A 550,821-nucleotide genomic window follows, 5' to 3' on the forward strand; every position below is an offset into this window, starting at 1 on the left:
TGACAAGTCAGACGAGTATACCTACCCTTCTTCTTGGAAATCAAACGAGAATCTTCGAATGCAATTGCCGACAAGGTTGTGTCATCTGAAATTACAAATTGGCACAAATGTGTAATTACAGCACTACTAGTACAGTATAATCATTACTTACACTAAATTCCTAAAAATTATAGTTGAATTATATCTCTCAATTTTTAAATTATTTGCCTTCCTTTGGCAGAGGTTGACCTTATTCCTTTGTATTTATGGAAATAAATGTGGGTTGTTCATGGTATATCCACATTAGGAACCAATCAGATTGCATCACAGCTTCAAACATGGCCTCCTGACGCATGACCAGATAGGTGGGATTCTTCTGTTCTGACCAAGAAGTGGACACCATGAAAAAGTTCTGTGGTGGCCAGATTGCATAAACAATTTGAGCAAGCTGTTTTCCCCTTCTTAGAACCAGTAAAAGTCTGATAAAGAAGGGTTCTGAGAGGGAAGGTCTCTCTCCATTCAGCTTATTAGAAAATCATTTAATTCCCATGCTTTCACTGAACACAATTCAGTGGGGATAAATTTGAATAGCTTTTCAACCCAAATCAGAATATCATAGAGGTTGTGGAGTCATGTTGTGCATGCACATACAATTTCTGTATATTTAGCCATTTGACAGCTTGGCACTCTATTGACTGATCGGGCATGTCATAACCTAATGGTATACATACCCTTGCAAATCATAGAAGATCCTTCAGTTGCAATTGCCGAGAGGGTTTGAAGCATCTGTAAAGATAAATTGGCACAGATACATAATAACAGCAATTCTACAAGAAGTCATGAAATTAGCACCTAAAAATGATGGCTGAAATAAATTTCTCATTTTCATTCAGGGTTTCCCTAGACGTATGTGCACTTCTTTCTTTCTTTTGTCTTGTTTTTTCATCTCTTGAAATTCTTGAGTAGGATATTATCTACATACAATGTACACCCAGAGTAGTAAAAGTAAATTGACCCCATTTGACCTCTGTGACCTTGAAAAGGAGGTCAGATAAACATCTGTATCTTTGAGTAGTCACCATAAAAATTAAAACTGTTAAAAGCCACATTCACTTTTCAAGTTAATCAGGAATATTATCAATACTGATCAGAACTCGACGGGCATACTATTGTGCGAAAGCTTAGCCGAAGACCTTCACCTGAGTGGAAAATCTTTCAACCCCGCACACAGCTGCCAAATCATTCTCCAAGCGTCGTCAATGGTGATCAACATTGCCAAGTCTATTGCAGTAATTTAGTATTGGAGACCAGGTTGAAAATTTAGTTGTTTTTTGGCCCATAGATGTCTCCTATGCGAGTAAGCCATTGTTATGCGGAACGAGCGTGGATTACATTAAATAGGCCAGATACCTCTCAAAAAGTCACTTCATTTCTAAACAAAAGCGTCTTCAGTCATATAAACAGGTTAAAAGTTTTTGAATATATTGTCCTCAGATCTGCAAGTGATCTCTGTATTGAAACCTGCATATTGGGTCACAAGGCAGTGCATTTTCCCACCAAAAAAACAAAGAAAAGTTGTGGTTTCTTCCAAAATCTCTTTTGCCTGTAAAACGAGATAATGTCAAGATTCAGTCACGGTGATACCCACCTTTAAGAACATTGATGCTATACAACGATAATTTTGCTATTTCAGAATGTTGAAATTAGTCAAAATTGGAGATACATGTAGTTCTTTTTGGAAGAACCATGTATGTGCACCCTGCCAGAACGAATGTTCTGCCTGCACTGCATGCTTGAATCAAGCATTGGAATATAAAATGTGACAGGTAGTGGTTTTATGTAACATGCCCAAACTTTCTTTCAAGGTTGACAGAGTCTATTGTTGCCTAAGATAACCAAACAAAGGTGTAAGATGTAATGAGCCAAGATAGAATGGTAATGGGATTGGCCATAAGCCATAAATGAATAACTTTTTTATTTGATTATTATGGACTGGATCTACAGAAAAATCGCACAGGGTGTTAAACAGACAGCACAATTGCTAGTTTTTCCTATAACAGTTTCTTGCAATGAAAACTGGTAGTAAAAAGTGGTGAACTTACTGGATACGCATACATGTTAAACCGCAGTAGCGCTTCTCAGAAAGCCTTCAGCTTTTCTGCTGCGCGCTTATTAATTTTTTTTTGAATTTATGGAATAAATGAAACGGCCAGGGGCCATTGTGCTCACCGTCTAGATATTTGGTGGTTAGGAATTCATCCCGGTGAAAAAACATTCTTTATGTACAGTATACAGGTCAAACCAAAGTCGGTATGACATGTGATGTATCGTTGCTTGGAGTACCTACCATAAAAATATCATCGAAAAAACAAGTCACTGATAAGCGAGATATTGCACTTTTTAGGTTTTTTAGTTTTTGCCTCCTGGTGGTCAAGTCGAGAATCAGATCAAATGGAAATTCGATGTCCGAGGTTACACGATGTAGGGAGTCATGAGTACCAGATTTTCAAGTTCATAGCTTTAGCGGTTAAGAAACGTGCCATAGTTACACTCAAATGGCTAATTTATGCAATTTGACCTCTCTGACCTCGAAAATTAGGTCAAATCAGAAACTTGTAGGATATGTGATGTATCCTTTGTAGGAGAACCTACCATAAAAATTTTTACCGAAAACGAGTAACTCATGAGAGAAATATAACACTTTTTTAGGTTTCCGCTGTTGCATGGCCCACCTGGCCATTGGCCAAGTCAAGAATCAGATCGGACCAAAATTCAGTGTCAGAGGTCACCTGACCTGCAGGGTCCTGTGTACAAAGTTTCAAGATCTTTCCTGCCTGCACACCAAGATCCGAGTTCACATCACCCCGTTATTATTATCAAGACGTGACGTCATTTCAAATTCTCATCACATTTGCATGGTAGTCAAGCGCCATCAGCGTGACGTCGGAAAAATCGATTATCAGCATCAAGCGATAGATCCTACCTCCAGGAACCGCTTTACTATAGATCCATGCACTTGATTGGGAACAACGTTTACGTAGTGTTGGCTGTCGTCATGTCACGATGCATTGCAGCTCTGACGGTTTTACATTACTGTATGGTGACGTGATGCGACGTCTTCGTAAACGTTGTTCCCAATCAAGTGCACGAATCTATAGTGCATTGTTCCGTGTGGAAAGATTCAATGCGCGCGGACGTGGAGAGCTGTTACTTGGGTCAAATTTGAGTCAACATCGGAAAAGCGCAATAATTCACTATAGACACCCTGTGAAAATAAATTTCGGCCATATTGAAACGATCCTTTTCACTGCTTTTCACAGGCAATGTTTGTTTACCATGGAGTCCTTACTAAATTCGAGAAAAGTTTGTGTGTTTGTTTGTTTGTTTGTGCGCTCATATCTCCCATACCGAATGGCTGGCGACCCCAGATTTTGCATGTAGCATTTAACGGGTCCCGAAAGTGTCCTTACGAAGCCCGATTTTTGAATTTCCAACTAACATCCAATAACGCTGTTTATTGGTTTTATCTAACGTTATTCAGCTTGCCCGCGCGGCAATTTTGTCTTCGCGTCATGCGCGTCACTCCCGACACAGCCTGATCGCGTCACGGCTCCGACGTCAGGATGGGTCTGCTGACGTCATGACGTCACAATGCGACGTCTCGAGCCCTGTCACTTCAGTCAAAAGCTTTGGCGCGTTCACACAGAGCTTGGTGATCAATTTTTGTTCGATTTCGGAATCAAATTGTGAAAAGAAGGTTTGTATTAAATGTATATGGCGAATGAAAAAGACAGATGATAGGCCTACTGCTTGCCGGTGGGCGTGTTTAGTATCGGCCTTTTGTGTACTGTTCCATTGGCCTACCGACATCTCATTTCTCATCGGTCACTTCATGGTCAGAGCAAATGATACTGCCCACCTCATTAGGCCCACTACCCACAAGAGAACATAAAATCAATCACCCGGTGACTTGACTAGGCCAGTGCATGATCTGATAATGACATCAGACCCAGTCACACACCATTTGGGCCTAGCTACTTTGTGTTGAATACAAATAGTTTATTTTGTCTTTTTATAGAAGAAAATGCCTAACCTGCCAAAAAATAGAGCCTGTCAAGGCACACGCCAGGGAGTAAAGGAATGAAGCAGACTCGAACAGTCGTTTATCAATACATCACTTATAGTACACTCAACACTGAAACTCTGATGATGGCGGCCACGGGTACAGTGGACTTAAGTAAAAATATACAAGCTTATTCAAGCAATTTAAAACGAAAAATGAAAATAAAGATGAGATGTTTGATGACAGGGTCAGGGAGGGCGAGTGACTTGCAAGAGCATGCCGAGAGAGGCAGCCGCAGGGCCAGGGTACGGTAAGGCCAAGCACACAAAATAATTATGCCGTCCGGTTTCACTGGGGGGGGGGGACGATTTGGTCATGACTCATGGCATGTTTTTGTTTGTGCACCTCCAGTATGATAAAGTCAGTTCATTTGCACTTCAGTTGGCCTACACTGAAGTAGGCTACAATGTTATGTACAGTGAAAGTAATACTCTACACTAGCCTATATTTATATACTATATTGTCGAGTGTCTGTTACTCTGTAGACATGCATGCATGCACGTGATATGTCATGTCATGTGCAAACAGTGCATTGAACAGTGATTCCATTTTGATTCATTTTTTCTGGCATGTGAACACGAAATAATGATACTTCACAGATTTCTATACGTACCTATGTTTATTATCTTGCAAACTAATGAACTTTGAACAGTTTATTCATGAGCACTTAAAAGTTTATTGTGAAACCCAGCCCACTTCCAGCGTGCGGGAGCCATGCTTGTTGGCTATGCTTGTTGGCTGATCATCCTTCGTCCCACAATTCTGTGGTACGGCCTCGTTTTGGGATTTGTCGTAACTACGTCACTGGGGCTGAAGTCTATTAAAATAGATGGGGATGACCATGGCGTAGGTCTCGTAAGGGAGTTTTTCCCAAATGTACGCGATGATGCCGTGCCCCATTAACAGGACTTTTAAGTCCTGTTAATGCGTTTCAAAAGTGATTGCATGAGGAAAACCCATTTGTGTCGTATATCACTGGAAACCCCCGATTCCCCTGATTCTGCAGGATGTTAAATCAGGCATTTTATTTTCTTAAATAAATCATAAGCGTCGCATTTGCTCCTAGCTCTGATCTGTTCACCATCCCAAAAGGCAATATTGCCAATTGGGTCGGAGAATCACTGAAAACCCCAAACATTATACATTTCTTGAATAATTCTTACAGTGACCATTCTCCCGTGAAAGAAAGAAGCTTACGCTACAAAAAAATTTTAAAAAATCGAGGGTCAACCCTTGAATTTTTGAGATACATGTATGTTGAATTTTGCACAAATCAGCGAAAAACGCACCAAATGGCACTGGACGGCATTTTAACACGGGGCCGACGCACATCCAAAGTTCAGTGTACACATACGTCGGCAACAACTGTAAAATTGCGTAGTTTCTTGTTAGCCGCCTATTTGAGTAGTGCTTCAGGTTTTAAAAACTCAAAAAAACATGTCTTTGCCAAAACAACTGCTAAATCAACGGTTTATCGCCATTTCGCCTACAATCATTTCGCCTACAGCCATTTCGTCTGCCGTCATTTCGCCTACAGCCATTTCGCCTACCTCCCATTTCGCCTATTTCTCATTTCGCCTACTTGCCATTTAGCCAACCTGCCATTTCGCCTACCCGCTATTTCGCCTACTCGCCATTTTGCCTACTGCCATTTCGCCTACATACAGAAAATGCCATTTCACATAATTCTGAATATATTTGTTTTAAATCCTCCATTGATACCAGTATCAGTAAAAAATATAAGTTATCAGGCCTTATACCTACTGTTGCAGAGGATTTGCAAATCCACCACATTTATTTGGTATCTGTCAAAAATATATGTTTGGCCCTATGTGGGCCTACTGTAGCAGAGGATTGTATCCCATTTCCCTTTTAGAGTCCCAATCATCATACACTAATTTGTTGTTGTTCAAGCTCTAATTTGGTTACTGGATTAATTACTGGATTAATTGGATCACTATAAAGTGTGTCACACAACAAAAGCAAACTAACTAATTTTCTGCTAATGTATAGTGACCGTACTCCTATCTGCCAGCTAAAAATTTGCCTCAAACCACCTCTGTTCAATACAAATATCCAGAAAGTCCTAGTTTCCGGTGTCCTTCCAATTCATAAAAAAACAAAAATAGCAGTAAAAGTAGGCGAAATGGCTAGTAGGCGAAAAGACAAGTAGGCAAAATGGCTAGTAGGCGAATTGACAAGTAGGCGAAATGGCTAGTAGGCGAAATGGCTAATAGGCGAAATGGTTATAGGCGAAATGGCTGTAGGCGAAATGGTTATAGGCGAAATGATTGTAAATTGTAGGCGAAATGGCTGTAGGCGAAATGATTGTAGGCGAAATGGCTGTAGGCGAAATGATTGTAGGCGAAATGGCGAAACACCAAATCAACACTGGCATACTGTGAGGACCAAGAAATGAATGATTTTAGGAACTACGGTTAGGGCTTGGCCGCGCATGAATATAAAAAACCTCCCTAATGAGACCGTACATAGCTGCGCATTGTGTACATAGTGCATGGGTGGTGTAAAGTGAAAGATAGTCCCTCAAATCATAGAGTCCTTCACAAATGTCTTTGATTGTTTATTGCTTATCATGCAGGGCCTGTACATTTTGACCACCAAGTTTTTTGCATCTGATATCAAGATTTAACCCGGGCTGAGTTTAAAGAGAGTATAAGGCCATTAGATTCAGGATGGCTGCAACTACTGTGTTAACAGTAGGGGGCCTAAGGGCATGGGATTGATTAATCCGGTTCACCGTCCACCTCTCGCATGGGTTCAGAGTGTACTCAAAAATTTTTCATTATTATTCAAAAAGTTATTCATTTTATTGTTGCCATTATTATGTTTATTCCAACAATCTTTCCAGTGGTTCATCTTTACCTAAACTGATTAAAAAACACAATAAAAACTTGATGACTCATGTTGATGACTGACCCGAATTCCGTTTACTGGAAGTTGCCGAATCGCGTGTTTTGACCAGTAAATCAGACTGTAATTCGATACTGAATAATAAAAATGAAAAAAAACCTCATCATCTTTTCAAATCTCTCAGACGGTAAACCGGATTAATCATTCCCATGGCCAAAGGGCACTTAGACTTGGGCCTCTAGTTCCTATTGACCTCATTACAGGTTCAGTATGTTTCAAAAAATGAACGGTTGAGGATTGCTCCGAAGTAATCTTTGCTATCGAGTTCGTTCATTGGTCCGCTTTCAGATGGATCTGCTCGTGCTGCCCTTGGCTCTGGGTGTAACAGCATTGTTATCTCGCCAGGTCTGGTTGTGACAGTATCTGCAATCTCATCAGGTCTGGTTGTGCCAGCGTCTCTTGTCTATCAGGGCTGGTTGTGACAGCATATGCTGTATTATGAGGTCTGGTTGTGGCAGCATATGCTGTATTATGAGGTCAGGTTGTGGCAGCATGTTATGGTATGGTTGTTTGCAGTATTTGCTGTCTCTTCAGGTCTGGTGTTCTGATTTCATGCAATCTCTTGATGAAAATGATCAGTATTCACCATGTGAAAATGAGACACAGTTTTCTTCAGCGTGGAGACAAGGTCCACCCTGTAGAAACAGGGTGCACTATGTTGGGAGAGTACACATCTAGATCAGACATGCAGAGTACGCATAGTGAAGGGGCATGGCACATCCAGCAAAGACTTGGTATACCCCCTGGCAACATGGCGAGCAATGAAGGGGAGTGCACATCCAGAAAAGATATTGTGCACTACTGTCTTATTGGCCGAAAGTCATTCCTGCGGGTAACAATATAGAGCGACGGTAAAATACACAGGCCCGTTGCGGCGGAAAACAGAAATGTCCTCGTTTTTCACTTTCGCTCCGATATCTTTGAACAGGGTGACAAGTTCATGTACTACAGGGTGGCCCAGAATTAATTTCTCTCACACAATGGACACACACAATAGAATTCTACTGTGCAAGGGATCAAAACCTTTCTGGGCCACCCTGTAGAGTTTCGTGAGTTTCCTCATCAGCCTCAGGTAGGCCAATGATTTTGACAGGACCTCAGTTGGCGCCATCTGAGCTAAAAATGTAGAACTACGCGATTACTTAAAATTAAAAATTGCCTCATTGTGAGGTGGAAATTATCCCCCTTGTTAGGGGGGGAACGGGGGACGAATTATTCCATGAACCCCAAACATGGTACTGCCGACCGTTGCCGGCCACAGCGTCTCTTTGCTCCGAACTTACTTACTGGGTAGGACCCTTATATGCAGTACAAATTCTCGCTGCATTACTCCTGTGTGGACGTTTCATGTGCGTACTATGTAGTATGGCTGGCCAACGGCAGGGGAGCCAGGAGCGGGCTCCGGACGCAATTAAATCTGCGATAGGGTCCGTGCACATTCTGCATACATACATTTTCGTTAACAGGGCTGGTGAGCGAGAAGACTCGGGTGGTGGTGGTGGGGGTTGGGGTGGGGGTGGGGGGGGGATATATAGTACGGAAAAGTTAGCTGACGGAAAATCTTTTGCGGAATTTTGCCAGTTCACAGCACGATTTCTTCGCGGAAAGAGAAAAATAATCTCTGTCAGCGATGCAGATTGTTGTTTGATGCATTTCGATTCGCCCCAGGGTATCGTTACACTTTGATTCGGCCCTGTTTTGACGAAATCTCCAACCTAACAGTGTAGACCACTTGCCTTGCGTGTAGACCACTTGGCTTTACAGCGTGCCTCGGTTAAACGTGGCCATGGGAAACACCATGGTTAAATGAGTGCAAGAGGAGATCATTGAAATCACTTGACAGAAACACTGAGCTGAACATATTTTTCCTTTACTCACATTCAATCCTTATCATTATTACAGCTTTGGTTCACCAGTTGCATCCTCAGATGATTCAGAACATGCAGGACATTGTGAACATGGAGAATATCAAGAAGAACTGATAGGTGCCGAAAATACCTGAACATTTACTTTTTCAGCTAAAGATTGACTTGTAGGCCTAAAGGTCTAGAAGTTATACCTAAATTCCTCAGGACTATGGCTTACTCCTATTTGGTAGCCTGGAAAACATTTCATCCTGGATGCAGAGAAAGACAGTAGTTTAGATTACTTGTTAGTTAGTTTTAGTGTTAGTTATTTCACTGTTGAAGGATACGTACACATATTTTTTATCAGGTTTGTCCGTCCGTCCGACTTGGCTCTTTCTTTGGAGCAGTACAGTTGCAAGATAAATCCTGTTTGTAATTTTATAAATTAGTTGCTCATAAAGGGCTTACGAAGGTTTTGATGCCTTGCTGGCATATCTGCATAGGGGCCTACCAGTAAATATGTGCAGATTCATTTCTTGCTTTGAAGCAATATCGTTGCTACACTCCTAAAGCAGTGCAATGTTCAGGTCTGTTCTGCCTCGCGGGCAAATCTGCATACCATTAGTTATGTGCAGACTTGGCTCTTCCTGAGATTGTAGGACTGGGTCCATTGAATGTAACAAAAATAATCGATGCCTATTTACAAATGAAATGAAGAGTCTGCATTTTGGTGCAACTCCATATAACTGTCGGGTGATTTCGCTCTGAACTTGTGACACTCTGATCGGTCTGAAATAAATCATTATCCCGCCCCTCTGGGAAAAATTTGCAGCCAGATTGCACCATTTCATGTTACTGTCTGAGAGATGGCAATGTCAGGGGCGCATGACGGTGGTTAAACCTATTGCGAATGGGCAGCACAATTGGGTGTAGGATATTCCGAAACCATTGCACACTCCTGAATCTGCGGTGGGTTGGTACCCCACGCTACGTAAGGAGTAGGTTTCTGGGTAAGACTTGGTCCACGTGAATGGGTCGTGCCTTAAAAATGATGAGAAGTTGCGAATTGACGCCCTGTGAAGTGTCCTTCGACCAGCTAGTGCTAATCCGGTCACTGTCTCCAGGTCACCATGCCTCGGTCAATGAGCGGGCGAAGCACCCAATGGCTCCGTCAGGAGTACATCGTCAACTTCAGCCCGTAGTCAAACCGATACACGCACAAATATCTTAGTTGAGAGTGGGGGACATCAAAAGTGCTTCTCATCGGGGTAATAAGTACCACTGTATACGATTACCCCATTTTTTGTTGGATTCATTTCCACTGAGGAGTGGTCGATAATGAGAATTTCAGGCCAGTCATAGTGTCATCAGTTCAGAGAGCAATTGCCTGATAGTTATGTGGCATTCCTTCAAACTGTTTACTCTTTCGTGTCATTTATGAATTCGTGTTGCTCGTTTTACCTTGCATCCCATGGGTAGAAAGAACAGTCGGATGGAGTATTGATGCTCCCTGATGTTGGTTTTTTGACTGGAGATCATAATCACTCTGCTGGTCAGTTCTGTGATTCCTTTTTACCACGAGCAGGCCCATTTAGGCCTACAACCTGCCACTGTTGTAAATTTCAATTAAGAATAAAATTGTAAACTATGCAAGTGTTACTTTGTTTGCTTTAGTGTTTATGGCATTACATTGTTACAATGTTAGATTAGAGCTGCAGAAGAAACTACGTTAATAGGCAGTATTCAATAATAAGAAGAAATGCTTTCTGTTTCTCTCATGCCTGGAAAATGCGGTCCTGTATTGTTCATGAATAGGTGTCTTTGAATTTCACCACTTCCAAGTTTGGTTTGGTCTGATGGAATGACTGGGTCAATGTCACAACCTGTAATGGACACTAATGAATGCGATTCAGATTCATTTTGGGGTGTGATGTGAAGATTTGCACAGAGTATATGCCATGGGGACATGTCGCAACCGGTGATTGTGGCGTAGCTGTCTGACATGTCCATGGTGAAATTTGATCTTGACCCCATCCCCTGGAATGCACAAACTAGCCCTCTCTCTCTGTTCACCATGCCGCAAACAGGTTGATAGGGAAAATGTCACAAAATGTGGTTAGCCCATGCTCAAGCTGTTGTTGAGTAGGTTGTGACATTGTCCCTTGGAGGGAAGTAAAGCCCCAAGTCCCCTCTAGTCTAATACAGTAGAAGAGCTAGTAAATCCATTTGTTTGGAGTGCTTAATTCTAATTATTAGCTTCAGATGCCTCATTTACACTACAGACGCAATGGACAGGCCTTGTGACTGACAAGTGCTGTCCCAGAGATGTCCTGATTCGAGAGAGGTCAGTTTTAATAAACGATAACTTTGGGACTAAAACTAGAGATGATAGCTGAGCCTGAGGTAGGCGCCACTGTCAAAAAGTCTTACCCCACTTGCTTGAAGGTAGGCCTAGGTTCCAGTCCATTATCACAACCGTCATAAAAAGTTTTTAAATCTTTGTCAAAGACATGAAGAAAATGAATAAAAGTGGTAGATCTGTCGAGGTTATTTTCAAGACTGGTACATGCAAATACAGTTAATGGGCCCCACTCTGAACATGCTCAATAATTTCGTGACTTAGGCGACAGTAGTGCTCTCTAGCGGTAGAAAGTAGAACTGAACGTTTTGGACGACGATTTCAGTTCCATTTTCTGCCGCGAGACAACGCCCAAGTCAATTTCACTGGTTTTCAACAAGGGTTTTTAAGGTAATCAGTATCAAGACATGAAGAAAATGAATAAAAATGGTAGATCGGTCGAGGTTATTTGCAAGAATAGTACATGCAAATACAGCTAATGGGCCCCACCCTGTGTCTTATGTCATTGGCCATACCAAAAAATATATTCATCCAAAAGGCCTCTAACGTACTCAATAATTTCACAGGGCGACTTAGGCGACAGTGGTGCTCTCTAGCGGTAGTAAGTGGAACTGAAAGTTTTGGACGCAGATTTCAGTTCCATTTTCTGCCGCGAGACAGCGCTATTGTCGCCCAAAGCCAATTTCACACTGTTGGGTTTTTCATCATGCCTTTTTTAAGGTAATCAGTATGAAATTAAGGAAATTTGATAGAAATAATGCCTTTAGTTTTCAAAACAGATTCAGCACTGCCAGAAGCCATCTCATCTTCCCACACGAATGACCGCAAATATGATTGTCTGATGGGATCACAAACGAATAGCTATTTGACTAGCTCTGCTGACTCTGTCAGCTGAGCTAAAAAAAGAAATACAAACTAATCTTCTTGATGATATCAAAATATATTTGATGAGCAGGTCTGCAGGAGTATTGTATGATATAAAACTGTGAAATATAAATCACATTGCAAGGATAAAAATATCCAATTATAGTTTATTCAAATTGATTCTTTATCTTTTCTCAAAATCAAATTCCTAGTTCAACAAAATTTTTATTCCCTCTTTTCAATTTTAATCATAAAATCGATAAAAAATATATCTGAATAGAGAATTTGGCAATTAACATTAAAATTATGCATCAAACTAAATTAAAACTTATTCAAACTGAATTCAAGCCTTTGTAAGAAATGTAACCTGTTTTTTACACATACACAGTGATAATGCTCTACCTGTACACTAATAAGCAAGAAAACTTCCTGCAATCCTGGTGGCCTGATGTAATCTTTGACCTACGAACACCTGTAGTGGGTTTTAACTTATTTGTTCTCTCGTAGCAGGCAACTCCAATACAAGTAGTAAAATAGTCATTTTCATATATATTGTGTCCTAGGGAAGTAAACAAAGTGTCCATGAGACTTTGAGAGTATTGCCTAACAAATAGTCTTGAATATCGTACCATACTGGAATAGCAATATCACATATCAAATGCCTTCTTTTTTTCTATCATTATATACAATCATTCATTCATTAAATTTGTCAGTTAAAGGAACTCCACTGTTAAAAGGACACAACCGAGAGGAGATACATATATACATGTAGGTTAAACTTTTGATCTGCCCACAATTGTTCACTCAAATCGAAATGAGCTCTGTGAAACCATTCGCAAATTAACACAATCAGGAATTTGGCCTGGGGACATCCAATCAGCTATTGACCAATCAGAAGAACCCTATAAATGGGGGAAAATGTCTCAAGGATTTTTGTGAGGGCCAGAGAAGGGAACGTTATAATCCCTGATTTCCTCAGCATGAGTCACTGGAAACGCGCAAATAAAAAGATTAAGCTCATACAAACTTCAATGACAATTTAACATACATGTAAATAAAAGTAATCATACAATATTCTGGTTATTGAAGTATAATGCATTTAACAGAATGGAGCATTGTCAATATATTCATAATTTGCTTGACTAACAAGAGGTATCACACAAACAAAATTACATTGACAAGTTTTTGAGCACCATTTCTAAAATGAGCACTTTTCTTGAATAATCACTGTTTGGCTAAATAAAGTTTTGATTAATGTCTCAAACCATTATCCTCATTTTCTTGTAAATGAGAAGCACCAGACGAAATATTCTGTAATATCACATCTTCAAATACGTAAAAAAATACTGACTCCGACTCCACTGAGAGAAACATAGCCAAAAATCATTCTATACCTACAATAATGGATTGAGTGAACTATGAAATACTGTTGGTAATCAAACTACATGGAACAAGCCTAATAAACTTCACTGCTTGACATTGACTAGACAACAATGGTCCAACAAGCTAGACAATCATGTAGACAATGTAAATAGATAATAATACTGTCACTGTTTCCTGTCATAGTAAGCTCACAAATGCAAGTACCGGTACCGTTTTACACTCACCTAATAGCTAACCCAATCAACTGTCCAATGTACCCACAAAAACTGTACAATTCACAGGCATGGTCAAGTCATAAGATTCCATGTCCAGCAACCAGTGAAAAGATACATGCACGAGTAGGTGTAAAAATCAATAACACTCGTAGCACCTATTTTTTACTGCTTTTTGGATTGTCATTGTCAGACTGGCCTGTCATCAAGTCCATCAATACTATAAAAAGCTGGACTTCATTCTGAATCATCTCTCTCTCATACGTTTTGTTTGCCATCGTGGTAGATATAATCGGTAACTGAAGTTGGCACGTTATAGTAGATATTACCACGCTCTTTGGTTTGTTTCTGCTGCTTCTTCTCCAGGTTCGTGATCATTGCCTTGATATCTCGAGCGATATCTTCAAATGTAGGACGATCTTCAGGATTCCTTGACCAACACTCCATCATGATGTCGTACCTGAAAGTATTGAGAATAGCAATCTTTAAAATCTTTAAAAACAGGTCATTGTAAAACAGCATATTATTACATGTAGGTCTGGCCTAAACCAAAACCAATTACTTCATTAATTTGAATGAAGTATCGGTTTTTGATTTAACTTACAGAGGAGCAGGGCAGAATGAAGGCTGTGGCAGACGCCGTCCTTGTCTAAGGTATCTCAAGATATCCCAGTTATCGACCTCGGGGTATGGTGTCACCCCTCGTGTCAGCAACTCCCACATTACGATACCAAATGCCCACTGTAATAAGAAACACAATGAAATTTAATAACAGTCATTACATGTATAAGAATATGATAATTGTTACTATTTCCGCTGTTTTTAAGCTCTGGTAATCAAGAGTGAGTCATTCAGGATGTGTTCTGTCATGAGGTCAGAAGCCATATAATACCGATATCAAAGTCAAGCAGACAGAGTCCTATTTACTACTTCAAAGCACTAGAGTCCATTTCTTTTAAAATGTGGTACATGTAGATAGTGTTATAAAGATAGAAAATTAAAAATAAGACCAAAAGTTATCCATTTCAGGTCCTTACCACATCGGATTTTGTACTGAATGCATTCTTCTCAAATGATTCTATCGCCATCCATTTCACAGGCAGCCTCATCTTCTGGTCACTGGACTTGTAGTACGATTGTTCATAAATATCTCTCGCTAAGCCAAAGTCGGCCACCTTCACCACATTGTTGTCACCCAACCTAAAATATTGGCAAGATCAGGTTTGATATCATGTCTTCAGAGGGGCAGCATCTAACAATTCAGATGACAGACTTGCCTCGAGATGACCAACTAGGCCAAGGAAATGTGTTGATATTCAAGGGTCTCCATGACTGATGGGCGCTTCAATAATTGAATGAAGTCATCAGCTCTTACACTCAACTTACATGCAGTTCCTTGCAGCCAGATCACGATGCACAAACTTCAGTTGGGAGAGATAGTTCATTCCAGAAGCAATACTGATGCCAAAGTCAATCAGATCTTTAACAGTAGGATTCTGTAAAGAATAAGTTATGTTCAGAGTTCTGAGACAAGTAAAACAGTACCATTGTGACTCCCTTTTTGGTGCCAAATATGAACCTGTGATTCTTGCTTTGACCAGGCATATAAAATGTTATATACAACGCAAGTGTGTTTGAGATTCCAGATACAGTAAAGAGAAAGTTTTCGAAGTTTGACAAGTCAGACAGGAGCTCGGTACGCCTTCTCTTACCACTACACCACCAGACTCCAGGTGATGTTGCAGGAGAAAATTGTCCTTTAACATACACTGTCTTCACAATAGAGAGTTCCACAGTAGAGAGTTACTTAATCCCAAGTTTCATATCAACTACTAAAGGGAAACTTTTTATAATGGAACTTACATTCTTTTCGTTCCTGATAAAAGAGAGCAGATCACCATGAGCCATGAATGGCAGTACAACTAACGGCGTGCCATCTTCTTCAATGCAAACACCAATCAGCTGGAGAACATTCTGATGGTGGAAATCTTTCATGATCAATGCTTCCTTTAAAAAGCCGCCGACGTCCTGTTCCTCGTCAGCAGAGCCTAGAGAAACATCAAGAATATCAAAATCTCTTGCACCTATTAAGGAAAGCACGTGCCTACTTCACGTAGCCAAGGATGCCCCCTGAACCATTGGGTTGATTGGGTTGATTGAGAGTGACTTTTTTCTGATCAGACAGAGGAGATTCGATGTTAATTGTTATTCTTCTCAACACAAAGAAGATAATGAGATGTTAACCAAACAGCCTAAAATTGTCTTATCATTTTTCTAATGCACAATTATAAAAAAAAATTTATCCTTATTACGCACAAACTGTCCCAATCAGAGACAGCAGAAAATGAACACAATGGTGCAGCCCTCGAACATGTGCTGAGGCCTTGAGCCTTTTTGAAAAATGTCATATAACTTACGGTGCTATTCACCAAGTTAACTCAAAACATAATACAGTCTCCTTTGAAAAAGATCATTGCTTATGATACTTTTAACTCACTCTTCATTGTCTTGACAGCAACTGTTCGGTCTTCTTTGTTGCCATCTTCATACAAGTAACCCTTCATCACGCATCCAAAGTGACCTGCAATTAAAACCAGACTATCACAAATAACAATCACTCAAACACAGATCGAAGCATCATTTTCTCGGAAATTGAGTAAATCTGATAGGTATATCATGCTTTCCAATGTAAATCGAAGACACTCGTACCTTCTCCAATGACATCTTCAATATGCAAGTCCTCCGGCTTTATCAATATGGACTCAATCAGCATACTTGTGACTTCATCCAGCTCATATTTCTTCCTGGCTGATCCAGCGGCTTTATTTGGAGTGATGTAATCTGGAAAACAATCAAATAACTTCAGCTTGATTTTCCACAGAAGGATCGAGTTTTAAACTAATTAAAACCAGTGATCATCTTTACATGAATTGTTTATTTCTTCACAAACTCAGTCAGGTCACAATTAGAAAGACATCATCAATGCTCTTTTACCCACTCCCCAATACCAATACAAAGTACCAAAGAAATACTGTGAATTCTTATATCTTTTGTGAAAGGGGGTAAAAATCACAAACATAAGGGGCCCGACAAATGTTAAAATCATTAGTTTTATCACAAGAAAATGCATCCATTGGCAGAAATAAATGAAAGTAAAATCTGAAATGGATGTTCTCACAAACACATAGAGGAGCAGAAAAGGGGGTTACAGAAGTCTTCAGATGAGTAAGTCTGTTAAATGACACCAAAAATTGTAGTTCGCCATTACTGATGTTTACATGTATACCAAAGTTAGATTGTTTGGGCAAACAACACTGCCGTTCATTACTGTAGTCACAGTGAGTGTTTTAAATGACCCAGAAACTTCTGCCACAAAAATACACCTACCATTATCATCACCACCTGACCTTGTGAACATGACTCTTTCTTCTCGCGTAGAATACCCAGCACCACCAGACGGCGTCCTCTTCTTCTTATACTTCTTCCGCCTCAGTACCAGGACCAAGACGACGATCATGATTATCAGGAGGAGGAGGATGATGACGATGATGATGATGGCCCAAACAGGAAGAGGCAATGTCACTGAATTATCCACATATTTCACTGCTCCAATATCATATTGCAAATTGCCAACATATACCTGGAAATAAACACAGATTGAGAGAAGATGTACGATGCTATACAGGGAGTGAAACAATTCATTTTGAGTGCTGTGTGTTACATACAGCCATAGACTTGCTCACGAACTTCATAATTTTTTCTTTACTATTTGGCGGCGGAAACTATTAAAGTACACAATAAAGTAAAGATGACTACGCAGCCCAAAAAAATGACATAACTTATACATGTACTTCCTCAAAAAGTTATATCAAATGAAAATGGACAGAACTGGACCAGTTGCAGTTGTTCTCGGTAAAAAGGGGTACGTTCTGTCTAGAAGCGAGCTTCCAGTACTACACCATTACACTGAGCATCAAAAACCTACCTCAACTTTGCGATTTGGTTCATTCTCACTAATGGTCTGGGGTTTATTCTGTGGCGTACACTTCAGAAGCACATCACTCAGTTCTGTAACATTACAGCCATGATTACCTAGAACTACCGCAACATCATCTTTGGTGTTTGCTGTGGTCAGATCTCTACCCTGAAAATACGAATTACAACATGAAATGAATGAAACAAAACAAAATGAACTATCAATCAACTTAAACTGATAGAGACAAGTATATGTCACTATGTAAGCACTTTTATTCAATTTCATTTCATATGAAGTCTATCTTTATTTTTTGTTTATTCTCATAAGTTGATTCAATTCAATGACCCACTGGCCAGGACAGGAAAAATACAGCCTATGAGTGTTGCCACTGCATGAAGCTGCATCAGTTTCCCTTTAAACGCTGTACTCAATCAAAGATTGAATTAAAGTTTATTACCTGGATTTGTAGATGTGTCTCAGAATCCAAATCAAATAAACGTGTCTCCTTGAACTTGAAGAAAACAGGATCAGGGAAATACATCATCTGACTTATACTAGGATTAGATGAGGCTAAATCACGCAACTTGGCTACACCATCCATGAGGAGCCAAATGCTACCCATCAGAGGTCTGGTGTCATTCGGTTTTTTCACTTTTGGACTCGGGCACACCATGACTTCACCAGTTGATTCTGCTGTGCAATGCTGGAAATGAAAAGATGAGGCAGTATTAAGTAACAAGTGCAAGAGTGATTGATGACCCAATCATATCGTGTTGGTCTGGTCTCTTATCGTCCCATTTCACATCGAGAGATTCCCTTTGAATTGGGAGGGTTTACAGTTTTTGATTTCATGCCAGTCGTCAGAATATAACAGAGTAACTTCCTGTATGATTGGCAAAATCAGTGTCCAATAGAGAAAGGGTGCTCAATCTGGAGATCAAGAGAGGTGAGTTACCTTCATATGACAGTAAAAAAGAGATACATACGGAGAGAAATGACTGGACATCAGGCTCTCCATCTGGTTTCAGCTCATTCATCAAGATCCCCAACCTTGGATCCTGCACCACATCAAGATACTTTCCCTTGACTGTTATATCTCGTCCACCACTGAAATATATAAATATATCATTATTTATCAATCAAGAAACTGATAGATTTCTTGTACGGTAATCACCACACACACACATTTCTACATCAACCTGCCCTGGCATAGGGTCAGGTATAACGAACAACAGAATGATATAATATAAGCATCTGAGAGTCAAAATAGCCATTTACCTCAATAGTTGACTGTTGACACTAGGTCCACCTTTTTAAAGTGACATGGACAAGGAGAAATCACCAATACTTGTTTGGCATTACTCTCACCTAATCATACTTTCTCTTGGGAAAATGTCATACACCTCTGGATCAGCTGTGTAGCTGAAGACGAAACCAGTTTTAATGGTGGCGCCATCTATCTTGATCCTGATTGGTAATGTGTCCATCACTGGCGCGGCTGATCGCTTGACAATGGTCGGCAATCCAGTGTTATTGATCCATTTCTGAGTGGCACATACAATATGAGTAGAATTTGAGGCCTCTCTGAAACATGAATATTAAGATAAGTTACTGTTTGAAGATCGCTGCGACAGAAATCATGTGAGATCTTTTTTTGAGTCATATTTAACACCTCTACAGAAACGTGGCACTTCTTTTTTGGTGCATTGACAAGTGGCTCATGGAGAACAATTGCTGCAAATCAAACTGTGCCTGACATCAAAACTGGAGGAACAGTATCACCAATACCCAAGTGGAAAAGTATTTCTTCGTAAAAAATAGAATACTGACAAACAGTCAAACGAAGGTCTTACCTGATTTGCTTACAAGTGTTCTCCCCGATAAAAACTTGAATGATGGAGCCAATATCCAACATGTGTCCAGTGATGGTGATGTTAGTGTTTCCTGACATTGGCCCGTGGGGTGGATGGACACCAGTCACAGCAGGTTCCTGAAAAAAGAGTCAATTTACAACCTGACCATTGAACAAGATATAAGTATTGAACTTGCTGCAAGTTATATTGACACAATGATTGCATTTGAGAGACTCATAGGTAGGCACGATGGACTGTTTTGAGGCTGTACCTGTCAACGACTGATTTCGAGTAAGCTTGTTTTAAAGGCAACCTCCAATACAGTCACTGAGGCAAGTATTTATCATGGATGACAGGCAGATGACAAATTCTTTTAATGAAATCAAAATCAAGTAGCAGTAACAGAATGATCATAATTATGAAATCGCATACCTGGTACAGAAACCTCTTAACTCCATTTGATATCATCTCAGATGAGGATATCCTCCCTTCAATGATGTAACTAAAGACAGTCTTTGTGCGATCAATCACCTCCATTTTGATGTCCCCCTCAAATGGATGTTTAACAGCACCTGTAATGCATGACACCCTGGAACAAATACAGTTAACTTTAACTAATGAGTGGATAGCGGAAGACAGTCCTAAAATAACCAGATAGTTACATGATTTTAATAAAATTTCATCCTTTCTGCAAACTCAAATCCTGGTGAATTTCAAATAACTTTTCAAACTTTCAAAACCTCATGGTAAATTTCAAAGATATTCTGAAGTAAGGTGGAACACGTGACTTCTGCTCCCCTTCTTGGATCCCTGCGCTTGCAGACTATCATTAAATCACATAATAAGGTAACACACTTACTCTCTGTTGCTCTTGGACTGCACTGCACACACAACGCCGCCAATTTCAATACTAATCTTTGCCTCATAACCGAAGCTGTTACCACGTATCACAAGCTCAGTACCTCCTTGGAACGGACCGGCTTTTGGTGTGAACTACAAGCCCCCAAGCAAAGCAGGACAAGAAAAAAACGAAAATACGAATAAAACAAACATCAAAAGCATGCAATTAGCAAACAAAAGTAGTTACAGTCAAGCCAAATTTGGCTTGTGTTAAGCTAATAAATTAGTGCATGCATGCTGCAATGTATAGAGACATTAGTAACATCACTATTCAGATCAAAAAGAACAGCTGGAATAGTTGGATGATTTTGTTTGTCTGACTGCCGTCCCTGTCCACATAATCAGGAGGTCATGGGTTCAACCTTTGGCAGGATCACCCCCACCTTGTGCAACCTGTATCTCTCAAAATAACAAAAATGTAGGTTACTGCGTTCTTGCAGTGACCCCTTCAATAATGCATTGGAAAGATTTCCGAGCAATTTGATTTGAAGTAAAATGGGGTTTTGTCACAATGCCATACAACATGCACATGCAGTTCTTAACAAAGGGAGTCATTTTCCGACAAGTGCAGTCTCTCCACAAACCAACATTCCTTTTTTTGATGAATTTTCTGTGTAGCAACCTATCTCTTCTTTAAAAAGATAATATCCCGACCACAAATATATTACGATTCTTTGGTTAGACACAGCTGCACACACGAGCACTCATCTACATGCCCCCTGCCCTTGAATGTTACTGATTAACAGACCTGGGCCCTGTTGTTCAAAAGCGCAGAATACATGTTCTCTGAATGATCATGTTAGGTTGAAGACGTTATTACTTTCAGTAAATCCCAGTAGAATCTTTAATGTCGAGATTAACAACTCTGTTAAAAACAATTCGCTTTTGAACAACCAAGTCCAGGTGCTTAGCCTCAAGTTCTGCAGTAGTTAACTCCTAAACTGTGAATGTTGCAGATGTTTAGTAAAAGACGCACAAAATAACAAAACAAAAACTGTGTGAAATTGAAAGCACCAAACAAAACACGTAACATGCAGAGAAACTAAAATTTCACTTACGTCATACATGACAGGCTTACAGCTGTCTGTTGACCAATCAGCTCTGAGTCCAGTAGCTGCGCATTGTTCTTCAGTCGTACATTTGCCACGGCACCAGCCGCAATGGAGGGGATCTCCCGATGTTACACATATCGAACACTCATTGTAAATGCCACAACTATGAACAGGGAACTTCACGACCTGATGAGAACAGGACTAAAATGCATAAATATTTGGGAAACCCTGCAAAAACTATGAGAAATATCTGAGAACCATTGTGCTGGAGACGTTCATTATGACTCTGTTAGTTCTACCACACTACGCACTGTGTATACAATAATTATAGTTTTCAATGACGACAGTTTGGTCATGGAGAACCTCCCTCCTATTAGCTATTGCCTCCTAGCCAAGTGCATGAAACATCCACTCGTGCCATATGTGGAGAAGGGATCACACTAGGCGTTTGCAGCGAGTCATTATTTAAACAATTCATGGTTGGACTAAAACTAAACCTCACCTTTCTCGTCGATAGGAAATAAACCGATTCCTCCTTGCTGTCAACAACAAGACTTCTGCCGATTGGTTCGTTAGATGAAACGTCAAGGGGTATATTTGCATAAGGTTTACTCTGGGTACCATTTAGGATCAGCTGGACAAAAAGAAATGAATTGGGCTCGTTATCAAGTTTAGGGAAAAAGCACTGGAGATCTAATCCACTTCACAGAGGATGGGCAACTATGGTGCCACGTAATCAACAGTACATGGTCGCCCCAATGGCCGCATGGCTGTCAGACAGATAGATAGGTAGATAGATAGATAGGTAGATAGATTAAGTTTAGCCTCATGGCAAGAAGGGTGATCGAACCACTAAATTTTTCTATGGTATGTTTTTTACAGTTTTAAAGGTACAACTACACTACAGACAAGATTTAGGAGGCCCATCAATGTCAGAGAGCACGTACAATAGAAAGTCCCATGCCTACACACCCTCGCATAAACTAGTCGTTTTCAACATGAGGTAGCAGTGAAAAAGCCCTGATTCTCAGGATGAGGCCTAGATAGAGGCCTACTTTATATTGTTTTGAAAGGAAAATAATATGAAAATAGTGAAGGGTAAACTGGAAAATGGCATCATCTATAATAACAGTTTTAATAAAGCCATGAGAACTCTCATTACAATGTATCATTTCAATCAATTGATATTAACTCCATATGACCCAGATCCCATGGTAATTTCATAGTAACAATGACTAATTATTTTCAAGACATAATTAAAATCATCAATTACTCTTATCTCAGTTCCTCAAGAGTTAACCCTTCCAGTAAAGGAAGACTTATTTCAGTGTTGCAATACATGTAGCTGTTTTTGCCCAAACTTGTTGTCACACAACTGACATGTATGTTGTAATATTGGTGCGTCGACATTTTGTCAACCAATAAAGCTTGTCACGGGGGATGAATATCTGGCGGTAACCGAGTAATTTCGGTGTTAATTTATATTTGTGTTCCATTAAAATTTACATTGACAAGTGACCCTTTTGAGATCATTTCAGTTAGAGTTCTGTTGGCGCAGCAGTTTTCCTTGATACTGTCCACGCTTACAGACGTAAAGGTCATACATGGTAGGCATATGACAATGGAGTATGCACTACACAATTGTTCTAATCTGTATACAATAATCCAGTAGGCCAGCATGACAGAGCTGCTAATTGGTCATTTAAAAAAATATTGCTACTGCCATTGACTGAACCAAATACATGATATAGAGAACAAAGTGAACTTAAAATTACCCACAGAGATGTACATGTATACACACTCCAGTTTCACCAATCTAATACCAGTTGATCAATTGCTACATAAACAAAAAAAGTCCAGCCAGAATATGAGACATGGCCATCAGGCAACTGAGTATCCCCAACTCATTGTCCAAATTGAACATGTTTAATGGATTGAACGACCACATGCATCAAAATATCCAGCTTGAATTTAATAGAACTGATCTTAGATCGGTGAAAGTAGAGTAAATGAATGATCCCTCTTAGAGATCCCATTGTGATGTGTACATTCTGGTATATCCTGTCTGGTAAATGAAGGATGTCATGATATTACTCAAGTTCTCAAAATCCAAGTGAAGTCACTTCCATCCACTTTAATGATCTAATAATATTGGGGATGTGACCTGAATAAATCTGTCCAAAAACTTAATTCAGTATTTCCTGGTCAGCACTCTATACTAGTTATTGTATGCATTCTAAGATCTTGAATTGAAAGTCTCCATGCCACAAACTTTTTCACCTAAACATACGTTTCATGTCCTCTTTGGCGTTTCTGCACTCAAGTACTTTGACCTGGACTTCCCTTGCCCTTACCTTCAGCATCTTTCCTTGGCTGGTTCCAAGGACTCCCACAGTCAAAGTCTTAGTAACTGGTGGATATGTCACAACAGCAATGGCAGTCAGAAACTGTGAAGTTTCTACTTTAACATTTGAGGCAATCGCTCGGACACCTCCAATGGCTTTGTTCTTTGAATTCCCACAGAATCTTCGATCGTTTCTTATCACATTGTACAGGTTGTTCTGAAAATCAGAAAAGAAACAAATCAGGCATTCTCCTCATCTTGTTCTCATATAGTGATAGGATGCAAAGTCCATGCATTCCCCTATCTTCCATTACCTTGGCATGCACCTGAGGTTCCTTGCTTGGTGTCATATCAATGTTTTCTTTATGAAGTGTGCATGTGTTTCTTTTGTGGATATGTCATTTCAATCTACAAGAATTCTGATGTGAACTTAGAACATTAGAAAGAAGCCAAACAGTCCACCTAATACCAGGACAAATTCCTTCAAGACACAAAAAAATGTGCTAAGACATGTATGGCAGAAGGATTTTCAGTTATATATTACAAAGTGTAGAATGCAATAGGAATACTAAGGATTTCTTGAATAGAAACATTACTACTTGATAACTCACATCAATTTTGCAACTTTCATACTTCTCAATCCACTTTAGTATCCGTCCTCGTCCAGTGTAGCAACCAGCCTGTGCATCTTGGAATTCTATTTCGATTTTACTCATTGTGTAGCCGCAGATCACTGAACCTCGACCAGGGTCTGGGACCTGTCCCTTTGAACTATTTCGACCAAACGTCACAAATAATGTTTTGTCTTTACTTCCTGTCTTTTGGACCAAATCTGCACCAGGGTCACCAAGATATGCTGCAGTCGCCACATTATAATCCTCGCCTGTACTAGGACTAGAACATGATAATGGAACCTCTGTATAAGAAATGAATTCCCGATCACAGGCACAGATGCGAATAAGAGTGGTATAATACTCCTCCATATCTTCCAAGTCATGTTGAACAGCAAGGAAATAAATAAACCCTGCATTTTCAAATCCATGAATGTAATTCACAATGAAAGAACTTCTGTAATCTTTATGAATATCAACTCCTGAGTACTTGCTGAATGCAGCATTCATTCCGAGGTACTGCAAATAGAAGCCTTGATCTACTGCAGATCTTAAACGCCTGGATGAAATTGCTTTTGGGAAAAAGTCATTTGGTCTAGAGTCATATGTCATGGCAACAAAGAATGCGGTGAGAGTGATATTATAGGTTTTGTTATCTGTATTACATACCCATGGAGCAAAGAAGCCAATACTAGCAAGACTTCCTCCTGCAAGATTAGAAAGAATCTTCCCATCAAATACTGATGCGTTTGTAATATTCTTCACGCTGTGTCGGGTACACAAACCCTGGTGGACAGATCCGCAAAAGAGCAAAGACCCTGTTTTGTCATCAGTTGCGAGAATCTTTGGGTCATTGTTCATGAGTTTTAAAGGTTTGCTACAAATTGCTGGCGGTGCGGGGCAATCTGGATTATTCCACTGAGGGCCAGTAACAAACTCCTCCACCAAAGACAAGTTGGCATCCAAGCGATAGAGTCGGTTTGTTCCAGCAACAAATATTTCATGATCAGTTTTTGATGTTTTGTCCATGGCAATTTTCTGGAAACTGAAGTCTTTCAAAGAGGTGTCGGCACTGAACTCAAATCTTGCCAAGACAGACACCACACAGCAGATGAAGATGAGAAGCAGCATCATGATTCTGAAACAGTCAATGATACAGTTATTGAAATGAAAATATTAAGCAATGCCTAGGTATGCCCCATATTTTACTGCATTATTACATCGCATTTTTAATCAAAACAAAATGACCTATACACGATTTACGAATATTGTACTGAACACAAGGTTTTTCAAACCATTTTCTGATCAAAAGTTGTTGTCATTAGCCAAATATACAAATAAAATACTACCATGACACTGACAAGGATCTTTAACGTGATGGCCCTGTATACAGCAAATTTTCTGATTGTTTTTTCTTCTTTTGAAAGTACTATTGTCCTCTAAAGGCCAGGGCCAAGGAGTTATCGTCTCCCCACTGATCTCATGATTTCTTTAGACTTAAAGGGGTTACGCCGTTACTGGTGGTCCAGTTAAATGGAAATCCACCATAAATACACAATGCCGTAGTGGTGCAGTTATTATGAATACAAATTTGTTTAAACTTGGTATTCATAGTATTTGTATAATGGGCTCTACAAAATGGCAATGTTGAAATTTATATTAGGCTTTGTGGATGAGATGTTCCACGTTTGCCCATAAACCATCAACGTGATAACACTCAATCAGAACAGAGTTTGACTCCACCTTTTCGGAGACACACTGTATATAGGCCTATTATCTATTTTAGTAGTATCAACATGAACATGAAAATATAACAACAGATTTAATTGGCTAAACAACACATAACAATAGGAAAAAGACATGCAAACTAACTGTTGATGCATGAAAATTTCAATGAATATTAGATAATCATTAAATTGACATCAAAGTTGTGAAAAAGCGTTGTTTGTCAACACTTTCTTCGTACGAAAACATGCACGGTGTTCACTTCCGGGTTATCCTTCGTTCTCGCTTGTTGGCTGATCATACTTGGTACCCCAATTCTGTGGTGAGGCCTCGTTTTGGGATTTGGAGTAAATGCGTCACTGGGGCGGAAGTCTATAAATAGATGGGGATGACCACGGTACATCAGCTGCACATTGTGTACATAGTGCATGGGTGGTGTAAAGTGAAAGATAGTCCCTCAAATCATAGAGTCCTTCACAAATATCTTAATTGTTTATTGCTTCTCAGGACCTGTATCATCTTGACAAGCCATAAACCATTCAATATGAACTCAAATTTGATTGTGGCCATCAGGAACCAAACTTGCCCCAGTGCCGAAATTAAAAATGTGTTAAGGAACGAAATCAGCGCCTCTAGTGTCAAGATTGCATCTGAACTTACGACCATAATGAACTTGTCGATATGAATTCATAGTCATACTGGTGAAAAACCATTCAATGTGAAAGTGATTTAGGTGATCTGAGAAATGTGGATTCATACTAATGATCGTAAACCATTCAGTGTGAATTCAATGTAAACCATACAACGATTGAGGTCATCTGATAGATTTGGATTCATACTGGTGATAACCCATTCAGTGCATCACATGCTGAACATCTCATTATTGGGTCACCAGTTTGTCGGTTTAAATGCATGACAATATTTAAAACAATACTAGTTGAATTGAAGTGTCGCAGAACAACCAAACTAGTAAAGAAGAAAAGCAAATTTAAATCGTTTTCTTTTGAATATTTATTGCTGTACATTCCAAGAATTATCCTCACATGGCAAAGAAATAAAATGCCCAATTTAACATCCTGCAGAATCAGGGGAATCGGGCGTTTCCAGTGATATACGACACAAATGGGCTGTCCTCATACGTTCACTTTGGAAACGCATTTTAAAATAGATGTTACGTCCTGTTTATGGGGCACGTCATCATCGCGTACATTTGGGAAAAACTACCTAACGAGACCTTTGACCTGGGAATTCCCCTGAGAAAAGGGATTTCCCAACATGAACCCAGTTTGGACTTCGCAATGAAAGGCTGAGTTAGAATTAGAATTAGAGAAGTACAGTAGATAATGTGTGGCCCTTGATGGGACCAGTGATGATAATAAAATTAATGTCAATGCCAGCAACATAGAGTAGAATACCGTAGAGGTAAGAAGAGATCCGGTCATGAAGTATGAACAGAAGACAGGTCATGAGGTCAGATGTTTGAGATATGAATGTTACCTTTTGTAGACATGTAGCCTGTAAAAATGATGTAGGCCTAGGCCTATAGCCTATGTATGTCCACATCACAGGATATGATAAAGAAAGGAAGGACACTTCCCTTCTTTGGATAATATCATGAAAATGCTCTCATAATTCATTAACATGATCTTGGCTATAAAGGCCATTTTTCAGAACTGCCACGGCCTCGGCCGGCTATGTCTGCTGCTTCTTCAATGCAATATGCAATGATTCCCATCGACCCAAACATCCCAGGCGCAGGCCAACTCAGGCAACTGCCATGTTCAGTTACGGTTGACCTTGACCGTGATTTGACCTGGATGGCTAATTTGATACCAGTTCTCCCTTGTCTGATGTCACAGAATCAACCCCTCAGCTGGGGTCCACCTCTGTCTTTGACGCTACATCATTCCGTCATTACTATAATTGGTTACTTGGTAAAGCAGTAAGCTTGATTTTTATTGATTGATTGATTGATTTTTCCCACTATTTCTTGTTGCAGACTGACATGACTGAAAGGTGACATGTCAATTCCAGATACCGTAACAAGAGATGAGAATCAGAAGAGGCCATCTGCTCCTGATGGAGGCTGGGGCTGGATGGTTGTCCTGGGTTGTGCTTTGGTCCATGTGCTAATTACTGGATTAGCCACCTCATATGGTCTGATTTATCAATACCTGATTGAGAGATTTGGAGGAAGTGCTGCACTTACCGCATCAATACATGGAGTCTCTAGTGCTCTCCGGTTTGGGCTAGGTAACATGGTTCTTCTGAATTGACCCAAAAGAAATCTGTAGGTCTGTACTAAAGAATTTCATAACAGCTGTCACTATAGGTCTCCACAGAAGCACTATAGGGTATTAAGTGGCTGCTGTCATTTCAGCACTCCTCGTGCTGAAATGACAGGGGTCACATCTGAGCTCGACCTGTGAAGGACAAAGCTGAGACCAGGCCGGTAAGGTTGAAACCCATGACCTTTTGATTGAAAGTTCAACAACATGGCCAATACACCACTGCACCCCACAATAATCTTGTCAGTGTGGATCTGCCTTGATTGAGCTGGGGAGAGCCACCCTCGACACAAGAAATCTTTTCATTCAAGCTGACATTGGACCTTCATCAACTTGAGATTGATGAGAAGTTAACAAACCTTCGTCCTATGAGTACAATGGGTTTTTTTGTACTAATATATGGATATTTTTCATTTGACTCTTCAGGGCCTGTGGCAAGCACAGCAGTCAATCGCATCTCTACTCGTAAAGTTGTGATTATTGGTTCCTTTGTTGTCTCCGTTGGCGTCATCCTTTGTGCGTTTCCTCCAAATGTCGAGTACATGTTTTTGACATGGACCGTCCTTGTTGGTGAGTAGATGATGTTTAATCTAAAGAATATCAATTGTGGTTGAAAGCAATATAGTACTCATAAGTCCTTTGCAGCAAGAGGTGACCATTCTATTCGATGTTCAACAAGTTTCTTCAGGAAACCAAAAGATATGAGACTTTTCATAGGTCTCCTGAGAGACAATCTGCCCATCAAGGAGCTCCTCATACAGCTGTGACTTCAGCCTAGTAGACTTGGGTTTGAATCCTGGGTTTGAAGTTTTTTTAGTGGGATACCCCAACCAGGCAACTTTTTCGTCTTGCAGTATTTCTCAATTAGCTTCTACTAAGTCGTTGTACAGGTTTTTTATATTTATCTTTCTCCTTTGGTATTTTTAGTTCCCTAGCATGCTGATTTCCCACAGCCCAAATTTACAAGGCTAAACTCATACTTGCTGTCCTCATTGCAGGTGGCGGAGGCTGTTTCGTTATCATTCCAAGTATCATCCATGTTGGTCTCCACTTCAACAAGAGGAGGGCAGTCGCCAACGGAATCTCGACAGCAGGTGCTGGAGTTGGACAATTTGTATTTCCTCTGGTCTTTGTATTTCTACAGGAAAACTACGGGTATTTTGGTGCAATGCTGATTATGGGAGGGCTCTCACTCAATCTGGTAGTGGCGGGAGTATTATATCGACCTTTGGAGAACAAGGAAGTGGCGGTTGAAGAAAAGACTGTTTTTTTGCCAAATGCTTCCGATGATTCAAATACTGCTCAATCTGTTACCTGTGATAAGGATCTAGTGGACGAAGGTGGTGAAAGTAATCTGATAGAGGCTTCTCAAATTGACAGCCAAAAAACTACAAGTCTTCTTGAAAATACTCTTAGTTTACATAAAAACGATGAAGCTCAGAATTTTATCAGTCAATCTGATTCTGAAAACATTTACAAAAGTGACAGTGATCTGGAGACAACAGCCAATTGTGGAAATGATCTCAAAACTACTGAGCTTTGCTCAAATGAAATAGACAGTGATATAGAAATTTCAAAGACATGTAGGTCTAGCAGTGATGTGAAAAATAGTCCTAGTGACAGCAAGGAGCAAAATTTTAAAATCAGTTGCAGTTCTTCTAATGAGGGTGATAGTCATTCTAACCGCTGCACCAAAGTGTGCTGCAGTTCAAAATCTAAGTCAGGAAAGAAAATTGTGGACTTCAGGCTCCTTAAAGAACCATCTTTCTTTTTCTTTTCACTCTGCCTAGCCTTTTGTACCATGGGTTATATGCTGATCAGGACGTTCATACCAGCCCTAGTTGAGTCGCGAGGTCACCCAAAAGCGTTATCTGCCCAGTTGTTGGCATACTCCGGAGGAGCAGACATGTGTGGCCGATTAAGTGCTGGATTCTTTTTTGATATGAAAAGAATCCGACCAGTTAGACGTTACTTATATAATGCTCTACCCTTCATTATTAGTATAATTGTGGGAGTATTCCCATCAGCTCAGGAACCCGGAGAATACATATGTATTTCTATCTTATTTGGATTCTTCATCGGAACATATGTTGCTCAAAGGCCGTCTATTCTTGCTGATCTTGTTGGAAATGACAGGTTTTCAGATGCTCTTGGACTGGCAATGTTCTTCAATGGAGGCGGCCTTCTGATTGGTCCATCAGTTGGAGGTGTGTATTACAAACTACAGTGGAACCTGCCTTTAACTTAAGGATACCCTTTCTGTCAAGAACACCGCAATTCATCCCAAAGTGGTCATTTCTACTGAATTCACCTCAGAAAACAGGACACCTCCCTATTAAAGACAGCATTTCTTAGTCCCAATGGTGTTCTTAATAGAGATGTTCAACTGTATTTGAATTTTGAGTTGTTTGAACAGGAGTACTGTACAGTACAGTACCTTATGCAATTTTGGTGTGTGGCACGTTGCTTTAGCTTGTGATCAACCAACTAGGCACTGTGAGTTGACATGCAATGTATCAGTACATCGATGAATCACTGCATCATCACACTGATGGTTGTACCAACAAAAATCTCTATGGTTGACCAACTGTGATTGACCATACATCAAATTATTTAAAATGGAGTGAAATCAAACTACAGTATGTCTCGTGTTGAAGTTCAATTCAGCAGACAAGCTGGCAAAGGAAGCCATGATTGACAAAAGTTGTCAGTTTTTGATGTTTGACGTTTGTTTTCTCCTTTCAGGTGCGCTACGTGATATGACAGGATACTACGACCCAGCCTACTACTTTGGTTCTTGTTGTCTTGCTGTGGGAGGCTCCATCTTTCTCTGTCAAAACATCATGTTCATTCGTCAGCAAAGGAGAATGATGGAACTGCCTTCAGTGAAGGATGCTGTTACAGAAGTTAGCGTATGATGACCACATGTGTGTAAACATAGTATTTTAAGTGAAAAGCTATTGCGCCATGTGGGCACAATGTCCCAAGGAAATTTCATCTTTGTTTGAGTTGGATATTTTGTCAGTATGTGTAGATGATTGTTATAATGATTGTATTAGTTTCTGGAATCAAATTCTAATCTCAGTTGTGATAGCGTGATAAAATTGTTGAATACAATGTAATGTTTGTGTTGATTCCTTAGTGAGCAATAAACATATATTTATAACATTCTGACTTCCGTCCGAGTGAAATGCTTTATGGAGCTATGGATTCGCCTGAATTCAATTGGGTAGGACACTTTTTCCAGATGACCTTTTCTACTACTACACCAAGATCGCCAACACTTGAGAGGCCCGTTTCCATGACAACTCATGACAAATGACAACTCCTATAGGTTCCAGCAAAAGAGATGCCAGGCTTCAAAATGAACCTTAGTCACCTTTTTATTGGTGTACATTCTCCACGCTGTCTATAAATTTTCATTAATTTCCGCCGTCTGCTTTGGGTGGGAGTAGGACCTGGAACGTATTGGCTTCAGACAATACCCCAACAGCTGCATAGCCTCACCAATCATTGCTCGTTGAGAATATTTTGGGCGGCCGCGTCCGATAATGACTCTGGCATGCTACTTGCTTACTGTGTGTGGTATTGATCCTAATGCTTGCATCAAACACTGTGTTTCATTTGCGGCCATGCCTTGTCAGACATATGCTGTTCTCACAAGGGAAGATGTCTTACCATTGGATTATACTACTTGGGACTATCCTTATATCACTGGCTCTAGTTACAGGTAATTAAATATAACATACTCTTCTTTTTGCTTCAATTGAATTTAAGTAAATCATCAGCAAAATCTTAATCTGCCTACATCACATTCCTTTCTGTGTCTTTTCTTTTGGGCACATCCTTCACTGGTGATAACTGGTGAGGTACCCAAAACGAATATCTGAAGAGGGGCTCCAAACAAGCCAATAGGGCATCCTAGACCTTTGAAGTCATATTCAAGCAAAACTGGTTTTCCACTAAAACAGAAATACCCAAATGCCATTCAGAAAAAAAAGGTTTAATAAAGGGAGGTTCAGAAAAAGACGGAATTCAATTTCGTTGATATTCGACTGAAGATGTTTTCCATACCAAATGGTCATGAGTCATCTCACTCTATCAAGCTGGATGAGTGTCAGCATCAGTCACTGCTGATTTATACTACTGACCAGGAAGGTCCATCTTCAGTCAAGGACCCGGGGTTGAGGACCTATGCCATATTCGAAAAATTGGTAATTGCTTAGAGGATGCTATAAGCTGATAAGGTAATTCTCAACTGATTCAATTGGTCCAACTCCCAATTGGACAATAATGGACCTACTAATCAGCTTTAATTGTCTACTAAGCCAAGCCTGTTGGTAAACTGGTCGAGTTCAGGTGAACGCCTTCTGGTTGCTCCTTGAAACCCGCGGCCCCTGATTGATTTCTGTGGAGACCGGGGTAATAATGTGATATCCCACAGCGCTTTAACAGTTTCATTACTGAGGAACGCTATATAAATCTGTGACATTATCATAAACTGGTGAAATTTACCATTACACTTCAGCAGGTCAGACTTTCCAGATACAGCCGCATCAGCATAATCACCCGAGGGTTATATTCTCCCTTCGCCCGCATTGCTAAGGGAGATTCACTCCGGACGCAGTAGTGCGGCCGACTGATTGCCTTATCCCATTTTGATCAAGTTTTTTTGTAAATGGAATCAACCTTCCTGAGAAAATGAGGCATTGAAAACTTTCAAAATATAAACTAACTTTATTACCTGTATTTTGCAATTCATCAGATTGATATTGATCATTCAACCATCAGGCAAGTTCTTTGAAGATATTTTCAGCTGTGGGGATCAGCCTGTTTTGGATGATGACTGGACTGCCCCGGGTCAGTATACACTCCGGGTGCAGTGGACCGGCCTCGTCCCTTTACCATGAGGGGATCCAATTAGGATGGCGCGATGGAGTGCCCCGGGAGTCTGGGTGGCTGCGAGTGAAAGATCCAGAAGCCAAGAGCTTTGCTGAATGTCCCATATACATGTACTCACGACGACGCAGTCCAAAGCACGCCCTGTCAGTTATTACAAAAGAAACATGTAGCATACCCAAACAAACTTAAATCGCTCCTAAAACACATAAATTATTTATTCAGAAAAATATTGAATTCCAATATTTGTGATGTATCGCAGTTTAATCAGAACAGAACTGCGTTAATATTGAAGTAGCATTGCACAAATGCATGCCCATCGATTTTGGGGGAGCAGCTACCACTATCGCATTGGTGAAAAGTTGTTGAAGTTGCACGTTTGTGTCCCTCGAAACAGTCAGGATGTTGTGCTTGACATTGATTTCGTGATGTCGTGCCGGGCCGGACGCGTAGAAATAGTTAAGTCGTATGCTCCTCCCCAGCACACGTTAACGTTAAACGGACAGGTGAACATCCAGCGGGTCTCTATGCAGATACGGAAACCATGTCAGAGTAAACAATCTGAATAGCAGTCTAAGTAAGGAACCTTTGAGGCAATGCTTACATCAGAACTAGCTACATATTGATTCGTGTTCTCCTTTGGAGTGAGCTGGTATGGAAAATGCATTTGCTTGTGATATGCAGTCATGCACACGAGGGGAGACATCGTGGCTCCTATGCATAATGCAATTGCAGTTTAAGGTTCCCTTGTGGGACGGTATCGTTCTTGGTGAACCCAGCAAAGAGTATGAAGGTTGACAGAAATGGACTCGACTGGGTTAGGAGAATTAATTCAGAGAGTTCGTGGAGTTAATTAGATTAACTAATCCAATATGTCTCTATTTAAAGGGATAATATAAACAAGCTTGAACCTGGCCGTCTCTTACCGCATGCACCAGGGCCTGCCTTAGACTGAGTTATCATCTCACTATGCTTGTGATCATGAAGACGGGTACAACCTGACCGTCTCTTCTATACAACAGGCACCAAGGCTCCTTGGTCTAAGCTTTCATCTCACTATGCTTGTGAAGACAGGTATATACAGACAACATCCCTTCGCTTGCCCATGAAATGGCCTCTGGACTCGCAGCAACCCCCCCCCCCCCACCAGCATTTATAGCTGAGCCCTTCCCAAGGAGCCCTTCCCTTTCATCCCATCCCCGAAAACATACCCTCCGTGACGACCTTGCCTCTTCGACGGTAGTATACATTGCTATTGATCATCATCCTTCGCTTCAACCCCCCCCCCCCCCCCCCCCGCTACTCCCCGTATGAAGTCAATTCAAATTTATATTAAGAACATTTGATCACAAATATTTCCTCTTCAGGACATGAACCAAAAAGGGACATGATAGGGAGATGTTATAAATGTGTCTACCATCCAAATATAGAGAATGATACGTGGACTTTGGCTCAAGATGGACAAAAATACTTCAATACACCACTATGTCTTACACCAAATGAAAGTCTACCACTATGTGATACACATCCCTATGGCAGATGTTTGGTAGGTATCTTCATGATGGTGCTATTCTTGGAGTAGGCTAGCTAAAGATGCATGACATGTAACATTACTAAAAGACTGCAGGGTATACAATAAACACCAATCGTAAAAGAAGTGACATCAACAACAATAAGTGACGATGCTCGAAGTTTCAGGATTATATTTGACCAATTGCTTTTCACCCTTTTGAAAGAAAGATAAAATGACGTCATTTTATAGCGATACGTTCGTGTTTATTACTCTACGGTATTTGCAAATATATATGGTCCAGCCGCAGTGGTGTAGTGTCTAGGGGCTTCGGAGTGTAATGTCAGTTTATTGATATCAGACTATCAACCCACAACGTTACCTCTTTACTTTTTTCTTTCATTGAGCGCAAAAGCCGACTGGGTTTACCCGCCCAAATATCATCTTATTTTAGAGAAGACTGAATCATTTTCAAATTTCATCATTGCTACTCAATATTAGGCCCCTTGAGAACAGAATTTCTATGATAAGATGTTTGGTATACGTTGTAATTTCATCTCTTCTCGTCATCGGGTATTGCTGTAAAACATATTGCTCGTTATAGTACCCTCGAAAATCAATTTTCCTCTACATGTCTCCCTTCGTGGTTATTTGCAATTTGGATGGTGTTCTATAGATTGGGGCAACCCTTTCCTACCGACTACATAGGCCTAATGGTGCGAACATCTCATTCACAGAACCCCCGCGCTTGTCGTATTTGATATAATACAAACTTCTCTCTATTTCCCCGAATCTCTTTTTCATTGGGAATCATGGTATTAATGGCAATGTAACTGGATCACATTGAAGCGCACTGGTCATGCCTCTTTCCAAGCTCATCCGGTAGCCTATATAACGGTAATGACATTGGAGCGCATGTCATACCTCTTTACAAGCTCATCCAACAACGGGACATGGGGAATGACAATTGACATTGAAGCGCGTGCCATAATACCTCGTCATCATCATTGGGAATGACATTGGAGGGCATGAGGAAATCACCTTCTCCGGCCCTGTACACAAACTTCTAGTCGGTGGACTGAATCGGACATCGCAAAAAGTTGGGGTTACTGTACTCATTTTTTCTAACCTCCGCTTTTCTTTTTCAGAAAGGTGTAAATTTCCATAGCGATGGTACAGAAGAACTCGTCCGTAACTGTTACGATGTGTGCCTTGAACAAACTTATTCCGGTTTCGCTTTCGGTTTTGGCACCATGCACAGCACCCATTTTTGCTGTGACGCCTTCAAAAAGCCATGTAACGGAGGAAACACTATTCGCTCGGTGAAAACAACATCCTGGATTATGATTTCGACATTCCTTATGACATTTACACAGGTGTTCTTTCGATGGTGTGGTTGACCTTTATTGACAATTCAGATTATTAATTTTTGTTTTCATTCCTAAGGACGCGTCAGTTGGTTCTGACGTCATACGTCATGAGTCTGCTGAAAAGAGACGAGTGACAATCGCTTTACCATTCAGTATTGGACCTAAATGTACATACAACCTGTAGCATTCATGAAAACTCTCAGCTACATTTTGAAATACATGTTATATCTAACCACAAAACCCATCAAATGCCCAAAACTAAATAAGCTTGTAAACATCAGAGTCTTTCAAAGACTCTAGTGAGCGGACGCAGAAACTGTTACCATGGTAACCATCATCCTGAACCTCATGGTCTATATACTCCCTTTAAACGTATAGCCGAGATGAGATGCAAAAACCTTGGTGGTCAAGATGGGTAACAATGTCACCAGTGGAGAAGATGTATGTCATCTCATTTATAGTAATTCGAATAATCATCTAGTTTGCTCATTTTAATGAAGAATAATATGTTTTGAATATTCCTGGGACGCCCCAGTATGCTCAGACAACGGGTAGGAGAAGAAAAATGTATTATTATGAAGTTTATGCTTATATAAAGGTTTAATCGTTTTCAATTTGATATGACCGATTAATTCCTGATATGATACATTTTGCCCAAGGGAGAACATTCACGAATTAATTTGCTCATTCATATATATTGTGATGAATGAGCACATATAAACTGAGTGAATGTCAGCCCTTGGTGCTTCAAGATGGTACTAACCTATAGAATGCGTCGTTGAACAAAAACGCTTTATATCAATAATCCATCGCTTTTAATTCAGGTCTTTCTCTTTCTAAATCTATGCATACATTTTTAAACTTTATTGTCATAATGTAAATACATTTTCGAGTATTGAGGTAACATTTTAACCTGATTAAACTTTATCAAGGACTGCATCTTTAGTTTCAATTTGTTAATGCATTTTCACCAAGTCTTTGGAATCTTGACGTACTAGGTTGTGACAATGTCTTCCCAGTGCAATTCCTGCTCATTTACTCCGATTCTATCAGCCTTTACCAGGGCAATGCCATCATCCCCACCACCCAGACATGTCGAAGACGATTCACAACCCGAAAAGAAACTGGACGGCTAATCGAATCTTGTCATCGAGATTTGATTGTGAAATTTTTCAGCCTTGCAAGACTTCAAAATGCGGCCCACAGAATGAATATGATGGATCGAGGGCTCATTAATTAAGTTATGCCATTTAGACCTGGTAGTGACATTGGTCTTGTAAGGCATCTCGTGGATGGCTCGTCAATTGTTTTCATCAAGACTGATTGTGTCACTGCCCTTGTATAAACGTCTTTAAGGAGGGCTCATCGAGTCTTGTCATCAAGATCTGGTTCTGACCATGTCCTTTGTAGAAGCATTTTACTTTTCATCGAGATCAGGTTGTGACATTGTCCTTTGTATAAACATCTCATCAAGTCTTCTCATGAAGATGTGGTTGTGACATTCGTTTGTCTTTACTTCAAAATGCAGCCCACAGAAGGAATGGTGTGACATTCCAGTTTGTATGAGCGTCTCATGGAATGAAGGCTCATTCAGTTTTGCCACAAAGATCTGGTTGTGACATTGCCCTTTTTACAGGCGTCTCATGGAGGGCTCATCAAATCTTTTCATCAAGATCTGGTTGTGACATTGCCCTTTGTATAAACATGTTAAGCATAGACAAATACAAGAAGGCAAGGTGTTTGTTCTGATCAAACTTTATTTTTCATTGAAATATATAATTTCCAGGACACGATTAATTTCTTGGTAATACTGGAGACCACATCACAAACATAAGCAAAATATTAGCAAATGTAAATTGAGGAAGAAACAAATTATCTCATCAAATAAGTAGAGAAATAATGCAATTGACAACACATGACCAACAACTAGGAACAGCAGGCACATTACGAGGCATAGTGTTGCCAAATAAGGCAATGACGCAATTATAGGCCACTGCATCAAATCAAGTGCTTTTCCCACAACATTTTTTACCGTAACAGTTTTACTGTTTACCTGAATGCTCCGATATTTGTAGGACAGGTCAGTCATTTTATAGGCAAAGCAATGGTATTGTTAATTCCAAATGTTAGATATGGGGCATATTGAGCCTTCAGCATTGCATTTTGTGTTGACTCACTTCAAATGTACACATAGATGTACCGACACAAGACAAAAGAGACAGACAGTTCTATCAGGGACAGTGGACAGGACAATATGCTATACACTATGTACAACACAATGGTCACACACAGACCAAACCAAGAGGAATGAGGTTGGTTTATGTCCTGCATGATTACATGTACAACCGTGTACAATCAGGACAATTTAATCTGAGTATAAAGAATATACATATCATGGCATGCATTTGTCAAGGACAGCCAATCAGAAGGTACGACCAAGCCATAATCAGATTAATCAATATCAGCAACAAACATACTTTGTTTTTAGGGTCCGTTCTAATGCGATGTCATGTTATTTAACTCTTTTTTTACATAACTGATGTGGTCAGTAATATCATATAGTAGTTCATGCTGCAAGCAGTCTTTGACGGAATGACCCCAGAGATTACCTTGAATATAGCTATACATTATGCATCCTACGAACGAGTTGCGCCAAGGGTGCCCAATTTATAAACAGCGATCAATAAAATCATATCCGAGACAGAGAACTTTTGATATCTTTTAACAACATTGAACCTATCACCATTTTCTCACAGTTAACAACTATCGACACCTTACTACCACTAGCGGTGACTTTGACTAGCACCAATGACCCTGTCCCCATTGTCTTTGCACAGTACTTGTATTCATTTTCGTTCATTCCTGGCACTTGGATCACGTTCGCTGCTTCGTAAACTTTACTGCTGATCACTCCTGGGTCCCGGTTACCAGATGGTACTTCTATGCTGCTGGAATTTTCATTCATACCTGTTAATTTACCTGAAATAAAATAAAATAATTCTCATCTGAAAGCGCTGGGTGAATGTGGGTGAATGGTGGATATGAAATGGATGGCGAAGAAAAAGACAGAACAAAATGGCCAAAGCTGTTGGTGGCTCATCAAGAGGGACATACAGCAGGACAAGGTCATGAGGCATGTTTTGAATTTGCCCAAGGAGTCAGATAGAAAACCCTTTTTGGGTTATCCATCTAATTATGTAACTTCGAACCACCTTTTACTAGAACCTTTTTTAATGGATACTGATGTTGTGGTGCTTGTTAGCTAACTGTGGATTATAATTAAAATGCACTCAATGTAATTGATGTCTATAATGATGTATTCTTGGTTATAACTTTTTCGTCTCTTACTTTGCTCTCTATTAAATTCGTTTTCACTCATCGAAATCGGCTGCAATAATTCTCCCACAGGTGCCTTGACTGTCACGCTAAACTTCCTTTCTGATGTACAAATCTCAAAGCTGGCAGGTTGCGTCGTGTCGTTAAAGTCAATTCCCATCGTGACTGAGGTGGAAGCACCACTATCTAAATTATCTGAAACGAAAACTCAAATGAGTTCCGCAATACCAAAAATGTGAAGCAGCACTAATCTGAGTGCATGAGTAGCAAATATCTTTTGATTCACACCACATTCTCCAAATCTAAGGCTTTATGGAAAGGTGCAGACAAGGCATAGATATTGGCAGAAATCAGAGCAGACATCAAGCCATGCTACTTGAAGACAACAAATTTTGGATTGCCCTCATGACTGGATAGCATGACATGGATAGCATGATCAGCAAATTCGTTTCTTTAACTTAAGCAAAATCCTTAACTTACTTATTTCTGGGAAGCTGTGCAGTTCCATTCCAGCCTGAAGCTTGCTGTTACCAACTCTGATCGGGACGACCGGCTTGTCACTCTTATTGATAAAATTGATCTCCACGGAGACCATCTTGGGTGAGAAGACAGACATGGATCGAGTGAATCTGTACTGAGCGCTGAGGCCTCCACCTGTCATACGGTTCACCAGTTCAAATGTTTTAGTTGGAATGAAGACTGCACTCGACACCTACAAGAGAGAAAAAAGTCAATTTGTTCAGTGGCACATAATATTCTTTGATATGCTACAGTGTCCTGTGACCTGTCTCTACACTCCCAGCCATCGTCTTATGTAGTGCCCCCGAATCAAACCCACCGGTAAAAAACTTTGAGCAAAACCAAGTTAACTGGCTCCATTTACCCAAGTTTGTTTCTACATGTATATGCTTATCTCATGACAAATTCTTTTGAGGTTTGAAGCAGTTTTCTTTGTCTTCTCTATGAATATAGGCCACTTAAAGCTCAAAATAGCCGTCAGAGAGAAATTGAGCACCTGAAAGCAAATAAACTTTAACCGGCTGAACTACACCAAGTAAAATGCCTAGCAAACAGGAGATTACAACTTACCGCTTGTGAAGCTGACTTGACCTTGTCACTAAGGGAATGGCTACTGAGGTCAGAGGCCATGGTCGGGGTCAGGACATCACCAGGGGTCATGACGGGGCTAGCTGCAGCTGACATGCCAACTGAAACATGGAGGAGAAGGGGATTCTACAAAGCTGAGACCATCACTCTTCAATCTATAGCTGCTTTAAATAGTACCAAACAATTTGTACTAATAAATTCTAGCCAAAGCAGCACACCACATGACTAACTACATTTCACTCTAGCATGCCAAGTCACCAGCCTTTTATACTCACTGAGATACAAGAGGCTGAAATATAGTTCTCGCATCAATATCAGACTCTCAAATTACAGCAAACCTTAACCATTAATCAGTTTCCTGGATCATGAAATCCTCTTTTACATGTAAGTGGCCCTACAGAAAACTTTACATGACATAAGACTATTTGATAGGTTTTTATTTCTCCATGAAATAAAATTGAAGAAAGCTTTTATGTTTGATTTAGGACTGATCATCTTTTTTCATACTAACTATTAAACTAAACTTACGATCATCCAAGTCGAGCAAGAGGTCATTGGCACTTTTACCACCACCACCACTCTCTTTTCCTTTCTTCTGAAAAATAAAGAGTTTGGATGAAGTCACTACATTAGGCTGCTTTGATACTGAAAGAGATGAACTATGTTTCCTTGTTTTGTTTCTTTGCTTTGACAACAACTCAAGGTTACATTGTTGCCTCAACAGAGAAAGACAGGGCTCGACGTATGACACGAGGTCAACCGTCCTGACCTTAGAGCAGGCTCTCCACAAGTAAAGTATAGATATTTTATTCCTTTCAATCATTCATACTAACTAACAGAGAATGTCCTCCTGGCAGGGGGATAGGCAAGGTTACCCTGTATAACCCAATGGTTCCTCACTTTTCATACCTTTTGAGCTTTCGGTGGTGGCTTTTTCTCTTCTTCACTCTCACTCTCCGTCTCCTCTTCACTTTCCTCTTCTTCACTCGATTCCTCCTCACTTTCTTCCTCAGACTCCTCCTCTGAGTCGGAATTTTCGGAGCCCTCCGTCTCCGACTTTTCTGTCCCATCCTTAGACGCAGATTCCATTCCAGACTCTTCTTCTTCAGTGCTTTCTTCTTCTTCACTACTGTCATCCGTTGCAGAAGAATCATCTGAAAATTGCAAAGGAATATAAGTCATAAACTAATGATATGATTTATGAGCAAACCTTGGGCTCATTACAAGTTCACAGAAAGGTTACAGTTATAAAACACAGCTCTTATGTCTTTGAGAAATGTTGTCCGTTGCGATCGTCAAGTGGAACAAAGTAGGTATTTGCTCAGTAACAACAATAGATCTGATCAATCTTTTGCTGGCAACAGCAACAAGTTTGTCAACTCACCAACACTTGATTCTGTATCAGAATAAAATGATTTCTTCTTTTTGATGGCCTTCTTGTCTGGTTTGATATCGAGCCACGGCGTGACAACCTCGACATTCCTCATTGTTGGATCAGGGGCTTCCTCAGGCCATTCAGGAAGTTCTTGATAACCACTGGCTTTAGTATCCATCAGGTGAGACAGGGTGCCGAGCTGGTACTGATCACGATCTAAAAAGTTATTTAAAAAGCTTGTAAAATAAAATCCCTACTGAATCTTTTGGACCATATAATGTCCAATCAGCAAGAATGTAAAGGTACACATTCACCGATTGCTCATGAACTGAATACTCAAAGAAGTACTGAGCAAGGTTGGATGCTGCTCTTGAGAAGTGTTAGTGGTTGATATTCTGTTAGCCTGGCCAACATTGATGTCCTCAATTGTCTTAAGTTGATGGTCTGAACCTCAAAGAACATTTTGTGGGTGATTTACCTTTGAATTTCGACTGAAGCACCGGCGCGGGTTTGGTTGACAGGAAAATCTTCTTGACATGTTTGGCTAGACTGCCCGTCTTCTCCGTCGGCATGATAAGCTGACGCAGGAACCGTGTCCTGTCACGGATGTCATAGTTCTGGTCATATTTAGCAAGGTTAAACACATACTGACTGAGCAGCTTCGTCTGCTTTGAGTTGGTGATGGCAAGCTTTGCAGCCAAGTTGAGGATTTGTAGCTTGACTATGTTTTCCTGAAAGCGATAAGAAGGAATGTTTGATTAGGCGTAATCAGTTAGTTCAGACAAATAAACTTACATTTTAGCCTAAAGTATGTCAGAATGCCTGGGTTTCCCAATGGCAAAAAACAACATCATATTGACCAGTTACTCACTCATGCTGAAGTCAAACCCAAACAGTCCTTCTCAAAATCCGTTATATTATATTTGAGCTGGACAATTTTGTATATCAATGTGTACACACCTCATTGATGAAATTCTTCGCCATCTTCCGCAGCACATCAGGTGCAATTTTTGGTACCCTGTCCGAGTATTCACCAATCAGCCAAAGAATGCTAGCACGTGCCATTGGAACAGTGATATTATCGGCAAGTTTCGCCATGTGTATGATGATGTCCTTATGTTCTGTGGGCTGAAACAGCAAAGGGAGAATTTTGTAAAAAAAAACTTTTGTGGTTACCGCATAGTTATGCAACACCCCCAGGTGCAGATTCAGCTAAGCTGATGCAAACAAGGTTTTCAATCCTTAAGTTTCAATCAACTTGACAGAATCTCTATATTTACAGAATGCTGGATATGTCAAGCCACATGGTACCACATGGTAATCAGTGCGTTACCCATCAGCAAGAGAAAAGATTCTGGTTTTCATTTGCCGAATGTGCTGATGGAGAACCAATTTGGGAGTCATCCATTATTATTTTCAAAAGAGTACAAAACCAGCACTAGGGGGAAGGGGTCAAGGTTTGAGAGTACTCTTTACCAATTAGAGTATGTTTGTACTCTTCCGAAAATGTTGATTATCATGGATGACCCATTGATGAAGCAAGGACTTGCACATTTAACATCTTGAATGTTTTCTGTCTTTAAACAGAACATTTTGCGTTGGATCAGATTCAGAGCTGAACTCACACAAATTGATCAGCACTCATTATTGGCCAAGAGCAGATAACGTAGATATGACTATTAGGCATGCAGGATTGAATCATTATGATGAAAGAAATCCATGCTGTTCTGATTTTTTTCTTTTACTTTTGTAGTGTACATGACAATCAAAAAAGAAGGATACAAACAGAATTGAAAAGAAGAAAAAACATTTTTTTTTACAATTATAGAGATAAGAAAATCAACAGAATTAAGTTTGGAGTTCAGACATGCTGGAAGATGGCTGGTTTCTATACACCTGTGATGATATTCTTTACAGAACTATGATATTGTCTACTAAGCTATATTCCAAAATGAGGTTTAGCCCTCACCGAAAGGCAGTGCACTGAAAATGACTGCATCACACTGCTTTTGACTGAAACCCCCACTGCATATGACTGTCTCAGGCATATCATTTTTTCTTAATGTTTTAAAACCACTGATTTTGACTGAAAGACCACTGCAAAGCACTGCCACTTGCATATCATTATGAACGACGTATTTCAAAAACACTGCCTATGACTGAAAGACCACTGATTTCCACTTCTCCAACTCTGATCGAAACCCGTGGCATTTTCAACATGACTGAAAACCACTGCTTTATGACTGGTGAGATTAAGACTTGATGGCAGTGTAAAGCAGTGGTAATTGCAGTCAAATTCAGTGTTAAATATCACCCATAATGCAACCTGAGACAGGAAGCTAGTATTAAGTTTGAATTTGATAGTCAAACATTCAAGAAATCATGGTAGCTCTTCATATTTCTCGATATTTACCCGAATTTCAATATGAGAAGAGGGGAGTTTTAGTCAATTTGAATTGGAACACATAAGGAGCCAAATGAATGCAAAAAGGGTAATCTGGACAGACACTGAAGTTGTATTTTCAGCAAATCAAGAAGGCTGTAGGCCCTATAGGTGTTGTAATGCATGCATACACTGCAAGATATCTGCATGTATCTTATCTTCATGCATCTACTGTAGGCCCTATAGGTGTTAATTGTAATGTATGCATACACGGCAAATTATCTGCATGGGAGCTCAATACACATCAATCAGTAGATCATTATTCTACAGGCCGCGTGCAGTTACTTTATTTGGATGTCAATTTGATCTAGCTTTAATCCCTGACATCACTGACAGTAGCTATGTGCCATGTGTCGTTTCAATTGTCTAGTAACCCATCTGACCACTGTCATTATGACAAAGTTTGCAATGACGTAGGTCAAGGACGTGAATTTGTCATCTTTTTACTGTGTCACGTCATCATGCAATGGCGATGTCCTCTATTTGTGCAGATGACGTCATCACTGCCATATTGGACGCAAACACACCGTCTAAAAAGTAAAATAGGACAGCAAAAGTAACAGTTCGTGCCTGCATGCCATTAAATAAATTATTCATATTAACACTGAAAATGACTGCTCCCTCCAAGAGGTTTTGGAAATGGCAGTCAAAATCAGTGGTGTTTCAGTGTGGATTCAGTGTGCTGCGAAATATTTAAATTAACACTGAACCCCACTGCCAGCCCTGTGCATGATGCATAGTGAGGAGTCATTTTCAGTGTCAAAAGCAGTGGAAATCAGTCAGCCTAAATATTTAAATGAGCACTGCTTTTGACTGCCTTACCACTGATTTTGACTGTCTTACCACTGCTTATGACTCCCTAACCTCTATTTTTGATTGCTGTATAACTGTATGCTTTGGTATTGCGTGACTGAAAAACACTGCCTATGACTGCTTTCCACTGATTTCAACACTGCCATAAAAATGTGAGGTAACACTGCAACCTGACTGAATCCTGACTGATATCACACTGCTTTTCGGTGAGGGAGGTGTCTATCAAAAAAACTTCTCCCTCCTGGAGCAAACTGTAGGAAGAATACTAAAGTGTATATGATAAAGGATATCAAGTGTGCATACCTATAACAGCAAAACTTTAGAGGGCAACGATGTGAAATCTAAGTACGCAGATTTACCTTTTTAGGACTAAATGGGACACCCAAAGCACCCTTTTGCCTGCAGATTGGGCTAGCAAGTAGGTATGATCTGTCTTGCCTACCAACTGTAGGGATCTGTCAGTTGCTCTACAGTCTAATTCTTATAGGTACAGAACTTGCTTTATGATAGATAGCACATAGCAGATTGGTTGAGAAATTTAATTGTATTTTCTAATGAGCCATTATTGGTGTGGTGTAGAGGAATTTCTTGACAACAGTAGCGGAATTCTGTACTGCAGAGCAGCCCTGACATCACATGAATCCCATAAAACGGCAGGAGAAACTCATACTTGTTATCAGTTTCTGATGGTAGGCATGACTATTGCAAAGTACACCCTAGTCACTCAATTGCTAACCAATTTACGTCACCTAAAAGCAGGGATATTTTGACTTGGAGTCACACATAAACCATTACCTCTGATAAAGAAACAGACAGGATTGAGGACTATCAGTTCATGAAAACCTATATTTAAAGGACTCAAGTACATATAGTGAGTTATTACCTAATACACCATGTCTCCCAGGGGTTCATGAAGGCGAGAACCAAAAAGTTAAGCGACTGATGCAGTGGGTCCACTAGACAATGCCGTTATTGGAAAAACTCAGTGAAATTCTAAGGCACACTAAAACAAATTAGAAATTGTCATTTCAAAGTAGGGTCAGGCCCACCAGCAAGCAAGCAGGGCAACTCAAAAGAGTAGCACTTGACATAGTAAGCAGAAAAAGGCAATGAAACCAAAAGAACTAGTTTTTCTAATGGACCTACTACATCAGTAGAAAAGAACAAACATATTAGAGCCACTTAAAACACTACTATACCATTTTAGAATGACCCTGGCAAAATGAGAAATGATATATGTGTTTGTACGCAAGCTGTCCATGAAAGTCGATTAGGATCAATTGTGGGCGCGCCCTTTGTTTTGGAAGTGAGGAACATCGTGTGTGATATTGAAAGACTAACCCAGGTACGTGTTGCTACGTCCAACAAGACACAGTCAAATTACAGGCCACTTCCTTGCCAATCTCAAATGTAGTTGTTATGAGATGGTAACTTAAACCATCGTCCCTTGACAAAAGCTCAAAGTAACATCTGCAATTATTTTCCTTCCCAAGTGAAAAAGCTTCCCTAAGTATCTCAAAGTGCACCTTATGTCATGTTTCATATCATGCATCCCATCAGATAGGACGTCCTGTTTTGGGAAATCATAAGTTGCAGTGAAACCGTGCAACCGTGCAACTGTGCAAATTTCTCATCCATGCTGCCTAAAATGAATTGTGCTGGGAAAAACTAAAAACACGTAGTGGTGAGTTAGGGCAATGATTATTCACCAGTACAGGTTAGACATCTACTAACTACAAGTACACAAGCAAATGTGTCTTCTTGATATTTTCATGGAACAAAAAAATACCAGTGACAAGATCACAAGAGCGCATTACTGCATTGGCTAGGCAGCTCAAAAGAACATGCACAAATGTTTGGTAATGCAAAAATCACAAAGAAAATTCATAGTTCATATTAGTATCAATGGCAAACTCCTTCACCTTTAATTATAAAATTTATAGGTATTTGGCAAAAATAGATTTCACTACAGATTCAAAGAATGAAAGAGTAGAAATACTGGGTTTAAAAAGAACGCAACCTCACCTGCATCTGGAGAAGTTTCTTGATGACCACCACACTCTCTGCCACCACACTCTCTGGAATAAAACATGAAATGATATAGGTCCATTTCAAAGGAAATATTGTCTTCATTCATCATTGGACCATATAGAATTCTCTGACTGACTGTACAGTGACATTCATTCCAATACTTTAGTACTCTTATCAAATTTTCCGAGTTTAGAGGAATTGAAGGGGGGAATGCTGGCTTATCAAGATCATTTTGACTTCATGACTCTCCCGACCCCTCAGTAACATGCATAGTGGAGATGAATGTAAACAAATCTCATTCATATGCAATGTTGCTCTAATCCTTGAGTATATTTTCTTCATTTTTCAACCTACCATCCCTGTTGGACATGAGTGAGACAAGACCATTCAGACAAGCATCAGTGATCTCTCCAATGCTGCTAGCACATCGGCCAATGGCTTGGATGGTGGCTGCTGCGAAGTCTTTATCAGAACTTGTGACGTAAGTCTGAAAATATAAAAGAATATTCGTGATTCCTACGATGAATATAGCAAGTTTGTAGGGAGATCGGTGGCATAAAGGTGGTTAGAGTAACGGACATCTTGTCCAGGGGGAGTGATACTCCTCATCGCTTCATGCTGCAGAAACCGGGATAAGCTATAGTTCTGATGAGCTGTTTGGAGCAGGCAGACCTATGCTATGGAAGCTTTTTGGTGCACCTACCAAACAGCAAACATGGTGGAGTATTTGATGCATTAGACTAAAATTACTTACCTGGAATTCTCTAAGTATGGTTGATATGTTGGTCTCTGTGGCAAGATTCGTCAAGATTTCAAGCTGCAAAGAGATTGAGATAGGAGATTTAAGGAGACGAGGTGTTAAATCTGGACACTGCAATAACCTTACTGCACAATATTAAATCTCGCCCAACTGTGTGTGCTGCGTGTGATGATTTTCACCAATATAGATGTATGCTTACACATCTCAGGAGGCCGATAGTGAATATTGTAAGCCACAGTTTAATGATGTCACAATCCAAAGTTCATTCTTATTACTACACAAAACTGAGTATAATCAAACTACGGTACATGTTTATAGAAATATCAAGATAAACACAGCATACCTTTAGAAGTTTAACTGGTAATGGATCATTTGATCGCACGTAAAAGCTTTTCAAAAATGGTTCAAACATTCCTTTCCTTTTGATGGAGCAGGCAGCGATATTACTCAAGACAACATACTGGACTTCTCTGAAAATAAGCAAATGGTAAATCATAATTCTGACCTGGTGGAGGAGTTGAAAAGTTTGACTGAAGTAAATCACGCAGGTTGACGCTTTGGCAGCCTCAATTAGTTAACTTACACTCTCCTCTTGGTATCTGCACGCCCCAGGCAACATTTCTCTGCCAGCAACATCCACTTCATGAGTGATAGCTATCGCAACCCTGTGACTTCAAGCAGTCAATCAGAGCCTACAATCAATCATACAGCTCCCAGCCCAAGTTCCAAGGGGTATTACAACAAGTAAGTGCTCATTTAAGTCCAACTCACTTATGGCTCCTTAGTAGTCGAACTAGAGCTTTAGCAATCAAGTTCACTTCTGTCCTCGGCGCACAATGATGGTAAAGTTGGGCGACAGCCATCACAACCTGAAATAGATAAATAAAATATTTAGAGGTTGTGCCAGAAGTGTTCTGCAGCACCTGCAAACCAGATGGCTCCAGGTACCCTAGAATCTAAATCATAACTGCTGAATACAAAGGGGAAATTGAATGGGACCTAACTCACTGTGCCTAACAGAGAGGGTGCTGTGCTATTGACATTCTCTCCAAACCTACCGCTGCATTTCTGCTGTTGAGTAATGGTTTACATGTCCTGAGTAAGAGCCGGTGATCAGCGTCCATTATGTATGCCTTCTTCTTCGGCTTCTCCTCCTCTTCTTCTTTCTCCGATTCCTCACTCGAAGCGTAGAATGCTCTCTCACTGTTCTCCTCGACAGCATCCTGTAAAGACACAATAGGTATTGCATTTTACTAACGATTTTAGCTGTAATCAGCATTAATCTTTGGAATATCCACGGGCAGGATGCGACTCAGTACAAGGAGATACAGATGGTTGCGACATTATCATTGTGACAGCTCCCAACTTTACATTTGGTCTGCAGATGCATGTGACTTGTTCTGGCACAACTTCCTTTAAACGTCACCCCCCCTATTCAAGTTACAGAACACCAAATCACCCGCCACTTACATCTTGATTAGGATTAACAAACTGAGTCCTCGCATATCTTGTCATCATGTTGATGATGATCACCTGGCCCCATTCTTCAACGTCGACCAACAAAGTGCAAAGTTTACGATAGTTCTTGTGAATTAGGTCGATCCTCTCTGGGCAAACCTCTTCAAAGGCTTGGATTGCACTGCCTGCTACCAACTGCAAGAAAGGAGAAATGTAGAATCAGAAATTGCCTCATTCAATATTCAAATGAATTCAGAAAGTACAAAATACTGGACACCGACCTAAATCTATCTCTCAGTTTTCCAAGAACAGTCAAAGTTTGTCTTCAAATATCTTCAAAAATCTTCATTTTGAAGAAACAGAAGAGTCATTTTAATGGTTAAGTATGAGAGGGGATTCTTTCAATGTTGAACATACACATGATTCAAGTATATCTCAGACAGAGCTTAGAATAACTCACGGTAGTCTTATCTGCAAGTAGCTTCTCAATGACTTCCACCAGTATCTCTTTCTGTTCAGGATCCAGGCTGCAATTGAAACAGAAAATAACTCTTCTGCTGTTGGGTATTGCGATAATTTCTGCCTGTCATTGATGCAAATGTTGTGCACTTCAGTTTTGACAAGGAAAGTAAGCACTGCTGCGAGAGTGGATTTTCATGATTTCAACCTGCGTTAGTTCACACAGTTCATATAATCCATGACAATCAGGACCAATGGCATGGGATAATATTATGTATAGTTATCGCAATGGCCCTGAGAGTGTTAAAATCATCAAGGCCAGTTCTATCAGCAACCAACATAGGAATGATAATCAGCAGAGAAGTGCACTAGAGTGCCATCATCAAACAAACTACTCAATATGTGACCCAATATGAGTGTCACATACTTCAGTTCCCCTAACAAACTCCCATATTTACATACTGTATTGATTTCACATTGGCTAACAATATATTATTAGTATGGCATGTTCCCAAGCAAGAACCATTCATTAGAGCACAACCATGAAGGAAATAATAAATGATGCGAAGCATGAGAAGTCATAGACATGGTTCAATATGATATCAAGGCATGCATTTGTTGCGATGAACTACATGTATATAAACTCAACCTCACATTAGCCAGATGGCAGAGGCTAATGAGTATGAAAAGGCGTTGAAATGCCAGCCACCTCAAAACAACAGGGGTAAAAAGAGCTAGAGATCCAGCTGCCCCGGGTCTGGGGGACATTTCCAAATCTTACAAAGGCAAGAATAAACATTATTGGTTTTATGAGGACAACCCTGAACAAAGACCATAGATAGTACATGTAATGTTACAATAAATAATACATGCTTTGTTATGGTTTATTAGTTTAGTAAGCTACCATCACAAAATTAACTGATGCCTTGAAAGTATTAGGAAGTCATCATGAGGTATTTTGTCTCTTCTTCTGCATTCGGAATTTTGAGATGCCTGTTAATAGTCAGTCAGTCGATTTTTAGTTACAAAGTTGGCTGTCCCAGAGTTAGAACTGCTAAAGAGCTTCACAGCGTTGATGTCAGGGTGGTGTCCTTTTACCACTTTTCCTCTCTACTCTTGCAGTGGAACATGCTAAACACAAGGACTGATCTCCAATGAATCCAGATCTATTGAACCATGTTGACTGAGAGATTGAACTGGCTCCTGCTTTCATATCATATAATTTTGACAATTAGGTAATTTTGAGATGGTTGAGAATGACAAGAACATGCACCGAGCATGCAAATGAAATGGCTACCTGGTCTCCCCCTCATCTATACAATATTTTTTCAGCAAACTGCAAGCAAACAGCACCAAAAAAATGTAAATCATAAAGCGAACAAGTCCTCTGGATTCTGAACACTTGTCAGTAGACCGAAGTGAGGGCTGTGACAGTTGCTTTCAGCTAGTAAAACCACAAATGCAGAATTTGTATGCAGATGGTCACATGAAAAGTTCTACACGTGTCAAACTCAGCATTATAATTCAGCCACACACAACAAATTTCAAGAAACACTGTAACCCCTTAAACCAAAGAAACTATCAGAAACCAAAATTATGGATCAACTGTTACATGTATTACCAGCTAAAGTGGAATGAAACCAAACAACAAACTAACACACTTCAACACCAATAAGAAGCAATGTATGATTGTGCTTACCTGTAAAGCTTTGGTATGGCGTGAGCTGATGTTTTCCTGACATAGGGAGACATGTCCATGACTGATTCCTTAATAGCCAACATCATGATTGGAACAATCACTGGCACACGGATACTGGAAAGGACTCTCAGGGCACTAGCACGAATCAACTGATTCGGGTCCTGAAGAAATAACCAACAGTCAATCAATGAGGAACTTCATAACAGGTAGGCGGCAGTAGCGTGTAGTCAAATACACCATAGACTTCCAGTTCATGTCAAATTTATCCACAAAAGGTTAGATGAATCATATTTTTCAGTAGAACGTTTAAAATGACTTTCTGACTATTGAGTTGGTAGGATCACAGCCTAACTTTATCTCTTGTTTGGAATTAAAAGATTATAATTCTACTAAGCAATACACAAATTAATACACATTATTCTAGTTTCTGAATAATTACCTTCAGAGCTCTCTGAAATGTACTAATGGAGAGCAAGGCCAAATCCTGTTGTTCCTCAGCATATCGGACCAAGTATACAAACACCAACTTCTTGACTTCAGCATTTTTTGATACAACATTTTTCACAACCGCAGGGAACAAGTCAGAAACATCCTTTCCTTTGGCAACCATCTGAAATGAAAGAGGATAATTTTGATATGGAGGTGTCCAACTCTGAGCTGACTGTCTGATGGTTGTGACATTGTCTTTATGTCAGCTTCCTCTTTCATAGTAAGTGAAGCCATGTCAAAGCAGACTGGTCTACCTGGCCAATTTTCATAGCAAAACCTAGCCTCCCCTAAGTAGTTGTCACATCAATACTTATCTAACAGAGAGACAGGCCCTGGAACCTCCAGTCCTCACACGCCAGGGCAGGTTCTGTTCCATGTCCAAGATATGTACAGAAACAAGACAGCATACAGCATTTGACATGCCTGAATGATTCTATCAGAATTATTACTTACTCCAATTATCCGCTTCATTGCTTCAAGTTTCACATTGTCCTTGTTACCATCCAGCATTGACTTCAAGTCTTCATGTCTGAAAATGGGAAAGACTTTCAATTTCAAATGTTCAAAAACAGACTTAGCTGCCTGATTGAGGCCGCAATCAACAGGGCACAATAACTGTATGATTCGCTCATTGACGAGTGAACTCTTTACTCAAAAGACATGAAAGAGACCTCAAAACTTTTGCCTGAACAAATGCCAATGAAACTCTGGCTCTGACTGTGAAACATGGACAAAGAAGACTGTCATTGTAAAAGTAGAGGCCTACGTATGAGCCACGTGTGACTCTCTTATCTTGATCTTGCCATCATCTCTTGGACTTCACTGTAGACCGTGATAGAGCCCAACACGTCAGTGTCAAATGATCCACCTTGGCCCATCTGATCATGCCCATGCCTATGGTGGCAATTACCACGGCCACGGTACGGCCAGAATACTTAAAAGGGTCTATAATCAAAAGATCAAGCATGTTGTAATAAGCACGGTGACATTTATTTGATGAGCAACATGAAAGAAATTAAAAATGATATGGCCAGTTGGTAAACCTATGAACTCACTTCTTGAAATCATTCATGAAAAAACTGCTGGAAGCTGGATCAGAAGCCATGTCAGCATCTCCTCCACTTCCAGTGGAAGATGGTGGCCTTTCATTCGCATACGATCCCTGGAATCCATTATTGGCCATCATTATCAGTTAGTGGCCAGTGTTGATGCCCTCTCTGATAATTTGAAAGTGTCCAAAAACAAATAAATGGGCGTGTATTCAGGCAAAATGTGTAGTACAGTGTTCATCAAAACTTCAAAGTGCCGACTGTCCAAAATGGCCGAAAATATTGGTGGTCATGTGATTTTTCCGGAAGTGATAGAAATGTTGTTGACACGTCAACGCGTCCTTCTAAAACACCTTATTTCGAGGCGTTCAAACGTTCTGTATGCTTCTAACTACTTCATGGGTCAACTGTGGGTGTTTATTTTGATTCATGATGCCGCGAAAGTGCTTTTTGTGACTGTAATTGAATTTCAGGTGACGTCATTTTCGTGTGACAGTTAGTCAATGCGCATGCGTCACTCATTATTTTGTCAGCCATTTTCTTTCGGGAAGTAGGAAATTTTCGCGAAGTGAGAGTATTCAATGAAATAAGGCAGATTTCTCTCTTATTCGAGAAAATAAAATATTGATTTGATAAGGGTACAATGTCAGATTTCGACGCCAACCCATTTGCGGATCCGGAGGCTGCGAATCCGTTCTCGGTAAGTTTTGTGAGGGCAAAATATTGACACGTCAAAAGTCGAAAATGCACTCAGCATTGTACTGCACTGACTGCCACTGCAAGTGCACGACACACTCAGGATGTGGTACCCTGTATTTTCTTTGCTTTCCTGCCCCGGCCCCACCGTCCTGATTTATTATTGTGAGTACACTCCATCATTATTGATGGCTTTTTAATAATTTCATTATTGTTATATGGTTTCCCCGGCCGAGGAAGCCTCGGAGCTCCGATCCCGAGGCTAGCTAGCTTTAACTGTGCTGACTGCTGAGGTGACGTAGTACACACGTCAACACATGAACAACAATAACGACCGGCGCCAACCAGGCTCCTAACCAACAAGAAGTCCGATGCCTGAAATGGAAATGCCAGGCCCAGCCCTACTGGCTACTGCCCCTAGTAGACTCCTAATGTACCGTTTAGTGGATGTCTTGTTGACTGACAGACTAACGGAGTGGACGATTTCAACAAAGACAAACCAGCGCCCAAGCAATCAAAACATGGATATTGTTATTTATGTGCACACCACAACTAAAGGCCTAAGCCAACTGCAAGACAAGGCCACTCGCCAATTGCAGTGACCCTTCGTTACTGGTCTGGTGTAACGCATGACTGGTCAGCGCCCAAACAAACTTTCGAAATTGTCCGTTTGGGTTCACCAATCGAAACCATGTTCACCGTCAAGGACTAGGGTGTCTATCTTCATGGTCCGATGATTCATGTTCAGCATATCAGATTGTCACATCGGCATATTATAATATTTTTGTTTGTCTGGGCCCCTTGTCAATAGAAGGGCAATGCTGATAGTTGAGTGAGCATGAGATGGGGTGGCTTCCACTGCTTACTTAATATTCATTAGTACAACATGGATTTTGGGGAAAATGTGTACTGTTCTTTAGCAGATTATGTATTCACTGTACATGTAAATTAACTGCAGTTGTCAGTAATTTACAACTTGCTGAATACATTGTTACCACCTGCTGTCTCAGCCAAGTCAATGCATCTCCTGCGGTGCATACATGTACATTGTAGGTAAAGGCATTGACTTGATTGACTGCCTGAACAACAATCAGAATCTGAAAATATGAACTTACCTTTCGATGTTTTCTTGCGTATTTAACAAAGTTGGTAACCTAACTGCCATAGCATCCATGATTCTAATTTTTTTTTAGTTAACACATTTACAAATTCAGCACATCCAACTGTTCTTCTACTCCAGTGTGCAGCACAGCATAGTAGACTTTGAAACCAGATGTAGATATACATGTATTCAGCAAATGTCATCTGTTCTGGATATCATTTGTAATTGAAAGTTTGAACTAAAGATAAGGTTCTCAAATGAATTTGATATCTGTTGCATGTACAATGTCGTTCTTCCATCAGTCCAACTCTGTTTTTGTGATTCCATCTGTTGGTGTCAGGTAAATGATTAAACAATGTACAAAAAATTTGAAACAATTGACATGACTGGCATGACTGGCGCTCAATAGTGGCATTAGCAGTGTGAGCAGCCTTGTCAAAAGCACTCGGCATTGGACAAGTCAGAAGCAGATGACACTTATCAGAATTGTCAACGTATCTTATCTCATCTTACAATACAATGTTATGGAAGGGATGCTGGGGTTGGAATTGGATGATTGAGTCCAGCTGACCTGAAATTTCTTTTGGAATACTATCTGATGAGATTTGTGTTGAATATCTTGCTACCTCATTTCTTTCTCGAGAACAATTTAGAAGGGATAAAATAAGTGGGAATGTTCATGATTTAGTTTATTCTATGAGCAGTGAGCTTTTCTGTTTAAATCTATGATTTGTTTCGAGTGATTGAATTGGACATTTCCATTGAGATTGACGATTTTCTATTAGACTTTGTGATGGACATTTAGTTTTTAAAACTGGATTAGTATTTGGTGGCATTTCACAATGCCTCGTAAGAAACAGCTTTTGGAATATCAAAGTAGTAAGGTACATATGGGATTCCTCAATTATGGTTGTTATTTGGGGACTGGTCTTATATCGTCGCTAATATGTACAAGACTTTATGATATTCAGTTTGGTTTTGCTTTTGTTGCAATACCTTGAGTTGTAAATACCTTCTGCATAACGTCACTATCTTTCATCAAAAATGACCAAAATGCATGTATGGTTATTGAATTGGTAGGGATCACATGTACATTGTATTGTATACTGGTTATAGTATTTTTAGTATTGACGTGAGTTAAAAGATCATTGAATGAATGAGTCATCAGTCACATGTGTGCAGGAAAGGTCTGTTCAGCACTTGTAATTCTATATTTGAATAAAATTTAAAATGAATTCAATGATAAAGAAATGTCATGTGGGGAGCTGGTGTAGGGGGTTGGTGCTGCGCCTGTGTGTTGGTTGGTGGCACCAGTTCCCTTGACCCACTTCCCTTCATCTCAGTGGTGATGTCCATAATCATAAATCAATCAGTCAGTGAAATAGCTATGTGCTATGGATGACGATTTCCTTGTAACTGACTCTGCACTGCAATCAAGATCAATATTAACATCTGTACTTATTGATTGATGTTTGTAATGCAGTTGACAACAAAAAGAACTTTTGACTTGAGAGGCATCACATGGTGAGAGTAATCTTGACAGCAGTAGGATGGGAAAAGATGAAACTTTTCCATAGACAAGTCCTTGCTCAAAGCACTTTGTATTCTCTTTGCAGGATCCAGCAGTTCAGCAAGCAGCACGTACAGGAGGCCAGGGACAGGGTGGTATTGATGAGTACAACCCGTTTGCCAGTGGGAATCAGACGAAAACAGCTCAGCAGGTACATATTTGCCACTGTGAAATGTTTTGACCGCTTGATGAATCTAACTTGTCCTTATTCAATAATCATAACAACATGTATGTGTTGGGAGCAAAATAAATTTGTCACTATGCAGTGACATCTTTTGACAGCTTGATGAAACTAGCTTTATGCCTGCTGGTCCTGAGTCCTTATTCAATAATATAAAAGTTAAAACATGAACTCCTCTCATTCATCAGTTTAGCAACATCTGTTTCAGTTTTGATCTCACTGTATAGTGGCTCCATCTATGAATGCTGATACAGATGCATAACCATTTGCGCATAATGCATGGGATGAGTAATCGACTTTATCAATATTCATCTAAAACCAGCATTTGCTCGATATTGCATTGGGCTGCTGTGCATGCTAGTCGACTACATACATAGTCACAGTCGTCATAGGCCCGCCATTGTGAGGCAGCAATGGAGAAGCCACAGGTTGTCTACGTTGATGTAGGTATTCTGTCGACACACAATTTCTGGTCTTTTATGGTGATGGGAACTTTCTGCTGCATCTGGTAAAACTTGTTTGTGTGTTTTGGCAGTCACATTCAACTGCAGGTCTTACACTTTTACAACCAACCACCAAAATGGGGTGGGGGATGGGATGGGGTGGGATAGGATGGTGGATGGGAGTGGGGTGTTCTTAGACTAGATTGTACATGTACTTTGATTGAAATATAGTCATGTATGTCAAGTTGCGTTTGCATCAGTGGACATATCACTTTTAAGTTAAGTAGAAATATCTCCATGCCAGGCCTACCTTTGAAAGATTATGGTGCCTCCTTCCTCCAGCTCCGCTTCTGGTGTCTGGATGTCAAGGTTGTCATTCTTCCAGTTAGGTTCAAATTTGGAAGTGGTGAAGATTGTATTCCTTGATGGTCCTCCTGCTGCGGCACTAACCCTGTTCAATTTGGAATGCATCAAATGGAGAGTCATGTTCGGCCACTGGTGTGTCCATACTTCACTGATTTCGCGTGATTGTAAGGTCTAGGACTAATAGGCCCACATGTAGGAGACATCCCTCCTCACTTGTTTTCGATCTTTATGTCATTTAAAATTCTAACAATGCTGAGCTGAGCAAACAATTGATTTGTCCACCTGTATGTCCACTGATGCAAGTAGAAACTGACTAGATGCAGGATTGGTTTGTTGGGAAGAGATCAATATTCTTAATCGGGATATTTACGAAGGCTCTACATGTCAGACTTGCAGTACTTGAGTGCAATTGTAGCGGGCATTGAGAACGAAGGGTTGGGATCTGATCTGACCTTGTCCACGCTATGGTTTTCACTCACTATTCTGATCGTTTTGACTGACCAGTATACGGGGTAGTCATGTAATGTGTTATCTGTTCGGCTGAATAGGCCCCACCATACCAAAAGATTTCGGAGAAGAAAAAATCTTCCCTTTAGATGACATCCTTGAAAAGGGAAAAATATGAAGTAGTCGGTCACTCAGTGGCCAGGAGCAAATTTGAAGACATCAGAAAGCTCATGTCTCTATTTCTGTGGTTCATTTTACATTGACATTGTGAATTATTGATTTGCTCTGGAGGCTTTATATCTCAATCCTATCACAGTGTGTATGCAGTTACATGTATGAGCATTGCACTGTTAAATACAAGTTCCCTGTGCGGCTGATGTGCAGAGATTACAATCTGGTCATTTTGTGAAGCCGATTTTCGCAATGCATATGAGAGAAAATCAGGTCCTCTGCTTACACTGGTTAGTGCTAGTAAAGGTGGAAAGGCATATTGGTTCACGCTTCGAATTGCAACTATAAATATTGGTTCAGTCTGCAGGAAAAGTTCTGCTACCATCAGAAACCGACTTTGGATTTGAATGAGGAGGCTACACCAAGAAAGTACTAAGACCGTTTGTTTCTGTGCTCATTTCAGGCAAATCCACAGCAACCTCAGCAACCATGGAAACCTCCACCACCACAGCCTGCTGTCATGCAGCCGACAGAATCACCACCACCCTACACACCATCAGCCGCACAGAAAGCCGATACGGCCGAGCTGCAGCGGCGGCAAGAGGTAAGCAAACGAAACCAAGTAAACAACGAATATCCTGGCGTAAAGAGGAATCCAGCCCCTGGTCACTGATGAGTTCCTGGATACTGGAATATTGTGGAGATTAGACATTCTTGACCTTTTCCTGACCTAAGCACTTGCTGAATTGTTGAAGCAAAACATTGAAGATTATAAATTAGAACCAGAGAATCCAGAAATTTATTCAGTTCAAAGTGGCCTAGATGAAATCTTTAAAAAAACTGTTATTTGGTGATTGAGTTTAGACACCGTCTATGAACGGCATTGATCTTTGACCAGTTTGCTGTCTGAGGTCTAAAATTACCAATCCTCAGTGTCAGTTCAATCTGAAATATTGATTCTATGTCTCTATCTCCTCGGCAGGAATTGGAGCGAAAAGCAGAAGAATTACAGAGGAAAGAACAACAGATGAGAGATGCTCAGATCAATAGTACGTATCAGTTTTATAGTAAATAATGCCAAGAGATAGAGTTTCAACATGTAAACAAAATATTGTGTGGCGAGGCTGATACATGATATAATCAGAATTTAAACAAAAGAGTGTAGAACTTCAAATTTTTAGCTTTCTTCCACCGAGTTTCTGGTGTTGAAATCTTAGGTGAATTACAGTAATGGAAAGCCCCCCCCCCCCCTTACACGAAGTATCGACTTGTTTGCCAACTGGTATCTACAAGACTTCATACTAAAGTGTTCTTATTTTCCTAATTTTTATAGGGGATCGTAAGTATCCTTATGGTATACACTAACTTAAAATAAAGTTAGCTCATCTTCTGCCATGATCTAATCTCATAACATCACTAATAAAGTAGTCCTCTATCCCTGTGAATTTTAGCAGATGGTGAGTATGATCCCTCTGTATTTGTGCACGAGTGGTGGTTTCTGGGACACCCATAGGTTACTCAGAACTGTTTATAATCATTGTCACGCCCCTCAAAAATGCTGACCAGCTGGGTCTTGCACACCTGAAAGATTTCTTCCAGTTGGTGTCTTGATTTTCCTGACTGATGGTCAAAGACTGACAATAGCATCGAAACTTTGGCCAGATTGCTAATCAGGATATTTGAAGCAATAATTTCATGAGCTTAATCTAGTCTGGCAATAGTGCACCGTCAGTCGAGTCTTGCATCCTCTGGTTTGGGATAGTAGTGAAAATCTTCTCACACTTGTACTATAATACAGTAATATAAAGGTACATCCATTATTTTGCCTGCACTAGCCTTTTGTACAGGAAAGGTGCGATTTCAATTTTAGAACTTTCACATGCCTGTACATTTTGCTTAAAGGAGTATTAAGTAAAGGTGGTGGAACCAGGATATATGTATGATAGTTCATGAGTGGCCTGAAAGGAGCAGTGGTCTTGTTAATAGTGCACTTGTCCAATGAAAAGTGTTGCAAGTTATCATCATCGAGGCTAGATTTAGTGCTGTGCATGAAGTCGAAAATCTCAAGATGACAAAAAGAAGATTAGAAGATATGAATATGCCAATTTCGTCATTTCCTGCAAAGAATAGAGCTGCATTTTCTAAGACGATAGTTTTGTCTTTACTTGAGTTTCCAATGTCATGCATAAGGGACGACTTTTACATGAATCCGATGTACAGTAAATAATAATAACCTCACAAAATTATGTACAATTTTCATTTCTTGTCTTTTCAGCTCGTGCAAATAACTGGCCACCTCTGCCCGAAAAGTGTTGTGTAGGACCATGTTTTTATCAAGATTTTAATGTAGATATACCACTAGAATTCCAGAGAATTGTCAAGATATTATATTATTTATGGATGTGTAAGTATAGAACTAATAAATTTTGTGCATTTGACTGAATTTATATTTTCCGTTCTTGGCACGATGACGTTGAGAATCTTGCCTCAGTCTGTATCACAAAAGTTGCTTGCCACTACAGTTGGGCATCAGTTAGGGTAATAAGGCTTGTGACGAGGCAAAGGGAACAGGCACAAGATATCCAAGGACATGACTATCAAAATAAAATCGTAATTTAAAGATCAGTGTTTTGCTTTTGGAGGTGATGGCCGAAGAGGATTTCTCTATTCGAAGACAACCAAATTTCTTTTGTTACCAATGTAGTAACCTGAAGATTTCTTTTGTTTTCAGTTCACGTGTGTGTATTGTTCCTGAATATCCTTGGTGGATTAGCGTATTTCATAGCCGACAGTGGATCATCGAGTGGGGGCACGACGTTTGGCCTGGCCATCCTCTACTTCGTTCTCTTCACGCCCTGTTCATTTGTCTGTTGGTATCGACCAGTCTATAAAGCATTCAGGTAAGTGAAGTGATTTTAGCTTGTTTGACATCCAGCGTATAGACTTCTGTGAAAAGGACTTGTTTTGGATCCTAGGTCAAGCAGCAACACACTACTGTCATCGGTCAGCTTGAAGGTGATTGCAAGGAAGAGTTCTCCAGTGGTTGGATACAAACATTCGTTCCTTCAAACTTCTACTGTAATGAATCTTTTACATATCTGATGCCCAGTTTGTTCTTCTCGTTTCAGGAGTGACAGCTCATTTAACTTCTTTCTATTTTTCTTCATATTCTTCTTCCAATTCTGTGTCCATCTAATACAATGTTTAGGAATCAATGGATGGGGAACATGGTAAGTACAAAACAATCGGTTTAGAAACGAAAAAAAAGCTATGACTAATTACTTTACAAAATAGCCTGAACAAATTTGATCAAGGGGGTTCATGCTGCTGGAGCCAAAACCTGTCACTGGGAAAGGAGGATAGAATAAACAGAAATTTCCATTCTGATTGACGAGAATAGAAGACCCCAATAAGACTGCAGAAAAATAGAGCACATGTGGTTCAATTGAAACAGGTTGTTTGACTCATTGTGATGTGCTCTTTTTGATTGTTCAGAAAGTCCCTTGATATAATTGATAGACAACAAAAAGTCATTGGATGGCATTATTTTTGCCAATTCCCTCTCATTGACCTGATTGCCGTTTCAGTGGGTTCCTGAGCAGTTTCGCTATGCTCGCTAAAAAGACCGACGCGGGCTACGTAGTGGGAGCCATGCTGATACTTCTTGGAGTCGCATGGGCTCTTCTTGCAGCAGCCGATTTGTTCTGCCTCCTTATGGTAGACATTGTTATGAATTTTTTTCTCTCCAAAACTAAGGTGGAAAATGCACTGGTGTAGCTTTATATCAGTGGAAAGGAGCTTTGATGGTGTGCGGTTGGGAAGGTTTTAGAACAAAGTTACAAATTTGCACTGGGAGTCACATTCAGAACTAGTATTTCTGTTGTGAAACTTGACTCAAAAACTGCATTTTAAAAAAACAGTGAAACTGTTAGTGTCCCTGAATGATAGACAGATATGTTGAGACTGTACTGTTCTGTCCAGTTAATGAGGTGGGCTTGGTCAGCATCAAAGTCATGCTTGAGGTTAAGTTTTTATCAACTTCGTATGGTGTTGTGGCATGTCAGCTCGAATGAAGGTGAAGACCATGCTTCTATGGTGGATCCCTTGACTGGATCAGAGCAGTACCTTACTTTAATGTCCCCTCCCGTTAACCTTTAATGACTTACAATTTCAGCGGTTTCCTGAATGGCCTGATAATGCTTGGTCATAAGACATCACAGGGCTATGGCGTTGGTGCCATACTACTTTTAATTGGAGTCATGTTTGCTATGTTAGCCGCAATTGACATGATCTGCCTCATAAAGGTAGAGGATACTCAGAGAATTTTATCAACAGATGAAAAATGCACCGATTTTGAGCAGTTCGGAGGAATTTCATTTGTATTTGGGACACTCATGCTAATTTATGTTTCTAGCCGCATGTTAACAGTTCCTCCGATTGCAATGATGGCAGTGTATGTTTCGTCTTGTATATGTGTTATTTTGCATATGCCCTGTAATGCTTTTGTCTTTTCTAATAGTCAGTACAAGTAGCCATGTCATATTTTTGTTGGGGAAAATCCCAATCAGTCCTATTTAATACACCTACAGTCTCTTTTCTGATAGATGGTCACAACACCAATTGAACACCTGCATTTTACTACTACTAGTGATACATCATAGACATGCTTACCTCCACCGAGACAATTTAGATTTAGGGAATTAACACTGCACTGGTGTGTCTCTGAACTTGACTATCTTGACTGGGAGGGGAGGGTGGCGCTAAAATGAAGACCAAAACCCAAGGTGCTTTGGCTGAAGGTTTTTTGTGTTGAAGGACTAAAGACTGAGGGACTGATCAGTCCAAATCCATTGGCTTTGTGACTCATTTTGACCTATTAGGAGATGGCTGTGTGTATCTGAATAGTTCTGATAGGGTCAGCGTTCAAGGCTGGTCCTTACACATTATTAGCTCTTTTTTCCCCAAGCATGTAAAATTTGCGTGTTTAACAAAAGTTTTACAGTGATAGCATGAATGAGTGATTATCTGTGTTTTCCCTAGGATATAGTTGTTTTTTTGTTCCATTTCATGTAGCAGGTCGTGTGCAATTGCAAGAACTTATAAAAGAATTTATGATCTGGGTGGAGATGATATCTTTGTGTGAAACTCGCAAAAAAATCGATATAAAGTAAATTTTTTTCCAAGGTTGAAAACAGTAGATTTTTAGTCGACTGGTATCATCATAGATACTCAGGGGTTAAGCTAAAATAGACAATCCCATGTGCAGTTCAGAAGAAAAACGGAAAAATTGGGCTGTTTACAACATGAAGTGGTGAAATTATAGCTACAGTGTACAATTGCACATTCCGGCCGGAGCTGATAATGTGCAAGGATCTAGTGTGAACCCTTCCTCCCCTCCTCCCAAGTCCATGATTTTCTTTGTTGTTGGTCTAACTTGCTTTTCCTTGGTTATTTGTTATGTAGTGGATGGATTAATGGCCTAGCTCTTGTCGGGCCCAACCCTGGAGCAGGGGCCATCCTACTAATAATAGGGCTATTCTACTCGCTGCTGGCTGCGGCTGATATGATACTTCTCATCAAGGTAGGGAGCATGTCGACACTTGCGCTTGACTGATTTGTCTATTCCCACCTTACAATAACAGCTTGCATTTCACACAAGTTTGCTTTCACACTATGTAAAGGTTGCTTGTTTCTATAGATTTCGAGCAGATGCTGTCATCACAGCAAAAGACCCCAATTTAGATGGCAAATCTATGCCATTGACTGACAAAGGATACTCTTTACAGGTATCATATTCAATTATACTAGTTCTGTGAGAATAACTTAATTTGTATTGAATTAGAAGATACATGTAATAGAGGTGATTTGAATTTCAAAATGACTTCGATCAAGGAATGCCGAAAGATATTTTGACAAGTGCCATCTCATAAAACACCTAAAAAAGACAAGTCTAAGGTGAGCATTTTGTGAAAGCAATTATGTAGGTTCAGGTTTGAGTTGGCTTGCTGCTCTAACCAGTTAACACCTCATTCCTTTCTTGTTTCCACACTGCAGGAGTTCCGTTTTCTGTCATTAGTTCAGTGACTGTCTTCATGATAGGAATCTGTCATTTGGACCTTTATAGTCAGTTTTTTTTTGTTGTAAAGAAATCCTATTTCACATGAGCAGTGTGTATGCACTGTGCACTGGGGGCAACACCCAGTTTGAGCGACACATCCTACCTTTTATGGGGTTATTTATTGATCTTCCATGATTGAATAGAATTATTACTTACTATTGCACCAGAGTCACCCTCATCTTTCTTTTGGTGAACCCCTCCCTCCCTCCCTGGCCCCGAGCACTGCTTTAACCTTTGCCAAGTCATTCTGTCCCAAACCATGTGATGTGCATGAAGGACACAAAGATTGCATTAACCTTCCTCTCACAGTCTGTGGAATTTGTACCCAGTGGGATGGTAAGCTAGAGACCAGTCACAAAGAGTATCACTCTGGGACACTAGTTACCTAGGCTGTGAGCGGAACCATGAACTGTGCCAAGGGGTATTCAAGAGGTAGGTAGTTTATTCTGATGACTCCTGCCTTCTGGTTTGGAATCACGTCCTACACAGCAACCGACCTCCAGGGGGTTCATGCACACGCAGGTCATGTACTAAACTAAGCAAGCAATTGTCCTGATTTTGCATGTAAATTTGGAGTGAAGCACAGTTCTTGTGTGCTCTGTTAATTGCAGAGATGCATCCAATTGTCTATGCAAACAGTTAGTTGACTTGGTGTTGCTTTTTGTTGCATTCATGTACAAAAAGCTTGCCTACTCGGTACAGTTATTTCTTCTCAGTTGCTTCTTTCCTGATTGGCCTTCTATATAAACCTGTGCATGGGTCAGTGCAACAATCAGTCTTTAGATGCAAGAAAGGTAGGTAGTCAAAGGTTCATGCTCTTCAGATTGTAGTTAGGCTTTTCATGTAAAAATTCCATCTGTAGTGGTATTTGTTCTTGTAAAAAAATAACTTAATTTCCATTTTAAATGTCTCTTTGAAACTTTATGTCATGCTGTGCTGAAAAAATGACGTAAGAAATATTTTTCATTAGCTACATGTACATTGATTGACATGAAAGGCCATGCACATCACTCTGGAGCTGGGCTAGTTGACAAAAACTTTGAAAATATCATCGCAAGGTTGAGGTTTCTTGTGTGCGGCTTTAGCTTCAAACAACTAATAGATGAAGACTAGACTTCAATTGAGCATCAAAATATGGATGATTCTGGGATACATAATGTTGGCCAGCCTTTGTTTCATTTGTTAAAAAGAATACTTTAGTGTGTTTCATCAGAAGCCTTTCGTTATTGTAAGGGTTGCTGTATCAGAAAGTCTAGCCTTCACCTGTAGCATCTTATGTTACATCCTAATGCTTCCTTTTCAGTGCAATAAAGTCAGTATAGAGAATGGTCAATTTGTCTTACTAAATCCTATAATATCTCAAAACTATTAGTGCCAGTTATCGAACATCTAAACTGCTTGTGTTGTAGTGATTAAGTGCTAATGATCAAACGAGTTAATCAAGAGTCTTTGAATTAATGCTGAAAGATAATCTTTGAGACGAAGTTGGGTTTGCATGTCAGTATTGCTAAAGATAGCCTATCTGTTCCTTGATGACCGTTCTGTGTCGGAAGACTAGTTTACAGTAAACAAGTATGTTGTGTGTCGATTTTAGATGTTTTAAGCTCTCACTTTTGTAATAACCCTAAGAATTAGTTGTGGTGATCTATGTCGATTTCTTGCCATCACAGTGTTGGGCGGCCCTCAACTCTCTTCTTTTTTTTCATCTATAGGTGCATCGCATATACCGCAGCACGGGCGCCAGCTTCGCAAAGGCACAACAAGAATTTGCGCAAGGCGTCATGAAAAACGAAGGAGTTCAGAACGCTGCTGGAAACATGGCTGCCGGAGCAGCGAGAAATGCATTCACAGGAACTGGATCAGGCGGTAATCGTTACTAAGCGGCCAGAATCGGACGATGATTGAACAATTCTTGTAAATAAAGGGCGATATGTACACCATGATGAATGGTGTGGCAATGAAATTCTCTGAATGTGAAGTTCTGGCCAAACTTTGTGAAATTGACAGCTGGCTGTTGTTGGGTCGTACTGCTCCTGCTGTGAAGGGCAGGAACCCATCTACCCTGCCATCCCTACAGTGCTAGACAAGGACCCTGCCATCTCTGCAGTGCTAGACAGGGAGTGTGAAAAGCATGAAATATTCTACTCTTCCATGTAGAATATGATGAAGTCATCCTGAACTTGTTGCTACTCAATGACCATCCGTGGTACGAGGACCGATTTCATTTCCATACATTATATGTCGGAGCTTGAATAGTCAAGTCAAACTGACACATGACGAAGATGACTCGTCAAACTGTGCTTTGTCTGAGCAGGTTGCGATCTTTCGATCAGGTTTGCTGTCATATTCACTGAGTTTACCTGTCAGTGTTGAAGGCTAAGTCATGGAGGTACATCGAGATAGAATGAGTGCCTTGGCTGGAAAACTGTTAACCTGGCTCTGCGTTGGAACATACTGTGTCGACAGGATTAGCCGTATGAGGGAGTGGGTCAAAAAGCCTATTTTAGATATGATAGGCCACTGTGTAACAGACAGGCTTAATATCTTCAACAAATATTTTCAGGCTAAGGTGAGAAATGCTTTGGCTCCCGGTTTAGGTATGTTCATGGGGTAGAATAAAACTTGGCACTGTCTTCTAAAGGCCTTCCAGTTTTTGGTCGACTTGAAGTATTTCAAAACAGAAGAGGCAAATTATTTGTGTGATGAGTAACCTACTTAGACTCTTATGTGAACACTGATTAATGTCACATCGAATTGGATTCAATAATTGGAGGACATGTACATAATTCAGCCCTTTGGCTGCTAGTTGCTTTGAGGACGATGTTGTTGCAAAAAGGTGTTTGGAGTGGCCTTGGTTCTAGCGCATTCTAGAAATACACAGTGGTGTGTCGAACTTGGCATGAACAACTATACATCTGCATGTAGAAATAGTATTGAACTTGAGTTGTACATGTGGCCATTTGTAAACATTGTAAAAAAGCATTTCATGTTTCACCTATTTGAACTTGCACCTTGATGCAAGGTGCTTAAAATTTTAGTCTAATGACATTACTATGAGATTGGTGACCTCAGTGACCTCTAATGCATCACCTTTCCCAGCAACCTTATATCAGTGTCATTAGAGTATTTCACCTCGTCTTTACTATACTACCCGTTTGTCTCCTTACTGTTGTTTCATTGAAGTGATTTCGGATGAGTTGTGATTACTGTCAAAGATTCTATGTAGTGAGTGTGGTGTGGTCAACGTATAAACGAACTGGTGTGACAGTATTTAGACATGTACACTTGTAAAAAAAAGATGGCTGCAGTATACATGTATATTGCTTTGTAATAAGTCTCATCATTTTACTGGCTGCATCGTGAGTGTTCACTGTCAAATCCTTTGAGATAAGATTTCTCCATTTTTTGTGTGGAGTCGTCAGAATACAGGTCACGCATGTATATACGTTGCTCAGAAATTCGAAAAATTGATTTGTACAATTTTGGCTGATAAATTTTTCTCCCTTCATAGAAAAGTGATACACATTTATTATTCTAATATAGTCTTGATTCCTTAAGCGTTGACCATTCTAGATCTAAATGCAGCCTTTAAATGGATGACTCTTATCTGTTTTGCTATAGAAACTGTTGAGTCTTATAACTTTACAGTTGTCAGCCTAGGATGTATTTAAAGAATGGAATGCTGAATAGAAGCAGCTTTTCTCCTATTTACATGTAGTATGTATGATAGAATTTCAAATTCCTGTTTTGTTGATTGTTCATTTGGCGGCTGCCAGAGGCAGGGCTGTTATGTTGTGTCACCTTGTTTCTTGGTTATATGGTTGTGGTCATATCATATAAATCACTGTTATGACATCACTTAACTGGGGCCGTAGCTTTTTCAGGTCAAGTATACAGGGTGTTTCGGAAACATCTTCTCACTTTGATACTGTTAAACTTCTTAATCCACCAAATGCAATATGGCTGTCAGACCACACAATGTTGTGATGTGTGAGACTTCTTATGTATGTGTCGCCTGATAGAAGATTGCTCTAGTTCTTCTCTAAGCTTCACCACTTCTGAATATGTCCTCATTATCTATGCTATGATTTTTAAAAGTAAATATATAACCCAGTCATTTCAAATTATTCTGTTTTCCTCACTCTTGTTCATGGCAGAATTTATGAATGACCTGGAATAATTGTACCCCTGCATTGTACAAACTTCCCTTGTTAATAAATGGTTCCTGCCTAGTGTTCTCACACTTGATGTTCTGGAGTTGAGCTGAAGATTTTTCACTTTGAAAAAGTCTTTATTCATTGTAAATACTAATAAATTAGTCTGAATGTGGCACCAATGTGTGATATTGTAAATTATAGTTATCAGTTATAACTTGGCACTTATGTAAGCATACATGTACAAAAAACCATGATTTCTTTTATGTTTGGAATTTCAGTAATTGGTACAAGATAGGATCGTAGTTCTATGTCCTTGTTTGAAGTAGTTCATTGAAGCTCTAATTCAAGAAGCTTTCAAAATTTGCCTGGAGTTGTATTTTGCCAGCTGAATTTTTGTGGCTCCTGGTTTCATAAGATCACTGATGTTATTATTTCAATTTAGTTATTGACAGTTGATAGGCTGATTGAAGATGTGATGCTGCAAGATGTCTGAGAATATTTCGCCCACTTAACAGGCAAGATGGAGCAGATTTAATACTGTATGACGTGTAGTGTCATTATAACTTTATAAGAAGCATTCCATCTTGAATAGGTGTGACCGTGAATTGATACTTCAATTGGTTATCAATTCATGGCTGTGCCTTTGCCACAGCCTGAACTCTCTTGTTTTGTTCTGGGTTCAATGTCACCAAAAATTTACAACACTAACAGCTATTGTCATCAACTGCTGTTGGAAGGGGTATGACTAAGGCTTCAATTTCGAAAATTTCAGTGATTTGTTGGCAGGTGGTTTTTCAGGGCAAATTTTCTTTGTTCCATCATCATCATCAATAGCGGCTTCGTGGCCCTCCTGGGTCTTTGCCTCATCTTTCCATAGTTTTGACATTCTTTCCTGATAATAATCTTTTAATCTATGCTTGGTGATATTGAACTCTCAACAGACTCGAGGTTGGTTTTTTTTGTTACTTGTATATTTCGGTGAAAAACCCTATTTAGTGCTGATTATGTGCAAGTGCATATATTTAGAATGTAAATGTACTACATTGTACTATTAAATCCTAAGAACAATAAATATAATTTGGTTTCATCGAGTAAATGCAATATTGTTTTAGCTTATTCTGTGGTCAAACAAGAACCTGTTTCTTGAAGGTGTGGCAGAACTTCAGCTTCAGCTGAGGACAGGTCTTGACGCAAGGACCCAACGCGCCGCGTAGCGGCAAAATTACGAAGCTGGCGAAACATTTATAACGGGTCACCGTGATCTCATTATGGACTTATAGCAGGATCCAACGCTCCGCCTAGCGACAAAATAGCGAAGCTGGCGAAACATTTATAACGGGTCAACCGTGATCTCATTATGGACTTACAGCGCGATTATGGGGTTGTAACTATTTTGCTGTATATTGTCACGAGGAAAGAAAAGCACGCGACCTAACGCCTACCTATTTATGTAAAGTGATAATTAGAAGGTATATAGTTCAGTAAATCGTCTTTTGAGAGGATAAAAAAGTATATGCCTACGTCACAGAGTCTCCGCAATGGTCATTTTTATCACAGTAGTCTCGCGCAGCCAGACCTGCTTCACATATTAGTCTGGCGCAAGCCAGGCGTTCATTGTTCTTGACCTAGACGTTTTCCACCACAATGTATCTGGGCCGAAGAAACACTGCGCAAGATTACCTCGAGCTGGAGCTAAGAATAGATTATGCTAATGAGCATACTTCCACATTGAATTTTCCCAGATCGCGCCAAGCTACTTAACCTAATACCGTTAGGCCCCGCGCACTACGTTGGCACATCCAGCAAAGACTTGGTACAATCTAGATCTATGACAACATGGCGAGCTATGAAAGGAAGGGCACATCCAGAAGAGATATGGTCCCCTCCTGTCTCATTGGCCGAAAGTCATTCCTGCATGTAACAATATCGAGCGACGGTGAAATATACAGGTGGAAAACAGAAATGTCCTCGTTTTTCACTTTCGCTCCGATGTCTTTGAACAGGGTGACAAGTTCATGCCTACTGCAGGGTGGCCCAGAATTATTTTCCCTCACACAATGGAAACATAGTAGAATTCTATTGTGCAAGGGAAAACCTCTCTGGCCCACCCTGTAGAGTTTCGTTCAGTTTCCTCATCAATGATTTTGACAGGACCTCAGCTGACGCCATCTGAGCTAAATGGAAATAATCTGAAATAAAAAATTACCCGTTTCAGGGCGACGGGGGACGAGTTATTCCATGAACCCCAAACATGGGAGTAATACCGTGAGCGAATTTGCATTGTATATAAGGGTCCTGGTAGGTAAGTAAGTTTTGATAAAGAAAAGCTGGGGACGTTTTATGTGAGAACTAAGTAGTATTGATGGCCAACGGCAGGGGAGCCAGGAGCGGGCTCAGGACACAATTAAATCTGCGATTTCAAAATCGACCGAAATTCTGTTAGTTAGAAATAACTTATGTCAGTTCCTCTTCAAATCCCAATCTGCGCTGTATCAAGTATCCACTCTTGGTTGTATCTAAAACCTTTCATGTCAAGATGGCTGGTTCTATACTTTATTGGTCTCTTATTCAATGTTGTGAAACCGGTTTCTCCTTCTTGATAATGCGAGGACAATCAGCTATTTGCTTCGCTCTAGTTGCTTTTAACTGAGATATTGGGCCTGGGGAACTGTAATGAAAATGATAATAAAGCACTCGTAGACAGAATATCAATATAGTCATAACTAGATCATACCAGTGCTCTGACACAATGCAAATATGAGACAAGTATCGGGTTTATTCCAAGGTCCGTTTGTCCTTTGTACGGATGACCTAATTTGTTGAATTAAACCCGATTGGATTTGTCGCTATCTCGAGCCTGTTAAAGACAATTCTACTCGGGAGGAGCGACATGAAGAGGAACTGACATAAGTTATTTCTTCAGGAGATCTCAGTGTAACAAAAATGCCGGTGTCAGCAGCGTCTGTTCTGTAGCTGTATGGTGGTATATTGCTGATTATGCATCAATTGCAGTTGTGATGAGTCTAGATCGTCTATAGTCATAGCCCAAGGATTACTGGAGGACCACTTTCGCTGCGCGTCCTATTAGGATATTTTACAGCAAGGCTGGTAAGTTTTCAAGTTCATCATTTGTGTTATTGACCCAGGTCTAGCTATCAGGCAAGTCCAAATTTCAATTCTGCTCAATGAGTGCCACAATACAGTGACTTTTACAGCCTTATTCGTTGTAAACTCAGCAAGGAGTCTTCTCGATCAATTTCTAAGGAATTTTGAAGACATCGCTGACAGACAGCGGCGTTGGCACCTGACCAGACGACAAGCAGACCAGCAGACGACAAACTACCGTTGGCCTGCTATCATCATCATCACGAGGCTCCTTTGCAGGCTCCTAGCATCGTAGTCGTCGTCATCGTCGTCGTCGTCACATTGCCGTTTTTTTACTATTTTCCGGTCTTTCACCGCTCAACTAAACGGTTCGATAATTTTTTTGCGGCTCTTATGGGCCATGGAACCCCCTGACAAGCATCCGACCATATGCAGTGAAACCTTGCGAACTTTATCGTCGAGTTATTGGTTCTGATCGGCCTAAATATATAACTAGATATATATGTGATTATTATGCTGCTAATCAATGAGGCCGGATCAATGCTCTTAGTTAACTCTGCTCATAATCGACTATTGAACTCTTTACCCCGGTTTTCTGCAACCTTTCTTTCTTATATCAGGTGCGTCGAACAGGCTCTCAAAAACCATCGCACAGCCACGTGTTGCGAGGGAAATTTTCCCGCGCTGCAACAGATCGATATCTGAGCTAAATTTAGAATCATCAGCATCCTTTTCCATCATGGCGCCGATTGTATGGAACGATTTCTTGCCAATGACATCAGAGATGGATTGGTGCGAACCGAATTATGCTGTCACGAGTTATATAGCGGAATTCTATAATACGGTAGGTAATCCTCAGAGCTCGAGGACGGGTTGGGACTTGTCGAATTCTACGATCACCTCGCAAACATCTCTGCAGTCTCCCGCTTTAATTGCTCCTCATACAGGATGCCTCAAAATAGTTGTAACCAAGTAGGCTATGGGTAGAAGACTAGCTAAGTGGAAGTTCCATGCTATGTATGATAGTTGTGCCTGCGGGTGTGCTTCTCCCTATAATATGAATATGTCTGTAGTCACTGTAACTTAAAAATTGCTTCACCGTCAATACAGATAGGCCTACTGTCAGAATATGTTGTTTTTGTCAGTGAGAGAACCGTCCTGCCCGGTGTATGCAATTACATGCATAAACATGTAGGCCTAATTATATGATTTGTAGGCCTAAAATTGATTTCTATATTACCTAATACGTTCCCATCCCATTTACATCCTGTATGCACTATATGTACAGCAATTAATGACCAACTGCAAATGTTGACCTAATTCGTGGCGTATGTGTAACTGTCATTAATGATGATAACAACCTAACAACGGGGGAATCCCGAGATTCGCGTCACAACGGCCCTCAGTGTTGGTTGGCTCTGTCCTACCGGCTCTGGTAGACACTGAGAAAGGTGTCACCCTCGATGTTCAAATAATACATGTGGATATAAAACACCACAGCAGGCCTAACCGAGGGCATAGAGGGCTTGATATCTTTGGTACAGTGAGGCAACACCACCATTTTAACACGTTGTCTTATCTGGATGCTATTTTGTTCCTTGAACCTTAGAGTAGCCAGAATTTAGTCTGGTTATATACGCTAAGCTTGAACCACTGTCGGCCTATCCGTTGGGAGTCTCAGCTTTTGATATTCTCTCCAAAGTCTGAGCTATTGAGGAACAGAAAATGAGGTAATCACCACCAAGACTGCCATAAAAATCAGCCTAATTGTCTGAAAGATCCAGGATATCAGGCAATTGCCCTCCAATTTCCTCATAAGACGTTTTTTCCGTATTTGTTTGTCGTATGAGTTAATTACGTTTTCGACGTTCCTTCTTTTTCAGATAAGTAATCTACCGCTAGTGATCCTACCAATTATTCTAATCATCCTCAACAAGGAGTACTCCAGGCGAGTATCGTGTGGGCCAAACGTCATCTGGGGACTAGTCATCACCGTCGGACTCGGTTCGACCTACTTCCACGGTACGCTGAGCCGGATGGGACAGCTTCTCGATGAGGTGACCATCAGTTGGGTCGTGCATGGCACATTCGCTCTCCTCATCCCAAGACACATGCTGCCAATTAGCTTAAAGGGAGACAGGTAAGGCGCTGTCATTGAGTTCAATTGCTGTTGATTCTTCTTTCCTTTTTGAAAGTGTAGCCTTGTCAATATTCTATTTAGTATAAATGTAGTATACAAGCGTACTCGTTGTGGCCCGACCGAGACATACGCATCTCCCGATGAACCCATCGACAAATTGTCGTGCTTGTCATAACTACTCATATAGCCCATTTCGTCATCCTGATCGTTCCTCACAGTACCTGGTGCCAGGCCGGTCCACTGCATCCGGAGTTTAGTCACTCATAACCTAATAACTTCTATATTTCGTCTTCCCGTTTTCAGAGCTACTGTGAGAAATTTGATGCTTCTCCTGGCTGCGATATGGTCTATCCTTGCCATCATCATTCCTGCCGTCACACCTGTTATCCTACAGTTCCTTGGCATACCATGTTTCTATGTCCACTTTCGCACGATGAGAAGGTAGTGTAAAAGTTGTATAATATGTCGCCAAAACTTTTAGGAAAGGACTTCCAAGTATAGTAAGAGGAGAACTAATCTCATGAACGTCATCCTCAACTCATGTTCCATTCTGGAAAATGTAGTACCACATTCATACCAGAGCCAGCTTGGAAACTGTACACACATACACCTATTGGTCCTTTTACGGCGGCATTTTGTAGTCGTACATTATGTATGCGTACACTGATTTGTATAGACTCTATTGTAACGTCGCTTTTCAACTTGATAGCGTTACATTCCCGGTTACATTGATGTCTGATAGTTTCTGGTAATTGACAAGTTTTTGACTATGTTTAATTTTGTTCCAGATGTGATTGTCCTGAGGTCGTCAAGCTCGGCAACAGAGCTGGAGTCATCTTCCTTCTCGCCACAGCCTGTTGGCTTGCTGATCAAATGTTCTGTCCATTCTGGATCAGCATCAACTTTCCGTATCTTCACAGTTTCTTCCATATTTTAGCTGCCTTCGCTGCCTGCTCTTCAATCACCAGCTTTGTTTACATCGAAGCAATAGAAAAAGTGCCTGAACAAAATCCGCATCTCAAGTATTGGCCAAGTAACGAATGGAAAGTCCTTTCAGTGCCTTATATCAGGTTTGGAGAGGAGACCAAAAAATCCGAATGATCAGTTTCCGATACTCATCACGACGCCTGTGGCTTTATACCCTATATGCTTTATCATGAATTCCATAAAATGTCTTTAGTGGCCAAGATGGTGTTGGACTGAACACCGTGTATCCGGTGCCTATCGGGAGGTTTTCATGGACCAAAAGGGAAGAGCCATAAGACAATCACAAAACCGATAGGAGCCTCCTACAAAGGAGCCATTAATGATGATGATAATAGCAGGCCAACAGGTACTTGTCGAGAAGTACCCCATGGGTACCCATATGGCCGCCGACACTTGCCCATATGTTAGTTATATGGGGCCAATAAATTTTACTATGTCTTCTGATAACGACAAGGGACAATATATGTGGTGATGTTGGAAAGACCAAGAACCAGGGGATGTTTACACGAACTGGTCCTTGGTGAGTCGGTCTCCGGTTGTCATGTATAACAACTTCCTTGTGCAGAAAAGCATCTGGCAATATCTGGCCGCAAATTATGAAGCAAGATACAATGTGTAAGGTCTCCTTCCTGGTTGTGACTGTCACAGAGCTAATAGTGCCTCTGTGTGCTCCTTGTCCACAGAAAGACCATGACACTTTGGTTGTGTAATCGGTTGTGAAGTTGTCACAACCTCCCTTCAGCCGCTTCCCTGACAGAACTCTTACAACTGAAGACAACACAGAAAAGCAAAGGCAAGAATAATCTTTTACCATTTTCTTCTATATCGATCTTCTGAACAGCACATTGTTGCAAAAATTACAGGTTCATTTCAAAATATAAAGTTGAATCAAAACAGAGTAACTCGTAAATCAAAGTACACTTTTCAATTGAGACAACTCCAATACATGTCCTGGTCCCAGACTGTGACTGAGACAGAATGGCCATGTAGTGCGCCAAAGCTCCGAGCTAGGCAACACGGAGCGAGTTAGTCCAAGGTTGTGACAGAAGTGTGTCTTTGACCAAGCATGTCCTGGCCCAGACTGTGACTGAGATAGAATGTTCAGGTAGTGCACCAAGGGTCCGAGCTAGGCATCACGGAGCGAGTTAGTCCAAGGTTGTGACAGAAGTGTGTCTTTGACCAAGCATGTCCTGGCCCAGACTGTGACTGAGATAGAATGTTCAGGTAGTGCGCCAAAGGTCAGAGCTAGGCAACACGGAGCGAGTTAGTCCAAGATTGTGACAGAAGTGTGTCTTTGTCCAAGACATGTCCTGGTCCCAGATTGTGACTGAGACAGAATAGCCATGTAGTGCACCAAAGGTCAGAGCTAGGCAACACGGAGCGAGTTAGTCCAAGGTTGTGACAGAAGTGTGTCTTTGACCAAGCATGTCCTGGCCCAGACTGTGACTGAGATAGAATGTTCAGGTAGTGCACCAAGGGTCCGAGCTAGGCATCACGGAGCGAGTTAGTCCAAGGTTGTGACAGAAGTGTGTCTTTGACCAAGCATGTCCTGGCCCAGACTGTGACTGAGATAGAATGTTCAGGTAGTGCGCCAAAGGTCCGAGCTAGGCATCACAGAGCGAGTTAGTCCGAGGTTGTGACAGTAGTGTGTCGTTGTCCAAGACATGCCCTGGTCCCAGACTGTGACTGAGACAGAATGGCCATTTCGTGCACCAAAGGTCAGAGCTAGGCATTCCAGAGCTCGAGCGAGTTAGTCCAAGGTTGTGACAGAAGTGTGTCTTTGACCGATACCTGTCCTGGCCCAGACTGTGACTGAGATAGAATGGTCAGGTAGTGCACCAAGGGTCCAAGCTAGGCATCATGGAGCGAGTTAGTCCAAGGTTGTGACAGAAGTGTGTCTTTGTCCAATACATGTCCTGGTCCAGACTGTGACTAAGACAGAATGGTCAGGTACATGTAGTGCACCAAGGGTCCGAGCTAGGCATCATGGAGCGAGTTAGTCCAAGGTTGTGACAGAAGTGTGTCTTTGACCGATACATGTCCTGGCCCAGCATGTGACTGAGATAGAATGGTCCGGTAATGCACCAAGGGTCCGAGCTAGGCATCACGGAGCGAGTTAGTCCAAGGTTGTGACAGAAGTGTGTCTTTGTCCAACACATGTCCTGGTCCCAGACTGTGACTGAGACAGAATGGTCAGGTAGTGCACCAAAGGTCCGAGCCAGGCATCACGGAGCGAGTTAGTCCAAGGTTGTGACAGAAGTGTGTCTTTGTCCAAGACATGTCCTGGTCCCAGATTGTGACTGAGACAGAATAGCCATGTAGTGCACTGAAGGTCCGAGCTGGGCATCACGGAACGAGTTAGTCCAAGGTTATGACAGAAGTGTGTCTTTGACCGATACATGTCCTGGCCCAGCATGTGACTGAGATAGAATGGTCCGGTAATGCACCAAGGGTCCGAGCTAGGCATCATGGAGCGAGTTAGTCCAAGGTTGTGACAGAAGTGTGTCTTTGTCCAATACATGTCCTGGTCCCAGACTGTGACTGAGACAGAATGGTCCGGTAGTGCACCAAAGGTCCGAGCTAGGCCTCACGGAGCGAGTTAGTCCAAGGTTGTGACAGAAGTGTGTCTTTGTCCAATATATGTCCTGGTCCCAGACTGTGACTCAGACAGAATGGCCATGTAGTGCACCAAAGGTCAGAGCTAGGCCTCACGGGGCGAGTTAGTCCAAGGTTGTGACAGAAGTGTGTCTTTGACCGATACATGTCTTGGCCCAGACTGTGACTGTGAGAGAATGGTCAGGTAGTGCACCAAGGGTCCGAGCTAGGCATCACGGGGAAAGTTAGTCCAAGGTTGTGACAGAAATGTGTCTTTGTCTGATACACACCCTGGACCAATTCTGTGACTGAGACAGAATGGTCATTTCACAGCAGGGCATGGGTGAGTTTGTCCAAGGTTGAGACAGAAGTGTGTCTTTCACATAAGTCTGGTCGAAATATCGATAGATATTCCCCTTTGACAGAGTACCACATCTAGTCCAGCTGCTAAGCTTAGAATTGTGCATTTTAATGGGGAAAGCATGAAATTTGGTAGGATGGTAGGGGTCATTTATCGATTAAGACCCTAATTTTTCACGCCCCCTGGCGGTCGCCACCTTGGAATCCAATTTGGCCCGTTTCCTGCAATATCTCGGAATCTATTGCACGTACGGGTATAATTTTGACGGCTTACCCTAGGTTTTCAGGTATGACGAATTCAACGGAACCAATGGAAATGCCATAATATGGCCGCCATACTGGATTCCAAGATGGCCGCCACCATGAGTGCCTATAATTATTTGTCACCCCATATATACATACTGGTTATCGATGGAGACATGAAATTTGGCATATATGTGACAGGACCCCTAAGGATCACTAATCGATTAAGATCCCAACGTGAAACGCCCCCTAGTGGCAGCCATATTGAATTTCAAAATGGCCGCCATATTTTGGGCTTTCTCCCTGAATATCTCTGACACTATTGCAGATAGAGGTATAATTTCATGTCTTACCTTAGGTTTTCAGGTATGACGAATCGAATGGAACCAACGAAAATTTCATATAATGGCCACCATATTGGATTTCAAGATGGCCGCCATCTATAGGGAGCACTGCATATGAGGTGTGGATTACAGTGTTGGGGAGGCTCAGTTAGACATTATGGGATAGATAGAGTTGCATCTTTCCAAAGGAAATGCTGTAACGTGTGGGACGTTATCAGACGTAGGTTCTGTGTGGCTTCAACAATAGAGGCTTTCGGACAATACTAGCATAGGATTGACTTGGACTGTTGCGCTTGCCACAGTTTCTGTGCCACAGTACGAGAGTGACATTATTTGCCAACGCACATTTACTGCATAAGATGGAATAGGCAAATCAAGAGCCCTGTGGCGAAGAGCCATATAGGTTTTACAGGCGTGCGCCAGAGATTAGATTTTTGTATTACATTGTACTTGATGCAAAACTGATGTATAAATCTTTGTTTTGTATTTAAGTCTGAATATGGTTTGGGCACTATATAAAAGACTCATTATAAAGAGTCTACCGAATATTGGGGAAAAATAGAGACTGCAGTGACCCTGTGGGAGAGGTCGGGTTTACAGGATGTCATCAGCTGGTTGGTCACTGTCACTAGTGTCGCTGGTTGTGACAGTTAAAAGCATTTGAGAAGACGGGCTAGATTTGTGTACATTCCCTCTTGCGGTGTATTGTGATGTTTTGACACAAGGGCCTCAAAAGGCCCTTGTGTCATGCAGCGTATTCCGTAGCACCGGTATACATAACTTATGTTAAACAAATGATGCTCTCAAATGCATTTTCTAAGTGACTGAGAGACGATGTTTACTCGTTAATCCACTGCAAAGAAATACATAACGAATAAGCCCCCTAGGTTTTCTTCTTATGTATGACAGATGCGTGAGATGGAGGTAAGAAATAAAGAACAAGTATTTTTAAAAACATGATACTATTTACTATGTAATCAAGTATGCTGCATGATATGATCCCCCATCCGTACAGACGTCCGTTCATAGCATACCCGTGCGCAATGAACCCTAGATCCTGCCACTGATGTGGTTTTTCGCCAGTATGAATGAACGCGCCACCGTACGATGCTGCCATCTAACGGAAAACGCTCAACTACTTATGACGTCATCTTTCTTCGTTGTAAACAGAAGTCACATGGCAGAAAGATCAGCTGATTGCGCCACTGAATTTTTCGTCTAATTTCGATTTAATTGCGACATTGTCGTTGCCGCGATGACCTATTTATCAGATTGAGAGGTCGCTATAAAAACTCGTGATTCTCGAGATATGTATGTTGAGAAGTTATAGTGTTTCGATTTGGAGTATTTTGTTTCTGAAATGGGGACTTCTACTGTATTGAAACTCAGAATGACAATGAATCCAATGCGCAGTACATACTGACACATAACACTGCCAACAGTGTATTACAACAGTGTATTGATACAGTGTATTCCTTTGTTGACTGCAGTGAGTACAGTTAGGGTGGTGATACTCTACTGATAGTGGGAATTGAAAATTGTTTTATGTTGAATGCAGCCAACATAATTAATTGAAGTAGTCGGAAGAGAGAAACAAGACACTTTAAAATATCATGATGGTGGGGCAGGAACGAGATGCAAGTGATGCTTTGCATGACTTCCGTTCTGGCACATCGGATGTTGATTGGTGTGAACATAACTATGAAGTAACCAAATTAGTAGCCGAGTTCTACAACACTGTAAGTATTGAAACAACTGTAGAACACCATAAGTATTGATATTCTACGATCTTCTATAGATTGGGAACATAGCGAGAAAGTGATTAGTTAGACTGTACTTTCCAATGTTATCGATGGATGTATTGTTTTTAGGTCAAGGCTAAAAAACTTGAAAAAATATTAATTTGTAGAAGTCACCTAATTAATAAATATGTCTATGTACAGACCGTTGCCCTGGAAAATTATTAAAAAGATTTGGATTTAAAACATCGCACTCATCTTGACTGATTGCTCCTTCTTGTTGAATCGTTGTCATCAAATGCTCGCTATATTAGGTATCAATGTTTCTCTTGTTTTCAGATAAGCAATGCACTGTTCTTCATCATGCCACCTCTTCTGATCTACCTGAACTGGCAGTATGCCAAACGAGTGTCCATCTACACTAACCTGATCTGGGCCCTTCTTGTCATTGTGGGAATAGGATCTGTCTATTTTCATGCAACTCTCAGTTTGGTTGGCCAACTTCTCGATGAAATTTCGATTGTTTGGGTGATCTTCGGAGCTATAGCTCTTTTATTTCCAAGGGAACACATGCCGACAATATTTCGAGGAAGCAGGTGTGTATTCAGAATAACAAGAAGCTCTTAACCAGTATACATATGGGCTCATTCCCAACTTTAGCCGACTGGCAGATAGTTCAGCTGAAGACCTTTGTAACAATAACAATCTTTAGTTCAACGTAGGATTTTGCCTTTTCGAAAAATGAGTGCAAGTACTTGGGTTTCTATACTGATTTAACACACTTGTTAAGTTGTTCTTTTCTTCCAGGGATAACTTTCGGAAGGTGATCCTGTGTACAGCATTGGTTGCTTCCTTCCTGGCGTTTTTGATGCCAGTCCTCAATGCATTCATACTCTTCTCCCTCGGCTTTCCCTGTGCTTACATCTTGGTTAAAGAGTTAAAAAGGTAGGTCAAAGTTAGCTAAGGTGATTTATCTTCATTTCTGGATTAACCACAGTAACTCATCATAAAGCATAAAGGCAGTTAAACTTGAAGGGTGCAAGTCTTGTCATACCCAAGTAAATTAATGCAACAAACTATGGTTATTTTGAGAGATTTCTGTTCCATCACCTTTGCTTTTTGGAGCTGAATGGTTGAAATTTTCACCACATTGAGATCACAGCGACACCGTTGATATATTTTCCAGGTGCAAGTGTCCTCGAGTGTACTACCTAGGATGCCGCTGCTGTTTGACGTGGGTTGTAGCCGTCATCTGCTGGCTTAGTGACAAATTTTTCTGCCGTATGTGGTCGTCAATTGCATTTCCTTATCTCCATTGTTTCTGGCATATCTTTATCGCTATCAGTGGATGTACGTCCATTGTGACTCTCATCTACTTCAATGCTGTTGCGGAGGTGCCAGAACAGATGCCGGTCCTCAAATACTGGCCAAGTAACAAGTGGGATAACTTTGGAATACCGTACATCGCCTTTAAAGCTCTGGCCCCGTGCAGGTCTACATGCAAGTACCTGTGAACACTCAGATGAGAATCAATAGGACTCGAGATACTGTGTTATTGAATGAGAAGAGTCATTCCTGCCCATAATCAGAGATTATATTAATAAGTTTCTCCTTTTATAGTCAGGTGTTTTTTTGTAGGCCAGTGTGCATATATATGTTTAGATAATACTTGTTAGATCTGAGCTCTTTAAGAATCTGAAACATATTTTGTGTTATTTTTTTTATAGCTGAACTTGTAAAGCCAATACTGTGAGGAATTGTGTGTGTTTTCTCAAAAAAAAATGTGTTCATGACGTTTATGTCCATTTGAAAGGTTTGTTTGTTTGAACAAGTAGATTCTGTGTTTGTCCTAGGTTTTGCCTGATCATCTTGTGAGTGATGGAGACAGTTTTAAAAGCACACCTGTTTATATATGTAGATATGTATACAAAGGTATTGTAGTTTGAGTGGGAAATGTTCAATTTTGCACACTTTGATGTCAGGTTCTGAGGTAACACTAAATTATTTTCGTGTGGTGCAAAAAACTATGTACAGTAGAACCTCTCTATCAAGGACACCATCCGGACTGACCAGTGCTGTCCTTAATAGAGAGGTGTCCTAATTACAGAGGTCAAATTGAATGGAAACAACCAGAGAGGTGTCCGCTAAGGGAGGTTCCACTGTACATGAGAAAGGCGTGAGCTTTTTTTAATGTGAATGTCTACAATATATGCACATTTACTCCTGCAATGTATGTATGTGATAGTTTTATGTAATTTCTTGTTATCAAGTGTATGAATGCATTTAAATATGTTCCTATATATATTCAGATTGGTGCAATAATGATCAATTCAAAACTGTTTAAATTTCCAACGAAGTGTGTACTGCAAGCGTTTGTGTGGGCTGGGCTCAATCCTCAACAAAATGGATGAAAATGTTGAGTGATGATAGGCCTTTTTACACGGTGCTGGTTCAAGACAACCCTCCTGAACCGTCACGAGGCGTGTTCGGTTCAGGACGGTTCATTTCGCTTTTACACGGGGACGGTTCGACGATCTGGCCTCGATCCGGCTCCAGGCCGGTTCGTCACTAACATCGTCAATTGGTGGCGCTGTTCAATCCTGCTGGCGGTGGAGCTACGAAAATATCACAACCTTCAACAAATAATACAAAATGGTTCACGATGGCGCCGGTGAGATGCAGAGTTTTTGCTTTGGTACACAGCATTTGTATGGAAAGAAAGCTCTTGCTCTCGATAAATTGAAGATTTCACAGCAGTTTCTTTCCGCGGAAAATTTCATGCCAGGAACACGGCAGCTATTCCCGCGAATGACGTCACGCGAGTACCGTGTGCAAACCGGCTCGGAGCCGGTTCGCTTTTACACGCATAAATAAACCCTCCTCCACCGGCCTACACCGGCCTGCACCGACCCGAGACCGGCGATCGGAACCCGCCTCGGACCAGGAGGGTTCAGGACGGTAGGTTCGCTTTTACACGAGGGAAAATGAACCGGCTGGTACCTGAACTAGTCTCGATCCGGCTTGAACCCGCACCGTGTAAAAACGCCTGATGGGCGGTTGTCAAATTGAGTATTGAAATGTGCATTTACTTCGTTGCAGTTTATGTAACATGATGACATGAACAGCTGTATGCATATGACATCATATGCAGAGTTGATTACAGGCTTTGACCCTTCTCCTTATGGTACTGGTTTGTTACTTGTGTACGGAATTCATAAAATGCACTTGTTGAGAAGACTACACGAAATGAACCTCAAAACCTTTGTTTTATTTTTTAAGCCAATATATTCATTCCTAGATATTGGATTTTTTTACTTTCCAGTTCAACTGGTTGGATAATGTTAATTATTTTGTTGTACACTGGTTGTACAGTATCTCAAGAGAAAATTTACACCACTTGCAAATGGAGGGGGGAAATCTCCTGTGAAATGTTGCTTTGTCAATGAAAGTGCGGTATGGAACACTACATGTGCATTAAGGGAGTATATGGTTGATTGAATAGGTAACACTGTATCTTTTGAATTATATTGGAATTTAACAGAATGGCTGGACACAGGAGGCAGTCAGAGTTGATTGGAAAGTGTCGCAATATGCTGCACAGGAAATTGTATGTTTTCATACAAAGAGGATTTTGTGTCACCTTCTCACTGTAAACCTTCTAATACTTGTATGTGCTTGCGAAAATATTTTATGCATGGATGTGTATGTCACAGCTGTGCAACTTAATATGCTCAATGTGCAGAGTGTTAGGTTTGAAATATGCACTTTTCAGGGTGATACCAGCTGGCATGGCCATAGGCATGCAGCTGTCTTTATTGCAGATAAGCAGATGTCAGGTTGCCTCAGAAATAATTCCTATCCTTTCAATGGATGCATCTTGTCAAGAGGATTGGCTCATCTGACCACATTAAAATTGTGTGAATGTTAAGGTAAATGCTTCAAAATGAATGCATGTGTAGATTCTCAATATGAAGCGCATTGTGTAATCTGTACATTGTTTACTGGAATAAAAAATTGTTACCCAAGATTTTTTCCAATCGTTTTATTTCCCTGGTTTCCTTGGGACTCTCTATAAAGATGAGTGAAGTACAAGTACAAAGTACATCTATGTACAGTAGAAATTGGAGGAATGAGTGACCATCGGCCCACCCATTAGATTCGCAAGCCATAATCTAGCCAGCTGGTGAAGGGGCATAGTAATATTGGAACCAGGCCAGTGTGGATGATGCCAACTATGGATTTTCTGGGTATGACATCAAAAGGAAGACTCCTATTTTGAACCTCCAACTACATTCCTGATGCAAAATTGCAGAGTTCATGTGTGCCAACCTGAGCAACTCTCTTCACTCGAACAACCATTTGGGGCATCACAAAATTCCATGTTCAGATGGCGACACCAGGGCTGTGTTTTATTTCTATTGTGATGAAATGCTTGTCATCATTTTTCAACCAAATACGTAGTTCAAAAGCTTTTTCCATGCATTTTGCTTGATTATTGATTACCAGTACGAATTATTTATTTCTAAAAACAAGCCAATTATCAATAAAAAAATGAAAAGAAAAATGCTTGTTGTTTCTGATGCAATGCCTCTGATAACAATTTCAAGTGTCAGTACATGTCAGTATTGCGCAGACTTCCATATATAGTTCCGTGGATGTTGCTGCTTACAATAGCCACTAGTGAGAAGGTCATTTTCCAATTCAACTATTGGATACAAGGACTGATTGCAGGAAAGTACATACTCCCCAGACAGTAGCTCCTGCCTGATTATGGCAGTGCAGATCTAGATAGTTAAGGGCTCATGACTGACTTTACAGGCAACAGATGGTATATCTAAAGCTGATGACTCCTGAAGGTGGGCAAGACTCATCCCACATTGTCAGTGCAAAAGAGGTCCTGTTGTCTGGATGGAGGGCTCCTAACTGACTTTACAGCATTCTAGCATTCAGAGCAGAGGACTCCTGATGACCGAGTTAATCAATGTGCCAAATTTTAGTAACTCTTATCTAATCTGTGGGGAGGGGGAGGGGAGCGGCAGAATAAAGACAATTGACATAGAATGTCTCCCAATACATGTCATTGGCAAATGAGGACACAAGTCAGTAAAATACTCAAACTGCCCTAAGGCTCTAGTTGGAATCTAAACTTGATGACAAAGGGATCAGCGGTTTCAGAAATAACACATCATTGCTACGTCAGTGTCAGTGTATGCCTGCAGGGCACAGCTTATGAATACATGTCAACCATAAAAGTAAAAACTAAATGTCAAAACAGCAAATTTCATCAGAAATCACACGGAAATGATGCAATACACCTCGCCTTATTTTCTGAAGTAGTTTTGTTTTTTGATTACTGCAGGAGGCTGAAAAGTTGGGAAAGGGAGGGGGTTCATTAAGATGAGATTTGGGATTTATTAGATAGTGGCTTGGTTTCAATGAAATGAGCTGCTATATATCCCGTTTAGAAAACATAATGACGAACAAGAAATCATAAATTTTTTTTCATCACATTTATCTCAATTCAAGGCAACAACAGTATCTACAAAGCATGACCTATATTGGTGTCTACTGGACATTTTATGTTAGACAACAACGTCAGTTAGTTCTTATAGCCAATATTTCCAAACTTATTATCTAGCATATCATTGAAAAGAGCGTCCAAAAATGTACCATGTAATCCTTTTGATATCCAATAATTGCACAAGTTCAGCACAGTTTGTCTCTTAGTCTTTAACACAGTTATCTGCAAATGACAAAGTATTCTAACAGATTCACAATCTTCTCCATAATACCAAGAATCCGGTCAATTTCACTCTCAGTTCTATCTGTCTCAGACTCGTTGTGTCAGGAACTCCTAAATCCCGGTAGTGAGCCAAAGAATTTAGAGAACATGGATTTTGATTCGTTATCTTGGTGATCTGACAACACTAACTCGTTGTGAGATATGGATCTCTGCCCCGATTCGGTCCACTTCTTGTTGAAATCTTCCAATGACTCTGAAACAGTAAAACATTTTTTCTAAAAGGCATGTAAACGTACAGTCCATCATTAGTATTATTTTGGAGTCTTGGTCCATTTCTAACTTTTCTTCTCGCAAAAATGTTCTCGACTACGAGACGGCTTTGTTATCCTACAAATATTATTCAAAGGACCTTCGGATGAAAAGTGTTGCTTCAAATTTCAAGCTTTCTCAATTTGTCAGTCTGTCACAATACCTATTGTTTCATCTCATTAAGAATCTCTTTGCTTGTAATCTGAACTTACTTTCATCAATGTTGCGAAATGTTTCCATCTTCTCTTTTTCGCCATCTTTATTCCTCTTGGTAACAACAGAATAACTCTTGTTGTCGATTTCTCGGGTGACAGTTTTTTCTTCACTGCCATCACTGTTCCTCACTGTTTTCACATGTTCTACAGTCTGAAAGATGAAGTGTTGACCACATTCAATAACGGTAATCTTCTGTTTTATATTTTTACGATTTGAGAGGCAAACACGAACATTAAGTGATTTTTTGAAGAATCATAGTAGTAAGATTAATTGATTAAACTCTGGCTTACCCAATAACAAGGACCCCTGGCTCACAGAGTGATAGATCAGTATTTTACTCACACTGATGACCGATTCTCAGTTCAGGATCTGTACAAGTTTCTCAACACTTACCCCATCACCTCTCCTGGTTGATCTCACTGACACACTCTTTGAGAATCCCCACGTCGTTCCTGATGGCATGACAACTGAAGAGCTCGGTTCAGATTTCTTTGATTCTGAAGCAATTCGGTCGAAGTCATCCTTACCAAGTTCACCATCTAGATCTGAAATATGAGATGGTAGATTCGTAGTGTAGGAAGCTGAACACTTGACTTTTAAATGCAGCGAGACAGAAAGATAAATTTCGAGGGTAGAATCCATCAAAAACACCAGAATTGAGATGCAGAAAAATTGAATACTGTCATTTCTATCTGTGTTCCATGGCAAGAAAAAACATACAATCTTGAACTGTTTAGTCCCATACCTTTGTCAATTTTGTCATCAGGTCGAATTCTGTCCCATCTTGGTGTTTTCCATATGTTGCCAAACTGCAATGGAGACAAAAAGTATAAAATCAATTTTCTGTTAAAACATTCAATTTCTCAATATTTCCTGGAATTTTCTCTCCTAAATCAAAATTATTGCATTTTATTTGGCAAAACAAACAACATGTACTCATGGCCTCTTTCCCTTCACTTTCTAGAGCTTGTATGCAAGCATTCCTTGTAAGGTAAATACACATACCAATACCAATAACTTTTAAACTTACTATAGAAGGGGCTTCAAATGTATCAGTCCTCTTGTCTGATGGCAGAGTGTCCACTTTATTGTCCGGGGCATCTTCAACCCCATCTTTAAGCATTCTGTCCCGAAGGTTACTGTTTCCGTCAGGTCCAGCTTCTTGAGAGAAGAAATAGAAATGGTTCAGCTATGCAAAGAGAAGTCACCATAACATTTGCCTTTAGCACCTAAAATATATTCTTTTGGCAGGCTCAAGAAACTTTGCCCATAGTAATACACTATACAGTGTTGCGTGAAAATCATCCCCAAATTCCTGAACCTCTTAGGCTTTTAACTTCAGTATTACTAGTATAAGTGGTAGATTGTGCAAAGTTTATCACACATTCTTAGTACTACAAAGTCTTAATGATTCCTGAAGTTCAAATTAACAACAATATTGTCTGACAGCGACACTCACCAAAATGCCTTGAGGAAGGCAACTCCACCATCCCAAATGTCTTGAACATCTCCTCAAAATGTCGGAACATATCATCAGCCTGGCTGAAGTCAAATTGTGTATTGACATCTGGCATGCCTGGTACACTTCCAAATATCATTTCACCCTCTTCTCCAATATCACCTTGGCAACACTCATCATCATCAATGTCATTGGAATCTGATTGTCCAAAGTGTGGTGTCCCATGGAAGATATCTCCAAAGTAATCCCTGTGAAAGACATGAAAAGTTGATGACATAACATTTAGGCAAAGCAATTGACTAAATATGTGCACGTCAATGTACATTACCTTCATTCATTGACATTTTGAAATTAGTATAGATTATGGAACTGCATAATACACCACAATAAAGTCAATACACAGTCAGTCAGTACTACATGACAGTCATGACCACCGCCCCATACATGCAGACATCACATAGGCCTATGTGAAGTAGCAAGCCCAGAGTAGAGTATTTTTAGTCATAGTGTGGATGGATGAATATTACCTTTCATTGTTTCCACGCCTGGAAAGCCCGAAGAACGATCTAAATAAATCATCCATGTTGCAGAAGTGGTAGATTATGACTGCCGCTTGTAAGGCTACTTGGTGACGAAATCTACATGATGCAATAGACAGAAAAACGACCAATATCGACAATATCGAACATGTCGAATATACACCGAGTTATCGACGGCCTTGACATTGACCTTGGTGACCCCAAAATATCGTAAAGTTGTTGTTGCTGTTTTCATAACTTTTCAATAAAATAAAGACAAAAAAAGGAGCGAATTGCATTGAAAAATACAACACAATATTTTCATCGATTTAATATTACAATGTTTTTATATATTTTACGACTATACCCGGAATTTAAGGTATCCGCGCATGCGCATCTCTTAATTGAACTGGACACAAAATTTTCTGAAGTTGATGAAAAATTCTTTAAAAACTCGTCAAATTCATGCATTTCCCTGTTCTAATTGACGTGAGCTTTAGTTTAATAGTTGTTTAACACTCTGGACGCAATGGATTTCAAAAGCGTTGTTTACAACGCTGCCCGTGACGGGAAAATACAACGTCTTAAAATTTATTTGGATCATCGTTCTCCAGAAGAAAGACACAAACTTGTTCACGTAAAGACGCTAGGGGCCACCCCTTTGATTATGGCGTGCAGAAACGGCCATTCAGATGTTGTTGAATACTTAGTGACTGTTTGTAAAGTAGATCTAGAGCAAGTCGGCTCTGTGACTTTTGATGGAGAGACCATAGAAGGGGCCCCTCCTCTCTGGTGTGCTGCAGCGGCTGGACATCTTGAAATTGGGAAATGCCTCGTCAAACACGGTGCCAAAGTCAATAACACCACCTTCACAAACTCGACGCCACTTCGAGCTGCTTGTTTTGATGGACATTTCGAAGTTGTCAAGTATCTGGTTGAAAACAAGGCTGACATTGAAATCGCCAACCGACACGGCCACACCTGCTTGATGATTTCATGCTACAAAGGACACTACAAAATTGTTAAGTTTCTCTTGGAACTGAAGGCAAATGTCGACAGAAAAAGCGTTAAAGGTGATTGTCATCAGAGGCAGACAAAATAGTTTGGTCTTCTCAGAGGACACGGCATACTAAGCATACATGTATTATACTATTAGCAGACCATGATGATCTGGCCCACCAAGTGTCAGAAAATGTAATATCCAATGCACCAGATACACCCAACGTGATGATGATGGAATAAATGTACTGCCTTAAAACTTACACCGGACATCAAAACAAATAGTTGTTCTGTTTGATTCTGTTTTTAGCAAATTGAAGTTACAGTCGGAGGTTCTTTCTTCACTGGAGTCAGTAGGGATATTCTAATGTTATTTGCTTTGTCCAATTTCAAGTTAAACCCACAGGCTCATGTCTTTGTATTTTCTTTTCTTCAGGCAACACGGCACTTCATGACTGTGCTGAGTCCGGAAGCCTTGAGATCCTGGAACTTCTTCTATCGTACAAGGCGAAGATGGCCAAGGACTCCTATGGTATGACGCCCCTGTTAGCAGCGAGCGTGACAGGACACACCAATGTAGTTGAATACTTGATATCCAGGACTCAATGTTGCCGTGAAGAAAAGGTGGATGCGCTTGAGTTGTTAGGAGCAACTTATGTCGACAAGAAACGTGATATGTTGGGAGCTCTCCAGTACTGGAGGAGAGCAATGGATGAACGCTATGCTGATAAGTCGAACATTATCAGAAAGCCAGCACTAGAGTCTTCCATTGCTGCATATGAAGGAGCAAAGGAATTCCAAACGCACTCTGAGCTGCTGGAGGTGATATCTGATCCAGACAACATGAGAATGCAGGCTCTGCTTGTTCGTGAGAGAATCCTTGGACCTGCTCATCCTGACACGTCATACTACATCAGGTACCGAGGAGCCGTCTATGCAGATATGGGGAACTTTGAAAGATGCATAACATTGTGGATGTACGCCCTGGAAATGCAGCAGAAAAACCTAGAACCTCTCAATCCGATGACGCAGAGTAGCTTTCTGTCCTTTGCTGAGCTCTTCTCCTTCATGATGACTAGTTCCAGCCGTCAGCGACCAACAATGCCAATATCATTTCTTGATATGATGGTTGTCCTGAATAAAGCTACAGACGAGCTGAAGAAGGGCATCCAGGCACTTGCCAAGTCTCCTCCGAAGACTGAGAAAGATTCAACCCATTTCAACCGACTCTTAGTCATTTTGATGCACCTTCTTGCGCTGATGTGTCGGTCTTCTGCTCAGACTGGCCCTGATGATGTGCCCAAGGCAAGAATGTCCACTGAGGATGAAATGGAATTCAAGAAAAGGATTTACCAGCTTGTACATTTGAATCCATGTGGTAGCAAAGGCCATTCTCTTCTTCACCTTGCTTGCTCTGCAGACACCTCCTCTGTTGGTCGCTACCCTGTCTGTCCATTTCCTTGCTTGGAGGTAGCTGAGCTTCTGATTGAAGTTGGGGCAAATGTGAATGCCAGTGATATTGAGAACAATAGCCCACTTCATGTAGCAGCTCTAAACAAGCCATGCAAAGTTGATATAATGAAGTTGTTGCTGGACAAAGGTGCTCATTTAGATGCTTGTAACTTGGACCATAAAACTCCTATGCAATTGATGAGAAATACAACAATATACGATGTGGTGTCGCCTCTCAAGTACATTAACCTGCAGTGCATGGCTGCGTCTGCAATCATCAAGCATGCTATTCCTTACAAAGGGCACGTCCCGAAGAAGTTAGAAACCTTTGTTCAGCTGCACTGATGTTGTAACTGCAGTGAAGTTCATGAACAAAGAAAGTCACAACTTATATTTGCCAAAACCTGTTGAAGTGCATCCAAAAAGATTGGTACTTACTTAATGCACAGTGTGTTGACCATAGAGTCTGTCTGAGCTTATTCATGATTCTGCATGTACATGTAACCTTGCACAATACTGGCTAGAACATTTAGAATAGAAGAGGTACATGTGGCAGATTAGTCAATTCTTAAGTCTGTAAATTTTGTAACCCATAACACTAATCTTGGCAGTGGGCTGGCAGCAGGGAAACCGGAGTTATCGCTCCCACTCCAGTAATTGCAGGAGTGATGGACAACTCCTGTGGCCATCCTTGCTTCAACTTGAATTGCTACTACATCAGTCCTGTAGTGTAAAATGTCACATCACTCCCATTAAATGCCATCATGGGTGTTGTTTAAAAGAAAAGATAAGGTCTCTGTGTAGACTTGACTTGAGCCTTGTAAATATTAGCTGCATGAAGTTTCATTACATGTAAAACTTCTTTGTGTCCGATTTTCCATTCAAAAACTATAAAAAGTTATGTTTCAGGCCTAAGCAGCTTCTGGAACCAGAAACAAGTGAACAGCGCCACTGTATCTGCATAGGACATTTTTCTTAACCTCACTGGCTTGAATGCCATCAACAACTCCTGCTATTTTACATTTCACTGGAAGGATATTGAGAAGAGTTGAATGCAAATCCATTAAATCCCCTGGAGGCCTTTTGGAGTCAACACCATGTAAAATAATGGTTTATGCACTGAAGTGAAACTTGTTGCATACATGTACTTACAAGTGGGATATTGCGGGTTTTGCACTGCGATGGTGTGGTATCCTGAAAATGATCCAATGTTCTGTCATCATTTTGCCAGAATTTTTTTTCAGAATGAGTTCTGCATCTGAGTATGTGTATGCAGTTGTTTCAATAATGGTTGGAAACTAGAAATAGTACAGGACATGTGGCACATTGAAAGTTTTAACAAAGTTATGTCCGATAGTACTGGTATGTCTATTCATGAATGGTTGTGGATTCCCCAGAATCACTACAAGTGTATTTCCCTTTTTACAAGGATTTTGTTGTACAAGAAAGTTGTAGTTAATTGAATACAAATGTTCTGTAAGTCCATGCCATCTCTTGAACCTTGGTTGCAGCATTTTCCTTTGTGCTAATTGCTTGTCAGGAATGTATTGACCTTAGCCTGTGATCATGTGTGAAAGGTGTCCAGTTAGGAATTGCTTTATCAATTCTCCCGAGTTGTAATAAAAGTTTGTTATCAAATCATACGTTTAGTTTTGATTTTCTCCCTCAGGATTGAACTGTTTGTAAAAAGTGATGAGTTTTCATGACTTTTGACTATAGTACTAGTAGTATTTTAAGGGGCAATCTTTATTCAGACTTCGATGAAAGTCATCTGGCCCTTGAAGTTTAGACGATCCTTTTGTTGGACACACACCTAGCACGACTGGTGGCTGTACTTTTAGCCATATTGAGTCAGCTCCAGCCATTGCCGATCGAGCCCACAGCAACATGTGCGAGAATGGCAGCCCGCCAGTACGGAGACTAGCAAATCAACGAACGATTCGAGGAACCCGTGACCGGAGACTCCATGGCAACGAAGCGAGCGGGAAACTAGCCGATAATGAATGAGTAAGGCGACCACCAGCGCCACCAAAATCACTGTAGCGGCAACGGGTAGAACTACAATGCAGACGATAGCAACCACGTGTGATAGCGCGGCCGCCCGCAAATATGATAAAGTTTGACTGACTAACGATGGTTCCTTGGTGCATTTGGTGTTGAAGTGGATCTTTTTGATAGACTTTGATCAATATTCGCACAACACTATTACTCTTTCGCCAAATCATGGCAATTCAAATTGAATTCGCAAAATGTTTAGATAACTCTGACAGAAGACGCTGACACCATTATTTATCAGGTATGAATGTTTATTGATAACTGTATGTACATATTTACAGCACAAGCCTCAGGGTGCCTGCACCCTATTATAGTCAGTCAATAATGAGGCTTTAAGATTCATCTACACCTTTAGAAATAAGTTGTGACGGATCATTAACAATATACACTTTAACAGCATTGGTTTAAGGAATTAATACAGAGTTAGCAGTCCTCGCTTGCAACACGAACTCGAAATGGTTTGGGGGTAACACATTTTTCATTACCAATGTTGATGTCATGACGATGCGTCCAAGGCATTGTAAATGTAATTATAAACTTCACTGAACAGTCCAGTTTTCCAATTTCAAGTGCATCATAAGTTCAAAGCAAAGTCCTTGCTCTAGTGACAGTATCATTCTGAGACAATCATATTTGTAAACCCACAGTGACAGCAACTTTATCTCCATACATGTAGATGTCATCTGATCTCATGCATCACCTTCGACTGGTAGGACCGTAGCTAAAATAAAAGACAAATCAAATGCTCCAATGATTTTTGGGATTCAGTACGAATGTTAATAAAAAACAAGTGATCTTCCTTGACATGATACCACTAGTATAACAGAAAACGACAAACTCTAATAAGAACAAATATGAGACCCCTCGATTTAATCTCACCACCTCCAAGTACAACTGGGTGTATTTCATTGAAAATTGAACACCATCAATAATTGTATTAGAAAAACTCTTTCAGTTGGCAACCAAGAATTACTGGTTTTATCTAAAATCTGAAATTTCACCCACCTTCCCAGTTGTCCTCCAGACATACTGAAATATTTGTTGAAATCGATCCTCAGCAGAAGCTGTGCTAGGTGAGGGCTGGCCTGGTGACTGCGAACACTTGATAATATGCGGAAAAGAAGACTTGACTGGCGTTGGAAGCTCTGAAAACAAATTTTGTAATCATAAATTCAGTCGAAATTGACCAGTGTATTGTGTGCTCATTGTTTGCTTATCTTAAAAGCCCTGTGGCCTCAACATCACAGAGACCAACACTTCTCCCAAGTTTCTAGCATGATATTGTCATGTTCTTGTCGTCGTGATGTCATGATCCCAAGGAATCAGATATAACTGGGATTGGAATCAGCCTTATCTCAGAAGGGTAGCCAAAGGATTCCTTTCAGAATAGCAGTGTAATTACCTTAGCAATGACTTCCAACTGCTCAATCTCCCACTCGGGGCCAGCATTGTCACCTTGGGTCACCAGGAGAGCAAAGTTATGGCAGTTTTCTAAAATCTCATTCAAACAGTTGGACACCTGCAAGAATTAAAATCATCAATTTCAAAATGAGAAAGCACAAGTACAGAACAAACCACGAATAGTTTTACTCCCAACTGCTCAAGAACAACCCAGTTGCCTCGATTTGGTGTACGAATAGCACACACTAAAATCAATCCCATTCCTTGCCCCTGTATTCCCATATTTTCCCCGACTGCATTATCTAGGTCAGCCAATATAATTACGTCTCCGTACCGGTTTCATGAGTTGGAAAGACTGCGCAAGCAAAGCTGTGATGAACTGATCATGAGAAAGCCTGATCGCCTCAAAATCTCGAGTAGCCTGGATCTTCTCAAGAAGAACACTGTACTGAGACTCTATAACATCAACCTGGAAAAAAATGAAAGATAGTATCAAGGAAAAGAAAAAGTCAGCAAGATTTGGCTTTGAGCAGGAGGAGCGCGAGGAGGCTCATAGCCTAGTGGTTGACACTGCTGGCTAACATGCAGTAGGGCACATGTTCCATCCCGGGAAGAACCCAAGATTGTATTTCTGGATGAATTGGTGTGGTTGTCAAGGAACTAAAATTCGGTCCTGGCTCTTCACAGTCCTTCAAATGAAACTTAAAACTGGGTTGTGTCACAATGTCTAACCATGAACTGCCAACACATTACCTGTAGATAGTATTGCAAGTTGTCCACAAGGAAAGCCATGTGTGTCCTGAGCAGCCACTTGGCAGCACTCTGATCTGACGACTTGCTTCTCTTCTCCTGCATCTGGAGTGACCAGCATTGCTGCAGTGCCAGCTGAACACGCTTTACAGCCAACAGGAACCGGAACAACGTGTTGTATCTGAAGCGACAGCAGAATTAAACTCATACCTCATACCACGCTTGGTTTAAGCTGCAGTTGGGTCATTTTGGCCAAATTACACATCATTTATCATCTTATGAGCCATGTAATATCTGCTTAAGAGGAAGTCTCTTACTTCTTTTGAGCCCTTTAGCTAACCTTAGTGATACAGAAAGTAAGGCACTAACTTGTCTAGAACTCCTGGTGTAAACAAAATGTGCAGCGGCCACTCCACGTTGTAATCAAGTCTCAGAGAACTCCATCCAGTCTCTGCTGTTGGAGGGCCAAACTGGGAGATTTCTGAGGTGATATCTGGCTTAATTTGCTCTGAAAAGGAAACAAAGGTTGAGTTTTACCCCTCTCTGCGCTATGCGTGAGCACCATGGCCACGGACAGAAACAAGTCTGATATCAGGTCTTAACATGACTTCTTGAGTTTTTGAGTATAGGCCACCAATTTGTTATACTCATGATGTTGAGTGTAGGCCCGAACTGACTGTTGGTGGTGTGTCCCAACTGAACACAGCATTGTCAAAATCTCAAGGTTGTACATAACCAGCGGTAATACTAATATTAGTAGTAATCCTTGTCACTTACTTTTTGGTGGTGCAGCTTTGACATCAACAATCATTTGAAATTTCTGGAGGAGATCATCATCATCCAATAGCACGTTGTGGGCAGCTTGGTTAAATGCAACATTTACATCTGAAAATTTAAAATTTGTCATCATCACGCTATGCATTTTGAATAGCATTGGCTTAACCCATGTTTTTCATCCAAAATTTCTGAATTTGGAACATGTCCAAAGAGTGAAATATTTTAGCCAAGTGCCAACAGATATTTGTCATTCAGGTTTGAGTTCAGTTACGACGAAAATAGTGGATGGTAGATTGCTTAGGCTTTAGATTTTCGACGGGTCGTCCTGATATTTCGGAACCATTCTTCATCCATTTTGAGAGTTGATTCCTTGAATTATGCTTACCATGCTGAGTTGTTGAGGTTGGTGGCATCTTCAGCAAATGTTTAGCCTGGTCAATAAATGCCAGGAACAATTCCCCTCTGCCGAGAAGGAGGAAATCTTTCAAGATCTTCAACTGTTCGAACAGGTTGGACTCCTCAACAACAAGTTTCCAGAGATGCTGAAAAAGACCACTTACTGTGAATTACTTGCCAAAGCTTTTTGCAAGAATGAAAAAGTGCTTGAACGAATCAAAGATAACTAGGTTAACAAGGCAAATTTAAATGGTAGAAACCAGCGCAAGGCACACAACTACATTGATCTAATAATCATACCTCAGCTACACAAGTCCTGATTCTGTCAATGCACTCCTCAAATTCTCTGAGGCTGAACTCGCTCTCTCTGGATAACTCATGAAGCTGTTTTGCAAACACCACTTCTTTGTTCTTAAGAATTGAAGATCCTAAATAAAAAAGAAAGGTAACATTTACAGCTCAAGTGATCCGGGGTTATTTTGAAGGAGCAGCTACTACATCAGCACAAAAAAAAATTTCTTGAAATATTCACGACAAGCACAATTCTGTGATCTGCATGACACACAGAGCCAAGTATTCCAAGAGGAGTACGAGGCAGATGCAATTTACACTGTCACTACCCTTCCCCCAAGAAGTTTGTTAATAGATTTACCTGCTTTTTTCATTGTGGTGACCCTTCTCTCACTGAGGAATAGCTGTACTGACTCGCCAACAAATAGAATCTTTTCAGCCACTCGCACTGGGATGTAGCATGGTAACAGTTCTCCACGAATACAAAATTGTTCATTTGTCGGCATCACACCAATGCCTTTGTCAATTTGCTGAAAAAGTACAAGAGGTATGATAATGATGTACATGAGTAGAAAAAGCTTTCCGTGTAAATTGAGTATGCCCCAATTTGCAGATGGAGAACTCTGAGTTTATGAAACTCATCCTACTCACCAACATCTGCTGCAGCATCTTCCCACTCAGGCCACTTAGTCCAAGCTCATCCTCTTCTGCCTGGATCTCCTGCTTCGGAGCAGTTGATGGAATCATCTGGATGAAAAACTCCTCATGCTTATCAAGCAGCAAACCATGGAGCATCCAGCTTGCAAGCTGTTTGTACAGAACACCATGACATGTGAAGATAATTCTGGAAGCAGAAGAACACTAGCAATTAGAAAAATAACTGTCTTTACATCAACTTTACGCAGTAACACAAACAAGGTAATGATTTCAACAAGTTTTATTAAAATGTATGAGTATCATTGGCAAATTCATATTGATCTGACATGACAAGGTCCCTACATTTAATGGACTAACAAGGTCCCCACATTTAACTTCACTCTTTAGATACCACACTTACTGTTGTAATGCTGCTTTGACTATAGGTAAACCATGCGAGGAGTTTTTGTGCAAGATGTCCAAAATGTGACAACCATGGGCATTTTGAGATGAGATCTGTTCCAAGATTGAAACCAAGAAGGGGAACATGTGTCGATACTGAAACAACATCAAAATGAATGTAAAATGCATCAAGTATTTTGGAGCTAAAACAGTTCCGCCTTCACCAGCCAGGAATTGTTTTTTCTTCATACAATTACCAGGTACATTGATACATGCAGTAACTGAATGTACAGGATTCCTTAAAAGATTTTTCTCATGTAACATCTAACAATTCCCAAAGGAACATGCACACATTAAGAAAAGCTAAACTAGTTTAAACTCACTTCATCTAAAGAGCTCTGAACAAATGCAACTGTCAAGTGTGGGTCAGCAAGGACGCTCTGTTCAATATCCAACAAACTTTTCCTGTAGGGATCCAGCACTGAATCAAGGCCATCACAAAATGCTTTTAGGTAAAGGCCTGGCTGAAGACAACTTGATTCTGAAATGAGTAATTATGAAAATTCTAAAGTGAGACTGACAGGGCTGAGGAAACAGTCTAGGTGAACAAAAGTTCATGTACGGTAAGAGAAGGTGGTAGTACATTTGTAGCCTTTTGTTGTCATTTTCAAGAAATAAAACTAATAATCGTTGCATGTCATAGTCAGCCACTAGGAGTCCTATCAGTATTATAGCAAATTACCGTACATCATAACACTATTTTTAATGCAAAAGAGGAGTTAGTTCTTTCTTGAAGATTTTACAAAGCAAGTTTACCATACCTGGAGGTGGAATCTTTGTCACAGCTGGGCAGCCACTATTTTTCCGGATAAATTCTTGAAATCTGTAGTAATAGCTCCCAAGTTCACATAATCTGTTAAGTAGCTCCTCCTCAGTGCGACTAATGAAAGGGAGGTCTGGGACGAGCTGGAAGTTAATATCAAAGGAATGTTCATCAGCATTGAATCCTTTTTTGTGATCCTATTCCTAAAAATCCTAACAACAAACATCCTCCCATTATTTCACAAAATCTCTGTAGTGTAATTTTAAATACAAAACTCAACAAGTGATACAGAACCCACTAGCAACAGAACTTAGCATCATTCAAATATTTTTCCACTTATATGCAACTATTGCGTCTTTCTCATTCAATCAATCGACAATAAATACCCTACCCCCTGGGGCAGGGGCCCATGCAGGAGTTTCTTTCGATACCACTACCAGTCCAAATAATATATATGCAAACGTGAAAAAGGTGCTTCCCCTAATGGATAGCTGCCTCTTCCATCCGTATACATCTTATGGTCATAGAAGTTACATGTAGAGGTGACACTTTTTTGGGTCACCCTGACTGGTGCCAGTGGTGGTGAGACTGAGAGAAAAATTACTTTTTAGAAAAGATCCAAGAAAAAAACATTACTGTACCCTGATGTCAAACTTTTCATTCATAACAAATATGCTGCCCGGACACCCACTAAGGGCAAGAATTACTTCATGCAACATGGCTTATTCTTCACTCCTTTTTTACGGTGAAAAATCACATTTATTCAGCAAAACTTTACAAAACATCATCAAAACCGGGGCGGGAAATACCCATCCCTACCAGCCTCGATCGCAGGCAGAACCCTCAAATGTGATTGGCCAAGGACGAAATGAGGTCAGGAATTCCCACACTTCCTAAATAGGTCAAAGGCCAAAAAAGTTTTGCGAGACCGATTTGATCATCTCGTCGCCAGGAAAAACCTCATCAAAGTCATCGAAATGGCTAATGCTTCAATAGCAGGGGGGACTAATGTTACTGGAACGAATCTTCATTATGCTGACATTATTGTCATCGTTCTATACTTCGTCATTGTCTTGGCGATCGGTATTTGGGTGAGTTGACAAGGTTTTTTTTCACTTGTCTTTCATACATGAATGATGACATACTATACTACTACTAGGCCCTGGGCCTATATTTATGAAATTAACTGTAAAAAGTGTATTAACTTTAATTTTCATACTTTTGTGTTTACCTACATGTCAGTCATACATGGTCCACTTGCTGTATCTCATCTGTGTTGCCTACTCTAATACTGATATATATCTCGCCATGGAGGTATTATTACCTCCATGATCTCGCACACTGTCGTCAGTAATTTATCGTCATGACTCGTGTACGTACATGATTCAACTTTTATTGGGAATTGACAACGTCGAAGTAAATAGATGGCGATATTATTATTACGCATGACCTGGTGATGCAATATCGCACAACGTTAAAAGGCATAAAGAGGTCCTTGTCAGTATCATCTCTCATCGGGGTCCCCACCTCTAGTACACTCTTCACTTACTGACACTGGCTCAGCATTGAAATGCTCCCATTATCGAGGCCTTGCCGTTCAAATTCCACGGTCCAATTTGCCATGTACATTTCATAAAAAAACCCACAGTATCCTCATGGACGAGCTTTCTATTGCCAGTGGTGCCTGCATGCAATATGTAAGATTAAAATGTTTCTTTCAGTCATCATGCCGAAACCGAGGTAGTGTTGGTGGATATTTCTTAGCAGGGAGGAGTATGCACTGGATTCCTGTAAGTATACAGTATGGGACATGAAATTAAGTTACAACTTAAAATAGTACTACCGCTATACTACTTCTAAGGGTCTCTTAAAGTCACCATTAAGTACATGTAAATAAAATTTGTTTTTTGTTGAAATATCAGTTCTAAAAAGATATTTCTCTTGTCCTGCATTCATGAAAGCAATTATTTGTTGCAGGTTGGTGCTTCACTTTTTGCCAGTAACATTGGAAGTGGCCACTTCATCGGTTTAGCAGGATCAGGGGCAGCTAGTGGAATTGGAATCGCTGTATTTGAATTGAATGTAAGTCACACCTACATGTAAAAAAACTAAGTATTTGATGTCGGCGGATGTGACAGGAATATTTCGACTTTGAAAATACTGAGGATTTGTCATGTTGTTGTAAATGACTGAAATTGTCTGAACATACTAACGAATTCCAAGCTATTCTTTTGATTAGTTTTCCAAAGTTCGACTGGCATGACAAATAGGGAAAAATGAACGCACTATTCAAACTTTTTTTCATACTTTGTCATTTGTTTTTTCATTCAGGCTATCTTTGTGTTGATGATCCTAGGATGGGTGTTCGTCCCTGTGTATGTGGCTGCTGGTGTAAGTATGACTTCCTTCACCCTATTTAGCCGGTTGAGGAGTGTCTGTTACATATAGGCCTGATCATTCATGTTCAGCAGTGTTTGCCTAAACTCCTTGTCCTGTTAAATTGATGTCAAGTTCTCAGAAAGATAAAAATGAAATTCAGTGAATAGTGTTTTTGTGACAAAGTTGTTTATGGTGGTAACTCAATTTCTTATCAATTGTTATTTGTAAAGATTAGCACCATAAAATTGACTAAAGTTAATTTGTTTATGTTTTGTCTAAATCATTTGGGGCTCCAGTGCACAAGCTACTGTTCGGATGTCTTTGAAATCCAACCAGTAGTTCATGCTCCAGAGTCCCAAACAATGTCGATAAAAACGTTTTATGAATGGGCTACCAGTATACCTATCAGTCGATCCCAGCCACTGACTCCTTTTGAAGCTTTTGCAGCTAATGTGGTAAAAGTTGGGTGATTAGAGATGTGAATTTACTTCGGTAGTCAGTTTCTGTGGTTCCGTTTCTATGATCCAGATCCTCTCTTAGACTTCTTCAAGAAATTGTAAATCAAATTGTTGGTTGTTTTTCAGGTTTATACCATGCCCGAGTATCTCCGCAAACGATTTGGAGGTCAAAGAATCAGGGTATATTTAGCTGTGCTTGCCTTGCTCTTGTATATATTCACGAAGATCTCAGTAAGTATAAGTAAACATGTAATATTGACTCTACTGTGTTTGCAGACCACCAATTTTAGACAAAGGTTTGATGTCCACAAACCTTTGACAGTAGGCCAGCAATTAGCATCATTCTGTGATGGATCATGGCAACTTCTTATATGTTTGTGACTTCTGCTTGGTGAAATATTTTTAACCAACGCTAAACTTAAGCCTTAACCCTGGTCATAAATGTTGCCCTTATGTCATGCTCTGTTTCTCTTGGCATGAATAATCTCATACCTTGACTTTGAGAAACCTTATATTGTAAATTGAGGATAAAAGTTTAGAGGCCATTTCAAATCCACATATCCTGTTTTGCAAGTTCTTGCTCAGGTTGCATAAAGATATGTTGAATGACATGAATGGTAGACAGCACCCTACTATTATCACGAAAGTACTCTCAACCTAAAGCATTGTCACTGAGGCATTCAAAAGGGCATGGTCATGTCACTGACCTTATTGGCCAAAGATTCATGATAAAGCTTTCTGCACTATTCATGTTGAATTTGATTTTGAATAAACTGAATGAGATTAAGAAGGGATATGACTGAAATTAATGTAACATGACAAAGGCCTGTGTGTTTATGTTAACCAAGTTTAAAGTGGTGATATCTTTATTTCATCCCAGGCTTGAAATAACATTTATATGATAATGTAATGAATGAAATTGTGTCTTTTCATGAAGGTATGACCAGGTTACCATAAACTACACAATGAGAAAATGCAAATTTTTATTTGACCAGACAGACACTAGGCCAGAATGGCCTGATATCGGTCCTGTTTCATGTGAATGATACTTTATACATGCTTTAGCACTAAAGTGATTGAATGTATTGAAGTCTTTTGGTGTCAGACAGTTCATAGAAATCATAAAATTGAAACATTGAATAATTTATCTTAACTTGGAGTAGGAGGTGCTTTTATTGACTACAAGCTAACATGCAGATGAAAGTTACACTGAAAAGTTTATCAGGAACAGTAACATTGTCCAAAAGAAGATGCAGTATAATGAATCGAAATAGTTACTGTCTGAACTGCACCTTTTAGGCCTATAACCATGTTTGGCCGTTATATTTAGAGCAATGCCATTTGATGTTTGGTCTTACCCTTTTCCTGTATCTTCTAATCTGTCATTGAGAAGTTAACGTGAATCCTGTCAGTCTTCTCTCATCATAATGTGATACTTTTCAGGCTGATTTGTATGCTGGTGCTGTATTTATTGAACAATCTTTGAAATGGAATCTGTACGCATCCGTCCTGCTACTGCTTGGTATTGCAGCTCTGTTCACAATCACTGGTAAGTCAAGTCCTGGACAACTTTCACTATTGTGAATGTTTAGTTGCATGCCACTGTGTTAGGGCTCCAATTGGTTTATTGGCCAAGGAGAAGTCGGTCACAAGGTGCTCGTGTTTCGCACTTGGGTGGGGTTTCTTGTCATGGCAACATGACCATGTACATGAAGTATGAGGACAAGGCAATCAAGGAAAAGCAATTTGCCCAAAGTCACAAGCGATGTGTCAGCATAGGTTATTGGACCCTTGGTATCTATCAACTTAAAAACACCTAATTTTGTCATCCATTTTTTGTTGTTCTTGAGTCCTATGTCCTCAGATCTAAAAGGGATCTCTTCATTGGCTTTCCCTCTTCATTCATAGAAAGAGTATCGATTAAGAAATAAAATAGAGCATGTCTCTTTCATAATGCTTTATATTTGTCCGCAGGAGGTTTAACTGCTGTGATCTGGACCGACTTTATTCAGACGATCATCATGGTCATCGGTGCCTTTGTTCTCATGATTCTTAGTAAGTATATTTATGACATGGATGACTACCGATCTTCTTTGCTGATAGTGATATATCCCATGTTTGAATATCAAATAAGAATTGCTGCATGTCTGAATTTCATATTCAGTTGCAAAATCAATTTTGTCTTTTTAAACATGTGGCAGACATTTTACTGGAAGGCCCCAACTTGCACCAAATTAAAAAAAAACAACAACATTAAGTTGCATGTATTATCAGGCAGTCACCAGTTGGTGCACACTCAAATATCTATAGTTTGTATTTCAACAGGTTACTGAAATATTCATGTCAATATCTGGTTTAAATGATCAGCCTGTGTTGCCTAATATTTGAGGGTGTGCACACCCAAGCACAATGCAAGCACAATCCTGTTCAGATTTTAATCTGGGTGTATTTACTTATGTCTTGTCATTGATTAGATTGTTGATTTGAAAAACATTAGAACTTCAACCCAATGTAGAAGTGCAGTTTTGATAAAAAGTGAAAGTCAAAAATGGGAATGCAATTAGAAGAAAAGCAAAATGCCGTTCCAGTATTCAACTTTCATAGTTTTTACAACGTGGTTGAGTCTAGTTGGGAGCAATTTCATTGTTCAAAATGAGTGATATAAGAGAACAAAGGTATTTCTATATTACATAATTGTGCTGTTGTTTTTCTGAAATGATTACCATCTTAAATGACATCGATACTCCACTGGGTTTGTTATGCATTAATAATGTTGTAGTCATTGGTTATTCATGTATGCATACCTTCACCAGTGTTTCATTTATTTTTGAGCGTTTCTGTACAAATAGTAACAAATTCACGCTAGTCCTGTTTCAAAAGTTCTAGCGCTTTGTGCATTGCCACCAATAGAGCCCAAAAGGTTTTCATCACACCTTTGCTGATATATCTATTGCTTTTCTTATGCTCTAACATGTTTCTATGCGTGCTGCTATGATCTAACCCCCTGTATGCTTCCTGCTAATCCAATAAATATCCCCCTATATCTTGCTTCTCTGCTTCATCTCATTTCAAGGTTTTATGAAATTGGGTGGATATCAACAAGTAGTGGATGCCTTTATGGTATCAATTCCGCAGGAAACAATTTACTCGAACAGCACTTGTGGGTTTGTCCCAGCAGAATCTATGCACTTTATTCGGCCTGTCACTGACTCCCTCTTGCCATGGCCTGGTGTATTCTTTGGCCTCACTGTCAACTCTGTGTGGTACTGGTGCTCTGATCAGGTCAGCTCAGTTTTTTAGGTCAACTTTTCCACTAGATCAGAGTAGAAGTGCCTGCGAAAGCTTTCCTTTTAGTGGCACTTTCCTATTACAACATACATGTAGCTGAAATATGTAATTGATTTGAAGCCATGTTAATAGAAAGATAATACATGTAATAGCTTCAGTGCCCAAATTGTACGCTTTCTGCAAATATATTTCATGATGTGCAGCACTGGTGTTTTTTATAGCTTCATTCCTTTTACCGTATTTTCCGGCGTATGACCCGCGGCTTTTTGCCCTCAAACAGGCCCAAAAAGTGGGGGTGCGGGTAATACAAAGGTGCGGGTCTTGCGTGGATTCTGAGAGGGATAAGCCCCAACCCCAAAGAAAAAAAAGGGGACCAAACTGGTTACTTGATAAGGATTTATGTCCATCGTTTTCGCATTGTTTTCAACCAATATTTCCGCCATGATCGCATAGTTTGTGATGTCTCCGCTAGGGAAAGTAGTTACGGCCATGCTGGAATTGATCCACTTTGGTTAACAATTAAAAAAAAACATGGCGGTTCTAGGATGTCAACATCAATGAATGGCTTACTATTTTTGGAGAATGCGGGTCTTGGAGCAGTGCGGGTCATAATCAGGTGCGGGTCTTGCGTGGCTTTAGGTAATGGTCAAAGGGGGTGCGGGTCATAGGGCAGTGCGGGGGATAATCCGGAAAATACGGTAGTCCTGATACCTTGTAGATGTACTTGTAGAGATGTGACCTTGGCATATTTGCATGAATCCGACCCAACCTTTACCTACCTCATTCCCTCCGTCCTCTAGGTCTCATTAAGGTCGGCGGCCATGATGCAGTGGTCAATCAATTCTTCACGTCCTGGCCAAACACCACCAGAAACTACAATGCCTCCTCCAACTACACTACCTGTGGTATCCCTCCCGCCAATTCCATGCACCTCATGCGCGCCGCCAGTGATGGAAATCTACCCTGGACAGGGATCACGTTCGGTCTCACCGTATCGTCCATTTGGTACTGGTGCTCTGATCAGGTCAGTCAAAGAGTAGAGTAAGCACTTTCTGCCTCTTACTGGAGTATGTCACTTGGCCATTTGGATTTTCCAGTCCCTATTAGAGAAGGTGGGTACCCTTTGATTTCTCCCAAGAATGGCTGTGCTTCAGGCGAAGGTAAGGTAGGTTTTTCAGGGACTTCAATCACTTCAAATGCCTTGAAACGAATGCAACTTAGAAGTGGAATAATAACTGGCCCAGAGGTGCTGTCTGTCGAATGTCAATTTTATTGGCTTTGAAACGTGCTGAACTGCTCCAAACCCCTCACCCTTGCATGTTGACAGCTCTTTACCTGCATGAACCTAAAAAAAGCATGACCAAAATCCTCAACTTTATTTTATTTCTGCTTGCAAAGGAAAGAAATATCATTGAAGTTTTCCCTAATGCAGGTTTCACGAAAGTAGGTGGGTATCAAGCAGTAAAAGATGGTTATTTTGAAGCCATCCCAGAAACAACGTTGTACAGTAATGCCACATGTGGAATCCCTGCTTCATATTCATACAATTTGATGCGAGGAATGGAAACAGATCTCCCGTGGACTGGGGCCATCTTTGGCCTGATGGTATCAGCAATCTGGTACTGGTGTTCGGATCAGGTTTGTATGTTAGCTTAGTTGTCTTCGGCTAAATTCCTTAATGAAGCACTTACATGTAGACATAGACATAGTCTTTATTTTGTAATTATACTTTTTAGCCCATCTCTGTGTAATCCCTTGTCTTGTTATGCTATGTGTGGTATGATTGTGCTTCATTTATATGTGGTCTTGTGTCACTGTAATGTGGCCTTACCGTATATGCTAAATATGGTCTTGTTGCACTATATATCAGCTCAGGATGTTTCTTGAGGCTTTTGCATTGTTCGGCTTTTTGCCAGACATTTCAGTTTTCCAAAGAGGTATTTTCTTCAGTTTGTGTTTTGAAACATGTTGTCTTTAGTTTAATTACTTCCAAGATAATTGACTTAATCTTGCACAAAATGCCGATAGGGTTATGCAAAGAAATAGAGCTTTTATTGAAATTGCCGATTATTGTCACATACGATATATGACTGCAGGTGGCAGTGATTTATATTTCTCCTTTCCGGGGCGCTTTAGACACTTGTTTTACCGTTTAGGTCATTGTGCAAAGAGCCCTTGCTGCAAAGGATCTGTCGCATGCTAAGGGTGGGACCATCCTGGCAGGTTACCTCAAGATTCTTCCCCTGTGGCTACTCGTCTTCCCAGGAATGATTGCAAGGATCCTCTTCCCAGGTAAACACCAGAATTTTGCTTTTCTAACTGCGGAGATTTCTGCGGTTAGTTATGTAAATTGCCACATGGCTCACATTTCGATTCAAAAGAGCACAGCAATTAACCTGAAAAAGGGGCTGAATGTGTGCTATTGCTGTTTTCCTCTTCAACTAACCTGATGTATTTTTTTCACAAGATGAGGTTGGTTGTGCTGACCCTGCCATCTGTAAGGCACTCTGTGGGAAGGAACGAGGTTGCACGGACATCGCCTACCCAAAGCTGGTGCTCAATTTGATGCCCGACGGTGCCCGAGGTCTAATGTTGGCGGTGATGATGGCCGCACTGATGTCATCATTGACGTCCATTTTCAACAGCGGTAGTACCATTTTCACCATGGATATCTGGCGAAGGATCAGGAAGCATGCATCTGACATGGAACTTATGATTGTTGGAAGGTGCGTCAATCCGAGGACGTATGAATTTGACTTCATAAAGATCATCATAATTCGGACTAAAGTATTTTTGGGTGGTGTAAAGTGATGTTTCTGACATTGCTTAACTATTATTTGATGACTTGGCTACTTGTAAGCAAGTACACATCTTTTGCTATGATATGGATTTGAATATCAGCATTGAGCTGATACAGAACTGGAAGCATCTTTGCAAATAAAAACAAATCATAATTTACATTTTCTAGTTGAAGTCAACATATTTTTCCAAACTGTATTGGTCTGATGTATACAAATGCTAATTCATTCTCATCTCTGTCTCTATGTAGGGTGTTCGTACTTGTCCTCGCGGGTATTGGTATTGCATGGATCCCGATCGTACAGAGTGGTGCCGAGCTGTTCCACTACATCCAGGCTGTTACCAGCTACCTGTCGCCGCCTGTCTGTGCAGTTTACGTTCTAGCTATCTTCTGGAAGAGAACCAACGAACAAGTAAGAATTTCTCATTCTTAAACTTCCCCTCACGATGTAGTAATACTTCTCTTAAGTTGTTTCATCACCCTCGTCCCAGGCAATTTATTAACAGATACCATATGCATAATAATGTTTGCATAGAAAAATTGTACAGAGTGGTGCCGAGCTGTTCCACTACATCCAGGCTGTTACCAGCTACCTGTCGCCGCCTGTCTGTGCAGTTTACGTTCTAGCTATCTTCTGGAAGAGAACCAACGAACAAGTAAGAATTTCTCATTCTTAAACTTCCCCTCACGATGTAGTAATACTTCTCTGAAGTTGTTTCATCACCCTCGTCCCAGGCAATTTATTAACAGATACCATATGCATAATAATGTTTGCATAGAAAAATTGCAACGAAACACCATTTAGTACCGCGTACATTGATATGTGTGAACTTTTTTTCATTTTGGAGTACTTATTTTGGAGTAGGTAAAAGATGCGTAAAAAATGTTGCTCTAAATTTTGAAATTAACTTTTTCTTTCTAGGGTGCCTTCTGGGGCCTGATGGTTGGCCTTGTGACGGGCCTCATCCGTTTTGGCTGGGAGTACGCCTACCCACCCTATCCCTGCGGACAGGAATATTTGGACACCAAACCCTCCATCATCTCCAGTGTGCACTATCTTCACTTCGGATGCATCCTTTTCGTGATATCACTCATAACGACCATTGTCATCAGCTTGTTTACCAAACCTATCGATGATAAATACGTAAGTCACCTTGATTTTTGTTAGTTCAGTGCAAGCATGTTGGTGTGATCCTTTTAAACCCATGTGATCCTTTTAAACCTATTTTGTATACTAATGGGTTGTTCTGAAAACATTATTTCCGTCTTGTTCTAATAAGGCCATTTTGAGTAGAACAAGACAGAGATAATGTTGGCGCTAATCAGTCTCATTTGCACCTTACTTATGTTATGTTCTTCTGCTACTTTTACAGTTAATCCGTTTGACATACTGGAGCCGCTACGACAAGGGCGAGCGTGTGGATATTGATGAGGAAGAGAAAGAGGGCGCTAAAGTTGCCGCCATGGAATTGGAAGGAAGAGACAACGAGGGCATGTCCAAGTCATCGTCTGCTGAGGCAGTGGTCGACCAGCCTGGTGACTCGGTGGTGAACAGTCAAGCACAGCTTGCTGGAGGTTAGTATAGTTTATATCCTGTTGTTCATTTCCCATTAGTATATGTAAAGCCACACAAAAATTTATTAGGGTCAGTCACCTAAAGTCTATTAAAGTAATAAGTCACTGCACCCTTTCGTTACAGAAGGTGAACCTGATAAATCCAAGTGCCGCAAAGCAGGGGAATGGATCTGTGGTATTGAGAACCTGAAAGAGGAGGAGATCAGCCCAGAGGATCTCAAAATCCTGACAGACAAGGCCATGAGCATCGATGAGAAACCAAAGTGGCGCCGACTTTGCAATATCAATGCTGTTATTCTTATGTGTCTTGCTATCTTTGTCTGGGCTTTCTTTGCCTAAACTTTTGATAAAACAGCGCATTTGTATTGGAAGGAGAGCTGATGCAGATATGGAATTTGTGACAAATCAAAAGTACAGGCAAAAAAAGACTACATGGAGACAGTTAGTTGTTCACTAATAAATCGAAACCTCAAGATTAGCAGTATATCAAAACTGCCTATGATATTGGCATAGTTTAGATTAGATTGTAGTTATAGTGTGCCATAGGAAATTATGTAGCTTGTTTTATTACTGGTAGTCATTTTAGGACTTCAAGAGGGAAAATGAAATAAATTGTTTGTTGATAGTAATTTACCAATTAATTAGGTGCTGTGTTTAATGCTGGATACCTTTGAAGACTGTTTTCTATCATTTTGTATTGCGCAATTTTATAGATGAGTAGGAACTTAATACATGTAGCTACATGTACACAATGGAATTCCTGTATGCGAAAAAAGCACATTCCACTTCAAAGGTACAATCGGGTCAGGTTATTTTGACCTTATTTTACAACATATCGTTCCATTTGGTAATGTTATCAGGGTTTTACCCTTCATTCACATTCCAATGTTTTAGTAACGCTTTAATTGTTTTTGTCATACATGTACATTAGTTCCAATAAATACCAATATATTTTAATCAAGAGGGTTGATTGTTTTTGTGAGAAGAAGTGAAGATTCCACATGCTCGTGATTCAGGGGTAGTTTAAACCCTGTACAATGTTCAACACACGGAGACCGACGGATGTTTGCCAAGCAGATATTAGATAACACTCCCGATGGCCTAGTGACTCAAGTGGTCTCTTCTTGGTTTGAGCCCTGTTGGTAGCTCATTTTAATACGACTGGTTAGTTAGTTGTCGGCTAGATAGACATGGGGGTACAAACTGCCTTCTCACCAGGCCCCTGGCACTAGAGTTTGGAGGCATTAAAATTATGTCTCATACATGTACATGTAAGCCAAATCTGGCTCTACCTTTGATCAGACAACCCTCAGTAGAATTGGGATTAATCCAAACACCGAGCGCCATCTAGATGTCACCTTTTCCTTCCATGTCAACATGTCCTTATATCATTTAAAGGCACGACCTTTACTCACCTCATCCAGGCAAACCCAACCAACAAAGAAGATTGTTTGAGATGTCACAACCATCTCTACAAGACACAACTGTCCAACAACAGAACTGAAGTCTCTTTTGAACAATCAGAACTTATGAAGGATACTGCACATGCACCATAGCAATGACCCCTCGATTTGACACACAAGAAATCAAAAACTATTGCAAATTTAGTTTATAAAGCATTTATTTACCTTAAATATTACATGTACATACTGTAAACAAACCTGGTATTTATGGGATACAAATGAGACAATACCTCCATAATAATAGGTATGATATATGATGAAAATGCAGTCCAACAGTCCAAGATATGTACTTACAAAACCTAGGTGAGGCGCTCAGATTTGGCCTAGAGTTTAGCTCCACTCTCACAGTATTTGCTGAGACAACCTACATTGTATACCTTAATTCAGTATCAATTTCTTCAACAAAAGTTACATGTAGGAACTCTACATGGAGAAAAACTTCTTCTGAAGAAGCATTTTTACATAAAATCCTAAGATGGTTATAACATGCAGCACACTTGACATTGAAATGTCAAGTTGTAGGAGTGAGTAACATGATACGATGTATATAAAATAATCATCTGCAATAGCACAGTCTAGTGAAATGTAATATCAAATGCAGTTACAAAAATAAGATGTACATGTACACAGCACCAGACATTCATGACATTATGGCAAGAAACAGTATGTGCTTTTAAGTAGAAGTATTGACTTCCATTCTATCAAGAAATAGGGGGGAATCAACTAACTCCAGTCATGGCTAAACAAGGATAGTTGGTTGCAAGATGGTTTCATAGATGCATCAAAGATGTTTTATATTCTGCAATGTACACAAGAGCATGAATCCTGGGGCATAAATGTTATCAAAAGCAGATTGTCTGTTTTTTATACCACTCCTTGTAATACATAATGTACAAATGTAGTCCCTAGAAAAAATCTTGAAAATCAATTATCTCTACAGTTTCATTGAAGCGTTACAGCCAAATAATATAAAAAAACATGCAACATACAGAGGAAGACCAATACATGCAATATGCAAACAAAAGCATTGTGGAAAGTAACTTCGTTATGATCACATGGCTACAATGGCCCTGTATAATAGAGTAAAGTTACATCCTTTGATATGAAGTAAGAATTTGTTGTACTCAAAACAAAATATTTGATCATTTTCAACAATCATAATTTTTCAAGTAAGTATTCTGCAATATCATCCATCATTTTATCAGCGATTTTAAAATCACCAACAAGACTTAACATTCCGTGGAATCCACGCTTATAATGTTCTACTTTTACACTGACCTTCCCTTTTCCCAATTTTTTGGCATAAAGCATGCCGTCATCTCTCGTAACATCATGCTCACAAATGAGAATATATGCACTGGGAAGATTAGTATGATCCTCTGCCAACAGGGGGCTGAAATACTGATTCAGATAGAATGCTTCATAACGCCGCGATATCTCTATGTTGCCGCCAGTCCTTGCAGCAGGTTTAAAACCTTCAGGAATGAACTCCTCCGGGAGATTTTCAACATCTGTGTGTTTGTAATAATGTTGCTTGACATGGGCAGACGTGTGATCATTCCGCATGAATTCCTCGACCATGGTGTCATTCTGCACACCCATGTAGCTCATCAAAAAGGTCACCACTTTCTTTGTTGTCAAAATTTCTGGCATGAAATGCGTCTTTTCCATGTATGACGGCAGGTGGTAATCGATGGCTTGTACTAAAGGGTAGATGAGAACTTGTAGTTTTGGTTTGATTTTGATTTCATCGCTCCTGAGTTTAAGGGCTACAGCGGCTGCCATGTTCCCACCAGCATCGTCACCTGCACGAGAAAATAAAGGAAAATTCAAAATCCATTCTTCTGTTTTCTGATACATCAGGCACTCCAATAACTAGGTGCCTTCAAAAAAGGAACGACGATAGATGAGTGTTGCATTCGCCCAGCTAGGCCTGGATGCAACTGGAGAGTAAAGAAACAATGAAACTAAACATACATGCAAGTGCCTGTCACCTGACAACCCAACTGGGTACTTGGATTGTAAGATGTCACCAACCAAATGCATGATTATTGGTCACCAGACAGTGAAAATGTAACTTACCCATTACGGTAATTCTGTTTGGATCCACATTCAGGGAGTTAGCATTCTCAATGAAATACTTCGTGGCTATCTCACAGTCAAAGAATGGAGTTGGGAAGGGAAACTCTGGTGCAAGTCTGTAGCTGGAAAAGCAGAAAATCATCAAAGAATTATACGCAAAACAAATGATTTTGTCCACTGCAGTATAACAGATTACACTTTCGAGAATGGCATTCATATAATTTCTGAGTTTACAATGGAACATATATCAGATCTTGTATCATTTGCACATATTTTCCAAAATAATGATTCTTGTCAGGTGTTATAATGGCTTGGCTAAAACAAAAATGGTTCCCAAAACTTAAACATATTTATCATCAGTAATACCACAGCTACTTACTCTACAGAAGCAACCACCATCTTTGTCTTCTTTGCTAATGTTCTTGTCAATACATCATAGGTTACTGGAAAACAATAGCAGCTGGATATATAACATATTTTTAGAGGCATTCAAAATTTTTAATATACATGTATGAGACAATTACAAGTATGCATATGAATGACCCTAAAAGAACCAAAAAGTCAATTGTTTAATTTAGAAAGGAGCACAGTTAAACTTACAGACACTGCCATACACCCATCCTCCACCATGGAAATAGATGATTCCGGCTGACTTTTCCCTGATACTTCTTCCCCTAGGTTTGTAAACACGTACTCGAATACCATGGAAGAATGTATCATCTATCTGGAGGCAAAAACGAAGAACTACAGCAAGCAGGAAATGACAACTTTCTAGCAAATTTCATACTTTCAAACACATTGAAATACATTGGAATACATTTGGCTCCTAGCTATTCAACAAGCTGAGTTGAGGTTCATGCAAACAATGTGGACCATAAGAGACGCTTATATGTAATCCATCTTAGGAGAGCTGATTTTAAAATCGGAACACAAGTGCTGTTCTCACCTCTAGATCAGGGTCCGTGTCAGTAACATCAGCAGTTTTTTCCTGGATACTTCGGGTCAGGTTAACTCTGCTTTCAAATCCAAGATATTCACCAGCAGATGCCTGAAACGAAATTATTAACACTCCAATTTGAATGTTGAGTATAGCAGGTTTGGCTAATTGAATGTGCCTTGATTTTGTTGTCAAATACTTTAAGATTGACTGAAATAAACACACTCATACTTCGATGCTACACAATGGGCACACATGGCTACATATGGATGTTGTTCTTTTTTTCAGTGACATTTTTTCCTGGACCAGCCCATAAAATCCCCATTTCTTTTTTTCACCAGAAAAAGCTATTATTACCAATATGCTTAAATAATGCCATGCAATCATTCTTACCACATATTGCTCCATCTTTGCTGATGCAAGACATAATCTTAATTTCCATGGTTCATCAATCTCTGATGGAATCGGAGAGTAGAAGGCATAGAATAACAAAGCAACAACCAGACTTCCCACAAAGATGGTTTGAGGCAGTTCCATGATGACAGATCGCCTTGAAAATCTACTGAAAAGAATTAGAAAGAAAATCAGAATATGCCCCGAGAGCCCACCTGTCATGATCATGATGAAAGACAGGTAGCCAAGATATGTTCACATATGTCGTTTGTCCACTTGAATCATGAATTATGTGCTTGATTTTGTCATGATGATGGACTGTATGAATGAATGACTTGTGTTGTGGCACTTGTACTTTTCAATTTCCCCTACCTGCACTGCACTGCATGTAGCTGTAGCTAACCTTGGCCCTATAGTATAGCATCGGCTAAGCATGTATGTTGGTTCGGCTAAAAACTAGCACATCACGACTTCTTCACTCTACCATTCATTCAATCATTGAATTGATTGCATCTTTTCTACCAAATAGGCCTATATAGACGAGATAGGGCAATGCCAATGGCCATCCCCAAGCATGCATCACTGGGTTTACTGTCGTTTCGCTACATTGCCAGTTCGCTACCAGTCGTTTCGCTACATGTGGCGGTCGTTTCGTTACATGGTAGGTCGTTTCGCTACATGGGTGGAGTCGTTTCGCTACATGATGGGTACGGTCGTTTCGTTACATGGAGGGCGTTTCGCTACATGGGTGGAGTCGTTTCGCGACATGGATGTAGGTCATTTCGCGACATGGATGTAGGTCGTTTCGCTACATTATTCCCCTATTACTCCCTAAGTTTGTGCTAAACTCCGGGCTAAATATCTGTTGTGAATTTAGGGAAAAAATGCTCGAGTATAGTACAATTACAGATTCGTCTTCGGGTAATCATCATTATCATCATCATCATCATCATCATCATCATTATCATCATCATTATTCACGGCATAGTAACCAAATTTGATTTTTGCCGTTTGAAGCTGTTTGAAGGGCGACCGGCAAAGTTTAAACGTGGCATCAGCGTACCAGGTCTTTGCTTTACTCAGGAGGTGGATTTGTTCATCTGTTGCGAAGATGAAATGCCGGCGATCTCGGACATTGATGTCAGCTTTAAAAAAATTTTCAGCGACGCGGTCCTCTTGGAGCTCAAATTCCAAGTCTGTGGGATCTTGCGGGCGATTCTTCTGGCGAAAGCGATTAGTTGCTCTGGTTAAGCAGCTCATTTTCGGTAGCGAAGGACATGGGCCTGAGTTCACGTGCTCAAGAAGGACTTCAGTCACAATAGCGGATGCTGACTTGTACACGTTTTCGGCGGCTTTTTCTTTCATGGACGCGGTTATCTTGGAGACGACTGCTGCACCTGGTTGTGCTTGATGGTTATGCGCATTTCTCCCGACAATAAATTGGTCCCCCTTCTGTGTCACCATAGCGCGACACGGATTATGCTTCGGCCGGATCGTGCATTGCCAATCAGTTGTAATATTGTTATTACGACGGCGCATAACGTTGTACGTGTAACCGTGGCTGTCAATCAATTTGTTTCTTGACCGTTTAGTCCCGACGTCAACGATTTGAAACGTCAATTCGAAGTCTTCCGCGGCCGGCGAAATTGAACTAGGTTCCTCAATGGATGATTCATTTATCTCCGGAATTCGTACGTCAGGTCGAAAATTGTATGTCTGATCCCCGCGTGGTAAAGTCTCGTCTTCGAGCAGTGTGGAGGCATGCGTAGGCGATGGTGGAGTTATGTCCCGGAATAGGTACATACTGACGTTGGCGGTGGGGTCAGGTGAGGCGGCGGCGGAAATCTCCCGCATAGGTGGCGATGGACTTTCGCATAGTGTAGTAGAGACGTCCATGTCCATCATTGGTGGTGGATTTTCGCGTGGCGTAGTGACGTCCGCGGTGCCAGTGGAGTCAGGTGAGTCGTCTATCATGGGTGGTGGACTTTGGCGAAGAGGATTAGTGACGACGTCGGCGGTGGGGTCAGAGACGGCGGAGATGTCAATCGTTGGCGGTGCCGGTGGGTCAGCAGTAGTCGGACTTGATGTCATCACTTTGCGCTTGCGCTTGTTGGGCTGTTCGTCGTGGACCAAGGTTCCTTTTCGCTTGTTGTCAACTTTTAGGAGAGGCACAAAATGGCTGGGAGTCCATGTTCCGCGATTAAACGCAGCACTTCCAGAGGACCAGAGGATGTGAATGGCAGCATTCGTTCCCCTGTTCTTTGAAGTTCGCGGAACAAACGTCGTGCTGAGGCGGCGTACAGCAGGGTCCATATGACCATTCATTGGCGGAAACATGGATACAATCGAGCGGCCGACCACTGAGGCGAGAGCGTGAAAACACCACGCGGAAGATTCGTTGCGTCGGAGGCAGTCAGAACAGGCGTCATCAAAACTTTGGGTGAGCGCGTCCCATACCGGATCAAAATTCTGTTTGATGTAGAAATCGCGGTGAAGAATTAACTCAATGGCCGTTCTTACGCGCAGCTCGGGGGTTTTAGAGAGACTCGTATCTCCGCAGAGCGCTACTGATACCGCGTGATAGAGACAATCCCCATCACCAGGAATGCTGACAGGTAGCCTGTTTCGCACTCCCCCACTCTTCTCCAAGATACGCTGTGCGTTTGTGTCGATAGCGTGTACGTTTTCTTGGTACATAGGAGTAAAGCCTTGGGGCGGTACGGCAATCGGGCCGACATTTCGGCGCAGGAGAATTTGCTCACGTCTTGCTGCTGCCCTCAGGAGGTCAGAGGTGATGCTAAATTGGTGATAATAAATTTGTAGTCACCACCGGGAATTATAGTAGGGTAAAATAGAGTAAAAATAATGACTCCACCCATATAGCGAAACGACCTACGATGTAGCGATATGACCTACATCCATGTCGCGAAACGACTCCACCCATGTAGCGAAACGCCCTCCATGTAACGAAACGACCGTACCCATCATGTAGCGAAACGACTCCACCCATGTAGCGAAACGACCTACCATGTAACGAAACGACCGCCACATGTAGCGAAACGACTGGTAGCGAACTGGCAATGCAGCGAAACAGCCTGATACCCATCACTGCATGCAGTGCATGACCATTAACCGCCGATGGGGATTTTTCCTGCTACTTGAGCCATACAGACGCACATACAGATATCTGATGGGAACTTACATGTTGCCTTAGTTAGTTGTCATCTGGCCAATAAAAAGTTACATCAAAATGTGGATAAAAACAGTTTTATGTCGATTTCCACGTTGCAAAGCCAAGAAATTTGTTGATTACCACCACAGGGCAATCGAAAACACCACGCCACCTATCAACTCGAAATGTTCTACAAAAATGTAACAATTTTCTTCCCGCCACACCACTACCCGAAGTTTCATTTTATAGAGTCGCCGCGGGCGCAAATGAGAAAAAGGGGTTGCAAAGATTGGAACAATATTGGAACGTTTTGTTGATTGACCAGAAAACATCATTATTGAATTTATTATGTATTTTCCATGACTTAGGGCTTATGGCTTGAAGACACACATAGTTAGTTTTTGTTCGGAAGGCGCAAAACACACGGTCAGTCTGAAAATCCGCCCCTCACGCTGCACGAAAACAGTCTAGTCATTGTAATCCATGACGTTAATTAAGAATGTAATCCATTCACAATATCGAATATGCAAAGGACGTAATAGCTGCTTCTTCTGGGTCATACCATCTTGACCCTCAACGTATTGTCAATGCTAAGCTTTACTTACATACTACGCGCGTCTAGTAGTAGTATGGGCGGAGCGGAGGCACACCGCTGGAAGTTCAGTATGGGGTCATACACTCCGGACGCAGTGGACCGGCCTCCTTCCTCACCATAAGGAGACCAAATTAGGCTGACGCGATGGGCTGCGTAAAAAGGTGGCGAAATTCGGACATGCTAAAGATGTGTGAGTGGGGGGGGGGGGGGCTCTCCTTACGCTTGCATTATGTTTTTCTTAAGGAATCCTACCGTTTGTGGTCGAAGTTCACATCGTTGAATTTATAGAGATTCTTTTTTTCCACGAAAAGAGTTACTGCGTGTGTTCTGATCGCAGAATCGCACCAGCGCAGATAGTAGATCCCTCCTAATCTGTCCATGAACTCCAAATAGTCCTTCACGTCCCCTCTCCGCCAAAACTCTACCTTGGATATCTCAAAACTTGTGAGGAACATTTTCGGAAATTTTAGCTGATAGAAAAGAGTAGGGTGGTGGGACTTGGCTTTGATATATGCCTCCGTTGCCTCCCACGTGCCAAGTGCGCACCACCGGTTTTCGTCATAGAGTGTTTTGTACCCATAGTAAGCATTGTTGTCCTTCATTCTCTGGAAGACATCATATCCAATCTTTCCACCTATTTTCGCATCCGAGTCAATGCGCCAGTAGTAATCTAAATGTTGCAGGACATTATGTTCGTGGAGCTTTGTGAGAAAGCGACAAAAGTTCCTCTGTTTGATTCCGTCTCGAGCTTCCCCATAACGACCGCAGTATGTCTGTGAAGGAGACTCATGGTGAAGATGACCTGACGGTTTCCCTTCATCGATTTTCGGAGAAATTTTGAGAAAGAATAGCTGTGAGCTTGTACGCTTTCGGATGAGGTCGGCTAGTTCTGGCATGAGCTCATCAACTAAGATGATAACCGGGTACTTGTATTCCTTGTTGAAATGAGTGTCCAAACTTCTGAGCATTCGCGTGAGATCGGAAAACGAGTTGTCCCGAAAAGGTAGGAGGGTGACAATGGCAGCTTTTGGACGTTTCCCTTGCCATTTTGAGATCAACCGCTGAAAGCGCTCCTCGTCCCTATAAGAATGGTGTCTGTTCGGTTCAATGGAATTTTTGTCCTCCCCACCATTCGTTGCACTATTTTGCACATCAGTTTCACCTTGTCCCGGCGCCTTAGTTTCTTTATAATCTAATTGAGCTGCGTATCTTTTAGACGGTGTTTTTTTAATCAGTTGGGCAGGCACAGCTGTGACAGCCTGTTTGGCAATGCCCCCCTTTCCCCAACTGGAGAGAAAAATCAAAATCAACGGCGCAACAAGGAGCATCAGTGCAGTTATTGTAACTAAAATGAAAAGACAAGTTTGAAATGTTCCTTGACGGAGGTGCATTGGAACGGCTAATGTCGCTACGGCATTATAAGAAGAACAGTTACCGTATTGAAAATGTCACAGCAAAGCTTCCCTCTCCAACTTATAGAATGGTATTTGAACGCCTCTTCCGTCGTCTGCTAAAGTCGTCCCGGACTTGATTTGGAATATTGGTTTGTACCATGTCAGGCAATTTGATGTCGATCCTGCTACCACACCAACTCTGTATCTAGACAAGTTCCACTTATAGAGGACGGGGTATCGTCTAAACTGTTTTCGGAACAAGTCGTTTACTCGTCGGTACTCCTCCAATGCGCTAGTGATGCTGACAGGTTTTGATCGACAAAAAGTACCCCCTATATATAATCGTCCACGTCATCCATTTTGCGGGACACGCTCTTCCAAACAAGGAATCTTAGTCTGATATTCGATACAAACAAAACTGTACGAGCTGCGCTTACTAGAATAAACACCCCGGGCAGAATCTCATGACTATGGCAATTTTCAAGATTGTTGGTAATGTGTCTTTGCGTTGCATTGTTTACTCTTACCACATTGGTATTGTGACAGGCACTCAAAACATGGGCTATATTAAAATCTAATCCACCAGCCCGACCACTCGAGTGGTAGCTCCCGGCGGTAAAGTGACTCAGTGTATTTTATCCTCAACAGGCCAAGCGGCCGGTGTGACAGGAGTTCCCTAGAATATATAAGTGAAACAACTCATTAGGCCGTGCCACCAGGGAGTTGTAATAATCTTCAGCTATTCTCACTATGTGTTCAGTCCTAGTCTTGATGAGTACACTGTCCCTTACATTCTTTGCCTTACATTATTACTTTATATTCCCAGACCAAAGTTGGAAAACTCCGAATAGTATGTTTGAAATGCAATAAGTCATTTTCATGAAGAATGTCACTTCCGTGATCCCTCACAGTTCAACTAATATTTTTGGGTGCCAGGATGACTTTTTTGTGACACCCAGTAACGACGACTTTCGGACCAACTCCAAATTCCAACTTTTATCACTGCCCAGAAAGATTATACCGTGTCGCCATCTAGGACAATTTTGCTGACAAGGAAAATGAAAAAAGTTTCCATATTTTCACGATTTTATCACTGTAATGTCTTGAATAAGATAAAATAAAATGGAGGAAATAGAGGTATATCAATATATGAATCGATTTTAGTGCAGGGAAAGCTCTTGTTTTTACCAAAATGGGTAAAAACTGGCCTTCTTCATTATAAAAAAATGTCGTACATTTTCATAGTACATTTTGTACATGACCCATAACCAATAAACCATCCCATGATAGCCAGGCCATGCACTACACTACCCCCAACTTCAACGACTAGGCTGCCTCTTTTTGTCTGTGAAATTATTCTCCTTCCAACACCTACCTGTACCCTGTGGTTAGTGATGTCATTCACTCAGTCCAGCACATGTAGGCCTACCCCCTTACATGTTGAAGGTGAAAGTTATTGCAGATAGAGTCTAGCTAAAGTAAGACCTGTAACTGGCTTGGTGGGAGTCTAGCTAAAGTAAGACCTGTAACTGGCTTGGTGGTTGTTCATCTTGTTGTATAAGTAAGTCAATCATGAGCAACAGCCTGACAGTTTGACATTGCCTTAAATGATTTGTTTACTTTTCCAGTGTATACAGGTCAAGTTAGAACTTGGACATAAGGCAGCTTTCCGTAAGAAACCTACCAAAGAGGGATTCACACATGACTGGAAAGTATTCGTCAGGGGTCCTCATGGAAGTAACATTGAACACTTTGTGGAAAAAGTTGTGTTTCATTTGCATGACAGTTTCCGGAAGCCAAAGAGAGGTAAGACTAGTTGTGGTTGTTTTCTATTGGGAAGGACTGAGTTGAAGAAAGTTGGGAGCAGATTGTTAATTTTTTTAAAGGATAAGATCAGTCTGATGTCTTTAGTGTAGTGTGCATTTATTTTCTATGTCTTCATCTTTTCAGCTGTCAAGGAACCCCCGTACCAAATAGCTGAATCTGGTTATGCTGGTTTCCTGCTTCCGATTGAAATATACTTCAGAAACAAAGATGAACCAAAGAAGATTCGCTTCCAGTATGACATGTTCCTTCATACCGAAGGATGCCCACCGGTCAATAATGTTCGCTGTGAAAAACTCACCTTTCAGAATCCAACAGAGGATTTTAGAAAGAAACTGCTTAAAGCTGGTGCAGTAAGTATACCACAGTAAACCTCAACAATACAATATTAACTTGATAATGATATGTGAAGTCATGCTGATGTCATGAGGTATGACATCGTACTATTACGGAATGAGGAACACCTGTCTTCTTTCTTTCAGCTTCTTGTGACTCCTACTGGTGAACCTCTTCCAGGCCAGGTCATTCCATCTCCACACTCACAGAGGAGCAGCAGTGATGAGGAACATGTGGATCTCGAACATGACAACTTATCTTCAAGATCATCTTCGTCCTCCAACAGTCCTGAAAGTAGTACCTACTCCAGCCAGTTTAATGCTCCCATCCGCCTAGAGAAAACTGAGAGTTTAAAGAAGCCAAAGTCGGATAAGTCCAGCGGTGGTGGGACACCGAAGGTATTTTTTTGTGTTATTCGCATCTTCTTCAAACCAACCCATTCAGGGCTCTTCTTGTCAGTTGGATATTTCACCTTGATGCATATTTAAAATCATGCAGACTAAATGTGCTCGAGCAAACTACATGAATAAGTATATATCTGACTTTTATATCTGTTTATTTCAGGAATCGCCTAAAGTTAAAAGTATATCCAGCATGACCCCTTCTGTGTTCAAGAAGGAACGGGAAAAAGAATTCAAGGTTTCTACATCGAAAGAACGTGAGAAGGACAAAGACAGTGAACGAACTAAAGTAGGTCACAAACGCCCAAAGGAGTCTCCTCCTCCTGGAGAGTTTGTTCCTAAAAAGTTGAAAAAGGAAGAGAAGCCAAGGGAGAAAATTGACTCAGATGTGAAAAAGGAGAAATCAAGTTCATCTTTTGTGAAAAAGGACCGCCATTCATCTCAGAGTCGTGAGAAAGGAAAAGATAGAGATCGCAGCGATGCGAAGAAAGACAGAGATAAAAAAAGTAGCATTAAGGAGAAAGATAGAAATCGTGAGACTGAGGGAAGTGGGAGGGACAAGGGGAAAGACAGAGAAAGGGAAAGGGATAGGGATAGGGATAAAGAAGGGAGTAGTAAGGGTAAGGAGGGTAAAGGGAAAAGTGACAAAGATAAATCTAGGCATGAGAATTCGTCTTCGTCACAAAGTTCATCAAGTAGTGTTAAGAAAGAGAAGAAGTCTCCACATTCTGAAACATCTGAAAAAAGTTTATGTTCTTCTAGTTCTGATGTAAAACATAAGGAGAAGCATTCTCCATCAAAAGAATCTTCAGGTTCTAAAGAACATAAAAAGGACCACGGTGAAAATAAGCATATCTCGAAAACTAAAGATAAGGAACGAAGTAAGGACTCATCAGATGCTAAACACAAGGAAAAAAGTGAGGCTAAGGATAGATCAAAAGATAAATTGTCTACTTCACATGATAAGGAAAGAGAAAAAGATAAGGAGAAAAAGCATGATAGAGATCAGAGTAAAAGTGATAAGAAATCCAAGGAGAAGTATAAAGATAAAGACAGTGGGAAGTCATCAGAGGGTAAAGTGAAAGAGAAATCTCGTGAATCAAAACATGAGGACTCGAAAAGTAAGGATAAATCTGGTAAGTCTTCGAGTGAGAAGAAGAAAGAAAGGTCTTTTGAAAGTGGGAAAGTGTCCAAAGATTCGGTTGACTCTAAAAGAGAAAGGGATAGTCAGAACTCTTGTCAGTCTGAGAGGAAAAGAGATACGGATTCAGTATCCTTGGATTTAGACAATGAATCTGTTAAAAGTTTCGAAGTCAAGTCTTCAAAAAGTGATTCTCAGTCAAAGGGTCATGAGAGTAAACAGAGGAGTGAAAGTAGTCATAAGTCATCTTCTAAAAGTCATGATAAATCATCAAAATCTAGTAAGTCATCCAAAAGTTCGGAGAACAAAGATAAAAACCGAGATTCAAGTAAATCTAAAAGTCACAGTGGTAAGTCGACTAAGGACAAGGACGAGGAAAGATCACACAAGAAAGACAAGGAAAAAAAAGAAGTGGAATCGAAAAAGTCATCGAAAGAAACACAGAAAATATCTAAGTCTGTTGAAAAAAGTGCAGCGAAGAAACCAAAGGATTCAGAGAACAGAAAGCTTATAGCATTTAATGATCTGGTTAGTACTGGTGAGCAGTCAGATGATGATCCTTTTGATGTGCCAACAACTAGGGATGATGATGATGATGCTTTAAGTGAAAGTTCTAGTATCAGCTTCTCCTCAATACCTGTAGGTGGCTCTGGTAAAGCTCTTGGGACGCTGATTGCTGAAATCGCGAATCAGACTGATGCAGATGATGATGATGATGATGATGATAACGATGGTATACTTTCACCTTTGCCAATGACTCCTCCTTTTCGTTCTCATAGTCGAACTGACAGTACTCCTCCAAGTTCGAGGGAGTTCACTCCTTCCCAGTCAAAGGCAGATCCTGGCAGGTCAATCAAAGAAAAAGAGAAAGAACGAGTTAGAGAAAAAGAAAGCGAAAGAGAAAAAGAAAGAGAAAGGGAAAGAGATGTGGATGAAAGGCAATCAAAGAGCCATTCAAAATCGAGAAAAGAGAAAGAGGAAAAGGACTCGAAGCAGAAATCAGAGAAACACAAACGAAAAGAAGAGTCATCAAAAGAGAAAAAGAAGAAATCTCATGATAAAGAGGAAGAGAGTTACAAAGAACGAACGATAAAGAAAGAACATTCAACACCAAAGAAAGATATCTCTCCTAAGAAGGAGGATACTACATTGAAGAGATACGCTTCTCCTAAGAAGGAGAGTGCAACACCAAAGATATATGGAACACCAAAGAAAGAAGAAATAACCCTGAAGAAAGAAAGTTTGACACCAAAGAAAGATGCAATGAAGAAGGAAACTCTTACAAGAGAAGTGACCCCAAAGAAAGAGAAGAAATCAAAAGAGGTGGTGAAACGAGAAGAAGAAGTGGTGAGGAAGAAATATTCTCCTATGTTCACACCAACAACAGAAGAGAGTGAGGAAGAAGTCATCGTACCTGTTGTGCCAATTGTTGAAACACCAAAGAAAAAACGAGGGCGTAAACCAAAGAGTGAGTGTAAAGAGAATCGTGAATCGGGGCGGGATGCCGACTCTGAAAAGTCATCCCTGAAGAAGAAAGTGAAGCGTTCCAAAGTGGAGGTACATAGTGATTCTGAATCGGAAGAAGTTATTGGTACACCACGGAAAAAGAAAGGAAAGAAGGCTAGAGAACACAGGGAGAGTCCCAAAAGACTTTATGACGATAGTGATGATGATGATGAGCTTCCTGCTAGGCGGAGTATCGAAGAACCTAAGCAAAATTCACCACCACGGAGTAGGCCGAGATTGTTTTCAACTGACTCCGAAACTGAACCAGATAATTCTATAAAACCAGTGGAACATTTAAATGAGATGATTACAGAGTCGTCAGTGCTGCAAGTGGAAGATATCAGTCCAGAAACAAAACCTGTGGAAGAGAGTCCAATTGTTGCTGTTGAGGAAATCTCAGACGATGATATGGACGTGGAGACCCCTGAGGAGCAAGTCTTTCATCCGATCATTACCGGCATACCGCCACCTGTGACCGAAAAACGCAGCGAGTATTCAGACAAATCAGTGCCACTTACCGACGATTATTTATTACAATTGGCCAGAATGAGAGAAGTTATGATGGAATCTCGTGACACAGATCTTATCCAAAAAATAGTTGATGTCTTGGAAGAAACCGGTGCTTTTTCGATCAGTGATTCAACATTTGATTTTGACCTGTGTTCCCTTGATAAAAATACCATTCAAAAGTTAATGTTTTGTCTTCAACCCTTCACATCTGTTCATTGAAGGATTTTTTTCTTTTTTATGTTTCTTTTCATTTGGTGCTTTTTATATTTCAACTCTGCCAGGGCGAATAGCTCCACTGTGTCACATCATGTTACCTGTATGTTTATATCAGCGAATCCTGTCCTGTCTCAAGAAAATACTAGACTATACATACCCTTATCTGGTCAGCCACCAACCCAGCAATCATGTTTGTGTTCCGGTGAAACTTCTAAGCAATACCGGTACTCACACAGTTCCATTATGTTGGAAAAGGCCAACAAGTATAGGCTATTTGAATGATCTTAAATGCTCTGAGGAATTGGCTGATACTATTTCTTCCATTTTTACATTCTCAGTGTAATACAGTCATGCCTGCCGTTGAATCGACATATAGTTAAGTTTTGGTCCTTTTGTTTTCAACCCACCAATGAGTGAAAGGAAATACTCTTTGCAGCTGGAGAATGTTGGGGATTATCAGGTATGACCGTATTCTTGACTGTGTCAAAACTAAGGGTGAAAAGTGCTTGAAATATAACTAAATACTGTTGACAAATTTATGTTGGTTGTGAGATGTCTATTGACAATTGTACATCAGTCGTTTGTTAAATAGGCATATTGTACAGGTGCTCCTTGGTGGCCTAAACCCTGTCGCCACAGTATATTGCATGGTGTGAAATAACTGTACTGAGACTGCCATTTCTGTGCCGTACTGTGGTAACAGAAACACTGTAATGAGGTTTAAGTACTATGCAGATATCCACAGAGGACATTTATGCTGCACCTCTGTTTGTGCATTTTGCCAATTCCCACATGCTTTTTAGCTCACCTCTTAGCAGAGGTGAGCTTATCCCATACCGTGGCGTCCGTCGTCCGTCGTCGTCGTCGTCGTCGTCCGTCGTCGTCCGTCGTCCGTTAGCAGGGCACGTTTCGTAACTGTTAGAGCTATTGAGTTGAAACTTGGTACACATGTACCCTTATGTAATGACACCTTGGAGACCAAGTTTCGGTCCGATTCGTTTCATGGTTTGGCCACCAGGGGGCCAAACGTTAAAAGTGAAAATATGCAATATCTCCCTTAATAGTAGTCGGGAAATTTTGAAAAAAATATGGTAGGTACTTCTAGCAAAGGTGCATCATATATCCTCCGGGTTTTTGATTTGACCTCCTTTTCAAGGTCACAGAGGTCAAATGGTGTAAATTGGCCGTTAGGATGTAACGATGGCACGTTTCTAAACTGCAATGACTATTCATACCAAATTTGGTACACATTTACCTCTTAGTCAGGTGATCTCAGGGACTGAAGTTTGGTCCAATATGATTCACCACTTGACCACCAGGGGGCAAAATCCAAAAACCTTAAAAATGTGATTATTCCTTAACTTCTTGCCCGATTGCCACCAATTTGATATCATGGGTACATCTAACCACCATACAGTATATGTCACACAGGTTTTTAATTTGACCTTCTTGTCAAGGTCACAGAGGTCAAATGGCGTAAATTCGCCGTCAGGCCGTAACTATGGCACGTTTCTTAACTGCAATGACTATTGATCACAAATTAAGTACACATGTACCCCTTGGTCAGGTGATCTCAGGTATCGAAGTTTGGTGCGATCTGATTTGCCGTTTGGCCTCCAGGGAGGGGGCCAAATCCTAAATTCTTCAAAATGCCATTATTCCTAGTAATGACTTGCCCGATTGGCACCAATTTTATATCATAGGTACATCTAATTCTAACAACCATTCGATGTGTCACCCGGGTCTTCTTTGATTTGACCTACTTTGCAAGGTCACAGAGGTCGAATGTACTGTAAATTGGCCATTTTGGGGAAATTGTAATTGCTTGGACCTACATCAAACCTAACACTACATGACACAATACAATGCTCTTTATCCATCTTTCCTCCACATGAGGTGAGCACAATGGCCCTGGCCATTTCATTTTAATCAACGAACCTGAATGTCTAGAAGAAACAATGAGAATGGCAACTTGATTTTAAATCAGATAATCTCACATGAACTGTATGTTTTAAAAACATTTCGTCCTGTTTGCATTGTGCAACTGAACTGTCTTCTGATCTCTGATATTTGCTTGTTGGTGCCTACAGAGTGAGTAAAGTTGTGGGAAAGAGGTGGTTTGATGTGATCAGTTTATTCAGAGAAGGGGGAAATTACACTTCTTGATGTTTGTACAGCTGACTAACATAACATTTTTGTTGCAATTAGGTTGCCAACAATTGAAAACTGCTTTTGTTGATGCTGATGTATGTGTTTAGTAAATACGCTGAAATGAGGCAGGGTTGGCGCGCCCGTTCGTGGCGAATGCTGCACATGATTGGCGAATGTAAAACAATGTCTGGCTAAAAATTTCAATTTGAATTGCCATGATTTGGCGAGAGAGTAATAGTGTTGTGCGAAAATTGATACTTCCACACCAAATGCACCAAGGAACGATCGTTAGTCAGTCGAACTTTATCATATTTACGGGCGGCCGCGCTATTACACGTGGTTGCTATCGTCTGCATTGTAGTTCTACCCGTTGCCGCTACAGTGATTTTGGTGGCGCTGGTGGTCGCCTTACGCATACATTATCGGCTAGATTCCCGCTCGCTTCGTTGCCATGGAGTCTCCGGTCACGAGTTCCTCGAATCGTTCGTTGATTTGCTAGTCTCAGTACTGGCGAGCTGCCATTCTCGCACATGTTAGGCCTACTATTGGCTGGGTCGGCCCCAAGATGGACAAACGATCGGCAATGGCTAGAGCTGACTCAATATGGCTAAAAGTGACAGCCACTTGGCTAAAGAGGAAAAGATTCACAGAGCCAACCCTGTGAGGTACCTATTCAGATCAATGTATTTTGTCATTGATTATGTGTTGCATCCGCTAAAACTTAAGAGAGGCTAAAACCAAAAATTATAGCTTTTCTTAAGATTATTTTGTCATCAATGTAAAATTGAAAACTGTCCTGGTTATTTGACCTAAAAGCCATCATAATAAGGCACAGTAGCCTCCTTTGAGTCTTCAAAGGCAGCCCTTTTATTCTGACTCGTAGTATTTAAATTTTTGTCCTGAAAGAGTCAATAAATATCTATATATTTTGAAAAAATTGTCTCTTCTGCTTCATACTGTCATGTGTTTGGCCTTTCTCAATCCTACATACGCATACCCCAAACATGGTACTAACGACCGTTAGATCACAGCTTATCTTTATCCGAACTTTCGTACAGGCCGGGACCCTTGTGTGCAAATTCTCACGTAATTACTCCCATGGGGATATTTGATGTGCGTACTATGTCGTATGGGCGGCCAACGGCAGGTGAGCCAGGAGCAGGCTCAGGACACAGAAGTGGTTTGATTTCACTGGACACCTCAGGCTGTATATCATGACATGCACAACTATAGCTGCTGCTGTGTGAACCTCCACAGGAAGTTTACAATTCTGTGGATGAAGACCAAAGATGTTGTAACCATAATGAGCGTGGGTACATCTGTGGATTAGAGAGCTCCCAAATTGACCAGACAAAGGCACAACTGGAAACCTTCAGATTGATTGGTAATGCCTTTGTTGCTGTCACAACCACGATGAGCATGGCTACTAAGTGAATCAGGCGCCTCCCAATTTGACCAGGGACAAAGGAACAACTAGAAACCTCACGATGGGTCGGCAAAATGTTGGTTACATCGTTGTCACAACCATAGTGAGCTTCAAGGACACAATGAGGAATGTGATCACATCTGATACACTTGGGAGAAAGATTGGTTGGGTGTGACCTTTGCATAGTACATAATGTTGCCTGTCCCAACTGTGACATGAAGATAGTTGATAAAAAGGGTCTTTGATCTGCATGCCCCAATTTGGGCCATAACACTTGAATAATGTTGATGAATGGTTTTGGGGGCCAGGCAATCCACAATGGGGTGTGTTGATGAAGATGATATTACATGCAGCTGGCCTTTCTACAGAAAACTGATGAGGATATTGTCCTGGCTCCAAATTGGTAGATGTAAACAGGTAACTGGCCTATTGGGTAAATTGAGATGTAGGGAGCGAAGGACAGGTAGCCAATTGCTCTCCACACAATGGGCAGGAGAGGGTATTCAGTTGCCTCAAACACTATGCATCCGAGGACAAAAAGCTTGGCATTTTCATGCTCCCATCCCATCGTTGATATGACATCACATCCATGCTCTGCTTGTGAGCATGGCTTTCGATATAGTTTAACTGTGGCCAAGTCTGATGATTGATAGTCTGTCCTATCCCATGGCATACGACAATCACATATTGCAGTAGCTTTCAGGGAGGAACAACATGACCGCAATCCTGAAGAAATCAAACAACATATTTTCAAAATTATGCAATGTATTGATATTGAACATACATATATGATACAAGTTATGAAATGATTTTAAAATGTCATTGGATAAAAACGGCACTTGAGGCAGAAACCATGGGTTGGCCAATCAATGGTACACCAAAGAACCCACATCAATTTGCCTTTGCATGATCAAAACACAATTTTATATGTATTTTCATGAAAATTGTGGTGTTTTGATTGTGAATGGATGATTTCATGTGGGGTGGTTGGAGAACCCAAAGTTGCTATCTTGTTTTATCATTCTGTAGTCGGGAGTCATCTACATGTATAAGACTCAGATCCCACTTGAGGCAGCCCTAAAATTATGTACAGCAAGTTAGTTACACATTGCCACCTCATAATATGTGATAACATGAGGGTGGACATACAAAGAGTACATTTTTTAAGCAAATATATTTTGAAAAATGTTCATTTTTTCCCAGTAAGTTCTTGCTCGGTCATCATCTGTATCACTTTCAGAGGGCTGATTAGGTACACTGTTCGGAGTTGAAGCAGAATAAGATTGGTCTTTCAACGATTCCTTTTTCTTTTCCTCCTTCTCAACTACTTCTGCTGCCTCTGGAGATTCAACGTTTGCAGACTTACACGGTGCCACATCATTTGTCGGACTTTTGCTGCCAGTGCCATCTAAGGGGAGAACCTCTGAATCTTCAGGAGAATTGGTCTTGGTTTGGCTGCAAAAAAAGTTACATATACAGCTTACACTATCATCAAGATCTATCACGTATGTCCAAAGTAAAATAGTTTGGGGGGGGGATAGAGTAAAAGGTGGCCTTGAATTTAAGTTCTGTATTTAAAGCTTATACTGAACCTTATGATACATACCAAATATTTCGAATACGCTGATCCTCGAGCCAATTTGAATCAGTAGAGCCATCACACGGGACAGAGACATCTCCTTCAAGGCAGGCAACATCAATTCCAGGATTCACCAGAGGACTGGACTCGGAACTTTTACAGATTACCCCAATGGCCACAGAGTCAGATTTTACAGCAGGGGACAAGACATCCTTCTCAACACAGCGGAAGCCCACCAAGTTGGCTACTGCAGTCGGAGTTGACCCTATCGTGGAGATGCCTTCAACCTCTGAATTTTCTATTTTTAGGAGTTCAAGTTCTTCTTCAAATGTTTTCAACTTTTCCAACAACTTTTTATCTGCTTTCTCAAGCTTGGCTTTGCTGAGTGGTTTCCACCCGTTCTTAATTGCTCTCTTGCGACGCTTCTTATACTTCGCGTGCATGTTTGGATCCTCCTCAAACATCAGGCTGCGCTTCAATTTCTTTTTCCCCAAGTCTCCCTGACCAGGACCTGGACTCTCATAAATGGTCTCCCATGATCTCACCTCAGGCATTTTAAAGTTTTTGTTGCGGTACAATTCCTCAATGTTTATTTTTTGTTCTTTTCCTTTACTCTTTCGACGACAATTCTTGATCTGAGGTGATGGTGCATCAGGGGTACTTGGACTTTGTGTGAGAAGAATTCTCTGTGGTCTGGTTCTCACTGGTCTCTTGGTAGACGATTTAGAAGCAGGTTTTAGATCACACTCCTTACTCTGGACTGCAGGCTTATTCGACTTGAGATAATTTACCAAAGAATCACTAGTATCTCCTTGGGAAACATTGTCCTCCATGACCAAGGAAACTGTTTCTGTGACATCTGAACCAGATTCCAATGCAGTAGTACACTTGACTGAACTACACGAAGGCCTACCACTGCCTGGACTATTACAAGTAACAATTTCAACTGATTTTACTTTTGATTCCATTGTAGTAGAAAGTTCGATTTTACGAGAATCAGGGGTTGGCACCTCTTCTTCATTACATTTGACATGTACTTGAGGACTATCCCTGGGATTTGATGACACTGAACACCCAGATTCTAGAGTTTTTGGTAAAAAACTACAACTTTCAGAATCAGAAAGAATGCAACTTGCCGTAGAGGCAGCAGTAGACAAAAGTGATGGCTCAGAATTGTTTCCTTTTGGTTCATGGTTTGCAATGTCAGACACTATCTCAGCTGATTTTATACAATTGCGGTAAAGTTCAACAGATTTTCTTCGCAGTCTTGAAGAGCGTCGCATGCTTGGCATAGGAAGTAGAAGATCAGGACTGTCTACTACAGGACTAATGAGGATATTGGCAAGATCTATATCAATAGACAAGCGGCTACGCCTACGATTCTTTTTTGGTGAGCAGACTTTTTCCCTTCTCCTTTTGTTACCTTTCGACTGCTCATCTTCGAACTGTATAGTGAAGTCAGACATATCCAATTCAGGAAGATTTGAAGAGTTTTGTATCTGAGCAGATGATGTGGGTACACGGACTCCCACATTTCTGGACAATGTCTTATCAGAGACAACTTTAGCATGTCGTCTTTTCTTAGGTTTTATTGGCTGCTCGTCCTCAAACTGGATGGTGAAATCTGACATACTAAGTTCTGGCGTATCTGCTTTCTGACTGAATGGAGAGAGCACACTAACTCCCTCATTTCCACACAAAGTCTGATCTTTGTCATACCTTCTTCTATTTTGCTTTTTTGGCTGTTTGTTTTCAAACTGAATGGTGAAGTCTGACATACTCAGTTCTGGGATATCTGGAACATCATGAGACACAGGTTGGGGACTTACTTTGGCTTCTTCAGACAAACAAGGGTCTGAATCTGCAGCACTTACTTTCAAGACTGTCACACATTTCTTACTATTATCAGGTTCATCAGACTTCTCTGAATTTTTATCCCTGACAGATGTAAATGATTTCCTCACGACACGGCCACCTTTTGCCATAGAATCACTACCTCCAGAACAGCTCTCAGTTGATTCTTTAGAGGAGCAATCCAAAATAACAGACTTCACTCTTGTGAAAGGAATATCAACAGAATCAAAAGTGCATGTAGAAGTAGTTGTGTCAGACGGATGTGGGTTGGTATATCCAGTTTTCGGTGTCTTGTTGTTATGATTCCTACAACTCCTGCCTCTGCCTCTACCACATACTCTTTGTCGATAGTTTACTTTCCTTACAAGCGACCCCCTACCTGAAACACAAGACTGTCTTGTTTCAGCAAGATTTCTACTATCCCAAGTTGGCTGCGTTTTACTGACGTTGAGATCCATCTGATTTTTGTATGGTCGGCAACGTGAATGCCGACATCTATTGAAAGTCTCTGGTACCACTGTTAACGGAACAGTATGTGAATCAGTTCCTACATTATGAAAACGCTCTGAATACGGTCTTCTGGGTCCATAAACATCAAATTGATAGGAAAAGTTTTCTTTTCTTGGATGGAAATTCATGACATCTGAAATTAGAACGAAAGAGGGATGTATCATTTTTTTACATGAATTGAAAACTTAGAGAAAAATAATAGGGCTTCGGACCACTTATTGACAAATCAGCGTCGATTGCACATGAAAGTACAGCGAGTGAGAAGTATAAAGGCGAAGGCTCAAATCATTGATGGGTCAAAGAGCGATGCTAACTACACCCATGAATATGCCTTACGTCATACATGGCAATGGCATAACTCTTCACTGTCTGACTCGGGGATAAAGTAATTTAGAATAAGGAATAAGTAGCCAACAAGCCAACCTCAGGCTGGTTGGTTTTAATAGGCCTATACTAGGCTGGCAGGATAGTGAAGTAAACCAGCAATAGGTGGCTCTCATCTTTTGGACTGTCAAAGTCTATTATTGATTATTCACCTTCCTAGACCATTATATAACAGTAACACAGACTGTACACGTAGGTCTACGGTGTGTACATCAAGCCTTGTATTGTACATTCGCATCGAACGTCACTGAATCCGATACAGAATTAATTTAAGAAATAAGCACGCATCATGTGGAACAATGTAAGTTGTAGGCCTACACTGCCTGACACTCCAACCAGCTAACTGCATTTCTCACTAGGCCTATATTTTGGACAAAAAATCTTTGGGTTTCGAGAACGACCCGACCCAACGAGCGCATGATGAACGTGGCAACGATGTCGAAGCGGTGCCGATAGATTACTAACCATTCCAACACTATTTCGATCATTTATAACTATACTCACCATGACATGCATGAAGATGTGGTGTTGAAGATGCGAATCTGTACAATCAATGGACTTGTTGTGTACATTTGTACACAGTGCATACAATTCAAAATGGCCGCTATTGAAATTGATCAATCAGTGACCAGTATTTGAATAAGTATAAAATAGGGAAGGATAACTGGAACGAAACTCGCTTCACTTTACAGTGTGTCCGAGAAAAATAGTTTTCACTATTTAAAATTTTTTGAACATTGACTATTCGAAACCTCTTTTGATTTCTTGCTCCCTCTTCTGCCTGAATCCATTTACAATGTTTCTGACACTCTACATTGTGAGCTTCAGTGGCCTATGACCACTGACCTTCTCTCTCAGTCTCTGGACATACCCCCAGCAATACCATACCAGGGTCAGTTATATGCGTACACTTTTCGCACAGCAGTTCAAAGGGACAGTGACATTTGGTAATAGGTACCGAGTGAAAGGCCCTGAAGCGCAGGATGAAAACCCTAAGCCTGAAGGTGTTACTGTGAACTCACTCAGGAGCCGTCGTCAATGTCGCTGCCCTTAATTTTTGGACTGCTGTGCAAAAACTACTCAGTTGTTTCGCACAGAGACAAAAGGGACAGTGACATTTACCTCTGAATGGACTATAGCATATAAATTCAGCAACGGCTAAAAACCATTACATGATTTGAGCAATCATACCGGTCGCGGAATGGATGCGGGCTTCGGAAGTAGTCGGCATTACTCGCATCAGTGTATTACATTATGATACATTATGTTTATTCATTGACTCGGAGAAGCTGCTAAAGCCATGGCGGCACTGGATGTTATAATGGGAATCTTTATAGACATGGTGACCATGGTAACCAACTGGATGATATTCAGTGTCCAGGTAGGCCCGACACCGATTTCATGTCATCATTAGACGTGCCAGGTGTGCAAGGGATAGTAGTCCTAGAGCTGATAGTCCGTGTAACAATAGCCCGCATTGCTAAATGTTTTGGTTAGGGTTGTATGGCAAGCCGTTTGCTTCAAAAAGTCGAGATGATTTTTTAGATCATGCTGCTTAATTGATCAAATACAATGCTACCGGACTATGACTCCAGGGGGACTATATCCGCTGTCACACCGGATCTCCTTATTGGTTACGCCAACAGCAGCGATGCAAAGTTAACTTAGGATGACACCGACTTCCATATAGGTCATTTGCCATGCCGACAATTAACGGTGCGCGTACAATCCTGGTTAGATCGGAATGAATGGGTAAAAGAAGCGTAAAAATCAATACAAAATGTACGAGTACGTGTTTGCACGAAGGCATCCTGAGGAAATTGGGTGGGGGTTAATGTTCGCTTCTCCGAACCTGCAAAGCGATCATTTACCCATGATTTCCTCAGGATGGCCCAAAGGTGACCGAATACACAACATATCTTAGTCCGCGATATAATGTAAGCATCTATATCATAATACTATAAGGCGGCTCGCTAAAGTGCCATTTGGGGGTCGTGTTTCGTCTCGAAATTTTGCACGTTTGCAGGTGATATGTTATCCTGATGCAACGTCATGTTTATTTTCGGAAATTTACTTCAGCGGAGCAGTAATGAGGGATTTTTAATCGGACACGGTCAATTCTCCTTATCACTCACGGAAGCCAAGCCATTGCTGTTCAGTTATGCAGGGGATTAATGAATCACCTGCACTCCCTGTGGGGTGACTAACACTACCTGTTGAACGGCTGGCTGTAGGGGGATGACTGGAACAGCCTGTACACGTGTTGACCTGCTGAACCAAGGTTAATGTTATTTTCAATCCACGATTGTAGGTCACCTGATCTTCGAGATTTCGCGGGAAAGAAATTGTAAACAAACGCATGTGTGCAGTTCAAATGTAAACAAAAATGTATTTTGATACTTTTGGTTGCTGGACTTGGGTTTTCCCGCAGTAAGGAGCTGGGGTCAAATTGATGGTCTATCGTATATTGGTACTGTATTAGCCAGAGCTAGCCCTTGATTATGAAGGGATTTTCAAATTAAGGTTACAATGGTATGTTTATGTGCTCACCACAGCTTTCAAAACTTGATGTATCTGAAGAGGCACTCTGAACTTGGCATGGCCTTATCAAGGAGCTGCTCACGGTGCTGAACTTCTAGCTTGCCTGTCGACTAAGTGCCTTGCCCGAGATCATGCTACATGTAGGAGGAGCACGCATTTTAAAGTTTTAGTAGTGATAGTGCAATTGGTTCGAGCCATTTGGAGGCCGACATGTGAAGGCCTATCTGGGTACTTCTTCTTCTCCGTATAAAAAGGATATATATTGCTGACTAAGGAACGAGGCATTGCCTCATCATCTCTATCGGACCAACTGATATACTTTTATATGCACGCATACAGCACGCCACAGCTAGGTCCGAGTTTGTGGACAAATGGTTGGTTTAATTTGTCTCTTCGATATTGCTCCTTTGATATTGCATTATATTTTCATTGCAATTCAATCTATTCAAGGTATAGCCCATTTGAACCTGCCTGCGCCACGGGTACAATGCTAGTATGCTTTTAATAGCGGCCGGGATTTTATTTCATTGGTACGGATACGTCTTCGGAAGATAAATGAAATAAGGACACGCAAAGGTTCCCAAAGGCATTTTCCCCAGTGTGCTCTCTAGTCCCAATAGCCAGTCCATGCAGTGTCTATCTTGTTCTGTACCATCCGGCCCGAGTATCATCTCTTCAGAGACCACTTCTTATGTTTATAGCTTCATGATAAAACAGCGCCCCTCTTGTCGTTGCAGGGAATCTTGATGCTCCGCAGAAGCAATTTGAATCTGGTACGGAGTCAATGCCTTACTACGACACCACTGCATGGCTCCAAATACATCACGTATCACCAAGCTCCAACCAAGTACAGTGCTCAAAACTCACACCAACCTCGAGTGCTGTTCTTTCCCTGGCTCGGTGCTACCAAACGAGGGATACTGAAGTATGTGGAACTGTACCACGAGGCTGGAATGGATGTAATCGAACTTCATTGTAACTCTAGAGTTGGATTTCTCTGGCCAAAATCCATTGAGAAGGAGGTTTTAGAGATAATTCCTTCAATCCATAAAATGGTGGAAGAGACTAACGACACATTGATGGTCCATGCTGCTTCAATCGGTGCGTACGCTTACACTGTCTTCCACATGGAGATGTCGTCACATCAGGAATACAGTCATCTTAAAGACCGCATCGTTGGACAGGTTTTTGACAGTGTTGTGGCAGGTGGACTAGAGCGAATGGCGTCAGGCCTGGCAACAAATGTGTCATCAAATACATTGATTCAGTCAGTGATAGTTCAGACGAGCTTGTTGTACTTTGGAGTGACCAAAGCATACACCACCAACTTTTATAACAAATCCATAGAGTATTTTCATCAGCAAATTGGGGGGCGACCAGGGTCACCAAATCTGTTTCTACACAGCGGAAATGACCCAATGGCTGATCCAGAGTCAATAAAGAACTTGCTTCACATTTGGAGAAAGGAGCGCGATTTGAAGGTGCTAGACAAATACTGGCCGGAATCTGTACATGTTGGTCATTTGAGGGAACATAAGGAGGACTATCACAAGATATTTAAGGAGTACATGGATCTAGTTAAAGGGGGACTGTAGGCAGGAACTAGGGGGTCATAATGGTAGTCTTAAGGTGACGTCTGCACAGTAGGGTCCTTGGTTGTATACGATTCAGTGATGATTACATTTCGATGACTGTGAGATACAGGACAAACATATCAGTACTCTATTCATATCGTGTTCATGTTGTCATAAAAAAGAAATGTAACCCAAACTGTAGATGCGTCATTCTTTTTAATTTGACAGTCAACATTACAATAGCGAAAGTTAGGAAAATCGCAGTTGGTCTCTGATCACTGCGGTTGTGATGACAGGGTTGTGGCTTGCGCTGGTCAACACCTGCTTGCGGTTAGGCATCTCATCTTTCTATCCGACGCTGTGCTGTTAACGCTTGTAAGGTCAAGACGGCCCACACCAGCCCCTTTAAGACAGGGGCTGTATTTAAAATATATCGCCAGCGAGTAAAACTGCAACCAAACAAATTGCGACAATCTGGGAGGTCGCCATCCGAAGGAAATCGGGGGTCAATGGTCGCTTCTTTGGCCCTGCTCACAAACGACGTGGATGCATTTATCGGCGTTATTCGTCTTGTCAATGTCATTGATCACCTGTTTTTGTCTCCAGGGACACTGTTGTGAGGCGAGGCGTTCACCAGCAACCCAACAAAACCAATGGTAGAGTGTTCATTCACAAGTCTAAAAACACACGAAATATCACAGAATGTGCTAAGTTCAGAGTGCTCCTCAATTATTGTGTTTTTATCCATATCCATATTGGAAGATATGTATCCTCGCATGAAGTATTTTTGAAATCCAATAGAATAGTTCTGTGCATGCGTGTGTATAAAATCCATACTCGTAATTGTAGTGAATCGTCAATAGATTTCAATCTGTTAACTCGGTCACGATCACGCCAAGTGCATTTCTAGAAGTGGTGGACTGTTGTCTACAGAATTTCTACAGCTCCTGGCCGAGTTGACAGTTGCCAGATGAGAAGCACGAGAACGACAAAACGTCTTTGAAAACATTGTCTTCGTCTCAACCTCATCTGAGGGGCTTAACCCGTAACTTATTCAGTGGCGGTGTCCCAAATTGTAAATTACTCCTCAAATTTTCCGATATCCATTCTGGATTGATGTAATAGTTTCTTTTTGGAATGGGTGGGTTTGCGTTATAGTACATACACTTTTTGAACTGTAGCGGATTGGGTTTACGCTTCAGTGTGGGTTCAGGTGTGTCGCAGGGGTAGGGCACTGTGACCTTGACTGGTGGTGACACTGGCCTGAAATGATAAAGGGACGTATCTCAATCAAATAATGTCAAAGATCATGATTTTTCGAGGCCGAGGCCACCAAGTGAACCTTTGTTATGAAATTAGTGGTACGTTCTTGTCGTTCATCTTCTACGTGACACTCCAAAAAACTCGTCTCGTCCCGTGTGATGTACTTCATGACTTTGCCCACGAGACTGAATCACGTCGTCTCCGGTCGCCGGTCCGCGTAGTCGGAGTCGTAAAAATATTGCACAACCTTTATAATAGTAACTTCTGTTCAGAGTAACACTTACTTTGCGACTTCGTTCACCCAGTTATCTATACTCTTTCGAGTGTAGTTCCTTTCAATATCGTCATCGAAGAGATTCGGCATCGGCACAAACGATCTGGTCAACGCATCATACTCTGGACTCTTTGGGGGTTTCGGATTTCTTCTTGTCACGGCTGTATAATATTTGGCGGAAGTCAATTCTCGCTCCCTGTCGCGGACTTGACTCGGTGGCTGCCGCAGGCGTCTCTCCATCACACCACAGGAGTTCGAGCGCTGCTTACTGTTGGGTTTGGTGTCGCGTCCGTGGGTTAACCAGAACAACCTCAGAGCTTCAGTGACTGAAAGACAAGGTCATCGTTGCACATCTTTGACATACTTTCCGCAATTCATTTGTCTTCAAGTTCAAAACGCGGAAAATTGATGCTGGTGATAAGGAATATAGAATCCATTCGATAGAATCGGCAAAATTTGGGATTTTAAGATTTAATACTCAGCCGCTTTATCAGGTCAGTTGGTTCTAACACGGACACTACATTATAGATTACATTTGTACTTTTAATCTATAGCGTCCCTAGTTGTAAGCAACCACATGACGCTAAACGAAACTGAGAAAACATAGGCCTATCTCTAAAATTCGGACACACAAGATTCCCGGATGGGACTTTTCTCACCTGACATCTTGTATGCTACACTGCAGTTTATCACAACAAATGTGTCTACCGCATTGGATCAACAATATTCCTTTTGACGGTAACCATAATGCAGCTAGTTCTTTAAAAACGGATATGTTTAATAACGCCAAGACTGATGTATTGATGTGAATCAGTGGAGTGTCGCTTTATTGCAAATAATGATCATAATTAGAAATGCACCATGGTTTACTTTGAATAGGTCGTGGCCACAGCATGATAGCCAGAATGACAGCAATCATAGCTCGACGACAGTAATGGTTTCTTATTTTTGATAAAACTTGGGGCGAGGCATACAATGAAGGAAGTCCTCACCCTGAGGTGATTTCTGCAAGATCAGATATATATATAAAGTGCAAATTGGTGAGGCGAATCTCGTCGTAGAACTAATGTTTAGACAAAGATGATATTTGCCCAGGCGTAGCTTACTGCATCCCTCGGGTAACAACAACAGCAATGGGTTTAACGGTGCGATAGCTCTTGGCCGGATTTACAGTCGGAAGGCGCGTGCGTTGCACTTGACCCACGTGCATTATAGCTCATTCACAAATTAACCACATAGTGGACAGTCTGCCACCGTGGCCCAATGGATAAGGCATCGGCCTCCTAAGCCGAGGATTGCGGGTTCGAGTCCCGCCGGTGGTTGGTGGCATTTTTGCTTTTTTGTGATTTCGGACATTTTTATAACACAAACATATTATTTACCTTGAGCTTAAATATGACTGATCTCTGTTTTTGTAACGTGTTTTCGTTATTTACTGTACATGTAGCCTGACGAAAGTTCACCGATTCATCCCACACCTCATCTCTTATAACATATTGCCACTTTATTTTTGGTTTTATCAACACGAAAAGCTTCATTCAACGACATAGCTCAAGTGAAAGGGAAATTCGTGTCGTGACCGTGGGACATTTATATATATATATATACATTCATCTCGTCTCAAAAGATTTATATGATAAACTATATATGTGTGCTAGTTCGGACAGTTTAATTGAACGTTTTAACATGTCATTATAAAGTATCAAAGAATGAAGAAGAAAAGATAAACAATTCATGAGCAATCTATTGGCGTGTTTGTGTCATCGAAAAAGTTTCGGATCTTATGTTATTTGCTGTTGCGATTAGACGCATGGTTCGAGGACAGTTGCAAATGTAAAATTGGTAAAAATTGGCAATTATTATTCAATATTATAATATAAAAACCTGGTCGGTGCCTGAGAAGTCGCTTGGTGTCCGGATATTCCACCTGTGGTTCGAAAAAGGGTAGTCCAGGCGCCGAGTGCCGGAGAGAGCTTGGCAAACTTCTGTCATGCAGGATGGATTTGTCGAAAGCCGGAAACTGAAACGAGATTAATAGCTGTGAAAAAGAAACTGAGTTGGGGTTTCGCATGAGCAATCGATGCGTCGAGTCATTGCTATTGAAATTCCATACGCGAGCTTAAAGGCAGGAAAAGAGGGGCTAATTTGGAAACATATTTTGAACTCTTTCCGAACCCATGATACATTATCAAAATTATTGGAGTTATCTTCTTTCAAAAGCTTTTCGGATCAGTGTAAGCTTAAACCATGGTGATTACGTCAAAATAACGGTATCAATGCTTCGAAAGGGAATTACACTACCAAGCATAATGTTTGTACTAAATCAATCCTTCCTCTCTAATATAATAATGTAAGCTTACATATTGAATCATTCATGTTTAATCACTTTGACGCACAAAAATAATGCATGCAATACAGTAAAAATACGGTTTTAGTTTGCGAATTAAAATGAAACGGTCCATTGGAAATTAACTGTTTCAGTGATGCATACTGGGTCAACTTCATGTTGTTTGTTGTCGGCAGACCTTTTTTAGCCTGTTCAGTTGAACTTTAAATGATATGTATTTGATAAAACATTACACGGCACTTACGGGTATTAGAGACACGAATGATACCATAAGGTCTTGAACTTTTGGGATGATAACTATTTGTCACTTTCTCTATAGACTCAGAGTCAAGAGATAGAGAAAATTGTCAACTTGTCTCCCGGATTTCCAAGAGGGAGAACACCAAAGAACAGCCACCAATCGTTTCACGAAGAAAACACCCATCAAACAAGAAAATTCGTTTTACCATACTCAATTTGTGGAGACCAGCGGTATTCAGAGGGAGACTAAAGAATCAGAAGAAATTCGATGCAGAAAATTTGATCCAAAGATTCATACACAAACCTTTCTCCTTGAGGAATACATATAGAACTGTCTGCTCTCAAGTGAAATAACGCCTACTTCTGACAGATATTAATTTTCATATAAAAGCCAGCTTTACCTCCCTTTATTTGTTGGTATGGGGTATCCGTAATCTACCTACCCTGCGGTGAGCGTAAGAATCCATAGGATCTATCGGCTCCATTGTAAATTCCTTGAGAGACACCACTCCTGACAAAAAAAATATGTTCAACTACCGTCCAAGTAACTTGAGTTGCCAATGAATCGATTGATTTCCGTTAGGTAAATATTGATGTGTATTGCATAGGATTGCCCATCTGATTGGTTTTGGTCAAGACCAATTACTTTCCAGTCCAAAGGCCCGTTACCAGAGTACATGTATACAATAACTTGATTATTATATAGTTTTCTTTCGTTGAGCGCAAGTCGTCTGTGACTTGAGTCGAAAGGACCCCTGGGCCGATAGCGGGGCGTCTAAGCGGATCAGGTTATGGGTGACATGTCAAGAAATAATGTTTATAATGCGAAAAAGTGCACGTAAAAGGAGTTGTTATTTAGCATTAAAGCCAATATAAACCGTTCATTGACGTTCGTTGGGTTGTATGACAACTCTTCTAAATCATTTCTAACGATGACAAAATGTGAGTCCGTTGGATTCTGTTTTTTTTTGCAGACGGGATTTTTTCCAAAACATTGCTGTACGATTTGCGAACGAGGTTCATCATTCCGTCCCCTATAATACACAGAAGTTAAAATATCTTAACCGTACAGGGAGAAAGTATGTATAGAACAAATATTTTATGGTAAGAAGGTGTGCCAAAGCTTTGGTATTTTTTCCATGGATAATACATCCTTAAATCTGAGCCGCTATGAGAGTCATGGCATCTACATAGAACCATATACCATAATCCTGACAGTTTTCCAGGGGGACATTTTCTACTTCTACACCGGCAATGTCCAACTTTTGATTGGTAATCGAAAAATCCGTCCAAAGGTGAGTTCCCGATGGGGGGGGGGGGCAAATATTTCAATCTCGGAGGCTTGGGTCTCTAATCCGTCGCATCGGCAATGTTTTTCAGTGATGAGGGGAACTGCAATAGCTTCGAAGCCACTGCGCTGCAAAGTCACTGCAAATTAAGACTCCTGTGCAGGCCATTTCTTCATCATGGGGAGACTGTGGCCGGTCCACTACGTCCGGAGTGTACTGTAAATCGAACAGGAGCCATTGCGTTTTTCTACAGTAGGTCTACACAGATAACCTAACCACTCTTTAAGGGATTATGGCATTATGATAACCATGCTTTAGATAAGACTAGAGAAATAACCCCCCCCCCCCCCCGCTTATAGAAGTGTAGACTAAGATAATTCGTCCCTAGCTAGGGCTAATTGATTGAAGCTAGTTCTCGGTCCCAGTCTCAGTTTTCCTCGTTCAAATAATTACCATGTCAACGTGGCCATGAGGCTTTACAGCTGTTCGTCTTCTTTGTTCAACCCACAAGCCTCCACGCACTTGCCAGCCCACAGCTGAATGCCGTCTAGGCTTTGTTCTCCCGATAATCACAGGACAACAATAATTTATTATTAAATCAATAATTGGATTCTATTTTTGTATTATTTTCCATGTGCTGTTGTTTACATTCCGATATATTTCCGGGTATTAATACGCAGACCCTATTACAGCTTTATGTTAAAAACAAGATACCACATTAAACTGTACAATCATAAATATCATCGCTATGAAATTTACATTTCAAAAACCGTATTTAATGCACAAAGTACTATATCAAAGCATCAAGTTGAGAACTTGGTAATTCATGCGCACTATTTTATTCTAATTAGATCATCCGTAAGGTCACAGGGTCACTGAGCATGTGCACTTCAGGACAAAACATTAGCAAAGATGGAGTTCTAAAAGTTGGAATTCTCGATTTTATCAATCCTTTTGTGTTGACTGCGGCCTTCAGTGGCAGTTTTTGCAGCAGAAGCCGACATTGCATGATCGCCATATATCTTTATAACATTTTAGCATTTGCTTTTTACTAGCAACTCCTGATTCCGAGCTATACACGACGATTGCTTAGGCGTCACCTGGGACGAAACTGGTCTTGTTTTCCCTTTCTCTGCTAGCTAACTGTATACATTGTATACAAGTATAGTACATTGATGTACAGGAGTTCTCTTTGTGATTGTGAGATTCAACACATGGTTTATTGTAATCTTCATTGTTAGCAAGAATCATGCCTGAATACGAATGGTAAGTGTTTATGCAATGCTGCTACATTTGTCGGCAAAAGTAAAATTAACCGTACTGTACTCTAGTCTAACCATCATTCAAAACTGTTAGTGTTGGTTGGGTCGGTCACAGGCGCAGGCTCCTGAAGCCTAGGAGGAGTGTATTGAGGTGATGTTGGGCCAGCGCTGTTCAACCAGTCACGCTACATCGTTCAGGGTGCTCGAAAGATAGGACAAAGTAATTTAATTGACCTTCAGGTATGCAACAAAATTAGATCTTCATCTGTACTCTCCGAGGCACGTCATAAATCATTTGGGGGGCGGGGGAGGGGGGATTAGCTCTGAAGAATCTTCGAGCCAAGTGGTTATCAAGATCAATTAACTGATTAGATAATCTATATAAGATTGTGGTTGACAGTTCTTTCATTGAGATAACATAACAAAGAACTATTGTTATGACCATCTTTTGTTGTAACTGGAATGTAATTTATAAAGTGGTGTGTTATTGATTAAATAAAAAACTCTGTGAATGCTAAACCATACCCAAACTTATCATCTGGTCATTGCATGTAATCAATGATTACACTGTAAAGAATTGTTTCCCTCAAATAATAAATCCTTTGTGGTGGTGCTAATAGGCCTTTGTACTGTGATTAAGAACCCCCTGTGTAATCTAATGGGGACTGTTATTCTTTGTTTGCATTTGTAATCCCTATACACTTATCTCTTGCCCATTGATGTGGGCATTTGTTGTCCTGATGGTTTCTTTATCTAGTGTGTTCCGACACCTCCACACTCCAAATCAAACATAAGTTTTGTTAATTACAGGGCAGGATGTTGATATGAGTCCATGAAATGCCTCCATAAAATCACTTGACTTGTTACCCACCCTGCTGAAAGTAAATCTCTCTCAAGGAAGTATCTTATTTGGCAAGCTGTTCATTGGCATGGACATGTTGGCATGGTATGTTTATCTTAACCTCATGATGTTTTTCTCTGTATTGGTGTATCTAATCTATTCTTATAAGCACCATTCTGGATTGAATGTATAAATCTATTCTAATAAATAGCACCGTTCAATATTGATGTATGAATCTATCCTATTTTTAAAGCACCAAAGTGTTTTCCCTGATTGAGGTCCAATTTGAGTATGGTGTGCAGATCTTTTTTCTTTCTCAACAGCAGTGAAAGTGGATCCCGTCTCTTCTCGGGAAGAAATGCTGAATGTTATTTTGACTCCTAATGATGATAATGTCATGGATGTGATGTGGTGTGATATCACTCAATTATTCTGGCGTACTCCTATGCCAGCATCATTTGCCTGTGCTCATCCCCTTGCACTCCAAGTGAAGCTTAGCAGTGGCTAGTGGAGACTATGGCTTCTACTTGGTTCTGTTGTACATTAGCCTATGCTCTTAGCTACAATGTAGGTGGTGATCTCCAATCCTGAAATTATTAGGACTTGTACCTGATACCCCTAGTTTTGTCATCTCGGTTTTTAGTAAAAACATACATATCATTTATTTTTGCAGGGCCTATTCCGTGGTGGATTCCTCTCGAATTTCCACATTTGTCATATCCATTTTACTCATCGTCTATGGAAGTTTCAGGTGAGTTGTTATGTTAGTTGTCCAGGCATGTTTGAATGCTGGCCTTGGTTGAGAACCTATTTTGTGATGATTGCCAGTATTGAAGTGATAGGAATTTCAGCTTATTGAAGTATCCTCTGCTGATTTTGAGAAGTTCATGCAAAAAACCCTCATTTTACACCTTTTTTTGCAGGTCGCTGAACATTGAACAAGAGAATCGTGAAAGAGAGAAAGAGAAAAACAATGGACATGATGGATACTCAACAGATGACGCTAATGGTGCTGCAGGTCAAGAGAACAGTGAGTTACCGCTTTAAACTTCCAAGAAATAAAGCACAGAGGGTGGGGTCATCTTGGACCAGAAAGTTTGGCATACAATACATTGCAGTATGTTTGGTAGATACATATCATGATAAAACTGGTATACACCATATCTTTTATCAAGAGAAAAAGCATGAGATGTTCATTTGTTCAGATGATAACTATTTTGTTGGCATAATCTGGATTGCATTGTCATATATTGAACGTCCTCCTTTCAATACAAACATGATTTATACCAACATGCTGTTCCCTCAATTCACTCTGTCAGTCTTGACAAATAGAGCCGGCTGATTGTCGTCAAGTGTGCTCCCTGTTGATAGTGTTGTGTCATACAGAAGATGATGAAGTAGGCTTGAGTTGTATCTTAGAAATGGCTGGTGTGGCATGTACGTGCTATTTGCATCCAATGCAACTTAATAGGCGATGCAAAAACTGCCGTGAATCCTTGTGTGGAGCATCATGATCATGACCTGCATCATGAGCGCAGATTGTACTTCAATGTAATCTAACATTTGAATTGGGCACTAAAATTATTTATCTATCTTTGGCTTCAATTAAGTTAAATCTTGGTTCAATCCATTCCTATAAAAGTGGATGCATAGAATGAATCTCAAAAATGTGTTCCGTTCAGTAATTGATTACTTCCTTATATTACTCCATGGCGACAAATGATTTGCTTGAGCCTTTGCGATTTGCTGTGAAATCTTTTAAAGGTCTTTGTTACGTTGTGAAGTTACCGATACTAAAAATAGGTATTGGAGAAGTTTTATGTATGCCATACATCGCTCTTGACCTTTTACTAGAGCAACAGAAGTTTAATTTCTTTCTGCCGAGTACCTGTATTTAAAAATCAGACAAACTTTTCCTGAATCAAACGGTTAAAATATTCTGCTGGCATGGCAACCTGGTTTTATTAAAGATTACTTCTCAGTGCTAACTTAGGCTCGTAACTTACAAATAAAAGTTACTGTCAGTAAGATAGATTTTTCCATCACTTTGCCATGGAATCGAATGTTGTGACAGAGATTAATTTTCTCGGCACAACCGGAGGAACATGTACTGCTGTTACTGGGTATTTATTGCTTCTCCTTGATTTATGTTGGCAGTGAGGAATCGTTAATCATGCCATATGGTTTCTGTTTGCTCAGATTTTGCTGTGTCAAAACCAAGATCATCAAGAGTTGCGACAAATAGAGCTTGCAGTGAATTGATACCTTGAGAGAGTCCACTAATTTGCACTCACAACCAACTGCTTTCCAGTCATCAATCACAATCCCTGCAACGATACTAAACTTCTTTTAAAGATCATGCAACTGCATGTCATGTATGTATTGATTCTCTTCTTCTCGTTCCAGATGTGCAAACTATCGATACGTGCCAGGCAATGTTCCTACCGATCGGAGCATCAATATCACTGCTTGTAATGTTCCTCTTCTTTGATTCGCTACAGATGGTATTTGCAGTCTGCACTGCTGGTAAGTAAAAATGAAGCAGATGTGGTCGAGTTCACTGGATGATAGAGACATTGGACTGAAAACCAATTTGAGATCCTTCTATTCTAAATGGGGCCAAGAAAAAAACTCAACCTGACCATGCAATAAGGGGTCTAATCATATAAGTTATATGTTCTATTGGTAGTTTGATGTATAGATGACCCGGCCCTGTAGTGTAGCAAGCTGTTGGTCTGAGGAGAAATAGGAACTTTAACCCCAATGCCCTTCACTAGAATAAGGGTTCATATCTTATGAAAAGTACAAAGCATTTTGCAGAAACAGGAAGGGATTCTTGCCAAAATGTCATAATATACCATTATAAAAACAGTTACCAGCCTATGAAGTCCTTGGTTTATATGATGATTTTAACAATTTCCTATCTTTTCCTTTGCAGTCCTGGCCACTGTTGCATTTGCTTTCCTGTTACTGCCAATGTGTCAGTATCTAATGCGACCATGTACTTATGGACAAAAGTAAGTTATTTAATTTGTAACAAAGTTATCAGATGACTTTACCCTTGATTGTTGGATACTTGGGGTGCTGTGGTCTTTGATGGATGTGAGAAACATGTAGTAGCCTTGTGCCACCCATGGTTATTAGGCATTTGCTAAAACTTTCCTCATACAATCAAAAATGAGGCCTACCTTGACAGAGTCAACTACTGTTTCTGGATAATTGGATAATTACTGAGTGGACTGAAGCTATTCTGCAAAATAATTGTGACCATAAGAAATTATATCGAAAAACTGGAGTGTGGATATTAATTGAATTTCTGAATTGAGTGGCAAGATCTTTTCAGTCTCTTGGGTTCGTGGCCGGTAGCAAAACCAAACCAGCCGTGACCACTGATATAATTTTGATGACTTGCATGTTTCTATCTTGCAGAATATCATTTGGATGCTGTGGACGGTTCACTGGAGCTGAGATTATGGCATTTTGTCTTTCATTTCTCATTGTGTGTATCTGGGTGCTAACTGGACATTGGTTACTTATGGACGGTGAGTATTGACCGCAATATTCTGTGGGTCCCAGTTTGAGCGCTGTAAATGGGACTGGAAGGAAAGGGGGCTTGCAATGTTAAGTGCGGACAGTTGTCCTCCAAAAATTAAAGACATTGCCTTGTCTGAACAAATCTCTTTTTGGTGTCGTTAACAACTCGTAATTCTCTGATGAAAAACAAGGTAGTTGCCATAAGTTTAAATGTGATTTGTTATGCCCCTATTGGCACTGTCACTTTGCAGCCTACTTCGATGCTTTGATGTAACTACAGCACCTGCTGATGACGCAGAACATTTTGCTTTGTTTTGATCACCACAATGTTCCTCTTCTTATTCTATTCTAGCTCTTGGAATGGGATTATGTGTGGCATTTATAGCTCTGATCAGACTGCCAAGTCTCAAGGTCTCCACACTGCTTCTTGTGGGACTCCTTGTCTACGATGTGTTCTGGGTGAGTCAAGTTCCTTCTTCGTCATTTCTGAATTTGTTTCACATAGCAAGCCAACAGTGCACTGCAGAGGGCTGACGTGACCTCATAACAGTGACCACTGAAGCAGAAAGCATAGTCCGGCATCGTGCTATTGTTGAGAATACATAACGGATCTGTTTTTCATCACATTCTGAAAATAGATGACGAGATGTGCTTATTGATTTGATTATTGATATGTGTCACATTTATCCCTTCATTTACCAATCATAATTATAGAATTTCATGGCAGACCTCTTCCGCAATCAGACAGTAATATCAATGAAGTTAGCTAGTTAATATTTCAGGGTTTTCACTCATATCAATATCTACATGTACATGTATCTCACTGTCTCTTTTCTACTTTACATTGTTCCTTTATTCTGTTGCAGGTTTTCTTCTCGCAATATATCTTCAAGGCCAATGTCATGGTGAAAGTTGCAACACGGCCGGCTGATAACCCTGTGGGTATGTTTGCGAAGAAGTTCCACCTTGGGGGACTGATGAGAGATGCCCCAAAATTATCTTTACCTGGAAAATTAGTGTTCCCAAGGTGAGTGTTGACCCAGTTAAATGAGACCAAGTAGGAGGTTTAATCTTTGATAGTGACTGATAAGGTTATTAGCCGCACTTACACCACCTGAAAATGGACCACCAATCTTGGTTCGGGAACCAATGCCGCACCATCGAAAATCCACCAAGCGCTTACACCAGCGCTGCAGCTAGTTATAAAATCCGGCTACAGATGGCGCGCAAACAATAAGCAGAAAGCGCCATTTCGAAAGCGCCGCCTGGAGCCGAACCATCTAACTAGCTAATTGCCGATCCATTTGCGCTTACACCACGACAAAGCCGAACTTTTAACAAGCCGGGCAAATTTGGACCATCAAGCTTGGTGGGACAAATTCGCTCGGCAATTTGTATCGGCAATGGATTGCCGAACCAATTTGTCGCGGCAATGTGGTGGTGTAAGTGCAATTGGTCCACCAATATTTCGTGGTGTAAGCGCAGCTAATATGATGCATCTCAGTAAATGATAATTAATTGTCGGCCAGGTAGCTTCTCTCTGGCCAAGAACATTGGTAGGCTGTTGTCAGAGCAAGTCTGGATTGATTTCAACTCAGTCAAGTTATAACTTAAAAACCGGTACTTTGATTTCAGCATGCACAACACTGGCCATTTTTCGATGTTAGGACTTGGTGATATAGTAAGTATTAATTTTTTTGAAACAATCATTCGACTTGCATTTAAAACAGCTTTGAACCCTATTTTGTGAGCTCTATCTGTTAAACAAATAAGATTAAGTGTCACACTGAGCCTTTAACGTTTTGGGAAAATTACTGTGTGTCAGACATCACCACCAGTTCCGAGGCTTCTTTCAGATCAGTACACAAAGGTAACCATCAAACAGATGTTGTATAGATTATTGATTTGCTGTCATCTTTGTTCTCCAGTTTCTAATTTGGTCTGTCTTTTTTTCAGGTCATGCCAGGTCTTTTGTTGTGTTTTGTGTTGCGATATGATGCGTACAAGAAAACCCAGCTCATATCCACCGAAGCAGGATTACCACCACCTCACATGTATAACAAAGTCACATACTTCCATTGTTCTCTCATAGGATATTTTTTAGGTAGGAGATTACAGCGTATGGATTTGGACTTAATTTTGCTAACCTGATGTTTTGATACCTGTACACCAAGGTCAGGATCATGTTAGCACAGTATGAGTTGCTCATTACATGTACCTCCCCAGGGTGTCTATGCACGGATCTATAATAAAATACTAACTTTTGAAAATATGTCAGTATCCAGTAATGGCCTCCTGATGCATTTTCATCAAAAGCTTATTGATTTTCGTGTTGTTTTTCAGGGTTATTGACAGCGACTGTTTCATCCGAAGTGTTCAGAGCAGCTCAGCCTGCACTTCTCTACCTTGTGCCATTTACATTACTTCCACTTGTCACTATGGCATATCTCAAAGTAAGTGAAGGGTCTTGTTAGTTTAACTCTAAAGGTCCTAATGCAAAAAGGATTTTTAGAGTGTGTGCAGGAAAGGAGACATTGATTCGCCAGGGTGCTATTAGGCCGAGTTATTCTGCCAATTTTTCACTGAATAACCCATTAAGCTAATTAACGGTAGCATTCACTTTGTTTCTACCCGGCACTACTTTTGAACGAGAGATACAAATAGAAATCACTTTGGTTCCCTTATGAGGTTTAAATTTTGGTAGACTCACTCTAGAGTACTTATTAGTAGGCTATGCCCTGAAGAATCATTTACCTGAACTAACAGTCCTTTCCCCGATCCCAGGACAGGCCAGCTTGATAATTTAGAAGGCCTGTCTGATTCTAGGCAAGTGGCGGGATCAAGGTTGTCTATGTATTCTTTTTCAAGCTTTGTTTCTTTCTTTTCCAGGGTGACCTTCGACGAATGTGGCATGAACCATTTTTGATCACTCAACAGCCTAAGTTTATGGAAGTATGACATTATGTATGATCAGATCAAATTTGAAACATTTCTCAACCAGCGAAGATTTAGAGATCACTACCTTTTGGGCAAGATGTGCGATATTCTTGTACTTCATTATCAGAGTTGAAGTCGGAGTGGGTGTCGTAACTGACGCGCGACCTCTGTATTCTAAGGAATATTCTAATAGTGGATATCAGGGAGTAAGACCAGTGTAATCGAGCATTGCAACTTCATTGGGTTCTGACTAAGGAGGGAGTCAGATTGTTCACTGTGTGAACTAGGACTTGAGATATTGATTACGATTCAGAGAGTTTATGGATTCCTATGTAGTCATCACAATATTCATTCACAACAATGTGAGGGTATTAATCAGTGATCATGTTAAATTGATTATCAGTTGTAGGACAAGCAAATTGTTTTGTGTACTTTTCACGTCGGGATTGATCTTGTGGAGCTGCATCGTGCTTCAGTGTGATTGGTTGTAAAACTCTTCATGAGACACAAAAACCAGCCAAAGCTGATTTACAATGCATAAAGAAAGATTTTCCTGTCAGTATCATTTCTGAAATGTCTCTGGGTTCCAACTTCATGACCTCGATTTTTGGAATTTTTCTCATGCTTAATTTGGCCGAATTACTCATGGTAGGGGAAGTGGTTTAGAAGTGAGCTTGTAGGCTTTGTTTAGGTTTGGAGGTATCCGGAATCTGGTATCCAGGATTTGAGATAACCAGATCATACTTTCTAGTCATTATTTTAGGGTAGTTTATATCTCTCATGATATTAGTGTTAGCCTCAATTCTTAGATGTAGCTTCAAAATATACTATAAGTATAAACTGTGAAATTGTCACTTTCCGTCGGTGATAGACTCATATCGCATTTGTTGCTGAAATCCTCATCTATTAGAGTAGCGGGTAATCACTTTTTCTTCCAATCAGTTGTCCTAAATGGCTGAATGAAGAAATACAATGAATACCTTTAAAACAAATAATCCAAAAAAATCAAATCAAATGTCTGGTTGATGAATTTCATCAGTTTTTGAAAGTTTGGTTCCAATCAGATACATGTACTTAATTATTAGTTCTTTTGTATTCTAATTCAAAATTTAGTAGTTTAGTTCAATTTGTATCTTTTTAGGGTATGGCATGGCTGGTTTAATTGGTATTTCTTTGTAATGCAGGTGTCGGATTTATGCTGCTTTAGTTTGTTTGTCTGTATGCTTGATATTCAGATGTTTAAAGATCATGATGGGACCAGCATCTTGGGTTTAGATTAGGTGTGGCCAGGTCTAGTAATTGGTGAAGATTTGCAAATTTGGTTTTGACTTATGTACATGTATTTAGAACAAAAAATAGTGCGATGGGCTTCAGGATGGGGCAGTTAATAATTTGCTTGTCTGCGATGGAAAGAAACTTTAGTTAAACCAAGGGCAGGGTTATGAATGTGTCCATGGCGTTAAAGCCAACATGTCTGTTTTTAGGACACTCTCCCAATTATGGACAGCGGTGTAAGTCCTGTCAACTCAGTACTTGTGTATATTTCTTATATTGGTCATTTCCATTTGCCCTCTGATGTAGACACCTCTTCAGGACAGTGAGGTCCATTAATTACCTCTCACAAAAGACTTTCTGATTATTCCTCAAGAGGTTGAATACTTGTTTCTCTCAAGTGTAATTCTTCTTTGATGTCTTAATGATTTAGTGAACTGCCGCTGTGTAGTGTGATGGAGAGAACAACTTTCCTCCTGCCTAATTCAATGTTAAGTGATTTTTGAGCATAAGGTGGTATCCTTCAGTTTCACAAAAAAAATGTTGCAGTGATACGTTAAGTATTTCAATTTTGAAGTTGATTGGCTTGCACAATTATTCAGTTCACTGTGGTGTTGACGAAATATTTTAAATTAGATATGAAATGCTCTATGAAGCTTAATTGATGGCATGTCCAAAAATCTCTGTTGGGGGTCAGAATAGAAATGAGAATAGTATGAGGAGCAGGGAAAATTTAGTCATTTGACATTTATATGCGTGGTGGACTTGATCTAACTTTGGCACGTGTGCTTTCCAACTGAAGCGTTTTTTTACAGATGAAAACCGCCCTGGTGTTCAGCGAAATTTGTTGCCATATTACAAGTGTCAGTCATAAGTTACGAAAAGTCCTCTGCGCATGAGTACCAGATACGTTATTGAAACATTTTGTTGGCTTATTTTCTGTGTAATGCTCACTTTTTGCAGTCCTCCAAGGAGTCCGTTCTGTCTGATGCAGTTTGTTTTGTGTGGGCTTTAACCCTGGTCATACCTTTTTGACTCCATAAGGACAAAATGCTGTATTTCTGGCCATGACGTCATCCCCAAAATGCTTGTTGAGTACAACTATTTACTAGTCTAGGTGTAGATTGCAATAGATTTTTTACCAGGTTTGTGTTTTGTACTTGTTTTTTTATACACTTGTATTAATTGTACTTTGTAGAAAATTGATTTGAGTTCGTTTGTACATGGCTCAAACTGCAACTTGATGGGAACATTTACAACTAATGCTGTAAAAAGAATTGTTTCAGAAGTATAGTTAAAGAATCTTGAGGGTTCTTCTGTGATGCCATGCATCTGAAATCGTACACAGATTTTCAACATACGCTTTGTGTGCACATTGATTATGTATCTTGGGTTACTCTCTGAAGGAATACTGTCATGCTGGTGTTGGCTGTCAGTTTTAAATGTCCCTTTTGTCAATTGGCCGTGTACGTCACCACCATATCGTCATGAGTGTAGATGCGGGTTAAGTTGTATTTGTTATTTATTTCATGTAGTATGGCTTTGAATTGAATGAATCTCATGAAAACAATAAAAAAATTATGGATATGTTATCTTTGCTTCAGTTTATTGACTTTTTGGGGTACTGTTAACCACTAACTTTGATAGAAACGCTAGGAAAGTATGAGCGTGGTTACCAGGACGTGTTGTCCTTGATGTTGAGTCCTAACGGCGACATGGTGCGCAGACGGTGGATCCAAAAAGACTCTCTAGAGAGTCTGGTGGCCTTGGCTTGGGCGCCATCTGGTGGGATGTGCATGAACTCAAGGATAGAGACAATAATGTCTTCCAGGCCATGATGGTCCGGGAGGTTAAAATGATGACCTATGACATCAGTGGCGATGTTTTTGTTGACGCTATAAAAGTGTCCTTGAAAGCGTTCTAGTAGTGTACGCTTAGTCTCGCCTACATATTGAATGTGACATTGTCTACATTGAATACAATAAATAACATTGTTGCTTTTACAACAAATTTTGATTTTTGTGTTATATATCTTCCCTGTGGTCCTGCTAGTGATGCGCCCCGTCTTGTCAAGACGAGGACAGTATCTGCATGTTCTTGGTGAAAGACAGGACCAGCGTGGAGGCTTGGTTGTGCTTGGCGCTACAACTGTAGAAGGCCCTAATTTGGCTCGGACTAGGTTGTCTCTAAGGTTTTTAGGTCTTCTGAAACCATGTATGATTGGTGTCTCATACAGGTGTAGAGTAGTTTTGTGTCTAGCTAGGATGTCCAAGTTGTCTTTTAAAATGGCTGCTGGTTGTGTTAGCGCCGGGTTGAAGGTTGTGACAAAGTAGAAAGGAGCTTTGTCTTCCTCCTGAGTACCTATTATGGTAGGATCCGGGTTGAGAAGAGACTGGCGGTCTTGCCTATGTGCCCGTATAAGGGCCGTCTCTATGAGTGGTTTAGGGTAACCTCTGCGTTCGAAGTGATGTGCTATCACGAGCGCGTGTTTCTCAAAGTCTTCTAAGTTTGAACAAATTCTGCGGATTCTCAGAAATTGTCCATAAGGTATGCCATTGAGACATGATCTAATGTGAGCTGATGAGTATAGAAGATAGTTGTGTGCATCCGTGGGTTTGGTATACAGGTCTGTATAGATTTGACCGGTGGATGTGACGTGGACACGTGTGTCTAAGAATGTGACACTGGAATCCGAAATGTCGGCAGTGAATTTGATAGTGGGATGTTGTGAGTTGAGATTCGTCACAAAATTGTCCACTTCCTCTCTCGTGCATGCGAAGAGGGCGAAGATGTCATCTATGAAACGTACCCAGACTAGTGGTTGTGTCGGGTGAGTGTAGACGTGACGTTCCTCGAAGTCTGCCATGAAGAGATTAGCAAAGGATGGTGCGACCTTTGTTCCCATGGCCGTTCCTGAGACTTGTAAGTAGTTCTGTTTGTTGAACTGAAAGTTGTTTTGTGACAGTACTAGATCAAGAAGTTTGATTATAGACTGATTGTTAGGGCCGTGTTGTTGGCCTCTGTTCCTCAAATGGCGTGCCACAGCTCTTTTGCCCTCCCATATAGGGATGTTTGTGTAAAGTGATGTGACATCGAGAGTGACCAATAAAGTCCCAGCTGGGATTTCTCCCAGAGCTGTGATCGTTTGTAGGAAATGGGTGGTGTCCTTAATATATGATTTGGTTGTTTTAACCAATGGTTGAAGGAAGTGGTCGGCTAGTTGCGAGATGCGTTCTGTCGGGCAATCATTAGCCGACATTATGGGTCTGCCTGGTGGTGGTAAGACCCCTTTGTGGATTTTTGGAAGTAAGTAAAATTCCGGTGTTTTGGGTTCCACTGGGGCTAGATAGTCAAACATTTTTTGTGTGATTTCCCCTGTTTGCAGCATGTCTTTTAAGAAGGATGTGACATTGGCCGCATGTGAATCAGTGAGATTCTCTGTCGTAGGACGGTAGTGTGTCCGGTTTGACAGTTGGCGTTCAGCTTCCGAAATGTAATCTTGTCTGTTCAAGAGCCCTTGTCTGCGGGTTTGATAACAATCTGTGGCATTGCCTTGAGTTGGGTCAATGCTTCCCTTTCGGCCGACGTAAGGTTGTTGGAGCGGGGTGAATGGAGAGGGATCCGGTCGAAGTGATATTCATTGGTTCTAATGAAAGCCTCTAGATCCGGGGGTCCTGGGGGGTTCCATTTGGATGGTAGTTTGAACTTGCGTTCCAGAGTGTTATCATCCTGGTTTGGGGCTTGGTCTAAGTCAGGGTTATTTTCGTGAAAAAATGCCCTGCGTCGGAGACTGACGTGGAATTTATCCAAGTCCTTAAAGAGTTCTCCGAAGTCAGGTTCGCCCGGTGTGGGGCAAAAATTTAGACCTTTGCTCAGGAGGGTCTCCTGGGCTGAAGTGAGCGAGATGTCTGACAAATTGATAACATACTCAGATGAACCTTTCGGGGTGGATGTTCCCCTGTTATTTAATGTATCACTATTGTTATTTACATTACTGTGTGACAAATCGGAGAGGATTTTCACTTTCTGAAAGCCTTGATGAGAGCTTCTTCTCTTGCCGAAAGCTGTAGCTGGGAGTCCCTTCTGCCCGCCCTGTTTGGTCGAGGGGAGATGGGTCTTGGCCTTGGACGTGGTTGTGCCGTCTGGCGCGATCTTGGTTGTGCTAGCACAACCAAGATCGCACAACCAAGATCGCGCCAGACGGCACAACCACGTCCAAGGCCAAGACCCATCTCCCCTCGACCAAACAGGGCGGGCAGAAGGGACTCCCAGCTACAGCTTTCGGCAAGAGAAGAAGCTCTCATCAAGGCTTTCAGAAAGTGAAAATCCTCTCCGATTTGTCACACAGTAATGTAAATAACAATAGTGATACATTAAATAACAGGGGAACATCCACCCCGAAAGGTTCATCTGAGTATGTTATCAATTTGTCAGACATCTCGCTCACTTCAGCCCAGGAGACCCTCCTGAGCAAAGGTCTAAATTTTTGCCCCACACCGGGCGAACCTGACTTCGGAGAACTCTTTAAGGACTTGGATAAATTCCACGTCAGTCTCCGACGCAGGGCATTTTTTCACGAAAATAACCCTGACTTAGACCAAGCCCCAAACCAGGATGATAACACTCTGGAACGCAAGTTCAAACTACCATCCAAATGGAACCCCCCAGGACCCCCGGATCTAGAGGCTTTCATTAGAACCAATGAATATCACTTCGACCGGATCCCTCTCCATTCACCCCGCTCCAACAACCTTACGTCGGCCGAAAGGGAAGCATTGACCCAACTCAAGGCAATGCCACAGATTGTTATCAAACCCGCAGACAAGGGCTCTGCAGTAGTAATCATGAACAGACAAGATTACATTTCGGAAGCTGAACGCCAACTGTCAAACCGGACACACTACCGTCCTACGACAGAGAATCTCACTGATTCACATGCGGCCAATGTCACATCCTTCTTAAAAGACATGCTGCAAACAGGGGAAATCACACAAAAAATGTTTGACTATCTAGCCCCAGTGGAACCCAAAACACCGGAATTTTACTTACTTCCAAAAATCCACAAAGGGGTCTTACCACCACCAGGCAGACCCATAATGTCGGCTAATGATTGCCCGACAGAACGCATCTCGCAACTAGCCGACCACTTCCTTCAACCATTGGTTAAAACAACCAAATCATATATTAAGGACACCACCCATTTCCTACAAACGATCACAGCTCTGGGAGAAATCCCAGCTGGGACTTTATTGGTCACTCTCGATGTCACATCACTTTACACAAACATCCCTATATGGGAGGGCAAAAGAGCTGTGGCACGCCATTTGAGGAACAGAGGCCAACAACACGGCCCTAACAATCAGTCTATAATCAAACTTCTTGATCTAGTACTGTCACAAAACAACTTTCAGTTCAACAAACAGAACTACTTACAAGTCTCAGGAACGGCCATGGGAACAAAGGTCGCACCATCCTTTGCTAATCTCTTCATGGCAGACTTCGAGGAACGTCACGTCTACACTCACCCGACACAACCACTAGTCTGGGTACGTTTCATAGATGACATCTTCGCCCTCTTCGCATGCACGAGAGAGGAAGTGGACAATTTTGTGACGAATCTCAACTCACAACATCCCACTATCAAATTCACTGCCGACATTTCGGATTCCAGTGTCACATTCTTAGACACACGTGTCCACGTCACATCCACCGGTCAAATCTATACAGACCTGTATACCAAACCCACGGATGCACACAACTATCTTCTATACTCATCAGCTCACATTAGATCATGTCTCAATGGCATACCTTATGGACAATTTCTGAGAATCCGCAGAATTTGTTCAAACTTAGAAGACTTTGAGAAACACGCGCTCGTGATAGCACATCACTTCGAACGCAGAGGTTACCCTAAACCACTCATAGAGACGGCCCTTATACGGGCACATAGGCAAGACCGCCAGTCTCTTCTCAACCCGGATCCTACCATAATAGGTACTCAGGAGGAAGACAAAGCTCCTTTCTACTTTGTCACAACCTTCAACCCGGCGCTAACACAACCAGCAGCCATTTTAAAAGACAACTTGGACATCCTAGCTAGACACAAAACTACTCTACACCTGTATGAGACACCAATCATACATGGTTTCAGAAGACCTAAAAACCTTAGAGACAACCTAGTCCGAGCCAAATTAGGGCCTTCTACGGTTGTAGCGCCAAGCACAACCAAGCCTCCACGCTGGTCCTGTCTTTCACCAAGAACATGCAGATACTGTCCTCGTCTTGACAAGACGGGGCGCATCACTAGCAGGACCACAGGGAAGATATATAACACAAAAATCAAAATTTGTTGTAAAAGCAACAATGTTATTTATTGTATTCAATGTAGACAATGTCACATTCAATATGTAGGCGAGACTAAGCGTACACTACTAGAACGCTTTCAAGGACACTTTTATAGCGTCAACAAAAACATCGCCACTGATGTCATAGGTCATCATTTTAACCTCCCGGACCATCATGGCCTGGAAGACATTATTGTCTCTATCCTTGAGTTCATGCACATCCCACCAGATGGCGCCCAAGCCAAGGCCACCAGACTCTCTAGAGAGTCTTTTTGGATCCACCGTCTGCGCACCATGTCGCCGTTAGGACTCAACATCAAGGACAACACGTCCTGGTAACCACGCTCATACTTTCCTAGCGTTTCTATCATTTATTTCTCCGTATGAGCCTTGGCACACCATCACTCTCGCATCAGCATAAACCAGCCGATGGTGTCTTCTCTTTTATTAAATATCGTTAACCATGCACCACCTAGCAGGGATATCACCCAGAATCCCCGTCCTCAAAACACCCGTACGTCACACCATACCTGAAATAGATACAACACCATATCATTTCAGTCATGAGCACAACAGCCCCAACCCTCCTCATATCCCACTGATAGAGTACAGCTCCCCCATACTACAATAAGGGAACTGGTCCGACCCACATATCGGACACAAAGGGTCAAGCAGGCCACACTACCTGCCGCATTCCGTTTAGTCCATTAGCATAACTGATGAGGTCACCTTTGTACCGAAACCGTTTTCAGAGCACACTTAAACCCTGTTGCTTATTTCCCGCCCTAGAATGACGACAGCATGTCATTCCCGCGCACACCCTACTGCCCGGAATTACTCTTGACAACCACACCAGTCAAGACCGGGACGTCACAACCACCATTGGTGACGCCACAGGGACATCCAACCGACGACGACTCACCAACAGGGTTGAGACGTCAAGACGTAAGGACAATCCAACGATATTTTTTCTGATTTGACGTCCCAGTCAGTCACAACGGTCTTACCATTGGACACAGCAGCATCACAAAACTACGTTTCCAAATTAACCACTAACTTTTCATGGGTTTTTATTTTCGCAGATTACGCAAAGACTAAGTCTTTAATTTTCCTCGACTAGACAATCTCTTTATGTTCCAGGGTAGTCCTTGGAGATTGCGAAACAGTTAAGGACAATGTCACAATCACAATAATGTCCCTGCTACAACTTTCCATGTCTGGCACGGTCTTGCACCACATTTGTAACTTCTTTGAAAGTTATGGAATCCTCTGAATATTGATTTGACCACTTTCAAGAGCACATTAAAGCTGAAGCTCTATATCCTTTGCAAATGGTCTCGATGCTGTCCTTCTGTACCAATGCCCATACTTCGAACAAAGTAGACCATGCCTGTTGTATCTATCAAGAGTGCATATATCCATTGCAAAGGCTCCCGATGCTGTACCAAGTCCCATACTTTGACCCAAGTATGCAATGGCTGTTGTATCTATCAAGAGTGCATATATCCATTGCAAAGGCTCCCGATGCTGTCCTTCTGTACCAAGTCCCATTCTTTGACCCAAGTATACCATGCCTGTTGTATCCATCAAGAGTGCATATATCCATTGCAAAGGGTCCCGATGCTGTCCTTCTGTACCAAGGCCCATACTTTGACCCAAGTATACCATGCCTGTTGTATCTATCAAGAGTGCATATATCCATTGCAAAGGGTCCCGATGCTGTCCTTCTGTACCAAGGCCCATACTTTGACCCAAGTATGCAATGGCTGTTGTATCTATCAAGAGTGCATATATCCATTGCAAAGGGTCCCGATGCTGTCCTTCTGTACCAAGGCCCATACTTTGACCCAAGTATGCAATGGCTGTTGTATCTATCAAGAGTGCATATATCCATTGCAAAGGGTCCCGATGCTGTCCTTCTGTACCAAGTCCCATACCTTGACCCAAGTATACCATGCCTGTTGCATCTATCAAGAGTCCATTGCAAAGGGTCCCGATACTGTCCTTCTGTACCAAGTACATGTACATGTACCATACTTTGACCCAAGTATACTATGATTGACACGACTACCTTCAAGACCTCATTTAAACTGCAGCTTCTATATATTCATATGCTGTCCTTCTGTACGAAGTACCATACTTGGACCCAAGCATACCATGCTTGATATGACTATGTGACTTTGTGATGGTCGACTGTGGATTTTACCATGTTGAAAAAGGAAAAACATTTCGTTCTGACGTGTCTTGGCTAAAGTTGTAAGGACCCACACAGGAGATACCATGCAGGTCTTGGAAATAAAATGACTAAGAAATAGTAAAATCCTATGAAATGTGCTTTATTGTTTCATGAATTTTACAAACGAGACATGACTTGAAAGGGAATCTACATGTAAGCCTTTGAACTGTTCCAGTCACATAATGTGGGCGAGTCTGTAATATTCACATGAATTCCTCCCACTATCACCGTCTCAGTTTGGCCACCAACATAAGAGACAGGTCACATTTGAAAGTGTTCATAAGTGCCTGTTTAGCCTCTGCTGCAACGAGTGCGATATTCCTCCCTCCTCTGCCCATGGTGAAGCGCTGGAAACAGAAATTTATCAATAGTTTTAAACAGATGCTGCATTATCATCCATTTTCAGGTAATCTGTAGATTCAAATGGATGGTGGGACAACCCATTCTTTGGATGGCTCGCCATACATGTCTGTAGGGGGCACCCTGTAACCCCTGATCCCTGCAACCCCTGGGAGTATTCAGAATTCAGACTACAGACTTCAGACTACAGACTTCAGACTTCAGACATAAACACACCAACAACATAATATCAACACAACGTACCATGTGTCTTTCCGATGGACAAATAACATTTACAGCAATACGGAACATAGACCCTTCTTCCACAACCATCTCGAGTTCCTACAATCAGAGAATGAATCAACAATCAATGAATAATAATAACAGTACGCTGCCTTCATTGAAATTCAAACTTACCGGGTTGCACTTCGTAAATAAAATTGGCCTCCAATGACGTCATCCACTGACAGTCTTGTGCATAAAGCATTTTATAATACTGTCCGCATTCTTGTTACATGTATCAGTGAAACTGCTGTCACTAGATTCTTGCAGTGACTCCCTTAATTCATCTATACTCACAAGGTCTAAGTTATAGGGGATGTCATTGGGTAGATGATCGAGGAGTTTCTCCCAAATGCAGTGTCTGATGATGTCAACTGGTGTCTGGTCAGTCACAACACTACTGTGATAAAGCCAGTCACCAGGGGTAGCTTGGTCAAGCAGATAGTCCTGGAATGAGACATGATATAGCATGGCTAGAGAAACTGCACAATACATGTAGACAACACCACATTGAAATACCTATGAGTTTGGATGGAACCAGCTAACAATTTGAAGAGCCATCTTGTTAGCAGTGGATGGTTCAGCTTGCATGTACCTTATTTTTCTGTTGGTACATGTACATGTATGTGGTCTGGTATCAGTCAGTGCATTTTGGATTGGGTATCTTACGTTGAATTGACTTCCGAACTTATGTGCTTTTCTGCTTTTCTGACAGGAATTGGCATTTAGAACATGAGAAATTCGACTCTTACTTTCAGATCCTCCACTCCATCATGTTCAGTTGATGACACCATGAAGACCTGCTTGAACTGATCCCATCCCCGCCTGTCCTTCACATTTTCCTGCGCTCTCTTCAATGCCTGAGCATACTCATCCCAACTCCTAAGCTCCATAGCAGGCATTGCATTCCGACGAGATTTCCCTTCCGGCATGGCAGACACAACTTTCTGTCCTCTGAAGATGCCACCAACATTCCAGAGGTCACTTTTATCACTGCTCTCATCTGAACCACTCACAGTTTCTTGATCATTTAAATCTGAAGTTTCTGTGTGATCACCTTGTTGATCCTCTTTCAATAAGATATTGTCTTTTTCCTCTTCATTTTCATTTTCACTGTCAATGTTTTTCTGAATTCGTCCTTGAGGCATATGTTTCTGCAGTAATTCATTTGTGCTTTCTTCCTCCAGTATTTGTTTGATCCGTTTCTTTGTGGTTGCCTTGGCAACAAAACTGTCCCTTGTACCATCAATAACACCTTCAGTCAGAAGTCTTGTTAGTTGAAGTAATTTGTGCTTAGACTTAAGAAGATCAACCTGGAAATAAGCCAGAAAAAGATTTATTGTAAATGATGTCATTTTGAGGCCAACTATATTGCAAATGAAACATACATGTAGGTCGATACATACTGCAGACCCATACCACACACTAGAAACTGGGTTCTGCTGATTTTTTTTCCAAGGTCTGCATCCAATATTGCAATACAAGACGTCCTGGTTAATTTACATGTACTTCTGCACATATGAATGTAAGGGACCTGAACAATAGTTAAGGGAACACTCAATAATCAAGAATAAAATTATACCTTATTGAGTACAAGAATAGCAGTCTTGTCTTCATGGATGGAAAGAGCTTTAAGAATCTGCTTATCAAGACCAGCGGACACCCATGGCACAGATACATCAACAATAACAGCAACTGGAAAGTCAAAGAAAGACTTTAAAAGCTAAACTCTGACAAGTCAAGTTTTAATACCAAACTGAACTTATGATCAGTATTCAACAAATCATCCTCAACACTAAGGGTGGTTCAGTAGTACTATCAATTGTTCTGGCATCCAAACTATCTGAAGTATAAGATCTCGTAGAGGTGGGCAGTCTTTTTACCATTATTGACTTCCCCCGGAGCCTCATATCACTTGATTGGTTTGACTCATTTCAAACTGAAAATGTCTTTGTGCTTTTTTTGGAAAGACATCACGAAGAGCCTGATCCAAGACTTGATAATAACGTTAAAAAAAAGAAGTGTTTTCCTAGAGGTTACTATCATACTCACTGATATCAGCTTGGTATAGAGAAGAATAAGGATCGCGTATCAAGGAATGCTCCAAATTATGTCTGAAAAATCAGTAGAAGAACATTTCTATCAATGGACTGGTTTCTGCCAATTTAGATCAGTTACCAGATAAGACAATGAGCAGATCAATTGTTACTGGTCGTGGGCATATCTTCTTCAAGTAGTGAACTGAAAGCTTGCCAAGCACAGCACACTGCCCCAGAACTTGCCGGACAATAAACACCAGCTTGGGTGCTACCGTATTATGAATTGCAAGTCAAAATAAAAACAATCACTTACTTCTTTCTTTTACTTGGATGGACCATTCCAGGTGTGTCCAAGAATATCTGAAATGACATCAAGATTGATAAATGAAGAATGGAGAACAGTCATTTTGCAATATATTGCACACACACTCAATCATCTACTTGGAGTACAAAATTCTCCATCTTAACCCTCAACGTTTTGACTGCACTATGCAGTTTCAGACTTCTTCAAAATGGGGATTCTCTTGTTACAACCTCAGTGTATGAGTGGGATGACTGCAGGAGACCACAAGTTACGAAATATCTATGTGACAGTTTGGCAAATGTATTTTCCTGATAGTACTAGTAAAATGCTGATACTTACAATCTGCTTATTCATCTCTGTTAAGACGACATTGATTCTAGATCGTGTTGTGTGAACCTTGCTTGAGACTGAGGAGACCTGGAAAGAATCGTGAACACTTCAACTGAAAGATTCATAAAAACAACGCAGAATATAAAACTAAGTGTATTTTGATTTTAGGCCGATCATTCACACCAAAATCTTCCTGCTCCCAAATTACATCACAATGACCAGATTGCCATGACCTATCATACCCAAACAGTATTTGTAAAGACTTTAATTATAACAATGACAAAGACTGGTCAAGAAGAATCACTTTAGCCAGGTGTAATTGGAACAATTCTGAGGCATCACTTCACACATCATCAGCTACATAGCCCTACGGATCACAAAGAATGCATGTCATACTTATTCCCGGAAACTTACCCTCCATCCGAGTAAAGCGTTGGTTAAAGTTGATTTGCCAGCATTCGGCGCTCCAACTATGGCCACCTTTAAAGACTGCGCATCCTGCGGTTGATCAGGATCCTTCAACAGGCGCATGTGATGATCCTCTGAAATACAAAACAAATGTTACGGATTGAATTTGAAGTCAGAATATTCTAAACTTGCCTTGCATTTGCAAGCACTTTCATACTGTATTATCCAAATTACTGCATGAAGTTACCAGCCAAATATGGGTTGAGACAGTGAAGACCCTACGATCTGCAGAAATTTCTTTTCGAAATTTTCTTGGGATAAGGCTAAAGATTTCTACAGTACTGTTAGAATAAAGGATCCGGACGTTAGAAGGCAAATTCAGGACTTATTTTATCAATTATGACTTTGGTGTGTATAATTTTGTGAAGCAGTGTTAGAATAAAGGATCCGGACGTTAGAAGGCAAATTCAGGACTTATTACGTTTGTAACCTGTGCAAATACAACAGTACATAACTGTAAACTAGATCTCACCTAAGGTTCTATGCATTGTCTTCAAAGTAGAAATGCTCTGGTCTTTTACAGTTTCTGTCCCCAAATCACCACTGGTGGAAGCAGTTGAGTAAGGTTGATAACTCTGACATATCTGGCCTGAAATAGGAGAAAATGTATAAGAAAACAGTCAGTCCAATTTTCTTATTCTTACAACTACCTAAACAATGTTAACTCGACCCCGAGCCGCACTTTGCACGACCCCTCCCAACCAAGCAGTCTGTCCGTCTTGCTTGAGTTGACACGTCAATGTACGGTAACGTAACGGTATCCCAAGCCACTAGTAGTAGTAAGCATATAGCCATAGACATCAGTGGACTATGTCTATAGTGGCATGCTAGCATTGCAAGTCCATCATACTCACCACCAGTTATCATCCGAGTCAAACCCTTGCGTCCAAGCACATTAGGCGTTACAGAAAATGAAAGGTGACGGTGATTGCAAAATACGGACACGGAAGATGCATTTCCATGACCATGTTGCAAGTTCTGACAAAAGGACGATTTCAACGGAATTTTCATGAATCCAGAGAGTTTTGACATATATTTAGAGTACATAATTATCTGATAATGAGTTTTTCCTTCAGTTCAAAAGGATTTAAGACTAAAATGTCCATCAATTAAGGAATTAGAGACACTTTTTTGAAGAAAATATGCCAAAATTTTCTTTTCATGGTTGCAGCCATATTGGAATATTATTACCTCCAAAAAGAGAAGCGTAGTGACATCCTCTTTTCGTAGATGGCGCCACTAATTACTACAGTGTGTTTCACAAAATATGACCCGTTTCTTGGCCTCATAAAAAGAAGCAAACACCAGACGAAAATTTCAGAGACAGTGGCTATTAGCTGACTAGGGGATAACATCCACAAACATCAAAACTAAACAAAAAACTGGCTGATGGCAATCTTATGGAAAAGAGAGGTGCCGAGTCGACTCACAGCGCAGTCCATTTCGTCATTCTAATCATTTTGTCTCATGATGAGGGGAGACCTGTCCACTGCGTCCGAGTGTAGTGCCGAGCCCATAATGTCACAAAAACAATATGGTCAAACAAATAACATCTTTGACGTCTGCAGTAAATTACCGTATTGGAGACATATTCTGTACAATTGATCTGAATGACCGTGTATCGCCGTTCAAACAAGTGACTTATGAACGATCAGAAATAATGAGAGAACAACATAGGGTTTCGTATCTGACCACTTCAAAACGCCGGCTTCGGTCGGATGCAACTGAAGCAGACCAACCAGAATTCTACAACTAAACCCACTTAATAACAATTGTTTTTAGGGCTTATGATTTCCTTCATTCGTCAAGTGTATCAAGTTGATTGGACCTGACTTAATCAAATATGTAAGGTCACATTTGTTGTTTTGGCACTGCGACTGAAATGTGATTTAATATGGCTAAATGGCAATGTTACCTCTTCATAACTCCTTACAAGTTTTTATAACAATCATCCCATAATCTTATCACGGGCATCATGTTGACCGGGAAGGCGCCGATGGGGGAAACGACACGCCCCGATGAAAAGGTGCGACGATGCTGTTTTAAAGAATCCACATTCGGTAGCAATATGAAGCTGACGAATTCTTATCAGTTTCGTTACATTTTAACCCGACCCGTCCATTACCTACTGGTACATGCAAAAACATGCTGCAAACTCCGCCAGGAGACTAATTCTGTTACGGACCTAAATAGACGGTGTATTAATTCCGTACTTCATTTTTCGATTCTATTGTCTTTTCGTGGTGTAACGCATATGTAACTTCTTCAAAAGCATCGTCTTATTTCTTCACCAGGCAATGAGTTGTGAGGAAGTCAGGGGAGAAAGCCGCCAAAAGAGGAAACGATTGGCACACCCCGGTATCGTCAACTTAGGGATGAAAACAAATACTGATATTACACGTCGGCTGCTTGGCCATTCTCTTAGTCTCAAAAGACCGCGTTGATCAAGAAAGATGTATACATATATCAACATCAAATCAATCGTCAATGATTCGTACAACTTCACTATGGCGATGAGAATATGTCTCTTTGAAAACTGAGGACAACAGGAACAATCTGCGGTCTTCGAATACGACAACAGAATTCTTCGCGACGAGTGCACCCTGACCAAGGACCGGCGGCTGGGCGGGACTAATCTTTCATCACCGCGCACACTCGCATAATAGGCTGGCTCCATCACTTCATGGTCCATTGAGGAATCACGAGCCCCATCCCCCAGCATTAATTATGTGATGTTGTTGTCGCCCAGTGCACCAACCAAGGCGGGTGGTTGCGCGCGAACCAACCTGTCAAGCGCCGGAGCCTGCTGAGGCGCCCGCGGTTTTCACACGTCTTCCTCCATCCCGCAGTGATGGTGTCTCGCTCGCCGTCTCGCGGGTGCTTAACTTATAAAAACAAGCATTTACAACCAATATGACTCTAAATGGATCCCTTTTGTCAAGACAAGGCCTCCTGAAGTTTTTGCTTTGATGGGATTATTAGTTAAGTGTCACCTTCTTGATGTCTGCTCAAAAAACAACACGGTTCCTTCTGCTGCTTGGCGATTGGAACCACATTTACTACAGAACAAACTTAATTAGGCGTGCGTATATGACCACATCAGATTTTGAATCTTTTTTACGTCTTTACGCCTTTCAGTGCCCATCCATCTCTTGTTCCTACTCTTGCCTGGCTTTTAATTGGTAGACATATATATGAAATAAACAAAATCGAAACTTCCTTGTTGATCACCGGAGTTGATGCATCTTGATGGAATCTTCATCAGAGACTCTTCCGAAGACATTCCTGATTGTAAACGACAGTCTGAACAACGAAATGTTGATTGAACAAGTCCTCAATATTGTCCTTGTTGCTCGAGGACACTATAATATTATGAAGTTCTCTTTGCTTTTTTAGGATTTCACAACCGCCCATATAGTTTTCAGATAGTCATAAAACCCATCGCGTGGTTGATATGTTAAGTCAGATGTGGTTGGCTGTACAGGGCAAGATATGGTTATCTTGTGACGATTCACTTTTTACTACATTGTTTGAACTATCAAATATACCATCAATCTGGAGCAGTATAGTTCTATACACCTTTCCAGAAATGGGGCGCTGAGTGTCCGAAATAGTGATGTCATAAGAGGAAACCAGGCCTTGTGGTGGAGGGACAAAGGAGATAGTCATGATTGACCAACACACTTGAATGCCTTTAATGACGGACAAGGGGGGAAAGAGTCAGTTCCAATGCAAGCCACCAATTTTGGGAAGCATGTTTAGATCCGGGCAAATACCGACTGCCTGAAATTAGTTGTGTAAGTGCAATATGGTTGTCCCTTCTCCTTGGTCTTAAAAACGAATGTCTTGCGTTTGGAAATTTTTCACCCAGATTGGTAAATTGTTCTCGATTTGTTTGAAAGTGTGAAAAAGTCAATCCGACCTGTCTCCCGAGCACCGCAAGATTCCTTTGCTGGAATATTGTTTATTTGTTATTCTCTGCATGTCCTATATTGTGAAGCAATCAGGTTGACTTGCACTTCTTACAAAGACCTTTTGGGTTTAACGCGCCCTCAACAGGGGGCGGCGGTCCGTAGGGGACAACACAAAAGTGATGGACTGTACAGCATGGTGTTGTCCCCTTATTTTGTCGTTTTGTTTAGTTTGTTTAGCATTGTGTTGCCCAGCACGGGGGCGTGGTGATGAACGTCGCGCCGTCCTCTACGACGAATTGCCGTCACAACCAACCAATCACGGACAGCCTTAAGAAAACGCAGTGGCATTTTGCCTTAAAAGCGTGAGAGAAGTAATGGCGTATTAATTGAGTTCAGATCTCAGTTGACTCACTAACTTACTTCGGAGTAAAGTCAATTTTAAAAGTGACCAAATTCGTGGTTTTGCTTTCTTAAATGCTTGCTTTACAAGGTTCGTCCAGTATGTACGAAGATCAGTTTTTGGGGCAACGGGCCCGTTCGTTTCCCCTCAGTCATGGAATAATGTCGGCTGCCCACCAGACGTTCCCTTTCACCGGATTCCCAGCTGTCACACATGATCCACTAGGCATAGGTAAGTCGGAAGATTCTTTTTCCGTGTCAATTCATTGACACAATTAGTTAGTACTCTAAAGTATGTATCAGAGAGTTGCTCAATCAGCGCTAGAGACTAACGCCATCATTAGCTCAACTAAACCTTATCTCCTTCAATAATTTCATTTACAAGAGTAGCGTTACGACTAACGCAACGTTAATGCAAACGTTGGTTAAGCGACCATGAAGCTTCGAGCACCCAGGCCCAGATTCAAAGGGCATTTCTGCTGAAAAAAGGGAGATTAAAAGTTACCTGCAAGGTTTATAAAATACTGGGAACACAAATTGTGTCTTGCCGTTTTGCAAGTGCGAAACAATATTACTTTTTAGCTTGAACTCTAGGCCATATTTTATTAGTCAACGACAGTCTGTGATTCCACCAGCCTAATGTTAGGTCTTTTCCTTAACCCGGTTCCTTCAATGGTCGAGTATCTCATCACCACCATAATTTCTTAAACATCAGATTTTGAGGAAAAATTGTTAGGCAGAATATATTTTGACTAGTTTGTGTCTTTTTGGTCTATCAAATGGATAAACGACTTGCTCTTTACATGAAGGTACTAACTAAAAACGTCCTTGCTCTTTGGAAACCTTTACTATGTTATATAAGCAAGTGCTCTTCCAAACCTGCATGCTACAACAAGTACCAATTGGATTTTGAATTTGTCAACTTTAAACAACATTGTTGGGCCTTTGACTATTATTGACGAACTTGCATTTTCAAAAGGCCCTTGACTGCATATAAGAGAGAAAATGTTTGAAGATCTCTTGTCTGTGTATCTGAAATAAAACAGATGGTCACCAGCGTTCAAGTTCTGATGTTTCCTTCAAAATAACTCCAGTGGTTGGTTATAAAAGGAAAAGTCCAGTCATTTTATTTTAGTTTCAACCTATCGCTATCTATTTTATATACGCCAACATTATGATCCAATTAAATGTCCTTCTATTATAACTTTCATCAATTTTAATTTAAGATTTATAACATTCATCCAAATTTAAATCAATATACCATACATTCCTGCTATTATTCTAAGAAAACTGACGTGATGTATTCAAAACTCGTAATTATTCGTAATTATTCAAGAATACAAAAATGTACTAAAAAAACTAGATAAATAAAATAATGTTATACTTGTTGATTTTGTAGGCAATAATGCAGTCTACGTCCTCTATTTTGATTCGCATCGCACAGTTTAATTAGCTCTACATTTATGTAGTCATTTGATTATCTTTGAGATTCATTTAAAGCAGTAAAAGTAATGTAATAATAATAATTTGAATTTATTATCAATAGTAAAATAATAATTTGAATTTATTATCAATATAGTAAATATATTATTATCATTTTCATCAGTCATTTAAAAATCTTTGACATTCATTATCAGCAGTCATGATGTTCAAATTTACCGTCTTTGAAATATATTATCAATGGTCAATCAAGGCAAGGAAAATCAACAATTGTGTGACAGAAGCGTTTACTAAATGGCTTAGTTATCAAATTACTAAGCCTTGTAATGTACATGTACATACATTAATTGCACAATCAAATTTGAAATTCGCACCTCTTTCCGAATTGATTTCTTCTGGTCACTTTAACATATCTGTTGTCTAAAATTAAATTAGCCTCAATATTGTGATTGGAGGGGTTTTAAGGAAAACCATGTGTTTAAGCAGGCGATCAAAATGACCAATAAGTGACCCCTGTTTTCCAAATATGCCCTAGAGTTTAACAGGGGGCAAAAGGAGATTCGTCAAGGCGAGTGAGTATGGTTTATAAACTTAAAGCGAATTTGATTAATCTAAGTTTTCAGTTTAAGATCTGTCTAGCGAACAGTTGAAATGTTATGCCTCGTTACTGGTAGGATCTGTCCCAGCCGTCAGTAAAGACCTCCCTAAACTCTCTAGCTTCGAGTTAATCCTTTCGATTCTGTTCCCAAGGGCCCTTCATGCCAAACGTTGACGCAAAGCTATTGCTGGTTAATACCAAGGATAAACCGTGTACAAAAAGACCGGGCGCTGAGCACTGCTGGTTTGACTAAAATAATTTGGTAGTTTTCGATTGAAGTGGGTGCAAAATTCTCCACCATCTGTGGAAATGAAGTGAAGTGCGTTTTAAATCCACTTTTAGCATATAAACCTCCAAGTTGACCAAAGTGAAGACTTCTACACTAGGTGGCCTTGTCAACTTGGGATCATGACTTACGTCATTCGAGTGCTGTTATAGCTCGTTTCAACAATTAATAAATCCTACATTAGCATGATTGAGAAATCTTGAACGAGGGTCATAATCGATATAAGCTGAGATGAAATCGTTCAAACTTGTTGTTAAATCCTTTAGAGTTCTCCACCCCCTTTAGCAAAGACATTAGTCTTGCAGGTGGTTCTCAAGTAGTGCACCACCCCTTTTAATGCCGAGTGTATACTGTTGGTTTAGATTTATTCTTGGCGAACAGCAGATTCCTCTTAAGGAATCGGTTAGGAAAGCGCATTAATTTAGCACTATTAGGTTGAGTGGTGAACTATTGTAAACTCAGATTAACAGGTAGAGAAATTAACATCCCTGCAACGCGCAACATGGATTGTCCGACGCGACGGCTTGTCCCATCATCTTGACCAATCAAGATGTCCCCTCCCAAATTTGTCCGTCGAACATAGGAAATTTAAGTGTCAAAACGACAGTTTTGACGGGAAAAAGTTCCCGCAAAAGCGCGCATATGGGCGCGCATAAAAGTTTTGTCATCATTTCTGAAAAAGCTGATTCAGCTGATTGAGAGGAGGGGCACTGATGACTGGTATCGGAATTAACAACTGATCACTTATATTGATAATTAACGATTCTGATGTGATTGTTCTTGCAGCGCAAGGCCAGCAGTTCGGACCGTACGCTCACATGGGTATGTCCGATCACAAGCGGCTGCTGCCACATCATCAACAGGAGGACACCAACAAGAACATCAAAATCAAGCTGGAGAACAGGGACCTTTGGCAGAAGTTCCACTCCTTGGGAACAGAGATGATTATCACAAAGACTGGAAGGTAGGGGTCTCTGACAATATATACAGGTAGTTTAGTGATGACCTTCTTCGAAATTTACCGCACATCAGTAACTTAACCCGACAATTTTTATAAGCATTTCTTGGTTTTCTTTAAACGAAACAAACCGGTCTTCTTCCCGTCTTCCTGAACATCATGCATGCAACATTTGGTTTTCGTCTACATCTGCTGTGTATTGCACAGTGCATTAATTTTCCAAAGAAGCTAAAGAGCGAAAACAACTTTAGTAATAATTGGTGTGAGATGCAAACAACTCCTGCCTTGATCGCTGATAAATTGTCACAAACATGTCTTGTCCCGGGTGAGAAAACTTTCTCTTGTTCCGCAAACATCATAGGGCGCCAACCAATAGACATCAGCGCCTACACGGATCGCTGGCCATTTTCATAAAAACCAACAAGCAGAAAATTGAGTTGGTTAACTCTGGATAATCAGTGGTCGAATCTCTCCACTTTTGTGGCCATTCGATTTTTACGTTCAATGGAATGCCATTCACTCTGTTCTGACGCCCGTTCAGATTTTCAATTGGCGACAGATAGTGCACTTGTCTTTAGTGTAAGAGAATAATTTGACGTTTAGATATTTTAAACAGAAAATCAAGTTCATTGCAAGGGTTCCCAGTATGTCTATACATTTTCAACCGGCTGTTGGCCGCGACCGGCATAATTCGCCATATAAAACGGAGATTGCGCGCGCTAATATTCTGTTTATGTATAAGCGCAGCTAAAAGTTATCGTCTTTCATCATGCATTAACTTGGTGCCTTTAAAAGTTGGATTTGAGAATTTCCTCGGTTTCTAACCCAAGAATACATTTTCAGTTTAGAAGTTAAATTGATCACGTTTCACCATGGCGCGTTTACGATTTCGCGCGCCAGAAGTCTTGGCCGACGATTCGCTGACTGACCACGCCAAAATGAAGTCGACAGTTCGCAATGGTGATAACAATGCTAGTATTAACGTTTTGAATATGTTCTAAACGCACCGCCAAAGTTAAATTTTAAATCCATTGTTTAAATAGCCTTTCTTGTGAGCCGATTTCTGACTTTACGGTACCCTGTTTCTTGTCATGGTCTGAGGTGGCGGTGCCCGACTGGCGAAGCTTCTTAACAAACCACAATAACATGAGTAGAGGACAAAAGCGTTGTCGTACCTCCCGACACCGCGTCACACCCGCCATGCTTCCTCTATTTGGCAGATGTCACCTAAAATCTAGAATTAATTCATTGAATTGTAACGATTAATTTAAGGGTATTGTTTTCTGTGACATTCATACCGCCGATAGAGCGGGTCTCATCCAAAATTATGCGGGCTGGTCAAAGGAGATTACCTGCAGGCCTCCAACAAAATTTCATTTTGAATCCGAATTCGAATTTAAATTTTTTTAGTGGCAAGTGTTTTTAGAGTGAAAGTTTTCAGATCAGGAAAAGCTCTGTTACTTATTCACATTAGCCAATGCAACGGGCACAACCGTGCTGGTCCGCTGTGCGTCTCCTGGTGTTCACGGTGACGCATCATTGCAGCTTGCCAAGGACGCTCAACATGTACTACTTTCCAAAGCGATATATTGTAACATAAAATAAACTTTCACATTTGATTCTTTTCAGACGCATGTTTCCAACGTTTAAGACCAATCTGGAAGGCCTTGACCCTCACGCCAAGTACATCCTTCTGATGGACATCATCCCGACGGACGACTGTCGCTACAAGTATCATAACTCTGAATGGGTGGTGACGGGTAAGGCGGAACCCCACATGCCGGGACGACTCTACATTCACCCTGATTCTCCAGCCTCCGGTGCGCACTGGATGAAGCAGACGGTCGTGTTCCAGAAGTTGAAACTGACGAATAATAATTTGGACCAGAATGGACACGTAAGTTTTCCCTTTCCAAAAAGCAATTTTTCAAGGAACGAAACAACTGATTGTGCATGCACTGGTATTTTCATAAAGTGGATGATCTTTATTAAATCAACTATTTGCGGCAAGATTGCGGACAAGTATGTCAAATTGTGTCCGCATCTTATGAGCGTTCCCGCGTGGGCCATAATTTTCATCACTTATTCACTAGTATCCTGCCATATTGGTTCACCCATCTTAATCACCAAGTCAGAGAAAGAAAAGGCGCCAACTATTGACATTCACCCAGGAATTAGTTACATCACTTGAAGAATTGACGTTGTAAAGCTACCACAACATTTGTAAATTTTTAACAAGATTCGCCGGGTCCTTTTTGGCGTCGCGTCAATACTCACAAATCTGTCTATAGTCCTTATTCACTCCGTCGCGTTAATGAGTCTAAACATTGTGGAGTGACTGCCAACCTTTTTTGTTTGCGCCGATGTTGTTACAGTGTTGGATATCAACACCACGAGAATTGAAATAACATTTCCTCTTCTGGTCAAAAAATAAATCAATAACAACAAATCATTTAATCCAATTGGCCATTCTTTGATGATATGACACCAGGCGTAGAATTCACGACCAACAGAGACAGGTTGGGCACTTTCTATTGGCGCGTCCCCGGAGGCAGACGGCAGTGATTTTGTCAACAAAGCATGTTATTTTTCCACTGAACTGCTCTAAAAACACCTCCATCTGTATTCAAGACATACTTCTTCGGCTGCTTATTAATTTAATCAAGTTTCAATTGGTTTAACTACATGTTGAGTTGGTATAAGAATCATTAGGATAATATTGGAAACATATGTTTTGGTGAGTTGCAGTGAAATAATCCAGTACGTCTGACAATCTGACAACAATTAAAATGCTGTAAATCAACATATTTCAGTGCGAAATTACTGAAATAGGCGTTTGAAGCCTGACAGCCGCAAGGTTTCTTATGTAGTTTCGGCCGCGAGGTCAGTCGATATGTTTCTAATTGTGAAATTCTTTTTCCAGATTATCCTGAATTCGATGCACAAATACCAGCCGCGCGTGCACGTTGTACAGGCAGACGACATCTTCTCGATGAGATGGAAATCCTTCAATACATACGCGTTTGATGAGACGTCCTTCATTGCCGTTACAGCTTATCAGAATGAACAGGTATGTCGATACACTCTTCTCTCTGAATGTCCATATCTTGTTTCATTGCTGCAGCCAATTTAAACGAAAGGCATTAAACTAGAAAGTAAATAAGATAGTGATACAGAAATGGTGTATTGGTTGTGTCACCAAACACCGCAAGAAAGGGACTCGGCGAAATGATAACTCCACTCGAGTAGTGTTGGTTCAGACAGAGTCTTTCAAATAAAACAATTGTTTTGCAGATCACACAGCTTAAGATCGACCACAACCCATTCGCGAAGGGTTTCCGTGACAATGGCATGGGCAGGAGGTGAGTTGTGCATCTATATTCGTCGTCTTGTGTTTTGACCGATGGAGGGAACAACCACCGAAATGCTTGGCCTAGACTTGCAATTAAAAAAACTCGTTTCTGGTTAATAACAGGACGGGGCTACCGGTCATCGCAGTAACATCCAGAACAAGATGACGAAGACATTCCAGCTGGACGTTTGGCAGTAACCCAGGTGAAGATCAACTGTTGCGTTCGGACGCGCCATCGATCCTTCACGCGTTTCATGCCAGCTTTGAATCTGTGGCGAAATGTTGGCCACTTTGATGAAATTAAATCATAGCTTCTCATAACGGAAGTGAGCAATTAATATCTTGTTCTTTTTAATTTTTTTGTAGGGACAATCGATTACAGTACAAGCGAGGGTTGGAATCTTCGGACTCTGACACTGAAAAAGGTAAGAAACTTTCAATATAAATTCCCCGACAATCTGAATAAAAGGTACCCGGTAGCTGACTCTTCTTTGCTGAAAATGATTTCCGTATTTCGTGTAACAAATGTTTGGCCTTTTGAGCGCCATAGAGAAGCATGCAGACGATAGCCACATTGATTGCCGAAAATGTCGTCTTCTCGAAAATTGAATAGCCAAAATTAGAATCCGTGCCCCCAACAGTATGTTTCCGTCCTCACAGGCAACCAGGAGACATGTAGTAATAAAACATGACCTTTTATTGGAGTCAAATTGTCGGCCATGATAGGGCTGGCGCGGGTAATGGTGCACGCTCTGCTAACCCTCGGGACTGGCGTTCCCCGTCTGTCTCTTGTTTCCCTTATCAAGATGACATTGTCTCCAGACCCCGATACCAACATGAATGCAGCAGTGTCTGTTGCATTGTTTATTCGGCGACGTTTTTCATTAATCTTCCCCTTGTCTTCAGATGCCTGTTTAATGTTCAATTTGTATATAAAGCCATTTAAAAACCGGAAGTATAGTTCCTGTAAGGGATACGACATTGACATTTGAAAAGTTAAATTCCGGCGGACACGTGGATTTCAGTATACAGAATTGATATTGATCGTCTACATAAAAAGTCCGCACCACTTGACTATTTTCCCAAATCCATAATATATCAATACCGACAGACCTCTACATGCCCTACGACCTTATGTCAACGTTACTTTCGAAATATATGGCAAAATAATCATCCCAATTCACCTGCCATGCAGTCGGCATGCGGGTTTGTTGATATTGCGCTCCTCTGCCGCAACATAAATCCCTATGTTTTCTTTGAGTTCATGGTCACACCCACTCACGCAATAAACCGAGAGGACAGATGGCACAAAATTCCGTCTTGTGGTTGAAAGATTGGGATTAGCTCACTTTCGCGTAAGAATTTAAAACACGGTTTTCTCTTCATCTGTCCCAGTGAATATCGAAATAATTGGTTATAAAACGCCATTTAAGTTTATGGTATGGGGGTCAAAATTAATTTAAACTTAATCCTTCTGTCTGTATGGCATGGCTATTATCATAGGCCTAGACTCCTGGGAATGTTGACGTTTATTGTCAAGGGATTGTCCCAAGGACTCAAGATGTGAGACTGATAAGGTTGTTCCTTACTACGGGGCACTGTAATGTTATGGTGTAAGTCCCCGAATGCACTCATGAACCGCACGAAATCTTATAATCAGTGAGATATCTGATATGATTTCGCTTTGAACCTGACCGAAACAGGTGCCAGTTGTCTTCATGCAGATTTGTCATGGTCTTTCCGCTGGACGGAACACACCACACGATCTGTGCGACTTAACTTCCCTTTAACGTCCCCAAAAGCATTTCGTGTTTTCGTGTCGCAATACGTCTCCAACATACCAAATACCTTTGTGAATAAATGTTTGTAAACGCTAACCAACGCTTTGATGGGCCTAATCCGTCTTCAATAGATAGGTTGAGATAACTTTACATCGCATTGGTCAAAGCCTCCAAACTACCACGTATCATTATAATTGGTGCGTTTTAAAGTGCGTGTACGATAACCTTAGCAATCGCATCCTCACTGTTGTAGTGTACGTTTCAGCTGAAATGAACGTGAAAACAGCACATCATTGCTTAAAATCTCATTCGTTTTATTGCGTAAAGGTTGATATTCTACTTCTTTCTTTCGTTACAGATATCCCAGAGAAGAAGAAAATCAAGTCTGACGACGAAGATCAAATCGACGGGCATATCACATCGACCACCTGCAATGTGGGGACAACAGAATCAACTCTAGTCAAGAACGAAACTACCGCCACAAGCAGCCGGGACGTCACTGTCAGCCCGAAGCCTGCTTCTATCATCTCCGCAGACGAAATGCCCTCTTGCCAGATCATTGGAAAGTCGAGTACGTCAATAACCCATCCGTTAAAACGACCACCGGGTGCCCAGCCGCTGCAGATCTCCTCACCGTGTCAGTATTTACCGCAAGCGTCGTGCAACTACTTTCAGAGCTCTGGTTTTCCCCTGCGGTCCGATCAGGTTTATTATCCGCATCATGGTATCAATACGTCGAGCTCATGCGGGATGTCAAGCAGCAGCTTTCTGCCCTCTGCCACAACAGCCAGTCTTCTGCAGCCCGTCAGCTCCAGCATGAAGCTCCCAACTTGCCAGTTAGCCGCCCAAAGTAACTCTTGTGCCATGTCGCAAACAACGCACGCGAACACGGTCTCCACGTACGGCAGTCTGAGTTCAGTGTCGCATCCTCCCCAAGGTTCCGCTCTCTCGTCTTGTACCTACGTGCAGCCAAATCAACATTATCCAGTCATGGGCATCAGCCACAATTCACATTTCGCAGGATCTCTCGTTTAGAGTACAAGTTTATGTTTACGTCAAACGTTACACGTCAGCGGACGCTGTCTCTTTCAATGGATGACCAAGACATTTCATTAGACTGATATCAGCCGACACACAGCGGCGGAGTTTTGCCTGTATCTCATTACCATTTACATTATAAACTTACGCTTTGAAAACGTAAAACGTGAGTCAAAACGTAAGCATGCAAAACTGCACTGCCTATGTTGTGATATCTTCCGAAAAATAGAGATCACGACTCCTTATTCATTTTTTGATGCTTCACTTAAAGGTTCAAATATTCGCATTTTTGCGGGCTGTGAAAATGCACCCAACTACTTTTTGTTCCTTCAACATAAGGCTAAGCTGACTCTTCTTAGCTGAGCACAAGGACCGTATTGTTGTAATGGGATGACAAACCAAACCATCCTTATCATTGCTGTGTTGCACAGAAAGAGATTCCGTTTCCGCCAAATCGATCGTTTGAGGACAAAGTCACAACCAGAGTGCAGAGTCAAGTTCACCTTCACATCCACTTTTACTTGTGAATACAAGTGATGTTACGGATCTATAGTACCATATAGTACCATATAGTACTATAGTAGTTAATAAAGACAAGTCTTTATCTATTCTTGATCGCACCTGTAAATCATAGTCCAATGTTTCGTATCAATGTGACGTACGGAATAAAGTAAAGGGAAGTTACCCCCAACCAAACAATTGAATAAGGTTGTCTTTTTGCTTAGATATGGTTGTCTGTATATTAGTAGGGATTTAACATGTATATTCAACGATGGTGCTATGATGTAGCTTAGACGAATTGTATATAAACACTGAACAAAAATATTACTGTTAATATATTTTGCATTTATCATATTGAGATGTCTCAATTAAATGGAAAACTGAATGCGAAATACTATTGTAAATAGAAATAGGCATAAAATAATATCCAATCAAACGTCGTTTTAGACCATCTTATGGTCTTGTTTAGATTTTGATGTTTGGTGAAGTCTTTTTACACCCCGGTATTGCCACCTACTGGAGAAAAATGTAGATTTGTAATGACCATTGCCTCGGCAGGAAACACGACCCGCCTATGGTTTTCATCAAAGTGAATTATCTCTACGCATCCTTTTTTATGTGCAGAGAATAAAATTATCATCATTATTTCGTTTAACGGGGACACTGGGCCTTTAAGTGACACGGACCTTCAAATTATCTGATGCCAAACACTGTGATCAATTACAAATAATAAGATGATACATATGGTAGCATGGAGGGATGGGGGGGGGGGGGGGGCGATGGTTGGACGCCAGGAGGTGTGTCACTTCTGTTGTTTATTTTGTCTCAATTGTAAATACTGTATTGTGCAACGGGCTCAGCATATGCACAATGTGGTCAAGATGTATGGCATTTATCATGAAATTGATACTCACAATCTATGTGGTTATATGGGCTGTATAAATCCATTTTTAAAAATTTGTCAGTAATAAATATTGTTATGATAAAAAACAATCGGTGCCTGGTTTCTTATTCATAGGTTTTGTCCATTAGATGTTGTAAACATGGACTCCAGCCATCAGTTGCTTCAGACAACTCGCCATAGCCTACAGCAAACACTGTGTTGACGCAAAACACCCGCTTGAGGAGCGACTCACAATACACTCCGGACGCAGTGGACCGGCCTAGTCAATCACCATAAGGAGATCCAATTAGGTTGACGCAATGGTCAGGCCCGGTAGTATACCTTACAAAGGCTTACGTGCTTAACCGGTGTAGAAGTTTGAAATGTCCTCGGATAGATTGTCCGGGGAACAAAGGATTCTATTATGCGCTTTAATCTATGAGCGATTGACGGTCATTGCCTCAATTGAAACATATACTATAATCCGTCAGAATACAAAAGGACCGGATAATTATTTTTCTTCTCCTATACACCAACTTATTGCGTCATCTCAGGTATAATACATTTAGCCACAAGCAGCTGCTGACAGTGTATCAGATTCTCAACTCCATGGACACTGCCCTTGAGGTTGAATGAGAAATGAACAAATCCTGGGATGTCCATCGTCATGGAGAATAAAGCACATCCAACTAGCATGCAACCTAGACCTCAAGCATCATCATCAATGGGCCTCTCGTGGCAATGAGAAGAGTGAGGGGCAGCGGCAGCCCCCAGTGGTCCTTTTGGTCCAGGAGATATAGTCCACGGTGGTGGTGGATGAAGCAAAAGCTTGCTATCATAGCATGTTGTGGCTGGTGTAACAGGACGAATAGTCCCTTGTCTTTCACAATTTGGTCACCTGTCTTTAACAGCGTCGTCCTCTGTCTCTTACAACCCCTGTAAGTGGTAAAGTAGGAGGCATGGTTCCTTATCTTGCACAACCTGTGGCTCGCGCAGCAGGAGATGTAGTCCGTTGTCGATCACAACTTGTTCCCCTGTCTTTCACAACTTTGTGCCCCGTCTCTCTGATGTATGAGCCGATGAAGCAGAAAGTATATTCCCGTGATCCTCACAACCTGTAGCTTGTGAAGCAAGATGTAATGTAAACACCGTCCTTACACAACCGGTGGTCCAGCCCCCTGTCTTTCACAACGAGCGGCTGGTGTAGCAGAAGGAATAGTCCCTTATCTTTTCCAACCCCACCTGAAACTGGGTGTTGCAGGAGGAATAGTCTCTGTTTCTTACAATTCGTAGCTCATAGACGAATAGTCCAATGTCTTTCCTAACTTGTCGCTGATGTAGCAACCTGTCTCTCACAACCTGTAACCGTTGAAGCATGGGGTATGAACACCGGTCTTTCGCAACCGAAGGTATAGTGCCCTGCTATTCACAACCAGCGAATTGTGGAGCAGAAGGAAAGGTCCCTGTCCTGGGGAAGATCTGTATGGATCTGAGACATGGGCAGCCACTCGGGTAGATGAGGGACGACTAGACGCCTTCGACTTCCGATGCCTCCGTAGGATCCTGGGGGTTCTGTGGTTCCACCGGACCAGGAATACAGTGATCCGAGCTAGGACTGGACAACCACCGCACTATTTCCCTGCTCCTACAAAAGAGGTGACTGATGTCGTTTGGCCATGCATCCGAGTATGACGGGTGCGACACGGAGAAGGAGGAGACACCGGATGAGGTGGATGGAAGTGACGCAAGGACCATCGGCGTGGATGGATACCTGCGGGTGCTGGCGACCGACCGATTAACATGGAGCCAAATGATGACGAGCTGGGTCACAACGTTGCAGAAAGTAAGTGAGTAAGTTGGTGAAGATGGAGGCATAGTCCCGGTCCCTCACAGTTGGCGGCTGGTGTTGGAGGAGGTATAGGCTTATAGTACCCTGCCTAGCACAACTTTATCCACTGTCTTTGGCAACCAGGTCCTCTGTCTCTCAAAGCCTCTATCTTGCAAGGAGGAAGGGATAGCTCCCTCTCTTTTCAAACCACAGGCGGCTATCAACATCGTCTTTTCACAACCGGTGGTCTCGTCGGCTGTCTTTCACAACGAGTGGCTGATGTAGCAGAAGGAATAGTCCCCTGTCTTTCACAAACTGGGACTGGGTGTTGCAAGAGGGATGTCCTATGTCTTTCCTGTCCGTGGCAGGAGGGATAGTCCCCTGTCTTTACAAATTGGTCCCCTGTCATCTAAACATGCACGTGGCTGGTACAGCTGCAGGTATACTGCACTGTCTTTCACAACAAGTGACATGCGTGGCAGCAAGAGGTATTGACACCGGTCTTTCACGGCCGGTGGTCTTGTCCTCTGTCGAGCGGCTGGTGTAGCAGAAGGAATAGTCACATGTCTTTCACAACCTTCGACGACTGGAATTTGCAGGAGGAATAGCCCCCTTTCTTTAATAGTTTGAGGTTAGTGTTGCAGAAGGAATATACCCCTGTCATTTACAACTTGGTCACGTCTCTTTTATAACTTTTATAACTTTGATCACTGTCTCACCGCCTGTAGCTGGTCAACTAAGAGGAATAGTCCCCAAAGGTGGTCTTGTCCAATGTCTTTGAGCCACTGGTGTAGCAGAAGTAATGGTCCCCTGTCCTTTCACAACTTGTGGGTGGTGTAATGGGTGAAATTGTCCCCGTTCATTCACAGCTGGGGGTGAGTGTAACAAAACCCAGGATAGTGCCCTATCTTCTTTCGCAATGTGCTGTTTAACTGGAGGAGTAGTCCCCAGTCCTTCACCACCAGCAACTGGGTGTTGTGGGAGTAACAGTCCATTGTATTGCGGTGCATGTAGCAGGAGTACTAGTCCCCTGTCTATCACAACTTGTGGCTAATGTCGCAAGAGGAATAGTTTCATATCTCTCGCAACCCGTAACTATTGAAGCATGGGGTATAAGTATCAGTCTTTCGCATCCGGTGATATAGTCTCCTGTCGTTTACAACTTGCGGCCGGTAGTAGAGGAATATTCAGTCCCTTTTCGTTACAACTTGGTCCCCTGTTTTTCAAAACCTTTTGCTGGTGAAGATGGAGGCATAGTCCTCGGTCTCTCACAATGGCGGCTGGTGTAGTAGAAGGTATAGTTCCCTGCCTATCACAGGTTCACCCCCTGTCCTTTGCAAATCACAGGTTCACCCCCTGTCCTTTGCAACTGGGTCCTCTGTCTCTCACAACCTGTAGTAGCAGGCAAGAAGGGAGGCATTGTCACTGGTATTTCACTGTTTGTGTCAGGTGTAGCACGGTGTCCGTTTCTCTGTCACAACCCGGTCACCTGTCTTTCATCACTACTTTGCCCCCGGTCTCTCACAACCAAGCAGGTACACCTGTCTTTCACAACCACTAGCTGAAGAAGTAGGAACTTTGAACCCATTCCTCACAACCTTATCCGCCGAAGGAAGAGGTATGAACCCTTTGCTCACAACCTGTGGCTGGTGCAGCAGGAGGTATAGTTCTCTGTCTTTCACAACTTGCGGTTGGTGTAGAAGGGAGAATAGTCACCCGTTGAATTTCAAAACTTGCGACTTGTGTAGCGGAAGACAAGTCCACTGACTTTCACAACTTGTGGCTCCTGAAGCAGGAGGAATAGGCCTCTTTCTTTCAAAACGTGTGGCTGGTGTAACAGGAGGAGTAGTCCGTTGTCATTCACAACCTGTTCCCTTGTCTTTCACAAAGCTGCTAACTTCATGTATTGCTGGTGCATCACTGGTCTTTCACAACAGGTCAACCCAGCGGGAAGAACAGTCCCCTGCCGTTACAACTTGGTCACCTGTCTTTCAAAACCTTAAAAGCTGATGGGAAAGGAGGTGGAGTCTCTAGTCTTTCACAACCTGTGGCTGGTGCAGCAGGAGGTATAGCCCATTGTCTTTCAGAACTTTGTCCCCTGTCCATCACAACCTATAGCTGTCTCTTGCAACCTGTGGCTGGGGAAGGAGGTATAAAGGCCGTCTTTCACATCCTTTATTTGGTGAAGCTGGGGGTATAGTCCTGTCGCTCACAACCCAACGCTGGGTGCAGAAGCAGTAGGTACTTCACTGTGCTCACAACTGGTGGCTAGTGCAGCAGGAGGTATAGTTCTCTGTCTTTCACAACTTGAGGTTGGGTGAAGCAGGAGTAGTGGTACGTTGCCTGGCTTTCACAACCTGTGATTGGTGTAGCAGGGAGAATAGTCCCCTGTTAAATTTCAAAACTTGAGTTGGTGTTGGAGAAGACTCTTGTTTGAGGTAGCAGGAGGAATAGTCCCCTTCTTTCAACACGAATGGCTAGTCCCTGTCTTTCACAGAAGACCCCATTGTTGCAGGAGAAATATTCATGTCTTTCACAACTCATGGCTGATAGACCAGGAGGAATGTCCTTTATCTGTCCCAACATGTGGTTGGTGTAACAGGAGGAATAGACCCCCGTCTTTCACAACTTGTTCACCTGTCTTGTACAACTTTGTCCCCGTCTCGAACAACCCCAAGCTGTCCCTGGTCTTTCACAACCTGTGGCTGGTGCTGCAGGAAGTCTGTTCTGTTATTGTTCACAACCTGTTTAAATTTGACCCCTGAGCAGTCCAAGTCCTTGAGAGCCACACAATTGTGGGTCAAATAACCTTGAACAAGGACATAACTTCTTTTCATATTTTATTGGCTAAAATGCAACTGGTATTACAAATGTGGCCACCATCTTTATTCACATAAGCAGAAGACCTACAGAACAAGGACAAGACTACATGACACTGTACACATAATGATATGTACCTACTTTAGCCTCGTCCCACCCCAAACTTGGTACCAAATGAATTACATTGATCAACAATATTGTGTGCAAAATGTACAGGAGAATGGAACCTATCTGGGGTGGAACCAACAGCAGGTATTCCATTCTACAATCTAATGTACATAGGAAAATCCAGAGCCTGGTTGTTCTAAACCAAGACAACCTTAACACAGACTCGTGGAGGAATAAAGTATTCTAATCCCTCCTTGCAAATATTCCACGACTACTTTGTTGGCTGTAAAAAGATGTCACTTACTTCTTGTTATGGTTAATGAGCTATTAAGTTTTCAGTATAAGTTACAGTATAACTGAACATCCATAGCTTAGTGGCATTTACATTTGTATTTCCATGTATATACCAAACTGGCTTTATTGGGACAAAGTCACAACCAGAGGGCGAGGATAAGATCACTTTAACTTGAGAAGGTAAAAATCAAAATGGCATTATCAGCTTCAAAATATGACAGCTAGCAGTTGAACTTGGCCTGAAATCAACTTGATTTTGTTCATGGATGATTACTAAAACAATTGTCTTTTCCGACATCCCAAACTGGGAATGGTTTTGATGAGAAATTACCCAGCAGTCAACAGTCAGACTTAAAATTGTAAGAGCCTTATACAACACTTTACTAAACACATTCATCTAAAACTGGTAACAACAGAAATATCATAACGATGATAGGATCAAATACACCCACCAAGGATAAATGGTCAATAGAAAAAATGCTTTTGATGAATTGGTTAGGTGTGTAATCTGATACATACATGTATATGGGCACAGCTGAATCAAATTTGCCCTACGTGTTGTTCTAAACTGTTTATAATGAAGAATCATTCAGCACTTTCACCTCGATAGGGAATTCAAAATCACTAAAACAGCATTCGAGGTTCAGGGTCATTTGGTTTTTTCACCCAGAGGCAGGGCTCGAAATTCACGGAGGTCAATGTCTTTATGCCCTCCCTTTTTGCCTTGCTGCCCTGAAAATGTTCTCATCAACTTCCATTTGAAGTGAAACCTTTCTCTCTCAACAACCAAGAGTTCCCATTATTCAGCACAAAACTGTGGCGCCCTTTGGCAACAAATTTCGTGGACAGCAGAAGTAGCACCTTTCCCCCTCCTGAGCAGATATAAATGCAATGCATTGATACGCTACACATGAATTGAACACATTTCTACAAAAATTTTGCATTTTACTACTTGTCTTGAACCTCCATCAACCTGAAGCACTTTTAGAACGTCTCAGATAAAGTACCTCCAGTCTTATGGCATACTAAAAATATTCATCTTAAAGGGTCATTGTACACCTGGGCTACCACAATTTTTTGTTACAGAATTTCCACAGGCATCAGTCATCGGCCAGACTTACTGTACATTGTTGCTTTGAATGCGTAGTGTGACTGAGAAAGTGTGCAGCGTAGGAAAAATGCTGCAGAAAGCGCCCAAGAATAACAATGCCTTCAGGGCCGCTTATAATCGTTATAACAATTATATACAAAGTTCAAATTAATTAAAATCATTTTCATGATCAGGTCGGACATCGTTATACAGATAAAATTCACATTCTAACCATGATTTCTCGCAATGATGTGTACTTCCATGATGATAAAAATACACTATACAACAATCTTCATTATCTTGTGTGCCACCGCACATTTTAAACTGTATGTAGGAGATGAGACTATCAAAATTTGTAAACTTTTTCTTGGTCTATTCACCAAAATTATGATCCCCCCATTTCCATCTTACCAGAGAAAGAAATTGTCTCTCCCAAAACATATGGATACTGTACTCTCTGTCAATCATTCATGTTCCACAGGTGATCAGATGAGATTCTGACGCAACACAACATCAAACTCTCCCCGAGTATATACAGTACATGTATATGATTTTTTTCTTTTCTATGAAAATAGGAGATTATTTGTACAATATGTGAATATCAGCAACCACATAATGAGATCACTGTTCCGTTTCATTCATTCATGTTATGCCAATTTATCCTGAAATCGGCCTAATACACTGTTCTGTTGCCAATATCATTAGAAATGAATGGCTAAGAGTCACAGCGGAAGTGCTCATGAGGTCCCAGTTCGATTTCTTAACCTACAGCTCCCTTGGGGTAAAAATCATCATGATGCCATTCTTTCAACTTAAAGCTGCATACATTTTGATATAGCGCTATTTTCACGGGCAGTTATGATCACTCTGTCTGCTGCATGGCCTGCTTAACACACGCAGCCAGAAGTTCATCCACTTGATCCGTGTCATTCTCTTGGTCAATTTCAAATTCCTGCAATGATACCAATATAGAAACAATTTAAAACATAACTGTCAACAGCTACATGTATCAATGAGAGAACATGATAATGTTATAAAGGATCTGAAAAAAATATGAGAAAAATTTTAATTGATAAATCAAATTTTTTATCATCACTTCTTCAGCTTCCAGGCCCATCACATTCTGAAACAGACTTCATAATAGAAAATAAATTTAGGATCTTATATACTTTAGTGCTTTATTTTGTGCAACATAAGCACTTCACATTTTTTCCCCAAGCCTGTACAGTACCTTTCTAAAGAATAAAGAACTGACCACTACATGGAGTTCAATGGCTGACAGGTTCCATAGAATGACTGGTTTTAGTGAGCCAGACTCTGCTAGTCAAAACCATGAAATTATTTTTTTAAATGTGACAAATACCATTTCATGATGTTCGAACAATATTTGAAGAGAATACATGGAAACATGATATTTCACTGCAAGTTTTATCACAATATATTAACAAGGAGGCAGACAACTCATTTAAATCACATTAGAATAATCCCATAGAGTCATTATTCAGGTACCTCTGCCATTCTACTCAGGCGGCAACTACCAAGCCTCCCTCTCGCCACCCTCATTTCAGATGTACCCCTCTGGGTAGAAAAGATGCACCGATGATCCCGTCTCTTATGGCACAAACTCTCTCCATCTGTTAGCCCGTCCTGACTCGGACAAATACCAGCTTATCGCACACACAGCCAATTCAAGATTCATTAAAACCATTTCAAATGTTGCGACTCTATGATTTATAATAAAAAACGACAATGTAATGGCCATGTGTTATTGTTTCGGTCTTATCTGAAACAGATCATGGCTGATCACGTTTGTCCTGCCTTAAGACAAATCAGTAGGTGCTCCACCAGCAGGTAGTGAAGACGTGCCGCAAACCGTGGTCATGATGACAGGAGTCGCTGCACAATAGTTCCGTCTGATTTATTTACTGAACTAAGAATGACAATATGTGGCCAGTTGGTAGAGCATTGTGTACGAGTAACTTTGCCCAATTAACAAGGTTTTTTCTTACAGACACTAACTAGATGCGCAGTCACTTATAAAACAATCCCTTCACTAAAACTTTTTTAATGTTCCCATTTTTGACTTGGACGTGTCTATTAACAGATGGTCGCGAAAAATTCAAAAGGAGTCGCCAACGAAAATGAACGAATGGACACAATTAGAGCCAAATAACATGAGGCAAAGTAGTATTCAAATCATCTCTTAAGAATTCAAAGTGAAAATTTGGTTATAAGCACGATCAAAATAGCTCAAAATATAATATTGTAAATGGTGCTCTAGCTCAAACAAATGCATTTTACAACTTCACACTACATGATATTTTTTGCTCACCATCACACCTCTCAAATTCGATAATTTCGTCAAAAACCAATCAAATAATTGTTTAGATCAAATGAAGCTTCTCATTTATTCAATATTTGCCTAAGATCAGGTGACACCTTCCTCCGCGCTGCCTAATCAACCGTTAATGTGTAATAGTAGCGTGATCCACCACTTTCCAGAAGATTATCATACCAGCATGATATATGAGCCCGTTTTTGTTCAATTTGTTCCTCATATAACATGGTCTAACGGCAATGTATCAGACTTGGTGTCCTAAGACAAAAGAACAACACAAAGTGTCAGGACCTTGGCAATCAATTTATGTACATGAAATGGACAATTATTTAACTCAATTGATCAGTCAAACTAACATGTCCCTTTAACATTAAATCTGTAACAGGACAGGTGAACCCATCGAAGTGTCCTGATAAAATCTCTAAGTTACTCTGGATCTATGATATTCAAATACTTCACTTCTAGAATTAAATAATTCTAGAAATAAACATAGCCCAAAGTGGTGGGAACTCCCCACAATCCACAAAAACACCTGACCGCACTTAGGTGTATGTTTTTTGCGGATTATTCCCAACTAACTTGACAAGTTAAAACGCCATTTACAAACTTCACCCCAAAAAGCTATCGTTCAAATAGCACCGATTAACAACTTTATCAAGTGGGATTGAAGAAGTTGCACTCATCGCCCTGATCTTGAGTAGTCGGGTTGTACAATACTTGACTTGTTTAAGACATTGTTTACTTGTCAACAGACTGTGACATTACATCAGCGTACACCACGGAGCCCTTATTCCTTTGTAACATTTTTAATATTTCAAAGTAAATTACTCCCACAGGCCCTCAAACCAACAATGAGAAGACTACAAGACATACTACTCACACCTCAAACATGTCATCATTAAAACCTGTTGGTGCACCACAACTAAATAACCTCTCATGATATGGACAGAGTTCAGAGACATGGTCACATGGAGGTTACACAGATTAAACAAGAAGGAGTAGCCTTATTGTGTGCTGAGGCAATCGTTTAGCCATCAGAAAGCAAAACATCATCCCAGACAGCATCAATAACAAACAAGATGTAAATTTTCATGAAACACAAAGACAATTAATGATATTTGTGTAAGAGTTTCACACAAAAGGTTGCAGTGTCCTTAAGAAAGTTCACTCCTCCGGAGTTGATCCGGGGTTGAGTTTGTGGTCAGCTTTGAATAAACAACGAGGAAGTTGGAAGGTTGTCACACTTGTCATTAGAAATCTTTAAGTAAAGGGGGGGGGGGAGGCTTCTCAATGTAGCAAGATGGAAGCGCTAAGTGTCCAGTTATCTACACCAGGAGATCTACAAGGAGACACAATGGAGAGGTTTGAGATAAGGGGGCAGATTCATCGCTGCCACAGGTTAACAGGAGTGGACCTGCTAGGGATGACAACTCAACAATGACTTGTCACTATTGTCTTTCAGGTCATACCCTTTGGATGTGTCCGACACAACTTTCTTTAGCGCTGTTTTGGGCAAGGAAGTCATAATTGTTGGACCCCCTGCGACAATTAAACTGGTTTCATCCTTGACATGGAGTGTCTCTTACTTTGGACAAACATCCAAAGTTTAGGAGATCATAAAAATACAAAGCAGCAATGGGAAGGTTGGGTGTATTTGCGGCAGAAGATGCACACACACGAACTACTTTTTCTGATGATCTGGGATCGTCAGAAATTACAGTGAACCATTCACGGATGAAAGAAAGTTTCTTAAAGAGGATGATGGTGGCTGGACTGGGGTAGCCTGAAGCAACCTATCCATCACAGGCCTACACAAACCTGTCACAGTGACGTCTGCCAGCAAACTAATCGACCGGCAACCACTTTTATGCACCAACAGCGCAGCCATCAACCATGATGAATTACTGACTACGAGCCTTTTCAGGCACCGTTGTTGGAAATATTAAGCGGGAACATCGTAAATTGATGGGCGTTTTTAACTGTTGAAATGAAGCTGAGGAAGAGAGAAGCAAGTTGGTCTTAGTGGCTTGAGTGAGCTCCCTCCCCAGCCACATAACGCACCATTAACTTTTCATTACAATTTCAGCGCTGTGCCACCAGTGCACATGAATAAAGCATTTGACAACCACTGGATGTAAATATTTAAAACGACCGCTTTTAATAAACATGCATAACAAATGAGGTGTTCAAGTACATCATTTAATAGAGGAATTATAACGGGTTGGTAGCTTAGGCCAATTCAAAATCAAGACAGTAATTGATCAAATTTGTCTTACAAGTTACAATACAAGTGATGATGTTGGTTGATTTTTCAAACACAGTTTTTCAATATTTTTATATAGGTGGGAGACTTCGAATGAATCCAAAATATCTTTGTTTTCAACAGTTGAACTAAGTCACCCTCCCCAAATCAAATTTTTTTTAAATGTCGGGGCTACAGTCAAGAATGAAACACAACTCTAGAACACTCTCTGCCACAAATTTGAATCAATGAATTATTTTAGTGATAGCCAATCTCCTTTTGTGCACTTCGCTTACAATATACACCACAATATTCAACAGCCCAATCAGAATATCGTAGCTTAGAGCAAGTCAATAACTTGACACATTTAAGTCAAACTTCATTCAAATGATTGAATGCATTTTAAAGTGTACAAAATCACAAATACAGACAACATACACATTTTCATTTTAAAGACGAGCAAAAGTTGCACCTTGAATTCAAACGGTTCAAAACCAAACTGCGATATCTCAAAGCTTCCTTGGTAACGACTATCACGTCTTCCTGACTATGTAAGAAGATGAGAAGTAATCCCAAACAGTGAACGACTCCTGGGACTCAAGGCGGGAGAATAAAAACACGTCATGCAAGACTGCCTGGGTCATTGTCTCGTCGGGTGTGAAAACTCTGGCAGCAGCGCTCGGATCCTCGGCAACTTGTTTGGAATCACACCTAATTTGTCTACGAGATGAATGCTCAGGGCCTAAGATGCCGCGGCAAGGAAATAACAGCGCTGGTACCGATACCCAGGGGACCCACTGCCTCAGTTTGGTAATGCTAATTTTACACGATCGCGAGGAATCTAAATTGCATTGCTGGAATCCATGACTCGATGAATGATGAGATGACACCTAGAAGCACTGGCAGTTTGCGCGATGAGCAACTTTTGATGATGGAAGTTTTTCCTGGTTTTTGGAGGTGGCAAGTTGGGTGACAGCTTTATGTGGTGTTAACAGCAGTTTTACACTGGAGAAGAGCGGGATGGCCCCATATGCCACACTCTACCCGCCAATGGTACAATAATGAGGCAAGAATACAGCTGAGTGTTCGACTGACGCTAACTCATAAATTAGCATCCGCAGCACTGGGGAAATATATAGAAATTTGATGGGTATTAGCGAGAATATTTCAAACTAATGATCTTCGACTTCCCATTTGTATTCAAAGCAAACTGATTAACACACTTCTGACATGAGAGCAAAACATATTATCACTAATGGGAGTTGACTGCAGTTTTCAAGAAAAATTTGCCAGCGAAAAAAACAAGGAATAGTGGATGATAAACCTGGACAGCTGGTGCTTCCTTTGCCTTTTCCTATAAGCCCCTGTATATCAACTTGCAACTGGTAATCATTTGATAGTCGCAGTGAATTACTACTAACCTATGATACTGAATTAGGAAGAGATTTTTTAAGAAGAGAAAATTCTAAACTTTTGAATTCCCATTTTCCTATTTTCAAAGCCAATTTTGATAGTACAAGAAAAATACAAAACACATTAATTTCCATACCAACTACTTATTAACTGAATTTCATGAGCCACCATAACTCTAACTGGATCGCCAACCATACTTTCAGTTTTCAAAAGGACAGATGTTGTCAAGGTCGATTTTCATATCGCATCTCAGAATGATCTGGCACTTCATTGTGACGGACATTAGTTTGATTTATAAAGGTGCATTATCAGTCACCATCCATGCCAAACCAAAAAGGAACAAAATATTAAATTTTTTGAAAATATCAGTTCTTCTTCATCATGCAGACTTTTTTTGAGTTGCAAGCCGGACAGTCTGTTTTGGGTAAATATTAGTTCAATGTGTTGAATCTGCCTTAGTCACAGTGGGTCTGTTGTCTAAAGAACATCAGAGAAATCAAGAAGATGATCATTTTGAAAAGTCTGTCGGCAGCCACAACAGAAAATGAGTTAGAAAGGAAAATGTTTTCTCTCTTTTTTTGATTAATGACACTGTGAGAACTGAAAAAAATTTCCATCAGGAGATTCTTTCAAAATAACAACCTTTGCCTGGCCTAAGATTTGTCAAACCATGCAAAAACTGCTTCAAAAGACACTTCTTGTATCAGAGGCAGATGCCAACATGACTGATCAGCGTTGACACAATGATGCAACTGTTGTCTTTTAGACCAGTTGTCAGATGTGATATTAATATCAGTGAATGACTACTTAAAGGGGAAGAGGTCTCTCTATTTTGATTGCGAGCCATCAGAGATGGTGACACGGCAGAAGAGAAGAACAGGACCAACTCTCTAAACTGATCTCATCCAAGATGTTTCGAAAATCGCATCATCAACTTTCTGAGTGTATGAAGTTGATGATAGGGTTTATCATCAGATACGACACTTCGAATACAAATCCACCAAATCGTCTCTCAGAACAGGGAAACTGTGCCAAGGCAGCATGACAACAACTTGTGGAGCAAAATCTTTGAAAGAGGAAATGGGAAACATTAAATTTTGTTCTTTGGAAGTCCAGGCAAATAGAAGCCCATTAATATCATCCAAAAATGCCCTGACTTTTTCAAGTAGTCCATTGAACACAAAAGCAGGTGTGAGGTAATGTTCAGTTCACGAACAGGACAACGACGCAACTTATATCATCACTGAGCCAGCAGAGAAGAGACTTTCAACAAATAAATAAATTACAGCATCTTTTGCGCAGGAAAAACTGAATAAAAACGGATGCAGTATAAATCACCAACAGTGAATAGAAAACAGCGATCTCAGCATGTTCAAGACGTGATAAAAGATGTTGTGGTGTTATCAATGGAGTTGCGATTCATCCCTTGTTAGAGAGATGGACAAAGGATACCTGTAACTGGCACACTCCACTCCAACTGACAATAGCACCATGAAAGACGACCTACTCCTTCCACCAATTTATTATCTCGCACGCTTCTCTGTTGATTTGATATGCTACGTCATGTTTTCGAGAGGGTCGGCAAACACGCCCATGTTGCAAAGTGAAAGATGAGAGATCGCAATTCAACAAGACGAATATGGCAGCATATGTTATGTCATTATGTTGCAAGAAGACCAAACACTTTGTATCCAAAAACAATCGGACAAAAAATTTGATATTTCAACAAGTCTTTTTGACTTGTTATAATAATCCCTAAGTTATTCCATGCGGTGTAATATTTTAAGCTGTTGTCGTTCAATACCTTCATGAGGAAAGGCGAAAAAACTAATGTAGACGGAGAAATGCTGGATTAACTGGCACAACATCAACTTTTCCCTACAAGTTATTTTAATCTTTCAACTTAAATCTCGTAGCTAATCTTGTGGACAATTTTGAAAAAATTCCAAACCAAAAGTTGACTGGTCATAATGTAAGCCACAAGTGCCTTTAATCATACCATGAAGATGTTTTTATCTGTTGTTATTCAGTAAGCTTCTTAAATCACCACCACTGAGGTATTATCAGGTTGGCTGTCACAGTAATCTGCCCGCGTATTGTGCGCTTGTAAAAACCTGCCAAAACTCTGCTCAGTAAGCCCAGGGTGAACACGGCCATTAACAGGACCTGACATGAATTCTCACAGTTACTTCACCAGGTCGGCTGAGTAGACAAACAGCAAATGTTCACACGGATTTGGTGGAGTCTCCACCAAGTCGTTGTATTTCACTACCATAAGGCATGCCAATAATCGTGAAATAACACATAAAGATGATTTGTAGTCAAAGCGCTGTAGTGCCAAAATACTAATGGCTTAGTGCGCTAGCTGTTTATGGTGGCCGAGACTGTCAAAATCGATGACACTGCAGATGTGCCATCAGCTTAAACCCAATCATCGTGCGAATTGGGCCGGGTTTTCACGCCAATGCTCCAAGAGTGATGCGCCTCCATGGATGCAATTCTGTGATCATTACCACGCTATACCACGGGGATAAGAATTTAGCACTCCACACCGTATCGTGCGCCCTCTCATACTCTCCTCACACTTCCTGGGAAATGACTTATACGGTCAGGTGTGAGACAGTTTTTCACTTTCCATGTTCTAATATCCCCATCGTGTCCCTGGCCGCCAACATGATTAACTGACGGTGAATGATTCACACGAGAAAATAACCAATCAGAGAAGCAAGAATGGAACAATGTTCAAAAATGGGTGTAATTTATGCGATGCAAAACAGGCCAACAGCTATTAAGAACTGAAAATGTTTAACGCGTGACGCAGAGGTCAGGAAGACACTTTAGCACAGTAAATAGCAATAGTTACACCAAGCCTATTAAAAATTAAAACAGAACTAGCCACAACTTTACCTCATTTATTGTCTTCAATAACTTAGCTATGAGTTTTCTGAGATGAGATAACTTGGTTTTTGCAGCTTCTGCCTCCTTTTGTTTGGTGACCGCATCATTCTGGAAACTGCTCACCAGCTGAAGAAGGAAAATACGACACAGTTAAGGATTTGTTTAGAGCAAGAAGCGACAATCACATCACCAGCCCAGCCCTTTGGTGGCCGAAAATCTGGTCATATTCATTTCTTGACTTTTTTAATGCAATCAAAGTAGGATTGCTTCACATTCTCCCAAATGGTGCTCCAAGATCTTCAGCAGTAAAGTGTTTAAATTGACTATCATAAACACGGGAAGATCATCAACAACGTAGAGATAATGTTGTCCCTTTATCACTCTATTTATTACAAGATCATCATGAGTTGCATTTCTGATCAAATTCTCGTAAAACTTTATTATCATCATCCCTCCGCAAGGTGAAGATGAAACAATAATCAACGGTGGGGTAAAATCTGTGAAGTTAGCTTTGGGTGATTTGTATTGGGATGGGGTGACAATGTCACCATAAAGGAACTCCTTAGATCTTTATAACATGGCACAGGGTGGCTGTGGTACGTGGTGTGATTCCATAAAGGCTACTACACATTCACATCCAATACCAAGCTTAAACTTACACTAAACTGAAGAGAACAGCAAATTACTGAACAGGCCATTATTAGACCTTAGCCTTTTTTGGCCAAGCTATTTATCTATGAGTTCAAAATACCCAGTAATGAAGTTTAATACCTTCCGTAGTCCCTTCTCATAGTGATCAAAGAACTCGTCCAATGGAAACGATGCGAGTTCCTGCATATTCAAGTTGGCAATATCCTCCTTCTCCTGTGGCCACTGTGGTGGTAAGAAGTATCGTAAACATGTCCTGTAATAGAAGTTATAAATTTTTTTTTAAAAGAGCTATATAGGTTTATATTGTACAACATTCTCAAAGCACTTTACATTTATTCACAGATCAATCCTGCAACTTTTTAGTAGAACTCAGAAAAGCAGCTACCGTAAGTGCTTTAACCTTAGCATTCCGACTGGTAATACCAGATATATTGTTGTGTACTTCCAAATGTCTTCAAATCCAGGCAAATTTCCAGAAAAAGTTCCACAGATATCAATTCCTGAACAGGTTATACACTAAGAGGAGTACTTTATCTTCAAGTGACTGTGACAAAACACAGATTTTTGGACGGCTGAATTAATGTGTCAACTGACCTGTATCCATCAGCGATTTCATCCAGGGCTTGGCCAGATCCAACATTATTGGCTGTAGAAGAGGATGGGGTCTCGGCTGTTGTTCCATGGGACGCCTCAGACGCTGGAGATGGTGGGGCCGCGGTCACAGCAGACGTGGATTCAGCATCCATGGCAGTTCCATCGCTTGCCTAGAAACAAAGAATTTGTTCAGAAATATACCATTCAGTGGTAGTTTTTCTGAGATTGCCAAAACGGCAAGTGCTACAAGATACCTGGTTTCTGGTTACAACTGGACAGTTGTCCCACAATATGTTTTTTATCAATTCAAAACAGAATTTCTCCTTGTAAGCAGGTCTGTCTCATTGATATTAAGTATTGATTTGTAGAACTGCAGACATACAGGTTGCAATTCAGACTTACTTTTGTGGAGCTTGCATCAATGGTTCGAACATCTTCACTTCCTTCATCAAACCTGAAATATAGCGGGATTGGCAGTTAGATATTTGTATTAAAACCATTCGGGATGAGGAGAGCTGACTTCAAGAAAAACTTTGCAATTGTTAGACAAAATACGCCATTTGGTTAACCTTGTGAGGGAGTTTAACAACGAAGCTGATGTCAGAAGTTACAGTTTGTTCAGATGACATTCATGTGACATGTGAGATGTATAATATTGTGTGACCTGGGCGGTGGTCAGAGCGAGTTGCCCTGCTTGAGAAGAATGGCAATAATTGGTGTAAATAGAGGGGAGGAAAGGGTGGGAGGTGGAGCATGTCAGCAGTCACAGTCGAACATCTGTCAGACAGCGGGCAAGACTTTTGTAGCAACAACATTAGCATGTTTGTATCAAGTCAAATTTCTAGCGGAGTCAGCGAGGAGGAAAGAGGATTTGATGACAAAGGCAATTTGAAGGGTACAATGTATCTGAAGGGAATGAAAAGTCAAACTGAAGATAGAGGCAGACATTAGAAAGTGTGTTGCCTATCAAACCTGTAGCATATGATAAGGCACACTGAATTACTGTAAACAAGCACTTTTTTATTCCATTTTGAGGGACTAGCTGAATACTTGAAACAACCAGACTTAAAATACTTTTCAATACCCTATGTAACATTCTTGCTATCATTATCAAAGATAAATCCTAATCTGACAAATGAAGTTTTAAAAACAACCGAAACTAATGATGGAGCCAAATTGGGGCAATGAGTAATAAACAGTCGATTCGCCAAGTCATCTTGCTGAAACTGACCAAGAAACGTGACACAAATTAATCTAAACAGAGACAGATTTCAAATAATGACTTTGGTAACACGTCCAGGAGCAAATAACGGGGGATGAGACCCCATGGGATAGCCGAGGGTGGACAGACGTTGCATTGCATAGTGATTTTCCCCCCAAATGATGGGATCGCTCACGAGAATACATCCTCAAGGTGACCGTCTCCCCCAGGATGAACGATGATAGCTGATAATTTGTTTTGAATTGTCCTGGATGGCGCGTAATTGGGTGAGACGTCTACTGTTTGCCCGGGTAGCCGCAGGCAAGCAGAAGAGACCAGGGAGATGATCGATCATAAGATAGGCCTTAATGGACGGCACTATGACATTAAGTGATTCTTAAACTATTCACTGCGGGGCGCCCGAATGAATGCAAGATTTGATTGTAAATATCTACCACAGTAATTCTCACCTCTTAGATATGAATATGATTCAAATCATCATAACAATGAGATCTAATGTTAAGAGTACACAAATGGTCATCTGGGCAAATAATGACATTGTTTTAGATGCAGATTGATAGCCTCACCTTCCTGGGTTAGGGAAAGTCCTGATAAAGGAAGGGCTATTTGTTATCTCTGCGAAGTATTTCATAGAACGACCTTTTCTAAATTAACACCTACACGCACAAGTATTTTTTAATACTTGACCCATCAAGGGACAAATGGAAAAACTGAAATATTATAGAGAGCGTGTCTTGATCATGGAGTCTTCTTCCTAACCCGTGGCGAGATCATCAGGAGTCAAAGTAAACATCGACATGCCTCCACAATGATCATAGCTGAGGAGAAACTGAGGAAGAGTCTGTCACACAGCGTTCATCGCCAATCAAAAAGACAAGCTGGCGACATCACAGCCGGAGAGTGTCAGCCTCTGACAATACGTCGTGAGAGCTAATTGATCCAGAGACACTACCCCAGATACATGCTCCCCATCTTCCATTCATCCCTTCTCACTTTGATCCACCAGACGCAGGAAACGCCGACAGATATTCGCCACTTTGATTCAAGTATTACCATCGAAATCTGCAGAAATCCTCAAATTTGCTGCTAATAGGCTGTGAAAGAGCTCTGTAATGTTGACGAAAAATTGATAAAGGAACCGTCAAATAATGCCTGGCTCATTATATGTCAGCACTGCTTCCTTTTGAGTTAATGATAGCCTGTGGACAACATGGCAGAGAGATGTTCTTCTTTCCTACATGCCCTAATGAGGGGGTGTAAGAAGATGATCTCTTCTGATACAGCTATTTCCCTGCCTTGATCAGAGGAGACACCAAACGGCGTGACACCCTGTACAGAGCAGCTGCCTTAAATCGTTACTTGTGCGGCACTTTATGGGATGTTTCTTTTAAATCTACCGGGATGTTGTTCAGCAGAAACCGGCCTTCAAAATATTAGGGATATAATATGACAAAATACACAAATGAAATTTAACTGACAGTCGGATGATGAGGGAAGCTGGCATGTGGTGTGTATGGCACACTTTCAATGGACAAGCTCGAGGCTATGGTCAGCGTAATAACACTGGTCAAAACTGTCCATTCAAATAAATGATAATGTCGCTTGAATACTAGTTGTGGTCAGTTCAAATGACCACAATCAACCTGAAGTGACCAATGGTACAAGTAGGACAATTGAAAATGGGAAGATTTTGACTTTGTATCACACATGGCCTGGGGCAGTTTGCTCTCAGATCAAGATAATCACATGATCCAATTTTGATAGAAGCATATTTGAGATTGGAATCGTTATTAATCAAGGTGAATGATCTTGTATCTCAACATGGACACTCCAATCGAGCATCTGCTCCTTCAACTCATCATCAAGATACCTACTTCAGAGAAAAGTGCTTACAACAGTCAAAGGAAATTGTCAAAAAAGCAAATTCCTGAAGTGTAGTGATCTGATAGCCAACATGTTCCATAAAACTGGCTGAGATGAGCAGACAATGTGACTTCAAGATATCTGCCAACTAATATGACAAATGAAAACAATGCTTCGACATACAATAAGAAAAAAATAAAATCATAAAAAATTCCACAAAATCAGGGCATGAAAACACCAAGATTACCCACGAGAGAATTGAACCTCTTTACACAAAATTATGGGTGTAACACGAAATTAAAATTTTTCTCCTCAACGCTGAGATATGGAGGTATAATTTTCTGTGTGACGCAAGTGTGCAGAGGGGCTATTGGGAGTTGCATCTTCGCGGCCAGATGTCACTTAAGTGCTGTTTGCTTTTCCTGGTCACATTGGGGAATACAATACTGACAAGGGGGACAGAGAGAAAGTGAACCCCTAATTATCCATACTTCCCGAGTAAAAAATGATACCAGCATCTTTTATGGGGCTGCGGTATAACACTGGTGGGGTCAGGTGTAGATGTGGTCAGGTCGTATAATTCGAAATTTAGTCGGGGAAAGGCTACTTCACATTTTCCCAGCAACTAAGACAACTTTGATCTCTGGAAGATGTTGGAAAACACACATGATCCTGGCTGTGAAAAGATGATTGAGATGGTTGCAAAACCCACAAGTTGGGCAAAATTTACCCTGTTTTTAATACTTCCTTAATCTTCTAAAGCAATACCTTCAGGGGCAGTCAAACTCACCAAAAGCCGAAAGGAAGAGTATTTGAGACCGAACAGAATGCTGCCATTGTTTAGAAATTTTGCTCGAAAATAACCAACCTGTCAGGGACATGACAGCATAATGATAAGCTTGAATAAACCAGCCTCGAAACAATTCACAGTAAGTAAACGCTTTTGGAACATGAAATTTGGCAAATTGAGAAAAAACACCCGCTGCTCCTCTCCATATGGCAGGGAGCCGAGTGGAACATAGGTAAGGTAAACATTAACTGAGAAGGGGCGATTTGGCACGAGGTGACTTTATGACTTCTCTATAGCACTTTGAATGGTTTATTGTTTATGCCATCAAAGCCCTTATCATTGCCTATTCAACGGAGCTATTTACATCTCTTTAACATTATGGGAGAATAATGGCCGATGCTAGAGGCACTACTTGGGCATGTCATCGCTAATAGCAGATCTGCTACACCCCCTGAGGGGCGAAAATATGGTGTCCAAGTCTGCTCCCATGAAGCCCGCTCACAGAACAACATGAACATTTTCACCATAAAGATCAGCAAACAAATCAAGCAGGGAAGCTATCAAAACTTTCAGACTTTGGTCAGGAAGGGAAGAAGATTTTTCAGCTTTGTTTCTGTCGAGTTTTCAAATAAAAATGCATTGAAAACTCTTTCTAAAAGCACTTCTTAGTGGATTTCAGGTGCCATATGGCTACTATGGCACATTTTTGTTTGCCTGGCCATTCCCGCAAAAAACCTGCACTGCTCACGAAGGTGCTATTTACATCATGTGAAAGATGTTGCAGAATGCCTTTTCAAAAGCTTTCAATTTCACATCGTCTGCAAAGGATCAAGTCATACCTCAATCAGCACGGATTCACTCAGTCTTTGGTCCAAAACACACCGAAGATACTCATCCTCAGCCGTTGCCAAATCAAATCCCAGAAGCTAAGATTCCCTTGCTACGCAGCAGAAGAGTGCGAGTCCATAATTGACAATGTTGCCGTAAATTTAGTCGTGAGAAGCACTGAGGGGTCACAGCCTCCATTCAGGATATTAAATTCTGTTCAAAAGGACATCGGGCTTTATGATTAGAAAACCACTTCAAACTGTTCAGATATTACCCGGAGTATGCTGGGATCAGCCGGCAGTTGACTGCCGGGGAACTCACCTCCACGCAGGAATCTATTTCCTATTGTCTGTCAAAATCCAACTATCATTCGCTGCGAGAAACAAAAAACCCACGCAAGGATGAAATAGCCTGATGATAGAGATGATTAAAGGTCCTTTGGTTTAACTTGAGCAAGTGTAAATGCCAAATTACATGACTTCCATGTTGACTTTGCCCTTTAGAAGACTCGGATGAGGGACACAACAGAGTTAATGAACACTGTTTGTCATCGCATGACATGAGCGAGTGTTACTCGTGTGACATGCTATCGGAGGAAGTCGCTACATTCCTGAGAAATTACAAGAAAGAATCTCAAACCAATGTTGTTCATTGACATATCTTTGAGAGAACAGCCACAAAGAAGTTTTCGTGAAGCCTCATCTACTGCCCAGGATGCAGCTGAGTTCTGTAACTAATTGAAAACTCACGAGCCAGTCAGAAAATCATCAAATGAATTGTCTTGAAAGAATTTGGGTGAGTAGGATAGCTGGAGAGGACACCTCTCTACTTAATATGACAGCATTCGTCATTGTGAGAAGTAATTTCTCATCCACAAAGATATGCAGCTGTAGATGTGATGCGGCTTTTTATGCAAGGTCCAAAGATTTCATTGTACCACTTACCATTTGTCGTATTTATCTTTTGGATTTTTGTCGAACTTGATTTTCATCTTTCCTCCTTTTTTGTTGACCTTTGTCACTGTACCCATGTACCTGCAAAGACACCAAATTGAGAAAATACATTATTACACAAGGGATACAGCCTCAAAATGTTGCTTGGTCTTAAATCAATGGGTAAACATGACTATTTCAAGCACAACCACAACATTTCAAATAGTATCACTATCAGACACAGAAAGTTTTGATAGGATTGAGTATCAGATACTTTCATATTCTAAGCATCTTTAGGCTTATACAGAATTACTATCAGGGATGTATAATAATATGACATCGCTCCCTCATAACTAATGCATTAGTATCAAATAATCATATCCAATATCTGAATGGATTGCGAACAACATTCAAATATATTTACATAATATATCAACAGAATCATTTAATTAGTCTCACATTCCAGCACTTACTAAACACAGAATCTGACAAATTAATCCAATTAGAAGACAGGAGGACATAATCGGAAATATTACGATCCATTATGTAAACCAATGCTCCCCATGGGTGATATGAATAAAGAGTAGTAAATGCTTTTATCTGTAACTCCATGTACATTTACACTAGGCCTTTCTGTACAAAATTGAAGTAAAAGCATTTGCTAGTCTTTATTCATATCACCCCATGACTCTAATACCATGACTACCGCTGTTCTATCCATTATTATTATTCTGTAAATGCTCATTCATTGGCAACTAGCAGGGATAAAACAATAGCTGAGTCATCAAGCTTCTGCGGCTGATCTCGGCGGAGAGATAAAGTGAGCTCCTATTATCGCCCGCTACTGTTCGTCTGCCGTTTCATAAATGTTTCATCAGTTTTCACACCTGTGGAGAGCTCCATATCTCCCGATTATTCCTCCAGGAGAACCAACAACCGCTTTTGCTTCAATGATACACACCCCACTAACAACATCAGTACAAGGGCAATATCTTTTAAAAACACACCCTGATTTCATCCAGGATTCTGGGTCATTAGAATGAAACAGCACTAAATGAAATTAGTCTGCTGGAGGGCTTGGTCTTCCATACCAAGAATGCCTCTCTTGCCCTCAGGATTCTGGTAACCTATTTTTCCTGTAGGTCCTCCTTATGACCCTTGAGAAAACATCTATGAACAAAAGTTACCGGTTTGATCAAAATCCTACATATACTCATCTCGATATGGTTATTAATTTTGTTTCTGAACTGAGACCCCAAACAAACCTTCAGTCTTGTCATATCACTGAAGAGTCACATCTGATCAGATCATACTGAATGATCAAGTGATAAGAGCAAATCGCAGCCACAGGGGGGCAGGCACGTATACTAGAATGTCTTTAACGAGGCTGAATCTGTGAACATAGCAATATTAGTAGATAATGAATAATGACATCATTACTGCCTCATTTCTAACCCCATTTCCAGCTGATAGGTGGTGACATGGTGGTATCTGAGAACCATGACAAATGATCCAAACGATCATTTATTTGCACAACGGTAAAGATTTTGCGCACATTCTCAGTCATAAAATACAAATAAAACAGGAAGACTGTTCATATGCGTCTCCAAGACGATTACTCTCTCAACATAAGACGTGACACTAACACGCCGCAAGGCTACCCACTTTTTAAGGTTGGTTTTTTTGTAAATTTATGTGTCGCAAAATACGCAAAAAGCGTTCATATCCTCTCCCTATACTCTTATGGGCAAGATGCTGTGATTTTAAAGACTCACAAAATCTTCTTTTTATAATTTTTGATATTTTAGTGCGACAAATCAAAGTCATTTGTGTTTTTGTTCCAAAGAACTCGGACCGCCTTATAGAGGTATTAAGGGCAGTTTGGACAAGCAGTTCATCGCAAAAACAACCACGTTTTTTCAATGAAAACATGACCAGCACTTTCCATTTGATACCATTTATCTGATGATTGATGATTTTTGGGGGAAGAGCCCCATTCTTTTAGGGTTAAATGTGCAGACATCCCAGACCCACACAAGACAACAAGAAACAGCTATCGCATGCTGAATGACTATTACCCTTGCCATCATTAAGGCGCAGAAATGAACACTTATTCCCTTGTTACAACACTGTAGTCATTTGAAGAATTCATCAGTATTTCGCGTGATATTTGCACTTAGAGTGAACAGTTGAAACAAACTGCTCGAGTAAGTCAGTGCCAAAATTATCTGAGAAATAAAACGTGAAAGTTATATTCCAGATTTTATGTGTTAACAAAATTAACCCTTTCATTCTTTATGTGAGGGACAACTGAGGTCAAGTCAATCAGAGAAGAGCAGAAAACCGATTCAAAAACTTGTTTTCATCAAATGAAGGGCAATCACTCATGTGCTCACATCATGCTGAGTTTTACTTCCCCAAAACCACTGGACACATCCTTTTCATTTTGCAGTATAAAATGAGATCACAAATCCGTAACAATTTAGACAATACGCTCTGTGCGGTGACGCAATAATTACACAACAATACTGGCCAGGATGGTATGAACAGGAAATATGTAATTTCGCCCCATCTTTCCTTTGTACCATAGACCTGTGAACAAAAGCGCAGGTAAAGAGGTCCAACATGACAAAGGCATCATTACTGGAGCAGATGGAGACAGTGGTTGGGTCAGTCTTAACGTCTATGGCGTTGTAATAATGCAAATTAGCCGCCATCTTCTTCACCTACTAACGACACCCTGGCATGCTAGGTCGACAATCCAGTAAACTACAACCAATTACGTGTGAATTTGGCACATTCTGAAACACCCAAACAGCAGAGTCTTCGCAAAAGTTGTCAGGATTTGTGTAAGCCAATCAAGGCTTTTATTTTCTAAACAAACATATTCAAAAAGTGTGTTGTCTCGATTGTTAGGGTAGTAATTTGGTCATTAGGATAAACAAGGGAGTACTGATTGACTAAAGCTGTTTCTTTACAGGAATGAAATGGCCAGGGCCATTGTGCTCACCTCACGTGGAGGAAAGATGGATAAAGAGCATGGTATTGTGTCATGTAGTGTTAGGTTTGATGTAGGTCCAAGCAATTACAATTTCCCCAAAATGGCCAATTTACAGTACATTCGACCTCTGTGACCTTGAAAAGTAGGTCAAATCAAAGAAGACCCGGGTGACACATTGAATGGTTGTTAGAATTAGATGTACCTATGATATAAAATTGGTGCCAATCGGGCAAGTCATTACTAGGAATAATGGCATTTTGAAGAATTTAGGATTTGGCCCCTCCCTGGAGGCCAAACGGCAAATCAGATCGCACCAAACTTCAGTACCTGAGATCATCTGACCAAGGGGTACATGTGTACTTAATTGGTGATCAATAGTCATTGCATTTAAGAAACGTGCCATAGTTACAGCCTGACGGCGAATTTACGCCATTTGACCTCTGTGACCTTGACAAGAAGGTCAAATTAAAAACCTGTGTGACATATACTGTATGGTGGTTAGATGTACCCATGATATCGAATTGGTGGCAATCGGGCAAGAAGTTAAGGAATAATCACATTTTTAAGGTTTTTGGATTTTGCCCCCTGGTGGTCAAGTGGTGAATCATATTGGACCAAACTTTGGTCCCTGAGATCACCTGACTAAGGGGTGAATGTGTACCAAATTTGGTATCAATAGTCATTGCAGTTTAGAAACGTGCCATCGTTACATCCTAACGGCCAATTTACACCATTTGACCTCGTGACCTTGAAAAGGAGGTCAAATCAAAAACCCGGAGGATATATGATGCACCTTTGCTAGAAGTACCTACCATATTTTTTTCAAAATTTCCCGACTACTATTAAGGGAGATATTGCATATTTTCACTTTTAACGTTTGGCCCCCTGGTGGCCAAACTATGAAACGAATTGGACCGAAACTTGGTCTCCAAGGTGTCATTACATAAGGGTACATGTGTACCAAGTTTCAACTCAATAGCTCTAACAGTTACGAAACGTGCCCTGCTAACGGACGACGGACGACGACGACGACGACGACGACGACGACGACGGACGACGGACGCCACGGTATGGGATAAGCTCACCTCTGCTAAGAGGTGAGCTAATAATGGATAGATAATGAGCAAGACTTGGGGATGAATACCAGGAATTTAAGGCAATGCAACAAGCAGTTCGATTAATTCTTTTCACTCTTCAGGGATAAACTGTTTTCAAATTCTAACTGTTTAGTTTAATTTCAGACAAAATTTTATGTTTTATGTTTTGATATTTTTTGTGTCATACAAATCCATCAATATGTACATGCAACCATTTCATGTTTATATTAACCATTTCATCGACATTAATTTTTATGTTAAAATGTAATGAAATGAAGTCTAAAAATATGATCATCATAATAAACTAAAGGCTAACCATTGAATAGACAAAGGGGAGGAGTTGGGCTGAAAATCAAAGTACTCATCCAGGCATAGTACAGTACAGTAGGTCCCCCTGTCAACAGCTGAATGAACTAAGCCAGGCTCCATACTCAAACATCTATGTATGTAAAAACTTTAAAAACATTATGTTACCAATGCGAGATAGATACAATAATATCTGATAATAATCCCAGTGCGTTTCCTAATACCTACTAAGGTCTGCTTTGAACTTTGAGCTGAGTAATCAGTTCGAGAAAGTCAACGTCAAGACAACTACTTACCATTTGTCCTGGACTCTGGCTTCCACCCGTGCACCAGTCTCTCCTACAAAATGAAATATTCATAAGTTTCAACAAGGAGAAATCCAAAGCCATGTGCATATCTTATAGTCAACCAGGGAATTAATGTCAATCAGTTCAAGACATATGAGCGAACTTCAAACTGAAAGCTCATTTGTTGAGAGCCAGAGTTTTACGTTACACAGACCCAGCTTATGAAGGATGAACATGTCGTTTTGAAAGAGTGGGCTGCCGGGGCACCATTCATGTCTCTTTTTACACTCCTGTCAGGTCAAAATCTAGTCTGCATCAATGAAAGAACGCAGTCATGACAGGTACACCATACATATGACAACGTGACGTCTGTGTAAAGCCAACCTCAAAAGGTAAAGGTGCTGCCCTCAAGTGGAGAAGTGATGTATCAGTTTGGCATACCTTCGTTGTCGGAGAATGATTCGTCTTGTTCGACATCCATTGTCGCTCCCTCTGCTTCTTCGTCTTCATCATCATCATCATCACTCTCATCCACTGGCTGGAAAAGACATCGGTACAATTGAATATAAAATGGGAAGAACTGGATGGGTGTGGTCTAGGATATTAAACGAATGCTTCAAAGAGTAATGAACATAATGTTAAGTCAGAACAATTTGCTGGTTTACAGTATGGATTGAACCAACAGCCTATCAGGTACTCCAGCTCCTTGGCCGAATTTGAACTAACCAGGCCAATACCGCATTGAACTACATGTATGCATGATTGGTACCCCCACTGAAACGGTTGGAAACAAATGTTTACAAAGCAGAAAGACCTGGTGTGAAAAAAAATCTTACAGCTTTTTCTTTCTGTGCTCTCTTTTTACTTGGAGGTCCGTCGGAATCGGAACTGCGCGAGGAAGTTGCAGAACCTTTTCTTTTTGACCGAGGTGGCGGTGGTAACGATGCTGGTTTTCTGGCTGGTGGCTGAAACAAATAGATTCAGTAAGGGTCACACACATGAAAACACCAAAACCTTATTGACAGTGAGAGGGTGCCAAACTCTAAAACAGATTTCTGTACTGACAGGACTGAGCTGTATACAGGGCAAGTTGCAAATCAAACCGAGACATTTTCCGCAACTTACTTTTGGTTGCACTTTAATTTCCTTCTTTTTCTCAACCACCTCATTTGAACGTCTGTTTCTTGATGACAAACTAGGGGATGGGGCAGCTGGCGACTTCTTGACTGGTGCCTGAAACAACAACCAAGACCTCATTGTTAAAATCATCAACCAAGTTTAAGGACAACTGTTCTGCTGGCAGGACCCAGAGACAGTATCAAACACTCATCAAGAAAAATGTTCAAGATACAGATGCTTTCGTATCTTTGCATCAATAATTCTAATGACAAACAAAGATTTATGATGACAAAAATCAAAGTATGACCCTTTACATATAAAAGTTACTTCACAGATTGAGTGTTTTATCAACAATGAGAATGGCACTTGATGGATGTTTCACTAGAACTATCAAATCAGGCAGATGAATGACATTGTTACCTGGGCGACCTAGCATATCAATATTTGGTCATGTCACCTCAATCGCAGTTGCAATGACCAGAGTTTTAATTGGAAACTGGTTTGGGATGCAGCAGAGGGATCATTTACATCAGAATCAGCAATGAGGAGAGAACTGCTCCCGGATAACGGTGGTCACAGACACACAGTCATAGTTTTTAGGTCTTCACAGTAGGATATACCAAATCACAATGATTACAGTCACTTTATCAATCAAAGATCAACCTTTGCGTGGCATCAAAGATCTTGCATGAATCAAAGAAGAAGAAAAAACAAATGTGGATTACAAATTAGTGACCAGTTCTATAAAAACGAAGTGTTCTCTTCTTCCATGGAATTGACTAAGAAAACCGATGGCTTGCAATTCTCAACTTGTCTTTGAGACAGGAGAGGAAAAACTTTTGTCTTTACATGAAGGAATCTCTATGAATTTGTCAAAGAGCCAACAAGTGTATCATCCGACCATTTTTTTCGATGGGAAATATATATCAGTCGCCTTCTAAATCCAATCAGTGTCGTGTTTTGATGAAATTTGCTCTCAAAATGTGGACTATTTGATAATCATAAATGAGAATCAACATCAACCACTTTCATCAAATGTCCAGGGAGTATTGGTTGCTCAAATGGTAAATATATTCTAACCCTGAGCGGCAGTGATAACACATTCAATAACTTTAGGCTGTGATATAAAACTATGATATTGTTCTCTGTACGTCAGGGTGGAGACATGATTTTTTATTCTGTTAGAATTGTTTTTTCTAAAAACGGATTCAAGTGAAGGAAAAACTGGTTGGAATTATCGCTTACATTAGTACTACTGCTAGTACCAATGGATAGAATACTACAAAGTGCAAATGGAGCTGATAGTGACACCCAAAGGCAAATCGTGTGCTGAAGTGAAGCTTTATATTGGATTCGTTTCAACCTCAGACATTTCGAAAGCCCCGGGCGGAACTTTGTGTCCTTTTTCATCCTTGTGCAGGAAATAGCAGTCCAACCTTAATTTCTGTGGGACTGAACAGTTGACTTTCAAGTTGCACTTTCAGTCATGCTATTAACATTGATAATAAGAAGTTAATTCTTCATGCATTTAGAGTGAGACCTTTAACATTATTTCCAATTGGACAACATGGAGGACATTCTTGACAGGTTGCAGAAAGCGAGGCTCCGCCCATCCACATCAAACATAAACATCAACCAAAGCCCTTCAAAAGTCATGTACCCCTTGTTTACTGATCTAAATGATGAATCTGCTGCAACAGAGATTGGAATCGGAGGACACTTTCTTGTTCAGGACTATTATCTTGCCATAATGGACGATGACCTTGATAAGGTCATTATGATATTCACTGCAGCAGAGAACAGACAGCAGGAGTTGCTACTAAATGGAGATTTTCAATTCAATGTCGACAAAACTGACAGTGACACAACCAAGAAGAAAAGGAAACCCAAGAATGAGAATGCAATCATAAGACACGTGCAGAAACAATTAAAAGAAACAGTTAAACCTCTAACACTTGCCGCAGCGTACGGCGCTGTCCAAGTTTTTATCTTTCTGCTCGAGTCCGGAGCAGATGTACTAAGAGCGAACGAACATTGTGGTGACATTGGGGGCATTGTGGACCTTCTCATTGCAACTTGCCATACCTGCCCTAGTCTGGAGGACAAACTTTTGAAAATTTATGACTACATCATACAGAAAGTGACAAATCCTGATGATAGACGTAGGCTCTTATTGAGTACAGGTGATGGGCTCTGTCCACTGGAGGGAGCCATCAAGTTACGTTGTTACGGTCTGTTCAAGGCTATCCTCTACACTGAAGGCGTGTTCCTACAGACACAGTCACACAAAGGGAAAATAGTGACGTGTGAATTTGATCTGACAGTCTACGCATCAGACAAGAGGTGCAGCGAAAGTCCTCTAAATTTCATCGATTACATACGTTACAGTGAAATTGACAGTTTCGTCAAGGCCGGAATTCTTGAAATACCTGTCATTCAAGAATGGATCAACAGAAAAGTTCGGAAGTTTTCCCCATGGATAGGATTCTGGTTATTTTGGCGCATGATTTATCCATTCTCATTTTTCTTAAGTGACTGGATAGCTTCTAGTCAGGTGAAGGACGTGGCTTGCCCAAAGAATGCATCATATGCCCAAGAGAACGATCCAGGCCATGATTACCTGTACAAAACAATCATTAAGCTGTCTGAAGAAAATGCCGACACTGCAAGAAAGATATTCTTTGCCATTGCAAACGTTTCTATGGCTGTTCCAACTCTCTTCTTCGACATCACAGAGATAATACTGCACTTGAAATCAAAGATGAACTATGTCAACCGGTACAAAGGGGCACCAGATCACACTCACTACATTGTAGACACAAGGGTGTTCAGAGTTCTACAGTTTTGCCTTGCATGTGTTGGCGTGTGTCTGGCACTAATTCAAATAAAGATACTCAAGGAGGATAGTTATTTCATCTTGGTAGTTTGCATGACAACACAGCGTATTCTCATACTCTTCTCTTTACTCTACTTTGTCCAGTTGTGCCCAATCGTTGGTTTCTTTATCATAGGGTTCCAACAAATGATCATTGCTTTAGTACAATGCGTGATCCTATATTTTGGTATCCTACTTGTTTTTTGGTCCCTATTTGAATCCATTGGGATGTTCCTCTGTAAGACTGGCGGTCCATTCACCAGCTGTAGCCGCTGGAACGACTTTTACTCCAGTTTCTTACTCATGTTGAATATGGTCGACGTCAACCAGCAGCAATGCCACGAAAGGGGGTTAATTCTGATGGAGGTTTGTCATATGTGTTACGTGTTCATCGTTGCATTACTCATCATAAACTACCTTATTGCAGTGATGAGTTCAGTATACGGCGACCTTTCTCAACACAAACACCAGGTATGCAGGCTGTACTTGCTTGCCCTTGCAAATTTGGTCGATGCACGACTTCACTGGCTTGGAACGTGTACACGTTTCAAAGTGAAAGGATTCCATCTAAAGAGCAAGTGCCTTGTGATCACTACAAAAGAGGTAGATGGTGCCATCTACAAAAACCACAGGAATGGCTTGCAGCACGTTGGCATGAAGTTAACCACTGACTACCAATACAATACAGTATCAGTATAACTGAAAGACTCATTATGGACTGTATGCCAAAATATTGATAAATTGATGGGGAAGATGACTTGAAAGAGACCTGAGTTGATGAAAAAACAAACAAACTTGAAAGTCAAAGAGGACTGCAAAAGTGACATGTATGTACTTTATAGGTCCCAGTCTGCCTTTGGTGGTACATGTGGCTTCCTTTAAAAGTAGATTACAGGCAAGAGCTTTGGCTGAAACTGGTAGTTTTCAGGTGACTATTATAAACCAGTATGTGCAATTTTACCTAGTGCATTGGACCTGATGATTAATTTTTTTCTCTTACAATAGTGATAAATTAATGTGACATTGTAGACACAATCAATGTGAAATTGTATAATGGCTTATCAGACTCATGTCTATCGTCACCCTTTATTTACCCATTGTACATGTTCGTAATTAATTTGTTCATTGTTGTAAGGCTTATCTGTTCAAATAGTTTGATGTGAAATTAAGAAAGAAATCCTGTAATACAGCTCAGCTAAGTCCTGGCTTCACAGAGATTACATTTATGAATGAATGTTTCACTTTCAAGATTTTGCTGATAAGCTTTTGGCTACTTACAACTCATTTGTTACCATGACTTTTAACAATAGAATTGCTCCGCTGCCGCAAAACCAGTTGCACCAGTTGTAGGGTCAAGAGTGCGAGAGCCCCCCAACTGAGAGACCAAAAACATCATGCTGGTTGATGACTGTTCTTCAGTTGCTGGTAACAAATTTTGATGTTATTGGTTTGTCATGGGCCTGGGGAAGAATTTTCAATACAATCAGTTACCGATCATACCTCAGAGAAATAGAAATGCCCAATACAAATTTGATCTGTACAAATATAACTGATGAAACCACATCATATTGTCAATAGGGAACCTGCCAGCCAGCTATAAAGTTCAATAGAAACAAGGCGTTTTTGCATTAGGTCGATGTATCATTACATGTACATATAGGTTTAGGTTGCTGGCCTCATGATGTAGTCACCTCGCACTGGGACCATCATGCCCTTCAGTTGAAAGGTCTGTCCGTACGTTTTTAATGTAATGTTGTAACTGTTGGTGTATTCTTTATTGTTCTTGATGAGCTGGGAAAAAAATATCACAGAAAGCACTTACTGAATTGCGTGAGTTTGTTGACCGAGACGATGAATATGACGATTTGGCAGGGGGTGGACTACGGATATATTCTTGACTGGAAGTGGCGGCTGACTTCTTCACTTCTGGTTTCTTTTTTGAAAGTGTGACTGCTGGAGCCGCTCGACTTGGCATTGAATTTGTCCTCGAACTCGTCACTGACGAAGCTGCCTAGAATCACAAGACGAAAATACATGCAGAATGGAGGCCGGGGCAGTAAGCACGATACTGCAAGACTTCCCCACAATAAAGATGTTTATTTTCTTTTTAGTTGAAATCCACTTTTGTAACAGTGGACCAGAGAGAGATTGATAGAGCTTGTGGCGAAAAAATCTTTGGTCAAGATCACCAAAGTTTATAGTAAAAGCTAGCACGCTTGCAACAGATCAACCTAAAAGCCTTCTTTATCCTTCTTGGATTGTAGGAGAATTATTGAAATAACTCAGAGCCCTGATTACTTGTCATCATACTTACCCTCGAGACAGGTTTTTCTGGTTCTGGTTTCCTGAGTTCTCGTGATGATCCAACTGATCGCGTTTTCTGTAGTTTATCTAACTGTTCCTGCTTTCTTCTGATCTCCTGAATAAAGATGAAACTCATTAGTTTACAATGAGATCCATGACCCACCCTAGAATGAAGAAAATTATGGACCAAATCGATATTTCTTTCCATCTGAACTATGAGAGATCCCACAAATAACTCCAGAGGGTATATTTTTTATCACATTCAAACAAACATTTCAGCCAATCTGACTCAAGTCTAGCTTAAGTTCAAATTGTGAGAATGTGAATTGTGTGGATAAAACAGAACTTATATAAGGTTTTGAAGGCAAGCCCATCCAATGTGTGAACTATGTGTTCCAAAAGATGTCCTTCACAGGTCTGTCTCTGTATGACTGTAACCAACAATGAACCTACGTCTTCTATTTCCTTTTCTTTCTGTTCCTTAGTCTTGGTGTCTTTCTTGATGACGCCCTCAGGCATGTTCATGGTCTGCTCAGCCGTATTACACCGGTTATGGGCTGGGTCAGCATTCATTGAACACACCCAATCATCGTCAAAACTCTTCCCTACATTGCTAGCCGAAAACGGTAATATCCGCCATTTGAGACAAGTGTCTGTAACATAAGAAGCATACATGATTGCACGGTGGGTAACACAGGCATGGTCAACTATGCAATAAGGTCCAGAACTAAACCAAGAGAAAAGGCACACAGGTAATCCTGATGTTTCAATGAAGTATCATATTGTTGGTTCTTCACTAACGGGACTGCAACTGAATACTGTGATTCATGATACCTACAGTATTAGATCCTTATCCAAGGAAACTCTGGAAAGTTACACTGTCACTGAAAATTCTGTTAAGTTCTAAGGATCTTGTGAGAGTCCATTTCTAAAATATATACTCACCACACTGTAAAGTTGTGCTGACTTGCATGGCCCTTTTTTTCACAAACTTCAAATCTGTAGATGGTGGGTCCTTCCAATTTGAACTTATATAACCATAACTTTCCCTGAAAAAGACACAAAGAACTCTTTGAACCACAACTTTATGTAGGTAATACAACTTTACTTGGATGAGTAAGTACCCAGACCTCACAGGAGACCGAACTGAGATTCACAACGGGTCAAGTATGACAGACGGGGCCTCACAAGATTAATGTTCAGAACTGTGATGGGTTATTAACTTCATTGCTCAGTGACAATCAATGATATGTGAATTGCACAAATGGCCATAAAAGGTACATATTTGTCAAAATCACCTTTTTATCCTTGGAAAACAAGTTTAAAATGCGTATAACATACCAGAAATTCGTAATTCCTTGTGAGACTATTCCTACATCCTTCCAGTACTGTACCATGTGTTCCCCTAGAGCTTTCAGTAAATGTCTATATTCCTTGGCATCAGCAAAGTCCTGCTTGTTGTGAGTTGGTTCTAGCACTAAATATGGGACATCTACGATGCCTACAACACCACTACAGTTTCTGGAAGCAAAGGTTTTGACTTGAAAATCTGCACCACCAAAATACTGGTGAATTTAATTGTGAAATAGACATTCTACGCCTGGTGGGTACAAAGTACATCACATTGAGCATCATCAGCTTTCGTAATTTTCTAGGCGTTTTTGGTTAAGATTTCTCTTGCCTGCCACTACAGGTGGGCATCAATTATTTTTGGAATGAGCACCTCCATCTTCAGCTTCAGTACGAGAAGAGGGTTCTTGTCAGGTTGTGTCTGGATAGGGCCCTTTGCATAGACATCAGACAAGAATCTTGTATTTACACTAATTCTAAGGTCAAGGCAACTGACCAAGACGAATAAGAAGACAAAGCTTCATTACTTACACCCCACCATCATTCTGTGGTCCTACTTTCTGGTACATCCTAATGAGTCGACTACAGTTATACACAAACACACCATCCTGACAGCGGTTTTCTAAACTGATCCCGAAAATAAAACTCAGGGTCTTCGGATCCTTTAGAGCTCTGTAAGAGAAGAAAGAAAACATGAATTTTAGAATGAACAATTTTAGGTCAAGACAAGACCTCTGTTTTAAAGCAGCCAATCTGTGCAACCATCAGGCAACTCACAGAAAAATGAAAAATCAAATCAGTCACGCCATCCACCAAATCATGGCTGAAGCCCATATCAGCAGAGTTTGAGAGGGTATGCAAATACTACCACTACCAGGTATTAACCAAACAAGTCAATTCATTGATATCACTTCAGAAGGTGTGTTACTGCGCCAGGAATTATTCAACAACATGAGATCTTGAGTTTCTAAATCTGGAGGGAGGTACTTACTTGCTTTTCCGATCAGATATTTGTTTCTTTAACTGGGCTTCCTTTTTTAGATCATTTGCTGCCGTTTGAAGTTTCCGTAGTTCTGCCTGGAATTGAAATGGTATTGACTAGCTATGTTTAGAGCACCAATGTTAACAGAATATCAATAGGAAAATCTACTGTTTTGTAATTGCGTAGTTAGTACCTTATTCACAAGCATTATCTTAATTTTCTGCTATCTTCCATTGGGATGAGATCTACAGACGATGACAAATCACCAAGACAATAGTAAAATGTAGGCGTCAAATTCTTCAAATTTTTTTGTGAGAATACTCACCCTTTGATCTTTTGTGAGATTGGCGTGTTTATTCTGGTAACCCTTGGCCTTTGAATCTGCTTCTTTCGCCCTCATCTCAGCTGAAATGAAGACAATGATGAGTCAGATGTTCCAAAAGCTGGTGGTCTTGTGAGAACAAGTGGATTCCAGCAAGGCTGATTTCAGAGCAACTGGAACTAGCAGCAAATCTCAGGAATATTCAACGGATATGTATAGAATGGCTAAGGTTATCCTTAATCTTTTTGCAATGGTCTGGAAATCGTACCTATCTTTGCGTCATCTATAGATTTCTTAACCTCCAACTCCGATCTCGCTCGGAATCGATTTGAAGAGTATTTGTACATTTTTGGTCGATACAGACAACTAGCTAATCTCTTTGTCCGAACTTTCCTTCCTTGGATGTATATTTTCATTCGAGGGTCAGCGTAAAGTATTGATGTGTACGCCCGAAATGAGCGCCGCTCTGGAAGTAACCTAAAGAGAAAGAAGAATACCAAGATTAGGCTATAGGGGAGAGAACAGCTTATAAGGCAAGAAGGATAGTGTGATGTGTCATCGAAGATTTGGAAGACACAATGCTTTCAACACCAACAAAACAAAACTTGGGTTTTTTTATTGATAAAGATTTTAAAATTAACTACCTACGCAACATGATTGCACAGGCATTACATGTCCTTTTACATAGACTTGTGTGCTCCAGGCTTGTAAGTGTTCAAATAACTGATCCACTGCAGTGAAAGTGTCTACAACGTCTTTAAATACTAGTGATATACAACTCATCTACAGCTAGCCATCATACATGAATCTGATACACCAGGGTGAAAACACCAACACTAACAATGAAAGTAAAGCAACATCCATTCAAAAGAACAATACAGAGGTAACCATAATACCATAAATACTATTTACATAAGTTCACTAAGCTGCTGGCTACATGTACATTAGTGTCATTAAATATTTCTGAGGTGTTAACTGCTAATAGGTAACTTTATGACGCCCAGTATTAAGTAAGCTCAAAAGATTTAAGGTAAAACTTTGATAGAGAAGTCACAGTTTAAAGCGCATGCCACTGCTTGGTCCAGTGAAAGTTTGAATAGCATAGTTAAAGGAATGCCAATTATTATTCTAATATGCAATGCACATTAGTAGAAAATAGTAATCATGATTATAGTTTTTGGAAAGATGAAATACTATTTAGCAAATAAAAAGTCAATGTCATAATAAGTAGAATCATGCTAGTTGAAATAGGTTTCTGTTCAAGATAACAAGGAAATAAGTAAAGACATTTTCTTCTTCTTCTGCGTTCTCCAAAAATAAAAAAATAACGAGAAAATCTTATTTAAAAACAAAATTTAACAAGGTACTTGTATAGATTAATGAAAATTTACCCCAATAGCCCAAGTATGTTTTTCACCCAGAAACTATGACATCGAAAACTTATCTTTGAGGATAAATCACAACACCAAAGAAAAAAGGACAAAACTGTGAGAAAATGTAAATCTTTGACCATTTCCATATGTGAGAAACTGCTACCAAACATACATGTACAAACTACAGTGTGTTCTAGATTACCATAGAAAGTACCAAAACAATGCAGAATATTACAAAATGCACTATAGAAGAGAAAAAACAGGGCTTGAAATTCAGTACAAAGACAGTGGATCAGGTATTTGAACAACAAATGGATGATATTCATTTGAAAAGTACACCAAAATACTATGACATTTTTTGGTACTACGTACACACAAATTACCCAAGTGTACCAGTGCAATGAACTCATGCAAGTCAAGTCATAAGCCAAAACAAACAGTTGTTTGCCACATGCAATTCAAATGGCATATGTATTAGTGGAACATTATCATCACGCAGTGCCAGTCACGCATCGCGGACGACAAGGGCTAATTGTGAGGTCAGGAGGAAAATAGCGAACTCCTTTAAACCATGCATAATGCACAAACACCCGCTCTTGGACAACAAAAATGACATGGCATTTCATGAAGTCAAATTTAACTTCGAAGTCATTTGTTTATTTTTGATAAATCTGTGTTATACAGTCTTGCAATTTGCCAAAAAGATAGGTTTCAAGACAAAAGGTAAATTTTAAAAATACCAGAAAATGTCTATCCAAAGGTATAGATCTGTACGTAAGATACAAAAATCAGTAATATCATCATTTTGCACAAGTTTAAAAGAAAAACAGACATCATTTTAGAGTCCAATAGCAAAGTGACCCACTGCATTGTCCAGGGAAAACCTCTCCAGGTCTCTCCTCTAGTCTAATTTCTCGCCCTGTGATACAGTAGACTCTTACCAGCGGTTGTACCATTCTGAGTATGTGTTTGTGTTGGCTCTGCATGCAGAGAAGTACATACATTTATTATTGAAAGTTTCATCTACCTGGACATACACTCAGCGTATGTACTCACCTACATGTACAAAGTATGACAACACACGTGACCTCAAGCAATAAATGGACTTTTTTTCTCAACTCATAATTTTTTTCATATTTTTTATAAATGTTTGAGACCAAAAGAGGCAGATGTACTCGTATTCAGTCCAACTCATCATAAACTGCAGATAACCAGATTTGTTGTCCCAAACACCAAGCGGCTAGGTAAACATACTGTTGAAACATACTGTGCCAGCTAGGAATGAAATGTATGAAATTTGGCTTTCTGCTTTTTCAAGCAATCCTTGCTTCAAAGCACTTGGAAGGGATTCCAACATATCATCCCTCAGTGAGAGTGCAGTGCTCTGAACTGCTCAAATACATTTTAAATCAGCAACAAGCTTTCTTTGTGGAACAGACAAATGGCACAGTCTGTTTCTAATTCATTCAGCAAGAAACCAATCACAATACTTCTGCAGTAATACCCACCCTTCATCGGAATCAAATTCCTCTATCGTAGGATTTGATAACAAAATGTCTTCTCGGTCTGTATTAATGTCCAACTCTGGTTCTCCATTGTCTAATAGTTTCAGGTTATACACCATGATTAACGTTCCTGATTTGCCTGGGATTTTGTTGAACTGGTCGAAGAATTCGGACTCTGTTCGGAACGGTGAATATTTTAGGATCAAGCCCATCTCCACAGCTTGCTGAAATTAAAGAGTTAACATTTCATTAGAACTCAAGTCAGTGGGCTTTTGTCAAGACACCAAGCGCAGAAACCCAACACGATGTTCAAATCAGTACCTAATACTATCTTGGCATTTCAAAGTGTGTCATACATGTACATGACATAGCTACTGGATTTAACTTTACGTAAATTGTACAGTGCAGTGTCTTTTCTCAAAAAAGTTAACTGGTGTACGAATACCAATTGGACCGGTTTTCCTGATATCTCCATATCCACTCACCCGTTCTCTGTCTGTCACTCCAGTGACGATTGGTTTCTTTGTATCCTTCTCGAAGGAGGGAATTGGCACAATAACCTGGAAAAAGAATTGACTTAACATTAAGAAAACTGCTGAAGATGATGCCAAGAATGAAGATTTATACACCACACAAATATAAGATCAAATTTAACAGCACTCTTCTTATCCGACATTGTGCCAAAGTGACATTATCTTTGTTGCCTGCTGTAAACAATTACCTCTTCAATATTTTCTTCTTCATGAAACGTCCTTGACAAGAACAGGCAAGTCATTGTCTGCCCTTTCTTTGTGAACAACATGATGTCATTACCAATACGCATGGACCCACTGCAACCAAAAAGACACTAAATAAGTAAAAGCAACCCACAGCTTGAAAAAATCAAAAACAAAAAACAAATCTTTTTCACTTATGTGGCATTAAGTCTTAACACTGGGATTTTAAAGAAGCAGACTGTCATCCATTTAGCAATGGCATAAGTCCTTGTGTTTTTTCCATGTTTCATTAAACGAATCTATGGGACAGACAGTACCTGGCGTTAGCTCAACGATATTGCAGATACTTACGATTTAAGACCATTGCCGTACATGCCAATTAAGTGGGAGTCCATGGACCTTTTTGATGACTTTCCAAATGTGATGATGTCCGATGTTTCATCTGAAATACATGTAGTTCAATAATGAAATCCTGCGTTGAGAGCCAAATGAGGATTTATCAGATCTTATCAATCAAATCAAAGTTTTGGGGATATGAAAAATAAATTTACAAGAAGAAAGCGTCTGGGAGTGACCTATGCCATCAGAGACTGACAGCTCATAACACAAGCTTAGGAAGGTAACAACTGCATCAGAGAAACAGGCTGTAATGATAGATGTCTCATTTCCTTATCCAATCCATTATCTGCCACTTATGCATTTATCTGTGGTACTTCCACAGTCTCCGACAAGCACAAGAGGCACTTACCAGGGTCCATGCCCTCGCCATCATCAAGGAAGCACAAGACAAAACCACCACGCAGTTGTTCATCTTTCACTGGAAGTAAAGGAAAAACTGCTACTACAAAATTTCATAATGCCTTAGAATTAATTAAGTCAGACATAGGTCCTGTACGCAAAATGTCTTCAAAGTCTTGATAATTCCAAAGGTAGATCTATCATTGATGCGACTGTCTTAAGAAAAACCTTTGGATTTGAATTGTAGCTCTTTTTCAACTTACTTGTGAATATATCAATTTTTCTGGCAGTGGCATCTCTGAAGATAAAGAAAATACGAGATAAGTAATGTATGCGAAACATCAGAAGATGAGCAATTATTTCAGGCAAAAAACAACTATCAAACCCTAAATGAAATTCAATGTTATTTATATTCAATCAACTATTTAAGACTTTCAATAGGTTGATTTCTCAAAAGACCAAACTCAGTCCCTGACCAAGTGACATGATGTTCCCTGCGCTCTGCAACAAACTTGATAAAATAAAACCATTGATGAGAATCCTGGACCACATTATTGATCTTCATAGCTTATGTTCTGAATGCAATAACTTACCTGGCATTGTCAACCAACTCTGCCAGTGCACCAAATAGAAACTCATGGGTCGTTCTGAAAAAGGAAGATATATTTTACAAGTGACTAGCAAAAACTGCAAATGGCTCCAAAATTTAAAAACAACCAGTTGGGGAATATGTTTAGGTGACATTAGTTTAACTGTTGTGAGAAGTCAATGAATTGAAAAACATTTTGTGCATCAAAATGCAGCTATTGAGGTGAGGCAAACTCATTGATCCCAAAATCAAATCAAGATACTCCTTCATCAACTAGTAACAGATAATAATCATATTTTGGTGAAGACACTTACGAGTTTGTGTGCAGATAGTCGAAGCTCAACTGAGCCCGACTCAAGCCTGTGTAGGCCATGTAGTGGGAGGACTTCTGTTTTTAAACCTTTCCTGGAAAGCTCTTATCCTCTTGAAATAATGTAATTACCGATTTACCTAAGCAATGGAAGAAAACAGAAATGTTGGTATGATATTGATAAAAAATAATCGGAAGAATTCACTGCCTTTTGTTTGCTCTAACCATCACTCAGGACAGGTGACGGATCGCCACATCTTGTCGGTAGCCTACCCCATCTTGTCATCTGTTAGAATAACAAGCCTAATCAGAGGTAAAATCACCAGTTTTATTTCACAATAGCCAGGGCAAAATATTCTCTAGGGACTATATTTTCTTTCACACCAGCTATGCACCTCACTTGCACTACATAATACACTGCATTGACTAATACATCGCATACGTGCATCATCATGAGCATCCGATGCAGCGAAGCAGTTTTTGCCGGTTCAAATAATCTCTTATGTTAGGATTGAGGGGAAGGTAAATGTCGCAATGACTATACCGATTGTTAAACTGGTATTTGCTGTATGCCGGTCTCAACCGAATTCATGATCGGACAAATGGATAGCTTGTCGTGGAAGAGTTTGTGTTTACAAAACTAATAAAACTTGAATTGACGTTCCCTCCGAGCGGACGAAGCACTTGCTATCATTGTATAAATCCGAGCAGTCGATTCGATTTTTTAATTCAGAAATATGATAATATAACAAATGACTCTGATATATATTAAATGAGTAGATCTTTACTTAAATTTTACAGTGCTTAGTTGGTTTTTAATACCTCATTTTACCTTTTAATGATCATTTTCATCAAGCACTATATACGTTGCGGCTAGAACAAGACGCACTCACACATCAGCCTCGTTTTCAAATCCAACATGTCAGCGCCCATGAGTTATAAAAATAGACGTGCATAATAAACAAATCCATGTCTTGCATAACAAGCAGCAGCAATGATTCCGACAGTGACAGTTCTAATGCTGAAGAAAATTACCGGCTTAAAGAAGCTGCCGTTGATGTGGTTCCCAATATGCTAACTTTTGAGGGTATGTGAACAACCGGCTGTACCGACGACCGGGCGTGCATCACTGCATGTTGGATGCTGCATACTCAACATAGGCCTACACCAAACTGAACCATTCATAATTTCATACAGACTACAGTCAACAGTGGAGCTGAGGTCAGCAGGTCTGACAGCCCGTCATATGATTATAGGCAGAAGCCCTAAATATTTCATTGTTTTGCAGCTGCAAGACAGTCCAGCAACATTCATGCACAACAACATGGAACACTACCACCCTCCCTGAGGTAGGTGAAATCACATATACACATGTAATTCTAAGGGGCCAAGTTACAAAATTAGTTGTTGTTCAGTCTTTTCTGAGTACCATGTTTGGAAAGATGAGGTAATGAAATGATACTACTGTAATTCTTATGGGATATATTTTCACACTCATTTTCCATTTTGATTTGTCTTTCAGAACAACCTCTGTGGAGGTAAATGAAGATCCACATGACTTGAACACAACTCCTGAATTCAGAGCACATGTTGCCAAGAAACTTACACAGATCCTTGACAAGTAAGGTTCTAACTTCTTCATTGCTAGTATATTTCTTACTTCAATTTTTCTGTTATAATATGACCAATTCGCCCTATCAACAATACATGAGTTCAGATCCTCATAATTCAGCATTGCATAAGATTTATTTTAAGTTTGTGGTGTATTCTTGTTGTAGGTCAGTTGACGTGATCCAGACAGTTGGCGTTTCACTCGGCAGGACTTCAGAGTCTGAACAAAGCTGCAGCAAAAGCAGTGAATCAGGTGAATATTTCTAAAAATAAGTGTACCGCTCATGCTGTGAATGATGACTTGGGGTTAAAAGAGTCGGAGATGCATATCATTTGGAGACAGTCACAACCTCAGTGGAAATTAGAGAGTGTTAGTCCTACCTCCTCCAAAGATGGTTGTGGTCAGTTATTAATGTATGCCACATCCCTCTAGGACACACAATCTTAGAGGAGATAAGCGTGTGAGTCACACCATCTCTGAGTCATAAACCTGAATGGGACACATACACCCCAGATAGTTGGGCGGGGTCAATCAGTTGTACTGCAACTAGCATTTTAAGAATGTTACTGGTATCATTTCGATCAAAGTTCCATAAACTAAGTACTTTATTATCTTTATTTCAGAAAGTCCTGGTGTGAAGCTCTTTGCAACCTCTAATCAGACTGTTGCTGCTGTGTTTGCTTCTGAAATTCCAGCCAAGAGAAAATTGAAAAGACCACCAAGCAGCTCGGACAGCAACTCTGATGAAGAAATGGCGAAATTTGCCTCGGCAGCTGTGTCAGGGAAAGACATATTGAAGCAAGCCAAGGAGACTCCTATGTGGATGAACAAAGTTGGATCAGATCGGACTGAGACTACTGGAAATAAAATTGATGAGAAAGAATTAGCTCGAAATCCAGTTGGAAATGTCAATGGTCATTCTAATGAAACAGGGACATTTCATGCTGGAGTAGAAATTAATGTTAAGAAAAAGAAGAAGAGGAAGAAGAAACTTAAGGGGGGGTCTGAAACACAATCTGCATGTAGAGGACTAGAAAGGGATACTGTGCGTTTGATAGGAAATGAAAGTGTGGCTGATAAAGACACCAAGAAAATGAAAACAAAATGTGAGTTTGCTGATGACAGTGGTTCATGTTCTGAAACTGCAGATAGTTTGAAAGTGGGTGTATTGGTGGGGGAGGATGATAGCCATAAATTTGGTGCTAAAAAGAAGCTAACATTGGACGTTGAAAGGTCAGAAAGTGCTGCATGTCACAAGAACATGTATGGTAAAAAGAAGAAATGTAAACATCGGCACAGTGAAAAAATGTGATATCCCTTATTTGTAATAAAATATTGGATCAGAGGAAAATACTTGGTTCTTGTTTGTTTTGTGTGATCCTGCATGTATGTCTTCCCAAGTTTTATGCAATGTAACTGGAAAAACCTATCCAGACATACATGTAACCAGCACTTTGCAATGTACTCCGCCTCTCAATACGAGGTAGGAGTATAAAAATGGAGAAGACCTTGTCTTTCATTCAGTTCAGAATGGTTGTGACTGTACATGTTATACATGGATGTTCAGCTGTGAAACTTCATCGGTGGCTATTCCCCAGTTTCATGTGTCACAATGAGTCATTTGTGTTGTGTTGGGACAAGATCATTCACCCAAAACACACACACAGCTGTGTATCCAGATTGTTCCCCTACAATTTTGTACCAACAAAGAAAAAACTTAACAATTTGCTTGTACACATCATATTTACAATTTATTTTCCAGACAATTAGTCACTGCCAGTTTTAATTGCTACAACAACACAGATGAGACTCAAATGCCAGTTAAATTATTCGCAAAAATCCCATCCCTAAATTGCTAAGATCCATAACAAATTGGGCACTCATTTTCAAGGATTATGAAAATTGAACCATAACCACCAGTATACGCAACTCAACACAATCTTTGTGCTGATTTAACTATTAAATGAGCAAATGTGATCTGGCTACCACACACAAATACATCTGTAGCTGGTCATCGCGATGACCAAACATTTATTTTGTAAACCTGTCCTAATTCATCTGCATATAGCTAATTTATGTGTGACGAGGCAAAAACTAGTACAAATCACGATATGAACAGCCTCAAATTAACATTTATATCACACTGCACACACTGTGATTAATAAACTTTGAAAAAAGGACTGCTTGATACAAAGCAACTCATAACTCATTAAATACCAACACTTTACCTCTGAAACTTATAATTATTTTCACCCTTAACCCTACTAAATGCAAGCACCACCAGCATTTCAGTTAATAAAGTCCTCCTTCTTCAATAATGAATGCACAAAATAATGACAAACTAATGCCAAAATATTTTAAAGAATGACCCATAACCTACAAGGACATAAAGATCGGATATTAGTTAGATACTATGAGACAAACAGAAAAGAATTACGGTAAATTGATACAGACCAAGAGGAATTTTGACCCCTAGCATAACTCAACAATGGCACACACAAGTAGTTCTTCCCTGCACCGCAAGCCAACTTTGTTACTTGAATTTGTCAAATTGTATCAAATTGATAACAAATACCTTGTACTTGTACTCTAAGTGGACAAACACCGATAATCCTGCAAAAAATTCTTCCTTGACATCAAATGCTTTGAGTACAGGCCATGCTAAGTTATTAGGCCACATTCTTCAAATAAAGTACATTTCCATATAAACTAAAAAAAATCCTGATTTGTGAGGGCTGATGGCCGTACAACATCACACCACATATTTTCAGTCCTCCGTGTACCACACCCTGGTTGTGGTACCACATAAATCCAGTTCCATTCAAGATATCACACAGTCACCATTTCATCGAAGTCCTCTGGACTCCTCAGTACAAGATTCTCACACAGTCAACCCACATCCTTTTCCAACTCCACAGCACATGGCTCCTCACATGGCTCCCCTTAGCAGAGATTGCTGATCCTATCACAGTCATCATATGCCCTATTCTCGCACCTATAATGCAGTAGACGAATGCTCTTCATCCTGGAACAACAAGAATTGATAATATGAAGTTTTGTTTAGGGTGAGGAATGAACTACCTAAGAAAGGAAAGTAAGGAACAGACAATACAATCAAGCTAAGATGAAGGTGAGTGATTAATTGGTGGCAAAACCTTCTGTAAATGTCCCTTTGTGGAAAATACTAAATGTTTCTTCATGCAGATGAACAACAATTTGGCTCTTTATAAAAGGCCTACTGAATCCTAACATGAAATAGGTTATTGAAATAAAAAATAGTTACCTCTCTGGGCACTAATTGGTACTTTGGTTTGGATGGTCTTCCCTTCAGGAGGGCATAGCAGAACATTGTCACCACCATCACAAATAGGAAGTAACTCGTATGCATGAGATGGAGGTTGATCAACGAGCGATCATGCTGAAATCAACAATTACACTTACATTCAATGTTCTTATCTCAGACCCCAATATTCAACAGACTGAACCAATGTTAGAATAAAGTTATCACCCTCATACTAGCCAGGAAAGCTTGGCAGATTAAGCAAACAGGAATGGTCAATGTAAAACATCAACAATCATTGTGGCCTGAGACTGCTATTACCCATCTCGACAATATACTTCTGTGGAAGGTACAAATATCAGAACTTGGTCTTCCAACTAGTATGTACTTTTCATACATGACATATCGAATGTAACACTTTTTATTCTCACTTACCAAAGAAAGCATAACAGTGAGTGTTGGATTCAAATCATAGTGTACTCGTATCTTTGTTTGCGATTTACATCTGTAGTAGTTGAAGAAGGACAGGTCTTTGTGGGCCTCGAGATGGGCATGGTATTCAACCCCCGTCTCATTCACACCATAGCAACCAAGAGGTTTCCTGAAAAAAAACCTCACTGGTTATGAAATAGGCTAGCTGCACCTGTATCAATGTCTATGTCTTACATTGTATATGCCCTTTTGTATAGTCCCAGGGTCAAAGATGAGGGTTAGTGTCATACAGTGGCCTACTTAGCTACAGAATTTTATTCAAATGGGGAGTGATCTACCAACCTGGTGACAGGAAAAACTGACGGTGCAGCTTGAAAGTTCACGCATGTGTAAATTTGAACAGGATCACATTTCCCCTCTTTATCACATTTGGTAGAGTTCCAGTCGAATGGCAAGGCGAACGTGATGTTCACTTCTTGATTCAAGGCTGCACCTACAATATAACAAGTTCGTTTAGTATCCTGTATCATTCACCACTGCCAGTACCTCAGGAAGCTCTATCATTTCCTCGAAGTTAAATCCAAGATGGCTGTCTATGTGGACAGTTGTTTTAATAGAAAACAACAATACAGCTCTCTTATCTTACAGACCCACCCAAATGTCTCCTATAAGGACATATCTCAAATCATTTTTTATGTACATTACAATGTAACTGAAAGTTCTTTAAGATTAAAAGCAACCTGTTCGCTTCCAAATAACTTACCACGAAGACCTAATTGATCTCCAGTGACTGTTCCATATAAATGTGTCACATTGTGAGGAATGCGAAGAAAGTCTGATGAAGGATGTATCGTTATAAGTAGCGACACAGAGTAATTCCTGAAAGAGGAAGATTATACTTAGTGGAGTTCTCTAGAAGTAGAATAAGCAGGTTATGTAGAGAGGCAAGAGGTACACAGATTCTGTGGTCCATTAATACCAACAACTCCACATACATGTATTAATGATGACACAACTGCTGTCTCAGTGTTCTCCACTATAAATTTCTTTGACACCCTTTTTTATCAATTACTCATCACTTTGGTATCATCAAAAAGCATTCCATTTCCATTTCAACATGTCTGATCAGGAACCGCACAACTGCAGACTCACCTGGTATTTTCAAAGATAATATCAGAAGTTCGATTTTCTTCGGTAGCATTAGCATTGGCAGGTTTGTTCTGGACGACTAGCTGCTTATTCGCATGTTTATCAGCTGCACCTTTTATGACGACATCAACCTTCTCTGGAGTTTTTTCTGTGACCTGTGGTGGACTGTTTGGATCTGTTGCATTGCCAGTGACACAGAACTGGAGTTCAGAAAAGCTTTCTAGGAAAACGTTCCAATCCTAAATTAAAATAAATTTATTGAACGTTTACATATTAGTAATAAAAACAAGAAATTTGATTGATACTTTTGTAAAAAGCAGTTCCATTGAATAGTTCCATTGGTTATATTGGCTGTTCCTGGTAAATTATAAATAGCGAAAATAAGTTATGGATCTCTTACAATACATTACAGTTTTGGTCATTCCTAAAACAAAATCAGATAAAACAGAACCTTGGCCTTGAGGCCTAGGTCAGTAGGTGTATGATCTACTTCTGTTGGTCGGCTCACCTGTGACAAGTCATGATTCTTGATTTCATTTACTTTTATTATATATGCTAGCGATACCAATATGATGGCAAAAGCACTCATGCAGATCATGAAGATCATGAGAGGAGGACGATTGGTTGCAAAACTCTTCAGGTTCTCTATTGGTGTCAGCTTCATCTTGACCTAAAAAGAAAAGATTGAAATACAATGCCAATGGTGTTGGTCTTGGTGTTATTTCCAGAGCAGAGCCAGTTTTATCTTTCTCTGCTAGCACAGCAGTGAAGGGGACCGATGAATGCACAAAGATGAAAGAGCACTGGCAGGGCCCAGCAGGCAAGGCAAAGTCAAGTTGAATGTTGAGTCTTTTAAAATTTGTTTTGACTCATAATTCTGCATTTATTGCAGTGCACAGTGCATGAAATGCATTGTATGCATGCACTGCAGTACAAAATCAAGTCAAAAGATGCAGCAAGTTTTGTTTCACTTTCAAAGCCGAATTAAACAGGTTTTTACCTTGACTTTAAATTGCAACTGATAGAGAGAGCTAAAAATTCTTTATACCATGATCAAAATGGCAAATATTCAGGCGAAATCAATAAATATACATGATATTTTCAGTCAAAATTCTAAATTTTTCTACTGGGAAGCCATTTTGACGTTCAACGTCGCAACCTCGAACCCAGGCAATAAAAAGCGCCGTGTAGTGGGGAAAAGAAGAACTAATTGGCGGGCAATTCCACATGCGGGGTGAACACAGCGAATGGAACAGCAGACTAATGAATATTTACGTATGCAAATTAACCCACGTGTTCACTTATTTCGCAGCGTTGGTCTGTTTTGATCAATCTACGCCATCTTCGGGGAGACCCTAATTTCAATTCACTTTTATTCCTTTTTCGTTGCGAACTTCAGCTAAATTTATGAAGATCCTGTGAGCCAAAGGTCTCAACTTCCCACTGAACCGCTCGCTTTGTGACATGAGTCTGTCAACGTTGTTGGAAGCCGCAGAGTTCTTGGACGATGGAACACCAACACGTGGTAAGTTTTCGAAGACAACAGTGTGGACATTATGGTTTTCCGCAGTACGTCGTCAATGGTTTTCTGTCGTGTTTTGTGCTCCGATTTCGGGTGATTTAGATGATAGGATTGCTCTGTGTATTTGGTCATTCCAATATGTGGTGAATAAGCTGTTTGCCCATGGTTTTATGTGGCTTTTTCTTCTCAGAAAAGTGGGATATGTTTCTGGTGTTCTGTCGTTCGTGTGGTTGTGTGCCGAGCAACGCCCCGGACTCGCCGGTTCATCTCGTCTATCATGTTTTTCAGATGAGAAATCTCCAGATTTTCATCCTTACGCCAAGACAAGCCGTCACTCCCGTAAGCGCAAGTCTTCAATTCTGAATAACAACGAGGCGAACGACGAGGAAATGTCTGAAGACGGCGGAGAAAAGAGACGAGCGGGAGGGTAAGTGTGTGGGTTCTTATATTGTGCATGTGACCTGTCCACGCCATGCTTGACGCTAATGTTTCTATTTTTAGAACAGGTCACGCTTTCGCATTTTCCGGCTTGATTGCCGATATATTTTGATTTGAGGGCTTCCTTGTCAATCTAAGTGTATCAATTCACACTTTTGCAGGGCTGGGACCAGAGAGGTACACAACAAACTAGAGAAAAACCGGTAAGAATGTTAAGGATTCGTGAGCTCATTTGCATAATTTATTTGATGACGCGATTGGGGATTCGAAAGCGAGGCATCATTTGTAAACAGAGACCATGCTTTGTCTGAACACACATGGCCTGGATCTTTGACAAGATAGTGGAAGTTTTAAATGAATGAGTTCTGAAGGCAGAAGGCATCATCCTGCATCAGATATAACACTAACAGATTATAGTGACACTCAGTTATTATAGTATTGATACTTCCATGGATTTGGTTGCCACATGTCAGTATTATTCATTTATTGGCTCTTTGCCAAATTCTGTTGTCACTGGGAAACTGACACCTCCGCATGCTCGGTCTTATCAGCAGTAATAAACGGTTGGTCTCAATAAATCATACATGTAGTCATTTTGCTCTTTTTATGCAAATCAATACAAGCTAGTATTGGTATTTTGAATGGCTGCAGAGGCTGCACAGTCTGTAGCCTAGGCCTTCTGAATTGTTGATAAAGAAGTCCCTGGAATTCTGATTGGACTGTTTCAGTTATGTGCAATTTTCGTAAATATTTTGGTTCTTATTTCAGACGAGCACATCTGAAAGAATGCTTTGAACTTCTGAAAGAACACATTCCAAGCATGGAGGACAAGAAGATCTCCAATCTAGCTATCCTGAGGAGCTCCCTTAGGTACATCCAGGTATGTCTTTTAAGAGCAATGAGTCGACCGAGCCTGGCAAATTTCTTGAATTCTGTTTTGGTGACACACACTATAGCTCTTTGTTGATTTGAAATTGTTCTCAGCAGTTGTTGGTGATCAATCAGGGGAATGAAAATAACATATGGAATAGCCATATCGACAAATTTATCCAATCAAGAGCTTGACGACTTAACAAGGCAGTCACATGTGACCAACAAGGAAGACATGATTCCCCAAGATTATTGCCCCAGTTCTTTGGCTCTTCCTTGATGTGCAATTCAGAGTGTGCCAAATCGGAGCTAATATATGATGAAAACCATCACTAATGTCAAATGAGTCTTAATAGGCATTCTTCATTGTCAAGGTGCATTGGCATGTTGACCCAGTCTAGTCTCTAGCCCGACTTCAGCATTGGATATTTAATGAGCCATGCTGATATAATCTGACCAATGAAGTATTTGCAGGTCTAATTATGGGTGTGGCTTATGTTGACACTTGCATAATGCTTTTATACCCAGTCAATGGTCATGCGTCATTGTCTGGGTTTAACAAAAAGATAATTGGCAAAATAGTGAAAATTTTAACTACATAGTCCTATTTATTTACATTATTGAATCAAAAGAAGATGTACTCTCAAAATGAGAGAGCTGGGGTAAAAGTTGTGACTCGACATTTCTGTGATTGTTTCAAGATTGAGAGAACTTTTTGGATGTCTAGCCTAGCAAAGTTACTGATGGTTGGAAACACTTTGGAACTCCTCCATTGCAATGGTTTTGACATCTTTGTAATGGATAATTTCAGATTTTGAAGAGGAAAGAAAAGGAGTTTGAGCAGGATATGCAGCGTCTTGCTGGAGAAAAAATCCGCTACCAAGAGAATATTCTCACCCTAAAACGAGATCTTCAGCAGTTGAATATCGACTTTGACTTGAATAGTTTTGTTCAGGCAGTTGCTGATCAGGAGCGTGATACCAATTCAACATCTACTGCATCAGGTAGGGCCTAATGGGAGTGATTTTTCCACCGTGACGGGACAAACTGAACTACGCTCTCCCTTACCAGGTTGATGTCTAATGGCGTCGATTACAAAATGCAGACCAAACTTTGAGGACAATACATATGTTACTTATCCTCAACTTTGTTATCTGCTTGAGGAGATATAAACTGCATATCTACTATTTGTTGAGATAAAAGTTGAACATCAATAACCAAATTCTTAATCTCATTTCAAAGTGTGTCTTCCATGTAAAGAATTTCAGTTGACCTAAACGTAAATTATCTATCTTGCAGAAGGTTGCAGTCCAATTGTAAGTGAAGATGAGGATTCAGGAAACCTCAAGCGGAAAACCCCTTCAAAGAGTACACCCACATTCTATACCACTGGCTTTTCATCTTCTGCAAGTGGCATTTCCAAGTCGGTCACTAGCACAGCACTAACAACAGGTGGGTATCTCAGTATTCTCACTCTTTTCCGTAGAATTTCTAGAATATGGATGCAAAAGATGGCATTTTGTGCCTTTGTACATAATCATACATTCATTTTCCTTCTTCTATGAACAAATAACAATGGGTCTGATCTCATGTATTTTATATTAGTCACATCAACTGTTACCATATCATGACTTCAGTGATTTTATAGAGTTTTGCTCTTTTCAGTGACAAAGACCACTGCTAGTATTGGTGCAGTACCAGTGACATCACAACAAACGGTGAAAACTCAGGTGGCTCAGTTATTACAGCGCCAGATTTCCCAGAGAGCACAGGCACAACAACAGCAGCAGAAGCAACAGCAATTACCTGCCATACAACCTGGACCAGGACCAGGACCAGGTAAGATAACCAATGTAATGGGCATGGCCTAGATGTTGTGTATGTCTTTGTACTTAAGAAGGCTTGTGGTGTTATAGTGATGTTAAATAAAACACGACCTCTGAATTTATTGTTCTCATTCTGTTATTTCAGCGGTTATAACTCTACCGAATCCAGGAGCACCACCTCACTTGACCATTCCAGCATCTTCAGTGCGGATACCTTTTCACATCCAGGAAGTCATCGCAAAGGCTATAGCAGCGGGTGAATCCGTACAAGTAGCGGCCTCAGCAACGGGTGAAACGGTACAAGTTGGACCAGCAGCAACGGTTGAAATGGTACAAGTAGCACCCTCAGCAACAGGAGAAACGGTACATTTAGCGCCCTCAGGAACAATAACTAAAGCTCCAGTTACGACTAGTACTGCGTTAATGACAGGCACAACAACGGCATCTGCCGTTCCTGTGCAAGTACCATGGCAAATAAAGACAGAACCTGGGATACAGTTACCAATGCAGATTCAAACCAATCCAAGAGTACAGGCACCGCTGCAAAATAAGACTGAATCCGGGTTAACGAACACTGCTTCAGTTGTGAAGCCAGGACCTGGTGTTTTTACCCTGGTGGCACACAATCCTGTGAAACTGGAATCACAACCTGTGACAACTCAAGTCAGTACTGTTGGGACACCAGTTACCATGTTGTCGACAGCACAGGTTGCCGGTATCACTTCACAGGCAGCTAGTAATCCGACAAGCACTTTGAAGCAGATCTTGGCTCCTGGGACGCAGATCCTCACGCCTGGGAACCATCTTTCCGCCATCAGTCAGATGGTCCAACAGGCAATAGCACAGCAACAGCTACAACAACAACAGCAGCACAGTTCCATCAAGACGAGTCCTGGCTCACAAACTGTGGCTGGGACGAATCAGGTGATTGCTACTCTACCACAAGGACTGACTTCTGTGTCCAATATGGGCAACTTGACACAGTTCCTTGCACCAATTACTGTCATGACACCAACAATGGTTCAGCTCAACCAGAACACTTCACAGCCACAACTTAATAATGTGCAGTCATTCATCAAAACTGTGGGAGGAATTCCAACGCTCATTCAACAGCCATTCTTACAAGGAATACAACAGGTTGGTGGGCAGGTTTTCAAGCCGGTCATTATGGTCACCATGCCAACGGTTGTTGCAGCAAATGTAGCCAGCCCTGCTGTGACAAGTATTCCTTCATCAAGTGCTCCTTCGACAGTGCAGCTGGCTGTATCAGTCCCAAGGACCACATCATGATGGAACCACATTTTGCTTGTAAATACTGCTTCTCTCTGTAACCATTGGGATGCCTCTCACTGCATCGATCATGAAAACGTTGGCACTAATGTATTTTATTTGCACAGTATGTGGACTGCAGCTCATTTGAGTCTCTACCCTGTATTAACATATATTATCTATCATGTACTGCAGAACTAAGCTGGGCCAATCTTCCTGTACTAGCAAGTGTGGATTTAATCTCCAATCTGTACTTAGTGCTAGCTATAGTTGCTTTGTATCATAATCCTGAGCTGTTCCGAACAATATTTTGTCTTCGTAATCTTTTCATCCAAAGTCTGTGATAATGCTCTAGGAGATCCATCTCTAAATGTGGATGTTTGTTACTGCTACATGTAGGCATTCAACCATATTCAACATATAGTATTCTGTTGTACGTTGTTAAAGGGGGACTATGGACAGGAATCACCGAGATAAAATGGTCATCTTCATCTTACAATGCACAGGTAGGAGCCTGGGTTGTGTTTGATTCAGCATGAAACATATTCTCCATTGATTCAGCATGAAACATATTCGCTGTACTGTCAGATTGGAGTGGCCCCTTTTGGCAACTCCTTGTAAATTAATTTGAACCTGGCTGCTGCCCATTGACTTCCTTTAAAAATTGATATACCACTGGAATCGGTCTCGAATCATCATACTTTCATTGTAAATATCATTCACACAAGAAAGTTGTCAACCAAGAACAACTTGTGTTACCAGAGTTTCCCTTGTTTTGCATATACATTAAAGTGTAATGGAGGATTTCATCAATCCATTTATAGATGCCATATATTCCCCTGTTTGTTTTCCTTAAAGATGGGTACATTACTATCGAGTCTACAGAACAAAGTAAGACATGTGTTGTGTTTCATAAATGACAATAAAAAACCTTTGAAAAGTGACAGGGATTTGTGTGTCCCAGCCCTGGGACGAAAGGAAGGGTACACAGCTTTTGCTTGTGTATTGGGATGCGTCAATCTTTGAACAAGTTTTGAGAATGGTGTCGACTTTTAGTAAATGCTATGCATTTGTTTGTATGATAAAATAATTCAAGTCTACTGAAACATGTAGTACTTCTTGCCTGTATTCAGTGTTAGATTGTAAATATTAGATATGATAAATCTTTATTTTAGTAAAATGTTTAGTCAAAAGTCTGGTCAAATCACAGTTGTGTTGTGTTTTGTCGGATGTTGTTGTGATTATGATGATCATGAAGGTACTGTGTAGATGCAGTTAAGCTGTTGGAGGGCGCCTGTACAGCAGGCCTATTTTACCTTAAAGAGGTTAGGTGTAAAATGCCTCAACTAGCTTAATCATGCTGACACAGTATTTGATTGATGGGCTGCTGTTGTGTATTTAATACATTTGGCAGTTTGTATCGTTGAAGTTGGCTTGTTTGTGTTTCTTTGCATGAAATCAAAGTCGGTATGAAATATCTGCTGTAAATTATTTGTACTGTACATAGTAATTTGTTACCAAGTATTGTACAACATAGGCAGTTTTAAGAATAGTGGGGGTTTCTTGTGATCAAATGGAGCATTAAAGTTGGTAAAATTTGCAAACTTCCCTACTATAATGATAGCCACCATTGTTGTTTTGCAAAAATTGGTGGAATTTCACATTTGGGGTTTTAAAATGATTTCAGTGAATGTGTTTCTTCTTCTGTATGTTCCTTGGTCTGCACTTTTTGTGACTAGTGTACAGGAATAGTCATGAACAAATGAACATGGCAATCTACTACACATGTATGGGGTTTCTAATGAATGTGCTGAATGTTTAAATGGTGTATGAAACTTTGCAATAAGATGATGGCTGCTTTCTGGCAGCTTGTTCAGAAAATGATTTCAGGATTAAAGAAAATGTCTGAAAATATACTGTACTGTTGTTCTTCTTTGCAAACTCTTTAAAATTTACTGTTTTGGTGCTTTGAGTACGATTCATCATCCCAGGTTACTCTTGACAGTGATGGCTACAACTTTCATTGAAAGGAATACTGTTTTCTGCAGTCCCTAAACACCATGGATTCCTGTGGCAAACCTCAGAAAACACTTTCTTCATGACACTCCTCAAGTACTGTTAATAAACCAAAAGGACTCCTGGTATTGTCTTTGTGGGATTGCACCCTATAAACAAGACGTTGGGATGTAGTCTTAATATGAGAAGACCAGCTGGCACCCAATCCTGCTGTCTCGGGAGGATTATGTGCCGAAACCAACGATTGCTCGTTGTCATGTGGCACAATCATTTGACACACCTGTCCTCATCGTGTTGCCTATGAATGACAGCAAGTGTGTCTTGTGGCAACTGTCAATAACCGCAGGGACAGCTGTGATATGGATGTCCTTTCAGTGCCGTCTTTGTAGGAATCATGTACTCAAAGAGTGTTTGGCATGTAGTCTTCTGATACGACCGCCTGGCACAACTCAACTGTCCTCATCCTGCTGTCTTTGGAGGAATGCCTTACAGAGGGTGACAGGTCCTCTTCTATAATCGGTTGGTCCACCTAGGTGGCTTGTCTTGTGGCTCAATCGGTTAAGACACCTGTCCTTATTGTGTTGTCTATAGAGGATGACTTGTCCGCTGGAACAATGAGTTGACACACCTATCCTATGGAGGACAACAGACCTGTCCCAATTGTGTTGTCTGTAACTGGCAATCTTGTCCAGTCCAGACCTGGCAAACCCACATAATTGGACTCCTCAAGCACTGTCATTAGACAAGAGGGACTATATGACATGTATGTCCTCCGGTGCCATCTTTGTAGATAAGGTATCATGCAGTATTCAGACAATGGTTGTGATGTAGTTTTCTGAGAAGACATGGTGGCACAGCTGCCCAAGTCCTGCTGATCGACTTTGGAGGAATAATATGCCTAGAGAGAGGGTGACATGTCATGTCCTCTGGCAAAATCGATTGACACATCGAGGTGGCTTGTCTTGTGGCACAATCGATTAGCACACCTGTCTTTATTGTGTCATCTGTAGCAGGCAATGTTGTAAGGAAGCTGACAGCAGTTGTTTGACCTGGCAAAAGCACTCCTCGTGTGTTGTGAATAAATCGAATGGACAATGTTATGCATGTCCTTCCAGTACAGTCTTTGTACGAATCATGTACATCAGACAGTTGTCGTTGGCAGGTAGTCTTCTGAGAAGACCAACTGGCACAACTGTCAATCCCACTGTCCTTGGGGGAATAATGGGGCTTATCAGAGGATGGCTTGTCTTGTGGCATAACCGACACACCAGGGTGGCTTGTCTTGTGGCACAATTAGTTGATGCACCTCTCCTTATCATGTTGTCTATGGAAGATGGTTTGTCTTAAGGTTCAATCGGTCATCACACCAGTCCTTATTGAGTCGTCTGTAGCTGGCAATGTTGTAAGAAGTTAACAGCAGTTGCCAGACCTGGCAAGGGCACTATCCTGCTGAGTCTCCTCAAGTACTGTCAGCACACCAAAGGGACAATAGCATGCATGTCCTCTGACCGCGTTGTCTTTGTAGGACCATGCACTCAGACAATGGTTGGCAGGCAGTCATCTGAGAAGACCGACAGGCACAACTGTCCTAGTCCTGCTGTCTTCGGAGTAATATCATATGACATGTCCTCTGTCTGGCACAGTCCGTTGACATACGATGGCTTGTCTGGAGGCACAAGCAGTTAATGCACATGTCCTGATCGTGTTGTCTATGGAGGAAGGCTTGTCTTCAACAAGGCCAGTTGGCAATTTCGAGCTTCACTTGCATGGTTCAAGCTTGGCCACTTGTCCTTAGGGTTAGAGGTTGGGGTGGATTCAACACCCAGATTGAACAAAGGTCAACAACACAATTAGTTTCATTTCAATACTTTTATTCCATCGGTAAAATATCACAATAGCAGTATTAACTTACTGGATTTGGCACTATGATGAACAGTAACACTTGCCAGACCATGTAAAACATAAACTACAACATTATTTGATATGTCATGACTGCTGATATGATAAAGGCCAGCCCATCCTAATTGGAACAATACACTAAGCTTTGCAATAATGCGCACATGAAGCATTGTCATTCTTTAAATGGGAACTATAGGCAGGAACTAGGGGTTAAAACAGGTCTTCAGGTGACTAATAGGTGTAGTTAGGACAGGCTTCACTATTCCATGCACATGTGGGACACATATTGTCAGCCTTGATAATCTGGCCTCGTGGAGTCCTGCCTATTATCTCCCTTTAAAGGAAAGAAGTGTCTCATTTTTGTCTTTAAATCAATACATCGTTACAATACCCAATATGCATATACTTGTAGTACTGTATTCTCCCCTCACAAAACATATTCATGTTAACAACAGCCACAGTTCGATTCTACATGTACTTATCATGAATTAGTATCAGTATCTTCACACTGAACTAGAACTCCATGTAAGCTTACAAGAACATGAAGGAAACTACCCAACAAGGCGTGTGTCTGTTCTGCGTTATTCCCTGTTTCATTTGAAGGCTAAATTAAACAGGAGGCATAAATGAAGATAGAAAACAAGGCGGGTCGCTGATTTTTCAGGTGGGATGGATATGTTTTGATAAAGTCTTATTAATCTGTCCTGGCATTATGATTGTGTCTTTGTATGTTTAATATAAGTATTAAACCATGAAAATAAGTAAAGATAAGTAATACCTGTAAATTGCACTACGTATGTAAAATAAAAGTTACAAAAATAAATAAATGGACAAATTTACATCACAACATTGGAACTCTGTTTACAGCTGAATATCATTGTACAGTACATGTTAATAAAATCTTTGATTTAAAGGGGTCATCTGGACAAGAGATGTTATCATAAGACTGTCACATAAAACTGGTTCTAGCTGGTCCTTTCAGTGGGTTACATTATGATAAACAAAGCTTCCTTAAACTTTACTTTTACTGTTACAATATTAAGTGATCTCAGCCGATTCCACATCATACCTCATCTTGAGCACATGAACAGGTTTCTTCTCAACTTCTTCCAAGTAAGCCCCTTCCTGCATCTCGTGGCGGTTGAAGAGCAGAGTCCTGAATCCTATCTCACTCAGGCCAAGATCACTCTGCAGCAACGACTGCCAATTGATATTGAAGTTCCCAATAGCCTCCTGAAAAATGCAGACAGGGGACTCAATCAAGAAGTCGTCACTACATTGTAAGACTTGACAATAGAAGCACTAAGGTAAGCGGCCTCACTATCCTGAATGGCCTTTTCAATTACTTACATGATTGAATGGTTCGTTTCCTATTTTGGAAGCTTGCTTGATTGGATTGAATCCACAGATTGGAGGCTGTTCCATGTTTACATGGAATTCCCCCACTTCTGTGGTCTCACCCCTGCTTCCCAGGAGTGGGGGCACATCCAGCTGACCCAATAACCATGTCATGTTGTTCTGGAGCAAGTTGTAGATCTGGATCAATGAACGATGACCTGGAAATGACATGAAACATTGGTTTAAAGGCAGCATCTTGAGAATATCCAGGGAATCAAGGAAATATGCAGATGTTTGGTGAAAAGCATACTCTCCTGAAATTGACCCAAAGCCGCGCCAGTTGTTATTTGGTTAGGCATGTATAGTATTTCTCACCTTCGGAAGTCTCCAGGATACTACTTGCAACAGGAATGAGGTACTGCTCTCTGAAGTCTGCAGTGGCACCATCCAGGATTTTAGTTTCAGGAACAGCAAATTGTCTGGAAAGTAATTGAACAAAACTGTTCAGAGTTCCTCTATTTGTCCTGAAGATGTTTTCTTGGCATATCGATGGACGAGAATTGGAGCATTTTGCCATTTACAAGTTTCACTAAAAGTGACCAAATCAGATAGGAAAGCTGACCATTGTTACATGTTAACACATGTCAACTTCTGAAATCTGCACCAAATGATCACCTCATAAAAACAGATAAAGAAGTTTAAAAAAAGATATTTGAGTTCAGAAAAACATGAACTCACGGTCTCCAGAAATAATCCAATAGTATATCCATCTTCTCTTGTAGCCACTGGCGATGATATCTCACAAAGGAGTTAGCCAACCTTGGGGTACCAGTACCCTTACACTCTGAATTAAGATAAAGTAGATTTTTTGAGGGCAAGCGACATACATTGTAGAGGTGTCCCAATTGTAGAGAAACTAAGTAAATGTTAGTAAAAACATTCCAGTAGGAAGGAGCTATGCCAAGTCATCTGCTCCACATATTTTCCATTCTTAACTGAATACAAAATCTGAACATTCTGTGCTAACTTCTGGCGCTCACTAAGCTGAGTCCTCAAAGGAGTGTTTGTCTGTTCCCTAGCAACCCATGAACTTACTTGTAAATTGAGCAAGAACAGTATAAGCACAATCAGCCAGCATCAACAGGTTGTCCTTGGATGCAGGGCGCACTGGCTGTCCAGTCACGGCCTCAACATAAGTATAATCACTGAGTTTCATGCGAAGGAGGTTCCCTATTACCTGAGGAAGTAGTAAAGAAAACAGGGGAAGTTTATCATAAATTTCAAAATCTAACTCGCCACCTAAGGCCAAGAGTATGGAAGAGAAATTTGGGAGAATGGAGCACAGCCAGAAAGGACAGATGCCAACCATGAAAATGTGTATGTAGTTGTGAATGACCGTGGTGGAATCTCCCTGTGAAACCAGAAATGATATATCAAGGGCCTTAATAACCTAGACAGAAGCACTCCAGGTTTAATATTCTCAGAAGAAGTACTTACAAGTAACCCTACAGAATGATGAGCATTGGGCAATTCTAATTCTCGCAACTTGTCCTGAACCAGTTGGAAGAATGTACACAGAGCTGTTGGAATGCAGTAGACTTCTTCAAAGATCTGTGTCAATAGAGCTTTAAGGGCATTGTCCACCATTTCTCTTGAAGCTGGAACAAAAATATCAAACATGGAAGTCTGTGATGCAGAAATATATCAATATTCTGATCGGTTCCATGTCATCAATATTGTACTTAGGTACAGTATTATGGCACAGTGAATTCCAGCATTCATCCCATGAGTGCAGATACATGTTCTGCTTGAATATATCTGGACAAAGATTCAAATAGGACAAAGGCTAAGTTGATGACTGACAATGATAATAAAGGTGGCGACTCTCAAAGAAGAAAACATTTGGAGAAGTTGAGTTGTTATGCACGCTGAGCTGGTCAAAACAATTACACGTACATGCAATACACACAGGTAATTGTACATGCAGAAATATCATTAACACACATCACTTGTCAATTACAACAATGAGAATGTATAACATACAGGTCCCAATTGCACAAAAACGCTACTTTATTTAAGAAGGTTTCTTTTGCAACAGGGCCCATGTTTACACAGGGATTTGTAGAAAACATTGGGAATGTCAGGTCACAGACTTTTCAATAAACATGTCATCTAACATCAATCAAACAAATTACATAGGTTGACTTTAATAGTGGGCTGTGATCACATCGAGTGTTACACTGACATTTATACTGTACTTACTCTCAGCCTCAGGAGTAGGAGTTTGTGTTCCTTCTCCTGTGCTATCAGTTTTATCAGTTTTATCACGATCCCCTGCAAGAATGTATTGATTGGGACATGACATGACCCTTCAGTTTCAAGATGTATACTCAAAAGTATTATGCATTACCAGCGAAAGTGTGCAAACCTACTGCATAAGGTACTCAACAAGCTAAGTTTCATGCAAACTTGTTTCCAAGCTTAGTGCAATGCATAACATTGGAAGTAAATTTGTGCTATCAAGCAATTTGAAAAAGAGTTAAACTAGCGGATGTGACTGACCACAACATGAGATTTGTTAAAAAGTTTTGAAATTTGAAAAAAGACTGTAAAATGTTCGGGATCAAAGTTCACTTTTTTGAAAAGCATGCTGAGTAAGCAATAAAATGTGCATCGGTATCATGTTTCTACATTACAGCATGTAATGTGTATTGATAGTAATAATTCATGAGAACTTTGACCCCTTGTACACCTCATAACATACCTTGTTCAGCATGCTGAGGTGGAGTGGCATATTTAGATTTACTCCAGTCACCGATGTTGAGAGGTTTACATCCACAGGGAAGCTCATGGAGGTAGTTCCATAACGGGTCCATCTTCGGTGCAGGCTGCTTTAGAATTATCTGCAAAGCTGGCGTCATAACACGGTTGATGAATGGAACCAGCGCTTCATGGATTGCATCTAACCACAACGGGATCTGAAATCATCAATATCAATGACCTCATCCTTTTAGTGAAACAAGGCATCATCATTGAGAAAAACTCACAAGTTCTGCTATTTCTGTCTCAGTGCAAAAAGGCCCTCCGGTAAGCAGGTGGTTAACACTTTTATGTTACATTTTCATGAATCATATTTTATTTGTTCCAAATGAAGGTTCTCATCATCAGGTCTACATAGAAGAATTCAACTCACATCAGAATTTTTTCCTGGCATTGAGTTAGCTTCAAACAGGCCCCAGTCTCCAGATCTGAAATCAAAGAGGTGAGTTTAATTTGTAAATAAATTCAATGTTTATTACACTAAGAGCTACATGTACCAGGGTTCTACATGTATATTGGATTGTAAAATTTATCGCAAGGGCAGAGCCCTTAAACCACTTCATACAGGTTGATTGCTTCTTTCGGTTGTACCAGTTTGTCCCCCAAATCGCGAAAATAAAGAGGCTTGAACATTTGAGGTTTGATAGTACTTACCTTCCAATGACTGAGAGCAGTACCTTGCCCAGAGCATCAGGGCTACAAGAACACTTAATCAAGATGGTCACAAATGGTACGAAAAGATTCTCCGCTTGGCGTTTTGTGATTGAGTGACACTGTTCACCAAGGCAGCAGGCCATGCCGCAACTTTTACTCGGGGATGATGCCTGCGATCGAACACGTTTAAGTTTTCCCATTGGTTGTGTTAGAATCATTATCGGCAGTGTGAAGTCTTTCATCAGTAGGGCCTGAAGCATCATGGGGAAGTTCGGTTCTGGTTGAACACTGAACAACTTGAGTTGAAGGTACAAGGCTGATGTCGTTTGCATGTCATCAAGGCTGTTAAAGAAAGAGAACAACTGTATTTCTGGTCGAAGGAGTGGTCTACATATAATACCAAAAAGATATTCTAGTCCTGCAGATTTAAGTCAGCATGAACTGTAAAACTTTTGTTTCAATCGAAACAGTAACACTTTATTTTGAGTTAAAATCCATGTAGTCCACTTACTCTGAGAATCCTGCCTGGAACAGATGTGGCCAGATTAGCGCGAGCCAATCAGTTGGTTTTCCATGGACACCTTCTCTTTCTTCATTGCCGATTCGCTTCTTGCTGAAGCCTTTCTTGAAAGTCTTGTAGAGAAACTCAAGTGGTGATACTACAATAGCCATGGCGGCCACCAGCGATGTACAGGAGTTATGGATTGAGAAGTGTGTCGTCTGTTCTGAGCTAGCATCCATCATCCGACTGGATGTGTTACTTCCAGGCAGCAAAAGTTGACTAGCACACAGAAGGATTGATAGGATATCGCATCTGAAAGTAGAAAGTTCATCGCTCAATGAATCCCCCAGGTCAAACTTTGTCTTCCAGATCATTGAAGTTGTTCTGCCTCTTCAGAAGTGGGAACTCAAAACTACTAACCAGAGTATGAAATGGCAACTTAAAATCATACTAGGGATTACCACAACCAATAAATTATCAATAGATCGCAGAAAATATACCAAAACTGTGTCTGACTGGATTTCTCTGAGCTGCACCCCTACACACCTGAACTGTCTTGTTCTTCTATAGGCTGGTTTGACCCGACAATATCTCTGAGCCATCACCAGTAGCGACTCCTGGATGATCGCAGCAAACATACTCTGCGCTAATCTCGGCGGGCCAAACTGCCACAGGTCATGCTGGGTGGCCTTCATATGGAGGTTCCACATCAGAATAGACAAGGAGCACGACTGGTCCTGAAACATGGAGGATTAAGTGTACATGTAAGTGCAGAAGAACCTTTCTGTTTATATGGACACCAGGCAACCGGCCTGAACTGAGGTGGCCTGGTCTGAAAATATTTTACCAATTTGAGTATGTCCCTTGATGACTTGTTGTCAGTTCAGTTTACTTTGAAAATTGAATGACCATCTGAAGAAGAGACCAGCGGTATTTCTTATTTCAATTTGATTCCTAACAGATCGAGTGACTCTCCCTGCATAGGTTTCCTCATACATCTTTTTATAAACGGCCAATATCAATATCTGTCAGATCTCCCAGTTGAGGATCAGCATCCCACAAAATACTTTTGATTTTACCTACATCATAGAACTCTTTTGAGTCTTCCCAGTGGTGACTGTCAGCATCCTGTAGGAACGAGTTTGCTAGAAGACCATTGTGATACTCAACAATCTGACGTGATATGGTATCAACCAGGTCACAGAACTGTCGATACAGTGTAAGGAACAGCTTCTTGCTGTAAAGGAAATTTCAAGAATTAGAAAAAAGAATGGACTTCTGATTCATGGGGCGATATTCACAACACCAACAACCCTGATTTCTCTTGTTGAATGAATTCCATAAGGATTGCTGTCCTTAGGCTTACCTTCCTTCTTCCACAGTGAGCACAGTATCAAAGTGCAGGAGATGATTCCTGATGAAAGCGGCACTGGCCAGGGCAATGTAAAAACCATTCATGGGCAACTTCTGAGGAACTTGATCACATATCTGAAAATAGAAATCATTTCTACACTTTTACACTTTTGTGAAGCTAAAGGTCCCTTTAGATGAAAAATGTTGATAATGTAACTCTCTGTTATCAAGAGCATGTTTTCATGTAGTAAAAAAAACGCTTACCTTATTCAGCCTGGCATAGAAGTTCTTCATTTGCTGTGTGGTACATTCTACAAATGTTGTTCTGAGTAAGTGAAAGCATGTTTCACTACCTATTGCAGCCAGGGGTACCAACTCATCTATCTCCTGAAATGTCCTTGCAATACTCTGTTGAGAAAAGAACAGCAAGCATTTAAATAAGCTAAACCTACTCTGTTAAGGGAAACACCATTAGTAACAGAATCACAGCAATGGACATACATGTACATCAAATTAAACACTGAATCCTTGGTTAGGATTCTTAGAATCAAGAAGAAGATACTAATCAGATTAGAAAATGATATAAATCGCACATTACCTTGAGTATCACCCTGGGGTAATCAAGCTTGCCTCCCATCATGATCTCACACAGCTCCTCCGTCTTCAACTCATGATTATTCAAGATCTCCTGCCATTCATCTTCCAGTGCTGCACTTGACGTCTCACGGATAATCTTCTCCATTGCTCGTGCTATGTCAGGCACTAACTTTACAAACAGCTCCTTCCACTGCCAAGGTGGCTTGTCTTCATGGAATGCTTTCTCAATTACTGAAACAAATCAATTGATAGTAGATAGAGTATGTTAAACTTTTTGTCTCTATTCTGACTGACTGTCATTCATAATTCTTAGTGCTGTAACCCAGATTTGCAACTCCGTCTGAAAATCTCTTCATTAGAGACACTTCGGGAGACTGGGTTAAAAATCAACAGCTGCTGCTGTGCTGCTGGGGGAACACATCTCTAGCTTACCTCGGAGGTTTGATGAACCACCTTCGGCCATCATCGCCAAGGTAGCACCAAATGGTGGTGGGATAGCATCAGGCAGCAAAGCGGTTGTCTCACTGCTCCGGAGGCTGGGCCTACGACGGGAGAGGTCAGGTGGTGTAGGAGTCTGCCCTGTAGCTGGAAGGGAGATGTGAGGAGTGTGATGGGAGTTGGAACATAGCTTTTGATTGAACAGGAACTATATAATGATAAAACAAGCATCTGAGGAAAAAGGGAAGACATAGTTTCTGAAGTATGTAGGTATGATAAAACAGGGTATTTGGAGAAAGCTAAGTTTAAACTTGAAAGAGGAGCATGTTTTTTGAAAGAAGTGATGAGGTAGGTCAAGTGTTTTTGCACAGAATAAGCTAGGAATAAGGTATGACTGTAAATAGTAGGTACTGATATTACGCGATACAGGTCTCTGCTGCTGATACAAACTTCTACCAAGACCACAAATAACCAACACCAGTGTACAGCACAGCACAGGACACTGCAGGTGACTCAAAAACTAGTAATGCTTTTATTATCGGCAATTCGACCGTTCGTGTCAAACTATGACATTTACCTTTCAGGCTTGACTTGAGGTTTTTCTTCTTCTGATTCCCAAACACCTCCCAAGTCATCCTCTGATACAGCGTCTCAACATGACAGTCCACGGCATAAGTGGCCGAGATGATAGTCGTAAGGGCATGCACATGACTTGCGGGCAGAATCAATTCTGTCCCCATGTCCTCTGACTTTATCAATAAACTGTCTAAACTTTTTGATGCACCCTTACGGCTGACATGACTTATCCCGGATTTCAAGTTGCTCATAAGTCCTGAGGAATGAGCATGGTAGGACTGTCGGCTTCCATTTTGCGTGATGATTAATTCATCAATGATATTATCCATGACTGCAGAGATCTCGTCTGAAAGTTTATCCTGGAATATCTCATGAAGGGCTTGGAATGGCTTTACGTTTCGCTTGAATATCCCCGAGTTCAGGATGATGAAGTCCTCATCAATCATGACAATGATGACATTCGCCAGCTCTTCGAAGTTGTCAGCAAATGTTGGGAGATCAAGACTTCGTCCGTGAGGCATGAGGAGATTACCAATACAGCGATCAACCTGTTGACATCGAAGACCTTTGTAACGTGCCCAGATATCATCCGAGGGGTACAGGGAGCACAAACTCTGGAGGTAATCTAACCGCCTGTCTTTATCCAAGTTGATTGCAGTCTGTTGGATGTTGATTGGAAGTTTATTCAAACCATCAATAAATGATCGCCGTAACCTCATACAGATCTCACCCCAGAGCGACTCATTCAACTGCTCACTAGAATCTGTTACCGTGTTGATTGACATCATTGATTCGGTCACCTGATCTGCTGTCGATGACCTGATTGGTAGAATTATTCCTTCCTCTGATGACAATTGCAGCAGGCTTTGCAGTGTGGTTTCTTCACTTCCTGGACACTTCTCCAAGACTGACAGCTGGAAAATTTCAAAAGACAAATACTTTATATAATGAAATTGGGTGAACACTCAGATCAAGTCTCATGGCAGCCAAGTTCTTTAATAATGGTGTTTTCATTTCCTAGCTTGTTCATAGCGTGTATGTTTTAAGGCCATAAGCTTACCACATGTTTTAGAAGACGGGTCACATCCTCTGGATCAGGGTCAAAACAAGACGTCTTTTCCAGTATATGATGTTCTGACATGTGCTCTATTGCATCTGTTGCAGTCGTGAAAACTCGGTTCCCTGGCAAGTTGTTCACATCATTTACAATGTCATTCACAACCCTCTCAAGTCTGAAGTAGAAAACAGACAACAATAGTTGCCTTAAACATGTTCATGGTGGACAACTTTACTTTGAATTAACAGGGAAAACACTCACAATAACCTGTGGACTAAACAACACAACAGACTTACAATGCATCTCATGCAGTCTGGACACTCAAAATTTAGAATATGTTGACCAATTCATATCCCCCTCTGGGCCAGCATGCATGAAAACGATATCATTTCTTTTGGCCCAACAAATGCTGCACTCTAGTGGAGGAATACAGTCAATTGATTGAATACATACTGTCGTCTATTGAAGCCAAGCTGAACATCTAACTTGCGCATCAGTTCTTCCAAGGATTGAGGACTTGGGACACCATCTTCAAGAATGGTCCTCAGACACAGGTCCGATACCATTTCACCCTGGTAAGCCATCTAAAAAAAAGTGAACATTTACCCTATTTAAAACAGTCAATTAAATATGACACGACCTTTCAATCAGTAAAAAAAAGATCAGTGTCGACAGTGAATAGGCAAACTGACATTTAGGCCTATAATAACTTGCATTCCACCAGCCCATCACTGGCATCAGTCACGGGCCATGCAAATAAGTCTGAAAAAAAAAAGTTCGACTGGGTTGGGGTTGGTTGGGGGCATAAAAGACAAGTCTCTTACCGGTACAACCAACATTTATTTTGAAACACCCTGTAGGCCTAAGTGTATCTGTCAAAAAAGTTGCCAATGATAACTCACGTTTTTCACTAAAATCTTGGCAACTTACCTTAATTTCATGGGGTAATTATCGGATTTACCCAACACATCTACCCTTGAACAGTTAATCAACGAAAATGAACCATGATTTTAGGCAGAAATCGGTAATTTAGTTGATGATTTTTGTCTGAAAATGCTAATGTTTTGAATATATTCCCGATCACGAAAGTTAATGTTAGTTGCGGCGTACAGTTGGCGCTGCAGGTCTAGTCGTTGTGGTCGTCTCAATACATATTTGTGGATTTTCATTCGCCCGCAGCCTGGCAGTATGCCGAGGACATTGCCTGCAGTTCTGACAATGGTTTTGATTGTGACTTATTTGACTGTCCCAGCAGTATGCATTTGTCCGTTTATTTGAGACCGGTAATTCTTCATTAACAAAAATGACAACGTATATTGATCACATCTCCCATCAACGAAGACAGCTCCGACATCCAAACAATTACACCGAAGGACCATGGCAATTCATCCTAACTCTGAAAATGACAGCTCCGACGTCCCCAAGCACTGAAAGGTGAGACTACGGTAGTTCAGCATGGGCCAATGATGAAGGACAACTGAGATGTCGAAGCTGAGTTGCCCCCCCCCCTTCCTGGACGTGATACAGGATGAAAGGCTGAAGACGTTATTGGCCTTTAGATTTGGTCATCTCGGCACATCAGTAGGCGACTAGTTTAGTTTTCTCCTGCACAGTGATGAAATATTGCAGTTTATGGTCGGGGAGAACGACTTGAAGTGTCCTGTTTTGAGAGTGTTCGACAACGGTTTAATACAAAACAAAGATGCGATATTATTACAAAATGTAACCATGTTTATTCATAATTTTATGGTGCTTTCATAATACATATTACATAACAATAACATAGAAATATGAGTCACAATCTTACTGGTATAGGTAACAATAAAATACAAAGACGACCGCCTGCATTGTTCAACGACAGCTGTTTTGATGAAATTATTTTCAACGATGGTGATTGCATTCCGAATGGTGATGCCATAGAAAGAGCCTTATTAGCTGATTTTGATCATGAAGAATCCGAGGCGCCACGCGTACAAGACCGGTGAAAACGGCGCCCATTTTGGTTCTCTATCACGCCTCTAAAAGCCCTCGTTCCAACATTAAATAAAATTGACAAGCTGCTATTATTGTGCTTTCTTCACCGCACATCGTCTGAGGCCTGGCTCATTTCTCAAGAAGGCTGACAGTGACGTTATTTTCGTCCCTCCAGATCTAGCGTTTCTGGAATGCAGTTGGTCTCTTTAGTGTAAAAAAAACGGTAGGTAAACCAAGTCTTACACAGGCGATGAAGTGTAACAGAAAAAAACAGGTATACATCAAAGGGTTTTGCTTTTAGACTGGACGAAAGTGCTTCTCAGACGTGGTTTTAGGACAGCATCACAAGTGCGATTTTTGGCGCGCATAACTTGATGCTTAACACGGAGCTTAACACATGAAAATGACATGTAACGTTAAGCTTACAATGAATCTAGTTGAAGATACTGTAAGGTCATGTGAATAACGAACCAAATGCATCTACTATTCTTACCTTTTATATAGGATTCAGAATGAAACTGGCACTTAGATTTTACCACAACGTACTTAGATGTCCGCGCTGGCACGTAGCCTGCATGAAACTTTAGTGGGCAAAACCATGATGTTGGATCCCATTTAAACCTTTTGCTGGGTCTATTGTGTTCTAGTTACTGTTTAAAGGCAGCATTTCAGCTTTCTTTTGAGCCACACTGCATTGTATGTAACTTGACCCCATGATCTCTCTCAGTGCGTCACCGCAAAAATCAACAATGCGTCTTAGGCTCACGAAAAGAAATACTGTATTTCGAGACATTTCACCATAAAACTAAAAGCGATTCATAACTTAAATAAGGATTTAAACATCAAAATACAATACCGATGATTTACAACACAAATCTTGTTGTATTAATATATACAATGGCGTCCACAGGGGTGAACAAGTTTAAGACAACACACAGTAGTTAAGGACAAACTTTAGAATCGTAATACTATTTGATCGTTGGTACAGCTTCTCTTGGATTGTCTGCACCCTCACCGATAAAGTAGTTGGGATGCTACAGTCAATCTAAATAGCTATCACACATTGGTCTCGGAGTCTTCGTCTTCCTCTACAACCTCCTCTTCTTCTCCTTCCTCCTCTTCATTAGAGTCAGTCAAGAACCTCCGTGCTCCCCCAGGGCTACACTCGAGCTCTGGGTACTTGCCGCGATTACTAGGACGATATATCTTGAAGGTGGACATAAAGCCCTCTGGATCGTCCTTGAGCTTGGTGCCATCCACTATCACACAGCGATTCTTAGCTCCGGGGTACGGATGCTGGACTGGAAGAAAAAGATCACTGGCCGGGTAAATTAGTCGAACACTGTTCCAGATGGCGTTACACAGCAGTCAGTGCCGGTTCAAAGTCAATGCAGACGATGAGTTTGTTGCGCTATAGTGTCGTCATGAAATACCAATATGCCATCAAACTTCCTTTTTCTATAGAGGAAGACGTCCCTCTTGCTGGCTGGCCCCAAAGGCCCTCTTGCCGAGAAAAAAAGTGGGGTAAATACCCTTCAGGTGATAAGGCTTAGTATATAGTAGCTGCTTTTTAACGTTAAGTCCAATTTTCCAGCTGCTTTTTAACATGGTTTACCTTTATATTCCCAGTTATGAGATGAATGATGTCCCTGAGGTATTGTCCCTATGATGATAGGAAGAGTAACAGTGAGAGCGTGTGCGTGTACCATCACACGAAACTGAAACAGCAAAAGATGACAGTAAAAAAACATATTTTTGGGTCATTTTTTGAGGCAGGCTTTATTCTATGGCACAAACCAACCAATTTCCTAAAAGGTGCCAAACTTAAAACTCCAGTCTTCTCTTAGCAGCCTCGGCTTTTTCCAAATGAAATCATTCGCCTATATCGAATCCCACCGGTCCCCAACTACGTGAAATTGAGCAACTTCAACGTGTCACTACACGATTCTGATAAGACCGCCCAAGGATTTTATTTTTGATTCCGAATCATTCTACATTATGAAGTGTGAACACCCAGGTCCCTGTGGCAATTTAGTTCTAAGCAATATCGCAAGTACTTCACGGGGTGTTTAGGTATGCTATCTTGAAAAAAACATATTAGCTCAGTGATTTGAGGCGCTGACCCGATTGGTTTTTCTTTTTGCGCTTTTTCTGAATTCAAGATAACTTTTCACATCAAAAGGACCAGCCTGGGAAAGAGGCATGCATTGATTTGAAAATCACTTAATTGAAAAGCGTCATACGGCTCTAACTGTAAAGAGCTATTTAATGTGCTATAACGGCGTCGAGCTCAAAAGCAATGCCTTTTCCACAACCAACTCCAACTGGGTCCGAACGCTTTGATTCATAATAGACAAACGTGCCAACCAAATGATCCACAAAGGTCTTTCCCGATATGAGCAACGGTGTTATATTATTCCCAAGGTAAGACTTCAAGATAACTGAAGTTACCGTGCAAACTGACTTACCACGAGATCATATTTGATGTCTATATACTGGCAGCAATCTAGGCGAGAGGGTGGGATGCAGGGCACATCTAAGGTAACGCCTTCCCACCTCTGACACTTCTCGGGTGACACGTGACCTACATGAACGTGCTGAGCATCCCATAATACTTTTCGTGATTTGTGAGAGTCGTATGACCCGTATCGTACCATCTGAAGAAAGAAATATACGTCTCAAAGTTGACTTAGTAACTTGTAACAAACGTGTAACAAAGTTCAATTATCTAGTTTTTGAACGAACGAAGAAGCCTTAAGAGTGCACATCCAATCTAAAGCCAAATTTGAACATCAAAATAATGACTCAGTAGTGCAGACTCGGTCACGACGCTATGATCAACAGCTTACTCAAATATTTACTGACGAGATGCATATTTGATGAGTTCATAGACACCTAATGGCAAGTTAATTTAATTGTGAACTACTGATAACAGCAAGGGACCGCTAAAAGGCTGCATGTTGACGCTGGGCAGACATAGGTCAGTAGTAAAGGTCGTTGGTCATTAAGATATCGCCAAGTTATGATACAACAGCTCAACAGTATGAGTATATCAATCCTAAAGGTCTTCACTCTGACTGGCAGCTCTCCATATAACCCCAAACTGATTTCTGTGGAGACAGGATCAATAATCGTTCTGAAAACGCTTTGAACATGGTCAAGACACCACGGAAAAGCGCGTGCAAATGAGCCTATCACCGTCGTCGTCGTCATTATCAAGAATAAAGAAACCCTTTTCCTTGTAATCATCATTGTCCGTACAAGCTTCCACCCCCTTGTGTTTTGAGGAGGGAATAGCTGATTGAAGATGGATAAAACTATTTTCTTGATATTTCTCACCTGTTTCAAAGCAAGACTTGCTCCCTTGACTTTGGACGTGGACTTGTTTTGGACTAGGATATTAGCAGTAATGGACTGACCAGGGACGAAGCCACAGTTTGGTATGGCCACGGTACACGTGACTCGACCAGACCGACAGCACGACCGTATCGTCGTATCCTGCTGCTTTCGGACCCCACCCTACATAATGAAAAGAAGGTTGAAATGTTGTACAGGAGGGCTGTAAAAACTACACTCCAACAGTGAAATGTGTACCAGTTGATCACAGGCTGGTTTAAACTACTCCTTACCAGCTTTCCATAGATGCCATCATCTTTTACAACTTTGGACAGGACCTATTAACTCCTCCAGGCTGTTTTGACGAATCTTGATATTCTTGAACTAACTGACAAACTGCGCGAAAGAAGCTACCGTACTTCAACTATAACGCCAAAAGAAGAAAACTAAGACCTGTGCAGCAGACTTACCAATGTTTCATACGTTAAATTCAACTCCTGTAGTACTGAGAAGAAGCTGAGCGTTGTCTCATTCTGCTTGGAACACTTGGTGAGAAGGGTGGACAGCCCATAATACCGCACGGAACCATAAACACCTTCAAAAGAGCAGGGGATGTCGGTGGGCAGATGGTACCTGAATGGAAACATGTGGCGGCCCGCCACCAGTACTTCGCCTTCGTCATGGTTGTTGTCGACACGCCCTGAAGGAAAGAGGAAAGAGAGTTACAGGGTGAATAGAGAGACAAGGTGGTATGAAAAGGGGACTGTCATCTTTTGGGAACGCGGAGCGGAAGAATTCATTTTCCGACGCATAACCACCGGCGTCGGACGCGCGATCAAAATCTGTATCGGCGTCCATATTTTGATTGCTAATGGGACATCGATGGTCATGTGTCGGAAAATGAATTCTGCTTTAGTTGGGAGCACATATCAAAATAGAGAATATTAATTAAGAAACTATTTTGTGGCAACTTCAAGGATGCACTGTAAAGATAGAGGAAGGATAAGATATCAACGAACATAAGGAACTGTAACCAACGTAAAAGTCGTTCGCAAGTCCAATCTATAACCAGAAGGTTTCTCAGTTGCTGTCAATGAGAAACAGATTGTGTGTGTTGACACTTAATGTAGATGCAATGTATCAAGGCGACACCAATCTCGTCAATATATAAAATGTTGCAGTTATGTATCGATATTTGGCGTTGCTCATGACAGCAATGAAGGCACCCCCTATAGAAAGAAGCTGTTGATATATGAACTGCCTGCAGCAACAACGTCTCGTTCATCTCCGAGTCCTCAAATCGTATCACCAGAAAGGTTACAGTTTCCAATTCATTAGGCTCGCAGGCTCTTTCATCAAAATGATCAACGTTGGTTTATAGGATCTTTTCCGCTTGACAGGCAGTAGACGTGATTTATGCGAGTAGTGTCGTCTATGTGTTTCCTTCTCGCCGGGTTCGCCTCCAGAATCCAGTCCGAAGGCGGCCTGGGAAGGCAACACGCGGTTTAACCTACTAGGATGTGTTTCGAAGGGGGGGGGATTTAACCTCATATTTCTTTTTCCAGCGGATGGTAAGGCAAACGAAATCGATGGTTGGACGTGGGATGTCAAACGAGACCGAAGTGGTTTGAGTGTGACTTGATTCCAATGCACATTTCGTAGAAATGAAGTGCCAGACGAATAGAGAGCCCCATCTCTATACCTAGCTTGATCTTTATCAGCGGTGGCTTCCCCAGAGTTTAGTCTGTCTCAACGATGATTTATCAAAAGCCACTAGACTATAAAGAACACTTCCACTATTGAAATGTAGTAGCTTTGCGTTTGCTTTGCATGATAAATGGCAAGTAATGAGAGGAATTCCATCATGGCAGACCTCCCATGATCCCAACTGTAACCGCAGCACTTGAGCAAAGGTGGCCAATGACAGCCGGATATAATCTGGGACATTGCACTGGTGATGTTGCCTAGGGGTTGGACCAATTCTCAAAATACATCCTTCAATGTGTTACAGAAGGAATACTCGATTACAGAGCGCGAAAACTAACAGCATCAAACGTGGGAAGGCAATCGGCTACTAACCCTATACAGGTAGTTAGGTACCCATGGGTATCAGAATGGGTTTGCCTCATATTATGGAACACATTCTCAGAGAGTCTTACTGCATTTACTGAAACCCCGCATTCTCTTGGGGATTTCTAAGGAGCGAACTCTAGTACAGTTACTATGGTAACGCAAACATCAGGATGCAGACGATATGGTGTTCAAAACTATCATTTTGAATTAGGGCTTTTGGTGACATTGACATCTGGAGCAGATGAACCTTGGTGTAGTTGGAAAGGGAATGGAAGCAGTTGAGCAGTTCTGTTGATGCATGTACTTCGTCAATAAATAGTGTTGCAAGCCAAATCTTATTGGCGAGATCACCACTGCAATGTTCATCATGTTATGGGCTTGAGCACTCTGCTTCTATGGACCTAAAGTTAAGATATATATGGCAGAGCACTCTGGCTTTCTGTGGTAAGCACAGCAAGTAACAATTCAGCTCCGAAGAGGCAAGCCAGACAACGTTTCCTATCGAGTAAGTAAGATTCTGACAGAGATGGCGAATAAATAGTGCTCTACTGCTAGAGCCGCCACGAGGTTCATTGATCTATCATTCAGGAGAAGCCAGATCATGGAATGTTAGTACTGCTAGATCGAGCAGACGATAATTTGAATGGATGGTGGCGGTGATTGCTTGCATCAGGGGTATAGAGAGGAAGGCAGAATTGTGGGAATGAATATGCGACTACAACAAAAGTTACACATTTCTGAGGGCGCGCCCAAGTGAGATTGTAAAGAACTCTGCTACATGTATCTGATAAGCGAGCCGTGCTAAAGAACTTGTATGCAGATGCAAGCATGTATGGCTTTGTCAAGACTGCGATGATACCCATCAGTGGAAGATTGAAGATACGCTTGCAATGAGCTTTCGCTCTCGAATGGTTCAATACAGTGGTATCGCTTATTTCAGAGAATGCGTGTCCCCATCTCATGCCAAGAAATGGAAGGGGACAATATGACCTTGACCTGAGTAGAGGTCAGCTGAACTAGGTCAGACGATAGCCTCTGGGACCATCGATTTCCCCCCGATGCGCGCAACCATGACGACCACAATTGGCAAATGTAGCCCGGATTCAGGTCAATCAAGCTTCAAAGCAAACAGATTTCAGCAACGTCATATCAATAAACGTAGCACGACCTCAGCGATCACGACAACCTGTAAGAAGATTGAAGGAGTGAAACAGAGAATTCCAGTGGGATATCCAGCAGGCGATGTTGGTGGCAATTCATACCCAAAAGTCAAGCGGTTCTCATCCCGGAGGTAACCAAGACATGAGATGAAAAACTAATTTCCCCAGTCCATTACCAATAAATTAACCTTCATCTCCGCGAATCATTCGTTTGTTGCCTTCTGTTGATGGTGACGCCCGAGCAACAATCAACAAGGGCGGTCTTGAGTGTTATTGACATGGTGGTGAATCAGTGTATTGAAAAAGAAGGAATCATTCTCCGGCTGCCGAGGGATGGGGTAACCTTAAAGCGAAAGCGTTGTTTTAGAATAATGAATCATTCAAAACCTAGATGTCGACTAAACCTACAGCAGCAGTGCTGTGCATGCCATCATCGTCTGCCCTCATTTCATGGCAATAACTATACCGGCGGACAAAACCGATAAAAAGGAAAAACCATCTACAAAAGCGCGGCATTTTGCTGCCACTAAATGACATTACTATGGCAATAAGCGACAGTTATTGAGTTTGTGATGATCAACGCGGTGATAATTCATGCTTTGTGGTCATTAGATAAGAACCAGTAATGACCTCCCCTGTTGTAATAGGTACATTCACTAGGTAGAAAAAACCCTCAATGACCCTAAAAGAGTTTTCGCCATCTACACGTTGGTCGGCAGAGATACAATATTTACAATTGTTTTGCGTGGTAACAGCGAATAAGACCAATATATACATGCCGTTTTCGCAAAGCGATATGAATACCGGTATGATATTGTAGGCTTTAGTTATGCCATCTCATGTGATAAGTATAAAAAAGTTGACGCCTAGAAGAGTAAATTTGCTCTGCAGTCATCATCACTATCATCATCCTCCTCCTCCCCTCATCATCCAGCCGATTAAACATGTGTATAAATGTACATGTACATGCATGCCGGGTCAACCATCATACACATAATACTGTCAGACACATGGCTATAGCGAAAGCTGTTGTACTTTCAAGAAGAACCCTACATACCTTTGCCCCATAACACCATGGTCCTTTTGAAGTATATTTCCTCCACATTGTGTTCTATGTTGAGCTTTTTGTCGTTCCTCTGATGAGGGTCCTTCCCCCTGTTATCTGTCCACTTCACCTCCGCCCCACCAAACAGCTTCAGTTCGATACCTGGAGAGAAAAAGCAGAAACAGAATCTTAATCAAAATCTATAACCGCCTAGTAAATTTACCTCATTTTCTGTTTAGGCTGCAAAATATGGTAAAAAAAGGTTTAATTAAACATTTCTCGCAGGCGTCCATCTAGAAGATGTCTGAGAATTCCATCCATGTCATAATATATTGATGATGGTAGTTTGTCATGTGTTTCCAAAAGAGCCATTGATTCGCCAAGGTCTATATTTTAATGAAAAGGTATAAAAGTAGACGGCAACATCCCTGCCCTGAAAAAAGAGATTTCGAAGGCGATTTGGCGCAGAAGTGGTAATATCCAAGATAACGGGTGGTATCATTTTGATTAAGAAAACGTGTTGTTGTTTAGTACTTCGAATAGATTTTGAAAAAAGGGATACATTTTGGAAGCAGAATTTCTGAGCCCCCCCCCCCCCCCCCCCCGCATTACAGTACACAATCTACATGTAATATACTTAACATCGCTTCTATGTTGTAATACCTTCATTTAGTGCAACAAATATATCCCAAGGGTAGGCCTTGGCGCTTCAAACATTCAGTGGTTAAAGTTGTGTACGTTATTGATTCTTGGCGAATTGAGCTCATTCGTTCCGTATCTGGCAAATCTGCTGTCACTGGGAATTGCTGTACAACCTCCCAGAGTAAGTCCATTCTATCAAGATTGTATCTCCAGTGCTTATTCAAATTCATATCTCAGTGGTACATTTGGTCAATATACAAAATATACCAAGGCAATGGACAAGAGTATAGATTTCCAAAAATCAGGTCAGTCATTCCCATCATAGAATAGGAGACTGGAAATCAGGCGAAATGCCAACGAACAACAAACTATTCTCCATGGATGAAACCAGAAGACTTAATGAAAACGTTACAATTAAGATCTGCTGTCGAGACCGCCTCCATGAGAACATTAATCACACAGATAGATAATTGACTCTCTATATTTAATTGTGTTTAATGGATTCACGTACGCTTGATTTGAGCAGTACGGCTGAATGTCGCTGTGTTATCATAAAATGTGGATTCGAGCAAACCAGACTGCACCGGGCGATTACAAAAGCCAGATCCGGTCACACCCAGCCAATCTGTCATGTCTGAGATTTTACCGGAATCACGAGATATGAAATCAATAACATACTAGTATGTCGGAATTGGTATAAATAAAGAAGTTTGTGACTTTCATGGCATCATTAGGGTTTTCTTATTCAGAGTTTGGGAAAGGAGGTAGCCTATATTCCAAAACAGACGGTGACTGGATCTTTTGTAGAGTAAAACGTTATAGCTGTCACCATTGCACCATGCCTAGAGTTTGATCCCACTTCTGACGCTGCTGCTGATTTAGGAACAGGGTTCATAACCAATATATCATGAAGTGATACAATCAAAAAGAAATGTGTCGTGCGTGCTTCATAGAAGGATTCATTTTTTAGCTTGACGATAAGTGCTTCTTGCTAATGGCATACTCATCATAACTGGAAATAACAAAACGACATATTCTCAAGCGAGGTATGCTGGCAGCCTTACGTGTAGCAAAAAAGCAACAGACTCTCAGTTGCATCAAACCCCGAGCGGTTGACCAATTACCGAAGACGTTTTTCTTAGTGAGACGCAGACATCACGCAATATAGTTACTTGAGGCAGGACTATACCCCATTATTGAACATGACACTTTATGGTGTAAAAAGGGTTACAAAACTAATGTTACACATCATTAATAACTCATGTTACACATCTCTAATGAGACCTTGGATCCAGAAAAAACAGCGACACAAACTTTGGTGTCATAATAGCCTATCGTCTGACGCCACACACAGATCGAGACTCCATTAGCCAGAGACAGGAATTGCCTACAGGCAGTGTTGCTCGGATGCATCTTAGAGTTGCTTTCTCTAAGGATGCATCTTGCAAAAGGTAAATAAGTTTACATTGCAGACACAAGGATTGATGTCAGCATCAACAACCCTTTCTTGTGCATGAAATCCGTTTTCCACATCCACCATGGAGCTATTTTACACATCCTTAGCCACACCCAAGCAGTGTTGCTAAGATGTGTGTACCTGTCATCCCTGCTACATTATCTAATTGACCTTACCATTAGATCATAAAAGAAGCCATGCTGCCGTTTAGCATTAACGAGGGCTGTCGGTTAGAATATCGTCAAATGAGGAGCTACTTCATGAGAAAAGCGATCAATACAGACGGGAACTACACTGTATGGGCGGCGGTGATCTAGATGGCGGTTAATCGTGCAAATGATAAAATCATGGCCAAGGGGCGAGGGATCTGATACACTAATTCTCCATAACCAAGGCAATGAAACCAAACTGGAAGGTATAATGATATACAGGTTCCAAACAAAGTTTTCTCATACTACGGCGAAACCATACACTCCAAAATACGCTTTGTTTCAAATCCAAGATGGCCGCGAAACTAGTTATTGCTCCAGGTTGATCTTCCCGCCATTTATACGGATTCATGGGTTTTGGCTTTACTCAGAGAAATTCTCGCTTTACTCTGAGAATTGCTCTACGTTTATCTTCTACATGTATATTGAAAATACTGTGATCGTTTCTACTTCCACTTCTCCGTTGCAGAAATTGTAATCGTGATAAAACTTTATTTAGCATCAAAGCAATTCTTGCTGGCACTGGCTTTTCTCCACAAGATAACACTCGAAGTGCCTGAAAAAAATGTTTATCACTGACAGCAGAGGTAGCAATTTTTCTGATGAGTGTAGCCGAATCACTGCGTTTGTACGAAAACATATTGACGTCAGAAGAGATGAAAATACATAAATCCTCTAATTCCCTTTGTTAATAAATAGTTGATTTAACAATTCTCAACTTAGTTGTCTGAACTTTGATCACATGGACACGCCTGGACTCTAATAGTATACCCTAATCCATGCTAGGGAATACAGTTGGATACAGTCGGACACGCCTGAACTCTAATAGTACCCTATAAATAATGTAAGACGGTGCAGTTGAACACCCCTGGACTATAATAACAAGATGGTGCAGTCGGACACGCCTGAATGAGATACACCTCAACTCTGAGATGGTGCAGTCGGACACACGTGAAGATGGTGCAGATACCACTAGATATTCGCCTCTACTCATGACAGCGCCGCATTGATCCTCTGATTGATGTTGAACCAGATATTGCGTCAATCTTTATTGGAGTAATCAACATTGTGGCAAACTATCCAGCAGCTCACTTAATTGCATTTCTGATGAACACAGGTTCTCGATCCAAGTTTCCAATTAATTATTCCCCATTACATTAAAATGTTATGAATCATGCCGAAAATAGAGATCTAATTTTCGTCCGGTGAGGGAATTATTTTAGAAATCATTGACTTTTGTGATCAGTAGGGAGTAACCTCTCACGGAAACAAATCGGTTTCCTGACGATGCCGGAATTGAACAGAAGAGTACGTACAGGATTGCAGTTGTAGTGCAGGTCCTTGTTATCAGTATATATCACGGTAAAGTGGTGGTTGGTGTGTTGTGCTCATAACCAGAAGGTCGTGCGTTCAAATGCCGCCAGACGCAGAAACTGATTCAGTGTCTGACAAGAGTTACACTTAACGACGTATATTTATAGTTGCTTTTCTCCACCAAGGATGGAAATGGATATCGGTCCTTTTGATGTGATATGCCCCGACGATATAATGAAGATAACTTTATCGACCTTCTCCATCATAAGCTGACACTGCCGTCCGAGAAACTGACCAAGGTATTTTCCAATTTTTGCTGCAGCGACCACGCCCTGTAATCAATTCACTATGCTGGTTTGTCATGACGACACTGACTTCTACTTTTTATCACGGTCGAATCAGCGCCTATAGACCGTTACTGACCAAAATTGATATCGACATACCTTGCCTTTAAAGGAGTAATGCATATATTCTTGTTTTAGATTTCTTTTTTTTCACGTTACAGTTTCTTTCTATATGGGGACATGCAGTCAAAAATACACCATATTCTCTTTCTGGCACGATTCGTCATCTCGTAGTTTATTGACGTAATCGAGAATCGAAATGCCTTATATTGGTTGTATACGCCACGACATATCGCGTTATCATGAGACTGTGAACTGCAGGCAGTAGATTTAGCGCCAATAATCCCCAAAGGTTTGTTGACAACATTGGTAGTGGCGGTTGAAGCCAGGAAAGTGATGCCCGAGGTTTATACTTTTGATGTATTTCTCACAGAATATATTGTGGCACTATCACCAGGCGCAAGGTAAACCATCCAAGGTTTTTGCATCTTATCAAGATTCAAAATACATGTATACCCCGTTAGAGTTAAAGGGAGCATAAGGCCATGAGGTTCAGGATGACGGTAAGCTTAACCAAGATTGTTGTCTTCTTTTAATTGGTACAAAGAATATATATCTGATTCTTCTCGAAAGTAGAAAAGTCCAAGTTTATCAGCATCTTGGTTTCATCAACACGGTCTGAACGTGTTCATATTCACTTCCAATCCGTTCGATATTATGAAGTCACTCAAAACACGCTAATAATGAAGCTGGGCCTTTGTGAACGACACATCTGTAATCATTTCGTCAACATCGTCCATGTTCCGATCGGTTCAATCAATTTGACTCTCCAAATGTTACACGCTTCACACGAGTCTGCCGTTACAATTATCCAACTTTATCAGACTCACTGAGACTTCACCCCTGACATTCACCGTTTTTACTAATTTCGCAATATGCTCGATTCTCTATCAACTGGTTTAATCAAAGCCTCTCTGAATACGTTGCACTCTTTACATGAAGCTATGACAGCGAGGAGGACACAGCCACTAATCCTCCAGTGTGTCATGTATCAATTTCTTCGGTCGCGATGGGTGTTCGCCTTGAGCAGCTAGCGATTTGTCATTAGATCAATAAGAAGGTGACGTGGACGATGATGGAACTCTCAAGTAAAGGTCGAGTCTTCAGGATGGATTGACGCACATCGCCGATAAATCTGCATGGTATAATGTTGCGAGCAGGTAGATACATGAGGATAGATTTTATCGCACTTAAGTCAGAGGAGGTTCCCCTATTCTACGCAATGAAGGATAGAACAGTCAGATTGGGGTTTCTCGTAGTGGCAGTGGAAGGTTGTTGTCAATATATTGTTGTTTTCAAAAGGACTTTGCAAATACAAGCCAGGTACATATCTAACCATCTCAGCATAGTGTCCTGATGTTCAAAGGGCACTCGCCTTGACTCTCCGCTCACCAGTAACACCAGCCATGCCACTGCAGTTGAATAGAGCTATCATTCGAATAATGTTGTGCGTTGAGATATAGCTTATAGATTAATAGTCTCCTTACCAATACTGCCTAAAAAACTGGACAAACATGAAGCGGTGAGGCGTCCATCCGCAATTACTCCGCATTTCTCACACTGGGGCTTCTGTACAAATATAGCAGGGGTTTCCTTCACAAGGATAATTAGCATCTATCAAATGTTACCATGGATACGAACTGAAATCCTAGCCTATACGTCATTGACGGCATTACACCTGTCCCTGCAAGACTAACCACGGGTTGGACACCTTGGTGGCTTAATTGATGTCATTCTAAAGAAAACTAACCCGGGCAACTGGCGGGGACGCGATACTGACGTAAATGCGAAGAATTCCGACAAGCCATGAATAAAACATGTCCTCATTAACGACAGTGGGATGTCCGTCATCAGCAGTTGCCTTTTGGAATAAAAACCTGCAAGTTGACGAAAATTGGCGCATAGCCGCAGATTCGTCATAATAGCGAGGTGTGAATTGTGTATCTCATCTTCGGGAGATCGTTTGTTTTCTGATGTGTGTGGGATTGTACCGCTTAAGTACCGATAAAATGCGAAGGTACAATTAACAGCTTCCAGCTGAACTGAGGAACACAATCAGTATATCCACGAATCAGTCACTCAGCAACCTTTAATAAGTCAGTTGAATATATGTATCACCCATTGATGTATACTAAAATATTAGTTATATCATACCTCTATGTAATGCATACTACAAAAAGTATCAGTCTGTCGTCTAAACTTGGCTACCAACTCTAAACAATAGCGTCAAGTCATTACTGTGACGAATTCTGTATACACTTAACTATATACTCGTAACAGCAAATTACAACTTTCGACTTAGTCATTCCTGTGTCTACCGGTATTAAACAAGCTAGTTTATTTGGGACCATAACTGTTTGTGGACGATATACGATGCTATGGAGATCCGATCAGACGACTATGAATGATGACGTCCCCGATTGCGTACCATGGTACAAAATGTATAGCATGAAGGACAAAAACCTGGTTGAAGTATCGTATTTCTTTGTTATCGGTGACAGTGACTATACAGTAGTGTAGTGACATTGGCATCATATTGATCCTCCCCCGTATAGTGGGAGGACGGGGGAATAACAGATGAATATATCCTAAAGACCCAATGTTATATGTATGACTGAATTACCGATAAAAATATGTAATTCAGTGCCAGTTGGGTTGAAAATCAAGTGACAGTGGGCGGACGTCGGGAATAACGCATGGATACATGTACATATATATCTACAAACCATAGCTGGATGGACCTTAAGACTGCGGACAACCAACCCGTCATACTGTTGCTGATCACAGATCATCGAATTCACAGAAACTATTAAGGGTTGACCACAGGCACCACCATTCTGGCTAGAACTTGAAATTCTAGAGCAACCAGAACTCGCTTAAAACGAAGTGAATGCCAATTTCAAGGGTGGGAGTCAGTTCTTGTTTTCCAGAGAATAGGCACCCTTGAAATTGGCATTTGCTTCATTTTGAAGGAATTCTTGTTTTATTGCTTTTGGATTTCATTAGTTCTGGCCAAAATGGTGATACCTGGTCAACCCTTAAGCGAGTTTCGCTACAAAGGCAAACATACAAATGTTGGACACTCATAAACATCATTGATTTTCATATAAATTGTTTTAAGTTACTGAGGCTTGTATTGTGAATGGGCGTTGCCCATCCAAGCATACATAATCAATATTTTGTGTCTACCATGACATTTTCATGTGATAGGTATGTATGCATGGCTACACGACATGTCATCGTTCAGGTGATGTTGTTGAACATTGGTAATTACATGCTGATGAATCATGCTTGGAAGAAATAAAGTCTATCGCAACAACGCGTTTTTGGTATCTTCATTTAGTCAAATGGTATCAGATTATGTAAATTTCAGCCTGGTAAGGTCTTAAAGAGTACTCACTGGTATGACTATTAGTACGGACTGTAATGATATGAACATTTGACATATCATGTAATAAAAAGGACACACTCTATGCGAATGCATAGGTTGTGATAGATTGTACCCACAGGTATGTATAGGTACAGTAGCCCGACTGAACCAGTGAACATTGTACATGTGATATGCATGTATTATGCAATAGAGTAACCACTTCCCTGATAGCACCAACTGAATACGAATGTTCATTACAGGGTTCCCATGTCGATTACAGAGTACCCACCGCACGATTGAACATTATCCAATAAATTTGGGGATACAGACGTTTGAAAATATGTAATGAAGATACCAACTGTGGACTTGAACGTTACAGATTATTATGTAATAGACACTGTTTGGACGTATCTTCGATTGACACATTACTAATTAATTAAACACAGAATATATTTAATGAATATCTAATTTCACGTACGACATTGAGAGCTTGTCAATATGAAGTGTATGGTGTACCTGTTATATGACATTCCTCTTCTAAATCCAAGATGACAAATCCCCGGACTACTTCGCCCACATAATAGACTCTGTCCTGCCGATCATATTGGATACTGAGTCTCCGCGGTGTCTCCATGGTTTCCGAGTATCATCTCCCATACGCGATTTCGCGTGCATACCCATGTTTAGACGCCATGTTCTATAGCTACGAATTCATTCTAGACGAATACTAAACAGATGATGAGAGAATACTATCAGAATAGACGATATTTGCACACACAGGTTAACATTGATCGCGTAGTATTTTACTCCATAAATGTTGAAGTGTTGGCCATTTTACATCCTTGCCAATAAACCGGTGTTCTCCCGGTTCGGTAACAGATGTGTGGTCGGCTCCCACGCGTTACGACGAGAGGCGGGAGAAAAGAGATTCGACCATTGATCAGCGACATCTTTAAACAAACTAACGAACTGGCTTAAGGTGTCTTCAAAAGCATCCGCCAGGTAAACCGCACTTTGCTAATTTGCCTTTTACGTTTTAAATGTTCTCACAGTGCTTATGAAAATGGACCGACAGGGGTACCGACATGACCGACGCTTATTTAACCAGATTCGGTTGAATATTCCTACAGATCAGAGACAAAAAAACACAAGCAAAGCAATTAGCCTATACCATGAAGAGCCTGCCGTTTGACCCTCATAACTCAATTCACATATTATTTGTACTGAAAAAGGTACAGTGATTATACCAATTGTCTATTCGATGTCAGCTGTAAGCTTCTGACGCGGATGAATGGATAGAATGGATAGACTAATTGCTCAAACTCACACAGTTTGTAATAATGAATATTTATCCCTTTATTCACCTGCAACTTCGCCTTTAATAACCCTAGTAAAATTTCGTGACTAACTGGAACACAACCCACCCAACCAACGTATAGGACAACGGACACTAAACTCATTTTTCTCGTGAATTTAGGGAGTGCATCATTACGGCAATGAACGGCAAGCTAACGTATAATCTAGAGTTTCTTACTACTGGGTACTCTGTCCAGTTCACCAACTGAAGATGCGAGCGAGGTGCTCGTGTGTCACGGCGTTTTATGGTGTTTCCCATCGGCCTATTTCAGTGTTTCTGAACATTAGACAGCTAAAAAGACCAATATTTTTCAATAGGAGGAAAGAGAGAAGGAAGAACGTGTCAATCTGTGCTTAAGCGTTCCAAAACTATGAGCGGAAGCACTCGGAAATCTTTGACATCGCAAGAATTCCAATCTTCTTTTTTCTGTAGGTGAAGGATCTAGTACAACAGAGAGGTCGCTTGAGAACAAACGCATGATAGAACAGAAAGGATATAGTGAGATCGATGGTGATCATTGTGAAGAACCAAGCCAATATCGAAGAACGTCACGTTTACATTCCCATGCGCTGCCGAAAGAAATCACCCAACAGATGTAAGTGTGCTGTTTATAGTACTGTAGTGTTAATTCCATCTCAGAACTTTCCGCAGAAAGAACTTCACGAATGCCCAAAATTACAGGACAGAGAGACCATGCATTGATTTCTGGAAGTGTAAGGTAATACAGTATACTGTCCGTCTTCGCTCACTTATCAGTATCGCTTCAGAAGTAAATGTATTATAATCGCTTTTACCAAGACGATTTGTTTCATGACAAAAAAACAAAAACAGATAATAAAAAGTTTTTTTCCAACTATGAACATAGACATTCTTGTAAGGTAATAGTAGACCGTTTAAGCCGGTTGTGAAAAAATGACTTGTATAAATATAAAGTGATTTTGCCAAAGTTCGCTCCTGAACGTTTATCTCCTATTCAGAATGCAGAATCTGTCGCTCCTGAGCAGCAATCTGGCGCAGTTGAAGGGAATACTGGATGTGGACGATTTCTATAAGAATTATGCTCAGAGAATATTTCTGATTGTTCTGCTGTGTTTATCAATCACTATGCAGATTTTGAGTAAGATTTCCATCTTTGCTGTGGCAAGTGACGTGAAGGGACATCCACTAAGACTGAGTGAATCTTCATAGGTCATAAAGGAAGAGGAGGGCACGATTAACGTCAGAGTATTGGGTTGTTCACTTCCGGATAATCATACATGTGTACACTGCTGAACTGTAGCTTTGGGACAACTTTGGGCTGGAACTGAATTTACCTGGCCAGGAGGATACTTTCCCTGCTTGCCACCATCCGCCGGCACTTGTTGTATCACACTAATGCTGATCTCTCACAATGATTTTCGCCAAAGTTGCAAATATAAGATTTGGGCGTGACTTGTGAATTTCAGGCAGCCTCGTTCTGTTTCATTGTTTACAGCAGTTTAATTGGTTTTCAATTATCCTGTTTTGAGAGGTCACGGTCCTGCCATTCTGTAGAAAAAACCAACATATCTCATGCCCAATTGTCCCTTTAAAATATACTTCGACAGTTTTGTGTGAAAATTACCGAGGAGACTCTTCTTTTCAGGTTAACACGGATATCTGTATTCTTCATGAGGACAACTCTACCAAGATTGACGAGAATTATGTACATAAACGACCTGATAAATGGCGCTTAACCTTAGGAATTGTGCACGCGTCGTATTTTATGACATTTGCTACAACGATCGCGAACCTTTTGATAACTTCGTTCGCTCTTAGCTCAAGAGCATAGTACTGCCGTTGGGATAATCGATTTTGAAAAGTTAGATCTTAGCATCACGTTGCAATGTATGTGAAGAACCACTACAAAGACAATCCTTATCATTTGAGCAGACACTACCTTCAACAGCAGCTCAAACATCATGACCTTTTTAACACGATTGTTATTGCATTATATCCTAAAGGAATAAACACTTCCATTTATATTTATATTTACGTGGTGCGTTTTTCGCTGATTTATGCAAAATTCAACATCTCAAAAGTTCAATGGTTGACCCTTGATTTTTTTTTTGTTTTTTGTGTAGCGTAAGCAACTGTCTTTCATGGGAGAATGGCCACTGTAAGAATTATTCAGGAAGAAATGTATAATATTTGGGTTTTTTCGTGATTGTCCGGCTCAATTGGCAATATTGCCGTTTGGGATGGTGAACAGAGCTAGGAGCAAATGTGACGCTTATGATTTATTTAAAGAAATAAAATGCCCGATTTAACATCCTGCAGAATCAGGGGAATCGGGCGTTTCCAGTGATATACGACACAAATGGGTTGTCCCGATGCATTCACTTTGGAAACGCATTTTAAAATAGATGTTACGTCCTGTTTAATGGGGCACGTCATCATCGCGTACATTTGGGAAAAACTCCCTAACGAGACCAATGTGGAAATCGTCCGATAATAGAATGCAGACATTTTTTTCATGCATGTTGGGGTTTTTCCGAAATGCTTGATAATCTTAGCGGTTTAGACAGTTTAACAGTTACGGAATATTACAAATATTTATTATAAGGATAATTTATCATAATATCGATATTCTCGAGCTGTTTTTATGCTGATTCCGCCCAGATTCCGCAGGTTCCGCAGAATCCGCAGGATCCGCTAAATCGCCATGCCCGGTATTTATGGACCGAGAGAGACACTGGCTGGTTGTGACGAGGTCTGCATCTCGGTCTTTCTGAGACACCCTGTGTAAGGAGGATTGCGACAGTATGATGATTGTGAGTGCTTGTCTAACTGCTGCGAGTGAGGTACATGTAGGTTGTGGTTGTGCACCATGGTTACAAGGCTTACATAGATCTTTCATGATTGACCGATAACATGGGGCATGCATCTGGTGAACGTCTGCTCATCCCTAAAAAAAGCGCGGGATAGTCTGCCCATAGGCAGGTTTCGCAATCCGTACAAACGACAAAGTAGGAATGTTAGTGTGGTGTCATCAAGTCCCTTGCCGTCAGTTCATTTACGCGTTTCCCGCGGAAAGATCTTGGCATGTCTTGGCATGTGCCAATCAGTGTCACTTGTTGCTCCGTCCTCTCGCACTAAAGTTCGTACCTGGGCCGTCAAGGTCGTGGGTCTCTTCCCTGGGGTCACCTCCAGCTGGTCAATGGGCGAGTTTCCCGCCAGATAAACCTTGGCGTGTCACTTGCACCAAAAAATCTGAAGCCCGTCAGTCTGGCGTCTAGCAATGACAAACTAAGTCAAATCTTGGTTTCTGGTTACCAGTTCTAATTACAGAGGCGGCGCCGCATCCTTTTGATGTCTCACGTTGCTTCATTTTCATTGGCTCCTTGATTCAGTTTATTGTTTGATTGACATGCCTACCATATATAAGGGTGTGCGAGGCGGTCACCTCAGAGTCCAGAGACGGATTTCAGCATCTGATGGTGGTTGTATTGTTAATACGAGCGGTCGTAGCACGTGGTGGGCAGTTTGGCGGAAGTGAGTGGTGTATGAACGAAGCCTCTGTTCCGATTTTTGTGACGAGATATCATCCCATATTCAGTTAGGATATATTTTGCCATTGAGGATATGGACTACCACTAATAACCACAGGAGGACAATGACAAACACAATAGGATATGGACTACCACATCATCGTTGGAGAAAACATCATTACAAGGTAAGGTAATTAACACCCCTTCTCCCCCACTCGCTAGACTCCGCAAAAAAGACTCTTATCCAAAGACTCCCTTGGATATGAGTATATATCATTCTGCCTGGAGACAGAGCGCGCATCGACACCAACAGCATTTTCATTCTGAGTAGGGTCAAAATTTATTGAGAAAACATTTTTTTATGTTTTTTCATAATAGTATGCCCTGTAGACAACATGTCAAAAGTTTAGGAAAGTTCAAGCCTGGAAAGGGTCAAAATGTGACGTCAAAAGCAAGATGGCGGCCACATCACAATTTGGGCTATATGACCTACATAATAGGATGAATATGGTGTCCAGCTATAGGTTGTAGGGGTCGAGGAATCTATTGAGACTATTTGTGAGGTTGTTGGGAATTGAATCATGGAAAATCCAAGATAGCCGTCATGACCCCCAAATTCAGTTAGGCCCTATTAGATAAATTCTTAGTTTATCATCCTTTTTTCTGAACAGCGAAAGGTAATGGAATGAACACGAATGGCATTTTGACAGGTTTCTTGCGCAAGGCAGCGTCTTCTTGCTAATCGCACATAGAAAGAACCAAGAAGCGCAATGCGCAAGACTTCTCTTCGCGCAAAGTTTTAGTTCAACAAAGTGCCGTGAGAGGCGCGCAAACACATTTTGCATCGGGAGAGCACGTTTTCTGAAAAAGGCGCGAATTTGGGGATTGAAGACAAAAAAATCTTTCAACCAATGAATTTCCTTGAATCTCCTTGAAAAGTGTTGTAACACTATGAGATATCTAAAATCACCGTGAAATTTTTTGTTATGCTGAAAAATCGGATGTGTCAATGGTGTTTTGGCATGCAAAACAATATTTGATGTGTGTTGTGTTTTTGGCGCCAAATCAATCGTCGTCTGTTCGGCATGTCACCGGCCGGCATTTACGCTGGGGGGAGTTTCCTCATTGTAAAGTGAATAACTGCTGATAAAATGAACCAAAGTGGATATGCTTGGTGTCATTGAAAAGGGAATTTCATTGTCTATTTAGTTGCGTTTCTGATGAAACAATTCTAACCTGCTGAAAGCGCGAATTTAGTGATTGAAATTGGAAATTAAAAAATGAAATATTTGTTGAGGCGGTGGAAAAAGTGATGCGGGGGTGATAAACTGGGACATTTAAAAAAAAAATTAGTTTAATTAAATTAAAGTAAAATTAAATTAAATTAATTTAAATTTAAATAAAGTGTACAGCTTTTTCTCATCCAGGAATATTTTACTTTAGTTATAATGTGGATTGTTTACAAACATTGTTCATATGTTTGTTAATCCCTTGTGGTATTGGTCTAGGTTGTTTAAACATTCTTTAAGTCTGGCAATGTTTATTTGTGGCCACGTGACTTGTTTTATGTGAGAGGCTCATTGTTTTAACTTGCCTTGATTGTTTTTTAACCACATTTCCTTAACAATTAATTTGCTCGTCAATTTTAACAATCTGTTTCACGATTTGAACATTTCCTTCACAGTTTGGTTGATAATATTAACAATTTGTTTTACTATTTGCACATTTCCTTAACAATTAATTTGCTCGTCAATTTAACAATCTTGTTTCACGATTTGTACCTTTCCTTAACAATTTGCATGTCAATATTAACGATCTGTTTCACGATTTGAACATTTCCTTCACAGTTTGGTTGATAATATTAACAAGTTGTTTTACTATTTGCACATTTCCTTAACAATTAATTTGCTCGTCAATTTAACAATGTTGTTTCACGATTTGTACCTTTCCTTAACAATTTATATGTCAATTTTAACACTCTGTTTCATGATTTGTACATTTCCTTAACAACTTGTATGTCAATTTTAACACGGTTTCATTATTCGTACTTTTCTTTAACAATTTACATGTCAATTATAACACTCTGTTTCATTATTTATACATGTCCTTAACAATTTGCATGTCAATTTTAACACTGATTATTCGTACATTTTCTTAACAATTTGCATGTAAGTTTTAACACTCTGTTTCATTATTCGTACATTTCTTTAACAATTTGCATGTCAATTTTAACACTCTGTTTCATGATTTGTACATTTCCTTAACAACTCGCATGTCAATTTTAACACTCTGTTTCATTATTCGTACTTTTCTTTAACAATTTCCATGTCAATTATAACACTCTGTTTCATTATTTATAAAAGTCCTTAACAATTTGCATGTCAATTTTAACATTCTGTTTCATTATTCGTACATTCGTACATATCTTTAACAATTTGCTCATCAATTTTAACACTCTGTTTCATTATTCGTACATTTCCTTAACAATTTGTTCATCAATTTTAACACTCTGTTTCATTATTCGTACATTTCCTTAACAATTTGCTCGTCAATTTTAACACCCTGTTTCATTATGTATACATGTCCTTAACAATTTGCATGTCAATTTCAACACTCTTTTTCATGATTTGTACATTTCCTTAACAATTTGCATGTCAATTTCAACACTCTTTCATTATTCGTACATTTTCTTAACAATTTGCATGTCAATTTTAACACTCTGTTTCATTATTCATACATGTCCTTAACAATTTGCATGTCAATTTTAACACTCTGTTTCATTATTCGTACATTTCATTAACAATTTGCTGATCAATTTTAAAACTCTGTTTCATTATTCGTACATTTTCTGAACAATTTGCTCAATAATTTTAACACTCTGTTTCATTATTCGTACATTTCCTTAACACTTTGCATGTCAATTTTAACACTCTGTTTCATTATTCGTACATTTCTTTAACAATTTGCATGTCAATTTTAACACTCTGTTTCATGATTTGTACATTTCCTTAACAATTTCCATGTCAATTTTAACACTCTGTTTCATTATTCGCACATTTCCTTAACAGTTTGCATGTCAATTTTAACACTCTGTTTCATTATTCGTACATTTCCTTCACAATTTGCTCATCAATTCTAACACTCTGTTTCATTATTCGTACATTTCCTTAACAATTTGCTCGTCAATTTTAACACTCTGTTTCATGATTGATACATTTGCTTAACAATTTGCATGTCAATTATAACACTCTGTTTCATTATTTATACATGTCCTTAACAATTTGCATGTCAATTTTAACACTCTGTTTCATTATTCGTACATTTCCTTAACAATTTGCTCGTCAATTTTAACACTCTGTTTCATTATTCGTACTTTTTCTTAACAATTTGCATGTCAATTTTAACACTCTGTTTCATTATTCGTACTTTTCGATAACACTGCATGTCCATTTTAACACTCTGTTTCCTTATTCGTACATTTCTTCAACAATTTGCATGTCAATTTTAACACTCTGTTTCATTATTCATACATTTCCTTAACAATTTGCTCGTCAATTTTAACACTCTGTTTCATTATTTATACATGTCCTTAAACAATTTGCATGTCAATTCTAACACTCTGTTTCATGATTTGTACATGTCCTTAACAATTTCCATGTCAATTTTAACACTCTGTTTCATTATTCGTACATTTTCTTAACAATTTGCATGTCAATTTTAACACGCTGTTTCATTATTCGTACATTTCCTTCACAATTTGCTCATCAATTTTAACACTCTGTTTCATTATTCGTACATTTCCTTCACAATTTGCTCATCAATTTTAACACTCTGTTTCATTATTCGTACATTTTCTTAACAATTTGCATGTCAATTTTAACACTCTGTTTCATTATTCGTACATTTTCTGAACAATTTGCATGTAAGTTTTAACACTCTGTTTCATTATTCGTACATTTGTTTAACAATTTGCATGACAATTTTAACACTCTGTTTCATGATTTGTACATTTCCTTAACAACTCGCATGTCAATTTTAACACTCTGTTTCATTATTCGTATTTTTCTTTAACAATTTCCATGTCAATTATAACACTCTGTTTCATTATTTATACATGTCCTTAACAATTTGCATGTCAATTTTAACACTCTGTTTCATTATTCGTACATTTCCTTAACATTGCATGTCAATTTTAACAGTCTGTTTCCTTATTCGTACATTTCTTCAACAATTTGCATATCAATTTTAACACTCTGTTTGTTTCCTTATTTGTACATTTCTTTAACAATTTGCATGTCAATTTTAACACTCTGTTTCATTATTCATACATTTCCTTAACAATTTGCTCGTCAATTTTAACACTCTGTTTCATTATTTATACATGTCCTTAAACAATTTGCATGTCAATTCTAACACTCTGTTTCATGATTTGTACATGTCCTTAACAATTTCCATGTCAATTTTAACACTTTGTTTCATTATTCGTACATTTTCTTAACAATTTGCATGTCAATTTTAACACGCTGTTTCATTATTCGTAAATTTCCTTAACAATTTGCTCATCAATTTTAACACTCTGTTTCATTATTCGTACATTTTCTTAACAATTTGCATGTCAAATTTAACACTCTGTTTCATTATTCGTACATTCGTACATTTCCTTAACAATTTGCTCATCAATTTTAACACTCTGTTTCATTATTCGTACATTTCTTTAACAATTTGCATGTCAATTTTAACACTCTGTTTCATGATTTGTACATTTCCTTAACAACTCGCATGTCGATTTTAACACTCTTTTTCATTATTCGTACCTTTCTTTAACAATTTCCATGTCAATTATAACACTTTGTTTCATTATTTATACATGTCCTTAACAATTTTGCATGTCAATTTTTAAATTCTGTTTCATTATTCGTACATTCGTACATTTCTGTAACAATTTGCTCCTCAATTTTAACACTCTGTTTCATTATTCGTACATTCGTACATTTCCTTAACAATTTGCTCATCAATTTTAACGCTCTGTTTCATTATTCGTACATTTCCTTAACAATTTGCATGTCCATTTTAACACTCTGTTTCATTATTCGTACATTTCCTTCACAATTTTCTCGTCAATTTTAACACTCTGTTTCATTATTCGTACATTTCATTAACAATTTGCTGATCAATTTTTAAACTCTGTTTCATTATTCGTACAATTTCTGAACAATTTGCTCAATAATTTTAACACTCTGTTTCATTATTCGTACATTTCCTTAACACTTTGCATGTCAATTTTAACACTCTGTTTCATTATTCGTACATTTCTTTAACAATTTGCATGTCAATTTTAACACTCTGTTTCATGATTTGTACATTTCCTTAACAATTTCCATGTCAATTTTAACACTCTGTTTCATTATTCGCACATTTCCTTAACAGTTTGCATGTCAATTTTAACACTCTGTTTCATTATTCGTACATTTCCTTAACAATTTGCTCATCAATTCTAACACTCTGTTTCATTATTCGTACATTTCCTTAACAATTTGCTCGTCAATTTTAACACTCTGTTTCATGATTGATACATTTGCTTAACAATTTGCATGTCAATTATAACACTCTGTTTCATTATTTATACATGTCCTTAACAATTTGCATGTCAATTTTAACACTCTGTTTCATTATTCGTACATTTCCTTAACAATTTGCTCGTCAATTTTAACACTCTGTTTCATTATTCGTACTTTTTCTTAACAATTTGCATGTCAATTTTAACACTCTGTTTCATTATTGGTACTTTTCCATAACACTGCATGTCCATTTTAACACTCTGTTTCCTTATTCGTACATTTCTTCAACAATTTGCATGTCAATTTTAACACTCTGTTTCATTATTCATACATTTCCTTAACAATTTGCTCGTCAATTTTAACACTCTGTTTCATTATTTATACATGTCCTTAACAATTTTGCATGTCAATTTTTACATTCTGTCACATTATTCGTACATTCGTACATTTCCGTAACAATTTGCTCCTCAATTTTAACACTCTGTTTCATTATTCGTACATTCGTACATTTCCTTAACAATTTGCTCATCAATTTTAACGCTCTGTTTCATTATTCGTACATTTCCTTAACAATTTGCATGTCCATTTTAACACTCTGTTTCATTATTCGTACATTTCCTTCACAATTTTCTCGTCAATTTTAACACTCTGTTTCATTATTCGTACTTTTTCTTAACAATTTGCATTTCAATTTTAACACTCTGTTTCCTTATTCGTACATTTCTTCAACAATTTGCATGTAAATTTTAACACTCTGTTTCATTATTCATACATTTCCTTAACAATTTGCTCGTCAATTTTAACACTCTGTTTCATTATTTATACATGTCCTTAAACAATTTGCATGTCAATTCTAACACTCTGTTTCATGATTTGTACATGTCCTTAACAATTTCCATGTCAATTTTAACACTCTGTTTCATTATTCGTACATTTTCTTAACAATTTGCATGTCAATTTTAACACGCTGTTTCATTATTCGTACATTTCCTTCACAATTTGCTCATCAATTTTAACACTCTGTTTCATTATTCGTACATTTTCTTTACAATTTGCATGTCAATTTTAACACTCTGTTTCATTATTCGTACATTTTCTGAACAATTTGCATGTAAGTTTTAACACTCTGTGTCATTATTCGTACATTTCTTTAACAATTTGCATGACAATTTTAACACTCTGTTTCATGATTTGTACATTTCCTTAACAATTTGATCGTCAATTTTAACACTCTGTTTCATTATTTATACATGTCCTTAAACAATTTGCATGTCAATTCTAACACTCTGCATGATTTGTACATGTCCTTAACAATTTCCATGTCAATTTTAACACTCTGTTTCATTATTTATACATGTCCTTAAACAATTTGCATGTCAATTCTAACACTCTGTTTCATGATTTGTACATGTCCTTAACAATTTCCATGTCAATTTTAACACTCTGTTTCATTATTCGTACATTTTCTTAACAATTTGCATGTCAATTTTAACACTCTGTTTCATTATTCGTACTTTTCCATAACACTGCATGTCCATTTTAACACTCTGTTTCCTTATTCGTACATTTCTTCAACAATTTGCATGTCAATTTTAACACTCTGTTTCATTATTCATACATTTCCTTAACAATTTGCTCGTCAATTTTAACACTCTGTTTCATTATTTATACATGTCCTTAAACAATTTGCATGTCAATTCTAACACTCTGTTTCATGATTTGTACATGTCCTTAACAATTTCCATGTCAATTTTAACACTCTGTTTCATTATTCGTACATTTTCTTAACAATTTGCATGTCAATTTTAACACGCTGTTTCATTATTCGTACATTTCCTTCACAATTTGCTCATCAATTTTAACACTCTGTTTCATTATTCGTACATTTCCTTCACAATTTGCTCATCAATTTTAACACTCTGTTTCATTATTCGTACATTTTCTTAACAATTTGCATGTCAATTTTAACACTCTGTTTCATTATTCGTACATTTTCTGAACAATTTGCATGTAAGTTTTAACACTCTGTTTCATTATTCGTACATTTGTTTAACAATTTGCATGACAATTTTAACACTCTGTTTCATGATTTGTACATTTCCTTAACAACTCGCATGTCAATTTTAACACTCTGTTTCATTATTCGTATTTTTCTTTAACAATTTCCATGTCAATTATAACACTCTGTTTCATTATTTATACATGTCCTTAACAATTTGCATGTCAATTTTAACACTCTGTTTCATTATTCGTACATTTCCTTAACATTGCATGTCAATTTTAACAGTCTGTTTCCTTATTCGTACATTTCTTCAACAATTTGCATATCAATTTTAACACTCTGTTTGTTTCCTTATTCGTACATTTCTTCAACAATTTGCATGTCAATTTTAACACTCTGTTTCATTATTCATACATTTCCTTAACAATTTGCTCGTCAATTTTAACACTCTGTTTCATTATTTATACATGTCCTTAAACAATTTGCATGTCAATTCTAACACTCTGTTTCATGATTTGTACATGTCCTTAACAATTTCCATGTCAATTTTAACACTTTGTTTCATTATTCGTACATTTTCTTAACAATTTGCATGTCAATTTTAACACGCTGTTTCATTATTCGTAAATTTCCTTAACAATTTGCTCATCAATTTTAACACTCTGTTTCATTATTCGTACATTTTCTTAACAATTTACATGTCAAATTTAACACTCTGTTTCATTATTCGTACATTCGTACATTTCCTTAACAATTTGCTCATCAATTTTAACACTCTGTTTCATTATTCGTACATTTCTTTAACAATTTGCATGTCAATTTTAACACTCTGTTTCATGATTTGTACATTTCCTTAACAACTCGCATGTCGATTTTAACACTCTTTTTCATTATTCGTACCTTTCTTTAACAATTTCCATGTCAATTATAACACTTTGTTTCATTATTTATACATGTCCTTAACAATTTTGCATGTCAATTTTTACATTCTGTCACATTATTCGTACATTCGTACATTTCCGTAACAATTTGCTCCTCAATTTTAACACTCTGTTTCATTATTCGTACATTCGTACATTTCCTTAACAATTTGCTCATCAATTTTAACGCTCTGTTTCATTATTCGTACATTTCCTTAACAATTTGCATGTCCATTTTAACACTCTGTTTCATTATTCGTACATTTCCTTCACAATTTTCTCGTCAATTTTAACACTCTGTTTCATTATTCGTACTTTTTCTTAACAATTTGCATTTCAATTTTAACACTCTGTTTCCTTATTCGTACATTTCTTCAACAATTTGCATGTAAATTTTAACACTCTGTTTCATTATTCATACATTTCCTTAACAATTTGCTCGTCAATTTTAACACTCTGTTTCATTATTTATACATGTCCTTAAACAATTTGCATGTCAATTCTAACACTCTGTTTCATGATTTGTACATGTCCTTAACAATTTCCATGTCAATTTTAACAGTCTGTTTCATTATTCGTACATTTTCTTAACAATTTGCATGTCAATTTTAACACGCTGTTTCATTATTCGTACATTTCCTTCACAATTTGCTCATCAATTTTAACACTCTGTTTCATTATTCGTACATTTTCTTAACAATTTGCATGTCAATTTTAACACTCTGTTTCATTATTCGTACATTTTCTGAACAATTTGCATGTAAGTTTTAACACTCTGTGTCATTATTCGTACATTTCTTTAACAATTTGCATGACAATTTTAACACTCTGTTTCATGATTTGTACATTTCCTTAACAATTTGATCGTCAATTTTAACACTCTGTTTCATTATTTATACATGTCCTTAAACAATTTGCATGTCAATTCTAACACTCTGCATGATTTGTACATGTCCTTAACAATTTCCATGTCAATTTTAACACTCTGTTTCATTATTTATACATGTCCTTAAACAATTTGCATGTCAATTCTAACACTCTGTTTCATGATTTGTACATGTCCTTAACAATTTCCATGTCAATTTTAACACTCTGTTTCATTATTCGTACATTTTCTTAACAATTTGCTCGTCAATTTTAACACCATGTTTCATTATTTATACACGTCCTTAACAATTTGCATGTCAATCTTAACACTCTGTTTCATGATTTGTACATTTCCTTAACAATTTGCATGTCAATTTCAACACTCTGTTTTATTATTCGTACATTTTCTTCACAATTTGCATGTCAATTTTAACACTCTGTTTCATTATTCGTACATTTTCTGAACAATTTGCATGTAAGTTTTAACACTCTGTTTCATTATTCGTACATTTCTTTAACAATTTGCATGACAATTTTAACACTCTGTTTCATGATTTGTACATTTCCTTAACAACTCGCATGTCAATTTTAACACTCTGTTTCATTATTCGTACTTTTCTTTAACAATTTCCATTTCAATTATTACACTCTGTTTCATTATTTATACATGTCCTTAACAATTTGCATGTCAATTTTAACACTCTGTTTCATTATTCGTACATTTCCTTAACATTGCATGTCAATTTTAACACTCTGTTTCCTTATTCGTACATTTCTTCAACAATTTGCATGTCAATTTTAACACTCTGTACACTCTGTTTCATTATTTGAACATTTGTTTAACAATTTGCACTCTTTTTTAACACCGGTTTGCTTCACAAGTTGCACATTTATGCTTAACAATTTGCACAATTTCCTTCACAATTTGCATGTTGCATGTTCTGGCTGTTCTAAACAACTTTGAGAGGGACCCAGACAATGATTTAAATTTACCAAATATGATATTTTATAGGTTCACTACATTTGTTCGAAATTTCAGGTTTTGTTGTGCTGTTTCATCCCCTCTCCTTCTAATTTCCAATGTTTTTCGAAGTTTTACAATTTTTGAAAGAAATGAATTGTGAAGTAAGGTCAGTAACAATGTGCTGGTCTTCAATGTGCCGGTCGGATACCCCGGCAGGTGAAATGTACAGCTACCGGGGCATGTATGAATAGCATGTTCTCCTGTCCTCATCTAGCACTACTACCAAGGGAAGCACAACCTGGAATGCCAAAGATTATCAAGATGCAGAAAAATCACTGACAACTTATTTTTGTCTTGAATAGTTTCACATGTTAAATTTTTATATTTTTCTTTACAGCAGAAAAAATATTGATTCCATGATGAGAAGGATCCAAGTAACAGGACACCATGGCAAAGGACAAAAGGAGTATACATTAAAATTTTTACAAGACATGAGTAAAAGAATTATTATAGTAAAAGGATAGTAAAAAACAGTCATCAGAGCAATGCTTTTTGAAGGAGTTTGTGCTTGTGAGATCATGCATGCTTATGGGAGGGACAAAACTGTTCTTAATAAGACTACGAGAGGACTGAAGGTGCAATTTTCAAAAAGGACGGAGACTGAGGTTTGTATCACTAAATCGTATCCATGGTTATACTTTCAGACTTCAACTTGGTATACAGAGACGAGGCCGGAGGATTGTTCTAAGGATTGTTCTTGAGCTAAAAGCAACATAAACTTAGATTCCCATTCAAATTAGTAGAAGGCAGATTCCCAAATGATTGTAAGCCAAGCAAAGAATAAAAAAACAGATATCGATGTCAATGGGATCGTCAAAGTTGGAAATAAATAAGGTTGTATTCTCCCCTCCAACTCAAAATCGTTCGAGGCTTGCACTGACAGTTCTCTGAAATGGCAGGGTGCAAAACACCTCTCTAGACTGGCTGTTTAATCATGCCTGCTAAACTTCAAAATAAATGATGTAAATGTTCGAAATAAATGCGTTTGTAGCCTCTGACTTAGTCCAGTTTTTCTGCTTTTCCTCGAACTAACACAGGATGTCTCAACAGGATCTATAAAGGCCTGACATGGAGACATAAGCACATCCTATAATTGTTGCAACAGTAACCAGGATGTAGCAAACATTTTAGTGCATTATTTTCACAACCTATCTCTTTCGCACCAATACTTGCTATACAAAAGATGTCTCCGAAGGGATCCACAAGTCGAGGACTTGACATGAAGACATTGTCACAACCTGTCATTGTCGCACCAGTTCGACCTGCAGTAGGACATATATAGCCTACTATCACAGTCTTGCTTTCCCTAGACGAGAAAGAATTGAAAAAAATCTGTTTAGCTCTTTAAAATCGAGGGTTAAGCATGAAGACATTGTCACAACCTATCATTGACGCACCAGTTCGACCTGCAGCAAGACATATATAGCCTAATATCACAGTCTTACTTTCCCTAGACAAGAAAGAATTGAAAAAATATGTTTAGCTCTTTCAAATCAAGGGTTGAGCATGAAGACATTATCACAACTTACAATTGTTGCACCAGTTCGGCAAACTGTGGCAATCTTCCTTGCTATATCGGTGTATATACAGGATGTGTTGGGAAAGAATCAGTAATATAAAGACATTGAGACATTGGCACAACCTTTCTCTCTCGCACCAGTGAGCATCTGGTTATAATCCTCATTTTGTCACAATCATCCTTATTTGCTGTCTGTATCACGAAATGATATGTTTTAATTATAAAGCCTGACGTCGCCTCAACCAATCATAGTCGCTTCTGGCAAACATTGTGTCAGAACAACTTATGTATATACACGTATATCATTAGAATAAAATGATTCATTCTAGTCTGCTTTCATTTCAATAACTGCATTCACATTTATATGTTCATTATTCATTTTAATTTGTTTTCATTTTTAATACTGCTTTCAAATTTATGTGTTTTGTTCAGTAGGTCCAAATTGGGACAATGTATGAATAAATACATTTAGTACCATTAATAGCACATGTTAACATCCGATCGTTGATTCCTATTCAAACGTACCATATACCTACTGGAGTCTGTCGGCAAAAGCAACACAACGGATATCGAAAAGTTCGACCGGAGACAATATCATGAACGGTGAGTTAGCATTTGGGGGAATCCTTCCTCCTGCCCTGGGTAGTTCTCTCAACTTGGGTCCAGTAAGTTCATCACAATCATCCTAGCCTCATGTTCTGTCGATCGTCGCCATGTGTTCCTCGGCCTACCTGGACGCCGTCTGCCTTGGGGATGCCTTGGGGAGTGCATGCCTTGTGATGATGTCCCTAGGGTGTGGCCGAGCCAGTTCCACTTTCTCCGCAGCACCTGCAGTCCTGCTATCTGCTCCTGATTTCCTCTCTCCCACAAATCTCTGTTGGTGATTCTGTCTTCCCATCTGGTGTTTAAGATGTATCTTGAGCACCGGTTGACAGAGGTCTGCAGTCTTGCGGTTCCAGCCTTTGTGGTTCTCCAGGTATCACATCCATGCAGCAAAACCGACTTTACGTTGGAGCTAAAGATTCTCAGCTTCGTGTTTGTGCCGATACTCCTTGACCTCCACACAGGCATCAACATTTTGTACGCTTCTGTTGCTTTGGCCTTTGCCAATTCTGGTCTGTATGTCCTTGGTCTGTGCCACCATCCTTCATCATGATGCTGCCTAAATAGAGAAACTTCTCCACCTCTCCTAATGGTTCTTGGCGGAACGTGACAGAGTCCTCGTTGGTCGAGTTGACTCGCATGTTCTTGGTTTTCAGGACGTTTACTTTCAGTCCGATCTATCCACTTGCTTCATCCAGAGCGATGCCCTTGTCTTACATGGCACTCATTATGCCCATGGGAAAAGAGGGCGACGTCGTCGGCGAAATGGATGTCCTCTAGTTGCTTCGAATTAGGATGACGACCTGGGATGCCATATGATGTTTCAAGAAAATGTTTTTTCAAAGTTAACAAAGGTAACGACTGCTCGATTATCATACGAAGAGTGGCGATCTTAGTACAGGACCTATCCTTCCGAAAGCCCGCTTGCTCAACCTGGAGATTTTTATCAACGCCCCTTCATCATTTCCAATAGGATTCTGGTGACGATCCCTGGTATGGATAAGAGTGTGATCCCTCTCCAAAATGGACCCATTCACGAAAATACTCACTACTTATTAGAGTAACCAGACAACGTGTTATCATAAATACGGTAATTTTGTTAATTTCCGACGTCTCTTCTTTAGGCGATGGATCCAGTCTCAGCTCCGCTGCGGAGGGCACGTCAGACAGGAAACTCCTTAACCCAAAAGAATATGATGAGATTCCCAGCTCTGAAGTGAGCCCACCTCCGACGCCGCCGTCGCCCAAACGCAGTCAACCTGCGTCGCAGCACTTTGCTATACCGAAGGATGCTACCCATTCAATGTAAGATGTAGAATCATATAATATATATAAAAAATAAATATCGAGAGGCGGAGTATATTGAAAACAACTGGTGCCAGGATGATCCATCGGCCGCCACATTTACTGCTGCCGTCCCTGTTTTTGCATCCTGCATGATATCAAGGTCCAGCGATGGCAACGCCTTCCGATGCGGTCTTCGGAGTGGCGGCAACTGCATCACCGGCTGGAAATCTCCCTGTAGAATCAAGTCGTACATTAACTCACAATTTAAATCGCTGCGACCTAAAATTCTATAACTCGCTCCTATGCGGGACAAAATTATTCTTGTCTACGGGCGGGTATAGGCGGTCGCTATCTCGCTGCGTGGGTTTGATATACGCCAGTCTCGGATCACTGCGATCACCGGTTCCTGTCGCAGGGCACCTGCTATGACTACGGCAAACAAGAGATTTTTTCGCTGTGTCGCATGCGATTTAATGACCGCAGGTTGCTCATTTTCGCGGCGTTGTTGTTGTGATTTTTCGTCTCCCGTGGGGCTTCTTTTGATATTCTCCTCTTACCTAAAACCTCGATCACACGTTTATATATTCATGCCGAGGACCTGATAAATTGAACAGATACCTCGGTAGTCGAGACCCGCCCCTCTGTGATGTCTGCATATGCATATAATCGTTTTTCTACTTTTCAGAATGCAGAATTTGTCAATTCTGAGCAGCAATCTGGCGCAGCTCAAAGGCGTACTGGTTGTTGATGACATTCACGAGAGATTTGGGCAGAGGATCTTCCTGACCATCTTATTGCTATTATCAATCGGGATGCAGATTTTGAGCAAGATGATCACATTTTTTGTGGTAAGTGAATCTTTTGGCCTCATCTTCATTTCTATCTTATAATCATAAAAGGTTTCGCGTATCTTTTACATTGTTCAGCAAACTTTGCTGGAAACGGGCCTTGGACTCAATGCGTCACCCTGGACCACATCACAGGATTGATAGGACTAGACAGTCGGACTTCGGTCGATTTCAGTTAACGAAAGGTTGCACGTATATAACCCTTTCCCCCCCCCCCCCCCCCAAACACACCTAGTGATGGTCGATCGTGTCAGTCTATGGGTTCCAGGCCTTGCCTCATGGTGCCTTTTCCAATACTTTCAACTCGTTATTTTCAGATGAACACAGACATTTGCGTCCTTCATGATGAGAATGGTAAAATTGATGATGAGGCGGTAGAGAAACGACCTTCGGAATGGAGTTTTGCCCTGGGCTTTATCCACGCATCGCATTGTATGACATTTGCTACAACACTCGTAAACCTGGTGATAACTACGTTCACCTTTTCCACAGGGAATGGTGGAAAGTAAGCTTAACTCGCGCAACTGAAACTAGCCGCCGGCACCATGAAGCTGGTCATGAAGACCGTCTTGAGCCCGATGCTGTAGCACTAGGCTAAACTATCAGAATTGCCCGGTATGTGGAACAGTAATACCCTTTTCGGAGTGGCCTGCTTCCGAACAGTCAATGCGAAACTAACTACTGTAAAATCGGTCAGGAGTCGCGCACGGAATGCACTGGATCACATTACAGAAGTTTTACTACTATTCTCCTAATTTGATTGAGTTGGTTCTACTTTGGAGATCTTCTTTGCCTTCATAGAGAAGATGGACATGCAGGCAAGTTTCCTTTGGCCAAATCCAGAGACCAGTGATTCAAAATTCAAAGATTGTCTTAAATAGATCTTTATTTATCAAGTTTATTGCAACTGCAAGACCATAACTCGAACTGACAAAAGCCACACATTATGTCCAGAGATACATTTTGAAGACAGTCCTGATGTGCTTGGAGGCCCAGTCGGATTTGGAGCCAATCTAACCCCACCCCCTCTATATGTACAAAACTGGCCAAATTAAACAAGTGTATGGTGTGCTTCTTTTCTGAAATTCCCTCTTTGTCGCAAATTACAAAATAATTGATGGAATAATTTCTCCACCCTCCCCTTCATGACAAAGCTACCCAGAGGGCTCCTCCAAGGAAGGACACCTTAAAGGGAGATTATAGGCAAGATCCAGGAGGTCTACATTGGGTTACACAAAGTGACCAATAGGTGTATCGAATATCTCACAGTATAAGGGCACTATTCATACTTGAGGAATTCGTTTATCCAATCAAACCAGACATAGATCTCTGTGCACATTTTCACTAGTTGGACCCCCTAGATTTTGCCTATAATCCCCAAGTATACTCGAGTTTGAGATCTTCCTTGATTGAAAACGAGATGGAACAATTAGCCCTATACTTTAGCTGATAAAACGATAAAGGAAGACACACTGAAGACAGGAGAGAGATTGTAAGGTACAACATGTTGAACACATGGACTTGAATACACTTAGTGTCATTGCAAATACTAGTACTATATATGTACATGTAGATGCAGCAATTAGTTCTTCAAGTTAACTGTCCAACTTCCACTTGCTGTATCTGGACATGTACTACATGTCCAGCTCACACCTTCACCAAACTATGTTACATCATGCTCAAGATCTATACACAAATAGAACAGGACATAACCATTTCAGACTGTACAACAAAAGCTACAATGTACACATAGAAATGTACCCGATACAAGTAGGATACTGTCAAGGAAACAAGGTTTTGATCTAGAGTTCATAAAATAGACTGGCTTTTCATCCCAAAACTCCATGTGTCCCATATGGAAGTTACAATGCCAGCTATGATGGTGTGAAGCTGTAATACATGTCACAAGCACTGGAACAGTTCAACAACTCGCTCACTAAACTTTGGGTTTCGGCACCAAATACAATGAAGGAAGATGTATAACGATACAACAAACACAGCAGTTCGAATTGAATAAATTAAATACGTGTAACAGAATCTGGAAAATGTTTGCTGTTGTCAATTTCTTGATCTGGTCGTTTGATAAGCAGATACTTGGTTAACAAATATGTGATGCCAACTGACTCAACAATCTGCTCCCCTACAATAATGTCATTTGGCGACACTGTCACCAATTTGGTACTAGGATCAAAACTCTCTTACCAGTACAAAAAATAATATCAAGAGATTTTGACGAACTAAGTCCTTTTTTATACAAGCCCACCCTTTGAAAGTACATTAATGATTGACATAAAGGTGGACACAGGACTGCATAATCCTGAACTACAGACTGCAAGAACACAAACATTACTGAGACGCCAACCCCATTTAAATTATTTAGTCTATTTTCGCCGCATTCTACTCGCACCACTATGATCGTCCATGTCATCGTCACTCGCGTAACCACCGCCAACCTCAAGATTGTATCCCCTTGTTGCCTGCATGAGCTCAGCATCAGGACCTTTGTTTCTATCCTCGTATAATAACACATTCAAAGTCTCTTCATAGATCTTGGCTTCTGGGAACTCAACCTAACAAAGAAAACAACAATCAGTCAAAATGAGCACTGAACATGTATGAAGCAGGCGTTCATTAGATTGCTTTTTACAGCATACTTAATTAAACCTCAGCTGAGCATTTAAAAAGTCAACATATATTGTCCCAGTCTCAAGGACAGGTTGTGACGTAAGAGATAAACTAGTTTGTCCCCTTGATTTGTCCTCATTCTGAAGTAGTTTGCTGATTTGTCCTCATGCGGCTCTAGGTGATTGCTGGGGCATCTACAGCCTTCTTAACAACAATCAACCACACAGGTGATGACTCTCATGTGGGAAAAGGACATAATAAAGCTGCTCCAGAATCCATGAGGAAGAATTACCGGGTTTAATATCATACCTTAGTGTGCTTTTTATCTGTACCATAAACAATTGATGTACAGCACGTCTCGGCCACTTTCGTTCCATGTCCATAGAATGACCAGCAACATATCTCATTACTGCCAATAACGTCTTTAATAAATAGCACACGACCATTGAACCGTAATGATAGTTTATCAAAAAGTTCGATATTCCGTAATAAGTTGTCATCTGAGTTACTGAAAAGTCAAATTGAAGGATAAGCAACATTTAAGGATGAAAATAGAAAATTTCTTCATTCTTGTTTTAAAATGTGTATTATATTACTAGCAGTAGTAGTGGTTACAATTTTCTTTTTACGTTCAACAACAATAGTCGGAAGCTTTTTATTTGTCATTTAGTCTTAGTCTCATAAATTTTGCTTTAACTCTTAGCTGTAAACCTAGACCCGTCTGCAGTTAAAAGTCTACTTCCAAGAAGATTTGTGCCAGTTTTCACACAGATTCCGAATACAGTGTGAAATTATCATTGGGACTGGATACACAACAATTCTCTATTTCATCAACTCCTCATTCTGCTTTTCCTTACCTTGTGTATGAGTATTTGTTATTGTGTCTATTGCACAGCAGTTTCACTACAGGCTGAAAAGGTAATTATGTTAAAGTTAGTTCTGGGATTCGGTTCACATCACGTAAAAACTTAGGATACAAAAATAAACATTTTGCAATTGAAGAACAAATCCCTGATTTTACTCAAATATTTCAAAACAGAGTCAAGTTCATTGTAAGAAAACAGAGTCTGGCTTTTATCTCATCCATACCTTTGCAGTGTTAGCAATCAACGCCTGCTCTTCTTTCTGTGATGTTATAAGAGGTACCCGACATATTGGCTCCAGTTCCTCTGTTTTCTTCTTTAAAGCAGTTTCACACTGATCTACAAGGCTTTGGACTAGATAATATTTTGATTCTGTTAGGAGTTCCTGAAGATCTCTTTTTGATTCTGGAAGCGCCACAGTACCATCACGGAGGAAGCTCAGGATTGTTCCAAACGGCTTGCCACATCGGTCAATCAAGACCCATCCTGGAAAATAGAAAAGTACATTAGAAGGCTTTCTAGGCTAGCCTATAATAGAGAAGAGATACCTTAGCTCTCCCCCATGTTTATATTCACAATCCAAGGTTCCCAGCGAATTTAACGGATTGATTTTCTCTTACCATATCATGCATATGAGAGCCCTAACATTGTCCACCTCCTAATTTCCCACATACATTTTACGTGCAAGTAGTCGTGATCATGAACACCAACAATCTTCCCACTCACCTTCCTGATCAGTCAGCACTTCCATCCGCCCACTGAACATAGCACGAAGCATGGTGTCCTGTTTAGTGAGTGTCCCAATCGTTGTGTAGAAAAGTGAACCACCAACATTTAACTTCACATACTTCGAGTCGTTTCCTTTTATCACTAATCTCTGTTCACCAGACATTTCTTGTCAACACAATTAGTACTATATCGATCTTATCAACGTGGAATATTGTGAATAAAATGAGATTAGGGTGCGACAAGTGTGTAAAAAGTCGAACTGCAAGAAATTTTAATCACTGTTCTAAAAATAGTAACAGCAATACACAGAGCTATGCGTTATCCATGAGTTCGCGATGCAAAGTTCACGTGAATCATACATTTGTCTGTAACTATGAATAAACACAATCATTTTAAACAAAAAACAGGTCACATACACAACCATTACTCGACAATATAATCAGGGCCAAATTATATTTTTCTATCAATAAAAATATGACGGTCCAATTTGTATCGATATCTTTAAATTCACTGCCATATGTCTGCATTCCACAGCTTCAAAATGGCTGACGAGGTGATGGCGAAAGCTGGGCTCCACTTTGATGAGCTAAATAAAATACGAGTCCTTGAACCAGATGCTGCTGGTCAAACTACAGAGTTAAAAGAAGAGTGTAAAGATTTTGTGGAAAGTAGGTTGAGGCAGGCAGTGATCGTTTATAGTGTCAAAATCATTTTACAAATCAGTTGTCAAGGACTTGCTAATGCTTTCAATCATGCATAAATGATGAAGATGTTAAACTGCAGGCATCAGGAAACACGGAAATCCTAGGCATGCCACTAGGCATAGCTTAGCTAGTTAGCTGAGGTTCTAAGTACGTGTTTCAGGCTATTTAGCCTAGGCCTACTAGTATATTAGTTTACATTTGACATGTTGGAATTTTCACGAGTTTCGAGGTGTGTGCCTACCTAGGCCTAGACACCTGCACTACACTACAGACATGACAAAAGACTACTGACTAGGCTGCTTAAAGATTCAATGCAATTAATTGCTCTCACATTCTTTTTCAGAAATATCAGATTTCCAAAAGATTGTCGGAACATTCATTGATATGGTTGATGGTGTGTCAAAAGAAGTTGAAAAGGAAAAAATGAAGGTATGTGGCCCTAGAGGAGAATTGCATTGACATGTTTTATCAATACTTCTTTGGCATGGCTTTCTTATAAATTCATATCAATATCGTGATTCCTTCTTCTTAGATCTTCTAGTCATAAAAGATTCCTATTTTTCTATCTATTTTTGAAAACCAGAGAAGAAACTGAATTCACAAATGTAACAATTTTTTTGTCTAAAACTGGTTTACCACTAGAATGCACCCTCCAGCTCCTTGTCAATGTCGGGTAAAACATTGTTCCCTTTCTCAGGCAATTGGTTCAAGAAATCTACTGAAGTCCATGGCGAAGCAGCGAGAGGCACAGCAGCAGCAGTTACAAGCTTTGATAGCAGAAAAGAAAATGCAATTAGAAAGGTGAGTGAAAGATTAGCAATGCTGCCAAAGGCCTGATTGATTCACTGCAAATTCTTCCCTTATGATAAATGTCTTAAATCGTTGATCAGAACATGCTATGCTTTTTTCCTTTTTTGGGGGAAACGGCAGTGAATTGTCAAGTCACTCCATATGTGTTTTGTAAGTTACTGTTTGGCTGATCAATATTCTGTTTTTTCGTTTGATAGTATATTTGATGATAGGTGTTGGTCCTTTTAACTATCCATTATGTACTTGCATTTATAAACTGCCCATGATATTGGATTATTTTCATCTGATAGCTTGTTTTTACTTTATAATCAAAAAATTATTATGACAAAACTTTTTGTTATCCTTTGCAGATTGCGAGTTCAGTATGAAGCATTACAAAAGGAAGAAATCGAACAAAATGAATTCATAGAGCAGTTCATCTTACAGAAATGACGGATTGATTACTTGATCTATGAAAAGACTCTATGTCAATCAGTTACAAAGGACAGAAGATCTGACGTATCTGAGTGACTTACAACGTGTAAAATGTGGAAGTGTACATGTAAATCCGTCCTCTTCACTGACACTGGAGGCTTTGCTAGCTTGAAAGTTCTGGAATTGATTTGGTGGTTCAGAATTTTGAAGCACTGGCTGTTTTTGAAAAAGACTGGTAGTTTTGTTTGATTAAGTTATTCAGGGATAGATGAATTTGGACATTCTACAGACAATGTCAATGATAGGGAAAACTAGAAAGCTGTTGTTTTGCCCTATGTCAAGGACATTTGTTTGCAACTGCAGTTGGCAAATGTTGTCAGCTGTCTCTCTTCTTGCCCACTTCGGACCCCAGGCAACTTTTTCAAAGATCCTCTTATTTTTCTCTTCTACTTCTACATGTGTTCTTGTATTGTATGCTGTGCTATTTTTAGAATCCGTCCAAAAGAAAATGCACCATGGATACAGAAGCTGAAACTGATGTTTTCGTGAACAAAGAAAGATATGTGGCTGCAAAACTAAAAAGGTTAACCGTAAAACAGCACAACTGGTAATCTTAAATTGTATGTGAATAATGATTAGGACATCAACTCCTGTAGTTAAGTGTTTTTCTTTGTCACATGCATATTTTTGTTTTAGGCTTTGTATATACACACATATGTACTGGTACCACTTGCAAATAAAGCATATTGTTTGTATCAATTTTTTCAAATGCGTAATTTTTTGCTGTGCATGAAGATTGAGTTAACTCTCTTATTCAAACCAGCGGTGGATAGGATGTGTTGATGGCGGTGGTTGTAATGTCTCTCTTTTCACAGGCTTCTGTCCATTGTGGTGTGCTGGTTGTGACAATGTCTTTGTTTTGACCTGTTGGTTGGTTTCGACATGGCTCACTTGGTATTTGGTGAGAGCTACTTGTGAAAGCATCATTGATTGTCTTAAAGCGCAAGATGCCCCCATTCTCCCACTCAGACATTATATACAATATTGCGCCTCATTCCATGTCGATTGACAGTTTCAATTTTAATGAATCCATCATGTCCGCAGTAAGAAAAAGTCCCGACTCCCTCCACATTCTGAAGGCCCTCACATTGGGATCCTGAGCTTCAGGGCCTTTCCTATTAACTAACACGTGCAAGTGGGAGGATTTGACTGACAGTGACACACAGCCGGTGCGAGGACCATGCTATAAGACACTTTTGGATTTCAGAAATCAAATTTCGAAATTCTGCAGATCGTATCGTCGCCCACAGATAGTGCCGCTGTGACAGTTAAAAATATTCCTTGATAGAGTGTCATGGGAACATACTAGGATTATAAGGTGTTCAAATAGTTTGCGTTTTAATCACTTGTTCTAATTTTAGGCCAAAACTGCATAAACAATATTAATGTATGTAAGTATGCTCACCTTAATAACAGCATGTTTTGGAGTGATTTCACTGGTGCCAGAGGCTTGAGAGTGCAGTGTTGGTTACGGACTTATTTATCAGATGCCCCTCTTGCGCGTTGAATGATCAGATGAGAGCATAGAAGCTAGAATCAGCTGTACAGTCCGGCTTTAACTTTATGTACCTTCTGACACTTATTTGACAATCATGTTCATCTTCACAAGCAGCAGCTGAGCGCTAATTCAATAGATCTTATGGCCCGCCCCGCTTTTTGCTGGTATTTATTCGCGCCTATTTTTCAGTACGACATTCTTGACGACATTCTCGTTATCAGGACCCGCACTTTCCGGCATAAGACCATCATCAAGAATGTTACCGTTGAGACTAGTGGTGTTAGTCCTCTGTATTTTGGTCATAGGGACCACAGGGCACGAGCGGTAAGTTCCAGTTGTTCCTCATCCTGCAGTTCCTCATAGCTCATCCCGGCCATGAATTCTTCGTGTAAATTCTTAGTGGTTTTAAAATGCAAACACATTGATGTGAACCTCAAACATTCTCATGAATACATAGAGCATGTTATTGATAACTTTGCGCACCCGCCATGCACTCGTCAGCTCAAATGAAAGTAAAACATCATGAAACGTGATGGGATGACAGCTCAGAACGCTCTCTGTCCGGCTTAATCTACCTGATAAATCAAACATATCAATTTCAAAGAAAAAGCTAATTAAATTCTGTCTGAATTACTGAGGCCCATTTCACGAATAATTAGAAAATGCTTTGGTCAAAATTTGCTGTATCTTTCAAGCCGCACAGATAGCATCCAGAACTATCGAATTCGGAATTCGAATTTTCAATACGATTTATTATGAAGAATTGAAAGGGAAATGAAAAATCCCATGTTTCCCGCGGTTTCTAGTATAGTCAATTCCCGCAGGTCCTGCCGGAGGTATATTTTACCAATGATTGCAAACAAACACTGAGATGATAACGCAAGTAGATCTTGAATGTGTGGTATATACGTGTAATTCTCATTCAAGTCAGGATTTAGAACAAGAGAACATAGTTTTGAGTTTTTATATATACTTTGAAATTCCTGCATGCCAACAAGTAGGAGGAAAAGAAACAAGACCTTGAGGAAAACTTTGAAATTAATATTTTTTACCATTTCATTTTTTGTTATAAAACCGTTTTAAACTGTGTGTCTAAAAAGATATTTGATTAAACATTTTGTTCATATTTTGTATGATATCAGAAGTTTGGAAATGATGATGAGTTTATGACCATCGACAATGCGGCATGTTATAACATGAGGTGATGTCATCGCGGGACCTCTTCGGACCAAGTGCCTGTGTGACAGACAATACATATTTTTACAGGTCAGGGAGCTTCCATCCATCCAGCCGCGGCAAGCCATCCAGTGGTTCTCGGTCACACAGCAGATATCAGTCAGGCAAGCCCAGGGGGAGGCATTCGTCAGGGAGCCACAGGCCCAAAAGAAACATTCACTCCGGCCGCCACGAGCGATCCGTTCGCGATCGGTCATCCAGAAGACATTAGTCAAGCAAGCCGTGGGGGAGGCATTCGTCAGGGAAATACAAGCCGGTTTGGTGGAGGCCTTCGTCAAGGAGTTTCTATTCGAGTTACTCCCCCTCAAAAAGCTACGTTCAGTCGGGATGGGCGATTCACGCTACAATAGTTGATCTTGAGAAATAATGCAACAATCGCTCATGAAGCATTGTTAGTAGAAATCTTGCTTTTAACTTACAATGTAGTATCAATCTGCAACAAATAAGCTTGAAGTTTATTGAAAACCGTTTTTTTACTCCTTTATTATATATATCTACCATTGTTTTAAAGGACCAGTGGTAAGGGCATTATCAAAAAGCAAACCCAGCGGTTCCAGTGCGGGTTTCTACTGAATGAGATTTGGCGCGATATCTCATGCGATTTGTGCTTTGTTTGGGTGCAGCAGAATCCTTATTGTGGAACGACAAGCACTGCTGCATGCGTTAGGTTGTCGCAAAATTTTTATTGTATGACCAGATTTGATTCCTTAAGGGTATTTCCACTGAATGCGTTTATTTGAAAGACTCTGGTGGAATCATATACCCTCATCGTACAGCGGGTCACAGTTTCCTGTGTTCCACAGTGTTTTTGATGACCGAGACCAGGTCAATTACCACTGACAAAGGAAGGTGCGCACGTATCATGATCGATGTCCATCAGAACGATCACTATAGATGTGATCAAAGTTCGAAATTCCATTCGAAAATATCAGTACTTTCATATAAACTGAAAGCATAATTGCATTCATTAAACAACCTCTTACTACAGACAGTGAAAACCCCCGAAAGAACGTTTTAAAGCCATCTTCTCGGTAGGTCTTCCGTATACAGTCTAAAGTTCCATTGTATCTCACGCCAAGGCTGTCTGCTACTATCCTGGTCCGTATGACGTCCCATGGCATAATGGCGGTCCACAAGACAGCTCCAGCAATGCCGCCTGCAAGACATCCAATGACGATTCCATTCGGCCTAAATAGAGAGTACGAACATAATCTTTCCCGCAAGAATATGAACGCCGGGATGAAGGTTATACTGGTGGGTATTTGCATGATCAAATTGATGGCCAGGCCCCGGTAAAGACCGCGCAGACCCTTGCTTTGGTAGACGTCTTCCAGGCAGCAGAGTGATCCCTTGTAATACACCCGAGAGCCATGTTTGGCGCGCTCTGGAACCAGGTAAAGAACAACGTATAATCGGTATATATCATCAACAACAGTGGCTGGGTTTGGCTTTATAAATATCACAGTTCTCCTGCCGTAAAAACACTTAAACGTTTAAGACGAGATCACAAACTTTATACTGGGTTACAGTAAAGACCATGGCTGATTGCCGACACCCGATGGGAACAAAAAGGCTGATGATGAGGGTAGACCTTTATTTAGAATGTGGAAAAATGAAACTGCTCTATAGCCCATGTGATCGTTTTCTTAAGTCGCGCACTATACTACGCGGGGCGGAACACCAATGCCGGTCACTGACCGGTTAGCTGATCGCATCTCTGCCACGAAAACCTTGGGACGACCTTTCGCTCTTTTTACAACACTTGGGATCTCCAAACACGAAACTTACGTTTGTTTCCGGCCTGTGTTTGTAACGTCGACTTAATGACATCAAGCGGACACCGAATGATGAGTGACGAAACCCCTCCGACATAACCAGCAACCATGTGATCTGTGTAAGCCAACTTTGAAGTATTTCGCCATTTTATTATCTCTTTCAATACCTGGCTATAAACGCCAAAATATATCGAGAATTGGATGGAGTTGTTGTACAGAGGCATGGACAACCCTCTGAAGAAACCAGTAAACTGAAATATAAGCATGACAATTGCCTGCACGATATTAAATGTACGCCCTATTCCCAGGAACTATACTCTGTTACAACAACGGAATTAACAAGCTTCAAGGCAAAATACTTCCATAATAATACTTTTTGAAAGATTCTGATCAGGGTTAGCATGACAGGACTGGGAGAGTCGCTCTCAACCTTCAATTTAGAGGACTTGCTTTTCTGTCCCGGCAGTTACCGCTGTGGCAAAAGGAGACTCGTCTGTAGCTATCATATACATATGCTCCACATGAAATGACTGTCCGAGTTACTGATGCCATGCGCTTCAAGATATTTGTCTTTGATGGATGAAATGATGATCTTAAAGGTTTACATCCAAAATAATGATGTCGGCGTCCCTCTCATATCTAACCCTATAGCCGTCGTTCCCTCAAACGGCAAAGAATACGACGTATCGAAACTCACTATGCCATCTCTTCGTATCTTACGTAAGACATCAAGAAGCCGTAGTTTCCCTTGGGACACTTCTAGAGTTTGCAGCTGCACCTATAAATACAACAAAAGTGAACAAACTATAGTTACGGTAAGATCGCATGGTCCGGTTTCGAAACTTTCCTCTTGCCGTTGGTGAGTCGCGACAACTACTCGAACTGGTGCCAGCCAAATCGCCGTCGAGGAAGCAAATGTCACGTTTGAACTCTCGCTCGCGAGGTGTTTGAACGCAGATTGTATCGGAAACACTTTTTCGTGCCTTATCAGTGCCTTCAGAATAACATGTTGTTAATTCGTGCCAAAGGTACATGTATCTCAATCTGACCTTGACAATTACCTTCGTTGTGTCCAATGGATGCCCAACAACAAGAGCAGCAGCCCCTGAAAAGTAACCGCGAAACGCAGTGTATATACATGTATGAACTAAATTTAGGCGATATAATAATTCTTAGCATATTTTGGTTCAGACGTTTCCAATTTTCGAACCGAAAATTGCATGCGTGTATCAGAACTTTTCAAAATGGTTTCATAAGATGGTCTTTCCTTTCATTCATCTGACGGTCGGTTGAATGCGACACCGGGCCACGATCGCCCGGCCCTCTGACTGCTTTTCGGATTGCGTGTCGAGTGGCTGCAATATGCTGCCAAACAGAGAAGTTTACGGAAACACTTCATGAAATACAAATGTTTGTATGCAGCCTTGGTCCCAAGGCCACCTACCAAAGCCAGTCTCTATGTAACTGGCTGATGGCTTTCTGATGCCACTGAAAACGTAAGTTGGTCAAAGGGCTTTCATTTTGTTCAAATAATTTCACTAGTTTTAGCTGTACTTGACAATTTAAAGGTCTACGATGTTCGTGCTCATCGTATTTTCTTTAAGGCTCAGTGAATAGAAGTATAAACATTACCGAAATATAGTTATCATGCACACAAAATTCGCTGAAACCATTGGCGGGGTTTGTGGTATTTGAAATAGTACAGGCTACAGAACGTCATTGCTGAGTACGCACATGTATTTGTTTTGTTTTAGAAATTTTCAAATCCAATTTTGACAAGGTTAAGGCGTAAGTGTAGGCAAGGTACATGCCGTTTCGCCAAGTGACCTATAGCTCACGATCAAAATTTGGCAAACATCGCAGTGCATAATTTAATGAAAGAACCCCAAACCCCTGGACCAACTTACGTTTTTAGTGGAATCACGAGCGAACTTTACCTCCACAGGCACCGGCAATCCAGTCAATGACTGAGTTCTTTCCCATCATTTTCGTAATGTTCTCACAACATTACAAGATTGAAAGTCCCCGTAATAAAATTCGTCACTGAGGTGTTGTGGTCTACATCTTGTCATTGCCGATATACGTCAAGAGTCGTTTACTGTTTACTGAGTACACAGTTATTGGTATTTTCGAAACGGTTCAACAAAATTGCTTTACAATGTATATAAAGTCAGTGTCATAGCCAAATATAGAACGTTCCTTTATGTTCGCTTGGTATATAGGCCAACGCGAGTAAAGCTTGATATTCTAAAACCACGAAGGCCTTAAAAAGAAGCAGAATTCTAAAAGTCCGATTGCCAGCAAAGGCCTTAGTGCATTTTCAAAATACATGTAGTTATGGTTTATGCCTGTTTCGCCTATTCCTGTTTCGCCTATTCCTGTTTCGCCTACAAAATTCCTGTTTCGCCTATTCCTGATTCGCCTATTCCTGTTCCGCCTATTCCTTTTTCGCCTATTCCTTTTTCGCCTATTTCCTGTTTGGCCTATTTCCTGTTTGGCCTATTTCCTGTTTCGCCTATTCCTGTTTCGCCTACTTTCCAGTACCCCTACAATAAATCGACTCTCCCACGGGGAACCTTAGGGATGCATGTCCATTTTATGGGGAAAATGTGAGGGGACAATTGGATGATGTTAACGATGTGATGACAATTTGACTAATCAAATGCCATCAACTTTGTTAACAAACCATGCCATGACCGTTTTGAAAGAGTCACCTTGAAAGCGGGGACAGTCGGGACTTATTTGACCATAGGACCATAGGACCATACTGACACACAATAAAAACTAATAGATTAAGTAGAGTAAAGCAGTCGTTTATTTTATGAAAACTGAATTCATGAGTTTTTGATAAAAATACATAATATTGTACATTCTCATAATTATTTGATCAAAATCAGCTGTAAAACCCATGTCATAATATACATGTAGGTACAGCACATATAAAGTCAAACAAGGTGGAAAATACATATCATGATATTATGTCAGACAAGGTAACTGATGGCATCAATGTAACTCATTATGTCCCTCACTCCATTGACGTATTGTTCTTTGAGGCGTAACATGCGTTCGTCAATGCGTACATATGTGGCTCTCCTCGGGTTGGGTCGGTCAGTAAGGGACGGTTCATATTCCTACGTCTGTGGGGAGGTTAGCAATACATTTGAATAGGCGAAACAGGAATAGGCTAAACAGGAATTAGGCGAAACAGGAATAGGCTAAACAGGAATTAGGCGAAACAGGAATAGGCGAAACAGGAATTAGGCGAAACAGGAATTAGGCGAAACAGGAATAGGCGAAACAGGAATAGGCGGAACAGGAATAGGCGAAACAGGAATACACCGTAGTTATCGTAGGTTACCAAACATGTATATCGATACCTAATAAAATAAAATATATATCAGTATTTAACTTTTGGTGCAACTCAATCACTGAGAATCCTCAACGGATGAGGATCAACTTCCATATCCTTTGAATACTTAAACTTCGCCGTGTCAAAGATAATAATTGATCCATTGATATCGGCAGTGTCTAACCGATAGTTATAGACGACAAAAAGTTATATCAAGCTTGGGAAGGTTACTTTAGTATGCTATCTCAATGGTTCCATCTGAATAGAAAGGACTATGTCGACCTCTTATCGGCTAAATTACAAGCTTTTCTTTGAATAAATGACCGAATTACCAATGACATGACAAAAGCATCGCTTCCACCTATTTGCCTCCGGCACCTCCTTAAATGTTTTTATCAGTGAGAAACCCTCTACATGAGTCCTGAACATCTATGGTTATTTTACCTGGAAAAAACAAATAAAATGTTCATTCTTTCTACTCTGTCGCCGATTCCCTTTGGTTAGGCTTGGTGGCAGACGTCAGAGCCGAAACGTTTCAAGGGACAATACGTCAGTGGAAGATTGTATTCCGTCCTCCATCAAGCAGCATTCAACATGCCTGTCAATTTTACTGGGAAATGGAAGCCAGTCGAAAACATTGGGCTGGAGGACTATTTCAATAAACTTGGTAAGTCAGATAGAAGATTAATTGTTAGTTTTCTATGTTTTACCAGAGTCTTCCAAATCATATAATTTGCTAACTGGCTATATGTTAAAGCTATACTCAATGGAATCGTAAAGTTTTTTATGGTATTTTTTTACGATCTTGCCGATGAATGTAAAGGAACAAAATGCCTCCACTTCTCGATAGTAGCACATGTATATATGTATCATAATATGTACACCTTATCCTCAATCTCCAGGAATTGGTTCAATCAAGCAAAGTGCGATCAAGGGAGCTCATAACCGCATTGATCAAAATGGAGACGACTTCAAAATTACGATCAAGGTCAACGCCGTGATTTCCAAGAAACAAGCGTTTAAGATCGGTGAAGAATTCGATGAAAAAGACCCGACTGACAAGAGCGTTAGGGTAAGTTATCAGCCATGCTGTTGCCAGCTTGTCTACCGGCACTGGCTAATATTTATAAAGACTAGTAAATGCTTTTACTACAGTTTTCTACAGAGATGGGCTAGAAGCGTAAATGTACATGAAGTTTAAAGTAAAAGCATTTACTAGTCTTTTATAAATATCAGCCCATGACTACATGTAGATTCATGCCTTTCTCGGACATATACCTCTTGATTGAATATGCGAGAGGGAAGTGCATTGAAAAACCTTGTATCGGGGGACGGTTAAACCAGGACTGCATTTAGCTAATCACAATTGCATTTAGTAGCCAAAATATTTGACAGTTTTGTCAGAAAATTTCTTGCAATGAGGCGTTTTACGATAGTAGGCTATGCCATTAAAAGAGCATGAGAGAAAGATTTAAAAAATAGTTCGTTAGCATCGACATGTTGGCAACCACGCAAAAGCACAAACTGACTTGCAGCCTTCCAACGCACACACGGATGGTGCATAGGATAAGGGCAAGGAGTCTGCAGAAGACAATTGGCGATGGAACGCCAAATAAAAAAAAGCAGACTGCTCGAATTCGCTCTCGGTTCGAGAATGCACTTGGGTTCAGTGTGCATGAGTGAAGCACGAATTCAGAAGACCATATTTTAAGTTATGTTTTCATTGTTTTTCAGGTGTTTCCGTGCATGGACGGAGATAAGCTTGTGATAACCATGAAATACAAGAACCAACCGATGAAGCAGAAAGTCACACGAGAAATGGATGGTGATGAGATGAAACTGGTAAAAAGATACTAAATGCTCAACACACCCAACCAAATCTTTTGCCATGCCATTCGCCCCTTTTTTACTTCCGGCCAGAATATAATTTACATTGGCCATCAGAAGAGACCTGTCATGCACGTTCGGCGCAGAAACAAGGCCATGATTAAGTACATGGCTTCTTATTGGCCATAACTGATCGGAAGTAACAAATTCCTCCTTGAAGAATGTAGCGAATGACATTGAAAAATTGGATGTATTTTCCAAACAAATTCCGAATTTTAAGTGTAGTTTTAAATCAATCTAAGCTATTAATTTATTGTAAGGGGTTACTGTGGCAACAACAATATTTGGCAACGAAGGCCATTTAGTGTCAATTTATATCATGAAGCCCATTTCCTGTTATTCGGATTGATAACGTACCAACTATTAATCCTCACTTTTCCTTTAGTGTATGGAACTTTTTGAAGGAGAGGAAGGCAGTGAAACACTGGTCGCTACTTGCAAGAGGAGATTCCAGAGGGAGTAGCTAGCTGCAGCAGTTGGGCATGCGAATGTGCTTAGTAAAGCGAATAAGATAAAAAGGCACTAGTTTTAGTAAGATTAAATATTGTCATTTAAGTTTTTAGAATCTGACCTACTTACAGACACTTTGGGCACAAGAGAAACATTCCCAAAAATATTGATGTCTCAGCGAGCGGACGAGTAGCACTTTATACCATCAGGTTTTTGGACTGTCAACGCCATGATTATTGATCTATCCTCTGAATAAATTTCACAGCAGTCACATTATGAGCTAAGTTCTAACGTAAAAAAGCTGATACGGGTTTATCAAGGAAATCATCACTATAAATCGTCGATCTGATCGACATACATCAAAGCTCTTTAAAAGAATATTACCACAGTCTTCTTCAGATCTCCACTCAATTCTCTCAGGCTTAAGTTGTTAATAGTGTTTTTGTTGTTGCTGACAATAATAATTAGGATATCACGACCAACCTTACTGTGTTATTAGATGATTATTTAATTCGGGCAAGAGAAATATAGCAAATTTTGCATTTATAAGCCATGCGAGCTGGTGGCTTCGTCTACAGCATTACATATAAAAAAATGAAAAAGAAATGCTAAAAGCATTTGTCACTGGCAATCATCCGTACACACTTTCTTTGATTGATGATAAATACATCGTGTTCCCAAAATGCAGTCTAAGGTATTAAATAATCCCATTCTTACGCAATCCATGTCGATATTTCTAAGGACATGGATTGCGTAAGAATGGGATTATTTAATACCTTAGACTGCATTTTGGGAACACGATGTATTTATTATAAATCAAAGAAAGTGTGTACGGATGATTGCGAGTGACAAATGCTTTTAGCATTTCTTATTCATTTTTGTCTCAGCGAGCGGACGAGTAGCACTTTATACCATCAGGTTTTTGGACTGTCAACGCCATGATTGATGTCCTAATTGTCCTTGAATTGATTGAATTGCAATGAAAATCTAATGCAATATCAAAGGAGCAATATCGAAGACACAACTTAAACCAACCATTTGTCCACAGACTTTGACCCTGTGGCGTGCTGTATGCGTGCATATAAAAGTAAATCAATTGGTCCGATAGAGATGATGAGGCAATGTGAATATGCCTCGTTCCTTAGTCAGCAATATGCCCCTTTTTATACGGAGAAGAAGGAGAACCCAGATAGGCCTTCACATGTCGGCCTCCAAATGGCTCAGACCAATTGCACTATCACTACTATAACTTTAAAATGCGTGCTCCCCCTACATGTAGCATGATCTCGGGCAAGGCACTTAGTCGACAGGCAAGCTAGAAGTTCAGCACCGTGAGCAGCTCCTTGATAAGGCCATGCCAAGTTCAGAGTGCCTCTTCAGATACATCAAGTTTTGAAAGCTGTGGTGAGCACATAAACATACCATGGTAACCTTAATTTGAACATCCTTTCATAATCAAGGGCTAGCTCTGGCTAATACAACAGCCATATACAATAGACCATCAATTTGACCCCAGCTCCTTACTGCGGGAAAACCCAAGTCCAGCAACCAAAAGTACCAAAAATACGTTTTTGTTTACATTTGAACTGCACACATGCGTTTGTTTACAATTGCTTTCCCCGCAAAATCTCGAAGATCAGGTGACCTGCAATCGTGGATTGAAAATAACATTAACCTGGGTTAGCAGGTCAACAGGTACAGGCTGTTCCAATCATCCCCTTACAGCCAGCCGTTCAACAGGTAATGTTAGTCACCCCACAGGGAGTGCAGGTGATTGATTAAGCCCCTGCATAACTAAACAGCAATGACTTGGCTTCTGTGAGTGGTAAGGAGAATTGACATTGTCCGACTAAAAATCCCTCATTACTGCTCCGCTGAAGTAAATTTCCGAAAACAAACATAACGTTGCATCAGGATACCATATCACCTGCAAACGTGCAAAATTTCGAGACGAAACACTACCCCCAAATGGCACTTTATCGAACCGCCTTAAAGTATTATGATATAGATCGCGCCTCATTCCATGTCGATTGACAGTTTCAATTTTAATGAATCCACCATGTCCGCAGTAAGAAAAAGTCCTGACTCCCTCCACATTCTGAAGGCCCTCACATTGGCATCCTGAGCTTCAGGGCCTTTCCTATAAACTAACACATGCAAGTGGGAGGATTGGACTGACACACAGCCGGTGCGAGGACCATGCTATAAGACACTTTTGGATTTCAGAAATCAAATTTCGAAATTCTGTAGATCGTATCGTCGCCCACAGATATTGCCGCTGTGACAGTTAAAAATATTCCTTGATAGAGTGTCATGGGAACATACTAGGATTATAAGGTGTTCAAATAGTTTGCATTTTTAATCACTTGTTCTAATTTTAGGCCAAAACTGCATAAACAATATTAATGTATGTAAGTATGCTCACCTTAATAACAGCATGTTTTGGAGTGATTTCACTGGTGCCAGAGGCTTGAGAGTGCAGTGTTGGTTACGGACTTATTTATCAGATGCCCCTCTTGCGCGTTGAATGATCAGATGAGAGCATAGAAGCTAGAATCAGCTGTACAGTCCGGCTTTAACTTTATGTACCTTCTGACACTTATTTGACAATCATGTTCATCTTCACAAGCAGCAGCTGAGCGCTAATTCAATAGATCTTATGGCCCGCCCCGCTTTTTGCTGGTATTTATTCGCGCCTATTTTTCAGTACGACATTCTTGACGACATTCTCGTTATCAGGACCCGCACTTTCCGGCATAAGACCATCATCAAGAATGTTACCGTTGAGACTAGTGGTGTTAGTCCTCTGTATTTTGGTCATAGGGACCACAGGGCACGAGCGGTAAGTTCCAGTTGTTCCTCATCCTGCAGTTCCTCATAGCTCATTCCGGCCATGAATTCTTAGTGTAAATTCTTAGTGGTTTTAAAATGCAAACATATTGATGTGAACCTCAAACATTCTCATGAATACATAGAGCATGTTATTAATAACTTTGCGCACCCGCCATGCACTCTTCAGCTCAAATGAAAGTAAAACATCATGAAACGTGACGGGATGACAGTTCAGAACGCTCTCTGTCCGGCTTGATCTACCTGATAAATCAAATCCTATCAAGTTCAAAGAAAAAGCTAATTAAATTCTGTCTGAATTACTGAGGCCCATTTCGCGAATAATTAGAAAATGCTTTGGTCAAAATTTGCGGTATCTTTCAAGCCGCACATATAGCATCCAGAACTATCGAATTCGGAATTCGAATTTTCAATACGATTTATTATGAAGAATTGAAAGGGAAATGAAAAATCCCATGTTTCCCGCGGTTTCTAGTATAGTCAATTCCCGCAGGTCCTGCCGGAGGTATATTTTATCAATGATTGCAAACAAACACTGAGATGATAACGCAAGTAGATCTTGAATATGTGGTATATACGTGTAATTCTCATTCAAGTCAGGATTTAGAACAAGAGAACATAGTTTTGAGTTTTTATATATACTTTGAAATTCCTGCATGCCAACAAGTAGGAGGAAAAGAAACAAGACCTTGAGGAAAACTTTGAAATTAATATTTTTTACCATTTCATTTTTTTTATAAAACCCTTTTAAACTGTGTGTCTAAAAAGATATTTGATTAAACATTTTGTTCATATTTTGTATGATATCAGAAGTTTGGAAATGATGATGAGTTTATGACCATCGACAATGCGGCATGTTATAACATGAGGTGATGTCATCGCGGGACCTCTTCGGACCAAGTGCCTGTGTGACAGACAATACATATTTTTACAGGTCAGGGAGCTTCCATCCATCCAGCCGCGGCAAGCCATCCAGTGGTTCTCGGTCACACAGCAGATATCAGTCAGGCAAGCCTGGGGGGAGGCATTCGTCAGGGAGCCACAGGCCCAAAAGAAACATTCACTCCGGCCGCCACGAGCGATCCGTTCGCGATCGGTCATCCAGAAGACATTAGTCAAGCAAGCCGTGGGGGAGGCATTCGTCAGGGAAATACAAGCCGGTTTGGTGGAGGCCTTCGTCAAGGAGTTTCTATTCGAGTTACTCCCCCTCAAAAAGCTACGTTCAGTCGGGATGGGCGATTCACGCTACAATAGTTGATCTTGAGAAATAATGCAACAATCGCTCATGAAGCATTGTTAGTAGAAATCTTGCTTTTAACATACAATGTAGTATCAGTCTGCAACAAATAAGCTTGAAGTTTATTGAAAACCGTTTTTTTACTCCTTTATTATATACATGTATATCTACCATTGTTTTAAAGGACCAGTGGTAAGGGCATCATCAAAAAGCAAACCCAGCGGTTCCAGTGCGGGTTTCTACTGAATGAGATTTGGCGCGATATCTCATGCGATTTGTGCTTTGTTTGGGTGCAGCAGAATCCTTATTGTGGAACGACAAGCACTGCCGCATGCGTTAGGTTGTCGCAAAATTTTTATTGTATGACCAGATTTGATTCCTAAAGGGTATTTCCACTGAATGCGTTTATTTGAAAGACTCTGGTGGAATCATATACCCTCATCGTACAGCGGGTCACAGTTTCCTGTGTTCCACAGTGTTTTTGATGACCGAGACCCGGTCAATTACCACTGACAAAGGAAGGTGCGCACGTATCATGATCGATGTCCATCAGAACGATCAGTATAGATGTGATCAAAGTTCGAAATTCCATTCGAAAATATCAATACTTTCATATAAACTGAAAGCATAATTGCATTCATTAAACAACCTCTTACTACAGACAGTGAAAACCCCCGAAAGAACGTTTTAAAGCCATCTTCTCGGTAGGTCTTCCGTATACAGTCTAAAGTTCCATTGTATCTCACGCCAAGGCTGTCTGCTACTATCCTGGTCCGTATGACGTCCCATGGCATAATGGCGGTCCACAAGACAGCTCCAGCAATGCCGCCTGCAAGACATCCAATGACGATTCCATTCGGCCTAAATAGAGAGTACGAACATAATCTTTCCCGCAAGAATATGAACGCCGGGATGAAGGTTATACTGGTGGGTATTTGCATGATCAAATTGATGGCCAGGCCCCGGTATAGACCGCGCAGACCCTTGCTTTGGTAGACGTCTTCCAGGCAGCAGAGTGATCCCTTGTAATACACCCGAGAGCCATGTTTGGCGCGCTCTGGAACCAGGTAAAGAACAACGTATAATCGGTATATATCATCAACAACAGTGGCTGGGTTTGGCTTCATAAATATCACAGTTCTCCTGCCGTAAAAACACTTAAACGTTTAAGACGAGATCACAAACTTTATACTGGGTTACAGTAAAGACCATGGCTGATTGCCGACACCCGATGGGAACAAAAAGGCTGATGATGAGGGTAGACCTTTATTTAGAATGTGGAAAAATGAAACTGCTCTATAGCCCATGTGATCGTTTTCTTAAGTCGCGCACTACTACGCGGGGCGGAACACCAATGCCGGTCACTGACCGGTTAGCTGATCCCATCTCTGCCACGAAAACCTTGGGACGACCTTTCGCTCTTTTTACAACACTTGGGATCTCCAAACACGAAACTTACGTTTGTTTCCGGCTTGTGTTTGTAACGTCGACTTAATGACATCAAGCGGACACCGAATGATGAGTGACGAAACCCCTCCGACATAACCAGCAACCATGTGATCTGTGTAAGCCAACTTTGAAGTATTTCGCCATTTTATTATCTCTTTCAGTACCTGGCTATAAACGCCAAAATATATCGAGAATTGGATGGAGTTGTTGTACAGAGGCATGGACAACCCTCTGAAGAAACCAGTAAACTGAAATATAAGCATGACAATTGCCTGCACGATATTAACTGTACGCCCTATTCCCAGGAACTATACTGTTACAACAACGGAATTAACAAGCTTCAAGGCAAAATACTTCCATAATAATACTTTTTGAAAGATTCTGATCAGGGTTAGCATGACAGGACTGGGAGAGTCGCTCTCAGCCTTCAGTTTAGAGGACTTGCTTTTCTGTCCCGGCAGTTACCGCTGTGGCAAAAGGAGACTCGTCTGTAGCTATCATATACATATGCTCCACATGAAATGACTGTCCGAGTAACTGATGCCATGCGCTTCAAGATATTTGTCTTTGATGGATGAAATGATGATCTTAAAGGTTTACATCCAAAATAATGATGTCGGCGTCCCTCTCATATCTAACCCTATAGCCGTCGTTCCCTCAAACTGCAAAGAATACGACGTATCGAAACTCACTATGCCATCTCTTCGTATCTTACGTAAGACATCAAGAAGCCGTAGTTTCCCTTGGGACACTTCTAGAGTTTGCAGCTGACAATTACCTTCGTTGTGTCCAATGGATGCCCAACAACAAGAGCAGCAGCCCCTGAAAAGTAACCGCGAAACGCAGTGTATATACATGTATATCATATAAAGTTATGAACTCAATTTAGACGATATAATAATTCTTAGCACGTTCACACGTTTCCAATTTTCGAACCGAATATAGCATGCGTGTATCAGAATTTTCAAATGGTTTCATAAGATGGTCTTTCCTTTCATTCATCTGACGGTCGGTTGAATGCGACACCGGGCCACGATCGCCCGGCCCTCTGACTGCTTTTCGGATTGCGTGTCGAGTGGCTGCGATATGCAGCTAAACAGAGAAGACTTGACTGACACACAGCCGGTGCAAGGACCATGCTATAAGACACTTTTGGATTTCAGAAATCAAATTTCGAAATTCTGTAGATCGTATCGTCGCCCACAGATAGTGCCGCTGTGACAGTTAAAAATATTCCTTGATAGAGTGTCATGGGAACATACTAGGATTATAAGGTGTTCAAATAGTTTGCGTTTTAATCACTTGTCCTAATTTTAGGCCAAAGCTACATAAACAATATTAATGTATGTAAGTATGCTTACCTTAATAACAGTATGTTTTGGAGTGATTTCACTGGTGCCAGAGGCTTGACAGCTGCAGTGTTGGTTACGGACTTATTTATCAGATGCCCGTCTTGCGCGTTGAATGATAAGATGAGAGCATAGAAGCTAGAATCAGCTGTACAGTCCGGCTTTAACTTTATGTACCTTCTGACACTTATTTGACAATCATGTTCATCTTCACAAGCAGCAGCTGAGCGCTAATTCAATAGATCTTATGGCCCGCCCCGCTTTTTGCTGGTATTTATTCGCGCCTATTTTTCAGTACGGCATTCTTGACGACATTCTCGTTATCAGGACCCGCACTTTCCGGCATAAGACCATCATCAAGAATGTTACCGTTGAGACTAGTGGTGTTAGTCCTCTGTATTTTGGTCATAGGGACCACAGGGCACAAGGGGTAAGTTCCAGTTGTTCCTCATCCTGCAGTTCCTCATAGCTCATCCCGGCCATGAATTCTTCGTGTAAATTCTTAGTGGTTTTAAAATGCAAACATATTGATGTGAACCTCAAACATTCTCATGAATACATAGAGCATGTTATTAATAACTTTGCGCATCCGCCATGCACTCGTCAGCTCAAATGAAAGTAAAACATCATGAAACGTGACGGGATGACAGTTCAGAACGTTCTCTGTCCGGCTTTATCTACCTGATAAATCAAATCCTATCAATTTCAAAGAAAAAGCTAATTAAATTCTGTCCGAATTGCTGAGGCCCATTTCGCGAATAATTAGAAAATGCTTTGGTCAAAATTTGCGGTATCTTTCAAGCCGCACAGATAGCATCCAGAACTATCGAATTCGGAATTCGAATTTTCAATACGATTTATTATGAAGAATTGAAAGGGAAATGAAAAATCCCATGTTTCCCGCGGTTTCTAGTATAGTCAATTCCCGCAGGTCCTGCCGGAGGTATATTTTATCAATGATTGCAAACAAACACTGAGATGATAACGCAAGTAGATCTTGAATATGTGGTATATACGTGTAATTCTCATTCAAGTCAGGATTTAGAACAAGAGAACATAGTTTTGAGTTTTTATATATACTTTGAAATTCCTGCATGCCAACAAGTAGGAGGAAAAGAAACAAGACCTTGAGGAAAACTTTGAAATTAATATTTTTTACCATTTCATTTTTTGTTATAAAACCGTTTTAAACTGTGTGTCTAAAAAGATATTTGATTAAACATTTTGTTCATATTTTGTATGATATCAGAAGTTTGGAAATGATGATGAGTTTATGACCATCGACAATGCGGCATGTTATAACATGAGGTGATGTCATCGCGGGACCTCTTCGGACCAAGTGCCTGTGTGACAGACAATACATATTTTTACAGGTCAGGGAGCTTCCATCCATCCAGCCGCGGCAAGCCATCCAGTGGTTCTCGGTCACACAGCAGATATCAGTCAGGCAAGCCTAGGGGGAGGGATTCGTCAGGGAGCCACAGGCCCAGAAGAAACATTCACTCCGGCCGCCACGAGCGATCCGTTCGCGATCGGTCATCCAGCAGACATTAGTCAAGCAAGCCGTGGGGGAGGCATTCGTCAGGGAAATACAAGCCGGTTTGGTGGAGGCCTTCGTCAAGGAGTTTCTATTCGAGTTACTCCCCCTCAAAAAGCTACGTTCAGTCGGGATGGGCGATTCACGCTACAATAGTTGATCTTGAGAAATAATGCAACAATCGCTCATGAAGCATTGTTTGTAGAAATCTTGCTTTTAACTTACAATGTAGTATCAGTCTGCAACAAATAAGCTTGAAGTTTATTGAAAACCGTTTTTTTACTCCTTTATTATATATATCTACCATTTTTCTAAAGGACCAGTGGTAAGGGCATTATCAAAAAGCAAACCCAGCGGTTCCAGTGCGGGTTTCTACTGAATGAGATTTGGCGCGATATCTCATGCGATTTGTGCTTTGTTTGGGTGCAGCAGAATCCTTATTGTGGAACGACAAGCACTGCCGCATGCGTTAGGTTGTCGCAAAATTTTTATTGTATGACCAGATTTGATTCCTTAAGGGTATTTCCACTGAATGCGTTTATTTGAAAGACTCTGGTGGAATCATATACCCTCATCGTACAGCGGGTCACAGTTTCCTGTGTTCCACAGTGTTTTTGATGACCGAGACCAGGTCAATTACCACTGACAAAGGAAGGTGCGCACGTATCATGATCGATGTCCATCAGAACGATCAGTATAGATGTGATCAAAGTTCGAAATTCCATTCGAAAATATCAATACTTTCATATAAACTGAAAGCATAATTGCATTCATTAAACAACCTCTTACTACAGACAGTGAAAACCCCCGAAAGAACGTTTTAAAGCCATCTTCTCGGTAGGTCTTCCGTATACAGTCTAAAGTTCCATTGTATCTCACGCCAAGGCTGTCTGCTACTATCCTGGTCCGTATGACGTCCCATGGCATAATGGCGGTCCACAAGACAGCTCCAGCAATGCCGCCTGCAAGACATCCAATGACGATTCCATTCGGCCTAAATAGAGAGTACGAACATAATCTTTCCCGCAAGAATATGAACGCCGGGATGAAGGTTATACTGGTGGGTATTTGCATGATCAAATTGATGGCCAGGCCCCGGTATAGACCGCGCAGACCCTTGCTTTGGTAGACGTCTTCCAGGCAGCAGAGTGATCCCTTGTAATACACCCGAGAGCCATGTTTGGCGCGCTCTGGAACCAGGTAAAGAACAACGTATAATCGGTATATATCATCAACAACAGTGGCTGGGTTTGGCTTTATAAATATCACAGTTCTCCTGCCGTAAAAACACTTAAACGTTTAAGACGAGATCACAAACTTTATACTGGGTTACAGTAAAGACCATGGCTGATTGCCGACACCCGATGGGAACAAAAAGGCTGATGATGAGGGTAGACCTTTATTTAGAATGTGGAAAAATGAAACTGCTCTATAGCCCATGTGATCGTTTTCTTAAGTCGCGCACTACTACGCGGGGCGGAACACCAATGCCGGTCACTGACCGGTTAGCTGATCCTATCTCTGCCACGAAAACCTTGGGACGACCTTTCGCTCTTTTTACAACACTTGGGATCTCCAAACACGAAACTTACGTTTGTTTCCGGCTTGTGTTTGTAACGTCGACTTAATGACATCAAGCGGACACCGAATGATGAGTGCGTTTGCGTTTGTTTACAATTTCTTTCCCCGCGAAATCTCGAAGATCAGGTGACCTGCAATCGTGGATTGAAAATAACATTAACCTGGGTCAGCAGGTCAACAGGTACAGGCTGTTCCAATCATCCCCTTACAGCCAGCCGTTCAACAGGTAATGTTAGTCACCCCACAGGGAGTGCAGGTGATTGATTAAGCCCCTGCATAACTAAACAGCAATGACTTGGCTTCTGTGAGTGGTAAGGAGAATTGACATTGTCCGATTAAAAATCCCTCATTACTGCTCCGCTGAAGTAAATTTCCGAAAATAAACATAACGTTGCATCAGGATACCATATCACCTGCAAACGTGCAAAATTTCGAGACGAAACACTACCCCCAAATCGCACTTTATCGAATCGCCTTAAAGTATTATGATATAGATTGCGCCTCATTCTATGTCGATTGACAGTTTCAATTTTAATGAATCCATCATGTCCGCAGTAAGAAAAAGTCCCGACTCCCTCCACATTCTGAAGGCCCTCACATTGGCATCCTGAGCTTCAGGGCCTTTCCTATTAACTAACACATGCAAGTGGGAGGATTTGACTGACACACAGCCGGTGCGAGGACCATGCTATAAGACACTTTTGGATTTCAGAAATCAAATTTCGAAATTCTGTAGATCGTATCGTCGCCCACAGATAGTGCCGCTGTGACAGTTAAAAATATTCCTTGATAGAGTGTCATGGGAACATACCAGGATTATAAGGTGTTCAAATAGTTTGCATTTTTAATCACTTGTTCTAATTTTAGGCCAAAACTGCATAAACAATATTAATGTATGTAAGTATGCTTACCTTAATAACAGCATGTTTTGGAGTGATTTCACTGGTGCCAGAGGCTTGAGAGTGCAGTGTTGGTTACGGACTTATTTATCAGATGCCCCTCTTGCGCGTTGAATGATCAGATGAGAGCATAGAAGCTAGAATCAGCTGTACAGTCCGGCTTTAACTTTATGTACCTTCTGACACTTATTTGACAATCATGTTCATCTTCACAAGCAGCAGCTGAGCGCTAATTCAATAGATCTTATGGCCCGCCCCGCTTTTTGCTGGTATTTATTCGCGCCTATTTTTCAGTACGGCATTCTTGACGACATTCTCGTTATCAGGACCCGCACTTTCCGGCATAAGACCATCATCAAGAATGTTACCGTTGAGACTAGTGGTGTTAGTCCTCTGTATTTTGGTCATAGGGACCACAGGGCACAAGGGGTAAGTTCCAGTTGTTCCTCATCCTGCAGTTCCTCAGAGCTCATCCCGGCCATGAATTCTTCGTGTAAATTCTTAGTGGTTTTAAAATGCAAACATATTGATGTGAACCTCAAACATTCTCATGAATACATAGAGCATGTTATTAATAACTTTGCGCACCCGCCATGCACTCGTCAGCTCAAATGAAAGTAAAACATCATGAAACGTGACGGGATGACAGTTCAGAACGTTCTCTGTCCGGCTTTATCTACCTGATAAATCAAATCCTATCAATTTCAAAGAAAAAGCTAATTAAATTCTGTCCGAATTGCTGAGGCCCATTTCGCGAATAATTAGAAAATGCTTTGGTCAAAATTTGCGGTATCTTTCAAGCCGCACAGATAGCATCCAGAACTATCGAATTCGGAATTCGAATTTTCAATACGATTTATTATGAAGAATTGAAAGGGAAATGAAAAATCCCATGTTTCCCGCGGTTTCTAGTATAGTCAATTCCCGCAGGTCCTGCCGGAGGTATATTTTATCAATGATTGCAAACAAACACTGAGATGATAACGCAAGTAGATCTTGAATATGTGGTATAAGCGTGTAATTCTCATTCAAGTCAGGATTTAGAACAAGAGAACATAGTTTTGAGTTCTTATATATACTTTGAAATTCCTGCATGCAAACAAGTAGGAGGAAAAGAAACAAGACCTTGAGAAAAACTTTGAAATTAATATTTTTTACCATTTCATTTTTTGTTATAAAACCGTTTTAAACTGTGTGTCTAAAAAGATATTTGATTAAACATTTTGTTCATATTTTGTATGATATCAGAAGTTTGGAAATGATGATGAGTTTATGACCATCGACAATGCGGCATGTTATAACATGAGGTGATGTCATCGCGGGACCTCTTCGGACCAAGTGCCTGTGTGACAGACAATACATATTTTTACAGGTCAGGGAGCTTCCATCCATCCAGCCGCGGCAAGCCATCCAGTGGTTCTCGGTCACACAGCAGATATCAGTCAGGCAAGCCTGGGGGGAGGCATTCGTCAGGGAGCCACAGGCCCAGAAGAAACATTCACTCCGGCCGCCACGAGCGATCCGTTCGCGATCGGTCATCCAGAAGACATTAGTCAAGCAAGCCGTGGGGGAGGCATTCGTCAGGGAAATACAAGCCGGTTTGGTGGAGGCCTTCGTCAAGGAGTTTCTATTCGAGTTACTTCCCCTCAAAAAGCTACGTTCAGTCGGGATGGGCGATTCACGCTACAATAGTTGATCTTGAGAAATAATGCAACAATCGCTCATGAAGCATTGTTAGTAGAAATCTTGCTTTTAACATACAATGTATATGTAGTATCAGTCTGCAACAAATAAGCTTGAAGTTTATTGAAAACCGTTTTTTTACTCCTTTATTATATACATGTATATCTACCATTGTTTTAAAGGACCAGTGGTAAGGGCATCATCAAAAAGCAAACCCAGCGGTTCCAGTGCGGGTTTCTACTGAATGAGATTTGGCGCGATATCTCATGCGATTTGAGCTTTGTTTGGGTGCAGCAGAATCCTTATTGTGGAACGACAAGCACTGCCGCATGCGTTAGGTTGTCGCAATTTTCCTAAAGGGTATTTCCACTGAATGCGTTTATTTGAAAGACTCTGGTGGAATCATATACCCTCATCGTACAGCGGGTCACAGTTTCCTGTGTTCCACAGTGTTTTTGATGACCGAGACCCGGTCAATTACCACTGACAAAGGAGGTGCGCACGTATCATGATCGGTGTCCATCAGAACGATCACTATAGATGTGATCAAAGTTCGAAATTCCATTCGAAAATATCAATACTTTCATATAAACTGAAAGCATAATTGCATTCATTAAACAACCTCTTACTACAGACAGTGAAAACCCCCGAAAGAACGTTTTAAAGCCATCTTCTCGGTAGGTCTTTCGTATACAGTCTAAAGTTCCATTGTATCTCACGCCAAGGCTGTCTGCTACTATCCTGGTCCGTATGACGTCCCATGGCATAATGGCGGTCCACAAGACAGCTCCAGCAATGCCGCCTGCAAGACATCCAATGACGATTCCATTCGGCCTAAATAGAGAGTACGAACATAATCTTTCCCGCAAGAATATGAACGCCGGGATGAAGGTTATACTGGTGGGTATTTGCATGATCAAATTGATGGCCAGGCCCCGGTATAGACCGCGCAGACCCTTGCTTTGGTAGACGTCTTCCAGGCAGCAGAGTGATCCCTTGTAATACACCCGAGAGCCATGTTTGGCGCGCTCTGGAACCAGGTAAAGAACAACGTATAATCGGTATATATCATCAACAACAGTGGCTGGGTTTGGCTTTATAAATATCACAGTTCTCCTGCCGTAAAAACACTTAAACGTTTAAGACGAGATCACAAACTTTATACTGGGTAACAGTAAAGACCATGGCTGATTGCCGACACCCGATGGGAACAAAAAGGCTGATGATGAGGGTAGACCTTTATTTAGAATGTGGAAAAATGAAACTGCTCTATAGCCCATGTGATCGTTTTCTTAAGTCGCGCACTACTACGCGGGGCGGAACACCAATGCCGGTCACTGACCGGTTAGCTGATCCTATCTCTGCCACGAAAACCTTGGGACGACCTTTCGCTCTTTTTACAACACTTGGGATCTCCAAACACGAAACTTACGTTTGTTTCCGGCTTGTGTTTGTAACGTCGACTTAATGACATCAAGCGGACACCGAATGATGAGTGCGTTTGCGTTTGTTTACAATTTCTTTCCCCGCGAAATCTCGAAGATCAGGTGACCTGCAATCGTGGATTGAAAATAACATTAACCTGGGTCAGCAGGTCAACAGGTACAGGCTGTTCCAATCATCCCCTTACAGCCAGCCGTTCAACAGGTAATGTTAGTCACCCCACAGGGAGTGCAGGTGATTGATTAAGCCCCTGCATAACTAAACAGCAATGACTTGGCTTCTGTGAGTGGTAAGGAGAATTGACATTGTCCGATTAAAAATCCCTCATTACTGCTCCGCTGAAGTAAATTTCCGAAAATAAACATAACGTTGCATCAGGATACCATATCACCTGCAAACGTGCAAAATTTCGAGACGAAACACTACCCCCAAATCGCACTTTATCGAATCGCCTTAAAGTATTATGATATAGATTGCGCCTCATTCTATGTCGATTGACAGTTTCAATTTTAATGAATCCATCATGTCCGCAGTAAGAAAAAGTCCCGACTCCCTCCACATTCTGAAGGCCCTCACATTGGCATCCTGAGCTTCAGGGCCTTTCCTATTAACTAACACATGCAAGTGGGAGGATTTGACTGACACACAGCCGGTGCGAGGACCATGCTATAAGACACTTTTGGATTTCAGAAATCAAATTTCGAAATTCTGTAGATCGTATCGTCGCCCACAGATAGTGCCGCTGTGACAGTTAAAAATATTCCTTGATAGAGTGTCATGGGAACATACCAGGATTATAAGGTGTTCAAATAGTTTGCATTTTTAATCACTTGTTCTAATTTTAGGCCAAAGCTACATAAACAATATTAATGTATGTAAGTATGCTTACCTTAATAACAGCATGTTTTGGAGTGATTTCACTGGTGCCAGAGGCTTGACAGCTGCAGTGTTGGTTACGGACTTATTTATCAGATGCCCGTCTTGCGCGTTGAATGATAAGATAAGAGCATAGAAGCTAGAATCAGCTGTACAGTCCGGCTTTACCTTTATGTACCTTCTGACACTTATTTGACAATCATGTTCATCTTTACAAGCAGCAGCTGAGCGCTAATTCAATTGCTCTTATGCCCCGCCCCCCTTTTTGCTGGTATTTATTCGTGCCTTGGTTTTCAGTACGACATTCTCGTTATCAGGACCCGCACTTTCCGGCATAAGACCATCATCAAGAATGTTACCGTTGAGAGTAGTGGTGTTAGTCATCTGTATTTTGGTCATAGGGACCACCGGGCAAAATCGGCGGTAAGTTCCAGTTGTTCCTCATCCTGCAGTTCCTCATAGCTCATCCCGGCCATGAATTCTTAGTGAAAATTCTTAGTGGTTTTAAACTGCAAACATATTGATGTGAACCTCAAACATTCTCATGATTACATAGAGCATGTTATTAATAACTTTGCGCACCCGCCATGCACTCGTCAGCTCAAATGAAAGTAAAACATCATGAAACGTGACGGGATGACAGTTCAGAACGCTCACTGTCCGGCTTAATCTACGTGATAAATTAAAAACATATCAATTTCAAAGAAAAAGCTAATTAAATTCTGTCCGAATTACTGAGGCCCATTTCGCGAATATTTAGAAAATGCTTTAGTCAAAATTTGCGGTATCTTTCAAGCCGCACAGATAGCATCCAGAACTATCGAATTCGGAATTCGAATTTTCAATACGATTTATTACGAAGAATTTAAAGGGAAATGAAAAATCTCATGTTTCCCGCGGTTTCTAGTATAGTCAATTCCCGCAGGTCCTGCCGGAGGTATATTTACGGTGGCCCATAGAGGACATGCGTTTATTTTCAATATAATAGAAAATGTTTCTTTTTACAATGCGTTTTTCTCTCTCGAATTACAACCGCGGTGGAAATTAATATCGACCGCGGTGGAAATTAATATCCACCGCGGTGGAAATTAATATCCACCGCGGTGGAAATTAACGAATTAGCTCCCGCGGTGGATATTATTTCCACCGCGGTGGATATTATTTCCACCGCGGTGGATATTAATTTCCACCGCGGTCGATATTAATTTCCACCGCGGTCGATATTATTTTCTTTGGCGTTGGTGGGAATTATTATTTTTTACCCGGCGGTGGAAATTATTTTTTCGGCGGCGAGAAATAAATTCGACGGCGGTTGTAATTCGAGAGAAAAAAAACGCATTGTAAAAAAAAAATTTCTATTATATTGAAAATAAACGCATGTCCTCTATGGGCCACCGCAGACGGCGGTTGTAATTCGAGAGAAAAAAAACGCAGCAATGTAAAAAATTTTTTTTCTATTATATTGAAAATAAACGCATGTCCTCTATGGGCCACCGTATATATTTTACCAATGATTGCAAACAAACACTGAGATGATAACGCAAGTAGATCTTGAATATGTGGTATATACGTGTAATTCTCATTCAAGTCAGGATTTAGAACAAGAGAACATAGTTTTGAGTTCTTATATATACTTTGAAATTCCTGCATGCCTACAAGTAGGAGGAAAAGAAACAAGAGCTTGAGGAAAACTTTGAAATTAATATTTTACAATTTCATATTTTTTTATAAAACCCTTTTGAAATGTGTGTCTAAAAAGATTATTGATTAAACCTTTTGTTCATATTTTGAATGATGTCAGAAGTTTGGAAATGAGGATGAGTTTATGACCATCGACAATGCGGCATGTTATAACATGAGGTGATGTCAAGTGCCTGTGTGACAGACAATACATATTTTTACAGGTCAGAGAGCTTCAATCCATCCAGCCGCTACGAGCCATCCAGTGGTTATCGGTCACCCAGCAGATACTATTCATCCAGCCGCTACGAGCCATCCAGTGGTTATCGGTCACACAGCAGATACTATTCATCCAGCCGCTACGAGCCATCCAATGGTTATCGGTCACACAGCAGATACTATTCATTCAGCCGCTACGAGCCATCCAGTGGTTATCGGTCACACAGCAGATACTATTCATTCAGCCGCTACGAGCCATCCAGTGGCTATCGGTCACCCAGCAGATACTATTCATCCAGCCGCTACGAGCCATCCAGTGGCTATCGGTCACACAGCAGATACTATTCATTCAGCCGCTACGAGCCATCCAGTGGCTATCGGTCACCCAGCAGATACTATTCATCCAGCCGCTACGAGCCATCCAGTGGCTATCGGTCACACAGCAGATACTATTCATTCAGCCGCTACGAGCCATCCAGTGGCTATCGGTCACCCAGCAGATACTATTCATCCAGCCGCTACGAGCCATCCAGTGGCTATCGGTCACACAGCAGATACTATTCATTCAGCCGCTACGAGCCATCCAGTGGCTATCGGTCACCCAGCAGATACTATTCATCCAGCCGCTACGAGCCATCCAGTGGCTATCGGTCACACAGCAGATACTATTCATCCAGCCGCTACGAGCCATCCAGTGTTTATCGGTCACCCAGCAGATACTATTCATTCAGCCGCTACGAGCCATCAAGTGGTTATCGGTCACCCAGCAGATACTATTCATCCAGCCGCTACGAGCCATCCAGTGGTTATCGGTCACACAGCAGATACTATTCATCCAGCCGCTACGAGCCATCTAGTGGTTATCGGTCATCCAGCAGATATCAGTCAAGCAAGCCGTGGGGGAGGCCTTCGTCAGGGAACTACAAGCCCAGCAGATACTATTCATCCAGCCGCTACGAGCCATCAAGTGGTTATCGGTCACCCAGCAGATACTATTCATCCAGCCGCTACGAGCCATCCAGTGGTTATCGGTCACACAGCAGATATCAGTCAAGCAAGCCGTGGGGGAGGCCTTCGTCAGGGAACTACAAGCCCAGCAGATACTATTCATCCAGCCGCTACGAGCCATCCAGTCGCTATCGGTCATCCAGCAGATATTAGTCAAGCAATCCGTGATGGAGGCCATCGTCAGGGAAATACAAGCCGGTTTGGTGGAGGCCTTCATCAAGGAGTTTCTATTCGAGTTACTACCCCTCAAAAAGCTACGTTCAGTCGGGATGGGCGATTCACGCTACAAGTTTATCTTGAGAAATAATGCAACAATCGCTCATGAAGCATTGTTAGTAGAAATCTTGCTTTTAACTTACAATGTAGTATCAGTCTGCAGCAAATAAGCTTGAAGTTTATTGAAAACCGTTTTTTTACTCCTTTATTATATATATCTACCATTGTTTTAAAGGACCAGTGGTAAAGGCATCATCAAAAAGCAAACCCAGCGGTTCCAGTGCGGGTTTCTACTGAATGAGATTTGGCGCGATATCTCATGCGATTTGTGCTTTGTTTGGGTGCAGCAGAATCCTTATTGTGGAACGACAAGCACTGCCGCATGCGTTAGGTTGTCGCAAAAATTTCATTGTATGACCGGATTTGATTCCTAAAGGGTATTTCCACTGAATGCGTTTATTTGAAAGACTCTGGTGGAATCATATACCCTCATCGTACAGCGGGTCACAGTTTCCTGTGTTCCACAGTGTTTCTGATGACCGAGACCCGGTCAATTACCACTGACAAAGGAAGGTGCGCACGTATCATGATCGATGTCCATCAGAACGATCACTATAGATGTGATCAAAGTTCGAAATTCCATTCGAAAATATCAATACTTTCATATAAACTGAAAGCATAATTGCATTCATTAAACAACCTCTTACTACAGACAGTGAAAACTCCCGAAAGAACGTTTTAAAGCCATCTTCTCGGTAGGTCTTTCGTATACAGTCTAAAGTTCCATTGTATCTCACGCCAAGGCTGTCTGCTACTATCCTGGTCCGTATGACGTCCCATGGCATAATGGCGGTCCACAAGACAGCTCCAGCAATGCCGCCTGCAAGACATCCAATGACGATTCCATTCGGCCTAAATAGAGAGTACGAACATAATCTTTCCCGCAAGAATATGAACGCCGGGATGAAGGTTATACTGGTGGGTATTTGCATGATCAAATTGATGGCCAGGCCCCGGTATAGACCGCGCAGACCCTTGCTTTGGTAGACGTCTTCCAGGCAGCAGAGTGATCACTTGTAATACACCCGAGAGCCATGTTTGGCGCGCTCTGGAACCAGGTAAAGAACAACGTTAAATCGGTATATATCATCAACAACAGTGGCTGGGTTTGGCTTCATAAATATCACAGTTCTCCTGCCGTAAAAACACTTAAACGTTTAAGACGAGATCACAAACTTTATACTGGGTTACAGTAAAGACCATGGCTGATTGCCGACACCCGATGGGAACAAAAAGGCTGATGATGAGGGTAGACCTTTATTTAGAATGTGGAAAAATGAAACTGCTCTATAGCCCATGTGATCGTTTTCTTAAGTCGCGCACTATACTACGCGGGGCGGAACACCAATGCCGGTCACTGACCGTTTGGCTGATCCCATCTGTGCCATGCACGAAAACCTTGGGACGACCCTTCGCTCTTTTTACAATACTTGGGATCTCCAAACACGAAACTTACGTTTGTTTCCGGCATGTGTTTGTAACGTCGACCTTATGACATCAAGCGGACACCGAATGATGAGTGACGAAACCCCTCCGACATAACCAGCAACCATGTGATCTGTGTAATCATTGAAATAATTTGATGTACATGTATATTCCCAACAAATTCCGAATTTTGAGTGTAGTTTTAAATCAATCTATGCTACTTATTGTTAGGGGTTACTGCGACAACAATTTATCTCTTCAGAAGCATATTTCCTGTTATTCGGATTGATAACGTACCATCTATTAAGCCTCACTTTTCCTTTAGTGTATGGAACTTGAGAGGAAGGCAGTGAAACACTGGTCGCTACTTGCAAGAGGAGATTCCAGAGGGAGTAGCTAGCTGCAGCAGTTGGGCATGCGAATGTGCTTAGTAAAGCGAATAAGATGAAAAGGCACTATTTTTAGTAAGATTAAATATTGTCATTTAAGTTTTTAGAATCTGACCTACTTACAGACACTTTGGGCACAAGAGAAACATTCCCAAAAAATTGATGTCTCAGAGAGCGGATGAGTAGCACTTTATACCATTAGGTTTTTGGACTGTCAACGCACTGATTTTTTATTTATCCTCTGAATAGATTTCACAGCAGTCACATTATGAGCTAAGTTCTAACGTAAAAAAGCTGATACGGGTTTATCAAGGAAATCATCTCTATAAATCTTCGATCTGATCGACTTACATCAAAGCTCTGCAAAAGAATATGACCACAGTCTTCTTCAGATCTCCACTCAATTCTCTCAGGCTTAAGTTGTTAATAGTGTTTTTGTTGTTGCTGACAATAATATTTAGGATATCATGGCCAACGTTACTGTGTTATTAAATGATTATTTAATTCGGACAAGTGAAATATAACAAGTTTTGCATTTAGAAACCATGCGAGCTGGTGGCTTCGTCTACAGCATTATATATAGACGAAAAAGAAATGCTAATAGCATTTGTCACTCGCGATCATCCGTACACACTTTCTTTTAATTTTTAATAAATACATGTACATCGTGTTCCCAAAATTCAGTCTAAGGTATTAAAGAATCCCATTCTTACGCAATCCATGTCCTTAGCACGTATAGTGCTGAATTTGATCACGACTCAACCCCTTGACCTTTGACCTTCAACTCGTCGTGCTACACCCCAGCATCCCAACTCCACTCCTCCAATATGCGAGTTGCGTATAAAATACGGCAAGGAGATAATCACTCCCGCAACCAGCATTCTATTGTTGATTATACCGCCAGTTGCCATGGTAGCCAAAGGAAGCCCTATCCCTGGTTCGGGTGCGCATGACTGTAGATGGGCAGAGGGGAAGAAGAATCTGTGCTAGGCCTGGCAGATGTGTTCTCAATCTCGTGGGATTTACCATATGGTGATTGAAACCAAGGAAGCGAGGAGTGGTTGGCGATTCTGAAGAGAATATTGATCGATATGGGCTCGGCTTGGTGATCTAAGGTAGGAGAAATGATTTCTATTTCATGTCAGAGGACAATCTTTTCAGAAATATCGTAGTGCTCCGTATTATGCTTACATCACCTTCTGTAAGAGTTTCTCGAAGGCTAAAGCTCTTAATCGATCCGGGTCCGCTACTCTGAAGTCAAGATTGATCATCATTTTGATCATTGCTTTTGTTTCTATATTATTTTAGAGCAATATTAGGACATTCACCTGGCAGGAACGGATTGTGACATTGCTAACCCGGTGAAAACGTTCTATCAAAGTTTTAAGCGAAGATAGCAACTGTGAAAATCGTGTCACAACAGCCTCATCGTCACATTTCAGTTGTACAGCTACGAATAGCGTTAAGAAATATTGTTAGAATTGTATGCCCAGCGCTATATCAAGAAGGAGACCATCGTTGATAAAATGTAATGCCAAATTGAAAAAAAGAGAGCTGATCATATCATTCATAAGCAATTTAAAATCGGTCAGTGGTATAGTGCTTGTCAAGTACCGTTTTACTTATTCTTAATCACGAATGACAGGACAGAAATTCAAATTATGATGCATGAATGAATACTGAATCGATGATAACGGATGGAGACTTACTGGGTACCGAGAAAAATGAAAATATATGAATAAACATATCATCACGGACCTAGATCCGTGATGATATTATCAGGTTCGTCAGGGCGTGTATCATTTAAAGCAAAATTAGCTTCTTCCTCTTTCAAGTATCTTAAACGTGCGTCATCATCGATAGAGTCATATACAAAACGCCGCCCCCGTTTCCTCATCTTACCCTGTTGCAATCTCCACCTTAAATAAAAACAGGCAACAGTCCCTTGAACTCCTTTACCGGGGATGAATCGTTAGCGATCTCGTAGCTTTGAGAACGAATCTAAGGCATCAGACACAAGCACACATGTCATGGGTCGGGAGTTTGGTTGTTTTGCTTGGATAACCACAAAGCCAACTCTCATGAATACCGAACTGCTACTCTACCGGAAACCAAATCAGTACCGGAAGAGTCTTCATTCGGAATCGTCAGATATCAGACGCGCTTCTGAGTTTAGACTCGTCTAGAGCTGAAATGAAAGAGATATTGCACGGATCAAATCAGGTTCTTGGGAAAGCATTTCCAGTGTCACTTCATTAAAGAGACAGATACATCACCATCATTTGGTACATTGGCCTAATTAAGTTGTTATCCGCGATGATCATGGAAAGAAAAACAGACAACCCGACAGTTCATTAGGGTTGCGCCGAGAGAGCGGAACAAATCGAAGGCGATTGGGCATGTGATTGGCATGGGACACCAAAGGGGCTCTTTGGGAGTATAAATTGGAGAAGTAGCTAGAAATGAATCGATTGTCATGGGCCCCGATTCATCTTCCTCTATCTGTATCCAAATGATTGGATTCTTGTCTCCTCATTGTCTGGGTATCTTGAGATAATCCGATCCTCTCTGCATGGGTGGAGATTTCTAGTTCAGTAATATATACTTGTATCAGCGACGAAATATATTGGGCGCGTCGGTCAGATATGCGTTCCTGGTAATTTTGGCAATAAGACACGAGGATTCTCGCAGATAATGCTTGATATCCCGAGGTGACAGTGTATCATAGCAGACAGTACGAGTTTAAACTCATATATATTGTTGCAGAAGATTATTGATGGCAAAATCCTTTTCCAGGAATCTGGTGGAGTTTAAAATGTACCTTTCATGAACATAATTTTGAGAGAAACCATGCACAATGATTGTGACGTGGACTTCAGCAGATGTCAAAACGGCAAACAAGAAAATGATAATTTACTCAAGGAATCAATTTGACAGCAGTGATCACTATTTGCTTCTAATCGGTCTCCTAGCAACGCAGTCCATGTGCCATCATGTATATGACAAGTGTTTGTTTCTCGATTTCAAATTAATTAATGAATTCAAATTCTGATATCTTTAGTTCAAAGCAATAAATGTGCCATCCAAAGTCGATTTTTTAAAGCACACCCAAAAGTGTAATATCTTACATGACTGCCTCTTAGTTAGAAAAGCAATGTCTTAAGTGAATAGTAGTCTAATGTTCGTGCAGTGTCCCAATGAAACGATCACAAGAGTGCGTTGACGGAGAAGCTAACGCGGCGTGAATCCCACATCCCGCTGCGGAAGATGGCGAAAAATACATCTTGGCGCCTCGTGTGATCTTGTAATGTATTTTTCTAGTCATGCTGGCATCAAGAATGCGACCAAGATGTGCCGGGAGGCTCTTGAAGGAAAAATGGAGAAGTTCAAAAGCTTTGCATCACATGTCGAGAGAGTTGATCAGGCGCTTAACAGAAGCAATGGAGACAAGATCCAGGAAAATGGGGGTTACAAGTTAGGGGTAAGCGCCTCAAGAGTTCGGACCCAATCCTGCGCTAATTACTGACTTGTAGTCTTTAAATAAATGAGATGAGTTAGTGTAGAAAGAGGAGATCACGGCCTTTCCAGTGGTGTACAGCGCCAATAGGTCATTATCTTTAAAGTGCAAAACGCATTTTAAAATAGCTGTCATTTGCAATCGAGAGAACATCCTGACGTCTCCTGAAGTCACGCATTTTCGGTAAAACTGTTGAGCGTGACCTTACATGTAGCAATGATATGCGCACGTGTATTTCCTCCAACCCACGCGACCACGCGATGATGCGTATAAGGCGGTCTGTGGCCCTTGAGTTGTGACTACCACCCTTAGCTCGACGTGTCGTATCCAGGCAACAGTTGTTACCGTATCGTACATTGATCTTAAAGGCGGCGTCCCTTCTTATAGGAAAGGTTTTAGTCTCCCAGTAACATTGTAAGAGGCTTACATGAGCCTACAAGCCTGGGTGAAAGTACGTGTGTAGTCTAACCTCGCTGTAGCAAACATCGCCATTCCAAGTTCTTTTCTACCCAATAACAATATATCAGATTGTGATTCCTGAGGCAGGGATAATATGAAAGATGCAAATTGTCAAGATTCCATGATTTCCTTGTTACTTGCACGTGTTGCTGATCCGACATCTATGTCGTAATTTGTCATCGCAGTTATTTTACGCCTTTGTAAAATTCCTTAAATGGCCCCGAGCTGATAATCTGATGGTAGCTCGACCTTTCCTGGGGAACAATCACAAGAATCATGTCCCTCTTAGCCATCACTCAGTATGGAAATTATTCAATAACTAGCACTAATACATCACCATGCTAGACACCTGTCCGCAATGCGGAATTCAATATCGCCCCGAGGCTGATAGCTCGATCGGGCGCGTCTCATGAAAACATCCTACTAAGATTCTCCGAGTAAGAATGTGAACATTCTGCGAATAAGAATGTGAACATTCTGCAAATAACAATGCAAGTGAACATACTATAAATAAGAATATCAGTGAACATTCTGCGAATAGGAATGTCTGTGAACATTATGCGAATAAGCTTTAGGAAGGATGAACAAGGTGGGTACATGTATACCGTTTCGAAATTCTAAAATTATGATTTCGAAGGCTGTTTCGGCCATGAGAAAGTGACAAGAATGTGGGTTAAGTTGCGGCTCTGTTGGAGGCTATAAAAAACGATTCCCAAACGAGCGCATTCTGGCTTAAATTTAAGACCCAATTTGCGTCTTGTGTGATGACTAAGAAGCATTTTTTTGCTCTGAGGACCATTTATCACCATCCCGGTCCATTTACCAAAGTGACAGAGGCCATTAATGGCACAGTTGTTATCATCGATTTCTTTTATTTGTCTGTTTTCATCTAATAAGTTGCCGTGTTCGTGACGCAACCCTTCGTGTAACGGCTTGCATATAGTCAAGCCTGCACTAATAGCCATATCACAATTGCAGGGCTAACCATCGTAGGCAGCTGACATTCCGAATCATCAAATTGTAAAGCAAATTGCGGCCAAGCACATGCAAGAGCCATACGTATATATCACTATTGCAGGGTTAACCATTGAAGATAGCTGACATTTCAAATCGCGAAATCGATACCTACCTTCTATGCCGGTAAAGTTGGATCTCTTCCGTGTCTCATTTTGGTCGGCGCTGATCCATTAATTGAATACTGAGCCTGCTTGATGGGGCATTGGGTTTAGTCGGCTGTGGATGGGGATAAGAGCAGATTCGCAGGGGAAAATACCAGTATGTCGAGAAACTACTTTGGCATTGTAGATCATTGTAGATCATTGTAGTTTATGGTACAACATCATCAATAATTTTGAAACGAATCTTACACTCAACCTACCTTGCTATCAAGACCATTTCTGTGGGTTCGGCCATACGGGAGAGGCAATTGCTCCATGCCGGGCCTTTCCAGGTGTCCGTAGTCTTTTCATGCAAACTTGGAACAGAAAATGGCGAAAAGTGGTGGTCTGCCTCCCAACGAGCTAACCCACTCCAAAACCTGTGATGCAACCTGATGACGACTATCTAAGATTTGTACCACCGATCGACTCACAATGAAATAATGACGAAACTTAAAACTTTGACTTTGACTTCCAAGTGTTCGGATCGGAATCATCGATATAACTAGCAAAGAACTGTGTTTCATCTCTAAACTCAATTGAGTCTCCTTGGTTATCAAAGACCGAGTGTCTCCTTTGAAACACGAGATCTGGCGTGTTCTGTGATTGCCGACCGAAGAAGTTTAAGTTTTAATGACTTTGATGATTGTGCCTGGTCTTGGTTAAAGTGAACTCACTTTTGCAGTCCGGTTTGAGACTTTTTCATCAAAAGACGAACTTGGGACAAATTGAAAAAAAACACTAAAGGCACAATTTCTTTTAAACTTTCTATTTTGCAGATGTATCTGAAGCGATGCAAATCTAATGCCTTTATAGCCAGCTGGAAATCACTTTCTGTCAAATACAGCTGGGACCTTTATCAATATTTTTATGGTAAAACTATTCAAATTGGCGAAGAATCAGGTGATAATTAAAAGAAATAAGCTATTAATTGGAATCGATACCCAGTGTCCTTGGGATATAAATTATTAAGTGCCTGGAAATGAATTACGATAGCAATTTGAATACAATACGGCCTGACTCTGTGTCATAAAAGGCGCCGCCGTTACAAGTTTGTTTTCAACAAGTATCACACACTTTGCATTTTGCAGACTGTCTATGAGGAACGTCGAATCAGTGTGGACCCTTCCGGGCTCATAACTATTTTTTATACGAATCTTCCTTAAATCGCTTCTAGAACATCTGAGGTACCCTAATAAAGGTGGGATGCCTACAGTACGACACATGGCGTAAATAGATACACACCTATAGGTAATGAGGATCCACTTTTTTCAAAAATGTTTTTTTTGGACCTTGGTGGGTAAGCAGGCTTGTGAAGAAAAAGCAATTCTCGCGTAACAGCTGCTGTTATCAGGCAGCGACATCAATATTCTAATTCCTTTATAGCCTGCTTGCTAAATCAATTTCTGTCTAAAACAGCTGAGACCTTATCTTAATCTTTATTATTAAATATTCAAATTGGCAGAAAAATCATCAGTTTCTGGTAAAAATCTTTCATTTCTTTAGGATAAGGCTCACTGGTTCAAAATTTATCTTATCTTTTATATTTTTTCAGTGGAAATATTCTCACCTCAGAGGGAAACTATTCTCACCTCAGGTAGAAACATTCTCACCGGAGGTGGAAACGTTTCTTACCTCAGGTAGAAACATTCTTTTTGAGGTGGAAGCTATTCTCACCTCAAGTAAAAACACTCTCACATCCGGTCGGTGGAAACTATCCTTACCTCAGGTCGAACCGTTAGTTGAGACTATTCTCTGTGAAAGCGACGTTGACCTAGATCTAAACTGAGTGATCTTATTAGTTTTAAAAAAGTGATAAAATGCAAAAAAACATTGGTTCGCTCATGATTGCTGTTATTTGTGTAGTTTAAGGAGCGGGACAACGCCAAGTTGTCTAACATTCTTGAACTTGAATTGAGAGCATCCATAACAACAACAACAACAACAACAACAACAACAACAACAACAACAACAACAACAACTGCTCCTGCCGCGCCTCTGTGAGGAGTGTTCGGAGGTTTTCCTTCATCAAATGATTATTAGGCCGAATTTATAAGTCCCATATCCATCGCCTCGATGCGGTTTAGTATCAGCCGAGTGATAATGATTGTTGACATGACCAACAGAGCCTAAAGTCTATTAGCCATCAAGGGCCACAAATGTGATTCATGGTAAGCATGGTGGTGTTATTGGCGGCAGTGGAGATGTTTGGATTGACCGGAGAACAAATCTCATGAGGCTCCTTGCTGATACTCGAATCTCTTGGGTTTGATGACATTAACGTATAGAGTGGTGGCGTGTGGATGAAACCGTAATGTGGTGTTATACCACAATGACGTCTTACAATTCGGTACTTTTTCCGCCGCGACACGCTGAACGACACGGTAAAAACGCCCCAAGTTTGGGTGCACTATTATTGGGCCACTCGATAAACTGTCAATTTCTTGCAGCAAACACAGGCAGATTTATCGGTTTAAATATTGACTGAATTACATATGGAGCCAGCCATGTGTCTCAGTGTATTTTTCAATCTTGACTTGTAGATCAAAATTGATAAAGCCCAAAAGACTCGTTCATAATTCACGATTCGCGATCTGGGTTCTAAGTGATCCTTTATGTGCCTTCTGGGCTTGATGGAAATCAAAAGATAAGAAATCGTTTCGCACTTGTGACTTTTTACTGGGCTTCGTATCATAAAAGTCATGAACACATGTATTTCATTAAACCAAATTGATATTATTGTTTTTTTATTGAAATTAGTTCTTTATTCATATACGTCGTGTTTCAAGTACTATAGACATACATGGATGCCCTGACAGAAATGCTGATGAGCAACTCTTTATTGTAGAGAATGAATTACTGGCTGCAATGTACTAGACTATATTTGTCCTTGCAGAGCACACACTATTGTGGCGTTCCGTGACAGCTGGCTGTTATGTGCCCTGTCCACTGAATATCAATCAGCGGGTCATCCACGTATAGATGTACAGAATATGTATTGGACAATAAGAACATCGACAATCCCACTGTTCTGTGATTTTTTCAATTTTTTCTCGTGCAGACTCGGCTATGAACAAATTGATAAACACAACAGATTTAGATAGCTTTGCTGTTGTGAAAGCACTTTCTCCCCGTGAGATACGTGTATACTGGCCTCTGACATTTGGGAAATAATTGTATTTTCTTGAGTGACATTTCAGTCGCGTTCTCGTAGACTGATGCAATTGTCAGACTATTCATTGGGGGAAATTTGCAATACATGACAATGGAATGTATTCTTGTGGCTGGTTGCGATATCTTGAATATGGGTTTGATATTTTTTTGTGTGTTTGGTGATGTTAGCAAACAAATGTTCAGAGAACTTTGATGGTGTAGACCAGGCTTTAGGGCATCAACTGTCCCGACACAATTAATTGGTTCATTGGCCGTAGGCCTGCTAAACCTCGGACTATTCAATACCAGAGGATGGCTGCTGACTTTAAAGAAGTGAAAGTATTCTCCGTTACCACATACTCTGGATGTCAGCGCATGGCCCCGGCTGCCTATGACAGCTTTTGCATGGAAAACATCTGTTTTTAACACCGGAGGCTATCTAATTGTATATACCGCTTGCATGTCAAGAAAGAAACCCTCCTCTGAAATATCGTATTGACAAAACATGTCGAACATCGTCTTTCTATACAAATTCCATGTAAGAAATTTGTTTTTGCTTTAAACAGCTGAAAACTAACACCCATCGCTATAAATGCATCATTGTCACGAGACGCTCTCATACAATGTAGACAGCACTGAGAGATACCATTTAGAAATTAGAGGTTTAATCTCTCATCAAACTAATGGAGTATTGCGAACTCGGATACTGTAGACTGGTAAGATGTTTGGAAAGCAAAATGATGCCATAGACAGAAACCAAAATAACTATCTGCATGTGACAACGCATCAGTTTGATAACCACAGATTAAAAACATTTGTGTTTGAAGCTCTTTTGAGAACTGTCGAAAGAAACGGATCCGAAGTTACTTTGGTGAATTATAATGGTTTACTTTGTATAAGAGTAACGAAATACAAGTATATGTTATGGTAAATTGAGAATTGCGGGCGAAATTGGTGATAAAAAAGTAGCCGATAGTCTGAGTTTAAAAGGAAATGGCATGTTGTTGATAATAATATTTCGGCTTCAAATTCGATCCGCGCTTCCTTGATCAAATCCAGTAACAAAGCATTGTCGAAACTCAATTTTAAGACAGGAAATCTCATTATTGGACTGGGACTAGTGATTATCGAACTAATATTGTCACCAGTCAATTTGTCAATCAGGCTGCAAGCAGGATTTGAATTATGATATTCAGAAATATTATGATATTCAGAAATATTATCACGCTTTTTTCTTCTAGAGAAGCTGTGAGCAATATTCGGTAGGTTTACAATGTTGTGTTTCATGTGGTTTGTACAGCTGTCATTTTGTCTACAGAACTCCACAAGTTGGTCAAGTTGACCAATGTACATGCAGGCTACATTATCTGCTTCAGATAAGGACGGTGTTTCATCAGACTCCCCTTTTGGAGCCTCATCAGATTCAGATTAAAGTCAACCTCAGATGATAAAACCACATCAGGTTGTCCGCACCATTTGTTGTTTGTGGTTAGAGTGGAGCGGCTGAGATCGATAATCCGACGGGTTACACCCTCGGGTTTGCAGCCGTTACACGACCATGCAGCACTCAAGACGAGATAAGTCGCTTATTATGGCCGAGAAGTCGAGCCGGCTAAGTTACTTGGCTAATGAAATATTCAGGATTACTTCTGGGATTTTATAGGATGTGACAATATGATGTGATTGAGAATGAGGACACAGAAAGGTAGGTTCAGGAGATCGTGTCTTTCGGCTTTAGTTCACTCCTTGGTATTTGGCGAGGTTCCGGCCAGAAGAAACAGTCTGACTAGCACTGTTGATTGAAGGGAACTAACTCATTTGTTTTTATAACGGAATATATTTACGTATAGAAAATGTTTCCTATAAAAACATTGCCGTGCTGAAAAAACATAGCAAATGTCTTATAGACCTTCTTCAATTCTATTAAAAACAAATCAATATAGGCACTGTAGACCTGACCACTGCCAGTGTACCACTTTCCTGTAATTCAGGTTTTTTCTCTCCTTCGTCATCACAAAAAAGTTTGAAATATCGCCGAGGCGGAGTAAATTGAAACCCACTGGTTATACCAGGATGCTGGTACACATGCATCCGATGGGTATGAACCATTTTGAAAGACTTTCACGGAGCTTCGTAATCATTTCGCCCAGAGCAGTTCACCCTCGAGGCCGGGCCGAAAAAACACCGGAGAACCTCGATGAAACAAGAAAAAGCAATCAACGTGCAATTGAGAATGTCCGACTCCCATTACGGGTCTATCGATCAAATCAAGGGACCATCAACTGGACTGTACGTTTTGCCGCTTCGATTTTACGGGGTCTAGTTCGAGGGGCAATCAGCCCCGGTAATGATCCAGTAATGACAGACGCACCGGCCAATGTAGTGGAAGGTCACTGATAGCAGTGACCCACTGCTCTACTTCTTCGTGGGCGATGGTTGCTCCGAGATTAGTGTCAGATTGAAGTTATTGGAATGTTTCGACAATGTAGCGTACAAAATGTAGGTTTAAACCCTGCTCCGACTTATTCCTGCGCAATGACTAACGTTACCGTCTTCGATATATATAATTATGTATATATAGAGAAAGGTATCACCACCGCTACCACTTGCCATGCATGTTTGATATAGATATTGATTTTCTCAAATACATCACCTGATAAAATATTTCATATGGACATTAAATTTGTCAGCTATGTGGTGGTTATAAGAACTAACCTACCAAATTTGCAGGATCTATATACTTTACACCAAACACACCAAAAATGACGTTTATCAAGGTAAATATTGAAACAGGATAACGGCTAACGGAATTGATTAATTGACACTTTGTTAGCGCTATAGATAAAACAGAAATTAAATGAACATGACTGTGTGCGGAAATATTTGCGGTCTGCTTCATAAAAGGAAGCATCATCATTAAAATAATTGGACTATCATTTTCATTGGTTTGGGATTACATAAATCATTAGAATGCTCACAGTACGGTAACGATAACTACCGCTACATGTAAATGAATCATTTCGTTTACTAATGAGACTCCAAGAACTAATGGTTCAGTGAGCGGCGATTCGAAACAAGTACATTTGGCGTGGAGAAAGTGATTTGACAAATGACCCGTTCCCCGGATATCACTGGCACGTGATATGGTTTCACTTTGACCAGTAATTTGAATCGGGAAAGCTTGAACTCAATGGTTGACTGATTCTAGTCGTAGCCTAGATGATATCTCATTATATAAGGATATCTCGTTATATAATGAAGGATACGCTCCAATTGGATCTACATAAGAAGGACAGCTGAAGTAAAAGGTGCGTCTAAGAGTTGAGAAGCTTCTGTAAACTTCAATTGATGACCAACATGGGGATGAAACTGTCGGTCTGAAACGAGACATCCACCGGTCCCCGTCTCCGGGGGCTTCATTAGGAAGACCCACGCTCGGATGTTAGGGCACGTCCGATTCGACAGTCTCGTTATCCTGTCCCTTGTGGACCTGGAATACTGCATGGAAGCGTTAATGGTTACTTCAGTCTATTGCCTCGAAAGTGCTTCCTACATGCGTGTTTCTTGTGTCTGTTTGAAGATGAAAAGAAGCGACTTCGTTATTATCACCAACAACAACTACATTTACATCCTGGGCGTTAAAAACATCTTGACGTATAGCTGGTATATTCAAGACGACATTTACTACATGTATATATCTGATATACTCATGTTTACAGAGTGTCTCAACATCATAATGCTTCAGTAATTGCAAAAATATCTATTCGACACAACTTCATCTCTGCGCGCAAAACTGGGGATCATTCAAGATACTGCTAATACTCATCTTACGTGGAGTCTGAATAGCATGTCTGAATGGCTTCAGTATTGTGCCACGACAATGACGCTTAATCAATATGGTTCTCTCCCACTCAAATGCTGACGGAATCTTTTATTTCTTTACCAACATTACCACCCACAATCGCATATCAAACACGGCACTTAATAATTGTCATCTCAAGGGAATTAACCTTTGATGGGGTAATAAAGGAACATCATAAGAAAAGAAAATGTCATTTGCCAACAATGAGATACAGTCATCTGTTGACTCGAGATAACCGCTATTGTCATTGACTCTTTTTTTCACCTGACGCCGTTCCGCTGACTGTGTTGTTGCCAGATGTATATATGACAAAGTGAAGTAATCAAGTAACTGAAAATACCAATGGAGAAAAGCACAGAGAATGTCGATTTGCATTACCAACACATTACAAGAATCCTCATCATGCAGTATTACGCCAACAGGTGGTTGGGCTTTACCTAGATTTCACCCCCTTTGGTGATCGTAGTTCTTAACTATCCTGAGGCGATAAATAATAATGCCAATACGCGTTTGCGAGGTGCTTTTATCAAAATTACCACCAGATACATTTATCTTAAACTTGCAAGCTCGCCCAGGAAGGCTCCTGGCATGGTTCATTAGAGATAATGGGTTTGTCTTCATCCTGCGAAGAAACGCTGATTGATCATATTTTAAGATGACCACGTGCCGAGGTATACCCAATAAATGTTCAATGGTAGAAAAATTGTGATCGCCGATAGGGATACTTCAGTTGAAGTGGAGAAAGCAATGATGCGGAGCGTTCGGTGCGTGTTGTGGTCATATTAGAATAACCTTTGGTCGTTGGTACACAGCTTACGTGTACGTGTAATCAAAAATGTTGTGACGTCCGTATCTCCGGAACCCACGTATATCAGGACACACTGTTGAGTACTAAAAAATTGCGCTCCTTCTCCTCCGATCACGAAAAAGCTTTTCGTCCCGGCCGTTGTTAGCGGTGGCTGCTCCTTCAATAATTCAGAATTTTGATTCATGTGCAAGCGATCAACCCCTCCGGCCAACTCATTAGGCTTCATCTTTTGTGATAATTCAGTCAATCTCGTTGCATAATTGGTTATTCGCGTGTCTCCCAGATATCTTCTTCATCATTGCCGTGTCCTCGAATCACCCTAGCCTCAGTGATAATCTAATGATCACAGATAAAGCCAATCCATTGGAATATCGGAGTGCCGCCTAAAGCCGATGGTGACCTTTTATCTCATGGCAAAGAAGCCATGTATCAAAATATCACTGGTCTCTTCATCAAGTGATTAAGTTAACTTGTATATGGAAGAGACACGGGGATCTTCTTTAGAATGGCGGGGGATGTTGGCCGACAAAAAGCTGTTGGCATTCATGTAACTTTGGTCAAGATGTCGATGGATGCATTGGAATCGGTGGCGTAAATACATGACCCTAGTCGGACACTGAAGCAATTTCGGTTGACACGACCGATGTGGATGATGGTTCAGCTATGTGTATTGTTACAGCTGGAGTAAATGTAAAATAATACCATTGAGTTGTCAACGAATCATAGGTGACGCTTTCAAACACATTTGGCTACCAAGGTCATGCGGAAAATTAAAGAAAGTGTTTTACATGTTTTATAGAAGTCCATGGTCCAACCTATCTTATTTTTCTTGAAGCATTATTTACAGCATTTACCGTTTGGATTAACACTGCCTTGCACAGGAATGTATAGCAGACGCAGTTGCTTTTAATGCCAATCACTAAACGTTGATATCAACTCGACAGATAGCAAAAAACGCCTGACACAAAGACTTCAAACTAGACGTTTGTACAACACAAATCACCCACACCCACGTATTCAATTCATCTCGGCAATTTCAAACCCAAACTTCAATTTGAATTTCCTTCGGGTTCTGATTGAATTTTCCCTGAGCCGCCAAGTTGCAATAATTGATTCGTGGAGACTGGCGTGTTTAATTTTGTCAAGAGGGGAAACGGCAGCATTGGAAAAATCTCACATGGCTAACGAGAAAATACAGAAGAAAACCATAAACATTGTCAAGAGCATCACCAACAAATTACTGCCTGCTCCAAATTTGGTTCGAAAATGGGAACTGAATAATGGTACAACTATGACTACCAAATGACTTCGCTATATCATGGTCATGATGGTGTTGAAAAGACGATGACACTTCGTTGATTAAAATGAATCTATATTTCTGTGGCGGAAATGAGTTTTGGGAGATGCTGTTCGAGGTTTTGTGGTGAGGTTTCATCTTGGACATAAACATAATGTGCCACGTAGCTTTCGTCAAGACTGTCGTCAGTTCAGCCTACGCAACAGGCCCAGCTTGGATATAGACACTTGGCTGAGATCTAAAGAAATGTTCGCGTGGACACAATGGGGTTTCTGTGAAATATATACCGTTCCAGATATTGCACTCTATGAAACCTGAGACAACTTCGACATCCAACAATCTGGCTTATTTCTGCACTGGATGCCCACTCTTGAGAACCACCCAGATATTGAATAAAGGATCTTTATTGGAGATCATTGCTCTGGTCACAGCTGGTGATGTTCTGGGTTCGTATGGTTTACGATACGGGGGAGTTGGAGGTAACATGGCTGCCTGTCATCATAGTGACGTAGTCATCATAGTTCAGTTCAACTTTATACCAATTCCGTTTTCGTTGCAGAAGTTGTGCAGAAATACTTGAAAGTATTTTGTCAAATATAGACTTTCAAAGCGAAGACGATTCGAACCTATTAACATTTCCAAACGCCAGCGGACTTTCATCGATATTTTCAATCCTATCTAAGACAAGATCCTTTCCGAGTCGAAATCAATATTACACACTTCTGAGATGGAATAATCTTCTTATGCTCTAGATATTGATTAACCCCTTCCGCGTTGGAACAGCTTCGAAATCTATTAAATTTCTTTCATTATGTTGTAGATTCCTTCAAAATGTCACTGGGACGAGCCAAAGCAGACTAAAGCAGATCTCTTGTTTGGGTTCGGGGTCTTTGAGTCATTTCTTCGCGTACGAACCGCTTTCGGTTGAGCTGACCTCGCTGTTTGTTCTTCTGATCCTATCACCGGGTCCTATACCTGCAATCATCTACAAGAGCGCAACGACAGAAGCAAGCAAGAAGCTTATTATACACGTATTGACATTTATACGTGACTGGAGAATGAAAGTCACAACACACCATCGGATTGTAGATTTTCAATTTCGCTCACATTTCAGAGATATCATTTATTTAATCATCAGTTTGCATTCTTCTCTCGTTCGTGATATTAACGCATGAATGTTCCGAGATTCCTTAGATTTTCAGTGGATGTCATGAAAATGACGGCCAAAGGCTTCCTTCTTACAGCCTTGCATCATCCGGCGGTTGGTGGGCGCGTGAAAGAGGAGCAAAAAGGATTGTAGACTGCGCTAAATTTAGTCAAATCTACATCTGTGATATGATATGAACGTCAATACGACCAGACTTCCAATAAGCGGTAATAATTTATTTCGTCTCGTCACACGTCACCATGTCGATCACATCCTCATTTCCTTTTCCATTTAGAAGCAAATTATCATGGCGATCCAAATGCACTCCTCCCGTCTGCTAAGTCAATATAAAGCTTTTAAAGAACCAGTTTCGATTGAAACGTGATCTAGTAGATCGTGATTTACAGAAGAAGTGACGTCCATGATGATTGTAGAGTATTGTCAACGTCAGGATTTTCGTTTTTTTCCTCGCCAACTTCCATATGGAAATATTTTCATAAGCTTATAGCCTGGACAAGTTATTGATGTGTAGTGACGACTTTTTTTTGGTTAAAACGTGAAAATGAGCATTAAAGGTACACGTAATGTTTGATACTTAAACTATCAACTCCAGTATATACAATAATATTTATCAGAATTACTGCGAAAATACGGGTACTCTCCATATGCACCGTCCTGCGAAGGTTTCTGTGTGTACCAGAAATATGATGAATACCTTATCAACCACATGAATAGAAGTCACCTGAAGACGACCAGTTTGATAGCCATAGCTCCTGATCGCCCATCAGTCTTCAGCATGGAAGTGGATGACATCCACTGATTGATTTTGTGGACATCCGAGTGGTGAATTTTCAGTTGTGCACCACCAGAAGCCATTGCCCATCGCTGCAATAACTGCTTACACTCGCCAACACTTGAAAGGTGGCCTTGGAATGAGATGATCGTATTACCTGTTGATATCGGAGATGGCCGTCATAGTATCGATTTCCTCCTCAAATCCTACCAACGCAGTACTTAGGAGAAAGAGAGAGGCGGAAACCTTAACTGGTATTAACCTGTGACGTTGATATCGTCAATTAGGACTACCCTGTGCGATTTTCAAGGTCTACTCTATCGGATTTGGGTACTTCATATTTAACTACCTTACTTGTATTTTGGGGTGGCCTTTTTACTCTCATTTCGAACACGGGATTCGTTTAGATGTGTCCTTATGAAATCATGGTAGTCTTGTCTGAATGATTGTGTTCAATGGGGACCGGTGTCTTCATTCTATCCTCTTTGAAACCATGACAGAACTACATCTCTTAATGATATAAGTGCACGACTTCTGCACCTGTAGTTGGCATAGAATCCGTTGATAACAATATCATTCCACACACCACGTGTTACTATATAACCACAGACGACTGTTAAGTAACGCTTACGAGACAAAACAAACCCAGATTAATGGTAATTGAATTATTCATAATGTTTCCGGGTGATATCTCAACAATGAAGGCCCTTCTAACCATTAATGATAATTAGACAATTACCATGGAAACGTATTTTGCCAGTGGGATTATTGTGCGTCTTGGCAACGAAAGAATCACATCTGTTTTCTGGACGGGTCGTCAATGGAATGTATGCGGACTACGATTTTGTTTGATTGATACGCGTTACGTGTACATGTATAAAGTCTCAGTGCTGATTGCATTTCCTTTTTGCTATCAGATCACTTGCTCTTTTTCAATTACTTTTACTCCTTTTCTGAGGTCATTTGGTTCAATTGGTATTACTCCCAGTTGCTTGGCACAGTGTTACAGAACACAATCAACATTATATTGACTTATCACTCGCGTAAAGAACATGATACCACTGTCCAAGCAATGGATATTCTCACGAACATGATACCACTGTCCAAGCAATGGATATTCTCACGAACGTGAGTTGAATTTGCGTGCTAAATATTATATTTCCTAGAGGACAGACCAATGTCTCCGCTGAGGCCGCGGCTGACTGGGAATCGATTCATATTTCACAAGCCCAATATGGGTCGATGTAACCAGGCATGGTATAAGATGTGGTGAAGATTTTATCATTTATCGATAACATCGTTTTAGTTTAGTATCGCTCAAAGAAAATGCGTAAGAGATAAGGTGAGTTGCATATCATGTATCTTAGTCTAATATGTGTGATTTCGTAATGCAAATGAACGAGTGGAACTTGATTTGTGAAATTGACAACCATTCACGTGACCTTGGCCGGTTAAAGTATCATTACTACCATCTACTTGTCGCAATATTGATGAATAAGAAGAAGTTTGCTTAACATTTTGCTTGAGGTCATTATTGTCATTAACTGCATGAAAGGCTGATATTAGATAGACTGACAAACAGCTCGAGAATACAATGCACTACAGTTATTTGAATTGAACGGATCACTCGGTGCAGCTTTGCAGCTGTCATCAGGGAGCTAGACGGAGGAGGAAGACTGCTGTGCGCGTTCTTTCTTTTTCGAAGTAGTAAAATATATTGAATAAATTGATACAGCAAACGGAGTGATATTCGGAGTTCCACGATAAGGCTATTCCAAAATCATTCAGTCACATTCCGCCCTGTCTTGGAAGTCAGTCAACGTAACATGAAGTTATCCATTTTCCGTATGTTTTTCAGTTAATCTACTAATTCGCTATGAAAAGTATATACTGTTGTATGTGTATCGATAACAAATCTTCTCAATGTTGTATTGTATTTACAGCGAAAACTTTAAGGCGAAAACAGTGATATAATCTAACTATCAGGCATCATTTCCCCTCTACATGTACATGTTACCTCGCCATAGAAACACGAAGGTTCCTTCTTAATCTTCGTCATATACTGGTGTAGAAAAATACCGGAGAGCCATCATTATGGTAAGCAACATAACAACCCGTTTCCATGGCGACCACAATGCCACGTCTCCTTGGCAAATTAGGCCTATAATATCAAATATTGGCGTGCTTATCAGCTAAGAAGATCCAATGAAGACAATGACGGAAGTATTCTTTTGTTGTTGTGAACAACTCTCAGAAAAACAACTTCAAGGACGATGACTTTCGATACAGTATTGTACTTGCGTTCTTATTGCAAATGAGATGATTCAAGCGAGTAGCATGACGTATAATGGTATAAGAGACCCTCGCGTAGGCTAGTGCGGGACATCGACATTCCTATTCGGTGTTCTGGCGATCTTAGGAAACGCTATGGACGGATGAAGCTACTTCATTATGCTACGAATGGTCATTACAAACCGTCACGTTCAAAACGAACAAGTTGTCTATCCTCAAACCCCCTCCACTTATCAGAACGCGTGCATTTTATCTCCAACACATATTGTATTTCGGATTGTTGAGTGCCCGCCCTGTCCGGCCTACACAGTGCTACAGCGGGAGAACCTTTCAGTGATTGTGGTTGGGAGGCATTCCCCAATCTCCCATCATAAACCTGTTACAGCCGAACATCAGCGAGCGCACCAACATTATTCTGGCCTTGTCTAGCTCTAATACATCATATTTATAATTCATTACCAACGGCTTAATCATGCTCCTTCCGCCCGAGCCGAGTATTATTCATTCTAAGAGTATCTTTCTATTATTGCAGAAAACTGAAAATTACAGAATTTTAAGGGTTGAAGTGATCTGAGTGTGTCAATAGAGCAGTTTGACTCAATTTGACCAAAAATTTTATGTATAACGACCTTTTAAAACCAGCCATCGTTTACATCACGTCATCCTGATCCAACCAACTCTTGCTTTTGTTAAGTTGTTGTCCATCCAAAAGCAACAGTCTTTGGTCTCGTGGTTCCATAAACCAAACCAGGGGTCTGTATCCAAACAAAAATCAGTTAATCATAAATATGAGGTACAATAAATATCACCAACTGTCACCATGTAGAAGTAGACAGCAGATGGTCGCTGGAACAATATGCTGAGGTAATAATCGAAGACAAATCAATTGGAATAGTCTGATGAATGTCAAGATGGCTGCTTGATCGAAACGGTTCTTTGCAAAAGCGTGTGGTGGGTGGCAGTTTTCATAATTTCTAAGATTAGATTCTAGTGTCTTTCTATCGGTAGTAAGCCAGTGTCAGTGTGGAAGAAGAAAGCCAACAAATGTCTCCTTTGTTTGAGGATGATTGCAACAGTGACGAGAATTCTAACGTGATATGTCTGAGTGAGGCGTGTTGAACAAATGTAAAGCTTCTTTTACACAATTACTGCCTTTTGTACACTCTCCTTGCCTAGTATGATTTACGACAGATCTCAGAGGATGATAATAGAGCCGACTAGCATTTTGGGAACTTTGACCAGGCTCAGCGTCCGGTTCCTTGCATTCGGAGCGATGTTACATGTAGATACATGCCCTGTTTAAATTCTCGTTATCTTTTTTCAGCTGGAGAAAACTGAAGATATTCCCCTGTCGAAGTTATTACATGTACTATATTAATGCTTTGGGATGACAAAATGTTTACCTCGTTTTTCAGTCAGGGAAAATGGAATATCTTTTTCTATTGATGAATAGCGTTGACAAAATGTTTATGTCTTATCTTTGCAGATTCCTTTTGAAAGGGACGGCAAGGTGCCACCACAAATACCGAAATTAGTCAAGATGGGAAAAGGGGGCAGTTTTTATCAAGAGCACTCACGCCGTCATCATGGATAGACTGTTGAAAAATTCGGGGCGGCGAGTCACACCGCCTTCCAAGAAAGTTGGAGCATCTAACATTGAATCGTTACATAGCGGATGCGTGGACGGGGACAATGAGAAAATCAAACGTCTCATACAAGAAGGTGTTCCTGTTCACACAAAGGAATACTACTCAAACTTTAGAGAGACTCCGTTGCATACAGCCACACGGAATAACCGGAAGATAATTGTGGACACATTGCTTTCGCATGGGGCAAGGATAGATGCTACTGACAGCAAGGGTGATAGCCCGCTACACTTCGCCTGTATCAACGCCAATATGGAACTTGTAGAAATGCTGATAGGTCAAGGAGCAAGTGTCAATTTCACTAACAATGCGCGCATCATGCCTATACACGAGGCTTGCAAGTCTGGTGATACGGCAATAGTGAAGTTGCTCATAGCGAACGGTGCCATTGTGAATGTCGTATCGAATCACAATATAACACCGCTGTACGTGGCTTATGAACACCACAAAAAGGAGTTGTTAGAAATGCTCATGAAAGTTGGTGCCAGTGATTTCCTTCTGCCCCAGCTTCATCTGTTCTGTTTCTTGGGCAAGTGTGAGAAAGTGAGTCGGCTGTTGTCGGTGGGGACTGAGGTGAATAGCAAGGACAAGAATGGCAATACAGCACTCCATGTGTGTTGTCGGGAGGGGTTTCTAGAGATTGCGGAAAAGTGCCTTCAGATGGGGGCGAATCCAAATGCAAAGGATAACCGCGGCATGACCCCGCTCCACCATGCCACAGCTGAAGGTCACACGGAGATCGTGAATCTGTTGACAATGTTTAATACTAAAGTGAACATCGTGGACAGTTGCGGCAACACTGCGGTTCATATTGCCTGTCAGAAAGGACATTGTGGTATACTGAAGGTATTGCTTCAGGCTGGAGTCAAATGTAACATTAAGAATGGCGTGGGGAAGACCGCTCTTCATGATGCCTTCACCAGTGAGATGACTGGCTTGCTAATCGAGGCTGGGGCTGAAATGAATATTCAAGACAACGACAGCTACACACCACTTCACATTGCCTGCATGCGGGGCGATATCGAGAGTGTCCAGGTTCTTTTAGAGAACGGAGCCAAGATCGACCTCCATTCCAAGCCCTGGCCAGGCTACATGGACTCAATCGTGAATACGCACCAGGAATTTAACCTTCAAAATTTGCGGAAGACCTTGGGTTGCACTCCACTCTACTTGGCTTCGTTCTACGGTTTCAAAGACATAGTCGAAGCGTTGCTTCAGTATGGCGCGGGTGTTGACATAAGGAACACCTATAGCAAGCTGACAGCACTGCACATCGCGGCAGTGACCGGCAACGTTGAGATTCTCGAATTACTCGTGAAACATAACATTGATGTTGATGCGGAGAGTCAAGAGGGGGAAACCGCGTTGATAGCAGTCCTGAAGCGCTACATGAACCCAAAACAGTATCGGGATCTGGACACGGATAAGGTCTTCAAGATTAGCCACATCCTTGCCGAGGCCGGCTGCAAGGTTGGGATACTACGAAACGCCGAATTATTCAACGCATTGTACCAGAGGGAGGCATGTCGCGGCGACTTCAGGGTGACGAAGCTGATTCTAAAAGCTGGGTGTGGAATGCAGCGCTACGTCCACCCTCAGATCCTCCGGGAGCTCGTCATCACTCACGACATCGGTATGATCAGATTAGTCGCGCTATGTTGTTATAAATACGACGACGACGCCATGGCCTTAGCGTGCGCGGAAACGGACAACGGGACGGAATTGCTCCCGGAGTGTCAGAAAATCTTCTTCCAGCAAGCGACTCTGCTGAACCGCTGCAGGGCTGTCATTCGGCGCGAGTTGGCCGTCACCCGCTCTGATGTCGCAAGTCAGCATGGTGCCATCCAAGCCTTCAGTAAATTCAAAGACTTTGTGAAACGAAAGATGTCTGTTGTGCAGCGCAGCCAAGACAACGGCTTGGCAATGGCTGTGAATCAGATGATGGAGTTGTCACAAGAGGACCCGAGGGCCGTTGCAAGCTTCCAAATTGACAATCTACCATTACCTGAGCGCCTGCGTGATTTTGTTGCCATGAAGACGGAGACCTTACAGGAGAAAGATCGTAAGATGTCACCGTATCCAGTGAGCCCTGTATCGAAATAACCACAGAGAGGCAATGACTGTTTATATAATAGTACTGCTGCTGAACCGGTCGGCATGTGATGTGATGTGGTTTATGATGGCCTTGAGTATTGTACATTATAGTGTATGTCCGTTGGTTGCAAAACGGAAGAATGTGATATCGAGAAAAGCTTTCTTGAGCTTTGAGTAGGTAGTCTAACTGAACATTTTGATAGTGAAACGTACTAATAGGTAGAACTAGAATGCGGCAGGGATCATCAAACTTAGTGCTGCGTTTTTGTGTGTGTAAAAATGGTAGCCAGTAGCAATTATCGTGTTTCTGAGCTACTAATTTGAGAACTAGGACCAGGAACCATATTTATGAATATCGAATCGACTCAGCCATATCAAGGGAACTGAGTTGCAAATTATCTGTAGAAACGTACACGGATGCTTCGGTCCTTTTTGTTGGGAAATGGTGAGATAAGGGCTGTTAAAATGGATTATCAGTATACTGTCCGCGTGACTTTCATTTGATGTCGTTGTGCTGAGTAAGCATACATGTAGACCTTATAGATACACACATTGAACATGACAGAAGAGAAAAAGGAAGTAGGACCAACGGAAGATTCATTAGGTTTGAGTCCTCAAAGTTATCGGGCATGTCAGGCATATTCGTTGAGCAGAATACACACTGCAATCGTTAAAAGAATCTTCTTCTGGTTTTTCTTGAATTCCTTGCATTGAGTTCAGGGTTTTGAGTTGCTGTTGAACAAGGATAAGATGATGCAGATCATCACTTATTGAGCTTAAAATTCAAAACTACATTAACTCAAGTATTTCGAACGTACTGTTAACCTTATCGAGTACGCCACTATCTTGAGGGCGACATGCAGCTTGGATACGCGGAATGAGGTGGATCACGAGAACTTGGTCTGCAGGCACGTACGATTGGCATGTACCGGGCAAGAGTCCTCCATGAGCTCTTGTTCCGATATACCATTATAGCGACCATATAGGGATAGTTCTTGCCTCAAACGCCATTACAGGATTTCTGGCATTAAGTAGCAAAGCCGATAATGTAATTCCGTAACGCACGTCGCGCTGCTTTAACTTTAGAATGAAATCAGTAAGCCACGATAGGGTTTGGGAGAAATGTTACTTGGGTTGGCAAGATATCGCCCGTGTTTTAAAAGGACATAAAGTGCGGTATTTGGTTGCATTTATCATGAATATGTTTGCGGAGTAATGCCATTTGTGTTGGTACGTTAGACATCGCTCGACAATCTTCTGTTAGCTTTTACATGGTTTGGTGCGGGCTAATGCTTGGAGCATATTAAAGAAGTAAATGTCTGCCAGATCTTGACGCAGAGAGGTCTTTAAAATCCTACATAAATTTTGTGTTGCTGTCAGTGGCATTGTATCATTATACACAATGCCGCAAAGCAAATTGTTCGATTTTTCATCAGTGAAGACCTATCTGCTCTAGGATTTCGAAGACATTTACCTCTGTGTGCTACAAGTTTTGCCATCAAATGAGTTTCAAACATGTATATTCTCTGTGGAATATCTAAAATTGTCTGTACTTCTAGTTGTGCTGATACCAACTTCAATATGCTCAAAATGCGAACTGACATCTGTGGTTATATGCCACAACCAAAGCATTACTATACACGTAAAAAGAAATTCATTCAATGTCATGAGTTCCCGCGAGCGTGTCAAATCAGTTGATCATACATAAGTTGGGCCGAGTGATTTCTGGTAACAATAGACCTGCCTGAATCTATTGTGGCAGGTGCAATTAACCCAGGCCCCCTAAATTCGTTTCAGAAAGGATTTGGACGAGTTTATTGTGGCCCCTAACCGGAATATCATTGACATTCGATTTGGCGTGTAATACTATTCGAGAAGTGTTTTTTTAAAGTTCTACCGCGGGCTAGTAGAATTGGTGTTGTATGCGAGTCTGAGGAATGACTGCCCAGAAGAAATTCCGTGTGTGAGTGAGGAAATTGAAAATTGGTTGCTCTCCTCTGCGAAGAATAATCGTCGCAGCCCGAACTAGATACTACATGAAGTCGTCAAGATCTTGAAAAGTGGACTTTGCAAACATGCTAAAGGAAGCCAATTTTATCACGAAATCAATGTAAGAGATACCGGCATTGGAAAGTGAACTTCTTGTTCCCAAATTTCCAATTTAGTTCATTCATGTAGGATATTCTCAACCTGTATAGCATCGATCAGTATGTACGAGTGAATGTGACAAATGAGGATGGAGTGTGTATGCAAGTAGCCACTGATCATTTGAAAATTTGGTTTAAGGGTTGACCATATAGCACCACCATTTTGGCTAGAACTTGAAAACCTTGATGAATGAAGAGGTGTAAATACATGTACATGTAGGCTTATATACCTCTTATCGGAAATCCATATCAATTATGATTTCAAATGGGGAACTCAGAAGAATTTCAGCCTTTAGAAGTACATGTAGACATCTCTTGTAAATTCCCGTTACCCGGAGAATGTGCCAAAACTTCAGTACGATATTTGTGTGTCCTATTCCATCTGTAAATGTATAACTAATTGTAAATTGAAATGAACAATCATTTTATTAGTGAATAAAGGTGATGGTGTAAAATCCCATTTAGTATTGTATATACATGTACAGTGTACACTGGAACGATTCAAGGGGAAAGCGAACTCGGGAAAAACAAGGAGCGCTTCTCTGCGTTCTATTCACCGGTGACATCTGATATACTGCAGCCAGAGTCTTTCAATAATCTTCATTGAAGGACTCTGCTACAGCAAAGTGTTTCTGGTAGATCTATATTTTAAACAAGACTATTGATGGATCTCTTGAAATGTTCCAGTTCATGCATGTACACAGTGTATGATGCGTGTAGACAATATTCATTCGCACCTCCAGTACTGGAGAGCGGCTTTCGCTGTGCCGCCACCTGTGGTGAAATAAGGCTACTTTCATCATTCCCGAGTTTGTGAATAGAGAAATATTACAGGAGCTAGCTTTCGCCCATTTTACCTTTACTGTTTTCGAAGTAAACCGTTACCAGCCTTAGAGACTATACCTCAGCTCTTCTGCTGAACAAAATACTGATGTTGCCATAGGTTCGTGTTAATTTTTCATGTTCAAAATGAAAAGGAAATATTTTCCTAAAAAACAAGCTTTTAGGAGAAGATTTCTTGATTTCTCGATTGCTAAGGCCACAGTTTCCTTTCCTAGACCTCAGAAATAGGTAACCTCAGTGGGGGCCGAAACTTCGCCATTTGAATTTGTGTGTAGAGGTCTTGTTAAAATACTAGTAAACGCTTGGGCCGAGGGTTTCGAATTAGGGGATATTCGTATCAGTCCTGGTAAAAATGGGTTCATTTATGTATAACATGATGCGTGTCATGGTTGGAAATTCCAGACACAAGTAGTATGTCATACAGTGCTGTGATTGTGGTGGAAATGGGTATCTATTGTATAAATAAATATCTGAACGTAACACTGTTAATTTGTTGCTGATGACACTGCGTGTTGCTCAGATGAATATGTTAGTGATGTGATGACAGTTCGTGTATTGGCTGAGAGTAACACACGAGTTATCATGCTTGCTTTACACGAACGAGATCGAGGTTGCTCGGTAAATAAAATATTACTAGTAATTAGACGTGTGTAGTTGTTTTCTTTGGTTTGGTTGTCTGACAGGTTTTGCCTGTCTGAGTGACAGGAGAGAGACATGTAATCCCCCTTTCCGCGTTAGCATCATTGAGTATCATGCACCAAAGGAACCACTTCCGTACACGTCATCAGTATTATGCACCAAAGGAACCACTTTCGTACACATTTATTTATTTGAATAAATAAATAAATTCGTACACGTCATTTATTCATTTATTGACGTGTACGAAAGTGGTTCCTTTGGTGCATGATACTCAATGATGCTAACGGAAAGGGGGATTACATGAAAGCGAATCGAAATGAAAAATGACTCTACCTCGGCCTTGCTTCTATATTGATATAGCGCGGCGTACAGCAATGCTTTGAGTTGACATTTAAAGCATTCGTTTATACCTCAACAATTTCACAAAAGGCTAAATGGATAGCCTCTATTATTTACTTACTCACCGTTATTGATATACCTTTCCCCAGTGCCATTACTAATGACTTTATTGTTTAGATTAGAGTACCGGTACCTGATATGGTACCGATATAAAGTTGGACGGGTCAGTCAACAAAAGTTGTGGCTTGATCATCGCCACTCTCTAACAACAAAACGAAATAGATTCCAATGTTAGTAATTGCCATACAACGATCTACGTATAGCTGGGATTGATAGAAATGGTTTAACACCGGTCAATACTTTATAATGACATTCCCTTAGTTTCATCTGCAGCACACTATTGTCCTAGAATTCTATTACAGCTATAGGAGCCAATAAATGTTTGAAAAAATACGACGATACCAATTAAGGGGATGGGTACACTGGGGGTCACTAGGGAGTAATAGTGCTTGTCCCATGACGGTCTTTAGGCTAATACAGGAGATGGACGGTTCTCACTTATAGATAAAATGATAACTTATTGTCGCCTAGTATTGCCCACCAATCAGTGATAATAGCTAACTCAGACCGGCTATATAGCCAATCTCAGACCGGTCGATTCATCGCTAAGAAGTCGAAACAAAGGCCGAGCCAGTAGATGACTTCATGAGCATAGGACAACTTGGCGTCACCAATAGTGTCGTCACAATATAGAAACATGTAGGGCCTGAGTTGCCTGGCTGAAGTAACTTCCTCATAGAGCAGGTTACTCGGATTGCCATGCCATGCCATGCTCTTCTGACAGGATGGCGGCAAGATGGCAGACGATGTGATTTGCGACGTGAGAATATTCTATAGTTCTATCGTGTTCAAACTTGCTGTTACGCGTGAATATGATGTGTAATGGAAGCAGTGGAAGTATGCTAGTAGTGACGTGTAAGTGCAATACTAAGCATACAGCACTTACTTAACACTAAAAAACACTAATATCGTACCAACCCCTGCTGCGCAAAATGTGCTTAATTTCGGCAAGTCGCCTTGACTGCGCATTTTCCAAGTATAAACGGATGAGTGCTAGGGAAGCGCGGCGTGGGTCGAGTAATGCTGCAAATCGAAAATGTTGACTGGCACTGCTCTGAACAAACTTGTGTTCGATATCTAGCGAGAAAAAAACCCCGGTCTCAAATCGGTGAAACTATATGATCAGGGTCTTAAAATGACTTATACGTGGTTTTACAGTGACACTGAGCCGGGTCAGCTCAAGTCAGTAGTAAAGCTGAAAATGCACTTTTGAATGATTCACTTTTGCCTCTCTCAAATTCTCTCACTCGCACTATGAAGTTGCAGCCTCGTAAAACCACACGCTTCCCTGCGAGATCTCGTGATATTTGGGTGGTCGATCGCTCCGAAAACGTAGCTACAATCCAACCTTGCGTCAGGAATTGGCGGAGGCGCAATGACTTGGGACGAGGCTGATGAAGTTTTAGGCGAGTACGAGACCCGGAAACAGACTAACAAGAGGCGTGGACTGGTTAAATATACATTCAGGCAATGAACGTCATTACGGGATGCTGCTACATTAAGTAATAAGCGGTGAATACGTTATGCTGAAATTACACAATGAAGCAAAGCAAATATTTTGGCATAATCTCTTTAAGTAAATATATCTCCCTTAAATATCATAGCAACATGCTAACATTGACATAACGACGCATTTGCGTCATTCTCCATTCAATTTCTTGTCAATCCGTAATATAATTCTGCCGGACACATCAGTTTCGGGCACACTAAGTTCGATGTGCGAGATGAAGAAATGGCGGTTCACTCTTTTACCCTTTCAGTTGATACTGTAGAGAGTAGAGTTTTTTCTTCAATTCATTTCAACTGTGTTGTCTTCTGGAAATGACACGCAGCATTTTTTACGTCGCGGTATCTAGATTAACCTTAGTGTTCACTGCTTTGTACCTGATATCAACATTTGGAACGCTATAGGAAATTTGATAAACGACGAGAACAGTCGGATCTGGAGCATACATGTATACGATATTCGGAGAGTAGGCCTACAGGTATTTTACTTGTACACCAAAACGCGGATAACATTTTTTCGTTAGGTAAATAACGACTCTGGATAACATTTTTGAGTTAGATTAATATCAACGCGCCGTCGGATAAGCTTTTCGTTAGACAAATCACAACGCCGGATAAAATTGTTCCGTAAGGTAAATCACAACGCTGGCGGATAACCTATTTTCGCAAGATACTTGCACATGTAAATCAAACCGCCGGAACATTTTTCCTTCGAAAAACCGCAACACAACTTTTTTGGGCGAACCCCCGATAAGTTTCTTTGCTCGACTTTCTTGGACTACAAAGTGATCATGGATCCATTGGAGAAAGCTGCTGAGCAGCAGAAGCAAGAGCAAGATGTACAAGAGTCGTTCTCTCAGAAAGCGGCTTCATTTCTCTCCGACAGCAGTGTGGTTCCCCTCACCCGCATGTACAAAAGCTCCTCAGTTTTTACGAAATTTGCCTGGTGCGCTACCTTCCTATTCGCTGTCGGCATGTTCACTTTCTACATGGAATCGATCATAAGAACCTATTTCAATTACCCGTCTGAAGTTAATATCAAGTTGATGATTTCTCCAACCCTTGATTTCCCCGCGATAACGATCTGCAATATGAACCCAATACGCTTGAACCAGTTGATGAAGCACGAGGAAATTCTAAAGATGATAGGAGTGGAAGATATTGATAAGCAAAAGAATATGATGTATGAACGATATGAAGATGAACATAGACATCCGGGTTCAGGCGAAACAGGCACAGCCCCGGGTTCAGGCGAAACAGGCACAGCCCCGGATCCTGTCGAAACAGGCACAGCCCCGGATCCTGTCGAAACAGGCACAGCCCCGGGTTCTGTCGAAACAGGCACAGCCCCGGTTTTAGTCGAAACAGGCACAGCCCCAGGTTCAGTCGAAACAGGCACAGCACCGGGTTCTGTCGAAATAACTACTGCATTCACAAACCCCGCAGCCGGATTAGCAACAACCGTCATTAGTGGCAGTAGTAAGTATATATGACTGATGATGTTTTTCACTGAATGCGCTACGCACATAACGCAGTAAAAGTTCCGCCCTTTTTGTAGCAATCCCCGGCATTATGGCCGAAGAGGTCACCGAATTTGCGCAAAAGCGCATTTCCGTGTAAATCTGCTCACTGTCCAGAGACTCAAAAGACCAATTTGGGACAGATGGAAATTGTACAATTGTCATTAAGCACCAACACTGAATTTCTATAATCCGTGCAATCATGATTGCAAAAGAACATATTTCAAGCTCACACAGCGGAAAATCATGTAATGATAGAGTTGCAGTCAGCAGGCAACGTGTCCAAAATATATTTCAGACTGTCCTATCAGAATGACGAATCCCGTAGTGGTCGATTTGTCACGGCTCTCAGCCTATTCTTATCAGAATACTAAACTGACAAAAAACCGGGCAAGCATTTCTTAAAATTACAAATATTATTCGATTTGATCCTTTTTCATCACCCTTGCTTTTATTCATTCAGCTACTCCAGAATACAAACAATGGGACACGTTGAAGGAAATGGGTGAAGACAAGGAAAGGGAATACTTCGGGACGATGGATTCGATGTACAAGTACCAGGCAAAATTCACCGACTTGGCGGCAGCCCTGGATGAGGAGGTCGTAGAAGACTTAACCCATCAAATAGAAGACTTTATGATTTCATGCCAATGGCAAGGATACCCGTGCGCTCCCACGTATGTAAAATTCCTAAATTCATTTTTCGAACCTTCCCGACCCAGCCGGCCCCAGATTTTTTTTCTTCATGACTCCTTCAAGGGTCAAAATTCACACGTTTCTCAATTTCCCATTTGTATCAAATAAAATGAGCAGATTATATCATGAATGTTTACCCATGGACAAGTGATGAGCTCAGTGGAATCAACGACACTGGATGTCAAAATGCTATTTCAACAGTGTCGTGCTACGCGGTGGTTGGTTCCACATTGTAAATAATGTAAGAAACGTGGCATCTTTACTAAACATTTTGTAGTTAACCATGGCGGTGACTTTTAATTTGGATCTTGCAAAAAAGGCAATCAGAAAATATTTGTGCTTTCCGTAACCAGAGTTTTTAAAATAAATCACAAAAACAATGGCTGTCTGGCAGGGTGGAGCACCCCATCTCTAACGTTGTCTTGTGAGCCCACTGGGCAGGAGAGTGAGCAGTTCGCGCACCATGAAAAATATTCCGCAACAAATGTCGCACAACCTGCACCTTTCAGTGTATACTAATATTCATAACATTTCCTTTCAGGAACTTTACTCAGTTTTTCAATTTCAAATACGGCAGCTGCTGGACATTGAACTCTGTTCTCGGTAGAGGCGACAACTGGACGGCTAAAGCAGCTCCACTGAAGACTAGTTCGACAGGCCCCAGAGCGGGTACGTACAGCGCGCGGACAGGGCAGTGGTCATATTGAACGATCATAGAAAATTCCTTGCAACATTTTCAGGCTATTATTTTGTTAGACATGATAAAGGTTAATATTGTGGTGTATGATGCATTTTAAAAAGAACATCCTTATACCACTCCTTCTTCAGGCTTGACGCTTGTATTGAACGTGGAGCAATATGAATACGTGAAGAGTCTAACCCCCGAGGCTGGCGTAAGAGTTGTTGTTCATCAACCAAAGGAGATGCCCTTCCCGGAAGATGAAGGGTTTGTCGTCTCACCTGGATTTGCGACAATGGTTGGCCTCCGACAGGTGAGCTTTTTCCTTGGTTACTGAGTATATCGGGTTCTCTTCAGATGTATAGCGTGGAGGTGAACGCACCTCTATAATTCAGTTATTGATATCATTACACAGTCGTATTGTTACAGACGTACTGTTAGTTCCCTCCTTCTCCATCAATGTTATCTTCTTCCTGATCTTTAGATATATAGTTACATATACGTTGAGCATATACGCATATACAATCTGTACCGCCCCTGGGATAGAGTATAGTTGTTCGACACACGGTGGAACCCCAAACTTTCTTTTGCAAGACACTACAGTTCTGTATTGTTTCAATTATAAATTCCAGAGAATGATAACGAGGCTTCAAGCCCCTCATGGCACCTGCAAAAACAATGTTGATTCTAAGACCCTGTATTCCAAGGAGTTTCATGTAGACTACACGGTAAACGCCTGCCAAAAGACTTGCCTACAGAATGCGATCTACAGGAAGTGTGGATGCGCTCTTCCAGATATACCAGTCCCGAACAGGACGAATCTCACTATCTGTGTGAGTGTTGGAGAGCCAAACAATACTGTTCACGCCGGTGAGTAGGCCTATGCTGTAGAATAGGTAAGATTAAGAGAATCTATACTTGTTGGTGATTTGAAAATATCACCTAATGTATTAAAACCGCTACATCAGCATAATACCATAATGACACGGTGACGGGGACTCGATTATATGATGGGAAGAAGGTTCAAAATCAACTAGTTAGAATACTTTTTTGCACTGGGGTGTCATACCTTGATGTCCTTCATTATATTGACTACTGATGAAGAAGAGTTGGTACGTTTGTGCACGTGTAGCGTATGTTATAGCCAAATTATTATGCATGTCAGTACGTGTATACAATCAAAAATGGTGGATTACGAGGCCTTGGGAACTCCAACCAGCTAAAAAGTTTTTTTTGTAGCAGTCTCATTCAAACAATCCTTGATTCAGATCATCCCTCTATTTCAGCAATGGCAAACTGTACAAAAGATGTCCGATACCGCTACAGAAGTGGAAACCTCAGGTGCAACTGCCCGCAGTCGTGTTCGTAAGTCTGTTGAACTGCAGTCTGTGCTTTCAACATTTTATAATCACATCGTACATACGATAGATTGCGAAACCACTGTGGAAAAGCCAGTCAAAGCGAATTATTGCTATGGAGACAGAAAGAACGATCCAATGACCACATTGTCTTTATCATTTAGGGTTGGCAAGAGCGGCACATCATGCCACCGGTGTATAGCAGATACAAAAACGTACCCAACTTGTATCAAAATACCCATCATAACAAAATGGATATACATAATGGACACTTCTTCCGGCATGTGTACGCTTGTCCACAGTAGGAGTGCATAGGGTCATTCCATTTTCGTGTTTTTGTCGGACGGGTACATTGTACATCGACCTATAAAATATGGACACCTGACACGTCGAGGTCAAGGTCACGCCTATGTAGCGTCCGTACACTTTCTATTTTCAGAACGACCTATTACCAAACGAGCATATCAACGGCTACTTACCCCTCAAAGCACTATGAGGTATATACTCTATTTCCACTTATATAAGGTCACAGTTGACTCTTAGCGACACGGCAACTGTAGTGGTTCTTGACAGCACGAAATTGAAGTTTTCTATCATTACGCAAGAGTTCGCAGAACTTTTGACGATTCTAAACTAAATGATCAATATGATCAATTTGCGGATGACACCCTTGTGACAGCCCTTTGATACAGAGGTATGGATTTTGCGTAGTTATATACCTATATCAAAATGCATGTATAGCCATGCTCATCTTCGTATATCCTCAAGCGTTTTCGATATTGTTAATAGACCTTGAGATCCGATTGCTGATAACGACTGTGCGATTCTTGATAATGACCTCGATTTTGCTGATAATGATATCGAGATTACTGATAATGAGATCGAGATTGCTGATAATGCCTTTCTGTTAACAGAAGCTTCTGAAGTCGACTCTGGAACAAACTGGTGGAGGAGGAAAAGAACATATGGACGACTTGTAAGTCTAACACACCCACACGACCCACACTCACCTAAAGGTCGTCAATCTTTAAATGATAATGAGACGACCAGGAGTATTTGTGCCTACCTGCTGATGAAATGTATGTACAGGAATTTATTCAATCACCTCACCAACAGCTACGTGTAAAGAGTATTGGTTACATTGAGACAGAAGATCGCCGAAAGATGTCGACATTCTAAATTTGAATGTACTAATGGGTAGATAATTCGGAAACCGAAAATATCAAAGTTTGGCCAGCTCGACTGAAAAGTCAGGGTATTATATCATTTATCATTTTCGACAGCAAGCTTTTGTGAGGGCGACAACCGAAAGGTTTCTGAGTCAAACATAATTTTGCCTCCTGAGACTGTAAAACTAACTATTCAGTCTTTCTTCTAATAATTACAGCGATGAAAACATCGTGAAGTTAGTCATCTACTTTGAGGACCTCAATTATGAAATGGTGGAGACTGTCATATCCTATCCGGTAGGTGTTATGCATCAGCATGCTCGATCCATTGTCATAAAAACCGCACCTGGAATGACAAAGCAATGAATTTACTTTTAGAAGTCCATCTGTTTGATAATACATCCCAAAAGATAGAAGCTTTTTCATGTATATTCATAGACAAAACATGCATGATATACATGTGCTTGAATCATTGAAGTATTTTTGCTATTCATTGATTTTCAGGTGGAAAAACTCCTCAGTGACTTCGGAGGGTTGATTGGCCTTTGGCTTGGCGCCTCTTTTATCACGTTTCTCGAACTAGCAGCATTTGCTGGCGATATATTCAGGTACATCGCTCGGAAATGTAACTGTAAGTCCGATGCAGAGAAAGTTCAACCCATCATGGACCATTGGAAATTAAAGACAAAAGAAGCAAAGGAGAGTAAGAGCTTTGAGGCTGCGATGAAAGGACCTAAAAAGGGTCATCTTGGCTTTGAGAACAAGGTCTTCGATGTGAATGAGGCGAACTGGTAGATAGAGTGGAAAACCAGGGGAAGTGCATATGAGCCCAGTGTAAGGAAGTCTTCACTACAGTACTTACAAAATAGGCCAGGGGATGGTTTCTTCTGTATTTTCTTAAGCATCAATTCTGAACTGTCTTCAGAATTAGAAATATTTAGTTGGAATGATCAATGATCGAGGATCAATGTTGCTATGTAGTAATTCGACGTGTGAGATGTTGCCCGAATCGGAAACGTATTCAATGAATAAAAAAGTAGTAGTTCAGTCAAATAATATTGCTGTTTAAATTCATCCCCTACATGCACCTCTTGGGGAAAAAATGTTGAGACGGGCTAAACCGTAAATTTCTTTGCATTCTTGGTGAAGGCTGATTAGGTTCCAGAACAACAAATTAACATTGTAACCCGGCATCTTAACACACAATCAAGGAGCAACATGAAGTTTGAAATTCCCGTCGACGCGAGATATGTCTCGCTGTACATCCTCAGAAAGATGGCCGAGCAAGTATGAAAATAATGGGCTCTATATTCATCTCAAATATCAACTGACGAACGATCACTCGGAATAAATATAGAGAACGATGATCTTGATATATAAAGCGATGGTAAAAATATCGTTCTCTGCAAGAAGCGTGTCAGATATCCACAAATATACCACAAGTCCTGTGTAGCGTCAGTCTCTAGTCTAGTTAAAACATTATCTTCGTCACTGTCGTCGTCAACACCATTTGGCAGAGTTTAAAAGTCTTATGAAGAGACAAACGACGATGTGGGAACTGCAAGTGCGTAAATCTACTTTATTGGCTACTTTTCTGAATATTTCCCCGATTCCTCGAACAACTATAGTTATTGAAGTCAATTTACGAGTGTCGCATTATAGCAAAGGGCTGAATTAAGGACAGGCCTTTGCAGTTCCTTCATTTGTCCTTTGCTGGGTTGCAAAACCTCCCTTACGTATCCGCAGCACGTAATATGTTGACGACAGCAATGTTATAATCATGTGGGGTTTGAGTTGAGTATTTTCAAGAAGTGCTTCGAGGGTGAACGCCTCAACATGGAGGAGGGAGTTGGTGATTACAACAAGACCACAAAAACGGACTTTAACGACTCTGACTACTCTTTCTTGAAAATGTGGCTGATCGGTTTGATGTACTGGCCAGCACTTATCTATGTTCCGCTAGGTGTCGTTGGCAACGTCACTTCCTTCCTGATCACGACGAAGAAGAGTAACAGGAACGTCAGTACTTGTGTGTACATGAGTGCGTTATCTGTGGTGGACACTAATGTCCTATTATCCATTCTGTGCTACAGGAGTCTTTTCGTTCATGGTTTGGGAGAAACAATACAGGATCGATTTAACAGCATTGTGTAAGTAATCAAAAGAGTTCCTTGGGATGGCATTTTAGGAGGGTTTCAGACATCATGGGCAACAGCATCAAGGCGTTAAAAACTAATAAATTGTGCTGCTACCTTTGAAGTTACATATTGCACTCCTGTCGATCAAATTTCCGTCATTTTTTTATATTTACTTTTTTCGTATTTTGATCCGAATTTTTAACCATGTGCGAACTGTCATCGAGGCTACTGTTTAACTGTTGCGACACAACTTTTTCTCGGTAGCTTGTATTCACACTATTTTCATCTTTCAGTTTCTTCTGGTATTGGTCTTACACGGCGGGTATGGCGTCCGGGCTTTTTCTGGCGGGCATGAGCCTCGACAGAGCAATTGCAATTTTGTTCCCATTGAGAGCAAAGGCATTCTGTACAGCATCAAAAGCTAAGAAAGCAATCGGTATAGGTTTCATCCTTCCAGCAGTCTTGAACGTCAATATGTTTTTCACTTTTGATCTGAATAAAGATATAATTACGGGGTTGGAGTCCGTGTACCTAAATTATCCTGAGCCGCGCTGGGTGGAGCAAGTTGTCGGAGCTTACATGCTCAGTTTTGGCACGATAATACCTTTCAGTGTCATCATGACATGTAATGTCATCATCATAGGAAATGTCCGTAAAGCCGCAAGAACTAGAAACAAGATGGCGGCTGACGGCGGTGGCGCCGCCTCAGAGGAAAGACATCTTACCAGAATGCTCATCTTGGTTGCTGTTGCTTACGTCATTCTCTCTATACCAATGAGATTGTACGACATGGTATTCTCAATACCGGCGCTAGTTGAGAAATACGACATGAGCGACCCCTATTGGAGACTAAGATTCAATGTAGAGTTATGGACAGTAACAGAAATGTGGGATGCAAATTTCGCTGTTAACTTTTATCTGTATTTCATGGGCGGTGGTAAAAAGTACAGAAATGAAGCGAAACAGGTTTTTACTATGTTTTGCTGGAAGCAAGACAAGGAAAGATAGACGAAAGCCAATAGTTAGCAGTGATGGTTAAGATATCAGGCTGGTGTAGAAGTAAAAAGAGTACCCCTGGAGCTATTGTATTCTGACGGATTATGGTGCATCTATATATAGGGGCAATGGCCACAAATAGCTCGGATATTAAAGCGCATAATAGAATCCTTTGTTCTCCGGACATTTCACCCTGGGGCATTTCAAACTTCTACACCTGGTCAAATCCAAAAAGTTGCGTAGTTTTTGAATCCGCGACACCAGCTTGAGTGCAGAGTAAAAATGTCCTTATGGTGATATATGGTGCTTATATTGTACTTTACATAAAAAATATCCTAAACCAGATAGATTTTCATTAATAACCAGAACATCATTTTAACTGATAACTGTAGGATAAAGCTTGGTTGATGACTAGGCTCCCAGGTGGCAGGACTGAAAAAGCAGGTTTGGTCACCTAGGAGTGAAATGATGAACTACATGTAAGGGCTCTTATCATTCTTGGATATTCTCGCCACTATATCCGTGCAACTTTGTGGGAACTTCATACCTATGTGATGTTATCAGCTAATTTTTCAGGATAAGATAATTTTTTACTTTGCCCCCAAATGTTGTCACCAATGACATTGTTTGGGATATGGCCCACAGCCTTTAAGGATAAAAATCTGAGAGATTTGCAAAGCGTTAAAAGAACATATTACTGTCATTGTACACACTGGTACTGCATAGTTTTTGACCGCACTTAATGGAATTTGACACAAAGAATACAGTGCTATCAAAAACTACTGCGGTATAGCTGGGGTCCAGTCCAGCAGCGGTGCTAGGTGGTTCAATTTTCTAGGGTTGTAGCTGCAATATACAAAGGCCGAGTTTAATACAGCTGGTATGACAGACGCTCCCACAGATTTACTGAGCATTCGTGGTGCGATGCTGTGAAAATAAAGCCATTGTTACTCTGATTATCAGTTGAGATACAATCAAGTCACTTTTACTATACCCGGAATACACAATGCGACATCGCGACCCACCGCCCATCGGACCTATTGGTTGAAGTTCAACAGCCGAAAGACGTTCACTCGGTTAGATAATGATAGGGTAAATCGCTCTCAAGATTTTCAATTGAAACATAGCCGCTGGCACCCCGCCACACACCATCATCTCGTCCCGTCGTTCGTTAAGTTATTTGCAAAGAAACAAGTTGCCTTGCAAAGAAACTTGGTTTCGTATAACCAGGGTTTGTTTGAATAAATGAAGACGCAGCTTTCCTACTCGCCACCCCTTTTTACTCTCGTTTACTCCATTTACTTTAATAGAGTGCAGTTCTCACCCGATAGAATCACTCCTCTCAGAAGCATGGTTCGGCAAGCAAATACATGTCTTGACAGGAATGGTTATCTATGCCACTGTGTTGGATGCGATTGTTTGAGGTTGAAAAGTCGAGTCCCCCTAGCCAGTCTCATCTGAGTATCCATATTTGAAATACATGTAGACGCGCATTCGGATGTAATCATCCTATGAGGTGATTTTCAAACATCACTCCTTAAAGCCACTCCCTCAGTGAAGGGTCGCTGGCCACATCAAGTTCGGGGTGACTAATCTGGTGCGTGTGACAGTTAATTTTGTCCCAACAGATTTGATAGAAAGATAGTTTTCATACTCAGCAAAAGATGCAGTCTGGAGTGATAAATTCGTGAATGCTTATCTATTTTAGACCCGTTTCCAGCGTCATTCAATGATATTGATAGTCCACTTTATGTAATGCAGCAAATTTATTGGTTTAAACTTTTAACCTCTGCAAGATATATCATCTTGGGCCCGGTTGTTCAAAACAGGTTTTGTCATTTTAACGCTGGTGTTAACTCTAATGAAGTGAACTATAAAGGAGATAATGCCAAGTTATGTTAACACCAGCGTTAGTGACAAATATATTTTGATCAAACAGGCCCCAGAGCCGGGGTTCCTTGCTCTATATACCTTTAAGATTTGATAACGAATTGTGGTCGTTTCGTTCTATGAAAATCCCCCACAATCATTTCGGTTTTCACATTTGGTTGACTTAACAATCAGTCGTGAGTGTCTGCTAATACGCAAATTTAGGGATGACAAGTTTTTATGTCTGACTCGGATGAAGAGTTTAATCAGTTTTTTTATATATTTCTCGGTAAAGGCGCTGATGTTTTGCGGTATTGTGTCTGCTTGCCCCGGTATTTACTCTAACAGGAACTAAAAAAACCCACGACTGATCTGCGCCGGAGTGCGGTATTGATTGATTGATTGGTAATCTGGACAGTAAATAAAAACAGTCGGACAATACCTTGTACCTGATGTCCTTCAAATACCGTTACTTTATTGCGACAGGGAAAAATGGCATGTTTATCTTGTTTGTACCAGTGATTGTCTTGTTTTCTTTGAAGTGTTTCCTGTTAGCAGTGGTTACAAATCAATGACAACTTGATGGACGTGTAGGCCTATTAGGTCACTATGTAAAAGGTTTTAAAAGAACGGGCACCCTGAAGGACATGAATGGTTCCAAAGCACGGACAACAGACTTATCTCAAGAGCAAATATGTCTGTCTTAAACGAAACCCAAGGCGAGATTGCCGCTCAATTAAAACATTCAGTTAATTTTATCGTATGACTTCCGCAGGGGTGTGTCTCTATGACTAGTCTTGCTGATGGTCGATTAAGCAACGTTCTCTCGAAAACCGTTGACCCTTATTGAAGCTTTAAAAAATGAGAGCGCCCAAACAAGTGATTTTCGATCCACGGCAAAAACTCGTTCCTGCTTGATGGGACTCCCCCATCGCTAGTAAAAATCACGTCATTGCATGTTCTCCCTTACCTGATTTAAGGAACGACATGTATAGAGAGATGGGGGAATTGGCATCCCGTTTCATCATTCTGCTGACAGTGACCCGAGGCAACTCTTTTATGTGGAATGTCGGTGAACATCCCATGACAGCATTACGTCGAGTTACACCCTCTTCAATCCAAGACTTCATCACATCACAATTATCACCTGTGGGGTCCTTTCTAACAAAGGAGAGTCCACTGATGGACTGATGATGCTCGAAAGGAGGTACTGTATTTCAAGAGGACTAAATTGTCAGTTGATGTGATCACGGAACCTGCATGTACTGCACTCCGATGACCGAAAAGCTAAATACGGCCCTGCTGTCTGCATTGAGTTGCCCGTTTACACGACACACAGCCTAAGTTTAGGCGGTGTATTGGAATGCGTACGTATCATAAATGTTTTTTATATTCAGTAGCTATATCTGGTTACGAAGGTTGAGATTCATAGCATTCTAGATCAGATGTGCTCCGTCAGAAAGAGCACACTTCGTTAATGTTTGCCGGCCCGACCAAGATGAGGGTCATTGAAGAAGGAGAATAAATTTATACGGATATGAACATGTACGAACCAAATTACATGTAAACATGCACACAATATCATTGTTAGAAGGACGGAAGTCACTAAACAGATAGTTTGTTAAGAGAAAGTAATGAAAGATTAGAATGATAACAAATAGCTGGCTGTCGATTTTATCATGCAGTCGACAGCTCACTTTCCCAAATGTATGAGCCATTATACCCTGTTATAACAATCATATTGCCGCATTCACATATTAGTAATATCTGTTGATCCCATTACACGTTAAGCGCTTAGACGATAAGAAAACACAGAACGGGATATTCACTTCGCACTAGGTAACCTTTTTCGAGGTTTCCTTAATTCTTGATTTAGGTTAATCAATAAATATTCACATACCATAAAGGAAGACTGCAGAATTCCATCTCGCAAAGCTGAAGTAAATTTGTAACCTATAGAATCACTTTAAACAGGCGTGATCATTGATCAGTCTTACAATTTGTTGAGATTATGACTTTCAACGAGACAAGGAATGATATAAGTGTTCGAGACGAGGCAAGATAACCAGGCAGAGTTATGGTATGATATTCTTGCAATAGCACAGAATGTATTACTCAATTCAGATCCTCAGGCCTGCAGCGAATGGCATTCCTACTTGGACTTGTTACTCCATTTTCACCAGTGATTGCCGTGCATTAAGGACCTGAGGATTTCTCAACTACACTCTTCAACAGTTTTAGTTTGAAGGATTTTGCACCCACATGGCGCGACACTCGTTCAAGGACCATACTCTCGACCAAGACTCTCACGAGGCCAGCTCGTTTGATTAGCCCGCCATTCGCCCGCCATACAAAGTGAAGGTAAACAAATGGTCCGGGCAAGTTCGTTGCATTTTTGTACTAAGAGCGGGGCAGAGCGGACCAACTATGCCACGTGGTGCCATTCAACTACAAACGGAATAGCAAAACGTGAAAGAAAGCTTAACATTAAAATTAACCTCTACCTGCTGTAAAAATACTTTCTACCAGGATGGAATACAATAAGAATCTCGATTTTAAAGGTGTTGGTTGATGGTATTGAGGCTTTGATCGGATACATATTGTATTCGCTGACCTGTTTTTGGATGTGGGCGAAATTGGTTGAAGTCTTTGATAGGAGAAATTGGTTGAATTACTGATGGTATAGAAGACATTGGTTGGACTGTTTATGGATATACGAGATATTGGTTGAATTGAATATACATGTACATGTAGATAGACGATTGATTGCTTCAACTGTTATGGATATAGCAGAGATTGGTTGAACGGTTTTAAAGAAAAGGCAAAAACTGGTTTAACCGTTTATGGATATATACGTGTATACGAGAGATTGGTTGGCCTGTTGATGGATATACGAGAGATTGGTTGAACTGGATATTCCAAGAGTTTGAATGGATCGAAGCAGTATCTGGTTCCTTCTACAGCTTCTGGCTGCCACGACGGTAAGTGAAGGACCGTATTTAGGAATTTTGAATTCGATCCGTGGCCCAGCGTGGTTTGGCCAAATAAAAGTATGGGTCAGCTGCGTTTAGCTTGAATTATCTATTCTTGTCAGACGTACGTGATATATCAGTTCAAATGAAAAGGTCTACTTTGTAACAAGGTGCGTGTATGATGATTTTCCAATGGTCAAATTTATGAAAATGTTAAGCAGTGAATATAATAAACGTGTAGTTTCAATTCAGGCACTTTTGCAAATCAAACTACCGCCCTGAATGGTGATCGAAGCCTACCAATCCGTGTAAAATTGATCAATTTTAAAGCTCTGCTGATTTTAAAAGATTGAAATTAGGTTATGTTTGCATCAACTCGAAATAGACTTTTGTGTACCGGTACCAATGATAAAAGGTATCTCAGACGCAGTAAGTGTCATGATGCAGTAAAGGCCTCCTTACATATTTAACGTTTTCCGACGCGAATTACTTGTTTATATCAACAATGATACACCAGTTAACTAACTGGACCAAGAGTGCACATCCTCCCATAGCAGGCTGTTGGATCGTTTCTAGCCTCTCGCGGGTTTTTTTAGTGACATGGTCAGTCACTGACCGAGTTATTCTAGCATTATAACACGAATGATAAATTTCGTTGTAATGTAATGTAGCTGTTTGAGAATAAGTGTGAAAAATATGCATAACTCACTTAGGTTTTGAACCAAACATACTACATGTAGGCCTATTATCAGATTTGTTACAACCGCTCTACGAGTTGTCGTTGGTCGCATAATATCATCGGTTATTATTATTATTATCATCATTATTATCATTATTATCATATTCACGGGGTTAATAATGTAACACCGAAACATACAAGAGTGTGTAATTGTCTTACCTATGTTACAACATTTTTTTATTCCACCCTGATTCATGGATGTGGCTCCATGCATGTACTCAACAGAGCTTAAGAGATATTGTTGGGGAAATAAAGAACTACATGTAGTACATTTCACACGTTCTGTAACTTGATGATTCTCATCAGTTAGTTGTCGTTATGCCTCTCAGTTCAGCCTCTCAAGTTTCAACACAAATTGCGAATGGTTGCTCACGTGCAAAGGTTCCGCGCTCATTAAAGGGATACGCCGTTCGTGCTCATTAAGTATTTAATGTGGCCCAGGCAAAGAATTACATAACGCCGTAAAGTACAGCTATCATGCATGCAAATTTGCTGAAACTTGGTATTTGTATATCTGCCTCCACAGCGGTATTGTTGAAAGTCATCCAGTGCGTTTTTACTTGATTAGAAATGTTCAAGTTCTCGTGTTTAGTTTTCAAATTTTCGAACGAACGAAATAGGCCTTTAACTCACACAGTTGAAGGTAAATCGTGAAGTTGATACCTGAATCGTTTCAAAGAGTCATATATTCATAAGCGTTGATATCTTTTGAACTTCAGAACAACCATTAAGTTGTCTATCACATAGTAGAAGTCAATGTATCGAGGTTTTCCTACATTAATCATAGTTAAACATATGATGATGTACAAGTACGCACCAGGAAAACATGATACCAAGTATTTATTGCCTGCATGTTTTTCTACACTTTTCCCCACATATCAATCAATATCAATATTACATTCCATTGCTTTTGACATTTACCTTATGTTGAAGTACTGTTTTTGATAAAAGTAGAAAACAACATGCATAAGATGATGTGAGATGACATTATCTGACCGATTGACCCGGCTCTATTATAGCAAAGTGTATAAATCAACTTTAAAATGAACTGTGTTGATTCTACCTGACATTACGCTTGGCGAACATGAAAAACCGCCAAAGTCGAACCTAAGGATGCGTATGAATATAACTGGCTTAAAGTATTGTTTTTGACAAGGGGAATGAAGCACCAAGGCCGGGGTTTAGTCTAACGGAGGCTGTACATGGAGACCCCTGGCATGCCTGGTATGCGAGCATGACGATGTTCCATTAACAAAAATATCAAAGCCAAAGGACGAGTTGGTGTCGGGCAGTTTTATTCGGAGTTGAAGATGGTTCCAAAGTCAAATCAGGGCCATTAAAATATTGGATCGGACTTCACAGTGGGTTACGTCTAGGTTCAGTGCGATGTTTCATCCAGAATTTCATTCATTAAAAAGACCGGTCGAGTTCGTTAAAGAGCGATCGTAATTATGATGAATAAGAGAGCATGAAATAGTTTCTCTTTCATGTTGTTTAAAAAGGAGGAGCTGGTCATTATCACCATGTTTTACAAAACTACATTCCACAATATTGACAATTGTCTACTTTTATAGTTTCTTACACATACACGTAATTAGATCTGAATGGTCCGATACTCTGTGGTCTTTATGCATTTAGATCGCCGAGAGACTTAGAAGGCTTCATGACATTGCCTGACAAAGTCGCGGGTATTTGGTGGTGATTATTACAGACGTGGCAAAGAAAATGTATAATTTTGCATTAATTACAGCTGTCTGCCTTAAATAGCTCCCGTGAAATGATCGAAACATTTCACTAAATCGACCCCAGAGCATCGTATGATGACATATGAAGAGCAACCCTAAGAGAAAAAAAACCACCTTGAGGTTATGTTGTAAACCTTTGTATGCAGTGGTTTAAAACGTATATTTAGACAAACATAGTTTTGTTAATATTCAGTTTGCTCTAAGAATTTAAGCTACAATACAACTTTACAGATGACATAAATCATGCTTTTAATCTCTAGTACATATTTTTACTCCATGTTTTTTTTTTACTTTCAAGAAATCACACACTATCAAGATGTGGAAAAAGTATAATCTTCAAATACTAATGTGGATTAACAGTTGGCGAGTCGTCTAAGGCTTAAAGCTTGAAGCATATTGCTCAATGTACCGATGAATGATTGATGCAAGAAATAGATTTTTTATGCATTTTCCGTTAAATCAGTGATTTAATTTTTGATTGACAGGGGTTGTTCTAAGTGGGTGAACTCAGGAAGATAAATGTCTTCAATGCATTTTCAGTTGAGTTGCCATTCACTCTGGAGTGTAGTAGGCCTACACCAACTCCTTGACAAAGCGGAGAAGGTACTCATTAAGGCAGCGCCAAAGAAGTTCCATCGATACACTGATAAACCTGGTTCAACTTCACTCTTTGCATGGTATTGGTAATAAGAACATTATGGCCCGCGTAGTTCATCACTCAGTATGACTGAACATACTTCTCCATTGGCCGTTAATGCAACTAAGCATCTTACATGTATCGTACGGGGGAAAAGAATTCTTCACAAATGTAAAACATCTTGTTTGCACATGGTTCGGATTGGTGAGTGCTTGTAGATCATACTAAAAGTTATCGAATACCGACTTAACTAACCTTCAAAGGAAACGTTTTCAATACATCGAAAGCCTGGTTAGCATTTCGGCATCTTTCTTTTGCCATCTCCTACTGTATAGTAAACTCAGTGATGTAAACAACTTCTGCCGGATGTAATATATGAACACCTTGCATGGGTTCTCTTGGCATTATGCGCGTTTACCAAGTTATAAAAGTGCGCATCAAACGCTTCTTTAATAACGCTGTAATGCACGACACAGATGTACATGAACATGTTAACAATTGCGTGCGTTACAAAACGATAATAAAATTTGCGAGTACAATATCAAGCTTAGCACGTGCCGCGTCTAACACATGGACATGCACAACCTCGTCCTTGGCTAGTACCTCGTACGTCGCTAGTACGAAGGAAGTGGAGTTTACTGAGGGCGTGGCGATGTCGAAGTATGAGTGGTGAAAATGGGATCGAGTACTGTGGCACCCCTAGTAGATTTAGCCAGTAGATCACAGCTTTAGATCTAGAAGATCAACGCTTGTGTCTCAAAAGTATTAAACTGACATTCATCTTGTATCATTCTTGTATCTTTCAGGCTTATGCTGTGAAGGATGCCCTCCCCGACAAATATGTGACGACGTGGACGGCGTGGTCGCGCTGGACTGCCTGTGCGACATGTGGACAGAGGGTAACTCGGCGTTACAGAGAATGTGTGGGACAGTTGGAGGACCATACGGTATTCAGGGTGAAGACAGAAGAGTGTCCAGGGGTCAGTCGTGTTTATAAACCCTGTGATAATAAGGTAAAGTTTAAAAAAGATAAATACTGACATCTGATAGGAATAGGCCTATATTTCTTTCGGCATTTCCGATGCTCACTCTGCTGCTGATTATAGAGTAACAGTCTCTCTCTCTCGTACCTTTCCAATGCACATCTAGTGGCCAAATGTTGTTGGAAACACCGGAGCCTTGTCACTAAACGATTAGCAAATTGAAGTTAGCTCCAATATCACGCTATATTGCATACGTGTGTATCAGTAGGCCTACCGTACCGTATCGTTGCCGCGATTGTTCACCGTTATTTCCTTCCGTCCCCACAGCCATGCGTTCGTCAGCAGGCAGGGTCTCGTAAATATCAATGTTCGATCAAAGCCACCCAGAGGTCCGTGCCAGAGCATTTCATTGGAAAGCCATGGAATCCGTATATTGTAGGTTAGTATTGTCGCTTAAGAGCTAAGTTTGCTGGCTCAATTGGTACCCATCTCCAGTTACCCATTGCCGTAGAACCAAATAAATAAACGCAACTACAACTATCGATGAATTAAAGCGACTATACGTATACTGGATGTCGCCAATGAGGTCATTTCCCTGATCCCTACATATACATTCACTGCTTTCCTCTCAAGCAGAAACGATGTGTGGGACTTCCTGTCAGATGACGGGTATTGACCAGTCACAACCTCCGTGATAAATCATGGACGTACTGACTGCGCCGAACAAGCAGGACAGCTCTCTCCTGATCCGAATGGTAGAGTCGAAGTGGCTTATTGAAATATCATGGTCTTAGAATTTCACAATCAAAGTCTTTCTAATACGTTTGCAGATTCTTATCCATGTAAACTATTCTGCCAACCAGACGGGTTCAACAATTTCTGGAGTTTTGGCAACGTCTCAGATGGCACGACGTGTCGAACTCTGAAGACCAAGGAAGGAGTTTGTACCAAAGGAAAATGTTTGGTGAGCCATCATCTCAATCATGTTACCTCTCAATGATGACGACATGTATAATCATCGGTATTATCCGACTTTTACTTAACCCAGTTATCCTGAAAACATGTCAGTTGAAATAAAAAGGTATAGCGAGAAGTAATCCAAAGATTCATCTCAGTGGCTTCAAGAGCTTATAAGATTCTGACCAGGAATCCCCTAAGGATCTTGTGGAGCTCTGTGAGACTTAAAGCATAAACCCTTCTCTCTTCGTTTTAAGGAGGTTGGCTGTGACGGAGTGGCGTTATCTGAGGCTAGGTTAGACATGTGCCTGGTCTGTGGAGGGAGGAACAGAAGCTGTACATACATAAATGATGAATTCAGAGTACTCAAACAACCAGGTACAATGGTGATCATGTTCATTTCTACAAACGTGTATATGTCCTTTTTGGCGGAAAGGAAACAAAAACTGATCCAACGCCAGGAAGAAAGTAACTGATGGCAATTTTTACGACCAACAAGCTGTAGGTCAAAGAACCTCATACAATATTGCGACACGATTGTGTCTTTATCATTTTCCTACTGGACACTCGTTCTTGAAAAAAATGGTGGAGAGGTATGGTGGGAAATGGCGAGTATTCTGAAAAGCACACCGTGATGCAATCCAATTACTCGATCAATCTAATTGTCTTTCAGGAAAGCTTGGATACTCCGATGTCGTCAAGCTACCGACAGGTGCAACAAACATTCATTTCATGGACAGTAAAAATGTCCTGGGTAGGTTTCCATCAGTTTCCCGCCTGCCGAATAAAATCTTCTACTTCTTTGTAACCCTCAATGTAACAAGAATACAGGTGGCACCCAGCACGCACACATGAGGTGGCGTCTTGCATGTTGGTGAATTTCCAATCTCGGCTGGCAGCAATTTGGTGGCAGATTTGCTGGATTGGTCACGCTTTCTCTGCCATCTAAAGGACAGTTTCATCATCATTGTCATCATACTTGCCAGTTGGCGCCATGGCTATTCCGTGAGTGGATGGATCTTAGCCTATAAAGCAAACGTGGCTGTTGTTCTCAACTTGCCGGGCATTCGCTTCTGCATCTGCTGGCTCTGCGTACAAAATAGAACATGCCTTGTATAGTTTAGTATAGAAAACATGCACTCGGACCGGAGCATTGATGCTAGATGCAACATAGTGCTTTTACGATACATTCATGTCTCAATTATTTACTCGGTTTACCTTTCAATATATCTCTTGCTGTGGTCCATCTGAATATCTTACCGTTTTTGATTTTAATCTAATTCAACCCTACCATCTTTTTCACTCTCAGAAATAAAAGTTTTTGAGCTGAAATGAAGACTTGACGAACCAGAATTGCTAGTTATCTTCTTCTTATTTATTTAAAGTCTCATGATGATCTTTCTTCTCTATGCTTTGTTTGACTTCCCTGCCTTCCTTTTATTGTCATTCAGCAACACAACTGTATGTACAGGAAAACATATTTGGTAAGTTAAGTGATAAGTATGATGCATCCAATTTCATTTCTCTATCTTGTTTATTACCTAACCATAATCATATGTACAGGGCAAGTATAAATTCTATCTAGAATCGGTAAACACTTAATCAGTGTTTAGTTCTATCAGTATTTCTCAATACTTTCTTAGATACATGTATATGGAAATAAACAAATCAATCAAAAAGATATTTTCTGACCGACATAATTCATTTCATTGTCGGAGGAGAGGGTAGGTGTTATGATAGATGAATGTGGGAAAGCTTCATTTATCAACCATTATAAACATGTGTTGAAACATTTGTGAAGATGTTCAAAGACCCTCCTAACCATTTTTTATCACCAAATAATTTCGATCCTACACTAAATCGTTACGTCAGAAGCAACACATTCCAATGGCACATCTCTCCGCTGAAACTTTGGTTGTTGCACATTCCACTCGTCATACACTATAGCTGCATCAAGTTGCTTTTGCGACGCCATTTGCAAAGTTTGTAGTTGTATATACAGTCATGTACACTAGTTTGTCTAGATTAAGTGCAGATTCACTGTCATAACTGATGGTCGCCTCACATTCGGTTGAAGAGCAGAAAATGAATCACGTTTACTGAGTGACTAACAAGATTTGTCGAGAAGAATTTCCTTCCGACAAAAAGGCGTACTTGCACTGGCTTGATTCGCTAGGCGTCTGCAATTGATGCCATTTCGCTTCCGTCTGTCTTTACAATTAGCCTACTAGCTGCTATTGCTACGATCCGTGATCATATATCTTTCTCCTTAAACGTGATTCTGTCCGTACCATCAATGTTGGTTATTCTGCACTCCAAGGTGTAAAAGACGTTCGAAAACTCTCTCCTGACCAATTTCTTATCAAATAATACAAGGTACATACATGTACATGTAAGCCATTCCAGATGACTTCCTCTCTTTTCAGCCCTGCAGGACAGCGGGAAATTTTACCTCCTGAATTCTTTTCGGTGGTATGGCTTCAACGGACCACTGAAACTAGCGGGCGCCGATGTCAAGTTTTACTTTTCTAGGGATGGTGAGAAATCCGTCCATATAGTGGGGCCTCTCAAAGAACCTTTATTAGTTATGGTAAGGGGCTGACTCGTACATATACCTCGCTGTCCGTACTGTCAACGCACGTGGCAACAACTAGTTCTCTTATGATGCCCTGCTGTTGTAATTAAAGCTTTGTCGCATGCGTTGACATCATAGATAACGCAAACGTGCATAGACAGTGCATGTTAAAGATTACTGACACCTTCAATTTCAGAGTGAAGACAATTTTATGTAATAGTTCTGCCCCATGGATTCTGGCAAAGATTGGAAGTGTCAGCTGTTCTTGGCATAATCGTATTCACCATGTTTGCATGTGACTCTTTTCAAAATTATAGTTTGAAGATATCTTTCATTTCTATCAAAAGGTTCTTCAGACAAATCCCTACGTTCACATTAAATACGGGTACTGGTTGAGCGATGAGGCAGCAAAACTGGGCTCTTCAGCCCGTCCGAAGGTGACCACCACACCCGAACCCAAGGCAGCAGTATATCAGTTCAAGGCGGTTGGAGACCAGTCAGTTGCTCCAGTTGCGCCGAAGAAGGAGGAAAATTCGGCGGCTGTTGAAAATGAAGTGACTTTAAGAAAGAAAGAGAGGAGGAGAAAGTATAGGAGGAGAAAAGCTTCTCGAGGCAAAAAGTGTTTGACGAAGCCCAAGGGTGCTGATGGTAAGTTACATGTTAGTCAAGATGACCTATGCTTGATTCAAGGCCCGTGATTTGGTCTTTGTTTGTCAGTTTGTTACTTTTGTTAGTTTTTTTTGATAATTATATCGGCATGGCATTATATCTGTCAGATATTTACAATATACGTGTAACTATGTTTTTCCGTTATTTTCTTTAGGGAAAACCCTGAAATTCAAATCAAAGTTAGCCAAACTCCATTATATCTACTGTCATAGTGAATTCGGTAAGTTTTGATATGATATGTTGTGGTTGTCTCAATGGAGGGTAAATGTACGTACTTGCGACATGTTGTTTACCATCAAGCATACTAGTAACAACAGTGCGCCCCTGCCTCAATAGCTTCATAAATATTTTCGATCAACAACTTAACAAGAAGCCCCTGCTCGCCATCATTTTCTGGTGTCAAGCAGGGTTCACTGGTCGTGAATGATAAGAACGATTCGATTAAGACCTGCAATAGTTTGAGAGTGCCTTCATTGGAAAGAAACCTGACCAGTTGCCACTTGCAAGTCATCTGCTATAGTTTCGCCAAATAATATTCCGATTGTCTATGCTTTCAGTTGGTACGGTAACGGTACTGAGTAAACGCCGATACCGCGGCGAAACACGTTACGAGGTCGACCTCAAAAGCACTGTCAAGAACACCATGTCTATGGCGAAGCGGGAGTACCTCTGGAGGGATAGAGACTGTCAAGGTATCAAGCTCAGGCCCAACAAGGTCTATTTCGTCATGGTCAGGACACGGACTGATATGAGGAAACGACTTACTCGTTTCATGATAGATGAAGGCAGCTTCGTACGGAAGCTCACCTCAAAATCTGATAGGATGTTACGGGCGGTTGTCGCAGGTGTACAGTGTAATACGTGATATATTTGTGTATATTTATGGTTTGAAATTGACTGTGCCTTTCTTATTAGGACAAGTGTATATTGAACTCGACAAGGTTGGTGTCAGCTTCGGGGGTACGGGTATTAGACACTAATCTGGTCACATTTCCTACTGTAGGCTACGCGGGAGGAAGGTCTGTTACAATTTGCTACCTCAGTTTTCTCCATCACGCTTTAAATTGGTTACATGAGCGTACCAACTCGAGAGTACACGTGTACATGTATAATAGCGGCTGAACTAGCCGAAGAGACAACGTCTTCTGCCAGCTATCGTACTGGTGAATCTACAGCTTGTATTTGAGTTGCGACATAGAGAGAATGGATGCTATAACGTAGATGTAGAAATGAATGCAAGTTATTTCAAAAATCAAACAGTGAACTTCATGTTCCATGGCTTTTATATACATGTAGATGAATGAAAACATATTACCAAGGACAGACATGTTTTCGTCTGATCCTCGTGAGATCGTCACCCATGCAGTTAGATGGCCCGATATGATTTTCTCTGGCCTGAAAGCACTTGACATGTGGTCTCGAATTTTCAGGCTGGAGAAATCATCTCAAGCGATCTGGTGACTCCCCGATCGGATCAGCCGCTCAGTATGCAGTTTTCTTAAATGTATTACATATGATTCCTGCTATATGCACTTGCACTGGTTCCACCACCTGAAGTTGTAACTGCAAAAGCACGAAATAAAAAATTACAGTAAACATCAATGTTGCTTCTTACGTTCAATTACAAGTGATTGAGTAAGTCCCGTCATTTACAAATATCGAAAACGTACTGTACAAATATTGTGAAAAACATTTTCGCTTTGATTAAACGGCGCATAAGTACATGTAATAGCACACAGCATGAGATGGTTTAATGCGTGATGGTAAATACAATGCTAAATAAAAGCAGACCATTAAATCATGATAGCACGACTACAATCGTTGACGTTTCTAGCTGGACTCTCCGACACTTTACCGGTATATCAGCGATTGTTAATACTTGGTATTTCTTGATAAAGCAAGGGCACACAGAATCTACCAAAGACCATGTCGATATTTCGACTTAATTACATGTCAGAAGGAGGGACACCGACACTCGGCGCTGATACATGTAGATCGGCATATGTGCTGACGTGATAACCCGAAGCAACACGTGGTAAGACGGAAGGATGGATATACGGCGCACAACGACGGTAGATGCTGCGTTACATGTATGTAATCCACGGTTGCATTTCCGTTCAGTGGAATGTTGAGTGACATTCGAGAAGAACCTCAATTTTCACCCGAGCCTACAGTTTGCACTTAATGTCCAATGACTCGCTTTTGAACAGAATGTTCTTATATATACGGGAACTTCGCTTGCAAGTAGCTCCGTGATGGTGATGATAGTGTAATCCTCAAATAAAAAACCTCAAGGAATAGCCATGCATTGTTCTGAAAAGTGATTGTGTCAAACTTAAGATTTACTTCTTTGATATGGTCACCATTATAACATCGTTCGATGATTCTCGGCTGGTATCAAGCCGTGACTCGCCTTCACTGAGCAAATTCCGAGTTGATTCAACAGAATATGTCTTATTATCTGATCGAAGTAACCCCGTGTTTGAAGGTTCGGGTTCAGTGTGAGGAAGATCAGATCCATCACGAACTACATCCGTATTCGGAAATTCCGTGTCCGATTCATTGTTTTCCGACTGAATTTGCAGAAGATTTAGTTCGACACTGTGTTCACTTCCGGGATCGGGTGAAAGAGGGCGGGACATATCTTCTGTTCTCTCATCGCCACAATGAGAATCACCGCCCTTTGAGTTCCTCCTCCCCTTCTTATTCTGACTGAGAGAAATCTTTAATTTTGACAACTTTGTTCTGGGTTTGACACTCCCTAACTTCCCAACAGGCGCGTCATGAGGATGCTGCGAAAATACGGGGTAGCAATTGGAATTTGGTTTCGCAGGCTTGCCAACGCTGTTGAGTTTTGAGTCAGTGAGAGGAGGGATGGTAAAGAAAGAACTCTTTTTCGCGAACCGTCCATTTTTTGGCGGTGTTGATAGCGGAGCATGCATTTTACTGATATCAAGACTAGGCACACGCCGAGGGAGGGTAGTCCGCGCAAAATCACCATACGCACTTTTGTCTATGACATTCTGGTTACGTCCGAGTAAGAAACTACCATGTATGACGTCATCATACATTATTGGGGACACCCCTTCTCGCGGTACACCAACAATGTACGTATCATAGATGTCCTGTTTTGTTTTTGTCTTCAGGTCCTCATCGTATGGATTTGCATCGAATTGGTCCTCCGCTTCGAATGCCGTATTTGGTGTTTCTACTCTGTCCATGCCCTTTTTCCGATTGCCGGCGGAACATTCTCCGCGCCGAACAGCCACTGTGTGCACATTATCATACTGAGTACCAATACTTTCACCGCAATCAGAAAATGCACCATTTCCATCCGAACCTAGACATACTGTATCCTTTCGCCGTTTCGACATATTCCAACAAGGGCGTTGTTTACGGGTTTCAGAATCTTTCGCTTCCGGTGAGGTTGTCAAGAAGTCTTTCATACTCTTAGAAGTTGATTCTTCTGGTTTGAATCTATACGGAATCGGGGGCAGGTCACCAGACAGAGGCCGCACGTGCTTAGTCCCGCGGTTTTTCGTCTGATATGACCAAAGCGCCTGCCGAGCGATTACGAAACTATCCTTTGGGGTGTCAATCAACAAGGTCTGTGGCTTGTCATCAGGAGGTCGTTCGGTTAAGTTCCCAGCCTGCACGCGACGGCCAACAAGGCTTGTATGATTGTAAAGAGCTGGTAGCTTCTTAAATCCCACAATTGGTGGCATATTAATGGGTCGTCTCCGCCTGACGCTCTTGTATATATTTATTTGGCGCTCTAATTCTTGTTGCTCGCCGGACCGGTACATTTGCATTGAGATTCTCATCAATTAATCAAAAAGTGCCCGTCATGTCCGTCGTGCCATTGCAAGGTAATAGCAAATTCGCGTCACCTTTGATAGTTCCTTAATATGACCAGATCGCTTGGGATGGCATCTTTATGCTGATTGAAAGCATTCTCCGTTAGGTCGCTTCTGAAAAGAATATATTAATAATAATGGTTAATTTGATACGAGTATATAGGGAAAATGGTAAGAAAAGACCTGTCGCGGGCAGGTTTTGTCCCCAGCAGTGGTTGGGCTGAAAGGATTAATGATTAATGGTTATAATTAACTAAGCGTTGTCGATTAATGGCTGTGATATTCAACCTACATTGTTTGACGGGCTATACCAAAACATCATGTCAATGCCGATCCTGATCGGCCTACCCAGATGTATCCACATTAAGTCGTGATAATTCATTCGTACACAGCGGCATCCAAGGGTTTGGGCGAAATGACGTCTCTACTCGAACTGTGTTTGACGAGACAACCAATACCGACAGTGAGATATCAATTTCTATCAATTTCTATTCTGAAACCCTTCAAACTTGACTTATTTTTGGCATAATCCACTGAGAATCTGCTTTCGAAAAACTTTAGAAAAACCCAAAAGGATATGACTATCTCACCAATACCTATATGGTCAATAACGAGGCTAATACATAATCCATTATAGAAAATAAACACTGTAACCAAGTTGTTTTAGAATCCAAAGTAATGTCTGAAAGTAACTTACATGTAAATTATAGATCTCAGTTTAAGCCTAATTGGATTTCTTGCCAAGGTCAACATTGACAATAGTTGATTACCAATATCGATACCTTATTCATCAATAATTGATTGTGTTCACCCGCGAGGACAATTAGTCAAATCTATTGATCTGCGTCGGCGGCCGATATTTTACAGAAATATTGGTTTAACTATTGAGCTTAATGACCCCAGGAAAGGTTGCATGTTTACAGGGACGTCAGGCTGCACCCATTGATTGCAATGAACTTCTCAACGACATCCGACCAGCAGTTCGTGCGCCAGAGGCAAAAAGGATGCGGACAGATAGTTTACGAAAAGTCTTTAGGAAGATCGGAGGACTACGTCTGACGCACCGAAACGATCCGGTGAAACGTCGATCGCCGTTCGAAAGCTACATGTATCCCCATGCCGATGACTATTGCTGAAGCTCAGCAAGACTGCCTTTAGGAAATGTTTTAACTTATACCAAGTCTTGATATTCCAAATATTGGGTTGCTCCTATAAATATTTTAGAAAAAAAGTGTAAGTCGTGTCCTGCAGCGAATTGCACAGAAGATTAGGTATGATCTTCAGATCCTATGATCAGGCTTAAAGATTAAATGGCGGACAATGTTCTGCGATTAAATAGGCTAGCAGTTGAAAAAAGGGGCCATTGAAGTAAATATGAAATCTAAGCTTATTAAATGGAACGCGTGGTTCGTAATATGGTTCAAAATAAATCCGTTTAGTAAATCTGAATGTCTAAACCGCGAGTGGGACAAGGATTATTTTATTGAAAACTGTCTCCGGACTGTATACAGCAACATAGAGTAAATTCATGGGGTTCTTACCCAGAAAATACGCATCGTACTTAAACAATTTATGTAATTTTTTGTACGAGTAAGATTCGTCGGTCCCCCCCCCCCCCCGATTATTCACGCATCGCATCAAAGATCAGATTTCATAAGACACTGCAAATGTTAAGCAACTTTTCGTGCCTTCATTATCGGCAACTGAAATGAACTCTGCGTGCCTTCATTATCGGTTAGTATTGTAATGGAAACTCGGCTTGCCTTCATTATCAGTTCCATGTAATATTGTAATGGAAACTCGGCTTGCCTTCATTATCAGGTACATGTAAAATTGTAATGGAAACTCGGCTTGCCTTCATTATCAGTTACGGCAATGAATACTCGGCTGGCATTCATTACCAAGTACCGCAATGAATACCGGCTCTGCGCGCCTTCGATTCTATAGTTACTGAAATGAATACATAACTTGCCTTCATCATAGGTTGATACTCCGCGTGATTTCATTATTAGTTACCGTAATGAACATTAGTCCGCGTACCTTCATTCAGTTTAACTGTAATAAGCAATCGCCGTGTCTTCATTACCAGTTACTGTAATACTTCACGCGCCTTCATTACCAGTTACATGCACCGTAATGAAGGAATGCAGAGCAACAACATCTAGCTAACATGTACATAAACAACACTGTTTCTCTGATCATCACCTACCTTCGAGTAGACGAAAAGCATCCATCAGTGCTGCTCCCCAGCAATGCACACATCAAATCGAATATCACATCACAAGCTGTACTATTTGTTTGACATTACTTTAATGTCAACGATAAAATTATGGATTGTTCCCAATTGTATGTACCCCAACATGTAATAATGGTCTTGTATAGCCTTAGGTCGAAAAAATATTTGTCAATGTACGCCTATTAGGTATATCGAGTAGGCCTAATCAGTTAATATTCCCCCGTTGGTACTCGGCCTCCTACAACTTGCAGTTTAGGGTGGATTTCCCGTGGCAGGAGTTGATGTTAGGTGAGCCGAGCTAATCGATACCAATTCTGTTGAGAGAGGAATATTAGATTAGACTCAGCTTAACTAAACACAAAGAGCTGTTCGTTTGTCTCTTTGAATCCTGAGCATTTTACTGAAATAGCTATCATTCAGGCTATATGTACAATGTATATCCTTTTCAAATCATCATACTAATATACGCGACGATCACTTCTGCAAAGAAATTTGAAGGGAAAATCATCAATATAGCATTGTGGGGCAGTTATGGATTGACAGGGAGGACCGAGGATGGAACGAGGATGGGGTGGTTTTGGACATGTCTAGGAAATTCTGAGTTACATTCAGTTTTGGTGAGATCTTCGTTGCAGTCTGAACTCAGAGTGCAACCCCCTTTTTTGTAGTAGCCTATAAGTATTGATCAAAGTATTTTTATATGATTTCGCCCAATTGTTGCGTCGTACGAGTCTACGTTAAAGATCATTCAAACTGGTTTGTTTAATCCAATGCACTTTAAAATGGATTTATTAGAAAAACATGGTACACCGTCAAGCTGGTGAAAGTGCGGTAATTGGCTTAGTACTAGAAGTTTTGCTTGTCCTATATTATGGTAGTGCCTTGTTTCTTTGTACTGCATTCTCTGGGTACAGATTGGAGCAAGAAGATTCAGAATCAGCCAATCAATCAATAGATCGATCACCCAATCAAAATGTTAAAACATCCTTCCAACTGACAATACGAATTGCCCCAACTGGCCGGACTCCTCGATTCTTCTCGAGCCCTTGAATCAACACCACTGTAACGCCTACAGTTCTTATCCATCATCCCCTTTTTCAGAATCATGCTCTAAAATACGTTGATTCATTACAAAGGTAGAATACGGTGTGCTTACCCAGTAATGGAGAAATAACTTTTCACTGCCCGCTGTAGAAGTCAATTTAGTACCCGTTGGCAACGATATCCAATGGTAGACTTCTTACTAGCTGCTAACACACTCCGTGAGAACACCCAACTGGTCGGACCGGTAATTCGATAATCATTACCAATACTATAGACAGATTCTAGGGAATGGTGAAGGTTGTAATGGCTAAATGTAATCGATCTCAAAGCTTGGACAGCCAAGCGAACATGTTAATGGAAACCAACCGCAGCCCAAGAGGAAATGAGATAAATGTCTATAACGCCTTTTTACAGGAAGAGTCGCTATTAAGAGTATGCTGCTTTCTGACGGCAATTTAAAGTTTGATTTAGGCTGCTTGCTTGCTTAATTTAGTTGCTGGTCTTGCCGGCATGTTGCTGGAAACATTTTTGATATATATATTAATTAAAGTAGTACTTCAGTAAGAACTCGAATTGTTAGTTCCAGCCTCACCCGAAATCCACCCCATTTTCCACCTTTGTAGCGGCTGGTATGGCATGTATAGGAGAAACCCTATTAGCGATTTCGTGTAACTTAATCATGCCTACACCTGCCTATCTTGGCTGCTGCCTTCAGTCTCCCTTTATGGGTCAGCTAAAACTGGCTTGATTTTTTCAATAAACCAGTCCGGAGTGATTCCAAAATGTTTCAATCCAGTGTGGTCAAATAATATTTTGGCAACAGTACAAAAGTTTTCTGTAAAACAATCTTTATTTCAGGAAATATCTCGATCGATGGACTTGTTTTCTCGAGCGCTCGAGATATTGATTATAACACACATATAAATATGTCTAGGTCTATGATTTTCATTTCAGTATCTAGTCCTAAACTGACGACCTGTGGTTCCCAGCCCAGTGGCATAGCTGCCGATGAGTCAGCAAATTTAATGTAAATTGGGCTTATTTGAATTTCCTAATGTCTCTGTTGATTTCAGCGACTACTTTTTCTATTTCGCCATCGAACTGTTTCACTTTTGCAACCATGCCCTCCAGGTGGCTCGGGTATTCATGCATGGTATTCGGGGGAAACGCTTGATAGTTTATCCACTGTAAAAACTCGCCAACTTCCGTATTGTCTTTAGCTTTCACGAACTCCAGTTTTCTGGCGGCATAATTGGCACTCTTATATTGTTCCTCCGTCCTTAAATTCATGCCCTGTGCCTCGTACGGGTCATTCACTAAGGCCTTTTCGTCTGCTTGGGTTTCCTGCAAAGGCAATGGTACGCTGATGATAAAAACTCCGATGGCAACGACTTTCACTAGTACTGTTAAATTCGGCAAATTCAACTGCATCACTTTACAGTTGAAGACGATATGATAGATGTGCTGGTTTAAGGAATTGTTATGTACAGAACTGAGAGGTATTGGTTGTTTCATCAAACATCGCGCGGATCGAGCTAAAATGCAGGCCAAAACTGCGGTACTTCGTCAAGTTTTGGTTTCATGAGACAAAGTCACAATCATAAGGACGCGATAAGATCGACCCATTTAAGTTGAAGTTTTTAGATGGGCCGTTGCTAAACTCTAGACAAAGTGTAATTACCATTTTTGATGACCGTATCTAGTAAACTTACGTGTCTGTTCAAGAAAAACTTGAGTATGTAATCAACGTTCCGACTGTCTTCGATTAGATGGACGCACACTTTTCTAATCTTAGGGTTGAGTTTTATTGCCTTTTCCTTCGACTTGGACCTTTTTGCCCCATCGTTAGCAACCCGAGGCTGTCCTGATATCGTGAAGGAGTCTTTCGAAGACTTTGTCCCCATCTTCAGCTTGACCTCACCGGCAGTGATTTAATACTGTGAATATAAAAGGCAATTGGAGAATCGGATTAGAATGGAAGACGGACGGGTCAAATGCACATTTCACTAAACGGTCATGTCATTATGCATTGTGCTTCGATCCAAGGTATAACGTATGCTGTAAAGTCACAGGAGCCGTACTGACGACTATTGAGAGGAGTCAGTGACACATAATGACAAGGACAATGTCTCTTTGGAATTATCTCTTTGTGTAGTATCACTGCAGTACTACCAAGCAAGAGCAACATACTCGATAGACCCTATTCCAAACTTTGCTGAACTTGCTAACCCTACCTTGGCTTGAGAGTAAATCGGACACACAATCAGGGAGCCTGTTACTTCTCGATCGTGTGACCTCAGTTCCAGACCCTGATCATCAGTATCTTCCAGGAAGATCCGGGATCGAAGATTTTCGAGGCATGTCCCTGTAAGATATTCAACTTTTGGGGCATGAACAACGCCCTCACACAATCATTCAATCGATAATACGCAGTTTTCATTCTTAGGGGAACATTTACCGATTGCCATTATTATGCGTAAGCCCATTCGCCTCAAAACATGACCTAGTTTTTGGAATACATGTCCTTTGGTGACTCTTGATCTCACGCATGTTGTTTTTGTGGCACCCCTACAATCGTGATCGACTCCAGGGCTGTCTTTGTTTCTCAGGAGCCAATGCACATGCAAGACGAAATGAGGAACTAACCAAATATTATCAAAGACTGTTAGCGTGCATGTGGCTAGCCAGAAACTTATTGTAAAGGACGTCCGGATGTCGTGTCTTCTTCTGTTGTTGCGACAAATATTGATATACCGGTTTAGAAGTAGAAAATGTTCCCCTGAAAAAGGGTTCGGCGCAATTGTTTTGCATACGAGGCCACGACCGTCAAGAGCTCAGAGTTTAAAGCACATAAAAGAATAATAGAATCACCTCTTTTGCCCAGACATTCTATCCTAGGAGATTTCATAGTATCTTGATGGTCTCTTATCGAAGACAACGTGTCCTGAACCGTTTCCTTACAGTATTTCGGAGACGATGTCACATCCAACATGGCCCTGGTATAAAGTAACAAGCAGTTTCGTCTTAAATATATTTATTGTTCAAGAAGGGATTTTGGCACAAAATATTCTACCACCTAGTGAGCCAACCTCCCACAACATGACCTGCAAGTGTCCATATAAACTGGACCAGCATTTAAGCAGGAAAGTGAGAAATGATAAAACAGCTGTGACTTCCAGAAACCAAATAATTGATTGAAGGACATACCATACTCTTCCTTCACCTCTTTAAAACCACAGAATCCATTCATCTTTATAAGCTCTAAAAGTTTATTAAGAGGGTAAGTTCGAACAGTTTTGCCTTCTTAAAGTGGTAGAGTACGCCCCTCAGAATATTCTGCCAAAACTGTTGAACTAAACACCTATGTGTATCTCTTCAGCAAGACACTTTCCTGTCCCAGGTAGGGGCAATTTAGAGGCGAAATGAGAGCATATGTCTTTTGTAGCAAACTAAAGGACGAAATTTCTTGGCAGGCTACATATTGTTTTAACAGCATATAGAAGTCATTTCGGCAGCCATTCATTTAGTTTGTAAACAGGAAGGAGTCAAAAGTTATCATAGTTAAATTGAAAAGTCATCATACTTACCGGTAGGTGTATTTCCACCCAATTAATTTCCACAAATGTATCCGAAGTTTTGTCTCACGGATAAAGTGAGTGGCATTTCATTCACTACATGAACCCCACTTTATGAATGACATCCTAAAACAACCTCAGACTCTACACATACCTATCAGCTTCTGTTGGATTTTGAAAGGTCCTGGGTCGCACAAAAATTGACTAATCTCAATGCTCTTTACTTAACAGGCAATTAAAGTGTGTCTATGGATTAGGAATTCAATACAGCAGTTGGGTGTTCCTGGACAACCTAAACACCACTTAATAGAATCTCATTAGAGAAAGCAACTGTGAATGTGCGTCTCCTTGTGTATACATTATGGCAGCAGATCTAACGAAAAGTAACAATCCAATGGACCACACTACAACTGTAGTGATAATCATGATACATATTCAACCTGGCTAATCAACACTCCCTCTAAACTGCAACAGGCCTGAGATGAGCCGACCACCTCAGGTAAGATACATGTACCTCAAGTACTTCACAACCTGACCAGCCTTGAAACATTAAGTGATTATTGCTGTGTGGCTAGATCGCGTTTAATAGTGCAAAACAAACATGCAGAGATACAAGTATTCACATTATTCATTAGGCCATTGAGGACATTTCACTTTACTGATTATTGTGGTTATTTCTGACTTCACAATTTTCCAACTCAAGGACTGAGACGTGGCTTTGACATGTCCATGTTTTGAGGAAGTGGTGATGAGCAGGGGAACACATTCAATGGCAACAGTTCCTGTAAACATGGCCTGGTTGTGGTGCAAGGTATCACCGTGGGCAGACTGGTCTTATTCAGATAACTGAGAATTATGACTAAGACTCCCTTCTTTGCCATTGAAGATATCTGCAAAGGGAGGGCATCCCGGCCCTGTTGGTATGCAAATGCACATGACTGACAAGCATATCATAATGGAAATGTTCGTGCGAATACACATGACAGGCAAATATATTGCCAACTTACAATGTACATGTACATGATTGTATGTTAATGATAATACAGAAATTACTTGATTATATCAACACTTGGTTCGAAAAAACAGAGCACAACAAGCAGTTTATCATGCACGTGAGTTTTAGAACATTTTCGAAAGGATTTCAAACGTAGCTGGGTTCACTTTACAAAACATTGATGTCCACCAATTATGGGTATCTTATTAGGCAGAGTTTAATAATGATAATATACCACTTACCTTCATACTACAAACAAATTAAACAGTCATAATGATAATACTGGCATCTAATTATTAATATGTGAACATACCAAATTATTATGCTTTGTACTTATACATAGTTGAGTTGACCTCGGGGAAAACATTCACACAAAGTATATGTAGTAACATAATTTCATTTTGAAATGATTGTATTTTAAAATATTTTGTGAACATGATTTGAATAAATAATTACATCTTCTATAGCATCAGGACTAAAAATTTCCTGCGAGCCTTGAAATTGCCACCTGTTCTAATTCTACATGCTATTCCTGAAAACTTATTTCTTTCCTATTGGGACACTATATTTGGTACCATATAATATTTTCAATCTGCCCTGCAAGCAACAGGCTTTGTCAAGAACAGCATCAGTATTTTCACAGAAAAGGCATAACAATGATAGCCAGCAAAAAGCAGCAAGGAAATAATTCCCACAAAAAATTGCATTAGCTGTGCAACTGTTATGAACAATTTGTATATTATCAATAACATGGGGATACCTATCTCCTTCTTTTCTCAAAGATTTCATTTTCTACATGATGAAAATTAAGACTAATATCTGTACAGCAATCTGAACTATCATATACACCACTACCATCTCCAACATTCTTGAATTTCTGAAATTGCCAGAAAAACTAGATTCGATTTATGACTAACACATCAAAATGTACAATACCTGATAACAGTAATGTCAGTATTGCAAGTGCTCGATTTACACTTTTCCAAAAAAGCCTGTTGCATCCTTGTCAATTGTTTACAAGTAGGCCACTGGGAATCAGGAACCAGCCTTTTAAGGGAAAGCAGTTGAGCAATTGAAACGGAGACTCATTGTTGGAGATGGCAGCATTACATTCTCAATAAACTGAAGCTTATCATATCCTCAACTAACAACAGGTAGGTACAGGTTTGGAAAAGTGCTCCTTCGTCCATTTTGTACAAGTTGGGATGAGCTTTCACTTGACCAGAACTTTCTGCTGGCAACACTGTCAAGAATACGGGGAGGGGGAACATTATATGAATTTTTCAAAAAGATTCCCAAGTCCTTGATTTAGGAGAAGCAAGTCAAGCCCCATGCAATCACAAAGAAGCTATTTTCCAAACTCTGCCCTGATAAGTCTTCGCCATTTCAAGAGTTTGTAGCACCATATACAGTGAATTATCTACAAAAAAAACAATTGAATAAAACAAATTTTAGTCATGATACATGTAGTTATTTTACAGTTGCAGTGCTCAACCATGTACATCGGTGCAACATACATGTAGATTAGATACAGTTCAGACCTTCATGTACAGCGTCTGAACACAACACAGTGACCAAGTTGCCTACATAACGTCACCCCATAAATCTTCTGATAGCGAACTGCCTACATGACATCTGAACAGGTTCAATTCATATTCCCAAGATAAACTTGTCGGAGCAAAAACCTTGTACTATGTTGAAATATGAGACTTGTCATTTTCGTAATTTCAAGTCCGAACCACACCACACAGTGACGAAGCATTGAAAAGATGTTTTCAGGACCACATATTCCCAGCCGAAGTGATGTGTAATGTCACGGACGCCTCCGAATGACATCAGATATGTCATCATGTTGATTGTGATGTCACGCAATTCCTGATTTGTCCCAAGCCAGAATTTAATGGTCCAGAAAATGTGATTTATGGCACTGTGGTTGGGCCTTTAACAAAAATGACAAATCCTGTATTAGAGCATGTAGGCAGCCCAGTACATAGATTACCAAAGGTTACACAAAAACAATTTGATCAGTAACTTTATATGATCAGATATATGAGCATGATTGTATGAACACGATTTGAAATGATATCTAAATAGACAGCAACCTAGTGTCAGCTATCTTGGACTGGACGTAAGAAAATATATTAGAACATCTACATGTATACAAGATATTACACAACACAACATATCTGACTGCAGAACAATTCTTATTCTTAAACGAGGACTATAGGCAAGAGCTAGGGGTCAAATTTACCTTTAATTATGAATATGCATTGATAGTGAACGATGATATAGCAATAAGAATGCTTCAGTAAAGAACAGCAAGATTATTCTTCAAGGCATTATCAGTTAAAAACAACTTACTTCTTCGTTGATTCTCAGTTTGCAGAGTTTTAGAAAATTAAAAAAATGGTACACACTCTGGCCATACCATAACAAACAAGTTTCTTCTTAGGAATAAAACCTACCCATGAATAAAGGAGTTGGCATGATATAGCATAAGATTCTTCTGTTATTTGAATGTCCATTCAAAATAAGTATTGCAATATGAAAGTGACTAACCCGTACTGTCTCAATAAGACAATTATTTTGTGGAATAATACCTACATGTAAGTAGACAAAGCAGTAAAGAATAGCTCTTGAGTAAATGATAAGCATGGTTAAGAGAGAGGCAAGAGGTCGTTCCTTCAGAAGCTGTATATTATGTATACATAGTATGTAAGGCAAATGTATGTTCAAATATCTGAACTGAACATGTCACATGGTGTTATGTTATTAGGCAGAAAAAACCTCTGAAGCTTACTATACAACACCACAGACAGAGTCAATAAGCCAAGATCGTGAGTAAATAAATTGCAAGAAGCAATTATATCGGGAGTAACCACTTCTTTGAATTGGAATTAGAACTGAAATAGGCCACTTTTTCCATATCAACACACTGGCATTAAAAGCAGGCTATAGATACAACAATGACTGCAAATTATCTGCAGCCTTGAAGTAAATATGTGTATGTATATATTATTAATATTTGTACAATACAAAATACACAAACTTGATTATTAGAACCTCTGACCACACTAATGATGATCTTAGCGGGAGGATTATAGTTAACAGTAGGCCCCCATATCCACAAATACATAAATTATCAATCCTCTGATATTGTGAGATGTTCCACTAAGACTTGCTTTCATGTCATACCATGTCATCTGTGTGGTGAGTTATGACAGTGTCGGGGTGGTACGGTGGCCGTTGAACTGTCTTGTAGCTGGGTACACTGCCAAGATGTGAGCCAGGCTGAAAAATAAAGATTGTAGAATTCATCAGTCACAGAGACCCCACATCAAATCGTGGCAAAATTGAAGGCCCATCATCTGAACAGTCGCACGAATTCGAGAGATTGAACAAAACTAACTAGTTTTTGAGGACCAAATTTCCTCAAGGTGTCAAATCGAAATACATTCAAAAGTATGTCAACAACTCAATGAAACTCAAAACGTTATTTGGTACCATCCCAAAACATCATCTTCTAGGGTTCAACACAGAGTGATTTCCCATCAGAAAGTTTTCAATAATTTACCAGTGGTTCAAAGGTCGGTCGATCAAGGCTGACCGCTGCCTCAAGTTCCTCTTCAAAGTTGTCATCATCGTTATCCTCAAGAAGGTTCAAGGTTGATGGAGCAGACGACTCCTTTAATCTGCTCAAAGGTCAAGGTCATATCAATACATAATAAACATCATAGCCAAACAGAAGTTTTCTGTAGAAAGTGACCGTAAAGTTCATATTTGTTCTCTTGACAATATTAGGTAAGGTAAAGTGGTACATTTGTAGCCCTGGTACAACTATTGCCTCTGAATTGTAATACGAAACAGCTGGAAACACATAAATAAAATGTGTACTCTTATCTATTATCTACAGTGTAGGGGCTATGATGATTGCATTAGGCTGTAATTGTACCACTTTACCTTACTTTGTGATAAAACGTAGGATGAAACTTGTGCCTCTGGCAGAAACCAATGCCCTGAGGGAGTGGTCTGCCCCAACTCAGGAGAAACAAGCCCAACTTGAAAGACAGCTCAAGAGTAAAACATGTTATCTACACTATAACCATGTCCAAAGTTGAATGTTTTCTACTACATAAGGATACACTTGCTTTGGGCTCTTTGTTTTACGTTTTCTTGAGAAGAATTTTCTCGCTAACGCCTGGTACTTCTTCCTCGACGCTGAAAGACAAAAAGTTCAAATTATCTAACTACAACAGTTTTGCCAGTTTATAGAAAAAGGACTCACTTCAAGTAGAAATTATTGAAGAGAAATAAGATGCCTTTGTGAAGAAAGGAATTTTGAGGGCACCAGGCAAAAGAGGAGGGCACTATGGCCCGTGCTCCATTGCCTCAGCGAAATTCTAGCCCCGTTCAGATTTGATGTTAAATCCTGAATGAACTCACAATTTCCCATCTGGCTCAACTGTTTCTTGAATTCTGCATTCTGATCATTCTCATTTTCCACCGTCTTAGTGAAGGGAAAGGCATGAACCGGATCCTGGGTCTTGTCCTCCCCGTACCCCTCATGGTGATCTTCATCAGAATCACTAGTCACCATTGGCTCAAAGGCAGTGGCATTCATTCGATCTGTAATAAAAATGAGTTGCTTATCAGCTTTGTGATTTTTACTCTATAAGTCAATATGTTTGATAGCAATTTTGGCCAAAGTCCTCATAATTCAAGCACCTGCTTTATATGAAAGGAGATGCTGCAAAAATAATCAAAACCATTACCCATCCCTGCTTCAAAATAATATCCTGAAATAACTTAAATGATGCAAAAAACTTTTCTCTATTACTCACCTCTTTCAAGTGTCTTCATGAAGTCTTCATTTTGTTGTAATATCTCGAGAAACTCTTCATTCTGCAGAGCTAAGGCCAACTTCTCGTCTTCTAACTGTTGAGCAAGTTCAGGGTCAAATTCCGCAGCAAGACTCGAGCGCCTTTGCTCATTCACCGCCATCTTCTGACGCAGCACTGTTTGACTAAGCTCAGCTCGGGCCTGATTCTAGCAGAATGAGGATTTTAAAAAAGAAATTTAATATTTGGAACGTCCACAGAACATACAACGCATGTGCTCTTGATCAAAATTGGGATACAATATTTTTCGAGGGCACCTGTTGCTTGAACACATCATTATGCGCACCAGAATGCATTCGAACCATTCGTAATACTTGCCATTGATCAAAAAGCATTTTCATGAAATTGTAACATATGTTCAATGCTTTATCACTGATGATTGATTTTAAAAGTATTATTGTGTTTCACCGTACTAAATAACGTTGTTTTATTACTACGTAGTTGGCATGTCACAGAAAAAAGTTTCATGTGCTATATGTACACTTGTATCTACCATGTATTATCATGAAATGTTCTCTTTAAAAATGTTTAGTTTCAATTCAGCAACTTGCTTCTGCTCTCGACCTTAATATAATCAGCCCTTTGGCATACTTTGATGACTTCCTCTTTTGTAATTTTGAAGTTGTCCCCTTGAGCAGTTCCTTCAGAAAATTTTAAGAAAAAGTGCGTCTAAGATTTCATAAATCCATACAAAAAGACTAATTATCTATCAGAATGCCATTCAAAGATTTACTACATATAATCAACAACAACTCTGGAGCTTCTGAGATTAAATTTGCTGTTGACATTCCCATTGTGTCACAGTTTTCAAGGATTGCCAAAATGGCAACAAACCAGGTTGGCATGAGAAGCATGAATACTGCTGCAGTACCACTAATAACAAATGAAGTTTTGTGTTATAGGAATAGTACTAGTCATTGACCCAAATCCCAACACACTAATTGAACAGCACCACTGACATTGTACTGTAAATCACTACATGGTGTGATATCCAGAGTACACTGTATGACAGAGAAAAAACTGACGGAAGCAGCACCTTACAATAACTTGATACTTTCATCAAGTGTTCACTTCCGGCTTTTTTAAAGACTTCCAATAGACCTGTTGGTTGCAATATCATAGTTTTAATCGGTCACTTTCAGGCAATGAAATGGATGGTTTTAATTTTTTTCCTGGCACAGGGTAAATTCAAATAATTTTCAAGCCCAGCACACAGCTACACCCTAAAAAGATTTCGCAAATGAATGCACAACAAACAAGTCAAATAAATGCAGAAATCTACATGTGTACATGTAGAGCTATTCTTAAGCCTGTGCCTACTTTGAGTGATGGGTCACATATTGTTTAAGTCTGGATAAAAAAAGTAACTCACCAATATAAAACTTCCACTGGAACGTTCTGGCCGATTGCGACTTAAATCGCAAGGCGTCGCCCGTGAAGATGCAAAGGACTGTGTTCGCTTCGGCCTGTTCAAGTTCTGGTTCGGACTTGTACGCTGGGCAATGGTTGATGTGACAGGTGTGCTTGATCGTCTACTCAACATCACAGGGTGATGAGTGGCGTGTTCCATGGAGCTGTCTTCGTGCAAAAAACTTGACATGCTACTCTTACTAGACATTTTTGGCACTGGTTCCAAGCGTAGAAAGTCATCGGGCAGAGTTCCCAGGAGTGGTGGATTCCATTTTCTGTAAGGTCGTCTGTTGGATGGCATCGACTTTCCAGCAGAGTGAGATTTGGTACTTCGAGATTGTTTATGAGATGCACTTTTTGGAGGATGAGGAGGTAGTGGTGGAGTCGCTGGCCTCTTTGGTATTGTTTCTTCATTCATGTTATTGTTATGAGAAGAAGCCAAAGAAAAGTTGAAGGTCGCAAGATCAGACGACAGCAGATCAACCTGATCCATTTTCCTACTACTCTGAGCAGGTGCTGGTGGTGGGATTGGTGGTGGAGGGGCACGAGTCGTTGGTGGGCTCAGCGATGGCATGAACACTTCAAAATCATTATTATTGAGTCCAGTGTGTCGTGGTGAGGTGTCAGTTGGGCTCAGGAGCAACAGATCAGACATTACATTTTTCTTTCTGGCGGGGAGGGCAGGTTTTGGCGAGTTCTCCTCCATGCCTTTTGTGGCTTGTTCATAAGATGGTGGGAGGTCATCATCATCAATGCTGCCACTTCTCTTTATTGATCCATGCTTACTATCTTGGAGCTGTAAAAAAACAAAAGGACACCAAATCAGTTTTGAAACTTACACTCAATATACATGAAGACACTTTTTCAGTGTCAAAATGTGGATATTTTGTCTTGGCAAACCTCCTACATCTGCAGTTTTTAAATTAGGATTCTAGGTTTTCTAAGAGAGAGAAGATGGTGCTCTTGGAAAAGTTGGAAACGTAAAGGTTATTACTGCTATAAAACTCATTTACAATGGCAACATAATTTAACCTACTAATTGACTAATTGAGACTTTACTGGCATCTGGTATGATTTCATTGAACATCTACTCACCAGTTTGTGTGTTTGCCCTCCGAGACCCAATGCCAATCCCATCTCTTCATCACCCATGCTCATGCTCAACAACTGATCAATCGTGGCATCAACAGCACCATTGTTCGCTCTCAGAACAGCCTCAATAATCTCCTCATCCATTCCAGGAAACATACTCTTAAAATCTCCCATTGCTTGATTAAAGTCCAACGTTTTATTTGGATCTGTTGTGTTGGAGGATGATGTGGATATTGGGCTACGTTCAGACCTTGACAGACCCCCACCCTTATTGTCCGGGTTAGTCACTGAATCAGGCGCATATGCCATGATTGCCAAAAGCGTAAACTTCAATATCAAATGTTAAAGTCAAGACCACATGGTCAGTCCTTCACACTCTCCTTTCTTTTTAAAGACCTGAAATATGAAGAGATACAGCTGCATTCAGAAACAGGATGAGGCACAAGGTTTGTGTCCACAGATTCACAGGCACAAGCACAGAATGACAGCAGAGCAGGCCCCATCGCCACACGATCGAGCTGCATGAACAAACAGGCCAACGATGACCAGGGTAAACTTCCGCTAACTTGCATTCATTGGGGATAGCGACCAGTATGACGGATGGACTGCGCTGAATGCATGAGGCTGCTTAGCATACTTAGTGCATTTCGCATGTTGTTGATTTTGAATGAAAGTTGAAACCAGCACTGGCAGCAGTGACAGTCACTCACATAGACTGAGAGTGAGAGAGTGAGAGACAATCCGAGTCACTGAGTCAGTCTGAGTGAGCTGGACAACAAACGTCATGCTTTTGCCATTTACATTTGAATTGTGCTGACAGTTTAGCGTCTCTTCGTCATCTTCCGGATGTCAGCAAGCCATATGGGGCATCAGATCAGCCTCTAATCTCGGAGAACCACTCCTCTTTCAGCAAAGCAAAATGATGGAAATTGTCAAAAATTAGAAAGCGTGTCGTGTTAGTCAACGCATGTAACTATGAGATGCAAACTGAATTTCTCAAAGTTTTATTTAAAGGAGTTATATCAATGAGAATCAATTTGAATGACAAGAAAATAATTATTTTAAAAGTATATAGTTTTATGTAACGTTCATACATGACTTTTATTGAGAAATAGCTAGTTATTGCAACTTTCTATAACCAAATTAACCACACCACCTACCGGAATTGATCATGTGACCAGAAATTCTGTTCAAAATGGCAGACATGGCAGAACATGAAAATGACATTCAGCCAACTGACTTTTCAAAAGTATTGGTCGATATACCCCTCATTACGGACTGTGTTTTCAGAAAACTTCCCATGAGGACGCTGAATACTTGTGCTAGGTTAGCAAAATCGGTTAAAACTTGTGATGAGCTGGAAAACAGTCAACATGATGATTGCGAAAGAGAAACACAAACAGCAGATACTTATACATAACATTGTACTCACCCGTTCTGGAAACTCATGAATGATCAATTTGAACCCAGCCAACTGTCTTTACACAAAAGTTGCCTACTTCACACTTAGCTGCAGTGTCGAGTTTGCTGGTTCAACAAGCATGCTTTGCTGGGGCTAGACCCTGTACCCACAAATGACATCACACTGTAACCAACTCAACTGATTTGATATATTGGGGATAGCTGTTATTCAGAAGCTGTTATCATTTTAGGGTTTGCAAATTATGGCATGAGGCAGTTCAGAAGATGAAGCGGCGAAGACAGGAAAGTTTATGGCTCCTTTTCACACTGCCGTCCGATACTGACTTCACTGAAGCTTCCTCAGTTCAAGTTTCTGAACAAATTGATGACAGATTAAAAGTGAGTGACAGAAATTGAGAGTGTGTGCAGGGTCATTAAATATGTCATTTTACATAGAATTCATGTGTCACACTCTGATTACCATGGCATTGGCAATGCTTTAAACTATATCAGCCATTCTTTTCAAGACAAAAATTTAGGCCTAAAGTGCACACCACTCATTGATGACTTGGATGAATAAAGAAGACATACCTTAAGGCATTGCATCAAAATGTAAATTCCAACTTTGAAGTTATAATCATGCATTTGAACATATGCAACTCAATGTTTGATGTGTTGACATAACTGTTCTTTTATATACAGGTAATGTCAAGTCAACCTAGCACAGCCCTCCTTTTCCTTTCAACATCTGCACTTGAGCACCCAATCCCCATTCCAAGAGATATATCCTCAACAAATACTCGTCCAAGAGCATGCAAGCAAGAAAAAGTTGAGATACCAGCCTACCTGAGGAGAGCTTTACCCGACACATGTACTCTAATTGGAATGACAACTGATGGAATTATAGGTAATTCCTATTTTGAATATAGTTTGGGCTATTGTCATAGGCACAGGTGCTGTGTTGGATTGAAGGTGAAAATTAAAGAACTTAAAAATTGATAGTTGGTTGGACATAAACTGTAATTTCAATTACATGTAGTTAAGTTCCTGAGCTCATTCTGGGCTTGAAGAATACAAATCTGTGTAAGTTGATTCTGTATTTTGTTAATTTCAGGTACTGTGACTGATAACTGTCATCCAGTTGAGCTGGAAAACTGTGATGCAGGATCTCTTCTCCTTCTTCCAAAAATAAATGGACTTGGTGTGCATACATTTACTTTAACTGAAGATGCTTTCAGTATGTCAAATCCGTCTCGGGAAGATTTGGAGCGAATTTCCGGGATTCCTGATCATCAGGATATAAAAGTGCTATTCTTATTCTTTGGTGTGGACTCTTCTGTTGCCTTTACATCTGCTGAAGACACAATGGTCAAGGCCTTCGTTTATGAATATAAAGATATTGTTGTAGCTGGTGGATATGTGGACAATCTGATATACATGAATGCCAACAAGACAAAGATCACAGAGTAAGTTTGATTTCTATCATCATGTTGGCTTATAGAGTTATCATCAGCGGTTTTTAGCTGTCATATTGATTCATGTACAATATTGAACAAGTAATGTTATTAAAGAAGATAGTCCAGTTTTGGTTCCTAAAGAACCCCTTATTTTGTACCTAGTCAATCTCCCAGTTCAACATGCAGGCACTGACGAAGTAAATAACCATTTCACTACCTTGTTGAAAATATTCAGCCATTACCTTGTGTACTTACATGTATCACTCAAATCCTAATTTGTTCCAGAAATGATGTTGCTGTTGGCATAGCTCTTTACGGAGATCGGATCAAGATGGCATCAACAATTCTGGACCAGTCTGTCAAATCCACCAAAAAGGCGGAAGAATGCATAAAAAAATTGAAGGACACAAACATACCAGTTGACTCGTCACATCATTCATTCGGTTTCCAGTTTGCTTGTGTTGGGCGGGGTTACCACCAGTATCATAAAAACAATGTGGAAGCAGACATTTTTAGAAAATTCTTTCCAAATATTCCTCTGTTGGGATTCTTTGGAGGTGGTGAAATTGGCCTGAATTATTTACCCGACTATTCTGGATCTGAAACGTCCAAGAAGGAAATAGATCCCTTCCTGAGAATGAACCACTCCTACACGACTATAATGTGTCTTCTTTCAGTTCCTAAGAATAAAGTTTCACTCTGACAGTGTTAGTACATGTATTTATGGTGGTCTTTAATCGAATTCAGGGGAGCCACACAGCCCCCAAAGTTCAGTGATAGATTTGGGTTCCTCCTATTCAAGATCATAACATGTAAGGTTAGATTTTGTATCAACTATTCTTAAATAATTAAATAGCCCATCAAATCAACTTTTTAGTTTTGTGGTGTTTTTGTCCAAAATCATCAAGCTTCAATGACAGTATGTCTGTATTTGTCAAGGGGGGGCAGGCATATATGTACACATGTGCATGTGTGCTACTGGCCACAGAAACCTAATACACAATTTTTTACTATGTTTCAATCATTTATTCCATAAAAACATGAAGCTATGATTACAAGTCAAGAACCCAGTTCTTTCTATCGTTTTTGAACAGTCAATCATTCTCTTGTTTGAGCATGATTAATAGCACAGACCTTAGCTCTTCCTCGCAACAAATTTGTTGCTTTACTACCTTGGTTTACTAAATATGTTCATGCAGCACATGACATAATACATAGCGCATAAATAAAGTTCAAATTTAACACTTTTTATCAACTTAGAAATATTTCTGTAATGGTTCTCCAATGACTTTCTCTAGATGACTGATGACCTCTTGACACTGCTGTTCTACTTCATAGGAATCATCTGAAAGAACACAAAGTACCAGTTAAAAAAATCTCACAGTTGCCAACAGGTTTACTTGAAGTAACCACCAATGGTGTCCCTATCAAAAATGTACTCATGAACAGTTTTTCAGAATTGTCTTTTCCCAATTATTGATATCTCCCTACAGAGATCACTTTGGGACAGACAAATGCTGTTGTGATGTTGGGCAAATTGAATTGAAATGGCAAATGAGGAGTAAATAACTGTATTCACCTTCAAGTAGTTCAGCCAAGAACTGTATGGTTTCTGGTAGCAAGACCATATAATCATCTCCAAGCTTCTTGCTCAATTCCTCCACCAATTTCAAGGCAGCAAATCTCACCTGTAAATGAACATCAGAAAAATGAGTCGGGGAAGCAGTCCAACAAGGGCCGAAGGAACACAACATACAATGTATGTTCTATTTACTACTTTCGAGTAAGAAACGAGAACAATAACACATTAAGAAATTCTGTGATGATTGCAGGCCCTACCTACCTTGGGTGATGAGTGTCTGGTCTTGAGACAAATCTGGTAGTTGAGAGGTTTCCAGGCGGAGTCATCTCCCGAGGCCAGAGCAAACTGACCAATGCAAGGAACAAGGTGGTCATTGATACGTAGTTCGTATTCACTCTCAGAACCAAGCTGATTTTCAACCTAAAATGAGACAATAGAAATATCTAGTTTACATGACTCACATGTAGGCATACACCTAACTGATATATATATATATTTGCCTATATTTGAAGACAGATCAAAACTCCCTTGGATTGGCAAAACCATGATATCTGACCATTCCAATAGTTACCCTAAGACCTCGGCCCTATGTCCTGCTGGCACATTTCTTCTTACATATATCACTTAAATTTCTATCAATATGCTTTAAGTGACCAATACACATCCTTTGTAATACATGTTCATGTACTAGGGCCTATGTAGGTTATCTGAAAGAGGCCAAATTACACCTGTCATGTTGGGCTCACCTGGTCCACCAGAGGTTGCAACAGTGTATCAAATCTCTCCTTGTTCAGGAACCCTTCATTATCATACAAGAAACACTTGTGTAGGACACCAAAGATAAACTTGAGCAACTGGCATGATTTGGTGACACCATCTTCGGAAGCGCCGAATGTTCCAACTTTTGATTTACTGGGCTTGTTCTCATCCATGAGGTTGGCTGCATTCTTCACGATGTGCCCAGCAAAGAGTGTGAACAAGGTCTTCAATTTATCTGCAATGCTGGAAAAAACAACAACAACAGAATCAGGATTGGTTATCTACGTATGCTCAGTATGGAGGACCAGCTCCGTTTGATACAGGTACATGTCTCTGTCCTTTAGCAAGACACTTAACCTTAATTGCTACTCTCCACCCAGAAGACAATGGCACTAGAATTACATTATATTCTCCCTTACCCATTTGCAAGGCGGTAGAAAACTAGAAGTCGCTCTTTGTGACTGTCATCACGTATAGCCCAATCGAACAACTTGAAGAACATCGGCCTAAACGTCGCTTCAGAGAGTCGCATCACCATGGAGACCACTGCACTTATCACATGACCTTCCATTGCTTCAATATCAGAAAGAGATTGCTGAAAATAGGAAACAGATTAACTTAAACCAAGAGTCCAGCTTCAGGTTTGAAAATGTAGACTGGAGCAATGATTTAGAAACGATTTCAGAGCCTCAACACAGTCATAGGGGCTCTCTGTACCTTTAATCATGCCAGTTCCCCACGACCTTACGTACCTGTGAATGCTTGGTCCTGTAGTCTAATGCTTGTAGGAAGAAGGTCAAGATTTGATTGTGATGACTGGCTAGGTTGTCACGGCTGATGTCTGAGATGTGATCTGTTAAGATGCCCATCAACGGTCCAAGACACAACTGAAGAAGATAGTATAGGCAGAATCAGACACCATAATACATTTCACGCATTCCGAAGATAAGATGTAGATCTACAGCGCTGGGCAGGTGTTAAGGAATATCATATTTTCTGAAATTATCTCAAATGGCACCCATAGTTTATCTGTATGTTTGTGAGAAGCTAAAAGAAGCAGGTTGATTTCATGTTTTTTCACTTAAGCCATATATCACACTCCACCACTGATATAAGTACACACCTTATTTTCAGCAGAAATGACATCATAACATTTAGCTACAGTAGGCAAGAGAACTCTTGAAGGCAGCTTGGTGGCCAGATTCACTCGGACAGCCTTGAGTCTTATGTAGAGTTGTGTCTTCTGTGTGGCCTCATCATCGGGCAGATCGCTGGATAACTGGACAACTTTGGTCATTATGTCAAGAACGTAGGGACTGAGGAAGTGAGACAGGCTCTCGACAACTTTATGGACAACTGTTACGGAACTGACGAGAAGAAGGTCATTGCTGGAAAAAAGGAAATTGATGAAAAAGTGTGTCCAAAAAGATGCTACAAAAAGTAATGTTTGTTTACTGAAGTGTCGCCAAAAGAAAGGGCCAGCCAGATTTGACTTATGAGACACCCTTATCTTCTAAATTGCTACCTCCAATGACAGTTGGCTGGCGTGCAGGTGCTTTCCTACATCCAAAACTGTTGAGTAACCCCCTTTTACAACAAGGCCCTATGAGCCAAGAGAGCTCATAACATTATATAATGACTACACTTACCTTGCTAGTTTCTTCTCATTCTTGAGTACATGGATGAGCCTGGGCATAAACAGTGGCAGTGAGGGGATGGCATGAGCTCTCAAGTTCTGACAGAGCTCAGCAAGGCACAACAGACCACTGGCCATCACTTGCGGATTGGCAGCAGGCTGAGCAAACAGTTCAGTCAGTACAGGCAAGATCTGAAACAAAAGATATCGAAATAGATTTTCTTCATTGGTATTCCTAGAACACCAGTGAATGACTAGTTGATGGATTTTATATTCATTTATTACAGCTGGAGCAAAGGTTGAAAGAACAAGATGGACAACTCACTGGTTTGAATGTCTGCGGGTGTGCTGTTCCAAAGATCCTACATAGAACTTTCAGACTGAACAAGGCAGTTTGTTTATTGATGGCCACCTCGTCCTCAGTGTCTGACCCAGGTCCAGATGCCTTGACAACACTCAACAGCTGGCCAACAAGACCAAGGAAAAGCGGCACCTCCTCGTCCTCGATTTTGTCCTTGCTGTGCTGTAGCTTGTTGTTGAGGAGCTCCATGGCTTTGCGTCGAACGATGGGCATCTCATTTTTCATCAGCCCAGACACCACGCTCACAAAGACATTGCTGGGTAGCAGCGAGTTCACCTGAAATCCGAGGAGACGAAAAATTGATTCGAATTTGCTTTGATAGAAGAGCAAGTAAGTGTTCCTAAAAGGAATATCAAGCAGATATGATAAAATAAGTTTCTTTTTACTACTTAAGGCTGGTTTGCACCGAGTGTTGAACCAATTTGTTCCGAAGGGTCTGACTTCCTTCTGCCTTCACATACCTTGTCGAGAATCTCATAAGCTTTGGTCAGTACTATTCTCCAGAATTTTCCACTCGGCTGATCAGAGTTTTGACCGGTCAATTTGGCTATGTGGTTGATATAGCGGAGGTTCTCCTCGAGGAGTAGCTGGTAGTGAGGTACCATGGCAGAGGAGGCGCGATCGTCTAAGCTAACAACCTGGAAGGAGAACATTCAATTAGCTAGCTCAATCATCATTATTCAAAACTAATAAAGGAAGTATAAATCAGTGAGGAAAAAAATATAACATCATTCAACCCATGCATTCTCCAGGCCATTTGACCACAAAGCCACAGGAAAGGTGAAAGCTGTTTACACTCTTACCTTGGAAATGAAGCGTTTGTCTGAGAGGATCTGTACGATGAAAGCAGTGACTGTGTAGCGGAAATATCTCAACTGTTTAGCAGTGTGCTGATCCACGCTGATCAGACTTGCCGATTCACCAGATTGTTTCTTTACTCTTCGTGAAACTTCACGCATCTTCACTGAAAATGCATGATGAAAACTGGGATGAAATCAGGATGATCAGTGTTATAGCTGGTAAGAGCATCGACATCATAATCAAGAGCTCGTCAGTTCAACACTCAAAAATCCATGAATATTGAGTCCCAGGGCTGAGAGGCAGCTGGACTGTACACCAGCCAGAGAGTTGAGCTTGAATGGGAATGTACAGGCCAAAGCCAAGGGTATACATGTAATATGGCAAAGCAGTTGTCAGTCAAATCAAATAGGAATCGAGTCCCAGCAATATACAAATGCTGAACATTATTATTCTAATTCAATTACCTGGTGCATCCTTTTCTTTTTCAGGCAACTTTACCAAAAACTGCATGAACATTTTGGCAGTAATCATCTGCACATCAGGTTCAAACTGGTTACTCAGGTCAAGACAAAACGTCACCATTGGATGGACGTAGTTTGACGCCTGAAAGAGAATGTTCGAAGTAATGGGTGTAAGCAGAACACTGACCAACACGAAATCCGATGCAATTTAAAACTTGCATATGATCTGCTACAATCTGAAATTGGCAGTTGTTCTATACGAGGGTGTTATTGAGCAGAACACAAATTACAAAACAATCTTAAATGCACAATCAACAAACACACGAATGGGAGTTTTACCTTTGTGTCCTGCTCGTCCTGCGGCTTCGTGGCCTCTGTCATGACATAGCCATCCAAGAGAAGGAGCAGGGTCGTCCAGAGGAAGGTAGCGCCACCTAATGTCGACACAAGCTTACTCAAGATCGGCAATCGTCTGTGTTCAGGTATGTGAGGGTATGCATCAACAAACACTTGGATCACTGACGCTACGACGGTGTCTAACTTGCCCTTGTCCTTTGATGCAGTATGGGCCTAGAAGAGAGAGTTAATACAATCTGACGACATGTCAAAACACGTATCCCTATTACCCACAGACGAGATATCTTTCTGCCACACATAGCAGCAGTTTTTACTGCAGGTCAAATTAGTTACTTGTACTACTTAGTTATATCTAACAGACACAGTAAAACAATTTCATCACCTTTCATATACGTATTACTAGTAAATAGTGCCGAAACTAAACATGCTCAGTAAATGGAAATGGTTTTGTAATTACTTGGGACAACAAGTATACATTCTCAGAAACTTAAGCTGTTCAGAACTTACCGCTATTAGGGCTGGTATAACAGTTTCAACCGTCTTTGATATCACTTGGAAGCTGTAACTATCATCCTGTCTCATAATGTTTGCTCCCATGAATGTGAAAACAGACATGATGTTGTGGAGTACAAGATCCTAAAATATGAAATACGGAAGGGAAATATTGAGGAGTTCAGGTGCAATAGCAACTTCGCTCAGATTGCCTATCATTCCTTCCTTTAGCACAGCAGGTAGAGAGCCTCCTAGTGCATCAGGTAATGCATTATTCCACTATACATTAGAAAGCTACATGTACCAGGTTGAGTCACTTGGTAGGATCAACCATAGCTCAGCTTTAAGTTAAGCACATCATTGAAGTTAGGTGCATATCCCTGCAGTTTCTATTTGGTGCATGTTTCAACACAGTGGCTAACACACTGGTGTCCAAATTTAAAATCCTCTTTATTGTTGGTCAACAGACAAGTGAATGAAACTAACAAGCCTACTGCAGATGCCAAACTTACCGGGAACAGTTTTGCTGCCATTGTGAGTAACATGAGAGCATGGTGATGAGTCTGTGGATTCTCTGACGTACGGATGCACTGAACAATCAGATCAACCTTGAAATGGTTGCTGCTCTTCAAATCTAGAAAACAACAACAAATCATACATGTGATAGGTTTCTTTTAGTTTTAGATAAAGCAGCTTAAACTGAATACAGACCAAGTGAATGTGCTTTAAAGTCCAAAGAGAAAAAGCCATTTTATCAAAAGAAGAAACAAAGTATCAAACCTTGCAATTGTTCTTGATCCCCTTCAACCTTTGCACAGATATTCAGGATGCATGACAGAAGAAGCTGTTTGAGATATTCGGAGGCGTTATGATCATCGAGATCGAGGCAGCGTCGTGTGATATCGAAGATGATCGGCACAAGTTTGATCATGTCCTGCACCTTCCTCTTGGCCTGGAGCATCTCCAATGTCAAGGTCACTCGCTGCCAAGGTCGCGTATCAACAGCTGATATCACAGGCTCGATATCTGGCTTAGAGGTCCTGAAATAGAACAATATGGCCTCATTGAAAACACGTCTTCTGCTTTCATTTAAACACCATGCATGTTCTATACCTCTTTAAAGATAAGAAGGTTCATGTAAACAGAACACGAGACACAGTGCCGATTCAAACTGAGGAATATCAGAGCAATGCATGGAAGTAAAGAGCATGATGGGATGGAACAGTATGATAGCTTTAAAGTATCCCTGATGACACCATAGTATGCTTACCTTCTAATTCTCTTGACTTCTCTCACTGTAGCAGCTTTAGTTGTATTTTTCACCTTATTCAACTCAGTCACAATCTGGTCAGCAGTCAAGGGCAACTGAAAAGATGGGGAATCACAAAGCTGAAGAGTTTTTATCTTAGTGGTGCGATGCATTTAATGGGCTAAAAAGGCATGAAGGCACCCCAAAAGGTGGCAGGGCACAGCGCCTTTCTAAATATGCCAAGAATTAGAACTTATCATCCTCATAATCATCGTCATCAGACTATGTTCCAAATTGAAAGTCTATTGTCAGTTTCAATGGATACTCACTGCTTTGAGGACCTTCGAGATATTGGAGGCGGTCTTGGCATCCTTGGTATCTACCCAAAGGTCAATCAACTCAGAAATCAACTGTTGCTGTAAGTCTGTGGTCGGAAGAGATGTGAAGAAGTCCTTAGAGATCTGGAAAAAATATCCCACAACAATCAGTAGATTGTCCCTGAAAGACTGTCACTACCGCAGGTTATTGTATTTGAAACGATGATATGATTTCATCAAAGGGAAAATGCCAAAAAGTTGGGGGAGCCAGAGGCACTTCCAGCTTCAACTAAGTTACAAGGTTCCTGTGAAGAGGGCAAAACCATTTCAGAGCAAATGCTTAGCACTTGTTCAGATGACTGAGGGGGAAAGACTGATGAACCACCCTGCCATTGCCTGTGCCACTTCTACCCTGATAAAGGCATGGCAAGGCAAGGCTCACTAATGTACAGTAAAGTACAAAATGCAAACTGCTCATAAGAGAACAAACCTGCTGCAGCATCACACCCTGCACAGACATGTACTCCACATGATGGCCTACGCTGGTATGCAAGGCACGGTAAAACGCCTCCTTCACACCAAGATTCGACTGGAACAGCTCCGTTGTAGTCTCTGTGAATCTCTGCATCAAATAATGGACGCATTTGGTCTCGGACTGGTTCAGGCCACCAGGATCAGTGCACCTGTCAAGGAGATGCTTCAGCAGGGGCAGCAGTGTTTCAAGCAGACGCTGAAAGGTCAAGGTGAAACTCAAATTCAATACATGTCTACTCATTCTGAGCAAACGTTAAAGAAGGCTGTAACACGACTGATTCCAAAGCAAAAACTGCTGCTGTGGGAACCATGTATAAACTTTAATTATCATGGTACATCACTGCAGATACATGTATTTGTGTTGATGACTGGGGAGTTGCTGAGAACATTTCAAACTATATGTAGTAGCCGACAGGGTCATTTGGTTGTGTAAACGGCATTGAAAACTGACTACACTCCTGACATTGATGGGTTTGATCGTCAGAGATTGTTCAAGATAACATTGATTTTAAATATCAGTTCCGACAGAAGCCATACTTACAGGTGATGAGATCTGAGAGAGGCTTGCCAGGAGGCTATCCTGAATGTAACAAGGACAATCCAACTTCACGACTGCACCAATCAAGCTCTCCAAACAGTTCTGTGCAATTTCTTGAGCCTTTTCCTTCCTTTTTAGTTTCTTTGGAGTGAGTTTTTCTGCCTTGATTGTCTTGAATGCTTTTGACAGGATTACATACAATGCCTGTGGGAGATAGCTCCCATCTGCTTCCAGTTCTTCTTTCCTATTGGTCAGTTGGTGAACGAGATGAGCCAATGAGGTATCAAGGGCAGGATCAATGTCATGAATATTCATACAATCTTTTAAGCAGTGTGTGGCTGCTAGTCTGATGGGATGGTGTGGGCTGGTCAAGGCTACAAGCAGGCTGGGGATTACTGAAAGAAAACATTTAACACCATGTATTTCTTGTAGAACAATTTACATCGTAGTGCAAGTGACTTACTAAACTTGACAAAGATGAATGCAGTATGGTAAAGTACAAACCCACTGAGTCCGCAGCTAGCAGTTCAACTAACTCCTTCTTGGTGGCAGCGGCAAGGCATGGAATGGCTACATGCAGCGCCCTGGCTTGTAGGATAACACTAATTGGCATCGCAGTCTCCTCTCTTATCATCGCAGAGCTGGTCAATGGGATTGACAGTAACTTGAACAGCAATGGTTTGCTCTTGAAATATGTCTGCAATAAAGTGATCATAAAAACTTAATTGATTGCTTCGCCTAGTGAGCATAGGCAACATCTAGGTGGAAACGGGTAGCTTAGAGCCTTTTTCCGGGCCAAAGACATGAAGCAAATTAACTTACTTTGTCCCATGTCCATCCGGCATACAACAAAACTCGAAGGAATACAAAAAAATAACAAAATCTGACGAAGCGGACCCTTACTTTGAAGAGATGTTCAAATGCAATCTTGTAGAGTTCTGTGTATTTCACGTCCTGGTTGTCCATGAATGATGTCAGAAGATCAAAGCATTTCAGTGTGAATTTCAGGAAGAGGTTTTCCTCATCATCTTCCGATGTGATCTTCCACCAGTTTTGCTGCACAAGCTTTGATGGCAATTGAATAGCTGAGATGACTTTCTCAAGGACACAAATTACAGCATTGAGGGGAATGCAACTGGAACTTGTGATGGCACTGAGACATTTTCTGAATGATGCTGGTGATACAGGATCCCTTAAATTAGCCCCTTTCTGAAAAGGGAGCAAAGGTAAACAATGATATTGAGGAGGTTGAGCACAATAATCAATGTTCATCATTAATTGTGAGAAGAGAAGTGTTATATTTTGGCAATTATAGGAAGAAATCAGAAGGTTCTTCCATGACTGACTTTGATTAGGCCATCAAGGAAGATTATGATGTACTTCCTTTCACTTCCCTTGGGCAAACCCAAAGAGTTTTATGACTGACGGCTCTTCATCCATCAGTGTCAACTTACTTGAGGTTTGAAGAGCTTATTGTTCCCCTCGATGATTTCAAGACACTTGATTCCACACTGAATTCTCGCATGATTTGATTCCAACTTCTCCATCATTTCTGCCATTAGATTCAGGGTGATGAAGGTGTAGACCAACTGAAGAGGACCTGGGGTCAGGCATTCTGACAGCAACAGTGGCATCTACAAAGGAAGGCAATGCGGTGTAACACTTAACTTAACACTTAACACTCGAAGTGCAATGCAGCTATTTTATACATCAAGCCTGAGTTTAATTGGTCGTTATTTTGATCTGGGCCAATGGAGAGAAATGGATGACCTACCAGATGTTCCCTTTGTTCTGTCTGCTCTGCAAGGGCACCAGCCATCTTCAGCACTACACTTAAATTTTGGAATCCAATCCAAAACTCTCTTTTGTTGCCGTCTTCCACCTCTTTTCCTGCCAATTTAATCCACTGAGCAGCAGCTGCCGACAGAATCTTCGATTTCTTGGCATGGTTTGATTTGAAAATGCCACGCACAAGGTCAATGTGTTCGACCTTGCAAGAGGTCACCATGATGTAGGGCAGAAGGAGGGTTGTGATCTGGGGTTCAAGGTCGCTTGAATTGAGACCTGTCAGGTGACCCACACACAACTTTATCACCGTTGTCCAGGTTGGCTTGCCAAAATGGTTCCTCATGATCTTGACGGTGGATTCATACATACTATCAGCTCCAAGCACTCGCTGCAGATCCTGCAACAGAGAAATATTACACACGTATATCGCTTTATAACACCTTTTTCCCAAAGACCCTAGATTTCTAAAAAATCAAAAGAGACAAGCCAATAGAACTGCATCTAGAACATGATATGTGTTGTTCAGGATTAGGATGCTATACATTGTATGTGTACTATACCTCTCCAGCCTCAAGCAGAGACTTCACCACCCGTGGGTCGTCATCTTGTAGTCTGGTCATCAAGGAATCCTTCAGGAACTCATCTGCCTCCTCCTGCAAGTAAAGACAGAAATCAAAGATGAAACCAGTTCTCGAACGAGCCATTCTCCTCAGTCACCCATATAGGTACCTGGTGCATGTATACCAATACCAATCCTTAGTGAAACTCCCAGCCACAGCACCTGGATATATTAGGAATTGATATACACCACATTCTTTTGGATTTGCTAATTTTTACTTTTTTTTCTATCGGGCTACATCAACGAAATATTCTACATGTACTATGTCGATATGTAGAGACATGATCATTACAAAAGACTCAATTTTTGTCAAAAATTACAAAATTACTAACCTCACTTTCATTTGCTAGTTGCATCAGCTGCTGGACGGCCAGCAATCTTATGTTCCATTTCGGATGGTTCAGACCCAACATGAGGCTTGTCTGTGACTTGGGCATAATGCTATGCTTGGCAGTAGACACCGACAGGGCCACAAACTCTTGTAGGTAGCCTTGCTCCACCTTGCTTGGCTTTTGCTTCATTTGTTCTTCAATTGTTACATCCATGGCCACTGGATGGCGCTTCTCAACTACTCCAATGAAATGTTTCAGTCGTCTTGTGTAAACTCCCAAGTCAACATCTTCAGAAGTTGTTTCACCGGTTTTCAGTGACATGAAGTTTTCTAACAATGACCTGGAAGTTAAAAGTTTCAAAGTGGATATTAAAGTAACATACTGAGATACAGTAAGCCCTATGGTTTCAAAGCTTTGAACTGTACCACAGGTGTACATGCATGCATCAAAGCACATACTGATCTAAAATTGTGAATTTATTTGCTTACTTTGCTATCAATCCCTTCAGTTTTTCATCGAGATCACATTCCATCAGAAGTCTCTCGAGAAGAGCAGCATAAGGAACCTCATCCGGTGATGGATCCTCCTCATCAGTGGAGTCATTCAGGGCTTCAGAGATCAGCAGCTTCAGGAAAGGTTGGAGGAACGGAGTGACAAGGAATGACTGAGAGAGCCTTGCAATCACGTCGATGACACCTGGCAGCTTGCAGAGGTACTTAAACATTCTGGAATTGGAAAAAGGAACGTGATAGAATTGTGGGAAAGAACAAGAAACCTTTCACTTGGTTGGACTTTTTTATTATTTTGTAGTACTGTTGAGAATTAACTGAGTCAGGAATGAACTGGATGCCTTTTCATCAGGTTAGGCTTTTGACAGGAACAGAACCAGCATCTTTACAAATTTTGAATATCTGGTCAATAAACTCTAGCAGAATATGCTCCATTGACTATATCCTCAGAAGTAGTGGCAGTGATAAAGCACACTTCCTTTCCTGCTCTTGACAGTCACATAATAATGCATGATTTTGACCTGTTTACTTTAATTTGGTTGAACAGAATGACATGCAAGGACGATGAATTTACCTTTTAGGTATCCTTGAAAGATTCTGATACTGGTAGATAACCAACAGGCAGGTTAGCGCCTCTTGTACCAGAGTGACTGGGATGTGCTGAAAGGTAACAAGGCAACAGTTAACTGCTAAGTGGCACTAGCGATAGAGCAACTTGCTAACAAATGACAACATTGACAGTTGTAAGAAATTCGTTGATTACTTGACTCATGTTCCGTGTGTGATGGAAAAGGAATGTAGGAAGAATGACACTAACCTTGGACATTATGGGCAACAAGCTGTCAAAAAATGAACTTTTGATTCTTGCTTTGCTGGCCAATAGGGAGAGAATCATGTATACTGCCACTTTGTACTCGACACTCTTTGACTTGAGTCCATTGACGATGACTGGCAGAAGTTGAGCTATCATGGCATCCTTGATGATGCCCTGGTTTAGAGCTCCAATCAGCGTCGTGGTAAAGAAACTGAAGAGGACACGGAGGGGTGAATTCACTGACTGTTTCGTTCCATGCACCTGCAATACAAAGGGAAACATGGTTATACAAAGGGATACATGGTAAATAGTGATCTACATAAGAAGGCTTGTATACTTCATTGATCATGAGAGGAATCTTCAATACCTACAATCAAATTGGAGAAAATGAAGTTACTTAACCTCAAACAATGGCAGTGCAGTTTCAATCATCTTGCACAGGTTATGCTTGCACGTGCAAAGTCTAAAAGTACATAACCCTGAGGTTTTTTTTGTTTTATCTGATTCATGTCTTGGTATTAGTAGAGACGAAACAAGCACATACCTTTAGAAACTTATGAACCATATCACATACAAAGTTGAGGAAACTGGGATCTTTGTTACAGTGAGTCATAACCGTCGTCCTTGGGAGTGGGACACCTGGTTTCTGAAAAACAAATCAACTGGTTATTATACCTAGCCACTACTACAAGATTAGCTGAGCCTTGTAGCTATGAATACTTAACACCGATATTTTAAATGCCAGCCATTCAAAAAATAAAATAAAACATTCATTAAGGTAAGGCAAGGAGGCCACAAAAATACTGATTATGTATTGATCCATGATGATTTGACATCTGTGACTGCTCTAAAGTGCATGAATAATTTGACCAAACTGTAATCGTTGACAGTAATTTGCCTTTATAGTCAACCCGTGGCCTTAATACAAGATGAAAGGGCATCACCAGAAAGAGAACACAAACCTGAATAGGTTGCAGCCAGTGCCATCTATTGGTCGAATCATCAAGTTTGAGAAGCTGAACGGCCCGAACAAATATCTTTGTTTCATGGTAGGGCAAGATACACATTAGCAGATCATCAATATTGTAGAAATGAATGTGATACCTAAAATGGAAACCAACTAAATAAATTTGGTGACTGGTCTAAACTCCAAAGAAACCTGTCTGTCAAGCAAGAGTAACAGGCAGTCAACACGTAATGCTGTCTTGGGGGCATTGCAAGTTTTTTTCTAAATTAATGCAGCATCAGAAACTAAGGATGAAGAAGATTACGCCGAGTTAAGGTTCAACCTCTAAAAGGATTCTTGGTGCTCCTCACCATAAGATGACAGGTTACTGAAAAACTAGCTTACCTATAGACAAGCCATTCTATGACTTTATGAGCTGGTTTCAATAGGAAGTATGGTGACAACTTAATCAGAAACTGGGAGATGGTTTTGTTCAATTTCTGGTTAACCTCTTTTGTTTGTGTTGACCTCTCAAAGTCCTGAGCAGTCTCGCTAAATAATGTTTCCTCAAACTCTTGGAAAGTTTCATCGAGATTTTCAAGCTCCTCCAAACCATTCAAGCCTGTAAAGTAACAGAGCAGTGTGCATTGAAAAAAATACATCAAAATCAGTGTCATGTCCATTTTTTGGCAGGTGATTTGGTCTTCTTCCCATGCCTGCCAGTCTTCTGCTATGCATATGAATTAAAGGAACCCTGTCAGGAAATGCTTAAAATGGGGAGTTTTGAATGACGAGGTAAAATCCTAAGGTGGTAGTCAGACAATCAATCACTGTCATGTTTTGCGCAGAAAACTCCTAAGTAAAACATTACATAAGTACATACTGTTGAACAAGATGACAACATACCTATTCCATAGACAGTCTCTTTGTCCAAGTTGGCTGCTTCCTTTGGGTCAAACAGTAGAGACGGTCTTTTCTTATCTTCACCAAGGATGGCCTGGGTATGAGGCACAGAAAGCTTTTGGAGCTGAAGAGCTAACGACGTCATGATGGATCTCTGTTCCACCTGGAAGAGTTTTTTTTTAAAATTCAAATCGGCAGCATATGGGGGGGGGGGGGGCAGGTCGGCCCCCACGTGGATCCACCCCTGCAGATGTCACAAGCAATACATGCGGTTCTGTCATGTCTGTTGTCTTTTCTCAACGTTATGCAAGCCATGTACATGGATGTGTAGATACTAGGCTATAGGTATGATAGTACCAGGTAACGCATAAATCTCCCTCTCTGGTGGCTTAATACTATTAGGCATGCATGGTCCTGTTGCCAGAGTTGAAAGGCTCCACGTTATGCACTTTTGACTTACAGGCCGGGGGACTAGTATAGGCACATTGAATTATTGATCAGTGATCTAGGCCTACCTGCCCGACAGCAGAAGGCTAAGCCAGAAAGGCCTACACCACGTCGGGCCGGTTCAGCTAGGCCATTTGTCTCGTTCGGTGGCACTCAAAGCTGCACACGCGGCATAACCCGGCGAACTTACTGGAAAAAGTGCTAAAACAAGTATCCGACAAACAAATTAACATTTTAGAATAAACTGTGTGTAGGCCTACTGTGTGTGTAGATCTATTATTTTCTACGTCGATTCTTTTGCCTATCTATTATCGGACACAAGTTTTCACAATCAACTCACACCTACCCTAAGCAAATAAATACGGTCGATGGTAAGAGACAGCTGATGATTCAATTCCTAGTCATCAGCTGTATAATTTGTAAATTACTGCGTAGTTTCTTTAAATCAAACAAGTTATTCTTATTTCGATGTGTTTTAATTTTGCAGCTGAAATGCAAAAACACGTGCTTCCGGCTTCCGGTTCAACTGACATAACTGCCACTACATCTGACGGTGACCAGCGGAACCAGGTACGCGCGGTTTACTTGCATGACTACACGGACTAGTAATTCATTAAGATTTTGTACTTTTCATTGCTTCAGAAATGGCGACAATAAGATGGGGAATACTAAGTGCTGGCAAAATTTGCCATGACTTTGTCAAATCATTTTCTGAATATGCTGCAAATAAACAAAATAATAAGGTAGGTATTAAATGCACTAAAACTAAAAGCATTTGGCACTCATCTCACGCCCATGTCTGAGTAGCCTAAATGGGTCAATAGGCCATGGGACGAGTGGCAAAAATGTGTCTGGAAAAAGGATTCCGTTTGACAAATTAGCGTGCAAATTGAAAACAGTCGTTTTTGGGTAATATGGGGGTGCTGATTTCAAAAATCAATTTTTCTCCCGCGTAAAGTTGCACATTAAGTCAGAAATGAGACCCTTAATAGGGCCTAATGGTCCCATTAAAGTAGGGGTCAAGCACCGTCAAAAAGTTGATGTCATCGAAACATATCAACATGGGTATCAAAATGAAGGTATATGGGGGTACTTTAACATTGCATAGTTTTTGGCCCCCTTAACGAACCGTGGGACCCCCCAGGGAGGGTCAAAAAGGGCAAAAGTGGTAACTTTGACCCTGTCCCACGATCTTCATAGGGACTATAAATGGATAAAATATGTTTTATTTGACAGTAATCGTATAGACCTTCAAAATGATACCCATGACAACACTCTCGGGGTAAGGGTTGCCAAGATAGCAATTTTGACCCCTTTTTAGGCTCCAAATTTAAGATCTCGAAAACCTTTTGCCCAAGGGTGTCGTCATGGGTATCTATGAAAAGGTCTATGTGAGTACTGTCGAATAAAACATTTTTTATCCACATGCGGTGCCCATGAAGCTCATGGGAGGCGGTCAAAGTTACCACTTTTGCCCTTTTTGACCCACCCTGGGGGGTCCCACGGTTCATTAAGGGGGCCAAAAACTATGCAATGTTAAAGTACCCCCATAGACCTTCATTTTGATACCCATGTTGACATGTTTCGATGACATCAACTTTTTGACCCCTACTTTGGGACCATTTGGCCCTATTAAGGGTCTCATTTCTGACTTAATGTGCAACTTTACACGGGAGAAAAATTGATTTTTGAAATCAGCACCCCCATATTAATTACCCAAAAATGACTGTTTTCAATTTGCCCGCTAATTTGTCAAACGGAACTTCACATTTTTCATACTCCTCCCATGGCCAACAATGGGTGTAGGCCTAGGCCTACCAGGAAATGGCATTTCAATTTTGGCAACTGAAAAAAGGAATTGTTATCAAGGGCATCACACATTGAAAAAGGCAGATGTGTCTGAAGTCTTACAATAATCACTATTGGGCTTGTCACTCCTTTCTCGTTCTTGTAGTAGACAGCCAGTCGCAAGTGAAAGAAAAAGTTATCTGTGTCCCAGCTCACAATCCAGGCCTTAATTCTTCTTTATCTCATTTCTTGTTTCCACAATATTTACTTTTTGTTTCATTTCAGATTGTTGCAGTTGCTGCCCGTGACATCGAACGTGCCAGGGAGTTTGCAACAAAGCATAAAATTGACAAAGTCTATGGAAGTTATGAAGAACTGGCAAAAGACCCCGAAATAGGTATTGCTACCAGATTTGTGTGGCTGTTTGGTCTTTGTGTCCTTAGGCAAGACTCTCAACCCTAAATCTCTTTGTCCTTCAAATGAGACGTAAAACCAGGGCAAGCAAAAGACCCTAGCAAGTGAGAAATATGAGAAGCTTGCGATGGTCCTCGCCTCTAACCAAACACAGTCCAGGCCAATAAAAAAACAATTGGGTCTGACCGTAAGTGGCACATAAAAACCCTCATCTCACCTTGGAGGAGGAACACATCCCTAGAGAATAACATAAGTGCAGAGTGAATGTTGTACATGTAGAATAAAAAGAATCAACAAATGTTGAAGATTGAATACAGAGGTAAGACTGAGCTTCTCATTTCAGCCAAGGAGAAGACATAGTGCTTACCCAATAAAAAATTTGCATGAAAACATTTATTCTCTTTCAGATGTCATCTACATGGGTAATATGCACACACACCATCTCCAAGAGGGAAAAATGTGTCTTGACAATGGAAAGCATTTGTTGGTTGAAAAACCATTGACCATGAATTATAAGGATTCAAAAGAACTGATAGACTATGCCAAGTCTAAGAAGTTATTTCTGATGGAGGTATGGACCGTCTTCCCCATAGCAACATCAGTTGGCAGAATGACACACAAATATGCACAATTCCTTCCAGTTTTGTCTTTTTTGTCTGGTTTAGTGACTTCTTTCTTTGTAATTTACTGCAACGTTTCGCATAGTTTTCCCTTTGCTTCCTTCTGGTTTCCCTCAATTTCCTTGGTTAGACTGTGTTACATTTGCAGAGACAATCCAGAACTGCTGTTGATAATTGAAAAGCCTACTGAAAACTCTGATTTAGCCTGTATAGGCATGGTGTTTTTCAAATGCAAACTTCCATTTTCTTCTACAGGCTGTGTGGACCCGTTTTTTCCCGGCAATGGCATTCATTAAAGACACAATCTCTGTCGGAAAGATTGGTGAACCTATGTACCTTGCTACTTCATTTGCTCTATCATTCACATCGGATACAGATAGCTATACCAATGTGGGCTCCGGTGTTCATTATGGCTTGGGTGTATATCCCCTTCAAGCTGCTCTTGCTATATTTGATGGAAAGCCAGAGAAAGTAAACACAACAGCCGTAAAGAATAAACATGGTAAGTACTTTTATTGGAAATTCATTAAATGTCTCAATATATGGAGATGTGAACTTGATGGTAAGGCAAAAAGAGTCGGCTGGACAATGTACAGTAGCACATACTGGCCCCAGAAGTCGCTGTAAAAAGGTTATTTCATGCTGGCTTTGAACAAAAAATGGTGAAAAGTGGTGTTCTGCCTCCCCCAGAGAGCCCCATCCCCACTGGCTTTTCTGATGGATATCGTCAAGTCTGTATAAAGTCAAAGACATTTAGTATCGCATATGTCTTTATAAATTCATGTACTTGATAACATTGGTAATTGACAAAAAGGGATCACTCATTGTTGTTACATTGTATTCATTTTTGCCTCATCTTCCATTGAACGTTTCTTTCCAAGGGGTTGTTATTACGGTGACCTATACTCTGACGTTCAAAAATGGTGGTGTAGCACAATTGATGTCAAGTTTGCGATACAACTCAACCAACAGGCTCTTGCTGGAGGGGACAAAAGGAACAATTGAGGTAAGCTAGGGTGACGTATGATTTAAGGTTGTAAATCTGTAGTTGCTGTTGTCCTTAGTCATGGGTTGGTCTCCACCCTTTTAAAATGGGAAATTGATTATGCTTTTGAATTGCATATTTCCATCAAATTTGACCTTTGAAGTATTGAAGCTTTTCCGTAATTGAGTCCAGGGTCTGTTAATCCTGACGATGTTTTAAAAAGCTTTTAGAGAGATTTTCTTCAGGAGTCAATTTAGTTAGGGCAATGAATCCAATATGTGAGATCACACATTTCATTCACTGCAACGCTCTCACTATCTTTTGCACACAGATTCCTGACTACATGTGGACTCCAACTGAAGTCATAGTCAATGGAGAAAAGCATGAATTCCCTCTTCCAGAGTTCGACCAGGCTGACTACAATTACCCCAAGAGTGTTGGTCTATTCCAAGAAGTGCCGCCAGTAGCACACTGCATCAGGCAAGGTAGGTACAACTCACTCAGACTGTTTGCTCAAATGATGACCACTGTTTTTCGCTGGAGCTATGAACGGAATCCAGCTGGAGTTTTTTCTCCATCAAAATGCAGTCAAGCAGAATCAAGAAACTGACATTAATGTAGCTTATGTGCAAATGCTATCCAGCCATACTTCCCCGTTCATTCGAGCATGACAGAGAAACACTGCTTCTATGTAAAAAAAACATGGTCATCAATGATGATTAGGTTTAGAGACAAAAGAAAATCTCCTCAAGACCTGTAAATTGAGAATACATGTAGTCTTTCAAGCATTTTTCAGTATACTCAAAAGTCATGCCTGTGATCAATTTGTATTTTCAGGTCTCTTGGAATGTCCTCAAATGCCACACGAGGACACTCTCACTATAGCCCAGATAATTGACCAAGTGCTTTAGAGGACGAAAAGTTGAGCTGAATGTATCTCCAGATACATGTATATCATACTCACTATTTCTCCTGGACATGATTGATGCTTGGCTTTATGTAAGCTTACATGTGCATATCATACAAAAATTCATGTAACCATAACCTACATTTTGCATCTACATGTACATTGGGTGTAAAAGATGTAAAGTAATGGCCTGCTTGTTTAATATATTGAAAATATAACCTTATTCATGAGGTTGGTTCGGATACTCACATTTTAACTGCTACTTCCTTTCCAAATGACATAAGGCATTCCATGACCTGCTGTATCAGTGTATGGAATTATTTTTTTGGTACAAATACCGGTATGGTGCAAACATTTTTTGGTGCTTGGGCAATGATTATTTTCGCTGAATATTCACGAGCTACATGTAATGTACAAAATAAACTACAGGTAGTTTAATTCATGCATTTTTTGTTGTTTTCTGTGTATCAAGATTGTTGGGTTCAATATCAGGACAGTGTCACAACCAGCTTTCCCAACATACATGTAGGGCTGGTAGTACCAGGGTTATATCGAGGACGAGGTATGTCAAAAATTGCTCCAAATGGCCTGTAAACATCCTCTGGCACTCATCAAGCCCCCATCCTCCCTTCTCGTGGTGGGGATGTTCTGCTACTGTAATTGTGGTTGTGCAAAAGGTGAGACACTGGCGCCTCAAAACCTGATAACCTCATCAGCCAAAAAGGCCTACACCACGCTGGGCCGGTTCAGCTGGTATACGGTAAAAAAAGCAACGGAAAAAAAGACAACGGAAAAAAAGCCCGGTAAAAAAGACAACAGGTAAAAAAGGCAACGGTAAAAAGGCAACGGAAAAAAAGACAACAGGTAAAAAAGCAACGGAAAAAAACCCCGAAAAACCATACTTTACCTAAATTTGGTTACGCTATGAGCGAAATATCTGGCCGGAAATATCTATGGTGATACCACTTGAATGATTTAAGCCCGTTACCCGCTGTCTTTTTTACCTAGATGGTTGCCTTTTTTCCGTTGCTTTTTTACCCGTTGTCTTTTTTACCTAGATTGTTGCTTTTTTTTCCGTTGCTTTTTTTACCTGTTGTCTTTTTTTCTGTTGTCTTTTTTACCATCGTCTTTTTTACCGGGCTTTTTTTCCGTTGCTTTTTTTACCTAGATTCGGTTCAGCTAGGCCATTTATTTGGTCTCGTTCGGTGGCACTCAAAGCTGCACACGCGGCATAACCCGGCGAACTTACTTGAAAAAGTGCCAAAACAAGTATCCGACAAACAAATTATAACATTTTCGAATAAACTGTGTGTTGGCATACTGTGTGTAGATCTATTATTTTCCACATCGATTCTTTTGCCTATCTATTATCGGACACAAGTTTTCACAATCAACTCACACCTACCCTAAGCAAATACGGTCGATGGTAAGACACAGCTGATGATTCAATTCCTAGTCATCAGCTGTATTATTTGTAAATTAGTGCGTAATTTCTTTAAATCAAACAAGTTATTCTTATTTCGGTGTGTTTTGATTTTGCAGCTGAAATGCAAAAACACGTGCTTCCGGCTTCCGGTTGAACTGAGTGATGGCTTACTAGACTTTGCGCAACGAAACGAAACGAGCGAAATGGGGGAGCGACCATTATGTTTTACCCCGGTACTCTAGCCTGAAAATTTGTTCGGACCTCGATCGAAGAAGGTACGACAAACAATTAATTAATCAAACCCTTATGAGGTTCATTCATTTGAAGTAGAGAGGGTAACGTACATTGTACATGTATACACAAATCAAACACACACGCAGCGCTTGCATGCATTGCAGAGAACGACTTTTGAGTGATGACACACACCCACCCAGGCAGCTGAAACACATGTCGTGTTGGACATGCCTACCGATTTTTACTAAATAAAAGCATAACTTCATCACACTTTTCGGGGTTGAAAATGTACTCACGTAAATTACCAAAATTACATGCCAAATTCACACATGACCTATTATTTCTCAAAGCTTGGAAGCTCAAATGTCTGAATGTAATGTATGCGCGTAATGTATACTCTCAGCAAGCGAACAGTTGTGATCGTCCGTTTTTGATACGAATCGTTTCCTGTATGGCTGTTACTGCAAGCCGTTGTCTGAATATGGTGTGAACCTGTTTACCGTTCAATGCTGCTCCCTGTGACGCTGTACCCGCAAATGTTCAATGAAAAAATGCTGATAATGACTTACACGGCTTGTTCGCATCGTAAACATAGTGGTACCCGGGTTAACTGTCATTGCGTTTGGCCTAATTTTACAACGATTACTCCCCATGTAACCACGATCTCGGATGGACAGGCTGTGTACTATGAATAGGAAAAGTCACCTAGGGACCGTTGCGTAGAATACTTTTTTGGCGAAATATTGCGCAAAGTCCAGTAAGCCGAACTGATAACCACGACACCGTTACGGAACACATTACGAGGCTGCTTTCAAGTGTGATTGATGCCCGGATGCGAAATTTTTTTCTGCAGGATACTTCTGGCATAGTGTACATCTGACAGCCAATCAGAATTCAAGGCAAGCACGTGTCTTTGTTGACATCATCTTTCCACATGGCGCAATAATGTCAACAATGCCACGTGTTCTGATAATCTTGGAAAGAACAAGTTAGCAAATGGTTAGAGGAGTATATTAGCTAAAATATATTTATTTGCAGTATCTTAACATGTATTTTCATTGTCGAGTGGACTGTATTTATTGGACTTGTCTGTTAAAGGCGCACTGTGCTCGACAAAATAGCCGAGGTTGAATGTTTATCTGTCAACCGTGTAACTAGTTCTGCTGTATATGCATAGGTGACGCCACCATTCAATTTATTTTGTTTGCTTGTCAAAATGTGTTTTATACAATGGCCCTTCAACAATGTTCAAACTACCAAAATCAACAGCAGACATCGGATACACTGTCCCTTTAATAATTATCAACATTGACAGTGTCACTGCCCCTTAAAATTTCACAAATCAATGCATGCACTGCAATGTAGCAATCAGATCAGCTGATGCCTCTTTTGTACGCATAATATCATCAGTTTTACAATGAATCTGTGCAATTCATTCCTAAACACTACGATACAAACCTTGAGTTGAGCATAATTGGGGTCAGACAATGAACTATTGTCACATTCACAGTTGAAGTGGCACTCGGCATGCGACTCGGTATCGTCCATTGTATTTGCATTATCATGCATAAATAAACAGTGTGACGTCAAAGATCGCGCCAATTGTGATTGGCTGTCAGATGTACACTGTGGCAGAAGTATCCTGCAGAAAAAAATTTCGCTGCCCGGATTGATGTACGTTACGGTATATGCCTCCTTCAAATATAAGTCGATGACGAACTGAATTCTGGTCTACGAAAATGTTTTAGGACAATCTCCTTGCAGCTCGAACCTAACCAACCATATGCGACTGCACATCGGAGTCCATTTTAAGCAATCACAAAAACTTACTTCGCGGCCAGTCTAGAGTATAAGTTTATTTCAAACTACAAGGCGCTTGTGATTTACGGCGCGCTTACGGCGCATACAGCGCGCCATATAACGGGGATTCCCAAAGACCTTGTCACCAGGAGTACTTCATGCCCACAACAATGCACACTACTAATATGAAAAACTCTCACCTGCGGTTCAGGTAGCCACCCTGTAGCCAAGTTAGATTTTTCCGGAATCCGCGTTTTATAACAGCCGAAGGATTGCGTGACTACTGAGTAATTCATTAAGATTTTGTGCTTTTCATTACTTCAGAAATCAGTGAAATGGCGACAACAAGATGGGGAATACTGGGTGCTGGCAAAATTTGCCATGACTTTGTTAAATCATTTTCAGAATATGCTGCAAATAAACAAAATAATAAGGTAGGTAATGCACTAAGCTAAAAGCATTTGGCACTCATCTCACGCCCATGTCTGAGTAGCCTAAATGGGTCAATGGGTGTAGGCCTACCAGGAAATGGCATTTCAATTTTGGCAACTGAAAAAAGGAATTGTTATCAAGGGCATCACACATTGAAAAAGTCAGATGTATCTGAAGTCTAACAATAATCACTATTGGGCTTGTCACTCCTTTCTCGTTCTTGTAGTAGACAGCCAGTCGCAAGTGAAAGAAAAAGTTATCTGTGTCCCAGCTCACAATCCAGGCCTTATATTCTTATTTATCTCATTTCTTGTTTCCACAATATTTAATTTTTGTTTCATTTCAGATTGTTGCAGTTGCTGCCCGTGACATCGAACGTGCCAGGGAGTTTGCAACAAAGCATAAAATTGACAAAGTCTATGGAAGTTATGAAGACCTGGCAAAAGACCCCGAAATAGGTATTGCTACCAGATTTGTGTGGCTGTTTGGTCTTTGTGTCCTTGAGCAAGACTCTCAACATGAGTAGCTTGCGATGGACCTCGCCTCTAACCAAACACAGAGTCCAGGCCAATAAAAACAATTGGGGTCTGACCGTCAGTGGCACATAAAAACCCTCATCTCACCTTGGAGGAGGAACACATCCTGGAGAATAACATCATAAGTGCAGAGTGAATGTTGTACATGTAGAATAAAAAGAATCAACAAATATTAAGATAATATACAGAGGTAAGAATGAGCTTCTCATTTCAGCAAAGCAGAAGACATAGTGCTTACCCAATAAAAAAATTGCATAAAAGCATTTATTCTCTTTCAGATGTCATCTACATGGGTAATATGCACACACACCATCTCCAAGAGGGAAAAATGTGTCTTGACAATGGAAAGCATTTGTTGGTTGAAAAACCATTGACCATGAATTATAAGGATTCAAAAGAATTGATAGACTATGCCAAGTCTAAGAAGTTATTTCTGATGGAGGTATGGACTGTCTTCCCCATTGCAACATCAGTTGGCAGAATGACACACAAATATGCGCAATTCCTTCCTGTTTTGACTTTTTTGTCTGGTTTAGTGACTTCTTTCTTTGTAATTTACTGCAACGTTTCGCATAGTTTTCCCTTTGCTTCCTTCTGGTTTCCCTCAATTTCCTTGGTAAGACTGTGTTACATTTGCAGAGGCAATCCAGAACTGCTGTCGATAATTGAAAAGCCTACTGAAAACTGTGAAACTCTGGTTTAGCCTGTATAGGCATGGTGTTTTCCAAATGCAAACTTCCATTTTCTTCTACAGGCTCTGTGGACTCGTTTTTTCCCGGCAATGGCATTCATTAAAGACACAATCTCCGTCGGAAAGATTGGTGAACCTATGTACCTCGCTGCTTCATTTGCTCTATTAGTCGGATCGGATAGAGATATCCATGACAATGTCGGCTACGGTGCTCATTATTTTTTGGGTGTATATCCCCTTCAAGCTGCTCTTGCTATATTTGATGGAAAGCCAGAGAAAGTAAACACAACAGCCGTAAAGAATAAACATGGTAAGTACTTTTATTGGAAATTCATTAAATGTCTCAACATATGGAGATGTGAACTTGATGGTAAGGCAAAAAGAGTCGGCTGGACAATGCACATTAGGGGGTATACATACTGGCCCCAGAAGTCGCCGTAAAAAGGTTATTTCATGCTGGCTTTGAACAAAAAATGGTGAAAAGTGGAGTTCTGCCTCCCCAAGAGAGCCCCATCCCCACTGGCTTTTCTGATGGATATCCTCAAGTCTATATAAAGTCAAAGACCTTTAGTATCGCATATGTATTTATTAATTCATGTACTTAATAACATTGGTAATTGGCAAAAAGGGATCACTCATTGTTGTTACATTGTATTCATTTTTGCCTCATCTTCTATTAAACGTTTCTTTCCAAGGGGTTGTTATTACGGTGACCTATACTCTGACGTTCAAAAATGGTGGTGTAGCACAATTGATGTCAAGTTTGGGACACAACTCAACCAACAGGCTCTTGCTGGAGGGGACAAAAGGAAAAATTGAGGTAAGCTAGGGTGACGTATGATATAAATCTGTAGTTGCTGTTGTCCTTAGTCATGGGTTGGTCTCCACCCTTTTAAAATGGGAAATTGATTGTGCTTTTGAATTGCATTTGTCCATCAAATTTGACCTTTGAAGTATTGAAGCTTTTCCGTAATTGAGTACAGGGTTTGTTAAATCTGACGATGTTTTAAAAAGCTTTTAGAGAGATTTTCTTCAGGAGTCAATCCAATATGCGAGATCTCACATTCCATTCACTACAAAGCTCTCACTATCTTTTGCACACAGATTCCTCAGTACATGTGGACTCCAACTGAAGTCATAGTCAATGGAGAAAAGCATGAATTCCCTCTTCCAGAGTTCAACCAGGCTGACTACAATTACTCCAGGAGTGTTGGTCTATTCCAAGAAGTGCCGCCAGTAGCACACTGTATCAGGCAAGGTAGGTACAACTCACTCAGACTGTTTGCTCAACTGATGACCACTGTTTTTCGCTGGAGCTATGAACGGAATCCAGCTGGAGTTTTTTCTCCATCAAAATGCAGTCAAGCAGAATCAAGAAACTGACATGAATGTAGCTTATGTGCAAATGCTATCCAGCCATACTTCCCCGTTCATTCGAGCATGACAGAGAAACACTGCTTCTATGTAAAAAAACATGGTCATCAATGATGATTAGGTTTAGAGACAAAAGAAAATCTCTTCAAGACCTGTAAATTGAGAATACATGTAGTCTTTCAAGCATTTTTCAGTATACTCAAAAGTCTGTGATCAATTTGTATTTTCAGGTCTCTTGGAATGTCCTCAAATGCCACACGAGGACACTCTCACGATGGCCCAGATAAATGACCAAGTGCTTTAGAGGATGAAAAGTTGAGCTGAATGTATCTCCAGATACATGTATATCATACTCACTATTTCTCCTGGACATGTTTGATGCTTGGCTTTATGTAAGCTTAAATGTGCATATCATACATAAATTCATGTAACCATAACCTACATTTTGCATCTACATTGGGTGTAAAAGATGTAAAGTAATGGCCTGCTTGTCCAATCAATTGATAACCTTATTCATGAGGTTGGTTCTGATACTCACATTTTAACTGCTACTTCCTTTCCTAATGACATAAGGCATTCCATGACCTGCTGTATGAGTGTACATGATTTTTTTGGTACAAATACCGGTGTGGTGCAAACATATTTTGGTGCTTGAGCAATGATGAGTGTATGGAATGATTTTTTTGGTACAAATACCGGTGCAAACATATTTTGGTGCTTGAGCAATGATTATTTTCGCTGAATATTCACGAGCTACATGTAATGTACAAAATAAACTACAGGTAGTTTGATTCATGCATTTTTTGTTGTTTTCTGTGTATCAAGATTGTTGGGTTCAATATCAGGACAGTGTCACAACCAGCTGTCCCAACATACATGTAGGGCTGGTAGTACCAGGGTTATATCGAGGTATGTATGTCAAAAATTGCTCCAAATGGCCTGTAAACATCCTCTGGCACTCATCAAGCCCTCATCCTCCCTTCTCGTGGTGGGGATGTTCTGCTACTGTAATTGTGGTTGTGCAAAAGGTGAGACACTGGCGCCTCAAAACCTGATAACCTCATCAGCCAGAAAGTCCTACACCACGCCGGGCTGGTTCAGCTGGTATACGGTAAAAAAAGCAACGGAAAAAAAGTCAACGGAAAAAAAAGCCTGGTAAAAAAGACAACGGGTAAAAAAGGCAACGATAAAAAAGACAACAGGTAAAAAAAGCAACGGAAAAAAAACCCCCGGAAAAACCACACTTTATCTAAATTTGGTTACGCTATGAGCGAAATATCTGGCCGGAAATATCTATGGTGATACCACTTGAATGATTTAAGCTCAACTAGGAGATGGAAAACTGGTAACAAACCAAGGTTGCTCGATCAGCCCCGGTCGCCTGGCTATTTTTGAGAAGGAAAGCAAGAATACAAAGTTGGGCTGTAGCCTGGGATGGCATGTCATCTAGGAGCTTTGTCCCCGATAGAATCCCTGGCAGAAGATTGGAAGAAGGCAGCCAATGTATATGGCATACAAGAGAGCAGCCCCTTACAGGTGTCGGCCGGGGACAACCACTTGAGACTTCATGGAATGTTGGTTGTCTCGCAACCAATGATCAATTGTGTAATTACAGAAGTAGACTGGGGTTGTCAACTGGTCCCTTTAATAGGTGATACAATTCATCTGCAGTATCTAGCCTCTGTTATTCTCACCGGGTCCTCATTATTGGGGAACCACTAACCATGCAATTGTAGAGGAAGAAATATTTATATAGGATCGTGCATAAAATTTAACAATTTTATTTAGAACTAGACATTTACATTTTCTCTTTCACCCTTCCTTTGACTCGGTAGCCATCCACTTGGGCATGAAACTTGCAAGGTCATAACGAAGGTGTCACAAATTGATAATTGTATTGTTTTTTCACCACCAATTGCCTCCAAAGGAAAAATCATGAATTTGATTGATACTGATCAGCAATCCTCTCGAACACAGCAGGAAATTTGTCTCCCCTGTTCCTTTCCACCTTTTTACCCTCTTCAGTACTTGTGTGGATCTTTTCAAACACGGGATCATCTTTCTGCAAAAAAACCCCCAGTAAATGAATGTGAACTTATGCTGCAATTCTGATTGTGACTCTGCCCTCAAAGGACCAATTTGGGGTGAATCGAAATTATGAATAAACATCACAGAATCTCTTTCAGAGCACCAAGGCAACAATAAGAATTATTTGTTATGTGTTTCCATTACAACGTTGGTCATTCTGCTCAGCTTGGCATAGGATTTTGAATATAGCAAAAGAACTTTAGTTCATCTCTTAAACTTACCAAATCCACATCTGGTATTCTCTTGAACAGAGGATGATCTGTGAAGTGGTTGACCATCCATTCATGGACCTCTTTCACATCTGTTATAGTGTAAACAAGACCCTGGAAATGGAAAAGTATACATGATGTTCAAACTGCCGACTGCATTTCATATACATGTAGTATTGAATCAATGTTGTGTTTAACAATTGCAGTGACAGCACAATTAATCATGAGAGTTTTTAGAAGTCCTGTCAATGACTGACCTACCACTACCAGTTTGAGAGACTATCGAATTACCACTTGGACACAACCCAACTCAAAGCAACCATCAGCAACTGAACAATAAGCTGAAAAACCCTTTCAATACACACACACACATCCTCCCACATAGATATTTCATTACCAACTATTTTCTTCAAAAAGAAAATGAAATAGATGTTCTCAGGACTTAGTACTCCTTGATTCACTGAGCAAACTGTGGTAAGCAAGAACTTAGGTCCGAATTAGAGATGGAAAACTAACCCCTTCTCTGAGCACATAGGCATATTCTGCTAATAGAGTTGAGCTAATAATCCTCCACTTCTGCTTTGTCTTTTTGAAATGCGGGTCAGGGAAGAGAAAAAACATTTTCGAGAGTTGCCCTTTCCGGAAATAATTTGGAAGGAATTTCATAGCATTTGTCCGAATCACGGATATGTTTTCATAGTGTCCAGGTTCTTTTTTTCGCAGGGCTATTATTCGGTCTTTGACATAGTCGGATACTTTTACACGGATTTCCATTCCTAACATCAACGTTTCTGGGAAGAGGGGGGAGAGCTCAACTGAAAGGCAATATTTCATTAAAATCAGATTTGCATCATATCAAGTAATCCATAGGCTACATGATTATATATGTCCAAAAAGATTACACTAAACATGCACTGCTAGCACGTGAAATTAACTTATGACTTTGTGTGGGCATCCTGACTCTCATGCGTTTGTGTCACCACTATCGAGCTCCACAGCTTGGGTGAGTGATTTAGCGATTTCAAAACATTGCGGGTCAAGATGTTGTGCGGGCTGCAATTGTATTGTATAGATTGATGCAAACACATTTCTCTACTGAAGGAATGCCTTTCAAATAGTCAGATATTTAAGTACGAAGTCTGTTGATAAATGCCTACCCAGCAAACCGCCATATCCACAACCAATATCTGCAAACTCCACCTGGTGTTTCGATTGCACACCAACATCTGTATCATTATCATGACGATCATTTGAGGGCAGTGGTTTACAGAATGCTGGGTAATGCCCAGACCAGTCCATCTGCTCAGGATACCACGGGCTGCAAAGATACAGAAAGTAAACTATATTTTAGCAGGGATTTTTTGTGACCACCCTGTACCAGTGAAGTGAATCCGAGTACTCGACTCATGCAAAAGCCAATGAAAAAGGCACGGCAATTGTTCTATTCTCGGACAACATTATCAATTGCTTGCACAGTTGCAGGCCAAAATAATGATTTACAACGCCATGAAACTTCAATTTCATTCAAGCATATAATCTTACCATTCAAAACTATGATCTGCCCGAGGATTAGAGTGAGCCCTCTGTCTGTAATACTTCTTTTGAGGAAGAGCACAAAAAGGTACCGAAGCCATAGTAATGCTATTTTTCCCTAGGGAGCCATCTCGTGGCCGTAGATAGAACTGTTTTTATACTATGGATGTGTATAACCTTTGGTAAGGCACTTTGCCAAAAAAATGTCCACTCAGTGGAGAGAGTTTGCATTGTTGTTGGGAGATGACCATGACGGCGCATGCGTTTGTTATTTAGTTTGTTAAAATACTACTGTAAGTTGTAGCCTAGAGTTGCATTGCGAATGCCTTATCAGTTTCAACGTGCAAGATGCCGGTGGAGGGTCGGTGTGACAGTTTTTAATGTCCCACAGATTGGAAAAGGTGTCCTTCCCTATGGTGATGGTGACGGCATCGAGATATATTCTACACTAGAAACCCAAAAGCTAATAGGCTATACATGTGTCTGAGTGGTAAAAAGCGCACATGTTATCACTACGAAGGACTCCCTCTAACCATGGAGGTATAAATAATACCTCCATGCTCTAACCTTGTATTGTACCCTGCCACATCGGGTACTTGGCAATAGCAGGTTTGGTGACCTGCCAGTTTTCGACATTATTGTCTCTTGAGATTCAGGTGGGGTAAAGACGCCAAATAAACATGATAACGCTAAATGAGTTCAAGTAGGTCTGTAATATTGTACTTATAGGTTAATTAACACTTATCAAACGTTTAATTGGTCGTCTTTTTGACTTTTAAAGATGTTTGAGCGATAAGAAACGGAATTTCGTTGTAAAGAAAAGGTTGTTCGAGAAACAGCCAATTGGCACGAACCAGGACATATTCGCGATGGCCGGTGTCCATTGATTGTATACTATTTGTATAGAACATTTCAGATTTATCATTAAACCGATTCAATGGTTCTACGAACGCGACAGTTGATATACTGAATGCAATTGAGCATATTACTTGTTATAATGACACACAGATCCTAATGAAATTTTCAGGGAAGATGTCACCAGGAAGGCACATTTTTCGTGGTAGTAAATACTCCTACACAGAACCGATATAATATAATAACATTCAAATGATGTACGACTATCTCTTTTTTGGGTTAATTCAATAGAGAGTCTGCAATTATGAACATAATTGGCATATCAGTCAATGAAACGTGTGTGCACAAAAACGAGATTTCAGCCCGTGAAAACACAATCGAGAAAGGGTGATAGTGGGAAACAGTCTTTCCTCACACCAATAGTTAATCAACTGCATGCTGCCTGCTTACACCGTGCTGAAAGACTGATTCCACGAGGGAAAACACCGCAGTTTACCGTAAGAGGCGAACTTTTAAACACAAAAAAGCAAACGCCGAGGTTTTTAATAAAACCGACCGCTCCATTGGCATCAGTCCTAATGGTCAAGATATATTTTTACAGACAGTTCATTATATCTTTATTGCCTGCAAGAAAGTACTTTAATTTCAGATAACCTCTACTAAGTTTATTACATAACCTTAGCTGTCACATTAGAATTGTTTTGCCGTAATCATTGTTATTGATTGTTAATTCAATACCGGATTTCAGACATCTATAGATGATATCAAAGATAATGGTGAAGTTTAATGGTCCGCTATAACAACAAAGTACATTCATCACGTCAACAAAATAATAATCTGCCTTGATTTCGGTCAGTGTAACAACATTATAGCTATCAATGGAACCAGCCTTGATTTTGGTCTTAGTCAGTCATGGCAACAACATTACAGCCATTGATGGAATCTGCCTTGATTTAAGTCAGTCATGGCAACATTATCGATTAATCTGCGTTGATTATAAATAACCGACATGACCGATGGGTTTTGTGGACGTTTAGTGCACGATTTGGACAGTCGGGGTTTACACAGTCAGATGCATTTTGTCAGTCGTCGAGAAGTTGCTCCCACCATGCGTGCATCAGTTTAGGCTAAACCAAACTCACCAGATTGATAAGGAAGGAGATTCATGGTCTGTGTTGAAGACATTTCAAAAACAGGTGACGTTCCAACTCCACTTTAAAACTCTTTCAGGTGGTACATTTATACAAACAACTTTAAGATGTAAACTAACAATTTCGTTACCGGTATGTATAGGCGGCAAGGGTTACATGAATTGACCTCTGTTCTCGTTATCAACTAATTAAACGGAATCCTCTCGAAATCGTCCCATAAGATTAACGAAGTGGCGTTGTCGGATAGGCCTTATCCTAGATCTCATTGGCCACCCATTTGACCGACGACTGAGATAAATCATTGATACAATATTAGCGAAAGTTTATAAACATTGATTTTTGTCGGTGCTACCGGTATAAATTTGAAATTAACCTGTAGAAATATCAGTTCGATGATTTCTGGGCATGCTTCATGACGTTATCTTAGTTGGAGGGCATGCAAACATTCAACTAACCCAAAGGATATGCACTGAGGAATATGTGGAAGAAAGGTCTGCTGTCAAATCTTTTTTGATGTGGTCAACATAGAGTAATCGATTTCTATCGAAAGACCAACGAGATTGCTTGACTTGGTGGAAAGGGAACGGTCCAAGTGAACTGAACTATATCAACACTCTCACCGAGGGGACGAAGACAAGCATTTGTGGGTAGAAGATTCGGACGTTCTCACCACTGTCAAAAGCCCTCCTTATCCTGTAATATTCTAAATATTAGCTTACACTGAGTAACTTTTAAGAATTTAGCTTACATGCATTAAAAACGAACAGGAAAACTAGGTAAAAAAAAGTTAACCTGATCATGAACTGACCCCTACTGACTGATGGAGGAATAAACAGGCTTTTAAAAGAGGATCGAAGTGACTTAAGATATCCGCCACTGGAAGCTTAAATTATAGATACCGAGTTTGCCGAAATGTCAAATCTTCATGCGCCACCTGAGTTACTCGATAGCTTCACCAATTCTTTAAGGAAAGAAGGATATTTTGAGGATGATGCCCTGGTCGTGGATAAGTCCAGCCAAAGAGTAGACTGGAAAGTTCCGAATGTTCATAATCGGAGATGGAATGAATCTGCTAACAGACTGATATGCTGCTTGAAGAAGTTATTTGATCTCGAGTTCTGCAAACCTTGGCGGTTCGTGCAATCACAGGTAAGAAGTTCTAAAATAAAATGCTCACAGTGTGTCATTGTTTTCAAAGTAAACCTATAAAGTGCTCGTCGTCTAGTTTTTGGGATTCAAATAAAACGAGTGTGACTCGGCTGAGAAGATTTGTCTGGCAAGGAAGGCATGGAAACCTGTTATAAAACCAAGACCAGAATAGTCGATGAAGTCGAAATCAATTCCCTTGTCTTGAAGAAGTGTCGGCAAAGCAGGGATGTATCTATTTTGCGTAAGAGACGTACCACTATAAGTGTCTAGGAACACTATTGTTTAAACACTATAATGAATAGAAGCGTAATCATACAACATCGGCATCAGACATATTTCGAGGTATCGCACAGTTTGCGAAAATGACCAGCAATAATAGCCCCAAAAAATCTTCTACGAATCCCTTTGTCGTAGACTACTTTCGAAGGTAAATATTTCAAAGGATCCTTCCAGAGTTTTCCACTTTGTGTCCGGTTTGACAGCATCACAATAGCTAACCCAGTTACTCTCACTATATATAACCTCAGTCAATCGAGGTGTACTAGTATCATCCATTGCTTAATGAAAAGTTAGATTAATTGTCGACATGACTAAAGCCTCGTCAACCTGGACGCCTGACAGGCCTGCAGCGAGTGCTTCGAGCAGTCAGGACAGCCTGAGCTCGCCGCGTCCGAACTGGAGAGTCCACAGAACGTTTGGACTCGGATTTAAAACGCCGTTAGATTTTGTACGAGCACAGGTAAGGTTTTATTATCAGCAACTGCCGCATCCAGCACCAATTTTCACTGCTCTTCTGTCTGGTGGAAGAACTCCATGATGCTGGCTAATCCCACTCTGGGAGTCAAATATCAGCAAAAGTCCAAAAAGTTGCCTATACGTAAATCTTTTTGGTCCAGTTTTACCAAAGTTGTTGTAATCTATGCTTTTAAAGCAGTATGTAATAAGAGTTCACATGGTATAATGATTAAAAAGTAAAAAGTTTTGGGTGTATAGTCTGATCAACTAACGACATCATATTTTTTTCCCAAATAAACACTTTCGATCACTTTCGCGCGCCGCTTAGGCAAGAAGCTAAGTAGCTTTTCATGTTTCAGATATATTGCCAACGTTACCAATCTATTGGATGGTTGTTGGAGGCTGAGCACTTGAAAGTAGTAACGGAAACAATGTTTATGTCATCAACTCTACGTACAACAGGGAAATTGTGACCAAAATAATTTCTTAGGTGATTTGTAAACATATACTTTTGATCAAGGAAACCCATTTGACATCGAGGTACAAAGTACATGTATAGGCCTAATAAAAGTATGGCAACTGAAGTTGCGCGTTTTTCTGAAGTTCTAAACTTTTCTTAGATCGATAGATACAAAGCTTTTTTTGCCTCCATGACCAAGTTCTTTTCATGATCAGCGATACTGTAAGTGTCTGATCATTGAAATTTTTCTACCAAGCATCGGATCGGTCGGTATACTTAGAGGTCTTTTAACAAGGGAAAGCAGTCAAGAACAGTTGTAACAAAAACATGGGTATATGTAGTAACTTTAATTAAGGGCTACATGTATTATAAGACATGATATGTTGGGTTTTCCCATTATTTCGTTGGTTTGGACCCCTATTCTGAATTGTTGAATATTGAAGTATTAAAATCGGTGTTTCCTAGAAGAAATAACAATATATCATTGAAGCGCAGAAGTCAAGAGTGTTCAAACAATGGGTGACCTACATGTTCGCGTCAAGAGACGAGCGAACTCCATAATGAGTTATGTGTTACAGCGACTATTTTTTGTAATGACATATATTTCAAGAGCCAACGACCTACATTTTGAACATTCATGTCTTTTGACAAAAGGGCAATATAACAGTACTTATGATAAGTTTTTTTGAAAATTTGGGGTGGGTACTTCAATAACTGAGCAGCACCACTCTTTCACGTGAAAGTGGATTTTTGTGCATTCACGGAATGTCATGTTCGGTCTCATGTCAAAATAGTTGGAAACCTCGAGTCGCCTGTTTTTTATAATAAGTTATCATTAAAGCATCTTATCAATGATGGAACAATTCTTGGAAGGACCTTTTGATCTATTCCTACAATGTATATAATGGAATCGTTCTTTCTTCTTTATAGAAGTAACTTTGACTTATTCCGATATGGAACCTTTCTTAGAAGCAACCTTTGACTTATTCCAAAAATGGCACCATTCTTAGAAGCAAGTTTTGACTTATTCTGAAAATAATTTTGACTTATTTCGATTATTGATACCATTCTTAGTAGCAGCAACGGGCGTGGTTCCCGCCTTATGTCGTAGTACATTCTATCTAGTCACTTGCAAGTACCTTTCCGCCAAGAGTTGACGGACAAGGCATAATAACACAAGACAAGACAAGACATATCGGAGATAGCCGATGTGCTCTAACCCAGGTCGACATTTTATCTTTCCAGTGGCCCTGTTCTCCACTACTGTACCTCCTCTACAACATCTTCTGGATGCTCTACATTCCATCATGGGCCGTCCTAGAAGGAGTCATAAACTTCCATTTGAAATTCAAAGCGGATCTTTGGAGACAGGCAACTTTTTTCATCTACCTGACCAACTGGACTTACGTGTTACTGTCATTGCTGGCCCTCCTGAGAGGCTTTACGGCGTGTAGATACTACAATATGCTGAGAAAGCAAGGTTACAAAGGTAAAGATCAATATCGATGAAGTTCCGATCAAGACCGGTGAATCATAACCACAATCGCCGCAGAATGACTAACAATACGGTGTCGATCAACGGACACCAAGTCAAAATTTCAAGTTTGGACAAAGGTAGCAGGGGTTCAGGCGCTGTGTCGGTTGGCGGGTTGTGTCGCCCTCCAAGAGGCTTTGATATTGTTTGAAAAATATCCAGCTTTATTTAAGTTTACGTAAAATGCAGATCTTTCATTTTTTCAGATGAAGCAGTGTTTCCTGAGAGAAAGATGCCTACAATTTTCAAGATCATCTGGGTGTTGCACAACGTGGCCTCTCCAGCGCAAGTGATGGTCGGCGCCGCTTATTATCTCCATGCTGCTATTTTAGGTAGGCCTACGCTATCATAATTTATTCCATCGTTGCCATTGTCTGCGTCAAGTCCAATGCATCCTCTGTCGAATCAACTAAAAGCTTACCAGCAGCAGTTAAAACTCTCCAGTACAGCCAACTTAACAAACTATAGGGGCGTGGGACCTTCCTATACGAAGAAGACTGTCTATACAGATGCTGCTGAGCTAACATTTCCTCAAAATAAAACATACACTTCGCGGTTTTTCTCGCTAAGTGATGCTGATCCAACACGATGTGCGAAGCGATATTTGACCCCATGCACACCTGGAATTCTCTCCCAGTGATCTATCATATCAAATGGTAGCAGAAATCAGTAAACCTTAGAGAGCGACCAACCTAAACCTTTGGGTTTGGTTACTCTAGGGTAAACGAAGGACTAGGTTGTATTACAAGGAAGGTCAAGTTAACTCATGTAATAGGTAACAACGGCAGCCGTGGATTGGTGCAATGAGATACATGTACTAAAATTCTAAAGCAACCTTCTTTCTGTTGCAGGCGCAATGGACCGAACAACGCCACTCTCAGACCCCATGAACATCAGTATCCATGGCATAGGGACCGTATATGTTCTTCTGGACTTATTCATATCAGCAATACCACTAAGACCTGGTCATGTCATACATGTCATGTTTTACGGACTACTTTATGCAGCTTTTACTGGGATTTATTTCGCCTGCGGAGGAAAAAACAAATCCGGTCATCCGTGGATATATCGTCTGCTTGATTGGAGTCATCCACGAACGACTCTGATGGTTGCAGGGGCAGTAGGGGTTCTAACACCGGTAGTTTGGTTCGCCTTATACGGGTTTTACCGCTTAAAGACATATGTGGCCAGTAAGTGTGCATCTTGCAGAGACAAATCGTATTCTTTGGGACCAGAAATGGTAAAGCAGGCTGACGAAAAGTCATCAGTTGCATCATTTGATGAAGCGAAGTCATGTGCTAGTGATCTTTTAAAGGAGGGAGGCATGTCTTGAAATTAAAGGCATGCATGACATTCGGGTGCAACGTTACGTCACTCCAGAGATGTCAATTTGTCGAACTAGACACCCAGGACATGATGGAAAACCGTCCGGCGAATTTACCACAAATGTGTTTATAGGCTACAGTCAGGAAATGTACAGAAAGATAAATATCTCGTATATCTTTTAGAAGTGTGGTGTTTGCTTTTTGACGTTTTCAAATCATTCAATACCTTCCTACACGTATGTACACTTCATTAGGAGTTTTCGAAAACCCCGAAACTCCAACGCGAACGCCTATCACATTGTTCGGCGTCGTGTTCAGGAAGTTGAACAATTGGATATGCGTTGAGGTCGGCGTATGGGGGGTTTTGCGAAAACTATACATGTATTTCATTTGACGCGTTGGCGTCACCAGAAGAGCAGCGAAGTGACGCTTGAGCTCCAATCTGCAAACATCTTAGAAACATCAGATGAAACAACAAGTCAACGTGATGTTATAAGCTAACATGCTTTCTAAAAACCGGGCCCTGCTGTAGTAAAAGACAAGGGACCAATGCAATTCATATCAAAATATGTTTTATTAATGGTAAACTACGAGTTACAAAAATAAATCCATGATCTCAAACTTGTTGCCACCTACGTTCGCAATTCGTGCCAGTCTGAGTAACAGTCAAACTTCACGCTGCAGTATGACCCTGGTATATGAAGCCCTCGTTACTGATGGGCAAACGCAAACATGTCTCCCAAAAGGGACATCGAGCCGGCCTATACCCTAACATTTGAGCTTTTTGGCCTAGTCTTAACACTGGCAAGAAGATTGAGATTTGACAGCACGAATATTGCTCTAAGAGACAAAAGACCGCCCTAAACAGACAGGAGATTCCGTTAACATATCAGATAAAATATTTCGTTATCAACAGACGAGAGATTACTTTAATAGACAAGGGAGACTGCCCTACATGTGTATGACAACAGAAAAAGAGATTCTTTTAACAGATCAGATAAAATGTTTCTTCAACAGATGCGAGATTGCCTTAGCGGGCAAGATATTTCTTCAAACAGACAAGAAAAGAAATTGCTTTATGTTATAAGAGATTGCTTTAGGAGACATAAGAGATTGTTTCAAAGGGAGTTTATAGGCAAGAGCCACGTAGGTCAAATTATGTTACACGAAGTCGGCAAAAGGGGTCTCTTCCACCAGACAAAAAAATGAAACTATTCACGCTTGTACGAGGATTCAATACTATGACACGTAACTGGGTATATTAGCAATGATCTATACTAATGATATTAGTCACTGGAAGATGACCCGTTGCTCCTACCTATATAGTCCCCCTTTAACAGATGATTCGAGAGCTTGCCTGGTGTTTATTCGTTAATTTGACCCCCGGGGAATTTCTTGGATATAATGCACTTTCTCAAGTGTTCCTCGTCTTAGAAACGCCAAGTGAAACCTGCTCGGAAGCCATTAGGCCTGAATCCGTTAAAGGTCGGTCTGGCGTTGAAGTGGTAGCTACCGTAACGATTCCTTCCCCTCCAGTTGATACCACTGGAACCAATGCTCCATCCGTGACCCAGGTTGTAGCTCAGCCAGCGACGGAAACGCCTGCAAGAAAACGATTATAAGTCGGGTTACATGTATACGGCACGGACTCTTGAATGAAGGCATCCAGAGTGAAGGAAACAATAGTTTTGTAAAGAGATCCCAGATTGTGGGCAATGAAAAATTGATTTCATGACCCTATTTGACATTATGGTCCCCACAATCCCCTATATCTAAATCAGGTGGGACTCAAGTTATTTTCACAGTATTATTTTATTCTCTCGTTTGCTGGTCTATATGGACTTACTTCTGTGACTTTTGGTCAGCTGGATTCAGCAAATTTGCGACATCCTCAAAGCTGCCGACAACGTCATCGTACACAACGGAGAGGGCGGAGTAATCGATCGTCAACTGGCTCAGGACTTCAAAGAGCTTCTCCTCTGAAAATAATTAACAATAATTGTTTATTACAAAGTGGTCATTAAGGATGAGGCCATAGGCCCGCATGCAATTCAGCAGATAGTTCTAACATCCGCTCAGACGTATGATCAGGAGTCGCATTTGATTGAGGCCAATCCAAAAACTCAAAAGTTTTTGGCAAATCGCATATCGGTTATCGGAATTGACCAAATCTGCTGTACCATCGAGTCCATCTAGCAGAGGTTGGACTCGCGAATGTCCAACAACTGACCAGAGATCGGGGCCTCCACAAAGTTGTTCGTACTTATACTATATTTACAACAAGGAGTAAGTTTATTATGACGGATGGAGAAATTATTGTAGCTTCCTTACATTTTTATTGGCGACAAGTTATTATCTCCCCCTACTTGAAAATGGGGACACAACTCGTGATTGAATGAGAGGCCTTCTATCTGCTCGCTTACCTGTTACGCCAGCATCCAGAAGTGCCTTGATCTGAGTCACGGTCTTGTCGAGTGAAGCCAGCACCTTGCTGAACAGCTCCAAGTTCAACGCCAACCTTAGGTCGTCAGCAACCAAGGGATCTGCAATGTATCAAATTGAGATCAGATTTCTTATTTATAAGTCTTTTTGTTTCCCAAGCCACATACTTTCCGTCATCAAACAACAATGAAAGATGGAGTCAGGTGTGAGTGAGAACTAATGTTTGGCCGATTCGATATCAAGTATTCAAGAAATTCTCCTCCACTCTCTAATCAATTTGTAGCTATTGCTGCAACCTCCCAATCGGGAGGCCAATTAACTCCCAATGCGCAAGAGTTCCAGGCTGTATTCTTTTCATGTATCGTGAATCAACTTACCACCTGAGAGCAGGCCGAGTTTGTGGTCATTCCCTATATTCAAAGTGGTCACATGTTTCTTGAGAGCCTCGGTAACCTTCGCCGCAACGTCATTCCCGAAACCGCTTGGCACTGAAATGAAATAAGTGCATGGGCGATTAAAAGGGTCTCCATATCAATCTTGCTCAGAGTGGGAGCATATGTATATGTAAATATAAATACATGTATACGCCGCAAGTTCCAGCGTCTCAGAAATCTTAAAGGGACAATATATATGCAGCAGCTAGGCAGGCAAGATAACGTTACACGAAGTTGCCACTAGGAGTCTCTCACATCTCACAGTATGTCGAAATGATTCACGCTTGTATGAGGAATATATTTAGTGCTGAATCTAACATGAACCAGGGCCCTTACTGTGTATATATACGTCACCTGAAGATTGCCAAATTAGCCCCTCTGCTCCTGCCTATAGTCCCCGTTTAAGTTGCTTATTGTAGAAATGATTGTTTAAAAAATATCTTATGGCGATCTGGCAGAGAAGAGGGTATAGGATACGGCGTGTATCACCTATTGTCAGGAAAACAAACACCACCCTCACAAAAAGTTTACTGTCAAAGACACTGGCGTCGTTGACTGTGAAGACCTAATGTCAAGATGGTTTGTTTCCCGATCCTAGTAGGTGTATTCGGAAATCGGTTACTGCGACCGAGAACCTTATTGAGGATGGACACCTTCCTGGCCGATTTGAATTGACCATCCGAAATAACAAATATGCTTACCATGTTCTTTCCTGTAATTCATGTATAACAAGTACCTCACTATATACATGTAGTCACAGTAGTAAAAAAATAAATCAGCAGACACACCAGACTACGAAGAAGCAAGAAACGACAAAAAAGAAAACTCACCTTTTCCACCCGGCTGCTTTACCGCTTCGCCAATGGCTTTGGCAACCTCTACGAAGAGGGAACTGAGTTCCTCCTTTTTCGTAGATAACTTCTTTATCTCCTCTGTATCCAGACCTGCAAATCAAAGAGCGTAACCTATCACAGTCATGTTTGAAGGTCGAGCATTTTCTTCCAGATTTTTTTTTGTTTTTGATCACGAAAACGAAAACGTTGACAATGTCATCCTGAACAAGTGGAGAAGACGACCAGAGACTTGATTAGTTTTATGTGTACATGTAGGTCACCGAAACGCGTCGGACCTTCACCAAACTATAGGGCTACAGGGCAGTTTGCGTCGTAGACTCCCTGGACAGTCCATTGGGCTATCCTATAATTGGGTTAGGGTGAGGAACGAGGTCGGTCCACTGCGTCCGGAGTGCGGCACTTACCCGAGTTCGAGCTGTCAATAACCGCGCGCCCCCAAGCTTGCAGGTCCTTTGCCAAGTCATAGAGTGAATTGACAGAATCCTGAAACAGAACTGAGGCGATTAAAGTAAAATGAAAATTTTTAAGTATATACATGGAAGCGTACTATATTATAAGGTTCACGGCAAATATAAATAAAGCAATTACCAATTCTTAATATTAAGGCCGTTCACAACAGAGACTTTGACCAATTCAGATGCGCGTTCAGAAGCCCACTACACCTCATGAGGGAAACAGTCGAGAAGCTATTCGGGAAACATTTGGTCATATTGGTTTAAACCTCAAAGCAAAAGAAAAATATCTCAAAGGCGAATAACGTATATATACAGTTGAAGAAATCCATTACAGAATGTTAGGAAGGCAACAAACATTTTGAAACGCCACAAGAAATATTTTCAACCAATTTGAAATCAGTTCTTTTCTCTGGAAAGGCGAATGACTTACCGTGAGAGAGGACTTGGTCTTCCCACCAGCGGGCACCGCAGAACAGGCCGAGAGGCCAGCAAGTAGTAGCAGCATGGCAATCTTCATGTTGATGTTCAAGATCAGGGTGGGAGAAACGAATCGGAGAAAGTGGAGCGAGTTTGTGAGATTATCGCCAAATTTGCCCCTTTTTATACAAAATTAATACAATGGCTCTTATTAACGTCAACACCGAAACGGGTCTGAACTCATCAAGAATGGTAAAAACAATTTTGATCGTCATAATTTTCAAATTATGAACTTCCTGATTAAACAGGGGATGGTTACCATTTTCTTGGTAAAAGTCTGCAGCGTGCAAAAAGAAATTTATTTTAAGAAGTGTCCCACTATTTTATAACAAAGGTTGCATTGGGACCCAACCCGTTTGGTGAGAGTTTCTTCCTGGTTCACTCAGGTAACCTGTCGGGTGTGGTGCCTGGGGACAATATGAAGCTACCCGATTGGTCAGATATATCGAGTTATTCCCTGTCAGGGTTTCTGCGATAAGCAAAAACAACACGTCATTAAATTTCGTTGGTCGGATCGTACGACGATTTTTGTCTAAACATGAAAGGAAATCCACTCTACCACCCACCTGTCTACACCCGAGATAAACTGCACTGACGGATAGGGTTTGTCCAAGGGTGAACAACGCCAAGAGAACATGTCGCTGATGGCGGATTTGGAAAGAGTCAAAACTGAATTTGTCCTAAGAGGATTTGGAACGGGCAACGAGGTTGCTGTCCCAGGGACAATGTACACGTACTGTATTTTGTAATTTTCCTCACTAAACTGCCCTCAAAGATTCAAGGTCGAATTGTCCTTAACTTGCTTGGGGTTTTAGAAGGGGAAGGAGGCTGCTGTCTCAGGAACAATCTATTGTAGTTTGGGATTGTCCCGGGTGAACTGCCCTCGAAGTCGAATAGTCCTTGTGGGGATTTCGGGGAAGGACGCTGCTGTCCCGAGACAATCTTTTGTCTTTTGTGGTCGTCTTTGGTGAGCTGCCCTCAAAATCGGGATTCCAAAAGGCAAGGAAACCGCTGTCACAGGGACAATCTATTTTATTCTGTGACTGTCCCGAGGTAAATGCCTTCAAAGCCGAAATGTGCTTGGGGGTAACGACAAGGAGACAGCCATACCAGAGGCAAGGCTGAATTGGATGTCCTCAGAGACGATTGTGCCTCTGTAGATACCCTGGGAGGACTGACCCTAGAGACATCAGACTTGCCTCTAGGCTTGTTCAAAGCAAACTGATGGACAGTGGTGACAACTACCCTGGGGTGAGCTTCCCCAATAAACATTTCGTCCTTTCGGAATTTTTAATGGTTAACTGCTCTTTGCAACTTTTCTTTGGCAGAGCGCCAGTCAGCAAAGACGTCTTCAGGGAATCGCCACAGCTGAACAGATATTTTCTTTGAGGCACGGTCCTGCAGTGAACTACATCCTGAGGGGGAGAGGGCTGGGTGTGGGCTTGGGAAAGAACTGGGAGGTATTGTGAGGGGAAGAAATCCATGCCCAGTGACCCAACTCAATGGTCATATTCTCAGGACCTCCACACATTTGAAGATAGTTCGTTCATTTTCTGGCATCATGGAAGACTATCAGAGTAAAAAGAAAAACTACAAACAATACTATTATACAACAAACATGACCAGTTTTAATACATCACATATTATAACACAATTGTGCAAATGCAAATTGTAACATTCATGGAGTACATAAACAGTACATTGTCAGACCCCCTCCCGACTAGGCCAGAAGTTGTTATCATGTACAAGACTAATATACAGATTATACATATTTCCAGAACTGTTCAAGTCAACCTCTGCCTCTTCCCTCAATACACATACTTTACAAATGGCCCCAAGCAACAATGAAAACAACTTGAAATGAGGACAATCTTACATTGCTGCAATGACAAATTCTATATATGAAAGTACACAACACTGAAAGATCCATGACAAGTCTATATCATTATCAATGATTCCAAAAGCCTCTGTATTGTTCATTTCTTTTTACTTGGCGAGTCCATCGACTGTGATCGCTTCTTACTAGTTAATCTCTTTGGAGAAAATCGTGACGGCTGATCGCTCGACGTGAATACCTCATCTTGATCCGAGTTATTTATTCCAACTGCAGCATGATCAAATGTCTTTTGTTGCCGCAATAATGACCTATACATACTTGGATTAGTTCGTTCCTGCATCCTGAAAATGTTTTAGATGTTAGAGATATTTAAGTGACAGTACATGCAGTCAGTGGACCTTTTTTGATTTGGGAGTGACTGACAGTGACAAGCAGTTGTCTTATAGTTTGAGAGTATTGACTGAGTGCATGTACATGTATTTTGGTTCTCTTCCTGCCATTCAAAGAATTAATCTTAACTGAGAATAAACTGGATTTGCTTCAAAAATGTCTGTTAAATTATAACAAATAAAATGAACTATTTAACAGAAACCAACTTCTTGATTAACCCAGAAAATACGATGAGTGTCATATCATATGCAACAAATTATGAATACACATCACTGGGAAAAATGACCGGTAATTTCTTCTTCGATTACTTTAAACAATTCACATTCCACCTTTTGGTACCCAATTAATCATGATGTTGGACAGAACTTAGACTGAGACTGCAGAAGCCTTTCACCAAACACAAATGCCAAAAGTCTTGTTTTTGACACATGCTAAGCTTAGTCATTCCTTTTTGCTAAATGTAGCATGCACAATTTGAAAAGAACACGTCCCAGTCACTGTGAGTTATGAGCAACTATCCTGCACCGAACAGATACAATAGAATTAGTACATGTATATATCGGACTTGACATGACAAGTATTTTTTGTCTTTTATATACGAAATCCATTATGATAATGACAAACAGACTTGGAAGACTGTCTGTTATATGTGAATATCTAGTTCATGTATAAGTCAGATAAACACAAATTTAACTGTAACAACTATCCATGAATCTATAGAGTAATCTTCACTCATGCCACATGCAAACTTAGACTACCAGTACCACTACCAGTTAGGATGCATGTTAACAGTTCTAAGTACTCACATGCTAGTCAGTGACAGCAGCCAGTGAGGAACGCCTAGGATGACCGAGGGAAAGGCAAATTAATGGGAATGGGAAGACGCCAAGCATAATACACAAAGCACAGGGTGTTAAGATATTATACCACTGAAAGCATTTAACTCAATATTTTCCATCAAACAGTCACATCTAAATTAAAGGAAGGAGAACTGATTTTCCATAAAGAGTTAACCCAAACGTTAGCTGGGTGGTAGTTATACCAGAGTCCTCAGCATTGATTGGAACGCCTTAATGTATGAAGTCCAGTACCTTGAACTTCTTGGTGTTTTCTGCTTGAAATTGAATTAAAACTGGTCCTTGTACACTCCAGACATAGACAATGGCAAGAAAGCTAAAAAAAAACGGTATCTTATTCTTTGCTATAAATAACCACTAGTTGGATACATCTTGCAATCCGGTTCTGTACAATGATTGACACAATTCAGCCGAAGCAAAAGCAATGAAACATGAATGATTTTGGGGTCTTCAAAATTTCAGAATGTACACAAATGTACTGATACATGTACTTATATTTTTCAGATTTAAAAAAAGTTTTCCAGGTACTTTGAAAAGACACTGGTCACAACAAGGAGATAGATAAGAAAAATATCTGCATTCCTCAAAGCAACAGCCTATCACCAACACTCTGCTATGTTTTGTTTTCATTTGGTCAATATCTAAAGTAATTTTATCCTGGTCTTATGGGAGTGTAATTTTGTCCACATATGACTGATCTGGGACAAATTGAAATTACATTCCACCACCATGCCGAAGCTCTCCTGGCTTACCTTTGCTGATGTATTATCTGATTCTGACAGAGAGAGTATTTTCAGACACTTTGGACTTCGAAGTTTTAGACGAAATATAAAATTTTGTTCAACGGGTGCATTTTCTGTAAAAGTTCCTCAAAAATCAGAGTGCCATTTCCTTAAACTGACAATGGGCCCCTTAAGGAACAAGAAGTTGGGGTATGATCTTCAGTTTTTGCAGAACTGTTGCTAAAAGGCTTTTCAACAATTAGTAACAAGGACAACAACAGTGGTGATAAATTTTAGCAAGTCGATCCACCTTACCTTCGATTGTTTTCATATTCTATTTGTTGTTTCATGAACATGGAGTTCTTTAAGAGATCCTGTATGTTCTGAAAGTGAGCTCGGCTTTGGTTCATTGTTCGGACAGCACTGTTGGGAAATTGTGTGAAAGTGAGTTTGTGAAAGACAATTCAAATCAGGAGTCAGGCAAATCTGTTCATGCTGAATCCACAAAATGATACCGACTTATCTGTGAGAAAACAAGTTATTGCAGTTTACGATTCCGAAACCAATGTGAGCTCCTTCCAAATTGTAACACTATAATAAGTTCAATATGAAATAATCTTCCACACTGTGCTCACCATTGTCTTCATTTTGTTGGTCACAACCTTTGGTCACCATTAACTCATTAAGTCAATTAACTGACCCCTTACCCTGCTGCATATTCCATATCAAAGCAGCTGCCCTGGACTTGCTGATGTAAATCCTCGACTTCATGCTGAAAAAGACCAGACAATCAATCACACAAGCGGTCTTCATGCGAGTCCAGGTGATGGCAAACCTTGGTTACACTTACTAGGTCACTTCAGATTACAGTTTTTGCAGGTGGTGATATTTGGTAATACTATGAAAACTACTCAACCAAGACTTACCCTTTGTTCGACAAGCTGTGGCATGGACTTCCTCACATGCTCTTGTATGCGGTAAAAGGCAAGGGAGGGCTCGTTGGCAACGATGTGAAGATTCTCCGAGAACTTCTCGGTGACTGAAAGATGTAAACATTTCCATCACAATGTCATGCAAGCAAATCAGTTATCATGAAATATTGTATATTAGTACTAGTACATGGGGTACTATAGTTGGGCTGTGAGGCTTGTATTTTTTTCAGATTTTAAGCTTGTTTTAAAAAATAAAGGGTATGAAGGGCATAGTTGCATGGTATTGATGGTGGCCAAATCGGTTAAGAATGATTGGAAAAGCACATTTCTATGTCAACAAAGATGGTATTAGTACATTGATGCGTGTGGTTGTGGAAGAGGCTACACATATTGTGAATCCATTCATGGTTAGGCAGTATAATGACATTCACCTTTTTTCACTTTGTGGTCCAATTCAGGATTTGCATTTTCAGAAAACAATTGAGCACCTGAAAATAGACAGGAATGGTACATCAAACTAAGGTAAGCTCACAGCCATATAGGGGACAGGTAGTGACATCAGACAGGCATCCGTTTTTGGACCTCAATCACTAGCCTTCACCCTGCTAGATGACATCGCCTAAGTATGCCACATGGGTCAGTGACATATATTTGATATCCAAAATGTCTTTTTTCGTGATAACTTTATCTACACCTCCTCTATATTTGAGTAGAAAAACAACAGTGAAGTACACATGTAAATGTATCAAACTGAAGTCAGTTTTTTGAGTTATTGATAGCAATTTCATGATCAGGTTCCTGCCTTTTTGTAAATGAATTAGCATGGACTTGACGACCCATTACAGATCTTCTGTCATACTTTGTTGTTCATACAGATCGCGAAACAGGCCTGATTTTAGATTTTAGATTTTTTTGTGCATGCAACAATATGAAGTCAAAACAGCTAGTGCAAGACAAAACAAGGGTACAATGTCACTATGTGGCCATCACAATAATTGCAGGATTGAACAATGTTTTATTGTTAATGTTTAGAATGAAAAACAACTGCAGTGGTAGGAACAGTAGCAGGACAGCTTTTATTGCCTCGCATGAGAAAGGAAGTATAAAAAAGAAACAGCTCCCTGCAGAAAAGATGTTAACTTAATATTATTGAGTCAAAAGAACAACATCAGAAGAACAAGGAAATATTGCAGAGAAGCACGATCCTCGCAGATGGAAATGATTAGTGCAACAACAGTTTATACATATTAATGTGTGCGATAAGAACTGTAAATAAAACATTAATAGTTGAAAGAATTATGAATAGCAACATAGGAATAAGAGAACGCATTTCACAAAGAGAGTGCAATTTTAACTTTTGAGGACCAACATTGGTGAATGCACGTCAAAATTAGCCACCCGTCCCAGGTCAAATCACTCTGCCGATGAAACATGGTGGTCACCCTGGTAAATAATGTATAGCAATTAATAGCAGTGTCTCTAATTTGGACTGGTATTCAAGAGTAAAGTTCAGGTAATTTACTTTTGACTAGTAGTATTGACATGATTTGTTGATCCTCAAATGACACAGAATCAGAATGATGACAACAAAAGAGACAAGACGGTGAAATAATCAGCAGATGAGACATCAGCATGCATTACAATGTCACTCACCTACAGCTGCTGTTAAATCATGGAACATTGTCCCAACTGGTTGAGAAAATCCTACTTGAAATTTTTTACTAACTATGCGGTTAGTAGCACACTGCAATTCATGAAAGGGTGGTAATATCAAACACGGTAGGAAATAGATGGGATTCTGTAGTTTCATCTGCATGTTCGAATTATGTAAACACCAAATGGTGATGACGAGGTAGATGAAATATGCAACGAAACCAGACTTGAACCCTAACAATCACAATTCTCAAATTTATCGAATAAGGCATGATATGAAAAAGACCAGGGTTATTTACCTGACCTAGTTGTGTACCAAATGCAGAGAAAACTATCATTGACATTAATTTACCTTTTTATACATGTATTACAACTGTGCTAATTACTCTGAATAACCAAGCAGATAATTCTGTCATCATACAACAGGCCTATCTAATTCTCAGAATACAGAACTATTCCGTGAACACAATTCCAATACTAACATTCTGGTCATGGACACAACTCTGCTTTCTGCATTGGGGTACACAACCCAAGGTCGGAGTAATGACCACTTAGTACAGGAAAAGCCTGAGGAATAGGCCTACATTTTTTCACACAGCAGACAAGCTGAGGGGAAGGGGGATGCAGTGATGAAGCGTTCTTAACTCACCTTGAGATTTGTTTTGTTTTGTATTACCATTAGGCTGATGGGGGAGTGGTGAGGTTAGGAAACGGTCCATTGCTCTGCCTCTAGGCATAAGAAAAACAATTTGTTTTACACTTAGTTATGATTATCAAATCTAAATATACAATCAGCTCTACTCAAATGATCAATAAATTCTCTAGTCTAGGGGGTTGGGAAGGGGGGCACAATCAGAGAATACGAATGCGCCTTGGCCAACAATGACAGCCCAGTTCATCTCAAAAAATGTTATAGTATAGAAGTTGATTTGAGTGGCCTATGCAAATGTCTGAAATGAAATGAAAAGAATGCATTGGCACCAGTCAGACAAAGTGTAATGTGGGGAAGGTCTCCTCTGACTCACGGTCAATGACACCCGACAATGCTTCTCGCGCTATTGTCTGGCATCTTTTACAGGGAAGATCTCTTGTAAAGACGTTTTGTTGGTCCGAGCCTAGGTGGTACCGGCGTATCAGGCAAACAGCCTATGACATTATGAACGACTTGCAATGTGATTCACTGATTGATTGATCGATAAGACGATAGAGACACGCTCCAACACAATACACATGGACAGCCAATGGAGGAGTACAGTCGACTATAGCACTACCCCTGCAGGCTTTTGTACATTCTTTTCTTTTGCTCGCTTTATCAATTGTGATAAGCCCCCCTTTAGGAGGGGCTCTTAAGATACACGTGTGTGTGGGAGTATATACTGATTTGATGAGAAATAAAGAGAGTAACAATTGTATATCCTACAAACAATTTTTTTTGGTATTTTTCTGAATTAACTCCGTTGAGTTTACCGATTTCTCCGCGATCTTCCGGTGGTGGTTGCTATCCCATTGGTTGAAATTAATTTAAATTAATTTAAATCTTCATGGGAATTCGCTACATCATATGCCTAAGAAATTGGCCAATTATATTAATATTTTTATTAGAGAAATATCCGTCCTAAATAATGACAGAAAAGGGTGGTTTATTTCAATTTTGTGTCGACATGATCGAGGTCACGTGACATAAAAACAAAACAATAGCACACACCCGTCCAAAAAAGGCACTTTAAGAAAAACAAATACGTTTTTCCAGCTTAAAACCACACTGACGACTAAGTTATATTGGTCTTCTGCCCAAATCTGAAGTATCAAAATGAATCACAAACTAGAACTAGCTCTATTTAGCAAAAGTTGCGTGAAAAATTCGGATGAGCGACATTCTGCACCCTAGCGGCCAATAAATAAACTACTTTCAGCCGTCTGCTCCGGTCTCGTTAGGGAGTTTTTCCCAAATGTACGCGATGATGACGTGCCCCATTAACAGGACGTAACATCTATTTTAAAATGCGTTTCCAAAGTGAATGCATGAGGACAACCTATTTGTGTCGTATATCACTGGAAACGCCCGATTCCCGTGAATAAGGACAATCACAATGTATTACATTACCAAAACAAAAATGTGTCGGAAGGAACTATATGGATGGTCCCATCGCACCCCCCCCCCCCTCCAGCAGTATGACACAGAAGGGCTAGTTGACTGTCCACCGGGGGGTTTGGGGGGAGCTTCCACCAACGCACTGGTAAAAACCTATGGCGACGGAGGGGGGTTTGGGGGGTGTCCCCCCATTGTAACAGCTGTAGTTGTTAGAGCTTGCACTTAACATATGCTCGTAGGGGGGTTCGGGGGAGCTCCCCCGACCTAAAGGGGGGCTCACTAAGTCCTTGACTTTACATATTATAAATAGAGTGAATGGGATATGAATGACGACTGCGAGATTCGGATTGAAACGTCAATTAAAAGGCCCATTATTTAGAACCCGGAAGTGAAAACCCTTTTTTTATCTCACATTCTTCGCCTTACCTTGCATCTCAGTCTTGTTATACGCCAAATAATTGAGGCCACTTTCCATCTATATCAACTAATCATTCTCCGCAACGAGACAAAAACGAAAAATTTGCAGCAGTTGCGCCAAAATATGCTTTATTCGACATTCAAATGAGATTCTCCAACATAATATTTGGAAACAACGACCAAAAAGTAAACAGGTGGAGACTGATTCCGTGTAGGCTGCGACGTACCAACTGTCTTCGGCAAATGGTGCACACTACTCCACACGGCTGTTCTTAATAAACGTTGTGAATTAGTGATTTGCCCATGGAAAGGAGTTAATATCAGGCAAAGGCTTCAAGAAACACAGCACGGGAAGACAGTCACTCCATGGAGATGACTATCGGAGGAGACCAATTGCATAGGCCGAGTAATTACTAGACGTCTGGTCTCATACGAGTTGAAAGGAGTACCGTTTCTTCGGAGTGCCAATGAGAAAGCACCAGTGTAACATCTGTTAGAGTTCATAACTTAGTGCCTCCCTGACTGGTTCTCAATTCCCACAATAAGGCGACCACTAGCCACTATTCGAAAAGGAAGAGTCACATCCCCTAGTCACATCCTCAGGTGTGTCTTTCATTGGAGGACAAGTGGTGTAACAGTGTTTGATAGACGCTCTAACACTGAGAACAGAAGAGCTAGAAATAACATACACTGCATGATTATGATACCATAATATTGTTTATTTACTTTACACTGGCTCTCACACAGAGCATGCTGCAAAACATGTTTACAAGAAAAGAAGCAATATTTCTTTTCCTTCTTTTACTTGAGGAATAAATATTATGTCATGCACACAGTAACACACAGCAATTTTATCTTGATTGTTCAGTATAACAGAAGCACAAGTGGCTGTTTGAGGTATTTCATTCTTTAAATAGTCTAGGTGTCTCATGTTCTAGAGTTGTTGCAACCCTCCTTGGCATACATGATGTTCCAAAATAATGCACAAGCAAATTTAGAAAATTTTCTTAGAGATAAAGACCGACACACATCTCATCAAAATAGCCTCGCTGGTCATTAAGAGGTGTCATTTTTTACATTTGCTGTGCAATGAGTTCAGCTGTCTGGAGTATTGGAGTTGAGTTATTATCATTGACCAGCATGTTACAAGCATACAATGCTATACATACATTGGCTGCAGTTGTTGTAATTTTGAATGGCAAGTGCACATTTCAATGCATCTTGACCCTCAATGTATTGACATTGCTAAGCTTTACAGACACCGCGCATCTATGGGCGGAGATAACGGAGGCAATACATGCAATACTGCTGGAAGTTCAGTATGATTTTACAACCAATACAAAACATGCCAGGCTTGTATAACCAAAGAATATGCTCAAAGGACTATTCTTCTGACTTGTGTAGCACTGTATGCTGGTACGAAGCGGGTATCATAGAAGATTCAGACACCTGGACCTTTTACAACATTTTTGACAATTAACAGGCAGACAAAAGAGATAATATTATTATGACATTGAGTTACGATATCACAGTACAAATCCGTCAAGGAACAGTAGAAATTTTTGATGAAGATGCCATTGCCTGATCATGACCATCATTGAGATGGGGAGGGGATGCACTGGCGCACGCTAAATGGAAATTCCGCAGACTGTCTCTGATGTTTGGCAATTGGTTTGCTTAGAACACACCTAATACACACCAAAATAGACTATGCATTACAGGGCACAAGGAAAAGCATGCAAGCCTTCTCAAGTATGTCATCCCATCTTGCACTGTTCATCAAGATCCACATGACATGACACCATCCGATCATCCATGTTTAATGATTCGAGTTCAGCAATACAGTGAATTTGGAAATTTTGAATGCGAATTTATCTAAAATGCCAAGTAAACTCAACAATGCCACAGTGGAAATGTTGTTCTGTTATTGTCCTGCAGATATGCAAATTTACAGCTTAACATCTACCTCAAGTTAGAAGCAAGGTTACAAAATAAACTGAGCTATTTTAATACTCAAGATACCAAGTATAGGCTTGACCCGATGTTATGATTGCCGGAGCAAAGCCGGTGTCAGTTCATGAGGTGTACAGGTCAAAAAGTAAAAACAGTGGAAAGGCTGTTGTGAGATCAATAAATACAATGATCATGGTTAATTGCATAGGTGATTTGGTGACAAATTGTGAGACACTGCAACCGCAAGTTATTCAAAAGTTCTAATCAAATTTCAATACTAACTAGACTCTGAACTAACATATCTCTCGTAATATTTCTGACAAGTAAAATTTACTGACAAATTATCAAAATGATTAGGGGTATGGGCATTTATGGGTACAAAAATCATTTAAAATGGTACGTTTTTGGAATGTGTTAAAACCAATTATGAAATGTCGTGTTTGGTTAACTTCCCGAGATTTTGCGCTACACCGTATGTGTAGTGGTCATTTTGAAATCCTACTGAATTGTTTTGTTCTACATTGTACGTTGCACAACGAACTTCTCACCTTTTGCGCCAAAGGGAAATACAAAAGATTGATTTTCATGCACAGAAGAAAATAGCTGGTACACAATGGCCATCACAGTATTTGGTCAGACAACCAATTTATCCAGCTCATCAATTTTTAGGATTCATGCACTTCATATAACTTGAAAGCCAAACTGGCACCAACAGGACCACAATACCTTGCTGTGAACTATAAGAACTGAATACCATCATCATAAAATCACAGGTTTCAGGGGGGACCGGGAGACTGAGTAAGTGCCAACTTCATTACATTTTCTTTAATAAGGGAGAGGGGAACCCAGTGTGTTACTTCCTGGATTCTTGTCCCAGTTCTCTAACTCTTGATGAAATGTCATTTGGCATGAATAGTTACAAATGGGTCTTGCATCATGATTAGAGTGCTGGCGACTTCCCCAAGTAATACAGAGGCATACATGTATAAAAATAGCGAATATACAGATTTCTAGAGATCACTGAACATTATATAATATGACCTGAATAAGTTGTACAGCCGAACTTGGTTGTATAAACGATTATTTGGCATCAATAAAAACTTATTTTTTGATTGATTATCGGTAAAAAAAACTTGGATAAAAATTTCGGTCAGCCAAACGTTTTTACAAGCAGATTCGACTGAGGACATCATTGTGCTACTGATTTCATGAGACTTTTAACAAAAACATGTGAAGTCTTTCAATTTTTTTTCGTTTTGAAAAATTGAGACATCAAAGCATCTTGTGAGGAAAAATACATCATAACTGTATATGCAGCGTTATGGGAAACACAACAGGCAACAAAATTAGCATCAAGACAAAATATTACTTCACAAAGAATTAACTGAAACATTGTCAAAGTCATTTACACAAATATACCAGTGCACAGTACAATCATTATAGAAAACTAATGGTATTGAATACATTAGATTACAAACCTACTATGGTTATCACGAGTAACAACAAAATTGAAAACAATATTCAAGATGCTATGTAACTACCGGTAAACAAGCCGAGAGACAATACTATTGCACTATAAATAGAACACTTTACTCATCTACAAAACCACACAGGCTTTACATGTAACTTCTAAATTTGAAGGAGTGCTGTGAATTAATTTAAGAGGAGTTAACAGTGTTGGAATTGTTCAAAACCAAACTAGATGCCTTATCAGCCATCGTATAACTAAACCATAATATGGCACTAGTGATATGCAATCTCATTGGTCTGTTGGCATGGAAAACTTCTAAGTAATGAAAATAACATTACCTCATTATGCAAACAAACTTGTCAATTTTAAACCAGTCTTCATACCAATCATGTTTTCTTACGAGGATCTCCAAAAGAGAGAAATATTCTGGTTAGACCAAAATTAAAACACATGCAGTGAAAATTCAGTAAATATTTTTTGCATGTAACATCATTAAACAAATAATTAGCAGTGCTTATTGAAAATATATGTAGAAATTTACTATATAACTCAATGATGTGTGTCTCGAGATTAATGCTGGACCGGCACTGTGCCATTGGGAAGGTGGCATCCAAAAATGTACACAAACAGTTTGCAGTACACTTTTGATACATCCCACAACATCACTCTACATAGGAACTATCCAATCTTAAGTGCCGGCCTGGAACTAGGTGATGACACATGACTCCTCCTTTATATGTGTCTACCAGTATTATGAACATAAATATGGCAAGTGCAAACATGCGGAATAAATGTACAAAAACATACAACGGAAATGTTCTACACTCCGAATTTTTAATTTGTAAGCAGAGAAAACTTTACTACCATAATTTCTCCCTGCTCACTGCAAACCTTTTGAAGTCAGCATTTTCCTGTAAAATTCTGTATATCAATAAAGACAATAATAATCAGCTTTTTAAAAAGAACAGTGAGTTCTGTTATTGGGTAAAGTATTAACATTAGGAGGACACTGCTGTATCACAGCTATAGGTACATGTAATATATTTTGGCCAAAAACCTGAGAAATGAAATCAGTCGTGTGGGTGTTTGTTCTTGCAATGTTGTCAGTACACAAGTTCTACAAATACGAACATAATCTTCCCAATAGTCCATAAAGAAGACATTCTAGCACAGTATAGCCAAGATACATGTATCTTGCCTTTAAAGATCAAGGTTAAGTTTATAAACCATCAAATTGTATGTCAAGAGCCTTGACCCAATCGATGCACATCTTTCCATTTACCCTTGTTAAGTCCATGGTCCATGGCCAGGTATCACTAGAAGTTTGTTCGCATTCTGAAAGTAGTCCCTTCAAATGGAACTTTCCATCATAGGATTCCAAGTTGTCTTTCAATAGATTAAAGGAGTGTCTCGAAATAACACCACACCGGCATTTATAATAATAAGAGAGTTTGTGTGCCAAAGGGGACACACACCTGCAACTCTGCACAGACAGTTTGTACAACCTTTGAGCACATATTTTTTGATACATCTCAGAAAGGTCTTCAAGGATATGATACAAACTTTGAAAACTTCTGTTCATTAGAGCCAGTTCAGTATTATCGTGAGATAATCTTCCTTTAAACAAGCATTGAAAATAAAACAGAGGAATAGAAAGAACAATGCCTACATTGAAAGAAATAAACTTAACCGCAATGAATCTTACTTCAAAGAAGTGGATTGTGACACCTTCCTGTTACTGCCAGGAATTACTGGTGACCTCTGCGACCCAACAGATGCTGGCATCGTCGCAAACATTTTTGTTGAAATCTGTTTTGCCGCAGCTGTATTTGACCCTGAGGAAGTAACATTAGCACCATCTAATATGGTCTCGCATGAGGATTTCTTCTGTTTCATTGATGCTGCCACAGGTGACGGGTAAAATTTGCCACTATTCATATCAGAAGTTCTGTCTTTGAGGGCTGTAGGACTTTTCACACCAGGAGAAGACCCCTTCTCCTTAACAGACGGAAACTGATTACTTTTATCTCTTGGCGACAGCGGCGACTTTTGTCCAATAATCCCAATCGATGACCTTACATCATTTGTTCCACTACTTTTACGACCTCTTGGTCCAATTTCCTTGTTTTTTGAACCGACATCAATTGTCAAGCTCGTTTTTGGTTTGTTTTTTTGCTGCCTTGGACTTGGCACTGGACTGGCCTTCTGGTTGTTAACAGGGGAAGACTTAGATTCAGCTTTACCTAAATTGACCCCCTCTCTGTCTTCTGTATCCTGGGCACCAGGGTCCCCGCTAGGAGGCCCTGGATCATCTGGCATGCCACCAGGACTTGCACCAGGTGACAAGTCAGCACTACCCATGTCCACTGAACCATCAGCTTGCTCGGTTTCATTTGTGCCACCATTTTCAGAATCACCGCTCATCAATTGTTCATCCTGACTTTCCATAGATGCCGGCACACCGATATTTTCACGTAGGAATACAACAACCACTGAGATATTATCATTCGAGCCTTCTTCGCGTGCTTCGCTTATCAACTTGTTGGCAATTCTACTGCGATCTCCACCATTTTCTTGAATGTGATTATAGACAAGACCTGTGAGGTTTTTTGGCAAGATGCTATCCCATAGCCCATCACAGGCAATCACAATGTAATCTTCCGTCCCATCCAGCTCGCATGAAAAGGTATCTGGTTCGGAGCTGATATATGGTTTATGGTCAGTATCCCCTGAAATAGATATATCTTAGTCACAGAAAAGACTACTTCAGTTCTGATATAGACCAGACGTATTTCTGTCCACCAATATCTTTATTGAAGGGGTGCTGGCATAGTGGTGATATAGAGCACCATACTTGACGGTGTCATGGTTTCAAAGCCCTTCTGAGGCATTTAGTTATTTCCCATTAAGAGTCTGTAGGTCAAAGTAATTGCTTATAGCTGATCACTCAGTAGTTTTTATTCAACAAATTACCTCACTCTACTATCATTGGTCAGTCCTATACTCATCCCAAATGGTTTAACCTACCTATGGCTCTGGACACAGATAATGCACCATTTACTCTCCAAGCACCAAACCATATGACACATCCACCAAGTGCCTCAACTCTATGTTTCTCATCCTGAAAACCAAAGATTTAATCTTTTCACTGTAAGAAAGCATGGCTACATTTGGATTTACTTCCCCACGTTTATTCCATCTGAACAATAGTGTGAATTTGGATGTAAGAAAGACCTTTCCAAAATAAAACAAGACAGATCTAAATGTCAGTTAATCCGCATCGACTTTATCTTTAGCGTGGCTATTGAAGGAGAAAACTGATTGCATGTATCACTGTAGTTTCTAGCTGGTGTCAATAATGATTAATGGAGACCAACATAGAGATACTGAGGATAATGTCCATTGCAGTATCTTCACTGGCACAGATTGTGTGGCTTACTATGGGGAGTCATTTCTGTAAAAATGTCAATTTGGCCAAAACGTGAGTTAGGCACTTATGTTAGTAGTGTGACGATATCACAGCAATTCTGATTCCATTTCACCAAACCAATACATCCAGGCCAGACCTTGGAGTGTAAAATGTCCAAACTTACCTCTCTTTCTGGTTTGTGTGGTGACATGATTGACACGGGTACACCATCCTTCACCAAGATCGCCTGACTGTCCCCGAGCCATGACAGATAGAGCTTCTTGTCCCGCAGTAATATTGCAACAGCCGTGCTGCCACTTCTTAAACCCTGAAATTGAAAGATATTACTTCAAATTGAAAGACGTTTCACAGAAACACAAGTACTCCAAAGTGTCTGTTTGACAAATATATGCCTTGGGATTGATCAGGGGCACTGATAGCAACGAACTCTGCCTGCCTTTGTGGAGGCAAATGTGAAATTTACATGTATACTAGTAAGCAATGAAATTCTGGTAACAAATCAGAATAGCCACAATACCCTTACCTCATTTTTAGCTTTTATATCGAAATCCTCGTCAGTTTTGAGGAAAGCGTTCCTGAGCGCAGTGAGAGGATCATCCCTGAACATGGGCTGCCGAACAAGGTTCGTATGGACATGAGCAGCAGAGTACCACGCAGCATCAAGTCCACCGTGACCATCAAAGACAGCATAGTATGACTGATTGGGATAGTCCTGTCAAGAGAAGCCATTCTAGAGTTTTAGATAATGTACAGAATGGCTGTTGGTTTTCAACCAATTGCTTCAACTGTTTCATCTGGTGTTGGGATTTATTAGTTCTTCTTCTTGGTTGAAGACGTAGACACATGCCAATAACCTCAATTGGAGCCCAACCACAGTGACATGTTGTAACTCAAACAAATCATCCAGGCTCCCTGTTCAAGTTTCTTTCTTGTTTGTGTAGAGTAATCAGGATCGAAAAAAGTATGAAACCCTCACTCACCTTCAAATCAAACAGTGAATTTAAGTCGGGTATAACCATATGACGGTCCTCCATTTTTCGGCGGGAATTTTTGATGCCATGGGAGGAGACTTCATAGCAAACATCTGGCAGGCATATCTTAGGGAGATCATTGTGCCAAAGTGAACAGACTTTGTGAACCTTGTGAAAGACAGCTAGGGCAAATTTGTTAGCTTCTATTTCTGGAAAAGAAACAGAATGACAATAGGAGGGACTCAAATACCCCCAAGTAAGCACTACACAGTAGAACCTCTCTATCAAGGACATCCTTTGAACTGACAAATGCTGTACCCAACACAGGGGTGTCCTGATTAAAGAGGTTGAACTGAGAAGAAATCCTGAAGTCTAGACCTAAACCAGTGTCTTTAAAACAGAGGTGTCCACTAAGGGAGGTTCCAGTTTGTATGTATGTCATGAGCATCTCCCTGGTAACCTAGAATGCCTCTACAGAGATCTATTATCAATACTTGTGACAGTCATTGTAAAGCACTTTGACAGTATCCTCTGTCTTATGATAGTGAGCTAACTGGGAGATGCCATGCATACATTGAAATACTTCGTATGATTATGAATAATGATTTGATTGGGGCTGGAATTTGAATTTAATTAAAAGAGTTGGCAAATCAAGTCAATCGACCACACCTTCCATCTTCCCATTCCAACTACATGAACTAAATGCTTACGAGGAACATAGTCTTCTTTCTCTTCTTCCAAGCTCTGATTCGCCCGGTAAAGCTCAATGAGGTCTATGGTTTTGAATTCATTGACAACTGCTCTGGCTATGTTCAGGGCCAATACTGGGGGACACTTGCTGTAAAGACAAATTATGTTACAGTTAGAAAATGTAAAGACACACAATGCACAGATATTTTAAAATGAGAGTTAAACACTGGATTTTTGGCCAAAAGTAATGTTTCAGCACTTCATTTTAAAGCAGCTCAGTGTCTCACCCTGCCTTTTTTAGACTGGGTCCTATTCTCTCCTGCCATTTCAGATTTCTAGCTGAAACACAAAAAAACAAACAATCTTGAACACCCTCAACAAATCTACCAACACATACGCTGTAGCTTGACACAAGTGTTTTCAGGAGAGGACCTGCAGGGAGTCTAATCTTGCCCTGAAGCAATATACTTATTCAGTCAACCTAACAATACATGCCTGATCTGAGATAGAGCTGCCAATTTGATTATTGAATACGAACCATGAATATGATTACTCCTTTGACATTTGTACTGTTAACTGTATTATTCTATTTACGCCAAGATGGCCAGGCGCTCAGCTGAAAGATTTCTTTGCCCTGTGTTCAATCAGCAACATGACCTGCTGGGAACCTAGTTTTTAGTGCATAATGGGAGAGGCAGCCTAAAAATTAGCACTACAGGCTTTAATTGGCACCCTTCACATTAGGAGTAGATTTAGAAAGAAGGATTCCTGGAGCCCCTTTCCTCCCTCTCATCCCATCCAGGGCTTGTGATAGTCGGCATCATCAGCAGTGGCATCATGCACATCATTGTCTATGACATTGACATAATTTCATGTTTAAAAATAAAATCATGACCTTTGTTAACCAAGGCATTTAGGGATGCAACTAAGTGTTGCCATGGCACCGCGGTGTGGAAATGTCAGGGTATTGAATAAGTTCAATACATTTTGTGTTCTTGACACTTCTAGGGCATTTTTTCATTTGAAAGACAATTTAGCCTAAACTTTTTTAATTTGACTTTGAGGTTGGACATCCATGCTTTTTTCAAGAGCATTCATGTATGTTTAGATATCATCATATGATGTTCTACACGTACAGTTTCCCTTCTTTTTCAGACACACTCCAGTGCCCAGCAGGCAATTTGGAAAGAGGGAGGCACAGAAGGTCATGACGTCAAGCATGTCAGGGGTGCCTTAAGCTCATTTGTGAAACTTGTAGTACATGTACTGTTACAAATACAAATTGATACAAATCCCACCACTGTTTTCCAGGCAGTTACAGCTGAATATAGTAGGCAGGATTCCAATATCATAATATTGTAAATCGTACAGAGCTGTACATCACATTCACAGGCTTAGTGATATTGGCATTTTATTTCCAGTGATCAACTGATATTGATCAGTCGTTCACCCTTTACCCTTTAGTAGTGCGCTATTTACACTACAAAGACCACTCAATTAGTCAATACATGTAGGACTGAAATAGTTCTAGTGTTTACCAATCATATGAATGGATGGATACCAATACAGATGCTGTGCAATAATTTTTATTTTGAGAATGAGGGAGTTGCAATATATTTCATATTCAATGCCTAATATAAATTTACATCATCCAAAAATATCAAATTTTATTTCGAACATCATATTTTGAACGGACAGCATACGTGTCATAAAAAGTTCTGTGAACTGGCTTAAAATTTCAAATGACCCACAAGAACTTCACACATAAAAGCATCACAAGAAGCCCATGAACCATGGTCCACCTGGAATCATTACATTGATAATTTCAAGTGCTTGCATGCTGTACACAGAACATACAGAACATCAGAGAGATAAAAATGCATGTAGTAAGCAGGTTATACTAGGATAAAGTATCTATAAATTACAGGTAATCAAGTTTTTTTGTATCATCAAGATTACTCACTGCAAGTTTAGATTTTAGAAATATGGCATTCAAAGTCAGGCATGTGGGATACATGGGCGAATCCAAATGCAAAGGATAACCGCGGCATGAGCCCGTTCCACCATGCCACAGCTGAAGGTCACACAGAGATCGTGAATCTGTTGACAATGTTTAATACTAAAGTGAATATCGTGGACAGTTGAATTGACTTTTATCCGCCACTGTCGTAAGCCTGAGGTCATGGTGACTACGCCTCCTGCCATGCAGTCTGCATCTCCGTTACAAAAATTAATGTATTTGCCAAGGTTGCAGGCCCACCTGTCCTGATCCTATCCTAGCCACGACTCTCTCTTACCTTGTTTGGTCAATATTCAGGCATTCCCATTTTGGCAGTAATAGGCCTTCTAATTAGACTGGTAGGGGTTTCAGAAACCCTAAAGCAGTTTAAACTGCAGGCGAATACAACAATCACTCGGCCGGCGTCACCAGGCACTGAGTGTAGGCCTACTCTTAACTCTAACTCCGGCCCTCTGGGCGGCGGGCTGCTGGCCAAGTCCAACTGCTTCAGCAATCCTATTCTGAACATGTCATACCCATGGATCGAGCAGCAGCAGCAATAGTGAATGCACGGAAAACGGAGAGTTGACGAGACCTTAAAAGAAACGGGAATGTCTGCAAGAACAGTGACACTGACAGTGTCAGTGAAGAAGGCAGGAAAGTTGACCTACTTTTGATGAGCAAGATACTGAAGTATCCAATCAATGCATTCTCCCTCAGCATCTGACGGGCTGATGTAGTACGTAACCAGCCGAAAAGGAAATGTATCATCTTCTGTCAAAGATCCATAAGTATCATCATGAAATTTTGCCAGGAACTGCTTGAAAAGGGGGATATTATTACTGGAGATCTCCTCCATCGTACAAAACTGAGCACTGGTTGTGAAAAACGTCATCTACCACATGTTCCCGTGACGACATGGTTTCCTGCGTAAATACCCAGGTAAGCATGAGCACGTGGAAAACACGTGTCTTCGTTTTTGAAGCGGGAAATTCAAAGGGCGTAAAATGAAAACTGGAGTACAGTCTATCTCACAATTATTAATATCAACGCCTACTTTAGCGCACCATTTCAATACAGTTTTTAGCATGTTGTAAGAAATGTCGTTTCTTTATAATAAAAATAGTATCCATTATTATGGCGCTCGAGTGTGATTGTATAGAATTCCATGTCGTATAGGATGCAACTGACCATCAAACTGCTCAGAAGATTATAGCACACACCGATGAAACGGTAGGCCTGCTCCTGACACAAGACCAAGCACATTTACTGTGCCGAGGCCTTGAGTACAGGCTAGGCCGAACCGTTTAGGCAATTTAACTTATGTTTCCCTTGGCTCACCCCGCACTCTGATGATGAAGCCTAGAATGAATGATAATGACAAGCACGGTCATTAATAGTGCCGAGTGAAAGGCCCTGAAGTTCAGGATGGTCAAATGTAATCCTGCAAGCCATTCGTTCATTTATTTTTAAAAACCAGTTTCATGTTTGTGAAGAAGTAAATTCAAAACTTCCCGGTTGTAAATGGTTTTAATTTATATACAGTTGGACAATCGTCATCCGACACGCCCACCAACGTACCGTGCAGGTTCAAAAGAAAGAAGAGGTCGTTTTTAAATATCAAAGTGTGAGGTGCGTGAATAATATTTAGTCAAGCGTATAGAAATTACGCAATAATGCTCTCATAACACCGCAGAGACTTCCTTTTTTTGTTTGTCCATGCAGCTCTGCCTTGATATGATTCCCACACTGCTCCGTCCATACTTGTAAAGGTTACATACCTTTCTGCACGCACTTGCTAGAATTTTAGGGATTTTCTGCATTGTTACCTCTACGGCTTTGTGAGCAACCATTGTCCCCTGGAGCCACTGACGGCAAATCCCACCACTATAGAATTACGTAAGCCCACAATGAGCAATGGAGGGCCGAAATAAGCTCTAGTTATTCTTATGCATGTAGTAGGGCGTTGGCAATTAAGGTTTTACCGACTGCATTCTTAATACACGTTCACTTAAGAAACCACTACTGGTGCTTCTCTAAAAATGGAATATTAGGAAGAAACCCTCTTCTTTTTCGTGAGAAAGTTAGATTTTCAATTCGATTTCGACTTTGAGGACTAAAACAGGTGAGAGAATAGGCTGGTATTTTCTTTTGATAGAGTGTGAAAAGAAATGTGAAGTTTGTGGACTGTCATTAACCATCCTTTTAGGCGACCTGGAATGTCAATGACGTTCATTCGTGTGGATCCACTATGGATTCACTGTGTTGTGTAGCGAAAAGCTTGACCACAAACCCGGCTGTAAATAATCTTTCACCAATCTGGGGAAAGAATGCGGAGATATCACATGTATTTGGACCGTAGTGGGTGTGAGCATTAAGGCCTATAAAGAAGACGTGGTTTATCAAAAGCCGCCTTTTTACAGCTTGGTACATTTTTGTGTACTGCTCCAACATATCAACTGTTATTCGCCGTTTAATACAATCCAAGCCAGAGTATACACAGTCAATTTGTATACCAAATAAATGGATTTTATTGATTTTGTAGAGAAAGCAGCGTTGACCCGGGTCAGTTGCATAACCATGGTGGTCACTAGTTGCATATAAACCGACGATATCGATCGTGAAAAGAAACACGTCAAGAATATCAGCAAAAGTTTATGTCTAGCCCTATTAGACTGGTGTTCTCATTTGGTGACATCTCGCTTCCTATCTGATTTTATTCGACACCGATCCTCCAAGCTGCAAGTCTTGTATATTTTCTGTTATCGGAAAAATATAAGGGCCGCAATCATGGGTGGATGACAAGGATATGCTTGGGCGGTTGTGGGGGGGGGGGGGGGTCACGTTTCTCACTTAATGCATGCCTAAACGGCCCTTGTGGCAGTCAAAAACGGAAACACTCAATTACATGATCGAACACGAAATACGGTCGTGTGAGAAGTGCATTTCTTTGGTCGTGGGATGGCGTCAAATGTCTTAAGTTTTCCATTGAAAAAGGTAACTTATTACCAATTACAACTTCACCTCCAATCGGCTGACTAAAATAGTGTTAGCCTCATTTCGGTACAACAGTAATTACATGTACTTGCATTCTTCAATAGCAGGTGACCTTGTACTGTAATTAACTCTCAATGACATGAATACGTCAATCATCATTTGTCTGGACGATCGATCTTTGGGGAACCTGATAGACTCTGGGGGAACTAACTTGTTAAATCAGTGCCCTCTAACTGGGATGTAAACAACATCAAAGGAATGCTATAATATGCCGACTGCGTCTGATTCTTCACAGATGTTGTGCACCCCTTGTCACCCCGCAATGACAAAAAGCTGTTCATTCTCCCGACCACAGTTGTGATATATATAGGAACCCTATCCCCGAAGAGTTGTGTTAGGAACCTATAGCTATCATCTATCCTCTGTGATGGGAAACCTATCATCAATCAATCGTGATAGGAAACATATCCCCGACCAGTTGATCAGAGACCGAAGGAAGTATGTTGCATCTTGACACATATGGCTCTGAGATTGCGGCAAACTTTGGCTGTTTATTTGGGTGCATCTTGACCACCAAGGGTTTTGCATCTTATCAAGATTTATATACCCCGGCTTCGTTTAGGGGTAAGATGAAAAGACATATAACCAAAAACACTACAACATTTGACAACTGACCAATGTTTTCTTTTACAGTAATGTTTAATCCATTTTAAGAACGAATTTGAATAAGTGTTTGTCTTGGCCAGTATTGCATGGGCGGAACCAGTATACGCCTAGGTCTAGTTTTCGCCAGGCCTTTCTATGCTGTATATAGACCAATGTCTTAGTCATACAGGGATTTATGTATTGCGTGGGTCAAAGCATCGGGCCTAGTATGGAATTTCCTGTGTAGAAAAAGGGCAAAACATTTTGGATCGTTTCCATAAAAGGGGCCTACATGGTTTTATTAACTGCCGAATGGCCTGAAGCTCACATTACCAACATTCGCGTCTGATGGTATTGGGGCTGGTCTCTCGTTTTTCCTGATTGTTCCATAGGAGCTGGTCTCCAAATCGATTTCCACTGCCATATAAAAACCAACAAGCGGATCATGTTTCAAACGAAGAACAACTGCATTTTGTGAGTTTTATGGATGAAAGAGACACTATTCGTATATTTTCGATCGAAAAATCTTTTGACATGATGTTATGATCTCCGTTTAACTTTTTCAGGTCCCGTCTAAAGATGGGGAACATTTATTTATCAGCAATCTTCCTGCTCTTCGCAGGGTTCATACGGCACAGCCATGGACAGTCATGCCAAAGTAAGTGGTTTCGTGCGTATTTAATGAATGTTTCAAGCTTTTTCTCTCTCTTGCTTGTTCAAAGGATGAGGTACCTAAAACCACGTCAAATCCATGATTTACTTTTAATAACATTAGGGCCTTTGAAGACAATCCGACAAGCCTTTTTATTTTGGGGAACACAGAGAGAACACTAATTGAAAATGTAGAAACGATAAACATGACACTAGTATTCTGTATTCTTTTTTTCTGATATGTTATTTTCTGCCTTTTCAGGTTCACAATATGGACGATTTAGTGTTAATGAAGCATCGTCACAATTGGTATCAATGCCAGTTAACACAGTACGGGTTATAAGACTCTCAGAACACCCTGCAACATATAGTGGATTTGTGTGCTCGTTTTCTATATATTCAAAAACAACGGAGGGAGATCTTCATTTGTTGGTGCTACGTCCAACGGGGACTTTATATCAATACTCTGTGAAACACGTCCAAACGTATTCACCCACATCTATCGGTTATGATACGGTATGTATATGATTGTGAAAGATTCATTGGTCTACCCATTGCAGCCGTCAAACAGAACCATGACCCCTCCCTCGTCAACCGTTCACCCTAACATTACCCAGGTTTCGCAATCCATTTGAAGAGTTGCGGACGACGAAGAATATGTAAATGTGCTTGATTGATGACTTGTTTTGACAATTTCCTCGATTATTCGTGCGACTAAAAGTATTTCGAAGACAACTATTTACGAGTGTTGCATAAATGACACTCCACCTCGGTCAAAGACAAGACTAGAGAGACAGTTGACACTAAAGTCACAAGGTTGAACGTTTCTTGTATTTGGTTGCAATTGAGAGTCGGGCTACTATACAGTAGTACGAGGCCACAGGTTTACTTTTATTTGAAATGTTGTTTCTGATGTTCACTTCCTTGATATTCAGATAATACCATCGCGGTCATTCGACATCCTCCCCGGAGATGAGTTCGGCTTCATGAACATTGGTTCAGGTGTTATCGCAGCTGACGTTGAATCGGGCGAATCCACGTTTCTGTTGAACCACGACACGAGCGCCAACGGAGAGATAGTCGTCGACTCTGTCCTCACCATCAAAACCTCCGACTCTGCTTTCCAATGGGGCTTTGGAGTGAACGTATCAAGCTGCCAAGAACTATGTAAGCTATTCAGTTTTACCATTTTGTCGTCATTGTATCTGACAGCTGTACATTTGACATATTTATATATTACTGATATCCGCTAGGCATATATATATATATCACTAACAAACCAAGTTCCAATTCTAAAGCATTACCTAGTTGAACTTTATTGAGAGCACTGGCCAAATTCACAAAGGGCGTTTAGCTTAAGACAACGTTTAACTACTGAATAGACAGATTCAGGTCCTTTATGTAAATCTTCACAAAATAAAAATAGGCCCTGCAACTGGTTCGCGAGAAGTTTCACACGTCTAACCCTTAAACGCCCTTTATGAATTTTGCCCGTCGAGTTCACGCATTTTCTTGTGACGTGTCCCCATAATACATGTATCATTATAATGATAATGAAAATCAGCTGTTTCTATAGCAGAACATGTCGTACCCACTAAGTCTAATATTCCCACCTCGCTTTCGGTTTGTAGTTTCTAGTAAAATAGTACTATTTGGCGGAAGTCGAATCTTTATCTTATTGTAATCACCAGCTTTCTGAAAGTTGGAAACGTCACCCATTCTTTAATCACAGTCCATGATCGATCCCCTATAAAACATTATAGTGTCCCTTTCGACTGTTTCATTGTATCTTCCTTTATATTTCTTTAGGTCCAACTCCTCCTGTACTAGGTAATTGTTTTGTACAAACGTTTCGTGGATCAAAAAGAATATTTCGAATTCCCATTTCTACAAAACCGGTTAACATACTATTTCAAAGACACCACAGCGAAGTAGATAAACAGCTGTGGTCACATGGGTAGCCGACAACCAGCGAAGTCAATAAACAACAGTGGTGACTTTTGCAGTCAACAAAGCGATGAGTGAATGAACAGTATTGGTGACATCTGTCGCGAACACTGCAGAAGTCAATGAACAGCACTGAATGAGTGCATGAACAACATCGGATGACATTTGTTGTCATCACTGCAAAGTCAATAACAGTGGTGACATTTGTTGTCATCTTGCAAAGGAATTCGAAATATTTTTACGAGGTCTCAGAGAAACTTGCTCGTAACCGTGAATCGCCTGCATGTTTCAGCCGTCTGTCCACTCCGTCATCAGTCATTGTCCATCATTGTCCATCACCTCGTCATTGTCCATCATTGTCCACCTCGTGAACTGTCATAATGATTTATGCGTGTTAACAGCAACAATGCGACCTCTTCATCTACTCTTTCAAAACATGTATGGGCAAACAACTAAAAAAACAAGCTCAGCAAAATGATGCTTTACTGCGAATTACTACGGGCGTTCCGGGGAAACTGTCAGTAGGGAGTTTTCGCGAAGCCCCCGTAACCACAACGCGAACGCCTACCGATTGTTCGGCATCGTGATCACGAAGTTGAACAAAAGGATATGCGTTCACGTTGGCATATCGGGGGATATGCGAAAACTCCCTGATAAACCGAATTGTTATTGTATGTCACGCTTTTCAGCCTAGTTTTTAGGCACGAATCTCATCAAATCAATGTAATTGTCAAAACACACGATTGGTCATATGGTGGCGGTTTCATTTATTTAGTTAGCTTACTAAGTTAATGCATCACTGGAAGAATTTACTGTTTTGCAAAACATGAAGAAGGAATTTATGGATAGGCATATCATTATTCAACCATATTTGTACATTTGCCCCCTTCGCTCACTCCTGAGAATGTTCGCTGCTAATATCTTGAAATGATGTGTTTTGATGTTAACGACAGACGGGCCCAGGCGGATATGCGCCAATACAGACGGAATCTTCCATGACCGTGCCCAAGGATGTTAAGATTTGTCAATTATCGGATTGATGATATATCCGAGCAATACAACAGAATAAAGATTTTGTTTGATTGTTTGTGGACCCTCTCCCTTCAGTTGCACGAATTTTTTTTTCGCATTCCATTCAAATTATGCATTTGCTCTCCCTTCCACTGCCCCCATTTGTTTTTCGCGTGCATTCGGTGCAAGCCTCCTGTGGTGTGTTTGTGAAGTATTATGTTGTTTGCCGTGAGGACGATTTCTCACGATCGAGTATTGTTGTACACTCCTATACGCATGGTTAAAACATACTGTCTATAAGTTAGGTCTAGGACTGAACGCCACCACTGCTTTAGGAGTGTTCTGTGCTTCAGTATTTGTTAGGAGCCCATCTCTTTCTAAGCAACAACACTGATGAGATTAACCACCGGTGGGGTTTCCATAGAGAATACATGATAACTTGTACGATGTATGGAATAAAACAACGGAAAACTTTGTTATTTGAAAATGTGACCTTGTTTTTTTATTGCAAAGGATGTTGTAATTTGTTGCGAATGCTTTTTTAATTGTTTTGTTTCACGCATTGCAGGCACAACTACATCAGACCCTTGTGCGACACCTTACCCGCTCCTGGCTCCTGCAAACTCGCTGAGTGAGTATAGACTTTTGAAATGCATTATATTTTTAAGGCTTTTTCTGCAAATGTTCTATATCGTTTTTTGAAGTTTAATGCACCGGACGGCCCATAATCAGTATAGGTCGTGGGTTCGCCACTCGGAAGGATCCCCGTTGTTTCTTCTCGGTGTCCTTGAGTAAGACAACTAACCACTTAACCATACATTACTGCGCTTTCGAATGAGACGTACGGGCCGAAGTGGTCAATTCGCAACCTCTCAACGTGTTTCCCAAAGAACTGTTTTTCCAATAGAGCCACTTATAAACATATGGACGTTCTCAACTATCCTGTGATCTTCATCTTAATTACCTTTCAGTCACTGATGTCGGCAACCCACTTGTAAATGGCCAGTTTTCTCCACCTGACTACAGGGTGACAGTCATCGAAGGAATCGTTGTACCTTACAGCGGCTATATCTGCAGCTTCTCAGGTTACTTCATGGCACTCGGAGCCGTCAGGTATCAGGTTTGGAGAAAGCTTGTTGGCCAAGATGAACACAGGACCTTCGCGTTGATCGCACAGCTTGAGCAGGCACCTGTTGCTAAAGGAGAAGCTACGGTAATTAAGCCCCCTTCGAATCTTTCATTTGGACGAAACCAACAAAATCGCTTAATTTGTCAGTGCGGGTTCTTTTGAAACTATGACATTTGGGAAGACAGCGGAATCGGCTCTCTGAAGGTTGTTCTTGCATTTGTCGGTCTTTCTTGGTGAATTGGTTCTCGGAACTCACTAATATTTTCTTGTTTCATCGTTCTTTTAGGCCGAGGTTGCAGATTGGTACAGCCCAATTGAAGTCCGTGCTGGCGATTTCATCGGTTTTGCCAACTTGGACGCGAACGAAGGAAGTTTGGCCGCCAATATCGTGGCTGATGATACTGGTGCCGTTTTTGACTCAGAGTTTGCTGAATTCCCAAATGTGGGTGACCATTTGGAGATACGGACAGGAGCCACTGCTTATAAGTTTTCCATCTCGGCAAAAGTAGCGGAACATCCTTCCCTCTGTGAGTACGATTTTTTATCTTATTTTTGAGGCAGCTCGTCGAAGAACAATTCACCAATATCAAGGTCGAGGACCGGCTCTATCTTTGAAGTGGGTCTTTAAATCTAAAGAGCGTTCTTAAAACTAGAGAAATTTCAAACCCATTTCATGCCCAAATGGTAGGCCCTCTCTCTGCAGAACTTACCGCTCGGTCGGTCGTACAACCGGGGTCACCTAAATAGCCAGTGAGAATTGGTCAGATTTTGTTTCCGAAGATCCCGAATATGATCAGTGAAGAAGATCTTGGATGACTACCACCAGCACCCTTCCCCATGTGTATTCTGATTTTGAGTGACGGTCCTTCTATTTTCAGGTCCAAATTATGTCGCACCAACAACCTGCTCTAGTGGCGGTAAGTGTTTCTTGTTGGCATTCGAACTGCATTGAATTTTTATATATTGTATGTTTTTCGTAATACCGAAACAAATCCGAAATAAACAGACGGAATTCCACCGAGAAGCCAAATAGGAAGACGGGCAGTATGGTGTGAAGATGATCACAAGTGTCCTTGTCGTTGCATAACCCTTCAGTTACTTTGAGCTTCAATGACATTTGTGAACTTATCGCTGCATTCTAGTTGTGACTTCGTCCTCAAAAGACAAATTTGAAACAAAAAAAAGGTTATATGTTGATGATTTGTTTTGTCTTTCCACGACGCAGTGGTCATTGTGCTCAGCGCGGGTGTGCAAGGGATAGTAGTCCTAGGGCTGATAGTCCGTGTAACAATAGCCCGCATTGCTAAATGTTTTGGTTAGGGTTAGCGGTACAATAGATCATGCTGCTTAATTGATCAAATACAATGCTACCGGACTATGACTCCAGGGGGACTATATCCGCTGTCACACGGGGTCAAACAGTCTGATTTCCACAATATGTTTGATATTTTAGTGCAAACAACTGATGCTGCGACTCAAGCACCCACAACCAAGGCACCTACTACGCCCGAACCCACTACAATGGCACCAACCACAGAAGCTCCAACTACGCCAGAACCAACAACAAAGGCACCAACTACCCTTAAACCAACCCAAGAAGCTACGGACTATCCAACCTGTGCTCCAACAGCGGACGGTAATGGTGAGTACTCCTTGGTCTTATGATGCTAATATTCCAGCGCCACCAAACTGTAATTTTCCTTCAAAAGGATCTCCAGCGTAGGGAACTCCGTTCTTAAATCATGTTAGCACTTATGCTATCTACACTTCTGCAAGTACAAGCTGATCAAATATCTTTGAAGTGGGTATAGTCAAACATCTTCAGTCATATACAGCAGCTTATATCATTTGGGGCCTTCGCTCGAATGCTGAGAAGATTTAAACTATGATGACTTGCGTTTGTAGGAATAATGTGTTCTTTGAATGCCATTCATACCAGCACTCAATGACAGCAGTTATGGGAAAAACTATGTTACCCCTTGGTCTTAGCATTAGTTTCAAGTCATAAAGGCATTAATGACTTGCTCTCATTTCAGTCACTCCAATTGGAAACCCAATGATAGACGGGCAAGCATCAGCAAAAGGCTGGCATACGTATGTCTTGGAAGACATCCCACTGACTGATGGTTTCGTCTGTACATTCGAGGTCTTCATAAAGAACACCGGACCTGTTTTATTGCAAGTTTGGAGGACGGATCCAGTAGCAACTGCAGCAAACGCAGGCGCAAAGCACTTTCTCCTTGTCGGACAGCTCGAATATAATGCATTAGTCACTGGCGAGCAGACAGTAAGTAGCTTTCTTTGGCTTTGAATGCATACATATACTGACCTATCATCAATGCGACGCATTTCAATTCAGCTTATAGTTTAGTATGAAGCCTGATAAACATTTCAAAAGCAAATTCTGCTGTCCTATTTTCAGACTAATATGCAATCCTTTATCGTCACCCTCTCACGGACACCATCATTTTGGCTAGAACTTGAAAAGTTAAAGCAATTAGAACTCCTTCAAAATGAAGTTAATGTTAATTTTAGGGGTGTGAGCCTGTTCTCTGGAAAATAAAGAATTGACTATCACCCTTAAAATTGGCATTCACTTCGTGTTGAGACTGTCCTATTTGCTAGTATTAAGATTTCAAGTTCCAGCCAAAATAAAGGTGCCAATTGTCAACTCTCAACGGTTTTAAAATTCGGATCAGGCTGGGAGGTTTCTAATACTATTTGGCAATCATCTTGTATCTTCTCAGTCATAGGGGCTTTAACTTTACTCTAGACCTCATCGCTAATGAACTGAAGAGGTTTTGGGAAGAGAACATCACTATCATTGTGAACATAATGTAATTCATTGCTGCATTTCTTTTTAGGTGTACTTGGCAGACCCAATTGCAGTAAAAGCAGGTGACCACATTGGCTTCATGAATATCGCTGATGAAGCGGGCTCAGTTGCCTATACTTTCGGAGCACAATTCTCCCTGAATAGAGACTTGCAGGACCCCAGTGAACAAGTCATCCCTAGTGTTGGGGATATCATGGATATCGATGTTTTTGTGCCATCATACATCTACTCTCTTGGGACAAGAGTATCTACAGACAGATCACTCTGTAAGTATATCTTCGCATGGGGTTAACAAGTCAAACGTCTTTGCTTATGATCACTAAGGCCAGCACCTCCAAAATGATAATTAAACGATAGGGTAGGACTAATTCTCCTGGTGAACTAGATTCAAGCCAGGTTTGCTTTACATCAGCTTGCTCTTCAATGATGGCATCCAATTATAAAACATATGGGTTTCCATTGCAGGTGTTCCAACAACACCATGCCCATATACACCAAGACCTACCACGCCTACCACAAGTAAGTACATGGAACTATCATACAAGATACAAACGATTCGAATTCAATGATTCGAGAAAAGCAGCTTGAAAATCTACCTGTTAACTGTTTTCGTATATCGCAGTGGTAATTATGTAGAGTAGATTCAACTCCGATTACAATATTCCCTTCTCTCAGAGTAATTCATTACGACTTACAGTCAACAATAAAGCAGCCCTGACTGGTTTGTAATATAAAGCATCTTCAAAAGTTATATGGCAAACTGATATTATACAGTATTATATACCGGTAGGCCCCTACGTTTATTGACGAATTTTTATGTATTCTTTCCAGAAGTGCCAACTGATCCACCAACTACTCCAGAAGTCCCCACTGCTCCTCCAACTACTCCAGACCAAGGCTGTAAATACACTTTTGACTCCTTAACTTCTAGTCATCTTGGAACTTGTTGATTATCGTCATACCAGTACTGCACTTTCACTTGAGCGGCACCAGAAAATAAAATTGCCTGCGAAATGTACGGCTCTATTCTTGACCGTGAACTGTGCCGTCAATTGTATTTGGTCGCCTGAGATTAGACATACCTTGAAAGTTAACAGACTAAGTCAAACAGGATTGTTTATTAGAATATAGCTCCGACAACAAGTTTGATTCATATTTTCCACCAACAGCTGACATCGGCAACCCAAGTGAGAATGGAAAGAGGGACACTGACCACAGGTGGATTCACATCCTCAAGAAATACAACACGCCCACGGGAACTTTGAAGAAGTATAACGCTTACCTGAAGGCGGTCGTTCCAGTGACTGTCCAGATCTATCGTCCAACTGGCGCTAATAATCAGTATACTCTGATCGCGGAGGAGACTTTCATACCAACTGCACCTGGAGCAATAGAGGTAAGTGATTTCACATTATGGACACTGGCATTACCTTAAGTGCCTAGGTCCCACTATTCTTTTCCCTCGATCATAGTGATGCCAGGGTACAATAAAGAGGATACGACGCGTCACGTCCGCGTGCCTGATTTATTCTATGTACAGTAGTCAGATTTATCAACTTGTATCCTGGTTATTACTATCCCTTTCGCATTTGATGTTTGGGTAGTTGAGGTAAAAAAGTGTAAGATCAAGATGAAGTATTTTCTTTCAACCAACCAATATCCCTTGGAAATCGTTCATTAGTCTTTTTGATTTTTGTTCAGATATATCCAACGAACAAGGTCGAATTACTAAGTGGTGACAAAGTCGGCTTCATCTCAGAAGGATTCGGAACAGTGGCATACAACGATGGCGATGAAGAAGTTTCGTACAAGAACCTTGCCTCAAACGGGGCTCCCCTTGTTGGCGACAACGTGAATGTACCAGGCATAATCAACCGTATCTTCTCTCTCTCCGTAACTGTGGAACCTTTTGATCCTGAAGATAGTGGTAAGTGGGGTAAATTCGATTTCTTCTCTTAAATTTCACATTCGATATAAATTGGCAATGATATCAAAGTCGACCATTTTTGCTCATAGAAAATCGTTTACTCTTCAATTGGTTGATGTTCTCCCTTAAATTCCAGTGTCCGATGATGGCGGTAACAAGCCAGTCAAAGATGGCCAAGCAAGCCTTCCTTACAACAACACTGTGTACATCTTGGTGGAGGAAACCATGTCGGCTGGAAGTCTGTTTGGGCTCCGCATTTACGCCAAGGAGCGCTCGCCCATCAAGATACAGGTGTGGAAACCGACTGGTGCCCCTACCGTTGACACTCAAGACTTCACACTGAAAGCTGAAGTTGAGTTTAGTCCTCCGGCTCCTGGGTATTACAGGGTAAGTGTTTCTGTATTTTAACCCGATCAGACCTTAGATTTGAGATTTGATGATGGGGCATTGCTCTGCAAGAAACGCACGCACTTTGACGTTGACTTATTGACATACTGTTGCTCCACTGTGAAAGAAGCATCCCCCTTCATAAGAAGAATGACATTTGTGGTGGTACTGATGATGGAGATAGACCACGTTTGGTTCGATCAAACACGTGTGAACATGCATATCATGCTCTCTTCTAGCTCATTCTACAACAGCCAGTCCAACTCGACGGTGACGAATACCTTGGAATTAGCGTCATAAAAGCCTACGATATTGCCACCACGAACAAGGTTGGGAACGTCCTTGGCGTCAGGCAACTGGGATCATCTTCTGCACCTTCTGTGGGTCAGACCATGACAGTCGGGGAATGGGTTGATGGCAAGCGCATATCTGTCTTACCCGATGTCCGTAAGTATACATGCAAATTTCCATCAATTTCTTCGAGAAAAAGAAATAAGTGTCGACGATATAATTCGGTACAATCTCGTCGACTGCTGGCTCTGCTTTAACTAAGCTGCGCTGGTGGCAACAAACAATAAAGATTCGCTTCTTTTTTTCCTTGTATCGCTTCCAGGTAATAGAACATCTGCTAATTTCTTTACCCTTCCACAGTAATTAGATACTTAATTCATGTTTTTCTTCTTTTACTTCAGTCCTAGATGCCCCCGACACCACACCTGCCCCATTATTGTCTACAGCCTCTCCTGAAAGCACTGAGACTCCAAGGGAAGACAATGGTATCAAGACACATTTTTCATACTCTTTTGAGGATTGAATCATCGCGTACAAGTGTTTCTGTCACTAATCCTTGAGGATAATATTTAGCATGGACCTGTCAGCTCTTAATTAATTAATATTCCGATAGTTTCTGTTATACGCCTTTGTTTGTAGTGCTCCGTATCAGGTTTTACGGCATTTAAAAGTCATAAACAGCAATTGATCAGTAACTGTTTTCCTTCCAGTCATTGGTTTCCCAGCTGTGCCCGGAACATCCAGTGCCCAAGAACAACGCACATACATCATGACCTCTGAGGAAGTAACTCGCGAGGCCAAATTGAGCAGCTTCAAGCTGAACCCAACAGACACCAGTGTGGTGTACCTGCAGATTTGGAGGAAGTCAGCTACCGTAAATAGCGTTTCCGTTTATACACTGAAGTACAGCCAGGCATACACACCAACACAAACTGGCCAAGAGCTCGAGGTAAGCAACAACAATTCCTGTTCCTGTTCCATTTCATGTATCACCCTTGTCGGCTTTCTTAAGATGAAAAGTCACTGGGTCTCTTTCGAACCAAAGCCACATGTTGGTTATTGGGATGAACTAGTACTTCGGCCAGTATGGCAGGATAGTTGTTGAACATGGGAGCCACAAACTGCACGCATAGAGTCGAGTCTAATTATATTCTTCTCTGAAATTCTGTTTGATTTGTCCTTTTTGCATGCCATTGCTCTGGGATGGTCTAAAACTGGGCAGGAGAGATGAAGGAATGTGTGAGGCAGATAAAAGAACTTTGCTCCTTTTCTTTTACTAGATTCCTCCAGCTACCGAAGTCATTGTCCAGCCAGGCGATTTGATCGGGTTCACCCAAACTGCCACAGGAACAGTCGCAGTCAATACTGTTTCACCACCAGAAGGATACAGGTACCAGTACAAGGCCAATGATGGTTCCGTGCCTGTTGCAGGAAACGAGTTGACAGATTCTTCTTTGGCAGTAACAGATATATTTTCTTATTCCATTGTCATCGGTAAGTACCAATATCCTCACAAGGATTCATCACTTCCAGATAATCTATGTTTCAGATGTTCCAGACTTGGTCATCAGCCATCAATAGTTTTAGTTCTCACTTACCCTGTGGCAATGCGATACATCTACCTTAAAGTAAGCTGTGGTTTCCAAACTGCCGCACTTCAATTTCATCTATGGAAACAAGAGAAAATATGATCAGCTGATAAGCATTATATGATACTGAGGTGTAACTACCAATGGAAATAACAATGTCAGGAGGTACTAGAGGCAGCATTTGGCCCAATCAGCAGCTTTCGAACAACGGGTCTGATGTGATTTTGTAACTTGCTCTTCCAGAGAATTACATACCAACCACCCCAGCACCAGCACCAGCTACCGATTATCCCACATGTGCCCCCGCAGCTGATGAAAACAGTAAGTACTCGATAGGAATTCTCCCTTCCATATTTTCATTTTCTGAAGCCAGTCGATCATCAAGGTGGATGGTTTATTATTTACGACCATGATATCGCTGATGGAGCTCTGGGCCCAGGCGTCCAAAACAAGTCAACAACTAACTTGATCAGACTTTAACTTTGCGTTATGTCTATTCATTGGACTAAAGGGGATAAGCCAAGTTAGCGAGTGACATGACTTGTTACTGCCTTGGGCCCGGTTGTTTAAACAAAGTAAGTCAGGAGCTAGCGGGTAACCTGACCTTGAATTTACCAGGCCTAACTAAAGGAGTAAAACAAGTTAAAGTTTATGCCAAACTGTACTATCACTTGCATGGTTCAGGCTTTGAAGCTTTTGGTCGGCGAAGAAGCATGTATGATATCAATCAATCAATCAACAATGTCTTATAGAGCGCCAAACTCCAGGTAAACCTGCTCAAGGCGCTACCTCCCCACCAAGAAATGCTTCCTCGAACAGCCAGGATTTTAGGAGTCGTTTAAAAGCAAGCAGCGCGTCCGCCCCCCTGATGTGCTCCGGTAGGGCATTCCACAACCGGGGACCACATGATGAGAAGCAGCGGTCACCGAATCTTGTCTTTATCCGCATACACGCCAATGACGTGTCATTAGATGACCTGGTGACACGCTGCCTCTCAACATGTTTGAGGCTCAGGTATGCAGGTGCATAACCCCGGACCACCTTGAAACACATCAGGAGGACCTTGAAAATGACACGCTGCTTCACCGGGAGCCAGTGAAGAGACCTAAGAACCGGTGAGATGTGGTCATACTTTCTCGTCCCGGTCAAGATCCTGGCTGCCCGGTTCTGGAGTCTCTGGAGGGGAGCCAGCGCCTTGTCAGGGAGACCGTAGAGAATCCCATTATTGGAGTCAAGGCGTGACATGACAAAGGCATGGATAAGCCTCTCGATGCTACTTGTGTCGAGAAATTTTTTAATTCGGCTTATCTTATACAAGGCAGCATTTACATTCTTGCAAATCGCCTTAATTTGCTCCTGCATTGTCATGCCCTCATCCAGCCACACCCCGAGATCCCGAACACTGTTTGACTTTGCAACCCATTGCTGTCCCACATTGATACCTTGATACCATGATATGTATGAGGAAAGCTGCCGTATCAGGTTATCTCAGTGCATTTCTTTCAGTCATGAGACATCATGCAAAATAACCTACTCTTATTTCAGTCACTCCAATTGGAAACCCAATGATAGACGGGCAAGCATCAGCAAAAGGCTGGCATACGTATGTCTTGGAAGACATCCCACTGACTGATGGTTTCGTCTGTACATTCGAGGTCTTCATAAAGAACACCGGACCTGTTTTATTGCAAGTTTGGAGGGCGGATCCAGTAGCAACTGCAGCAAACGCAGGCGCAAAGCACTTTTCCCTTGTCGGACAGCTCGAATATAATGCGTTAGTCACTGGCGAGCAGTCAGTAAGTATATACACGGAGCTTTCTTTCGCTGTACAGACGTGTCATCTCCAGTCTGGGTCCGTTGCACGGTTTCAGATCCGAATCAGAACAGACGGTGGCAGAATCAAATGATACTGATGTTTAAGGTTCACACTCAAAACCTCTTACCTTATTGCAAACTTCGTAAGTAATGACTACTGAAGAGCTTACAATGAAATTCATTGCTGAATTCCTTTTTAGGTGCAGTTGGGAGACCCAATTGCCGTAAAAGCAGGTGACCACATTGGCTTCATGAATATCGCCGATGAAGCGGGCTCAGTTGCCTATAATTTCGGAGCACAATTCTCCCTCAATAGAGACTTGCAGGACCCCAGTGAACAAGTCATCCCCAGTGTTGGGGATATCATGGATATCGATGTTTTTGTGCCATCATACATCTACTCTCTTGGAACAAGAGTATCTACAGACAGATCACTCTGTAAGTATATCTTCGCATGGGGTTAACAAGTCAAACTTGCTGTAGTCTGAGCTTTTTCTATTTCATTTTGTCCTAGTTTCTTTGCTTATGATCACTAAGGCCGGAACGTCCAAAATGATAATTAAACGAAAGGGTAAGACTAAGGTGTACTTTACATCAGCTTGCTCTTCAATGATGGCATCCAATTATAAAATATATGGGTTTCCATTGCAGGTTTTCCAACAACACCATGCCCATATACACCAAGACCTACCACGCCTACAACAAGTAAGTACATGGAACTAACATACAATATACGAACGCTTTTAATTCAATGATTCCCAAAAGATCTGCCGAACAAGGCATCAATTCTAAAGATGCGTTTAAGATGACTGTATTTATAGTGTCCTAAAGAATCGTCAAATTTACATGGTAAACTGATATTATAGAGTATATTGAACGTGTAATGACGAATTTTTATGTTATACCAACTGCTTATACTAGTATATGTACCGTCTCTGAGCAGCAGAAAAATAAAATTACTTGCAAAATGTATCTGAAATGTACCTCGCTGAGGTACAGGCTTTGACCCCATCAACAGCTTTCGAACAACGGGTCTGATGTAATTGTGTAACTTGTTCTTCCAGAGGTTGACGTACCAACGACCCAAGCACCAACTCCTGGTAAGTCTGACTTTTTTATTTGCAGTTACAAAAGTCCAATATACTTTGTCCATATAAGGGAGATCTTTTTATAGACATTACACTTTGAGGGTTTCTACAAAAGTCTACTCCGTGCGATATCACACTCTCTGCTTTAAGAATAAAATGAAAGTTACTGAGTTCTTGTATACATTAGTATAGATCGGTTTATTTATAAATAAACCGATCTAAACTAATCAATTGTCTGCGGCTGCAAGGATTCACATGCCAATTAATGTCGAAATTGCATACTTAACGTTTTTGCCACAACCGTCTCTTTGCTTCTAACATTTCTCTACGCTCTTTTGATAACTTGCATTTCAGTTGTAACCGGGGCACCTCAGCCCAAGACGACTGGACTTCCACGTGCCGTTGTGACTACGGGAAACCCTATAATCCCTGGCCGAGCAACCAAGAAGGAGACAGATATTCATATCCTCCTCGACTACAGCTTTGAGCTTCCATACGGTGTTGTCTGCTACTTTGATACCTTCATGGCGGACACTTTGCCAACAAACTTCCAGATTTGGCGACGAAATGCAACAAGTGTCGAGCCGAACGTATTCACGCTCACCGATGAAACTACTTATAGTGTGGACGAGGCGAATAAAGCCGTCAGGGTCAGTATCAGAGTTGACTTTGTAGACCTAACAAAATATTTGATGTAACATATGACTGCCGGTGCAAAATAATAGTGTTCTTTCTGATGCAACCCTGCAAAGTAAGAACTACATGTATTTACCTCGGTCTTCAGCATACAACCCACAGCAGGTTGTATAGTCATTTATGTTAAGTTCTCAATCCATTCAGTGCTTGTTAAACAATTGGACAGAAAGACTTATTCTTAAAGTTTGGTTGGTCTGAAATATATGTACTTCTGTCAATTTATTTTTGTTTTTACCATTCAGGTGTGGGTTGCCAATCGTACTGTTAACGGTGTATACACACCAATTCGATTCAAAGAAGGGGACTACTTCGGTTTCACCTCCATTCTCCAAGATTCTGTGGGTTATAACTTCGGTGGGAACGTCCCGGGAAGCCGAACACTCTTCCGCAAGCTCAATACGAATGAAGTACCAAAGCCTGGAGATAACTATGAAATAAATGTCAAGTTCCTCGTCTACAAGTTTTCCTTGTCGGTCACATATGCAACTCATGTTGACCTATGTAAGTTAATGCTTTCCTGAGAACTTTTATTCAGTTACATGCAATTTCCAAATTCTTCTGTAACATTAGCCGGTAGATTTGGTAGATTTCCATTATAGTTTGTTTAAAAGTCCTCCTACGATGTGTTCTTTTAAGACTCTCAGCCTTTTCTCATTCTTTGGCATGCATCGATATTTCATTGGGATTTGCAATCTGGCGTTTTTCAGAAAATAAGTTAAAAATACTCGAAATATTTCCTGTTGGCCTCTATAAATTTTTAGTTGAATGCAGATTTCCGCTATATTCTTATATATATATATATATAACAATCGATGGCGGCCTTGTTCTGGAATAACACAAAGAGGCAAAACATTGAAACTTTCTTCACACAATATCAGGTTATGACGGTACAACGATGGCGCCGAAACCAACTGATGCTGTGACTATGCCACCAGTAAGGACCACACCCGCAGTGACACCAGATCCAGGAACCCCAGGCCCGACATCTAAGGTCACAGATGGTGCAGGAGCAGGTAAGAAGACCATTACCAGATTGTTTCCAAGATATGTTCTGAATCGCTGGCTCTTAAAGAGATTTGCTGTTCAACCTGTTAGTAGTAATGGATGTCTAGTTTGGGTTGAAACAATATTTGATTGTCCATAGTGGTAACCTGCAACACCCAAAGCGTTGTGTCTATCTTAACAACCGGAGGCCGTTGGGATCAGTATTAAAGACAAGGAATCCGGTAATTACACTTTCCTCGTGTCTCCCCACTCGACTCAGTACAGAATGCAATGCTAAGTCTTGTCCATCACTTTGTTTTGAGTTTCTGTTTCATGTTGTCAATTCCAAAACACTCTTCTGTTATAGTGTACAAGATTGGTAACCCCTCACTCCCTGGCGTGACGATGAAAGACGGTATCTACTCAGTGGTGTTTGATACATTCGACCTCCTGCAAGGATACCTCTGCTTCTTCGAAGGATACTTCACTGAGCTTCACCATACCCACTTGCAAATCTGGCGGCCACAGAGCACAGATCCACGTGATAGGTCTTTCCAATTGGTTACCAACATGAACTTCACACCAAGCACCGTCCCTGGGGTTAATAGGGTGAGTTAAGATTTCTCTTGGTAATTTCTTTGCTTACGTTTTATGTCAAGGCAACAATTTATAGCGACGGAAAATATCGCTATTCTCCGACAACGTCAAGAAATCCATTCATTTGGCAATATTCTTTTTCTTCACAGGCGTACCCAGGAGAAAATGATAACATCAGGTTATTTGCCAATGACAGATTCGGCTTCACCACTGATGAGAAGAGCGTTTTGGCATTCAGGTTCGGTCAATACGCCTGGACGCTTCAGGCTTCGATGGATAAGATTCCAGTTGTTGATGGCGTGTATGACATAAACGTCCGATTCCACCCATACAACATCTCGTTATCCGTGACAGTTGCAACGAGGCAAGAATGGTGTAAGTAGGAATTTTGTAATCTGAATATATGTTCACTTTATGTTTTCACAAGTTTTTACTGACAGGCAAACGATTCGTGATGCTAAATTCACCATGAACCACTAAATGAGAGTATCACTGTTTTCAATTTATTCTACATGTAGTTTTGAAACGGCTTTATTCGTCATCTTAATTCGTTAACCGAATAGGCGTGTAGATTTTTTAAGATGATGCTGCATTTTTATCTCATCTTGTCTTCAATGAAGCTTATGAACTCGCTTTTGAATACATCCTCAGGGCCTACCCTTATCTTTCACCATTTTCTTTCATAATGATTTGTTTATTCAGGCGACATGGTCCCAACAACTGTTGCTCCTGTTAACCCAACAATACCAACTGAAGCCCCCAACAAATCCACCCAACCACCAGGTAAGTGTCAAGTACCTTAAAAAGTAAATCTCGCGTAACTATAGGACTCAAGTTGGGCACCATATTTTCCGTTATATACGAAAACGGTGATACACATATACATGAACACTAAGATTTCAAACTTTCATTTCCTTCTGTCAAGACCGCCTTCAAAATATTCCTCTCTATGTTTCAGTATCAACACCTTCCGCTGCACCAGGAGGTAAGTAAATACATTACAATTGAAATGTCTCTTGTATTCGCCAACCTTACATATACAGGCAAGCCTTCCACCTCACAGAGTTGGCTTGTCCCAGGAAAGGAGTCTTCAATGTCAGAAGAGCAGCGTTCTTAAGAGTATTGAATCAAAATAAATTCACTATTGTTCCCCTGGCATTAAATGACGTTCTTCAAGCACGATTCGCATCATTATCATGCGTAGAGAAAAGTTCACCTTCAGTCTCTAAGGTTTTGTTTATCAAACAAGTCTTTGAATGACTTTCTGATTTCTCTGCATGTAGATTTTAGAGCAACCTTTTGATGCAAATGGAACTCTTTGTGCAACGTTGCTTTAAACACAGAAAGCAATGAGGCCATAAATACATACTGGTACAAGAAAGGCCTATTTACATGTCCTTCAATCTTAAAATTGTTTTCCCAGCAACTACGAAAATTGGAAATGACGTAGATATGGAGCCAAAGCTTCCCGGAATAGAAGGCAACAACTCTGTCGTGATGGACGGCTTCAACCTCACAGATGGCTACCTCTACAAGTTCAATGTTGTCTTGAACTCGACAGACCCAGTAACCTTTCAGATCTTTAGGCCTGATCCAGTTGATCCGAACATCCTGAATGTCGTTTATGAGATTGGTCCCTTCCGAGCTCCGTACGCACCTGGTGTTTTTGAGGTGGGTTTATTACAGATTTTGAAAACAGAATATCGAGACCTACCTTACAAGCTTGGGAAATGGACATTATTGCCAACATGTACCTGGGAAAGAGTCAGGCACTCGACTCCAAAATTGTACTAACTATGGAATTACATGTAATTGGGTCAGTTGACTATGAGAGTGACGGATGATCATTTGATGTAGTTTTTGGCGAGAAATTCAAACCTTTTGTATTGAAAGAGCTGGTTACAATGCTGCTCATTTGATAACCAATTCCCATCCTTTAACCAGATTTATGCCAATCCCCCTGCCGGTGCAGGACGAAGGCGACGAAGGGCCACTGCTGGTGTGCTGGTGAAGGCAGGTGACAAGATGGGATTCACTGTCTCGGGTGGTAATCCCATGGCCTCGACTTCAGGCGGAACTGGGTCTGGCATCATCGTTGTCCCCGCTACTGGAAATGGTGCTATCAACCTTTCAAATGGATTGAAAGGCAGTGGTAGTTACATCATGAACGTAGAAATCAGTAAGTATAGTCATTGCCCTACGTCCAACGTGAGGACACCAATGTGTGTTATTATCTTGTTGGTATATCGACCATCAAATTATTTTTAAGTTTTGAAGGTTCTAAAAAGTAGACGAGAAGAATATTAACAGAGTTCATAGATTAGCGTTATTCCATTTCCAAATATGAACCTAACATTTCATCTGAATTTTTCAGGTCAAGTTCCTCTGGAAATTCCTACAACAACGGCAGCTCCAACAACTGCACTTCCAGCAACTACTGAGACGCCGACGACACCCCCATCCACTGCTGTTAACCGTAAGTTGCTCTATCGTTTGTGACCTGTTGGCGTACCTCGGTGGAAATCCTCCATGCAGCACTACTGGGATACTTAAAGTGAACAGCTTATGAAATGTGGATCTTTGAATTATCTTTCAAGCCTTTGAAGCTAATCATACAACACACAACTTGAAGTTAAATAGTATAGGGCGTTCAAAATTAAGGAAATGAGGTATACAGGTGAGGTAAAATATCGGCAATATTTTGTAAGAATCAAAGAATGGTAGGCCCAGTACTCTTCGTTCGTTCAGAACGCAATTCAATTCGTTCTACCCTATCACCCATCATCTTTCACACCAACATAATGTCGCCCCTCACCTTTTTTCAGTCAAGTACGTTGGCAATGACGTTCTGAGTGGTGGTGTACCCGTTTTCGACATGAACCGCATCTACATCCTTCAAGGATATGACCTCCCAGCAGGATGGGTCTACAGGTTCGAAATGCACCTGAGCACAGTAGATCCTATAAAGTTACAGATCTGGAGACCGAACGCTCTGAAACCTTCCGAGGTCAGCCTCGTTGGAGAAATGGACTTCTATGCGAAAGATGGGGGCGGCCTATACAGTGTAAGTATTGCACCAAAGCTTGTTTTATCGATGAGAATTCATTCACCGAGTTGATGGCAACTCGTACCACAAAGCAAGGCCGTTTACATGGACATACCTTAGGTTAATTTGACCTGATTCAAATCGGCCCACGTCGTGAAGCCACCAGCTCTTCCAACTTCTTATCAAATTTCCTTTAGTAACTTTTCCTCTCATATTTCCAGGCCTACCCCAATGAGACGAATGCAATCGCTGTTCAAGCAGGCGATAAACTTGGGTTCGCTACGGTTGGAAATAACCCTCTCCATATCAGGCAGGAACAAGATGCTGGTTCTTACGTCGGAATCCTCGACCTCAATGTCATCGGAAGATACCCTGCAGTTGGCGAACCCTTTACCTTGACTGGAATTTCTTTCAGCGACAAATTCCCTCTTGCCATCGAAATATGTAAGCCTAAATGATGTTATTGAGTACATGTAGTTTTAAAGATGCAAAGGTTTGGGAATTACATGATTGACACCCTGGCTAACAAAAGTTACATAGCTCTAGGTTGATATTCATATTGTTGCCTTTTGTCATTGAAAGAAGTAACACACATTTTATGAAGTAAGCAATGATTGTTTAGTTTTTGGACATTTACGGAAACCTGTTGACGCATGCTTACTGTCTCGGGGGTTATTATAACTATTGCCTCCTTCATCCTTGCAGCCTCGAGTTATATCCCGCCACCTTCGGAAACACCACTAACAAGTAAGTATCCAATAAATGAGGTGTAGCAGGAGTCGATGATAGAAATACTAGGAGCCACTACTGGACCAAACAACTAGTGATGGTATTTTTCTTCTCAGTATGGTCAGCCGTTTAGAGCTTTCCCGCAGAGCTGTAAGGTGCATTGTTCCAAGTCTTCGCCAGGGCTCGATCGTGCAGAGGTGTTGGTGAGCTAACACATTGCACGAGTTTCACATCGGAGTTTTACTTTCCATCGACTGGTTGCCGACAAAGTTCGATCTTCCCGAACCAATGGTCCAGTGGAGAAGCATCTTTAGGGATATCAACCCATAAAAGTTCAAACAACAATGTTAAAAATAAAGTCAAGAATAACGTGATTTATCTCAATTCCAGTTGTTACCAAAGGTAACGGTTTGACCAATGGTACCCAAGGCCCCGATGGCACAAGTACCTACATCTTGGACCAGGACCTCAAGGATGGATACGTATACAAGTATAATGTGTTCTTGGCGACCACAGACCCTGTTCGCCTGCAGGTGTTCAGGCCTCTTGGTGGAACCTCATACCGCTTGCTTGGAGAAGTGGAGACACTGGCGCGGTATGGGCCTGGGGAATATAGGGTAAGTGGCTGTATAGTGCCTTGGTTGGAAGGAAAATAAGAGTCCGGGGGAAAGGAATCACATGCGCTTTCAACCTCCTTATTACTCATTTTGACTCCGATATCTACCATCAGACACTTTGTGATTTGTAAGCCTAGCAACATTTCTATTTCAGATCTACCCATCTCCCCATAGCCCAATTGCTGTGAAGACCACCGACAGGATAGGATTCACCACCATCGTCACCAATCCATTGACCTACAAAATCACCAGTGATGCAACCGTGAATACGATCAAGAATCTTGCCAGTACGCCATCAGTGGGGGACACTGTCTCAACGACTGGTGTCGATTTCGTCTTCGAGTGGGCATTAAACGTTGAAATCGGTAAGTCTGTTATTCAGAATTCGTTTAATATTCAAGAGCCAGCTGCAATATTAAGAAGAAGGCGATCGCTCGATAAATCACATTCTTTACCATTCTCTGTATGCTTTAATAGTAGAGCAGTTAACTTATGATGATTCGAAGCCATTCGATAACAAAACCTTCGTCACGTCACCTGGTCATCATGTTATTGTACGGCTCATTAAAATAACTACTATAACTAACTGATGATACTTACAAGTACAATGCATTGTAAGCGAATTCAAGAGTAAGCTCCAAAACTACTTCCACAATGCAACAAATGGATTGAATGTGTTTGGCCTTCCAGCCTCAAGTTACCTTGATCCACCAATTGGACAGATGGGCGAGATGGGCGCAGATGGGCCGGACGGTCCACAAGGACAACAAGGAGAACAAGGATCACAAGGCGTTAAAGGCGAGGCAGGCGACGCTGGCTTAGAGGGACCACGGGTGAGCTCCTTGTTTAACGTACTAGTATAGAAAAGCAGATAACATTTACTCTCCATCATTACACGAAACATGTAGATATTGCCTCGTACAGAACGTGCCGTGTTTTCTCTATTCCTTAAGTTAATGTATGTCTATGTGTTGGCATAATAGATAAAATATTGCTGATGCAGAACGTAATTGTACATCACTTCCGACTGCATGCTTGGATCATCCAGCTGGGTGTTGAGACTGACATTTACAAGGCTTCGATCGTAACTTCAACGTAACCTTTTTACTTCAAGGGTACCACTGGAGATCAAGGTGTTGTCGGTGAACAGGGTCTACTAGGAGACGTGGGCGATGTTGGGATGACAGGATCGGAAGGTGCTCCAGGCAACCAAGGTGATCTCGGCGCACGCGGTGTGACTGGCGGTGAAGGATCCGCTGGGCTGATCGGCAACAATGGCCCCCGTGGTGTCACTGGCGCTCAAGGTGTGATGGGCCTCACGGGGTACGAGGGGGTTGTTGGCCCACTGGGGGTAGGTGGATCAGCTGGAAACCAAGGTGACCAGGGACCTGCCGGCCAGCAAGGACCTAAGGGAGACGTCGGAGACGTAGGACCAGTACAGAGTAAGTATCAAGATGGTCATACTGCACACTGCATTTAAACCAATGTTTAGCATCTTGCAGATCGAGAAAAGATATAGTTTTCCCATGTTCAAATGACTTTAGGACGCCATCCGGAGTAGGTTCACAATTTTCAATATTGCTTTGATTGTAAGATTGGCTTTCAACTACTTGATTCGATATCACCCACATCGTCAGGGATTGTGTCATTGAATGTATCATGTTGTAAGCTGTTGTACTCTCTCTTGCAGGCGTATCTTGTGCCGTCAGTGGTTGTCAACACGTGTGTACAGAGTTGGTCGGAGCTGTTGAGTGTTCATGTAACCCCGGCTATCTCCTGCAAGATGATAAAAAGACATGTGCAGGTATGTAATTCCTTTATACTTGGGTCATATATCCCAAGTCAATGGCTAATAAACCGCGGGTACGCCAGAACACACAGCCATACAAATTTTGATCATATGAAGATCCAAAGGAAACACAAAATATATTTTGGGGGTCCGGAGATTATTGTCATCTATAATTGTTTGAGCGCTGGCCTTGTCCTCTTGCGCAAGTCAATCATATCTGATATGGTGTTAACATTCATTGCACTTTTACCTTTTTCCAGATATCAATGAATGTAATACATATAACGGTATGTGTCAACAGAATTGCGTAAATGATGTCCCTGGATCCGCCACGTGCACCTGTAAAAATGGGTACAATGTATCACCCAATGGGAGACATTGCGATGGTAAGCAGACAATTTGTGATTCCATGTCAGATCGATTTGCATTACCCATGGTGGCTACTTCAAGCATTACCAATTCTTGGTAATGATCTCGCCTCGCCTTTTCTGTTTGGCTTAATATTTTTCGGAGTTTCCGTCTTACACCTTGTGCATGTACGACAATACACCTCCTTTTTGACGATCAATGATGAAATATAACCATTCTCTGAATTTCCGGCGCCTTTCTTTCCCTCAACAAAAAAGAGTGTCATCTGACGAGTAGCAATACGCCCAGGACAGTACGCCGGTTGCCTGGCACGATATCAATATATATATAACATCTTCAACGATTTATCTCACTACCGACGAGAAATTACGATATGAAGATGCACTCTACCTTGACAACACCTTCAACTTCTCCATTTTGTCTGTTGCAGATCTGAACGAGTGTCTCAAGAACCCATGCAGTAATGATGAAGTTTGCTTGAACACAGAGGGAAGTTATGCTTGCTACAAAGGAACTGGTTCATCCGTGTTTTACAACGAACAGGGAAATACTGGTAAGTGCTCTCTGTAGTCTCTGTAGGCTTTAGATGTCTTATGATATCACCAGGTGAAAGATGATGATAATATCATGATACGATTCGATGAAATGTGGTCGTAAAATTACGAAGGACATCTGCAACATCGGCCAAAGGTCGCCATACTTCCATCAACTCCTTTGCCTGAAAAGGTAGTTCTCGCTATCGTGCCCCGCACCTCTCAAGAACATTATATTTATTCGACATTATATTGTAACATTGCTCACGGTGTCTGTTCTAGGTGCACAATCATCTGGCTCCAATAACCTTGTCAACAGAGCAATGTTTGTTGGCATTATAGTTTGGGCTGGCGTGCTTTCTGTCTGCTCTTTAACGCTCATCATCGTCTACTGCTACTCCAAACCTTACAAGAAGAGACGCCCCATCAGCCCTCCGGCGGGAGAAACCTTTTCGACACTTTCCAGGCATACTTACCGAGGCAGTGAACGTAATAGGGAGATTCCGGTAGCCAGTTACTACCTATACTAAGGATAAGAGAGTGTGTTTTTAGTTTATTTCAGCATGTTTGCCCTTGTTTTTGTTTAGAGACACTCAGAGTTCAGGCGTGGTCATGGTTCTGCGGACTCTATAGTGTTCACCCAAATCAGCAAAATATGCAACCGGCTCTTTTCACCGTACCACATCACTGTTAAGAAATTTAAAAAAATATTATAAAATAATCTTATTTTGCTGATTTGGGTTGCAGAATATGACCACCGGAAAGATGCGCACTTAGATAAATTCAGTTTTATTTTCATGCCTTATTTTCTTTTTAATATTACATTTACCTTATCTTATCTTGTCTTGTTGGGCATGTTTAATTACATTTTTAACAAATAGTTTCTTATTCGTTGCAGACCATCTATTTCTTACTTGTTTGCAATTACTTTCAATCTAGCACGGCGGAGTTTTCCATTCTTGATGGAGTTCTTTTTCTGTATGATTGGTGGCATTTTGCACACTCAAACCTGTAGACATTTCGATGACGCCCGTACAATTGAAAATAGTGATAAGCGTTTCGAGATCACTGACAATCTCACATTGCTTTTCACAGTAACTTTTGCAAAATAACTCTCGAAAATGGCTCGGCCTTCTTTGAAACCTGTTACGATTCGGAAAAACCTTCATGTAACCCCTAGGGAAAAACTAAGAGTCGAAACGCGCCCAAAAACATACCGATCGAGGTATTTGGATGGCCACATTTGTAACATAATCATAATGTTTCATTCCGGCAGCTGCAATCTTCTCGAGTTAGAGCACTCGCAAGGTGTAGAATGACTAAAAAATTACGGCGAAATTTTTAAAAAAATACTCCCTACCTTATCATCCCCTATCTCTCTTTCTACTTGCAGCTGCGCTGGCTACCACCACAACATTTTTGAATCGTAACGTGTTTATCGGTCTCATCGTGTGGATGATCCTGGTATCTCTGGGCAGCTTGTTGGTCGCCGTCGCCATGATGTTCAAGGGCAGCAAGAAGAAGGATATGAACAAGAAGATGCAGATGCAACAAAGTATGAGGCGGCAGAGCGTCAAGAGACACAACCCAGACTACGCCCTTCCAGAGTTTACAGAAATTTATGACCGATAGTGTATTATTTGTAAATAAACCAAAATATATTTTTGTAATTTTATCAGTTCTCATCCATATTGCCAACATTCAACTTAAAAGACATATCTTCTGCTGTTTTAAACCAATGGGAACGTTCTATGACATATGCTGTGTATATATGTAGGCCTACTTTATTGTTGTAACGGATGTTGAAAATCTTCAATATTGTAAGCTGGTTTCGCAGTCTGTGATTTGGGCAGAGCATTCAGGTTCAGACAGGATACTTTTATTCGATCTCGAATGAGGTCTTGCATTAATCTACTTCAAAAATTCAATAATAGATGCAGCAGTCGTTGATTTTGAAGATTGGTCATGATGTAAATTCATTGCTTTGTATTATGTAAATAGTCCACCTCGCTCATCATTTTGTAATGGAGCCTATTTTGTCTTTGTCGACATTTTGTGGTCTCTTCCGCGCGTGTTGACAACCAATGCATCATCACCTTTACTGATGTTGTTAATTCTGGTCTTTTGTTTGTGCTTTGTCGTTTGTTGCTCGTCTTACTGAGGAATATAGTGATTGATAGATACATGTATTTTTTAAATAGCCTTTGCTGTATAGAATTCAACAAGAACGGGAAAATGAAAAATATCAAAATCTGTGGTTGTAATGATTGTTACTTTGTTATCGTGTTGGTAGGTTTCGCAACTGAAAAGTCCACGAACGGCGAAATGGGAAGACACCGTCTCCACACTATATCCTAAGCCGATTTATGTAGGCTACATGCATCTTGAACTTCAGGCCACCACTCGACTGACGCTGGTTTGTCGAGGATGATGTACATATGTAGCTTTGTAAATATTTTTTTACCGATATTAAATTCATTTCACGGACACTGGACCACCGACCACCGACCTTTCTTTTTTATGTTCCATGAACTTACAATGTATTAGCACAGTTCATTGCTGTAACACATGTCCTATCACTATTTCTATACATGTAGATATATATCGCACAGTAGAGTTAGTCACATACCTGGATTCTAACTTATTGTAAGCTTTATTTACCAATGTCGTAAATGAAAAAAAGTAACTGATTTGTGTATATTTTTGGAAAAAAGTATCTGACAATGTTTGTTCAGCATTATTTTCCTACTTTTAATAATAATTATAATGCATACTATTAAAGGTTTTGAGTTAAATTATTGGAAGTGATTATTTGGCAAGCCCGGCTTACCAAACAGCGCCTTTTTTCTGCCCTAGATGGAGAGCCGAACTCATGCATATTCAACCATCCAGGAGCTCATTATCATTCGTGGCAACACGGTCAGCAACACTGGAGTTACAGTGAAACGCCTTTAGAAATGCACACTAATGCATTTAACATGCTTATCAGTAAAATCACGTTTATGACTTTTTTTGTAAATCCATACAGTCATGTACATGTACATGCTTCTTCATGGATTATTGACCAAAACCCGAGTTTAGTAACAAAAATTGAATCGAGAGCGGGAAGTCGGCCATTGTCAAATATGCGCATATAAATTCGAATATAACGTCACTGCTCTCTGATTGGCCAACATGTTGTAACCTCTCCGGCTCGCCAAAGAGGGTAGTATTTTTGCCCTGTTTGGCAAGCCCGGTGTAACATCTGTGGTTGTTCCCCATATTTCAGTGTTTCCAAACAATGGGCAGCTAGAGAGACCATGACTTTTCAATAGGGGGGATACACAGAAATACTCGTCAATCTATTTTTGAGCGTTCCCAAACAATGAGGGGAAACACTCAAAAACAGAAACACTCAAAAACATTACACCGGCTTGCCGAACAGAGTTGATTTTTAGTGCTGTTTGGCAAGCGGCTCTCCAAGCAGGGCAACAAAAGATGCCTGTTCGGCGAGCCGCTTGCCAAAAAGACCCGGCCTAAATTATTTGATTCTCTCTCGCTGTGATTTGGAACCGTTACCAGTGGGAAATGTATAACGAGCCTAAAATGTTACAGCTATACATGTACAGTTGTGTAATGCATTACCACCACGACCATGTGGACGCACGGTGAGAACTCGGATCATTGAGTTATATCAATGGATACGCCAAGTGGAAACGGACTCCAAACCTCGCATCATCCTTTCAACACCCTCCTGTTAATAGAAAGGTATGCACTTAAAAGACCTAAGTTTCTCCGAGGTCTGGTGACCCACCTGATGGTACGTGCATGCATACCACTTCACCGCCCTTTCTCCAGCATCAGAGTCCTCTAAAGAGTGTGGTGATGAAATAAAAGCGGTACAGGGTGGAACCCCGGCACCCTATACACTCAAAATCCTACTCGGGTCCCGTTTTTGAGTGTTTCATACCTCATTGTTTGAGAACGTTGAAGGAAAGATTGACGCGTTTTTCCGTAAATTCCCTCCTTAGTATTGAAAATGCAATGGTCTCTAGCTGTCTGTGTAAATACATGGAAACGATGGGGAAAACCGAAGCAAGAAGTATCTGTCCCTTAAGCCTCCTCCTTTCTGAAGGATGGATATAGGGTCTACGCACAACGACGATGGATCGGCATGGTGTCTGTGAGCACTGAGCTGTTTAAGTTTAGTGACGCTCACGACGGGTGGGGGTCCGAATTGAGCCTTTAAGCATTACGAGTTCCGGTGCGACAGCAAACTTAGTCCCCACTGGTGACTTTATAGTCACATCATATCATAATCGTAACTTATTCAGTGGGATCCATCTCTGGACCTAGACTTCCTCGCACTGATCAGCGAGGACTTCCTCGCACGGACGCAATTCATTAAATAAAATAACGGGCTCCAAATAAGGGAAAAGGACACAAATGACTTATTTCATGTCTAAATTGAAATGCTTACCAAGTATTTGATTATTTGGGTAAATACTTATTTTTCACTCATGGTTAAAGCCCCTGTTCGACTCAGGACTCGAAACCAACTTTGAGCCCTGCTGCGCTAATACATGCCCGCCCTGTTACGTATGTAACTAGGCCTACATAAGAAGGGACTAATTTCATACCATTGAGGGCTTTTGAATGGAAAGTTAAAATGCGTGGTTCCGCCCATTGAAGCGCCATCCGTCCATGCCGCCTCCCCTCATGAAACACGTCCCCTGCCGCTCAATCAGTGCTCTTGAGTTAATGTACAAAATAGGCCCATTTATTGCTCGGCTGCTAGTAACTGTGCGATAACATGACATGAAATCATGTAAAATCACTCGGATTCCCAGAGCAATTTTCCAATCATCTTCTCTCGAATCGGAATAGGATTCCACTCGCTTCGTGACCTTACGCTTTAATTTATCAGCCTACTCAATAGGAAGGGCAAATCGAGTTTGAGTGAGGACTAGGCCTTTTTGGATTACTGGCTGAGGTGAAGGGACACGCCACAACCGCGTTGCCGAAATAGGTAAGTTTAGTGGATTTTCTGCCTCTGGGTATCTGTGGGGGATATCCGATTTTGGAATATTATTTTACATGGAATACATTTCTGTGATGCTCACATTTCGAACTCTTGTACTTTCTGAGTATCTGCAGGCCATTTTCGATTTTGGAATAATATTTTACGCAAGATACATTTTATATCACTTATATTTCGAACGTTTTGTACTCTATATAATATGTTCATGTATATATGCAACTTGTATTGCCGACCGGCGGAATGCCCATATCACCTGGAGAATTTCGATTATAATAGGGGCACTTTATTTTACTTTTACGAATTACATCGTTACAGTTCTTGTTAGACAAGCCATGCATGGCAAACATTTCAAGAAAATGATAAATGATCACCGGGCGTCAATACTGGAAGACTTGCGATCATTAAATTGCTGATACATTGTATATACCAGGCCTATACTAACTTTTTAGGCGTAGTTCCGTGCAGTTCCATAAAGGCTGATTTTTTTCTCATTTTTTTGGAAAGAAATTCAAGCCACCTAATCCGACCCATTCATTTTTCAGGCCTACGCCTAAAATACTAAGTAATGAATGGACCCACTTTATTTTTTCAATGGCATCGACCTGAACCGAACATCGGAGGTCAGTCCTTTCGGTTGTATAAGGCTAAGGCGAATAAAAAGTGGGTTTCTCTCGCTCAATGGCTCACAGAGGAAGACAAATTTCATGACCTCAGATGGCTTACGTGGATTTGATGACTACATGTACAATGTACGATGCAGTATTAAAAAAGAACATCCTATTTATTTTGTGCTATAGATCCGCTTTTGTCTGCATTTGATCACCGGTCCGCTTTTCAACCAGGCTAACATGATAGTCTGTATTTGATCCCGGTCAGCTTTTCAACTAGGCAAACATGATACCATATACCGCGGCCTAAATCTAGAACTGCCGATATTTCCGAAATGTCAAGCTGTTTTAAACCATACACATGGATTTTAATTGCGTAATAGATCATTTTGATGCACAGCAAGACGCTTGGGTGCTGAAGCTGTGATCAGGATTCGCTTGAAAAAAATTAAAAACACTTTTAAGTTTGTTCGCGAAGCTTGTTTAATGATCACAACAACACTTGGGTATACCGCGGCCTAATTCATAATGCCTAAACTTTTAAGTCGATTTTAAAATAAATATAGCTGCGGGTTATTGAAGAGAAGGGCGTACAGGTGGGTAATATTGTAAAAAGGGATAATCATTCGGTTGTGTGGGGTTATCAGGTAATACAGACTAGTTCAAAGGAATGCAATGCATGATTCACCACCCCCTTTAATTCTCCATTCTAGCCCGAAGATGCGTATTCAACCCATAACTCTGTGTCAAACAAAATAGCCTAAAACAAATTATTTGTGTTTAAAAGTTAGCAAAGATGTTCAAAAGCTTTAAGTGCGTTATTGGCTTTTACGCCTATTATATGTTACATTATCCGGTTCCGCGTCGGATGGCTGCTGCCAAAATGTTCAGAAATACTTTGATGGCATGGTTTTAGTATTGAAAGCGTTGAGAATGCGGGCTAAAAAGTAGAAATTGATAGACGTGCACAAAAAATTAACATAACCAATTTATTCCATGGGCTGTTAGTGCATGTAGAATTAGAAACAATGTAATAAGCTTTATAGTGAAGCGCAATCAAAACGTATTTCAAAGAGATAGGACAAGAAGGGCTACTATCTCATACCCCTGCTCATGAAGATATGTAAACGCGCAGAAAGAACACGATGGCGTAAGGAATCCTCAATGACCTTGACCCGAATGACAATAGCTGCGGTCAAATGCGGCCAAAGCATCTTGAGTGGGAGATTTAGTGGGCGGTGTCCAAAAGAACCAGCTATTATCACCCACGAAAAGGATGCGAATTGCCAACTTTTGTTAGGCTGTATTTTAAAAGTTATTTTTGCTCTTGCTTTGCTCCGGAAATTAGTTTATTCATTAAGCCGCCTATTTGAGTAATTTTAAATTTGGGTTGGACAGATTCTAGTCGTTGATCAGCATTTTGCCGCAGCTATCATAAAATCCCTACTCCTGGATAAGTCGTCTCATTGCACAACTGTACTTATCTTCCTTTCAGGATCGGTCCCAAGATGGAGAAGAACTATCTTGCGATAGGGTTGCTCCTCTTAGCCGGGTTTACACGGAACTGCCATGCAATCACATGTCAAAGTAAGTACAATACTGCTTTTTGTCCCCTTGGGTGACTGTCGAATCTACCAAAAATTTGGCCCTGTGAGCGATGGTCAACCATTACAACCAAGCTTTTTGACCCCCTTAACGTAAAACATTTTCGTTAAATGGGATGAAGTATGCTTATGAAGTGTCGTATTTGGGGTAGAGATGATGGTGTTGACTTGTTACTTGGAGAATGGAGTTTGCTCATGCCAATATTCCCATCTTGCTTGTGGCTAAACAAACGCCTTTCCAGTTTGAAAGCAAATCAGGACCACCAAAGCTCAATGACTGATAAAGACCATGGCTAAAGCGACCAAAGGCCGAAGAACGCGATCCCTTTCACATCGAATGATTTGCTATTTTGGCCACTGATCGATGGCGTTTAAAATACAGGCATTACAGTGATACTCTCATCACATTCTGCCGTTATCTGGCTTGGACACATACAATTCTTATTTAGCTTTTTGTTTTCCTTCAATTGTATTCGTCAGTTACCAGTCCCTTTCTTACCTATGCCTTCTTTCCTCAACAGATTCTACACATGGAAGTCTAGGAGGTGCTAACGGCATGGCAATCGGGAACGCAGCAAACATTATCAAAATCATCAGACTTTCACAAACTCCGGCGCAATACGATGGATTTGTGTGCTCGTTTCATATCGAATCCCTAACGGAGGGGGTCGACGTTCAATTCTTGGTGCTCAGACCTACGGGTTCAAATATTGAATACTCTGTGGTTCACTCTATGACGTATACTACGTCGGCTGTGGGAACGCTCGCGGTGAGTAAAGGTTTCCTCGCCATTAGCTTTCACGCCGCGTATCTTACACACATACCATATTGTTCGTGGGCACCTTTCGGCGTACAATAACAAAGGCCAGGTTCATGATACGGAGAGCCCAAACAGCGTGACACGCTTATGTAGCCAAAGAAAAGTAATCGCATACAAAAGATAGTCCAGTTTTCATCAACTTCGCCCGTTAACTTGGCAATTGGCTTTGAAAATGTTGTCCGAGGTATGATGATATATCGTTGACGTTCAACGTATCAGCTTTTCAAGCTTGGTCTTCTTATGAAATACACCAGGTTGCCGTATTGCCCTAAAAAAAAGAAGATACCCCCCCGTACTTTAAACGGAGAGCTCAAGACTTCCCATCTTTCTTGAGCGACTTCGTAAATACTTGGAAAGCGTTTAGCTGTTTAGCATGATTTTTCACCTGGTACAATTTTATGCTTCCAGGTTTTTCCTGCCGATTTTAATTTTGAGATAAATGACGAGTTTGGTTTCGTCAACATTGGCGTGGGAACTGTCTCAACGGACGTTACTGTGTCAGGGGACACGTCATACTTCTTGGAATATGACATTTCAAGTACGGGTCCAGTGGTCGAAGGTTCGACCCTTGCCATCGGTTCGATGAGTTCCACCCGTTATCATTTCGGAGTAACAACGTCAGAATGCCTCTCATCGTGTAAGTAGAAAGCTTCTTCTTTCAATCTTCTTCGCTTTTGCTCACTCATCAGTATGATCGTTTCTTGCATGTCACTACATTTAAGCACTTATTTGGCTTACATGAAACATGGGCGTTGGGCATACGGGGTGAACCTGCTACTTTGCCAGTTTTGTAAGCACGTGAGTATACGAATCGGGACTCGTGGGCATATTTATTCATGAATATGTGTAAAAAAGAAAGTGCCTTATAAACTTGGAATTTTCCAGCATGGGCGTTCCTTTGTCGTACCTCTACATGTAGTACTATGTTGCAGTTATCATGCGCTATACCCGCCTTTTTTATTAGATTACTAATGATACAAATGAGCAAACCCGGTTTTCTCAGACAGGTCTATGAACATTCCTTGCCCACTAGATTAGGCGTGTTCAATACTTAGTCAACTAATAAGCCATCTTGCCAACAATCTAGTTTACACAACGTTACCGTTTCTTACAGCGTTGACGTGAATGAAAGCAAGATAAAGCATTCATCTGAAGGACAAAAACGTACTCGTAGTGGCGCTTAAAATATAAACCTGCTTGTATACAGACAATTAAACACAACCTTCAGATGGGCTTAAACATCTGGGAATAGTAATCAACCTTCAGATGGGCTTAAACATCTGGGAATAGTAATCACCATTTCCAGAGAGATGTCTGTGGGATTTCTAGAAGGGAATTTTGTATTTCAAGTGACCTCCTACTGTCGTCAACATGGTCATGTTTTTCTTTGGTTGAATGCTTTTGTAGCCAACGAACCAACGGAGGAGTAACCAAAAGAAACCTTCAGGGCCAAATAAGAAACAACATCCCTAATGACATGAGCGGGCGCCTCTTTAACGACAGTGAAGAAACAGAAACGAATATAACCATTAAAGAATGGCCAAAACTTCATGTAAAACAGACGATGAGAATATCACTGTTATGATGCGCAATTAAAGTACATGACTCAGTTTGATCTGTTATGCATAAGCGTTCATAGTCTGAATCATGCTTGGTAGGATGTGGGTTTTTCAAAGTTTAATTAAAGGCAGGACCTTAATTAAAACATCAAATTGAAAAGATTCTGCGAGTGGGTGTATGTGAAAAAATGGGTCTTCTGGTTTCATGATGATAGGAAAAATCGCTGAAGACCTTCAGACAACAGTTCAATTCAATACAGTCCCAACACAAAGCTTTCCGTCGGACCCTTCGAATTCTGGTGTCCCATCTTGCCTCATCAAGCTTTTCAGTGTTTGTCGAAAGAAACATCAATAGATTACAAAAGGGAAGCATTTGATGATATTTTTGTCTAAACGTTTGATTAACGGAATCCTGTTATATGTGTAATAATTTTGCTTGCAGGTTCGAGCAAGCCAACCGCATTAAGTGGTAAGTTAAATTATTTTTAGTGTCTAAAGGACATCTTAAATGGTAACAAATTGTTTTCCTCAACTCCCTCCACCAATAGACAATACTGACGTGACCAATTTATCAAAGCAGTGAGGACATAATCGAAGTACCATTGACTGGCATATCCTCAAAATATGTGGTCTTATACATACTGTTGATAACAGCAACGCCCTTAAATATGTAGTACATGGTACTCTACCCGGTTAGTAGGTTGATCAGTTATTACGACTGTCGCAATAACTGATACACATTTGTATTTGCAGCTAGCTCGAGTGTCGAGTGTTCATCCGTTTACCCAGCGTCAAATGGTAGCTTCGAACAAAGTGAGTATGGAAAATACAACATTTATACCTCGAAAATCAGTGATGATACCCATATAAGCCAAGCGAACTAATTAATGTACTCTTCGCTTCGGAACAACTGACCTTACGTATCCTCTTCATCCTTAAGCCGAGTCGCACTTTTAGTATATCCTCGCCTCTGTATATGGGAAAACTGTTCACTCGGAAGTAACCTCCGAGGGATCGGGAGCATCCCGTCCCGAGAAGCAATGAAACTTCAACGTCAATATCCCAATAATTTCAGGTGCGACACTCGGTAATCCCTCTGTTCAGGGGTTCTTCTCACCCACTGGCTACAGAACCACAGTTCTCGTCGACCATACCTTCCCGTTTGATGGCTATGTGTGCAGCTTCTCGGCCTACTTCCATGACATTAGTCCTATCCGGTTCCAAGTCTGGAGACGCCTCTTTCGTTCGGAAGTCCATCGCCATTTCGAACTTGAGGATGAGTTGGAGTACACACCGCTTTCAACTGGTCCAGTCACGGTAAATACTCACATCAAAACATCCATGGTTTTCTCAAGATGACAAGCACCCAAATACCAATCCCGGATCTAATGATTTGTTTTTTTTAACTTTTTCCTTTTAATGTTCTCAACAAAATGTAGATGAAGCTAATATAACAATGCTGGATGGCTTGTTTGAATAGTACCTTTTAACAGACGACAGCCGTACCAGGAAGCTCAATCTCCGACAATAGTTCGATGCACTATCACAATCATAAATTATCATTTCACTTGTCACGTACATGTAACTCATCACTCAAAAATACAAATCCATTCTTCTAGGTCCCTGCGACCGACTGGTACAACCCTGTCCAATTCAAAGCAGGCGATAACCTCGGGTTCTCTAACCTCAATTCCAACCGCGGGAGCATTTCGGCAGGGATAGACTTTGAGAATACACTGTTCCATTTATATGATGATGGCGAGCCATTCGGTTTGATCGGCGACGAGAAAGAGATCAAAGTGATTGCAGTGACCTACAAGTACTCGCTGTCGGCGGTTGTGGCCACACATCCGGAGTTATGTGAGTACCATCCTCTCTTACTCCTAAGGTACCATTACATTAAGGCCATCTTCGTCATCTGCCTTCGACTTAGGCCATCTGATAATCTCCGATATCCAAGCCTTCGCCTTCTGAATTCACCTTCTGGAGTTGCATTTCAAATTTTATATCCATAACCTAACCAGCAGTATCGGCACTGGAGTCTGGATGGATTATAATCTCCCCGTAAATATTCGAGGCATCAAATAACGCCATCAGGTTGTCAAACTATTGCAAATGCTATCACACCAGGAGTAATTCAAATCGTTTGCAAGTTTGTCCATCGGTATCTTCTTTCCTAGAATTCATAACCTTTCTTTCTTTCATTCTTTCTCTTGTTTTATCTTTCCAAATCCATTCGGACAAAAGTAAAACTGTATTACATGTATATTTGTTTTAGGTCAAAGCTATGTGGAACCACGTGTCTGTGTAACATCACCCCTAACAGGTTTGTAATAGACGATACTTAGCTCTTAGCCTTTCACACGTATTCGTCCAAACCATTGACTATTGAGCGGTTGAACCCAAAACGATATCTAATTTGTAAGTGTTTCTGGTGTTTCCCTAAAGCAATTAACTTATAGGCGAGTACGATTACCACGGCATAACCAATGTCATTATGTTTAAGCTCTTTGATAAAGGGCAACTATGCCAAATAGTGAATTGCAACACATAAAGGCCCCAATATTGTTTCTCTCTCGTCATTCAATGTCTTTTATCTGTTTACAGGTCCTCTAACAACTTCTACTCAAGAACCAACTAGTACTCAGGCTCCAAGTAAGTATCTTGGAAATTATTCCGTTATAATCTACATTGTACCCTAGCCCCCAGAGAACTCCGTTTGCAGTGAGTAAACGGAAGGGTTCATGTATGGAGAAAGTAGAATCTTAGTTAAACAATCAGGGAATCTAAGGAACCCACCGTTTATCCTCTTCTTTATCAAGCGACTTTTGGAAACCCAATCATCGATGGTACCCCAGATGAAAACCACAGGTACCTGCACATCATGAAGGACATCAATCTTCCCACGGGTACACTGAAGACATACAATGCCTATCTCACCAGAGTTGTGCCTGTCACCGTCCAGATCTATCGACCCACTTCAATATCGGACGCGTACGAACTGGTAGCTGAAGAGACGATCATACCTTCCGGAACTGGACCCATTGAGGTAAACATCATTGGTTAGACTATGGTAAAATCACCAAGTTTTTATATTTCTCATGATTAAAAATATTGCATTTTAACATTAACCTCATTTCTCATTTAGATAAAGTATTGAAAAGAGATTTTAAGCCGAAGCATCTCAACTACCAGACGATCCGAGTTCTCATTTCTTTCCACTGATTGCTGATTCCTGTATATCTGGTATATCTGTGGTCTCCGTACTAATCCGTTAATTTCTCTTCAGATTTACCCAACCAAAGTGACTCAACTATTAGAGGGCGACAAGTTAGGCTTCATCACTGAGGAGTTTGGAACCATCGCTTACGTGAACAGCAGTGAAGAGGTCGTCGTGAGGGGCCTTGATACTCTCACATCACGTCCAGTGGTTGGGGAGACACTCGCTGTTCAGGAAATTAGGCAGAGGACATTCTCTCTCTCAGTGACAGTTGGTAAGGGTCAACAAGCTCTATGCACATATTTGCATCTGTAAAGCAATAACCGAGGCTGTGCATATAAAAAACAAAATTCGTCTGTAACTTTGACATGGAAATCTCTTCATAACATAATTTCAAGCTGCATGGCGTTTTTCTTTTTTGCATCTATTTAATGTATTATATCAATGTTTGTTTTCTTCTTCAGAATCTTTCGATCCAAATGACATGAGTAAGTACTGATCCAGAAGTTCATAACTAGTTTCTAAGTTTCTATTTGACAAACCCAGCAGAGCTGAAACCTTTTTGTCAAGCCACTTCCATGATCAAAATGTCGAGCTTTCGTGAGAACCTACCTTTTCGTATCAATCCACCTTTACACTATAATTAAGCCTCTCAGTAAGTTGCGTGAAGCATGTCAGGGCTTCCTCTGACATTACCTATCGTTGAGAAATGTTAAACGTATGTACATCAACATTTCAGTCTCAAATGATGGTGGCAATGAGCCCGTTCAGGATGGTTCAGCAGGATTACCCTACAACAACACTATCTACATCATGGTGGAACAACCACTGGCTGCAGGTCGTCTTGTTGCTTTACGTCTGTACGCCAAATCACAATCACCGATCAGGATTCAGATCTGGAAACCTTCTGGAGCACCCACTTTGAGTAGCCAGGATTTCACTCTCCAGAATGAGTTCGCGTTTGTTCCGCCGGCTGCAGGATATTACCGAGTAAGTTGACCGACAAGTTCATTCTTGCAGTATGTTCATCACGATATTTGCTCAGATAAATTTGCGTGCATGTTTTGGACAGTTATATAATTACTGCACATAATGTTTCAGATTGTTTACCAATCCCAATTGGAACTTGAAGGTGACGAATTCCTTGGTTTCTTGGTACAAGGTAACAATGACATCGCCACTATCGACCAGGTCGGCAATGTGCTGGGTGTCCGAGAACTTGGATCATCCGCTGCTCCTGCTGTTGGGGAAACAAGGACAGTCTCGGAGTGGTTGGAGAAAAGGATATCGGCCTCTCCCGGTATTCGTGAGTAACATTCAGCTTTTTTTAGTTGAATTGTATAGTTTTTGATCCATTTTCACTATCAACACTTACGCCCATCCAGACAGAAGTGTTCTTCATTGAAAATTCCATTTAGTGACGAGCAACGTAGATGTGTTGAGCCAATATCTCTATATATAAATTCTGGAACCCATGTTATCTGAAGTCATTTTTTCTTCAGTTGTCGATTCCGTGAGCACAGTCACAGCAACACCTGACCTCAGCGCTAATACAGGTAAGCAAGTAGCCTTTTATCAAACATTGCTGCTCTGTCTCCTTTGAATCCCCGAAACTGGCCTCGTTGCCAACCCTGATCAAGAGAGAAGCCAAGGAACGACGGCCATGTGTAAGAGAAACATAGCCCTACTGTTGCAGTCTTCTCCTTCTTCGGCGTTCGCTCGGTCTATAGGTCAAGTGACTGCGGCTAAGTTGCTGTTGTAATGCAGCCGTAGGGAAATCTATGCAACAAAGAAAAAGAAGAAGAAGCCCAAAACTCTTTGTGTAATCTTAATGGTTTCGCCAGCACAAAGCCAGAGGTATTATCACACAGGATCGTTACCTTTCCCATTAAGTCACCGACAGTCATAAACTCTTCTGTTATCTTTCAGTTATTGGCTTTTCTGGCCTTTCTGGCAATCCTGGACCAGCAGAACGACGGACATACATCATGACCTCAGAGCAAGTCAACACACAATCAAAACTTGTCAACTTTAAACTCTTCCCAACGAACACCAACACGGTCTACCTACAGATCTGGCGATGGAATGGCCCGGCATCTGGTGGTTCATATACATTAGCTTACAGCCAGGCGTATGCGGCTGCTCAATTTGGACAAGAACTCACGGTAAGGACTGAGAAAGATAGGCGGAGTTCGCAAGTGAGACGTTTTCCCCGCCTTTTCATATATGAATCTTCTTCTTCTGCGTTCTTCATCTATTGCTTGTTTCTTTTGTACAGATACCTCCAACATCAGAGGTCATAGTTAAACCCGGCGACCGCATCGGTTTCACTACAACTGGCACTGGAACTGTTGCAGTTAACTACGTTTCACCTTCTGATGGTTACCGATATGTGTACAGGACAACTGTTGAAGAAACAGAGCCGGTGATTGACGAAGTGAAGAGTATGCCTCTGTTGACTGCGACCGACCTGTTTTCATACTCAATAGAGCTTGGTGCATGTAGGTAACCCTTTAAAAACAAATAAAATAGTAAATAAAAATAATTAAGATTTGAGAGTTTGAATGGAAGCATATGATCTCCCCTCTCCCTAATTTCCGAAAGCGAGCAGTTAGAGAACTTCATGTGCAGGGTGTAAACGGAAGGGATCGTGTTTGGAGAAGGAAGAGCAACTACGAGTCGTCACCACGAAAACGCTTGTATTACTCGTCAAATTACGTTTATCCTCTTCTTTATCAAGCGACCTTTGGAAACCCAATCATCAATGGTACCCCAGATGACAACCACAGGTACCTGCACATCATGAAGGACATCAATCTTCGCGCGGGTACACTGACGACATACAATGCCTATCTCACGAGAGTTGTGCCTGTCACCGTCCAGATATATCGACCCACTGCAATAACTGACACGTACGAACTGGTGGCTGAGGAGATGATCATTCCTTCTGGAACTGGACTCATTGAGGTGAACATTTTTCGTTAGACTATTGTTAAGTCGCCAAGTTTTTATAACCAGCACACCCGCACCCCTTTAAGCGCTCACCTCGTTTCTCATTTGGACAATGTATTGAAGAGAGATTTTAAGCCTGAGCTTCTCGACAACCGGAAGATTTTTCATTTATTTTCACGATCATTGCTTTGGCAATGATTCCTTCTTGGACTTTCATAATGACATCGAGAATCATTATTGCAATGTGTTGTATATTCCTGCACATCTGAAGTCTACGTACCAATGCGTAAATTTCTTTTCAGATTTACCCAACCAAAGTGACCCAGCTATTGGAGGGGGACAAGCTGGGATTCATCACTGAGGAGTTTGGAACCATCGCTTACGTGAACAGCAGTGAAGAGGTCGTCGTGAGGGGCCTTGATACTCTCACATCACGTCCAGTGGTTGGGGAGACACTCACTGTTCAGGAAATTAGGCAGAGGACATTCTCCCTCTCAGTGACAGTTGGTAAGGACCACCAACCTCTATGGATATTTAGGTCTAAAAGCACTTATAGCTGAAGTGTCATCCATCGAAAGTAAAGATCAAGAGATGCCGTGCATAAGAAAAATATCGAATCAGATATTCGTCTATACTACTAACATGGGATATTGTTAATACGCATAATGTATTAACTACATGGGTTTCTGAAGTCTTCATTCGTTGCATTGAAATATCTTTGGTTGCATGCATTTAATGTACTATACCAAAGTTTGTTTTCTTCTTCAGAAACTTTCGATCCAAATGAAATGAGTAAGTACTGAGCTTTGCAGTAGAAGCCAACATTGTCCATTATCCAAGTTTCTATTTGACAAACCCGCAAAGCTGAGACCTTCCGTCAAACCACAGCCATGATTAGAGGGTAGAACGGTTGCAGAAAGCTATATTTGCGTAACAAGCCGCATTTACTCTGTAGGGTACCTCGTAAGTTGCGTGTAGCGTGTCAGCTCTGCCTCTCGCATGACCTACCATTCAGGGATGTTAAACGTATGTACATCAACATTTCAGTCTCAAATGATGGTGGCAATGAGCCCGTTCAGGATGGTTCAGCAGGATTACCCTACAACAACACCATCTACATCATGGTGGAACAACCACTGGCTGCAGGTCGTCTTGTTGCTTTACGTCTGTACGCCAAATCACAATCACCGATCAGGATTCAGATCTGGAAACCTTCTGGAGCACCCACTTTGAGTAGTCAGGATTTCACTCTCCAGAATGAGTTCGCGTTTGTTCCGCCGGCTGCAGGATATTACCGGGTAAGTTGACCGACAAGTTCATTCTGGCTGCATGTTCATCATGATATTTGCTCAGATAAATTTGCGTGCACGTTTTGGACAGTTATATAATTATTGCACATAATGTTTCAGATTGTTTACCAATCCCAATTGGAACTTGAAGGTGATGAATTCCTTGGTTTCTTGGTCCAAGGTAACAATGCCATCGCCACTATCGACCAGGTCGGCAATGTCCTGGGTGTCCGAGAACTTGGATCATCCGCTGCTCCTGCTGTTTGGGAAACAAGGACTGTCTCGGAGTGGTTGGAGAAAAGGATATCGGCCTCTCCCGATATTCGTGAGTAACATTCAGCTTTTTTTAGTTGTATTGTATAGTTTTTGATCCATTTTCACTATCAACACTTACGCCCATCCAGGCAGAAGTGTTCTTCATTGAAAATTCCATCTGGTGACGAGCAACGTAGATGTGTTGAGCCAATATCTCTATATATAAATTCTGGAACCCATGTTATCTGAAGTCATTTTTTCTTCAGTTGTCGATTCCGTGAGCACAGTCACAGCAACACCTGACCCCAGCGCTGATACAGGTAAGCAAATAGCCTTTATCAAACTTTGCTGCTCTCTCTGCTTCGAATCCCCGAAACTGGCCTCGTTGCCAACCTGGATCAAGAGAGAAGCCAAGAAACGACGGCCATGTGTAAGAGAAACATAGCCCTGCTGTTGCAAGCTGCTCCTTCTTCAGCGTTCGCTCGGTCTATAGGTCTGCGGCTAAGTTGCTGTTGTATTGCAGCCGTAGGGAAATCTATGCAACAAAGAAAAAGAAGAAGAAGCCCAAAACTCTTTGTGTAATCTTAATGGTTTCGCCAGCACAAAGCCAGAGGTATTATCACACAGGATCGTTACCTTTCCCATTAAGTCACCGACAGTCATAAACTCTTCTGTTATCTTTCAGTTATTGGCTTTTCTGGCCTTTCTGGCAATCCTGGACCAGCAGAGCGACGGACATACATCATGACCTCGGAGCAAGTCACCACACAATCAAGACTTGTCAACTTTAAACTCTACCCAACGAACACCAACACGGTCTACCTACAGATCTGGCGATGGAATGGCCCGGCATCTGGTGGTTCATATACATTAGCTTACAGCCAGGCGTATGCGGCTGCTCAAGTTGGACAAGAACTCACGGTAAGGGCTGAGAAAGATAGGCGGAGTTTGCGAGTGAGACGTTTTCCCCGCCTTTTCATATATGAATCGTCTTCTTCTGCGTTCTTTATCTGTTGCTTATTTCTTTTGTACAGATACCTCCAACATCAGTGGTCATAGTTAAACCCGGCGACCGCATCGGTTTCACTACAACTGGCACTGGAACTGTTGCAGTTAACTACGTTTCACCTTCTGATGGTTACCGATATGTGTACAGGACAACTGTTGAAGAAACAGAGCCGGTCATTGACGAAGTGAAGAGTATGCCTCTGTTGACTGCGACCGACCTGTTTTCATACTCAATAGAGCTTGGTGCATGTAGGTAACCCTTTAAAAACAAATAAAATAGTTAATAAAAATACTGAAGATTTGAAAGTTTGAATGGAAGCATATGATCTCCCCTCACCCTCATTTCCCAAAGCGCGTATTTAGAGAACATCATGTGCAGGGTGTAAACGGAAGGGATCCTGTTTGGAGAAGGAAGAGTAAATACGAGTCGTCACCACGAAAACGCTTGTATTACTAGTCAAATTACGTTTATCCTCTTCTTTATCAAGCGACCTTTGGAAACCCAATCATCGATGGTACCCCAGATGACAACCACAGGTACCTGCACATCATGAAGGACATCAATCTTCCCACGGGCACACTGAAGACATACAATGCCTATCTCACGAGAGTTGTGCCTGTCACCGTCCAGATCTATCGACCCACTGCAATAACTGACACGTACGAACTTGTGGCTGAAGAGATGATCATACCTTCTGGAACTGGACTCATTGAGGTGAACATTTTTTGTTAAACCATTGTTCAGTCGCCAAGTTTTTATAACAAACACACCCGCACGCCATTAAGGGCTCAGCTCGTTTCTCATTTGGATGAAGTATTAAAGAGAGATTTTAAGCCTGAGCTTCTCAACAACCGGAAGCTTTCTCATTTATTTTCACGATCATTGCTTTGGCAGTGATTCCTTCTTGGACTTTCATAATGACATCGAGAATCATTGTTGCAACATGTTGTCTATTCCTGCACATCTGAAGTCTCCGTACCAATGCGTAAATTTCATTCTTTTCAGATTTACCCAACCAAAGTGACCCAGCTATTGGACGGGGACAAGCTGGGATTCATCACTGAGGAGTTTGGAACCATCGCTTACGTGAACAGCAGTGAAGAGGTCGTCGTGAGAGGCCTTGATACTCTTACATCACGTCCAGTGGTTGGGGAGACACTCATTATTCAGGAAATTAGGCAGAGGACATTCTCCCTCTCAGTGACAGTTGGTAAGGGTCAACAAGCTCTACGCACCTATTTGCCTCTGTAAAGCAATAACTGAGGCCGTGCATATCAACTATATTCGTCTGTACCTTTGACATGGAAATCTCTTCATAACATCATTTCAAGCTGCATGGTGTTGTTCATTCGTTGCATCTATTTAATATATTATATCAATATTTGTTTTTTTCTTCTTCAGAATCTTTCGATCCAAATGACATGAGTAAGTACTGATCCTTCACTAACAATCCACCTTTACTCTGTAATAAAGCCTTTCAGTAAGTTGCCTGAAGCGTGTCAGGGCTGCCTCTGACATTACCTATCATTGAGAAATGTTAAACGTATGTACATCAACATTTCAGTCTCAAATGATGGTGGCAATGAGCCCGTTCAGGATGGTTCAGCAGGATTACCCTACAACAACACTATCTACATCATGGTGGAACAACCACTGGCTGCAGGTCGTCTTGTTGCTTTACGTCTGTACGCCAAATCACAATCACCGATCAGGATTCAGATCTGGAAACCTTCTGGAGCACCCACTTTGAGTAGTCAGGATTTCACTCTCCAGAATGAGTTCGCGTTTGTTCCGTCGGCTGCAGGATATTACCGGGTAAGTTGACCGACAAGTTCATTCTGGCAGCATGTTCATCACGATATTTGCTCAGATAAATTTGCGTGCACGTTTTGGACAGTTATACAGAATTATTGCACATAATGTTTCAGATTGTTTACCAATCCCAATTGGAACTTGAAGGTGATGAATTCCTTGGTTTCTTAGTCCAAGGTAACAATGACATCGCCACTATCGACCAGGTCGGCAATGTCCTGGGTGTCCGAGAACTTGGATCATCCGCTGCTCCTGCTGTTGGGGAAACAAGGACTGTCTCGGAGTGGTTGGAGAAAAGGATATCGGCCTCTCCCGATATTCGTGAGTAACATTCAGCTTTTTTTAGTTGTATTGTATAGCTTTTGATCTATTTTCACTATCAACACTTACGCCCATCCAGGCAGAAGTGTTCTTCATTGAAAATTCCATCTGGTGACGAGCAACGTAGATGTGTTGAGCCAATATCTCTATATATAAATTCTGGAACCCATGTTACCTGAAGTCATTTTTTCTTCAGTTGTCGATTCCGTGAGCACAGTCACAGCAACACCTGACCCCAGCGCTGATACAGGTAAGCAAGTAGCCTTTATCAAACTTTGCTGCTCTCTCTGCTTCGAATCCCCGAAACTGGCCTCGTTGCCAACCTGGATCAAGAGAGAAGCCAAGAAACGACGGCCATGTGTAAGAGAAACATAGCCCTGCTGTTGCAAGCTGCTCCTTCTTCAGCGTTCGCTCGGTCTATAGGTCTGCGGCTAAGTTGCTGTTGTATTGCAGCCGTAGGGAAATCTATGCAACAAAGAAAAAGAAGAAGAAGCCCAAAACTCTTTGTGTAATCTTAATGGTTTCGCCAGCACAAAGTCAGAGGTATTATCACACAGGATCGTTACCTTTCCCATTAAGTCACCGACAGTCATAAACTCTTCTGTTATCTTTCAGTTATTGGCTTTTCTGGCCTTTCTGGCAATCCTGGACCAGCAGAGCAACGGACATACATCATGACCTCGGAGCAAGTCATCACACACTCAAGACTTGTCAACTTTAAACTCTACCCAACGAACACCAACACGGTCTACCTACAGATCTGGCGATGGAATGGCCCGGCATCTGGTGGTTCATATACATTAGCTTACAGCCAGGCGTATGCGGCTGCTCAAGTTGGACAAGAACTCACGGTAAGGGCTGAGAAAGATAGGCGGAGTTTGCGAGTGAGACGTTTTCCCCGCCTTTTCATATATGAATCGTCTTCTTCTGCGTTCTTTATCTGTTGCTTATTATTTTTGTACAGATACCTCCAACATCAGTGGTCATAGTTAAACCCGGCGACCGCATCGGTTTCACTACAACTGGCACTGGAACTGTTGCAGTTAACTACGTTTCACCTTCTGATGGTTACCGATATGTGTACAGGACAACTGTTGAAGAAACAGAGCCGGTCATTGACGAAGTGAAGAGTATGCCTCTGTTGACTGCGACCGACCTGTTTTCATACTCAATAGAGCTTGGTGCATGTAGGTAACCCTTTAAAAACAAATAGAATAGTTAATAAAAATACTGAAGATTTGAAAGTTTGAATGGAAGCATATGATCTCCCCTCACCCTCATTTCCCAAAGCGCGTATTTAGAGAACATCATGTGCAGGGTGTAAACGGAAGGGATCCTGTTTGGAGAAGGAAGAGTAAATACGAGTCGTCACCACGAAAACGCTTGTATTACTAGTCAAATTACGTTTATCCTCTTCTTTATCAAGCGACCTTTGGAAACCCAATCATCGATGGTACCCCAGATGAAAACCACCGGTACCTGCACATCATGAAGGACATCAATCTTCCCACGGGTACACTGAAGACATACAATGCCTATCTTACGAGAGTTGTGCCTGTCACCGTCCAGATCTATCGACCCACTGCAATAACTGACACGTACGAACTTGTGGCTGAAGAGATGATCATACCTTCTGGAACTGGACTCATTGAGGTGAACATTTTTTGTTAAACCATTGTTCAGTCGCCAAGTTTTTATAACAAACACACCCGCACGCCATTAAGGGCTAACCTCGTTTCTCATTTGGATGAAGTATTAAAGAGAGATTTTAAGCCTGAGCTTCTCGACAACCGGAAGCTTTTTCATTTATTTTCACGATCATTGCTATGGCAATGATTCCTTCTTGGACTTTCATAATGACATCGAGAATCATTATTGCAATATGTTGTCTATTCCTGCACATCTGAAGTCTCCGTACCAATGCGTAAATTTCTTTCTTTTCAGATTTACCCAACCAAAGTGACCCAGCTATTGGAGGGGGACAAGCTGGGATTCATCACTGAGGAGTTTGGAACCATCGCTTACGTGAACAGCAGTGAAGAGGTCGTCGTGAGAGGCCTTGATACTCTTACATCACGTCCAGTGGTTGGGGAGACACTCACTATTCAGGAAATAAGGCAGAGGACATTCTCCCTCTCAGTGACAGTTGGTAAGGGTCAACAAGCTCTACGCACCTATTTGCCTCTGTAAAGCAATAATCGAGGCCGTGCATATCAACTATATTCGTCTGTACCTTTGACATGGAAATCTCTTCATAACACAATTTCAAGCTGCATGGTGTTGTTCATTCGTTGCATCTATTTGATATATTATATCAATATTTGTTTTTCTTCTTCAGAATCTTTCGATCCGAATGACATGAGTAAGTACTGATCCTTCATAACAATCCACCTTTACTCTGTAATCAAGCCTTTCAGTAAGTTGCCTGAAGCGTGTGAGGGCTGCCTCTGACATTACCTATCATTGAGAAATGTTAAACGTATGTACATCAACATTTCAGTCTCAAATGATGGTGGCAATGAGCCCGTTCAGGATGGTTCAGCAGGATTACCCTACAACAACACTATCTACATCATGGTGGAACAACCACTGGCTGCAGGTCGTCTTGTTGCTTTACGTCTGTACGCCAAATCACAATCACCGATCAGGATTCAGATCTGGAAACCTTCTGGAGCACCCACTTTGAGTAGTCAGGATTTCACTCTCCAGAATGAGTTCGCGTTTGTTCCGTCGGCTGCAGGATATTACCGGGTAAGTTGACCGACAAGTTCATTCTGGCAGCATGTTCATCACGATATTTGCTCAGATAAATTTGCGTGCACGTTTTGGACAGTTATACAGAATTATTGCACATAATGTTTCAGATTGTTTACCAATCCCAATTGGAACTTGAAGGTGATGAATTCCTTGGTTTCTTAGTCCAAGGTAACAATGACATCGCCACTATCGACCAGGTCGGCAATGTCCTGGGTGTCCGAGAACTTGGATCATCCGCTGCTCCTGCTGTTGGGGAAACAAGGACTGTCTCGGAGTGGTTGGAGAAAAGGATATCGGCCTCTCCCGATATTCGTGAGTAACATTCAGCTTTTTTTAGTTGTATTGTATAGCTTTTGATCTATTTTCACTATCAACACTTACGCCCATCCAGGCAGAAGTGTTCTTCATTGAAAATTCCATCTGGTGACGAGCAACGTAGATGTGTTGAGCCAATATCTCTATATATAAATTCTGGAACCCATGTTATCTGAAGTCATTTTTTCTTCAGTTGTCGATTCCGTGAGCACAGTCACAGCAACACCTGACCCCAGCGCTGATACAGGTAAGCAAGTAGCCTTTATCAAACTTTGCTGCTCTCTCTGCTTCGAATCCCCGAAACTGGCCTCGTTGCCAACCTGGATCAAGAGAGAAACCAAGAAACGACGGCCAGGTGTAAAAGAAACATAACCCTGCTGGTACAGTCTTCTCCTTCTTCAGCGTTCGCTCGGTCTATAGGTCAAGTGACTGCGGCTAAGTTGTTGTTGTAATGCAGCCGTAGGGAAATCTATGCAATAAAGAAAAAGAAGAAGAAGCCCAAAACTCTTTGTGTAATCTTAATGTTTTCGCCAGCACAAAACCAGAGGTATAAACACACAGGATCGTTACCTTTCCCATTAAGTCACCGACAGTCATAAACTCTTCTGTTATCTTTCAGTTATTGGCTTTTCTGGCCTTTCTGGCAATCCTGGACCAGCAGAGCGACGGACATACATCATGACCTCGGAGCAAGTCACCACACAATCAAGACTTGTCAACTTTAAACTCTACCCAACGAACACCAACACGGTCTACTTACAGATCTGGCGATGGAATGGCCCGGTATCTGGTGGTTCATATACATTAGCTTACAGCCAGGCGTATGCGGCTGCTCAAATTGGACAAGAGCTCACGGTAAGGACGACAAAGATAGCCACAGTTCTCTAGTGAGATGTTTGCCCCCGCGTTATCATATATGTGAATATGTTCTTAATCTATTTGTTGTTCCTTCTTTCAAGATACTTCCTTCGTCAGAGGTCATTGTTCAACCCGGCGACCGCATCGGTTTCACTACAACTGGCACTGGAACTGTTGCAGTTAACTACGTTTCACCTTCTGATGGTTACCGATATGTGTACAGGACAACTGTTGAAGAAACAGAGCCGGTGATTGACGAAGTGAAGAGTATGCCTCTGTTGACTGCGACCGACCTGTTTTCATACTCAGTAGAGCTTGGTAGGTATACGTAACCCTTAAAACCAAAGAAAAAATAATAGATAAAAGATTGCAGATTTGATAGTTTGAATTGAAACATGTGATATACCATTTAAAAGCATCAGTTTCTAACAACCAGCTGTGCCCAGCCCCCAAACATTAACATGATAGGATATTTTTCTGTTCATTTTTTGTACTTCATCAGGGGACTGAATTTACTTTCGCTCTGATTTTATTGTAGGCCATAACTTTGCTTTCCTTTTATCTTCAGCTGCAGCCAAATCTACAATGCAAGCTACAGAGCCAACCACCACGAGCGCTCCCTGCCCACCTAGTTTTCCACAACTTACAGATAATTCAGAGAGTAAGCCACAGCACCATGTTTATTTCCCTCGTGATAAATGGTTTAGTTTCTTTAAGCACCAGATGACCACACTTGGTCTCTCCTAGTACCTTCCCCACCAACCACGACGTTTCTCCTTGCTTTAGTTGCTGTTTACTTCCTTTTTGAGTGTTTTGCATCTACATGACAGCGATTCATCTTGAAAGAACCTGTGTGTAAAGGTTTGAATGAGTCATCGTCTTTCACATTTCAGATGCAACCCTTGGAAACCCCAGCGTGGCCGGTGCCATCTCGCCCTCTGGGTTCAGATTGACCGTTTTGAGGACTATGACCGCTACATTTGATGGGTATATCTGTAGCTTTTCCGCATATTTCATCAACATCAGTCCCGTCAGGTTCCAGGTCTGGAGACCAGAATCTGTATCTGAGGATGGACATGGGCACTACGGTTTGATTGGAGAGATTCCTTTCACACCAACCTCCACTGGACCAGTCACGGTAAGACCGGCTCATTTACATGCACCTACAGTTGAAGTCAGAAGTTTACATACACCTGGGTCGAAAACATTCAACTCAAATTTTCAAAATGTTTCATTGTACTTACAAAAACGATTTTGATGTGATAATATACCTCAGAGGTCTACTTTATTTTCTTACTGCATTCATTTATTTCTGTTTCTTTATTTCAGAATTATTTGACAGAGTTTGATATCTCTATTAAAACCAGTGGGTCAAAAGTTTACATACAGTAATACTTCAATACTTGGTAGCATTGCCTTTTACAGCAATCACCTGACTCAGACGTTTGGGATAGTCATCTACAAGTTTCTTACAATACTCTTGGGGAATTTTGGGCCATTCCTCCTGGCAGAAGTTATGTAATTTAGTCAAATCTGTTGGCTTCCTTGCTCTGACCCACTTCTTAAGTTCGGTCCAAAGATTTTCGATTGGATTTAAATCTGGGCTTTGTGAAGGCCACTCTAAAGTCTTCACCTTGTTGTCCTTAAACCATTTGGTGACTACTTTCGTCGTATGCTTGTGATCATTGTCTTGCTGAAAACTCTAACCCCGACCAAGCTTCAACATTTGGGCAGAGGCCTTGACATTGTCATCAAGAATCTGGATGTAGTGTTCTTTTTTCATGATACCATCTATTTTCTGGAGTCTTCCCATTCCTGATGCAGCAAAGCAACCCCAAAGCATGATGCTGCCACCACCATGCTTTACGGTTGGGACGGTGTTTTTAGGGTTGAAGGCTTCACCCTGTTCACGCCATATGTACCGCTGGTAATTATGACCAAACAGCTCAATTTTCGTCTCATCTGACCACATAACATTCCTCCAAAATGCTGTCGGTTTGTATTGATGTTTCTTTGCAAACTCCTGTCTTGCTTTTCGGTGCCGATCTTTAAGCAGTGGCTTCTTCCACGGGCGATATCCCTTCAGTCCAGCTCGATGAAGAATGCGCTTCACTGTGGATCCTGAGACACTCACTCCTGCATCCTGCAGATGTTTGCAAATTTGCTTTTTTGTTGACCTGGGGTTGATCTTCACCTTGCGCACCACGGTCTGTTCATCTGTGAGGGTCAGTTTCCGTTTTCTTCCGCTCCTTGGCTTGGTTAATGTGGTCCCGAGGGCCCTGTACTTCTTGACGATGGTCTGAACGGAAGACCTGGGTAGATTCAACTGCCTAGCAATGTGGCCTAGTGAGGACCCTGCCTTGTGAAGATCAACCACACGTCTTCTAAGGTCTTGGCTGTGCTCTTTGGATTTACCCATCTTGTCTCAATGCTTGTGAACACTGGAATGGGCTATACACTATAGAAACGCCTTTTTATATAGCCCCTAAAGAACGCTTGGGTTATTACATAATTTCTATAGTGGCCAATGGCCTGTGAAATCATCTGTGAGTCCCTAGATGTCAATTTCTTCTTGATTCAAGGTTGTGTTTTTAGAGTTTCACTTGGTGTATGTAAACTTTTGACCCACTGGTTTCAATAGAGATATCAAACTATGTCAACTAATTCTGAAATAAAGAAACTGAAATAAACGAATGCAGTAAGAAAATAAAGTAGACCTCTGAGGTATATTATCACATCAAAATCGTTTTTGTAAGTACAATGAAACCTTTTGAAAATTTGAGTTGAATGTTTTCGACCCAGGTGTATGTAAACTTCTGACCTCAACTGTACATATATGACGTGTATTTTCGTTGACGTTGCGAGCTCTCCCAAAGTCTTGCTGATCCTGCCATCTTTTTGAGTTTCCCTATCTATGTATGCACAAGAGATTTATTCGGACTAAGCAATGCTTTTGGCACCAGTTTTTTTGGCTGATGATGATGTTACATCAGCACTTTAGAATGACTAGAATTTAAAAATATGATAGAAGACCACTCAATTCAAATTTGATAAAACCATGAAAATGTATCTTCCTTTTCTCCGGATCCTTTTCAGAAGCAAATTTGACACAAGATGATCAGTTACTGATTTCGTAAGCTTTTTTCCAGGTTGCCGTGACCGATTGGTACAACCCCCTCACCATGCAGGCAGGGGACATTCTCGGGTTTGCTAACCTCGATGACAACAAGGCTAGCATAGCAGCGAACTTTGACTTTGAGGAGACAATTTTCAATTCACGATTCAACAGCCTTGATGAGTTTCCAAAAGTCGGTGGTGATGTGGAGATAAAAGTGGTGGCGTTTGCGTACAAGTACTCACTGTCGGCATATTTGGCGACACACCCGGATCATTGTGAGTTGAAAGTTGTGACGATTCGCTATTGTAAACTTCCTGATATTCGAGAGTTTTTTATCATCTCGATTCGTTTAAATTGGTGATGAAACAATTTGCTAATGTATGTCTTGCTATTTCTTACTAATTGCAGGTCCTACCTATTCACCTCTTCCAACAAATCGGGATTGTGGTAAGTTATTTTCAAGACATTGGCAAATTATTAGCAAGATGCGTCTCATTTGTGTGTATGACACATAGACCATGCTTACATAAAAGACTCTGCATCATTATACTTATTTCCATTGGTGTACTGAGGACAGCAACGGCATACATCAAAATATGTCGGGAAATTATCAGTGACTGTATTAGCTGCGTGACCAAGCTTCGACTCAGCATCTATTTGACAAAAAGAAGTCTACAACATTACCATTCTATTCAGATAAACCAACGGTAGCAGCGACGACATTAGCTGTACCAACCACACCAGCGGCCTCGATGACAACTGCCGATCCTACGACAGAAGCCGTTCCTGCCACAACGGCTGCTCCTGCCACAACGGATGCTCCTACCGTACACACTGAGCAAACTGCTATACCTACGGTTGAAAACATAGGCAGTTCAACTGTACCTGTGGTAACAGTGTCAACAGTCGTTGCTCCTATTACGACGGACGGGGCTACCGTTTTGCCAACAACCTTTGGTGAAACAACAGCTACTGTGGATCCAACTACTGTTGAACCTGCAACTACTATGGAACCAACGACTGCTGTTGAACCTGCAACTAGTGTTAAGCCGACGACAACAGCTGATGCGAGAACCACAGTGGAGGCAACAACAGGAACTGTCGTTTGTGGATCTCCATTTCCACCTTACGTTGCAGCTAGTGAACAAAGTGAGTAGACTCGAGTTGGCATCGTTCAGTTACGACTTTTGGAAGCATTTAGTCTTATCACTGAATTTGGGATTAATCATTGCAAAGTATCACCTCTCATGCGTGACTTCAAGAAAGTATAGCACAAAAACAGTAAAAGATAGAGGAAATCTTCGAAGCGACGTAAAACCAGACATGAAACGTTCGGAAGATGTGTTTCTTTTCTGCCAAAGTATCGATCTTAACGCTTGGCCCATACCCAAACATTGGAAGAGAGAGCCACACTAAGCTAATTTGACAAAGCATGTTTTACAAGGTGATCGAGCAGAGGGAAGAACTGGATCCATAATTCGCAGCAATACAATGTATTTCATGGAACTCAATAACACGCCTCTTTACTTTCAGGTGCCACAACTGGAAACGATATCCAAGCAGGATTGTTCCCGTCACCAGTTGGCCAATGGATCACGGTATTGTCTGATACGGCCGTCCCTTTCGACGGATACATTTGCAGCTTCAGCGCCTATTTCAGTGGCCTAGGTGCTGTGAGGTTCCAGATCTGGCGAGATGCGCCCTCGACTGGGGAAACCACATATGAGCTGATCGGCGAGCAGGAATTTGCGCCTACATCGGCCGGAGCTGTTACGGTACGCAACTTAGACTCTAACATCACTTGTCATTCGTGACATGAAGAACGAAAAAAATCATTTCCAAATAGCGGGTTGAATGCGATTAACAATGTAAACGTAGCACCCCCCATGGCGTGTCATGTCTTGTTTTCAAGCCGAAGTCAGTTAACGCTGTGCTCGTGACAAGTGACAACGAGTTTACTTTATAAATCGACCATATAGATGTTCACATTATGGCTTTCTTCATTATATTTCAGGTTTCCATCGATGATTGGTCTTCCCCGATCAAGGTTAAAACGGGCGATCATATAGGATTTGCCAATTTGGAAAACAATCGAAGGAGTATTTCAGTTGGCTTCGGGTCGACCGATGCACACTACGAGACCTTCATCACGTCGCCAGAGGTTGGTGACACGAAGGGGTTTACAAAACTGACATTTACCTACCTGTACTCACTATCAGCGAGTGTTGTGACACACCCACAATTATGTAAGTTTTGAAATACAGTACCGCAACGTGAGAGAAATCATTTGTGTTATCTTTTCAAGAATGGCACCCGAAGTACATCTACAGTTCCCAAACAGCACATGTAATGATATTATCATGCTAAATATTAATTCTCTTAACACCCTTTGCAGTGTTAATGACATTGCATTAACATAAGTTCGTGTATTTATCTTTCTGGCTTCTAGTTGTTAAATGAGATCAACTAAACACTTAAGACTGGCAATGCAATTTATTCCCACTACTGTTTTGTTCTTGCATGTATTTCCAAACTTGCTTTTTCAGGTGAGAATTATGTAGAACCAACACAAGATCCAAGATGTCCAATAGGTAAGATTATCTGTTTAACCTGGTTTAGCATCTGTCTCGAGCCCACCCACTACAATCTTGATGTCTTTTTTGTTGATTTTTCGGAATGGATATTTCACTGATCCTACCTTTTTTATGATAGGAAACCTATAATAGCACGCTAGGTCGAATGGCCAGTTATTCAGGTGGTATTCGATGCCGGTGTAATATATGTGAGTGTTTCCCGTGTGTGAGTGTTTCCCCTCATTGTTCAGTGTTTCCCCTCATTTGAACGCTCAAAAATAGATTGACAGGTTTTTCTGTGTATCCCCCTATTGAAAAGTCATGGTCTCTCTAGCTGCCTATTGTTTGGAAACACTGACACATGGGGAACAACCACAGATGTTACACCGGAACAATGTTCTGTGTTCCCGTTTCTCAGTGCACCCCTCGTAGTAAGGGAGCACTACAAACCAGAGTGCTTCGTTTCTCTGCGCAATCTCAATTGTCATTGTAGGGTTATTCCATCAATCTTTTGTCAGGAAACATAGTGATATGTCGTACAACCATAAAATGCGTCCACTGTCTTCAAAGGTCGCATATTAATGACTAAATGCAACTCATAACCAAGCTCTTCGTGATTCCAACCGATAATTATCTACAGAACCATCCTCAACTTCCCAATCACAAGCTGCTACTACAGTGTCAGCAACAACCACTCCTGAAGCTGTTGAACAATCATCGACTCCTGTCCCTGCAACTACCATGAAGTCAGAAAATACTCCTGAAGCTGCAACTACAATGGAATCAACAGCTACTCCTAAAGCTGCAACTACGATGGAGCCGACAACTACTCCTGATACAGCAAATACTAGGGAACCATCAACTACATCTGAAGCTGCAACAACCATGGAACCAACAACTAAACCTGAAACCGCAACTACTATGGAGCCAAAAACAACTTCTAAATATGCAGTTTCTAAGCAACCAACAACGATTCCTAAAGCTGGAACAACGATGAAATCAACAACTACTCCTGAAGCTACAACCACCATGGAGCCGACACTTCCACCTGATGCTGCAACTACCATGGAACCGACACTTACACCTGAAGCTGCAACTACGATGGAGCAAACAAGCACTTCTAAAGGTGCAACTAGTAAGCAACCAACAACTACTCCGGAAGTTGCAACTACGACAAAGCCAACAACCACTCCTACAGCTTCAATTACAATGGAGCCAACAACCACTCCTAAAGCTTCAACTACTATGGAACCAGCGACTACTCAAGAAGCTGCATCTACAATGGAGCCAACAACTACTCCTAAAGCTTCAACTGCTATGAAACCAGCGACTACTGAAGAAGCTGCAATTACAACGGAGCCAACAAACACTCCTAAGGCTGCAACTACAATGGAGCCAACAACTACTCCTAAAGCATCAACTGCTATGGAACCAGCGACTACTCAAGAAGCTGCAACTACAATGGAGCCAACAACCACTCCTAAAGCTTCAACTACAATGGAACCAGCGACTACTGAAGAAGCTGCAATTACAACGGAGCCAACAACCACTCCTAAAGCTTCAACTACCATGGAACCAATGACTTCTCAAGAACCTGCAACTACAACGGAGCCAACAACCACTCCTAAAGCTGCCTCTACAATGGAGCCAACAACTACTCCTAAAGCTTCAACTACCATGGAACCAGTGACTACTCAAGAACCTGCAACTACAACGGAGCCAACAACCACTCCAAAAGCTGCAACTACAATGGAGCGATCAACTACTCCTAAAGCATCAACTGCTATGGAACCAGCGACTACTCAAGAAGGTGCAACTACAATGGAGCCAACAACCACTCCCAAAGCCTCAACTACAATGGAACCAGCGACTACTGAAGAAGCTGCAATTACAACGGAGCCAACAAACACTCCTAAGGCTGCAACTACAATGGAGCCAACATCTACTCCTAAAGCATCAACTGCTATGGAACCAGCGACTACTCAAGAACCTGCAACTACAACGGAGCCAACAACCACACTTAAAGCTGCAACTACAATGGAGCCAACAACCACTCCTAAAGCTGCAACTACAATAGAGCCAACAACTACTCCTAAAGCTTCAACAACCATGGAACCAGTGACTACTCAAGAACCTGCAACTACAACAGAGCCAACAACCACTCCTAAAGCTGCAACTACCATGGAACCAGTGACTACTCAAGAAACTGCAACTACAACCGAGCCAACAACCACTCCTAAAGCTGCAACTACAATAGAGCCAACAACTACTCCTAAAGCTTCAACAACCATGGAACCAGTGACTACTCAAGAACCTGCAACTACAACAGAGCCAACAACCACTCCTAAAGCTGCAACTACCATGGAACCAGTGACTACTCAAGAAACTGCAACTACAACCGAGTCAACAACCACTCCCAAAGCTGCAACGACAATGGAGCCAACAACTACTCCTAAAGCATCAACTGCTATTGAACCAGCGACTGCTCAAGAAGCTGCAACTACAATGGAGCCAACAACCACTCCTAGAGCTTCAACTACTATGGAACCAGCGACTACTGAAGAAGCTGCAATTACAACGGAGTCAACAACCACTCCTAAAGCTGCAACTACAATGGAACCAACGACAACTGAAGAAGCTGCAATTACAACGGAGCCAACAACCACTCCTAAAGCTGCAACTACAATGGAGCCAACAACCACTCTTAAAGCTCCAACTACAATAGAGCCAACAACTACTCCTAAAGCTTCAACAACCATGGAACCAGTGACTACTCAAGAACCTGCAACTACAACGGAGCCAACAACCATTCCTAAAGCTGCAACTTCAATAGAGCCAACAACTACTCCTAAAGCTTCAACAACCATGGAACCAGTGACTACTCAAGAACCTGCAACTACAACAGAGCCAACAACCACTCCTAAAGCTGAGACTATCATAGAACCAGTGACTTCTCAAGAACCTGCAACTACAACCGAGCCAACAACCACTCCCAAAGCTGCAATGACAATGGAGCCAACAACTACTCCTAAAGCATCAACTGCTGTTGAACCAGCGACTACTCAAGAAGCTGCAACTACAATGGAGCCAACAACCACTCCTAAAGCTTCAACTACAATGGAACCAGCGACTACTGAAGAAGCTGCAATTACAACGGAGCCAACAGCCACTCCTAAAGCTTCAACTACCATGGAACCAATGACTTCTCAAGAACCTGCAACTACAACGGAGCCAACAGCCACTCCTAAAGCTGCCGCTACAATGGAGCCAACAACTACTCCTAAAGCTTTAACAACCATCGAACCAGTGACTACTCAAGAACCTGCAACTACAACGGAGCCAACAACCACTCCTAAAGCTGCAACTACCGTGGAACCAGTGACTACTCAAGAACCTGCAACTACAACGGAGCCAACAACCACTCCCAAAGCTGCAACTACAATGGAGCCATCAACTACTCCTAAAGCATCAACTGCTATGGAACCAGCGGCTACTCAAGAAGGTGCAACTACAATGGAGCCAACAACCACTCATAAAGCCTCAACTACAATGGAACCAGCGACTACTGAAGAAGCTGCAATTACAACGGAGCCAACAAACACTCCTAAGGCTGCAACTACAATGGAGCCAACAACTACTCCTAAAGTATCAACTGATATGGAACCAGCGACTACTCAAGAAGCTGCAACTACAATGGAGCCAACAACCACTCCTAAAGCTTCAACTACAATGGAACCAGCGACTACTGAAGAAGCTGCAATTACAACGGAGCCAACAACCACTCCTAAAGCTGCAACTACAATGGAGCCAACAAAAACTCCTAAAGCTTCAACTACCATTGAACCAGCGACTACTCAAGAAGCTGCAACTACAATGGAGCCAACAACCACTCCTAAAGCTTCAACTACAATGGAACCAGCGACTACTGAAAAACCTGCAACTACAACAGAGCCAACAGCCACTCCTAAAGCTTCAACTACCATGGAACCAATGACTTCTCAAGAACCTGCAACTACAACGGAGCCAAAAACCACTCCTAAAGCTGCCTCTACAATGGAGCCAACAACTACTCCTAAAGCTTCAACAACCATCGAACCAGTGACTACTCAAGAACCTGCAACTACAACGGAGCCAACAACCACTCCTAAAGCTGCAACTACCATGGAACCAGTGACTACTCAAGAACCTGCAACTACAACGGAGCCAACAACCACTCCAAAAGCTGCAACTACAATGGAGCCATCAACTACTCCTAAAGCATCAACTGCTATGGAACCAGCGACTACTCAAGAAGGTGCAACTACAATGGAGCCAACAACCACTCCTAAAGCTTCAACTACAATGGAACCAGCGACTAATGAAGAAGCTGCATTTACAACGGAGCCAACAACCACTCCTAAAGCTTCAACTATCATGGAACCAATGACTTCTCAAGAACCTGCAACTACAACGGAGCCAACAACCACTCCTAAAGCTGCCTCTACAATTGCGCCAACAACTACTCCTAAAGCTTCAACAACCATGGAACCAGTGACTACTCAAGAACCTGCCACTACAACAGAGCCAAAAATCACTCCCAAAGCTGCAACTGCAATGGAGCCAACAACTACTCCTAGAGCATCAACTGCTATGGAACCAGCGACTACTCAAGATGCTGCAACTACAATGGAGCCAAGAACCACTCCTAAAGCTTCAACTACTATGGAACCAGCGACTACTGAAGAAGCTGTAATTACAATGCAGCCAACAACCACTCCCAAAGCTGCAACTACAATGGAACCAGTGACTACTCAAGAAACTGCAACTACAACGGAGCCAACAACCACACTTAAAGCTGCAACTACAATGGAGCCAACAACCACTCCTAAAGCTTCAACTGCTATGGAACCAGCCACTACCCAAGAAGCTGCAACTACAATGGAGCCAACAACCACTCCTAAAGCTGCAACTACAATAGAGCCAACAACTACTCCTAAAGCTTCAACAACCATGGAACCAGTGACTACTCAAGTACCTGCAACTACAACAGAGCCAACAACCACTCCTAAAGCTGTGACTACCATGGAACCAGTGACTACTCAAGAAACTGCAACTACAACCGAGCCAACAACCACTCTCAAAGCTGCAACGACAATGGAGCCAACAACTACTCCTAAAGCATCAACTGCTATTGAACCAGCGACTACTCATGAAGCTGCAACTACAATGGAGCCAACAACCACTCCTAGAGCTTCAACTACTATGGAACCAGCGACTACTGAAGAAGCTGCAATTACAACGGAGTCAACAACCACTCCTAAAGCTGCAACTACAATGGAACCAACGACAACTGAAGAAGCTGCAATTACAACGGAGCCAACAACCACTCCTAAAGCTGCAACTACAATGGAGCCAACAACCACTCTTAAAGCTCCAACTACCATCGAACCAGTGACTACTCAAGAACCTGCAACTACAACGGAGCCAACAATCACTCCTAAAGCTGCAACTACAATAGAGCCAACAACTACTCCTAAAGCTTCAACAACCATGGAACCAGTGACTACTCAAGAACCTGCAACTACAACAGAGCCAACAACCACTCCTAAAGCTGCGACTACCATGGAACCAGTGACTACTCAAGAACCTGCAACTACAACCGAGCCAACAACCACTCCCAAAGCTGCAACGACAATGGAGCCAACAACTACTCCTAAAGCATCAACTGCTGTTGAACCAGCGACTACTCAAGAAGCTGCAACTACAATGGAGCCAACAAGCACTCCTAAAGCTTCAACTACAATGGAACCAGCGACTACTAAAGAAGCTGCAATTACAACGGAGCCAACAACCACTCGTAAAGCTAAAACTACAATGGAGCCAACAACCACTCCTAAAGCTGCAACTACCATGGAACCAGGGACTATTCAAGAAGCTGCAACTACAATGGAGCCAACAACCACTCCCAAAGCTTCAACTACAAAGGAACCAGCGACTACTGAAGAAGCTGCAATTACAACGGAGCCAACAACCACTCCTAAAGCTTCAAATACCATGGAACCAATGACTTCTCAAGAACCTGCAACTACAACGGAGCCAACAACCACTCCTAAAGCTGCCTTTACAATGGAGCCAACAACTACTCCTAAAGCTTCAACAACCATGGAACCAGTGACTACTCAAGAACCTGCAACTACAACGGAGCCAACAACCACTCCTAAAGCTGCAACTACCATGGAACCAGTGACTACTCAAGAACCTGCAACTACAACGGAGCCAACAACCACTCCCAAAGCTGCAACTACAATGGAGCCGTCAACTACTCCTAAAGCATCAACTGCTATGGAACCAGCGACTACTCAAGAAGGTGCAACTACAATGGAGCCAACAACCACTCCTAAAGCTTCAACTTCAATGGAACCAGCGACTACTGAAGAAGCTGCAATTACAACGGAGCCAACAACCACTCCTAAAGCTTCAACTACCATGGAAATAATGACTTCTCAAGAACCTGCAACTACAACGGAGCCAACAACCACTCCTGAAGCTGCCTCTACAATGGAGCCAACAACTACTCCTAAAGCTTCAACAACCATGGAACCAGTGACTACTCAAGAACCTGCAGCTACAACAGAGCCAAAAACCACTCCCAAAGCTGCAACTGTAATGGAGCCAACAACTACTCCTAGAGCATCAACTGCTATGGAACCAGCGACTACTGAAGAAGCTGTAATTACAACGGAGCCAACAACCACTCCTAAAGCTGCAACTACAATGGAACCAGTGACTACTCAAGAACCTGCAACTACAACGGAGCCAACAACCACACTTAAAGCTGCAACTACAATGGAGCCAACAACCACTCCTATAGCTTCAACTGCTATGGAACCAGCCACTACTCAAGAAGCTGCAACTACAATGGAGCCAACAACCACTCCTAAAGCTGCAACTACAATAGAGCCAACAACTACTCCTAAAGCTTCAACAACGATGGAACCAGTGACTACTCAAGAACCTGCAACTGCAACAGAGCCAACAACCACTCCTAAAGCTGCGACTACCATGGAACCAGTGACTACCCAAGAAACTGCAACTACAACCGAGCCAACAACCACTCCCAAAGCTGCAACAACAATGGAGCCAACAATTACTCCTAAAGCATCAACTGCTATTGAACCAGCGACTACTCAAGAAGCTGCAACTACAATGGAGCCAACAACCACTCCTAGAGCTTCAACTACTATGGAACCAGCGACTACTGAAGAAGCTGCAATTACAACGGAGTCAACAACCACTCCTAAAGCTGCAACTACAATGGAACCAACGACAACTGAAGAAGCTGCAATTACAACGGAGCCAACAACCACTCTTAAAGCTGCAACTACAATGGAGCCAACAACCACTCTTAAAGCTCCAACTACCATCGAACCAGTGACTACTGAAGAAGCTGCAATTACAACGGAGTCAACAACCACTCCTAAAGCTCCAACTACCATCGAACCAGTGACTACTCAAGAACCTGCAACTACAACGGAGCCAATAACCACACCTAAAGCTGCAACTACAATGGAGACAACAACCACTCCTAAAGCTTCAACAGCTATGGAACCAGCCACTACTCAAGAGCCAACAACCACTCCTAAAGCTTCAACTCCTATGGAACCAGCCACTACTCAAGAAACTGCAACTACCACAGAGCCAACAACCACTCCTAAAGCTGCAACTACAATGGAGCCAACAACTACTCCTAAAGCTTCAACTACCATGGAACCAGTGACTAATCAAGAACCTGCAACTACAACGAAGCCAACAACCACTCCTAAAGCTTCAACAACAATGGAGCCAACAATCACTACTAAATCTTCAACTACTATGGAACCAACCACGTCTAAAGAAGCTTCATCTGCAATGGAGGCACTAACCACTCCTAAAGCTTCAACTACCACGGAACCACTGCCTACTCAAGAACCTGCAACTACAAAGGAGCCAACAACCACTCCTAAAGCAGCAACTACAATGGAGCCAACAACCACTCCTAAAGTTTCAACTACTTTAGAACTAACGACTACTCAAGAAGCTGCATCTACAATGGAGTCAACAACCACTCCTGAAGCTGCATCTACAATGGAGCCAACCACCACTCCTGAAGCTTCAACTACCATGGAACCAGTGACTACTCAAGAACCTGCAACTACAACGGAGCCAACAACCACTCCTAAAGCTGCAACTAAAATGGAGCCAACAACCACTCCTTATAAAGCTTCAACCACTATGGAACCAGCGACTACTGAAGAAGCTGCAATTACAATGGAGCCAACAACCACTCCTAATGCCGCAACTACAATGGAGCCAACAACCACTCCTAAAGTTTCAACTGCAATGGAACCAGTGACTACTCAAGAACCTGCAACTACAACGGAGCCAACAACGACACCTAAAGCTGCAACTACAATGGAGCCAACAACCACTCCTAAAGCTTCAACTACTATGGAACCAGCAACTACTGACGAAGCTGCAATTACAACGGAGCCAACAACCACTCCTAATGCTGCAACTACAATGGAGCCAACAACAATTCCTAAAGCTTCAACTACCATGCAACCAGTGACTACTCAAGAACCTGCAACTACAATGGAGCCAACAACCACACTTAAAGCTGCAACTACAATGGAGCCAACAACCACTCCTGAAGCTTCAACAGCTATGGAACCAGCCACTACTCAAGAAGCAGCAACAATGGAGCCAACAACCACTCCTGAAGCTTCAACAGCTATGGAACCAGCCACTACTCAAGAAGCTGCAACTACCACGGAGCCAACAACAACTCCTAAAGCTGCAACTACAATGGAGCTAACAACCACTCCTGAAGCTTCAACTACCATGGAACAAATGACTACTCAAGAACCTGCAACTAGAGCGGAGCCAACAACCACTCCTACAGCTGCAACTACTCCTAAAGCTTCAACAACCATGGAACCAGTGACTACTCAAGAACCTGCAACTACAACGGAGCAAACAACCACACCTAAAGCTGCAACTACAATGGAGCCAACAACCACTCCTAAAGCTGCAACTACAATGGAGCCAACAACAACTCCTAAAGCTTCAACTGCTTTGGAACCATACACTACTCAAGAGGCTGCAACTACAATGGAGCCAACAACCACTCCTAAAGCTGCAACTACAATGGAGCCAACAACCACTCCTAAAGCTTCATCTACCATGGAACCAGTGACTACTCAAGAACCTGCAACTACAATGGAGGCAACAACCACACCTAAAGCTGCAACTACTACGAAACCAGCGACTATTGAAGAAGCTGCAATTACAACGGAGCCAACAACCACTCCTAAAGCTGCAACTACAATGGAGCCAACAACCACCACTAAAGTTGCAACTACCATAGAACCAGTGACTACTCAAGAAACTGCAACTACTACGAAGCCAACAACCACTCCTAAAGCTTCAACTACAATGGAGCCAACAACCACTCCTAAAGCTTCAACTACTATGGAACCAGCGACTACTGAAGAAGCTGCAATTACAACGAAGCCAACAACCACTCCTAAAGCTGCAACTACAACGGAACCATTGACTACTCAAGAACCTGCAACTACAACGGAGCCAAGAACTCCTACAATGGTGCCAACAACCACTCCTAAAGCTTCAACTGCTATGGAACCAGCCACTACTCAAGAAGCAGCAACTACAATTGAGCTAACAACCACTCCTAAAGCTTCAACTACTATAGAACCAGCGACTACTCAAGAAGCTGTAGCTACAATGAAGCCAACAACCACTCCTAAAGCTTCAACTACTATAGAACAAGCGACTACTCAAGAAGCCGCATCTACAATGGAGCCAACAACCACTCCTGAAGCTTCAACTACTATGGAACCAGTGACTACTCAAGAAGCTGCAACTACAACGGAGCCAACAACCACTCCCAAAGCTGCAACTACAATGGAGCCAGCAACTACTCCTAAAGGATCAACTGCTGTGGAACCAGCGACTACTCAAGAAGCTGCAACTACAATGGAGCCAACAACCACTCCTATAGCTTCAACTACTATGGAACCAGCGACTACTGAAGAAGCTGCAATTACAACGAAGCCAACAACCACTCCTAAAGCTGCAACTACAACGGAACCATTGACTACTCAAGAACCTGCAACTACAACGGAGCCAAGAACTACTACAATGGTGCCAACAACCACTCCTAAAGGATCAACTGCTGTGGAACCAGCGACTACTCAAGAAGCTGCAACTACAATGGAGCCAACAACCACTCCTAAAGTTTCAACTACTATGGAACCAGCGACTACTGAAGAAGCTGCAATTACAACGAAGCCAACAACCACTCCTAAAGCTGCAACTACAACGGAACCATTGACTACTCAAGAACCTGCAACTACAACGGAGCCAAGAACTACTACAATGGTGCCAACAACCACTCCTAAAGCTTCAACTGCTATGGAACCAGCCACTACTCAAGAAGCAGCAACTACAATTGAGCTAACAACCACTCCTAAAGCTTCATCCACTATGGAACCAGCGACTACTCAAGTATATGCATCTACAATGGAGCCAACAACCACTCCTGAAGCTTCAACTACTATGGAACCAGTGACTACTCAAGAAGCTGCAACTACAGTAGAGCCAACAACCACTCCCAAAGCTGCAACTACAATGGAGCCAACAACTACTCCTAAAGGATCAACTGCTGTGGAACCAGCGACTACTCAAGAAGCTGCAACTACAATGGAGCCAACAACCACTCCTAAAGCTTCAACTACTATGGAACCAGCGACTACTGAAGAAGCTGCAATTACAGCGGAGCCAACAACCACTCCTAAAGCTTCAACTACTATGGAACCAGTGACTACTCAAGAAGCTGCATCTACAGTGGAGCCTACAACCACCTCTAAAGCTGCATCTACAATGGAGCCAACAACCACTTCTAAAGCTTCATCTACTATGGAACCAGCGACTACTCAAGAAGCTGCATCTACAATGGAGCCAATAACCACTTCGAAAGCTTCAACTACTTTGGAACCAGCGACTACTCAAGAAGCTTTATCTTCAATGGAGCCAACAACCACTCAGAAAGCTGCGACTTCTATAGAACCAGCAACTACTCCTAAAGCATCAAGTACCATGGAGCCGACCACTTCTCCTGTAGCTGCAACTTCTTTAGAGCAAACAACCATTCTTGAAGTTTCAAGTACTATGGAACCAGCGACTTCTATGGAAACCAGAACCACTCCTAAAGCTGCAACAACAATCGAACCATTAACTACTCCTCCAGCTGCAACTACTATCGAAACAACAACTACTTCTAAAGCTTCAACTAAAATGGAGCCGACGACTACTATAACACCAACAACTTATCCTGAAGCTGCAAGTACGATGGAGCCAACGACCAAATCTGATCCTGGAACTTCTATGAAACCAACAACTACTTCTGAAGCTGCAACTACGATGGAATCGACATTTACTGCTGAAGTTTCAGGTACAATTATGCCAACAACTACTCCTGACGTTGCAATTACTAAGGAAGTAACAGCTACCCCTGAAGCTTCAACTACAATAGAGGATACAATCGTTCCTGAAATTGCATCTACGATGGAACCATTATCTACTCGTGAAGCTGCAACTACATTGGAACCAAAATCTACTCCTTTAGCTTCGACTTCAGCGGAGCCAACAATTTCTTTCGAAGCATCAACTACTGTAGAACCAGCAACTACTCCTAAAGCTTCAACTACTATGGAACCAACAACTACCCCTGAAGTTGCAACTTCTATGGAACCAACAACCATTCCGAAAGCAGTAACTACAGTGGACCCAACAACTTTTGATGATGCTACAACTACGATGGACCCAGGAACCACACTTAAAGCTGCTACTACTATGGAACCAACAACTACTCCTGAAGCTGCAACTACTTTGGAACCTTCACCTACTCCTGAAGCTGCAACTACCATGGAACCAACTATGGAACCAACTACTTTTGAAGCAGCAACTACTATGGGAGCAACAATGACTGCTGACGCTGCAACTACTGTGGAACTTACGCCTACTCCTGAAATAACAACTACTATGGGAGCAACAACGAATCCTGAAATTTTAACTACTATCCAGCCAACAACCATTCCGAAAGCAGCAACTACAGTGGAACCAACAACTTTTCCTGATGCTGCAACTACAACAGACCCAGCAACCACTGCTAAAGCTGCTACTACTATGGCACCAACAACTGCTCCTAAAGCTGCAAGTTCTATTGAACCAACGACTACCCCTGAAGTAGCAACTACTATGGAACCTACACCTACTCGTGAAGCAGCAACTACTATGGAACAATCAACTGCTCCAACTGCTGCAATGACAAAGGAAACAACAACTAATTCTGAAGCTGAAACTACAATGGAGCCAGCAACCACTCCTAAAGCTGCAACTACTATGGAACCAACGACTACTCCTGAAGCAGCAACTACTATGGAACCAACGACTACTCCTGAAGTAGCAACTACTATGGAACCTACACCTACTCCAGAAACAGCAACTACTATGGAACCAACGACTACTCCTGAAGTAGCAACTACTATGGAACCTACACCTACTCCTGAAGCAGCAACTACTATGAAACAATCAACTGCTTTTACAGCTGCAAATACAAAGGAAACAAGAACTACTTCTGAAGCTGCAACTACAGTGGAACCAACAACCACTTATGATGCTACATCAACTGTGGAGCCTAAAACCACTCCCGAAGCTGCAGTGTCTACTGAAGGAGAGATAGCCACAACTGAAGTACCAACCACTGCTGGCTGTCCCACCCTATATCCTCCAATAGAAAATGGTGTTGACCAGTGTATGTTGATAATTCTTTTTGAAAGTTGTTTGTATTCTTTCATAGGACTAACGTTTTAGACGGGTTGAAGTTGGCATTAATATTTTTCTTGTCGTCGTTCCTAATATAAGTCATAATTTTGCCAATAGATATTTTTAGCAGCCAACTTTTATATTTCATATTTAAGTTAATGTGATTAATGATTATAGTGAACGTTAGGGATGAGTGCACCGGCGGAATCGTATCTTTGAGGTAAACTACTTCATGTATGAAATGTTGAAAATCTGGGCTAGCGCCTCCTCTACAACCTTCCATCACCTTCATCTAATATATTTCCCTGATTCGTGTTTTCAGCTGACGACATTGGTAATACTATTATACCCGGGTTTTTAGCACCCAAAGGTCACAGAATTACCGTACTTCACACGATCCCGGCTCCATTTGATGGCTATGTCTGCAGCTTCTCGGCCTATTTCCAAGACTCAGGTGCAGTCAAACTTCAGATTTGGAGGGACTCGCCAGCGGATGGTCATCGAGCTTTTCAACTGATAGGTCAAAGGGAGTATGTACCCGATAGTTCGGGGCCTATTACGGTACGTTGCACTTTAGAATAGGCTATCTACCTACTCACAAGAGTGAGTTGCAGATAGTCTGTAGTTACAGATAGTCTGTACTCGAAGACAAGCATTCAAAATCACTGGTTCGAACACATCCGATAAGATGTTGCTCTTATACATTATCGAATGAATCCAATATCTAAAAAAAAAATTTCGTTCTTAGACGTGTACACCAATACGTTCAATTATTTTCTAATACTTTCGACTTCGCTGATGATATTGGCATTGATACATGACAGACATCTCAATATCAACGATTATTGCTTTCTAGGTTTCGTTGACGGATTGGTACAACCCACTGAGTTTGAAAGCAGGGGACTATCTCGGATTCGCCAACTTGGATAAGAACAAAGGCAGCATTACAGCCGCAATTGGCTTTGTCGACACTCTTCAGACAACCAACTTTGATGCTTTTCCCGAAGTAAATGATGTTTTGGAAGTGAAGAGCATACTGACGTCATACCTCTTTTCACTCTCTGCAACCCTCGCAACTCATCCGGAATTATGTAAGTTTATACGCTATGAGTCGCTGATGGTAAATCTGGCCAGTAGGCAAGGAAGAATACATTAAACTGTGCACATTAGTCGCGCAAAAACTATAAATTTGGCTCTTTAGCTCCTGCCTGTTGTTCCTCTTTAAAAAATAAGGAACTTGATAGTCTACGAATCGAGTGAATCAACTAAGCTACAACTAGAATACTGTTTGACTGTTTGAAATAATGAATTTGTGTTTTAACAATTTCTCACACTCTTTAACCTATTCAATGCCATGGATCAAATGAGAAATATACGAGGGTAATAAGCCTACAACAATGTATGGCATTTTGTTGTCAGTATTATCAATAGTATGACATTATCGATTCTTTAATTCTTAATATCATATGATGAACTTACACAATTTTTAAGTTCATTGTTCATTTTATTATTTATCTTCAGGTCCAAATTATGTTGCGCCTACAAATCCACCATGTTCAGCAGGTATGTCTGTGTTAATTACACATGGTTTAGTCTCTCGATTAGTCTATCAACAGCACAGCCGGTTTTGATCTTAAATCACTCTTCATCGTCAGGAAATCGCAAAACAAAAAACCTGTGCAAATGGAGTTCAGACGAATATATTTTTTTCCACTCATTCCTTTCCTGACAGTGCAAGTCACTGGTTTCTATAATCTCCAGAATGAACAAAGAGGCCTAGAGTTATATCAAACACTGTTCTCATGCTACTATACCATCTCAGCAAAAACACATACGTTAATCTCTTAATCAATTTCAGAAACAACGACTCCACAAACAGCAGCTCCAGGTACTACACCGAAGTCTGCTACAACGATTCCTTCTGATGTGAGCACTGATACTCAGATAACTACTGCTGCAGGAACAACACCGAAGACAGCTACAACGAGTACAGCGGATGTAACCTCGTTTGCAAAGACTACAACAGATCAAGGTTCTACACCAAAATCTGCTACAACGGGTCCTTCTGATGTGACCACTGATGCTCAGACAACTGCTGCTACAGGAACAACACCAGAGCCAGCTACAACGACGCTATCGGATGTTACGACCACGGTCGCCAAGACAACAGCAGCTCCAGGTACTACACCTAAGTCTGCTACAACGTTTCCTTCTGATGTGACCACTGATGCTCAGTCAACTACTGCTGCAGGAACAACACCGAAGACAGCTACAACGAATACATCGGATGTAACCTCGTTTGCAAAGACTACAACAGATCAAGGTTCTACACCAAAATCTGCTACAACGGCTTCTTCTGATGTGACCACTGATGCTCAGACAACTGCTGCTGCAGAAACAACACCAGATCCAGCTACAACGCCGCTATCGGATGTAACAACGGTCGCCAAGACAACAGCAGCTCCAGGTACTACACCCAAGTCTGTTACAACGGCTCCATCTGATCTGACCACTGAGACAACTGCTGCTGCAGAAACAACACCAGAGTCAGCTGCAACGACGCTATCGGATGTAACAACGGTCACCAAGACAACAGGAGCTCCAGGTACTACAGCCAAGTCTGCTACAACGGCTTCTTCTGATGTGACCACTGATGCTCAGACAACTGCTGCTGCAGAAACAACACCAGAGACAGCTACAATTACGCCATCGGATGTAACCACGGGCGCCAAGACAACAGCAGCTCCAGGTACTACAGCCAAGTCTGCTACAACGGCTCCTTCTGATCTGACCACTGAGACAACTGCTGCTGCAGAAACATCACCAGAGCCAGCTACAACGACGCTATCGGATGTAACAACGGTCGCCAAGACAACAGCAGCTCCAGGTACTACACCCAAGTCTGCTACAACGGCTCCATCTGATCTGACCACTGAGACAACTGCTGCTGCAGAAACAACACCAGAGTCAGCTTCAACGACGCTATCGGATGTAACAACGGTCGCCAAGACAACAGCAGCTCCAGGTACTACAGCCAAGTCTGCTACAACGGCTTCTTCTGATGTGACCACTGATACTCAGACAACTGCTGCTGCAGAAACAACACCAGAGCAAGCTACAACGACGCTATCGGATGTAACAACGGTCGCCAAGACAACAGCAGCTCCAGGTACTACAGCCAAGTCTGCTACAACGGCTTCTTCTGATCTGACCACTGATGCTAAGACAACTGCTGCAGAAACAACACCAGAGCCAGCTACAACGACACCATCGGATGTTACCACGGTCGCAAAGACAACAGCAGCTCCAGGTACTACACCTAAGTCTGCTACAACGGCTCCATCTGATCTGACCACTGAGACAACTGCTGCTGCAGAAACAACACCAGAGCCAGCTACATCGACACCATCGGATGTTACCACGGTCGCAAAGACAACAGCAGCTCCAGGTACTACACCCAAATCGGCTACAATGGCTCCTTCTGATGTGACCACTGATGCTCAGACAACTGCTGCGCCAGAAACAACACCAAAGCCAGCTTCAACGACGCTATCGGATGTAACAACGGTCGCCAAGACAACAGCAGCTCCAGGTACTACAGCCAAGTCTGCTACAACGGCTTCTTCTGATGTGACCACTGATGCTCAGACAACTGCTGCTGCAGAAACAACACCAGAGCAAGCTACAACGACGCTATCGGATGTAACAACGGTCGCCAAGACAACAGCAGCTCCAGGTACTACAGCCAAGTCTGCTACAACGGCTTCTTCTGATGTGACCACTGATGCTCAGATAACTACTGCTGCAGAAACAACACCAGAGCCAGCTACAACGACACCATCGGATGTTACCACGGTCGCAAAGACAACAGCAGCTCCAGGTACTACACCTAAGTCTGCTACAACGGCTCCATCTGATCTGACCACTGAGACAACTGCTGCTGCAGAAACAACACTAGAGCCAGCTACATCGACACCATCGGATGTTACCACGGTTGCAAAGACAACAGCAGCTCCAGGTACTACACCCAAATCGGCTACAATGGCTCCTTCTGATGTGACCACTGATGCTCAGACAACTGCAGCGCCAGAAACAACACCAAAGCCAGCTACAACGACGCTGGCGGATGTAACCACGGTCGCCAAGACAACAGCAGCTCCAGGTACTACACCTAAGTCTGATACAACGGCTCCATCTGATCTGACCACTGAGACAACTGCTGCTGCAGAAACAACACCAGAGCCAGCAACAACGACACCATCGGATGTTACCACGGTCGTAAAGACAACAGCAGCTCCAGGTACTACACCCAAATCTGCTACAACGGCTCCTTCTGATGTGGCCACTGATGCTCAGACAACTGCTGCGCCAGAAACAACACCAGAGCCAGCTACAACGACGCTATCGGATGTAACAACGGTCGCCAAGACAACAGCAGCTCCAGGTACTACACCCAAGTCTGCTACAACGGCTCCATCTGATCTGACCACTGAGACAACTGCTGCTGCAGAAACAACACCAGAGTCAGCTGCAACGACGCTATCGGATGTAACAACGGTCACCAAGACAACAGGAGCTCCAGGTACTACAGCCAAGTCTGCTACAACGGCTTCTTCTGATGTGACCACTGATGCTCAGACAACTGCTGCTGCAGAAACAACACAAGAGACAGCTACAATCACGCCATCGGATGTAACCACGGTCGCCAAGACAACAGCAGCTCCAGGTACTACACCTAAGTCTGATACAACGGCTCCATCTGATCTGACCACTGAGACAACTGCTGCTGCAGAAACAACACCAGAGCCAGCAACAACGACACCATCGGATGTTACCACGGTCGTAAAGACAACAGCAGCTCCAGGTACTACACCCAAATCTGCTACAACGGCTCCTTCTGATGTGGCCACTGATGCTCAGACAACTGCTGCGCCAGAAACAACACCAGAGCCAGCTACAACGACGCTATCGGATGTAACAACGGTCGCCAAGACAACAGCAGCTCCAGGTACTACACCCAAGTCTGCTACAACGGCTCCATCTGATCTGACCACTGAGACAACTGCTGCTGCAGAAACAACACCAGAGTCAGCTGCAACGACGCTATCGGATGTAACAACGGTCACCAAGACAACAGGAGCTCCAGGTACTACAGCCAAGTCTGCTACAACGGCTTCTTCTGATGTGACCACTGATGCTCAGACAACTGCTGCTGCAGAAACAACACAAGAGACAGCTACAATCACGCCATCGGATGTAACCACGGTCGTCAAGACAACAGCAGCTCCAGGTACTACAGCCAAGTCTGCTACAACAGCTTCTTCTGATCTGACCACTGAGACAACTGCTGCTGCAGAAACATCACCAGAGTCAGCTGCAACGACGCTATCGGGTGTAACAACGGTCGCCAAGACAACAGCAGCTCCAGGTACTACACCAAAGTCTGCTACAACGGCTCCATCTGATCTGACCACTGAGACAACTGCTGCTGCAGAAACAACACAAGAGTCAGCTGCAACGACGCTATCGGATGTAACAACGGTCGCCAAGACAACAGCAGCTCCAGGTACTACACCCAAGTCTGCTACAACGGCTTCTTCTGATGTGACCACTGATGCTCAGACAACTGCTGCTGCAAAAACAACACCAGAGCAAGCTGCAACGACGCTATCGGATGTAACAACGGTCGCCAAGACAACAGCAGCTCCAGGTACTACAGCCAAGTCTGCTACAACGGCTTCTTCTGATGTGACCACTGGTGCTCAGACAACTGCTGCTGCAGAAACAACACCAGAGCAAGCTACAACGACGCTATCGGATGTAACAACGGTCGCCAAGACAACAGCAGCTCCAGTTACTACAGCCAAGTCTGCTACAACGGCTTCTTCTGATCTGACCACTGATGCTCAGACAACTGCTGCAGAAACAACACCAGAGCCAGCTACAACGACACCATCGGATGTTACCACGGTCGCAAAGACAACAGCAGCTCCAGGTACTACACCCAAATCTGCTACAACGGCTCCTTCTGGTGTGACCACTGATGCTCAGACAACTGCTGCGCCAGAAACAACACCAGAGCCAGCTACAACGACGCTGGCGGATGTAACCACGGTCGCCAAGACAACAGCAGCTCCAGGTACTACACCTAAGTCTGCTACAACGGCTTCTTCTGATCTCACCACTGATGCTCAGACAACTGCTGCTGCAGAAAGAACACCAGAGCCAGCTTCAACTACACCATCGGATGTAACAACGGTCGCCAGGACAACAGCAGCTCCAGGTACTACACCCAAGTCTGCTACAACGGCTCCATCTGATCTGACCACTGAGACAACTGCTGCTGCAGAAACAACACCAGAGTCAGCTGCAACGACGCTATCGGATGTAACAACGGTCGCCAAGACAACAGCAGCTCCAGGTACTACACCCAATTCTGCTACAACGGCTTCTTCTGATGTGACCACTAATGCTCAGACAACTGCTGCTGCAAAAACAACACCAAAGCAAGCTATAACGACGCTATCGGATGTAACAACGGTCGCCAAGACAACAGCAGCTCCAGGTACTACAGCCAAGTCTGCTACAACGGCTTCTTCTGATGTGACCACTGATGCTCAGATAACTGCTGCTGCAGAAACAACACCAGAGCAAGCTACAACGACGCTATCGGATGTAACAACGGTCGCCAAGACAACAGCAGCTCGAGGTACTACACCCAAGTCTGCTACAACGGCTTCTTCTGATCTGACCACTGATGCTCAGACAACTGCTGCAGAAACAACACCAGAGCCAGCTACAACGACACCATCGGATGTTACCACGGTCGCAAAGACAACAGCAGCTCCAGGTACTACACCCAAATCTGCTACAACGGCTCCTTCTGATGTGACCACTGATGCTCAGACAACTGCTGCGCCAGAAACAACACCAGAGCCAGCTACAACGACGCTGGCGGATGTAACAACGGTCGCCAAGACAACAGCAGCTCCAGGTACTACACCTAAGTCTGCTACAATGGCTTCTTCTGATCTGACCACTGATGCTGAGACAACTGCTGCTGCAGAAACAACACCAGAGCCAGCTTCAACTACACCATCGGATGTGACAACGGTCGCCAGGACAACAGCAGCTCCAGGTACTACAGCCAAGTCTGCTACAACGGCTCCATCTGATGTGACCACTGATGCTCAGACAACTGCTGCTGCAGAAACAACACCAGAGACAGCTACAATTACGCCATCAGATGTAACAACGGTCGCCAAGACAACAGCAGCTCAGGGTAGTACACCCAATTCTGCTACGACGGCTCCTTCTGACATGACCACTGGTGTCATGACCACAGATGAGGCAGTTACAACATCGACCGTTGCAGCTGGTACCACAACAAAGTCTGCTACAACTGTTCCATCTGATGATATAACGACTCAATCTGTTGTTAGCACTGAAGCGCTTACAACACGTGCGGCAATAACCACACCAGAGTTTGCGACAACTCCTCCGTCGGATGTGACCACGGATGCCAAGACAACAGCAGCTGCAGGTACTACACTCAAATCTGCTACACCAACGCCATTTGATGTGACCACTGATGCCCAGACAACAGTTCTTCCCCTAACTGACCCTGGAACCTTCATCCTTACATCACAACCAATCCAACAACAGGCCCGACTAATAAATTTCAAGCTCATTGCAAGGAACACCGGTCCCGTGTACCTGCAAATCTGGAGGAAGATGAACACAAGTGATGTCTCTGACGAAACATACACAGTTATTCATACCCAGCTGTACGTCCCAACTCAAACAGGACAAGAACTCGTGGTAAGAATTGTGTGGCACATTGCCCCCTCTAATATTCAGGAAAGATTCAACAAGATGAGATTCAAAAACTGATCGATAAGAACATCTTACACGTACATTTTCCATACTCACTTAAATGAGTATAATGATGATCTTCAGCGAAAATGCGTTTGATACTTATATTCTCACCTTTGACATTCAGACACATCATAATCATTGAATCATTCTAAATTGTCCTAATTGTGCTTCTTACTTCATACGCCCGTATATGTTATCTTCATTAGTCTAGCGAGATGGTACTCTCTGCTAATAATTACTCATTTCAGTCGAATTCTTAAATATTTATATTGTTGAGATAATTATGTATTTTACAGATCCCTACAGCTACCGAAGTCATGCTTCAACTTGATGACTTGATTGGTTTCACCTCAACAAGTGCTGGTACTATTGCAGTGAACAGAGTTTCACCATCAGATGGTTATAGATACGTCTATAGGCCTGACAGCACGATACCCTATGTCAGTGAAGACTACATCATGCCTCTGTTAACGGAAACGAACAGGTTTTCCTATTCTATAGAAACAGGTTAGAAATGTTCAAAAGTGGTCCTTTTACTCCTTGATTAAAGTATCTTTTACAAAATATCCAATAATAGCTGTCTAACTTGGAGCAGCTCCGTATTAGTAAAGTACTCGAGTTAGACTTTCAACTGATTTGAGATACATGTACTTTCCAAATTTTCTTCCAGAAACTTTTGGTAATCCTCTTGTTGATGGTAAGCCCGATGACGACCACAGGTTCGTGCACATCCTGCAGGGCTACATCCCTCCCGCAGGAACAGTCAAGACGTTTAATGCCTACTTCAAAAGAACTACACCAGTTACGATTCAGGTTTACCGACCGACTGGCACACTGAACCAATACACCGTTGTAGCAGAGGAGACCATTATACCAGAATCAACAGGCATCAGCTTGGTAAGGAAACCCAAATACTTTCGTTTAGAAGGAGTATTTCCGTGTAATTTAAGAAAATCCTTAATGTGGTCGAACTTCGGATGACAGGTTGAGATGTTGGGGTCATGTCGGAGTGTATGAGGTGCATAGTTTGTCATTATTGTATTGAAAAGATATTTGGCGAAAACCTTTTTGGTCAAAGAATCCACAGAGAAAGTAGAGATAGGGACGCCAGGTAATCTTTTTTGTAAGATCTCCTGTTAATATCCCGCATTATACCTGGAATCCACTGATGAAAATAACATCTTACTTAAAGGTTCACCCAAAAACAAAGATTGATCTTCAAGACGGTGACAGAATTGGCTTCATCACAATAGATTTCGGAACAATCGCTCACAATAATGGCGATGATGTCGTATCAGTAACTGACCTTGGTTCTTCCGTGGCACCAGCGCCAGGCGATACCATCCTGGTAGCAGATGTCGTCAACAGGACTTTCTCCCTTTCTGTAACAGTGGCATCATTTGACCCGGCCGAAAGCAGTAAGTTTACACCTTGGCACAGCCTGTTCATCACATTTGACAGACATTCCCACAAGCCAATTTCAAGTATCGATACTAATTGTCTTTCAATTACTTTTAAACTAGTTATCTCTTCAAACCGTGCCTAATCATTTTAGCTTGTCAGTAGTTGTGTAAGGAGCTGTCATTCTCTTGATGGCTCTTATTTGGTAACCTTTAACTTGATATACACTGCTGTATCTTTTATGTGAGTGGTTTTAAGTTGTCGAAGAAGTCATCGCCCTTTTTATTCTAGACAATTATTTCAACAATTATTTTCAGTTTCAAACAATGGTGGCAACCTACCCATTCAAGATGGATCAGCAGGATTACCCTACAACAACACAATCTACATCATGGTGGAACAACCACTGGCTGCAGGTCGTATGGTGTCCCTGCAAGTGTATGCCAAATCAACGTCAACGATCGAGTTTCAGATTTGGAAACTTTCTGGAGAAGTGTCGGATTATAACAGTCAGAAATTTATACTCGAAAGTGCATTTGACTGGTTGCCTCCATCTGCGGGATATCACAGGGTAAATATAGCTTTCACATAAACTCCCAAGTTCGAATTCAGCAATATGAAATGATTTACCTGGAGTTCATCAGCTTAGTTTCTCTTTGTAAGTAAAAGACTCGAATGGCTTTCTTTTATTCAGATTGTATTCCAAGATACACTGACACTAGATGGCGGCGAATTCCTTGGGTTCATGGTCAAAGGTAGCAATGACATCGCCACCATCAACCAGGTTGGCAATGTTCTTGGTGTACTTGAACTGGGGTCCTCTTCTCTTCCTGATTTTGGAGAAACCATTACAATCTCAGAGTGGATGGAAAAAAGAGTATCACTGGCGCCTGATGTCCGTAAGTTATTCCTTATTTTTTGTTTACCAATCACAATGCAAAAGGTTTTTGGTAGGATCAAAGTTCTGCCTCACTTGCTCGATGAAACTTATTTCTGGGGGCGGATAATCAGTCAAGCTACCCTTGGTTTTTCTCCGGAATTGTTGGGATTCGAAGGTACTGCAGATTTCATGACAAGTGATGGTGGCAGAAAATGACTACATCCTGCACCTCACGAGAGTTATATTCCGACAGTTATTGTTAAGCACAATATCATAGCAATCTAAATTTATGAATTACAGTGATAGATGGTCCTCAGCCCACTCAAACTCCAACAACTGACAATGGTGAGTGATTGCTTTCGGCATAGTATTCTTTATGACTAACTAGCTTCTCGAGAGAAAAGCTATTCACGCAACCTAATTTCCAGACCTTCTCCATCTTCGGCCCTTCCATTATTGTTACATCGTATTCTAACCATTTATTGAAAGCATAAGATGCTTTTAGTCGACGTTGCTTCATGGTTACACTAAGGGATTCACCGTTAAACAAACCTATGAGTAGTCGCAAGTTCTGTCGGCCTGATGGTAATCAAGTCATATTTTACCACGTTTACAGTTATTGGTTATCCCTCTGAAGATGGTTCCCCCGGCCCCTTTGATCCACGCACATATATTATGACATCGGAGCCAGTTCCACAACAAGCCCGACTTATGAACTTCAAGCTTTTTGCAAAGGAAAGAAGCCCAGTTTACCTACAGATCTGGAGGAAGACGAACGCAAATGATGTCTCAGATGACACTTACACAGTTGTGCACAATCAGCAGTACGTGCCAACACAATCAGACCAGGAGCTTGTGGTAAGCATTGCGATTCTCAAAAGAAAGGTGCAGTACGAAGTCAAATACATTTTAAGTTTTAAAGATGACTTGGATTATCAATCGATCGTGCTTACAACTGTCTTTAGTGAACTTGATAGGTTTGGTTTTATCCATTTATTGATGTTCCACCTCTGCAATACCGGTAGTAACTCTGCTCTTTTTTTTCCAGATCCAACCATCTTCGGAAGTCATGCTTCAAGCAGGCGACATGATTGGGTTCACTTTAAGTGATTTCGCTGGTACTATCGCAGTGAACCATGTCTCCCCATCTGATGGTTATCGATATGTCTATAGAGCTGACGGCAGGATTCCCTTTCCCACTTACAATTACAGCATGCCTCTGTTGACGGCAACAGACAGGTTTTCCTATTCGATTGAAACAGGTAAGAGACATTTAGATAGAGTAGTGTTGCTTCTCTTCAAGAGGCCTCCTTCATTATGGGAGGTATCATTATACTCGGAATTTGCTCGGCTCTCACTCACTCATGCAACTTGATTTTTCAATGTCAGCTATGTGCCACCACTCGACACATAGACCTCTTTTGCATCTTCCGCCTTCAATACAATTACCGGATGGCCAAAGAACTTAACAGTTTTCACTTTGTTTTATAAAGGCATGAAAGAATCACAAGTCAAAGTCGTGATTCATTCATGTTTACTGTTGTACAGCTTGCTCATTTTGAAACTGAAGTACCACTTTTTTCGTAATGCGCTTTCAGAAACCTTCGGTAATCCTCTTGTTGATGGTAAGCCCGATGACGACCACAGGTTCGTGCACATCCTGCAGGGCTACATCCCTCCTGCGGGAACAGTCAAGACGTTTAATGCCTACTTCAAAAGAACTACAACAGTAACGATTCAGGTTTACCGACCGACTGGCACCCTGAACCAATATAGCGTTGTAGCAGAGGAGACCATCATACCAGAATCTACAGGCATAAGCTTGGTAAGCAAAACCCATCGCAATTGATGAGGTACATAATTTAACTCTATTGTATTCAGAACAAAGTCTGATAATTGTGATACAACTTAAATTCTTAAATCCAATGACGGAGAGTAATCTAACTCGATGGCCTCTTAATGATCTCCCCCATTATACCTAGGATCTACCGTTATGAATTACATCTCACGTGTCCAACCTCTTATTTAAAAGGTATACCCAAAAACAAAGATTGAGCTTCAAGACGGCGACAGAATTGGCTTCATCACAAACGATTTCGGAACAATCGCTTACAATAATGGCGATGATGTCGTATCCGTAACTGCCCTTGGTTCTGCCGTGGCACCAGCGCCAGGCGATACCATCCTGGTACCAGATGTCGTCAACAGGACTTTCTCCCTTTCTGTAACAGTGGAATCATTTGACCCGACCGAAAGCAGTAAGTTTACATCTTGGCACAGCCTACTCACCACATTTTACAGAAATATCCACGAGCCAATTACAAGTATCGATACTAATTGTCTTTCACTTACTTCTAAATTAGTTATCTCTTCTAACCGTACCTAATCATTTTAGCTTGTCAGTAGTTGTGTAAGGAGCTGCCATTCACTTGATGGCAATTATTTGGTGACTTCTAACTTGATGAACACTGCTGTATCTTTCATGTGAGTGGTTTTAAGTTGACGAAGAAGTTATCGCTCTTTTTTTATTCTAGACAATTATTTCAACAATTATTTTCAGTTTCAAACAATGGTGGCAACCTACCAATTCAAGATGGATCAGCAGGATTACCCTACAACAACACAATCTACATCATGGTGGAACAACCACTGGCTGCAGGTCGTATGGTGTCCCTGCAAGTGTATGCCAAATCAACGTCAACGATCGAGTTTCTGATTTGGAAACTTTCTGGAGACTGGTCGGATTATAACAGTCAGAAATTTATACTCGAAAGTGTGTTTGAGTGGTCGCCTCCAAATGCGGGATATCACAGGGTAAATATAGCTTTCACATATCTCTTGCCAGTTCACATTCAACAACATAAAATTGTCACTTGGCGGTGATCAGCTATCTTGAGTCAAATAACAAAATTTGGTTTTACCCTTAGTTTCCCTATGTAAAAAAACAAGCAATATGTGAAAAGTAAAAGACTTAAGGTTTTTTAATCACTTTTCTTATTCAGATTGTATTCCAAAGCCCACTGGCGCTAGGTGGCGGCGAATTTCTTGGCTTCCTGGTCAAAGGTAGCAATGACATCGCCACCATCAACAAGGTTGGCAATGTTCTTGGTGTACTAGAACTCGGGTCCTCTTCTCTTCCTGATTTTGGAGAAACCATTACAATCTCAGAGTGGGTGGAAAAGAGAGTATCACTGGCGCCTGATGTCCGTAAGTTATTCCTTATTTTTTGTTTACCAATCACAATGCAAAAGGTTTATTGGTAGGATCAAAGTTCTGTCTCACTATCTCGATGAGACTTATTTCTGGCGGCGGATAATCAGTCAAGCTATCCTTGGTTTTTCTCCGGAATTGTTCGGATTTGAAGCTACTGCAGATCTCATGACAAATGATGGTGGCAGAAAATGACTACATCCTGCACCTCACGAGAGTTATATTCCAACAGTTAATGTTTAGCACAATATCATAACAATCTAAATTCATGAATTACAGTGATAGATGGTCCTCAGCCCACTCAAACTCCAACAACTGACAATGGTGAGTGATTGCTTTCGGCATAGTATTCTTTATGACCAACTAGCTTCACGCAACCTAAGCCTCAGACCTTCACCATCTTTGGCCCTTCCATTGTTGTTACATCGTATTCCAACCATTTATTGAAAGATACGATGCTTCTAGTCGACATTGCTTCATGGTTACACTAAGGGATTCACCGTCAAACAAACCTATGAGTAGTCGCAAGTTCTGTCGGCCTGACGGTAATCAAGTCATATTTTACCATGTTTACAGTTATTGGTTATCCCTCTGAAGATGGTTCACCCGGCCCCTTTGATCCACGCACATATATTATGACATCAGAGCCAGTCCCACAACAAGCCCGGCTTGTGAACTTCAAACTTTTTGCAAAGGAAAGAAGCCCAGTTTACCTACAGATCTGGAGGAAGACGAACGCAAATGATGTCTCAGATGACACTTACACAGTTGTGCACAATCAGCAGTACGTGCCAACACAATCAGACCAGGAGCTTGTGGTAAGCATTGCGATTCTCAAAAGAAAGTTGCAGTATGAAGTCAAATTCCTTTCCAATTTTAAGGATGACTTGGATTATCAATCGATCGTGCTTACAATTGTCTTTAGTGAACTCGATAAGTTTGGTTTTATCCATTTATTGATGTTCCACTTCTGCAATACCGGTAGTAACTCTTCAACATGTAGACACTAGTTGAGATGATCTTTTTTTTCCAGATCCCACCATCTTCGGAAGTCATGCTTCAAGCTGGCGACATGATTGGGTTCACTTTAAGTGATTTTGCTGGTACTATCGCAGTGAACCATGTCTCCCCATCTGATGGTTATCGATATGTCTATAGAGCTGACGGCAGGATTCCCTTTCCCACTTACAATTACAGCATGCCTCTGTTGACGGCAACAGACAGGTTTTCCTATTCGATTGAGACTGGTAAGAGACATTTAAATAGAGTAGTGTTGCTTCTCTTTAAGAGGCCTCCTTCTTTTTGAGAGGTATCATTATACTCGGAATTTGCTCGACTCTCACTCATTCGATCATGCAACTTGATTTTTCAATGTCAGCTATCACAAGTCAAAGTCGTGATTCATTCATGTTTGCTGTTGTATAGCTTGCTTATTTTGAAATTGAAGTACCACTTTTCTACTTGTTCGCTTCCAGAAACCTTCGGTAATCCTCTTGTTGATGGTAAGCCCGATGACGACCACAGGTTCGTGCACATCCTGCAAGGCTACATCCCTCCCGCAGGAACAGTCAAGACGTTTAATGCCTACTTCAAAAGAACTACAACGGTAACGATTCAGGTTTACCGACCGACTGGCACACTGAACCAATATAACGTTGTAGCAGAGGAGGCCATCATACCAGAATCTACAGGCATCAGCTTGGTAAGCAAAACCCATCGCAATTGATGAGGTTTATAATTTAACTCTATTGTATTCAGAAGAAAGTCTGATAATTGTGATACAACTTAAATTCTTAAATCCAACGAAAAATCTCTATGGGGACGGAGGGTAATCTATTTCGAAGGTCTCTTAATGATCTCCCCCATCATACCTATGATCTACCGTTATGAATTACATCTCACGTGTCCCCAACCTCTTATTTAAAGATCTACCCAAAAACCAAGATTGAGATTCGAGACGGTGACAGAATTGGCTTCATCACAAAAGATTTCGGAACAATCGCTTACAATAATGGCGATGATGTCGTATCCGTAACTGACCTTGGTTCTGCCGTGGCGCCAGCGCCAGGCGATACCATCCTGGTACCAGATGTCGTCAATAGGACTTTCTCCCTTTCTGTAACAGTGGAATCATTTAACCCGGCCGAAAGCAGTAAGTTTACATCTTGGCACAGCCTGTTCACCACATTTGACAGACATTCCCACAATTCAATTTCAAGTATCGATACTAATTCGTATTTAAACTAGTTATCTCTTCAAACCGTGCCTAATCATTTTAGCTTGTCAGATGTAGTTGGGTAAGGAGCTGCCATTCACTTGATGGCTCTTATTTGGTAACCTTTAACTTGATATACACTGGTGTATCTTTCATGTGAGTGGTTTTAAGTTGTCGAAGAAGTTATCGCTTTTTTATTCTAGACATCTATTTCAACAATTATTTTCAGTTTCAAACAATGGTGGCAACCTACCTATTCAAGATGGATCAGCTGGATTACCCTACAACAACACAATCTACATCATGGTGGAACAACCACTGGCTGCAGGTCGTATGGTGTCCCTGCAAGTGTATGCCAAATCAACGTCAACCATCGAGTTTCAGATTTGGAAACTTTCTGGAGAAGTGTCGGATTATAACAGTCAGAAATTTATACTCGAAAGTGTGTTTAAGTGGTCGCCTCCATCTGCGGGATATCACAGGGTAAATATAGCTTCCACATATCTCTTGCCAGTTCAAATTCAACTACATAAAATTGTCACTTGGCCGTGGACACCGATATTGAGTCAAATAACATAATTGGGTTTTACCCTTAGTTTCCCTTTGTAAAAAAAACGACCCATATGGCAGAAGTAAAAGACTAAAGGTTTTTTAATCACTTTTCTTATTTAGATTGTATTCCAAAGCCCACTGGCGCTAGGTGGCGGCGAATTCCTTGGCTTTATGGTCAAAGGTAGCAATGACATCGCCACCATCAACCAGGTTGGCAATGTTCTTGGTGTACTAGAACTCGGGTCCTCTTCTTTTCCTGATTTTGGAGAAAACATTACAATCTCAGAGTGGGTGGAAAAAAGAGTATCACTGGCGCCTGATGTCCGTAAGTTATTCCTTAATTTTTGTTTACCATTCACTGTGCGAAAGGTTTTTGTTAGGATCAAAGTTCTGTCTCACTTGCTCGATGAGACTTATTTTGGGCGGCAGCTACTCAGTCAAGCTATGCTTGGTTTTTCTTCGGAACTGTTGGGATTCGAAGCTACTGCAGATCTCATGACAAATGATGGTGGCAGAAAATGACTACATCCTGCACCTCGCGAGATATATTCCAACAGTTAGAGTTATTGTTTAGCGCAATATCATAACAATCTAAATTCATGCATTACAGTGATAGATGGTCCTCAGCCCACGCAAACTCCAACATCTGACAATGGTGAGTGATACCTTCGGCATAGTATTCTTTATGACTATTAACTACCTTCGAGAGAGAAAAGCTATTCACGCAACCTAAGTTTCAGACCTTCTCCATCGATGGCCCTTCCATTATTGTTACATCGTATTCCAACCATTTATTGAAAGCATGAGATGCTTCTAGTCGACCATGCTTCATGGTTACACTAAGGGATTCACCGTCAAACAAACCTACGAGTAGTCGCAAGTTCTGTCGGCCTGACGGTAATCAAGCCATATTTTACCATGTTTACAGTTATTGGTTATCCCTCTGAAGATGGTTCACCCGGCCCTTTTGATCCACGCACATATATTATGACATCAGAGCCAGTTCCACAACAAGCCCGGCTTGTGAACTTCAAACTTTTTGCAAAGGAAAGAAGCCCAGTTTACCTACAGATCTGGAGGAAGACGAACGCAAATGATGTCTCAGATGACACTTACACAGTTGTGCACAATCAGCAGTACGTGCCAACACAATCAGACCAGGAGCTTGTGGTAAGCATTGCGATTCTCAAAAGAAAGTTGCAGTATGAAGTCAAATTCCTTTCCAATTTTAAGGATGACTTGGATTATCAATCTATCGTGCTTACAATTGTCTTTAGTGAACTCGATAGGTTTGGTTTTATCCATTTATTGATGTTCCACTTCTGCAATACTGGTAGTAACTCTTCAAAATGTAGACACTAGTTGAGATGATCTTTTTTTTCCAGATCCCACCATCTTCGGAAGTCATGCTTCAAGCTGGCGACATGATTGGGTTCACTTTAAGTGATTTTGCTGGTACTATCGCAGTGAACCATGTCTCCCCATCTGATGGTTATCGATATGTCTATAGAGCTGACGGCAGGATTCCCTTTCCCACTTACAATTACAGCATGCCTCTGTTGACGGCAACAGACAGGTTTTCCTATTCGATTGAGACTGGTAAGAGACATTTAAATAGAGTAGTGTTGCTTCTCTTTAAGAGGCCTCCTTCTTTTTGAGAGGTATCATTATACTCGGAATTTGCTCGACTCACACTCACTCGATCATGAAACTTGATTTTTCAATGTCAGCTATCACAAGTCAAAGTCGTGATTCATTCATGTTTGCTGTTGTACAGCTTGCTTATTTTGAAATTGAAGTACCACTTTTCTACTTATTCGCTTCCAGAAACCTTCGGTAATCCTCTTGTTGATGGTAAGCCCGATGACGACCACAGGTTCGTGCACATCCTGCAGGGCTACATCCCTCCCGCAGGAACAGTAAAGACGTTTAATGCCTACTTCAAAAGAACTACAACAGTTACGATTCAGGTTTACCGACCGACTGGCACACTGAACCAATATAACGTTGTAGCAGAGGAGGCCATCATACCAGAATCTACAGGCATCAGCTTGGTAAGCAAAACCCATCGCAATTGATGAGGTTTATAATTTAAGTCTATTGTATTCAGAAGAAAGTCTGATAATTGTGATACAACTTAAATTCTTAAATCCAACGAAAAATATCCATGGGGACGGAGGGTAATCTATTTCGAAGGTCTCTTAATGATCTCCCCCATCATACCTATGATCTACCGTTATGAATTACATCTCACGTGTCCCCAACCTCTTATTTAAAGATCTACCCAAAAACCAAGATTGAGCTTCGAGACGGTGACAGAATTGGCTTCATCACAAAAGATTTCGGAACAATCGCTTACAATAATGGCGATGATGTCGTATCCGTAACTGACCTTGGTTCTGCCGTGGCGCCAGCGCCAGGCGATACCATCCTGGTACCAGATGTCGTCAATAGGACTTTCTCCCTTTCTGTAACAGTGGAATCATTTAACCCGGCCGAAAGCAGTAAGTTTACATCTTGGCACAGCCTGTTCACCACATTTGACAGACATTCCCACAATTCAATTTCAAGTATCGATACTAATTCGTATTTAAACTAGTTATCTCTTCAAACTGTGCCTAATCATTTTAGCTTGTCAGATGTAGTTGGGTAAGGAGCTGCCATTCACTTGATGGCTCTTATTTGGTAACCTTTAACTTGATATACACTGGTGTATCTTTCATGTGAGTGGTTTTAAGTTGTCGAAGAAGTTATCGCTTTTTTATTCTAGACATCTATTTCAACAATTATTTTCAGTTTCAAACAATGGTGGCAACCTACCTATTCAAGATGGATCAGCTGGATTACCCTACAACAACACAATCTACATCATGGTGGAACAACCACTGGCTGCAGGTCGTATGGTGTCCCTGCAAGTGTATGCCAAATCAACGTCAACCATCGAGTTTCAGATTTGGAAACTTTCTGGAGAAGTGTCGGATTATAACAGTCAGAAATTTATACTCGAAAGTGTGTTTGAGTGGTCGCCTCCATCTGCGGGATATCACAGGGTAAATATAGCTTTTACATATCTCTTGCCAGTTCACATTCAACAACACAAAATTGTCACTTGGCGGTGATCACCTATCTTGGGTCAAATAACAGAATTGGGTTTTACCCTTAATAGTTTCCCTATGTAAAAAAACGAGCAATATGTGAAAAGTAAAAGACTGAAGGTTTTTTAATCACTTTTCTTATTCAGATTGTATTCCAAAGCCCACTGGCGCTAGATGGCGGCGAATTCCTTGGCTTTATGGTCAAAGGTAGCAATCACTTTGCCACGACCAACCAGGTTGGCAATGTTCTTGGTGTACTGGAACTCGGGTCCTCTTCTCTTCCTGATTTTGGAGAAACCATTACAGTCTCAGAGTGGGTGGAAAAGAGAGTATCACTGGCACCTGACGTCCGTAAGTTATTCCTTATTTTTTGTTTACCAATCACAATGCAAAAGGTTTTTGGTAGGATCAAAGTTCTGTCTCACTTGCTCGATGAGACTTATTTTGGGCGACAGATACTCAGTCAAGCTATCCTTGGTTTTTCTCCGGAATTGTTGGGATTCGAAGCTACTGCAGATCTCATGACAAGTGATGGTGGCAGAAAATGACTACATCCTGCACCTCGCGAGAGTAATTGATTTTGGAGAAACCATTACAATCTCAGAGTGGGTGGAAAAGAGAGTATCACTGGCGCCTGATGTCCGTAAGTTATTCCTTAATTTTTGTTTACCATTCACGATGTGAAAGGTATAAAACTGAAGATCTGTTGATTAGAACGAGGCAAACAAGGCAACATTAATGCACCTATAGTGTTTTTATGGGAGTGAACAATCTAACTTAAACCTGATCTAGGTTTAAAATTTGTCGATTTTCTGAATTTCAGTGATCGATGATCCTCAGCCCACGAAAGCTACTCCATCAGAAAATGGTGAGTTATTCCGTCAGGCATACTTTTGATATTACAGTTCAGCAAAATACCAGATGTCCGTCAGCGTGGTTGACTTCAGCTGTAGAGGATTCTAATATAGTGTGTTTATTGCATGTGGCAGCCTCACTAATATTCATATTTTCTGAATGTTTGGAGAAGTTAAAACGTCTGTCAGCCTGATTGTCATAGTAATATGTCATAATACCTACTTTGCAGTTATTGGTTATCCATCTGTAGACGGTTCAGCAGGCCCCTCTGATCCGCGCACATACGTCATGACGTCTGAGCCTGTCCAACAACAAGCCCGGCTTGTGAACTTCAAGTTATTCGCCAAGGACACTCGCCCAGTTTACCTACAGATCTGGAGAAAGGCGAACGCAAATGATGCCTTTGATGGCACTTACACAGTTGTTCACGCCCAGCAGTACGTACCCGCACAGACAGGACAGGAGCTCGTGGTGAGTAGCCCCCTTTTGCTTGAAAAAATTGATTCAGAAATACAGTAATTGTTAGAAAACCATCGGATGATGCCGGGATTTTTAAAATGTTACAGAAACCGTTTAAAGTTTAATCCTACGACAACGAATTGTTCTCAAGAAGCAAAGCATTTCCCTTACATATAATCCAAATGCACCTACAACTAAGCCTCCTCCTCCTTCAGCTGATAATCAAACATTTTAAAACTTTTTTCCTGCAGATCCCGCCATCTTTAGAAGTCATCCTGGAGAGCGGCGACTTGATTGGGTTCACCTTAACTGGTGCTGGAACCATCGCAGTCAACCATGTCTCGCCATCTGATGGCTACAGATATGTCTACAGAGCTGAAGACATGGTACCTACTGCTGGTCAGGAGTATAGCATACCCGTGTTGACGGCAACAGACAGGTTTTCCTATTCAATAGAAACAGGTAACCTATCGCTTACTAATTTATAAGTTACAGCTACGCATCTTCTCTTTAGCTATATAGAATTCCATTAAAAATGTGAATGTCCTTAATACATGTAGATCAGAGAGGTGACCGCTATAAGACGTATCACTGTATGTATGTACAAATAAGATTACATCATGCACTTCAGGATTATGTTGACTCGTGAGATTTTAGTCGAAATTACAAAAAGGGGGACTAAGTTTCACGTCCTTGGTCTCATTGACCAGTGATCAGGAACAACCTTCGTTCCAACTACATTTTTGTAATTCATCAATTCTCTCCCATTTTCAGAAAAAATCATTGACACGTCAGTCTGTGCTGCTGCTGCTAATGACACGGGTAAGTCAAGAAGCAAATAATTTAACAACAAGCATTAAGGTTACTTGGTATTGCAGTTCGTGCAGCTTCCCTTCCTACCTAAGATGGCTAGGAAACAGTAGTTTCTATGTTAATCAAAGCACAGGCAAAACGATGAGAAGGTATCGGCAAAGGGGAAATTACCCTACGACTTTTGCCTCTAAGGGTCTTTGTAGTTGTGAACTTTATCAAGCTGGGTGCTCCGCTTTGGAAACAATTTTATTTGTTACTTTTCTCCACGTTTACTTTATATCATCATTTGTTTTTCAGTTGGAATCGTTGGTAATCCTGTCGTCCCTGGAAGAACATCAGCCAAGGAATCAGTTGTCTTCATCCTGTATGGTCTTCCAATTGAAGAACCATGCGGTGTCGTCTGCTACTTTGACGTCCATTTTGCCGAAGTCGGCACGGCACATTTACAGATCTGGCGACGTGATGTCGACAACGCGGAACCTGGTGTTTACACCTTAAAGGATGAGGTCGAGTACGAGTCAAACCGGGCCAATGTAGCTCACAGGGTAAGCATGCTGTGTTCTTTCACTGCAAAAAAATTTTTCATCGTGAACTTATTCTTTTTTGCGCAGTTTGCTGGGTGGTAGTTTAAACCACGCTTCCACCTGTGCTGTGAGCTACTGCTCATTCCCGCGGACGAGATCCTTATTAAGCGTGATCCTGGTCAGAAGGATCCAGTTTTATTTGAAACAAATACCACAATTTTTCATTTTGTATCCTATTTGTTTCTTCAGGTGTGGGTAGCAAATCGTACCGAACCGATGCGATTTTCTCAAGGCGACTACATCGGTATCGCCTCGGAAGGCAAGGACGTCATAGCTTATAACTTTGCCCCCAATGTCCCAGGAAGTCAAACGCTCTACAGGAAGATAGCAGATGGCGAACATCTCCAAATAGATTCTAACTTCGACATCAATATTCGACTCCTTGTCTACAAGTTTTCTATACAAGTCAAGTACGCCAGTCGGGTGGAGCTGTGTGAGTAGACGATCATCGACTTGAAAGATTGGGTCATGCCTGCGACGCCCATAAAAGAGTTGGGTCTTGCCAATGACGTCCACATTTACTGTCTTACTCGGCACAAAGAAATTTAGGCCTCCGTCTTGCCAATGACGTTGTTCTCTCCTGTCTTACTAGGTACAAAATCGTTGAGGAACCCACTCGCTATGCGGAAATAAAATCATTGTTAACCCGAAGTGAGCCTAGCCAAAATGAAAATTATCATCTAAATCATGATTTAGATGGTATTTAATCGCTATCACAAAATAAAACTGCAAGACACGGGTTACTCTGACCATCATGTAAGACATGTAACATCTGATTTTTTTGTTATAGTCGCTGTTACTATTGCAATTTCCTTTCATTTAGGTTATGATCAGTCAGCAACTACCACCGCACCATCGCCTACATCTACTGCCGCACCATCACCTACATCAACTGCCGCACCCGTGGAGACAACAGCCGCTACCAATCCAGAGACCACCGCTCTGCCAACAACAACAGTCACCACACCAGCGCCGACTAAAGAAGCAACCAAAGCACCTACTACCGAAGCAGTGACAACCGCACCGGGTAAATGTCAATCCCTTATCTTTTCTTTTGAAGAACCTGCAGTCTTTGTTGATGTGTTTGTGCCTAATATCTCTCTCTTCCGACCTTGAATCCTGTGTACGTTCCTTGATATTTCCCAATAATTTCGTCTGTCATGTCACTTACATGTATCTCGTGTTGACTGGTCGTTCATGTGAATTGATGCATTGATGCATTGGAATATTTTCGGCCTTGCTTTTTAAAGCGATTCCGTGAGCTACTGTAACCAATGCCTTTTCATCTTTCCTTTTTCAGGAGCAGAAGAATTTGGTACACCACTGGACGCACCCAAGGAACCGGGTCTGGATGGCAATAACACGTTCATCATGGATGCAAACCTGACAACTGGTTATCTGTACAAGTTCAGCGTCTTCCTCAACACAACTGATCCTGTAGTCTTCCAGATCTTCCGACCCGACCCGAATGATCCCAGTGTCCTGAATGTCGTATACGAGATTGGACCGTTCCAGGCTCCTTATGCTCCAGGCTACTTTGATGTAAGTACGGTTCAACCGATACGTTCATGACGTTTGTGTTAACTTTGAAAAGAGCTTATAATGTAACGAAAGATGTAACTAGGAAAGTGTGTTTTTTCTGGTTTGATTGATGAATTGGTCGATGTGGTTATTTGAAATGTGTCTTCTTCAGATCTACGCCGAGTTGCCAAGCCCGTCCGCCCGAAGGCGCCGCCGATCTACAGCAGGTTTCCTTGTACTGCCGGGAGACAAGATAGGTTTCACCGTGCTCGGCCGCAATCCTATGGCATCTACGCCCGGGACGGGATCAAACGTCCTCATTGTTCCTGCAGGCAGTGGTTCTTCCGTGAGCACGGCAGGAGTTACCCCATCGAGTGGAAGCTACGTCCTTAATGTTAAGATTAGTAAGTGTGCTTTATACTTTCCTTTGAATTTTCAGAGGCTCTCTGCTTCTGGCCCGTCTTCTTATTTTTTGTTGCCTGCTTTTTTATTTGTATATGAAACGAAAGGAATGATCCAAGAGACGCCTTGAGAATTCGATTTTGACATTAAACTTCCTCTACTCTTATCTGCCGTAGGTCGAAATGGCCATGGGGTCGATATTAGGTAACTTCAGAAGAATGCATTTTCATTTCCTCTTTTTTCCACAGGTCCAGTTCCGTTGCCAATTCCTCAAACTACTAAACAACCGGTTGTGACGACGTCAGCAGCAACCCAACCACCCGAAGCGACAACACCATGGCCTGGACAGACCACAACAAAGCTGACAACGTCTGTGATAATACAGACTTCAGCTTCCGTGACAACCACAGAAGTACCTGTGACTACCACAGAAGTACCTGTGACTACTGACAGACCATCATCAACAACAGTGGTGACCATGCCAACAACAACTGACTGGGATGGTAAGTGATGAATTTCCCCTTGTACACACCAAGATCCGTTGGTTTGATCGCTGAAACCGCTTGAAACACGCTACCCCCACACGCCTATCAACTGTTACGCTGTGCATGAAACTTGCCGCAGTATATATTGGTGAACAAGTTACTGTCAGAAAAATATATAAAGGTTGCAGAGAACATTTTTTGGAATAACGTTAGTATTGCATCTTCTCTATTTGTAACTTGTGTTAGAACTTGAAATACCTTTGCGTACCTTTTATCATACCCTCACACAAATGATATCATTCCAGTAAAGAGAACAGAAATTCACAAACAGTCCACACAATGATTTCCTAGATGAATACGTTATTTCCTCCTTTTTCAGTCAAGAGAATAGGCAATACTGTATTTGAGGGAGGCGACGCTATCTCAGAATCAAACATGGTGCATATCTTCCGTGGTTACAGTCTGCCACCAGGCTGGGTCTTCAGGTTCGAGATGTACCTCAGTGCCACTGATCCGCTCAAGTTACAGATATGGAGACCAAATCCAACCGAAAGCTCCGAATTCAGTCTTGTTGGCGAGATGGACTTCTTTGCCGAAGATGGTGCTGGATTGTACAGTGTAAGTATAGGACGAATGCTAGATCATCTAACAAGTATCTTTCCATTTGATACATATCCATCCACGATACCAAAACAAAATGTTCAAAGCTTGCATGTCAATAAAAACTATGGTCATTTTGATGGATCCGTCTTACTCTTTCAACAGGCATATCCAAACGAGACAGACGCAATCCAGGTGAAGAGTGGTGATAAGCTAGGCTTTGCCTTCCTCGGGAACAACCCGCTCTATGCTAGGAGGACAGGTTCTTCACTTGCTTCGGACATTGGTGTAATAGACTTGGATATAATCAGTTACCCATCCATCGGAGAGAAGACTAGCCTGACTGGTGTCTCCTTCAATGAGGAGTTCCCGCTGGCAGTGGAAATAGGTGAGCCCGTTTTCATACACCGAAGATGTTTAGATTTCTTGACATAATGTCACAGAAAGATATCTTGCTGGTCCAAATGCATCTTCATGTAGTATTATGAGGTTCCTGGCTCACTTGTAAGATGACAAGATAAAGCCCAACTCAAAATTAGTTACCTTAGTTGAAGTTAACTTGATGAAAATCTGCATTAAGCTTATGCATGGAGAAGGTGATCAATGAGGAAAAGGAAGGGAACCTGTATGGAGAGGGAAGTTGCATCTTAAGCTATAATTTCAATAGATGATTGCTCGTTCTACTGGAATAAGTCAAGTTCCCATTTCTATTTCAGCCAAGGATTATTTACCTCCACTGACGCCAGCACCACTAACGGTGGTAACAATTGGAAACTCTATTAAGAATGGAACCCGAGGAACGGATGGGAATAGTACCTATATCCTTGATCATGCCCTGCCCAGCGGATTTGTTTATAAGTTCAACGTCTTCCTGGAAACCACGGACCCTGTGCTCTTACAGGTGTTCAGACCACAGGGTGGCAATGAGTATAAGTTGATCAACGAAATAGAGGCAGTGGCTCTATATGGTCCTGGTGAATATAGGGTAAGTTGGAAACACATTGTACCAAGCAGATTTTTTATATCTTCTGAACCTTTATAGCTGTTTATTTGCTTGGGGTCTAATTACAATATGTTTTCTGTTACAGATATACCCAACACCTGAAAATCCCTTTGCTGTACAGACGAATGACAGAATAGGTTTTACCACGCTTGGCACAAATCCGATGACGTACGAGATCGTGCCTGGTACGATTGTCTACCACATGAGGCAATTCAACAGCAGGCCTCTAGTTGGAGAAACCATCTCATCCACCGGACAGGACTTCGTCTTCAAATATGCTCTTAATGCAGATATTTGTAAGTGAATACGTTTTTTGCTAGGTGTTACATTTCAATGAAAATAATATGGCTTATTTTTATGAACTGTTGTCGATATTTCTATTGCACCACCCGAGACACCCGACAGCCTAACACCCGACTGTGAGAGTGTGCAGATTCACAACTCAAACCTGTCAGCCGTATTTGGGGAAAAAAGGCAAAGCAATGCTTTGGGTTCCTCTTTTGTATCTACCAATAAACGAATCATCTTCTTTCTTCTAGCCTCAAGCTACATTGAACCACCAATCGGGCCAATAGGACCAGCCGGACCGAATGGATCAGCCGGACCTGTCGGTGTCCAGGGAGAGCAGGGCCCGCAGGGAAGCGTCGGCGAGAGGGGTGACATTGGCCCAGATGGATCAAGGGTAAGCATCATAAGGCACATAAGTGCTATATTTGACTGGGTCAGCGCTGTTGGTTCGTTTTTCTAATGAAATGCCATTGCAGAGCTGCGCTCGTTGCTTTCATTCTTCAGGATTAGCAAGGCTGCTCCCAGATGAAATCAATTCATGACTCCTGATGACAAACTTTCGCATCACTAGGAATTTTCCTTATAACATACTGATTATTTTCAGGGAATAACTGGCCTCCAAGGTTCTGTAGGAGACCAGGGTGTCAAGGGGCCGCTTGGCGCCGTCGGAATGACTGGTTCACTGGGTGGTTCTGGCCCTCAAGGTGGTGTCGGACCCGCTGGAGTGACAGGTTTGTTCGGACCTGTTGGGCTGACTGGAGCGAACGGACCACGCGGTGTAACAGGTGCACAAGGCGTTGAAGGGTTTCTAGGTGAGTGAATTTGAATAAAAAGTTCGGATTATCATAGTCTAGTTCTTTTCAGACAAATATTTGCTCATTTCTTTTTTCTTAAACTTCACATCAAAAGAACAAATGAGTAATACGAATTGAAGGTTGCGGGAGCACTATTTCGTGATGAGTTTGGGTTTTTCTTATCATTCACTTTGTTTATTGGCTATCTAGTCAGTTCTGCCAGTGATGATTCTTGTAAAAAAAGTGATGATGCGGATATACTGACAACAATGCAAAATACGACCCAAAAGCATTAGTTCCTCGTCATGTTTATTTCATGGTTCATATTGCAGGGTATATTGGAATCAGTGGACCTCAAGGTGTTGCTGGGCCCGCAGGAGAAACCGGCAACCAGGGTCCTGCTGGGCCACAAGGACCGAGAGGAGTTCCAGGGGATGCAGGAATATTAGATACAAGTAAGCGCATGATCCCCTGGTTTGTAGACGTCCATTGAGTAAGAGGAAGGGAACATGTATGGAGAAGGAGGTCGTGTCCATCATCAACATAGTTCTAGGCTACTCATAGCAGTGATAGCGATCGTGCATGTATGGCTGTTATGTGTTTGCTATTACTGGTAGCCTGCCATCGTACTGTCAATGATTGGAGTGCTGTGGCCTCTTTTGCTTCAATGTATGTCAACTTAAGTTCTTCCTTTACACTTCAGTTATTGAATTCTCGTTTGGCCCTCTTTCAGCCACATCTTGCCTTGGCCGCTCTGTAAATGCATTGAATATCAAACAATATCCTCCACTTTCAGATGTCTCGTGTACTCCTGGCCGTTGTGACCACATCTGTACGGAGCTGGTTGGAGAAGTCCTGTGCTCGTGTCGTCCTGGCTCTGTCCTGCAGGCGGATGGAAAATCATGCTTAGGTAAGTTGTGATATCGTGGTATATGGTAAAAGGAACAGTTAATGGTAATAGTGCTAACGGTTTATGAATCAAATACGTTTTGCCCGATTGCATTTGCCTCACTCTTGCAAAGTTTAAGTGACTACATGTACTAGTATAAAAGGATGATAAATTTCTCATAAGTAGTTTACCTTGTTGCTTTGTTTTAACACGCTTTTGTAATTTTTACATTTTAGATGTAAATGAGTGTCGGGCTGATAATGGAATGTGCGAGCAGAGTTGTAGCCATGTCGCTGACCTCCCGACCTGCTCCTGTGGCGCTGGATTCAAT

At 41.0% G+C, this 550,821-nt stretch overlaps 49 protein-coding genes, 5 long non-coding RNA genes and 1 other non-coding gene across 88 annotated transcripts in view; 31 read left to right on the forward strand and 24 right to left on the reverse strand.

The window, feature by feature from the left end:
• Nucleotides 1–4,843, reverse strand: part of LOC135502911 (uncharacterized) — a 14,501-nt gene extending 9,658 nt beyond the window's left edge. Inside the window, exons 1-3 of one of the 2 annotated variants that reach the window (XR_010449837.1) lie at nucleotides 4,716–4,843; nucleotides 711–765; nucleotides 26–85 (exon numbers count right to left, since the gene is read on the reverse strand). This is a non-coding gene — a long non-coding RNA (uncharacterized LOC135502911). Of the gene's footprint in view, nucleotides 1–25; nucleotides 86–710; nucleotides 766–1,627; nucleotides 1,716–4,715 lie in introns of those variants that run through there. The other variant, XR_010449838.1, reaches the window with a different exon arrangement.
• Nucleotides 4,844–12,169: 7,326 nt separating this feature from the next.
• On the reverse strand, nucleotides 12,170–26,434 carry LOC135502861 (hepatocyte growth factor receptor-like). 2 transcript variants are annotated; one of them, XM_064796016.1, is made up of 20 exons: nucleotides 26,307–26,434; nucleotides 24,435–25,572; nucleotides 23,834–24,040; nucleotides 21,982–22,113; nucleotides 21,486–21,665; nucleotides 20,387–20,520; nucleotides 19,960–20,116; nucleotides 19,528–19,664; nucleotides 19,043–19,258; nucleotides 18,661–18,781; nucleotides 18,132–18,377; nucleotides 17,684–17,842; nucleotides 17,086–17,338; nucleotides 16,408–16,539; nucleotides 16,196–16,279; nucleotides 15,562–15,746; nucleotides 15,085–15,194; nucleotides 14,736–14,898; nucleotides 14,303–14,439; nucleotides 12,170–14,158 (listed from the first exon to the last, which is right to left on the reverse strand). In XM_064796016.1, exons 1-20 carry the CDS (start codon nucleotides 26,315–26,317, stop codon nucleotides 13,957–13,959), a joined length of 4,104 nt encoding a protein of 1,367 aa, XP_064652086.1. In that variant the 5' UTR covers nucleotides 26,318–26,434; the 3' UTR covers nucleotides 12,170–13,956. The 2 variants fall into 2 exon arrangements, with proteins under 2 accessions (XP_064652086.1, XP_064652095.1); XM_064796025.1 differs by having other exon boundaries at nucleotides 26,401–26,432.
• Nucleotides 26,435–27,443: 1,009 nt separating this feature from the next.
• Nucleotides 27,444–31,591, forward strand: LOC135502900 (monocarboxylate transporter 9-like). The gene is made up of 5 exons (XM_064796091.1): nucleotides 27,444–27,581; nucleotides 28,159–28,412; nucleotides 28,874–29,017; nucleotides 29,446–30,654; nucleotides 31,193–31,591. The coding sequence occupies exons 2-5, from the start codon at nucleotides 28,181–28,183 to the stop codon at nucleotides 31,363–31,365; spliced, it is 1,758 nt and encodes a 585-aa protein (XP_064652161.1). The 5' UTR covers nucleotides 27,444–27,581; nucleotides 28,159–28,180; the 3' UTR covers nucleotides 31,366–31,591.
• A 192-nt stretch (nucleotides 31,592–31,783) lies between these two features.
• On the forward strand, nucleotides 31,784–37,159 carry LOC135483561 (uncharacterized). Its single transcript, XR_010446341.1, has 3 exons — nucleotides 31,784–32,177; nucleotides 34,714–34,892; nucleotides 36,005–37,159. It is a non-coding gene; the product is annotated as an uncharacterized LOC135483561 (long non-coding RNA).
• An 815-nt stretch (nucleotides 37,160–37,974) lies between these two features.
• LOC135502917 (AP-3 complex subunit beta-2-like) lies at nucleotides 37,975–57,616 on the reverse strand. 6 transcript variants are annotated; one of them, XM_064796158.1, is made up of 23 exons: nucleotides 57,548–57,616; nucleotides 52,650–52,725; nucleotides 52,147–52,317; nucleotides 51,708–51,868; nucleotides 51,306–51,344; nucleotides 50,010–50,076; nucleotides 49,562–49,744; nucleotides 49,150–49,314; nucleotides 48,863–48,960; nucleotides 48,435–48,561; nucleotides 48,086–48,148; nucleotides 47,686–47,818; nucleotides 47,326–47,378; nucleotides 46,500–46,514; nucleotides 43,005–43,172; nucleotides 42,523–42,775; nucleotides 42,054–42,260; nucleotides 41,579–41,823; nucleotides 41,198–41,264; nucleotides 40,652–40,770; nucleotides 40,043–40,274; nucleotides 39,575–39,757; nucleotides 37,975–39,205 (listed from the first exon to the last, which is right to left on the reverse strand). In XM_064796158.1, the coding sequence occupies exons 2-23, from the start codon at nucleotides 52,704–52,706 to the stop codon at nucleotides 38,916–38,918; spliced, it is 3,096 nt and encodes a 1,031-aa protein (XP_064652228.1). In that variant the 5' UTR covers nucleotides 52,707–52,725; nucleotides 57,548–57,616; the 3' UTR covers nucleotides 37,975–38,915. The 6 variants fall into 6 exon arrangements, with proteins under 6 accessions (XP_064652228.1, XP_064652195.1, XP_064652186.1 ...); XM_064796125.1 differs by lacking the exon at nucleotides 57,548–57,616 and adding an exon at nucleotides 53,252–53,533 and having other exon boundaries at nucleotides 41,198–41,261; XM_064796116.1 differs by lacking the exon at nucleotides 57,548–57,616 and adding an exon at nucleotides 53,252–53,533.
• LOC135502951 (secretory carrier-associated membrane protein 1-like) lies at nucleotides 53,763–69,597 on the forward strand. Of its 4 annotated transcripts, none has more exons than XM_064796179.1 (9): nucleotides 53,763–53,945; nucleotides 56,660–56,764; nucleotides 58,685–58,825; nucleotides 59,204–59,270; nucleotides 60,497–60,625; nucleotides 60,953–61,121; nucleotides 61,350–61,451; nucleotides 61,809–61,938; nucleotides 66,052–69,597. In XM_064796179.1, the coding sequence occupies exons 1-9, from the start codon at nucleotides 53,889–53,891 to the stop codon at nucleotides 66,217–66,219; spliced, it is 1,068 nt and encodes a 355-aa protein (XP_064652249.1). In that variant the 5' UTR covers nucleotides 53,763–53,888; the 3' UTR covers nucleotides 66,220–69,597. The 4 variants fall into 4 exon arrangements, with proteins under 4 accessions (XP_064652249.1, XP_064652240.1, XP_064652258.1 ...); XM_064796170.1 differs by lacking the exon at nucleotides 61,809–61,938 and adding an exon at nucleotides 62,396–62,525 and having other exon boundaries at nucleotides 53,764–53,945; XM_064796188.1 differs by lacking the exon at nucleotides 61,809–61,938 and adding an exon at nucleotides 63,685–63,802 and having other exon boundaries at nucleotides 53,764–53,945.
• A 1,741-nt stretch (nucleotides 69,598–71,338) lies between these two features.
• On the forward strand, nucleotides 71,339–75,628 carry LOC135502982 (alkaline ceramidase 2-like). The gene is made up of 5 exons (XM_064796221.1): nucleotides 71,339–71,604; nucleotides 72,222–72,445; nucleotides 73,485–73,741; nucleotides 74,045–74,182; nucleotides 74,530–75,628. The coding sequence occupies exons 2-5, from the start codon at nucleotides 72,341–72,343 to the stop codon at nucleotides 74,840–74,842; spliced, it is 813 nt and encodes a 270-aa protein (XP_064652291.1). The 5' UTR covers nucleotides 71,339–71,604; nucleotides 72,222–72,340; the 3' UTR covers nucleotides 74,843–75,628.
• A 3,792-nt stretch (nucleotides 75,629–79,420) lies between these two features.
• Nucleotides 79,421–84,034, forward strand: LOC135502973 (alkaline ceramidase 2-like). The gene is made up of 4 exons (XM_064796209.1): nucleotides 79,421–80,009; nucleotides 80,349–80,605; nucleotides 80,817–80,954; nucleotides 81,196–84,034. Exons 1-4 carry the CDS (start codon nucleotides 79,884–79,886, stop codon nucleotides 81,521–81,523), a joined length of 849 nt encoding a protein of 282 aa, XP_064652279.1. The 5' UTR covers nucleotides 79,421–79,883; the 3' UTR covers nucleotides 81,524–84,034.
• A 1,476-nt stretch (nucleotides 84,035–85,510) lies between these two features.
• LOC135483562 (uncharacterized) lies at nucleotides 85,511–88,453 on the reverse strand. Of its 2 annotated transcripts, none has more exons than XM_064764535.1 (7): nucleotides 88,264–88,453; nucleotides 87,737–87,984; nucleotides 87,308–87,435; nucleotides 87,023–87,086; nucleotides 86,671–86,822; nucleotides 86,274–86,427; nucleotides 85,511–86,005 (listed from the first exon to the last, which is right to left on the reverse strand). In XM_064764535.1, the coding sequence occupies exons 1-7, from the start codon at nucleotides 88,317–88,319 to the stop codon at nucleotides 85,854–85,856; spliced, it is 954 nt and encodes a 317-aa protein (XP_064620605.1). In that variant the 5' UTR covers nucleotides 88,320–88,453; the 3' UTR covers nucleotides 85,511–85,853. The 2 variants fall into 2 exon arrangements, with proteins under 2 accessions (XP_064620605.1, XP_064620604.1); XM_064764534.1 differs by having other exon boundaries at nucleotides 87,308–87,438.
• A 201-nt stretch (nucleotides 88,454–88,654) lies between these two features.
• Nucleotides 88,655–92,346, forward strand: LOC135502989 (protein fem-1 homolog C-like). The gene is made up of 2 exons (XM_064796233.1): nucleotides 88,655–89,327; nucleotides 89,690–92,346. Exons 1-2 carry the CDS (start codon nucleotides 88,784–88,786, stop codon nucleotides 91,048–91,050), a joined length of 1,905 nt encoding a protein of 634 aa, XP_064652303.1. The 5' UTR covers nucleotides 88,655–88,783; the 3' UTR covers nucleotides 91,051–92,346.
• A 658-nt stretch (nucleotides 92,347–93,004) lies between these two features.
• LOC135483564 (gamma-tubulin complex component 4-like) lies at nucleotides 93,005–99,033 on the reverse strand. The gene is made up of 15 exons (XM_064764536.1): nucleotides 98,878–99,033; nucleotides 98,235–98,379; nucleotides 97,797–97,954; nucleotides 97,433–97,569; nucleotides 97,027–97,219; nucleotides 96,737–96,905; nucleotides 96,385–96,512; nucleotides 96,074–96,230; nucleotides 95,689–95,796; nucleotides 95,281–95,419; nucleotides 94,915–95,092; nucleotides 94,496–94,630; nucleotides 94,163–94,279; nucleotides 93,766–93,905; nucleotides 93,005–93,481 (listed from the first exon to the last, which is right to left on the reverse strand). The coding sequence occupies exons 1-15, from the start codon at nucleotides 98,953–98,955 to the stop codon at nucleotides 93,457–93,459; spliced, it is 2,007 nt and encodes a 668-aa protein (XP_064620606.1). The 5' UTR covers nucleotides 98,956–99,033; the 3' UTR covers nucleotides 93,005–93,456.
• A 112-nt stretch (nucleotides 99,034–99,145) lies between these two features.
• Nucleotides 99,146–109,693, forward strand: LOC135502995 (sodium/glucose cotransporter 4-like). The gene is made up of 14 exons (XM_064796246.1): nucleotides 99,146–99,327; nucleotides 99,958–100,026; nucleotides 100,214–100,318; nucleotides 100,568–100,627; nucleotides 101,200–101,304; nucleotides 102,517–102,622; nucleotides 103,048–103,128; nucleotides 105,794–105,999; nucleotides 106,518–106,653; nucleotides 106,829–107,087; nucleotides 107,411–107,573; nucleotides 108,084–108,305; nucleotides 108,535–108,736; nucleotides 108,861–109,693. Exons 1-14 carry the CDS (start codon nucleotides 99,214–99,216, stop codon nucleotides 109,073–109,075), a joined length of 2,043 nt encoding a protein of 680 aa, XP_064652316.1. The 5' UTR covers nucleotides 99,146–99,213; the 3' UTR covers nucleotides 109,076–109,693.
• Nucleotides 109,694–110,370: 677 nt separating this feature from the next.
• LOC135483565 (arylacetamide deacetylase-like) lies at nucleotides 110,371–116,936 on the reverse strand. 2 transcript variants are annotated; one of them, XM_064764538.1, is made up of 7 exons: nucleotides 116,814–116,936; nucleotides 113,612–113,777; nucleotides 113,228–113,329; nucleotides 112,882–113,005; nucleotides 112,661–112,724; nucleotides 112,282–112,403; nucleotides 110,371–112,004 (listed from the first exon to the last, which is right to left on the reverse strand). In XM_064764538.1, exons 2-7 carry the CDS (start codon nucleotides 113,753–113,755, stop codon nucleotides 111,355–111,357), a joined length of 1,206 nt encoding a protein of 401 aa, XP_064620608.1. In that variant the 5' UTR covers nucleotides 113,756–113,777; nucleotides 116,814–116,936; the 3' UTR covers nucleotides 110,371–111,354. The 2 variants fall into 2 exon arrangements, with proteins under 2 accessions (XP_064620608.1, XP_064620607.1); XM_064764537.1 differs by having other exon boundaries at nucleotides 113,612–113,780.
• A 2,866-nt stretch (nucleotides 116,937–119,802) lies between these two features.
• On the forward strand, nucleotides 119,803–127,755 carry LOC135503003 (myb-like protein X). The gene is made up of 5 exons (XM_064796257.1): nucleotides 119,803–119,909; nucleotides 120,401–120,578; nucleotides 120,723–120,949; nucleotides 121,079–121,330; nucleotides 121,497–127,755. Exons 1-5 carry the CDS (start codon nucleotides 119,895–119,897, stop codon nucleotides 124,707–124,709), a joined length of 3,885 nt encoding a protein of 1,294 aa, XP_064652327.1. The 5' UTR covers nucleotides 119,803–119,894; the 3' UTR covers nucleotides 124,710–127,755.
• Nucleotides 127,756–129,097: 1,342 nt separating this feature from the next.
• Nucleotides 129,098–133,174, reverse strand: LOC135503013 (uncharacterized). 4 transcript variants are annotated; one of them, XM_064796294.1, is made up of 4 exons: nucleotides 133,115–133,174; nucleotides 132,268–132,359; nucleotides 129,890–132,095; nucleotides 129,098–129,738 (listed from the first exon to the last, which is right to left on the reverse strand). In XM_064796294.1, the coding sequence occupies exons 3-4, from the start codon at nucleotides 131,845–131,847 to the stop codon at nucleotides 129,447–129,449; spliced, it is 2,250 nt and encodes a 749-aa protein (XP_064652364.1). In that variant the 5' UTR covers nucleotides 131,848–132,095; nucleotides 132,268–132,359; nucleotides 133,115–133,174; the 3' UTR covers nucleotides 129,098–129,446. The 4 variants fall into 4 exon arrangements, with proteins under 4 accessions (XP_064652364.1, XP_064652340.1, XP_064652346.1 ...); XM_064796270.1 differs by having other exon boundaries at nucleotides 129,890–132,359; XM_064796276.1 differs by lacking the exon at nucleotides 133,115–133,174 and adding an exon at nucleotides 133,076–133,101 and having other exon boundaries at nucleotides 129,890–132,359.
• Nucleotides 132,824–136,898, forward strand: LOC135503036 (uncharacterized). Of its 2 annotated transcripts, none has more exons than XM_064796316.1 (2): nucleotides 132,824–132,911; nucleotides 135,889–136,898. In XM_064796316.1, the coding sequence occupies exons 1-2, from the start codon at nucleotides 132,900–132,902 to the stop codon at nucleotides 136,744–136,746; spliced, it is 870 nt and encodes a 289-aa protein (XP_064652386.1). In that variant the 5' UTR covers nucleotides 132,824–132,899; the 3' UTR covers nucleotides 136,747–136,898. The 2 variants fall into 2 exon arrangements, with proteins under 2 accessions (XP_064652386.1, XP_064652378.1); XM_064796308.1 differs by lacking the exon at nucleotides 132,824–132,911 and adding an exon at nucleotides 133,898–133,991.
• Nucleotides 136,899–136,935: 37 nt separating this feature from the next.
• On the reverse strand, nucleotides 136,936–141,531 carry LOC135483566 (uncharacterized). The gene is made up of 4 exons (XM_064764539.1): nucleotides 141,293–141,531; nucleotides 140,147–140,282; nucleotides 138,273–138,588; nucleotides 136,936–137,988 (listed from the first exon to the last, which is right to left on the reverse strand). Exons 1-4 carry the CDS (start codon nucleotides 141,332–141,334, stop codon nucleotides 137,751–137,753), a joined length of 732 nt encoding a protein of 243 aa, XP_064620609.1. The 5' UTR covers nucleotides 141,335–141,531; the 3' UTR covers nucleotides 136,936–137,750.
• Nucleotides 139,512–139,584, forward strand: Trnar-ccu (transfer RNA arginine (anticodon CCU)). Its single transcript has one exon. It is a non-coding gene; the product is annotated as a tRNA-Arg (tRNA).
• A 1,510-nt stretch (nucleotides 141,532–143,041) lies between the features above and the next one.
• LOC135503045 (signal peptide peptidase-like 3) lies at nucleotides 143,042–153,571 on the forward strand. Of its 2 annotated transcripts, XM_064796337.1 has the most exons (13): nucleotides 143,042–143,404; nucleotides 144,211–144,346; nucleotides 144,915–144,992; nucleotides 145,165–145,271; nucleotides 146,648–146,767; nucleotides 147,180–147,258; nucleotides 147,671–147,783; nucleotides 148,128–148,234; nucleotides 148,642–148,802; nucleotides 149,411–149,456; nucleotides 149,732–149,879; nucleotides 150,119–150,228; nucleotides 150,665–153,571. In XM_064796337.1, exons 2-13 carry the CDS (start codon nucleotides 144,330–144,332, stop codon nucleotides 150,731–150,733), a joined length of 1,155 nt encoding a protein of 384 aa, XP_064652407.1. In that variant the 5' UTR covers nucleotides 143,042–143,404; nucleotides 144,211–144,329; the 3' UTR covers nucleotides 150,734–153,571. The 2 variants fall into 2 exon arrangements, with proteins under 2 accessions (XP_064652407.1, XP_064652398.1); XM_064796328.1 differs by lacking the exon at nucleotides 144,211–144,346.
• A 1,673-nt stretch (nucleotides 153,572–155,244) lies between these two features.
• Nucleotides 155,245–158,959, forward strand: LOC135483965 (uncharacterized). The gene is made up of 3 exons (XM_064765038.1): nucleotides 155,245–155,263; nucleotides 156,437–158,105; nucleotides 158,890–158,959. The coding sequence occupies exons 1-3, from the start codon at nucleotides 155,245–155,247 to the stop codon at nucleotides 158,957–158,959; spliced, it is 1,758 nt and encodes a 585-aa protein (XP_064621108.1).
• A 1,709-nt stretch (nucleotides 158,960–160,668) lies between these two features.
• On the reverse strand, nucleotides 160,669–165,495 carry LOC135483567 (GTPase Era, mitochondrial-like). Its single transcript, XM_064764541.1, has 11 exons — nucleotides 165,181–165,495; nucleotides 164,799–164,915; nucleotides 164,273–164,400; nucleotides 163,868–163,945; nucleotides 163,538–163,584; nucleotides 163,238–163,299; nucleotides 162,768–162,880; nucleotides 161,938–162,498; nucleotides 161,483–161,632; nucleotides 161,168–161,245; nucleotides 160,669–160,911 (listed from the first exon to the last, which is right to left on the reverse strand). The coding sequence occupies exons 1-11, from the start codon at nucleotides 165,371–165,373 to the stop codon at nucleotides 160,789–160,791; spliced, it is 1,650 nt and encodes a 549-aa protein (XP_064620611.1). The 5' UTR covers nucleotides 165,374–165,495; the 3' UTR covers nucleotides 160,669–160,788.
• A 3,148-nt stretch (nucleotides 165,496–168,643) lies between these two features.
• On the forward strand, nucleotides 168,644–179,330 carry LOC135483568 (T-box transcription factor TBX3-like). Its single transcript, XM_064764542.1, has 7 exons — nucleotides 168,644–168,871; nucleotides 171,750–171,927; nucleotides 173,551–173,818; nucleotides 174,845–174,991; nucleotides 175,216–175,283; nucleotides 175,640–175,698; nucleotides 177,413–179,330. Exons 1-7 carry the CDS (start codon nucleotides 168,715–168,717, stop codon nucleotides 178,087–178,089), a joined length of 1,554 nt encoding a protein of 517 aa, XP_064620612.1. The 5' UTR covers nucleotides 168,644–168,714; the 3' UTR covers nucleotides 178,090–179,330.
• A 4,801-nt stretch (nucleotides 179,331–184,131) lies between these two features.
• LOC135503059 (ATPase MORC2-like) lies at nucleotides 184,132–220,931 on the reverse strand. Of its 2 annotated transcripts, XM_064796348.1 has the most exons (29): nucleotides 220,806–220,931; nucleotides 220,266–220,401; nucleotides 219,956–220,009; nucleotides 219,626–219,660; nucleotides 219,373–219,441; nucleotides 218,976–219,066; nucleotides 218,630–218,738; nucleotides 218,394–218,468; nucleotides 217,912–218,132; nucleotides 217,345–217,383; nucleotides 215,299–215,507; nucleotides 215,034–215,113; nucleotides 214,718–214,803; nucleotides 214,258–214,398; nucleotides 213,718–213,897; nucleotides 213,322–213,425; nucleotides 212,830–213,029; nucleotides 212,387–212,491; nucleotides 211,895–212,083; nucleotides 207,204–207,311; nucleotides 206,915–207,043; nucleotides 206,520–206,616; nucleotides 206,088–206,130; nucleotides 201,400–201,489; nucleotides 196,155–196,206; nucleotides 195,753–195,922; nucleotides 195,279–195,411; nucleotides 194,517–194,633; nucleotides 184,132–186,568 (listed from the first exon to the last, which is right to left on the reverse strand). In XM_064796348.1, the coding sequence occupies exons 2-29, from the start codon at nucleotides 220,322–220,324 to the stop codon at nucleotides 186,479–186,481; spliced, it is 3,075 nt and encodes a 1,024-aa protein (XP_064652418.1). In that variant the 5' UTR covers nucleotides 220,325–220,401; nucleotides 220,806–220,931; the 3' UTR covers nucleotides 184,132–186,478. The 2 variants fall into 2 exon arrangements, with proteins under 2 accessions (XP_064652418.1, XP_064652426.1); XM_064796356.1 differs by lacking the exon at nucleotides 217,345–217,383.
• On the forward strand, nucleotides 207,937–211,451 carry LOC135483783 (uncharacterized). The gene is made up of 3 exons (XM_064764815.1): nucleotides 207,937–209,975; nucleotides 210,500–210,554; nucleotides 211,383–211,451. Exons 1-3 carry the CDS (start codon nucleotides 208,765–208,767, stop codon nucleotides 211,449–211,451), a joined length of 1,335 nt encoding a protein of 444 aa, XP_064620885.1. The 5' UTR covers nucleotides 207,937–208,764.
• Nucleotides 220,932–221,187: 256 nt separating the features above from the next.
• On the forward strand, nucleotides 221,188–223,213 carry LOC135483569 (protein CUSTOS-like). Its single transcript, XM_064764543.1, has 5 exons — nucleotides 221,188–221,348; nucleotides 221,550–221,610; nucleotides 221,784–221,882; nucleotides 222,040–222,125; nucleotides 222,497–223,213. Exons 1-5 carry the CDS (start codon nucleotides 221,231–221,233, stop codon nucleotides 223,183–223,185), a joined length of 1,053 nt encoding a protein of 350 aa, XP_064620613.1. The 5' UTR covers nucleotides 221,188–221,230; the 3' UTR covers nucleotides 223,186–223,213.
• A 390-nt stretch (nucleotides 223,214–223,603) lies between these two features.
• LOC135503073 (transmembrane protein 248-like) lies at nucleotides 223,604–227,880 on the reverse strand. Of its 2 annotated transcripts, none has more exons than XM_064796379.1 (8): nucleotides 227,735–227,880; nucleotides 227,243–227,404; nucleotides 226,738–226,973; nucleotides 226,349–226,464; nucleotides 225,928–226,078; nucleotides 225,589–225,754; nucleotides 225,157–225,291; nucleotides 223,604–224,898 (listed from the first exon to the last, which is right to left on the reverse strand). In XM_064796379.1, exons 2-8 carry the CDS (start codon nucleotides 227,396–227,398, stop codon nucleotides 224,869–224,871), a joined length of 990 nt encoding a protein of 329 aa, XP_064652449.1. In that variant the 5' UTR covers nucleotides 227,399–227,404; nucleotides 227,735–227,880; the 3' UTR covers nucleotides 223,604–224,868. The 2 variants fall into 2 exon arrangements, with proteins under 2 accessions (XP_064652449.1, XP_064652438.1); XM_064796368.1 differs by having other exon boundaries at nucleotides 227,783–227,876.
• A 154-nt stretch (nucleotides 227,881–228,034) lies between these two features.
• Nucleotides 228,035–233,550, forward strand: LOC135503076 (max-binding protein MNT-like). Its single transcript, XM_064796392.1, has 8 exons — nucleotides 228,035–228,259; nucleotides 228,545–228,683; nucleotides 228,856–228,897; nucleotides 229,463–229,574; nucleotides 230,376–230,568; nucleotides 230,864–231,016; nucleotides 231,230–231,403; nucleotides 231,536–233,550. Exons 1-8 carry the CDS (start codon nucleotides 228,199–228,201, stop codon nucleotides 232,678–232,680), a joined length of 2,019 nt encoding a protein of 672 aa, XP_064652462.1. The 5' UTR covers nucleotides 228,035–228,198; the 3' UTR covers nucleotides 232,681–233,550.
• Nucleotides 233,551–236,529: 2,979 nt separating this feature from the next.
• On the reverse strand, nucleotides 236,530–246,985 carry LOC135503081 (uncharacterized protein KIAA0825-like). 2 transcript variants are annotated; one of them, XM_064796408.1, is made up of 21 exons: nucleotides 246,840–246,985; nucleotides 246,363–246,493; nucleotides 245,913–246,084; nucleotides 244,854–245,766; nucleotides 244,271–244,423; nucleotides 243,840–244,069; nucleotides 243,506–243,649; nucleotides 243,255–243,376; nucleotides 242,972–243,125; nucleotides 242,435–242,625; nucleotides 241,898–242,200; nucleotides 241,387–241,728; nucleotides 241,106–241,160; nucleotides 240,677–240,890; nucleotides 240,175–240,246; nucleotides 239,410–239,570; nucleotides 239,008–239,149; nucleotides 238,651–238,756; nucleotides 238,288–238,391; nucleotides 237,925–238,130; nucleotides 236,530–237,807 (listed from the first exon to the last, which is right to left on the reverse strand). In XM_064796408.1, the coding sequence occupies exons 2-21, from the start codon at nucleotides 246,491–246,493 to the stop codon at nucleotides 237,613–237,615; spliced, it is 4,110 nt and encodes a 1,369-aa protein (XP_064652478.1). In that variant the 5' UTR covers nucleotides 246,840–246,985; the 3' UTR covers nucleotides 236,530–237,612. The 2 variants fall into 2 exon arrangements, with proteins under 2 accessions (XP_064652478.1, XP_064652487.1); XM_064796417.1 differs by lacking the exon at nucleotides 240,175–240,246.
• Nucleotides 246,986–247,619: 634 nt separating this feature from the next.
• Nucleotides 247,620–263,795, reverse strand: LOC135483570 (arrestin domain-containing protein 17-like). Its single transcript, XM_064764544.1, has 7 exons — nucleotides 263,409–263,795; nucleotides 255,510–255,659; nucleotides 251,690–251,919; nucleotides 251,223–251,402; nucleotides 250,352–250,540; nucleotides 249,499–249,601; nucleotides 247,620–249,184 (listed from the first exon to the last, which is right to left on the reverse strand). The coding sequence occupies exons 1-7, from the start codon at nucleotides 263,524–263,526 to the stop codon at nucleotides 248,940–248,942; spliced, it is 1,215 nt and encodes a 404-aa protein (XP_064620614.1). The 5' UTR covers nucleotides 263,527–263,795; the 3' UTR covers nucleotides 247,620–248,939.
• Nucleotides 263,796–280,185: 16,390 nt separating this feature from the next.
• Nucleotides 280,186–283,293, forward strand: LOC135503100 (uncharacterized). Its single transcript, XM_064796441.1, has 4 exons — nucleotides 280,186–280,251; nucleotides 281,376–281,556; nucleotides 282,224–282,386; nucleotides 282,704–283,293. The coding sequence occupies exons 1-4, from the start codon at nucleotides 280,245–280,247 to the stop codon at nucleotides 282,893–282,895; spliced, it is 543 nt and encodes a 180-aa protein (XP_064652511.1). The 5' UTR covers nucleotides 280,186–280,244; the 3' UTR covers nucleotides 282,896–283,293.
• On the reverse strand, nucleotides 283,255–286,878 carry LOC135503094 (BTB/POZ domain-containing adapter for CUL3-mediated RhoA degradation protein 3-like). The gene is made up of 5 exons (XM_064796427.1): nucleotides 286,601–286,878; nucleotides 286,101–286,360; nucleotides 285,869–285,921; nucleotides 285,321–285,519; nucleotides 283,255–284,956 (listed from the first exon to the last, which is right to left on the reverse strand). Exons 1-5 carry the CDS (start codon nucleotides 286,764–286,766, stop codon nucleotides 284,768–284,770), a joined length of 867 nt encoding a protein of 288 aa, XP_064652497.1. The 5' UTR covers nucleotides 286,767–286,878; the 3' UTR covers nucleotides 283,255–284,767.
• Nucleotides 286,879–287,143: 265 nt separating this feature from the next.
• On the forward strand, nucleotides 287,144–289,286 carry LOC135503110 (intraflagellar transport protein 20 homolog). Its single transcript, XM_064796453.1, has 4 exons — nucleotides 287,144–287,271; nucleotides 287,651–287,736; nucleotides 288,005–288,108; nucleotides 288,468–289,286. Exons 1-4 carry the CDS (start codon nucleotides 287,145–287,147, stop codon nucleotides 288,547–288,549), a joined length of 399 nt encoding a protein of 132 aa, XP_064652523.1. The 5' UTR covers nucleotide 287,144; the 3' UTR covers nucleotides 288,550–289,286.
• A 975-nt stretch (nucleotides 289,287–290,261) lies between these two features.
• On the forward strand, nucleotides 290,262–291,790 carry LOC135503128 (uncharacterized). The gene is made up of 2 exons (XR_010449860.1): nucleotides 290,262–290,413; nucleotides 291,356–291,790. It is a non-coding gene; the product is annotated as an uncharacterized LOC135503128 (long non-coding RNA).
• A 5-nt stretch (nucleotides 291,791–291,795) lies between these two features.
• LOC135503116 (solute carrier family 25 member 48-like) lies at nucleotides 291,796–295,217 on the reverse strand. 2 transcript variants are annotated; one of them, XM_064796467.1, is made up of 5 exons: nucleotides 295,038–295,217; nucleotides 294,162–294,205; nucleotides 293,798–293,878; nucleotides 293,114–293,351; nucleotides 291,796–292,709 (listed from the first exon to the last, which is right to left on the reverse strand). In XM_064796467.1, exons 1-5 carry the CDS (start codon nucleotides 295,084–295,086, stop codon nucleotides 292,186–292,188), a joined length of 936 nt encoding a protein of 311 aa, XP_064652537.1. In that variant the 5' UTR covers nucleotides 295,087–295,217; the 3' UTR covers nucleotides 291,796–292,185. The 2 variants fall into 2 exon arrangements, with proteins under 2 accessions (XP_064652537.1, XP_064652547.1); XM_064796477.1 differs by having other exon boundaries at nucleotides 292,287–292,513.
• On the forward strand, nucleotides 294,580–299,269 carry LOC135503123 (fatty acid-binding protein, heart-like). Its single transcript, XM_064796490.1, has 5 exons — nucleotides 294,580–294,596; nucleotides 296,954–297,116; nucleotides 297,352–297,521; nucleotides 298,184–298,291; nucleotides 298,722–299,269. Exons 2-5 carry the CDS (start codon nucleotides 297,044–297,046, stop codon nucleotides 298,797–298,799), a joined length of 429 nt encoding a protein of 142 aa, XP_064652560.1. The 5' UTR covers nucleotides 294,580–294,596; nucleotides 296,954–297,043; the 3' UTR covers nucleotides 298,800–299,269.
• Nucleotides 299,270–301,476: 2,207 nt separating this feature from the next.
• Nucleotides 301,477–303,005, forward strand: LOC135483571 (uncharacterized). Its single transcript, XR_010446342.1, has 2 exons — nucleotides 301,477–301,628; nucleotides 302,571–303,005. It is a non-coding gene; the product is annotated as an uncharacterized LOC135483571 (long non-coding RNA).
• Nucleotides 303,006–303,082: 77 nt separating this feature from the next.
• On the reverse strand, nucleotides 303,083–305,090 carry LOC135483572 (uncharacterized). The gene is made up of 3 exons (XR_010446343.1): nucleotides 305,015–305,090; nucleotides 304,333–304,570; nucleotides 303,083–303,930 (listed from the first exon to the last, which is right to left on the reverse strand). It is a non-coding gene; the product is annotated as an uncharacterized LOC135483572 (long non-coding RNA).
• Nucleotides 305,091–313,337: 8,247 nt separating this feature from the next.
• On the forward strand, nucleotides 313,338–316,990 carry LOC135483966 (uncharacterized). Its single transcript, XM_064765039.1, has 3 exons — nucleotides 313,338–313,346; nucleotides 313,988–314,113; nucleotides 315,595–316,990. Exons 1-3 carry the CDS (start codon nucleotides 313,338–313,340, stop codon nucleotides 316,444–316,446), a joined length of 987 nt encoding a protein of 328 aa, XP_064621109.1. The 3' UTR covers nucleotides 316,447–316,990.
• Nucleotides 316,991–319,522: 2,532 nt separating this feature from the next.
• On the forward strand, nucleotides 319,523–344,518 carry LOC135503133 (poly [ADP-ribose] polymerase tankyrase-2-like). 2 transcript variants are annotated; one of them, XM_064796513.1, is made up of 2 exons: nucleotides 319,523–319,802; nucleotides 338,659–344,518. In XM_064796513.1, exon 2 carries the CDS (start codon nucleotides 338,759–338,761, stop codon nucleotides 340,919–340,921), a length of 2,163 nt encoding a protein of 720 aa, XP_064652583.1. In that variant the 5' UTR covers nucleotides 319,523–319,802; nucleotides 338,659–338,758; the 3' UTR covers nucleotides 340,922–344,518. The 2 variants fall into 2 exon arrangements, with proteins under 2 accessions (XP_064652583.1, XP_064652592.1); XM_064796522.1 differs by lacking the exon at nucleotides 319,523–319,802 and adding an exon at nucleotides 328,456–328,678.
• Nucleotides 344,519–346,685: 2,167 nt separating this feature from the next.
• LOC135483573 (amiloride-sensitive sodium channel subunit alpha-like) lies at nucleotides 346,686–352,995 on the forward strand. Its single transcript, XM_064764545.1, has 10 exons — nucleotides 346,686–347,985; nucleotides 348,490–348,703; nucleotides 349,264–349,391; nucleotides 349,551–349,714; nucleotides 350,034–350,271; nucleotides 350,688–350,766; nucleotides 351,199–351,256; nucleotides 351,674–351,735; nucleotides 352,147–352,225; nucleotides 352,433–352,995. Exons 1-10 carry the CDS (start codon nucleotides 347,298–347,300, stop codon nucleotides 352,721–352,723), a joined length of 2,001 nt encoding a protein of 666 aa, XP_064620615.1. The 5' UTR covers nucleotides 346,686–347,297; the 3' UTR covers nucleotides 352,724–352,995.
• A 6,250-nt stretch (nucleotides 352,996–359,245) lies between these two features.
• Nucleotides 359,246–369,810, forward strand: LOC135503143 (ADAMTS-like protein 5). The gene is made up of 11 exons (XM_064796533.1): nucleotides 359,246–359,912; nucleotides 363,831–364,037; nucleotides 364,335–364,446; nucleotides 364,838–364,971; nucleotides 365,222–365,342; nucleotides 365,638–365,718; nucleotides 366,416–366,448; nucleotides 367,391–367,554; nucleotides 367,887–368,187; nucleotides 368,363–368,428; nucleotides 368,766–369,810. The coding sequence occupies exons 1-11, from the start codon at nucleotides 359,862–359,864 to the stop codon at nucleotides 369,071–369,073; spliced, it is 1,578 nt and encodes a 525-aa protein (XP_064652603.1). The 5' UTR covers nucleotides 359,246–359,861; the 3' UTR covers nucleotides 369,074–369,810.
• Nucleotides 369,811–369,812: 2 nt separating this feature from the next.
• Nucleotides 369,813–374,361, reverse strand: LOC135503151 (uncharacterized). The gene is made up of 2 exons (XM_064796545.1): nucleotides 374,275–374,361; nucleotides 369,813–372,179 (listed from the first exon to the last, which is right to left on the reverse strand). Exon 2 carries the CDS (start codon nucleotides 372,030–372,032, stop codon nucleotides 370,551–370,553), a length of 1,482 nt encoding a protein of 493 aa, XP_064652615.1. The 5' UTR covers nucleotides 372,033–372,179; nucleotides 374,275–374,361; the 3' UTR covers nucleotides 369,813–370,550.
• Nucleotides 374,362–376,198: 1,837 nt separating this feature from the next.
• Nucleotides 376,199–377,826, reverse strand: LOC135483575 (uncharacterized). Of its 2 annotated transcripts, none has more exons than XM_064764547.1 (3): nucleotides 377,585–377,826; nucleotides 377,058–377,282; nucleotides 376,199–376,689 (listed from the first exon to the last, which is right to left on the reverse strand). In XM_064764547.1, the coding sequence occupies exons 2-3, from the start codon at nucleotides 377,247–377,249 to the stop codon at nucleotides 376,384–376,386; spliced, it is 498 nt and encodes a 165-aa protein (XP_064620617.1). In that variant the 5' UTR covers nucleotides 377,250–377,282; nucleotides 377,585–377,826; the 3' UTR covers nucleotides 376,199–376,383. The 2 variants fall into 2 exon arrangements, with proteins under 2 accessions (XP_064620617.1, XP_064620616.1); XM_064764546.1 differs by having other exon boundaries at nucleotides 377,580–377,826.
• Nucleotides 377,827–378,369: 543 nt separating this feature from the next.
• Nucleotides 378,370–388,264, reverse strand: LOC135503160 (CUE domain-containing protein 1-like). The gene is made up of 8 exons (XM_064796557.1): nucleotides 388,116–388,264; nucleotides 387,318–387,710; nucleotides 386,185–387,018; nucleotides 384,756–384,960; nucleotides 384,358–384,540; nucleotides 384,057–384,132; nucleotides 383,489–383,606; nucleotides 378,370–383,205 (listed from the first exon to the last, which is right to left on the reverse strand). The coding sequence occupies exons 2-8, from the start codon at nucleotides 387,621–387,623 to the stop codon at nucleotides 383,104–383,106; spliced, it is 1,824 nt and encodes a 607-aa protein (XP_064652627.1). The 5' UTR covers nucleotides 387,624–387,710; nucleotides 388,116–388,264; the 3' UTR covers nucleotides 378,370–383,103.
• Nucleotides 387,756–391,074, forward strand: LOC135503168 (F-box only protein 22-like). 2 transcript variants are annotated; one of them, XM_064796579.1, is made up of 5 exons: nucleotides 387,756–387,864; nucleotides 388,967–389,114; nucleotides 389,418–389,622; nucleotides 389,830–390,181; nucleotides 390,458–391,074. In XM_064796579.1, exons 2-5 carry the CDS (start codon nucleotides 389,001–389,003, stop codon nucleotides 390,873–390,875), a joined length of 1,089 nt encoding a protein of 362 aa, XP_064652649.1. In that variant the 5' UTR covers nucleotides 387,756–387,864; nucleotides 388,967–389,000; the 3' UTR covers nucleotides 390,876–391,074. The 2 variants fall into 2 exon arrangements, with proteins under 2 accessions (XP_064652649.1, XP_064652638.1); XM_064796568.1 differs by lacking the exon at nucleotides 387,756–387,864 and adding an exon at nucleotides 388,463–388,640.
• A 115-nt stretch (nucleotides 391,075–391,189) lies between these two features.
• On the reverse strand, nucleotides 391,190–406,114 carry LOC135503174 (HEAT repeat-containing protein 1-like). The gene is made up of 34 exons (XM_064796594.1): nucleotides 405,964–406,114; nucleotides 405,174–405,333; nucleotides 404,673–404,889; nucleotides 404,284–404,425; nucleotides 403,866–403,967; nucleotides 403,325–403,582; nucleotides 403,082–403,167; nucleotides 402,487–402,723; nucleotides 401,999–402,338; nucleotides 401,608–401,700; nucleotides 401,034–401,444; nucleotides 400,714–400,893; nucleotides 400,163–400,468; nucleotides 399,764–399,956; nucleotides 399,263–399,654; nucleotides 398,678–398,917; nucleotides 398,200–398,331; nucleotides 397,892–397,986; nucleotides 397,402–397,661; nucleotides 397,134–397,255; nucleotides 396,637–396,765; nucleotides 396,112–396,342; nucleotides 395,776–395,914; nucleotides 395,314–395,474; nucleotides 394,972–395,148; nucleotides 394,475–394,786; nucleotides 394,163–394,341; nucleotides 393,637–393,901; nucleotides 393,266–393,400; nucleotides 392,933–393,108; nucleotides 392,501–392,756; nucleotides 392,016–392,174; nucleotides 391,752–391,860; nucleotides 391,190–391,517 (listed from the first exon to the last, which is right to left on the reverse strand). The coding sequence occupies exons 2-34, from the start codon at nucleotides 405,313–405,315 to the stop codon at nucleotides 391,429–391,431; spliced, it is 6,465 nt and encodes a 2,154-aa protein (XP_064652664.1). The 5' UTR covers nucleotides 405,316–405,333; nucleotides 405,964–406,114; the 3' UTR covers nucleotides 391,190–391,428.
• Nucleotides 406,115–406,206: 92 nt separating this feature from the next.
• Nucleotides 406,207–410,769, forward strand: LOC135503181 (trans-1,2-dihydrobenzene-1,2-diol dehydrogenase-like). The gene is made up of 7 exons (XM_064796621.1): nucleotides 406,207–406,360; nucleotides 407,691–407,802; nucleotides 408,227–408,390; nucleotides 408,695–408,941; nucleotides 409,321–409,445; nucleotides 409,756–409,909; nucleotides 410,262–410,769. The coding sequence occupies exons 1-7, from the start codon at nucleotides 406,262–406,264 to the stop codon at nucleotides 410,333–410,335; spliced, it is 975 nt and encodes a 324-aa protein (XP_064652691.1). The 5' UTR covers nucleotides 406,207–406,261; the 3' UTR covers nucleotides 410,336–410,769.
• Nucleotides 410,770–414,021: 3,252 nt separating this feature from the next.
• On the forward strand, nucleotides 414,022–417,613 carry LOC135503176 (trans-1,2-dihydrobenzene-1,2-diol dehydrogenase-like). The gene is made up of 7 exons (XM_064796609.1): nucleotides 414,022–414,225; nucleotides 414,570–414,681; nucleotides 415,038–415,201; nucleotides 415,514–415,760; nucleotides 416,146–416,270; nucleotides 416,555–416,708; nucleotides 417,055–417,613. Exons 1-7 carry the CDS (start codon nucleotides 414,127–414,129, stop codon nucleotides 417,126–417,128), a joined length of 975 nt encoding a protein of 324 aa, XP_064652679.1. The 5' UTR covers nucleotides 414,022–414,126; the 3' UTR covers nucleotides 417,129–417,613.
• Nucleotides 417,614–418,589: 976 nt separating this feature from the next.
• LOC135503189 (tRNA (guanine-N(7)-)-methyltransferase-like) lies at nucleotides 418,590–420,901 on the reverse strand. Its single transcript, XM_064796635.1, has 5 exons — nucleotides 420,664–420,901; nucleotides 420,279–420,439; nucleotides 419,638–419,936; nucleotides 419,134–419,235; nucleotides 418,590–418,886 (listed from the first exon to the last, which is right to left on the reverse strand). Exons 1-5 carry the CDS (start codon nucleotides 420,753–420,755, stop codon nucleotides 418,758–418,760), a joined length of 783 nt encoding a protein of 260 aa, XP_064652705.1. The 5' UTR covers nucleotides 420,756–420,901; the 3' UTR covers nucleotides 418,590–418,757.
• A 1,727-nt stretch (nucleotides 420,902–422,628) lies between these two features.
• LOC135503197 (protein rolling stone-like) lies at nucleotides 422,629–429,042 on the forward strand. Of its 2 annotated transcripts, none has more exons than XM_064796647.1 (4): nucleotides 422,629–423,809; nucleotides 426,250–426,493; nucleotides 426,745–426,870; nucleotides 427,390–429,038. In XM_064796647.1, exons 1-4 carry the CDS (start codon nucleotides 423,573–423,575, stop codon nucleotides 427,869–427,871), a joined length of 1,089 nt encoding a protein of 362 aa, XP_064652717.1. In that variant the 5' UTR covers nucleotides 422,629–423,572; the 3' UTR covers nucleotides 427,872–429,038. The 2 variants fall into 2 exon arrangements, with proteins under 2 accessions (XP_064652717.1, XP_064652727.1); XM_064796657.1 differs by lacking the exon at nucleotides 422,629–423,809 and adding an exon at nucleotides 424,294–424,548 and having other exon boundaries at nucleotides 427,390–429,042.
• A 173-nt stretch (nucleotides 429,043–429,215) lies between these two features.
• On the reverse strand, nucleotides 429,216–432,632 carry LOC135503206 (uncharacterized). Its single transcript, XM_064796670.1, has 7 exons — nucleotides 432,479–432,632; nucleotides 431,998–432,076; nucleotides 431,570–431,683; nucleotides 430,683–430,793; nucleotides 430,287–430,406; nucleotides 429,710–429,842; nucleotides 429,216–429,465 (listed from the first exon to the last, which is right to left on the reverse strand). The coding sequence occupies exons 1-7, from the start codon at nucleotides 432,563–432,565 to the stop codon at nucleotides 429,294–429,296; spliced, it is 816 nt and encodes a 271-aa protein (XP_064652740.1). The 5' UTR covers nucleotides 432,566–432,632; the 3' UTR covers nucleotides 429,216–429,293.
• A 1,498-nt stretch (nucleotides 432,633–434,130) lies between these two features.
• LOC135503223 (BLOC-1-related complex subunit 8-like) lies at nucleotides 434,131–441,937 on the reverse strand. Of its 9 annotated transcripts, XM_064796748.1 has the most exons (9): nucleotides 441,435–441,930; nucleotides 439,566–439,643; nucleotides 437,695–437,751; nucleotides 437,258–437,370; nucleotides 437,039–437,103; nucleotides 436,647–436,754; nucleotides 436,362–436,384; nucleotides 435,559–435,592; nucleotides 434,656–434,703 (listed from the first exon to the last, which is right to left on the reverse strand). In XM_064796748.1, exons 1-7 carry the CDS (start codon nucleotides 441,481–441,483, stop codon nucleotides 436,375–436,377), a joined length of 480 nt encoding a protein of 159 aa, XP_064652818.1. In that variant the 5' UTR covers nucleotides 441,484–441,930; the 3' UTR covers nucleotides 434,656–434,703; nucleotides 435,559–435,592; nucleotides 436,362–436,374. The 9 variants fall into 9 exon arrangements, 8 of the variants coding, with proteins under 8 accessions (XP_064652772.1, XP_064652764.1, XP_064652780.1 ...); XM_064796702.1 differs by lacking the exons at nucleotides 435,559–435,592; nucleotides 436,362–436,384 and adding an exon at nucleotides 438,917–439,007 and having other exon boundaries at nucleotides 434,131–434,703; nucleotides 441,435–441,928; XM_064796740.1 differs by having other exon boundaries at nucleotides 434,565–435,592.
• Nucleotides 441,938–442,123: 186 nt separating this feature from the next.
• LOC135503216 (protein phosphatase 1E-like) lies at nucleotides 442,124–452,809 on the reverse strand. The gene is made up of 7 exons (XM_064796681.1): nucleotides 452,611–452,809; nucleotides 449,961–450,088; nucleotides 449,260–449,459; nucleotides 448,803–448,991; nucleotides 448,443–448,586; nucleotides 447,877–447,970; nucleotides 442,124–447,578 (listed from the first exon to the last, which is right to left on the reverse strand). The coding sequence occupies exons 1-7, from the start codon at nucleotides 452,796–452,798 to the stop codon at nucleotides 446,551–446,553; spliced, it is 1,971 nt and encodes a 656-aa protein (XP_064652751.1). The 5' UTR covers nucleotides 452,799–452,809; the 3' UTR covers nucleotides 442,124–446,550.
• A 16,105-nt stretch (nucleotides 452,810–468,914) lies between these two features.
• Nucleotides 468,915–482,335, forward strand: LOC135483968 (uncharacterized). The gene is made up of 25 exons (XM_064765040.1): nucleotides 468,915–469,145; nucleotides 469,365–469,602; nucleotides 469,816–469,869; nucleotides 470,229–470,264; nucleotides 470,607–470,902; nucleotides 471,191–471,449; nucleotides 471,827–471,961; nucleotides 472,300–472,541; nucleotides 472,679–472,904; nucleotides 473,232–473,312; nucleotides 473,488–473,514; nucleotides 473,953–474,200; nucleotides 474,474–474,708; nucleotides 474,904–475,005; nucleotides 475,355–475,593; nucleotides 475,797–476,019; nucleotides 476,281–476,322; nucleotides 476,695–476,921; nucleotides 477,076–477,286; nucleotides 477,612–477,754; nucleotides 478,036–478,363; nucleotides 478,612–478,725; nucleotides 478,971–479,096; nucleotides 479,510–479,632; nucleotides 481,006–482,335. The coding sequence occupies exons 1-25, from the start codon at nucleotides 468,915–468,917 to the stop codon at nucleotides 481,242–481,244; spliced, it is 4,425 nt and encodes a 1,474-aa protein (XP_064621110.1). The 3' UTR covers nucleotides 481,245–482,335.
• Nucleotides 482,336–507,193: 24,858 nt separating this feature from the next.
• LOC135483969 (mucin-17-like) lies at nucleotides 507,194–539,365 on the forward strand. Its single transcript, XM_064765041.1, has 36 exons — nucleotides 507,194–507,404; nucleotides 507,538–507,576; nucleotides 507,826–508,278; nucleotides 508,663–508,904; nucleotides 509,144–509,375; nucleotides 509,676–509,720; nucleotides 510,343–511,298; nucleotides 511,854–512,620; nucleotides 514,499–515,132; nucleotides 515,274–515,538; nucleotides 516,190–518,433; nucleotides 520,219–522,555; nucleotides 522,889–523,127; nucleotides 523,423–523,657; nucleotides 524,088–524,129; nucleotides 524,425–530,387; nucleotides 530,741–530,951; nucleotides 531,115–531,341; nucleotides 531,637–531,862; nucleotides 532,163–532,416; nucleotides 532,540–532,744; nucleotides 533,026–533,070; nucleotides 533,342–533,583; nucleotides 533,774–533,987; nucleotides 534,324–534,550; nucleotides 534,758–534,983; nucleotides 535,286–535,539; nucleotides 535,728–535,932; nucleotides 536,215–536,259; nucleotides 536,512–536,753; nucleotides 536,969–537,182; nucleotides 537,411–537,637; nucleotides 537,862–538,087; nucleotides 538,380–538,633; nucleotides 538,823–539,027; nucleotides 539,313–539,365. The coding sequence occupies exons 1-36, from the start codon at nucleotides 507,194–507,196 to the stop codon at nucleotides 539,363–539,365; spliced, it is 18,906 nt and encodes a 6,301-aa protein (XP_064621111.1).
• The last annotated feature ends 11,456 nt before the right edge of the window (nucleotides 539,366–550,821 follow it).

Source organism: Lineus longissimus, chromosome 2 (assembly GCF_910592395.1).
Source record: "Lineus longissimus chromosome 2, tnLinLong1.2, whole genome shotgun sequence".
Classification (NCBI taxonomy): Eukaryota; Metazoa; Nemertea; class Pilidiophora; order Heteronemertea; family Lineidae; genus Lineus; species Lineus longissimus.

Bases quoted from the DNA above. Each gene is read 5' to 3' on its own strand.
- LOC135483567 (XM_064764541.1), bottom strand. From the start codon at position 165,373: ATGTACTCTAAATATATGTCAAAACTCTCTGGATTCATGAAAATTCCG. The intron at 163,946-164,272 runs GTAAGTTTCCGG...GATTCTTTCCAG, and splicing joins ACGCTTTACTCGGATGGAGG to GTCTCCTCAGTCTCAAGCAA. The intron at 162,881-163,237 runs GTGAGTATGATA...TTGACTTTCCAG, and splicing joins TCTATACCAAGCTGATATCA to TTGCTGTTATTGTTGATGTA.
- LOC135503151 (XM_064796545.1), bottom strand. From the start codon at position 372,032: ATGAGAATCTCAATGCAAATGTACCGGTCCGGCGAGCAACAAGAATTA.
- LOC135503094 (XM_064796427.1), bottom strand. From the start codon at position 286,766: ATGTCTGGTGAACAGAGATTAGTGATAAAAGGAAACGACTCGAAGTAT. The intron at 286,361-286,600 runs GTGAGTGGGAAG...TCTATTTTCCAG, and splicing joins AGTGCTGACTGATCAGGAAG to GATGGGTCTTGATTGACCGA. The intron at 285,520-285,868 runs GTAAGGAAAAGC...TTGACTTTTCAG, and splicing joins AACAAATACTCATACACAAG to TAACTCAGATGACAACTTAT.
- LOC135503174 (XM_064796594.1), bottom strand. From the start codon at position 405,315: ATGACGTCGTTAGCTCTTCAGCTCCAAAAGCTTTCTGTGCCTCATACC. The intron at 393,401-393,636 runs GTGTGTACTTAT...TATCTTCTTCAG, and splicing joins TCATTTCTGCTGAAAATAAG to TTGTGTCTTGGACCGTTGAT. The intron at 393,109-393,265 runs GTACGTAAGGTC...TCCTATTTTCAG, and splicing joins ACAGGACCAAGCATTCACAG to CAATCTCTTTCTGATATTGA.
- LOC135503181 (XM_064796621.1), top strand. From the start codon at position 406,262: ATGGCGACAATAAGATGGGGAATACTAAGTGCTGGCAAAATTTGCCAT. The intron at 407,803-408,226 runs GTATTGCTACCA...ATTCTCTTTCAG, and splicing joins GGCAAAAGACCCCGAAATAG to ATGTCATCTACATGGGTAAT. The intron at 408,942-409,320 runs GTAAGTACTTTT...TTTCTTTCCAAG, and splicing joins AGCCGTAAAGAATAAACATG to GGGTTGTTATTACGGTGACC.
- LOC135503123 (XM_064796490.1), top strand. From the start codon at position 297,044: ATGCCTGTCAATTTTACTGGGAAATGGAAGCCAGTCGAAAACATTGGG. The intron at 297,117-297,351 runs GTAAGTCAGATA...CTCAATCTCCAG, and splicing joins GGACTATTTCAATAAACTTG to GAATTGGTTCAATCAAGCAA. The intron at 298,292-298,721 runs GTAAAAAGATAC...CTTTTCCTTTAG, and splicing joins ATGGTGATGAGATGAAACTG to TGTATGGAACTTTTTGAAGG.
- LOC135503073 (XM_064796368.1), bottom strand. The intron at 226,974-227,242 runs GTGAGCCGACCA...ATTTTAATTTAG, and splicing joins AGAATCATGACTTGTCACAG to GATTGGAACGTTTTCCTAGA. The intron at 225,755-225,927 runs GTTGGTAGATCA...GTTTTTTTTCAG, and splicing joins TCAGTTTTTCCTGTCACCAG to GAAACCTCTTGGTTGCTATG.
- LOC135503110 (XM_064796453.1), top strand. From the start codon at position 287,145: ATGGCTGACGAGGTGATGGCGAAAGCTGGGCTCCACTTTGATGAGCTA. The intron at 287,737-288,004 runs GTATGTGGCCCT...TCCCTTTCTCAG, and splicing joins TTGAAAAGGAAAAAATGAAG to GCAATTGGTTCAAGAAATCT. The intron at 288,109-288,467 runs GTGAGTGAAAGA...TATCCTTTGCAG, and splicing joins AAGAAAATGCAATTAGAAAG to ATTGCGAGTTCAGTATGAAG.
- LOC135502900 (XM_064796091.1), top strand. From the start codon at position 28,181: ATGTCAATTCCAGATACCGTAACAAGAGATGAGAATCAGAAGAGGCCA. The intron at 29,018-29,445 runs GTGAGTAGATGA...TCCTCATTGCAG, and splicing joins GACATGGACCGTCCTTGTTG to GTGGCGGAGGCTGTTTCGTT. The intron at 30,655-31,192 runs GTGTGTATTACA...TTCTCCTTTCAG, and splicing joins GATTGGTCCATCAGTTGGAG to GTGCGCTACGTGATATGACA.
- LOC135503059 (XM_064796348.1), bottom strand. From the start codon at position 220,324: ATGGCCTACACAGGCTTGAGTCGGGCTCAGTTGAGCTTCGACTATCTG. The intron at 215,508-217,344 runs GTAAGAGTCTAC...CTTTCTCTTTAG, and splicing joins TCAGAATGGTACAACCGCTG to GTTACTTCCAGAGCGGCGCT. The intron at 206,131-206,519 runs GTATGCCAAACT...TTCATTTTGTAG, and splicing joins ATCATTCTCCGACAACGAAG to GAGAGACTGGTGCACGGGTG.
- LOC135483966 (XM_064765039.1), top strand. The intron at 314,114-315,594 runs GTAAGTTCCAGT...ATATTTTTACAG, and splicing joins ACCACCGGGCAAAATCGGCG to GTCAGAGAGCTTCAATCCAT.
- LOC135483570 (XM_064764544.1), bottom strand. From the start codon at position 263,526: ATGGAGACACCGCGGAGACTCAGTATCCAATATGATCGGCAGGACAGA. The intron at 255,660-263,408 runs GTACACCATACA...TTTTCTCTCCAG, and splicing joins AGAGGAATGTCATATAACAG to GTATCGAACTGAAGCTGTTT. The intron at 251,403-251,689 runs GTAAGTCTGCTG...TTCATTATGTAG, and splicing joins ATTTAACGTATGAAACATTG to GGTGGGGTCCGAAAGCAGCA.
- LOC135483575 (XM_064764547.1), bottom strand. From the start codon at position 377,249: ATGGGGACAAAGTCTTCGAAAGACTCCTTCACGATATCAGGACAGCCT. The intron at 376,690-377,057 runs GTAAGTTTACTA...TTGCCTTTGCAG, and splicing joins AGTTTTTCTTGAACAGACAC to GAAACCCAAGCAGACGAAAA.
- LOC135503100 (XM_064796441.1), top strand. The intron at 281,557-282,223 runs GTAAGATGTAGA...TCTACTTTTCAG, and splicing joins AAGGATGCTACCCATTCAAT to AATGCAGAATTTGTCAATTC. The intron at 282,387-282,703 runs GTAAGTGAATCT...CGTTATTTTCAG, and splicing joins AGATGATCACATTTTTTGTG to ATGAACACAGACATTTGCGT.
- LOC135503076 (XM_064796392.1), top strand. From the start codon at position 228,199: ATGAGTCTGTCAACGTTGTTGGAAGCCGCAGAGTTCTTGGACGATGGA. The intron at 228,684-228,855 runs GTAAGTGTGTGG...ACACTTTTGCAG, and splicing joins GAAAAGAGACGAGCGGGAGG to GGCTGGGACCAGAGAGGTAC. The intron at 228,898-229,462 runs GTAAGAATGTTA...TTCTTATTTCAG, and splicing joins AACAAACTAGAGAAAAACCG to ACGAGCACATCTGAAAGAAT.
- LOC135483573 (XM_064764545.1), top strand. From the start codon at position 347,298: ATGGATCCATTGGAGAAAGCTGCTGAGCAGCAGAAGCAAGAGCAAGAT. The intron at 348,704-349,263 runs GTATGTAAAATT...ATTTCCTTTCAG, and splicing joins GGATACCCGTGCGCTCCCAC to GAACTTTACTCAGTTTTTCA. The intron at 350,767-351,198 runs GTAAGTCTGTTG...TTCTATTTTCAG, and splicing joins AACTGCCCGCAGTCGTGTTC to AACGACCTATTACCAAACGA.
- LOC135503036 (XM_064796308.1), top strand. From the start codon at position 133,911: ATGGCGGCACTGGATGTTATAATGGGAATCTTTATAGACATGGTGACC. The intron at 133,992-135,888 runs GTAGGCCCGACA...TTGTCGTTGCAG, and splicing joins GGATGATATTCAGTGTCCAG to GGAATCTTGATGCTCCGCAG.
- LOC135503168 (XM_064796568.1), top strand. From the start codon at position 388,510: ATGGCAGACATGGCAGAACATGAAAATGACATTCAGCCAACTGACTTT. The intron at 389,115-389,417 runs GTGAGTGACAGA...TTTTATATACAG, and splicing joins AAATTGATGACAGATTAAAA to GTAATGTCAAGTCAACCTAG. The intron at 389,623-389,829 runs GTAATTCCTATT...TGTTAATTTCAG, and splicing joins GACAACTGATGGAATTATAG to GTACTGTGACTGATAACTGT.
- LOC135503223 (XM_064796694.1), bottom strand. From the start codon at position 441,483: ATGGAAAGTGGCCTCAATTATTTGGCGTATAACAAGACTGAGATGCAA. The intron at 437,371-437,694 runs GTGAATGTCATT...TACATCTTTCAG, and splicing joins GGACCACAAAGTGAAAAAAG to TCACCGAGAAGTTCTCGGAG. The intron at 434,704-436,646 runs GTAAGGTGGATC...AAACATTTTCAG, and splicing joins GAATATGAAAACAATCGAAG to GATGCAGGAACGAACTAATC.
- LOC135503176 (XM_064796609.1), top strand. From the start codon at position 414,127: ATGGCGACAACAAGATGGGGAATACTGGGTGCTGGCAAAATTTGCCAT. The intron at 414,226-414,569 runs GTAGGTAATGCA...GTTTCATTTCAG, and splicing joins CAAATAAACAAAATAATAAG to ATTGTTGCAGTTGCTGCCCG. The intron at 416,709-417,054 runs GTAGGTACAACT...TTGTATTTTCAG, and splicing joins AGCACACTGTATCAGGCAAG to GTCTCTTGGAATGTCCTCAA.
- LOC135483562 (XM_064764534.1), bottom strand. From the start codon at position 88,319: ATGGATGATTTATTTAGATCGTTCTTCGGGCTTTCCAGGCGTGGAAAC. The intron at 87,985-88,263 runs GTAATATTCATC...TGTCTTTCACAG, and splicing joins AGGCGTGGAAACAATGAAAG to GGATTACTTTGGAGATATCT. The intron at 87,087-87,307 runs GTAAGTTTAAAA...TCTCCATTGCAG, and splicing joins CATTTGAAGCCCCTTCTATA to TTTGGCAACATATGGAAAAC.
- LOC135503189 (XM_064796635.1), bottom strand. From the start codon at position 420,755: ATGGCTTCGGTACCTTTTTGTGCTCTTCCTCAAAAGAAGTATTACAGA. The intron at 420,440-420,663 runs GTAAGATTATAT...GTATCTTTGCAG, and splicing joins GCAGATCATAGTTTTGAATG to CCCGTGGTATCCTGAGCAGA. The intron at 418,887-419,133 runs GTAAGTTTAAGA...GTTTTTTTGCAG, and splicing joins GAATACCAGATGTGGATTTG to AAAGATGATCCCGTGTTTGA.
- LOC135502861 (XM_064796016.1), bottom strand. The intron at 14,899-15,084 runs GTAAGTTGAGTG...CCAATATTTTAG, and splicing joins CTGGCTGCAAGGAACTGCAT to GTTGGGTGACAACAATGTGG. The intron at 14,159-14,302 runs GTAAGTTAAATC...CAATACTTTCAG, and splicing joins TCATTCTGCCCTGCTCCTCT to GTACGACATCATGATGGAGT.
- LOC135503081 (XM_064796408.1), bottom strand. From the start codon at position 246,493: ATGGCTTACCAGGGTGAAATGGTATCGGACCTGTGTCTGAGGACCATT. The intron at 242,626-242,971 runs GTAGGTAAAATC...TCCATGTTTCAG, and splicing joins ACTCAAAAGAGTTCTATGAT to GACCAGTCGTGCTCCTTGTC. The intron at 238,131-238,287 runs GTGAGAAATACT...TGTCATTTCCAG, and splicing joins TATCCTGGAGACTTCCGAAG to GTCATCGTTCATTGATCCAG.
- LOC135502917 (XM_064796116.1), bottom strand. From the start codon at position 53,382: ATGATGGCCAATAATGGATTCCAGGGATCGTATGCGAATGAAAGGCCA. The intron at 50,077-51,305 runs GTAGCCATTTCA...TTTCAATTGCAG, and splicing joins ATAGATGAGGGGGAGACCAG to CCTGGATCCTGAACAGAAAG. The intron at 40,275-40,651 runs GTAAGTTGTAAT...TCTCTCTTGTAG, and splicing joins TCAAGTCAGCTTCACAAGCG to GTGTCGAGTGCAGTCTTCAT.
- LOC135503197 (XM_064796647.1), top strand. From the start codon at position 423,573: ATGTCAAATCTTCATGCGCCACCTGAGTTACTCGATAGCTTCACCAAT. The intron at 423,810-426,249 runs GTAAGAAGTTCT...TTATCTTTCCAG, and splicing joins GGCGGTTCGTGCAATCACAG to TGGCCCTGTTCTCCACTACT. The intron at 426,494-426,744 runs GTAAAGATCAAT...TCATTTTTTCAG, and splicing joins GAGAAAGCAAGGTTACAAAG to ATGAAGCAGTGTTTCCTGAG.
- LOC135502973 (XM_064796209.1), top strand. From the start codon at position 79,884: ATGATGGTGGGGCAGGAACGAGATGCAAGTGATGCTTTGCATGACTTC. The intron at 80,606-80,816 runs GTGTGTATTCAG...CTTTTCTTCCAG, and splicing joins ACAATATTTCGAGGAAGCAG to GGATAACTTTCGGAAGGTGA. The intron at 80,955-81,195 runs GTAGGTCAAAGT...TATATTTTCCAG, and splicing joins TTGGTTAAAGAGTTAAAAAG to GTGCAAGTGTCCTCGAGTGT.
- LOC135483969 (XM_064765041.1), top strand. From the start codon at position 507,194: ATGCAGGCAGGGGACATTCTCGGGTTTGCTAACCTCGATGACAACAAG. The intron at 536,260-536,511 runs GTGAGTGATTGC...CCATGTTTACAG, and splicing joins AACTCCAACAACTGACAATG to TTATTGGTTATCCCTCTGAA. The intron at 538,634-538,822 runs GTAAATATAGCT...TTTCTTATTTAG, and splicing joins CATCTGCGGGATATCACAGG to ATTGTATTCCAAAGCCCACT.
- LOC135483569 (XM_064764543.1), top strand. From the start codon at position 221,231: ATGTCTTGCATAACAAGCAGCAGCAATGATTCCGACAGTGACAGTTCT. The intron at 221,611-221,783 runs GTAGGTGAAATC...TTTGTCTTTCAG, and splicing joins ACACTACCACCCTCCCTGAG to AACAACCTCTGTGGAGGTAA. The intron at 221,883-222,039 runs GTAAGGTTCTAA...TTCTTGTTGTAG, and splicing joins CTTACACAGATCCTTGACAA to GTCAGTTGACGTGATCCAGA.
- LOC135503013 (XM_064796270.1), bottom strand. From the start codon at position 132,354: ATGAATTTCCATCCAAGAAAAGAAAACTTTTCCTATCAATTTGATGTT. The intron at 129,739-129,889 runs GTATGTATCATA...CTTTTTTTGCAG, and splicing joins CAGCGTATTCGAAATATTTG to CCAAACCAAGACCAATTCTC.
- LOC135503133 (XM_064796513.1), top strand. From the start codon at position 338,759: ATGGATAGACTGTTGAAAAATTCGGGGCGGCGAGTCACACCGCCTTCC.
- LOC135483566 (XM_064764539.1), bottom strand. From the start codon at position 141,334: ATGGAGCCGATAGATCCTATGGATTCTTACGCTCACCGCAGG. The intron at 140,283-141,292 runs GTAGGTAGATTA...ATCTCGTTTCAG, and splicing joins ATTCTTACGCTCACCGCAGG to TTTCCGGCTTTCGACAAATC. The intron at 138,589-140,146 runs GTTTTTATATTA...CTTGTCTTTCAG, and splicing joins ACTTCTCAGGCACCGACCAG to TCACTGAAGCTCTGAGGTTG.
- LOC135503003 (XM_064796257.1), top strand. The intron at 120,950-121,078 runs GTAAGTATACCA...TCTTTCTTTCAG, and splicing joins AACTGCTTAAAGCTGGTGCA to CTTCTTGTGACTCCTACTGG. The intron at 121,331-121,496 runs GTATTTTTTTGT...TGTTTATTTCAG, and splicing joins GCGGTGGTGGGACACCGAAG to GAATCGCCTAAAGTTAAAAG.
- LOC135503116 (XM_064796467.1), bottom strand. From the start codon at position 295,086: ATGATGGGAAAGAACTCAGTCATTGACTGGATTGCCGGTGCCTGTGGA. The intron at 294,206-295,037 runs GTAAAGTTCGCT...GTTACTTTTCAG, and splicing joins GATTGCCGGTGCCTGTGGAG to GGGCTGCTGCTCTTGTTGTT. The intron at 293,352-293,797 runs GTGAGTTTCGAT...CTTATATTTCAG, and splicing joins AGATACGAAGAGATGGCATA to TTTACTGGTTTCTTCAGAGG.
- LOC135483968 (XM_064765040.1), top strand. From the start codon at position 468,915: ATGATAGACGGGCAAGCATCAGCAAAAGGCTGGCATACGTATGTCTTG. The intron at 469,603-469,815 runs GTAAGTATATCT...TTTCCATTGCAG, and splicing joins ATCTACAGACAGATCACTCT to GTTTTCCAACAACACCATGC. The intron at 471,962-472,299 runs GTAAGAAGACCA...CTTCTGTTATAG, and splicing joins CACAGATGGTGCAGGAGCAG to TGTACAAGATTGGTAACCCC.
- LOC135483568 (XM_064764542.1), top strand. From the start codon at position 168,715: ATGCTTGCTTTACAAGGTTCGTCCAGTATGTACGAAGATCAGTTTTTG. The intron at 168,872-171,749 runs GTAAGTCGGAAG...TTGTTCTTGCAG, and splicing joins ACATGATCCACTAGGCATAG to CGCAAGGCCAGCAGTTCGGA. The intron at 174,992-175,215 runs GTATGTCGATAC...ATTGTTTTGCAG, and splicing joins CAGCTTATCAGAATGAACAG to ATCACACAGCTTAAGATCGA.
- LOC135503160 (XM_064796557.1), bottom strand. From the start codon at position 387,623: ATGGCATATGCGCCTGATTCAGTGACTAACCCGGACAATAAGGGTGGG. The intron at 387,019-387,317 runs GTGAGTAGATGT...GTTTTTTTACAG, and splicing joins GAGGGCAAACACACAAACTG to CTCCAAGATAGTAAGCATGG. The intron at 384,133-384,357 runs GTGAGTTCATTC...TTTGTCTTTCAG, and splicing joins GTTGAGCCAGATGGGAAATT to CGTCGAGGAAGAAGTACCAG.
- LOC135503206 (XM_064796670.1), bottom strand. From the start codon at position 432,565: ATGAAGATTGCCATGCTGCTACTACTTGCTGGCCTCTCGGCCTGTTCT. The intron at 431,684-431,997 runs GTAAGTGCCGCA...TTTGATTTGCAG, and splicing joins TATTGACAGCTCGAACTCGG to GTCTGGATACAGAGGAGATA. The intron at 429,843-430,286 runs GTAAGCGAGCAG...AATTATTTTCAG, and splicing joins TCTGGATGCTGGCGTAACAG to AGGAGAAGCTCTTTGAAGTC.
- LOC135502995 (XM_064796246.1), top strand. From the start codon at position 99,214: ATGGCTAATGCTTCAATAGCAGGGGGGACTAATGTTACTGGAACGAAT. The intron at 101,305-102,516 runs GTAAGTATAAGT...GATACTTTTCAG, and splicing joins ATATATTCACGAAGATCTCA to GCTGATTTGTATGCTGGTGC. The intron at 108,737-108,860 runs GTTAGTATAGTT...CTTTCGTTACAG, and splicing joins TCAAGCACAGCTTGCTGGAG to AAGGTGAACCTGATAAATCC.
- LOC135483565 (XM_064764538.1), bottom strand. From the start codon at position 113,755: ATGGAACTGCCTCAAACCATCTTTGTGGGAAGTCTGGTTGTTGCTTTG. The intron at 112,404-112,660 runs GTAAGTAGCTGT...CTGCTTTTCCAG, and splicing joins ATGGTGGTTGCTTCTGTAGA to CTACAGACTTGCACCAGAGT. The intron at 112,005-112,281 runs GTAAGTTACATT...TTTCTCGTGCAG, and splicing joins AAACAGAATTACCGTAATGG to GTGACGATGCTGGTGGGAAC.
- LOC135483783 (XM_064764815.1), top strand. From the start codon at position 208,765: ATGGAGGACATTCTTGACAGGTTGCAGAAAGCGAGGCTCCGCCCATCC. The intron at 209,976-210,499 runs GTACAAAGGGGC...ACCTTATTGCAG, and splicing joins AAGATGAACTATGTCAACCG to TGATGAGTTCAGTATACGGC. The intron at 210,555-211,382 runs GTACTTGCTTGC...TTTTAACAATAG, and splicing joins AAACACCAGGTATGCAGGCT to AATTGCTCCGCTGCCGCAAA.
- LOC135502982 (XM_064796221.1), top strand. From the start codon at position 72,341: ATGGCGCCGATTGTATGGAACGATTTCTTGCCAATGACATCAGAGATG. The intron at 73,742-74,044 runs GTAAGGCGCTGT...TCCCGTTTTCAG, and splicing joins ATTAGCTTAAAGGGAGACAG to AGCTACTGTGAGAAATTTGA. The intron at 74,183-74,529 runs GTAGTGTAAAAG...ATTTTGTTCCAG, and splicing joins CACTTTCGCACGATGAGAAG to ATGTGATTGTCCTGAGGTCG.
- LOC135483564 (XM_064764536.1), bottom strand. From the start codon at position 98,955: ATGTTGCATGAAGTAATTCTTGCCCTTAGTGGGTGTCCGGGCAGCATA. The intron at 96,513-96,736 runs GTAAATCTATTA...TTTTTTATTTAG, and splicing joins CACCACAATGAAAAAAGCAG to GATCTTCAATTCTTAAGAAC. The intron at 93,482-93,765 runs GTGGGTGAAATT...CTTTTATTTTAG, and splicing joins TCTGGAGGACAACTGGGAAG to CTACGGTCCTACCAGTCGAA.
- LOC135503143 (XM_064796533.1), top strand. From the start codon at position 359,862: ATGGATCGAAGCAGTATCTGGTTCCTTCTACAGCTTCTGGCTGCCACG. The intron at 367,555-367,886 runs GTAAGGGGCTGA...TTCTATCAAAAG, and splicing joins AAGAACCTTTATTAGTTATG to GTTCTTCAGACAAATCCCTA. The intron at 368,188-368,362 runs GTAAGTTACATG...TATTTTCTTTAG, and splicing joins GAAGCCCAAGGGTGCTGATG to GGAAAACCCTGAAATTCAAA.
- LOC135503045 (XM_064796337.1), top strand. The intron at 147,784-148,127 runs GTGAGTATTGAC...ATTCTATTCTAG, and splicing joins ACATTGGTTACTTATGGACG to CTCTTGGAATGGGATTATGT. The intron at 149,880-150,118 runs GTAGGAGATTAC...GTTGTTTTTCAG, and splicing joins TCTCATAGGATATTTTTTAG to GGTTATTGACAGCGACTGTT.
- LOC135483965 (XM_064765038.1), top strand. The intron at 158,106-158,889 runs GTATGAGACACC...ATATCATTTCAG, and splicing joins CACAAAACTACTCTACACCT to TCATGAGCACAACAGCCCCA.
- LOC135503216 (XM_064796681.1), bottom strand. From the start codon at position 452,798: ATGGAGGAGATCTCCAGTAATAATATCCCCCTTTTCAAGCAGTTCCTG. The intron at 449,460-449,960 runs GTAAGCATTTAG...TTTCTTTTCCAG, and splicing joins GAAAGAAGACTATGTTCCTC to AAATAGAAGCTAACAAATTT. The intron at 447,971-448,442 runs GTAAGTTTGGAC...TTTGGTTTTCAG, and splicing joins CACACAAACCAGAAAGAGAG to GATGAGAAACATAGAGTTGA.
- LOC135502989 (XM_064796233.1), top strand. From the start codon at position 88,784: ATGGATTTCAAAAGCGTTGTTTACAACGCTGCCCGTGACGGGAAAATA. The intron at 89,328-89,689 runs GTGATTGTCATC...TCTTTTCTTCAG, and splicing joins CGACAGAAAAAGCGTTAAAG to GCAACACGGCACTTCATGAC.
- LOC135502951 (XM_064796179.1), top strand. From the start codon at position 53,889: ATGTCAGATTTCGACGCCAACCCATTTGCGGATCCGGAGGCTGCGAAT. The intron at 61,452-61,808 runs GTAAGTACAAAA...TTGCCGTTTCAG, and splicing joins ATCAATGGATGGGGAACATG to TGGGTTCCTGAGCAGTTTCG. The intron at 61,939-66,051 runs GTAGACATTGTT...TTTCATCTATAG, and splicing joins ATTTGTTCTGCCTCCTTATG to GTGCATCGCATATACCGCAG.